The sequence below is a fragment of the Lynx rufus genome, unplaced genomic scaffold (genome assembly GCF_022079265.1).
Source record: "Lynx rufus isolate CCGP_SWC_20201006 ecotype Redwood Valley unplaced genomic scaffold, mLynRuf1.p SCAF_25, whole genome shotgun sequence".
In the NCBI taxonomy this organism is placed as follows: Eukaryota; Metazoa; Chordata; class Mammalia; order Carnivora; family Felidae; genus Lynx; species Lynx rufus.
This window is the reverse complement of record NW_025814840.1, coordinates 19,062,142-19,591,182: the sequence shown is the minus strand read 5'-3', so window position 1 is coordinate 19,591,182 and position 529,041 is coordinate 19,062,142. Positions and strand designations below refer to the sequence as shown.

The window sequence follows — 529,041 nt, the reverse complement described above, 5'->3', positions numbered from 1 at the left end:
CTCGGGGCTGGAGGGTGGGGACTGGGGTGCGTGGACGCGAGGACAGAGGAGGGGCGGGAGGGACACAGAGACACCACACTCCGACTATGCCACAGGCCTGGGCTCCCTGGGTCCTGGACCTCTTCTCTCCCTCGAGCCCTCATCCCAAGGGCCCGTGGCATTTCACGACGCCCAGCTAGGGCACCGGACTCGGGCTGGTGATGTTGTCTGGGGGCGCCGGGGGCTCCGGGGTGGGTTTGCACCAGGTGGGGCAGACGGGAGGGAAGGGCCCCGTGGCCGGCTACGCTCGCCCTAGGGCTGGGGAGGAGGCGCTGAGAACGCGGCGGGTTGGGCCCGGAAGGCACGAGCGGCCTGATGCCCCACGCTCGCTTCCACCCTCTACCCAGTGAGCAGCCCAACGTGGTGTGGTGCGGGGCTGCGAGGTGCCTTGCTGTGCGGGATGGAAGCGGAGGCGGGCGTGGGGCCAAGCCGGGAGCAGCCTGCAAGAGTCCCGGGATTGGAGCACGCCGGGGCTTGCGCCAGCGCGTTGCCAGGGTCCTCTTGCCCGGCCTCTGCCACCCGCCCGGGACCCGGTACCCGGGGCGGACGGCGGCGGCAGGCAAGCAGGCAGGCAGGCAGTCAGGCGCGTGCATGGGTGATGCACGGGCGAAGTGCGGCACCCGCTTGGCTTGGGACACGTGGAGCCGGCTCATGAAGCGCCCAGCGGTAGCCGCCGGCCTCTTCGGCCATAGCAGCCTGAACGCTGCCGACCCCGTCTTCTGTGGGAGGCTAAGCAGGGTCGGGCCTGGTTAGCACTTGGATGGGAGACCGCCTGGGAACACCGGGTGCTGTCGGCTTTTGCCTTTGGCCTCCTTCCCCTCTCCTTTGGCGCCCGCCTTCCCCCCCCCCCCCCCGCCGCCTGTGTCCCTGTCTCCCCAATGAGCGCGCTGTTGGGGCCAAACACACGCCAGCCTCTGCTCTCTCAGCCCGTCCCGGGCCAACGAGGTGGCCATTCCTGGCCCAGCCACGCGCCGCCTCGCCCCCGTGCCCGCACACCCCAGGGCACTTCAAAGGGGCAAGCTCCCCGCTCCCGGCACCCGGCCAAATCCCACTGGAGCCACTGGAAGCCACAGCCCAGCTTTGCACCACTCCTGACACACCACCCAGACCCGCACCCGGACGGAGGGGGGGGGTGGTGCGGTGTGGGGGAACCAGAGGCTGGAGCATGGGGGCTGGAGGGTGGGCGCTGGGTGGGTGGATCCAAGAACCCAGGAGCGGGCGGGAGGGGCAGCGCGACCCCAGACTCCGCATCCGCCACAGGCCTGGGCTCCCTGGGTCCTGGACCTCTTCCCTTCCTCGAGTCCTCATCCCCAGGGCCCGTGGCATTTCACGAGACCAAGCTAGGGCAGCGTACTCGGGCTGCTGTTGGTCTCTGGGGGCGCTGGGGGCTCCGGGGTAGGTTTGCACCGGGTGGGGCAGACGGGAGGGAACGGCCCCGTGGCTGGCTGCGCTCGCCCTAGGGCTTGGGAGGAGGCGCTGAGAACCGGGCGGGGCGGGCCCCGAAGGCACTAGCGGCCTGATGCCCCACGCTCGCTTCCACCCTCTGCCCACTGAGCAGCCCATCGTGGTGTGGTGCGGTGCGGTGCGGTGCGGTGCGCTGCGGGATGGAAGCGGAGGCGGGCGTGGGGCCAAGCCGGGAGCAGCCTGCAAGAGTCCCGGGATTAGACAAGGCCGGGGCTTGCGCCACATCCCGTTGCCAGGGTCCTCTTGCGCGGCCTCCTCCACCCGCCCCGGGGCCCGCGGCGAAGGGCGGCTGCGGCGGCGGGTGGCGTGGGCGGCCGAGGCGGCGGCGGCGGCGGCGGCGGAGGGCGGCGTCTTCGGCGGCGTCGGAGGGCGGCGTCTGCGGCGGCGTCGGAGGGCGTCGGCGGCGTGCGGCGGCGGCGGCGGCGGCCGAGGCGGCGGCGGCGAGCGGCGGCGGCGGCGGGGGCGGTCGAGACGGCGGGGGCGGCCGAGACGGCGGCGGCGGCCGAGGCGGCGGCGGCGGCGGAGCCCGGCGGCGGCGGCGGAGGCCGCGGCGGCGGCGGAGGCGGCGGCGGCTGACGCGGCGGCGACGGCGGCAGGCAGGCTGGCAGGCAGGCTAGCCGACAGGCAGGAAGGCAGGCAGGTGGGCAGGCAGGCGCGTGCATGTCAGAAGCGCGGCACCCGCTGGGCTTGGGACCCGTGGAGCCTTCTCTTGGAGCGCTCAGCAGCAGCAGCCGCTGGCGTCTTGGGCCATAGCAGCCTGAACGCGCCCCGCCCGGTCTTCTCTCCGCAGCGAAGCAGGGTCGGGCCTGGTTAGCACTTGGATGGGAGACCGCCTGGGAACACCGGGTGCTGTCGGCTTTTGCCTTTTGCCTTTGGCCTCCTTGACCTCTCTTCTGGCATCCATCTGCCACACCCCCTCCCTCCCTGTATCCTTCTCTCCCCAGGGAGCGGGGCTCCTGCGGCCAAACACACCCCAGCCACTGCTCCCTCAGCCCCTCCCGGGCCAGCAAAGCGGCCTGGCAGGGCCTGGCTCCGCCCTGACCCTCCCCACCCCCCCAAGGGCCCGCACTCCCCACCGCACTTCCCAAGGGGCACGCTCCCCGCTCCCCACACCCGGCCAAATCCCACTGCTGGGGCTTGAAGCCACACCCCAGCTTGGCACCTTCCCTGACACACCACCTACACCGGCACTGAGGGCAGGCGGGACCGGTCCCGGGATCCGGGATCCGGGGGCTGGGGCCTGGGGCCTGGGGGCTGGGGGCTCGGGGCTGGAGGGTGGGGACTGGGGTGCGTGGACGCGAGGACAGAGGAGGGGCGGGAGGGACACAGAGACACCACACTCCGACTATGCCACAGGCCTGGGCTCCCTGGGTCCTGGACCTCTTCTCTCCCTCGAGCCCTCATCCCAAGGGCCCGTGGCATTTCACGACGCCCAGCTAGGGCACCGGACTCGGGCTGGTGATGTTGTCTGGGGGCGCCGGGGGCTCCGGGGTGGGTTTGCACCAGGTGGGGCAGACGGGAGGGAAGGGCCCCGTGGCCGGCTGCGCTCGCCCTAGGGCTGGGGAGGAGGCGCTGAGAACGCGGCGGGGCGGGCCCGGAAGGCACGTGCGGCCTGATGCCCCACGCTCGCTTCCACCCTCTTCCCAGTGAGCAGCCCAACGTGGTGTGGTGCGGGGCTGCGAGGTGCCTTGCTGTGCGGGATGGAAGCGGAGGCGGGCGTGGGGCCAAGCCGGGAGCAGCCTGCAAGAGTCCCGGGATTGGAGCACGCCGGGGCTTGCGCCAGCGCGTTGCCAGGGTCCTCTTGCCCGGCCTCTGCCACCCGCCCGGGACCCGGTACCCGGGGCGGAGGGCGGCGGCAGGCAAGCAGGCAGGCAGGCAGTCAGGCGCGTGCATGGGTGATGCACGGGCGAAGCGCGGCACCCGCTTGGCTTGGGACACGTGGAGCCGGCTCATGAAGCGCCCAGCGGTAGCCGCCGGCCTCTTCGGCCATAGCAGCCTGAACGCTGCCGACCCCGTCTTCTGTGGGAGGCTAAGCAGGGTCGGGCCTGGTTAGCACTTGGATGGGAGACCGCCTGGGAACACCGGGTGCTGTCGGCTTTTGCCTTTGGCCTCCTTCCCCTCTCCTTTGGCGCCCGCCTTCCCCCCCCCCCCCCCGCCGCCTGTGTCCCTGTCTCCCCAATGAGCGCCGCTGTTGGGGCCAAACACACGCCAGCCTCTGCTCTCTCAGCCCGTCCCGGGCCAACGAGGTGGCCATTCCTGGCCCAGCCACGCGCCGCCTCGCCCCCGTGCCCGCACACCCCAGGGCACTTCAAAGGGGCAAGCTCCCCGCTCCCGGCACCCGGCCAAATCCCACTGGAGCCACTGGAAGCCACAGCCCAGCTTTGCACCACTCCTGACACACCACCCAGACCCGCACCCGGACGGAGGGGGGGGGGTGGTGCGGTGTGGGGGAACCAGAGGCTGGAGCATGGGGGCTGGAGGGTGGGCGCTGGGTGGGTGGATCCAAGAACCCAGGAGCGGGCGGGAGGGGCAGCGCGACCCCAGACTCCGCATCCGCCACAGGCCTGGGCTCCCTGGGTCCTGGACCTCTTCCCTCCCTCGAGCCCTCATCCCCAGGGCCCGTGGCATTTCACGAGACCAAGCTAGGGCAGCGTACTCGGGCTGCTGTTGGTCTCTGGGGGCGCTGGGGGCTCCGGGGTAGGTTTGCACCGGGTGGGGCAGACGGGAGGGAACGGCCCCGTGGCTGGCTGCGCTCTCCCTAGGGCTTGGGAGGAGGCGCTGAGAACCGGGCGGGGCGGGCCCCGAAGGCACTAGCGGCCTGATGCCCCACGCTCGCTTCCACCCTCTGCCCACTGAGCAGCCCATCGTGGTGTGGTGCGGTGCGGTGCGGTGCGGTGCGCTGCGGGATGGAAGCGGAGGCGGGCGTGGGGCCAAGCCGGGAGCAGCCTGCAAGAGTCCCGGGATTAGACAAGGCCGGGGCTTGCGCCACATCCCGTTGCCAGGGTCCTCTTGCGCGGCCTCCTCCACCCGCCCCGGGGCCCGCGGCGAAGGGCGGCTGCGGCGGCGGGTGGCGTGGGCGGCCGAGGCGGCGGCGGCGGCGGCGGCGGCGGCGGAGGGCGGCGTCTTCGGCGGCGTCGGAGGGCGGCGTCTGCGGTGGCGTCGGAGGGCGTCGGCGGCGTGCGGCGGCGGCGGCGGCCGAGGCGGCGGCGGCGAGCGGCGGCGGCGGCGGGGGCGGTCGAGACGGCGGGGGCGGCCGAGACGGCGGCGGCGGCCGAGGCGGCGGCGGCGGCGGAGCCCGGCGGCGGCGGCTGACCCCGGCGGCGGCGGCGGAGGCGGCGGCCGCTGACGCGGCGGCGACGGCGGCAGGCAGGCTGGCAGGCAGGCTAGCCGACAGGCAGGAAGGCAGGCAGGCGCGTGCATGTCAGAAGCGCAGCACCCGCTGGGCTTGGGACCCGTGGAGCCTTCTCTTGGAGCGCTCAGCAGCAGCAGCCGCTGGCGTCTTGGGCCATAGCAGCCTGAACGCGCCCCGCCCGGTCTTCTCTCCGCAGCGAAGCAGGGTCGGGCCTGGTTAGCACTTGGATGGGAGACCGCCTGGGAACACCGGGTGCTGTCGGCTTTTGCCTTTTGCCTTTGGCCTCCTTGACCTCTCTTCTGGCATCCATCTGCCACACCCCCTCCCTCCCTGTATCCTTCTCTCCCCAGGGAGCGGGGCTCCTGCGGCCAAACACACCCCAGCCACTGCTCCCTCAGCCCCTCCCGGGCCAGCAAAGCGGCCTGGCAGGGCCTGGCTCCGCCCTGACCCTCCCCACCCCCCCAGGGGCCCGCACTCCCCACCGCACTTCCCAAGGGGCACGCTCCCCGCTCCCCACACCCGGCCAAATCCCACTGCTGGGGCTTGAAGCCACACCCCAGCTTGGCACCTTCCCTGACACACCACCTACACCGGCAGTGAGGGCAGGCGGGACCGGTCCCGGGATCCGGGATCCGGGATCCGGGGGCTGGGGCCTGGGGCCTGGGGGCTGGGGGCTCGGGGCTGGAGGGTGGGGACTGGGGTGCGTGGACGCGAGGACAGAGGAGGGGCGGGAGGGACACAGAGACACCACACTCCGACTATGCCACAGGCCTGGGCTCCCTGGGTCCTGGACCTCTTCTCTCCCTCGAGCCCTCATCCCAAGGGCCCGTGGCATTTCACGACGCCCAGCTAGGGCACCGGACTCGGGCTGGTGATGTTGTCTGGGGGCGCCGGGGGCTCCGGGGTGGGTTTGCACCAGGTGGGGCAGACGGGAGGGAAGGGCCCCGTGGCCGGCTACGCTCGCCCTAGGGCTGGGGAGGAGGCGCTGAGAACGCGGCGGGGCGGGCCCGGAAGGCACGAGCGGCCTGATGCCCCACGCTCGCTTCCACCCTCTTCCCAGGGAGCAGCCCAACGTGGTGTGGTGCGGGGCTGCGAGGTGCCTTGCTGTGCGGGATGGAAGCGGAGGCGGGCGTGGGGCCAAGCCGGGAGCAGCCTGCAAGAGTCCCGGGATTGGAGCACGCCGGGGCTTGCGCCAGCGCGTTGCCAGGGTCCTCTTGCCCGGCCTCTGCCACCCGCCCGGGACCCGGTACCCGGGGCGGACGGCGGCGGCAGGCAAGCAGGCAGGCAGGCAGTCAGGCGCGTGCATGGGTGATGCACGGGCGAAGCGCGGCACCCGCTTGGCTTGGGACACGTGGAGCCGGCTCATGAAGCGCCCAGCGGTAGCCGCCGGCCTCTTCGGCCATAGCAGCCTGAACGCTGCCGACCCCGTCTTCTGTGGGAGGCTAAGCAGGGTCGGGCCTGGTTAGCACTTGGATGGGAGACCGCCTGGGAACACCGGGTGCTGTCGGCTTTTGCCTTTGGCCTCCTTCCCCTCTCCTTTGGCGCCCGCCTTCCCCCCCCCCCCCCCCGCCGCCTGTGTCCCTGTCTCCCCTATGAGCGCCGCTGTTGGGGCCAAACACACGCCAGCCTCTGCTCTCTCAGCCCGTCCCGGGCCAACGAGGTGGCCATTCCTGGCCCAGCCACGCGCCGCCTCGCCCCCGTGCCCGCACACCCCAGGGCACTTCAAAGGGGCAAGCTCCCCGCTCCCGGCACCCGGCCAAATCCCACTGGAGCCACTGGAAGCCACAGCCCAGCTTTGCACCACTCCTGACACACCACCCAGACCCGCACCCGGACGGAGGGGGGGGGTGGTGCGGTGTGGGGGAACCAGAGGCTGGAGCATGGGGGCTGGAGGGTGGGCGCTGGGTGGGTGGATCCAAGAACCCAGGAGCGGGCGGGAGGGGCAGCGCGACCCCAGACTCCGCATCCGCCACAGGCCTGGGCTCCCTGGGTCCTGGACCTCTTCCCTCCCTCGAGCCCTCATCCCCAGGGCCCGTGGCATTTCACGAGACCAAGCTAGGGCAGCGTACTCGGGCTGCTGTTGGTCTCTGGGGGCGCTGGGGGCTCCGGGGTAGGTTTGCACCGGGTGGGGCAGACGGGAGGGAACGGCCCCGTGGCTGGCTGCGCTCGCCCTAGGGCTTGGGAGGAGGCGCTGAGAACCGGGCGGGGCGGGCCCCGAAGGCACTAGCGGCCTGATGCCCCACGCTCGCTTCCACCCTCTGCCCACTGAGCAGCCCATCGTGGTGTGGTGCGGTGCGGTGCGGTGCGGTGCGCTGCGGGATGGAAGCGGAGGCGGGCGTGGGGCCAAGCCGGGAGCAGCCTGCAAGAGTCCCGGGATTAGACAAGGCCGGGGCTTGCGCCACATCCCGTTGCCAGGGTCCTCTTGCGCGGCCTCCGCCACCCGCCCCGGGGCCCGCGGCGAAGGGCGGCTGCGGCGGCGGGCGGCGGGGGCGGCCGAGGCGGCGGCGGCGGAGGCGGCGGCGGCGGCGGCGGAGGGCGGCGTCTGCGGCGGCGTCGGAGGTCGCCGGCCGCGGCGGCGGCGGCGGCGACGGCCGAGGCGGCGGCGGCGAGCGGCGGCGGCGGCGGGAGCGGTCGAGACGGCGGGGGCGGCCGAGACGGCGGCGGCGGCGGCGGCTGACGCGGCGGCGACGGCGGCAGGCAGGCTGGCAGGCAGGCTAGCCGACAGGCAGGAAGGCAGGCAGGTGGGCAGGCAGGCGCGTGCATGTCAGAAGCGCGGCACCCGCTGGGCTTGGGACCCGTGGAGCCTTCTCTTGGAGCGCTCAGCAGCAGCAGCCGCTGGCGTCTTGGGCCATAGCAGCCTGAACGCGCCCCGCCCGGTCTTCTCTCCGCAGCGAAGCAGGGTCGGGCCTGGATAGCACTTGGATGGGAGACCGCCTGGGAACACCGGGTGCTGTCGGCTTTTGCCTTTTGCCTTTGGCCTCCTTGACCTCTCTTCTGGCATCCATCTGCCACACCCCCTCCCTCCCTGTATCCTTCTCTCCCCAGGGAGCGGGGCTCCTGGGGCCAAACACACCCCAGCCACTGCTCCCTCAGCCCCTCCCGGGCCAGCAAAGCGGCCTGGCAGGGCCTGGCTCCGCCCTGACCCTCCCCACCCCCCCAGGGGCCCGCACTCCCCACCGCACTTCCCAAGGGGCACGCTCCCCGCTCCCCACACCCGGCCAAATCCCACTGCTGGGGCTTGAAGCCACACCCCAGCTTGGCACCTTCCCTGACACACCACCTACACCGGCAGTGAGGGCAGGCGGGACCGGTCCCGGGATCCGGGATCCGGGATCCGGGGGCTGGGGCCTGGGGCCTGGGGGCTGGGGGCTCGGGGCTGGAGGGTGGGGACTGGGGTGCGTGGACGCGAGGACAGAGGAGGGGCGGGAGGGACACAGAGACACCACACTCCGACTATGCCACAGGCCTGGGCTCCCTGGGTCCTGGACCTCTTCTCTCCCTCGAGCCCTCATCCCAAGGGCCCGTGGCATTTCACGACGCCCAGCTAGGGCACCGGACTCGGGCTGGTGATGTTGTCTGGGGGCGCCGGGGGCTCCGGGGTGGGTTTGCACCAGGTGGGGCAGACGGGAGGGAAGGGCCCCGTGGCCGGCTGCGCTCGCCCTAGGGCTGGGGAGGAGGCGCTGAGAACGCGGCGGGGCGGGCCCGGAAGGCACGTGCGGCCTGATGCCCCACGCTCGCTTCCACCCTCTTCCCAGGGAGCAGCCCAACGTGGTGTGGTGCGGGGCTGCGAGGTGCCTTGCTGTGCGGGATGGAAGCGGAGGCGGGCGTGGGGCCAAGCCGGGAGCAGCCTGCAAGAGTCCCGGGATTGGAGCACGCCGGGGCTTGCGCCAGCGCGTTGCCAGGGTCCTCTTGCCCGGCCTCTGCCACCCGCCCGGGACCCGGTACCCGGGGCGGACGGCGGCGGCAGGCAAGCAGGCAGGCAGGCAGTCAGGCGCGTGCATGGGTGATGCACGGGCGAAGCGCGGCACCCGCTTGGCTTGGGACACGTGGAGCCGGCTCATGAAGCGCCCAGCGGTAGCCGCCGGCCTCTTCGGCCATAGCAGCCTGAACGCTGCCGACCCCGTCTTCTGTGGGAGGCTAAGCAGGGTCGGGCCTGGTTAGCACTTGGATGGGAGACCGCCTGGGAACACCGGGTGCTGTCGGCTTTTGCCTTTGGCCTCCTTCCCCTCTCCTTTGGCGCCCGCCTTCCCCCCCCCCCCCGCCGCCTGTGTCCCTGTCTCCCCAATGAGCGCCGCTGTTGGGGCCAAACACACGCCAGCCTCTGCTCTCTCAGCCCGTCCCGGGCCAACGAGGTGGCCATTCCTGGCCCAGCCACGCGCCACCTCGCCCCCGTGCCCGCACACCCCAGGGCACTTCAAAGGGGCAAGCTCCCCGCTCCCGGCACCCGGCCAAATCCCACTGGAGCCACTGGAAGCCACAGCCCAGCTTTGCACCACTCCTGACACACCACCCAGACCCGCACCCGGACGGAGGGGGGGGGGTGGTGCGGTGTGGGGGAACCAGAGGCTGGAGCATGGGGGCTGGAGGGTGGGCGCTGGGTGGGTGGATCCAAGAACCCAGGAGCGGGCGGGAGGGGCAGCGCGACCCCAGACTCCGCATCCGCCACAGGCCTGGGCTCCCTGGGTCCTGGACCTCTTCCCTCCCTCGAGCCCTCATCCCCAGGGCCCGTGGCATTTCACGAGACCAAGCTAGGGCAGCGTACTCGGGCTGCTGTTGGTCTCTGGGGGCGCTGGGGGCTCCGGGGTAGGTTTGCACCGGGTGGGGCAGACGGGAGGGAACGGCCCCGTGGCTGGCTGCGCTCGCCCTAGGGCTTGGGAGGAGGCGCTGAGAACCGGGCGGGGCGGGCCCCGAAGGCACTAGCGGCCTGATGCCCCACGCTCGCTTCCACCCTCTGCCCACTGAGCAGCCCATCGTGGTGTGGTGCGGTGCGGTGCGGTGCGGTGCGCTGCGGGATGGAAGCGGAGGCGGGCGTGGGGCCAAGCCGGGAGCAGCCTGCAAGAGTCCCGGGATTAGACAAGGCCGGGGCTTGCGCCACATCCCGTTGCCAGGGTCCTCTTGCGCGGCCTCCTCCACCCGCCCCGGGGCCCGCGGCGAAGGGCGGCTGCGGCGGCGGGTGGCGTGGGCGGCCGAGACGGCGGCGGCGGCCGAGGCGGCGGCGGCGGCGGAGCCCGGCGGCGGCGGCGGCGGAGCCCGGCGGCGGCGGCGGAGCCCGGCGGCGGCGGCGGAGGCGGCGGCGGCTGACGCGGCGGCGACGGCGGCAGGCAGGCTGGCAGGCAGGCTAGCCGACAGGCAGGAAGGCAGGCAGGTGGGCAGGCAGGCGCGTGCATGTCAGAAGCGCGGCACCCGCTGGGCTTGGGACCCGTGGAGCCTTCTCTTGGAGCGCTCAGCAGCAGCAGCCGCTGGCGTCTTGGGCCATAGCAGCCTGAACGCGCCCCGCCCGGTCTTCTCTCCGCAGCGAATCAGGGTCGGGCCTGGTTAGCACTTGGATGGGAGACCGCCTGGGAACACCGGGTGCTGTCGGCTTTTGCCTTTTGCCTTTGGCCTCCTTGACCTCTCTTCTGGCATCCATCTGCCACACCCCCTCCCTCCCTGTATCCTTCTCTCCCCAGGGAGCGGGGCTCCTGCGGCCAAACACACCCCAGCCACTGCTCCCTCAGCCCCTCCCGGGCCAGCAAAGCGGCCTGGCAGGGCCTGGCTCCGCCCTGACCCTCCCCACCCCCCCAGGGGCCCGCACTCCCCACCGCACTTCCCAAGGGGCACGCTCCCCGCTCCCCACACCCGGCCAAATCCCACTGCTGGGGCTTGAAGCCACACTCCAGCTTGGCACCTTCCCTGACACACCACCTACACCGGCAGTGAGGGCAGGCGGGACCGGTCCCGGGATCCGGGATCCGGGATCCGGGGGCTGGGGCCTGGGGCCTGGGGGCTGGGGGCTCGGGGCTGGAGGGTGGGGACTGGGGTGCGTGGACGCGAGGACAGAGGAGGGGCGGGAGGGACACAGAGACACCACACTCCGACTATGCCACAGGCCTGGGCTCCCTGGGTCCTGGACCTCTTCTCTCCCTCGAGCCCTCATCCCAAGGGCCCGTGGCATTTCACGACGCCCAGCTAGGGCACCGGACTCGGGCTGGTGATGTTGTCTGGGGGCGCCGGGGGCTCCGGGGTGGGTTTGCACCAGGTGGGGCAGACGGGAGGGAAGGGCCCCGTGGCCGGCTACGCTCGCCCTAGGGCTGGGGAGGAGGCGCTGAGAACGCGGCGGGGCGGGCCCGGAAGGCACGAGCGGCCTGATGCCCCACGCTCGCTTCCACCCTCTTCCCAGGGAGCAGCCCAACGTGGTGTGGTGCGGGGCTGCGAGGTGCCTTGCTGTGCGGGATGGAAGCGGAGGCGGGCGTGGGGCCAAGCCGGGAGCAGCCTGCAAGAGTCCCGGGATTGGAGCACGCCGGGGCTTGCGCCAGCGCGTTGCCAGGGTCCTCTTGCCCGGCCTCTGCCACCCGCCCGGGACCCGGTACCCGGGGCGGACGGCGGCGGCAGGCAAGCAGGCAGGCAGGCAGTCAGGCGCGTGCATGGGTGATGCACGGGCGAAGCGCGGCACCCGCTTGGCTTGGGACACGTGGAGCCGGCTCATGAAGCGCCCAGCGGTAGCCGCCGGCCTCTTCGGCCATAGCAGCCTGAACGCTGCCGACCCCGTCTTCTGTGGGAGGCTAAGCAGGGTCGGGCCTGGTTAGCACTTGGATGGGAGACCGCCTGGGAACACCGGGTGCTGTCGGCTTTTGCCTTTGGCCTCCTTCCCCTCTCCTTTGGCGCCCGCCTTCCCCCCCCCCCCCGCCGCCTGTGTCCCTGTCTCCCCAATGAGCGCCGCTGTTGGGGCCAAACACACGCCAGCCTCTGCTCTCTCAGCCCGTCCCGGGCCAACGAGGTGGCCATTCCTGGCCCAGCCACGCGCCGCCTCGCCCCCGTGCCCGCACACCCCAGGGCACTTCAAAGGGGCAAGCTCCCCGCTCCCGGCACCCGGCCAAATCCCACTGGAGCCACTGGAAGCCACAGCCCAGCTTTGCACCACTCCTGACACACCACCCAGACCCGCACCCGGACGGAGGGGGGGGGTGGTGCGGTGTGGGGGAACCAGAGGCTGGAGCATGGGGGCTGGAGGGTGGGCGCTGGGTGGGTGGATCCAAGAACCCAGGAGCGGGCGGGAGGGGCAGCGCGACCCCAGACTCCGCATCCGCCACAGGCCTGGGCTCCCTGGGTCCTGGACCTCTTCCCTCCCTCGAGCCCTCATCCCCAGGGCCCGTGGCATTTCACGAGACCAAGCTAGGGCAGCGTACTCGGGCTGCTGTTGGTCTCTGGGGGCGCTGGGGGCTCCGGGGTAGGTTTGCACCGGGTGGGGCAGACGGGAGGGAACGGCCCCGTGGCTGGCTGCGCTCGCCCTAGGGCTTGGGAGGAGGCGCTGAGAACCGGGCGGGGCGGGCCCCGAAGGCACTAGCGGCCTGATGCCCCACGCTCGCTTCCACCCTCTGCCCACTGAGCAGCCCATCGTGGTGTGGTGCGGTGCGGTGCGGTGCGGTGCGCTGCGGGATGGAAGCGGAGGCGGGCGTGGGGCCAAGCCGGGAGCAGCCTGCAAGAGTCCCGGGATTAGACAAGGCCGGGGCTTGCGCCACATCCCGTTGCCAGGGTCCTCTTGCGCGGCCTCCTCCACCCGCCCCGGGGCCCGCGGCGAAGGGCGGCTGCGGCGGCGGGGGCGGCCGAGGCGGCGGCCGCGGCGGCGGGGGAGGGCGGCGGCGGCGGCGGCGGCGGCAGGCAGGCTGGCAGGCAGGCTAGCCGACAGGCAGGAAGGCAGGCAGGTGGGCAGGCAGGCGCGTGCATGGCAGAAGCGCGGCACCCGCTGGGCTTAGGACCCGTGGAGCCTTCTCTTGGAGCGCTCAGCAGCAGCAGCCGCTGGCGTCTTGGGCCATAGCAGCCTGAACGCGCCCCGCCCGGTCTTCTCTCCGCAGCGAAGCAGGGTCGGGCCTGGTTAGCACTTGGATGGGAGACCGCCTGGGAACACCGGGTGCTGTCGGCTTTTGCCTTTTGCCTTTGGCCTCCTTGACCTCTCTTCTGGCATCCATCTGCCACACCCCCTCCCTCCCTGTATCCTTCTCTCCCCAGGGAGCGGGGCTCCTGCGGCCAAACACACCCCAGCCACTGCTCCCTCAGCCCCTCCCGGGCCAGCAAAGCGGCCTGGCAGGGCCTGGCTCCGCCCTGACCCTCCCCACCCCCCCAGGGGCCCGCACTCCCCACCGCACTTCCCAAGGGGCACGCTCCCCGCTCCCCACACCCGGCCAAATCCCACTGCTGGGGCTTGAAGCCACACCCCAGCTTGGCACCTTCCCTGACACACCACCTACACCGGCAGTGAGGGCAGGCGGGACCGGTCCCGGGATCCGGGATCCGGGATCCGGGGGCTGGGGCCTGGGGCCTGGGGGCTGGGGGCTCGGGGCTGGAGGGTGGGGACTGGGGTGCGTGGACGCGAGGACAGAGGAGGGGCGGGAGGGACACAGAGACACCACACTCCGACTATGCCACAGGCCTGGGCTCCCTGGGTCCTGGACCTCTTCTCTCCCTCGAGCCCTCATCCCAAGGGCCCGTGGCATTTCACGACGCCCAGCTAGGGCACCGGACTCGGGCTGGTGATGTTGTCTGGGGGCGCCGGGGGCTCCGGGGTGGGTTTGCACCAGGTGGGGCAGACGGGAGGGAAGGGCCCCGTGGCCGGCTACGCTCGCCCTAGGGCTGGGGAGGAGGCGCTGAGAACGCGGCGGGGCGGGCCCGGAAGGCACGAGCGGCCTGATGCCCCACGCTCGCTTCCACCCTCTTCCCAGTGAGCAGCCCAACGTGGTGTGGTGCGGGGCTGCGAGGTGCCTTGCTGTGCGGGATGGAAGCGGAGGCGGGCGTGGGGCCAAGCCGGGAGCAGCCTGCAAGAGTCCCGGGATTGGAGCACGCCGGGGCTTGCGCCAGCGCGTTGCCAGGGTCCTCTTGCCCGGCCTCTGCCACCCGCCCGGGACCCGGTACCCGGGGCGGACGGCGGCGGCAGGCAAGCAGGCAGGCAGGCAGTCAGGCGCGTGCATGGGTGATGCACGGGCGAAGCGCGGCACCCGCTTGGCTTGGGACACGTGGAGCCGGCTCATGAAGCGCCCAGCGGTAGCCGCCGGCCTCTTCGGCCATAGCAGCCTGAACGCTGCCGACCCCGTCTTCTGTGGGAGGCTAAGCAGGGTCGGGCCTGGTTAGCACTTGGATGGGAGACCGCCTGGGAACACCGGGTGCTGTCGGCTTTTGCCTTTTGCCTTTGGCCTCCTTCCCCTCTCCTTTGGCGCCCGCCTTCCCCCACCCCTCAGCCTGTGTCCCTGTCTCCCCAATGAGCGCCGCTGTTGGGGCCAAACACACGCCAGCCTCTGCTCTCTCAGCCTTTCCCGGGCCAATGAGGCGGCCATTCCTGGCCCAGCCACGCCCCGCCTCGCGCCCCCCCCCACCCGTGGCCGCACACCCCAGGGCACTTGGAAGGGGCACGCTCCCCACTCCCGACACCCGGCCAAATCCCACTGCAGCGACTGGAACCCACAGCCCAGCTTTGCACCTTTCCTGACACACCACAGAAACCCTCGCCCCGACTGGGGGGGGGGTGTGGTGTGGGCGGAACCGGAGGCTGGGGGCTGGAGGGTGGGCGCTGGGTGGTTAGATACAAGAACCCAGGAGCGGGCCGGAGGGGCAGCGCGACCCCAGACTCCTCATCCGCCACAGGCCTGGGCTCCCTGGGTCCTGGACCTCTTCCAACCCTCCAGCCCTCATCCCCAGGGCCCCTGGCATTTCACCAGGCCCCGCTAGAGCAGCGGATTCGGGCTGGTGATGTTCCAAGAAATAACTGAAACATTCCCCCAGAGCACAGGGCCGTGGATTGCAGTGAGATATCTGGCTACCCCCAAAACACAACTTACAGGCTCTATTCCTAGGCTGCAGCCAGTGTGTTATGATGTCAAAAATATTTCTGAACACTATCAGTGTCAAATAGCAAAAATGAAAGAAACCAAACTCCTCATCTCTGTGAAGCTATTGGTTCCTCAATAGCTAATTGGTGTATTCATTTAATTTTTATTGTTTTTCTTTTTGAAAGAGACAGAAACTCAAGAGTGGAGCAGGGGCAGAGAGTTCGGGGGAGAGAGAATCCTAAGCAAACTCCCCACTGTCAGCTCTGCGCCCAATGCAAGGCTCACATTCACCAAGTGTGAGAACATGACCTGTGCCGAAACCAAGACTCAGATGCTTCACTGACGTAGCCACCCAGTCGCCCCTGTTTTTAGAGTTTCAGAGAGACAGAGAGAGAGAGAGAGAGAGAGAGAGAGAGAGAGAGAACGAGTGTGTATGAGGAGAAAGGGGCAGAGAGAAAGGAGGAAGAGGACCCAAAGCAGGCTCCACGCAGAAAGCAGCCAACCCACACTTTTTGTTACCTCTCAACTTACAAAAATACACATTTCGGGGAGCAATGGGGTGGGAGAACCGGAAGGCATTACCACGAATCTTAGTGTTTTCATTACAGAAAGTATAAGGATGTGAAAGAAAACACATCAGCAACATCTAAGGGACAGAATTTTCCCAGCATGGTTCCAGGAGCAAAAGGTCTACTTTCAGTATCAAATTGCATACAGCAAGGTGGCAACTATCCAAGTTATTGTAAAACACTTTTATACACTTCAAACATAGGGACATTCAAATCAGACCACTGTTGAACAGTTTCTACAAATTTCCATGCCCAGAGAACCAAAAGCCTGAGGGTTCCTACGGAATTGTGAGCAGTAACGGAAATAACGGCATTTCAACTGAAGTACAACTGAGTGTGCCAGTCATGATCCTTATTATGAGTTCTGAGAAGGAGACTAGATTGAGGCAGACGGAAAGAGAAACCAACGGACAAGTCCGGGGGCTGAAGGGGAAATGGCCTCTAGCGGTAAGGGGCCCTGTGGGCCCAGTGTGGACGTGAGACACCCCACTCCAGACCTCATAGGCACAGGGGCCCTGAAGAGTGGCCACATGCGTTGCCTGCTGTCCGGTGTATCACAGAGCCCACTGAGTTCTTCCCCGGCTCAAGGCCCCGTCCCGTCGTCCCACCATCTCCAATGTCCCCCCTTGGCCCACCTCCTGCTCCACCCCACTAAACTGCAAACCACCTCTTCTGTTGAAGAGGGCTCACTTTTATTTTTCAGTTGTCGGATCACTGGGATGTGGTCTCAACCTGCCTCCTTCATCCACTTAACTCAGCTCTGGGACACGCTCAACCCACATGCGACCTGCTCTGCAGTGGAAAGTCCCAGAGAGATATGCCTGCACCACTCCTCTGGGCCCCCATCCCGGGCATCACAGCGCCTCAGCTGCTTGGTAAGAAAGGAAACCCACTGCTGTTACTCACTGTCAGAATCAAGACCAGTTAAAAATAGTGGTACTGAATAGATTGCAAAGGTCAGAGTCTATTGAAGAGAAACTCAAAAACTACAGGGGAAGGAAAAAGAAGGGCAGCCTAGTGAATACGCCAGAGAGACCTCCAGATGAATGACAGTTTCTGAATGCTGGTGACCATGTCCTCACAGGGGCTGCAGTTACACATAATGTGATGGAGCTTCTGTGTTCAAAGTATCTCGTGGATATTTAGATGCAGACACTCCTAAAAGCCATGTGACGGAAGTGCTCCCACTGTTCCTATTAACAGGTGATTAAACGGAAGCACAGGAATGCTCATATGTACCTTCCCCAGAGCCCCAAACTCATCTGTGCAGGAGCCAGGCTCAGCGTCAAGTGCTCTGGGGTCACGCCCTCCCTGCACAACTTCTCAAGGTGGACTGGGAATCCACGTGAGTCCTTTCCAGATTTCATACATGCTCTACGTCCTCCAGGAACCATAGCTGCATTCGGGCCTCAGGTTCACTGTGGAGGAGATACAACCTATTTGCAGCTATATAGAACATTGAACAAACAACCACTGCTTGAAAACCAGGTACAGCTGAGAACTACTCAGCAACACGACAAATACCACAATGCTTATTTTTTAAAGTTTATTGTGTTTATCAGCTTGTCCGCCCAATTTGCTGAGTCCCAGGGCACCGTGGAAGGGTTTTCAACCTCCAATTCAGCGGCTGTGGGGAAGCAGAGTGATGAAATGGGAGGCAGGGGGTGTCAACAGCCACGTGAAGGCCTCCCGACAGGGGAAGGGGTCTGCAGGTCGAGTGACTGCGGATCTAGAGGAACGATGCCAGTAAGACCTCACTCATGCGGGAGCCACGCAAGGGACACCAACCTGTTCAGGCGGTCTTGTCACTAGCGTGGACGGGGTGGACCTTTTGTTTCTTGCCTAGCAAGCAGCACACTGAAGACTGATGACCTTCTTTTTGGGGGCGTTGTGCAGCGAGTCCTGGCTACTGCTACTGCTGCTGAGGTTGCTCAAGGGGCCATCCTGAGAGCCTGTGGATCTGGGGGACGCACAGGAGAGCATCTTCCAGGCATGCTCGTCACACGACACAGCGCCCCACGTGAGGGAGAAGCACAATCCCCCAGCTTCTAGGGAGGGCTGCGCCTTGGGAGCTGACACTCTCCCTCCCAAGTATATCTGGAGTCCAAGCGCCCTGGGTCGGGAACGCTCAGCACCCCTCCCAGGCCGTGACCCGATAACCATGGCGTGGGTCTCATGTAATGCAATGAGGCTGTCCCCTGCGTAGTGAGTGCCGGCCTCTCCTAACGAGCTCTGAATCTGGTCTGTGCTAACCAAGAGCAATCAGTTTCTGAGATCCCAAAGGAAGGATTGCCTTCCTGAGAGTACTTGGTGTTTGGGTGGCTGGTAGAAGAAATGATGGCTAGCCAACTTGTTTCCCTCCCTGGCCATTAAAGATGCTTTTACTCTGAGGAACACTTGGTTCACCATGGGCAGTATTCTCTAGGACTGCTTAGCACAGAGAGAGACCATTCATGAACTACTGCATCCAAGCCCTGTTCCAAACATTTGAGCTTAGCCTGCAGCACAAGCCTGTTACCTTGGAATCACTGTCTTCTCTATCCACTGATAGGATGGCAAGGGAAAACAGTGAACTCCAGAAGCTTTCCCTCATTTCTAAGGTAATAACACAGGCATCTTGCCTTTGGGTTCCCACGGTAGATGACGGAGGCTTCCCTTTGCCGTACACTTATGTGTTTCATATCTATCCATATCTTATTCCTGAGACCATCAGCTTGCCAGGGAGTTGTCTTAGTCATTGCTTCCTAATATTTATCTCATTTTCTGGACCACATGCTTCCCTGGGGAATTCCATCAGACATCTAAAGCAGTTAATATCTATCCTTCTCAAGCTGTTCCACAGAATAGAAATGGAAGGAAAACTTCTAGACACATTCTACAAAGCCAGCTTTACTTTGATTCCCAAACCAGACAGAGACCCAGCAAAACAAAAAGACGACTATAGGACAATATGCCTGATGAATGAGAGTACAAAAATTCTCAACAAGATACTGGCAAATCGAATGCACAGCATATGAAAAGAATTTTTCACCATGATCAAGTAGGATTCCTATCTGGGCTATAGGGCTGGTTCAGTATTTGCAAATCAATCAGTACGATACATCACATTAAGAAAACCACAGGTAAGAACCACATGATCCTGTCAATACAGGCAGAGAAAGCATTTGACAAAACACAGCATCCTTTCTTAATAAAAACCCTCAAGAAAGTCAGAATAGAAGGAACATATGTAGACATCATAAAAGCCACGTATGATACAAGTCCGCAGCTAATATAATTCTCCTGGGGATAAACTGAAAACTTTCCCCCTGAGATCAGGAACATGACAGGGGCATGTCCACTGTCACCACTGTTGTTGAACATAGTTTGGCAATTCCTAGACCCAGTTTTTCAATTCCTAGAACCAGCAATCAGACAACAAAATGAAATAAATGGCATCACAATGGCAAAGATGAAGTCAAACGTCCACTCTGCACAGACCACATCATACTCTACCTGGAAAACCTGACAGAATCCTCCAAAAGTCTCCTCGAATTGATACATCAATTCAGCAAAGTCGCAGGGTACAAAATCAATGTCCAGAAACCCCTCGCATTTTCATATACCAATAACAACAAAACAGAAAGAGAACTAAAGAAACTGATCACGTTACAGTTGCACCAGGACCATAAAATACCTATCAATAACCTAAAAATACGAATGAACCAATCCAAACATATAAAAGTTCTGCGTGCTGAAAAGTATACAAGGGTTATGAAGAAAATTGAAGAAGACACAAAGAAATGGGAAAACATTCCATGTTCATGGATTCAAAGAATGAATATTGTTAAAATGTCAATACCATCCAAAGCAATCTACACTTTCAATGCAATCCCCATCAAAATCGTGCCACCATTCTTTTCAAAGCTAGAACAAATAATGCTAACATTTGTGTGGAACCACAAAATTCCCCGAATATACAAAGTAATATTGAAGAAGAAAACCAAAGCAGGAGGCATCACAGTCCCAGAATGTAGCCTCTGCTACAAACCTGTAATCATCAAGACAGTATGGTATGAGCACACAAACAGACACATAGGCCAATGGAACAGAATAGAGAACCCAGATTCAGACGCACAAATGTATGGCCCACTAATCTTCCACAAAGCATGAACGAATATCCAATGGAAGAAAAACAGTCTCTTTAACCACTGGTGCTGGGAGAACTGGACAGCAACATGCAGAAGAATGAAACTAGGCCACTTTCTTATAGCATACACAAAAATAAACTCAAAATGGATAAAGGACCTGAATGTGAGACACGAAACCGTCAAAAGCCGAGAGGAGAAAGCAGGAGAAAACCTCTCCTACCTCAGCTGTGGCAATTTCTTACATGACACGTCTCCAACGGCAAGGGAACTAAAAGCAAAAATGAACTATTGGGACCTCATCAAGATAAACACCCTCTGCACTGCAAAGGAAACAAGCAACAAAACAAAAAGACAACAGATGAAATGGGAAAAGATATTTGCAAATGATGTATCAGACACAGGGCTAGTATCCAAACACCTATAAAGAACTCACCAGGGGCGCCTGGGTGGCGCAGTCGGTTAAGCGTCCGACTTCAGCCAGGTCACCATCTCGCGGTCCGTGAGTTCGAGCCCCGCGTCAGGCTCTGGGCTGATGGCTCAGAGCCTGGAGCCTGTTTCCGATTCTGTGTCTCCCTCTCTCTCTGCCCCTCCCCCATTCATGCTCTGTCTCTCTCTGTCCCAAAAATAAATAAACGTTGAAAAAAAAAAAAACTCACCAAACGCCACACCTGAAAACAAATATTCGGGCGATGAAATGGGCAGAAGACATGAATAGGTACTTTTCCAAAGAAGACATCCAGATGGCCAAGAGACATGCCAAGATACTCAACATCACTCCTCATCAGAGAAATACAAATCAAAACCACACTGAGATTCCACTTCACATCGGTCAGAGTGGCGGAAATGAACAAATCAGGACACTATAGATGCTGAAGAGGATGGGGAGAAACAGGAACCCTCTTGCATTGTTGGTGGGAAGAAAAACTGGTGCAGCCACTCTGGAAACAGTGTGGAGGTTCCTCACCACATTAAAAATAGATCTACCCTATGACGCAGCAATAGCACTGCTAGAATTCAGGGGATTCAGGAGTGCTGATGCACAGGGGACTCGTACCCCAATGTTTATAGCAGCATTTTCAACAATAGCCGCATGATGGAAAGAGCCTAAATGCCCGTCGATGGACAAATGGATAAAGAAGATGAGGTTTCTATATACAATGGAATACTACTTGGCAATGAGAAAAGATGAAGTCTGGCCATTTGTAGCAACGTGGAAGGAACTGCAGGGTGTTCTGCCAAGTGAAATAAGTCAGGCAGAGGAAGACAGATACCATATGTTTTCATTCATTCATATGTGGATCCTGAGAAACTTCACAGGAGACCAGAGGGGAGGGGAAAGGGGCAAACGAGTTGCAGAGAGGGAAGGAGGCATACCAGAAGAGACTCTTAAATACTGAGAACAAACTGAGGGTTGATGGGGGGTGGGGGAGAGGGGAAAGTGGGTGATGGCCATTGAGGAGGGCACCTGTGGGGATGAGCACTGGGTGTTGAATGGAAACCAATTTGACAACAAATTATATTGAATACAAGAAAAAAGAAAAGATGCTCATAGTCACTCCTCATCAGGGGACTACAAATCAAAACCACACTGAGATGCCACCTCACACGGATCAGAGTGTGCCTGTGTGTGGGCAGTCAGCACTGCTGCTTTGCTGGGACACAGTGTGTCCTCCAAAAGCGACAAGGGGTGGGGGGGTCTCGTGCTTTGGGAAACATGGACAATCACAAGCAGTCTGTTTAGTACCTTAGTGTGGCTGAGGTCGTGTCAGAATTTAAAACAAAAGTACTTGCAGAAATTATATAACCCGTTCAGTGAAGTTGTTGTTTGGCACAGGTGGGGGGAGACCCCGTAGCAGAGTTCAATATGCAGAGAATTTAGAAAATCATTGCTTAAGACTCATCACTTTCACTTTTGAGACTGCTGACAGAAATTGCTTAGTAAACACGGAGGGCTGGAAGAGGAATCTTTCGGGTGTTGGACAAGAAACGCAGGGCAGGACGTTCTGGTTCCATTTGCAGTGTCAGATACCATGGGATACAATGTTGTTACAGGGTTAGGCTATAGAAGATGACTTCCACTTATAAGAAAGGTGGAGTTTGGCTTCCATTTGTTAACACTGCGGCTTCAACTTTGTGGTGATTGGATGAGATTTCATCCGCCTTTTCCCCGGAAAAAGGATGGTTGTCTCATGGTGTGTGCCTCCAGAGGCAAGTCGCCGTTCTGCGGAAAGCTCAACGGTGTCCGGAGGCAACCGAGGTTGTGACTTCCGGGAGACTTTATTATCCGTTTGTCTTTGAACACATGGGAAAGAATAAGCCTGGGTAACTGGTCAGAATCCCGAGCAGCCTCCGCACTGTCGGCACAGAGCCTGACGCGGGGCGCCAACTCACAGAGCGACACCGGCTGAGCCACCCAGGTGCCCCGAGGATGCTACTTTTCTGTTTGTTTGGAAAATGAGGATTTCGCCCGGTTTTTGTGTCTGCAGTGTGTTAATGTGTCGTACGCTGATTCTTTCCCTGTGTTCCCTCTGAAATACCTGCTGTAGGCCATGGCCCAGAAGGAAGACATGCAAGACAGGATCACTACCCTTGAGAAGCGCTGCCTCAGGGCACAGCACGAAGCCACCTCTCTGCACGACCTCAAGGATAAACTTGAAAACGAGATCGCAAAGAAGGACTCTCTGCATCGACAGGTCATTGGTTTCGTTGAACTTCATTCCACTTTTATTAATTACAAGTCAAGTTAAGGACCAAGGGTCAATGTCAAGGTTTTAGGATCTTAGAATCTTGTGTTGACCAACGGGGTTACTTCAACGTCCAGGGTTTAATTCTTTCGAATTTTATGGAAGTATGTTATGGGGCTCCCGTCCTTGATTCCTTCTTTGTCTTGTCTTCCATGCACGTTACTCTGTTGCCTGTTAGCCCTGTTTCCAAAGGAGCAGGGAGTGGCCGGGAATGTGTAGGCAGCTGGCCATTTTGGTTAGTACCTGAGATCGGGGGTAATGGCAGGTGAAGAAGCGTAGTCTGGCGTGAGGATGTGAGACCCTGTGTTTTGGGAAGCTGCATATCTCTTCCTTGGTTGTCAGGTCATCCAGCATTGAACAGGAAAAGCACATCCAGCTTCTTGGAAACAGAGTGAGTTTGTCTGGTGTGTTTGTCAAATGTGTCAGTCGACCCAAAATGATAATCAAAGTGAAATACTAGGAAGCCATTAAAATGACATGGAGGAATGCTGTTTGAGAGCACGTAACATGTTCCAAATCATGAGTGTAAAGGGCAGATCGCGAAATACTATGTGTACAGCATGTGATTTTTTTTTTGAGGGTTGTAAAGCATGATACGCGGTCTGTATATACACACAGAGCTCTATGCACACAGAAGATGGAAGGAGTCTTTGGGAACAAACGTTAACCTTGCAAAAACCTCACCTTGTACATGATTTTTAAAATGACTTTATATGTTTTTAATGCTTATTTATTTTTGAGAGAGGGGGCCAGAGTGAGAGAGAGCGAGCGAGCATGAACAGTGTAGGGCCAGAGAGGGAGAGAGGGAGACACAGAATCCAAAGCAGGCTCCAGGCTCTGAGCAGTCAACACAGAGCACGAGGTGGGGTTGACCCCATGAGCTATGAGATCATGACCTGAGCCGAAGGTGGACGCTTAACCGACTGAGCCACCTCGGCTTCCCTAAAAGTCCTTTCACAAAAAATCTCGTGTCTAAGTTTTCCACGTTGAAATTTTCCACGTTTTGGTCAAGAGGGAGAATGTTTTTGTTGAATCATGGTACACTTCCAAAAAGAACTCAACTGGCATCAGGCATGCTCTCAGAAGCTCTGTGCTGGCTGATGTGCCCACCTCCGAGTGTCCTATGTAGCGAGCCCTCGGACCACAGTATAAATATGTTTACGAAGGGTTAGGACCGAACCCTTCTCTCCTTAACTGGTCAGGAAGAGCGAGCAATCTCCTCCAGAAGATGGGTTTTCTTTAATGTGTGGGAACTTTGTCTTTGGAAAGACTTCTTTGAAGATCCTGAAGAAGAGCAAAGAGTTTGGCAAGACATGTTTTGCGTAGTGAAAGGAGGACCAAGGCAGTGGGTGACTCCTTGCAGAAAGGAAAGGTTTACTCTGAAGCACCTGCCAAACTGTTGGCTTCAGTCAGAACTAACAGTAGGTCTCTGCATTTAGATTTTGTTTCACTTTATTAAAAATGGAAACGGAGAGAAGACTTGCTACACTTTGATGCTTTGCCTTCATTTCCTAGACTGCGGATCAAAACCGCCAGTTGCAAGAGCGCCTGGAGGTGGCGGAGCGGAAGCTGCAGCAGACCCCGAGGAAGGCCAAGTCGCTGCCCGAGGTGGAAGCCGAGCCGGCCCAGAGGGTGGCCACCCTCTGCAAGGTGGGGCCCCCGTTTCCTTCTGGGTCCCATGGTGGGAATGTCATTTTCAAGGCGGTCCGTTCTTGTATCTCCTTTCTCACCGGTAACGTCGGCGTGCCAAAGTCCGTGAACCAGCTGAGATCTGTTTTCGGTGCTACTTTGTCTGAGATTGGAATGCTTTCCAAACGGCAGGCATCATCCCCAGTTTTGTTCCCTCCGGTTTTGTCCGACGTGTGCTGTTTGCCGTTGGCTGCATCTAAGACTCACTGCTTTTCAGAGTTAAGTCAGCGACTCAGAGCTCAAGATAGTAGCCTTGGGTAAGAGAAGGACAGGGGTGCCTGGCCGGCTCAGTCAGTGGAGCTTGGGACTCTTGATCTCAGGGTCATGAGTCTGAGCTCCCCGTAGGGTGTAGAGCTTACCGAAGGAAAAAAAAAAAGCATAGAATTTTTCCGAGAAATGAGAAAATCCTATCCTCTTTTAAACACAATCTTTTTTTTATTTAAAAAATTCTTAAATGTTCATTTATTTTGAGACAGAGCGAGACAGAGCGAGCCTGGGCACATACCTGAGCAGGGGAGGGGCAGAAAGAAGGAGATAGAATGCCAAGTAGGCTCCATGCTATCAGCACAGAGCCTGACACAGGGCTCGAACGCCCAAACCTTGAGTTCATGACCTGAGCTGAAGCCAAGAGTCAGAACCCGACTGACTGAGCCACCCAGACACCGCTGTAAGAAATAAATCTTTAAGGAATTCACTCGGAGGTTCCACAAATAGAGTCGAGGAACGTGCCACACACAGTCCCTGCCCTCCCAGCTCTCACAGCCCTCACCACCCACAGAGGAAGGCAGCAGTTGAAGAGGTAGTTTCCAGACATGATGTGGTCGGTGCTGGGATCGAATGATGCACACAGGACGAGGGAGCACATGACTGGGCAGCCAGTCCGTCCTTCCGGAACCGGGGCTGAGGGAACCTGTAGCAGGGAGACTGTCGGTGCTTCTGTGTCACCGGTTCCAGTGCAGTGAGGGTCCCAGTGGGAAGGGGGGTGGGTTCGTCACGGGATGCTGACCCTCAAGGCTGCCATCAAGTCGGGCAGGCGGCATTGGGCGCCCACAGGCCCAGGCTCCAACAGAGCCTCTCCTCCTTTGTGATCTGCATGTCAAGTCTCCGTTTCTTTTCTCGCCTGTCCTCTCTCCTGTCCTGGTCAGCCACGTAGCAGAACCCTTTGTCTTTGGACACTCTGCTGCTGAGGAAGCTCAACTATTGGAAGTGACTTCCCAGCTTAGGAAGGCAGCACGCCTGTTTGCTCTTTCCGCTTGCTGCTTCCTCCTGTCCGTGCTGAGTGGCCAGGGGTGTCTCCCGGGGGACGAGGCACCATCCAAGGATCCGGGGCCCAGGGTGGGGACGAGACCGTTGCCTACCCCCGGTCACCAGCATGGAAGCCCACTGCTTCCCACTGGCACGCGTGAGGCCGGTAGGGACTGTGAGCAGGCGGAAGGCCGCTCACAGCCTGTCGTGCGTAGGCACGGCGTGTGTTGTGGGGCAGCCAGCTCTTCTGACCCCGCTGTCGCCCACAGGCCGAGCAGAGGCGTGGCAACCTAGAGGAAAGGCTGCGCCAGATGGAGGCCCAGCTGGAGGAACAGAACCAAGAACTGCAGCGGGTACGTGTCCGGGCGGAGCAGCCGCGCACCTGGCAGTGGTTGAGGATGTGGCGCAGGCTGGGGGTGTGGGGGTAGGGAGTGGTCCCTTGTTTCCCACTTCTCCCCACGTGGACGCCAGGCCCCTTCTCGATCCCATCAGGGGTACAGTGCACTCTTGTGCGAGTTGGACGCTAGCGAACACTGCTAGCCTGTGGACAATGTTCTCTGGGCGCTGGGGCCCCGTAGGCACTGCCGCTTAGGGGTGGAGGCACCCGCACAGCCCACCGTGCGCACCAGCTCATTAGCAACTACTCACGGTTGACTCGGGACCTCGTGGGTGTCCCTTGACCAAAGCGGAGGTACTGGCCTGGGGTAGGGCAGCCTAGAGGAGGGGTCTCCTTCCTTAGGACATGACACTGAGGTCCTGAAATCAGGTCACTGGCCTGACCTTGGTCCCCACATCCTGAATTTCTACTTGAGATGTAAAGGCACAGGTCAGGGTAGATGTTCCTAAGAAGAGGTATAGCGTAATCAAGCCTTGACGAAAGGGACGCCCGTGTCCCTTGAATCCCCTGAGATTTTTCCCTGCGGGAGCTGGTCGGACGTCAACATGAAACACCCAGGAGACAGACCAGACAGCAGCGTCCCCAGCTTGGGACGTCTATCCAAGGCCATCGGGTTTTGTTTTCACCAGAAAACTCAAAACACTCACCCTTAACTTACAGCAGAAACTCGTGTGCTTAGCCCTCAGGGTCAGAGAATAAAACATGAGTTTCCGCGGAGTGAAGCTTCTGATGCCAGCGTGACGGCTCGTGTTGGCCGACCCCAGCCCGCCATGACACATGCACACAAGCGAGCACAACCAGACGCTAGCCTCTTGGGCCGAGAATTCAACCTCACCTACTTAGAGAAGCACTTCATTGCCTTTAGGACTGTATGGTAGTTTGGAGGGACAGGTGTTGAGATAAGGATTCTATTATAACTGAGACAATTCCAAGGACACTTTTAAGCTGCTTTGCTTGAAAAATACTTGGGTGCTGATCCCTTCTTGTGGGGTGGCCAGGGTCTTTTCCAAGTGATGGCCGTTGCTGCGTGTGAGGCGTGGTGGTCGTGCTTTCTGTTGCCTGCTCCCAAGGAAAGAGGTGCCAGCGGGTGTGGCTTAGAGATGAGGAAGCCCGAGCCTGGAGGGACTGTCCGTTGCCTAGCCTGCGGGTGTGTCCTGTGGGCTCTTCTTCCTCCCTGGGCCCCCCGACTGCAGGACACATGTGTACTCCATACCCCAAGGCCCTCCGCCCGGCAGGAGCCCCTGAATCCTGCCGGCCTGTCCTCGCCGCTTCTGTTTTGGGTTAATCCAGGATATGCGGTAGAAACAAGTTGTTAAACCATACGATTGATGAGAGTTCTATAAAACACAGACCCGTGAACTTTGCGGTTACATTCAGATATTACTTGAGGTAATTAGTTATGAATTTGTAATACAAGTTTCCATTACAAAACGTTCAGGAGATGTGTGAATTTCACGAAAAACAAGTGAAAGTCTTTCTCACCACTCAATTTTTCCCAAAGTAGATGTTTTTTTATCTTTCGGTTTTGTAAATGGATTCATTTCTTTCCCCCTGAAGCCAGATCCGAGCTTCTATTTACGCCCCAGAATATTCCTCCTCCCGTGTGTAGATCAGCTGATCCCCTTAAGAATATGCTCTTTCCTGCATGTACATCTGCCTCCTGAGCCCATCTGAGCTAATAATGAGGACATTCGTGAGGGCCCATGCGTGTTTTGTTTCCCAGAAACAAAGGGACCTGCTAAGTGATGACCCCTGGGAAGCAGGTTCCTGCGTTTCTGTGCCCCGCTAGGTCGGTGCTGGCAGTGACGCACAAGCACGCCAAAGAGTGCCGTGGGAAGGGGCAGCCGAGGATGGCGTGCGTGTGGGTCACACCGCTGGTCATTCGCACGCCTGAGCCGGTGTTCGCACTTTGGCTTGAAGCCTGCGTCTTCTCTTTCAGGTAAGGCAGAGAGAAAAACTGATGGAAGAGAGTAATCAAGGTCTGTCGGGCACTATTGACCAGCGCCTTTCCGAATCTGATGAGCGTCTGCAGCGTCATCTGAAAGAGAGAATGGCTGCTGCGGAAGATAAGGTAGGACATGAGAGACAGCGGCTGAGTGCCCCCGTCCTCACAGAGGAGACGCTCACGTTGTGATCCTGAGGAGCAGCGTGGAGCAGAGGCCAACAGCCATGGCAGAAAGTAGAAATGATTCTTTCACGCGGAAAAACTGCAGGCTGTTACCCACTGCCTACGTTAAGTTCCCAGTGTCCTGTCCCTGCCCGACGTATGTGTGTGGGAAGGTGCGTCTCACTGTCTAGAAGAGGAGTGTGGTCTGGGGAGGGCCCGAGAGTAAGTATTTTAGGCTTTTACTAACTGAGACGTCAGGAGTAAGCTAGCTTCATGCTAATCCAAGATGGGCACAGAAACAGCCATAGGCAGTATATAACTAAGGGGAGGGGCCGTGTGCCCATAACCCTTTGTTGATAGGACCCGGCGGTGGCTGGATGCGGTCGGCAGGCCCTCGTTTGCCGCCCCTGTGCTGGAACCTTCAGCCTGGTTCTTGTCTGGGGAGCTAATTTCTACCTGTTTTGTCCAGACGGACCGGTAGGAGTGCGCAGTTCTGTCAGGCCTTTAACCAGCTGAAAACAGAGTTTCTCCTGTTCCGTCTGCGGCCTTCCCTCTTTTCATCTGGATTGGAAAGAGTCTAAGCCTGGACTCTTACACCATCATAATGGATACACTTGAGGTGTAACGGGAGGGAAGCAGTATCATAGGATCTCTGTGAGAGAAGCTCTGGTGGTGACAGTTGGATGCGGACCTGATACTACCGGTTCTGGTTACACCTGTGTCCCTGAGATGAGCCCAGAATCTGCCCTAAGATTGGCACTGGGAGACACCAGTGAGCAATGCTAATTACACGACACACTTGTTTTGGGTAAAACCCATTATGAGGTGCGTTATTATACCCCACGTGAGGTTCTACCTTGATCCCTGGGGCCAGCCTTTCAGTAGAATAGTTGTATGTGAGATTGGAAGTATATGTACGAAACTTAGGTCAGGTTTCCCAAGTGACTGAGGCATCACAGACCCTAAAAGCTAGTACAAACCAGTGTACCTGCTGCAAGTAAACTTAGGAACTTTTCATATTTAGTCAGACATTGATCCGTGAAGAAATTGTACATGGACAAAATATGAGTAAAGGCTGTTACTGCAGTTTCACAGACAGCATTTCATTCTGTGGTCATGTGACCCTGTTCGTTGGTATGGCCATTCGCTCCACGCCTTTTCTGCGGTGCTGCATTATTGTAAAGAGAAACGTAAGCATGCTCTAGCATGTGGAACGTTTGAAAGAAGCAACATTAAAGGACTGTCAGTACCTTTCTCAGAAGTCTCTGTTAGGAGAAGTTGGCAATCTGAAAAAACAGTTAGAAGAAACGCAACGTGAGAAGGTACTTCCATCTCTCACTCATTCAGTGATCCCTTGAGACTGGAAAGGAGCAGGTGACCTCTGGGGCTCACACTTCCTCCAAGGCGAGCCACCAATGTGCTTTCGAGCGGCCCCACGCTCGCAAGTCTGAATGGCACGCATGTGGCGGAGTTGGAGCCGAGCAGCCTATGGGGTTCAGATTTCTGAGTCCCTTCGGGGGTTCGCTGGAAAGCTAAAATGTTCGCGTAAACCGTTCGTTGAGTGCAGCGTTGCTCAGCAGGAAGGTAACAGGTGACACGGGTGTCATCCCAAGGGTTCTCGCGGCTGCATTTGAAATGGTCAAACAGACGGGTGATGTTAGTTTTCATGTAGCCCGATGCAGGCAACATGTTATTGTATCATGTAAATAGTGTAGACATGAAGGAGCTACTCTACAATGTTTTTCCACATTCAGTCCTTGCAACCCACGGGGCGTCTCACAGTTCCATCCCCTGTGGTCGGGACCAGCCCCATTTTGGGCGCTCAGTTAGCCACGTGCGGCGGTGTCTGCTGCCTGGGACGGCACTGCCTAGGGGGTAGTTGTGTGACCGAAGCTCCTCGTCGGTTGTGCTCCCTGGCGCTGTGTGTGCAGACATGAGGCTGGGCTGCAGAGAGTCCACGACGGAGCACGTGCCTATGGCACAGAAGGGCTATTCCCCCACCGCCCAGAAAGTCCTGCTCCTCTCTACATAATTAGGAAGGAGTCCTAGTGGCTCGGTGTTTCTCCTCTGTAACCTTGCTATGCCTGAGACCTAACTGTTCAGTAGGGTTAGGGACGTTCACTTGGTGATCCGGGTGTTTACTGGAGGACTCTTGGAGAGAATGGTCTTGGGGTTTGTAACTGCTGAATTTACCCATCGTGGTTATGATGGTCAGCATTTCAGCACACTTGATGCAAGGAGTGTTTTCCATTTTTTCTTGAATTCTTTTTTTTTTTTTTAATTTTTTTTTCAACGTTTTTATTTATTTTTGGGACAGAGAGAGACAGAGCATGAATTGGGGAGGGGCAGAGAGAGAGGGAGACACAGAATCGGAAACAGGCTCCAGGCTCTGAGCAATCAGCCCAGAGCCTGACGCGGGGCTCGAACTCACGGACCGCGAGATCGTGACCTGGCTGAAGTCGGACGCTTAACCGACTGCGCCACCCAGGCGCCCCCTTCTTGAATTCTAATGAACCTACAGTGTTGTGTCAGTTTCAAGTAGACAGCATACCGTTTCAACTATTGCACACGTGAGTCTGTGCTCGTCACCATCACTGTGGTCACCGTGTGTCACCATACAGAGTCCTTAGGGTATCACGGACCGTATTCCCTGTACTGTGCTTTTCATCCCCGAGACGCCTTTATTTGATATCTGGATGCTGATGCCTGATAATCACCATCATCTCTTTTGCCCACTGCCCCTACTCGCCTCTCCTCTGGCCACTACCAGTTTGTGCTCTGTGTTGATGCAAAGACTAGTTAACCTTGCTTGCAGTGAGTGTCGTTGTCATTTGCTGCTTTGCAGGATCGGCTTCTACAGAAAATGGAAGCACTAAGGGCCCTATTGAAGCGGGCAAGATTGAGAGGCTCTTCGCTTCGCCATGGGTATGACACTTCCCGGTTCACAGATCTGTTTGAGATGCGGCTGGGGGCGGCTTCCCTCTGTCACCAGTATGACCTGAACCAGCTCATGGTTCCAAAGTAGAACCGTGGGTATGCTATGGTATGACCCGAACCGGATCACAGTGACACACAATAACCCTGAGTGTGTTGTAGTCTGACACGATCCATTTTCCAGGTACCACCTAACTGATGATGGGGCGGGGCTGGGGCGACACTGCCCTTCACCGTACCTAACATGAACCACCTCACAAACACATATGTTAGCACCTGCTGTGTATCTTGCAGAGGAATCCTTTGGCCGAATGGGCAGAGTGACTGGATGTAGCTCGGGGAGCCGGTAGCTTAGTAGTTGGCAAGAGGGAGAAGTAAAACCTCATTCCAGAGGTTAGGTTTGGAATCTCAGGAGACCGGGAGGCATGACAGAGCTCGCAGCCATGGGAGGAGGAGTGGAAGTTAGGGAAAGTTCTGTTCGTGTTTGGGTGGGTTTATTTGCGGCCTCCCTCCACCGAGTGTGGCGGTGATGGTGTGGGGCTAGGAGGGGTCCAGCGTGCCAGGTTCGGCCCAGCATCCCTGGAAGCTATGGTCCCTTCCGCAACGCCAGTGGGGTCACCATGGGAGTGGACACGTGGCCATGGTGGTGAAGGTCACCTTGACATTGGTGGGGTTAGCGCAGTGCTCACAGTTTCTTATATTTTTGAAAAGACTGGAGAATGACATGTAATCGCTGTAACTCTGTTGGGACGTTGGTGAGTCGCCTGTGAGGGAGTGGGTCAGCCGGCTTGTGAGCTGCATCCGGCAGACAGTAATTGTCAGCAAGGTATGAAAAGGTTTGCTTGCTTCTTTGTAGGAAATGGGTACCATGTGAGAGTCATTCTGGTGTGACAGTGCCTCGAGTAGCTGACTGGGCCCCCTTAGGTGCAGGAAGCAGGCTCCTGCTCCAAAGGCAGGCCCACTCAGGCCTCACTGGGGTCTGTGCGGCTGCCGACGGGGGCTCTGGGGAGAGTCGAGGGTGTGCTGTGGCTGTCCTTGTTGAGCCTGCTTGTAGGAGAGAGAAGTCACTGCAGGTAGAGTCACAAGCGGCCCTCCCTGTCCACGGAACTCCTGGTGGCACAGCGAATGTGTGTCCGGAGAGAGAAGCACACAGGAAGATCCGGGCACAGAGCAGCCTCTTGGTTGGCTGACGGAGATCCTCGCCAGCAAGACACCAGTGTGCTGAGTGTCACCATTCCAGGGCTTGAAGACGGGTATGTGTGAGGAGGCCAAGGGAGCAATCAGTGGATGCGGTGCAGGCCACTCGAGTGCATGTTGGAGTTCTCAAGGGAAGGGGCTGTGCAGGCCCCTGGAGGGTGGCACCCTGGGGCAGTTGCCATAAGAGGGACGTCCACGCCCGTCACCTGCCTGAGGTGAGCTGGCCAAGGAGAAGGATAGAGAGGATCGCAGTGCTCCCGTGGTTGCGGAGGCATTGGCCACGGTCACAGGTGGCCTTGTGGTCCGAAAACCCCGGACAGGAGACCGGCTGAGGAACAGGGTCTGTTTGAAGCCGTCTCACAAAGTGCTCTCTCGTGTGGTAGCAGAAGAGAGGCTGGTGGGAGCTGTGTCGCCGTGAGCGGCCGGGGGCCGTGGGGACGAGACTGAGAAGGCGGCAGGCAGGCTGGACAGCTGAGCCCTCCTGGCACGACCTCACAGCCACGTCTTCTGTGTCCTCCTCTAGCGAGATGACATGGTCTGGGTTGCAGAGGAAAAGAAAGGTGACGGACCAACTTCCACACGCAGGCGGGGCAGATGGGAGAGAGCTCTGGGATAGGACTGGATGCAGGGTGGTGGGGTCGGGAGCCAGGGAGCCTGAGATAGGGTGTCCGAGTCAGGGGACACACGCGAACCTCGGAGGAGCCACGAACCTTCCCAGGTCCCATGCGGGGTGGCGTGTGTGGCTCTCCCCGATTGGCGATGTGTCGTGGCCGCACAGCGGTGAAGCTAGACCACCTGAGCTCAGGTGAGCAGTTGTTCTGGGAATGGGGGGACCAGAGGAGGGGAAGATGGTTGTGGCCAGCGGGCAGTTCCGACTTGGCTGTCTTAGAAACAATCAGTACCCTGAGGCAGCACGTGTCAATGACGTTTCTCGAAAGGCCGCAGAGAAGAGCTTGAAGCACCACAGAGGAGACGCCCTGTCGTGGTGGCTCTGTCTCCAGGCCACAAGGGGTGACGCCAGGGGCCCCCTCTTTAGTTGATGTGAATCAGATGGGCGTGTTCTGTCTCCCGAGACCATAAGGATTTGTGAAATGGAAGGCAGCCTCTCTTCTTTTCCAGAGAGCAAGGAGCCACTGGACTCCCGTGCAGGGTTCAAGTGTGGAGGGTGACCCGTGGCTGAGGCCGGGCACGTGGGCTGGCGGGTGCTCCTTCACAGCTGCTGACCGCTTCGTGCCCAGAGCCTTTGCTGAGGGGAGCAGCTGACAGCCCAATTAAGTGACTCCACCCTAGGGGCTCGGGGCTCCATGGAACTTTTCTGGAGACTTCTGAGGCCAAGGGGGACGTTTGTCTGTTAGTCTAACTGCACAGAGGCCAGAGACGCTTTTGCCTTGGAAACACCGGGCGCATTGCCACCTCCTGTGTACGGGAGCTGCGAGGTGTGGTTCCCGAGGATCCTGCTGCGACTGCCCCTGGGGCGCCCGATAGTGGCTGGTGGAGGAAAACCTGGGGTCACCTGGCATCACAGCGAGGGCCTTGGCACACGTGGGCCGATGGCAGGTGAAGGCCAGAGGGACGTATAGGAGTGCTTCCCGGTCAGTTGGGCAGGAGGTGGTGCAGACACGCAGGACGACAGCTTGACTGGGGGCAGGTGCTGCTCCATCTCGGGGACGTCTGGGCCGCGGGGATGCGTTGCACCTGCTGGGCCCGGGAGACCCTGTCTGCACAGGGCCCGGCTAGCGGGCTTGCACTGGAGCCAGGGGCAAGGATGCCTCTTGGAGACCTTTTTCTGTGACCTCATTTTCCCAATTGACGGGTTCTGGTCTGGCTGACAAAGTCCACTTTTCCCTAGATAACAACCTTGGTGTGTGTGTGTGTGTGTGTGTGTGTGTGTGTGTGTGTGTGTGTGTTTGATTGTTTTCCTCCATATTTCAGGCGGACGCACGTCGGCAGCATCCCAGTTTCCAGGTTCCGTCTGGCGGACAGCCCCACGGATGCCAGCAGCACCAGCAGTAGCGCGGTGTTGCGGCGCCACCGGAAAGGCCGTGTGGCCCGTCTGCGACATGAGCCTTCCAAGGCAAGGACCTCCATCCTCTGGGGGCTCTCGTGGGACCCACCTGCCTGCTCCAATGTCACCTGCCTTTTCCTCTGTCTGTGAGGCTCTTCTGGAACTAAAGGACTGATAGGCTGCTTTCTCTTCTCCCCTTCCCCCATTCTTCTTTTGCTGCCTTAGAATTTACTTTTGAGAGCTTTTGATCTTTCTTTGTATAAAGTAGCAATGTGGATTAAGATAGGACCTAGTGTTAAGCACAGCACAATGCAAATTAGTAAGGGTTTGAAACGCTAATGAAGGTTAAATGAACACGTGTATTCATCCTTAAACAACAAAGAATTCACCTTTGGAGTTTAAGTACTTTTGTCCTTTGTCTCTTCAGCCGCGTATATTTTTATATATTTGTGTAAGTTTTGAGCACCTGTGGTCATGGAACAAGTTTGGTGCAGACATCGTCCCAGAGCTAGGGTGCAGCATGACTGAAAAACCCAGATGAGGGGCGCCGGGTGGCTCAGTCGGTTAAGCGTCCGACTGCTGATTTCTGCTCACGTCACGATCTCTGGGTTTGTGAGATCGAGACCCGGAGCCCCACAGCCCCGCAGCCCCGCATGGGGCTCTCCGCTGACCGCGCCTGGAGCCTGCTTGGGATTCTCTCTCTCTCCCTCTATCTGCTCCTCCCCCACTTGAAATAAAACAAAGAAAACAATAAACAGATAAAAAGTCAGAGGCGAGGCCTGCACCCCTATGTGTGCACAGTGTAGTGAGAAGAGACCAGCAGAGAATGGGAAGTAAAAGGTGATATGCGTGTTAGTTATCTATTTCTGTTTGACAGATGATTGACAAGTCCCTAGATGGGCACCTGTGGATAGCCCCAAAGTCCAAGGGTGGCTCTCTGGGCACTGCCCAGTGTGGCAGTGGAGAGAGAGATCCAGAACTGGCAGAGACCAAGCGGTCACAAAGTGGAAGGACCTCAGTGAGCCAGGTGCTCAGGGAAAGGGAGACCGGTGGCCTGGTCGTGCTGGGTGGGGCCAGCCAAGGTGGAGGTCGAGGATCACGGTGGTCTGGTCCAGGAGCCCTTGTGCTAAAGCCCACTCGCCAGAGTTCCAGAGTCTGTGTAGACACAGTAGGGGCAGCTTTCTGGAGGACTTGAACTCTGGTTGGGAGCAGAGACGCAGTGCTAGCTGGAAAGAGACACAGGGTAAATTTCTGTGGTTTGTGTTTTGTCATTTTGCTGTTTTGCCCTGGAGGGTCTGTGGTCAGTCGTGGCTGGCTCGTGTTGTTTCTCCTGTATCTTCATCAGTAGATAGTGGGGTTTTGCCCCAATAGTCATAAATTGTCGTTAGCGTATCACTGTATAGTACAGGTGGATACGGGTATGATCTAGATAATAGTTTGTAAACGAAGTGCTTCTTCAAAAGAGATAAGGCACTGAGCATAGATGAACGGAAGCTCGATACAGACAGCACGCTTTGCGGTGCCGACACTCGTGTTCAGGACTCCAAATCTCATGGGCTTACTGAGCACAAGTACTGCCTTCTACACTGAAACTCAGGACTCCTACAACATGAAGCTGTCACCTGCCCCTAAGCCCGTTTTTATCACGTACCTGCCCAGGGCACCCTCCTGTAACCAGCACAGTGATTCGTGAGAGGTTGTCAATCAAATTCTAGGTCAGGATTTCACATTCACGTCCGGCAGGGCATTAACAGAGTGGGTTTGTTTGGTGTTATACAAGGTGTTGCGGGAACTTCGGCATCCCCTAGGGTGATACTGTAAAAGTGTAACTTGGTTTTCAACAAGGAGAACTGTTACAGGAAAGTTTAGAATAGGCACCTGTTAGAAGTCTTTGTTCTACAAGATGCCATGTTTTAATAAGTTGTGTATGTTGTAATGGAGTTTTACGTCCCTGAGTGATAATTGGTAGTGTCTCTGGTAAATATTGTATAACCTATTACGTTCAGATGTGTGGTGGAACAAAGTTCTGCTTCCAGTCGTGGTTGTTTCTAAATCTTCTCTCAATTACATCCGTCCTGTTGTTCTCTTTAAAATATGTTTGCCTCATTTGGTCTTGGAAATTGTAGCTTCCAAGTGTGCAGTAAATCTGATTTCTCTTCTTTTCTTTGCATGCCTCTGTCAGCCTAGTGATGTAAGGAAGCATCGGAGAAAGCGAAAGTGTTTCGTAGTGCAACCTAGCTGTGTTTGTGTGTGGTGTGGGGGAGAGTGCCCGTCTCTCCACAGCTGGGTAAGGACGAGCGGCTGGCGTGTGCGGGGAAGTACAGGAGCCACTGGGGGCTGGAGCGTGGCGGCCGGTTTCCACGGTACCTGCGACGGCCACCAGAGCTCGCCGTTGTCTCTCGTTTGTGTCTTGCTCGCTGCGCTGCGTACTTCGTTCCATGAGACCTAGAAGTTTCTAGGAAGAGAAATTACTGAAGCAGAGGCATAGAGTTTCGATTTCGGGATAACCACTTTTGACAGCCGTAGCCAGCAGCACTCAGAGAGCTCTTAGCGTTCGCCACCTGGTGTGTGCAGTGGTTTAGGATCCTGTGACCTGGCCCTCACAGACATCCCCGCGAACCACAGCTTGTGTGGTTAGCCCATTTCCAGACGTGCAACCAGAGCCTGAGAGCCCGGGTCCTGTGCATGAGGACACTTTGCAGGGCAAACACTGGCCACGACACCACTCTGCCACATACCCCACCTTTGTTCGGGTGCCCTTCTCCCATTTACAGTGCCCCTCGCCGGGACAGGACACCTCCTGTGTCCAGAGGACAATGATGTGAGTGTGCCCATTCTCAGGGGAAGCGCCGTGCCTCGGGACGGAACCCTCGACCAGAGAGTCCGCCTCATAACTGGGATGCCTTGCTCCCTGGACCGGACCCCCATCCCAGACCTTCCCAGCCATGCGCTGACAGGGCCGTGCCTCTGATACAGAGCTGGGCGGCAGCTGGGGGAGCCCCTCCACTGCACAGATGGTGTGTCCGTTCAGTTGAATTCTTGCGTTCAAGTGCCAGTTCGGTCACTGGTTGTTTTGTGACCGGGGTGTATTCATCACCGTCTTTTTTTCCTGCTTTGCTCTCCTGGTAAGTGAGGACAGCGAAAGGTTCATGGCCCTTGGGGTGTCCACACCCTGCCCATCGGTGCACGGTCCTCAGAGATCAGGAGCTCACATCGGCGACGGGGCACAGAGCACGCCCTGCATTCTGCTGGCTCGTGCTGCCTTTTCCTCTGTAGCAAGACTTTCTCAAGGACCAGAGGGTCGTGTGATGAACACCCAGGCAGGACGGCCTGCTCCCGCAGCTCACTGATGGCTACTTGGAGGGCTCTTTGGAGGTTTTGGGGGATGAAGTCTAGGTGTACGGGCAGTGGGTGTCAGGTCCATGCAGACAGGGCCAGCACGGGCGTTGCACTTCCCAGCCTGGCGGGAGCCATCCGTTTTGGTTGAGACTGAAATGGCCCATAGGCACAAGTCTGGCAGGACCCAGTGCTGGGCGGGGGCCTGTGTGTGGACTGCGCTGTGACGCAGGGGAGGGTGTGCTCCCGGAACCCTCCGTCCCTGCTCACCTCATAGCCTGGTCGCTAGTGTGGCTCCCTGTCCTGTTCCCTTTTGGGTTTGTTTTCTCCGTATCCTTGCTTCCACCTGGGTATGAAATCTACTTGTGTTGAGTGAGTCTGACCCTGTTTGGTTTTATGTGGATAATTTGTAGCCTGTTAAGGTAGCCTTTTGTTGTCTGATGATTGTCAGGAAATCAGGAGAGGAGGCAGGTGTTCTGGAGCTGTTGGTGAAGCTTGTGTCTTCCCTGAGCTCAGCTCCACTTGGTGCCGGCCGCCATGGGGGTCCCGAGCCCCATGCAGCTTCGGAGGTCCTGGTGCAAACCCAGTTGGCTGTGCCTGTCTCGCCAGTCCTACACGTGTGTCTCGTGAGATCCGGCCCTGCCTCACCACCAGGACCTGTCAAGGGTCATAACGCTGGCGGGTCCGTGGCCCCACGGTCCTTTCCAGGGCCCACAGCCACATAGCCGCAGACCCACAGCCTGTCACAGAAGGAAAAATGGAGTCTGAAGGGGTTCGTTTGTCGTGACGGCAGCCGAGGGACACTGTGTCTCCACCGTGTCGAGCAGACTGTCTGTAAGCTGCAGATGGGTCCGTCAGTTTGTAACATCAACCGAAATGGCCCTGAGAAGCAGAAGTCAGACCCGAGTGTGGGCTCAGGGGGTTGGGTGCCTTGTCACTTTACACACGTCCCCGTAGATTCCAGCCTTGCATCGCTACCAGAAGTGACAGTGGATTAGGCCACAAGCTCGCTCCACTTCCCCCAAACAAAGAGCTTTGGACAATCGTGCATGGGAGGGCTCCGTGCTCACCAGGGTTTGCCCTGAATGGCGTCAGGAAACAAACACCTTCCTTCTCAGCTGGCCGTGGTGTATGGTGACATGGTTTGGGTCTCCGCCTCTACCTTCTGTGGCCAGGCTCCTGGTGGTGCGAGGTCCTGGGGAGGGTACACCGCTCGGTGCAGATGGGCTGGGGGTCTCAGTGGGCCCACTGCCCGGACGCGAATCCACCCTTTCGCCTGGCGTTAGGCCGATCCTAGGAAGTCGTTTTGGACGCTGCACAAAGCACAGCTCATAGCTTTTCAAATGAGTTGCTGGCTGTGATTTCAGGGCTGTGTGCTCCTCTGGCTGGGTGCACGGTGAACTCATGTCACTCTCCTCTCCACCCCACAGTTGCTGCCTTTGGAGGAAGAGTCACAAGATAGTGTGGCAAGGACACGATGTGTACCGTCAGCTCCTTCTTCCCAGAGGTCCCTGAGCTTGGACAGGCTGCAGCAAGGGGCACTGCACAAGGCCAGCCACGAGGACATCAGGGACGCCACAAAGTAAGGGGCACAGGCATCGTAGGAGACATGCCTGTACGCTGGTTTTCAGCTCTGAGAACCCTTTGATCTCTACATGGGGGAGAAAGGGTCGGAACAGCGATTCCAAAGAGAGGCCGATGAACTGAGTTTACGTGCACGGCGTTCTTGGGATACCTGCCTGGGTGCCCTGGGTGTGGCCAGCAGAGCAAAAGGCAGGTGGGAAAGACCAGAGTCTTGTGATGCTGGTGGCTGTAGGGCAGCCTCGTTTGCTCAGATCCTACGCACCAGCCGTCCTGAGACCTCCCTTTTCCTCCCGGTGGATCCTGGGTGACATGCTCCCTAGGGCTCGTCCCCTGGGCCGCACTGTGCCCTGTGGGGCTGTCAGGAGCCATGCTCTCTTCCCCCCACCCCCACCAGGCAGCTCCAGCAGCCTCTCTGTTCCTCGCACCACGTCCTGGGGTGGCTCAGGTGTGCATGTCCTCCGTGCTCCCGGGTCACGGCCAGGGAGGGGTGCTGGACCCAAGGTGCTTGGACTCCAGATATACTTGGGAGGTAGAGAGTTTCAGCTCCCAGGGCGCAGCCCTCCCTAGAAGCTGGGGGAGTGTGCTTCTAATCACGTGGGGCGGTGTGTCGTGTGACAAGCACGCGTGGAAGATGCTCTCCTGTGCGTCCCCCAGATCCCCAGGCTCTCAGGATGGCCCCCTGAGCAACCTCTGCAACAGTAGCAATAGCCAGGACTCACTGAATAACGCCCCCAAGAAGAAGGGCATCACAAAATCCATCCCCTGGTTGCTCGCCAGAAAACAAAAGTCCACCCCAGCCACGCTAGCAATGAGCCTGCATGACCAGGTTGGTGTCCCCTGCGTGTTTCCAGCGTGTGGGTGGTCTTACTGGCCTCATTCCTCTAGATCCGTGGTCTCTCTGCCTGCAGACCCCTCCCCGTGTCGGGAGACCTCACGTGGCTGTGGACACCCCCCACCTCCCATTTCATCACTCTGCTTCCCCACAGCCGCTGAATTGGAGGTTGAAAACCCTTCCCAGCGTGCCCTGGGACTCCGCAAATTGGGCGGGCAAGCTGAAAAACACCAAAAACTTTAACAAATAAGCATTGTGTTTCTTGTCACCTTGCGGAGCACTTTTCAGCTGTACCTGTTTTTAAAGCAGTAGCTGTTCGTTTGTTCAATAGACTCTATAGCTGCAAAGCATTATTATGTCCTCCACGCTGAACCTGAGGTTCTTCTTAAACTGTGGGTCCTGGAGGACGTAGAGCACGTATGAAATCTTGAAGGGACTCACATGGATTCCCAGTGCACCTTGAGAAGTTGTGCAGGGAGGATATGTTGTGGCTCACGTGAGGGTGTGGCCCCAGAGCACTTGACGCTGAGCCTGGCTCCTGCACAGATGGGTTTGGGGGTCTGGGGAAAGTCCATATTAGCATTCCTGTGCTTCCGTTTTCTCACCTGTACCTGGGAACAGTGGGAGCACTTCGGTCGCATGGCTTTCAGGAGTGTCTGCATCTAAATATCCACGAGATACTTTGAACACAGAAGCTCCATCACATTATGTGTAACTGCAGCCCCTGTGAGGACCTGGTCACCAGCATTCAGAAGCTGTCATTCATGCTGGTGATCTCTCTGGCGTCCTCACTAGGCTGCCCCTGTGTTTCCTTCCCCTGTAGTGGTTGAGTTTCTCTTCAATAGACTCTGACCTTTGCAGTCTAATCAGTACATCTTATTTTCAACTGGTCTTGATTCTGACAACGAGTAACAGCAGTGGGTTTCGTTTGCTACCAAGCAGCTGAGGCGCTGTGATGCCCGGGATGGGGGCCCAGAGGAGTGGTGCGGGCATATCTCTCTGGGACTTTCCACTGCAGAGCATGTCGCACGTGGGTTGACTGTGTCCCAGAGCTGAGTTAAGTGGGTGAAGGAGGCAGGTTGAAACCACATCCCAGTGATCCCACAACTGATTAAAAAAAGTGAGCTCTTTTCAACAGAAGAGGTTGTTTGCAGGCTAGCGGGGTGGAGAGGGAGGTGGGCCACGCGGGTACATTGGAGATGGGGGGACGACGGGACGGGGCCTTGAGCCAGGGCAGAAGTCAGTGGGCTCTGTGATACACCAGACACTAGGCAAGGCGTTGTGGCCACTCTTCCGTGCCCTGAGAGCCTGCGAGGTCTGGAGTGGGGTGCCTCATGTCCACACTGGGCCCACAGAGCCCCTTCCCGTAGAGGCCGTTCCGCTTCAGCCCCCAGACTTGTCCGTTGGTTTCTTTCCATCTGCCTCAATGTAGTCTCCTTCTCAGAACTCATAATAATGATCATGACTGGCACCCTGAGTTGTACTTCAGGTGAAATGCCTTTATTTCCGTTACTGCTCACAATTCCGTAGGAACCCTCAGGCTTTTGGTTCCCTGGGAATGCAAATTTGTAGAAACTGTTCAACAGTGGTCTGATTTGAATGTCCCTATGTTTGAAGTGTATAAAAGTGTTTTACAATAACTTGGATAGTTGCCACCTTGCTGTATGCAATTTGATACTGAAAGTAGACCTTTTGCTCCTGGAACCATGCTGGGAAAATTCTGTCCCTTAGATGTGCTGATGTGTTTTCTTTCACAACCTTATACTTTCTGTAATGAAAACACTAAGATTCGTGGTAATGCCTTCCGGTTCTCCCACCCCACTGCTCCCCGAAATGTGTATTTTTGTAAGTTGAGAGGTAACAAAAAGTGTGGGTTGGCTGCTTTCTGTGTTGAGCCTGCTTTGGGTCCTCTTCCTCCTTTCTGCCCCTTTCTCCTCATACACACTCGTTCTCTCTCTCTCTCTCTCTCTCTCTCTCTCTCAAACTCTAAAAACAGGGGCGACTGGGTGGCTCAGTCAGTGAAGCATCTGATTCTTGGTTTCGGGACAGGTCGTGTTCTCACACTTGGTGAATGTGAGCCTTCTATTGGGCGCAGAGCTGACAGTGGAGAGTTTGCTTAGGTTTCTCTCTCCCCCGAACTCTCTGCCCCTGCTCCACTCTTGCCGTTTCTGTCTCTTTCAAAAAAAAAAAAGTATAAAAAATAAACAAACCAAGTAGCTATTGAGGAACCAATAGTTTCACAGAGATGAGGAGTTTGGTTTCTTTCCTTTTTGCTATTTGACACTGATAGTCTTCAGAAATATTTTTGACATCATAACACGCTGGCTGCAGCCTGGGAATAGAGCCTGTAAGTTGTGTTTTGGGGGTAGCCGGATATCTCACTGCAATCCAGGGCCCTGTGCTCTGGGGGAATGTTCAGTAATTTATTTGAAAAGACACAAAACGTTGCATTCTCCTTCTACAAAACCAGGACTGATTTCCTCCCACACCACTACTTAAGACTGTCGTCATTGCCACAAGAACGAACACATGCTTGTGAGGAGAACAGGGCAAGGGCAAGGGTGGTGTGCGACTGTCCCAGCGTGTGGCACTGTGTGCAGCTTAAAGACTATTTGGAAAACGAAAAGGTAGTATCTTCTATGGCAGGAAGGTGATTTCAAATAGACAGTGGAGCAGGCTCAGGCAGCCCAGGACTCTGCTGACTTGTGCCCGGTCAGGGTCCTGGCACAAGTGTGGCCCTGTCTCCCTTTACTCCCTGGGGCTGCCTTCTGGGCAGGGGGCCCGATGGCTGTCAGGAATGTGGGTAAATACCTGTAAACAAAATTGCAGAGCGAGGTCATTTTAAAGGGCTGGTAACTTTAGTATACGCTTTTGTTTTTTAATTTCCAATCAGTCTTGACTTCTGGATGATGACAAAACTTTAGGAAGGCACCTTCTTGGAGAAAACAATGTAGACCAAAGGACATTTGTGACTTAGCTGCTGGGTCAGCAGAGACTCTCCCTGCAGACTTCTGGGTCACTTCCTCTCTGTCCTCTATGCAGCCAAAGAAGATGCAGCTGGTCGTCGGTCCGTGACATGCTGACCTGCCCCAGCCCCTCGGCGACGGCGCCACGGGAGGCTCTTTGACTGGAATGTGAACAATGGTGGAGAATGGCCGACTTCGTGTGTAACAAGGCTGTGGCCCGCTCAGGCTTCAATGATCTAAGATGACTCCTAACTGGATATCAAGCTTATCTGCTTGAATATTAGTGTGCTCTTCCACCTACTACAGCTAGGCATCGTGGGTGTCCTCAGTGCATTGGCTCTATCAGAGCCTAGTCCTGGGGGCCTGGGCAGCTTGCCTGGAGTGACCCACAGAACCTGGGAGCTGGGGCCGCGGCAAGCCTGGGTGGGGGGGGACCTGGGCACGTCCTCCCCCCACCCCTGCCCCACACCCACCCTGAACTCCCTGGCACCACAACACTCAGAAGACCAATCAGGAAGCACTGGGCTCCCACCACGGGGCAGGGTGCTGGGTGTGCACCCAGGAGGAAGGCGTGAGACCCTGGAAATAATGTAGTGCAACTCTAATAAAGGTCTTACCTTTCTTACGGAAATCAACGTTTTACATTTCTTTTTTGAACAAGTTTCAAGAGTGGACCTCATTCTCCATTTGTAGATTTTCCTTAAGTGTTTTATGTTTATTTAATATTGAGAGACAGAGAGACAGAGCATGAGCATGGCAGGGGCAGAGACAGGAGAAGACACAGATTCCGAAGCAGCCCTCACGAGGCCACCTCAGGAGGCCCTGGCACAAGATCCCTCATAGCTCGGGCGACTCTGGGATGGTTCCTTCCCTCCCCGCCACAGAGAGCTTATGGCCATTGGGTCAAGGGATGGACGCCCTGACCCGTGGGCCTCGTGTGGAGGGCACAGCTGACAATCGCTGGGATTTCCTCTTCCTGTACTGTCTCTCCCGCCAGGGCCGATTGTTTACTACTGTGAAGGATACATAGTTTCTTTCTGTGGAGTAAGACTTCCCTTCTCCTTTCTGTCAGGGCATAGTTAGGTCATTCTGTGTCTTCCTGTTCAGAACCTTTGCTGGCTGGTCTTTAGTTTCTGCACTTCCTAGTCCTTAGTGTGAAGTGTGAGGTTTGGAACAACAAAGTGCTTCCCTGTGTTTTACACCTAGGATTCTGTTTTTTCCCCACCAAAGCTGGGCAAGCCTTCGGCATCTGAGAGTTTCTGGAAACAGACCAATTCCCCACAGGTACATTAGGTTGCACATGGTTTATTAAAACTTGATTTGGTGAATCCAATTATGCTTAAAAAAGAAATGTCAGTTGAGAAACAGACCAAGCACCGAGCAGATGTCCGAGGGGTGTGGCCTCTCTGAGAACACGCGTCAGCCATCCTTGGCTGTGCTCGCCCCATACTGAATGTTCCGGGGCTTGCAGGCCTTTCCACAGACCCGCCAGGTCCCACCGAATACCCTTGACTCTCCTACCGCTACACGCTCCTCCTTGAGGCCACTCTACCCTCCTCACTGCTGCCCTTAAGGTCCTTTCTTGTGTGTCACGTCGAGTGTTCTGAATGTAATTGTGACTTCACACTTTCCTCCTCGCCTTTTGCTGACTGAGTCCTGCCACCTCCCAGGTGGGTGCTCCGCGGTACCGGGAGGGGTCTGTCCCCATGGCCTCTGCACAGGGTCAGCAGGCGCATGCCCAAAAGGGGTTGTTGCCTCCTTCCTGATGATGTGGCTTCACTTGATGGTGTTTCTCAACATCTCTGACGTTCTGCTTTCTCTTACCCCCCTGTCGCTTGAGTCCTCGGTGGGAAGAAGTGGCGTGGATTCTGCTGATTCTCCTCCTTGGCTTCCTGCGGCCCCTTTCCCAGTCCTGACTTGAGGCCAGCGCTGTGTCCACACCACCCGGTGCGTGGGCAGATTTCAGCGGGAGCAGGGAGGCTCCATCCTGCCCGGCTTCGGTGCTTGCTGGCCCCCGTGCCCTGTCCCTTCTCGGTGTATCTTACCTGACTCCTCTTTTGAAGAACATTCATCCGTGTACTCCCCAGCCCCCTCCCCAGGGAGTCCAGGGTGGTCTCCAGGTCCTCCACGTAGCTGCACTCACAAAGACTGCTTTTCCAAATAAAGTCACATGCACAGGTTCCAGAGATTTGGACATAGACGGGACCACCTCCACAGTCCACCTGTTTCTGGAGAAGGCCTGTTCTGCCCGGTCCTCCCCCGGAGGCATCAGGGTGGGGAGGACGGGCCCAACCCTCCCACGGGGAAGAGGACTCTCGGGTCACACGACAGGCCCTAGACTGTCCAGGCAGAAAGTGGAAGATGGAAAATAGTCAAGAGGACCTCTGGCGTGCATCAGGATTACTGCCGGTTGGTGTTCTCACTCGAGTGTGCTGGGCCTCTCCTAGCCACGAGCGTGCGTGTGCCTGGTGAGGGTGAGTGTTCTCTGCTTTGGTAGAAGGCACTTTCAGGGACCCCTGAGACAGGAACCACTCTGGAAAGGCACTAGGACGTGCAGGGGAGACAGCGATGCAAGAGGAAACCATCCTGCCCACACGTGAGAGGAAGCAGCATCAGGCCTGGACGCCAGGATGCCAGCCAGGCTGGGCTGTGGTGAGGGCCAGGTGCAGGGAGGCCCGTGTCCCACTGTGCCGCCTCCAAGGCCTCCGTCCGCTGTGAGCCATGGGCATGGGGGCCGCCCACAGGGTTTCGGGGCACACACACCAGAGCACATCCAGCAGTTGGAGGGTAGGTCAGCCTCTCCTGCGCAAATGGTGGCTGCCGTCCCACTTGCTTGGATCGTTTTCAGTGCGTCCGGCCAGCCATCCTTAGAGGAGGCGAACAGAACCTTTCTCCACTGGTGCTGAGGGGAGGCCCACAGCCTAGCCTCCGTGCTTCAGGGCCATGGCTCTGGTTTTCAGGCCAGGATGCTCTCGGAAAATTAAGTAAAAGGTATTTGTAAACATTTTCAGGAGAATAATAATGTCAGTTAATTTAAAATTTTTTAATTTGGGTAGCCTGGGTGGCTCAGTTGGTTGAGCGTCTGACTCTTGACCTCGGCTCAGGTGACGATCTCATGGTTTGTGGGTTTGAGGCCTGCATCGAGTCCTGGGCTGACAGCACAGACCCTGCTTGGGATACTCTCTCTCCCCTCCCCCACTCACACATGTGGTCTGTGTCAAAATAAAGTTAACAAAAATAAAAAAAATTTTTTCACTTGTAATTAAAGCAGTAAGACATTGTCACATTGCACAAATAGAGGGCTAAGGTTGTCTTAGTCTCCAACATCTTATTTTCTTTTTTATTCATGTTAATTTTTAAACCCACGGGGCTGTGGGTGTGCATTTGGTGGCCCAGCCGCCCAGCCCCCCAAGCTTAGAGCTGTCACACTGTGGCCAGAGAGCTTGTTGGGTGGCCTCTGAGAGCCGTTCTCCCAGGCGTCCCTGACCCCGGGCCCTGCTCTTTCAGATGTGGAATCTTAGGAAGGCCACACCATGTCCATTCCCCAGGAAGAGGGGGTGCTGATGAGATCCATGGGAGACTGACCCTATTTTGTGGTATGAGTCACCAGTGTCCTTCTGTCTCCCCTTTCCCAAAGGTCATTTTCCTCTTGTTTTCATTTGGCTTGTCTGTGTTTCTTACAATCCCCTGTGTGGGCTTCACTCCTCATTGACTACACTTTTCTGAATGATGTAAGTGGCAAAGAGCAGAGATGGGGCCAAGACCCTGAAAGTTTCTGGGGATCATGAGCACATCAAGGAAGGGACTATCTTAATGCTGGTGTGAAATTGGTCTTTTGAAAGGCAGAGACACAGACCAGGGGGACACAGCTTTCCTGTGAACCCACACTGGCAGGACTTAGTCTGTCTTGAGGGCTGAAGTTCCCACAACATGTGACTCCATGCTTCTTTACATGTGTTTGCATAGGTACGTGGTGGCTTAGAATCTCCCATCACAAACAGTTCCTGTATTGATGATTCTAGCATCTTGTCTTCAAGAGCGGAGATTTCATCAAGGGACTCGGTCACCTACGCTCTCTGCAAGTGGGCGTTCCTGCCACGCACCATGTCTTTGAATACTTTCGACCTTAAACTCCCCTACACGACTAATTTTCCTGCTTTGTCACTGCGCGTGGGGTATACAGGGGAGCTGCTTTCTAAGTCCCATATTCTCATGAAAAGCCCCAAATAGGAGAGCCGAAGGATTGTCCCGTGGGAGAGCGGGCCCTGCACCTGACTCCGCATGGCCGAATCAGTCAGAGAAGCTGCCAGAGATTGCTGTCTGGGTGGCAGCTGCGTTGTTCCTGACTACTTCTTGCTGATATATTTCCTTTGCCCTAGAAGGAAGGCAGCCTGCTTTCCACCCGGCCTTTTGTCCGCAGGCAAACCTCTTGTGCTCAATGCTTTCCAACGCACTGGGGTACCTGCTTCCTGTTGCCAGTGTACGTTTGCCAGGGAAGCCCATGAGGCACGAATTTTCCAAGCTGTCCCACGTCCAGGGACCCTGCTTTAAAGGAGTTGACAATGAAAAATCAGAAGGGAGGCTTCCAGACTGCTTCCACCAAAGCCCACAAGGAGGAACTGGTCAATAAATAACAATGACGATTATGATGATAATCATAATCAAAATAAGAATAACAAGTGAGAAGAAACACACTGGGGACATTAGTTGTTCAGCTCAGATGAAAATGGAATTAAAATGGGACTGCGGACATGAGCACTATTTTCCAGGCAAGCTAGGTGTCCTGAGAGTAAGAAGGAAACGTCTGTGGGGTTGGCATGAAAGGAAGCACCGATCACAAGCGCACTGCATCCTGAGCTACGTAGGGCAGGGAGGCTTCTGGCTCTGGCCTTCCACTTACAACCAGTGGGCAGAGGCCCTCGTGATCTATCTCAGTGTTGGCTTCTCTGTGCTGGCTGGCAGCCATGTGTGTGGAATTGGGCTCTGGTCCCCGAGTCTTTGAATGGACTGTCTGCCCTGACCACCTGGGGAAGAACAATGCTCATGCTCCAACACTGAACTTCTCACCATGTAGTTACCTCACAGCGACCTGTGGAACAGGGTCACCAACAGCCCTCAGGCTAACAAGCACACAGGTCTCAGTAAGGGAGGGCAATGTGTCCTTGGGAATCGCCATGTGTTAGCTGCTTGTGAATGCTGGGCACTCTCTGAGTAACAGTTGCATGGTTCCTGACTCTGACCTCTGATCTCCAACTCCCCTTGCACACAAGTGAAGATGGCTCCCTCCCGATAACACTTGCCCCATCCCAGAAGACTTTTTGCCTTCTCTTGCCAAGAGAGGTGTCACAGGTGAGCCCATGGAGAACCCACTGTCCATGTTCCCCTGGATCTAGGGCAACATAGCAGGACTCCACAATTAAAATCAGAGAGACATAGTTCCAGGCTAGGAAACTCAGTCACTCACTGGAAAACCTGTTTAGAAAGAGATCAAGGGAATCCGAAGGGATACAGTTGGGTCCCAACTCTCTGTCCCAGATGATAATAAAATAAATCTGTGAAGGAAGTGACCGGCACAATTCCCCAGGGAAGCTTCGTGTCCTATGACTATGGAAAACCTGTGGGTTCTAGAGAAATAGAACCTATTTTAGTTACACCTGGGAGCTTGAATGTAGCAAAAGAAACCCAACATCTGACATCCAACAGTGTAGGGGGGTTGGGGCACTTGCCAGCTTTGCAGCTTTTCCTGTCCGTGGGTAAAAGCAGTGGTGATCTGGAGGGCAGAGTCTCCATACGAGCTGATGCCCAAGTCTGTAGGACTGGGTTCTGATTCTGTTTAGTTCTTTTTGAGTCGTTTCTTTGACGATCACCCGCTGGCGCAACGACTGGGCATGCAGGATCCCTGAAAGTGTCCAAAAGCAGGATGTTGAGGCAGTCGATGGCGGGGGCAAAGAGCACAGTAATAGTCACTGCACAAACAAGAGACTTCAACGCCCAACGGTTTGAGGAGGACATGTTTTCGTTGATATCAGAAATTAGTTGTTCGGGGGGTTGAAAACAACCTTCATGTGTGCTCACTGGGAGTTAACCGGCCCTATCTGCAATGAGAAAGAGTGAAAGCATGGCATTGGCAGCCACGTGGATGCAACGGGAAGGTCGTATGCTGAGCGACATAAGTCAGTCAGAGAAGGATCCGTATCATATGTTTTCACTCACATGTGCTTCTTGAGAAGCTTAAGAGAAGACCGAGGGGAAGGGAAGGGGAAAAAATAGTTACAAAAAGAGAGGGATGGAGGCAAACCATAAGAGACCCTTAAATACAGAGAACAAATGGAGGGTGGATGGGTGGTGGGGGAGAGGGAAAATGGGTGATGGGCATTGAGGAGGGCTTGTTGGGATGAGCACTGGGTGTTGTATGGAAGCTAATTTATCAGTAAAGTATGAAAAAAAGAAGACTAGCTATCCCTATCTATGTGATTTTTTTCCCCTTGTGACTGTGGCCCTAAAGGCCACATCTCTATCAACTTTTGCCACAGCAGTGAGGCCAACTGTCTCCCAATATCACCTGCCACTACCCACAAGCAAGCCTCTTGTGCTTCACCCATTCATGTCCCCAGTACCTCCTGTTCCCAAGATACATCTGGCAGACACCAGAAGCGCATCAGTTCCTCAAGCGATTCCAAATTGATGGGAACTTGGCAAGACTCCACCAATAAAATTGGAGACAAAGGCTGCCCGACTCCAGCACGGAATGTCTCCCAATGAACACACAGTGAGGATAAGTGTAAGAAAATTGAAAAGATACACGGAGGGCTAAGGTTCTTCATCTCAGGTGAAAACAGAAAGAAGCTGGAGCTGATGTTACTAGCACAACTCCTTGGGCAAATGTGGGTTCCAAGGAGTGAAAAAGACCTGTGGCCTGAAGAGAAATGGAACACCCACTAACTGTACCAGGGAGTCCCGTGAGCAACGTCATGCACCCCAATGTCAATATGGTCAGCAAAGTGTCAAGCTCTGGCCAGGTTTCAAGCCATTCCCCTCTGTGGATAGAGAGGCCCTTGTGACTCACAAGGTAGGCTCTTGCTCCTGGCAAGTCTTCAGATTCAGGCTCTGGTATTTTAGTCTTGGAGTATTGTGCCCCAACCTGCTCGGTGAATGAACTTTACACGCACAGTCCCTGAGTGTCTCAGGGGGTAGGTAGCTCAGGCTTTCCCGAAAGGGGTGGGTAGAGAGCAGAGCAATGGTCCCATGGCAACAGAAACCAGCCAGACACAGAGTTCTTACTGGCAGGAGGTCAACCTTTCCTTTTCGATATCAGAAATTAAGTGCTATGTGATGACACACGGTGTGAGCGCAGGCTCCCCGGGAAGGACTGGGCACTGTCTGACTGACAGCCCTGTAGCTCCTCAACATGGCCCTAGGCCCTTGATCCAGAAAGGAGATCGGATCCGTCCGAACCTCCTCTGCCCCTGTGCACAAAGCAAGCCTCTTGGGCTGAACAGTTCCGATCCCCGATGACATCTTTGGCCAAGGTAGGTCTTGCAGAGGAGGCCCATGGATTCCTATTGCCCAGGCCATCCTAGATTCCTGGCAACTGGTCACAACTCCATGATTACCGTCAGAAAATGCTCCTAGATTATGTCTGTGAATGTCCCATAATGATATCCTCATTAATGAAAGAGCAAGGCGATCTGAAGGGATGCACTGAAGGCCAGATGTCTTCCTCACCGAAGAAAATGGTATAAAGCTTCCGAGGAAGTCACTAGCACTTTTTCCTGGGCCAGGTTGGTGTCAGCACTAACCTCAGTGGGCCAGGCCTCAGGGGAACCTCCAGTAGCTACACTTAGGAGCCCTGTATGTAAAAGGGCTATCACTTTCTTCCATTCCTTTCCTTCAGCGATAGAGCAGTGGTGATTTGAAGGATCTTATCTGGCTCCTGGCTGACCCCCAAGTCCCTGGACATGGTCTCTGGTCTTTACTTATGGAGATTCTTGTTTCTACCTCCTTAGGCAAGGTATGCACTTTGCTTGGACAAACCATTAGCATCTCAGAACTTAGGAAGCACAGGCATTCCAGGAGGTTGGGAGAGAGCAGGAAGTAACCATCTGAGCCAACACAATCCTGCCTGGCCCTGACTTCTTAGGAATGCAAGGACAACCTTTCTTCCCCAACATGGCAAACGAATTGCTGTGGGGTAGCACACCACCGAGTGGGAGCTCGCCTAGAGCTTCTTGTCACCGTCTGAGGACAGACCAGTTGCTCCTGAATCTGGCCCCTGATCCCAGTCTCTTCTTGACCCTGAAGTCAGGTGGGCTCTTTCCAGCACCACCTGCTTTGAATTGCATTAGCGTCTTAGATTCTCTATTCTCTTTAACATCTAACCTGATTGCTTTGCAGCATGACACCTGTTTCTGGACTGCATTCATCACACAGGGACACATCACTGTGTGTTTTTAGGTCCCTGGCCACACAGACTTTACAATAACCTATGTTGCTAAAGCGCAAAATCTCCCAATGGTTGAGCTGTGAGTACTTCTGTGGGATTGCCAAACAGGAAAGTGATATCAGACAGAAATATAGAAATATCTCAATTCACTTGAAAGTCTGTCAGATGTGGTTCCTGCATGTGGTCACGTTCTCCGATCCCCTAGAAATGAGGAGGTCGCATATTTAGAAACACCTGTGAGTAGAAAATGTCATAAAGAAACGTTGAATCTTCATGACAGCACATTCTTCTGTCCGATTTTCCTTCATTTATTCTAAATATCTGAGTGGCAAGCATTAGATTTTATTCGACTACTGCTGAGGTAGAAGCATAAAGAGAAACTAAATAGAAATATTCTTGGAATAAGTAAGTCAGTCACAATAAATCATTAGGCTTTTTGTTTGTTTTGTTTTTATTTCTTTTGTTTGTTTTCAGCCCTCTTTGTAATATGTCCACAATGATGTCTCCAGTTTTGCTTTGGTTTTTAGCATCGCTTTGTTTATTTGGGGACTTTTATCATTGCATACAAATTTTAGGATCTTTTGTTCTGTGAAAGATGGTGGTGGTATTTTGATACGGATTGCGCTAACGTGTCGATTGCTTGGGGTAGTATAGCCCTTTTAACCATTTTGTACTCCAAACCATGGGCATGGAGAGGTTTCCCATTTCTTTGTGTCCTCTTGCATTTCGTTCATGAGATTTCAGAGCACAGTTTTTATACCTCTCCCTTAGGGTAATTTCTATGTAACTGACAAAGTATCTTTGGTGCAACTGGCAATAGCTTAAAGCTCTCCCATCACGTTTGCTCTAAAAATGAGAGACAAATATTCTAGGAGAAATCATGTCAGCACTTCCTGTCCATTTGAGTTCACCTTGCTATCCTAATTCCCACATATGCACTGGCACACACACACACACACACACACACTGAACGGTGTGTTCAAGAGAGACTGGACACTGGGCAATAACAAGACAGAAGGAAGAAACAGGTGAGCGAGAGCTCTGCCATGGGGAAGCAGCATCCATTGTCACAGCTGCATGCACAAAGGCCCAAAGATGGGCAAGAGATTCTTTTTTCAAATTTTTTTTTCAACGTTTTTATTTGTTTTTGGGACAGAGAGAGACAGAGCATGAACGGGGGAGGGGCAGAGAGAGAGGGAGACACAGAATCGGAAACAGGCTCCAGGCTCCGAGCCATCAGCCCAGAGCCTGACACGGGGCTCGAACTCACGGACCGCGAGATCGTGACCTGGCTAAAGTCGGATGCTTAACCGACTGCGCCGCCCAGGCGCCCCAAATGGGCAAGAGATTCTTCATGTTTGTAGGTTTCTGCTGCACCCAGGACCATCCTTGACCCAGCCTCCAGAGGAAAGGACTAGGGTCCTACAGTCTGCCTCTCTGGGCACCTGGGATTATGATGAACTAGCTCCCAGTATTTTCACAATAGCTAAAGAAGAAAAGGCCTTGGTGTTCTCCCATAATCAGTTGTGTTGCCAGTGGGTTTCTCCTGAGTTCCGTAAAATCATAAAGTGTCAACTGGCCTTGGTTCTCGATCAATGCCTCACTGTGTTCTGAGAGACTAGAGAAGGACTTGATACTTGCTGAAGCCTTTAGAGCCTAGAGAGGTTTGGGGACTTGGGGCGGTGAGGGGTGGGGATAGGGAAGGACATGTCAGAGCCCTGTACACTGACTCCAGAGCCCAAGTCCAGTAACAGTCCGGGGTCCCCGGGCTCTTCATTGGGAAACAGGGGGTTCATTTTGCTGGCCGACGGAAGGATGCCTCACGAGTCACGAGTATACACTGGGGATGGACAAAGGGGAACGACAGAAACCTGAGATCCATAGCACAGCTCTTGGGCGTGTAGCTTATGAGCTTTACTCAGGGACCTTCGAGGGCCACGTTAGCTTAGGTTTAGGTCCGATCAGGTTAACCTGGGGTCAGGGCGCTGATTCTGTTTGGTGGTCTTCATGCCTGTGGCTGCAGTCCTAGCCCCGGGCACCAGGGAACAGGCAGCCTCCTGTGTCCATGGTGCACACTGAGACTTGCTGGAGGAACGGAACAAGGGAAAGTTCGTGCAGAGGTCATTCTGGAATCCCCCTGCCTCAGATACAACAGGAATCTCCCATGAGTAGCAGTTATCTCCACAGAGTAAGCCCATTAAATCTAGACAGAGGGCTCCACAGTCCTTCAATTTCTTCATTCAGTAACTGCTCCAAGCACGCACTTTGTGCTAGGAGATCTGGCGGGCCTAACTGAAAGGCTGGCAATGACAAAGCGGTCCCCGCCTGCCAGGTCTCCACAGTCCGGTGGGGAGATGAACGAAGGTATGAAAGACAAGATTTGTCCCAATAAAAAGGGAAGGGGTTCAAGGACTGTAATGGTGAAAAAAACAAGGGTGCTGTGAGGACAGCCTGGGGAGTCACTGGAGGTGACATCTGCTGGGGCCAGAATGACAAGAGGGAACCACCCTGCCCGTGTCTGCAACGTGTCAGGAGAAGATATTGCTGTGGCCAAGAATAGGAGACAGAATCGAGTTTGTCCAGACACATCAGAAAGGTGGATAATGTGGCTGTGGGATCCTGGGAGGGGAGAGGCAGAGAGGAGCCAGAGCATAGACCAGATGCCGGGACCTGGTAGACTGTTAGCTTTCCATTCCTCTCTGACAGAATTGTCTAGATAGTTAGAACCTTAAAATTGAATAGCTCACAATTTTTGTAGGAGAGGAATCCAGTCACAGCATAGCTGTGTGACCCTGCCTCAAAGTAAGTCTCTATGAAGCCAGGGTTGTGGCCTCAACGGAGACTCAAAAGGGTGATACTTTCCTTCCAAGCTCACTCACACAGACAGTGTCAGAACTCAGTTGCAACTGAGAGCCTATTTCAATCTTTTGACTTGGAAACTTGCTTCTTACTCTCCTATATCATGTTCTCATATGGTATTCCCTAACTGAAGTGTTTGATTCCCCATTTCCAGGGTTAGCGGAGAGACAGAGGGAGCAAATGAGGACAGAGAGCAGAGAGAGAGAGGGAAAAGGGAAGGAGAGAGAGAGAGAGAGAGATACAGAGAGAGAGAGAAAGAGGAGTAGACAGAGAGAGATGGAACAAACACGGGACAAAGCAAGTAAGAAGTAAGTGACAGAATTTCTGTCCTGAAATCTGGAAACTGACCTCCCCTCGCTAACAGCTTAGTGGTTTCACAAGGAGTGACGTTTCCTGACTGGACACAGATCACTGTCTGTGTCCCCGGGGGATGTCCAGGAGAGTGTGTTCAGCAGGCTCACCCAGAACTGAGAACAGTGGCCACATTTTGGAAATGGCAGGAAGTGGTAAACATCCAGCCTCACTCGTCATTAGAAAAGTGAACATAGGACGATGAGTTTGGTGTAATTTCTCATCCACAAAACTAGCAAAAATAACTCATCACACTCCTGAAACTAGACCCCTTGTTGTGCATTAGAGATCAGGGCACTCATTTTTCAGTAGCGGGAGGGGCCTCGACTCTCTTACTGGAGGGGGATTGTTGCCATGATTTCAGTTGCCAGCACCTTTGATTCCGGTGGGGAGGGGTCTGATTCTGGAGAGCAAAGACGGTGACTAGGGATTTGCACAGACTTTCATGGAGGCATGTGTCATCTCTGCTTTTTCTCTAAGAGCCCTGAATGGGACACCTCCTTCTCAGACAGAGAGGATCCGATTCCTCTGGCTACAGGACCATGATACGGCATCTAGAATGACGGTGCCAGAGAGAATGTCACACACTGTTGTCAAAACCATTTAATGGACCATGACCGAGGGAGTGGGCTGCTTAGATTTCTGTTTCTTATTTTAATTTAAATTTTAGTTAGTTAACATATAGGTTTCAGAAGTTGAATTCAGTGATTCATCGGTTACGTACAACACCCAGTGCTCATCACAAGTGCCCTCCTTAGTACCCACCACCCATCTAGCCCATCTCTCACCCACATCCCTCCATCAACTCTCCGTTTGTTCTTTATCATTAAAAGTCTACCTCTTTTCTAGGTCCACCTGGGTGGCTCAGTCGGTTGAGTGTCTGACTTCGGCTCAGGTCATGATCTCAATCTGTGAGTTTGAGCCCCGCGTCAGGCTCTGTGCTGACAGCTCAGAGCCTGGAGCCTGCTTCGGATTCGGTGTCTCCCTCTCTCTCTGCCCCTCCCCCGCTCATGCTCTGTCTCTCTCTGTCTCAGAAATAAATAAACATTAAAAAAAATGTGTTGAAGTCTACCTCTCTTCTCTTCCTCACCTTCTCATATGTTAAATTCCACATACTAGTGAAATCGTATCTTTGTCTTTCTCAGATGGACTCATTTAGCTTAGCACAATACGTTCTAGTTCCATCCACATAGTTTCAAATGGCAAGACTCCATGCTTTTTGATGGCTGAGTAATATTCTCATCAAGACAAAACCTTCTGCACAGTGCAGGAAACAATGAACAAAACTAAAAGCAGCCCACAGCATGGGAGAAGGTATTTGCAAGACACGTATCTGATAAAGGGTTAGGATCAAAATCTAGAAACAACTCATCAAACTCAGCACCCAAAACCAAACAGCCCAGTTATGAAATGGGCAGAAGGCACGAATAGACACTTTCCCAAAGAAGACTTCCAGATGGTTAACAGACATATGGAAAGATGCTCAACATCACTGTGCATTAAGGAATGCAAAGCAAAACCATGATGAGAGACCACCTCACACCTGCTAGAATGGCTCAAATGAACCACACAAGAAAGAACCGTTGTCGGTGAGATTTGGAGAAAGGGGAACACTCTTGCACTGCTGGTCACAATACAAACTGGTGCAGCCACCCTGTTATGACTTTTTAAAGAAGCAACGTCAGCAAGCGCTCCCCTTCTATGGCTACTTGTTGTTCCCATTTATGTGTACTATTAAGGGCACTGGCAGCAGGTGAAGATTTTTCCCTATGAGGAGTAGGGTAACAAAAAATTGAAAACCAATGTAAATGGATATTTAAAGCTACGAAGTAGGGTTTACCCAGTTGAAATGAAAATAAGAATAAAAACAGAAACAAAACAGTTTGCCCAACAAAAAAGCCAAACTCACATTGTGATTCCACTCTCTGAAAATAATGCTTAAGGTAGAAAAACAGTGCAGGCTGTGATTGCCCTTGAATGCCAGGATTCTTATTTCCTTCATCAGCCTTAGTTTGTCTATCCAAAGAACACAGAAAGCTACCGGCAAGTGTAACCTGGTTTGGTTAAGCTGCTTCAAAATCTAAGGAAAGTCAATAAGGAAGAGGACCCAATGGAGGTTTCCAAAGAGAATGACTTGATTGTCACAGGAATAGAGAAGTCCTTGGAAAAACTAAAGAGGCCTAGCAGATTTCTGCCACAATGCTATAATTTGGTGAGACAAATTGCCAGATAGATACCCAATCCCCTCCAGTTTAAACCTATGTTCTAGGAATAAATACACAGGTAGATGATAACACATCTTTTGTTCAATATAAAAACACACTTTTCCAAAAGCTCTAATTCATTCCTTTCCAAGACCTTCGTGCCAAGTTTTCCTTTCGGAGGAAGTTTCCTTTGAAGTGCAGGTCTCTGCTCTCAATGACCCATGCTGTTGTCTCCCATCCCTACTAACCACATGGACCCCCTTTTCACCTCTGTCTTCCTCATTGGCAGTGATCTCCACATGGGCACAGATCACATTTTGTCCCGGTCACTAATGAAGATATAGTGCTGGACACAGAGGAAGGATGGGTGGCCTTTAAAGGAATTCATACAAAATGAACCTGTTATTTGACTTGCGTCATGAGCGTCAAAACTACAGGCCCAGGACGGCATGCACGGAGTATTTCCCACTAACCTTCCATTGTTAAGCTGCCTTTGTCTCTCTGTAAGACATTGTCATCCTCATTCTTCTTCAATACCTACACAACTACTGCTATTTCTGCACGGGAAAGAGAGGAGTCTCTACGCAATGTGACTTAGAGGACATTGTAACTTCTTCTAAGGTAGTTCTTTTTTTTAAATTTTTTTTCATGCTCATTCATCTTTGAGAGACAGAGAAAGACACAGCATGAGTAGGGAAGGGGCAGAGAGAGAGGGAGACCAGGCTCTGAGCTATCAGCACAAGGCCCGACAAAGGGTTCGAACTCACAGACAGCGAGATCATGATCTGAGCCCAAGTCGGACACTCAACTCACTGAGCCACCCACGTGCCCCCCCCCAACGTAGTTCAGAACCCACAGCAGTCCTGGCAAGGGTGCCATAACTACAATCTCATGTAATTCACCTACTAAACGATAGGACAGGTACTCATTTCATTTTGTTTCTTTTTCAAATTGCATTTTTTGTAGTCTCTTTGATTTCAAAAGGTTAATACAAAGAGTTAAGTAGTTTCAGGGTCCAAATATTACCCAGTGTGCATTTTTGCAGGTACACATTTCAATCTCCTTCACGTGGTGCGAAAACTACCCCAGCAACCACCTTCCCTCTAGTACTATCAAACTATTATCATAGTAGGGTCTGTTACTTGAGACTCTACTCGCTCTCACTCTCTCACTTTGTCTCTTCCTCACGATCTCGCTCTCTTATTTCCGATGATTCTTTACTTCTAACCCGTGAATGATTACAATATTACATGGTACTTGTATATTTCTGACTGACATAATTCACTTAGTCCAATAATCGATAGTTTCAACAAACCATTACAAGTTGAAACTTTACACTCTATCACTGGGCTGAAAAGTACATATCTTACTGGCTGACCCAGGAAGGAAACACACCTCTGTCAAACCCATAAAAAAAAAGAAGACTGCTAATTTGGAACCAGGGCGCTGAAGAAGGGCATAAGACCAGCCTTGCCTTCCAGCCCAGCAGATTCTCAGCCCCTCCTCCCCACCAAGAGGGTTAGCGCAAACCAAAAACTGGCCATTCTCTCCTGTCTGCCCCATCTGGCTCAAAACCAAACAGAAGCCCCTAGCGTCCCCAGAGAACCTCACCAGCCCAAGCCCAATACCGCAGATGGGCCTTGTGAATTACCAGGGGCTCTGGGGATGAGGGCTGAGAGGCAGGGCACAGGTAGAGGACCCAGGGAGCCCAGGACTGGGACATAACCCATATCTGAGATCTCGCTGCGCCTCCCACCCCTCCTGGGTCCTTGTATAAACACGCCCCAACCCAAACCTCCAACATCCTAAACCCTACCAAGACCCCAGCCCCGCCCTCTCTTCCTCCTTCCTGCACCTGTGGGTGGTGTGTCAGGGAAATTGCAAACCTGGGGAGTGGCCTCCAGCCAGTACAGAAGGATTTGGCCTGATAAGGGGAGCGGGTAGCAGGGAGCATGCCCCTTCTGACTTGTGGTGGGGTGTGCCAGCCACGCCTGACAGGGCCAGACCAGGCCAGGCCACGTTGCTGGCAGGGGAGGGGCTGAGGGAGCAGTGGCTGGGGTGTGTTTGGCCCCAGGAGCCAAGCTCCTTGAGGAGACAGGGACACAGGCAGGGAGGGGGTAGGGGCGGCGGGCGCCAAAGCAGAGGTGAAGGAGGCCAAAGGCAAAGGCAAAAGCGAACAGCACCCGGTATTCCCAGGCCGTCTCCCATGCAAGTGCTAACCAGGCCCGACCCTGCTTAGCCTCCCACAGGAGACGGGGTCGGCAGCGTTCAGGCTGCTATGGCCGAAGAGGCCAGCGGCTACCGCTGGGCGCTTCGTGAGCCGGCTCCACGCGTCCCAAGCCAAGCGGGTGCCGCGCTTCGCCCGTGCATCACCCATGCACGCGCCTGACTGCCTGCCTGCCTGCCTGCCTGCCGCCGCCCTCCGCCCCGGGTACCGGGTCCCGGGCGGGTGGCAGAGGCCGGGCAAGAGGACCCTGGCAACGCGCTGGCGCAAGCCCCGGCGTGCTCCAATCCCGGGACTCTTGCAGGCTGCTCCCGGCTTGGCCCCAGGCCCGCCTCCGCTTCCATCCCGCACAGCAAGGCACCTCGCAGCCCCGCACCACACCACGTTGGGCTGCTCACTGGGAAGAGGGTGGAAGCGAGCGTGGGGCATCAGGCCGCTCGTGCCTTCCGGGCCCGCCCCGCCGCGTTCTCAGCGCCTCCTCCCCAGCCCTAGGGCGAGCGCAGCGGGCTACGGGGCCCTTCCCTCCCGTCTGCCCCACCTGGTGCAAACCCACCCCGGAGCCCCCGGCGCCCCCAGACAACATCACCAGCCCGAGTCCGGTGCCCTAGCTGGGCGTCGTGAAATGCCACGGGCCCTTGGGATGAGGGCTCGAGGGAGGGAAGAGGTCCAGGACCCAGGGAGCCCAGGCCTGTGGCATAGACGGAGTGTGGTGTCTCTGTGTCCCTCCCGCCCCTCCTTTGTCCTCGCGTCCACGCACCCCAGTCCCCACCCTCCAGCCCCGAGCCACCAGCCCCCAGGCCCCAGGCCCCAGCCCCCGGATCCCGGATCCCGGATCCCGGAACCGGTCCCGCCTGCCCTCAGTGCCGGTGTAGGTGGTGTGTCAGGGAAGGTGCCAAGCTGGGGTGTGGCTTCAAGCCCCAGCAGTGGGATTTGGCCGGGTGTGGGGAGCGGGGAGCGTGCCCCTTGGGAAGTGCGGTGGGGAGTGCGGGCCCCTGGGGGGGTGGGGAGGGTCAGGGCGGAGCCAGGCCCTGCCAGGCCGCTTTGCTGGCCCGGGAGGGGCTGAGGGAGCAGTGGCTGGGGTGTGTTTGGCCGCAGGAGCCCCGCTCCCTGGGGAGAGAAGGATACAGGGAGGGAGGAGGTGTGGCAGATGGATGCCAGAAGAGAGGTCAAGGAGGCCAAAGGCAAAAGGCAAAAGCCGACAGCACCCGGTGTTCCCAGGCGGTCTCCCATCCAAGTGCTAACCAGGCCCGACCCTGCTTAGCTGCGGAGAGAAGACCGGGCGGGGCGCGTTCAGGCTGCTCTGGCCCAAGACGCCAGCGGCTGCTGCTGCTGAGCGCTCCAAGAGAAGGCTCCACGGGTCCCAAGCCCAGCGGGTGCCGCGCTTCTGACATGCACGCGCCTGCCTGCCCACCTGCCTGCCTTCCTGCCTGTCGGCTAGCCTGCCTGCCAGCCTGCCTGCCGCCGCCGCCGCCGCCGCGTCAGCCGCCGCCACCGCCGCGGCCTCCGACGCCGCCGCCGGGCTCTGCCGCCGCTGCCGCCTCCTCGGCCGCCGTCGCCGCCGTCTCGGCCGCCCCCGCCGCCGCCGCCGCTCTCCGCCGCCGCTCTCCGCCGCCGCCCCGGCCGTCGCCGCCGCCGCCGCCGCCGCCCTCCGACGCCGCCGCCGCCTCCGCCCTCCGACGCCGCCGCCGCCGCCCTCTTCCGTCGCCGCCGCCGCCGCCCTCCGACGCCGCCGCAGCCGCCGCCCTGCCTCGCCGCCGCCGCCGCCGCCCTCTTCCGTCGCCGCCGCCGCCGCCCTCCGACGCCGCCGCAGCCGCCGCCCTGCCTCGCCGCCGCCGCCGCCGCCCTCTTCCGTCGCCGCCGCCGCCGCCCTCCGACGCCGCCGCAGCCGCCGCCCTCCGACGCCGCCGCCGCCGCCGCCCTCCGACGCCGCCGCCGCCGCCGCCCTCCGACGCCGCCGCCGCCACCGCCCTCCGTCGCCGCCGCCGCCGCCGCCTCGGCCGTCGCCGCCGCAGCCGCACGCCGCCGCCGCCCACCGACGCCGCCGCAGCCACCGCCCTCCGCCGCCGCCGCCGACCTCCGACGCCGCCGCCGCAGCCGCCGCACTCCGACGCCGCCGCAGCCGCCGCCCTCCGCCGCCGCCGCCGCCGCCGTCCGACGCCGCCGCAGCCTCCGCTCTCCACCGCCGCCGCTGCCGCCGTCCTCCGAAGCCGCCGCCGCCGCCCTCCGACGCCGCCGCCGCCGCCCTCTTCCGCCGCCGCCGCCCTCCGACACCGCCGCAGCCGCCGCTCTCCACCTCCGCCGCTGCCGCCGTCCTCCGAAGCCGCCGCCGCCGCCGCCTCGGCCGCCGCCGCCGCCTCGGCCGCCCCCGCCGCCCGCCGCCGCAGCCGCCCTTCGCCGCGGGCCCCGGGGCGGGTGGCGGAGGCCGCGCAAGAGGACCCTGGCAACGGGATGTGGCGCAAGCCCCGGCCTTGTCTAATCCCGGGACTCTTGCAGGCTGCTCCCGGCTTGGCCCCACGCCCGCCTCCGCTTCCATCCCGCAGCGCACCGCACCGCACCGCACCACACCACGATGGGCTGCTCAGTGGGAAGAGGGTGGAAGGGAGCGTGGGGCATCAGGCCGCTCGTGCCTTCGGGGCCCGCCCCGCCGGGTTCTCAGCGCCTCCTCCCAAGCCCTAGGGCGAGCGCAGCCAGCCACGGGGCCGTTCCCTCCCGTCTGCCCCACCCGGTGCAAACCTACCCCGGAGCCCCCAGCGCCCCCAGAGACCAACAGCAGCCCGAGTACGCTGCCCTAGCTTGGTCTCGTAAAATGCCACGGGCCCTGGGGATGAGGGCTCGAGGGAGGGAAGAGGTCCAGGACCCAGGGAGCCCAGGCCTGTGGCGGATGCGGAGTCTGGGGTCGCGCTGCCCCTCCCGCCCGCTCCTGGGTTCTTGGATCCACCCACCCAGCGCCCACCCTCCAGCCCCCATGCTCCAGCCTCTGGTTCCCCCACACCGCACCACCACCCCCCTCCGTCCGGGTGCGGGTCTGGGTGGTGTGTCAGGAGAGGTGCAAAGCTGGGCTGTGGCTTCCAGTGGCTCCAGTGGGATTTGGCCAGGTGCCGGGAGCGGGGAGCTTGCCCCTTTGAAGTGCCCTGGGGTGTGCGGGCACGGGGGCGAGGCGGCGCGTGGCTGGGCCAGGAATGGCCACCTCGTTGGCCCTGGACGGGCTGAGAGAGCAGAGGCTGGCGTGTGTTTGGCCCCAACAGCGGCGCTCATTGGGGAGACAGGGACACAGGCGGGGGGGGGGGGTAAGGCGGGCGCCAAAGGAGAGGGGAAGGAGGCCAAAGGCAAAGGCAAAAGCGAACAGCACCCGGTAATCCCAGGCCGTCTCCCATGCAAGTGCTAACCAGGCCCGACCCTGCTTAGCCTCCCACAGAAGATGGGGTCGGCAGCGTTCAGGCTGCTATGGCCGAAGAGGCCAGCGGCTACCGCTGGGCGCTTCATGAGCCGGCTCCACGCGTCCCAAGCCAAGCGGGTGCCGCGCTTCGCCCGTGCATCACCCATGCACGCGCCTGACTGCCTGCCTGCCTGCCTGCCTGCCGCCGCCCTCCGCCCCGGGTACCGGGTCCCGGGCGGGTGGCAGAGGCCGGGCAAGAGGACCCTGGCAACGCGCTGGCGCAAGCCCCGGCGTGCTCCAATCCCGGGACTCTTGCAGGCTGCTCCCGGCTTGGCCCCAGGCCCGCCTCCGCTTCCATCCCGCACAGCAAGGCACCTCGCAGCCCCGCACCACACCACGTTGGGCTGCTCACTGGGAAGAGGGTGGAAGCGAGCGTGGGGCATCAGGCCGCTCGTGCCTTCCGGGCCCGCCCCGCCGCGTTCTCAGCGCCTCCTCCCCAGCCCTAGGGCGAGCGCAGCCGGCCACGGGGCCCTTCCCTCCCGTCTGCCCCACCTGGTGCAAACCCACCCCGGAGCCCCCGGCGCCCCCAGACAACATCACCAGCCCGAGTCCGGTGCCCTAGCTGGGCGTCGTGAAATGCCACGGGCCCTTGGGATGAGGGCTCGAGGGAGGGAAGAGGTCCAGGACCCAGGGAGCCCAGGCCTGTGGCATAGACGGAGTGTGGTGTCTCTGTGTCCCTCCCGCCCCTCCTTTGTCCTCGCATCCACGCACCCCAGTCCCCACCCTCCAGCCCCGAGCCCCCAGCCCCCGGGCCCCAGGCCCCAGCCCCCGGATCCCGGATCCCGGAACCGGTCCCGCCTGCCCTCAGTGCCGGTGTAGGTGGTGTGTCAGGGAAGGTGCCAAGCCTGGGTGTGGCTTCAAGCCCCAGCAGTGGGATTTGGCCGGGTGTGGGGAGTGGGGAGCCTGCCCCTTGGGAAGTGCGGTGGGGAGTGCGGGCCCCTGGGGGGGTGGGGAGGGTCAGGGCGGAGCCAGGCCCTGCCAGGCCGCTTTGCTGGCCCGGGAGGGGCTGAGGGAGCAGTGGCTGGGGTGTGTTTGGCCGCAGGAGCCCCGCTCCCTGGGGAGAGAAGGATACAGGGAGGGTGGGGGTGTGGCAGATGGATGCCAGAAGAGAGGTCAAGGAGGCCAAAGGCAAAAGGCAAAAGCCTACAGCACCCGGTGTTCCCAGGCGGTCTCCCATCGAAGTGCTAACCAGGCCCGACCCTGCTTAGCTTCCGAGATCAGACGAGATCGGGCGCGTTCAGGGTGGTATGGCCGTAGACGCCGGCGGCAGCCGCTGGGCGCCTCAAGAGCCTGCTCCACGCGTCCCAAGCCCAGCGGGTGCCGCGCTTCACCCATGCACGCGCCTGCCTGCCTGCCTGCCTGCCTGCCGCCTGGCCGCCGCCGCCCTCCGCCGCGGGCCCCGGGCGGGTGGCGGAGGCGGCGCAAGAGGACCCTGGCAAGGCGCTGTGGCGCAAGCCCCGGCCTTCACCGATCCCGGGACTCTTGCAGGCTGCTCCCGGCTTGGCCCCACGCCCGCCTCCGCTTCCATCCCGCACCGCACCGCACCACGTCGGGCCGCTCACTGGGAAGAGGGTGGAAGCGAGCGTGGGGCATCCGGCCGGACGTGCCATCTGGGCCCCCCCCCGCCCCCCGCCGGGTTCTCAGCGCCTCCGCCCCAGTCCCAGGGCGAGCGCAGCCAGCCGCCCCCCCGACCCCGCCTTTCCCTCCCGTCCGCCCCACCTGGGGCAAAGCCACCCCCGAGGCCCCAGCGCCCCCAGAGAACATCACCAGCCCGAGCCCGCTGCCCTGGCTGGGCCTCGCGCAACGCCGGGGGCCCTGGGGATGAGGGCTCGAGGGAGGGAAGAGGTCCGGGACCCAGGGAGCCCAGGCCTGTGGCGGAGGCCGAGTGTGGGGTCTCGCTGCCCCGCCCTCCCGCCCGCTCCTGGGTTCTTGGATCCACCCACCCACCCCCCACCCTCCAGTCCCCAGGCGCCAGCCCCCGGTCCCGCCCTCCCCGCACCCCCCCACCCCTCCGTGCGTGCGGGTGCAGTGGCAGGAAAGGTGCAAAGCTGGGGCGTGGCTTCCAGCCGGTGCAGTGGGATTTAGCGTGGGGCGGGGAGCGGGGAGCGGCGAGCGGACGCCTTGTGAAGTACCGTGGGGTGTGCGGGCTCGGGGGGCTGGGGGGGCGGGGCGGGGCGGGGCGGGGCCAGACTAGGCCAGGCCCGACCGCTTTGCCGGCCCGGGAGGGGCTGAGGGAGCAGTGGCCGGGGTGTGTTTGGCCCCAGGAGTCGCGCTCCCCGGGGAGAGAGGGACACACGGAGGGAGGGGGGAGGGGCGGCGGGCGCCAAAGGAGAGGTCAAGGAGGCCAGAGGCAAAAGGCAAAAGGCAAAAGGCAAAAGCAAAAAGCAAAAGCCTACAGCACCCGGTATTCCCAGGCGGTCTCCCATCCAAGTACTAACCAGGCCCGACCCTGCTTAGCTTCCGAGATCAGACGAGATCGGGCGCGTTCAGGATGGTATGGCCGTAGACGCCGGCGGCAGCCGCTGGGCGCCTCAAGAGCCTGCTCCACGCGTCCCAAGCCCAGCGGGTGCCGCGCTTCACCCATGCACGCGCCTGCCTGCCTGCCTGCCTGCCTGCCTGCCGCCTGGCCGCCGCCGCCCTCCGCCGCGGGCCCCGGGCGGGTGGCGGAGGCGGCGCAAGAGGACCCTGGCAAGGCGCTGTGGCGCAAGCCCCGGCCTTCACCGATCCCGGGACTCTTGCAGGCTGCTCCCGGCTTGGCCCCACGCCCGCCTCCGCTTCCATCCCGCACCGCACCGCACCACGTCGGGCCGCTCACTGGGAAGAGGGTGGAAGCGAGCGTGGGGCATCCGGCCGGACGTGCCATCTGGGCCCCCCCCCCGCCCCCCGCCGGGTTCTCAGCGCCTCCGCCCCAGTCCCAGGGCGAGCGCAGCCAGCCGCCCCCCCGACCCCGCCTTTCCCTCCCGTCCGCCCCACCTGGGGCAAAGCCACCCCCGAGGCCCCAGCGCCCCCAGAGAACATCACCAGCCCGAGCCCGCTGCCCTGGCTGGGCCTCGCGCAACGCCGGGGGCCCTGGGGATGAGGGCTCGAGGGAGGGAAGAGGTCCGGGACCCAGGGAGCCCAGGCCTGTGGCGGAGGCCGAGTGTGGGGTCTCGCTGCCCCGCCCTCCCGCCCGCTCCTGGGTTCTTGGATCCACCCACCCACCCCCCACCCTCCAGTCCCCAGGCGCCAGCCCCCGATCCCGCCCTCCCCGCACCCCCCCACCCCTCCGTGCGTGCGGGTGCAGTGGCAGGAAAGGTGCAAAGCTGGGGCGTGGCTTCCAGCCGGTGCAGTGGGATTTAGCGTGGGGCGGGGAGCGGGGAGCGGCGAGCGGACGCCTTGTGAAGTACCGTGGGGTGTGCGGGCTCGGGGGGCTGGGGGGGCGGGGCGGGGCGGGGCGGGGCGGGGCCAGACTAGGCCAGGCCCGACCGCTTTGCCGGCCCGGGAGGGGCTGAGGGAGCAGTGGCCGGGGTGTGTTTGGCCCCAGGAGTCGCGCTCCCCGGGGAGAGAGGGACACACGGAGGGAGGGGGGAGGGGCGGCGGGCGCCAAAGGAGAGGTCAAGGAGGCCAGAGGCAAAAGGCAAAAGGCAAAAGGCAAAAGGCAAAAGCAAAAAGCAAAAGCCTACAGCACCCGGTATTCCCAGGCGGTCTCCCATCCAAGTACTAACCAGGCCCGACCCTGCTTAGCTTCCGAGATCAGACGAGATCGGGCGCGTTCAGGGTGGTATGGCCGTAGACGCCGGCGGCAGCCGCTGGGCGCCTCAAGAGCCTGCTCCACGCGTCCCAAGCCCAGCGGGTGCCGCGCTTCACCCATGCACGCGCCTGCCTGCCTGCCTGCCTGCCTGCCTGCCTGCCGCCTGGCCGCCGCCGCCCTCCGCCGCGGGCCCCGGGCGGGTGGCGGAGGCGGCGCAAGAGGACCCTGGCAAGGCGCTGTGGCGCAAGCCCCGGCCTTCACCGATCCCGGGACTCTTGCAGGCTGCTCCCGGCTTGGCCCCACGCCCGCCTCCGCTTCCATCCCGCACCGCACCGCACCACGTCGGGCCGCTCACTGGGAAGAGGGTGGAAGCGAGCGTGGGGCATCCGGCCGGACGTGCCATCTGGGCCCCCCCCCCCGCCCCCCGCCGGGTTCTCAGCGCCTCCGCCCCAGTCCCAGGGCGAGCGCAGCCAGCCGCCCCCCCGACCCCGCCTTTCCCTCCCGTCCGCCCCACCTGGGGCAAAGCCACCCCCGAGGCCCCAGCGCCCCCAGAGAACATCACCAGCCCGAGCCCGCTGCCCTGGCTGGGCCTCGCGCAACGCCGGGGGCCCTGGGGATGAGGGCTCGAGGGAGGGAAGAGGTCCGGGACCCAGGGAGCCCAGGCCTGTGGCGGAGGCCGAGTGTGGGGTCTCGCTGCCCCGCCCTCCCGCCCGCTCCTGGGTTCTTGGATCCACCCACCCACCCCCCACCCTCCAGTCCCCAGGCGCCAGCCCCCGGTCCCGCCCTCCCCGCACCCCCCCACCCCTCCGTGCGTGCGGGTGCAGTGGCAGGAAAGGTGCAAAGCTGGGGCGTGGCTTCCAGCCGGTGCAGTGGGATTTAGCGTGGGGCGGGGAGCGGGGAGCGGCGAGCGGACGCCTTGTGAAGTACCGTGGGGTGTGCGGGCTCGGGGGGCTGGGGGGGCGGGGCGGGGCGGGGCGGGGCGGGGCCAGACTAGGCCAGGCCCGACCGCTTTGCCGGCCCGGGAGGGGCTGAGGGAGCAGTGGCCGGGGTGTGTTTGGCCCCAGGAGTCGCGCTCCCCGGGGAGAGAGGGACACACGGAGGGAGGGGGGAGGGGCGGCGGGCGCCAAAGGAAAAGGCAAAAGGCAAAAGGCAAAAGCAAAAAGCAAAAGCCTACAGCACCCGGTATTCCCAGGCGGTCTCCCATCCAAGTACTAACCAGGCCCGACCCTGCTTAGCTTCCGAGATCAGACGAGATCGGGCGCGTTCAGGGTGGTATGGCCGTAGACGCCGGCGGCAGCCGCTGGGCGCCTCAAGAGCCTGCTCCACGCGTCCCAAGCCCAGCGGGTGCCGCGCTTCACCCATGCACGCGCCTGCCTGCCTGCCTGCCTGCCTGCCTGCCTGCCGCCTGGCCGCCGCCGCCCTCCGCCGCGGGCCCCGGGCGGGTGGCGGAGGCGGCGCAAGAGGACCCTGGCAAGGCGCTGTGGCGCAAGCCCCGGCCTTCACCGATCCCGGGACTCTTGCAGGCTGCTCCCGGCTTGGCCCCACGCCCGCCTCCGCTTCCATCCCGCACCGCACCGCACCACGTCGGGCCGCTCACTGGGAAGAGGGTGGAAGCGAGCGTGGGGCATCCGGCCGGACGTGCCATCTGGGCCCCCCCCCCCCCGCCCCCCGCCGGGTTCTCAGCGCCTCCGCCCCAGTCCCAGGGCGAGCGCAGCCAGCCGCCCCCCCGACCCCGCCTTTCCCTCCCGTCCGCCCCACCTGGGGCAAAGCCACCCCCGAGGCCCCAGCGCCCCCAGAGAACATCACCAGCCCGAGCCCGCTGCCCTGGCTGGGCCTCGCGCAACGCCGGGGGCCCTGGGGATGAGGGCTCGAGGGAGGGAAGAGGTCCGGGACCCAGGGAGCCCAGGCCTGTGGCGGAGGCCGAGTGTGGGGTCTCGCTGCCCCGCCCTCCCGCCCGCTCCTGGGTTCTTGGATCCACCCACCCACCCACCCCCCACCCTCCAGTCCCCAGGCGCCAGCCCCCGGTCCCGCCCTCCCCGCACCCCCCCACCCCTCCGTGCGTGCGGGTGCAGTGGCAGGAAAGGTGCAAAGCTGGGGCGTGGCTTCCAGCCGGTGCAGTGGGATTTAGCGTGGGGCGGGGAGCGGGGAGCGGCGAGCGGACGCCTTGTGAAGTACCGTGGGGTGTGCGGGCTCGGGGGGCTGGGGGGGGCGGGGCGGGGCGGGGCGGGGCCAGACTAGGCCAGGCCCGACCGCTTTGCCGGCCCGGGAGGGGCTGAGGGAGCAGTGGCCGGGGTGTGTTTGGCCCCAGGAGTCGCGCTCCCCGGGGAGAGAGGGACACACGGAGGGAGGGGGGAGGGGCGGCGGGCGCCAAAGGAGAGGTCAAGGAGGCCAGAGGCAAAAGGCAAAAGGCAAAAGGCAAAAGCAAAAAGCAAAAGCCTACAGCACCCGGTATTCCCAGGCGGTCTCCCATCCAAGTACTAACCAGGCCCGACCCTGCTTAGCTTCCGAGATCAGACGAGATCGGGCGCGTTCAGGGTGGTATGGCCGTAGACGCCGGCGGCAGCCGCTGGGCGCCTCAAGAGCCTGCTCCACGCGTCCCAAGCCCAGCGGGTGCCGCGCTTCACCCATGCACGCGCCTGCCTGCCTGCCTGCCTGCCTGCCTGCCGCCTGGCCGCCGCCGCCCTCCGCCGCGGGCCCCGGGCGGGTGGCGGAGGCGGCGCAAGAGGACCCTGGCAAGGCGCTGTGGCGCAAGCCCCGGCCTTCACCGATCCCGGGACTCTTGCAGGCTGCTCCCGGCTTGGCCCCACGCCCGCCTCCGCTTCCATCCCGCACCGCACCGCACCACGTCGGGCCGCTCACTGGGAAGAGGGTGGAAGCGAGCGTGGGGCATCCGGCCGGACGTGCCATCTGGGCCCCCCCCCCCCCGCCCCCCGCCGGGTTCTCAGCGCCTCCGCCCCAGTCCCAGGGCGAGCGCAGCCAGCCGCCCCCCCGACCCCGCCTTTCCCTCCCGTCCGCCCCACCTGGGGCAAAGCCACCCCCGAGGCCCCAGCGCCCCCAGAGAACATCACCAGCCCGAGCCCGCTGCCCTGGCTGGGCCTCGCGCAACGCCGGGGGCCCTGGGGATGAGGGCTCGAGGGAGGGAAGAGGTCCGGGACCCAGGGAGCCCAGGCCTGTGGCGGAGGCCGAGTGTGGGGTCTCGCTGCCCCGCCCTCCCGCCCGCTCCTGGGTTCTTGGATCCACCCACCCACCCACCCCCCACCCTCCAGTCCCCAGGCGCCAGCCCCCGGTCCCGCCCTCCCCGCACCCCCCCACCCCTCCGTGCGTGCGGGTGCAGTGGCAGGAAAGGTGCAAAGCTGGGGCGTGGCTTCCAGCCGGTGCAGTGGGATTTAGCGTGGGGCGGGGAGCGGGGAGCGGCGAGCGGACGCCTTGTGAAGTACCGTGGGGTGTGCGGGCTCGGGGGGCTGGGGGGGGCGGGGCGGGGCGGGGCGGGGCCAGACTAGGCCAGGCCCGACCGCTTTGCCGGCCCGGGAGGGGCTGAGGGAGCAGTGGCCGGGGTGTGTTTGGCCCCAGGAGTCGCGCTCCCCGGGGAGAGAGGGACACACGGAGGGAGGGGGGAGGGGCGGCGGGCGCCAAAGGAGAGGTCAAGGAGGCCAGAGGCAAAAGGCAAAAGGCAAAAGGCAAAAGCAAAAAGCAAAAGCCTACAGCACCCGGTATTCCCAGGCGGTCTCCCATCCAAGTACTAACCAGGCCCGACCCTGCTTAGCTTCCGAGATCAGACGAGATCGGGCGCGTTCAGGGTGGTATGGCCGTAGACGCCGGCGGCAGCCGCTGGGCGCCTCAAGAGCCTGCTCCACGCGTCCCAAGCCCAGCGGGTGCCGCGCTTCACCCATGCACGCGCCTGCCTGCCTGCCTGCCTGCCTGCCTGCCTGCCGCCTGGCCGCCGCCGCCCTCCGCCGCGGGCCCCGGGCGGGTGGCGGAGGCGGCGCAAGAGGACCCTGGCAAGGCGCTGTGGCGCAAGCCCCGGCCTTCACCGATCCCGGGACTCTTGCAGGCTGCTCCCGGCTTGGCCCCACGCCCGCCTCCGCTTCCATCCCGCACCGCACCGCACCACGTCGGGCCGCTCACTGGGAAGAGGGTGGAAGCGAGCGTGGGGCATCCGGCCGGACGTGCCATCTGGGCCCCCCCCCCCCCGCCCCCCGCCGGGTTCTCAGCGCCTCCGCCCCAGTCCCAGGGCGAGCGCAGCCAGCCGCCCCCCCGACCCCGCCTTTCCCTCCCGTCCGCCCCACCTGGGGCAAAGCCACCCCCGAGGCCCCAGCGCCCCCAGAGAACATCACCAGCCCGAGCCCGCTGCCCTGGCTGGGCCTCGCGCAACGCCGGGGGCCCTGGGGATGAGGGCTCGAGGGAGGGAAGAGGTCCGGGACCCAGGGAGCCCAGGCCTGTGGCGGAGGCCGAGTGTGGGGTCTCGCTGCCCCGCCCTCCCGCCCGCTCCTGGGTTCTTGGATCCACCCACCCACCCACCCCCCACCCTCCAGTCCCCAGGCGCCAGCCCCCGGTCCCGCCCTCCCCGCACCCCCCCACCCCTCCGTGCGTGCGGGTGCAGTGGCAGGAAAGGTGCAAAGCTGGGGCGTGGCTTCCAGCCGGTGCAGTGGGATTTAGCGTGGGGCGGGGAGCGGGGAGCGGCGAGCGGACGCCTTGTGAAGTACCGTGGGGTGTGCGGGCTCGGGGGGCTGGGGGGGGCGGGGCGGGGCGGGGCGGGGCCAGACTAGGCCAGGCCCGACCGCTTTGCCGGCCCGGGAGGGGCTGAGGGAGCAGTGGCCGGGGTGTGTTTGGCCCCAGGAGTCGCGCTCCCCGGGGAGAGAGGGACACACGGAGGGAGGGGGGAGGGGCGGCGGGCGCCAAAGGAGAGGTCAAGGAGGCCAGAGGCAAAAGGCAAAAGGCAAAAGGCAAAAGCAAAAAGCAAAAGCCTACAGCACCCGGTATTCCCAGGCGGTCTCCCATCCAAGTACTAACCAGGCCCGACCCTGCTTAGCTTCCGAGATCAGACGAGATCGGGCGCGTTCAGGGTGGTATGGCCGTAGACGCCGGCGGCAGCCGCTGGGCGCCTCAAGAGCCTGCTCCACGCGTCCCAAGCCCAGCGGGTGCCGCGCTTCACCCATGCACGCGCCTGCCTGCCTGCCTGCCTGCCTGCCTGCCTGCCTGCCGCCTGGCCGCCGCCGCCCTCCGCCGCGGGCCCCGGGCGGGTGGCGGAGGCGGCGCAAGAGGACCCTGGCAAGGCGCTGTGGCGCAAGCCCCGGCCTTCACCGATCCCGGGACTCTTGCAGGCTGCTCCCGGCTTGGCCCCACGCCCGCCTCCGCTTCCATCCCGCACCGCACCGCACCACGTCGGGCCGCTCACTGGGAAGAGGGTGGAAGCGAGCGTGGGGCATCCGGCCGGACGTGCCATCTGGGCCCCCCCCCCCCCGCCCCCCGCCGGGTTCTCAGCGCCTCCGCCCCAGTCCCAGGGCGAGCGCAGCCAGCCGCCCCCCCGACCCCGCCTTTCCCTCCCGTCCGCCCCACCTGGGGCAAAGCCACCCCCGAGGCCCCAGCGCCCCCAGAGAACATCACCAGCCCGAGCCCGCTGCCCTGGCTGGGCCTCGCGCAACGCCGGGGGCCCTGGGGATGAGGGCTCGAGGGAGGGAAGAGGTCCGGGACCCAGGGAGCCCAGGCCTGTGGCGGAGGCCGAGTGTGGGGTCTCGCTGCCCCGCCCTCCCGCCCGCTCCTGGGTTCTTGGATCCACCCACCCACCCACCCCCCACCCTCCAGTCCCCAGGCGCCAGCCCCCGGTCCCGCCCTCCCCGCACCCCCCCACCCCTCCGTGCGTGCGGGTGCAGTGGCAGGAAAGGTGCAAAGCTGGGGCGTGGCTTCCAGCCGGTGCAGTGGGATTTAGCGTGGGGCGGGGAGCGGGGAGCGGCGAGCGGACGCCTTGTGAAGTACCGTGGGGTGTGCGGGCTCGGGGGGCTGGGGGGGGCGGGGCGGGGCGGGGCGGGGCCAGACTAGGCCAGGCCCGACCGCTTTGCCGGCCCGGGAGGGGCTGAGGGAGCAGTGGCCGGGGTGTGTTTGGCCCCAGGAGTCGCGCTCCCCGGGGAGAGAGGGACACACGGAGGGAGGGGGGAGGGGCGGCGGGCGCCAAAGGAGAGGTCAAGGAGGCCAGAGGCAAAAGGCAAAAGGCAAAAGGCAAAAGCAAAAAGCAAAAGCCTACAGCACCCGGTATTCCCAGGCGGTCTCCCATCCAAGTACTAACCAGGCCCGACCCTGCTTAGCTTCCGAGATCAGACGAGATCGGGCGCGTTCAGGGTGGTATGGCCGTAGACGCCGGCGGCAGCCGCTGGGCGCCTCAAGAGCCTGCTCCACGCGTCCCAAGCCCAGCGGGTGCCGCGCTTCACCCATGCACGCGCCTGCCTGCCTGCCTGCCTGCCTGCCTGCCTGCCGCCTGGCCGCCGCCGCCCTCCGCCGCGGGCCCCGGGCGGGTGGCGGAGGCGGCGCAAGAGGACCCTGGCAAGGCGCTGTGGCGCAAGCCCCGGCCTTCACCGATCCCGGGACTCTTGCAGGCTGCTCCCGGCTTGGCCCCACGCCCGCCTCCGCTTCCATCCCGCACCGCACCGCACCACGTCGGGCCGCTCACTGGGAAGAGGGTGGAAGCGAGCGTGGGGCATCCGGCCGGACGTGCCATCTGGGCCCCCCCCCCCCCGCCCCCCGCCGGGTTCTCAGCGCCTCCGCCCCAGTCCCAGGGCGAGCGCAGCCAGCCGCCCCCCCGACCCCGCCTTTCCCTCCCGTCCGCCCCACCTGGGGCAAAGCCACCCCCGAGGCCCCAGCGCCCCCAGAGAACATCACCAGCCCGAGCCCGCTGCCCTGGCTGGGCCTCGCGCAACGCCGGGGGCCCTGGGGATGAGGGCTCGAGGGAGGGAAGAGGTCCGGGACCCAGGGAGCCCAGGCCTGTGGCGGAGGCCGAGTGTGGGGTCTCGCTGCCCCGCCCTCCCGCCCGCTCCTGGGTTCTTGGATCCACCCACCCACCCACCCCCCACCCTCCAGTCCCCAGGCGCCAGCCCCCGGTCCCGCCCTCCCCGCACCCCCCCACCCCTCCGTGCGTGCGGGTGCAGTGGCAGGAAAGGTGCAAAGCTGGGGCGTGGCTTCCAGCCGGTGCAGTGGGATTTAGCGTGGGGCGGGGAGCGGGGAGCGGCGAGCGGACGCCTTGTGAAGTACCGTGGGGTGTGCGGGCTCGGGGGGCTGGGGGGGCGGGGCGGGGCGGGGCGGGGCGGGGCCAGACTAGGCCAGGCCCGACCGCTTTGCCGGCCCGGGAGGGGCTGAGGGAGCAGTGGCCGGGGTGTGTTTGGCCCCAGGAGTCGCGCTCCCCGGGGAGAGAGGGACACACGGAGGGAGGGGGGAGGGGCGGCGGGCGCCAAAGGAGAGGTCAAGGAGGCCAGAGGCAAAAGGCAAAAGGCAAAAGGCAAAAGCAAAAAGCAAAAGCCTACAGCACCCGGTATTCCCAGGCGGTCTCCCATCCAAGTACTAACCAGGCCCGACCCTGCTTAGCTTCCGAGATCGAGATCGGGCGCGTTCAGGGTGGTATGGCCGTAGACGCCGGCGGCAGCCGCTGGGCGCCTCAAGAGCCTGCTCCACGCGTCCCAAGCCCAGCGGGTGCCGCGCTTCACCCATGCACGCGCCTGCCTGCCTGCCTGCCTGCCTGCCTGCCTGCCGCCTGGCCGCCGCCGCCCTCCGCCGCGGGCCCCGGGCGGGTGGCGGAGGCGGCGCAAGAGGACCCTGGCAAGGCGCTGTGGCGCAAGCCCCGGCCTTCACCGATCCCGGGACTCTTGCAGGCTGCTCCCGGCTTGGCCCCACGCCCGCCTCCGCTTCCATCCCGCACCGCACCGCACCACGTCGGGCCGCTCACTGGGAAGAGGGTGGAAGCGAGCGTGGGGCATCCGGCCGGACGTGCCATCTGGGCCCCCCCCCCCCCGCCCCCCGCCGGGTTCTCAGCGCCTCCGCCCCAGTCCCAGGGCGAGCGCAGCCAGCCGCCCCCCCGACCCCGCCTTTCCCTCCCGTCCGCCCCACCTGGGGCAAAGCCACCCCCGAGGCCCCAGCGCCCCCAGAGAACATCACCAGCCCGAGCCCGCTGCCCTGGCTGGGCCTCGCGCAACGCCGGGGGCCCTGGGGATGAGGGCTCGAGGGAGGGAAGAGGTCCGGGACCCAGGGAGCCCAGGCCTGTGGCGGAGGCCGAGTGTGGGGTCTCGCTGCCCCGCCCTCCCGCCCGCTCCTGGGTTCTTGGATCCACCCACCCACCCACCCCCCACCCTCCAGTCCCCAGGCGCCAGCCCCCGGTCCCGCCCTCCCCGCACCCCCCCACCCCTCCGTGCGTGCGGGTGCAGTGGCAGGAAAGGTGCAAAGCTGGGGCGTGGCTTCCAGCCGGTGCAGTGGGATTTAGCGTGGGGCGGGGAGCGGGGAGCGGCGAGCGGACGCCTTGTGAAGTACCGTGGGGTGTGCGGGCTCGGGGGGCTGGGGGGGGCGGGGCGGGGCGGGGCGGGGCCAGACTAGGCCAGGCCCGACCGCTTTGCCGGCCCGGGAGGGGCTGAGGGAGCAGTGGCCGGGGTGTGTTTGGCCCCAGGAGTCGCGCTCCCCGGGGAGAGAGGGACACACGGAGGGAGGGGGGAGGGGCGGCGGGCGCCAAAGGAGAGGTCAAGGAGGCCAGAGGCAAAAGGCAAAAGGCAAAAGGCAAAAGCAAAAAGCAAAAGCCTACAGCACCCGGTATTCCCAGGCGGTCTCCCATCCAAGTACTAACCAGGCCCGACCCTGCTTAGCTTCCGAGATCAGACGAGATCGGGCGCGTTCAGGGTGGTATGGCCGTAGACGCCGGCGGCAGCCGCTGGGCGCCTCAAGAGCCTGCTCCACGCGTCCCAAGCCCAGCGGGTGCCGCGCTTCACCCATGCACGCGCCTGCCTGCCTGCCTGCCTGCCTGCCTGCCTGCCTGCCGCCTGGCCGCCGCCGCCCTCCGCCGCGGGCCCCGGGCGGGTGGCGGAGGCGGCGCAAGAGGACCCTGGCAAGGCGCTGTGGCGCAAGCCCCGGCCTTCACCGATCCCGGGACTCTTGCAGGCTGCTCCCGGCTTGGCCCCACGCCCGCCTCCGCTTCCATCCCGCACCGCACCGCACCACGTCGGGCCGCTCACTGGGAAGAGGGTGGAAGCGAGCGTGGGGCATCCGGCCGGACGTGCCATCTGGGCCCCCCCCCCCCCGCCCCCCGCCGGGTTCTCAGCGCCTCCGCCCCAGTCCCAGGGCGAGCGCAGCCAGCCGCCCCCCCGACCCCGCCTTTCCCTCCCGTCCGCCCCACCTGGGGCAAAGCCACCCCCGAGGCCCCAGCGCCCCCAGAGAACATCACCAGCCCGAGCCCGCTGCCCTGGCTGGGCCTCGCGCAACGCCGGGGGCCCTGGGGATGAGGGCTCGAGGGAGGGAAGAGGTCCGGGACCCAGGGAGCCCAGGCCTGTGGCGGAGGCCGAGTGTGGGGTCTCGCTGCCCCGCCCTCCCGCCCGCTCCTGGGTTCTTGGATCCACCCACCCACCCACCCCCCACCCTCCAGTCCCCAGGCGCCAGCCCCCGGTCCCGCCCTCCCCGCACCCCCCCACCCCTCCGTGCGTGCGGGTGCAGTGGCAGGAAAGGTGCAAAGCTGGGGCGTGGCTTCCAGCCGGTGCAGTGGGATTTAGCGTGGGGCGGGGAGCGGGGAGCGGCGAGCGGACGCCTTGTGAAGTACCGTGGGGTGTGCGGGCTCGGGGGGCTGGGGGGGGCGGGGCGGGGCGGGGCGGGGCCAGACTAGGCCAGGCCCGACCGCTTTGCCGGCCCGGGAGGGGCTGAGGGAGCAGTGGCCGGGGTGTGTTTGGCCCCAGGAGTCGCGCTCCCCGGGGAGAGAGGGACACACGGAGGGAGGGGGGAGGGGCGGCGGGCGCCAAAGGAGAGGTCAAGGAGGCCAGAGGCAAAAGGCAAAAGGCAAAAGGCAAAAGCAAAAAGCAAAAGCCTACAGCACCCGGTATTCCCAGGCGGTCTCCCATCCAAGTACTAACCAGGCCCGACCCTGCTTAGCTTCCGAGATCAGACGAGATCGGGCGCGTTCAGGGTGGTATGGCCGTAGACGCCGGCGGCAGCCGCTGGGCGCCTCAAGAGCCTGCTCCACGCGTCCCAAGCCCAGCGGGTGCCGCGCTTCACCCATGCACGCGCCTGCCTGCCTGCCTGCCTGCCTGCCTGCCTGCCGCCTGGCCGCCGCCGCCCTCCGCCGCGGGCCCCGGGCGGGTGGCGGAGGCGGCGCAAGAGGACCCTGGCAAGGCGCTGTGGCGCAAGCCCCGGCCTTCACCGATCCCGGGACTCTTGCAGGCTGCTCCCGGCTTGGCCCCACGCCCGCCTCCGCTTCCATCCCGCACCGCACCGCACCACGTCGGGCCGCTCACTGGGAAGAGGGTGGAAGCGAGCGTGGGGCATCCGGCCGGACGTGCCATCTGGGCCCCCCCCCCCCCCGCCCCCCGCCGGGTTCTCAGCGCCTCCGCCCCAGTCCCAGGGCGAGCGCAGCCAGCCGCCCCCCCGACCCCGCCTTTCCCTCCCGTCCGCCCCACCTGGGGCAAAGCCACCCCCGAGGCCCCAGCGCCCCCAGAGAACATCACCAGCCCGAGCCCGCTGCCCTGGCTGGGCCTCGCGCAACGCCGGGGGCCCTGGGGATGAGGGCTCGAGGGAGGGAAGAGGTCCGGGACCCAGGGAGCCCAGGCCTGTGGCGGAGGCCGAGTGTGGGGTCTCGCTGCCCCGCCCTCCCGCCCGCTCCTGGGTTCTTGGATCCACCCACCCACCCACCCCCCACCCTCCAGTCCCCAGGCGCCAGCCCCCGGTCCCGCCCTCCCCGCACCCCCCCACCCCTCCGTGCGTGCGGGTGCAGTGGCAGGAAAGGTGCAAAGCTGGGGCGTGGCTTCCAGCCGGTGCAGTGGGATTTAGCGTGGGGCGGGGAGCGGGGAGCGGCGAGCGGACGCCTTGTGAAGTACCGTGGGGTGTGCGGGCTCGGGGGGCTGGGGGGGGCGGGGCGGGGCGGGGCGGGGCCAGACTAGGCCAGGCCCGACCGCTTTGCCGGCCCGGGAGGGGCTGAGGGAGCAGTGGCCGGGGTGTGTTTGGCCCCAGGAGTCGCGCTCCCCGGGGAGAGAGGGACACACGGAGGGAGGGGGGAGGGGCGGCGGGCGCCAAAGGAGAGGTCAAGGAGGCCAGAGGCAAAAGGCAAAAGGCAAAAGGCAAAAGCAAAAAGCAAAAGCCTGCAGCACCCGGTATTCCCAGGCGGTCTCCCATCCAAGTACTAACCAGGCCCGACCCTGCTTAGCTTCCGAGATCAGACGAGATCGGGCGCGTTCAGGGTGGTATGGCCGTAGACGCCGGCGGCAGCCGCTGGGCGCCTCAAGAGCCTGCTCCACGCGTCCCAAGCCCAGCGGGTGCCGCGCTTCACCCATGCACGCGCCTGCCTGCCTGCCTGCCTGCCTGCCTGCCTGCCTGCCGCCTGGCCGCCGCCGCCCTCCGCCGCGGGCCCCGGGCGGGTGGCGGAGGCGGCGCAAGAGGACCCTGGCAAGGCGCTGTGGCGCAAGCCCCGGCCTTCACCGATCCCGGGACTCTTGCAGGCTGCTCCCGGCTTGGCCCCACGCCCGCCTCCGCTTCCATCCCGCACCGCACCGCACCACGTCGGGCCGCTCACTGGGAAGAGGGTGGAAGCGAGCGTGGGGCATCCGGCCGGACGTGCCATCTGGGCCCCCCCCCCCCCCGCCCCCCGCCGGGTTCTCAGCGCCTCCGCCCCAGTCCCAGGGCGAGCGCAGCCAGCCGCCCCCCCGACCCCGCCTTTCCCTCCCGTCCGCCCCACCTGGGGCAAAGCCACCCCCGAGGCCCCAGCGCCCCCAGAGAACATCACCAGCCCGAGCCCGCTGCCCTGGCTGGGCCTCGCGCAACGCCGGGGGCCCTGGGGATGAGGGCTCGAGGGAGGGAAGAGGTCCGGGACCCAGGGAGCCCAGGCCTGTGGCGGAGGCCGAGTGTGGGGTCTCGCTGCCCCGCCCTCCCGCCCGCTCCTGGGTTCTTGGATCCACCCACCCACCCACCCCCCACCCTCCAGTCCCCAGGCGCCAGCCCCCGGTCCCGCCCTCCCCGCACCCCCCCACCCCTCCGTGCGTGCGGGTGCAGTGGCAGGAAAGGTGCAAAGCTGGGGCGTGGCTTCCAGCCGGTGCAGTGGGATTTAGCGTGGGGCGGGGAGCGGGGAGCGGCGAGCGGACGCCTTGTGAAGTACCGTGGGGTGTGCGGGCTCGGGGGGCTGGGGGGGGCGGGGCGGGGCGGGGCGGGGCCAGACTAGGCCAGGCCCGACCGCTTTGCCGGCCCGGGAGGGGCTGAGGGAGCAGTGGCCGGGGTGTGTTTGGCCCCAGGAGTCGCGCTCCCCGGGGAGAGAGGGACACACGGAGGGAGGGGGGAGGGGCGGCGGGCGCCAAAGGAGAGGTCAAGGAGGCCAGAGGCAAAAGGCAAAAGGCAAAAGGCAAAAGCAAAAAGCAAAAGCCTACAGCACCCGGTATTCCCAGGCGGTCTCCCATCCAAGTACTAACCAGGCCCGACCCTGCTTAGCTTCCGAGATCAGACGAGATCGGGCGCGTTCAGGGTGGTATGGCCGTAGACGCCGGCGGCAGCCGCTGGGCGCCTCAAGAGCCTGCTCCACGCGTCCCAAGCCCAGCGGGTGCCGCGCTTCACCCATGCACGCGCCTGCCTGCCTGCCTGCCTGCCTGCCTGCCTGCCGCCTGGCCGCCGCCGCCCTCCGCCGCGGGCCCCGGGCGGGTGGCGGAGGCGGCGCAAGAGGACCCTGGCAAGGCGCTGTGGCGCAAGCCCCGGCCTTCACCGATCCCGGGACTCTTGCAGGCTGCTCCCGGCTTGGCCCCACGCCCGCCTCCGCTTCCATCCCGCACCGCACCGCACCACGTCGGGCCGCTCACTGGGAAGAGGGTGGAAGCGAGCGTGGGGCATCCGGCCGGACGTGCCATCTGGGCCCCCCCCCCCCCCGCCCCCCGCCGGGTTCTCAGCGCCTCCGCCCCAGTCCCAGGGCGAGCGCAGCCAGCCGCCCCCCCGACCCCGCCTTTCCCTCCCGTCCGCCCCACCTGGGGCAAAGCCACCCCCGAGGCCCCAGCGCCCCCAGAGAACATCACCAGCCCGAGCCCGCTGCCCTGGCTGGGCCTCGCGCAACGCCGGGGGCCCTGGGGATGAGGGCTCGAGGGAGGGAAGAGGTCCGGGACCCAGGGAGCCCAGGCCTGTGGCGGAGGCCGAGTGTGGGGTCTCGCTGCCCCGCCCTCCCGCCCGCTCCTGGGTTCTTGGATCCACCCACCCACCCACCCCCCACCCTCCAGTCCCCAGGCGCCAGCCCCCGGTCCCGCCCTCCCCGCACCCCCCCACCCCTCCGTGCGTGCGGGTGCAGTGGCAGGAAAGGTGCAAAGCTGGGGCGTGGCTTCCAGCCGGTGCAGTGGGATTTAGCGTGGGGCGGGGAGCGGGGAGCGGCGAGCGGACGCCTTGTGAAGTACCGTGGGGTGTGCGGGCTCGGGGGGCTGGGGGGGGCGGGGCGGGGCGGGGCGGGGCCAGACTAGGCCAGGCCCGACCGCTTTGCCGGCCCGGGAGGGGCTGAGGGAGCAGTGGCCGGGGTGTGTTTGGCCCCAGGAGTCGCGCTCCCCGGGGAGAGAGGGACACACGGAGGGAGGGGGGAGGGGCGGCGGGCGCCAAAGGAGAGGTCAAGGAGGCCAGAGGCAAAAGGCAAAAGGCAAAAGGCAAAAGCAAAAAGCAAAAGCCTACAGCACCCGGTATTCCCAGGCGGTCTCCCATCCAAGTACTAACCAGGCCCGACCCTGCTTAGCTTCCGAGATCAGACGAGATCGGGCGCGTTCAGGGTGGTATGGCCGTAGACGCCGGCGGCAGCCGCTGGGCGCCTCAAGAGCCTGCTCCACGCGTCCCAAGCCCAGCGGGTGCCGCGCTTCACCCATGCACGCGCCTGCCTGCCTGCCTGCCTGCCTGCCTGCCTGCCGCCTGGCCGCCGCCGCCCTCCGCCGCGGGCCCCGGGCGGGTGGCGGAGGCGGCGCAAGAGGACCCTGGCAAGGCGCTGTGGCGCAAGCCCCGGCCTTCACCGATCCCGGGACTCTTGCAGGCTGCTCCCGGCTTGGCCCCACGCCCGCCTCCGCTTCCATCCCGCACCGCACCGCACCACGTCGGGCCGCTCACTGGGAAGAGGGTGGAAGCGAGCGTGGGGCATCCGGCCGGACGTGCCATCTGGGCCCCCCCCCCCGCCCCCCGCCGGGTTCTCAGCGCCTCCGCCCCAGTCCCAGGGCGAGCGCAGCCAGCCGCCCCCCCGACCCCGCCTTTCCCTCCCGTCCGCCCCACCTGGGGCAAAGCCACCCCCGAGGCCCCAGCGCCCCCAGAGAACATCACCAGCCCGAGCCCGCTGCCCTGGCTGGGCCTCGCGCAACGCCGGGGGCCCTGGGGATGAGGGCTCGAGGGAGGGAAGAGGTCCGGGACCCAGGGAGCCCAGGCCTGTGGCGGAGGCCGAGTGTGGGGTCTCGCTGCCCCGCCCTCCCGCCCGCTCCTGGGTTCTTGGATCCACCCACCCACCCACCCCCCACCCTCCAGTCCCCAGGCGCCAGACCCCGGTCCCGCCCTCCCCGCACCCCCCCACCCCTCCGTGCGTGCGGGTGCAGTGGCAGGAAAGGTGCAAAGCTGGGGCGTGGCTTCCAGCCGGTGCAGTGGGATTTAGCGTGGGGCGGGGAGCGGGGAGCGGCGAGCGGACGCCTTGTGAAGTACCGTGGGGTGTGCGGGCTCGGGGGGCTGGGGGGGGCGGGGCGGGGCGGGGCGGGGCCAGACTAGGCCAGGCCCGACCGCTTTGCCGGCCCGGGAGGGGCTGAGGGAGCAGTGGCCGGGGTGTGTTTGGCCCCAGGAGTCGCGCTCCCCGGGGAGAGAGGGACACACGGAGGGAGGGGGGAGGGGCGGCGGGCGCCAAAGGAGAGGTCAAGGAGGCCAGAGGCAAAAGGCAAAAGGCAAAAGGCAAAAGCAAAAAGCAAAAGCCTACAGCACCCGGTATTCCCAGGCGGTCTCCCATCCAAGTACTAACCAGGCCCGACCCTGCTTAGCTTCCGAGATCAGACGAGATCGGGCGCGTTCAGGGTGGTATGGCCGTAGACGCCGGCGGCAGCCGCTGGGCGCCTCAAGAGCCTGCTCCACGCGTCCCAAGCCCAGCGGGTGCCGCGCTTCACCCATGCACGCGCCTGCCTGCCTGCCTGCCTGCCTGCCTGCCTGCCTGCCGCCTGGCCGCCGCCGCCCTCCGCCGCGGGCCCCGGGCGGGTGGCGGAGGCGGCGCAAGAGGACCCTGGCAAGGCGCTGTGGCGCAAGCCCCGGCCTTCACCGATCCCGGGACTCTTGCAGGCTGCTCCCGGCTTGGCCCCACGCCCGCCTCTGCTTCCATCCCGCACCGCACCGCACCACGTCGGGCCGCTCACTGGGAAGAGGGTGGAAGCGAGCGTGGGGCATCCGGCCGGACGTGCCATCTGGGCCCCCCCCCCCCCGCCCCCCGCCGGGTTCTCAGCGCCTCCGCCTCAGTCCCAGGGCGAGCGCAGCCAGCCGCCCCCCCGACCCCGCCTTTCCCTCCCGTCCGCCCCACCTGGGGCAAAGCCACCCCCGAGGCCCCAGCGCCCCCAGAGAACATCACCAGCCCGAGCCCGCTGCCCTGGCTGGGCCTCGCGCAACGCCGGGGGCCCTGGGGATGAGGGCTCGAGGGAGGGAAGAGGTCCGGGACCCAGGGAGCCCAGGCCTGTGGCGGAGGCCGAGTGTGGGGTCTCGCTGCCCCGCCCTCCCGCCCGCTCCTGGGTTCTTGGATCCACCCACCCACCCACCCCCCACCCTCCAGTCCCCAGGCGCCAGCCCCCGGTCCCGCCCTCCCCGCACCCCCCCACCCCTCCGTGCGTGCGGGTGCAGTGGCAGGAAAGGTGCAAAGCTGGGGCGTGGCTTCCAGCCGGTGCAGTGGGATTTAGCGTGGGGCGGGGAGCGGGGAGCGGCGAGCGGACGCCTTGTGAAGTACCGTGGGGTGTGCGGGCTCGGGGGGCTGGGGGGGGCGGGGCGGGGCGGGGCGGGGCCAGACTAGGCCAGGCCCGACCGCTTTGCCGGCCCGGGAGGGGCTGAGGGAGCAGTGGCCGGGGTGTGTTTGGCCCCAGGAGTCGCGCTCCCCGGGGAGAGAGGGACACACGGAGGGAGGGGGGAGGGGCGGCGGGCGCCAAAGGAGAGGTCAAGGAGGCCAGAGGCAAAAGGCAAAAGGCAAAAGGCAAAAGCAAAAAGCAAAAGCCTACAGCACCCGGTATTCCCAGGCGGTCTCCCATCCAAGTACTAACCAGGCCCGACCCTGCTTAGCTTCCGAGATCAGACGAGATCGGGCGCGTTCAGGGTGGTATGGCCGTAGACGCCGGCGGCAGCCGCTGGGCGCCTCAAGAGCCTGCTCCACGCGTCCCAAGCCCAGCGGGTGCCGCGCTTCACCCATGCACGCGCCTGCCTGCCTGCCTGCCTGCCTGCCTGCCGCCTGGCCGCCGCCGCCCTCCGCCGCGGGCCCCGGGCGGGTGGCGGAGGCGGCGCAAGAGGACCCTGGCAAGGCGCTGTGGCGCAAGCCCCGGCCTTCACCGATCCCGGGACTCTTGCAGGCTGCTCCCGGCTTGGCCCCACGCCCGCCTCCGCTTCCATCCCGCACCGCACCGCACCACGTCGGGCCGCTCACTGGGAAGAGGGTGGAAGCGAGCGTGGGGCATCCGGCCGGACGTGCCATCTGGGCCCCCCCCCCCGCCCCCCGCCGGGTTCTCAGCGCCTCCGCCCCAGTCCCAGGGCGAGCGCAGCCAGCCGCCCCCCCGACCCCGCCTTTCCCTCCCGTCCGCCCCACCTGGGGCAAAGCCACCCCCGAGGCCCCAGCGCCCCCAGAGAACATCACCAGCCCGAGCCCGCTGCCCTGGCTGGGCCTCGCGCAACGCCGGGGGCCCTGGGGATGAGGGCTCGAGGGAGGGAAGAGGTCCGGGACCCAGGGAGCCCAGGCCTGTGGCGGAGGCCGAGTGTGGGGTCTCGCTGCCCCGCCCTCCCGCCCGCTCCTGGGTTCTTGGATCCACCCACCCACCCACCCCCCACCCTCCAGTCCCCAGGCGCCAGCCCCCGGTCCCGCCCTCCCCGCACTCCCCCACCCCTCCGTGCGTGCGGGTGCAGTGGCAGGAAAGGTGCAAAGCTGGGGCGTGGCTTCCAGCCGGTGCAGTGGGATTTAGCGTGGGGCGGGGAGCGGGGAGCGGCGAGCGGACGCCTTGTGAAGTACCGTGGGGTGTGCGGGCTCGGGGGGCTGGGGGGGGCGGGGCGGGGCGGGGCGGGGCCAGACTAGGCCAGGCCCGACCGCTTTGCCGGCCCGGGAGGGGCTGAGGGAGCAGTGGCCGGGGTGTGTTTGGCCCCAGGAGTCGCGCTCCCCGGGGAGAGAGGGACACACGGAGGGAGGGGGGAGGGGCGGCGGGCGCCAAAGGAGAGGTCAAGGAGGCCAGAGGCAAAAGGCAAAAGGCAAAAGGCAAAAGCAAAAAGCAAAAGCCTGCAGCACCCGGTATTCCCAGGCGGTCTCCCATCCAAGTACTAACCAGGCCCGACCCTGCTTAGCTTCCGAGATCAGACGAGATCGGGCGCGTTCAGGGTGGTATGGCCGTAGACGCCGGCGGCAGCCGCTGGGCGCCTCAAGAGCCTGCTCCACGCGTCCCAAGCCCAGCGGGTGCCGCGCTTCACCCATGCACGCGCCTGCCTGCCTGCCTGCCTGCCTGCCTGCCTGCCGCCTGGCCGCCGCCGCCCTCCGCCGCGGGCCCCGGGCGGGTGGCGGAGGCGGCGCAAGAGGACCCTGGCAAGGCGCTGTGGCGCAAGCCCCGGCCTTCACCGATCCCGGGACTCTTGCAGGCTGCTCCCGGCTTGGCCCCACGCCCGCCTCCGCTTCCATCCCGCACCGCACCGCACCACGTCGGGCCGCTCACTGGGAAGAGGGTGGAAGCGAGCGTGGGGCATCCGGCCGGACGTGCCATCTGGGCCCCCCCCCCCCCGCCCCCCGCCGGGTTCTCAGCGCCTCCGCCCCAGTCCCAGGGCGAGCGCAGCCAGCCGCCCCCCCGACCCCGCCTTTCCCTCCCGTCCGCCCCACCTGGGGCAAAGCCACCCCCGAGGCCCCAGCGCCCCCAGAGAACATCACCAGCCCGAGCCCGCTGCCCTGGCTGGGCCTCGCGCAACGCCGGGGGCCCTGGGGATGAGGGCTCGAGGGAGGGAAGAGGTCCGGGACCCAGGGAGCCCAGGCCTGTGGCGGAGGCCGAGTGTGGGGTCTCGCTGCCCCGCCCTCCCGCCCGCTCCTGGGTTCTTGGATCCACCCACCCACCCACCCCCCACCCTCCAGTCCCCAGGCGCCAGCCCCCGGTCCCGCCCTCCCCGCACCCCCCCACCCCTCCGTGCGTGCGGGTGCAGTGGCAGGAAAGGTGCAAAGCTGGGGCGTGGCTTCCAGCCGGTGCAGTGGGATTTAGCGTGGGGCGGGGAGCGGGGAGCGGCGAGCGGACGCCTTGTGAAGTACCGTGGGGTGTGCGGGCTCGGGGGGCTGGGGGGGGCGGGGCGGGGCGGGGCGGGGCCAGACTAGGCCAGGCCCGACCGCTTTGCCGGCCCGGGAGGGGCTGAGGGAGCAGTGGCCGGGGTGTGTTTGGCCCCAGGAGTCGCGCTCCCCGGGGAGAGAGGGACACACGGAGGGAGGGGGGAGGGGCGGCGGGCGCCAAAGGAGAGGTCAAGGAGGCCAGAGGCAAAAGGCAAAAGGCAAAAGGCAAAAGCAAAAAGCAAAAGCCTACAGCACCCGGTATTCCCAGGCGGTCTCCCATCCAAGTACTAACCAGGCCCGACCCTGCTTAGCTTCCGAGATCAGACGAGATCGGGCGCGTTCAGGGTGGTATGGCCGTAGACGCCGGCGGCAGCCGCTGGGCGCCTCAAGAGCCTGCTCCACGCGTCCCAAGCCCAGCGGGTGCCGCGCTTCACCCATGCACGCGCCTGCCTGCCTGCCTGCCTGCCTGCCTGCCTGCCGCCTGGCCGCCGCCGCCCTCCGCCGCGGGCCCCGGGCGGGTGGCGGAGGCGGCGCAAGAGGACCCTGGCAAGGCGCTGTGGCGCAAGCCCCGGCCTTCACCGATCCCGGGACTCTTGCAGGCTGCTCCCGGCTTGGCCCCACGCCCGCCTCCGCTTCCATCCCGCACCGCACCGCACCACGTCGGGCCGCTCACTGGGAAGAGGGTGGAAGCGAGCGTGGGGCATCCGGCCGGACGTGCCATCTGGGCCCCCCCCCCCCCCCGCCCCCCGCCGGGTTCTCAGCGCCTCCGCCCCAGTCCCAGGGCGAGCGCAGCCAGCCGCCCCCCCGACCCCGCCTTTCCCTCCCGTCCGCCCCACCTGGGGCAAAGCCACCCCCGAGGCCCCAGCGCCCCCAGAGAACATCACCAGCCCGAGCCCGCTGCCCTGGCTGGGCCTCGCGCAACGCCGGGGGCCCTGGGGATGAGGGCTCGAGGGAGGGAAGAGGTCCGGGACCCAGGGAGCCCAGGCCTGTGGCGGAGGCCGAGTGTGGGGTCTCGCTGCCCCGCCCTCCCGCCCGCTCCTGGGTTCTTGGATCCACCCACCCACCCACCCCCCACCCTCCAGTCCCCAGGCGCCAGCCCCCGGTCCCGCCCTCCCCGCACCCCCCCACCCCTCCGTGCGTGCGGGTGCAGTGGCAGGAAAGGTGCAAAGCTGGGGCGTGGCTTCCAGCCGGTGCAGTGGGATTTAGCGTGGGGCGGGGAGCGGGGAGCGGCGAGCGGACGCCTTGTGAAGTACCGTGGGGTGTGCGGGCTCGGGGGGCTGGGGGGGGCGGGGCGGGGCGGGGCCAGACTAGGCCAGGCCCGACCGCTTTGCCGGCCCGGGAGGGGCTGAGGGAGCAGTGGCCGGGGTGTGTTTGGCCCCAGGAGTCGCGCTCCCCGGGGAGAGAGGGACACACGGAGGGAGGGGGGAGGGGCGGCGGGCGCCAAAGGAGAGGTCAAGGAGGCCAGAGGCAAAAGGCAAAAGGCAAAAGGCAAAAGCAAAAAGCAAAAGCCTACAGCACCCGGTATTCCCAGGCGGTCTCCCATCCAAGTACTAACCAGGCCCGACCCTGCTTAGCTTCCGAGATCAGACGAGATCGGGCGCGTTCAGGGTGGTATGGCCGTAGACGCCGGCGGCAGCCGCTGGGCGCCTCAAGAGCCTGCTCCACGCGTCCCAAGCCCAGCGGGTGCCGCGCTTCACCCATGCACGCGCCTGCCTGCCTGCCTGCCTGCCTGCCTGCCTGCCGCCTGGCCGCCGCCGCCCTCCGCCGCGGGCCCCGGGCGGGTGGCGGAGGCGGCGCAAGAGGACCCTGGCAAGGCGCTGTGGCGCAAGCCCCGGCCTTCACCGATCCCGGGACTCTTGCAGGCTGCTCCCGGCTTGGCCCCACGCCCGCCTCCGCTTCCATCCCGCACCGCACCGCACCACGTCGGGCCGCTCACTGGGAAGAGGGTGGAAGCGAGCGTGGGGCATCCGGCCGGACGTGCCATCTGGGCCCCCCCCCCCCCCGCCCCCCGCCGGGTTCTCAGCGCCTCCGCCCCAGTCCCAGGGCGAGCGCAGCCAGCCGCCCCCCCGACCCCGCCTTTCCCTCCCGTCCGCCCCACCTGGGGCAAAGCCACCCCCGAGGCCCCAGCGCCCCCAGAGAACATCACCAGCCCGAGCCCGCTGCCCTGGCTGGGCCTCGCGCAACGCCGGGGGCCCTGGGGATGAGGGCTCGAGGGAGGGAAGAGGTCCGGGACCCAGGGAGCCCAGGCCTGTGGCGGAGGCCGAGTGTGGGGTCTCGCTGCCCCGCCCTCCCGCCCGCTCCTGGGTTCTTGGATCCACCCACCCACCCACCCCCCACCCTCCAGTCCCCAGGCGCCAGCCCCCGGTCCCGCCCTCCCCGCACCCCCCCACCCCTCCGTGCGTGCGGGTGCAGTGGCAGGAAAGGTGCAAAGCTGGGGCGTGGCTTCCAGCCGGTGCAGTGGGATTTAGCGTGGGGCGGGGAGCGGGGAGCGGCGAGCGGACGCCTTGTGAAGTACCGTGGGGTGTGGGCTCGGGGGGGCTGGGGGGGGCGGGGCGGGGCGGGGCGGGGCCAGACTAGGCCAGGCCCCGACCGCTTTGCCGGCCCGGGAGGGGCTGAGGGAGCAGTGGCCGGGGTGTGTTTGGCCCCAGGAGTCGCGCTCCCCGGGGAGAGAGGGACACACGGAGGGAGGGGGGAGGGGCGGCGGGCGCCAAAGGAGAGGTCAAGGAGGCCAGAGGCAAAAGGCAAAAGGCAAAAGGCAAAAGCAAAAAGCAAAAGCCTACAGCACCCGGTATTCCCAGGCGGTCTCCCATCCAAGTACTAACCAGGCCCGACCCTGCTTAGCTTCCGAGATCAGACGAGATCGGGCGCGTTCAGGTGGTATGGCCGTAGACGCCGGCGGCAGCCGCTGGGCGCCTCAAGAGCCTGCTCCACGCGTCCCAAGCCCAGCGGGTGCCGCGCTTCACCCATGCACGCGCCTGCCTGCCTGCCTGCCTGCCTGCCTGCCTGCCGCCTGGCCGCCGCCGCCCTCCGCCGCGGGCCCCGGGCGGGTGGCGGAGGCGGCGCAAGAGGACCCTGGCAAGGCGCTGTGGCGCAAGCCCCGGCCTTCACCGATCCCGGGACTCTTGCAGGCTGCTCCCGGCTTGGCCCCACGCCCGCCTCCGCTTCCATCCCGCACCGCACCGCACCACGTCGGGCCGCTCACTGGGAAGAGGGTGGAAGCGAGCGTGGGGCATCCGGCCGGACGTGCCATCTGGGCCCCCCCCCCCCCCCGCCCCCCGCCGGGTTCTCAGCGCCTCCGCCCCAGTCCCAGGGCGAGCGCAGCCAGCCGCCCCCCCGACCCCGCCTTTCCCTCCCGTCCGCCCCACCTGGGGCAAAGCCACCCCCGAGGCCCCAGCGCCCCCAGAGAACATCACCAGCCCGAGCCCGCTGCCCTGGCTGGGCCTCGCGCAACGCCGGGGGCCCTGGGGATGAGGGCTCGAGGGAGGGAAGAGGTCCGGGACCCAGGGAGCCCAGGCCTGTGGCGGAGGCCGAGTGTGGGGTCTCGCTGCCCCGCCCTCCCGCCCGCTCCTGGGTTCTTGGATCCACCCACCCACCCACCCCCCACCCTCCAGTCCCCAGGCGCCAGCCCCCGGTCCCGCCCTCCCCGCACCCCCCCACCCCTCCGTGCGTGCGGGTGCAGTGGCAGGAAAGGTGCAAAGCTGGGGCGTGGCTTCCAGCCGGTGCAGTGGGATTTAGCGTGGGGCGGGGAGCGGGGAGCGGCGAGCGGACGCCTTGTGAAGTACCGTGGGGTGTGCGGGCTCGGGGGGCTGGGGGGGGCGGGGCGGGGCGGGGCGGGGCCAGACTAGGCCAGGCCCGACCGCTTTGCCGGCCCGGGAGGGGCTGAGGGAGCAGTGGCCGGGGTGTGTTTGGCCCCAGGAGTCGCGCTCCCCGGGGAGAGAGGGACACACGGAGGGAGGGGGGAGGGGCGGCGGGCGCCAAAGGAGAGGTCAAGGAGGCCAGAGGCAAAAGGCAAAAGGCAAAAGGCAAAAGCAAAAAGCAAAAGCCTACAGCACCCGGTATTCCCAGGCGGTCTCCCATCCAAGTACTAACCAGGCCCGACCCTGCTTAGCTTCCGAGATCAGACGAGATCGGGCGCGTTCAGGGTGGTATGGCCGTAGACGCCGGCGGCAGCCGCTGGGCGCCTCAAGAGCCTGCTCCACGCGTCCCAAGCCCAGCGGGTGCCGCGCTTCACCCATGCACGCGCCTGCCTGCCTGCCTGCCTGCCTGCCTGCCTGCCGCCTGGCCGCCGCCGCCCTCCGCCGCGGGCCCCGGGCGGGTGGCGGAGGCGGCGCAAGAGGACCCTGGCAAGGCGCTGTGGCGCAAGCCCCGGCCTTCACCGATCCCGGGACTCTTGCAGGCTGCTCCCGGCTTGGCCCCACGCCCGCCTCCGCTTCCATCCCGCACCGCACCGCACCACGTCGGGCCGCTCACTGGGAAGAGGGAGGAAGCGAGCGTGGGGCATCCGGCCGGACGTGCCATCTGGGCCCCCCCCCCCCGCCCCCCGCCGGGTTCTCAGCGCCTCCGCCCCAGTCCCAGGGCGAGCGCAGCCAGCCGCCCCCCCGACCCCGCCTTTCCCTCCCGTCCGCCCCACCTGGGGCAAAGCCACCCCCGAGGCCCCAGCGCCCCCAGAGAACATCACCAGCCCGAGCCCGCTGCCCTGGCTGGGCCTCGCGCAACGCCGGGGGCCCTGGGGATGAGGGCTCGAGGGAGGGAAGAGGTCCGGGACCCAGGGAGCCCAGGCCTGTGGCGGAGGCCGAGTGTGGGGTCTCGCTGCCCCGCCCTCCCGCCCGCTCCTGGGTTCTTGGATCCACCCACCCACCCACCCCCCACCCTCCAGTCCCCAGGCGCCAGCCCCCGGTCCCGCCCTCCCCGCACCCCCCCACCCCTCCGTGCGTGCGGGTGCAGTGGCAGGAAAGGTGCAAAGCTGGGGCGTGGCTTCCAGCCGGTGCAGTGGGATTTAGCGTGGGGCGGGGAGCGGGGAGCGGCGAGCGGACGCCTTGTGAAGTACCGTGGGGTGTGCGGGCTCGGGGGGCTGGGGGGGGCGGGGCGGGGCGGGGCGGGGCCAGACTAGGCCAGGCCCGACCGCTTTGCCGGCCCGGGAGGGGCTGAGGGAGCAGTGGCCGGGGTGTGTTTGGCCCCAGGAGTCGCGCTCCCCGGGGAGAGAGGGACACACGGAGGGAGGGGGGAGGGGCGGCGGGCGCCAAAGGAGAGGTCAAGGAGGCCAGAGGCAAAAGGCAAAAGGCAAAAGGCAAAAGCAAAAAGCAAAAGCCTACAGCACCCGGTATTCCCAGGCGGTCTCCCATCCAAGTACTAACCAGGCCCGACCCTGCTTAGCTTCCGAGATCAGACGAGATCGGGCGCGTTCAGGGTGGTATGGCCGTAGACGCCGGCGGCAGCCGCTGGGCGCCTCAAGAGCCTGCTCCACGCGTCCCAAGCCCAGCGGGTGCCGCGCTTCACCCATGCACGCGCCTGCCTGCCTGCCTGCCTGCCTGCCTGCCTGCCGCCTGGCCGCCGCCGCCCTCCGCCGCGGGCCCCGGGCGGGTGGCGGAGGCGGCGCAAGAGGACCCTGGCAAGGCGCTGTGGCGCAAGCCCCGGCCTTCACCGATCCCGGGACTCTTGCAGGCTGCTCCCGGCTTGGCCCCACGCCCGCCTCCGCTTCCATCCCGCACCGCACCGCACCACGTCGGGCCGCTCACTGGGAAGAGGGTGGAAGCGAGCGTGGGGCATCCGGCCGGACGTGCCATCTGGGCCCCCCCCCCCCCCGCCCCCCGCCGGGTTCTCAGCGCCTCCGCCCCAGTCCCAGGGCGAGCGCAGCCAGCCGCCCCCCCGACCCCGCCTTTCCCTCCCGTCCGCCCCACCTGGGGCAAAGCCACCCCCGAGGCCCCAGCGCCCCCAGAGAACATCACCAGCCCGAGCCCGCTGCCCTGGCTGGGCCTCGCGCAACGCCGGGGGCCCTGGGGATGAGGGCTCGAGGGAGGGAAGAGGTCCGGGACCCAGGGAGCCCAGGCCTGTGGCGGAGGCCGAGTGTGGGGTCTCGCTGCCCCGCCCTCCCGCCCGCTCCTGGGTTCTTGGATCCACCCACCCACCCACCCCCCACCCTCCAGTCCCCAGGCGCCAGCCCCCGGTCCCGCCCTCCCCGCACCCCCCCACCCCTCCGTGCGTGCGGGTGCAGTGGCAGGAAAGGTGCAAAGCTGGGGCGTGGCTTCCAGCCGGTGCAGTGGGATTTAGCGTGGGGCGGGGAGCGGGGAGCGGCGAGCGGACGCCTTGTGAAGTACCGTGGGGTGTGCGGGCTCGGGGGGCTGGGGGGGGCGGGGCGGGGCGGGGCGGGGCCAGACTAGGCCAGGCCCGACCGCTTTGCCGGCCCGGGAGGGGCTGAGGGAGCAGTGGCCGGGGTGTGTTTGGCCCCAGGAGTCGCGCTCCCCGGGGAGAGAGGGACACACGGAGGGAGGGGGGAGGGGCGGCGGGCGCCAAAGGAGAGGTCAAGGAGGCCAGAGGCAAAAGGCAAAAGGCAAAAGGCAAAAGCAAAAAGCAAAAGCCTACAGCACCCGGTATTCCCAGGCGGTCTCCCATCCAAGTACTAACCAGGCCCGACCCTGCTTAGCTTCCGAGATCAGACGAGATCGGGCGCGTTCAGGGTGGTATGGCCGTAGACGCCGGCGGCAGCCGCTGGGCGCCTCAAGAGCCTGCTCCACGCGTCCCAAGCCCAGCGGGTGCCGCGCTTCACCCATGCACGCGCCTGCCTGCCTGCCTGCCTGCCTGCCTGCCTGCCTGCCGCCTGGCCGCCGCCGCCCTCCGCCGCGGGCCCCGGGCAGGTGGCGGAGGCGGCGCAAGAGGACCCTGGCAAGGCGCTGTGGCGCAAGCCCCGGCCTTCACCGATCCCGGGACTCTTGCAGGCTGCTCCCGGCTTGGCCCCACGCCCGCCTCCGCTTCCATCCCGCACCGCACCGCACCACGTCGGGCCGCTCACTGGGAAGAGGGTGGAAGCGAGCGTGGGGCATCCGGCCGGACGTGCCATCTGGGCCCCCCCCCCCCCGCCCCCCGCCGGGTTCTCAGCGCCTCCGCCCCAGTCCCAGGGCGAGCGCAGCCAGCCGCCCCCCCGACCCCGCCTTTCCCTCCCGTCCGCCCCACCTGGGGCAAAGCCACCCCCGAGGCCCCAGCGCCCCCAGAGAACATCACCAGCCCGAGCCCGCTGCCCTGGCTGGGCCTCGCGCAACGCCGGGGGCCCTGGGGATGAGGGCTCGAGGGAGGGAAGAGGTCCGGGACCCAGGGAGCCCAGGCCTGTGGCGGAGGCCGAGTGTGGGGTCTCGCTGCCCCGCCCTCCCGCCCGCTCCTGGGTTCTTGGATCCACCCACCCACCCACCCCCCACCCTCCAGTCCCCAGGCGCCAGCCCCCGGTCCCGCCCTCCCCGCACCCCCCCACCCCTCCGTGCGTGCGGGTGCAGTGGCAGGAAAGGTGCAAAGCTGGGGCGTGGCTTCCAGCCGGTGCAGTGGGATTTAGCGTGGGGCGGGGAGCGGGGAGCGGCGAGCGGACGCCTTGTGAAGTACCGTGGGGTGTGCGGGCTCGGGGGGCTGGGGGGGGCGGGGCGGGGCGGGGCGGGGCCAGACTAGGCCAGGCCCGACCGCTTTGCCGGCCCGGGAGGGGCTGAGGGAGCAGTGGCCGGGGTGTGTTTGGCCCCAGGAGTCGCGCTCCCCGGGGAGAGAGGGACACACGGAGGGAGGGGGGAGGGGCGGCGGGCGCCAAAGGAGAGGTCAAGGAGGCCAGAGGCAAAAGGCAAAAGGCAAAAGGCAAAAGCAAAAAGCAAAAGCCTACAGCACCCGGTATTCCCAGGCGGTCTCCCATCCAAGTACTAACCAGGCCCGACCCTGCTTAGCTTCCGAGATCAGACGAGATCGGGCGCGTTCAGGGTGGTATGGCCGTAGACGCCGGCGGCAGCCGCTGGGCGCCTCAAGAGCCTGCTCCACGCGTCCCAAGCCCAGCGGGTGCCGCGCTTCACCCATGCACGCGCCTGCCTGCCTGCCTGCCTGCCTGCCTGCCTGCCGCCTGGCCGCCGCCGCCCTCCGCCGCGGGCCCCGGGCGGGTGGCGGAGGCGGCGCAAGAGGACCCTGGCAAGGCGCTGTGGCGCAAGCCCCGGCCTTCACCGATCCCGGGACTCTTGCAGGCTGCTCCCGGCTTGGCCCCACGCCCGCCTCCGCTTCCATCCCGCACCGCACCGCACCACGTCGGGCCGCTCACTGGGAAGAGGGTGGAAGCGAGCGTGGGGCATCCGGCCGGACGTGCCATCTGGGCCCCCCCCCCCCCCGCCCCCCGCCGGGTTCTCAGCGCCTCCGCCCCAGTCCCAGGGCGAGCGCAGCCAGCCGCCCCCCCGACCCCGCCTTTCCCTCCCGTCCGCCCCACCTGGGGCAAAGCCACCCCCGAGGCCCCAGCGCCCCCAGAGAACATCACCAGCCCGAGCCCGCTGCCCTGGCTGGGCCTCGCGCAACGCCGGGGGCCCTGGGGATGAGGGCTCGAGGGAGGGAAGAGGTCCGGGACCCAGGGAGCCCAGGCCTGTGGCGGAGGCCGAGTGTGGGGTCTCGCTGCCCCGCCCTCCCGCCCGCTCCTGGGTTCTTGGATCCACCCACCCACCCACCCCCCACCCTCCAGTCCCCAGGCGCCAGCCCCCGGTCCCGCCCTCCCCGCACCCCCCCACCCCTCCGTGCGTGCGGGTGCAGTGGCAGGAAAGGTGCAAAGCTGGGGCGTGGCTTCCAGCCGGTGCAGTGGGATTTAGCGTGGGGCGGGGAGCGGGGAGCGGCGAGCGGACGCCTTGTGAAGTACCGTGGGGTGTGCGGGCTCGGGGGGCTGGGGGGGGCGGGGCGGGGCGGGGCGGGGCCAGACTAGGCCAGGCCCGACCGCTTTGCCGGCCCGGGAGGGGCTGAGGGAGCAGTGGCCGGGGTGTGTTTGGCCCCAGGAGTCGCGCTCCCCGGGGAGAGAGGGACACACGGAGGGAGGGGGGAGGGGCGGCGGGCGCCAAAGGAGAGGTCAAGGAGGCCAGAGGCAAAAGGCAAAAGGCAAAAGGCAAAAGCAAAAAGCAAAAGCCTACAGCACCCGGTATTCCCAGGCGGTCTCCCATCCAAGTACTAACCAGGCCCGACCCTGCTTAGCTTCCGAGATCAGACGAGATCGGGCGCGTTCAGGGTGGTATGGCCGTAGACGCCGGCGGCAGCCGCTGGGCGCCTCAAGAGCCTGCTCCACGCGTCCCAAGCCCAGCGGGTGCCGCGCTTCACCCATGCACGCGCCTGCCTGCCTGCCTGCCTGCCTGCCTGCCTGCCTGCCGCCTGGCCGCCGCCGCCCTCCGCCGCGGGCCCCGGGCGGGTGGCGGAGGCGGCGCAAGAGGACCCTGGCAAGGCGCTGTGGCGCAAGCCCCGGCCTTCACCGATCCCGGGACTCTTGCAGGCTGCTCCCGGCTTGGCCCCACGCCCGCCTCCGCTTCCATCCCGCACCGCACCGCACCACGTCGGGCCGCTCACTGGGAAGAGGGTGGAAGCGAGCGTGGGGCATCCGGCCGGACGTGCCATCTGGGCCCCCCCCCCCCCCGCCCCCCGCCGGGTTCTCAGCGCCTCCGCCCCAGTCCCAGGGCGAGCGCAGCCAGCCGCCCCCCCGACCCCGCCTTTCCCTCCCGTCCGCCCCACCTGGGGCAAAGCCACCCCCGAGGCCCCAGCGCCCCCAGAGAACATCACCAGCCCGAGCCCGCTGCCCTGGCTGGGCCTCGCGCAACGCCGGGGGCCCTGGGGATGAGGGCTCGAGGGAGGGAAGAGGTCCGGGACCCAGGGAGCCCAGGCCTGTGGCGGAGGCCGAGTGTGGGGTCTCGCTGCCCCGCCCTCCCGCCCGCTCCTGGGTTCTTGGATCCACCCACCCACCCACCCCCCACCCTCCAGTCCCCAGGCGCCAGCCCCCGGTCCCGCCCTCCCCGCACCCCCCCACCCCTCCGTGCGTGCGGGTGCAGTGGCAGGAAAGGTGCAAAGCTGGGGCGTGGCTTCCAGCCGGTGCAGTGGGATTTAGCGTGGGGCGGGGAGCGGGGAGCGGCGAGCGGACGCCTTGTGAAGTACCGTGGGGTGTGCGGGCTCGGGGGGCTGGGGGGGGCGGGGCGGGGCGGGGCGGGGCCAGACTAGGCCAGGCCCGACCGCTTTGCCGGCCCGGGAGGGGCTGAGGGAGCAGTGGCCGGGGTGTGTTTGGCCCCAGGAGTCGCGCTCCCCGGGGAGAGAGGGACACACGGAGGGAGGGGGGAGGGGCGGCGGGCGCCAAAGGAGAGGTCAAGGAGGCCAGAGGCAAAAGGCAAAAGGCAAAAGGCAAAAGCAAAAAGCAAAAGCCTACAGCACCCGGTATTCCCAGGCGGTCTCCCATCCAAGTACTAACCAGGCCCGACCCTGCTTAGCTTCCGAGATCAGACGAGATCGGGCGCGTTCAGGGTGGTATGGCCGTAGACGCCGGCGGCAGCCGCTGGGCGCCTCAAGAGCCTGCTCCACGCGTCCCAAGCCCAGCGGGTGCCGCGCTTCACCCATGCACGCGCCTGCCTGCCTGCCTGCCTGCCTGCCTGCCTGCCTGCCGCCTGGCCGCCGCCGCCCTCCGCCGCGGGCCCCGGGCGGGTGGCGGAGGCGGCGCAAGAGGACCCTGGCAAGGCGCTGTGGCGCAAGCCCCGGCCTTCACCGATCCCGGGACTCTTGCAGGCTGCTCCCGGCTTGGCCCCACGCCCGCCTCCGCTTCCATCCCGCACCGCACCGCACCACGTCGGGCCGCTCACTGGGAAGAGGGTGGAAGCGAGCGTGGGGCATCCGGCCGGACGTGCCATCTGGGCCCCCCCCCCCCCGCCCCCCGCCGGGTTCTCAGCGCCTCCGCCCCAGTCCCAGGGCGAGCGCAGCCAGCCGCCCCCCCGACCCCGCCTTTCCCTCCCGTCCGCCCCACCTGGGGCAAAGCCACCCCCGAGGCCCCAGCGCCCCCAGAGAACATCACCAGCCCGAGCCCGCTGCCCTGGCTGGGCCTCGCGCAACGCCGGGGGCCCTGGGGATGAGGGCTCGAGGGAGGGAAGAGGTCCGGGACCCAGGGAGCCCAGGCCTGTGGCGGAGGCCGAGTGTGGGGTCTCGCTGCCCCGCCCTCCCGCCCGCTCCTGGGTTCTTGGATCCACCCACCCACCCACCCCCCACCCTCCAGTCCCCAGGCGCCAGCCCCCGGTCCCGCCCTCCCCGCACCCCCCCACCCCTCCGTGCGTGCGGGTGCAGTGGCAGGAAAGGTGCAAAGCTGGGGCGTGGCTTCCAGCCGGTGCAGTGGGATTTAGCGTGGGGCGGGGAGCGGGGAGCGGCGAGCGGACGCCTTGTGAAGTACCGTGGGGTGTGCGGGCTCGGGGGGCTGGGGGGGGCGGGGCGGGGCGGGGCGGGGCCAGACTAGGCCAGGCCCGACCGCTTTGCCGGCCCGGGAGGGGCTGAGGGAGCAGTGGCCGGGGTGTGTTTGGCCCCAGGAGTCGCGCTCCCCGGGGAGAGAGGGACACACGGAGGGAGGGGGGAGGGGCGGCGGGCGCCAAAGGAGAGGTCAAGGAGGCCAGAGGCAAAAGGCAAAAGGCAAAAGGCAAAAGCAAAAAGCAAAAGCCTACAGCACCCGGTATTCCCAGGCGGTCTCCCATCCAAGTACTAACCAGGCCCGACCCTGCTTAGCTTCCGAGATCAGACGAGATCGGGCGCGTTCAGGGTGGTATGGCCGTAGACGCCGGCGGCAGCCGCTGGGCGCCTCAAGAGCCTGCTCCACGCGTCCCAAGCCCAGCGGGTGCCGCGCTTCACCCATGCACGCGCCTGCCTGCCTGCCTGCCTGCCTGCCTGCCTGCCGCCTGGCCGCCGCCGCCCTCCGCCGCGGGCCCCGGGCGGGTGGCGGAGGCGGCGCAAGAGGACCCTGGCAAGGCGCTGTGGCGCAAGCCCCGGCCTTCACCGATCCCGGGACTCTTGCAGGCTGCTCCCGGCTTGGCCCCACGCCCGCCTCCGCTTCCATCCCGCACCGCACCGCACCACGTCGGGCCGCTCACTGGGAAGAGGGTGGAAGCGAGCGTGGGGCATCCGGCCGGACGTGCCATCTGGGCCCCCCCCCCCCCCGCCCCCCGCCGGGTTCTCAGCGCCTCCGCCCCAGTCCCAGGGCGAGCGCAGCCAGCCGCCCCCCCGACCCCGCCTTTCCCTCCCGTCCGCCCCACCTGGGGCAAAGCCACCCCCGAGGCCCCAGCGCCCCCAGAGAACATCACCAGCCCGAGCCCGCTGCCCTGGCTGGGCCTCGCGCAACGCCGGGGGCCCTGGGGATGAGGGCTCGAGGGAGGGAAGAGGTCCGGGACCCAGGGAGCCCAGGCCTGTGGCGGAGGCCGAGTGTGGGGTCTCGCTGCCCCGCCCTCCCGCCCGCTCCTGGGTTCTTGGATCCACCCACCCACCCACCCCCCACCCTCCAGTCCCCAGGCGCCAGCCCCCGGTCCCGCCCTCCCCGCACCCCCCCACCCCTCCGTGCGTGCGGGTGCAGTGGCAGGAAAGGTGCAAAGCTGGGGCGTGGCTTCCAGCCGGTGCAGTGGGATTTAGCGTGGGGCGGGGAGCGGGGAGCGGCGAGCGGACGCCTTGTGAAGTACCGTGGGGTGTGCGGGCTCGGGGGGCTGGGGGGGGCGGGGCGGGGCGGGGCGGGGCCAGACTAGGCCAGGCCCGACCGCTTTGCCGGCCCGGGAGGGGCTGAGGGAGCAGTGGCCGGGGTGTGTTTGGCCCCAGGAGTCGCGCTCCCCGGGGAGAGAGGGACACACGGAGGGAGGGGGGAGGGGCGGCGGGCGCCAAAGGAGAGGTCAAGGAGGCCAGAGGCAAAAGGCAAAAGGCAAAAGGCAAAAGCAAAAAGCAAAAGCCTACAGCACCCGGTATTCCCAGGCGGTCTCCCATCCAAGTACTAACCAGGCCCGACCCTGCTTAGCTTCCGAGATCAGACGAGATCGGGCGCGTTCAGGGTGGTATGGCCGTAGACGCCGGCGGCAGCCGCTGGGCGCCTCAAGAGCCTGCTCCACGCGTCCCAAGCCCAGCGGGTGCCGCGCTTCACCCATGCACGCGCCTGCCTGCCTGCCTGCCTGCCTGCCTGCCTGCCTGCCGCCTGGCCGCCGCCGCCCTCCGCCGCGGGCCCCGGGCGGGTGGCGGAGGCGGCGCAAGAGGACCCTGGCAAGGCGCTGTGGCGCAAGCCCCGGCCTTCACCGATCCCGGGACTCTTGCAGGCTGCTCCCGGCTTGGCCCCACGCCCGCCTCTGCTTCCATCCCGCACCGCACCGCACCACGTCGGGCCGCTCACTGGGAAGAGGGTGGAAGCGAGCGTGGGGCATCCGGCCGGACGTGCCATCTGGGCCCCCCCCCCCCCCGCCCCCCGCCGGGTTCTCAGCGCCTCCGCCTCAGTCCCAGGGCGAGCGCAGCCAGCCGCCCCCCCGACCCCGCCTTTCCCTCCCGTCCGCCCCACCTGGGGCAAAGCCACCCCCGAGGCCCCAGCGCCCCCAGAGAACATCACCAGCCCGAGCCCGCTGCCCTGGCTGGGCCTCGCGCAACGCCGGGGGCCCTGGGGATGAGGGCTCGAGGGAGGGAAGAGGTCCGGGACCCAGGGAGCCCAGGCCTGTGGCGGAGGCCGAGTGTGGGGTCTCGCTGCCCCGCCCTCCCGCCCGCTCCTGGGTTCTTGGATCCACCCACCCACCCACCCCCCACCCTCCAGTCCCCAGGCGCCAGCCCCCGGTCCCGCCCTCCCCGCACCCCCCCACCCCTCCGTGCGTGCGGGTGCAGTGGCAGGAAAGGTGCAAAGCTGGGGCGTGGCTTCCAGCCGGTGCAGTGGGATTTAGCGTGGGGCGGGGAGCGGGGAGCGGCGAGCGGACGCCTTGTGAAGTACCGTGGGGTGTGCGGGCTCGGGGGGCTGGGGGGGGCGGGGCGGGGCGGGGCGGGGCCAGACTAGGCCAGGCCCGACCGCTTTGCCGGCCCGGGAGGGGCTGAGGGAGCAGTGGCCGGGGTGTGTTTGGCCCCAGGAGTCGCACTCCCCGGGGAGAGAGGGACACACGGAGGGAGGGGGGAGGGGCGGCGGGCGCCAAAGGAGAGGTCAAGGAGGCCAGAGGCAAAAGGCAAAAGGCAAAAGGCAAAAGCAAAAAGCAAAAGCCTACAGCACCCGGTATTCCCAGGCGGTCTCCCATCCAAGTACTAACCAGGCCCGACCCTGCTTAGCTTCCGAGATCAGACGAGATCGGGCGCGTTCAGGGTGGTATGGCCGTAGACGCCGGCGGCAGCCGCTGGGCGCCTCAAGAGCCTGCTCCACGCGTCCCAAGCCCAGCGGGTGCCGCGCTTCACCCATGCACGCGCCTGCCTGCCTGCCTGCCTGCCTGCCTGCCTGCCGCCTGGCCGCCGCCGCCCTCCGCCGCGGGCCCCGGGCGGGTGGCGGAGGCGGCGCAAGAGGACCCTGGCAAGGCGCTGTGGCGCAAGCCCCGGCCTTCACCGATCCCGGGACTCTTGCAGGCTGCTCCCGGCTTGGCCCCACGCCCGCCTCCGCTTCCATCCCGCACCGCACCGCACCACGTCGGGCCGCTCACTGGGAAGAGGGTGGAAGCGAGCGTGGGGCATCCGGCCGGACGTGCCATCTGGGCCCCCCCCCCCGCCCCCCGCCGGGTTCTCAGCGCCTCCGCCCCAGTCCCAGGGCGAGCGCAGCCAGCCGCCCCCCCGACCCCGCCTTTCCCTCCCGTCCGCCCCACCTGGGGCAAAGCCACCCCCGAGGCCCCAGCGCCCCCAGAGAACATCACCAGCCCGAGCCCGCTGCCCTGGCTGGGCCTCGCGCAACGCCGGGGGCCCTGGGGATGAGGGCTCGAGGGAGGGAAGAGGTCCGGGACCCAGGGAGCCCAGGCCTGTGGCGGAGACCGAGTGTGGGGTCTCGCTGCCCCGCCCTCCCGCCCGCTCCTGGGTTCTTGGATCCACCCACCCACCCACCCCCCACCCTCCAGTCCCCAGGCGCCAGCCCCCGGTCCCGCCCTCCCCGCACCCCCCCACCCCTCCGTGCGTGCGGGTGCAGTGGCAGGAAAGGTGCAAAGCTGGGGCGTGGCTTCCAGCCGGTGCAGTGGGATTTAGCGTGGGGCGGGGAGCGGGGAGCGGCGAGCGGACGCCTTGTGAAGTACCGTGGGGTGTGCGGGCTCGGGGGGCTGGGGGGGGCGGGGCGGGGCGGGGCGGGGCCAGACTAGGCCAGGCCCGACCGCTTTGCCGGCCCGGGAGGGGCTGAGGGAGCAGTGGCCGGGGTGTGTTTGGCCCCAGGAGTCGCGCTCCCCGGGGAGAGAGGGACACACGGAGGGAGGGGGGAGGGGCGGCGGGCGCCAAAGGAGAGGTCAAGGAGGCCAGAGGCAAAAGGCAAAAGGCAAAAGGCAAAAGCAAAAAGCAAAAGCCTACAGCACCCGGTATTCCCAGGCGGTCTCCCATCCAAGTACTAACCAGGCCCGACCCTGCTTAGCTTCCGAGATCAGACGAGATCGGGCGCGTTCAGGGTGGTATGGCCGTAGACGCCGGCGGCAGCCGCTGGGCGCCTCAAGAGCCTGCTCCACGCGTCCCAAGCCCAGCGGGTGCCGCGCTTCACCCATGCACGCGCCTGCCTGCCTGCCTGCCTGCCTGCCGCCTGGCCGCCGCCGCCCTCCGCCGCGGGCCCCGGGCGGGTGGCGGAGGCGGCGCAAGAGGACCCTGGCAAGGCGCTGTGGCGCAAGCCCCGGCCTTCACCGATCCCGGGACTCTTGCAGGCTGCTCCCGGCTTGGCCCCACGCCCGCCTCCGCTTCCATCCCGCACCGCACCGCACCACGTCGGGCCGCTCACTGGGAAGAGGGTGGAAGCGAGCGTGGGGCATCCGGCCGGACGTGCCATCTGGGCCCCCCCCCCCCCGCCCCCCGCCGGGTTCTCAGCGCCTCCGCCCCAGTCCCAGGGCGAGCGCAGCCAGCCGCCCCCCCGACCCCGCCTTTCCCTCCCGTCCGCCCCACCTGGGGCAAAGCCACCCCCGAGGCCCCAGCGCCCCCAGAGAACATCACCAGCCCGAGCCCGCTGCCCTGGCTGGGCCTCGCGCAACGCCGGGGGCCCTGGGGATGAGGGCTCGAGGGAGGGAAGAGGTCCGGGACCCAGGGAGCCCAGGCCTGTGGCGGAGGCCGAGTGTGGGGTCTCGCTGCCCCGCCCTCCCGCCCGCTCCTGGGTTCTTGGATCCACCCACCCACCCACCCCCCACCCTCCAGTCCCCAGGCGCCAGCCCCCGGTCCCGCCCTCCCCGCACCCCCCCACCCCTCCGTGCGTGCGGGTGCAGTGGCAGGAAAGGTGCAAAGCTGGGGCGTGGCTTCCAGCCGGTGCAGTGGGATTTAGCGTGGGGCGGGGAGCGGGGAGCGGCGAGCGGACGCCTTGTGAAGTACCGTGGGGTGTGCGGGCTCGGGGGGCTGGGGGGGGCGGGGCGGGGCGGGGCGGGGCCAGACTAGGCCAGGCCCGACCGCTTTGCCGGCCCGGGAGGGGCTGAGGGAGCAGTGGCCGGGGTGTGTTTGGCCCCAGGAGTCGCGCTCCCCGGGGAGAGAGGGACACACGGAGGGAGGGGGGAGGGGCGGCGGGCGCCAAAGGAGAGGTCAAGGAGGCCAGAGGCAAAAGGCAAAAGGCAAAAGGCAAAAGCAAAAAGCAAAAGCCTACAGCACCCGGTATTCCCAGGCGGTCTCCCATCCAAGTACTAACCAGGCCCGACCCTGCTTAGCTTCCGAGATCAGACGAGATCGGGCGCGTTCAGGGTGGTATGGCCGTAGACGCCGGCGGCAGCCGCTGGGCGCCTCAAGAGCCTGCTCCACGCGTCCCAAGCCCAGCGGGTGCCGCGCTTCACCCATGCACGCGCCTGCCTGCCTGCCTGCCTGCCTGCCTGCCTGCCTGCCTGCCGCCTGGCCGCCGCCGCCCTCCGCCGCGGGCCCCGGGCGGGTGGCGGAGGCGGCGCAAGAGGACCCTGGCAAGGCGCTGTGGCGCAAGCCCCGGCCTTCACCGATCCCGGGACTCTTGCAGGCTGCTCCCGGCTTGGCCCCACGCCCGCCTCCGCTTCCATCCCGCACCGCACCGCACCACGTCGGGCCGCTCACTGGGAAGAGGGTGGAAGCGAGCGTGGGGCATCCGGCCGGACGTGCCATCTGGGCCCCCCCCCCCCGCCCCCCGCCGGGTTCTCAGCGCCTCCGCCCCAGTCCCAGGGCGAGCGCAGCCAGCCGCCCCCCCGACCCCGCCTTTCCCTCCCGTCCGCCCCACCTGGGGCAAAGCCACCCCCGAGGCCCCAGCGCCCCCAGAGAACATCACCAGCCCGAGCCCGCTGCCCTGGCTGGGCCTCGCGCAACGCCGGGGGCCCTGGGGATGAGGGCTCGAGGGAGGGAAGAGGTCCGGGACCCAGGGAGCCCAGGCCTGTGGCGGAGGCCGAGTGTGGGGTCTCGCTGCCCCGCCCTCCCGCCCGCTCCTGGGTTCTTGGATCCACCCACCCACCCACCCCCCACCCTCCAGTCCCCAGGCGCCAGCCCCCGGTCCCGCCCTCCCCGCACCCCCCCACCCCTCCGTGCGTGCGGGTGCAGTGGCAGGAAAGGTGCAAAGCTGGGGCGTGGCTTCCAGCCGGTGCAGTGGGATTTAGCGTGGGGCGGGGAGCGGGGAGCGGCGAGCGGACGCCTTGTGAAGTACCGTGGGGTGTGCGGGCTCGGGGGGCTGGGGGGGGCGGGGCGGGGCGGGGCGGGGCCAGACTAGGCCAGGCCCGACCGCTTTGCCGGCCCGGGAGGGGCTGAGGGAGCAGTGGCCGGGGTGTGTTTGGCCCCAGGAGTCGCGCTCCCCGGGGAGAGAGGGACACACGGAGGGAGGGGGGAGGGGCGGCGGGCGCCAAAGGAGAGGTCAAGGAGGCCAGAGGCAAAAGGCAAAAGGCAAAAGGCAAAAGCAAAAAGCAAAAGCCTACAGCACCCGGTATTCCCAGGCGGTCTCCCATCCAAGTACTAACCAGGCCCGACCCTGCTTAGCTTCCGAGATCAGACGAGATCGGGCGCGTTCAGGGTGGTATGGCCGTAGACGCCGGCGGCAGCCGCTGGGCGCCTCAAGAGCCTGCTCCACGCGTCCCAAGCCCAGCGGGTGCCGCGCTTCACCCATGCACGCGCCTGCCTGCCTGCCTGCCTGCCTGCCTGCCTGCCGCCTGGCCGCCGCCGCCCTCCGCCGCGGGCCCCGGGCGGGTGGCGGAGGCGGCGCAAGAGGACCCTGGCAAGGCGCTGTGGCGCAAGCCCCGGCCTTCACCGATCCCGGGACTCTTGCAGGCTGCTCCCGGCTTGGCCCCACGCCCGCCTCCGCTTCCATCCCGCACCGCACCGCACCACGTCGGGCCGCTCACTGGGAAGAGGGTGGAAGCGAGCGTGGGGCATCCGGCCGGACGTGCCATCTGGGCCCCCCCCCCCCCCGCCCCCCGCCGGGTTCTCAGCGCCTCCGCCCCAGTCCCAGGGCGAGCGCAGCCAGCCGCCCCCCCGACCCCGCCTTTCCCTCCCGTCCGCCCCACCTGGGGCAAAGCCACCCCCGAGGCCCCAGCGCCCCCAGAGAACATCACCAGCCCGAGCCCGCTGCCCTGGCTGGGCCTCGCGCAACGCCGGGGGCCCTGGGGATGAGGGCTCGAGGGAGGGAAGAGGTCCGGGACCCAGGGAGCCCAGGCCTGTGGCGGAGGCCGAGTGTGGGGTCTCGCTGCCCCGCCCTCCCGCCCGCTCCTGGGTTCTTGGATCCACCCACCCACCCACCCCCCACCCTCCAGTCCCCAGGCGCCAGCCCCCGGTCCCGCCCTCCCCGCACCCCCCCACCCCTCCGTGCGTGCGGGTGCAGTGGCAGGAAAGGTGCAAAGCTGGGGCGTGGCTTCCAGCCGGTGCAGTGGGATTTAGCGTGGGGCGGGGAGCGGGGAGCGGCGAGCGGACGCCTTGTGAAGTACCGTGGGGTGTGCGGGCTCGGGGGGCTGGGGGGGGCGGGGCGGGGCGGGGCGGGGCCAGACTAGGCCAGGCCCGACCGCTTTGCCGGCCCGGGAGGGGCTGAGGGAGCAGTGGCCGGGGTGTGTTTGGCCCCAGGAGTCGCGCTCCCCGGGGAGAGAGGGACACACGGAGGGAGGGGGGAGGGGCGGCGGGCGCCAAAGGAGAGGTCAAGGAGGCCAGAGGCAAAAGGCAAAAGGCAAAAGGCAAAAGCAAAAAGCAAAAGCCTACAGCACCCGGTATTCCCAGGCGGTCTCCCATCCAAGTACTAACCAGGCCCGACCCTGCTTAGCTTCCGAGATCAGACGAGATCGGGCGCGTTCAGGGTGGTATGGCCGTAGACGCCGGCGGCAGCCGCTGGGCGCCTCAAGAGCCTGCTCCACGCGTCCCAAGCCCAGCGGGTGCCGCGCTTCACCCATGCACGCGCCTGCCTGCCTGCCTGCCTGCCTGCCTGCCTGCCGCCTGGCCGCCGCCGCCCTCCGCCGCGGGCCCCGGGCGGGTGGCGGAGGCGGCGCAAGAGGACCCTGGCAAGGCGCTGTGGCGCAAGCCCCGGCCTTCACCGATCCCGGGACTCTTGCAGGCTGCTCCCGGCTTGGCCCCACGCCCGCCTCCGCTTCCATCCCGCACCGCACCGCACCACGTCGGGCCGCTCACTGGGAAGAGGGTGGAAGCGAGCGTGGGGCATCCGGCCGGACGTGCCATCTGGGCCCCCCCCCCCGCCCCCCGCCGGGTTCTCAGCGCCTCCGCCCCAGTCCCAGGGCGAGCGCAGCCAGCCGCCCCCCCGACCCCGCCTTTCCCTCCCGTCCGCCCCACCTGGGGCAAAGCCACCCCCGAGGCCCCAGCGCCCCCAGAGAACATCACCAGCCCGAGCCCGCTGCCCTGGCTGGGCCTCGCGCAACGCCGGGGGCCCTGGGGATGAGGGCTCGAGGGAGGGAAGAGGTCCGGGACCCAGGGAGCCCAGGCCTGTGGCGGAGGCCGAGTGTGGGGTCTCGCTGCCCCGCCCTCCCGCCCGCTCCTGGGTTCTTGGATCCACCCACCCACCCACCCCCCACCCTCCAGTCCCCAGGCGCCAGCCCCCGGTCCCGCCCTCCCCGCACCCCCCCACCCCTCCGTGCGTGCGGGTGCAGTGGCAGGAAAGGTGCAAAGCTGGGGCGTGGCTTCCAGCCGGTGCAGTGGGATTTAGCGTGGGGCGGGGAGCGGGGAGCGGCGAGCGGACGCCTTGTGAAGTACCGTGGGGTGTGCGGGCTCGGGGGGCTGGGGGGGGCGGGGCGGGGCGGGGCGGGGCCAGACTAGGCCAGGCCCGACCGCTTTGCCGGCCCGGGAGGGGCTGAGGGAGCAGTGGCCGGGGTGTGTTTGGCCCCAGGAGTCGCGCTCCCCGGGGAGAGAGGGACACACGGAGGGAGGGGGGAGGGGCGGCGGGCGCCAAAGGAGAGGTCAAGGAGGCCAGAGGCAAAAGGCAAAAGGCAAAAGGCAAAAGCAAAAAGCAAAAGCCTACAGCACCCGGTATTCCCAGGCGGTCTCCCATCCAAGTACTAACCAGGCCCGACCCTGCTTAGCTTCCGAGATCAGACGAGATCGGGCGCGTTCAGGGTGGTATGGCCGTAGACGCCGGCGGCAGCCGCTGGGCGCCTCAAGAGCCTGCTCCACGCGTCCCAAGCCCAGCGGGTGCCGCGCTTCACCCATGCACGCGCCTGCCTGCCTGCCTGCCTGCCTGCCTGCCTGCCGCCTGGCCGCCGCCGCCCTCCGCCGCGGGCCCCGGGCGGGTGGCGGAGGCGGCGCAAGAGGACCCTGGCAAGGCGCTGTGGCGCAAGCCCCGGCCTTCACCGATCCCGGGACTCTTGCAGGCTGCTCCCGGCTTGGCCCCACGCCCGCCTCTGCTTCCATCCCGCACCGCACCGCACCACGTCGGGCCGCTCACTGGGAAGAGGGTGGAAGCGAGCGTGGGGCATCCGGCCGGACGTGCCATCTGGGCCCCCCCCCCCCCGCCCCCCGCCGGGTTCTCAGCGCCTCCGCCTCAGTCCCAGGGCGAGCGCAGCCAGCCGCCCCCCCGACCCCGCCTTTCCCTCCCGTCCGCCCCACCTGGGGCAAAGCCACCCCCGAGGCCCCAGCGCCCCCAGAGAACATCACCAGCCCGAGCCCGCTGCCCTGGCTGGGCCTCGCGCAACGCCGGGGGCCCTGGGGATGAGGGCTCGAGGGAGGGAAGAGGTCCGGGACCCAGGGAGCCCAGGCCTGTGGCGGAGGCCGAGTGTGGGGTCTCGCTGCCCCGCCCTCCCGCCCGCTCCTGGGTTCTTGGATCCACCCACCCACCCACCCCCCACCCTCCAGTCCCCAGGCGCCAGCCCCCGGTCCCGCCCTCCCCGCACCCCCCCACCCCTCCGTGCGTGCGGGTGCAGTGGCAGGAAAGGTGCAAAGCTGGGGCGTGGCTTCCAGCCGGTGCAGTGGGATTTAGCGTGGGGCGGGGAGCGGGGAGCGGCGAGCGGACGCCTTGTGAAGTACCGTGGGGTGTGCGGGCTCGGGGGGCTGGGGGGGGCGGGGCGGGGCGGGGCGGGGCCAGACTAGGCCAGGCCCGACCGCTTTGCCGGCCCGGGAGGGGCTGAGGGAGCAGTGGCCGGGGTGTGTTTGGCCCCAGGAGTCGCACTCCCCGGGGAGAGAGGGACACACGGAGGGAGGGGGGAGGGGCGGCGGGCGCCAAAGGAGAGGTCAAGGAGGCCAGAGGCAAAAGGCAAAAGGCAAAAGGCAAAAGCAAAAAGCAAAAGCCTACAGCACCCGGTATTCCCAGGCGGTCTCCCATCCAAGTACTAACCAGGCCCGACCCTGCTTAGCTTCCGAGATCAGACGAGATCGGGCGCGTTCAGGGTGGTATGGCCGTAGACGCCGGCGGCAGCCGCTGGGCGCCTCAAGAGCCTGCTCCACGCGTCCCAAGCCCAGCGGGTGCCGCGCTTCACCCATGCACGCGCCTGCCTGCCTGCCTGCCTGCCTGCCTGCCTGCCGCCTGGCCGCCGCCGCCCTCCGCCGCGGGCCCCGGGCGGGTGGCGGAGGCGGCGCAAGAGGACCCTGGCAAGGCGCTGTGGCGCAAGCCCCGGCCTTCACCGATCCCGGGACTCTTGCAGGCTGCTCCCGGCTTGGCCCCACGCCCGCCTCCGCTTCCATCCCGCACCGCACCGCACCACGTCGGGCCGCTCACTGGGAAGAGGGTGGAAGCGAGCGTGGGGCATCCGGCCGGACGTGCCATCTGGGCCCCCCCCCCCGCCCCCCGCCGGGTTCTCAGCGCCTCCGCCCCAGTCCCAGGGCGAGCGCAGCCAGCCGCCCCCCCGACCCCGCCTTTCCCTCCCGTCCGCCCCACCTGGGGCAAAGCCACCCCCGAGGCCCCAGCGCCCCCAGAGAACATCACCAGCCCGAGCCCGCTGCCCTGGCTGGGCCTCGCGCAACGCCGGGGGCCCTGGGGATGAGGGCTCGAGGGAGGGAAGAGGTCCGGGACCCAGGGAGCCCAGGCCTGTGGCGGAGACCGAGTGTGGGGTCTCGCTGCCCCGCCCTCCCGCCCGCTCCTGGGTTCTTGGATCCACCCACCCACCCACCCCCCACCCTCCAGTCCCCAGGCGCCAGCCCCCGGTCCCGCCCTCCCCGCACCCCCCCACCCCTCCGTGCGTGCGGGTGCAGTGGCAGGAAAGGTGCAAAGCTGGGGCGTGGCTTCCAGCCGGTGCAGTGGGATTTAGCGTGGGGCGGGGAGCGGGGAGCGGCGAGCGGACGCCTTGTGAAGTACCGTGGGGTGTGCGGGCTCGGGGGGCTGGGGGGGGCGGGGCGGGGCGGGGCGGGGCCAGACTAGGCCAGGCCCGACCGCTTTGCCGGCCCGGGAGGGGCTGAGGGAGCAGTGGCCGGGGTGTGTTTGGCCCCAGGAGTCGCGCTCCCCGGGGAGAGAGGGACACACGGAGGGAGGGGGGAGGGGCGGCGGGCGCCAAAGGAGAGGTCAAGGAGGCCAGAGGCAAAAGGCAAAAGGCAAAAGGCAAAAGCAAAAAGCAAAAGCCTACAGCACCCGGTATTCCCAGGCGGTCTCCCATCCAAGTACTAACCAGGCCCGACCCTGCTTAGCTTCCGAGATCAGACGAGATCGGGCGCGTTCAGGGTGGTATGGCCGTAGACGCCGGCGGCAGCCGCTGGGCGCCTCAAGAGCCTGCTCCACGCGTCCCAAGCCCAGCGGGTGCCGCGCTTCACCCATGCACGCGCCTGCCTGCCTGCCTGCCTGCCTGCCTGCCTGCCGCCTGGCCGCCGCCGCCCTCCGCCGCGGGCCCCGGGCGGGTGGCGGAGGCGGCGCAAGAGGACCCTGGCAAGGCGCTGTGGCGCAAGCCCCGGCCTTCACCGATCCCGGGACTCTTGCAGGCTGCTCCCGGCTTGGCCCCACGCCCGCCTCCGCTTCCATCCCGCACCGCACCGCACCACGTCGGGCCGCTCACTGGGAAGAGGGTGGAAGCGAGCGTGGGGCATCCGGCCGGACGTGCCATCTGGGCCCCCCCCGCCCCGCCCCCCGCCGGGTTCTCAGCGCCTCCGCCCCAGTCCCAGGGCGAGCGCAGCCAGCCGCCCCCCCGACCCCGCCTTTCCCTCCCGTCCGCCCCACCTGGGGCAAAGCCACCCCCGAGGCCCCAGCGCCCCCAGAGAACATCACCAGCCCGAGCCCGCTGCCCTGGCTGGGCCTCGCGCAACGCCGGGGGCCCTGGGGATGAGGGCTCGAGGGAGGGAAGAGGTCCGGGACCCAGGGAGCCCAGGCCTGTGGCGGAGGCCGAGTGTGGGGTCTCGCTGCCCCGCCCTCCCGCCCGCTCCTGGGTTCTTGGATCCACCCACCCACCCACCCCCCACCCTCCAGTCCCCAGGCGCCAGCCCCCGGTCCCGCCCTCCCCGCACCCCCCCACCCCTCCGTGCGTGCGGGTGCAGTGGCAGGAAAGGTGCAAAGCTGGGGCGTGGCTTCCAGCCGGTGCAGTGGGATTTAGCGTGGGGCGGGGAGCGGGGAGCGGCGAGCGGACGCCTTGTGAAGTACCGTGGGGTGTGCGGGCTCGGGGGGCTGGGGGGGGCGGGGCGGGGCGGGGCGGGGCCAGACTAGGCCAGGCCCGACCGCTTTGCCGGCCCGGGAGGGGCTGAGGGAGCAGTGGCCGGGGTGTGTTTGGCCCCAGGAGTCGCGCTCCCCGGGGAGAGAGGGACACACGGAGGGAGGGGGGAGGGGCGGCGGGCGCCAAAGGAGAGGTCAAGGAGGCCAGAGGCAAAAGGCAAAAGGCAAAAGGCAAAAGCAAAAAGCAAAAGCCTACAGCACCCGGTATTCCCAGGCGGTCTCCCATCCAAGTACTAACCAGGCCCGACCCTGCTTAGCTTCCGAGATCAGACGAGATCGGGCGCGTTCAGGGTGGTATGGCCGTAGACGCCGGCGGCAGCCGCTGGGCGCCTCAAGAGCCTGCTCCACGCGTCCCAAGCCCAGCGGGTGCCGCGCTTCACCCATGCACGCGCCTGCCTGCCTGCCTGCCTGCCTGCCTGCCTGCCGCCTGGCCGCCGCCGCCCTCCGCCGCGGGCCCCGGGCGGGTGGCGGAGGCGGCGCAAGAGGACCCTGGCAAGGCGCTGTGGCGCAAGCCCCGGCCTTCACCGATCCCGGGACTCTTGCAGGCTGCTCCCGGCTTGGCCCCACGCCCGCCTCCGCTTCCATCCCGCACCGCACCGCACCACGTCGGGCCGCTCACTGGGAAGAGGGTGGAAGCGAGCGTGGGGCATCCGGCCGGACGTGCCATCTGGGCCCCCCCCCCCCCCCGCCCCCCGCCGGGTTCTCAGCGCCTCCGCCCCAGTCCCAGGGCGAGCGCAGCCAGCCGCCCCCCCGACCCCGCCTTTCCCTCCCGTCCGCCCCACCTGGGGCAAAGCCACCCCCGAGGCCCCAGCGCCCCCAGAGAACATCACCAGCCCGAGCCCGCTGCCCTGGCTGGGCCTCGCGCAACGCCGGGGGCCCTGGGGATGAGGGCTCGAGGGAGGGAAGAGGTCCGGGACCCAGGGAGCCCAGGCCTGTGGCGGAGGCCGAGTGTGGGGTCTCGCTGCCCCGCCCTCCCGCCCGCTCCTGGGTTCTTGGATCCACCCACCCACCCACCCCCCACCCTCCAGTCCCCAGGCGCCAGCCCCCGGTCCCGCCCTCCCCGCACCCCCCCACCCCTCCGTGCGTGCGGGTGCAGTGGCAGGAAAGGTGCAAAGCTGGGGCGTGGCTTCCAGCCGGTGCAGTGGGATTTAGCGTGGGGCGGGGAGCGGGGAGCGGCGAGCGGACGCCTTGTGAAGTACCGTGGGGTGTGCGGGCTCGGGGGGCTGGGGGGGGCGGGGCGGGGCGGGGCGGGGCCAGACTAGGCCAGGCCCGACCGCTTTGCCGGCCCGGGAGGGGCTGAGGGAGCAGTGGCCGGGGTGTGTTTGGCCCCAGGAGTCGCGCTCCCCGGGGAGAGAGGGACACACGGAGGGAGGGGGGAGGGGCGGCGGGCGCCAAAGGAGAGGTCAAGGAGGCCAGAGGCAAAAGGCAAAAGGCAAAAGGCAAAAGCAAAAAGCAAAAGCCTACAGCACCCGGTATTCCCAGGCGGTCTCCCATCCAAGTACTAACCAGGCCCGACCCTGCTTAGCTTCCGAGATCAGACGAGATCGGGCGCGTTCAGGGTGGTATGGCCGTAGACGCCGGCGGCAGCCGCTGGGCGCCTCAAGAGCCTGCTCCACGCGTCCCAAGCCCAGCGGGTGCCGCGCTTCACCCATGCACGCGCCTGCCTGCCTGCCTGCCTGCCTGCCTGCCTGCCGCCTGGCCGCCGCCGCCCTCCGCCGCGGGCCCCGGGCGGGTGGCGGAGGCGGCGCAAGAGGACCCTGGCAAGGCGCTGTGGCGCAAGCCCCGGCCTTCACCGATCCCGGGACTCTTGCAGGCTGCTCCCGGCTTGGCCCCACGCCCGCCTCCGCTTCCATCCCGCACCGCACCGCACCACGTCGGGCCGCTCACTGGGAAGAGGGTGGAAGCGAGCGTGGGGCATCCGGCCGGACGTGCCATCTGGGCCCCCCCCCCCCCGCCCCCCGCCGGGTTCTCAGCGCCTCCGCCCCAGTCCCAGGGCGAGCGCAGCCAGCCGCCCCCCCGACCCCGCCTTTCCCTCCCGTCCGCCCCACCTGGGGCAAAGCCACCCCCGAGGCCCCAGCGCCCCCAGAGAACATCACCAGCCCGAGCCCGCTGCCCTGGCTGGGCCTCGCGCAACGCCGGGGGCCCTGGGGATGAGGGCTCGAGGGAGGGAAGAGGTCCGGGACCCAGGGAGCCCAGGCCTGTGGCGGAGGCCGAGTGTGGGGTCTCGCTGCCCCGCCCTCCCGCCCGCTCCTGGGTTCTTGGATCCACCCACCCACCCACCCCCCACCCTCCAGTCCCCAGGCGCCAGCCCCCGGTCCCGCCCTCCCCGCACCCCCCCACCCCTCCGTGCGTGCGGGTGCAGTGGCAGGAAAGGTGCAAAGCTGGGGCGTGGCTTCCAGCCGGTGCAGTGGGATTTAGCGTGGGGCGGGGAGCGGGGAGCGGCGAGCGGACGCCTTGTGAAGTACCGTGGGGTGTGCGGGCTCGGGGGGCTGGGGGGGGCGGGGCGGGGCGGGGCGGGGCCAGACTAGGCCAGGCCCGACCGCTTTGCCGGCCCGGGAGGGGCTGAGGGAGCAGTGGCCGGGGTGTGTTTGGCCCCAGGAGTCGCGCTCCCCGGGGAGAGAGGGACACACGGAGGGAGGGGGGAGGGGCGGCGGGCGCCAAAGGAGAGGTCAAGGAGGCCAGAGGCAAAAGGCAAAAGGCAAAAGGCAAAAGCAAAAAGCAAAAGCCTACAGCACCCGGTATTCCCAGGCGGTCTCCCATCCAAGTACTAACCAGGCCCGACCCTGCTTAGCTTCCGAGATCAGACGAGATCGGGCGCGTTCAGGGTGGTATGGCCGTAGACGCCGGCGGCAGCCGCTGGGCGCCTCAAGAGCCTGCTCCACGCGTCCCAAGCCCAGCGGGTGCCGCGCTTCACCCATGCACGCGCCTGCCTGCCTGCCTGCCTGCCTGCCTGCCTGCCGCCTGGCCGCCGCCGCCCTCCGCCGCGGGCCCCGGGCGGGTGGCGGAGGCGGCGCAAGAGGACCCTGGCAAGGCGCTGTGGCGCAAGCCCCGGCCTTCACCGATCCCGGGACTCTTGCAGGCTGCTCCCGGCTTGGCCCCACGCCCGCCTCCGCTTCCATCCCGCACCGCACCGCACCACGTCGGGCCGCTCACTGGGAAGAGGGTGGAAGCGAGCGTGGGGCATCCGGCCGGACGTGCCATCTGGGCCCCCCCCCCCCCCCGCCCCCCGCCGGGTTCTCAGCGCCTCCGCCCCAGTCCCAGGGCGAGCGCAGCCAGCCGCCCCCCCGACCCCGCCTTTCCCTCCCGTCCGCCCCACCTGGGGCAAAGCCACCCCCGAGGCCCCAGCGCCCCCAGAGAACATCACCAGCCCGAGCCCGCTGCCCTGGCTGGGCCTCGCGCAACGCCGGGGGCCCTGGGGATGAGGGCTCGAGGGAGGGAAGAGGTCCGGGACCCAGGGAGCCCAGGCCTGTGGCGGAGGCCGAGTGTGGGGTCTCGCTGCCCCGCCCTCCCGCCCGCTCCTGGGTTCTTGGATCCACCCACCCACCCACCCCCCACCCTCCAGTCCCCAGGCGCCAGCCCCCGGTCCCGCCCTCCCCGCACCCCCCCACCCCTCCGTGCGTGCGGGTGCAGTGGCAGGAAAGGTGCAAAGCTGGGGCGTGGCTTCCAGCCGGTGCAGTGGGATTTAGCGTGGGGCGGGGAGCGGGGAGCGGCGAGCGGACGCCTTGTGAAGTACCGTGGGGTGTGCGGGCTCGGGGGGCTGGGGGGGGCGGGGCGGGGCGGGGCGGGGCCAGACTAGGCCAGGCCCGACCGCTTTGCCGGCCCGGGAGGGGCTGAGGGAGCAGTGGCCGGGGTGTGTTTGGCCCCAGGAGTCGCGCTCCCCGGGGAGAGAGGGACACACGGAGGGAGGGGGGAGGGGCGGCGGGCGCCAAAGGAGAGGTCAAGGAGGCCAGAGGCAAAAGGCAAAAGGCAAAAGGCAAAAGCAAAAAGCAAAAGCCTACAGCACCCGGTATTCCCAGGCGGTCTCCCATCCAAGTACTAACCAGGCCCGACCCTGCTTAGCTTCCGAGATCAGACGAGATCGGGCGCGTTCAGGGTGGTATGGCCGTAGACGCCGGCGGCAGCCGCTGGGCGCCTCAAGAGCCTGCTCCACGCGTCCCAAGCCCAGCGGGTGCCGCGCTTCACCCATGCACGCGCCTGCCTGCCTGCCTGCCTGCCTGCCTGCCTGCCGCCTGGCCGCCGCCGCCCTCCGCCGCGGGCCCCGGGCGGGTGGCGGAGGCGGCGCAAGAGGACCCTGGCAAGGCGCTGTGGCGCAAGCCCCGGCCTTCACCGATCCCGGGACTCTTGCAGGCTGCTCCCGGCTTGGCCCCACGCCCGCCTCCGCTTCCATCCCGCACCGCACCGCACCACGTCGGGCCGCTCACTGGGAAGAGGGTGGAAGCGAGCGTGGGGCATCCGGCCGGACGTGCCATCTGGGCCCCCCCCCCCCCGCCCCCCGCCGGGTTCTCAGCGCCTCCGCCCCAGTCCCAGGGCGAGCGCAGCCAGCCGCCCCCCCGACCCCGCCTTTCCCTCCCGTCCGCCCCACCTGGGGCAAAGCCACCCCCGAGGCCCCAGCGCCCCCAGAGAACATCACCAGCCCGAGCCCGCTGCCCTGGCTGGGCCTCGCGCAACGCCGGGGGCCCTGGGGATGAGGGCTCGAGGGAGGGAAGAGGTCCGGGACCCAGGGAGCCCAGGCCTGTGGCGGAGGCCGAGTGTGGGGTCTCGCTGCCCCGCCCTCCCGCCCGCTCCTGGGTTCTTGGATCCACCCACCCACCCACCCCCCACCCTCCAGTCCCCAGGCGCCAGCCCCCGGTCCCGCCCTCCCCGCACCCCCCCACCCCTCCGTGCGTGCGGGTGCAGTGGCAGGAAAGGTGCAAAGCTGGGGCGTGGCTTCCAGCCGGTGCAGTGGGATTTAGCGTGGGGCGGGGAGCGGGGAGCGGCGAGCGGACGCCTTGTGAAGTACCGTGGGGTGTGCGGGCTCGGGGGGCTGGGGGGGGCGGGGCGGGGCGGGGCGGGGCCAGACTAGGCCAGGCCCGACCGCTTTGCCGGCCCGGGAGGGGCTGAGGGAGCAGTGGCCGGGGTGTGTTTGGCCCCAGGAGTCGCGCTCCCCGGGGAGAGAGGGACACACGGAGGGAGGGGGGAGGGGCGGCGGGCGCCAAAGGAGAGGTCAAGGAGGCCAGAGGCAAAAGGCAAAAGGCAAAAGGCAAAAGCAAAAAGCAAAAGCCTACAGCACCCGGTATTCCCAGGCGGTCTCCCATCCAAGTACTAACCAGGCCCGACCCTGCTTAGCTTCCGAGATCAGACGAGATCGGGCGCGTTCAGGGTGGTATGGCCGTAGACGCCGGCGGCAGCCGCTGGGCGCCTCAAGAGCCTGCTCCACGCGTCCCAAGCCCAGCGGGTGCCGCGCTTCACCCATGCACGCGCCTGCCTGCCTGCCTGCCTGCCTGCCTGCCTGCCGCCTGGCCGCCGCCGCCCTCCGCCGCGGGCCCCGGGCGGGTGGCGGAGGCGGCGCAAGAGGACCCTGGCAAGGCGCTGTGGCGCAAGCCCCGGCCTTCACCGATCCCGGGACTCTTGCAGGCTGCTCCCGGCTTGGCCCCACGCCCGCCTCCGCTTCCATCCCGCACCGCACCGCACCACGTCGGGCCGCTCACTGGGAAGAGGGTGGAAGCGAGCGTGGGGCATCCGGCCGGACGTGCCATCTGGGCCCCCCCCCCCCCCGCCCCCCGCCGGGTTCTCAGCGCCTCCGCCCCAGTCCCAGGGCGAGCGCAGCCAGCCGCCCCCCCGACCCCGCCTTTCCCTCCCGTCCGCCCCACCTGGGGCAAAGCCACCCCCGAGGCCCCAGCGCCCCCAGAGAACATCACCAGCCCGAGCCCGCTGCCCTGGCTGGGCCTCGCGCAACGCCGGGGGCCCTGGGGATGAGGGCTCGAGGGAGGGAAGAGGTCCGGGACCCAGGGAGCCCAGGCCTGTGGCGGAGGCCGAGTGTGGGGTCTCGCTGCCCCGCCCTCCCGCCCGCTCCTGGGTTCTTGGATCCACCCACCCACCCACCCCCCACCCTCCAGTCCCCAGGCGCCAGCCCCCGGTCCCGCCCTCCCCGCACCCCCCCACCCCTCCGTGCGTGCGGGTGCAGTGGCAGGAAAGGTGCAAAGCTGGGGCGTGGCTTCCAGCCGGTGCAGTGGGATTTAGCGTGGGGCGGGGAGCGGGGAGCGGCGAGCGGACGCCTTGTGAAGTACCGTGGGGTGTGCGGGCTCGGGGGGCTGGGGGGGGCGGGGCGGGGCGGGGCGGGGCCAGACTAGGCCAGGCCCGACCGCTTTGCCGGCCCGGGAGGGGCTGAGGGAGCAGTGGCCGGGGTGTGTTTGGCCCCAGGAGTCGCGCTCCCCGGGGAGAGAGGGACACACGGAGGGAGGGGGGAGGGGCGGCGGGCGCCAAAGGAGAGGTCAAGGAGGCCAGAGGCAAAAGGCAAAAGGCAAAAGGCAAAAGCAAAAAGCAAAAGCCTACAGCACCCGGTATTCCCAGGCGGTCTCCCATCCAAGTACTAACCAGGCCCGACCCTGCTTAGCTTCCGAGATCAGACGAGATCGGGCGCGTTCAGGGTGGTATGGCCGTAGACGCCGGCGGCAGCCGCTGGGCGCCTCAAGAGCCTGCTCCACGCGTCCCAAGCCCAGCGGGTGCCGCGCTTCACCCATGCACGCGCCTGCCTGCCTGCCTGCCTGCCTGCCTGCCTGCCTGCCGCCTGGCCGCCGCCGCCCTCCGCCGCGGGCCCCGGGCGGGTGGCGGAGGCGGCGCAAGAGGACCCTGGCAAGGCGCTGTGGCGCAAGCCCCGGCCTTCACCGATCCCGGGACTCTTGCAGGCTGCTCCCGGCTTGGCCCCACGCCCGCCTCCGCTTCCATCCCGCACCGCACCGCACCACGTCGGGCCGCTCACTGGGAAGAGGGTGGAAGCGAGCGTGGGGCATCCGGCCGGACGTGCCATCTGGGCCCCCCCCCCCCGCCCCCCGCCGGGTTCTCAGCGCCTCCGCCCCAGTCCCAGGGCGAGCGCAGCCAGCCGCCCCCCCGACCCCGCCTTTCCCTCCCGTCCGCCCCACCTGGGGCAAAGCCACCCCCGAGGCCCCAGCGCCCCCAGAGAACATCACCAGCCCGAGCCCGCTGCCCTGGCTGGGCCTCGCGCAACGCCGGGGGCCCTGGGGATGAGGGCTCGAGGGAGGGAAGAGGTCCGGGACCCAGGGAGCCCAGGCCTGTGGCGGAGGCCGAGTGTGGGGTCTCGCTGCCCCGCCCTCCCGCCCGCTCCTGGGTTCTTGGATCCACCCACCCACCCACCCCCCACCCTCCAGTCCCCAGGCGCCAGCCCCCGGTCCCGCCCTCCCCGCACCCCCCCACCCCTCCGTGCGTGCGGGTGCAGTGGCAGGAAAGGTGCAAAGCTGGGGCGTGGCTTCCAGCCGGTGCAGTGGGATTTAGCGTGGGGCGGGGAGCGGGGAGCGGCGAGCGGACGCCTTGTGAAGTACCGTGGGGTGTGCGGGCTCGGGGGGCTGGGGGGGGCGGGGCGGGGCGGGGCGGGGCCAGACTAGGCCAGGCCCGACCGCTTTGCCGGCCCGGGAGGGGCTGAGGGAGCAGTGGCCGGGGTGTGTTTGGCCCCAGGAGTCGCGCTCCCCGGGGAGAGAGGGACACACGGAGGGAGGGGGGAGGGGCGGCGGGCGCCAAAGGAGAGGTCAAGGAGGCCAGAGGCAAAAGGCAAAAGGCAAAAGGCAAAAGCAAAAAGCAAAAGCCTACAGCACCCGGTATTCCCAGGCGGTCTCCCATCCAAGTACTAACCAGGCCCGACCCTGCTTAGCTTCCGAGATCAGACGAGATCGGGCGCGTTCAGGGTGGTATGGCCGTAGACGCCGGCGGCAGCCGCTGGGCGCCTCAAGAGCCTGCTCCACGCGTCCCAAGCCCAGCGGGTGCCGCGCTTCACCCATGCACGCGCCTGCCTGCCTGCCTGCCTGCCTGCCTGCCTGCCTGCCTGCCGCCTGGCCGCCGCCGCCCTCCGCCGCGGGCCCCGGGCGGGTGGCGGAGGCGGCGCAAGAGGACCCTGGCAAGGCGCTGTGGCGCAAGCCCCGGCCTTCACCGATCCCGGGACTCTTGCAGGCTGCTCCCGGCTTGGCCCCACGCCCGCCTCTGCTTCCATCCCGCACCGCACCGCACCACGTCGGGCCGCTCACTGGGAAGAGGGTGGAAGCGAGCGTGGGGCATCCGGCCGGACGTGCCATCTGGGCCCCCCCCCCCCCCGCCCCCCGCCGGGTTCTCAGCGCCTCCGCCTCAGTCCCAGGGCGAGCGCAGCCAGCCGCCCCCCCGACCCCGCCTTTCCCTCCCGTCCGCCCCACCTGGGGCAAAGCCACCCCCGAGGCCCCAGCGCCCCCAGAGAACATCACCAGCCCGAGCCCGCTGCCCTGGCTGGGCCTCGCGCAACGCCGGGGGCCCTGGGGATGAGGGCTCGAGGGAGGGAAGAGGTCCGGGACCCAGGGAGCCCAGGCCTGTGGCGGAGGCCGAGTGTGGGGTCTCGCTGCCCCGCCCTCCCGCCCGCTCCTGGGTTCTTGGATCCACCCACCCACCCACCCCCCACCCTCCAGTCCCCAGGCGCCAGCCCCCGGTCCCGCCCTCCCCGCACCCCCCCACCCCTCCGTGCGTGCGGGTGCAGTGGCAGGAAAGGTGCAAAGCTGGGGCGTGGCTTCCAGCCGGTGCAGTGGGATTTAGCGTGGGGCGGGGAGCGGGGAGCGGCGAGCGGACGCCTTGTGAAGTACCGTGGGGTGTGCGGGCTCGGGGGGCTGGGGGGGGCGGGGCGGGGCGGGGCGGGGCCAGACTAGGCCAGGCCCGACCGCTTTGCCGGCCCGGGAGGGGCTGAGGGAGCAGTGGCCGGGGTGTGTTTGGCCCCAGGAGTCGCACTCCCCGGGGAGAGAGGGACACACGGAGGGAGGGGGGAGGGGCGGCGGGCGCCAAAGGAGAGGTCAAGGAGGCCAGAGGCAAAAGGCAAAAGGCAAAAGGCAAAAGCAAAAAGCAAAAGCCTACAGCACCCGGTATTCCCAGGCGGTCTCCCATCCAAGTACTAACCAGGCCCGACCCTGCTTAGCTTCCGAGATCAGACGAGATCGGGCGCGTTCAGGGTGGTATGGCCGTAGACGCCGGCGGCAGCCGCTGGGCGCCTCAAGAGCCTGCTCCACGCGTCCCAAGCCCAGCGGGTGCCGCGCTTCACCCATGCACGCGCCTGCCTGCCTGCCTGCCTGCCTGCCTGCCTGCCTGCCGCCTGGCCGCCGCCGCCCTCCGCCGCGGGCCCCGGGCGGGTGGCGGAGGCGGCGCAAGAGGACCCTGGCAAGGCGCTGTGGCGCAAGCCCCGGCCTTCACCGATCCCGGGACTCTTGCAGGCTGCTCCCGGCTTGGCCCCACGCCCGCCTCCGCTTCCATCCCGCACCGCACCGCACCACGTCGGGCCGCTCACTGGGAAGAGGGTGGAAGCGAGCGTGGGGCATCCGGCCGGACGTGCCATCTGGGCCCCCCCCCCCGCCCCCCGCCGGGTTCTCAGCGCCTCCGCCCCAGTCCCAGGGCGAGCGCAGCCAGCCGCCCCCCCGACCCCGCCTTTCCCTCCCGTCCGCCCCACCTGGGGCAAAGCCACCCCCGAGGCCCCAGCGCCCCCAGAGAACATCACCAGCCCGAGCCCGCTGCCCTGGCTGGGCCTCGCGCAACGCCGGGGGCCCTGGGGATGAGGGCTCGAGGGAGGGAAGAGGTCCGGGACCCAGGGAGCCCAGGCCTGTGGCGGAGACCGAGTGTGGGGTCTCGCTGCCCCGCCCTCCCGCCCGCTCCTGGGTTCTTGGATCCACCCACCCACCCACCCCCCACCCTCCAGTCCCCAGGCGCCAGCCCCCGGTCCCGCCCTCCCCGCACCCCCCCACCCCTCCGTGCGTGCGGGTGCAGTGGCAGGAAAGGTGCAAAGCTGGGGCGTGGCTTCCAGCCGGTGCAGTGGGATTTAGCGTGGGGCGGGGAGCGGGGAGCGGCGAGCGGACGCCTTGTGAAGTACCGTGGGGTGTGCGGGCTCGGGGGGCTGGGGGGGGCGGGGCGGGGCGGGGCGGGGCCAGACTAGGCCAGGCCCGACCGCTTTGCCGGCCCGGGAGGGGCTGAGGGAGCAGTGGCCGGGGTGTGTTTGGCCCCAGGAGTCGCGCTCCCCGGGGAGAGAGGGACACACGGAGGGAGGGGGGAGGGGCGGCGGGCGCCAAAGGAGAGGTCAAGGAGGCCAGAGGCAAAAGGCAAAAGGCAAAAGGCAAAAGCAAAAAGCAAAAGCCTACAGCACCCGGTATTCCCAGGCGGTCTCCCATCCAAGTACTAACCAGGCCCGACCCTGCTTAGCTTCCGAGATCAGACGAGATCGGGCGCGTTCAGGGTGGTATGGCCGTAGACGCCGGCGGCGGCCGCTGGGCGCCTCAAGAGCCTGCTCCACGCGTCCCAAGCCCAGCGGGTGCCGCGCTTCACCCATGCACGCGCCTGCCTGCCTGCCTGCCTGCCTGCCTGCCGCCTGGCCGCCGCCGCCCTCCGCCGCGGGCCCCGGGCGGGTGGCGGAGGCGGCGCAAGAGGACCCTGGCAAGGCGCTGTGGCGCAAGCCCCGGCCTTCACCGATCCCGGGACTCTTGCAGGCTGCTCCCGGCTTGGCCCCACGCCCGCCTCCGCTTCCATCCCGCACCGCACCGCACCACGTCGGGCCGCTCACTGGGAAGAGGGTGGAAGCGAGCGTGGGGCATCCGGCCGGACGTGCCATCTGGGCCCCCCCCCCGCCCCCCGCCGGGTTCTCAGCGCCTCCGCCCCAGTCCCAGGGCGAGCGCAGCCAGCCGCCCCCCCGACCCCGCCTTTCCCTCCCGTCCGCCCCACCTGGGGCAAAGCCACCCCCGAGGCCCCAGCGCCCCCAGAGAACATCACCAGCCCGAGCCCGCTGCCCTGGCTGGGCCTCGCGCAACGCCGGGGGCCCTGGGGATGAGGGCTCGAGGGAGGGAAGAGGTCCGGGACCCAGGGAGCCCAGGCCTGTGGCGGAGGCCGAGTGTGGGGTCTCGCTGCCCCGCCCTCCCGCCCGCTCCTGGGTTCTTGGATCCACCCACCCACCCACCCCCCACCCTCCAGTCCCCAGGCGCCAGCCCCCGGTCCCGCCCTCCCCGCACCCCCCCACCCCTCCGTGCGTGCGGGTGCAGTGGCAGGAAAGGTGCAAAGCTGGGGCGTGGCTTCCAGCCGGTGCAGTGGGATTTAGCGTGGGGCGGGGAGCGGGGAGCGGCGAGCGGACGCCTTGTGAAGTACCGTGGGGTGTGCGGGCTCGGGGGGCTGGGGGGGCGGGGCGGGGCGGGGCGGGGCGGGGCCAGACTAGGCCAGGCCCGACCGCTTTGCCGGCCCGGGAGGGGCTGAGGGAGCAGTGGCCGGGGTGTGTTTGGCCCCAGGAGTCGCGCTCCCCGGGGAGAGAGGGACACACGGAGGGAGGGGGGAGGGGCGGCGGGCGCCAAAGGAGAGGTCAAGGAGGCCAGAGGCAAAAGGCAAAAGGCAAAAGCAAAAAGCAAAAGCCTACAGCACCCGGTATTCCCAGGCGGTCTCCCATCCAAGTACTAACCAGGCCCGACCCTGCTTAGCTTCCGAGATCAGACGAGATCGGGCGCGTTCAGGGTGGTATGGCCGTAGACGCCGGCGGCAGCCGCTGGGCGCCTCAAGAGCCTGCTCCACGCGTCCCAAGCCCAGCGGGTGCCGCGCTTCACCCATGCACGCGCCTGCCTGCCTGCCTGCCTGCCTGCCTGCCTGCCGCCTGGCCGCCGCCGCCCTCCGCCGCGGGCCCCGGGCGGGTGGCGGAGGCGGCGCAAGAGGACCCTGGCAAGGCGCTGTGGCGCAAGCCCCGGCCTTCACCGATCCCGGGACTCTTGCAGGCTGCTCCCGGCTTGGCCCCACGCCCGCCTCCGCTTCCATCCCGCACCGCACCGCACCACGTCGGGCCGCTCACTGGGAAGAGGGTGGAAGCGAGCGTGGGGCATCCGGCCGGACGTGCCATCTGGGCCCCCCCCCCGCCCCCCGCCGGGTTCTCAGCGCCTCCGCCCCAGTCCCAGGGCGAGCGCAGCCAGCCGCCCCCCCGACCCCGCCTTTCCCTCCCGTCCGCCCCACCTGGGGCAAAGCCACCCCCGAGGCCCCAGCGCCCCCAGAGAACATCACCAGCCCGAGCCCGCTGCCCTGGCTGGGCCTCGCGCAACGCCGGGGGCCCTGGGGATGAGGGCTCGAGGGAGGGAAGAGGTCCGGGACCCAGGGAGCCCAGGCCTGTGGCGGAGGCCGAGTGTGGGGTCTCGCTGCCCCGCCCTCCCGCCCGCTCCTGGGTTCTTGGATCCACCCACCCACCCACCCCCCACCCTCCAGTCCCCAGGCGCCAGCCCCCGGTCCCGCCCTCCCCGCACCCCCCCACCCCTCCGTGCGTGCGGGTGCAGTGGCAGGAAAGGTGCAAAGCTGGGGCGTGGCTTCCAGCCGGTGCAGTGGGATTTAGCGTGGGGCGGGGAGCGGGGAGCGGCGAGCGGACGCCTTGTGAAGTACCGTGGGGTGTGCGGGCTCGGGGGGCTGGGGGGGCGGGGCGGGGCGGGGCGGGGCGGGGCCAGACTAGGCCAGGCCCGACCGCTTTGCCGGCCCGGGAGGGGCTGAGGGAGCAGTGGCCGGGGTGTGTTTGGCCCCAGGAGTCGCGCTCCCCGGGGAGAGAGGGACACACGGAGGGAGGGGGGAGGGGCGGCGGGCGCCAAAGGAGAGGTCAAGGAGGCCAGAGGCAAAAGGCAAAAGGCAAAAGGCAAAAGCAAAAAGCAAAAGCCTACAGCACCCGGTATTCCCAGGCGGTCTCCCATCCAAGTACTAACCAGGCCCGACCCTGCTTAGCTTCCGAGATCAGACGAGATCGGGCGCGTTCAGGGTGGTATGGCCGTAGACGCCGGCGGCAGCCGCTGGGCGCCTCAAGAGCCTGCTCCACGCGTCCCAAGCCCAGCGGGTGCCGCGCTTCACCCATGCACGCGCCTGCCTGCCTGCCTGCCTGCCTGCCTGCCTGCCGCCTGGCCGCCGCCGCCCTCCGCCGCGGGCCCCGGGCGGGTGGCGGAGGCGGCGCAAGAGGACCCTGGCAAGGCGCTGTGGCGCAAGCCCCGGCCTTCACCGATCCCGGGACTCTTGCAGGCTGCTCCCGGCTTGGCCCCACGCCCGCCTCCGCTTCCATCCCGCACCGCACCGCACCACGTCGGGCCGCTCACTGGGAAGAGGGTGGAAGCGAGCGTGGGGCATCCGGCCGGACGTGCCATCTGGGCCCCCCCCCCCCCCGCCCCCCGCCGGGTTCTCAGCGCCTCCGCCCCAGTCCCAGGGCGAGCGCAGCCAGCCGCCCCCCCGACCCCGCCTTTCCCTCCCGTCCGCCCCACCTGGGGCAAAGCCACCCCCGAGGCCCCAGCGCCCCCAGAGAACATCACCAGCCCGAGCCCGCTGCCCTGGCTGGGCCTCGCGCAACGCCGGGGGCCCTGGGGATGAGGGCTCGAGGGAGGGAAGAGGTCCGGGACCCAGGGAGCCCAGGCCTGTGGCGGAGGCCGAGTGTGGGGTCTCGCTGCCCCGCCCTCCCGCCCGCTCCTGGGTTCTTGGATCCACCCACCCACCCACCCCCCACCCTCCAGTCCCCAGGCGCCAGCCCCCGGTCCCGCCCTCCCCGCACCCCCCCACCCCTCCGTGCGTGCGGGTGCAGTGGCAGGAAAGGTGCAAAGCTGGGGCGTGGCTTCCAGCCGGTGCAGTGGGATTTAGCGTGGGGCGGGGAGCGGGGAGCGGCGAGCGGACGCCTTGTGAAGTACCGTGGGGTGTGCGGGCTCGGGGGGCTGGGGGGGGCGGGGCGGGGCGGGGCGGGGCCAGACTAGGCCAGGCCCGACCGCTTTGCCGGCCCGGGAGGGGCTGAGGGAGCAGTGGCCGGGGTGTGTTTGGCCCCAGGAGTCGCGCTCCCCGGGGAGAGAGGGACACACGGAGGGAGGGGGGAGGGGCGGCGGGCGCCAAAGGAGAGGTCAAGGAGGCCAGAGGCAAAAGGCAAAAGGCAAAAGGCAAAAGCAAAAAGCAAAAGCCTACAGCACCCGGTATTCCCAGGCGGTCTCCCATCCAAGTACTAACCAGGCCCGACCCTGCTTAGCTTCCGAGATCAGACGAGATCGGGCGCGTTCAGGGTGGTATGGCCGTAGACGCCGGCGGCAGCCGCTGGGCGCCTCAAGAGCCTGCTCCACGCGTCCCAAGCCCAGCGGGTGCCGCGCTTCACCCATGCACGCGCCTGCCTGCCTGCCTGCCTGCCTGCCTGCCTGCCTGCCGCCTGGCCGCCGCCGCCCTCCGCCGCGGGCCCCGGGCGGGTGGCGGAGGCGGCGCAAGAGGACCCTGGCAAGGCGCTGTGGCGCAAGCCCCGGCCTTCACCGATCCCGGGACTCTTGCAGGCTGCTCCCGGCTTGGCCCCACGCCCGCCTCCGCTTCCATCCCGCACCGCACCGCACCACGTCGGGCCGCTCACTGGGAAGAGGGTGGAAGCGAGCGTGGGGCATCCGGCCGGACGTGCCATCTGGGCCCCCCCCCCCCCGCCCCCCGCCGGGTTCTCAGCGCCTCCGCCCCAGTCCCAGGGCGAGCGCAGCCAGCCGCCCCCCCGACCCCGCCTTTCCCTCCCGTCCGCCCCACCTGGGGCAAAGCCACCCCCGAGGCCCCAGCGCCCCCAGAGAACATCACCAGCCCGAGCCCGCTGCCCTGGCTGGGCCTAGCGCAACGCCGGGGGCCCTGGGGATGAGGGCTCGAGGGAGGGAAGAGGTCCGGGACCCAGGGAGCCCAGGCCTGTGGCGGAGGCCGAGTGTGGGGTCTCGCTGCCCCGCCCTCCCGCCCGCTCCTGGGTTCTTGGATCCACCCACCCACCCACCCCCCCACCCTCCAGTCCCCAGGCGCCAGCCCCCGGTCCCGCCCTCCCCGCACCCCCCCACCCCTCCGTGCGTGCGGGTGCAGTGGCAGGAAAGGTGCAAAGCTGGGGCGTGGCTTCCAGCCGGTGCAGTGGGATTTAGCGTGGGGCGGGGAGCGGGGAGCGGCGAGCGGACGCCTTGTGAAGTACCGTGGGGTGTGCGGGCTCGGGGGGCTGGGGGGGGCGGGGCGGGGCGGGGCGGGGCCAGACTAGGCCAGGCCCGACCGCTTTGCCGGCCCGGGAGGGGCTGAGGGAGCAGTGGCCGGGGTGTGTTTGGCCCCAGGAGTCGCGCTCCCCGGGGAGAGAGGGACACACGGAGGGAGGGGGGAGGGGCGGCGGGCGCCAAAGGAGAGGTCAAGGAGGCCAGAGGCAAAAGGCAAAAGGCAAAAGGCAAAAGCAAAAAGCAAAAGCCTACAGCACCCGGTATTCCCAGGCGGTCTCCCATCCAAGTACTAACCAGGCCCGACCCTGCTTAGCTTCCGAGATCAGACGAGATCGGGCGCGTTCAGGGTGGTATGGCCGTAGACGCCGGCGGCAGCCGTTGGGCGCCTCAAGAGCCTGCTCCACGCGTCCCAAGCCCAGCGGGTGCCGCGCTTCACCCATGCACGCGCCTGCCTGCCTGCCTGCCTGCCTGCCTGCCTGCCTGCCTGCCGCCTGGCCGCCGCCGCCCTCCGCCGCGGGCCCCGGGCGGGTGGCGGAGGCGGCGCAAGAGGACCCTGGCAAGGCGCTGTGGCGCAAGCCCCGGCCTTCACCGATCCCGGGACTCTTGCAGGCTGCTCCCGGCTTGGCCCCACGCCCGCCTCCGCTTCCATCCCGCACCGCACCGCACCACGTCGGGCCGCTCACTGGGAAGAGGGTGGAAGCGAGCGTGGGGCATCCGGCCGGACGTGCCATCTGGGCCCCCCCCCCCCGCCCCCCGCCGGGTTCTCAGCGCCTCCGCCCCAGTCCCAGGGCGAGCGCAGCCAGCCGCCCCCCCGACCCCGCCTTTCCCTCCCGTCCGCCCCACCTGGGGCAAAGCCACCCCCGAGGCCCCAGCGCCCCCAGAGAACATCACCAGCCCGAGCCCGCTGCCCTGGCTGGGCCTCGCGCAACGCCGGGGGCCCTGGGGATGAGGGCTCGAGGGAGGGAAGAGGTCCGGGACCCAGGGAGCCCAGGCCTGTGGCGGAGGCCGAGTGTGGGGTCTCGCTGCCCCGCCCTCCCGCCCGCTCCTGGGTTCTTGGATCCACCCACCCACCCACCCCCCACCCTCCAGTCCCCAGGCGCCAGCCCCCGGTCCCGCCCTCCCCGCACCCCCCCACCCCTCCGTGCGTGCGGGTGCAGTGGCAGGAAAGGTGCAAAGCTGGGGCGTGGCTTCCAGCCGGTGCAGTGGGATTTAGCGTGGGGCGGGGAGCGGGGAGCGGCGAGCGGACGCCTTGTGAAGTACCGTGGGGTGTGCGGGCTCGGGGGGCTGGGGGGGCGGGGCGGGGCGGGGCGGGGCGGGGCCAGACTAGGCCAGGCCCGACCGCTTTGCCGGCCCGGGAGGGGCTGAGGGAGCAGTGGCCGGGGTGTGTTTGGCCCCAGGAGTCGCGCTCCCCGGGGAGAGAGGGACACACGGAGGGAGGGGGGAGGGGCGGCGGGCGCCAAAGGAGAGGTCAAGGAGGCCAGAGGCAAAAGGCAAAAGGCAAAAGGCAAAAGCAAAAAGCAAAAGCCTACAGCACCCGGTATTCCCAGGCGGTCTCCCATCCAAGTACTAACCAGGCCCGACCCTGCTTAGCTTCCGAGATCAGACGAGATCGGGCGCGTTCAGAGATCGGGCGCGTTCAGGGTGGTATGGCCGTAGACGCCGGCGGCAGCCGCTGGGCGCCTCAAGAGCCTGCTCCACGCGTCCCAAGCCCAGCGGGTGCCGCGCTTCACCCATGCACGCGCCTGCCTGCCTGCCTGCCTGCCTGCCTGCCTGCCGCCTGGCCGCCGCCGCCCTCCGCCGCGGGCCCCGGGCGGGTGGCGGAGGCGGCGCAAGAGGACCCTGGCAAGGCGCTGTGGCGCAAGCCCCGGCCTTCACCGATCCCGGGACTCTTGCAGGCTGCTCCCGGCTTGGCCCCACGCCCGCCTCCGCTTCCATCCCGCACCGCACCGCACCACGTCGGGCCGCTCACTGGGAAGAGGGTGGAAGCGAGCGTGGGGCATCCGGCCGGACGTGCCATCTGGGCCCCCCCCCCCCCGCCCCCCGCCGGGTTCTCAGCGCCTCCGCCCCAGTCCCAGGGCGAGCGCAGCCAGCCGCCCCCCCGACCCCGCCTTTCCCTCCCGTCCGCCCCACCTGGGGCAAAGCCACCCCCGAGGCCCCAGCGCCCCCAGAGAACATCACCAGCCCGAGCCCGCTGCCCTGGCTGGGCCTCGCGCAACGCCGGGGGCCCTGGGGATGAGGGCTCGAGGGAGGGAAGAGGTCCGGGACCCAGGGAGCCCAGGCCTGTGGCGGAGGCCGAGTGTGGGGTCTCGCTGCCCCGCCCTCCCGCCCGCTCCTGGGTTCTTGGATCCACCCACCCACCCACCCCCCACCCTCCAGTCCCCAGGCGCCAGCCCCCGGTCCCGCCCTCCCCGCACCCCCCCACCCCTCCGTGCGTGCGGGTGCAGTGGCAGGAAAGGTGCAAAGCTGGGGCGTGGCTTCCAGCCGGTGCAGTGGGATTTAGCGTGGGGCGGGGAGCGGGGAGCGGCGAGCGGACGCCTTGTGAAGTACCGTGGGGTGTGCGGGCTCGGGGGGCTGGGGGGGGGGCGGGGCGGGGCGGGGCGGGGCCAGACTAGGCCAGGCCCGACCGCTTTGCCGGCCCGGGAGGGGCTGAGGGAGCAGTGGCCGGGGTGTGTTTGGCCCCAGGAGTCGCGCTCCCCGGGGAGAGAGGGACACACGGAGGGAGGGGGGAGGGGCGGCGGGCGCCAAAGGAGAGGTCAAGGAGGCCAGAGGCAAAAGGCAAAAGGCAAAAGGCAAAAGCAAAAAGCAAAAGCCTACAGCACCCGGTATTCCCAGGCGGTCTCCCATCCAAGTACTAACCAGGCCCGACCCTGCTTAGCTTCCGAGATCAGACGAGATCGGGCGCGTTCAGGGTGGTATGGCCGTAGACGCCGGCGGCAGCCGCTGGGCGCCTCAAGAGCCTGCTCCACGCGTCCCAAGCCCAGCGGGTGCCGCGCTTCACCCATGCACGCGCCTGCCTGCCTGCCTGCCTGCCTGCCTGCCTGCCGCCTGGCCGCCGCCGCCCTCCGCCGCGGGCCCCGGGCGGGTGGCGGAGGCGGCGCAAGAGGACCCTGGCAAGGCGCTGTGGCGCAAGCCCCGGCCTTCACCGATCCCGGGACTCTTGCAGGCTGCTCCCGGCTTGGCCCCACGCCCGCCTCCGCTTCCATCCCGCACCGCACCGCACCACGTCGGGCCGCTCACTGGGAAGAGGGTGGAAGCGAGCGTGGGGCATCCGGCCGGACGTGCCATCTGGGCCCCCCCCCCCCCGCCCCCCGCCGGGTTCTCAGCGCCTCCGCCCCAGTCCCAGGGCGAGCGCAGCCAGCCGCCCCCCCGACCCCGCCTTTCCCTCCCGTCCGCCCCACCTGGGGCAAAGCCACCCCCGAGGCCCCAGCGCCCCCAGAGAACATCACCAGCCCGAGCCCGCTGCCCTGGCTGGGCCTCGCGCAACGCCGGGGGCCCTGGGGATGAGGGCTCGAGGGAGGGAAGAGGTCCGGGACCCAGGGAGCCCAGGCCTGTGGCGGAGGCCGAGTGTGGGGTCTCGCTGCCCCGCCCTCCCGCCCGCTCCTGGGTTCTTGGATCCACCCACCCACCCACCCCCCACCCTCCAGTCCCCAGGCGCCAGCCCCCGGTCCCGCCCTCCCCGCACCCCCCCACCCCTCCGTGCGTGCGGGTGCAGTGGCAGGAAAGGTGCAAAGCTGGGGCGTGGCTTCCAGCCGGTGCAGTGGGATTTAGCGTGGGGCGGGGAGCGGGGAGCGGCGAGCGGACGCCTTGTGAAGTACCGTGGGGTGTGCGGGCTCGGGGGGCTGGGGGGGGCGGGGCGGGGCGGGGCGGGGCCAGACTAGGCCAGGCCCGACCGCTTTGCCGGCCCGGGAGGGGCTGAGGGAGCAGTGGCCGGGGTGTGTTTGGCCCCAGGAGTCGCGCTCCCCGGGGAGAGAGGGACACACGGAGGGAGGGGGGAGGGGCGGCGGGCGCCAAAGGAGAGGTCAAGGAGGCCAGAGGCAAAAGGCAAAAGGCAAAAGGCAAAAGCAAAAAGCAAAAGCCTACAGCACCCGGTATTCCCAGGCGGTCTCCCATCCAAGTACTAACCAGGCCCGACCCTGCTTAGCTTCCGAGATCAGACGAGATCGGGCGCGTTCAGGGTGGTATGGCCGTAGACGCCGGCGGCAGCCGCTGGGCGCCTCAAGAGCCTGCTCCACGCGTCCCAAGCCCAGCGGGTGCCGCGCTTCACCCATGCACGCGCCTGCCTGCCTGCCTGCCTGCCTGCCTGCCTGCCGCCTGGCCGCCGCCGCCCTCCGCCGCGGGCCCCGGGCGGGTGGCGGAGGCGGCGCAAGAGGACCCTGGCAAGGCGCTGTGGCGCAAGCCCCGGCCTTCACCGATCCCGGGACTCTTGCAGGCTGCTCCCGGCTTGGCCCCACGCCCGCCTCCGCTTCCATCCCGCACCGCACCGCACCACGTCGGGCCGCTCACTGGGAAGAGGGTGGAAGCGAGCGTGGGGCATCCGGCCGGACGTGCCATCTGGGCCCCCCCCCCCCCGCCCCCCGCCGGGTTCTCAGCGCCTCCGCCCCAGTCCCAGGGCGAGCGCAGCCAGCCGCCCCCCCGACCCCGCCTTTCCCTCCCGTCCGCCCCACCTGGGGCAAAGCCACCCCCGAGGCCCCAGCGCCCCCAGAGAACATCACCAGCCCGAGCCCGCTGCCCTGGCTGGGCCTCGCGCAACGCCGGGGGCCCTGGGGATGAGGGCTCGAGGGAGGGAAGAGGTCCGGGACCCAGGGAGCCCAGGCCTGTGGCGGAGGCCGAGTGTGGGGTCTCGCTGCCCCGCCCTCCCGCCCGCTCCTGGGTTCTTGGATCCACCCACCCACCCACCCCCCACCCTCCAGTCCCCAGGCGCCAGCCCCCGGTCCCGCCCTCCCCGCACCCCCCCACCCCTCCGTGCGTGCGGGTGCAGTGGCAGGAAAGGTGCAAAGCTGGGGCGTGGCTTCCAGCCGGTGCAGTGGGATTTAGCGTGGGGCGGGGAGCGGGGAGCGGCGAGCGGACGCCTTGTGAAGTACCGTGGGGTGTGCGGGCTCGGGGGGCTGGGGGGGCGGGGCGGGGCGGGGCGGGGCGGGGCCAGACTAGGCCAGGCCCGACCGCTTTGCCGGCCCGGGAGGGGCTGAGGGAGCAGTGGCCGGGGTGTGTTTGGCCCCAGGAGTCGCGCTCCCCGGGGAGAGAGGGACACACGGAGGGAGGGGGGAGGGGCGGCGGGCGCCAAAGGAGAGGTCAAGGAGGCCAGAGGCAAAAAGGCAAAAGGCAAAAGCAAAAAGCAAAAGCCTACAGCACCCGGTATTCCCAGGCGGTCTCCCATCCAAGTACTAACCAGGCCCGACCCTGCTTAGCTTCCGAGATCAGACGAGATCGGGCGCGTTCAGGGTGGTATGGCCGTAGACGCCGGCGGCAGCCGCTGGGCGCCTCAAGAGCCTGCTCCACGCGTCCCAAGCCCAGCGGGTGCCGCGCTTCACCCATGCACGCGCCTGCCTGCCTGCCTGCCTGCCTGCCTGCCTGCCGCCTGGCCGCCGCCGCCCTCCGCCGCGGGCCCCGGGCGGGTGGCGGAGGCGGCGCAAGAGGACCCTGGCAAGGCGCTGTGGCGCAAGCCCCGGCCTTCACCGATCCCGGGACTCTTGCAGGCTGCTCCCGGCTTGGCCCCACGCCCGCCTCCGCTTCCATCCCGCACCGCACCGCACCACGTCGGGCCGCTCACTGGGAAGAGGGTGGAAGCGAGCGTGGGGCATCCGGCCGGACGTGCCATCTGGGCCCCCCCCCCCCCGCCCCCCGCCGGGTTCTCAGCGCCTCCGCCCCAGTCCCAGGGCGAGCGCAGCCAGCCGCCCCCCCGACCCCGCCTTTCCCTCCCGTCCGCCCCACCTGGGGCAAAGCCACCCCCGAGGCCCCAGCGCCCCCAGAGAACATCACCAGCCCGAGCCCGCTGCCCTGGCTGGGCCTCGCGCAACGCCGGGGGCCCTGGGGATGAGGGCTCGAGGGAGGGAAGAGGTCCGGGACCCAGGGAGCCCAGGCCTGTGGCGGAGGCCGAGTGTGGGGTCTCGCTGCCCCGCCCTCCCGCCCGCTCCTGGGTTCTTGGATCCACCCACCCACCCACCCCCCACCCTCCAGTCCCCAGGCGCCAGCCCCCGGTCCCGCCCTCCCCGCACCCCCCCACCCCTCCGTGCGTGCGGGTGCAGTGGCAGGAAAGGTGCAAAGCTGGGGCGTGGCTTCCAGCCGGTGCAGTGGGATTTAGCGTGGGGCGGGGAGCGGGGAGCGGCGAGCGGACGCCTTGTGAAGTACCGTGGGGTGTGCGGGCTCGGGGGGCTGGGGGGGGCGGGGCGGGGCGGGGCGGGGCCAGACTAGGCCAGGCCCGACCGCTTTGCCGGCCCGGGAGGGGCTGAGGGAGCAGTGGCCGGGGTGTGTTTGGCCCCAGGAGTCGCGCTCCCCGGGGAGAGAGGGACACACGGAGGGAGGGGGGAGGGGCGGCGGGCGCCAAAGGAGAGGTCAAGGAGGCCAGAGGCAAAAGGCAAAAGGCAAAAGGCAAAAGCAAAAAGCAAAAGCCTACAGCACCCGGTATTCCCAGGCGGTCTCCCATCCAAGTACTAACCAGGCCCGACCCTGCTTAGCTTCCGAGATCAGACGAGATCGGGCGCGTTCAGGGTGGTATGGCCGTAGACGCCGGCGGCAGCCGCTGGGCGCCTCAAGAGCCTGCTCCACGCGTCCCAAGCCCAGCGGGTGCCGCGCTTCACCCATGCACGCGCCTGCCTGCCTGCCTGCCTGCCTGCCTGCCTGCCGCCTGGCCGCCGCCGCCCTCCGCCGCGGGCCCCGGGCGGGTGGCGGAGGCGGCGCAAGAGGACCCTGGCAAGGCGCTGTGGCGCAAGCCCCGGCCTTCACCGATCCCGGGACTCTTGCAGGCTGCTCCCGGCTTGGCCCCACGCCCGCCTCCGCTTCCATCCCGCACCGCACCGCACCACGTCGGGCCGCTCACTGGGAAGAGGGTGGAAGCGAGCGTGGGGCATCCGGCCGGACGTGCCATCTGGGCCCCCCCCCCCCCGCCCCCCGCCGGGTTCTCAGCGCCTCCGCCCCAGTCCCAGGGCGAGCGCAGCCAGCCGCCCCCCCGACCCCGCCTTTCCCTCCCGTCCGCCCCACCTGGGGCAAAGCCACCCCCGAGGCCCCAGCGCCCCCAGAGAACATCACCAGCCCGAGCCCGCTGCCCTGGCTGGGCCTCGCGCAACGCCGGGGGCCCTGGGGATGAGGGCTCGAGGGAGGGAAGAGGTCCGGGACCCAGGGAGCCCAGGCCTGTGGCGGAGGCCGAGTGTGGGGTCTCGCTGCCCCGCCCTCCCGCCCGCTCCTGGGTTCTTGGATCCACCCACCCACCCACCCCCCACCCTCCAGTCCCCAGGCGCCAGCCCCCGGTCCCGCCCTCCCCGCACCCCCCCACCCCTCCGTGCGTGCGGGTGCAGTGGCAGGAAAGGTGCAAAGCTGGGGCGTGGCTTCCAGCCGGTGCAGTGGGATTTAGCGTGGGGCGGGGAGCGGGGAGCGGCGAGCGGACGCCTTGTGAAGTACCGTGGGGTGTGCGGGCTCGGGGGGCTGGGGGGGGCGGGGCGGGGCGGGGCGGGGCCAGACTAGGCCAGGCCCGACCGCTTTGCCGGCCCGGGAGGGGCTGAGGGAGCAGTGGCCGGGGTGTGTTTGGCCCCAGGAGTCGCGCTCCCCGGGGAGAGAGGGACACACGGAGGGAGGGGGGAGGGGCGGCGGGCGCCAAAGGAGAGGTCAAGGAGGCCAGAGGCAAAAGGCAAAAGGCAAAAGGCAAAAGCAAAAAGCAAAAGCCTACAGCACCCGGTATTCCCAGGCGGTCTCCCATCCAAGTACTAACCAGGCCCGACCCTGCTTAGCTTCCGAGATCAGACGAGATCGGGCGCGTTCAGGGTGGTATGGCCGTAGACGCCGGCGGCAGCCGCTGGGCGCCTCAAGAGCCTGCTCCACGCGTCCCAAGCCCAGCGGGTGCCGCGCTTCACCCATGCACGCGCCTGCCTGCCTGCCTGCCTGCCTGCCTGCCTGCCGCCTGGCCGCCGCCGCCCTCCGCCGCGGGCCCCGGGCGGGTGGCGGAGGCGGCGCAAGAGGACCCTGGCAAGGCGCTGTGGCGCAAGCCCCGGCCTTCACCGATCCCGGGACTCTTGCAGGCTGCTCCCGGCTTGGCCCCACGCCCGCCTCCGCTTCCATCCCGCACCGCACCGCACCACGTCGGGCCGCTCACTGGGAAGAGGGTGGAAGCGAGCGTGGGGCATCCGGCCGGACGTGCCATCTGGGCCCCCCCCCCCCCGCCCCCCGCCGGGTTCTCAGCGCCTCCGCCCCAGTCCCAGGGCGAGCGCAGCCAGCCGCCCCCCCGACCCCGCCTTTCCCTCCCGTCCGCCCCACCTGGGGCAAAGCCACCCCCGAGGCCCCAGCGCCCCCAGAGAACATCACCAGCCCGAGCCCGCTGCCCTGGCTGGGCCTCGCGCAACGCCGGGGGCCCTGGGGATGAGGGCTCGAGGGAGGGAAGAGGTCCGGGACCCAGGGAGCCCAGGCCTGTGGCGGAGGCCGAGTGTGGGGTCTCGCTGCCCCGCCCTCCCGCCCGCTCCTGGGTTCTTGGATCCACCCACCCACCCACCCCCCACCCTCCAGTCCCCAGGCGCCAGCCCCCGGTCCCGCCCTCCCCGCACCCCCCCACCCCTCCGTGCGTGCGGGTGCAGTGGCAGGAAAGGTGCAAAGCTGGGGCGTGGCTTCCAGCCGGTGCAGTGGGATTTAGCGTGGGGCGGGGAGCGGGGAGCGGCGAGCGGACGCCTTGTGAAGTACCGTGGGGTGTGCGGGCTCGGGGGGCTGGGGGCGGGGCGGGGCGGGGCGGGGCGGGGCCAGACTAGGCCAGGCCCGACCGCTTTGCCGGCCCGGGAGGGGCTGAGGGAGCAGTGGCCGGGGTGTGTTTGGCCCCAGGAGTCGCGCTCCCCGGGGAGAGAGGGACACACGGAGGGAGGGGGGAGGGGCGGCGGGCGCCAAAGGAGAGGTCAAGGAGGCCAGAGGCAAAAGGCAAAAGGCAAAAGGCAAAAGCAAAAAGCAAAAGCCTACAGCACCCGGTATTCCCAGGCGGTCTCCCATCCAAGTACTAACCAGGCCCGACCCTGCTTAGCTTCCGAGATCAGACGAGATCGGGCGCGTTCAGGGTGGTATGGCCGTAGACGCCGGCGGCAGCCGCTGGGCGCCTCAAGAGCCTGCTCCACGCGTCCCAAGCCCAGCGGGTGCCGCGCTTCACCCATGCACGCGCCTGCCTGCCTGCCTGCCTGCCTGCCGCCTGGCCGCCGCCGCCCTCCGCCGCGGGCCCCGGGCGGGTGGCGGAGGCGGCGCAAGAGGACCCTGGCAAGGCGCTGTGGCGCAAGCCCCGGCCTTCACCGATCCCGGGACTCTTGCAGGCTGCTCCCGGCTTGGCCCCACGCCCGCCTCCGCTTCCATCCCGCACCGCACCGCACCACGTCGGGCCGCTCACTGGGAAGAGGGTGGAAGCGAGCGTGGGGCATCCGGCCGGACGTGCCATCTGGGCCCCCCCCCCCCGCCCCCCGCCGGGTTCTCAGCGCCTCCGCCCCAGTCCCAGGGCGAGCGCAGCCAGCCGCCCCCCCGACCCCGCCTTTCCCTCCCGTCCGCCCCACCTGGGGCAAAGCCACCCCCGAGGCCCCAGCGCCCCCAGAGAACATCACCAGCCCGAGCCCGCTGCCCTGGCTGGGCCTCGCGCAACGCCGGGGGCCCTGGGGATGAGGGCTCGAGGGAGGGAAGAGGTCCGGGACCCAGGGAGCCCAGGCCTGTGGCGGAGGCCGAGTGTGGGGTCTCGCTGCCCCGCCCTCCCGCCCGCTCCTGGGTTCTTGGATCCACCCACCCACCCACCCCCCACCCTCCAGTCCCCAGGCGCCAGCCCCCGGTCCCGCCCTCCCCGCACCCCCCCACCCCTCCGTGCGTGCGGGTGCAGTGGCAGGAAAGGTGCAAAGCTGGGGCGTGGCTTCCAGCCGGTGCAGTGGGATTTAGCGTGGGGCGGGGAGCGGGGAGCGGCGAGCGGACGCCTTGTGAAGTACCGTGGGGTGTGCGGGCTCGGGGGGCTGGGGGGGGCGGGGCGGGGCGGGGCGGGGCCAGACTAGGCCAGGCCCGACCGCTTTGCCGGCCCGGGAGGGGCTGAGGGAGCAGTGGCCGGGGTGTGTTTGGCCCCAGGAGTCGCGCTCCCCGGGGAGAGAGGGACACACGGAGGGAGGGGGGAGGGGCGGCGGGCGCCAAAGGAGAGGTCAAGGAGGCCAGAGGCAAAAGGCAAAAGGCAAAAGGCAAAAGCAAAAAGCAAAAGCCTACAGCACCCGGTATTCCCAGGCGGTCTCCCATCCAAGTACTAACCAGGCCCGACCCTGCTTAGCTTCCGAGATCAGACGAGATCGGGCGCGTTCAGGGTGGTATGGCCTTAGACGCCGGCGGCAGCCGCTGGGCGCCTCAAGAGCCTGCTCCACGCGTCCCAAGCCCAGCGGGTGCCGCGCTTCACCCATGCACGCGCCTGCCTGCCTGCCTGCCTGCCTGCCTGCCTGCCGCCTGGCCGCCGCCGCCCTCCGCCGCGGGCCCCGGGCGGGTGGCGGAGGCGGCGCAAGAGGACCCTGGCAAGGCGCTGTGGCGCAAGCCCCGGCCTTCACCGATCCCGGGACTCTTGCAGGCTGCTCCCGGCTTGGCCCCACGCCCGCCTCCGCTTCCATCCCGCACCGCACCGCACCACGTCGGGCCGCTCACTGGGAAGAGGGTGGAAGCGAGCGTGGGGCATCCGGCCGGACGTGCCATCTGGGCCCCCCCCCCCCCCGCCCCCCGCCGGGTTCTCAGCGCCTCCGCCCCAGTCCCAGGGCGAGCGCAGCCAGCCGCCCCCCCGACCCCGCCTTTCCCTCCCGTCCGCCCCACCTGGGGCAAAGCCACCCCCGAGGCCCCAGCGCCCCCAGAGAACATCACCAGCCCGAGCCCGCTGCCCTGGCTGGGCCTCGCGCAACGCCGGGGGCCCTGGGGATGAGGGCTCGAGGGAGGGAAGAGGTCCGGGACCCAGGGAGCCCAGGCCTGTGGCGGAGGCCGAGTGTGGGGTCTCGCTGCCCCGCCCTCCCGCCCGCTCCTGGGTTCTTGGATCCACCCACCCACCCACCCCCCACCCTCCAGTCCCCAGGCGCCAGCCCCCGGTCCCGCCCTCCCCGCACCCCCCCACCCCTCCGTGCGTGCGGGTGCAGTGGCAGGAAAGGTGCAAAGCTGGGGCGTGGCTTCCAGCCGGTGCAGTGGGATTTAGCGTGGGGCGGGGAGCGGGGAGCGGCGAGCGGACGCCTTGTGAAGTACCGTGGGGTGTGCGGGCTCGGGGGGCTGGGGGGGGCGGGGCGGGGCGGGGCGGGGCCAGACTAGGCCAGGCCCGACCGCTTTGCCGGCCCGGGAGGGGCTGAGGGAGCAGTGGCCGGGGTGTGTTTGGCCCCAGGAGTCGCGCTCCCCGGGGAGAGAGGGACACACGGAGGGAGGGGGGAGGGGCGGCGGGCGCCAAAGGAGAGGTCAAGGAGGCCAGAGGCAAAAGGCAAAAGGCAAAAGGCAAAAGCAAAAAGCAAAAGCCTACAGCACCCGGTATTCCCAGGCGGTCTCCCATCCAAGTACTAACCAGGCCCGACCCTGCTTAGCTTCCGAGATCAGACGAGATCGGGCGCGTTCAGGGTGGTATGGCCGTAGACGCCGGCGGCAGCCGCTGGGCGCCTCAAGAGCCTGCTCCACGCGTCCCAAGCCCAGCGGGTGCCGCGCTTCACCCATGCACGCGCCTGCCTGCCTGCCTGCCTGCCTGCCTGCCTGCCGCCTGGCCGCCGCCGCCCTCCGCCGCGGGCCCCGGGCGGGTGGCGGAGGCGGCGCAAGAGGACCCTGGCAAGGCGCTGTGGCGCAAGCCCCGGCCTTCACCGATCCCGGGACTCTTGCAGGCTGCTCCCGGCTTGGCCCCACGCCCGCCTCCGCTTCCATCCCGCACCGCACCGCACCACGTCGGGCCGCTCACTGGGAAGAGGGTGGAAGCGAGCGTGGGGCATCCGGCCGGACGTGCCATCTGGGCCCCCCCCCCCCCCGCCCCCCGCCGGGTTCTCAGCGCCTCCGCCCCAGTCCCAGGGCGAGCGCAGCCAGCCGCCCCCCCGACCCCGCCTTTCCCTCCCGTCCGCCCCACCTGGGGCAAAGCCACCCCCGAGGCCCCAGCGCCCCCAGAGAACATCACCAGCCCGAGCCCGCTGCCCTGGCTGGGCCTCGCGCAACGCCGGGGGCCCTGGGGATGAGGGCTCGAGGGAGGGAAGAGGTCCGGGACCCAGGGAGCCCAGGCCTGTGGCGGAGGCCGAGTGTGGGGTCTCGCTGCCCCGCCCTCCCGCCCGCTCCTGGGTTCTTGGATCCACCCACCCACCCACCCCCCACCCTCCAGTCCCCAGGCGCCAGCCCCCGGTCCCGCCCTCCCCGCACCCCCCCACCCCTCCGTGCGTGCGGGTGCAGTGGCAGGAAAGGTGCAAAGCTGGGGCGTGGCTTCCAGCCGGTGCAGTGGGATTTAGCGTGGGGCGGGGAGCGGGGAGCGGCGAGCGGACGCCTTGTGAAGTACCGTGGGGTGTGCGGGCTCGGGGGGCTGGGGGGGGCGGGGCGGGGCGGGGCGGGGCCAGACTAGGCCAGGCCCGACCGCTTTGCCGGCCCGGGAGGGGCTGAGGGAGCAGTGGCCGGGGTGTGTTTGGCCCCAGGAGTCGCGCTCCCCGGGGAGAGAGGGACACACGGAGGGAGGGGGGAGGGGCGGCGGGCGCCAAAGGAGAGGTCAAGGAGGCCAGAGGCAAAAGGCAAAAGGAGGCAAAAGCAAAAAGGGTATTCCCAGGCGGTCTCCCATCCAAGTACTAACCAGGCCCGACCCTGCTTAGCTTCCGAGATCAGACGAGATCGGGCGCGTTCAGGGTGGTATGGCCGTAGACGCCGGCGGCAGCCGCTGGGCGCCTCAAGAGCCTGCTCCACGCGTCCCAAGCCCAGCGGGTGCCGCGCTTCACCCATGCACGCGCCTGCCTGCCTGCCTGCCTGCCTGCCTGCCTGCCGCCTGGCCGCCGCCGCCCTCCGCCGCGGGCCCCGGGCGGGTGGCGGAGGCGGCGCAAGAGGACCCTGGCAAGGCGCTGTGGCGCAAGCCCCGGCCTTCACCGATCCCGGGACTCTTGCAGGCTGCTCCCGGCTTGGCCCCACGCCCGCCTCCGCTTCCATCCCGCACCGCACCGCACCACGTCGGGCCGCTCACTGGGAAGAGGGTGGAAGCGAGCGTGGGGCATCCGGCCGGACGTGCCATCTGGGCCCCCCCCCCCCCGCCCCCCGCCGGGTTCTCAGCGCCTCCGCCCCAGTCCCAGGGCGAGCGCAGCCAGCCGCCCCCCCGACCCCGCCTTTCCCTCCCGTCCGCCCCACCTGGGGCAAAGCCACCCCCGAGGCCCCAGCGCCCCCAGAGAACATCACCAGCCCGAGCCCGCTGCCCTGGCTGGGCCTCGCGCAACGCCGGGGGCCCTGGGGATGAGGGCTCGAGGGAGGGAAGAGGTCCGGGACCCAGGGAGCCCAGGCCTGTGGCGGAGGCCGAGTGTGGGGTCTCGCTGCCCCGCCCTCCCGCCCGCTCCTGGGTTCTTGGATCCACCCACCCACCCACCCCCCACCCTCCAGTCCCCAGGCGCCAGCCCCCGGTCCCGCCCTCCCCGCACCCCCCCACCCCTCCGTGCGTGCGGGTGCAGTGGCAGGAAAGGTGCAAAGCTGGGGCGTGGCTTCCAGCCGGTGCAGTGGGATTTAGCGTGGGGCGGGGAGCGGGGAGCGGCGAGCGGACGCCTTGTGAAGTACCGTGGGGTGTGCGGGCTCGGGGGGCTGGGGGGGGCGGGGCGGGGCGGGGCGGGGCCAGACTAGGCCAGGCCCGACCGCTTTGCCGGCCCGGGAGGGGCTGAGGGAGCAGTGGCCGGGGTGTGTTTGGCCCCAGGAGTCGCGCTCCCCGGGGAGAGAGGGACACACGGAGGGAGGGGGGAGGGGCGGCGGGCGCCAAAGGAGAGGTCAAGGAGGCCAGAGGCAAAAGGCAAAAGGCAAAAGGCAAAAGCAAAAAGCAAAAGCCTACAGCACCCGGTATTCCCAGGCGGTCTCCCATCCAAGTACTAACCAGGCCCGACCCTGCTTAGCTTCCGAGATCAGACGAGATCGGGCGCGTTCAGGGTGGTATGGCCGTAGACGCCGGCGGCAGCCGCTGGGCGCCTCAAGAGCCTGCTCCACGCGTCCCAAGCCCAGCGGGTGCCGCGCTTCACCCATGCACGCGCCTGCCTGCCTGCCTGCCTGCCTGCCTGCCTGCCGCCTGGCCGCCGCCGCCCTCCGCCGCGGGCCCCGGGCGGGTGGCGGAGGCGGCGCAAGAGGACCCTGGCAAGGCGCTGTGGCGCAAGCCCCGGCCTTCACCGATCCCGGGACTCTTGCAGGCTGCTCCCGGCTTGGCCCCACGCCCGCCTCCGCTTCCATCCCGCACCGCACCGCACCACGTCGGGCCGCTCACTGGGAAGAGGGTGGAAGCGAGCGTGGGGCATCCGGCCGGACGTGCCATCTGGGCCCCCCCCCCCCCGCCCCCCGCCGGGTTCTCAGCGCCTCCGCCCCAGTCCCAGGGCGAGCGCAGCCAGCCGCCCCCCCGACCCCGCCTTTCCCTCCCGTCCGCCCCACCTGGGGCAAAGCCACCCCCGAGGCCCCAGCGCCCCCAGAGAACATCACCAGCCCGAGCCCGCTGCCCTGGCTGGGCCTCGCGCAACGCCGGGGGCCCTGGGGATGAGGGCTCGAGGGAGGGAAGAGGTCCGGGACCCAGGGAGCCCAGGCCTGTGGCGGAGGCCGAGTGTGGGGTCTCGCTGCCCCGCCCTCCCGCCCGCTCCTGGGTTCTTGGATCCACCCACCCACCCACCCCCCACCCTCCAGTCCCCAGGCGCCAGCCCCCGGTCCCGCCCTCCCCGCACCCCCCCACCCCTCCGTGCGTGCGGGTGCAGTGGCAGGAAAGGTGCAAAGCTGGGGCGTGGCTTCCAGCCGGTGCAGTGGGATTTAGCGTGGGGCGGGGAGCGGGGAGCGGCGAGCGGACGCCTTGTGAAGTACCGTGGGGTGTGCGGGCTCGGGGGGCTGGGGGGGCGGGGCGGGGCGGGGCGGGGCGGGGCCAGACTAGGCCAGGCCCGACCGCTTTGCCGGCCCGGGAGGGGCTGAGGGAGCAGTGGCCGGGGTGTGTTTGGCCCCAGGAGTCGCGCTCCCCGGGGAGAGAGGGACACACGGAGGGAGGGGGGAGGGGCGGCGGGCGCCAAAGGAGAGGTCAAGGAGGCCAGAGGCAAAAGGCAAAAGGCAAAAGGCAAAAGCAAAAAGCAAAAGCCTACAGCACCCGGTATTCCCAGGCGGTCTCCCATCCAAGTACTAACCAGGCCCGACCCTGCTTAGCTTCCGAGATCAGACGAGATCGGGCGCGTTCAGGGTGGTATGGCCGTAGACGCCGGCGGCAGCCGCTGGGCGCCTCAAGAGCCTGCTCCACGCGTCCCAAGCCCAGCGGGTGCCGCGCTTCACCCATGCACGCGCCTGCCTGCCTGCCTGCCTGCCTGCCTGCCTGCCGCCTGGCCGCCGCCGCCCTCCGCCGCGGGCCCCGGGCGGGTGGCGGAGGCGGCGCAAGAGGACCCTGGCAAGGCGCTGTGGCGCAAGCCCCGGCCTTCACCGATCCCGGGACTCTTGCAGGCTGCTCCCGGCTTGGCCCCACGCCCGCCTCCGCTTCCATCCCGCACCGCACCGCACCACGTCGGGCCGCTCACTGGGAAGAGGGTGGAAGCGAGCGTGGGGCATCCGGCCGGACGTGCCATCTGGGCCCCCCCCCCCCCGCCCCCCGCCGGGTTCTCAGCGCCTCCGCCCCAGTCCCAGGGCGAGCGCAGCCAGCCGCCCCCCCGACCCCGCCTTTCCCTCCCGTCCGCCCCACCTGGGGCAAAGCCACCCCCGAGGCCCCAGCGCCCCCAGAGAACATCACCAGCCCGAGCCCGCTGCCCTGGCTGGGCCTCGCGCAACGCCGGGGGCCCTGGGGATGAGGGCTCGAGGGAGGGAAGAGGTCCGGGACCCAGGGAGCCCAGGCCTGTGGCGGAGGCCGAGTGTGGGGTCTCGCTGCCCCGCCCTCCCGCCCGCTCCTGGGTTCTTGGATCCACCCACCCACCCACCCCCCACCCTCCAGTCCCCAGGCGCCAGCCCCCGGTCCCGCCCTCCCCGCACCCCCCCACCCCTCCGTGCGTGCGGGTGCAGTGGCAGGAAAGGTGCAAAGCTGGGGCGTGGCTTCCAGCCGGTGCAGTGGGATTTAGCGTGGGGCGGGGAGCGGGGAGCGGCGAGCGGACGCCTTGTGAAGTACCGTGGGGTGTGCGGGCTCGGGGGGCTGGGGGGGGCGGGGCGGGGCGGGGCGGGGCCAGACTAGGCCAGGCCCGACCGCTTTGCCGGCCCGGGAGGGGCTGAGGGAGCAGTGGCCGGGGTGTGTTTGGCCCCAGGAGTCGCGCTCCCCGGGGAGAGAGGGACACACGGAGGGAGGGGGGAGGGGCGGCGGGCGCCAAAGGAGAGGTCAAGGAGGCCAGAGGCAAAAGGCAAAAGGCAAAAGGCAAAAGCAAAAAGCAAAAGCCTACAGCACCCGGTATTCCCAGGCGGTCTCCCATCCAAGTACTAACCAGGCCCGACCCTGCTTAGCTTCCGAGATCAGACGAGATCGGGCGCGTTCAGGGTGGTATGGCCGTAGACGCCGGCGGCAGCCGCTGGGCGCCTCAAGAGCCTGCTCCACGCGTCCCAAGCCCAGCGGGTGCCGCGCTTCACCCATGCACGCGCCTGCCTGCCTGCCTGCCTGCCTGCCTGCCTGCCGCCTGGCCGCCGCCGCCCTCCGCCGCGGGCCCCGGGCGGGTGGCGGAGGCGGCGCAAGAGGACCCTGGCAAGGCGCTGTGGCGCAAGCCCCGGCCTTCACCGATCCCGGGACTCTTGCAGGCTGCTCCCGGCTTGGCCCCACGCCCGCCTCCGCTTCCATCCCGCACCGCACCGCACCACGTCGGGCCGCTCACTGGGAAGAGGGTGGAAGCGAGCGTGGGGCATCCGGCCGGACGTGCCATCTGGGCCCCCCCCCCCCCGCCCCCCGCCGGGTTCTCAGCGCCTCCGCCCCAGTCCCAGGGCGAGCGCAGCCAGCCGCCCCCCCGACCCCGCCTTTCCCTCCCGTCCGCCCCACCTGGGGCAAAGCCACCCCCGAGGCCCCAGCGCCCCCAGAGAACATCACCAGCCCGAGCCCGCTGCCCTGGCTGGGCCTCGCGCAACGCCGGGGGCCCTGGGGATGAGGGCTCGAGGGAGGGAAGAGGTCCGGGACCCAGGGAGCCCAGGCCTGTGGCGGAGGCCGAGTGTGGGGTCTCGCTGCCCCGCCCTCCCGCCCGCTCCTGGGTTCTTGGATCCACCCACCCACCCACCCCCCACCCTCCAGTCCCCAGGCGCCAGCCCCCGGTCCCGCCCTCCCCGCACCCCCCCACCCCTCCGTGCGTGCGGGTGCAGTGGCAGGAAAGGTGCAAAGCTGGGGCGTGGCTTCCAGCCGGTGCAGTGGGATTTAGCGTGGGGCGGGGAGCGGGGAGCGGCGAGCGGACGCCTTGTGAAGTAGGACGCCTTGTGAAGTACCGTGGGGTGTGCGGGCTCGGGGGGCTGGGGGGGCGGGGCGGGGCGGGGCGGGGCCAGACTAGGCCAGGCCCGACCGCTTTGCCGGCCCGGGAGGGGCTGAGGGAGCAGTGGCCGGGGTGTGTTTGGCCCCAGGAGTCGCGCTCCCCGGGGAGAGAGGGACACACGGAGGGAGGGGGGAGGGGCGGCGGGCGCCAAAGGAGAGGTCAAGGAGGCCAGAGGCAAAAGGCAAAAGGCAAAAGGCAAAAGCAAAAAGCAAAAGCCTACAGCACCCGGTATTCCCAGGCGGTCTCCCATCCAAGTACTAACCAGGCCCGACCCTGCTTAGCTTCCGAGATCAGACGAGATCGGGCGCGTTCAGGGTGGTATGGCCGTAGACGCCGGCGGCAGCCGCTGGGCGCCTCAAGAGCCTGCTCCACGCGTCCCAAGCCCAGCGGGTGCCGCGCTTCACCCATGCACGCGCCTGCCTGCCTGCCTGCCTGCCTGCCTGCCTGCCGCCTGGCCGCCTCCGCCCTCCGCCGCGGGCCCCGGGCGGGTGGCGGAGGCGGCGCAAGAGGACCCTGGCAAGGCGCTGTGGCGCAAGCCCCGGCCTTCACCGATCCCGGGACTCTTGCAGGCTGCTCCCGGCTTGGCCCCACGCCCGCCTCCGCTTCCATCCCGCACCGCACCGCACCACGTCGGGCCGCTCACTGGGAAGAGGGTGGAAGCGAGCGTGGGGCATCCGGCCGGACGTGCCATCTGGGCCCCCCCCCCCCCCGCCCCCCGCCGGGTTCTCAGCGCCTCCGCCCCAGTCCCAGGGCGAGCGCAGCCAGCCGCCCCCCCGACCCCGCCTTTCCCTCCCGTCCGCCCCACCTGGGGCAAAGCCACCCCCGAGGCCCCAGCGCCCCCAGAGAACATCACCAGCCCGAGCCCGCTGCCCTGGCTGGGCCTCGCGCAACGCCGGGGGCCCTGGGGATGAGGGCTCGAGGGAGGGAAGAGGTCCGGGACCCAGGGAGCCCAGGCCTGTGGCGGAGGCCGAGTGTGGGGTCTCGCTGCCCCGCCCTCCCGCCCGCTCCTGGGTTCTTGGATCCACCCACCCACCCACCCCCCACCCTCCAGTCCCCAGGCGCCAGCCCCCGGTCCCGCCCTCCCCGCACCCCCCCACCCCTCCGTGCGTGCGGGTGCAGTGGCAGGAAAGGTGCAAAGCTGGGGCGTGGCTTCCAGCCGGTGCAGTGGGATTTAGCGTGGGGCGGGGAGCGGGGAGCGGCGAGCGGACGCCTTGTGAAGTACCGTGGGGTGTGCGGGCTCGGGGGGCTGGGGGGGGCGGGGCGGGGCGGGGCGGGGCCAGACTAGGCCAGGCCCGACCGCTTTGCCGGCCCGGGAGGGGCTGAGGGAGCAGTGGCCGGGGTGTGTTTGGCCCCAGGAGTCGCGCTCCCCGGGGAGAGAGGGACACACGGAGGGAGGGGGGAGGGGCGGCGGGCGCCAAAGGAGAGGTCAAGGAGGCCAGAGGCAAAAGGCAAAAGGCAAAAGGCAAAAGCAAAAAGCAAAAGCCTACAGCACCCGGTATTCCCAGGCGGTCTCCCATCCAAGTACTAACCAGGCCCGACCCTGCTTAGCTTCCGAGATCAGACGAGATCGGGCGCGTTCAGGGTGGTATGGCCGTAGACGCCGGCGGCAGCCGCTGGGCGCCTCAAGAGCCTGCTCCACGCGTCCCAAGCCCAGCGGGTGCCGCGCTTCACCCATGCACGCGCCTGCCTGCCTGCCTGCCTGCCTGCCTGCCTGCCGCCTGGCCGCCGCCGCCCTCCGCCGCGGGCCCCGGGCGGGTGGCGGAGGCGGCGCAAGAGGACCCTGGCAAGGCGCTGTGGCGCAAGCCCCGGCCTTCACCGATCCCGGGACTCTTGCAGGCTGCTCCCGGCTTGGCCCCACGCCCGCCTCCGCTTCCATCCCGCACCGCACCGCACCACGTCGGGCCGCTCACTGGGAAGAGGGTGGAAGCGAGCGTGGGGCATCCGGCCGGACGTGCCATCTGGGCCCCCCCCCCCCCGCCCCCCGCCGGGTTCTCAGCGCCTCCGCCCCAGTCCCAGGGCGAGCGCAGCCAGCCGCCCCCCCGACCCCGCCTTTCCCTCCCGTCCGCCCCACCTGGGGCAAAGCCACCCCCGAGGCCCCAGCGCCCCCAGAGAACATCACCAGCCCGAGCCCGCTGCCCTGGCTGGGCCTCGCGCAACGCCGGGGGCCCTGGGGATGAGGGCTCGAGGGAGGGAAGAGGTCCGGGACCCAGGGAGCCCAGGCCTGTGGCGGAGGCCGAGTGTGGGGTCTCGCTGCCCCGCCCTCCCGCCCGCTCCTGGGTTCTTGGATCCACCCACCCACCCACCCCCCACCCTCCAGTCCCCAGGCGCCAGCCCCCGGTCCCGCCCTCCCCGCACCCCCCCACCCCTCCGTGCGTGCGGGTGCAGTGGCAGGAAAGGTGCAAAGCTGGGGCGTGGCTTCCAGCCGGTGCAGTGGGATTTAGCGTGGGGCGGGGAGCGGGGAGCGGCGAGCGGACGCCTTGTGAAGTACCGTGGGGTGTGCGGGCTCGGGGGGCTGGGGGGGGCGGGGCGGGGCGGGGCGGGGCCAGACTAGGCCAGGCCCGACCGCTTTGCCGGCCCGGGAGGGGCTGAGGGAGCAGTGGCCGGGGTGTGTTTGGCCCCAGGAGTCGCGCTCCCCGGGGAGAGAGGGACACACGGAGGGAGGGGGGAGGGGCGGCGGGCGCCAAAGGAGAGGTCAAGGAGGCCAGAGGCAAAAGGCAAAAGGCAAAAGGCAAAAGCAAAAAGCAAAAGCCTACAGCACCCGGTATTCCCAGGCGGTCTCCCATCCAAGTACTAACCAGGCCCGACCCTGCTTAGCTTCCGAGATCAGACGAGATCGGGCGCGTTCAGGGTGGTATGGCCGTAGACGCCGGCGGCAGCCGCTGGGCGCCTCAAGAGCCTGCTCCACGCGTCCCAAGCCCAGCGGGTGCCGCGCTTCACCCATGCACGCGCCTGCCTGCCTGCCTGCCTGCCTGCCTGCCTGCCGCCTGGCCGCCGCCGCCCTCCGCCGCGGGCCCCGGGCGGGTGGCGGAGGCGGCGCAAGAGGACCCTGGCAAGGCGCTGTGGCGCAAGCCCCGGCCTTCACCGATCCCGGGACTCTTGCAGGCTGCTCCCGGCTTGGCCCCACGCCCGCCTCCGCTTCCATCCCGCACCGCACCGCACCACGTCGGGCCGCTCACTGGGAAGAGGGTGGAAGCGAGCGTGGGGCATCCGGCCGGACGTGCCATCTGGGCCCCCCCCCCCCCGCCCCCCGCCGGGTTCTCAGCGCCTCCGCCCCAGTCCCAGGGCGAGCGCAGCCAGCCGCCCCCCCGACCCCGCCTTTCCCTCCCGTCCGCCCCACCTGGGGCAAAGCCACCCCCGAGGCCCCAGCGCCCCCAGAGAACATCACCAGCCCGAGCCCGCTGCCCTGGCTGGGCCTCGCGCAACGCCGGGGGCCCTGGGGATGAGGGCTCGAGGGAGGGAAGAGGTCCGGGACCCAGGGAGCCCAGGCCTGTGGCGGAGGCCGAGTGTGGGGTCTCGCTGCCCCGCCCTCCCGCCCGCTCCTGGGTTCTTGGATCCACCCACCCACCCACCCCCCACCCTCCAGTCCCCAGGCGCCAGCCCCCGGTCCCGCCCTCCCCGCACCCCCCCACCCCTCCGTGCGTGCGGGTGCAGTGGCAGGAAAGGTGCAAAGCTGGGGCGTGGCTTCCAGCCGGTGCAGTGGGATTTAGCGTGGGGCGGGGAGCGGGGAGCGGCGAGCGGACGCCTTGTGAAGTACCGTGGGGTGTGCGGGCTCGGGGGGCTGGGGGGGGCGGGGCGGGGCGGGGCGGGGCCAGACTAGGCCAGGCCCGACCGCTTTGCCGGCCCGGGAGGGGCTGAGGGAGCAGTGGCCGGGGTGTGTTTGGCCCCAGGAGTCGCGCTCCCCGGGGAGAGAGGGACACACGGAGGGAGGGGGGAGGGGCGGCGGGCGCCAAAGGAGAGGTCAAGGAGGCCAGAGGCAAAAGGCAAAAGGCAAAAGGCAAAAGCAAAAAGCAAAAGCCTACAGCACCCGGTATTCCCAGGCGGTCTCCCATCCAAGTACTAACCAGGCCCGACCCTGCTTAGCTTCCGAGATCAGACGAGATCGGGCGCGTTCAGGGTGGTATGGCCGTAGACGCCGGCGGCAGCCGCTGGGCGCCTCAAGAGCCTGCTCCACGCGTCCCAAGCCCAGCGGGTGCCGCGCTTCACCCATGCACGCGCCTGCCTGCCTGCCTGCCTGCCTGCCTGCCTGCCGCCTGGCCGCCGCCGCCCTCCGCCGCGGGCCCCGGGCGGGTGGCGGAGGCGGCGCAAGAGGACCCTGGCAAGGCGCTGTGGCGCAAGCCCCGGCCTTCACCGATCCCGGGACTCTTGCAGGCTGCTCCCGGCTTGGCCCCACGCCCGCCTCCGCTTCCATCCCGCACCGCACCGCACCACGTCGGGCCGCTCACTGGGAAGAGGGTGGAAGCGAGCGTGGGGCATCCGGCCGGACGTGCCATCTGGGCCCCCCCCCCCCCGCCCCCCGCCGGGTTCTCAGCGCCTCCGCCCCAGTCCCAGGGCGAGCGCAGCCAGCCGCCCCCCCGACCCCGCCTTTCCCTCCCGTCCGCCCCACCTGGGGCAAAGCCACCCCCGAGGCCCCAGCGCCCCCAGAGAACATCACCAGCCCGAGCCCGCTGCCCTGGCTGGGCCTCGCGCAACGCCGGGGGCCCTGGGGATGAGGGCTCGAGGGAGGGAAGAGGTCCGGGACCCAGGGAGCCCAGGCCTGTGGCGGAGGCCGAGTGTGGGGTCTCGCTGCCCCGCCCTCCCGCCCGCTCCTGGGTTCTTGGATCCACCCACCCACCCACCCCCCACCCTCCAGTCCCCAGGCGCCAGCCCCCGGTCCCGCCCTCCCCGCACCCCCCCACCCCTCCGTGCGTGCGGGTGCAGTGGCAGGAAAGGTGCAAAGCTGGGGCGTGGCTTCCAGCCGGTGCAGTGGGATTTAGCGTGGGGCGGGGAGCGGGGAGCGGCGAGCGGACGCCTTGTGAAGTACCGTGGGGTGTGCGGGCTCGGGGGGCTGGGGGGGGCGGGGCGGGGCGGGGCGGGGCCAGACTAGGCCAGGCCCGACCGCTTTGCCGGCCCGGGAGGGGCTGAGGGAGCAGTGGCCGGGGTGTGTTTGGCCCCAGGAGTCGCGCTCCCCGGGGAGAGAGGGACACACGGAGGGAGGGGGGAGGGGCGGCGGGCGCCAAAGGAGAGGTCAAGGAGGCCAGAGGCAAAAGGCAAAAGGCAAAAGGCAAAAGCAAAAAGCAAAAGCCTACAGCACCCGGTATTCCCAGGCGGTCTCCCATCCAAGTACTAACCAGGCCCGACCCTGCTTAGCTTCCGAGATCAGACGAGATCGGGCGCGTTCAGGGTGGTATGGCCGTAGACGCCGGCGGCAGCCGCTGGGCGCCTCAAGAGCCTGCTCCACGCGTCCCAAGCCCAGCGGGTGCCGCGCTTCACCCATGCACGCGCCTGCCTGCCTGCCTGCCTGCCTGCCTGCCTGCCGCCTGGCCGCCGCCGCCCTCCGCCGCGGGCCCCGGGCGGGTGGCGGAGGCGGCGCAAGAGGACCCTGGCAAGGCGCTGTGGCGCAAGCCCCGGCCTTCACCGATCCCGGGACTCTTGCAGGCTGCTCCCGGCTTGGCCCCACGCCCGCCTCCGCTTCCATCCCGCACCGCACCGCACCACGTCGGGCCGCTCACTGGGAAGAGGGTGGAAGCGAGCGTGGGGCATCCGGCCGGACGTGCCATCTGGGCCCCCCCCCCCCCGCCCCCCGCCGGGTTCTCAGCGCCTCCGCCCCAGTCCCAGGGCGAGCGCAGCCAGCCGCCCCCCCGACCCCGCCTTTCCCTCCCGTCCGCCCCACCTGGGGCAAAGCCACCCCCGAGGCCCCAGCGCCCCCAGAGAACATCACCAGCCCGAGCCCGCTGCCCTGGCTGGGCCTCGCGCAACGCCGGGGGCCCTGGGGATGAGGGCTCGAGGGAGGGAAGAGGTCCGGGACCCAGGGAGCCCAGGCCTGTGGCGGAGGCCGAGTGTGGGGTCTCGCTGCCCCGCCCTCCCGCCCGCTCCTGGGTTCTTGGATCCACCCACCCACCCACCCCCCACCCTCCAGTCCCCAGGCGCCAGCCCCCGGTCCCGCCCTCCCCGCACCCCCCCACCCCTCCGTGCGTGCGGGTGCAGTGGCAGGAAAGGTGCAAAGCTGGGGCGTGGCTTCCAGCCGGTGCAGTGGGATTTAGCGTGGGGCGGGGAGCGGGGAGCGGCGAGCGGACGCCTTGTGAAGTACCGTGGGGTGTGCGGGCTCGGGGGGCTGGGGGGGGCGGGGCGGGGCGGGGCGGGGCCAGACTAGGCCAGGCCCGACCGCTTTGCCGGCCCGGGAGGGGCTGAGGGAGCAGTGGCCGGGGTGTGTTTGGCCCCAGGAGTCGCGCTCCCCGGGGAGAGAGGGACACACGGAGGGAGGGGGGAGGGGCGGCGGGCGCCAAAGGAGAGGTCAAGGAGGCCAGAGGCAAAAGGCAAAAGGCAAAAGGCAAAAGCAAAAAGCAAAAGCCTACAGCACCCGGTATTCCCAGGCGGTCTCCCATCCAAGTACTAACCAGGCCCGACCCTGCTTAGCTTCCGAGATCAGACGAGATCGGGCGCGTTCAGGGTGGTATGGCCGTAGACGCCGGCGGCAGCCGCTGGGCGCCTCAAGAGCCTGCTCCACGCGTCCCAAGCCCAGCGGGTGCCGCGCTTCACCCATGCACGCGCCTGCCTGCCTGCCTGCCTGCCTGCCTGCCTGCCGCCTGGCCGCCGCCGCCCTCCGCCGCGGGCCCCGGGCGGGTGGCGGAGGCGGCGCAAGAGGACCCTGGCAAGGCGCTGTGGCGCAAGCCCCGGCCTTCACCGATCCCGGGACTCTTGCAGGCTGCTCCCGGCTTGGCCCCACGCCCGCCTCCGCTTCCATCCCGCACCGCACCGCACCACGTCGGGCCGCTCACTGGGAAGAGGGTGGAAGCGAGCGTGGGGCATCCGGCCGGACGTGCCATCTGGGCCCCCCCCCCCCCGCCCCCCGCCGGGTTCTCAGCGCCTCCGCCCCAGTCCCAGGGCGAGCGCAGCCAGCCGCCCCCCCGACCCCGCCTTTCCCTCCCGTCCGCCCCACCTGGGGCAAAGCCACCCCCGAGGCCCCAGCGCCCCCAGAGAACATCACCAGCCCGAGCCCGCTGCCCTGGCTGGGCCTCGCGCAACGCCGGGGGCCCTGGGGATGAGGGCTCGAGGGAGGGAAGAGGTCCGGGACCCAGGGAGCCCAGGCCTGTGGCGGAGGCCGAGTGTGGGGTCTCGCTGCCCCGCCCTCCCGCCCGCTCCTGGGTTCTTGGATCCACCCACCCACCCACCCCCCACCCTCCAGTCCCCAGGCGCCAGCCCCCGGTCCCGCCCTCCCCGCACCCCCCCACCCCTCCGTGCGTGCGGGTGCAGTGGCAGGAAAGGTGCAAAGCTGGGGCGTGGCTTCCAGCCGGTGCAGTGGGATTTAGCGTGGGGCGGGGAGCGGGGAGCGGCGAGCGGACGCCTTGTGAAGTACCGTGGGGTGTGCGGGCTCGGGGGGCTGGGGGGGCGGGGCGGGGCGGGGCGGGGCGGGGCCAGACTAGGCCAGGCCCGACCGCTTTGCCGGCCCGGGAGGGGCTGAGGGAGCAGTGGCCGGGGTGTGTTTGGCCCCAGGAGTCGCGCTCCCCGGGGAGAGAGGGACACACGGAGGGAGGGGGGAGGGGCGGCGGGCGCCAAAGGAGAGGTCAAGGAGGCCAGAGGCAAAAGGCAAAAGGCAAAAGGCAAAAGCAAAAAGCAAAAGCCTACAGCACCCGGTATTCCCAGGCGGTCTCCCATCCAAGTACTAACCAGGCCCGACCCTGCTTAGCTTCCGAGATCAGACGAGATCGGGCGCGTTCAGGGTGGTATGGCCGTAGACGCCGGCGGCAGCCGCTGGGCGCCTCAAGAGCCTGCTCCACGCGTCCCAAGCCCAGCGGGTGCCGCGCTTCACCCATGCACGCGCCTGCCTGCCTGCCTGCCTGCCTGCCTGCCTGCCGCCTGGCCGCCGCCGCCCTCCGCCGCGGGCCCCGGGCGGGTGGCGGAGGCGGCGCAAGAGGACCCTGGCAAGGCGCTGTGGCGCAAGCCCCGGCCTTCACCGATCCCGGGACTCTTGCAGGCTGCTCCCGGCTTGGCCCCACGCCCGCCTCCGCTTCCATCCCGCACCGCACCGCACCACGTCGGGCCGCTCACTGGGAAGAGGGTGGAAGCGAGCGTGGGGCATCCGGCCGGACGTGCCGGGCCCCCCCCCCCCCGCCCCCCGCCGGGTTCTCAGCGCCTCCGCCCCAGTCCCAGGGCGAGCGCAGCCAGCCGCCCCCCCGACCCCGCCTTTCCCTCCCGTCCGCCCCACCTGGGGCAAAGCCACCCCCGAGGCCCCAGCGCCCCCAGAGAACATCACCAGCCCGAGCCCGCTGCCCTGGCTGGGCCTCGCGCAACGCCGGGGGCCCTGGGGATGAGGGCTCGAGGGAGGGAAGAGGTCCGGGACCCAGGGAGCCCAGGCCTGTGGCGGAGGCCGAGTGTGGGGTCTCGCTGCCCCGCCCTCCCGCCCGCTCCTGGGTTCTTGGATCCACCCACCCACCCACCCCCCACCCTCCAGTCCCCAGGCGCCAGCCCCCGGTCCCGCCCTCCCCGCACCCCCCCACCCCTCCGTGCGTGCGGGTGCAGTGGCAGGAAAGGTGCAAAGCTGGGGCGTGGCTTCCAGCCGGTGCAGTGGGATTTAGCGTGGGGCGGGGGAGCGGGGAGCGGCGAGCGGAACGCCTTGTGAAGTACCGTGGGGTGTGCGGGCTCGGGGGGCTGGGGGGGGCGGGGCGGGGCGGGGCGGGGCCAGACTAGGCCAGGCCCGACCGCTTTGCCGGCCCGGGAGGGGCTGAGGGAGCAGTGGCCGGGGGTGTGTTTGGCCCCAGGAGTCGCGCTCCCCGGGAGAGAGGGACACACGGAGGGAGGGGGGAGGGGCGGCGGGCGCCAAAGGAGAGGTCAAGGAGGCCAGAGGCAAAAGGCAAAAGGCAAAAGGCAAAAGCAAAAAGCAAAAGCCTACAGCACCCGGTATTCCCAGGCGGTCTCCCATCCAAGTACTAAACCAGGCCCGACCCTGCTTAGCTTCCGAGATCAGACGAGATCGGGCGCGTTCAGGGTGGTATGGCCGTAGACGCCGGCGGCAGCCGCTGGGCGCCTCAAGAGCCTGCTCCACGCGTCCCCAAGCCCAGCGGGTGCCGCGGCTTCACCCATGCACGCGCCTGCCTGCCTGCCTGCCTGCCTGCCTGCCTGCCGCCTGGCCGCCGCCGCCCTCCGCCGCGGGCCCCGGGCGGGTGGCGGAGGCGGCGCAAGAGGACCTGGCAAGGCGCTGTGGCGCAAGCCCCGGCCTTCACCGATCCCGGGACTCTTGCAGGCTGCTCCCGGCTTGGCCCCACGCCCGCCTCCGCTTCCATCCCGCACCGCACCGCACCACGTCGGGCCGCTCACTGGGAAGAGGGTGGAAGCGAGCGTGGGGCATCCGGCCGGACGTGCCATCTGGGCCCCCCCCCCCCCGCCCCCCGCCGGGTTCTCAGCGCCTCCGCCCCAGTCCCAGGGCGAGCGCAGCCAGCCGCCCCCCCGACCCCGCCTTTCCCTCCCGTCCGCCCCACCTGGGGCAAAGCCACCCCCGAGGCCCCAGCGCCCCCAGAGAACATCACCAGCCCGAGCCCGCTGCCCTGGCTGGGCCTCGCGCAACGCCGGGGGCCCTGGGGATGAGGGCTCGAGGGAGGGAAGAGGTCCGGGACCCAGGGAGCCCAGGCCTGTGGCGGAGGCCGAGTGTGGGGTCTCGCTGCCCCGCCCTCCCGCCCGCTCCTGGGTTCTTGGATCCACCCACCCACCCACCCCCCACCCTCCAGTCCCCAGGCGCCAGCCCCCGGTCCCGCCCTCCCCGCACCCCCCCACCCCTCCGTGCGTGCGGGTGCAGTGGCAGGAAAGGTGCAAAGCTGGGGCGTGGCTTCCAGCCGGTGCAGTGGGATTTAGCGTGGGGCGGGGAGCGGGGAGCGGCGAGCGGACGCCTTGTGAAGTACCGTGGGGTGTGCGGGCTCGGGGGGCTGGGGGGGGCGGGGCGGGGCGGGGCGGGGCCAGACTAGGCCAGGCCCGACCGCTTTGCCGGCCCGGGAGGGGCTGAGGGAGCAGTGGCCGGGGTGTGTTTGGCCCCAGGAGTCGCGCTCCCCGGGGAGAGAGGGACACACGGAGGGAGGGGGGAGGGGCGGCGGGCGCCAAAGGAGAGGTCAAGGAGGCCAGAGGCAAAAGGCAAAAGGCAAAAGGCAAAAGCAAAAAGCAAAAGCCTACAGCACCCGGTATTCCCAGGCGGTCTCCCATCCAAGTACTAACCAGGCCCGACCCTGCTTAGCTTCCGAGATCAGACGAGATCGGGCGCGTTCAGGGTGGTATGGCCGTAGACGCCGGCGGCAGCCGCTGGGCGCCTCAAGAGCCTGCTCCACGCGTCCCAAGCCCAGCGGGTGCCGCGCTTCACCCATGCACGCGCCTGCCTGCCTGCCTGCCTGCCTGCCTGCCTGCCGCCTGGCCGCCGCCGCCCTCCGCCGCGGGCCCCGGGCGGGTGGCGGAGGCGGCGCAAGAGGACCCTGGCAAGGCGCTGTGGCGCAAGCCCCGGCCTTCACCGATCCCGGGACTCTTGCAGGCTGCTCCCGGCTTGGCCCCACGCCCGCCTCCGCTTCCATCCCGCACCGCACCGCACCACGTCGGGCCGCTCACTGGGAAGAGGGTGGAAGCGAGCGTGGGGCATCCGGCCGGACGTGCCATCTGGGCCCCCCCCCCCCCCGCCCCCCGCCGGGTTCTCAGCGCCTCCGCCCCAGTCCCAGGGCGAGCGCAGCCAGCCGCCCCCCCGACCCCGCCTTTCCCTCCCGTCCGCCCCACCTGGGGCAAAGCCACCCCCGAGGCCCCAGCGCCCCCAGAGAACATCACCAGCCCGAGCCCGCTGCCCTGGCTGGGCCTCGCGCAACGCCGGGGGCCCTGGGGATGAGGGCTCGAGGGAGGGAAGAGGTCCGGGACCCAGGGAGCCCAGGCCTGTGGCGGAGGCCGAGTGTGGGGTCTCGCTGCCCCGCCCTCCCGCCCGCTCCTGGGTTCTTGGATCCACCCACCCACCCACCCCCCACCCTCCAGTCCCCAGGCGCCAGCCCCCGGTCCCGCCCTCCCCGCACCCCCCCACCCCTCCGTGCGTGCGGGTGCAGTGGCAGGAAAGGTGCAAAGCTGGGGCGTGGCTTCCAGCCGGTGCAGTGGGATTTAGCGTGGGGCGGGGAGCGGGGAGCGGCGAGCGGACGCCTTGTGAAGTACCGTGGGGTGTGCGGGCTCGGGGGGCTGGGGGGGGCGGGGCGGGGCGGGGCGGGGCCAGACTAGGCCAGGCCCGACCGCTTTGCCGGCCCGGGAGGGGCTGAGGGAGCAGTGGCCGGGGTGTGTTTGGCCCCAGGAGTCGCGCTCCCCGGGGAGAGAGGGACACACGGAGGGAGGGGGGAGGGGCGGCGGGCGCCAAAGGAGAGGTCAAGGAGGCCAGAGGCAAAAGGCAAAAGGCAAAAGGCAAAAGCAAAAAGCAAAAGCCTACAGCACCCGGTATTCCCAGGCGGTCTCCCATCCAAGTACTAACCAGGCCCGACCCTGCTTAGCTTCCGAGATCAGACGAGATCGGGCGCGTTCAGGGTGGTATGGCCGTAGACGCCGGCGGCAGCCGCTGGGCGCCTCAAGAGCCTGCTCCACGCGTCCCAAGCCCAGCGGGTGCCGCGCTTCACCCATGCACGCGCCTGCCTGCCTGCCTGCCTGCCTGCCTGCCTGCCGCCTGGCCGCCGCCGCCCTCCGCCGCGGGCCCCGGGCGGGTGGCGGAGGCGGCGCAAGAGGACCCTGGCAAGGCGCTGTGGCGCAAGCCCCGGCCTTCACCGATCCCGGGACTCTTGCAGGCTGCTCCCGGCTTGGCCCCACGCCCGCCTCCGCTTCCATCCCGCACCGCACCGCACCACGTCGGGCCGCTCACTGGGAAGAGGGTGGAAGCGAGCGTGGGGCATCCGGCCGGACGTGCCATCTGGGCCCCCCCCCCCCCCGCCCCCCGCCGGGTTCTCAGCGCCTCCGCCCCAGTCCCAGGGCGAGCGCAGCCAGCCGCCCCCCCGACCCCGCCTTTCCCTCCCGTCCGCCCCACCTGGGGCAAAGCCACCCCCGAGGCCCCAGCGCCCCCAGAGAACATCACCAGCCCGAGCCCGCTGCCCTGGCTGGGCCTCGCGCAACGCCGGGGGCCCTGGGGATGAGGGCTCGAGGGAGGGAAGAGGTCCGGGACCCAGGGAGCCCAGGCCTGTGGCGGAGGCCGAGTGTGGGGTCTCGCTGCCCCGCCCTCCCGCCCGCTCCTGGGTTCTTGGATCCACCCAACCACCCACCCCCCACCCTCCAGTCCCCAGGCGCCAGCCCCCGGTCCCGCCCTCCCCGCACCCCCCCACCCCTCCGTGCGTGCGGGTGCAGTGGCAGGAAAGGTGCAAAGCTGGGGCGTGGCTTCCAGCCGGTGCAGTGGGATTTAGCGTGGGGCGGGGAGCGGGGAGCGGCGAGCGGACGCCTTGTGAAGTACCGTGGGGTGTGCGGGCTCGGGGGGCTGGGGGGGGCGGGGCGGGGCGGGGCGGGGCGGGGCCAGACTAGGCCAGGCCCGACCGCTTTGCCGGCCCGGGAGGGGCTGAGGGAGCAGTGGCCGGGGTGTGTTTGGCCCCAGGAGTCGCGCTCCCCGGGGAGAGAGGGACACACGGAGGGAGGGGGGAGGGGCGGCGGGCGCCAAAGGAGAGGTCAAGGAGGCCAGAGGCAAAAGGCAAAAGGCAAAAGGCAAAAGCAAAAAGCAAAAGCCTACAGCACCCGGTATTCCCAGGCGGTCTCCCATCCAAGTACTAACCAGGCCCGACCCTGCTTAGCTTCCGAGATCAGACGAGATCGGGCGCGTTCAGGGTGGTATGGCCGTAGACGCCGGCGGCAGCCGCTGGGCGCCTCAAGAGCCTGCTCCACGCGTCCCAAGCCCAGCGGGTGCCGCGCTTCACCCATGCACGCGCCTGCCTGCCTGCCTGCCTGCCTGCCTGCCGCCTGGCCGCCGCCGCCCTCCGCCGCGGGCCCCGGGCGGGTGGCGGAGGCGGCGCAAGAGGACCCTGGCAAGGCGCTGTGGCGCAAGCCCCGGCCTTCACCGATCCCGGGACTCTTGCAGGCTGCTCCCGGCTTGGCCCCACGCCCGCCTCCGCTTCCATCCCGCACCGCACCGCACCACGTCGGGCCGCTCACTGGGAAGAGGGTGGAAGCGAGCGTGGGGCATCCGGCCGGACGTGCCATCTGGGCCCCCCCCCCCCCCGCCCCCCGCCGGGTTCTCAGCGCCTCCGCCCCAGTCCCAGGGCGAGCGCAGCCAGCCGCCCCCCCGACCCCGCCTTTCCCTCCCGTCCGCCCCACCTGGGGCAAAGCCACCCCCGAGGCCCCAGCGCCCCCAGAGAACATCACCAGCCCGAGCCCGCTGCCCTGGCTGGGCCTCGCGCAACGCCGGGGGCCCTGGGGATGAGGGCTCGAGGGAGGGAAGAGGTCCGGGACCCAGGGAGCCCAGGCCTGTGGCGGAGGCCGAGTGTGGGGTCTCGCTGCCCCGCCCTCCCGCCCGCTCCTGGGTTCTTGGATCCACCCACCCACCCACCCCCCACCCTCCAGTCCCCAGGCGCCAGCCCCCGGTCCCGCCCTCCCCGCACCCCCCCACCCCTCCGTGCGTGCGGGTGCAGTGGCAGGAAAGGTGCAAAGCTGGGGCGTGGCTTCCAGCCGGTGCAGTGGGATTTAGCGTGGGGCGGGGAGCGGGGAGCGGCGAGCGGACGCCTTGTGAAGTACCGTGGGGTGTGCGGGCTCGGGGGGCTGGGGGGGGCGGGGCGGGGCGGGGCGGGGCCAGACTAGGCCAGGCCCGACCGCTTTGCCGGCCCGGGAGGGGCTGAGGGAGCAGTGGCCGGGGTGTGTTTGGCCCCAGGAGTCGCGCTCCCCGGGGAGAGAGGGACACACGGAGGGAGGGGGGAGGGGCGGCGGGCGCCAAAGGAGAGGTCAAGGAGGCCAGAGGCAAAAGGCAAAAGGCAAAAGGCAAAAGCAAAAAGCAAAAGCCTACAGCACCCGGTATTCCCAGGCGGTCTCCCATCCAAGTACTAACCAGGCCCGACCCTGCTTAGCTTCCGAGATCAGACGAGATCGGGCGCGTTCAGGGTGGTATGGCCGTAGACGCCGGCGGCAGCCGCTGGGCGCCTCAAGAGCCTGCTCCACGCGTCCCAAGCCCAGCGGGTGCCGCGCTTCACCCATGCACGCGCCTGCCTGCCTGCCTGCCTGCCTGCCTGCCTGCCGCCTGGCCGCCGCCGCCCTCCGCCGCGGGCCCCGGGCGGGTGGCGGAGGCGGCGCAAGAGGACCCTGGCAAGGCGCTGTGGCGCAAGCCCCGGCCTTCACCGATCCCGGGACTCTTGCAGGCTGCTCCCGGCTTGGCCCCACGCCCGCCTCCGCTTCCATCCCGCACCGCACCGCACCACGTCGGGCCGCTCACTGGGAAGAGGGTGGAAGCGAGCGTGGGGCATCCGGCCGGACGTGCCATCTGGGCCCCCCCCCCCCCGCCCCCCGCCGGGTTCTCAGCGCCTCCGCCCCAGTCCCAGGGCGAGCGCAGCCAGCCGCCCCCCCGACCCCGCCTTTCCCTCCCGTCCGCCCCACCTGGGGCAAAGCCACCCCCGAGGCCCCAGCGCCCCCAGAGAACATCACCAGCCCGAGCCCGCTGCCCTGGCTGGGCCTCGCGCAACGCCGGGGGCCCTGGGGATGAGGGCTCGAGGGAGGGAAGAGGTCCGGGACCCAGGGAGCCCAGGCCTGTGGCGGAGGCCGAGTGTGGGGTCTCGCTGCCCCGCCCTCCCGCCCGCTCCTGGGTTCTTGGATCCACCCACCCACCCACCCCCCACCCTCCAGTCCCCAGGCGCCAGCCCCCGGTCCCGCCCTCCCCGCACCCCCCCACCCCTCCGTGCGTGCGGGTGCAGTGGCAGGAAAGGTGCAAAGCTGGGGCGTGGCTTCCAGCCGGTGCAGTGGGATTTAGCGTGGGGCGGGGAGCGGGGAGCGGCGAGCGGACGCCTTGTGAAGTACCGTGGGGTGTGCGGGCTCGGGGGGCTGGGGGGGGCGGGGCGGGGCGGGGCGGGGCCAGACTAGGCCAGGCCCGACCGCTTTGCCGGCCCGGGAGGGGCTGAGGGAGCAGTGGCCGGGGTGTGTTTGGCCCCAGGAGTCGCGCTCCCCGGGGAGAGAGGGACACACGGAGGGAGGGGGGAGGGGCGGCGGGCGCCAAAGGAGAGGTCAAGGAGGCCAGAGGCAAAAGGCAAAAGGCAAAAGGCAAAAGCAAAAAGCAAAAGCCTACAGCACCCGGTATTCCCAGGCGGTCTCCCATCCAAGTACTAACCAGGCCCGACCCTGCTTAGCTTCCGAGATCAGACGAGATCGGGCGCGTTCAGGGTGGTATGGCCGTAGACGCCGGCGGCAGCCGCTGGGCGCCTCAAGAGCCTGCTCCACGCGTCCCAAGCCCAGCGGGTGCCGCGCTTCACCCATGCACGCGCCTGCCTGCCTGCCTGCCTGCCTGCCTGCCTGCCGCCTGGCCGCCGCCGCCCTCCGCCGCGGGCCCCGGGCGGGTGGCGGAGGCGGCGCAAGAGGACCCTGGCAAGGCGCTGTGGCGCAAGCCCCGGCCTTCACCGATCCCGGGACTCTTGCAGGCTGCTCCCGGCTTGGCCCCACGCCCGCCTCCGCTTCCATCCCGCACCGCACCGCACCACGTCGGGCCGCTCACTGGGAAGAGGGTGGAAGCGAGCGTGGGGCATCCGGCCGGACGTGCCATCTGGGCCCCCCCCCCCCCGCCCCCCGCCGGGTTCTCAGCGCCTCCGCCCCAGTCCCAGGGCGAGCGCAGCCAGCCGCCCCCCCGACCCCGCCTTTCCCTCCCGTCCGCCCCACCTGGGGCAAAGCCACCCCCGAGGCCCCAGCGCCCCCAGAGAACATCACCAGCCCGAGCCCGCTGCCCTGGCTGGGCCTCGCGCAACGCCGGGGGCCCTGGGGATGAGGGCTCGAGGGAGGGAAGAGGTCCGGGACCCAGGGAGCCCAGGCCTGTGGCGGAGGCCGAGTGTGGGGTCTCGCTGCCCCGCCCTCCCGCCCGCTCCTGGGTTCTTGGATCCACCCACCCACCCACCCCCCACCCTCCAGTCCCCAGGCGCCAGCCCCCGGTCCCGCCCTCCCCGCACCCCCCCACCCCTCCGTGCGTGCGGGTGCAGTGGCAGGAAAGGTGCAAAGCTGGGGCGTGGCTTCCAGCCGGTGCAGTGGGATTTAGCGTGGGGCGGGGAGCGGGGAGCGGCGAGCGGACGCCTTGTGAAGTACCGTGGGGTGTGCGGGCTCGGGGGGCTGGGGGGGGCGGGGCGGGGCGGGGCGGGGCCAGACTAGGCCAGGCCCGACCGCTTTGCCGGCCCGGGAGGGGCTGAGGGAGCAGTGGCCGGGGTGTGTTTGGCCCCAGGAGTCGCGCTCCCCGGGGAGAGAGGGACACACGGAGGGAGGGGGGAGGGGCGGCGGGCGCCAAAGGAGAGGTCAAGGAGGCCAGAGGCAAAAGGCAAAAGGCAAAAGGCAAAAGCAAAAAGCAAAAGCCTACAGCACCCGGTATTCCCAGGCGGTCTCCCATCCAAGTACTAACCAGGCCCGACCCTGCTTAGCTTCCGAGATCAGACGAGATCGGGCGCGTTCAGGGTGGTATGGCCGTAGACGCCGGCGGCAGCCGCTGGGCGCCTCAAGAGCCTGCTCCACGCGTCCCAAGCCCAGCGGGTGCCGCGCTTCACCCATGCACGCGCCTGCCTGCCTGCCTGCCTGCCTGCCTGCCTGCCGCCTGGCCGCCGCCGCCCTCCGCCGCGGGCCCCGGGCGGGTGGCGGAGGCGGCGCAAGAGGACCCTGGCAAGGCGCTGTGGCGCAAGCCCCGGCCTTCACCGATCCCGGGACTCTTGCAGGCTGCTCCCGGCTTGGCCCCACGCCCGCCTCCGCTTCCATCCCGCACCGCACCGCACCACGTCGGGCCGCTCACTGGGAAGAGGGTGGAAGCGAGCGTGGGGCATCCGGCCGGACGTGCCATCTGGGCCCCCCCCCCCCCCGCCCCCCGCCGGGTTCTCAGCGCCTCCGCCCCAGTCCCAGGGCGAGCGCAGCCAGCCGCCCCCCCGACCCCGCCTTTCCCTCCCGTCCGCCCCACCTGGGGCAAAGCCACCCCCGAGGCCCCAGCGCCCCCAGAGAACATCACCAGCCCGAGCCCGCTGCCCTGGCTGGGCCTCGCGCAACGCCGGGGGCCCTGGGGATGAGGGCTCGAGGGAGGGAAGAGGTCCGGGACCCAGGGAGCCCAGGCCTGTGACGGAGGCCGAGTGTGGGGTCTCGCTGCCCCGCCCTCCCGCCCGCTCCTGGGTTCTTGGATCCACCCACCCACCCACCCCCCACCCTCCAGTCCCCAGGCGCCAGCCCCCGGTCCCGCCCTCCCCGCACCCCCCCACCCCTCCGTGCGTGCGGGTGCAGTGGCAGGAAAGGTGCAAAGCTGGGGCGTGGCTTCCAGCCGGTGCAGTGGGATTTAGCGTGGGGCGGGGAGCGGGGAGCGGCGAGCGGACGCCTTGTGAAGTACCGTGGGGTGTGCGGGCTCGGGGGGCTGGGGGGGGCGGGGCGGGGCGGGGCGGGGCCAGACTAGGCCAGGCCCGACCGCTTTGCCGGCCCGGGAGGGGCTGAGGGAGCAGTGGCCGGGGTGTGTTTGGCCCCAGGAGTCGCGCTCCCCGGGGAGAGAGGGACACACGGAGGGAGGGGGGAGGGGCGGCGGGCGCCAAAGGAGAGGTCAAGGAGGCCAGAGGCAAAAGGCAAAAGGCAAAAGGCAAAAGCAAAAAGCAAAAGCCTACAGCACCCGGTATTCCCAGGCGGTCTCCCATCCAAGTACTAACCAGGCCCGACCCTGCTTAGCTTCCGAGATCAGACGAGATCGGGCGCGTTCAGGGTGGTATGGCCGTAGACGCCGGCGGCAGCCGCTGGGCGCCTCAAGAGCCTGCTCCACGCGTCCCAAGCCCAGCGGGTGCCGCGCTTCACCCATGCACGCGCCTGCCTGCCTGCCTGCCTGCCTGCCTGCCTGCCGCCTGGCCGCCGCCGCCCTCCGCCGCGGGCCCCGGGCGGGTGGCGGAGGCGGCGCAAGAGGACCCTGGCAAGGCGCTGTGGCGCAAGCCCCGGCCTTCACCGATCCCGGGACTCTTGCAGGCTGCTCCCGGCTTGGCCCCACGCCCGCCTCCGCTTCCATCCCGCACCGCACCGCACCACGTCGGGCCGCTCACTGGGAAGAGGGTGGAAGCGAGCGTGGGGCATCCGGCCGGACGTGCCATCTGGGCCCCCCCCCCCCCCCGCCCCCCGCCGGGTTCTCAGCGCCTCCGCCCCAGTCCCAGGGCGAGCGCAGCCAGCCGCCCCCCCGACCCCGCCTTTCCCTCCCGTCCGCCCCACCTGGGGCAAAGCCACCCCCGAGGCCCCAGCGCCCCCAGAGAACATCACCAGCCCGAGCCCGCTGCCCTGGCTGGGCCTCGCGCAACGCCGGGGGCCCTGGGGATGAGGGCTCGAGGGAGGGAAGAGGTCCGGGACCCAGGGAGCCCAGGCCTGTGACGGAGGCCGAGTGTGGGGTCTCGCTGCCCCGCCCTCCCGCCCGCTCCTGGGTTCTTGGATCCACCCACCCACCCACCCCCCACCCTCCAGTCCCCAGGCGCCAGCCCCCGGTCCCGCCCTCCCCGCACCCCCCCACCCCTCCGTGCGTGCGGGTGCAGTGGCAGGAAAGGTGCAAAGCTGGGGCGTGGCTTCCAGCCGGTGCAGTGGGATTTAGCGTGGGGCGGGGAGCGGGGAGCGGCGAGCGGACGCCTTGTGAAGTACCGTGGGGTGTGCGGGCTCGGGGGGCTGGGGGGGGCGGGGCGGGGCGGGGCGGGGCCAGACTAGGCCAGGCCCGACCGCTTTGCCGGCCCGGGAGGGGCTGAGGGAGCAGTGGCCGGGGTGTGTTTGGCCCCAGGAGTCGCGCTCCCCGGGGAGAGAGGGACACACGGAGGGAGGGGGGAGGGGCGGCGGGCGCCAAAGGAGAGGTCAAGGAGGCCAGAGGCAAAAGGCAAAAGGCAAAAGGCAAAAGCAAAAAGCAAAAGCCTACAGCACCCGGTATTCCCAGGCGGTCTCCCATCCAAGTACTAACCAGGCCCGACCCTGCTTAGCTTCCGAGATCAGACGAGATCGGGCGCGTTCAGGGTGGTATGGCCGTAGACGCCGGCGGCAGCCGCTGGGCGCCTCAAGAGCCTGCTCCACGCGTCCCAAGCCCAGCGGGTGCCGCGCTTCACCCATGCACGCGCCTGCCTGCCTGCCTGCCTGCCTGCCTGCCTGCCGCCTGGCCGCCGCCGCCCTCCGCCGCGGGCCCCGGGCGGGTGGCGGAGGCGGCGCAAGAGGACCCTGGCAAGGCGCTGTGGCGCAAGCCCCGGCCTTCACCGATCCCGGGACTCTTGCAGGCTGCTCCCGGCTTGGCCCCACGCCCGCCTCCGCTTCCATCCCGCACCGCACCGCACCACGTCGGGCCGCTCACTGGGAAGAGGGTGGAAGCGAGCGTGGGGCATCCGGCCGGACGTGCCATCTGGGCCCCCCCCCCCCCGCCCCCCGCCGGGTTCTCAGCGCCTCCGCCCCAGTCCCAGGGCGAGCGCAGCCAGCCGCCCCCCCGACCCCGCCTTTCCCTCCCGTCCGCCCCACCTGGGGCAAAGCCACCCCCGAGGCCCCAGCGCCCCCAGAGAACATCACCAGCCCGAGCCCGCTGCCCTGGCTGGGCCTCGCGCAACGCCGGGGGCCCTGGGGATGAGGGCTCGAGGGAGGGAAGAGGTCCGGGACCCAGGGAGCCCAGGCCTGTGGCGGAGGCCGAGTGTGGGGTCTCGCTGCCCCGCCCTCCCGCCCGCTCCTGGGTTCTTGGATCCACCCACCCACCCACCCCCCACCCTCCAGTCCCCAGGCGCCAGCCCCCGGTCCCGCCCTCCCCGCACCCCCCCACCCCTCCGTGCGTGCGGGTGCAGTGGCAGGAAAGGTGCAAAGCTGGGGCGTGGCTTCCAGCCGGTGCAGTGGGATTTAGCGTGGGGCGGGGAGCGGGGAGCGGCGAGCGGACGCCTTGTGAAGTACCGTGGGGTGTGCGGGCTCGGGGGGCTGGGGGGGGCGGGGCGGGGCGGGGCGGGGCCAGACTAGGCCAGGCCCGACCGCTTTGCCGGCCCGGGAGGGGCTGAGGGAGCAGTGGCCGGGGTGTGTTTGGCCCCAGGAGTCGCGCTCCCCGGGGAGAGAGGGACACACGGAGGGAGGGGGGAGGGGCGGCGGGCGCCAAAGGAGAGGTCAAGGAGGCCAGAGGCAAAAGGCAAAAGGCAAAAGGCAAAAGCAAAAAGCAAAAGCCTACAGCACCCGGTATTCCCAGGCGGTCTCCCATCCAAGTACTAACCAGGCCCGACCCTGCTTAGCTTCCGAGATCAGACGAGATCGGGCACGTTCAGGGTGGTATGGCCGTAGACGCCGGCGGCAGCCGCTGGGCGCCTCAAGAGCCTGCTCCACGCGTCCCAAGCCCAGCGGGTGCCGCGCTTCACCCATGCACGCGCCTGCCTGCCTGCCTGCCTGCCTGCCTGCCTGCCGCCTGGCCGCCGCCGCCCTCCGCCGCGGGCCCCGGGCGGGTGGCGGAGGCGGCGCAAGAGGACCCTGGCAAGGCGCTGTGGCGCAAGCCCCGGCCTTCACCGATCCCGGGACTCTTGCAGGCTGCTCCCGGCTTGGCCCCACGCCCGCCTCCGCTTCCATCCCGCACCGCACCGCACCACGTCGGGCCGCTCACTGGGAAGAGGGTGGAAGCGAGCGTGGGGCATCCGGCCGGACGTGCCATCTGGGCCCCCCCCCCCCCCCGCCCCCCGCCGGGTTCTCAGCGCCTCCGCCCCAGTCCCAGGGCGAGCGCAGCCAGCCGCCCCCCCGACCCCGCCTTTCCCTCCCGTCCGCCCCACCTGGGGCAAAGCCACCCCCGAGGCCCCAGCGCCCCCAGAGAACATCACCAGCCCGAGCCCGCTGCCCTGGCTGGGCCTCGCGCAACGCCGGGGGCCCTGGGGATGAGGGCTCGAGGGAGGGAAGAGGTCCGGGACCCAGGGAGCCCAGGCCTGTGGCGGAGGCCGAGTGTGGGGTCTCGCTGCCCCGCCCTCCCGCCCGCTCCTGGGTTCTTGGATCCACCCACCCACCCACCCCCCACCCTCCAGTCCCCAGGCGCCAGCCCCCGGTCCCGCCCTCCCCGCACCCCCCCACCCCTCCGTGCGTGCGGGTGCAGTGGCAGGAAAGGTGCAAAGCTGGGGCGTGGCTTCCAGCCGGTGCAGTGGGATTTAGCGTGGGGCGGGGAGCGGGGAGCGGCGAGCGGACGCCTTGTGAAGTACCGTGGGGTGTGCGGGCTCGGGGGGCTGGGGGGGGCGGGGCGGGGCGGGGCGGGGCCAGACTAGGCCAGGCCCGACCGCTTTGCCGGCCCGGGAGGGGCTGAGGGAGCAGTGGCCGGGGTGTGTTTGGCCCCAGGAGTCGCGCTCCCCGGGGAGAGAGGGACACACGGAGGGAGGGGGGAGGGGCGGCGGGCGCCAAAGGAGAGGTCAAGGAGGCCAGAGGCAAAAGGCAAAAGGCAAAAGGCAAAAGCAAAAAGCAAAAAGCAAAAGCCTACAGCACCCGGTATTCCCAGGCGGTCTCCCATCCAAGTACTAACCAGGCCCGACCCTGCTTAGCTTCCGAAGATCAGACGAGATCGGGCGCGTTCAGGGTGGTATGGCCGTAGACGCCGGCGGCAGCCGCTGGGCGCCTCAAGAGCCTGCTCCACGCGTCCCAAGCCCAGCGGGTGCCGCGCTTCACCCATGCACGCGCCTGCCTGCCTGCCTGCCTGCCTGCCTGCCTGCCGCCTGGCCGCCGCCGCCCTCCGCCGCGGGCCCCGGGCGGGTGGCGGAGGCGGCGCAAGAGGACCCTGGCAAGGCGCTGTGGCGCAAGCCCCGGCCTTCACCGATCCCGGGACTCTTGCAGGCTGCTCCCGGCTTGGCCCCACGCCCGCCTCCGCTTCCATCCCGCACCGCACCGCACCACGTCGGGCCGCTCACTGGGAAGAGGGTGGAAGCGAGCGTGGGGCATCCGGCCGGACGTGCCATCTGGGCCCCCCCCCCCCCGCCCCCCGCCGGGTTCTCAGCGCCTCCGCCCCAGTCCCAGGGCGAGCGCAGCCAGCCGCCCCCCCGACCCCGCCTTTCCCTCCCGTCCGCCCCACCTGGGGCAAAGCCACCCCCGAGGCCCCAGCGCCCCCAGAGAACATCACCAGCCCGAGCCCGCTGCCCTGGCTGGGCCTCGCGCAACGCCGGGGGCCCTGGGGATGAGGGCTCGAGGGAGGGAAGAGGTCCGGGACCCAGGGAGCCCAGGCCTGTGGCGGAGGCCGAGTGTGGGGTCTCGCTGCCCCGCCCTCCCGCCCGCTCCTGGGTTCTTGGATCCACCCACCCACCCACCCCCCACCCTCCAGTCCCCAGGCGCCAGCCCCCGGTCCCGCCCTCCCCGCACCCCCCCACCCCTCCGTGCGTGCGGGTGCAGTGGCAGGAAAGGTGCAAAGCTGGGGCGTGGCTTCCAGCCGGTGCAGTGGGATTTAGCGTGGGGCGGGGAGCGGGGAGCGGCGAGCGGACGCCTTGTGAAGTACCGTGGGGTGTGCGGGCTCGGGGGGCTGGGGGGGGCGGGGCGGGGCGGGGCGGGGCCAGACTAGGCCAGGCCCGACCGCTTTGCCGGCCCGGGAGGGGCTGAGGGAGCAGTGGCCGGGGTGTGTTTGGCCCCAGGAGTCGCGCTCCCCGGGGAGAGAGGGACACACGGAGGGAGGGGGGAGGGGCGGCGGGCGCCAAAGGAGAGGTCAAGGAGGCCAGAGGCAAAAGGCAAAAGGCAAAAGGCAAAAGCAAAAAGCAAAAGCCTACAGCACCCGGTATTCCCAGGCGGTCTCCCATCCAAGTACTAACCAGGCCCGACCCTGCTTAGCTTCCGAGATCAGACGAGATCGGGCGCGTTCAGGGTGGTATGGCCGTAGACGCCGGCGGCAGCCGCTGGGCGCCTCAAGAGCCTGCTCCACGCGTCCCAAGCCCAGCGGGTGCCGCGCTTCACCCATGCACGCGCCTGCCTGCCTGCCTGCCTGCCTGCCTGCCTGCCGCCTGGCCGCCGCCGCCCTCCGCCGCGGGCCCCGGGCGGGTGGCGGAGGCGGCGCAAGAGGACCCTGGCAAGGCGCTGTGGCGCAAGCCCCGGCCTTCACCGATCCCGGGACTCTTGCAGGCTGCTCCCGGCTTGGCCCCACGCCCGCCTCCGCTTCCATCCCGCACCGCACCGCACCACGTCGGGCCGCTCACTGGGAAGAGGGTGGAAGCGAGCGTGGGGCATCCGGCCGGACGTGCCATCTGGGCCCCCCCCCCCCCCGCCCCCCGCCGGGTTCTCAGCGCCTCCGCCCCAGTCCCAGGGCGAGCGCAGCCAGCCGCCCCCCCGACCCCGCCTTTCCCTCCCGTCCGCCCCACCTGGGGCAAAGCCACCCCCGAGGCCCCAGCGCCCCCAGAGAACATCACCAGCCCGAGCCCGCTGCCCTGGCTGGGCCTCGCGCAACGCCGGGGGCCCTGGGGATGAGGGCTCGAGGGAGGGAAGAGGTCCGGGACCCAGGGAGCCCAGGCCTGTGACGGAGGCCGAGTGTGGGGTCTCGCTGCCCCGCCCTCCCGCCCGCTCCTGGGTTCTTGGATCCACCCACCCACCCACCCCCCACCCTCCAGTCCCCAGGCGCCAGCCCCCGGTCCCGCCCTCCCCGCACCCCCCCACCCCTCCGTGCGTGCGGGTGCAGTGGCAGGAAAGGTGCAAAGCTGGGGCGTGGCTTCCAGCCGGTGCAGTGGGATTTAGCGTGGGGCGGGGAGCGGGGAGCGGCGAGCGGACGCCTTGTGAAGTACCGTGGGGTGTGCGGGCTCGGGGGGCTGGGGGGGGCGGGGCGGGGCGGGGCGGGGCCAGACTAGGCCAGGCCCGACCGCTTTGCCGGCCCGGGAGGGGCTGAGGGAGCAGTGGCCGGGGTGTGTTTGGCCCCAGGAGTCGCGCTCCCCGGGGAGAGAGGGACACACGGAGGGAGGGGGGAGGGGCGGCGGGCGCCAAAGGAGAGGTCAAGGAGGCCAGAGGCAAAAGGCAAAAGGCAAAAGGCAAAAGCAAAAAGCAAAAGCCTACAGCACCCGGTATTCCCAGGCGGTCTCCCATCCAAGTACTAACCAGGCCCGACCCTGCTTAGCTTCCGAGATCAGACGAGATCGGGCGCGTTCAGGGTGGTATGGCCGTAGACGCCGGCGGCAGCCGCTGGGCGCCTCAAGAGCCTGCTCCACGCGTCCCAAGCCCAGCGGGTGCCGCGCTTCACCCATGCACGCGCCTGCCTGCCTGCCTGCCTGCCTGCCTGCCTGCCGCCTGGCCGCCGCCGCCCTCCGCCGCGGGCCCCGGGCGGGTGGCGGAGGCGGCGCAAGAGGACCCTGGCAAGGCGCTGTGGCGCAAGCCCCGGCCTTCACCGATCCCGGGACTCTTGCAGGCTGCTCCCGGCTTGGCCCCACGCCCGCCTCCGCTTCCATCCCGCACCGCACCGCACCACGTCGGGCCGCTCACTGGGAAGAGGGTGGAAGCGAGCGTGGGGCATCCGGCCGGACGTGCCATCTGGGCCCCCCCCCCCCCCGCCCCCCGCCGGGTTCTCAGCGCCTCCGCCCCAGTCCCAGGGCGAGCGCAGCCAGCCGCCCCCCCGACCCCGCCTTTCCCTCCCGTCCGCCCCACCTGGGGCAAAGCCACCCCCGAGGCCCCAGCGCCCCCAGAGAACATCACCAGCCCGAGCCCGCTGCCCTGGCTGGGCCTCGCGCAACGCCGGGGGCCCTGGGGATGAGGGCTCGAGGGAGGGAAGAGGTCCGGGACCCAGGGAGCCCAGGCCTGTGGCGGAGGCCGAGTGTGGGGTCTCGCTGCCCCGCCCTCCCGCCCGCTCCTGGGTTCTTGGATCCACCCACCCACCCACCCCCCACCCTCCAGTCCCCAGGCGCCAGCCCCCGGTCCCGCCCTCCCCGCACCCCCCCACCCCTCCGTGCGTGCGGGTGCAGTGGCAGGAAAGGTGCAAAGCTGGGGCGTGGCTTCCAGCCGGTGCAGTGGGATTTAGCGTGGGGCGGGGAGCGGGGAGCGGCGAGCGGACGCCTTGTGAAGTACCGTGGGGTGTGCGGGCTCGGGGGGCTGGGGGGGGCGGGGCGGGGCGGGGCGGGGCCAGACTAGGCCAGGCCCGACCGCTTTGCCGGCCCGGGAGGGGCTGAGGGAGCAGTGGCCGGGGTGTGTTTGGCCCCAGGAGTCGCGCTCCCCGGGGAGAGAGGGACACACGGAGGGAGGGGGGAGGGGCGGCGGGCGCCAAAGGAGAGGTCAAGGAGGCCAGAGGCAAAAGGCAAAAGGCAAAAGGCAAAAGCAAAAAGCAAAAGCCTACAGCACCCGGTATTCCCAGGCGGTCTCCCATCCAAGTACTAACCAGGCCCGACCCTGCTTAGCTTCCGAGATCAGACGAGATCGGGCGCGTTCAGGGTGGTATGGCCGTAGACGCCGGCGGCAGCCGCTGGGCGCCTCAAGAGCCTGCTCCACGCGTCCCAAGCCCAGCGGGTGCCGCGCTTCACCCATGCACGCGCCTGCCTGCCTGCCTGCCTGCCTGCCTGCCTGCCGCCTGGCCGCCGCCGCCCTCCGCCGCGGGCCCCGGGCGGGTGGCGGAGGCGGCGCAAGAGGACCCTGGCAAGGCGCTGTGGCGCAAGCCCCGGCCTTCACCGATCCCGGGACTCTTGCAGGCTGCTCCCGGCTTGGCCCCACGCCCGCCTCCGCTTCCATCCCGCACCGCACCGCACCACGTCGGGCCGCTCACTGGGAAGAGGGTGGAAGCGAGCGTGGGGCATCCGGCCGGACGTGCCATCTGGGCCCCCCCCCCCCCGCCCCCCGCCGGGTTCTCAGCGCCTCCGCCCCAGTCCCAGGGCGAGCGCAGCCAGCCGCCCCCCCGACCCCGCCTTTCCCTCCCGTCCGCCCCACCTGGGGCAAAGCCACCCCCGAGGCCCCAGCGCCCCCAGAGAACATCACCAGCCCGAGCCCGCTGCCCTGGCTGGGCCTCGCGCAACGCCGGGGGCCCTGGGGATGAGGGCTCGAGGGAGGGAAGAGGTCCGGGACCCAGGGAGCCCAGGCCTGTGGCGGAGGCCGAGTGTGGGGTCTCGCTGCCCCGCCCTCCCGCCCGCTCCTGGGTTCTTGGATCCACCCACCCACCCACCCCCCACCCTCCAGTCCCCAGGCGCCAGCCCCCGGTCCCGCCCTCCCCGCACCCCCCCACCCCTCCGTGCGTGCGGGTGCAGTGGCAGGAAAGGTGCAAAGCTGGGGCGTGGCTTCCAGCCGGTGCAGTGGGATTTAGCGTGGGGCGGGGAGCGGGGAGCGGCGAGCGGACGCCTTGTGAAGTACCGTGGGGTGTGCGGGCTCGGGGGGCTGGGGGGGGCGGGGCGGGGCGGGGCGGGGCCAGACTAGGCCAGGCCCGACCGCTTTGCCGGCCCGGGAGGGGCTGAGGGAGCAGTGGCCGGGGTGTGTTTGGCCCCAGGAGTCGCGCTCCCCGGGGAGAGAGGGACACACGGAGGGAGGGGGGAGGGGCGGCGGGCGCCAAAGGAGAGGTCAAGGAGGCCAGAGGCAAAAGGCAAAAGGCAAAAGGCAAAAGCAAAAAGCAAAAGCCTACAGCACCCGGTATTCCCAGGCGGTCTCCCATCCAAGTACTAACCAGGCCCGACCCTGCTTAGCTTCCGAGATCAGACGAGATCGGGCGCGTTCAGGGTGGTATGGCCGTAGACGCCGGCGGCAGCCGCTGGGCGCCTCAAGAGCCTGCTCCACGCGTCCCAAGCCCAGCGGGTGCCGCGCTTCACCCATGCACGCGCCTGCCTGCCTGCCTGCCTGCCTGCCTGCCTGCCGCCTGGCCGCCGCCGCCCTCCGCCGCGGGCCCCGGGCGGGTGGCGGAGGCGGCGCAAGAGGACCCTGGCAAGGCGCTGTGGCGCAAGCCCCGGCCTTCACCGATCCCGGGACTCTTGCAGGCTGCTCCCGGCTTGGCCCCACGCCCGCCTCCGCTTCCATCCCGCACCGCACCGCACCACGTCGGGCCGCTCACTGGGAAGAGGGTGGAAGCGAGCGTGGGGCATCCGGCCGGACGTGCCATCTGGGCCCCCCCCCCCCCCCGCCCCCCGCCGGGTTCTCAGCGCCTCCGCCCCAGTCCCAGGGCGAGCGCAGCCAGCCGCCCCCCCGACCCCGCCTTTCCCTCCCGTCCGCCCCACCTGGGGCAAAGCCACCCCCGAGGCCCCAGCGCCCCCAGAGAACATCACCAGCCCGAGCCCGCTGCCCTGGCTGGGCCTCGCGCAACGCCGGGGGCCCTGGGGATGAGGGCTCGAGGGAGGGAAGAGGTCCGGGACCCAGGGAGCCCAGGCCTGTGACGGAGGCCGAGTGTGGGGTCTCGCTGCCCCGCCCTCCCGCCCGCTCCTGGGTTCTTGGATCCACCCACCCACCCACCCCCCACCCTCCAGTCCCCAGGCGCCAGCCCCCGGTCCCGCCCTCCCCGCACCCCCCCACCCCTCCGTGCGTGCGGGTGCAGTGGCAGGAAAGGTGCAAAGCTGGGGCGTGGCTTCCAGCCGGTGCAGTGGGATTTAGCGTGGGGCGGGGAGCGGGGAGCGGCGAGCGGACGCCTTGTGAAGTACCGTGGGGTGTGCGGGCTCGGGGGGCTGGGGGGGGCGGGGCGGGGCGGGGCGGGGCCAGACTAGGCCAGGCCCGACCGCTTTGCCGGCCCGGGAGGGGCTGAGGGAGCAGTGGCCGGGGTGTGTTTGGCCCCAGGAGTCGCGCTCCCCGGGGAGAGAGGGACACACGGAGGGAGGGGGGAGGGGCGGCGGGCGCCAAAGGAGAGGTCAAGGAGGCCAGAGGCAAAAGGCAAAAGGCAAAAGGCAAAAGCAAAAAGCAAAAGCCTACAGCACCCGGTATTCCCAGGCGGTCTCCCATCCAAGTACTAACCAGGCCCGACCCTGCTTAGCTTCCGAGATCAGACGAGATCGGGCGCGTTCAGGGTGGTATGGCCGTAGACGCCGGCGGCAGCCGCTGGGCGCCTCAAGAGCCTGCTCCACGCGTCCCAAGCCCAGCGGGTGCCGCGCTTCACCCATGCACGCGCCTGCCTGCCTGCCTGCCTGCCTGCCTGCCTGCCGCCTGGCCGCCGCCGCCCTCCGCCGCGGGCCCCGGGCGGGTGGCGGAGGCGGCGCAAGAGGACCCTGGCAAGGCGCTGTGGCGCAAGCCCCGGCCTTCACCGATCCCGGGACTCTTGCAGGCTGCTCCCGGCTTGGCCCCACGCCCGCCTCCGCTTCCATCCCGCACCGCACCGCACCACGTCGGGCCGCTCACTGGGAAGAGGGTGGAAGCGAGCGTGGGGCATCCGGCCGGACGTGCCATCTGGGCCCCCCCCCCCCCCGCCCCCCGCCGGGTTCTCAGCGCCTCCGCCCCAGTCCCAGGGCGAGCGCAGCCAGCCGCCCCCCCGACCCCGCCTTTCCCTCCCGTCCGCCCCACCTGGGGCAAAGCCACCCCCGAGGCCCCAGCGCCCCCAGAGAACATCACCAGCCCGAGCCCGCTGCCCTGGCTGGGCCTCGCGCAACGCCGGGGGCCCTGGGGATGAGGGCTCGAGGGAGGGAAGAGGTCCGGGACCCAGGGAGCCCAGGCCTGTGACGGAGGCCGAGTGTGGGGTCTCGCTGCCCCGCCCTCCCGCCCGCTCCTGGGTTCTTGGATCCACCCACCCACCCACCCCCCACCCTCCAGTCCCCAGGCGCCAGCCCCCGGTCCCGCCCTCCCCGCACCCCCCCACCCCTCCGTGCGTGCGGGTGCAGTGGCAGGAAAGGTGCAAAGCTGGGGCGTGGCTTCCAGCCGGTGCAGTGGGATTTAGCGTGGGGCGGGGAGCGGGGAGCGGCGAGCGGACGCCTTGTGAAGTACCGTGGGGTGTGCGGGCTCGGGGGGCTGGGGGGGGCGGGGCGGGGCGGGGCGGGGCCAGACTAGGCCAGGCCCGACCGCTTTGCCGGCCCGGGAGGGGCTGAGGGAGCAGTGGCCGGGGTGTGTTTGGCCCCAGGAGTCGCGCTCCCCGGGGAGAGAGGGACACACGGAGGGAGGGGGGAGGGGCGGCGGGCGCCAAAGGAGAGGTCAAGGAGGCCAGAGGCAAAAGGCAAAAGGCAAAAGGCAAAAGCAAAAAGCAAAAGCCTACAGCACCCGGTATTCCCAGGCGGTCTCCCATCCAAGTACTAACCAGGCCCGACCCTGCTTAGCTTCCGAGATCAGACGAGATCGGGCGCGTTCAGGGTGGTATGGCCGTAGACGCCGGCGGCAGCCGCTGGGCGCCTCAAGAGCCTGCTCCACGCGTCCCAAGCCCAGCGGGTGCCGCGCTTCACCCATGCACGCGCCTGCCTGCCTGCCTGCCTGCCTGCCTGCCTGCCGCCTGGCCGCCGCCGCCCTCCGCCGCGGGCCCCGGGCGGGTGGCGGAGGCGGCGCAAGAGGACCCTGGCAAGGCGCTGTGGCGCAAGCCCCGGCCTTCACCGATCCCGGGACTCTTGCAGGCTGCTCCCGGCTTGGCCCCACGCCCGCCTCCGCTTCCATCCCGCACCGCACCGCACCACGTCGGGCCGCTCACTGGGAAGAGGGTGGAAGCGAGCGTGGGGCATCCGGCCGGACGTGCCATCTGGGCCCCCCCCCCCCCCGCCCCCCGCCGGGTTCTCAGCGCCTCCGCCCCAGTCCCAGGGCGAGCGCAGCCAGCCGCCCCCCCGACCCCGCCTTTCCCTCCCGTCCGCCCCACCTGGGGCAAAGCCACCCCCGAGGCCCCAGCGCCCCCAGAGAACATCACCAGCCCGAGCCCGCTGCCCTGGCTGGGCCTCGCGCAACGCCGGGGGCCCTGGGGATGAGGGCTCGAGGGAGGGAAGAGGTCCGGGACCCAGGGAGCCCAGGCCTGTGGCGGAGGCCGAGTGTGGGGTCTCGCTGCCCCGCCCTCCCGCCCGCTCCTGGGTTCTTGGATCCACCCACCCACCCACCCCCCACCCTCCAGTCCCCAGGCGCCAGCCCCCGGTCCCGCCCTCCCCGCACCCCCCCACCCCTCCGTGCGTGCGGGTGCAGTGGCAGGAAAGGTGCAAAGCTGGGGCGTGGCTTCCAGCCGGTGCAGTGGGATTTAGCGTGGGGCGGGGAGCGGGGAGCGGCGAGCGGACGCCTTGTGAAGTACCGTGGGGTGTGCGGGCTCGGGGGGCTGGGGGGGGCGGGGCGGGGCGGGGCGGGGCCAGACTAGGCCAGGCCCGACCGCTTTGCCGGCCCGGGAGGGGCTGAGGGAGCAGTGGCCGGGGTGTGTTTGGCCCCAGGAGTCGCGCTCCCCGGGGAGAGAGGGACACACGGAGGGAGGGGGGAGGGGCGGCGGGCGCCAAAGGAGAGGTCAAGGAGGCCAGAGGCAAAAGGCAAAAGGCAAAAGGCAAAAGCAAAAAGCAAAAGCCTACAGCACCCGGTATTCCCAGGCGGTCTCCCATCCAAGTACTAACCAGGCCCGACCCTGCTTAGCTTCCGAGATCAGACGAGATCGGGCGCGTTCAGGGTGGTATGGCCGTAGACGCCGGCGGCAGCCGCTGGGCGCCTCAAGAGCCTGCTCCACGCGTCCCAAGCCCAGCGGGTGCCGCGCTTCACCCATGCACGCGCCTGCCTGCCTGCCTGCCTGCCTGCCTGCCTGCCGCCTGGCCGCCGCCGCCCTCCGCCGCGGGCCCCGGGCGGGTGGCGGAGGCGGCGCAAGAGGACCCTGGCAAGGCGCTGTGGCGCAAGCCCCGGCCTTCACCGATCCCGGGACTCTTGCAGGCTGCTCCCGGCTTGGCCCCACGCCCGCCTCCGCTTCCATCCCGCACCGCACCGCACCACGTCGGGCCGCTCACTGGGAAGAGGGTGGAAGCGAGCGTGGGGCATCCGGCCGGACGTGCCATCTGGGCCCCCCCCCCCCCGCCCCCCGCCGGGTTCTCAGCGCCTCCGCCCCAGTCCCAGGGCGAGCGCAGCCAGCCGCCCCCCCGACCCCGCCTTTCCCTCCCGTCCGCCCCACCTGGGGCAAAGCCACCCCCGAGGCCCCAGCGCCCCCAGAGAACATCACCAGCCCGAGCCCGCTGCCCTGGCTGGGCCTCGCGCAACGCCGGGGGCCCTGGGGATGAGGGCTCGAGGGAGGGAAGAGGTCCGGGACCCAGGGAGCCCAGGCCTGTGGCGGAGGCCGAGTGTGGGGTCTCGCTGCCCCGCCCTCCCGCCCGCTCCTGGGTTCTTGGATCCACCCACCCACCCACCCCCCACCCTCCAGTCCCCAGGCGCCAGCCCCCGGTCCCGCCCTCCCCGCACCCCCCCACCCCTCCGTGCGTGCGGGTGCAGTGGCAGGAAAGGTGCAAAGCTGGGGCGTGGCTTCCAGCCGGTGCAGTGGGATTTAGCGTGGGGCGGGGAGCGGGGAGCGGCGAGCGGACGCCTTGTGAAGTACCGTGGGGTGTGCGGGCTCGGGGGGCTGGGGGGGGCGGGGCGGGGCGGGGCGGGGCCAGACTAGGCCAGGCCCGACCGCTTTGCCGGCCCGGGAGGGGCTGAGGGAGCAGTGGCCGGGGTGTGTTTGGCCCCAGGAGTCGCGCTCCCCGGGGAGAGAGGGACACACGGAGGGAGGGGGGAGGGGCGGCGGGCGCCAAAGGAGAGGTCAAGGAGGCCAGAGGCAAAAGGCAAAAGGCAAAAGGCAAAAGCAAAAAGCAAAAGCCTACAGCACCCGGTATTCCCAGGCGGTCTCCCATCCAAGTACTAACCAGGCCCGACCCTGCTTAGCTTCCGAGATCAGACGAGATCGGGCGCGTTCAGGGTGGTATGGCCGTAGACGCCGGCGGCAGCCGCTGGGCGCCTCAAGAGCCTGCTCCACGCGTCCCAAGCCCAGCGGGTGCCGCGCTTCACCCATGCACGCGCCTGCCTGCCTGCCTGCCTGCCTGCCTGCCTGCCGCCTGGCCGCCGCCGCCCTCCGCCGCGGGCCCCGGGCGGGTGGCGGAGGCGGCGCAAGAGGACCCTGGCAAGGCGCTGTGGCGCAAGCCCCGGCCTTCACCGATCCCGGGACTCTTGCAGGCTGCTCCCGGCTTGGCCCCACGCCCGCCTCCGCTTCCATCCCGCACCGCACCGCACCACGTCGGGCCGCTCACTGGGAAGAGGGTGGAAGCGAGCGTGGGGCATCCGGCCGGACGTGCCATCTGGGCCCCCCCCCCCCCGCCCCCCGCCGGGTTCTCAGCGCCTCCGCCCCAGTCCCAGGGCGAGCGCAGCCAGCCGCCCCCCCGACCCCGCCTTTCCCTCCCGTCCGCCCCACCTGGGGCAAAGCCACCCCCGAGGCCCCAGCGCCCCCAGAGAACATCACCAGCCCGAGCCCGCTGCCCTGGCTGGGCCTCGCGCAACGCCGGGGGCCCTGGGGATGAGGGCTCGAGGGAGGGAAGAGGTCCGGGACCCAGGGAGCCCAGGCCTGTGGCGGAGGCCGAGTGTGGGGTCTCGCTGCCCCGCCCTCCCGCCCGCTCCTGGGTTCTTGGATCCACCCACCCACCCACCCCCCACCCTCCAGTCCCCAGGCGCCAGCCCCCGGTCCCGCCCTCCCCGCACCCCCCCACCCCTCCGTGCGTGCGGGTGCAGTGGCAGGAAAGGTGCAAAGCTGGGGCGTGGCTTCCAGCCGGTGCAGTGGGATTTAGCGTGGGGCGGGGAGCGGGGAGCGGCGAGCGGACGCCTTGTGAAGTACCGTGGGGTGTGCGGGCTCGGGGGGCTGGGGGGGGCGGGGCGGGGCGGGGCGGGGCCAGACTAGGCCAGGCCCGACCGCTTTGCCGGCCCGGGAGGGGCTGAGGGAGCAGTGGCCGGGGTGTGTTTGGCCCCAGGAGTCGCGCTCCCCGGGGAGAGAGGGACACACGGAGGGAGGGGGGAGGGGCGGCGGGCGCCAAAGGAGAGGTCAAGGAGGCCAGAGGCAAAAGGCAAAAGGCAAAAGGCAAAAGCAAAAAGCAAAAGCCTACAGCACCCGGTATTCCCAGGCGGTCTCCCATCCAAGTACTAACCAGGCCCGACCCTGCTTAGCTTCCGAGATCAGACGAGATCGGGCGCGTTCAGGGTGGTATGGCCGTAGACGCCGGCGGCAGCCGCTGGGCGCCTCAAGAGCCTGCTCCACGCGTCCCAAGCCCAGCGGGTGCCGCGCTTCACCCATGCACGCGCCTGCCTGCCTGCCTGCCTGCCTGCCTGCCTGCCGCCTGGCCGCCGCCGCCCTCCGCCGCGGGCCCCGGGCGGGTGGCGGAGGCGGCGCAAGAGGACCCTGGCAAGGCGCTGTGGCGCAAGCCCCGGCCTTCACCGATCCCGGGACTCTTGCAGGCTGCTCCCGGCTTGGCCCCACGCCCGCCTCCGCTTCCATCCCGCACCGCACCGCACCACGTCGGGCCGCTCACTGGGAAGAGGGTGGAAGCGAGCGTGGGGCATCCGGCCGGACGTGCCATCTGGGCCCCCCCCCCCCCGCCCCCCGCCGGGTTCTCAGCGCCTCCGCCCCAGTCCCAGGGCGAGCGCAGCCAGCCGCCCCCCCGACCCCGCCTTTCCCTCCCGTCCGCCCCACCTGGGGCAAAGCCACCCCCGAGGCCCCAGCGCCCCCAGAGAACATCACCAGCCCGAGCCCGCTGCCCTGGCTGGGCCTCGCGCAACGCCGGGGGCCCTGGGGATGAGGGCTCGAGGGAGGGAAGAGGTCCGGGACCCAGGGAGCCCAGGCCTGTGGCGGAGGCCGAGTGTGGGGTCTCGCTGCCCCGCCCTCCCGCCCGCTCCTGGGTTCTTGGATCCACCCACCCACCCACCCCCCACCCTCCAGTCCCCAGGCGCCAGCCCCCGGTCCCGCCCTCCCCGCACCCCCCCACCCCTCCGTGCGTGCGGGTGCAGTGGCAGGAAAGGTGCAAAGCTGGGGCGTGGCTTCCAGCCGGTGCAGTGGGATTTAGCGTGGGGCGGGGAGCGGGGAGCGGCGAGCGGACGCCTTGTGAAGTACCGTGGGGTGTGCGGGCTCGGGGGGCTGGGGGGGGCGGGGCGGGGCGGGGCGGGGCCAGACTAGGCCAGGCCCGACCGCTTTGCCGGCCCGGGAGGGGCTGAGGGAGCAGTGGCCGGGGTGTGTTTGGCCCCAGGAGTCGCGCTCCCCGGGGAGAGAGGGACACACGGAGGGAGGGGGGAGGGGCGGCGGGCGCCAAAGGAGAGGTCAAGGAGGCCAGAGGCAAAAGGCAAAAGGCAAAAGGCAAAAGCAAAAAGCAAAAGCCTACAGCACCCGGTATTCCCAGGCGGTCTCCCATCCAAGTACTAACCAGGCCCGACCCTGCTTAGCTTCCGAGATCAGACGAGATCGGGCGCGTTCAGGGTGGTATGGCCGTAGACGCCGGCGGCAGCCGCTGGGCGCCTCAAGAGCCTGCTCCACGCGTCCCAAGCCCAGCGGGTGCCGCGCTTCACCCATGCACGCGCCTGCCTGCCTGCCTGCCTGCCTGCCTGCCTGCCGCCTGGCCGCCGCCGCCCTCCGCCGCGGGCCCCGGGCGGGTGGCGGAGGCGGCGCAAGAGGACCCTGGCAAGGCGCTGTGGCGCAAGCCCCGGCCTTCACCGATCCCGGGACTCTTGCAGGCTGCTCCCGGCTTGGCCCCACGCCCGCCTCCGCTTCCATCCCGCACCGCACCGCACCACGTCGGGCCGCTCACTGGGAAGAGGGTGGAAGCGAGCGTGGGGCATCCGGCCGGACGTGCCATCTGGGCCCCCCCCCCCCCGCCCCCCGCCGGGTTCTCAGCGCCTCCGCCCCAGTCCCAGGGCGAGCGCAGCCAGCCGCCCCCCCGACCCCGCCTTTCCCTCCCGTCCGCCCCACCTGGGGCAAAGCCACCCCCGAGGCCCCAGCGCCCCCAGAGAACATCACCAGCCCGAGCCCGCTGCCCTGGCTGGGCCTCGCGCAACGCCGGGGGCCCTGGGGATGAGGGCTCGAGGGAGGGAAGAGGTCCGGGACCCAGGGAGCCCAGGCCTGTGGCGGAGGCCGAGTGTGGGGTCTCGCTGCCCCGCCCTCCCGCCCGCTCCTGGGTTCTTGGATCCACCCACCCACCCACCCCCCACCCTCCAGTCCCCAGGCGCCAGCCCCCGGTCCCGCCCTCCCCGCACCCCCCCACCCCTCCGTGCGTGCGGGTGCAGTGGCAGGAAAGGTGCAAAGCTGGGGCGTGGCTTCCAGCCGGTGCAGTGGGATTTAGCGTGGGGCGGGGAGCGGGGAGCGGCGAGCGGACGCCTTGTGAAGTACCGTGGGGTGTGCGGGCTCGGGGGGCTGGGGGGGGCGGGGCGGGGCGGGGCGGGGCCAGACTAGGCCAGGCCCGACCGCTTTGCCGGCCCGGGAGGGGCTGAGGGAGCAGTGGCCGGGGTGTGTTTGGCCCCAGGAGTCGCGCTCCCCGGGGAGAGAGGGACACACGGAGGGAGGGGGGAGGGGCGGCGGGCGCCAAAGGAGAGGTCAAGGAGGCCAGAGGCAAAAGGCAAAAGGCAAAAGGCAAAAGCAAAAAGCAAAAGCCTACAGCACCCGGTATTCCCAGGCGGTCTCCCATCCAAGTACTAACCAGGCCCGACCCTGCTTAGCTTCCGAGATCAGACGAGATCGGGCGCGTTCAGGGTGGTATGGCCGTAGACGCCGGCGGCAGCCGCTGGGCGCCTCAAGAGCCTGCTCCACGCGTCCCAAGCCCAGCGGGTGCCGCGCTTCACCCATGCACGCGCCTGCCTGCCTGCCTGCCTGCCTGCCTGCCTGCCGCCTGGCCGCCGCCGCCCTCCGCCGCGGGCCCCGGGCGGGTGGCGGAGGCGGCGCAAGAGGACCCTGGCAAGGCGCTGTGGCGCAAGCCCCGGCCTTCACCGATCCCGGGACTCTTGCAGGCTGCTCCCGGCTTGGCCCCACGCCCGCCTCCGCTTCCATCCCGCACCGCACCGCACCACGTCGGGCCGCTCACTGGGAAGAGGGTGGAAGCGAGCGTGGGGCATCCGGCCGGACGTGCCATCTGGGCCCCCCCCCCCCCGCCCCCCGCCGGGTTCTCAGCGCCTCCGCCCCAGTCCCAGGGCGAGCGCAGCCAGCCGCCCCCCCGACCCCGCCTTTCCCTCCCGTCCGCCCCACCTGGGGCAAAGCCACCCCCGAGGCCCCAGCGCCCCCAGAGAACATCACCAGCCCGAGCCCGCTGCCCTGGCTGGGCCTCGCGCAACGCCGGGGGCCCTGGGGATGAGGGCTCGAGGGAGGGAAGAGGTCCGGGACCCAGGGAGCCCAGGCCTGTGGCGGAGGCCGAGTGTGGGGTCTCGCTGCCCCGCCCTCCCGCCCGCTCCTGGGTTCTTGGATCCACCCACCCACCCACCCCCCACCCTCCAGTCCCCAGGCGCCAGCCCCCGGTCCCGCCCTCCCCGCACCCCCCCACCCCTCCGTGCGTGCGGGTGCAGTGGCAGGAAAGGTGCAAAGCTGGGGCGTGGCTTCCAGCCGGTGCAGTGGGATTTAGCGTGGGGCGGGGAGCGGGGAGCGGCGAGCGGACGCCTTGTGAAGTACCGTGGGGTGTGCGGGCTCGGGGGGCTGGGGGGGGCGGGGCGGGGCGGGGCGGGGCCAGACTAGGCCAGGCCCGACCGCTTTGCCGGCCCGGGAGGGGCTGAGGGAGCAGTGGCCGGGGTGTGTTTGGCCCCAGGAGTCGCGCTCCCCGGGGAGAGAGGGACACACGGAGGGAGGGGGGAGGGGCGGCGGGCGCCAAAGGAGAGGTCAAGGAGGCCAGAGGCAAAAGGCAAAAGGCAAAAGGCAAAAGCAAAAAGCAAAAGCCTACAGCACCCGGTATTCCCAGGCGGTCTCCCATCCAAGTACTAACCAGGCCCGACCCTGCTTAGCTTCCGAGATCAGACGAGATCGGGCGCGTTCAGGGTGGTATGGCCGTAGACGCCGGCGGCAGCCGCTGGGCGCCTCAAGAGCCTGCTCCACGCGTCCCAAGCCCAGCGGGTGCCGCGCTTCACCCATGCACGCGCCTGCCTGCCTGCCTGCCTGCCTGCCTGCCTGCCGCCTGGCCGCCGCCGCCCTCCGCCGCGGGCCCCGGGCGGGTGGCGGAGGCGGCGCAAGAGGACCCTGGCAAGGCGCTGTGGCGCAAGCCCCGGCCTTCACCGATCCCGGGACTCTTGCAGGCTGCTCCCGGCTTGGCCCCACGCCCGCCTCCGCTTCCATCCCGCACCGCACCGCACCACGTCGGGCCGCTCACTGGGAAGAGGGTGGAAGCGAGCGTGGGGCATCCGGCCGGACGTGCCATCTGGGCCCCCCCCCCCCCCGCCCCCCGCCGGGTTCTCAGCGCCTCCGCCCCAGTCCCAGGGCGAGCGCAGCCAGCCGCCCCCCCGACCCCGCCTTTCCCTCCCGTCCGCCCCACCTGGGGCAAAGCCACCCCCGAGGCCCCAGCGCCCCCAGAGAACATCACCAGCCCGAGCCCGCTGCCCTGGCTGGGCCTCGCGCAACGCCGGGGGCCCTGGGGATGAGGGCTCGAGGGAGGGAAGAGGTCCGGGACCCAGGGAGCCCAGGCCTGTGACGGAGGCCGAGTGTGGGGTCTCGCTGCCCCGCCCTCCCGCCCGCTCCTGGGTTCTTGGATCCACCCACCCACCCACCCCCCACCCTCCAGTCCCCAGGCGCCAGCCCCCGGTCCCGCCCTCCCCGCACCCCCCCACCCCTCCGTGCGTGCGGGTGCAGTGGCAGGAAAGGTGCAAAGCTGGGGCGTGGCTTCCAGCCGGTGCAGTGGGATTTAGCGTGGGGCGGGGAGCGGGGAGCGGCGAGCGGACGCCTTGTGAAGTACCGTGGGGTGTGCGGGCTCGGGGGGCTGGGGGGGGCGGGGCGGGGCGGGGCGGGGCCAGACTAGGCCAGGCCCGACCGCTTTGCCGGCCCGGGAGGGGCTGAGGGAGCAGTGGCCGGGGTGTGTTTGGCCCCAGGAGTCGCGCTCCCCGGGGAGAGAGGGACACACGGAGGGAGGGGGGAGGGGCGGCGGGCGCCAAAGGAGAGGTCAAGGAGGCCAGAGGCAAAAGGCAAAAGGCAAAAGGCAAAAGCAAAAAGCAAAAGCCTACAGCACCCGGTATTCCCAGGCGGTCTCCCATCCAAGTACTAACCAGGCCCGACCCTGCTTAGCTTCCGAGATCAGACGAGATCGGGCGCGTTCAGGGTGGTATGGCCGTAGACGCCGGCGGCAGCCGCTGGGCGCCTCAAGAGCCTGCTCCACGCGTCCCAAGCCCAGCGGGTGCCGCGCTTCACCCATGCACGCGCCTGCCTGCCTGCCTGCCTGCCTGCCTGCCTGCCGCCTGGCCGCCGCCGCCCTCCGCCGCGGGCCCCGGGCGGGTGGCGGAGGCGGCGCAAGAGGACCCTGGCAAGGCGCTGTGGCGCAAGCCCCGGCCTTCACCGATCCCGGGACTCTTGCAGGCTGCTCCCGGCTTGGCCCCACGCCCGCCTCCGCTTCCATCCCGCACCGCACCGCACCACGTCGGGCCGCTCACTGGGAAGAGGGTGGAAGCGAGCGTGGGGCATCCGGCCGGACGTGCCATCTGGGCCCCCCCCCCCCCGCCCCCCGCCGGGTTCTCAGCGCCTCCGCCCCAGTCCCAGGGCGAGCGCAGCCAGCCGCCCCCCCGACCCCGCCTTTCCCTCCCGTCCGCCCCACCTGGGGCAAAGCCACCCCCGAGGCCCCAGCGCCCCCAGAGAACATCACCAGCCCGAGCCCGCTGCCCTGGCTGGGCCTCGCGCAACGCCGGGGGCCCTGGGGATGAGGGCTCGAGGGAGGGAAGAGGTCCGGGACCCAGGGAGCCCAGGCCTGTGGCGGAGGCCGAGTGTGGGGTCTCGCTGCCCCGCCCTCCCGCCCGCTCCTGGGTTCTTGGATCCACCCACCCACCCACCCCCCACCCTCCAGTCCCCAGGCGCCAGCCCCCGGTCCCGCCCTCCCCGCACCCCCCCACCCCTCCGTGCGTGCGGGTGCAGTGGCAGGAAAGGTGCAAAGCTGGGGCGTGGCTTCCAGCCGGTGCAGTGGGATTTAGCGTGGGGCGGGGAGCGGGGAGCGGCGAGCGGACGCCTTGTGAAGTACCGTGGGGTGTGCGGGCTCGGGGGGCTGGGGGGGGCGGGGCGGGGCGGGGCGGGGCCAGACTAGGCCAGGCCCGACCGCTTTGCCGGCCCGGGAGGGGCTGAGGGAGCAGTGGCCGGGGTGTGTTTGGCCCCAGGAGTCGCGCTCCCCGGGGAGAGAGGGACACACGGAGGGAGGGGGGAGGGGCGGCGGGCGCCAAAGGAGAGGTCAAGGAGGCCAGAGGCAAAAGGCAAAAGGCAAAAGGCAAAAGCAAAAAGCAAAAGCCTACAGCACCCGGTATTCCCAGGCGGTCTCCCATCCAAGTACTAACCAGGCCCGACCCTGCTTAGCTTCCGAGATCAGACGAGATCGGGCGCGTTCAGGGTGGTATGGCCGTAGACGCCGGCGGCAGCCGCTGGGCGCCTCAAGAGCCTGCTCCACGCGTCCCAAGCCCAGCGGGTGCCGCGCTTCACCCATGCACGCGCCTGCCTGCCTGCCTGCCTGCCTGCCTGCCTGCCGCCTGGCCGCCGCCGCCCTCCGCCGCGGGCCCCGGGCGGGTGGCGGAGGCGGCGCAAGAGGACCCTGGCAAGGCGCTGTGGCGCAAGCCCCGGCCTTCACCGATCCCGGGACTCTTGCAGGCTGCTCCCGGCTTGGCCCCACGCCCGCCTCCGCTTCCATCCCGCACCGCACCGCACCACGTCGGGCCGCTCACTGGGAAGAGGGTGGAAGCGAGCGTGGGGCATCCGGCCGGACGTGCCATCTGGGCCCCCCCCCCCCCCGCCCCCCGCCGGGTTCTCAGCGCCTCCGCCCCAGTCCCAGGGCGAGCGCAGCCAGCCGCCCCCCCGACCCCGCCTTTCCCTCCCGTCCGCCCCACCTGGGGCAAAGCCACCCCCGAGGCCCCAGCGCCCCCAGAGAACATCACCAGCCCGAGCCCGCTGCCCTGGCTGGGCCTCGCGCAACGCCGGGGGCCCTGGGGATGAGGGCTCGAGGGAGGGAAGAGGTCCGGGACCCAGGGAGCCCAGGCCTGTGGCGGAGGCCGAGTGTGGGGTCTCGCTGCCCCGCCCTCCCGCCCGCTCCTGGGTTCTTGGATCCACCCACCCACCCACCCCCCACCCTCCAGTCCCCAGGCGCCAGCCCCCGGTCCCGCCCTCCCCGCACCCCCCCACCCCTCCGTGCGTGCGGGTGCAGTGGCAGGAAAGGTGCAAAGCTGGGGCGTGGCTTCCAGCCGGTGCAGTGGGATTTAGCGTGGGGCGGGGAGCGGGGAGCGGCGAGCGGACGCCTTGTGAAGTACCGTGGGGTGTGCGGGCTCGGGGGGCTGGGGGGGGCGGGGCGGGGCGGGGCGGGGCCAGACTAGGCCAGGCCCGACCGCTTTGCCGGCCCGGGAGGGGCTGAGGGAGCAGTGGCCGGGGTGTGTTTGGCCCCAGGAGTCGCGCTCCCCGGGGAGAGAGGGACACACGGAGGGAGGGGGGAGGGGCGGCGGGCGCCAAAGGAGAGGTCAAGGAGGCCAGAGGCAAAAGGCAAAAGGCAAAAGGCAAAAGCAAAAAGCAAAAGCCTACAGCACCCGGTATTCCCAGGCGGTCTCCCATCCAAGTACTAACCAGGCCCGACCCTGCTTAGCTTCCGAGATCAGACGAGATCGGGCGCGTTCAGGGTGGTATGGCCGTAGACGCCGGCGGCAGCCGCTGGGCGCCTCAAGAGCCTGCTCCACGCGTCCCAAGCCCAGCGGGTGCCGCGCTTCACCCATGCACGCGCCTGCCTGCCTGCCTGCCTGCCTGCCTGCCTGCCGCCTGGCCGCCGCCGCCCTCCGCCGCGGGCCCCGGGCGGGTGGCGGAGGCGGCGCAAGAGGACCCTGGCAAGGCGCTGTGGCGCAAGCCCCGGCCTTCACCGATCCCGGGACTCTTGCAGGCTGCTCCCGGCTTGGCCCCACGCCCGCCTCCGCTTCCATCCCGCACCGCACCGCACCACGTCGGGCCGCTCACTGGGAAGAGGGTGGAAGCGAGCGTGGGGCATCCGGCCGGACGTGCCATCTGGGCCCCCCCCCCCCCGCCCCCCGCCGGGTTCTCAGCGCCTCCGCCCCAGTCCCAGGGCGAGCGCAGCCAGCCGCCCCCCCGACCCCGCCTTTCCCTCCCGTCCGCCCCACCTGGGGCAAAGCCACCCCCGAGGCCCCAGCGCCCCCAGAGAACATCACCAGCCCGAGCCCGCTGCCCTGGCTGGGCCTCGCGCAACGCCGGGGGCCCTGGGGATGAGGGCTCGAGGGAGGGAAGAGGTCCGGGACCCAGGGAGCCCAGGCCTGTGGCGGAGGCCGAGTGTGGGGTCTCGCTGCCCCGCCCTCCCGCCCGCTCCTGGGTTCTTGGATCCACCCACCCACCCACCCCCCACCCTCCAGTCCCCAGGCGCCAGCCCCCGGTCCCGCCCTCCCCGCACCCCCCCACCCCTCCGTGCGTGCGGGTGCAGTGGCAGGAAAGGTGCAAAGCTGGGGCGTGGCTTCCAGCCGGTGCAGTGGGATTTAGCGTGGGGCGGGGAGCGGGGAGCGGCGAGCGGACGCCTTGTGAAGTACCGTGGGGTGTGCGGGCTCGGGGGGCTGGGGGGGGCGGGGCGGGGCGGGGCGGGGCCAGACTAGGCCAGGCCCGACCGCTTTGCCGGCCCGGGAGGGGCTGAGGGAGCAGTGGCCGGGGTGTGTTTGGCCCCAGGAGTCGCGCTCCCCGGGGAGAGAGGGACACACGGAGGGAGGGGGGAGGGGCGGCGGGCGCCAAAGGAGAGGTCAAGGAGGCCAGAGGCAAAAGGCAAAAGGCAAAAGGCAAAAGCAAAAAGCAAAAGCCTACAGCACCCGGTATTCCCAGGCGGTCTCCCATCCAAGTACTAACCAGGCCCGACCCTGCTTAGCTTCCGAGATCAGACGAGATCGGGCGCGTTCAGGGTGGTATGGCCGTAGACGCCGGCGGCAGCCGCTGGGCGCCTCAAGAGCCTGCTCCACGCGTCCCAAGCCCAGCGGGTGCCGCGCTTCACCCATGCACGCGCCTGCCTGCCTGCCTGCCTGCCTGCCTGCCTGCCGCCTGGCCGCCGCCGCCCTCCGCCGCGGGCCCCGGGCGGGTGGCGGAGGCGGCGCAAGAGGACCCTGGCAAGGCGCTGTGGCGCAAGCCCCGGCCTTCACCGATCCCGGGACTCTTGCAGGCTGCTCCCGGCTTGGCCCCACGCCCGCCTCCGCTTCCATCCCGCACCGCACCGCACCACGTCGGGCCGCTCACTGGGAAGAGGGTGGAAGCGAGCGTGGGGCATCCGGCCGGACGTGCCATCTGGGCCCCCCCCCCCCCGCCCCCCGCCGGGTTCTCAGCGCCTCCGCCCCAGTCCCAGGGCGAGCGCAGCCAGCCGCCCCCCCGACCCCGCCTTTCCCTCCCGTCCGCCCCACCTGGGGCAAAGCCACCCCCGAGGCCCCAGCGCCCCCAGAGAACATCACCAGCCCGAGCCCGCTGCCCTGGCTGGGCCTCGCGCAACGCCGGGGGCCCTGGGGATGAGGGCTCGAGGGAGGGAAGAGGTCCGGGACCCAGGGAGCCCAGGCCTGTGGCGGAGGCCGAGTGTGGGGTCTCGCTGCCCCGCCCTCCCGCCCGCTCCTGGGTTCTTGGATCCACCCACCCACCCACCCCCCACCCTCCAGTCCCCAGGCGCCAGCCCCCGGTCCCGCCCTCCCCGCACCCCCCCACCCCTCCGTGCGTGCGGGTGCAGTGGCAGGAAAGGTGCAAAGCTGGGGCGTGGCTTCCAGCCGGTGCAGTGGGATTTAGCGTGGGGCGGGGAGCGGGGAGCGGCGAGCGGACGCCTTGTGAAGTACCGTGGGGTGTGCGGGCTCGGGGGGCTGGGGGGGGCGGGGCGGGGCGGGGCGGGGCCAGACTAGGCCAGGCCCGACCGCTTTGCCGGCCCGGGAGGGGCTGAGGGAGCAGTGGCCGGGGTGTGTTTGGCCCCAGGAGTCGCGCTCCCCGGGGAGAGAGGGACACACGGAGGGAGGGGGGAGGGGCGGCGGGCGCCAAAGGAGAGGTCAAGGAGGCCAGAGGCAAAAGGCAAAAGGCAAAAGGCAAAAGCAAAAAGCAAAAGCCTACAGCACCCGGTATTCCCAGGCGGTCTCCCATCCAAGTACTAACCAGGCCCGACCCTGCTTAGCTTCCGAGATCAGACGAGATCGGGCGCGTTCAGGGTGGTATGGCCGTAGACGCCGGCGGCAGCCGCTGGGCGCCTCAAGAGCCTGCTCCACGCGTCCCAAGCCCAGCGGGTGCCGCGCTTCACCCATGCACGCGCCTGCCTGCCTGCCTGCCTGCCTGCCTGCCTGCCGCCTGGCCGCCGCCGCCCTCCGCCGCGGGCCCCGGGCGGGTGGCGGAGGCGGCGCAAGAGGACCCTGGCAAGGCGCTGTGGCGCAAGCCCCGGCCTTCACCGATCCCGGGACTCTTGCAGGCTGCTCCCGGCTTGGCCCCACGCCCGCCTCCGCTTCCATCCCGCACCGCACCGCACCACGTCGGGCCGCTCACTGGGAAGAGGGTGGAAGCGAGCGTGGGGCATCCGGCCGGACGTGCCATCTGGGCCCCCCCCCCCCCCGCCCCCCGCCGGGTTCTCAGCGCCTCCGCCCCAGTCCCAGGGCGAGCGCAGCCAGCCGCCCCCCCGACCCCGCCTTTCCCTCCCGTCCGCCCCACCTGGGGCAAAGCCACCCCCGAGGCCCCAGCGCCCCCAGAGAACATCACCAGCCCGAGCCCGCTGCCCTGGCTGGGCCTCGCGCAACGCCGGGGGCCCTGGGGATGAGGGCTCGAGGGAGGGAAGAGGTCCGGGACCCAGGGAGCCCAGGCCTGTGACGGAGGCCGAGTGTGGGGTCTCGCTGCCCCGCCCTCCCGCCCGCTCCTGGGTTCTTGGATCCACCCACCCACCCACCCCCCACCCTCCAGTCCCCAGGCGCCAGCCCCCGGTCCCGCCCTCCCCGCACCCCCCCACCCCTCCGTGCGTGCGGGTGCAGTGGCAGGAAAGGTGCAAAGCTGGGGCGTGGCTTCCAGCCGGTGCAGTGGGATTTAGCGTGGGGCGGGGAGCGGGGAGCGGCGAGCGGACGCCTTGTGAAGTACCGTGGGGTGTGCGGGCTCGGGGGGCTGGGGGGGGCGGGGCGGGGCGGGGCGGGGCCAGACTAGGCCAGGCCCGACCGCTTTGCCGGCCCGGGAGGGGCTGAGGGAGCAGTGGCCGGGGTGTGTTTGGCCCCAGGAGTCGCGCTCCCCGGGGAGAGAGGGACACACGGAGGGAGGGGGGAGGGGCGGCGGGCGCCAAAGGAGAGGTCAAGGAGGCCAGAGGCAAAAGGCAAAAGGCAAAAGGCAAAAGCAAAAAGCAAAAGCCTACAGCACCCGGTATTCCCAGGCGGTCTCCCATCCAAGTACTAACCAGGCCCGACCCTGCTTAGCTTCCGAGATCAGACGAGATCGGGCGCGTTCAGGGTGGTATGGCCGTAGACGCCGGCGGCAGCCGCTGGGCGCCTCAAGAGCCTGCTCCACGCGTCCCAAGCCCAGCGGGTGCCGCGCTTCACCCATGCACGCGCCTGCCTGCCTGCCTGCCTGCCTGCCTGCCTGCCGCCTGGCCGCCGCCGCCCTCCGCCGCGGGCCCCGGGCGGGTGGCGGAGGCGGCGCAAGAGGACCCTGGCAAGGCGCTGTGGCGCAAGCCCCGGCCTTCACCGATCCCGGGACTCTTGCAGGCTGCTCCCGGCTTGGCCCCACGCCCGCCTCCGCTTCCATCCCGCACCGCACCGCACCACGTCGGGCCGCTCACTGGGAAGAGGGTGGAAGCGAGCGTGGGGCATCCGGCCGGACGTGCCATCTGGGCCCCCCCCCCCCCGCCCCCCGCCGGGTTCTCAGCGCCTCCGCCCCAGTCCCAGGGCGAGCGCAGCCAGCCGCCCCCCCGACCCCGCCTTTCCCTCCCGTCCGCCCCACCTGGGGCAAAGCCACCCCCGAGGCCCCAGCGCCCCCAGAGAACATCACCAGCCCGAGCCCGCTGCCCTGGCTGGGCCTCGCGCAACGCCGGGGGCCCTGGGGATGAGGGCTCGAGGGAGGGAAGAGGTCCGGGACCCAGGGAGCCCAGGCCTGTGGCGGAGGCCGAGTGTGGGGTCTCGCTGCCCCGCCCTCCCGCCCGCTCCTGGGTTCTTGGATCCACCCACCCACCCACCCCCCACCCTCCAGTCCCCAGGCGCCAGCCCCCGGTCCCGCCCTCCCCGCACCCCCCCACCCCTCCGTGCGTGCGGGTGCAGTGGCAGGAAAGGTGCAAAGCTGGGGCGTGGCTTCCAGCCGGTGCAGTGGGATTTAGCGTGGGGCGGGGAGCGGGGAGCGGCGAGCGGACGCCTTGTGAAGTACCGTGGGGTGTGCGGGCTCGGGGGGCTGGGGGGGGCGGGGCGGGGCGGGGCGGGGCCAGACTAGGCCAGGCCCGACCGCTTTGCCGGCCCGGGAGGGGCTGAGGGAGCAGTGGCCGGGGTGTGTTTGGCCCCAGGAGTCGCGCTCCCCGGGGAGAGAGGGACACACGGAGGGAGGGGGGAGGGGCGGCGGGCGCCAAAGGAGAGGTCAAGGAGGCCAGAGGCAAAAGGCAAAAGGCAAAAGGCAAAAGCAAAAAGCAAAAGCCTACAGCACCCGGTATTCCCAGGCGGTCTCCCATCCAAGTACTAACCAGGCCCGACCCTGCTTAGCTTCCGAGATCAGACGAGATCGGGCGCGTTCAGGGTGGTATGGCCGTAGACGCCGGCGGCAGCCGCTGGGCGCCTCAAGAGCCTGCTCCACGCGTCCCAAGCCCAGCGGGTGCCGCGCTTCACCCATGCACGCGCCTGCCTGCCTGCCTGCCTGCCTGCCTGCCTGCCGCCTGGCCGCCGCCGCCCTCCGCCGCGGGCCCCGGGCGGGTGGCGGAGGCGGCGCAAGAGGACCCTGGCAAGGCGCTGTGGCGCAAGCCCCGGCCTTCACCGATCCCGGGACTCTTGCAGGCTGCTCCCGGCTTGGCCCCACGCCCGCCTCCGCTTCCATCCCGCACCGCACCGCACCACGTCGGGCCGCTCACTGGGAAGAGGGTGGAAGCGAGCGTGGGGCATCCGGCCGGACGTGCCATCTGGGCCCCCCCCCCCCCCGCCCCCCGCCGGGTTCTCAGCGCCTCCGCCCCAGTCCCAGGGCGAGCGCAGCCAGCCGCCCCCCCGACCCCGCCTTTCCCTCCCGTCCGCCCCACCTGGGGCAAAGCCACCCCCGAGGCCCCAGCGCCCCCAGAGAACATCACCAGCCCGAGCCCGCTGCCCTGGCTGGGCCTCGCGCAACGCCGGGGGCCCTGGGGATGAGGGCTCGAGGGAGGGAAGAGGTCCGGGACCCAGGGAGCCCAGGCCTGTGGCGGAGGCCGAGTGTGGGGTCTCGCTGCCCCGCCCTCCCGCCCGCTCCTGGGTTCTTGGATCCACCCACCCACCCACCCCCCACCCTCCAGTCCCCAGGCGCCAGCCCCCGGTCCCGCCCTCCCCGCACCCCCCCACCCCTCCGTGCGTGCGGGTGCAGTGGCAGGAAAGGTGCAAAGCTGGGGCGTGGCTTCCAGCCGGTGCAGTGGGATTTAGCGTGGGGCGGGGAGCGGGGAGCGGCGAGCGGACGCCTTGTGAAGTACCGTGGGGTGTGCGGGCTCGGGGGGCTGGGGGGGGCGGGGCGGGGCGGGGCGGGGCCAGACTAGGCCAGGCCCGACCGCTTTGCCGGCCCGGGAGGGGCTGAGGGAGCAGTGGCCGGGGTGTGTTTGGCCCCAGGAGTCGCGCTCCCCGGGGAGAGAGGGACACACGGAGGGAGGGGGGAGGGGCGGCGGGCGCCAAAGGAGAGGTCAAGGAGGCCAGAGGCAAAAGGCAAAAGGCAAAAGGCAAAAGCAAAAAGCAAAAGCCTACAGCACCCGGTATTCCCAGGCGGTCTCCCATCCAAGTACTAACCAGGCCCGACCCTGCTTAGCTTCCGAGATCAGACGAGATCGGGCGCGTTCAGGGTGGTATGGCCGTAGACGCCGGCGGCAGCCGCTGGGCGCCTCAAGAGCCTGCTCCACGCGTCCCAAGCCCAGCGGGTGCCGCGCTTCACCCATGCACGCGCCTGCCTGCCTGCCTGCCTGCCTGCCTGCCTGCCGCCTGGCCGCCGCCGCCCTCCGCCGCGGGCCCCGGGCGGGTGGCGGAGGCGGCGCAAGAGGACCCTGGCAAGGCGCTGTGGCGCAAGCCCCGGCCTTCACCGATCCCGGGACTCTTGCAGGCTGCTCCCGGCTTGGCCCCACGCCCGCCTCCGCTTCCATCCCGCACCGCACCGCACCACGTCGGGCCGCTCACTGGGAAGAGGGTGGAAGCGAGCGTGGGGCATCCGGCCGGACGTGCCATCTGGGCCCCCCCCCCCCCCGCCCCCCGCCGGGTTCTCAGCGCCTCCGCCCCAGTCCCAGGGCGAGCGCAGCCAGCCGCCCCCCCGACCCCGCCTTTCCCTCCCGTCCGCCCCACCTGGGGCAAAGCCACCCCCGAGGCCCCAGCGCCCCCAGAGAACATCACCAGCCCGAGCCCGCTGCCCTGGCTGGGCCTCGCGCAACGCCGGGGGCCCTGGGGATGAGGGCTCGAGGGAGGGAAGAGGTCCGGGACCCAGGGAGCCCAGGCCTGTGGCGGAGGCCGAGTGTGGGGTCTCGCTGCCCCGCCCTCCCGCCCGCTCCTGGGTTCTTGGATCCACCCACCCACCCACCCCCCACCCTCCAGTCCCCAGGCGCCAGCCCCCGGTCCCGCCCTCCCCGCACCCCCCCACCCCTCCGTGCGTGCGGGTGCAGTGGCAGGAAAGGTGCAAAGCTGGGGCGTGGCTTCCAGCCGGTGCAGTGGGATTTAGCGTGGGGCGGGGAGCGGGGAGCGGCGAGCGGACGCCTTGTGAAGTACCGTGGGGTGTGCGGGCTCGGGGGGCTGGGGGGGGCGGGGCGGGGCGGGGCGGGGCCAGACTAGGCCAGGCCCGACCGCTTTGCCGGCCCGGGAGGGGCTGAGGGAGCAGTGGCCGGGGTGTGTTTGGCCCCAGGAGTCGCGCTCCCCGGGGAGAGAGGGACACACGGAGGGAGGGGGGAGGGGCGGCGGGCGCCAAAGGAGAGGTCAAGGAGGCCAGAGGCAAAAGGCAAAAGGCAAAAGGCAAAAGCAAAAAGCAAAAGCCTACAGCACCCGGTATTCCCAGGCGGTCTCCCATCCAAGTACTAACCAGGCCCGACCCTGCTTAGCTTCCGAGATCAGACGAGATCGGGCGCGTTCAGGGTGGTATGGCCGTAGACGCCGGCGGCAGCCGCTGGGCGCCTCAAGAGCCTGCTCCACGCGTCCCAAGCCCAGCGGGTGCCGCGCTTCACCCATGCACGCGCCTGCCTGCCTGCCTGCCTGCCTGCCTGCCTGCCGCCTGGCCGCCGCCGCCCTCCGCCGCGGGCCCCGGGCGGGTGGCGGAGGCGGCGCAAGAGGACCCTGGCAAGGCGCTGTGGCGCAAGCCCCGGCCTTCACCGATCCCGGGACTCTTGCAGGCTGCTCCCGGCTTGGCCCCACGCCCGCCTCCGCTTCCATCCCGCACCGCACCGCACCACGTCGGGCCGCTCACTGGGAAGAGGGTGGAAGCGAGCGTGGGGCATCCGGCCGGACGTGCCATCTGGGCCCCCCCCCCCCCGCCCCCCGCCGGGTTCTCAGCGCCTCCGCCCCAGTCCCAGGGCGAGCGCAGCCAGCCGCCCCCCCGACCCCGCCTTTCCCTCCCGTCCGCCCCACCTGGGGCAAAGCCACCCCCGAGGCCCCAGCGCCCCCAGAGAACATCACCAGCCCGAGCCCGCTGCCCTGGCTGGGCCTCGCGCAACGCCGGGGGCCCTGGGGATGAGGGCTCGAGGGAGGGAAGAGGTCCGGGACCCAGGGAGCCCAGGCCTGTGGCGGAGGCCGAGTGTGGGGTCTCGCTGCCCCGCCCTCCCGCCCGCTCCTGGGTTCTTGGATCCACCCACCCACCCACCCCCCACCCTCCAGTCCCCAGGCGCCAGCCCCCGGTCCCGCCCTCCCCGCACCCCCCCACCCCTCCGTGCGTGCGGGTGCAGTGGCAGGAAAGGTGCAAAGCTGGGGCGTGGCTTCCAGCCGGTGCAGTGGGATTTAGCGTGGGGCGGGGAGCGGGGAGCGGCGAGCGGACGCCTTGTGAAGTACCGTGGGGTGTGCTGGCTCGGGGGGCTGGGGGGGGCGGGGCGGGGCGGGGCGGGGCCAGACTAGGCCAGGCCCGACCGCTTTGCCGGCCCGGGAGGGGCTGAGGGAGCAGTGGCCGGGGTGTGTTTGGCCCCAGGAGTCGCGCTCCCCGGGGAGAGAGGGACACACGGAGGGAGGGGGGAGGGGCGGCGGGCGCCAAAGGAGAGGTCAAGGAGGCCAGAGGCAAAAGGCAAAAGGCAAAAGGCAAAAGCAAAAAGCAAAAGCCTACAGCACCCGGTATTCCCAGGCGGTCTCCCATCCAAGTACTAACCAGGCCCGACCCTGCTTAGCTTCCGAGATCAGACGAGATCGGGCGCGTTCAGGGTGGTATGGCCGTAGACGCCGGCGGCAGCCGCTGGGCGCCTCAAGAGCCTGCTCCACGCGTCCCAAGCCCAGCGGGTGCCGCGCTTCACCCATGCACGCGCCTGCCTGCCTGCCTGCCTGCCTGCCTGCCTGCCGCCTGGCCGCCGCCGCCCTCCGCCGCGGGCCCCGGGCGGGTGGCGGAGGCGGCGCAAGAGGACCCTGGCAAGGCGCTGTGGCGCAAGCCCCGGCCTTCACCGATCCCGGGACTCTTGCAGGCTGCTCCCGGCTTGGCCCCACGCCCGCCTCCGCTTCCATCCCGCACCGCACCGCACCACGTCGGGCCGCTCACTGGGAAGAGGGTGGAAGCGAGCGTGGGGCATCCGGCCGGACGTGCCATCTGGGCCCCCCCCCCCCCGCCCCCCGCCGGGTTCTCAGCGCCTCCGCCCCAGTCCCAGGGCGAGCGCAGCCAGCCGCCCCCCCGACCCCGCCTTTCCCTCCCGTCCGCCCCACCTGGGGCAAAGCCACCCCCGAGGCCCCAGCGCCCCCAGAGAACATCACCAGCCCGAGCCCGCTGCCCTGGCTGGGCCTCGCGCAACGCCGGGGGCCCTGGGGATGAGGGCTCGAGGGAGGGAAGAGGTCCGGGACCCAGGGAGCCCAGGCCTGTGGCGGAGGCCGAGTGTGGGGTCTCGCTGCCCCGCCCTCCCGCCCGCTCCTGGGTTCTTGGATCCACCCACCCACCCACCCCCCACCCTCCAGTCCCCAGGCGCCAGCCCCCGGTCCCGCCCTCCCCGCACCCCCCCACCCCTCCGTGCGTGCGGGTGCAGTGGCAGGAAAGGTGCAAAGCTGGGGCGTGGCTTCCAGCCGGTGCAGTGGGATTTAGCGTGGGGCGGGGAGCGGGGAGCGGCGAGCGGACGCCTTGTGAAGTACCGTGGGGTGTGCGGGCTCGGGGGGCTGGGGGGGGCGGGGCGGGGCGGGGCGGGGCCAGACTAGGCCAGGCCCGACCGCTTTGCCGGCCCGGGAGGGGCTGAGGGAGCAGTGGCCGGGGTGTGTTTGGCCCCAGGAGTCGCGCTCCCCGGGGAGAGAGGGACACACGGAGGGAGGGGGGAGGGGCGGCGGGCGCCAAAGGAGAGGTCAAGGAGGCCAGAGGCAAAAGGCAAAAGGCAAAAGGCAAAAGCAAAAAGCAAAAGCCTACAGCACCCGGTATTCCCAGGCGGTCTCCCATCCAAGTACTAACCAGGCCCGACCCTGCTTAGCTTCCGAGATCAGACGAGATCGGGCGCGTTCAGGGTGGTATGGCCGTAGACGCCGGCGGCAGCCGCTGGGCGCCTCAAGAGCCTGCTCCACGCGTCCCAAGCCCAGCGGGTGCCGCGCTTCACCCATGCACGCGCCTGCCTGCCTGCCTGCCTGCCTGCCTGCCTGCCGCCTGGCCGCCGCCGCCCTCCGCCGCGGGCCCCGGGCGGGTGGCGGAGGCGGCGCAAGAGGACCCTGGCAAGGCGCTGTGGCGCAAGCCCCGGCCTTCACCGATCCCGGGACTCTTGCAGGCTGCTCCCGGCTTGGCCCCACGCCCGCCTCCGCTTCCATCCCGCACCGCACCGCACCACGTCGGGCCGCTCACTGGGAAGAGGGTGGAAGCGAGCGTGGGGCATCCGGCCGGACGTGCCATCTGGGCCCCCCCCCCCCCCGCCCCCCGCCGGGTTCTCAGCGCCTCCGCCCCAGTCCCAGGGCGAGCGCAGCCAGCCGCCCCCCCGACCCCGCCTTTCCCTCCCGTCCGCCCCACCTGGGGCAAAGCCACCCCCGAGGCCCCAGCGCCCCCAGAGAACATCACCAGCCCGAGCCCGCTGCCCTGGCTGGGCCTCGCGCAACGCCGGGGGCCCTGGGGATGAGGGCTCGAGGGAGGGAAGAGGTCCGGGACCCAGGGAGCCCAGGCCTGTGGCGGAGGCCGAGTGTGGGGTCTCGCTGCCCCGCCCTCCCGCCCGCTCCTGGGTTCTTGGATCCACCCACCCACCCACCCCCCACCCTCCAGTCCCCAGGCGCCAGCCCCCGGTCCCGCCCTCCCCGCACCCCCCCACCCCTCCGTGCGTGCGGGTGCAGTGGCAGGAAAGGTGCAAAGCTGGGGCGTGGCTTCCAGCCGGTGCAGTGGGATTTAGCGTGGGGCGGGGAGCGGGGAGCGGCGAGCGGACGCCTTGTGAAGTACCGTGGGGTGTGCGGGCTCGGGGGGCTGGGGGGGGCGGGGCGGGGCGGGGCGGGGCCAGACTAGGCCAGGCCCGACCGCTTTGCCGGCCCGGGAGGGGCTGAGGGAGCAGTGGCCGGGGTGTGTTTGGCCCCAGGAGTCGCGCTCCCCGGGGAGAGAGGGACACACGGAGGGAGGGGGGAGGGGCGGCGGGCGCCAAAGGAGAGGTCAAGGAGGCCAGAGGCAAAAGGCAAAAGGCAAAAGGCAAAAGCAAAAAGCAAAAGCCTACAGCACCCGGTATTCCCAGGCGGTCTCCCATCCAAGTACTAACCAGGCCCGACCCTGCTTAGCTTCCGAGATCAGACGAGATCGGGCGCGTTCAGGGTGGTATGGCCGTAGACGCCGGCGGCAGCCGCTGGGCGCCTCAAGAGCCTGCTCCACGCGTCCCAAGCCCAGCGGGTGCCGCGCTTCACCCATGCACGCGCCTGCCTGCCTGCCTGCCTGCCTGCCTGCCTGCCGCCTGGCCGCCGCCGCCCTCCGCCGCGGGCCCCGGGCGGGTGGCGGAGGCGGCGCAAGAGGACCCTGGCAAGGCGCTGTGGCGCAAGCCCCGGCCTTCACCGATCCCGGGACTCTTGCAGGCTGCTCCCGGCTTGGCCCCACGCCCGCCTCCGCTTCCATCCCGCACCGCACCGCACCACGTCGGGCCGCTCACTGGGAAGAGGGTGGAAGCGAGCGTGGGGCATCCGGCCGGACGTGCCATCTGGGCCCCCCCCCCCCCGCCCCCCGCCGGGTTCTCAGCGCCTCCGCCCCAGTCCCAGGGCGAGCGCAGCCAGCCGCCCCCCCGACCCCGCCTTTCCCTCCCGTCCGCCCCACCTGGGGCAAAGCCACCCCCGAGGCCCCAGCGCCCCCAGAGAACATCACCAGCCCGAGCCCGCTGCCCTGGCTGGGCCTCGCGCAACGCCGGGGGCCCTGGGGATGAGGGCTCGAGGGAGGGAAGAGGTCCGGGACCCAGGGAGCCCAGGCCTGTGGCGGAGGCCGAGTGTGGGGTCTCGCTGCCCCGCCCTCCCGCCCGCTCCTGGGTTCTTGGATCCACCCACCCACCCACCCCCCACCCTCCAGTCCCCAGGCGCCAGCCCCCGGTCCCGCCCTCCCCGCACCCCCCCACCCCTCCGTGCGTGCGGGTGCAGTGGCAGGAAAGGTGCAAAGCTGGGGCGTGGCTTCCAGCCGGTGCAGTGGGATTTAGCGTGGGGCGGGGAGCGGGGAGCGGCGAGCGGACGCCTTGTGAAGTACCGTGGGGTGTGCTGGCTCGGGGGGCTGGGGGGGGCGGGGCGGGGCGGGGCGGGGCCAGACTAGGCCAGGCCCGACCGCTTTGCCGGCCCGGGAGGGGCTGAGGGAGCAGTGGCCGGGGTGTGTTTGGCCCCAGGAGTCGCGCTCCCCGGGGAGAGAGGGACACACGGAGGGAGGGGGGAGGGGCGGCGGGCGCCAAAGGAGAGGTCAAGGAGGCCAGAGGCAAAAGGCAAAAGGCAAAAGGCAAAAGCAAAAAGCAAAAGCCTACAGCACCCGGTATTCCCAGGCGGTCTCCCATCCAAGTACTAACCAGGCCCGACCCTGCTTAGCTTCCGAGATCAGACGAGATCGGGCGCGTTCAGGGTGGTATGGCCGTAGACGCCGGCGGCAGCCGCTGGGCGCCTCAAGAGCCTGCTCCACGCGTCCCAAGCCCAGCGGGTGCCGCGCTTCACCCATGCACGCGCCTGCCTGCCTGCCTGCCTGCCTGCCTGCCTGCCGCCTGGCCGCCGCCGCCCTCCGCCGCGGGCCCCGGGCGGGTGGCGGAGGCGGCGCAAGAGGACCCTGGCAAGGCGCTGTGGCGCAAGCCCCGGCCTTCACCGATCCCGGGACTCTTGCAGGCTGCTCCCGGCTTGGCCCCACGCCCGCCTCCGCTTCCATCCCGCACCGCACCGCACCACGTCGGGCCGCTCACTGGGAAGAGGGTGGAAGCGAGCGTGGGGCATCCGGCCGGACGTGCCATCTGGGCCCCCCCCCCCCCGCCCCCCGCCGGGTTCTCAGCGCCTCCGCCCCAGTCCCAGGGCGAGCGCAGCCAGCCGCCCCCCCGACCCCGCCTTTCCCTCCCGTCCGCCCCACCTGGGGCAAAGCCACCCCCGAGGCCCCAGCGCCCCCAGAGAACATCACCAGCCCGAGCCCGCTGCCCTGGCTGGGCCTCGCGCAACGCCGGGGGCCCTGGGGATGAGGGCTCGAGGGAGGGAAGAGGTCCGGGACCCAGGGAGCCCAGGCCTGTGGCGGAGGCCGAGTGTGGGGTCTCGCTGCCCCGCCCTCCCGCCCGCTCCTGGGTTCTTGGATCCACCCACCCACCCACCCCCCACCCTCCAGTCCCCAGGCGCCAGCCCCCGGTCCCGCCCTCCCCGCACCCCCCCACCCCTCCGTGCGTGCGGGTGCAGTGGCAGGAAAGGTGCAAAGCTGGGGCGTGGCTTCCAGCCGGTGCAGTGGGATTTAGCGTGGGGCGGGGAGCGGGGAGCGGCGAGCGGACGCCTTGTGAAGTACCGTGGGGTGTGCGGGCTCGGGGGGCTGGGGGGGGCGGGGCGGGGCGGGGCGGGGCCAGACTAGGCCAGGCCCGACCGCTTTGCCGGCCCGGGAGGGGCTGAGGGAGCAGTGGCCGGGGTGTGTTTGGCCCCAGGAGTCGCGCTCCCCGGGGAGAGAGGGACACACGGAGGGAGGGGGGAGGGGCGGCGGGCGCCAAAGGAGAGGTCAAGGAGGCCAGAGGCAAAAGGCAAAAGGCAAAAGGCAAAAGCAAAAAGCAAAAGCCTACAGCACCCGGTATTCCCAGGCGGTCTCCCATCCAAGTACTAACCAGGCCCGACCCTGCTTAGCTTCCGAGATCAGACGAGATCGGGCGCGTTCAGGGTGGTATGGCCGTAGACGCCGGCGGCAGCCGCTGGGCGCCTCAAGAGCCTGCTCCACGCGTCCCAAGCCCAGCGGGTGCCGCGCTTCACCCATGCACGCGCCTGCCTGCCTGCCTGCCTGCCTGCCTGCCTGCCGCCTGGCCGCCGCCGCCCTCCGCCGCGGGCCCCGGGCGGGTGGCGGAGGCGGCGCAAGAGGACCCTGGCAAGGCGCTGTGGCGCAAGCCCCGGCCTTCACCGATCCCGGGACTCTTGCAGGCTGCTCCCGGCTTGGCCCCACGCCCGCCTCCGCTTCCATCCCGCACCGCACCGCACCACGTCGGGCCGCTCACTGGGAAGAGGGTGGAAGCGAGCGTGGGGCATCCGGCCGGACGTGCCATCTGGGCCCCCCCCCCCCCGCCCCCCGCCGGGTTCTCAGCGCCTCCGCCCCAGTCCCAGGGCGAGCGCAGCCAGCCGCCCCCCCGACCCCGCCTTTCCCTCCCGTCCGCCCCACCTGGGGCAAAGCCACCCCCGAGGCCCCAGCGCCCCCAGAGAACATCACCAGCCCGAGCCCGCTGCCCTGGCTGGGCCTCGCGCAACGCCGGGGGCCCTGGGGATGAGGGCTCGAGGGAGGGAAGAGGTCCGGGACCCAGGGAGCCCAGGCCTGTGACGGAGGCCGAGTGTGGGGTCTCGCTGCCCCGCCCTCCCGCCCGCTCCTGGGTTCTTGGATCCACCCACCCACCCACCCCCCACCCTCCAGTCCCCAGGCGCCAGCCCCCGGTCCCGCCCTCCCCGCACCCCCCCACCCCTCCGTGCGTGCGGGTGCAGTGGCAGGAAAGGTGCAAAGCTGGGGCGTGGCTTCCAGCCGGTGCAGTGGGATTTAGCGTGGGGCGGGGAGCGGGGAGCGGCGAGCGGACGCCTTGTGAAGTACCGTGGGGTGTGCGGGCTCGGGGGGCTGGGGGGGGCGGGGCGGGGCGGGGCGGGGCCAGACTAGGCCAGGCCCGACCGCTTTGCCGGCCCGGGAGGGGCTGAGGGAGCAGTGGCTGGGGTGTGTTTGGCCCCAGGAGTCGCGCTCCCCGGGGAGAGAGGGACACACGGAGGGAGGGGGGAGGGGCGGCGGGCGCCAAAGGAGAGGTCAAGGAGGCCAGAGGCAAAAGGCAAAAGGCAAAAGGCAAAAGCAAAAAGCAAAAGCCTACAGCACCCGGTATTCCCAGGCGGTCTCCCATCCAAGTACTAACCAGGCCCGACCCTGCTTAGCTTCCGAGATCAGACGAGATCGGGCGCGTTCAGGGTGGTATGGCCGTAGACGCCGGCGGCAGCCGCTGGGCGCCTCAAGAGCCTGCTCCACGCGTCCCAAGCCCAGCGGGTGCCGCGCTTCACCCATGCACGCGCCTGCCTGCCTGCCTGCCTGCCTGCCTGCCTGCCGCCTGGCCGCCGCCGCCCTCCGCCGCGGGCCCCGGGCGGGTGGCGGAGGCGGCGCAAGAGGACCCTGGCAAGGCGCTGTGGCGCAAGCCCCGGCCTTCACCGATCCCGGGACTCTTGCAGGCTGCTCCCGGCTTGGCCCCACGCCCGCCTCCGCTTCCATCCCGCACCGCACCGCACCACGTCGGGCCGCTCACTGGGAAGAGGGTGGAAGCGAGCGTGGGGCATCCGGCCGGACGTGCCATCTGGGCCCCCCCCCCCCCCCCGCCCCCCGCCGGGTTCTCAGCGCCTCCGCCCCAGTCCCAGGGCGAGCGCAGCCAGCCGCCCCCCCGACCCCGCCTTTCCCTCCCGTCCGCCCCACCTGGGGCAAAGCCACCCCCGAGGCCCCAGCGCCCCCAGAGAACATCACCAGCCCGAGCCCGCTGCCCTGGCTGGGCCTCGCGCAACGCCGGGGGCCCTGGGGATGAGGGCTCGAGGGAGGGAAGAGGTCCGGGACCCAGGGAGCCCAGGCCTGTGGCGGAGGCCGAGTGTGGGGTCTCGCTGCCCCGCCCTCCCGCCCGCTCCTGGGTTCTTGGATCCACCCACCCACCCACCCCCCACCCTCCAGTCCCCAGGCGCCAGCCCCCGGTCCCGCCCTCCCCGCACCCCCCCACCCCTCCGTGCGTGCGGGTGCAGTGGCAGGAAAGGTGCAAAGCTGGGGCGTGGCTTCCAGCCGGTGCAGTGGGATTTAGCGTGGGGCGGGGAGCGGGGAGCGGCGAGCGGACGCCTTGTGAAGTACCGTGGGGTGTGCGGGCTCGGGGGGCTGGGGGGGGCGGGGCGGGGCGGGGCGGGGCCAGACTAGGCCAGGCCCGACCGCTTTGCCGGCCCGGGAGGGGCTGAGGGAGCAGTGGCCGGGGTGTGTTTGGCCCCAGGAGTCGCGCTCCCCGGGGAGAGAGGGACACACGGAGGGAGGGGGGAGGGGCGGCGGGCGCCAAAGGAGAGGTCAAGGAGGCCAGAGGCAAAAGGCAAAAGGCAAAAGGCAAAAGCAAAAAGCAAAAGCCTACAGCACCCGGTATTCCGAGGCGGTCTCCCATCCAAGTACTAACCAGGCCCGACCCTGCTTAGCTTCCGAGATCAGACGAGATCGGGCGCGTTCAGGGTGGTATGGCCGTAGACGCCGGCGGCAGCCGCTGGGCGCCTCAAGAGCCTGCTCCACGCGTCCCAAGCCCAGCGGGTGCCGCGCTTCACCCATGCACGCGCCTGCCTGCCTGCCTGCCTGCCTGCCTGCCTGCCGCCTGGCCGCCGCCGCCCTCCGCCGCGGGCCCCGGGCGGGTGGCGGAGGCGGCGCAAGAGGACCCTGGCAAGGCGCTGTGGCGCAAGCCCCGGCCTTCACCGATCCCGGGACTCTTGCAGGCTGCTCCCGGCTTGGCCCCACGCCCGCCTCCGCTTCCATCCCGCACCGCACCGCACCACGTCGGGCCGCTCACTGGGAAGAGGGTGGAAGCGAGCGTGGGGCATCCGGCCGGACGTGCCATCTGGGCCCCCCCCCCCCCGCCCCCCGCCGGGTTCTCAGCGCCTCCGCCCCAGTCCCAGGGCGAGCGCAGCCAGCCGCCCCCCCGACCCCGCCTTTCCCTCCCGTCCGCCCCACCTGGGGCAAAGCCACCCCCGAGGCCCCAGCGCCCCCAGAGAACATCACCAGCCCGAGCCCGCTGCCCTGGCTGGGCCTCGCGCAACGCCGGGGGCCCTGGGGATGAGGGCTCGAGGGAGGGAAGAGGTCCGGGACCCAGGGAGCCCAGGCCTGTGGCGGAGGCCGAGTGTGGGGTCTCGCTGCCCCGCCCTCCCGCCCGCTCCTGGGTTCTTGGATCCACCCACCCACCCACCCCCCACCCTCCAGTCCCCAGGCGCCAGCCCCCGGTCCCGCCCTCCCCGCACCCCCCCACCCCTCCGTGCGTGCGGGTGCAGTGGCAGGAAAGGTGCAAAGCTGGGGCGTGGCTTCCAGCCGGTGCAGTGGGATTTAGCGTGGGGCGGGGAGCGGGGAGCGGCGAGCGGACGCCTTGTGAAGTACCGTGGGGTGTGCGGGCTCGGGGGGCTGGGGGGGGCGGGGCGGGGCGGGGCGGGGCCAGACTAGGCCAGGCCCGACCGCTTTGCCGGCCCGGGAGGGGCTGAGGGAGCAGTGGCCGGGGTGTGTTTGGCCCCAGGAGTCGCGCTCCCCGGGGAGAGAGGGACACACGGAGGGAGGGGGGAGGGGCGGCGGGCGCCAAAGGAGAGGTCAAGGAGGCCAGAGGCAAAAGGCAAAAGGCAAAAGGCAAAAGCAAAAAGCAAAAGCCTACAGCACCCGGTATTCCCAGGCGGTCTCCCATCCAAGTACTAACCAGGCCCGACCCTGCTTAGCTTCCGAGATCAGACGAGATCGGGCGCGTTCAGGGTGGTATGGCCGTAGACGCCGGCGGCAGCCGCTGGGCGCCTCAAGAGCCTGCTCCACGCGTCCCAAGCCCAGCGGGTGCCGCGCTTCACCCATGCACGCGCCTGCCTGCCTGCCTGCCTGCCTGCCTGCCTGCCGCCTGGCCGCCGCCGCCCTCCGCCGCGGGCCCCGGGCGGGTGGCGGAGGCGGCGCAAGAGGACCCTGGCAAGGCGCTGTGGCGCAAGCCCCGGCCTTCACCGATCCCGGGACTCTTGCAGGCTGCTCCCGGCTTGGCCCCACGCCCGCCTCCGCTTCCATCCCGCACCGCACCGCACCACGTCGGGCCGCTCACTGGGAAGAGGGTGGAAGCGAGCGTGGGGCATCCGGCCGGACGTGCCATCTGGGCCCCCCCCCCCCCGCCCCCCGCCGGGTTCTCAGCGCCTCCGCCCCAGTCCCAGGGCGAGCGCAGCCAGCCGCCCCCCCGACCCCGCCTTTCCCTCCCGTCCGCCCCACCTGGGGCAAAGCCACCCCCGAGGCCCCAGCGCCCCCAGAGAACATCACCAGCCCGAGCCCGCTGCCCTGGCTGGGCCTCGCGCAACGCCGGGGGCCCTGGGGATGAGGGCTCGAGGGAGGGAAGAGGTCCGGGACCCAGGGAGCCCAGGCCTGTGGCGGAGGCCGAGTGTGGGGTCTCGCTGCCCCGCCCTCCCGCCCGCTCCTGGGTTCTTGGATCCACCCACCCACCCACCCCCCACCCTCCAGTCCCCAGGCGCCAGCCCCCGGTCCCGCCCTCCCCGCACCCCCCCACCCCTCCGTGCGTGCGGGTGCAGTGGCAGGAAAGGTGCAAAGCTGGGGCGTGGCTTCCAGCCGGTGCAGTGGGATTTAGCGTGGGGCGGGGAGCGGGGAGCGGCGAGCGGACGCCTTGTGAAGTACCGTGGGGTGTGCGGGCTCGGGGGGCTGGGGGGGGCGGGGCGGGGCGGGGCGGGGCCAGACTAGGCCAGGCCCGACCGCTTTGCCGGCCCGGGAGGGGCTGAGGGAGCAGTGGCCGGGGTGTGTTTGGCCCCAGGAGTCGCGCTCCCCGGGGAGAGAGGGACACACGGAGGGAGGGGGGAGGGGCGGCGGGCGCCAAAGGAGAGGTCAAGGAGGCCAGAGGCAAAAGGCAAAAGGCAAAAGGCAAAAGCAAAAAGCAAAAGCCTACAGCACCCGGTATTCCCAGGCGGTCTCCCATCCAAGTACTAACCAGGCCCGACCCTGCTTAGCTTCCGAGATCAGACGAGATCGGGCGCGTTCAGGGTGGTATGGCCGTAGACGCCGGCGGCAGCCGCTGGGCGCCTCAAGAGCCTGCTCCACGCGTCCCAAGCCCAGCGGGTGCCGCGCTTCACCCATGCACGCGCCTGCCTGCCTGCCTGCCTGCCTGCCTGCCTGCCGCCTGGCCGCCGCCGCCCTCCGCCGCGGGCCCCGGGCGGGTGGCGGAGGCGGCGCAAGAGGACCCTGGCAAGGCGCTGTGGCGCAAGCCCCGGCCTTCACCGATCCCGGGACTCTTGCAGGCTGCTCCCGGCTTGGCCCCACGCCCGCCTCCGCTTCCATCCCGCACCGCACCGCACCACGTCGGGCCGCTCACTGGGAAGAGGGTGGAAGCGAGCGTGGGGCATCCGGCCGGACGTGCCATCTGGGCCCCCCCCCCCCCGCCCCCCGCCGGGTTCTCAGCGCCTCCGCCCCAGTCCCAGGGCGAGCGCAGCCAGCCGCCCCCCCGACCCCGCCTTTCCCTCCCGTCCGCCCCACCTGGGGCAAAGCCACCCCCGAGGCCCCAGCGCCCCCAGAGAACATCACCAGCCCGAGCCCGCTGCCCTGGCTGGGCCTCGCGCAACGCCGGGGGCCCTGGGGATGAGGGCTCGAGGGAGGGAAGAGGTCCGGGACCCAGGGAGCCCAGGCCTGTGGCGGAGGCCGAGTGTGGGGTCTCGCTGCCCCGCCCTCCCGCCCGCTCCTGGGTTCTTGGATCCACCCACCCACCCACCCCCCACCCTCCAGTCCCCAGGCGCCAGCCCCCGGTCCCGCCCTCCCCGCACCCCCCCACCCCTCCGTGCGTGCGGGTGCAGTGGCAGGAAAGGTGCAAAGCTGGGGCGTGGCTTCCAGCCGGTGCAGTGGGATTTAGCGTGGGGCGGGGAGCGGGGAGCGGCGAGCGGACGCCTTGTGAAGTACCGTGGGGTGTGCGGGCTCGGGGGGCTGGGGGGGGCGGGGCGGGGCGGGGCGGGGCCAGACTAGGCCAGGCCCGACCGCTTTGCCGGCCCGGGAGGGGCTGAGGGAGCAGTGGCCGGGGTGTGTTTGGCCCCAGGAGTCGCGCTCCCCGGGGAGAGAGGGACACACGGAGGGAGGGGGGAGGGGCGGCGGGCGCCAAAGGAGAGGTCAAGGAGGCCAGAGGCAAAAGGCAAAAGGCAAAAGGCAAAAGCAAAAAGCAAAAAGCAAAAGCCTACAGCACCCGGTATTCCCAGGCGGTCTCCCATCCAAGTACTAACCAGGCCCGACCCTGCTTAGCTTCCGAGATCAGACGAGATCGGGCGCGTTCAGGGTGGTATGGCCGTAGACGCCGGCGGCAGCCGCTGGGCGCCTCAAGAGCCTGCTCCACGCGTCCCAAGCCCAGCGGGTGCCGCGCTTCACCCATGCACGCGCCTGCCTGCCTGCCTGCCTGCCTGCCTGCCTGCCGCCTGGCCGCCGCCGCCCTCCGCCGCGGGCCCCGGGCGGGTGGCGGAGGCGGCGCAAGAGGACCCTGGCAAGGCGCTGTGGCGCAAGCCCCGGCCTTCACCGATCCCGGGACTCTTGCAGGCTGCTCCCGGCTTGGCCCCACGCCCGCCTCCGCTTCCATCCCGCACCGCACCGCACCACGTCGGGCCGCTCACTGGGAAGAGGGTGGAAGCGAGCGTGGGGCATCCGGCCGGACGTGCCATCTGGGCCCCCCCCCCCCCCGCCCCCCGCCGGGTTCTCAGCGCCTCCGCCCCAGTCCCAGGGCGAGCGCAGCCAGCCGCCCCCCCGACCCCGCCTTTCCCTCCCGTCCGCCCCACCTGGGGCAAAGCCACCCCCGAGGCCCCAGCGCCCCCAGAGAACATCACCAGCCCGAGCCCGCTGCCCTGGCTGGGCCTCGCGCAACGCCGGGGGCCCTGGGGATGAGGGCTCGAGGGAGGGAAGAGGTCCGGGACCCAGGGAGCCCAGGCCTGTGACGGAGGCCGAGTGTGGGGTCTCGCTGCCCCGCCCTCCCGCCCGCTCCTGGGTTCTTGGATCCACCCACCCACCCACCCCCCACCCTCCAGTCCCCAGGCGCCAGCCCCCGGTCCCGCCCTCCCCGCACCCCCCCACCCCTCCGTGCGTGCGGGTGCAGTGGCAGGAAAGGTGCAAAGCTGGGGCGTGGCTTCCAGCCGGTGCAGTGGGATTTAGCGTGGGGCGGGGAGCGGGGAGCGGCGAGCGGACGCCTTGTGAAGTACCGTGGGGTGTGCGGGCTCGGGGGGCTGGGGGGGGCGGGGCGGGGCGGGGCGGGGCCAGACTAGGCCAGGCCCGACCGCTTTGCCGGCCCGGGAGGGGCTGAGGGAGCAGTGGCCGGGGTGTGTTTGGCCCCAGGAGTCGCGCTCCCCGGGGAGAGAGGGACACACGGAGGGAGGGGGGAGGGGCGGCGGGCGCCAAAGGAGAGGTCAAGGAGGCCAGAGGCAAAAGGCAAAAGGCAAAAGGCAAAAGCAAAAAGCAAAAGCCTACAGCACCCGGTATTCCCAGGCGGTCTCCCATCCAAGTACTAACCAGGCCCGACCCTGCTTAGCTTCCGAGATCAGACGAGATCGGGCGCGTTCAGGGTGGTATGGCCGTAGACGCCGGCGGCAGCCGCTGGGCGCCTCAAGAGCCTGCTCCACGCGTCCCAAGCCCAGCGGGTGCCGCGCTTCACCCATGCACGCGCCTGCCTGCCTGCCTGCCTGCCTGCCTGCCTGCCGCCTGGCCGCCGCCGCCCTCCGCCGCGGGCCCCGGGCGGGTGGCGGAGGCGGCGCAAGAGGACCCTGGCAAGGCGCTGTGGCGCAAGCCCCGGCCTTCACCGATCCCGGGACTCTTGCAGGCTGCTCCCGGCTTGGCCCCACGCCCGCCTCCGCTTCCATCCCGCACCGCACCGCACCACGTCGGGCCGCTCACTGGGAAGAGGGTGGAAGCGAGCGTGGGGCATCCGGCCGGACGTGCCATCTGGGCCCCCCCCCCCCCCCGCCCCCCGCCGGGTTCTCAGCGCCTCCGCCCCAGTCCCAGGGCGAGCGCAGCCAGCCGCCCCCCCGACCCCGCCTTTCCCTCCCGTCCGCCCCACCTGGGGCAAAGCCACCCCCGAGGCCCCAGCGCCCCCAGAGAACATCACCAGCCCGAGCCCGCTGCCCTGGCTGGGCCTCGCGCAACGCCGGGGGCCCTGGGGATGAGGGCTCGAGGGAGGGAAGAGGTCCGGGACCCAGGGAGCCCAGGCCTGTGACGGAGGCCGAGTGTGGGGTCTCGCTGCCCCGCCCTCCCGCCCGCTCCTGGGTTCTTGGATCCACCCACCCACCCACCCCCCACCCTCCAGTCCCCAGGCGCCAGCCCCCGGTCCCGCCCTCCCCGCACCCCCCCACCCCTCCGTGCGTGCGGGTGCAGTGGCAGGAAAGGTGCAAAGCTGGGGCGTGGCTTCCAGCCGGTGCAGTGGGATTTAGCGTGGGGCGGGGAGCGGGGAGCGGCGAGCGGACGCCTTGTGAAGTACCGTGGGGTGTGCGGGCTCGGGGGGCTGGGGGGGGCGGGGCGGGGCGGGGCGGGGCCAGACTAGGCCAGGCCCGACCGCTTTGCCGGCCCGGGAGGGGCTGAGGGAGCAGTGGCCGGGGTGTGTTTGGCCCCAGGAGTCGCGCTCCCCGGGGAGAGAGGGACACACGGAGGGAGGGGGGAGGGGCGGCGGGCGCCAAAGGAGAGGTCAAGGAGGCCAGAGGCAAAAGGCAAAAGGCAAAAGGCAAAAGCAAAAAGCAAAAGCCTACAGCACCCGGTATTCCCAGGCGGTCTCCCATCCAAGTACTAACCAGGCCCGACCCTGCTTAGCTTCCGAGATCAGACGAGATCGGGCGCGTTCAGGGTGGTATGGCCGTAGACGCCGGCGGCAGCCGCTGGGCGCCTCAAGAGCCTGCTCCACGCGTCCCAAGCCCAGCGGGTGCCGCGCTTCACCCATGCACGCGCCTGCCTGCCTGCCTGCCTGCCTGCCTGCCTGCCGCCTGGCCGCCGCCGCCCTCCGCCGCGGGCCCCGGGCGGGTGGCGGAGGCGGCGCAAGAGGACCCTGGCAAGGCGCTGTGGCGCAAGCCCCGGCCTTCACCGATCCCGGGACTCTTGCAGGCTGCTCCCGGCTTGGCCCCACGCCCGCCTCCGCTTCCATCCCGCACCGCACCGCACCACGTCGGGCCGCTCACTGGGAAGAGGGTGGAAGCGAGCGTGGGGCATCCGGCCGGACGTGCCATCTGGGCCCCCCCCCCCCCCGCCCCCCGCCGGGTTCTCAGCGCCTCCGCCCCAGTCCCAGGGCGAGCGCAGCCAGCCGCCCCCCCGACCCCGCCTTTCCCTCCCGTCCGCCCCACCTGGGGCAAAGCCACCCCCGAGGCCCCAGCGCCCCCAGAGAACATCACCAGCCCGAGCCCGCTGCCCTGGCTGGGCCTCGCGCAACGCCGGGGGCCCTGGGGATGAGGGCTCGAGGGAGGGAAGAGGTCCGGGACCCAGGGAGCCCAGGCCTGTGGCGGAGGCCGAGTGTGGGGTCTCGCTGCCCCGCCCTCCCGCCCGCTCCTGGGTTCTTGGATCCACCCACCCACCCACCCCCCACCCTCCAGTCCCCAGGCGCCAGCCCCCGGTCCCGCCCTCCCCGCACCCCCCCACCCCTCCGTGCGTGCGGGTGCAGTGGCAGGAAAGGTGCAAAGCTGGGGCGTGGCTTCCAGCCGGTGCAGTGGGATTTAGCGTGGGGCGGGGAGCGGGGAGCGGCGAGCGGACGCCTTGTGAAGTACCGTGGGGTGTGCGGGCTCGGGGGGCTGGGGGGGGCGGGGCGGGGCGGGGCGGGGCCAGACTAGGCCAGGCCCGACCGCTTTGCCGGCCCGGGAGGGGCTGAGGGAGCAGTGGCCGGGGTGTGTTTGGCCCCAGGAGTCGCGCTCCCCGGGGAGAGAGGGACACACGGAGGGAGGGGGGAGGGGCGGCGGGCGCCAAAGGAGAGGTCAAGGAGGCCAGAGGCAAAAGGCAAAAGGCAAAAGGCAAAAGCAAAAAGCAAAAGCCTACAGCACCCGGTATTCCCAGGCGGTCTCCCATCCAAGTACTAACCAGGCCCGACCCTGCTTAGCTTCCGAGATCAGACGAGATCGGGCGCGTTCAGGGTGGTATGGCCGTAGACGCCGGCGGCAGCCGCTGGGCGCCTCAAGAGCCTGCTCCACGCGTCCCAAGCCCAGCGGGTGCCGCGCTTCACCCATGCACGCGCCTGCCTGCCTGCCTGCCTGCCTGCCTGCCTGCCGCCTGGCCGCCGCCGCCCTCCGCCGCGGGCCCCGGGCGGGTGGCGGAGGCGGCGCAAGAGGACCCTGGCAAGGCGCTGTGGCGCAAGCCCCGGCCTTCACCGATCCCGGGACTCTTGCAGGCTGCTCCCGGCTTGGCCCCACGCCCGCCTCCGCTTCCATCCCGCACCGCACCGCACCACGTCGGGCCGCTCACTGGGAAGAGGGTGGAAGCGAGCGTGGGGCATCCGGCCGGACGTGCCATCTGGGCCCCCCCCCCCCCCGCCCCCCGCCGGGTTCTCAGCGCCTCCGCCCCAGTCCCAGGGCGAGCGCAGCCAGCCGCCCCCCCGACCCCGCCTTTCCCTCCCGTCCGCCCCACCTGGGGCAAAGCCACCCCCGAGGCCCCAGCGCCCCCAGAGAACATCACCAGCCCGAGCCCGCTGCCCTGGCTGGGCCTCGCGCAACGCCGGGGGCCCTGGGGATGAGGGCTCGAGGGAGGGAAGAGGTCCGGGACCCAGGGAGCCCAGGCCTGTGGCGGAGGCCGAGTGTGGGGTCTCGCTGCCCCGCCCTCCCGCCCGCTCCTGGGTTCTTGGATCCACCCACCCACCCACCCCCCACCCTCCAGTCCCCAGGCGCCAGCCCCCGGTCCCGCCCTCCCCGCACCCCCCCACCCCTCCGTGCGTGCGGGTGCAGTGGCAGGAAAGGTGCAAAGCTGGGGCGTGGCTTCCAGCCGGTGCAGTGGGATTTAGCGTGGGGCGGGGAGCGGGGAGCGGCGAGCGGACGCCTTGTGAAGTACCGTGGGGTGTGCGGGCTCGGGGGGCTGGGGGGGGCGGGGCGGGGCGGGGCGGGGCCAGACTAGGCCAGGCCCGACCGCTTTGCCGGCCCGGGAGGGGCTGAGGGAGCAGTGGCCGGGGTGTGTTTGGCCCCAGGAGTCGCGCTCCCCGGGGAGAGAGGGACACACGGAGGGAGGGGGGAGGGGCGGCGGGCGCCAAAGGAGAGGTCAAGGAGGCCAGAGGCAAAAGGCAAAAGGCAAAAGGCAAAAGCAAAAAGCAAAAGCCTACAGCACCCGGTATTCCCAGGCGGTCTCCCATCCAAGTACTAACCAGGCCCGACCCTGCTTAGCTTCCGAGATCAGACGAGATCGGGCGCGTTCAGGGTGGTATGGCCGTAGACGCCGGCGGCAGCCGCTGGGCGCCTCAAGAGCCTGCTCCACGCGTCCCAAGCCCAGCGGGTGCCGCGCTTCACCCATGCACGCGCCTGCCTGCCTGCCTGCCTGCCTGCCTGCCTGCCGCCTGGCCGCCGCCGCCCTCCGCCGCGGGCCCCGGGCGGGTGGCGGAGGCGGCGCAAGAGGACCCTGGCAAGGCGCTGTGGCGCAAGCCCCGGCCTTCACCGATCCCGGGACTCTTGCAGGCTGCTCCCGGCTTGGCCCCACGCCCGCCTCCGCTTCCATCCCGCACCGCACCGCACCACGTCGGGCCGCTCACTGGGAAGAGGGTGGAAGCGAGCGTGGGGCATCCGGCCGGACGTGCCATCTGGGCCCCCCCCCCCCCGCCCCCCGCCGGGTTCTCAGCGCCTCCGCCCCAGTCCCAGGGCGAGCGCAGCCAGCCGCCCCCCCGACCCCGCCTTTCCCTCCCGTCCGCCCCACCTGGGGCAAAGCCACCCCCGAGGCCCCAGCGCCCCCAGAGAACATCACCAGCCCGAGCCCGCTGCCCTGGCTGGGCCTCGCGCAACGCCGGGGGCCCTGGGGATGAGGGCTCGAGGGAGGGAAGAGGTCCGGGACCCAGGGAGCCCAGGCCTGTGGCGGAGGCCGAGTGTGGGGTCTCGCTGCCCCGCCCTCCCGCCCGCTCCTGGGTTCTTGGATCCACCCACCCACCCACCCCCCACCCTCCAGTCCCCAGGCGCCAGCCCCCGGTCCCGCCCTCCCCGCACCCCCCCACCCCTCCGTGCGTGCGGGTGCAGTGGCAGGAAAGGTGCAAAGCTGGGGCGTGGCTTCCAGCCGGTGCAGTGGGATTTAGCGTGGGGCGGGGAGCGGGGAGCGGCGAGCGGACGCCTTGTGAAGTACCGTGGGGTGTGCGGGCTCGGGGGGCTGGGGGGGGCGGGGCGGGGCGGGGCGGGGCCAGACTAGGCCAGGCCCGACCGCTTTGCCGGCCCGGGAGGGGCTGAGGGAGCAGTGGCCGGGGTGTGTTTGGCCCCAGGAGTCGCGCTCCCCGGGGAGAGAGGGACACACGGAGGGAGGGGGGAGGGGCGGCGGGCGCCAAAGGAGAGGTCAAGGAGGCCAGAGGCAAAAGGCAAAAGGCAAAAGGCAAAAGCAAAAAGCAAAAAGCAAAAGCCTACAGCACCCGGTATTCCCAGGCGGTCTCCCATCCAAGTACTAACCAGGCCCGACCCTGCTTAGCTTCCGAGATCAGACGAGATCGGGCGCGTTCAGGGTGGTATGGCCGTAGACGCCGGCGGCAGCCGCTGGGCGCCTCAAGAGCCTGCTCCACGCGTCCCAAGCCCAGCGGGTGCCGCGCTTCACCCATGCACGCGCCTGCCTGCCTGCCTGCCTGCCTGCCTGCCTGCCGCCTGGCCGCCGCCGCCCTCCGCCGCGGGCCCCGGGCGGGTGGCGGAGGCGGCGCAAGAGGACCCTGGCAAGGCGCTGTGGCGCAAGCCCCGGCCTTCACCGATCCCGGGACTCTTGCAGGCTGCTCCCGGCTTGGCCCCACGCCCGCCTCCGCTTCCATCCCGCACCGCACCGCACCACGTCGGGCCGCTCACTGGGAAGAGGGTGGAAGCGAGCGTGGGGCATCCGGCCGGACGTGCCATCTGGGCCCCCCCCCCCCCCCGCCCCCCGCCGGGTTCTCAGCGCCTCCGCCCCAGTCCCAGGGCGAGCGCAGCCAGCCGCCCCCCCGACCCCGCCTTTCCCTCCCGTCCGCCCCACCTGGGGCAAAGCCACCCCCGAGGCCCCAGCGCCCCCAGAGAACATCACCAGCCCGAGCCCGCTGCCCTGGCTGGGCCTCGCGCAACGCCGGGGGCCCTGGGGATGAGGGCTCGAGGGAGGGAAGAGGTCCGGGACCCAGGGAGCCCAGGCCTGTGACGGAGGCCGAGTGTGGGGTCTCGCTGCCCCGCCCTCCCGCCCGCTCCTGGGTTCTTGGATCCACCCACCCACCCACCCCCCACCCTCCAGTCCCCAGGCGCCAGCCCCCGGTCCCGCCCTCCCCGCACCCCCCCACCCCTCCGTGCGTGCGGGTGCAGTGGCAGGAAAGGTGCAAAGCTGGGGCGTGGCTTCCAGCCGGTGCAGTGGGATTTAGCGTGGGGCGGGGAGCGGGGAGCGGCGAGCGGACGCCTTGTGAAGTACCGTGGGGTGTGCGGGCTCGGGGGGCTGGGGGGGGCGGGGCGGGGCGGGGCGGGGCCAGACTAGGCCAGGCCCGACCGCTTTGCCGGCCCGGGAGGGGCTGAGGGAGCAGTGGCCGGGGTGTGTTTGGCCCCAGGAGTCGCGCTCCCCGGGGAGAGAGGGACACACGGAGGGAGGGGGGAGGGGCGGCGGGCGCCAAAGGAGAGGTCAAGGAGGCCAGAGGCAAAAGGCAAAAGGCAAAAGGCAAAAGCAAAAAGCAAAAGCCTACAGCACCCGGTATTCCCAGGCGGTCTCCCATCCAAGTACTAACCAGGCCCGACCCTGCTTAGCTTCCGAGATCAGACGAGATCGGGCGCGTTCAGGGTGGTATGGCCGTAGACGCCGGCGGCAGCCGCTGGGCGCCTCAAGAGCCTGCTCCACGCGTCCCAAGCCCAGCGGGTGCCGCGCTTCACCCATGCACGCGCCTGCCTGCCTGCCTGCCTGCCTGCCTGCCTGCCGCCTGGCCGCCGCCGCCCTCCGCCGCGGGCCCCGGGCGGGTGGCGGAGGCGGCGCAAGAGGACCCTGGCAAGGCGCTGTGGCGCAAGCCCCGGCCTTCACCGATCCCGGGACTCTTGCAGGCTGCTCCCGGCTTGGCCCCACGCCCGCCTCCGCTTCCATCCCGCACCGCACCGCACCACGTCGGGCCGCTCACTGGGAAGAGGGTGGAAGCGAGCGTGGGGCATCCGGCCGGACGTGCCATCTGGGCCCCCCCCCCCCCCCCGCCCCCCGCCGGGTTCTCAGCGCCTCCGCCCCAGTCCCAGGGCGAGCGCAGCCAGCCGCCCCCCCGACCCCGCCTTTCCCTCCCGTCCGCCCCACCTGGGGCAAAGCCACCCCCGAGGCCCCAGCGCCCCCAGAGAACATCACCAGCCCGAGCCCGCTGCCCTGGCTGGGCCTCGCGCAACGCCGGGGGCCCTGGGGATGAGGGCTCGAGGGAGGGAAGAGGTCCGGGACCCAGGGAGCCCAGGCCTGTGACGGAGGCCGAGTGTGGGGTCTCGCTGCCCCGCCCTCCCGCCCGCTCCTGGGTTCTTGGATCCACCCACCCACCCACCCCCCACCCTCCAGTCCCCAGGCGCCAGCCCCCGGTCCCGCCCTCCCCGCACCCCCCCACCCCTCCGTGCGTGCGGGTGCAGTGGCAGGAAAGGTGCAAAGCTGGGGCGTGGCTTCCAGCCGGTGCAGTGGGATTTAGCGTGGGGCGGGGAGCGGGGAGCGGCGAGCGGACGCCTTGTGAAGTACCGTGGGGTGTGCGGGCTCGGGGGGCTGGGGGGGGCGGGGCGGGGCGGGGCGGGGCCAGACTAGGCCAGGCCCGACCGCTTTGCCGGCCCGGGAGGGGCTGAGGGAGCAGTGGCCGGGGTGTGTTTGGCCCCAGGAGTCGCGCTCCCCGGGGAGAGAGGGACACACGGAGGGAGGGGGGAGGGGCGGCGGGCGCCAAAGGAGAGGTCAAGGAGGCCAGAGGCAAAAGGCAAAAGGCAAAAGGCAAAAGCAAAAAGCAAAAGCCTACAGCACCCGGTATTCCCAGGCGGTCTCCCATCCAAGTACTAACCAGGCCCGACCCTGCTTAGCTTCCGAGATCAGACGAGATCGGGCGCGTTCAGGGTGGTATGGCCGTAGACGCCGGCGGCAGCCGCTGGGCGCCTCAAGAGCCTGCTCCACGCGTCCCAAGCCCAGCGGGTGCCGCGCTTCACCCATGCACGCGCCTGCCTGCCTGCCTGCCTGCCTGCCTGCCTGCCGCCTGGCCGCCGCCGCCCTCCGCCGCGGGCCCCGGGCGGGTGGCGGAGGCGGCGCAAGAGGACCCTGGCAAGGCGCTGTGGCGCAAGCCCCGGCCTTCACCGATCCCGGGACTCTTGCAGGCTGCTCCCGGCTTGGCCCCACGCCCGCCTCCGCTTCCATCCCGCACCGCACCGCACCACGTCGGGCCGCTCACTGGGAAGAGGGTGGAAGCGAGCGTGGGGCATCCGGCCGGACGTGCCATCTGGGCCCCCCCCCCCCCCGCCCCCCGCCGGGTTCTCAGCGCCTCCGCCCCAGTCCCAGGGCGAGCGCAGCCAGCCGCCCCCCCGACCCCGCCTTTCCCTCCCGTCCGCCCCACCTGGGGCAAAGCCACCCCCGAGGCCCCAGCGCCCCCAGAGAACATCACCAGCCCGAGCCCGCTGCCCTGGCTGGGCCTCGCGCAACGCCGGGGGCCCTGGGGATGAGGGCTCGAGGGAGGGAAGAGGTCCGGGACCCAGGGAGCCCAGGCCTGTGGCGGAGGCCGAGTGTGGGGTCTCGCTGCCCCGCCCTCCCGCCCGCTCCTGGGTTCTTGGATCCACCCACCCACCCACCCCCCACCCTCCAGTCCCCAGGCGCCAGCCCCCGGTCCCGCCCTCCCCGCACCCCCCCACCCCTCCGTGCGTGCGGGTGCAGTGGCAGGAAAGGTGCAAAGCTGGGGCGTGGCTTCCAGCCGGTGCAGTGGGATTTAGCGTGGGGCGGGGAGCGGGGAGCGGCGAGCGGACGCCTTGTGAAGTACCGTGGGGTGTGCGGGCTCGGGGGGCTGGGGGGGGCGGGGCGGGGCGGGGCGGGGCCAGACTAGGCCAGGCCCGACCGCTTTGCCGGCCCGGGAGGGGCTGAGGGAGCAGTGGCCGGGGTGTGTTTGGCCCCAGGAGTCGCGCTCCCCGGGGAGAGAGGGACACACGGAGGGAGGGGGGAGGGGCGGCGGGCGCCAAAGGAGAGGTCAAGGAGGCCAGAGGCAAAAGGCAAAAGGCAAAAGGCAAAAGCAAAAAGCAAAAGCCTACAGCACCCGGTATTCCCAGGCGGTCTCCCATCCAAGTACTAACCAGGCCCGACCCTGCTTAGCTTCCGAGATCAGACGAGATCGGGCGCGTTCAGGGTGGTATGGCCGTAGACGCCGGCGGCAGCCGCTGGGCGCCTCAAGAGCCTGCTCCACGCGTCCCAAGCCCAGCGGGTGCCGCGCTTCACCCATGCACGCGCCTGCCTGCCTGCCTGCCTGCCTGCCTGCCTGCCGCCTGGCCGCCGCCGCCCTCCGCCGCGGGCCCCGGGCGGGTGGCGGAGGCGGCGCAAGAGGACCCTGGCAAGGCGCTGTGGCGCAAGCCCCGGCCTTCACCGATCCCGGGACTCTTGCAGGCTGCTCCCGGCTTGGCCCCACGCCCGCCTCCGCTTCCATCCCGCACCGCACCGCACCACGTCGGGCCGCTCACTGGGAAGAGGGTGGAAGCGAGCGTGGGGCATCCGGCCGGACGTGCCATCTGGGCCCCCCCCCCCCCCGCCCCCCGCCGGGTTCTCAGCGCCTCCGCCCCAGTCCCAGGGCGAGCGCAGCCAGCCGCCCCCCCGACCCCGCCTTTCCCTCCCGTCCGCCCCACCTGGGGCAAAGCCACCCCCGAGGCCCCAGCGCCCCCAGAGAACATCACCAGCCCGAGCCCGCTGCCCTGGCTGGGCCTCGCGCAACGCCGGGGGCCCTGGGGATGAGGGCTCGAGGGAGGGAAGAGGTCCGGGACCCAGGGAGCCCAGGCCTGTGGCGGAGGCCGAGTGTGGGGTCTCGCTGCCCCGCCCTCCCGCCCGCTCCTGGGTTCTTGGATCCACCCACCCACCCACCCCCCACCCTCCAGTCCCCAGGCGCCAGCCCCCGGTCCCGCCCTCCCCGCACCCCCCCACCCCTCCGTGCGTGCGGGTGCAGTGGCAGGAAAGGTGCAAAGCTGGGGCGTGGCTTCCAGCCGGTGCAGTGGGATTTAGCGTGGGGCGGGGAGCGGGGAGCGGCGAGCGGACGCCTTGTGAAGTACCGTGGGGTGTGCGGGCTCGGGGGGCTGGGGGGGGCGGGGCGGGGCGGGGCGGGGCCAGACTAGGCCAGGCCCGACCGCTTTGCCGGCCCGGGAGGGGCTGAGGGAGCAGTGGCCGGGGTGTGTTTGGCCCCAGGAGTCGCGCTCCCCGGGGAGAGAGGGACACACGGAGGGAGGGGGGAGGGGCGGCGGGCGCCAAAGGAGAGGTCAAGGAGGCCAGAGGCAAAAGGCAAAAGGCAAAAGGCAAAAGCAAAAAGCAAAAGCCTACAGCACCCGGTATTCCCAGGCGGTCTCCCATCCAAGTACTAACCAGGCCCGACCCTGCTTAGCTTCCGAGATCAGACGAGATCGGGCGCGTTCAGGGTGGTATGGCCGTAGACGCCGGCGGCAGCCGCTGGGCGCCTCAAGAGCCTGCTCCACGCGTCCCAAGCCCAGCGGGTGCCGCGCTTCACCCATGCACGCGCCTGCCTGCCTGCCTGCCTGCCTGCCTGCCTGCCGCCTGGCCGCCGCCGCCCTCCGCCGCGGGCCCCGGGCGGGTGGCGGAGGCGGCGCAAGAGGACCCTGGCAAGGCGCTGTGGCGCAAGCCCCGGCCTTCACCGATCCCGGGACTCTTGCAGGCTGCTCCCGGCTTGGCCCCACGCCCGCCTCCGCTTCCATCCCGCACCGCACCGCACCACGTCGGGCCGCTCACTGGGAAGAGGGTGGAAGCGAGCGTGGGGCATCCGGCCGGACGTGCCATCTGGGCCCCCCCCCCCCCGCCCCCCGCCGGGTTCTCAGCGCCTCCGCCCCAGTCCCAGGGCGAGCGCAGCCAGCCGCCCCCCCGACCCCGCCTTTCCCTCCCGTCCGCCCCACCTGGGGCAAAGCCACCCCCGAGGCCCCAGCGCCCCCAGAGAACATCACCAGCCCGAGCCCGCTGCCCTGGCTGGGCCTCGCGCAACGCCGGGGGCCCTGGGGATGAGGGCTCGAGGGAGGGAAGAGGTCCGGGACCCAGGGAGCCCAGGCCTGTGGCGGAGGCCGAGTGTGGGGTCTCGCTGCCCCGCCCTCCCGCCCGCTCCTGGGTTCTTGGATCCACCCACCCACCCACCCCCCACCCTCCAGTCCCCAGGCGCCAGCCCCCGGTCCCGCCCTCCCCGCACCCCCCCACCCCTCCGTGCGTGCGGGTGCAGTGGCAGGAAAGGTGCAAAGCTGGGGCGTGGCTTCCAGCCGGTGCAGTGGGATTTAGCGTGGGGCGGGGAGCGGGGAGCGGCGAGCGGACGCCTTGTGAAGTACCGTGGGGTGTGCGGGCTCGGGGGGCTGGGGGGGGCGGGGCGGGGCGGGGCGGGGCCAGACTAGGCCAGGCCCGACCGCTTTGCCGGCCCGGGAGGGGCTGAGGGAGCAGTGGCCGGGGTGTGTTTGGCCCCAGGAGTCGCGCTCCCCGGGGAGAGAGGGACACACGGAGGGAGGGGGGAGGGGCGGCGGGCGCCAAAGGAGAGGTCAAGGAGGCCAGAGGCAAAAGGCAAAAGGCAAAAGGCAAAAGCAAAAAGCAAAAGCCTACAGCACCCGGTATTCCCAGGCGGTCTCCCATCCAAGTACTAACCAGGCCCGACCCTGCTTAGCTTCCGAGATCAGACGAGATCGGGCGCGTTCAGGGTGGTATGGCCGTAGACGCCGGCGGCGGCGCCTCAAGAGCCTGCTCCACGCGTCCCAAGCCCAGCGGGTGCCGCGCTTCACCCATGCACGCGCCTGCCTGCCTGCCTGCCTGCCTGCCTGCCTGCCGCCTGGCCGCCGCCGCCCTCCGCCGCGGGCCCCGGGCGGGTGGCGGAGGCGGCGCAAGAGGACCCTGGCAAGGCGCTGTGGCGCAAGCCCCGGCCTTCACCGATCCCGGGACTCTTGCAGGCTGCTCCCGGCTTGGCCCCACGCCCGCCTCCGCTTCCATCCCGCACCGCACCGCACCACGTCGGGCCGCTCACTGGGAAGAGGGTGGAAGCGAGCGTGGGGCATCCGGCCGGACGTGCCATCTGGGCCCCCCCCCCCCCGCCCCCCGCCGGGTTCTCAGCGCCTCCGCCCCAGTCCCAGGGCGAGCGCAGCCAGCCGCCCCCCCGACCCCGCCTTTCCCTCCCGTCCGCCCCACCTGGGGCAAAGCCACCCCCGAGGCCCCAGCGCCCCCAGAGAACATCACCAGCCCGAGCCCGCTGCCCTGGCTGGGCCTCGCGCAACGCCGGGGGCCCTGGGGATGAGGGCTCGAGGGAGGGAAGAGGTCCGGGACCCAGGGAGCCCAGGCCTGTGGCGGAGGCCGAGTGTGGGGTCTCGCTGCCCCGCCCTCCCGCCCGCTCCTGGGTTCTTGGATCCACCCACCCACCCACCCCCCACCCTCCAGTCCCCAGGCGCCAGCCCCCGGTCCCGCCCTCCCCGCACCCCCCCACCCCTCCGTGCGTGCGGGTGCAGTGGCAGGAAAGGTGCAAAGCTGGGGCGTGGCTTCCAGCCGGTGCAGTGGGATTTAGCGTGGGGCGGGGAGCGGGGAGCGGCGAGCGGACGCCTTGTGAAGTACCGTGGGGTGTGCGGGCTCGGGGGGCTGGGGGGGGCGGGGCGGGGCGGGGCGGGGCCAGACTAGGCCAGGCCCGACCGCTTTGCCGGCCCGGGAGGGGCTGAGGGAGCAGTGGCCGGGGTGTGTTTGGCCCCAGGAGTCGCGCTCCCCGGGGAGAGAGGGACACACGGAGGGAGGGGGGAGGGGCGGCGGGCGCCAAAGGAGAGGTCAAGGAGGCCAGAGGCAAAAGGCAAAAGGCAAAAGGCAAAAGCAAAAAGCAAAAGCCTACAGCACCCGGTATTCCCAGGCGGTCTCCCATCCAAGTACTAACCAGGCCCGACCCTGCTTAGCTTCCGAGATCAGACGAGATCGGGCGCGTTCAGGGTGGTATGGCCGTAGACGCCGGCGGCAGCCGCTGGGCGCCTCAAGAGCCTGCTCCACGCGTCCCAAGCCCAGCGGGTGCCGCGCTTCACCCATGCACGCGCCTGCCTGCCTGCCTGCCTGCCTGCCTGCCTGCCGCCTGGCCGCCGCCGCCCTCCGCCGCGGGCCCCGGGCGGGTGGCGGAGGCGGCGCAAGAGGACCCTGGCAAGGCGCTGTGGCGCAAGCCCCGGCCTTCACCGATCCCGGGACTCTTGCAGGCTGCTCCCGGCTTGGCCCCACGCCCGCCTCCGCTTCCATCCCGCACCGCACCGCACCACGTCGGGCCGCTCACTGGGAAGAGGGTGGAAGCGAGCGTGGGGCATCCGGCCGGACGTGCCATCTGGGCCCCCCCCCCCCCGCCCCCCGCCGGGTTCTCAGCGCCTCCGCCCCAGTCCCAGGGCGAGCGCAGCCAGCCGCCCCCCCGACCCCGCCTTTCCCTCCCGTCCGCCCCACCTGGGGCAAAGCCACCCCCGAGGCCCCAGCGCCCCCAGAGAACATCACCAGCCCGAGCCCGCTGCCCTGGCTGGGCCTCGCGCAACGCCGGGGGCCCTGGGGATGAGGGCTCGAGGGAGGGAAGAGGTCCGGGACCCAGGGAGCCCAGGCCTGTGGCGGAGGCCGAGTGTGGGGTCTCGCTGCCCCGCCCTCCCGCCCGCTCCTGGGTTCTTGGATCCACCCACCCACCCACCCCCCACCCTCCAGTCCCCAGGCGCCAGCCCCCGGTCCCGCCCTCCCCGCACCCCCCCACCCCTCCGTGCGTGCGGGTGCAGTGGCAGGAAAGGTGCAAAGCTGGGGCGTGGCTTCCAGCCGGTGCAGTGGGATTTAGCGTGGGGCGGGGAGCGGGGAGCGGCGAGCGGACGCCTTGTGAAGTACCGTGGGGTGTGCGGGCTCGGGGGGCTGGGGGGGGCGGGGCGGGGCGGGGCGGGGCCAGACTAGGCCAGGCCCGACCGCTTTGCCGGCCCGGGAGGGGCTGAGGGAGCAGTGGCCGGGGTGTGTTTGGCCCCAGGAGTCGCGCTCCCCGGGGAGAGAGGGACACACGGAGGGAGGGGGGAGGGGCGGCGGGCGCCAAAGGAGAGGTCAAGGAGGCCAGAGGCAAAAGGCAAAAGGCAAAAGGCAAAAGCAAAAAGCAAAAGCCTACAGCACCCGGTATTCCCAGGCGGTCTCCCATCCAAGTACTAACCAGGCCCGACCCTGCTTAGCTTCCGAGATCAGACGAGATCGGGCGCGTTCAGGGTGGTATGGCCGTAGACGCCGGCGGCAGCCGCTGGGCGCCTCAAGAGCCTGCTCCACGCGTCCCAAGCCCAGCGGGTGCCGCGCTTCACCCATGCACGCGCCTGCCTGCCTGCCTGCCTGCCTGCCTGCCTGCCGCCTGGCCGCCGCCGCCCTCCGCCGCGGGCCCCGGGCGGGTGGCGGAGGCGGCGCAAGAGGACCCTGGCAAGGCGCTGTGGCGCAAGCCCCGGCCTTCACCGATCCCGGGACTCTTGCAGGCTGCTCCCGGCTTGGCCCCACGCCCGCCTCCGCTTCCATCCCGCACCGCACCGCACCACGTCGGGCCGCTCACTGGGAAGAGGGTGGAAGCGAGCGTGGGGCATCCGGCCGGACGTGCCATCTGGGCCCCCCCCCCCCCCGCCCCCCGCCGGGTTCTCAGCGCCTCCGCCCCAGTCCCAGGGCGAGCGCAGCCAGCCGCCCCCCCGACCCCGCCTTTCCCTCCCGTCCGCCCCACCTGGGGCAAAGCCACCCCCGAGGCCCCAGCGCCCCCAGAGAACATCACCAGCCCGAGCCCGCTGCCCTGGCTGGGCCTCGCGCAACGCCGGGGGCCCTGGGGATGAGGGCTCGAGGGAGGGAAGAGGTCCGGGACCCAGGGAGCCCAGGCCTGTGACGGAGGCCGAGTGTGGGGTCTCGCTGCCCCGCCCTCCCGCCCGCTCCTGGGTTCTTGGATCCACCCACCCACCCACCCCCCACCCTCCAGTCCCCAGGCGCCAGCCCCCGGTCCCGCCCTCCCCGCACCCCCCCACCCCTCCGTGCGTGCGGGTGCAGTGGCAGGAAAGGTGCAAAGCTGGGGCGTGGCTTCCAGCCGGTGCAGTGGGATTTAGCGTGGGGCGGGGAGCGGGGAGCGGCGAGCGGACGCCTTGTGAAGTACCGTGGGGTGTGCGGGCTCGGGGGGCTGGGGGGGGCGGGGCGGGGCGGGGCGGGGCCAGACTAGGCCAGGCCCGACCGCTTTGCCGGCCCGGGAGGGGCTGAGGGAGCAGTGGCCGGGGTGTGTTTGGCCCCAGGAGTCGCGCTCCCCGGGGAGAGAGGGACACACGGAGGGAGGGGGGAGGGGCGGCGGGCGCCAAAGGAGAGGTCAAGGAGGCCAGAGGCAAAAGGCAAAAGGCAAAAGGCAAAAGCAAAAAGCAAAAGCCTACAGCACCCGGTATTCCCAGGCGGTCTCCCATCCAAGTACTAACCAGGCCCGACCCTGCTTAGCTTCCGAGATCAGACGAGATCGCGTTCAGGGTGGTATGGCCGTAGACGCCGGCGGCAGCCGCTGGGCGCCTCAAGAGCCTGCTCCACGCGTCCCAAGCCCAGCGGGTGCCGCGCTTCACCCATGCACGCGCCTGCCTGCCTGCCTGCCTGCCTGCCTGCCTGCCGCCTGGCCGCCGCCGCCCTCCGCCGCGGGCCCCGGGCGGGTGGCGGAGGCGGCGCAAGAGGACCCTGGCAAGGCGCTGTGGCGCAAGCCCCGGCCTTCACCGATCCCGGGACTCTTGCAGGCTGCTCCCGGCTTGGCCCCACGCCCGCCTCCGCTTCCATCCCGCACCGCACCGCACCACGTCGGGCCGCTCACTGGGAAGAGGGTGGAAGCGAGCGTGGGGCATCCGGCCGGACGTGCCATCTGGGCCCCCCCCCCCCCGCCCCCCGCCGGGTTCTCAGCGCCTCCGCCCCAGTCCCAGGGCGAGCGCAGCCAGCCGCCCCCCCGACCCCGCCTTTCCCTCCCGTCCGCCCCACCTGGGGCAAAGCCACCCCCGAGGCCCCAGCGCCCCCAGAGAACATCACCAGCCCGAGCCCGCTGCCCTGGCTGGGCCTCGCGCAACGCCGGGGGCCCTGGGGATGAGGGCTCGAGGGAGGGAAGAGGTCCGGGACCCAGGGAGCCCAGGCCTGTGGCGGAGGCCGAGTGTGGGGTCTCGCTGCCCCGCCCTCCCGCCCGCTCCTGGGTTCTTGGATCCACCCACCCACCCACCCCCCACCCTCCAGTCCCCAGGCGCCAGCCCCCGGTCCCGCCCTCCCCGCACCCCCCCACCCCTCCGTGCGTGCGGGTGCAGTGGCAGGAAAGGTGCAAAGCTGGGGCGTGGCTTCCAGCCGGTGCAGTGGGATTTAGCGTGGGGCGGGGAGCGGGGAGCGGCGAGCGGACGCCTTGTGAAGTACCGTGGGGTGTGCGGGCTCGGGGGGCTGGGGGGGGCGGGGCGGGGCGGGGCGGGGCCAGACTAGGCCAGGCCCGACCGCTTTGCCGGCCCGGGAGGGGCTGAGGGAGCAGTGGCCGGGGTGTGTTTGGCCCCAGGAGTCGCGCTCCCCGGGGAGAGAGGGACACACGGAGGGAGGGGGGAGGGGCGGCGGGCGCCAAAGGAGAGGTCAAGGAGGCCAGAGGCAAAAGGCAAAAGGCAAAAGGCAAAAGCAAAAAGCAAAAGCCTACAGCACCCGGTATTCCCAGGCGGTCTCCCATCCAAGTACTAACCAGGCCCGACCCTGCTTAGCTTCCGAGATCAGACGAGATCGGGCGCGTTCAGGGTGGTATGGCCGTAGACGCCGGCGGCAGCCGCTGGGCGCCTCAAGAGCCTGCTCCACGCGTCCCAAGCCCAGCGGGTGCCGCGCTTCACCCATGCACGCGCCTGCCTGCCTGCCTGCCTGCCTGCCTGCCTGCCTGCCGCCTGGCCGCCGCCGCCCTCCGCCGCGGGCCCCGGGCGGGTGGCGGAGGCGGCGCAAGAGGACCCTGGCAAGGCGCTGTGGCGCAAGCCCCGGCCTTCACCGATCCCGGGACTCTTGCAGGCTGCTCCCGGCTTGGCCCCACGCCCGCCTCCGCTTCCATCCCGCACCGCACCGCACCACGTCGGGCCGCTCACTGGGAAGAGGGTGGAAGCGAGCGTGGGGCATCCGGCCGGACGTGCCATCTGGGCCCCCCCCCCCCCGCCCCCCGCCGGGTTCTCAGCGCCTCCGCCCCAGTCCCAGGGCGAGCGCAGCCAGCCGCCCCCCCGACCCCGCCTTTCCCTCCCGTCCGCCCCACCTGGGGCAAAGCCACCCCCGAGGCCCCAGCGCCCCCAGAGAACATCACCAGCCCGAGCCCGCTGCCCTGGCTGGGCCTCGCGCAACGCCGGGGGCCCTGGGGATGAGGGCTCGAGGGAGGGAAGAGGTCCGGGACCCAGGGAGCCCAGGCCTGTGGCGGAGGCCGAGTGTGGGGTCTCGCTGCCCCGCCCTCCCGCCCGCTCCTGGGTTCTTGGATCCACCCACCCACCCACCCCCCACCCTCCAGTCCCCAGGCGCCAGCCCCCGGTCCCGCCCTCCCCGCACCCCCCCACCCCTCCGTGCGTGCGGGTGCAGTGGCAGGAAAGGTGCAAAGCTGGGGCGTGGCTTCCAGCCGGTGCAGTGGGATTTAGCGTGGGGCGGGGAGCGGGGAGCGGCGAGCGGACGCCTTGTGAAGTACCGTGGGGTGTGCGGGCTCGGGGGGCTGGGGGGGGCGGGGCGGGGCGGGGCGGGGCCAGACTAGGCCAGGCCCGACCGCTTTGCCGGCCCGGGAGGGGCTGAGGGAGCAGTGGCCGGGGTGTGTTTGGCCCCAGGAGTCGCGCTCCCCGGGGAGAGAGGGACACACGGAGGGAGGGGGGAGGGGCGGCGGGCGCCAAAGGAGAGGTCAAGGAGGCCAGAGGCAAAAGGCAAAAGGCAAAAGGCAAAAGCAAAAAGCAAAAGCCTACAGCACCCGGTATTCCCAGGCGGTCTCCCATCCAAGTACTAACCAGGCCCGACCCTGCTTAGCTTCCGAGATCAGACGAGATCGGGCGCGTTCAGGGTGGTATGGCCGTAGACGCCGGCGGCAGCCGCTGGGCGCCTCAAGAGCCTGCTCCACGCGTCCCAAGCCCAGCGGGTGCCGCGCTTCACCCATGCACGCGCCTGCCTGCCTGCCTGCCTGCCTGCCTGCCTGCCGCCTGGCCGCCGCCGCCCTCCGCCGCGGGCCCCGGGCGGGTGGCGGAGGCGGCGCAAGAGGACCCTGGCAAGGCGCTGTGGCGCAAGCCCCGGCCTTCACCGATCCCGGGACTCTTGCAGGCTGCTCCCGGCTTGGCCCCACGCCCGCCTCCGCTTCCATCCCGCACCGCACCGCACCACGTCGGGCCGCTCACTGGGAAGAGGGTGGAAGCGAGCGTGGGGCATCCGGCCGGACGTGCCATCTGGGCCCCCCCCCCCCCGCCCCCCGCCGGGTTCTCAGCGCCTCCGCCCCAGTCCCAGGGCGAGCGCAGCCAGCCGCCCCCCCGACCCCGCCTTTCCCTCCCGTCCGCCCCACCTGGGGCAAAGCCACCCCCGAGGCCCCAGCGCCCCCAGAGAACATCACCAGCCCGAGCCCGCTGCCCTGGCTGGGCCTCGCGCAACGCCGGGGGCCCTGGGGATGAGGGCTCGAGGGAGGGAAGAGGTCCGGGACCCAGGGAGCCCAGGCCTGTGGCGGAGGCCGAGTGTGGGGTCTCGCTGCCCCGCCCTCCCGCCCGCTCCTGGGTTCTTGGATCCACCCACCCACCCACCCCCCACCCTCCAGTCCCCAGGCGCCAGCCCCCGGTCCCGCCCTCCCCGCACCCCCCCACCCCTCCGTGCGTGCGGGTGCAGTGGCAGGAAAGGTGCAAAGCTGGGGCGTGGCTTCCAGCCGGTGCAGTGGGATTTAGCGTGGGGCGGGGAGCGGGGAGCGGCGAGCGGACGCCTTGTGAAGTACCGTGGGGTGTGCGGGCTCGGGGGGCTGGGGGGGGCGGGGCGGGGCGGGGCGGGGCCAGACTAGGCCAGGCCCGACCGCTTTGCCGGCCCGGGAGGGGCTGAGGGAGCAGTGGCCGGGGTGTGTTTGGCCCCAGGAGTCGCGCTCCCCGGGGAGAGAGGGACACACGGAGGGAGGGGGGAGGGGCGGCGGGCGCCAAAGGAGAGGTCAAGGAGGCCAGAGGCAAAAGGCAAAAGGCAAAAGGCAAAAGCAAAAAGCAAAAGCCTACAGCACCCGGTATTCCCAGGCGGTCTCCCATCCAAGTACTAACCAGGCCCGACCCTGCTTAGCTTCCGAGATCAGACGAGATCGGGCGCGTTCAGGGTGGTATGGCCGTAGACGCCGGCGGCAGCCGCTGGGCGCCTCAAGAGCCTGCTCCACGCGTCCCAAGCCCAGCGGGTGCCGCGCTTCACCCATGCACGCGCCTGCCTGCCTGCCTGCCTGCCTGCCTGCCTGCCTGCCGCCTGGCCGCCGCCGCCCTCCGCCGCGGGCCCCGGGCGGGTGGCGGAGGCGGCGCAAGAGGACCCTGGCAAGGCGCTGTGGCGCAAGCCCCGGCCTTCACCGATCCCGGGACTCTTGCAGGCTGCTCCCGGCTTGGCCCCACGCCCGCCTCCGCTTCCATCCCGCACCGCACCGCACCACGTCGGGCCGCTCACTGGGAAGAGGGTGGAAGCGAGCGTGGGGCATCCGGCCGGACGTGCCATCTGGGCCCCCCCCCCCCCGCCCCCCGCCGGGTTCTCAGCGCCTCCGCCCCAGTCCCAGGGCGAGCGCAGCCAGCCGCCCCCCCGACCCCGCCTTTCCCTCCCGTCCGCCCCACCTGGGGCAAAGCCACCCCCGAGGCCCCAGCGCCCCCAGAGAACATCACCAGCCCGAGCCCGCTGCCCTGGCTGGGCCTCGCGCAACGCCGGGGGCCCTGGGGATGAGGGCTCGAGGGAGGGAAGAGGTCCGGGACCCAGGGAGCCCAGGCCTGTGGCGGAGGCCGAGTGTGGGGTCTCGCTGCCCCGCCCTCCCGCCCGCTCCTGGGTTCTTGGATCCACCACCCACCCACCCCCCACCCTCCAGTCCCCAGGCGCCAGCCCCCGGTCCCGCCCTCCCCCGCACCCCCCCACCCCCTCCGTGCGTGCGGGTGCAGTGGCAGGAAAGGTGCAAAGCTGGGCGTGGCTTCCAGCCGGTGCAGTGGGATTTAGCGTGGGGGCGGGGAGCGGGGAGCGGCGAGCGGACGCCTTGTGAAGTACCGTGGGGGTGTGCGGGCTCGGGGGGCTGGGGGGGGCGGGGCGGGGCGGGGCGGGGCCAGACTAGGCCAGGCCCGACCGCTTTGCCGGCCCGGGAGGGGCTGAGGGAGCAGTGGCCGGGGTGTGTTTGGCCCAGGAGTCGCGCTCCCCGGGGAGAGAGGGACACACGGAGGGAGGGGGGAGGGGCGGCGGGCGCCAAGGAGAGGTCAAGGAGGCCAGAGGCAAAAGGCAAAAGGCAAAAGGCAAAAGCAAAAAGCAAAAGCCTACAGCACCCGGTATTCCCAGGCGGTCTCCCATCCAAGTACTAACCAGGCCCGACCTGCTTAGCTTCCGAGATCAGACGAGATCGGGCGCGTTCAGGGTGGTATGGCCGTAGACGCCGGCGGCAGCCGCTGGGCGCCTCAAGAGCTGCTCCACGCGTCCCAAGCCCAGCGGGTGCCGCGCTTCACCCATGCACGCGCCTGCCTGCCTGCCTGCCTGCCTGCCTGCCTGCCGCCTGGCCGCCGCCGCCCTCCGCCGCGGGCCCCGGGCGGGTGGCGGAGGCGGCGCAAGAGGACCCTGGCAAGGCGCTGTGGCGCAAGCCCCGGCCTTCAACCGAATCCCGGGACTCTTGCAGGCTGCTCCCGGCTTGGCCCCACGCCCGCCTCCGCTTCCATCCCGCACCGCACCGCACCACGTCGGGCCGCTCACTGGGAAGAGGGTGGAAGCGAGCGTGGGGCATCCGGCCGGACGTGCCATCTGGGCCCCCCCCCCCGCCCCCCCGCCGGGTTCTCAGCGCCTCCGCCCCAGTCCCAGGGGCGAGCGCAGCCAGCCGCCCCCCCCGACCCCGCCTTTCCCTCCCGTCCGCCCCACCTGGGGCAAAGCCACCCCCGAGGCCCCAGCGCCCCCAGAGAACATCACCAGCCCGAGCCCGCTGCCCTGGCTGGGCCTCGCGCAACGCCGGGGGCCCTGGGGATGAGGGCTCGAGGGAGGGAAGAGGTCCGGGACCCAGGGAGCCCAGGCCTGTGGCGGAGGCCGAGTGTGGGGTCTCGCTGCCCCCGCCCTCCCGCCCGCTCCTGGGTTCTTGGATCCACCCACCCACCCACCCCCCACCCTCCAGTCCCCAGGCGCCAGCCCCCGGTCCCGCCCTCCCCCGCACCCCCCCACCCCTCCGTGCGTGCGGGTGCAGTGGCAGGAAAGGTGCAAAGCTGGGGCGTGGCTTCCAGCCGGTGCAGGTGGGATTAGCGTGGGGCGGGGAGCGGGGAGCGGCGAGCGGACGCCTTGTGAAGTACCGTGGGGTGTGCGGGCTCGGGGGGCTGGGGGGGGCGGGGCGGGGCGGGGCGGGGGCCAGACTAGGCCAGGCCCGACCGCTTTGCCGGCCCGGGAGGGGCTGAGGGAGCAGTGGCCGGGGTGTGTTTGGCCCCAGGAGTCGCGCTCCCCGGGGAGAGAGGGACACACGGAGGGAGGGGGGAGGGGCGGCGGGCGCCAAAGGAGAGGTCAAGGAGGCCAGAGGCAAAAGGCAAAAGGCAAAAGGCAAAAGCAAAAAGCAAAAGCCTACAGCACCCGGTATTCCAGGCGGTCTCCCATCCAAGTACTAACCAGGCCCGACCCTGCTTAGCTTCCGAGATCAGACGAGATCGGGCGCGTTCAGGGTGGTATGGCCGTAGACGCCGGCGGCAGCCGCTGGGCGCCTCAAGAGCCTGCTCCACGCGTCCCAAGCCCAGCGGGTGCCGCGCTTCACCCATGCACGCGCCTGCCTGCCTGCCTGCCTGCCTGCCTGCCTGCCGCCTGGCCGCCGCCGCCCTCCGCCGCGGGCCCCGGGCGGGTGGCGGAGGCGGCGCAAGAGGACCCTGGCAAGGCGCTGTGGCGCAAGCCCCGGCCTTCACCGATCCCGGGACTCTTGCAGGCTGCTCCCGGCTTGGCCCCACGCCCGCCTCCGCTTCCATCCCGCACCGCACCGCACCACGTCGGGCCGCTCACTGGGAAGAGGGTGGAAGCGAGCGTGGGGCATCCGGCCGGACGTGCCATCTGGGCCCCCCCCCCCCGCCCCCCGCCGGGTTCTCAGCGCCTCCGCCCCAGTCCCAGGGCGAGCGCAGCCAGCCGCCCCCCCGACCCCGCCTTTCCCTCCCGTCCGCCCCACCTGGGGCAAAGCCACCCCCGAGGCCCCAGCGCCCCCAGAGAACATCACCAGCCCGAGCCCGCTGCCCTGGCTGGGCCTCGCGCAACGCCGGGGGCCCTGGGGATGAGGGCTCGAGGGAGGGAAGAGGTCCGGGACCCAGGGAGCCCAGGCCTGTGGCGGAGGCCGAGTGTGGGGTCTCGCTGCCCCGCCCTCCCGCCCGCTCCTGGGTTCTTGGATCCACCCACCCACCCACCCCCCACCCTCCAGTCCCCAGGCGCCAGCCCCCGGTCCCGCCCTCCCCGCACCCCCCCACCCCTCCGTGCGTGCGGGTGCAGTGGCAGGAAAGGTGCAAAGCTGGGGCGTGGCTTCCAGCCGGTGCAGTGGGATTTAGCGTGGGGCGGGGAGCGGGGAGCGGCGAGCGGACGCCTTGTGAAGTACCGTGGGGTGTGCGGGCTCGGGGGGCTGGGGGGGGCGGGGCGGGGCGGGGCGGGGCCAGACTAGGCCAGGCCCGACCGCTTTGCCGGCCCGGGAGGGGCTGAGGGAGCAGTGGCCGGGGTGTGTTTGGCCCCAGGAGTCGCGCTCCCCGGGGAGAGAGGGACACACGGAGGGAGGGGGGAGGGGCGGCGGGCGCCAAAGGAGAGGTCAAGGAGGCCAGAGGCAAAAGGCAAAAGGCAAAAGGCAAAAGCAAAAAGCAAAAGCCTACAGCACCCGGTATTCCCAGGCGGTCTCCCATCCAAGTACTAACCAGGCCCGACCCTGCTTAGCTTCCGAGATCAGACGAGATCGGGCGCGTTCAGGGTGGTATGGCCGTAGACGCCGGCGGCAGCCGCTGGGCGCCTCAAGAGCCTGCTCCACGCGTCCCAAGCCCAGCGGGTGCCGCGCTTCACCCATGCACGCGCCTGCCTGCCTGCCTGCCTGCCTGCCTGCCTGCCGCCTGGCCGCCGCCGCCCTCCGCCGCGGGCCCCGGGCGGGTGGCGGAGGCGGCGCAAGAGGACCCTGGCAAGGCGCTGTGGCGCAAGCCCCGGCCTTCACCGATCCCGGGACTCTTGCAGGCTGCTCCCGGCTTGGCCCCACGCCCGCCTCCGCTTCCATCCCGCACCGCACCGCACCACGTCGGGCCGCTCACTGGGAAGAGGGTGGAAGCGAGCGTGGGGCATCCGGCCGGACGTGCCATCTGGGCCCCCCCCCCCCCGCCCCCCGCCGGGTTCTCAGCGCCTCCGCCCCAGTCCCAGGGCGAGCGCAGCCAGCCGCCCCCCCGACCCCGCCTTTCCCTCCCGTCCGCCCCACCTGGGGCAAAGCCACCCCCGAGGCCCCAGCGCCCCCAGAGAACATCACCAGCCCGAGCCCGCTGCCCTGGCTGGGCCTCGCGCAACGCCGGGGGCCCTGGGGATGAGGGCTCGAGGGAGGGAAGAGGTCCGGGACCCAGGGAGCCCAGGCCTGTGGCGGAGGCCGAGTGTGGGGTCTCGCTGCCCCGCCCTCCCGCCCGCTCCTGGGTTCTTGGATCCACCCACCCACCCACCCCCCACCCTCCAGTCCCCAGGCGCCAGCCCCCGGTCCCGCCCTCCCCGCACCCCCCCACCCCTCCGTGCGTGCGGGTGCAGTGGCAGGAAAGGTGCAAAGCTGGGGCGTGGCTTCCAGCCGGTGCAGTGGGATTTAGCGTGGGGCGGGGAGCGGGGAGCGGCGAGCGGACGCCTTGTGAAGTACCGTGGGGTGTGCGGGCTCGGGGGGCTGGGGGGGGCGGGGCGGGGCGGGGCGGGGCCAGACTAGGCCAGGCCCGACCGCTTTGCCGGCCCGGGAGGGGCTGAGGGAGCAGTGGCCGGGGTGTGTTTGGCCCCAGGAGTCGCGCTCCCCGGGGAGAGAGGGACACACGGAGGGAGGGGGGAGGGGCGGCGGGCGCCAAAGGAGAGGTCAAGGAGGCCAGAGGCAAAAGGCAAAAGGCAAAAGGCAAAAGCAAAAAGCAAAAGCCTACAGCACCCGGTATTCCCAGGCGGTCTCCCATCCAAGTACTAACCAGGCCCGACCCTGCTTAGCTTCCGAGATCAGACGAGATCGGGCGCGTTCAGGGTGGTATGGCCGTAGACGCCGGCGGCAGCCGCTGGGCGCCTCAAGAGCCTGCTCCACGCGTCCCAAGCCCAGCGGGTGCCGCGCTTCACCCATGCACGCGCCTGCCTGCCTGCCTGCCTGCCTGCCTGCCTGCCTGCCGCCTGGCCGCCGCCGCCCTCCGCCGCGGGCCCCGGGCGGGTGGCGGAGGCGGCGCAAGAGGACCCTGGCAAGGCGCTGTGGCGCAAGCCCCGGCCTTCACCGATCCCGGGACTCTTGCAGGCTGCTCCCGGCTTGGCCCCACGCCCGCCTCCGCTTCCATCCCGCACCGCACCGCACCACGTCGGGCCGCTCACTGGGAAGAGGGTGGAAGCGAGCGTGGGGCATCCGGCCGGACGTGCCATCTGGGCCCCCCCCCCCCCGCCCCCCGCCGGGTTCTCAGCGCCTCCGCCCCAGTCCCAGGGCGAGCGCAGCCAGCCGCCCCCCCGACCCCGCCTTTCCCTCCCGTCCGCCCCACCTGGGGCAAAGCCACCCCCGAGGCCCCAGCGCCCCCAGAGAACATCACCAGCCCGAGCCCGCTGCCCTGGCTGGGCCTCGCGCAACGCCGGGGGCCCTGGGGATGAGGGCTCGAGGGAGGGAAGAGGTCCGGGACCCAGGGAGCCCAGGCCTGTGACGGAGGCCGAGTGTGGGGTCTCGCTGCCCCGCCCTCCCGCCCGCTCCTGGGTTCTTGGATCCACCCACCCACCCACCCCCCACCCTCCAGTCCCCAGGCGCCAGCCCCCGGTCCCGCCCTCCCCGCACCCCCCCACCCCTCCGTGCGTGCGGGTGCAGTGGCAGGAAAGGTGCAAAGCTGGGGCGTGGCTTCCAGCCGGTGCAGTGGGATTTAGCGTGGGGCGGGGAGCGGGGAGCGGCGAGCGGACGCCTTGTGAAGTACCGTGGGGTGTGCGGGCTCGGGGGGCTGGGGGGGGCGGGGCGGGGCGGGGCGGGGCCAGACTAGGCCAGGCCCGACCGCTTTGCCGGCCCGGGAGGGGCTGAGGGAGCAGTGGCCGGGGTGTGTTTGGCCCCAGGAGTCGCGCTCCCCGGGGAGAGAGGGACACACGGAGGGAGGGGGGAGGGGCGGCGGGCGCCAAAGGAGAGGTCAAGGAGGCCAGAGGCAAAAGGCAAAAGGCAAAAGGCAAAAGCAAAAAGCAAAAGCCTACAGCACCCGGTATTCCCAGGCGGTCTCCCATCCAAGTACTAACCAGGCCCGACCCTGCTTAGCTTCCGAGATCAGACGAGATCGGGCGCGTTCAGGGTGGTATGGCCGTAGACGCCGGCGGCAGCCGCTGGGCGCCTCAAGAGCCTGCTCCACGCGTCCCAAGCCCAGCGGGTGCCGCGCTTCACCCATGCACGCGCCTGCCTGCCTGCCTGCCTGCCTGCCTGCCTGCCGCCTGGCCGCCGCCGCCCTCCGCCGCGGGCCCCGGGCGGGTGGCGGAGGCGGCGCAAGAGGACCCTGGCAAGGCGCTGTGGCGCAAGCCCCGGCCTTCACCGATCCCGGGACTCTTGCAGGCTGCTCCCGGCTTGGCCCCACGCCCGCCTCCGCTTCCATCCCGCACCGCACCGCACCACGTCGGGCCGCTCACTGGGAAGAGGGTGGAAGCGAGCGTGGGGCATCCGGCCGGACGTGCCATCTGGGCCCCCCCCCCCCCGCCCCCCGCCGGGTTCTCAGCGCCTCCGCCCCAGTCCCAGGGCGAGCGCAGCCAGCCGCCCCCCCGACCCCGCCTTTCCCTCCCGTCCGCCCCACCTGGGGCAAAGCCACCCCCGAGGCCCCAGCGCCCCCAGAGAACATCACCAGCCCGAGCCCGCTGCCCTGGCTGGGCCTCGCGCAACGCCGGGGGCCCTGGGGATGAGGGCTCGAGGGAGGGAAGAGGTCCGGGACCCAGGGAGCCCAGGCCTGTGACGGAGGCCGAGTGTGGGGTCTCGCTGCCCCGCCCTCCCGCCCGCTCCTGGGTTCTTGGATCCACCCACCCACCCACCCCCCACCCTCCAGTCCCCAGGCGCCAGCCCCCGGTCCCGCCCTCCCCGCACCCCCCCACCCCTCCGTGCGTGCGGGTGCAGTGGCAGGAAAGGTGCAAAGCTGGGGCGTGGCTTCCAGCCGGTGCAGTGGGATTTAGCGTGGGGCGGGGAGCGGGGAGCGGCGAGCGGACGCCTTGTGAAGTACCGTGGGGTGTGCGGGCTCGGGGGGCTGGGGGGGGCGGGGCGGGGCGGGGCGGGGCCAGACTAGGCCAGGCCCGACCGCTTTGCCGGCCCGGGAGGGGCTGAGGGAGCAGTGGCCGGGGTGTGTTTGGCCCCAGGAGTCGCGCTCCCCGGGGAGAGAGGGACACACGGAGGGAGGGGGGAGGGGCGGCGGGCGCCAAAGGAGAGGTCAAGGAGGCCAGAGGCAAAAGGCAAAAGGCAAAAGGCAAAAGCAAAAAGCAAAAGCCTACAGCACCCGGTATTCCCAGGCGGTCTCCCATCCAAGTACTAACCAGGCCCGACCCTGCTTAGCTTCCGAGATCAGACGAGATCGGGCGCGTTCAGGGTGGTATGGCCGTAGACGCCGGCGGCAGCCGCTGGGCGCCTCAAGAGCCTGCTCCACGCGTCCCAAGCCCAGCGGGTGCCGCGCTTCACCCATGCACGCGCCTGCCTGCCTGCCTGCCTGCCTGCCTGCCTGCCTGCCGCCTGGCCGCCGCCGCCCTCCGCCGCGGGCCCCGGGCGGGTGGCGGAGGCGGCGCAAGAGGACCCTGGCAAGGCGCTGTGGCGCAAGCCCCGGCCTTCACCGATCCCGGGACTCTTGCAGGCTGCTCCCGGCTTGGCCCCACGCCCGCCTCCGCTTCCATCCCGCACCGCACCGCACCACGTCGGGCCGCTCACTGGGAAGAGGGTGGAAGCGAGCGTGGGGCATCCGGCCGGACGTGCCATCTGGGCCCCCCCCCCCCCGCCCCCCGCCGGGTTCTCAGCGCCTCCGCCCCAGTCCCAGGGCGAGCGCAGCCAGCCGCCCCCCCGACCCCGCCTTTCCCTCCCGTCCGCCCCACCTGGGGCAAAGCCACCCCCGAGGCCCCAGCGCCCCCAGAGAACATCACCAGCCCGAGCCCGCTGCCCTGGCTGGGCCTCGCGCAACGCCGGGGGCCCTGGGGATGAGGGCTCGAGGGAGGGAAGAGGTCCGGGACCCAGGGAGCCCAGGCCTGTGGCGGAGGCCGAGTGTGGGGTCTCGCTGCCCCGCCCTCCCGCCCGCTCCTGGGTTCTTGGATCCACCCACCCACCCACCCCCCACCCTCCAGTCCCCAGGCGCCAGCCCCCGGTCCCGCCCTCCCCGCACCCCCCCACCCCTCCGTGCGTGCGGGTGCAGTGGCAGGAAAGGTGCAAAGCTGGGGCGTGGCTTCCAGCCGGTGCAGTGGGATTTAGCGTGGGGCGGGGAGCGGGGAGCGGCGAGCGGACGCCTTGTGAAGTACCGTGGGGTGTGCGGGCTCGGGGGGCTGGGGGGGGCGGGGCGGGGCGGGGCGGGGCCAGACTAGGCCAGGCCCGACCGCTTTGCCGGCCCGGGAGGGGCTGAGGGAGCAGTGGCCGGGGTGTGTTTGGCCCCAGGAGTCGCGCTCCCCGGGGAGAGAGGGACACACGGAGGGAGGGGGGAGGGGCGGCGGGCGCCAAAGGAGAGGTCAAGGAGGCCAGAGGCAAAAGGCAAAAGGCAAAAGGCAAAAGCAAAAAGCAAAAGCCTACAGCACCCGGTATTCCCAGGCGGTCTCCCATCCAAGTACTAACCAGGCCCGACCCTGCTTAGCTTCCGAGATCAGACGAGATCGGGCGCGTTCAGGGTGGTATGGCCGTAGACGCCGGCGGCAGCCGCTGGGCGCCTCAAGAGCCTGCTCCACGCGTCCCAAGCCCAGCGGGTGCCGCGCTTCACCCATGCACGCGCCTGCCTGCCTGCCTGCCTGCCTGCCTGCCTGCCTGCCGCCTGGCCGCCGCCGCCCTCCGCCGCGGGCCCCGGGCGGGTGGCGGAGGCGGCGCAAGAGGACCCTGGCAAGGCGCTGTGGCGCAAGCCCCGGCCTTCACCGATCCCGGGACTCTTGCAGGCTGCTCCCGGCTTGGCCCCACGCCCGCCTCCGCTTCCATCCCGCACCGCACCGCACCACGTCGGGCCGCTCACTGGGAAGAGGGTGGAAGCGAGCGTGGGGCATCCGGCCGGACGTGCCATCTGGGCCCCCCCCCCCCGCCCCCCGCCGGGTTCTCAGCGCCTCCGCCCCAGTCCCAGGGCGAGCGCAGCCAGCCGCCCCCCCGACCCCGCCTTTCCCTCCCGTCCGCCCCACCTGGGGCAAAGCCACCCCCGAGGCCCCAGCGCCCCCAGAGAACATCACCAGCCCGAGCCCGCTGCCCTGGCTGGGCCTCGCGCAACGCCGGGGGCCCTGGGGATGAGGGCTCGAGGGAGGGAAGAGGTCCGGGACCCAGGGAGCCCAGGCCTGTGGCGGAGGCCGAGTGTGGGGTCTCGCTGCCCCGCCCTCCCGCCCGCTCCTGGGTTCTTGGATCCACCCACCCACCCACCCCCCACCCTCCAGTCCCCAGGCGCCAGCCCCCGGTCCCGCCCTCCCCGCACCCCCCCACCCCTCCGTGCGTGCGGGTGCAGTGGCAGGAAAGGTGCAAAGCTGGGGCGTGGCTTCCAGCCGGTGCAGTGGGATTTAGCGTGGGGCGGGGAGCGTGGAGCGGCGAGCGGACGCCTTGTGAAGTACCGTGGGGTGTGCGGGCTCGGGGGGCTGGGGGGGGCGGGGCGGGGCGGGGCGGGGCCAGACTAGGCCAGGCCCGACCGCTTTGCCGGCCCGGGAGGGGCTGAGGGAGCAGTGGCCGGGGTGTGTTTGGCCCCAGGAGTCGCGCTCCCCGGGGAGAGAGGGACACACGGAGGGAGGGGGGAGGGGCGGCGGGCGCCAAAGGAGAGGTCAAGGAGGCCAGAGGCAAAAGGCAAAAGGCAAAAGGCAAAAGCAAAAAGCAAAAGCCTACAGCACCCGGTATTCCCAGGCGGTCTCCCATCCAAGTACTAACCAGGCCCGACCCTGCTTAGCTTCCGAGATCAGACGAGATCGGGCGCGTTCAGGGTGGTATGGCCGTAGACGCCGGCGGCAGCCGCTGGGCGCCTCAAGAGCCTGCTCCACGCGTCCCAAGCCCAGCGGGTGCCGCGCTTCACCCATGCACGCGCCTGCCTGCCTGCCTGCCTGCCTGCCTGCCTGCCGCCTGGCCGCCGCCGCCCTCCGCCGCGGGCCCCGGGCGGGTGGCGGAGGCGGCGCAAGAGGACCCTGGCAAGGCGCTGTGGCGCAAGCCCCGGCCTTCACCGATCCCGGGACTCTTGCAGGCTGCTCCCGGCTTGGCCCCACGCCCGCCTCCGCTTCCATCCCGCACCGCACCGCACCACGTCGGGCCGCTCACTGGGAAGAGGGTGGAAGCGAGCGTGGGGCATCCGGCCGGACGTGCCATCTGGGCCCCCCCCCCCCCCGCCCCCCGCCGGGTTCTCAGCGCCTCCGCCCCAGTCCCAGGGCGAGCGCAGCCAGCCGCCCCCCCGACCCCGCCTTTCCCTCCCGTCCGCCCCACCTGGGGCAAAGCCACCCCCGAGGCCCCAGCGCCCCCAGAGAACATCACCAGCCCGAGCCCGCTGCCCTGGCTGGGCCTCGCGCAACGCCGGGGGCCCTGGGGATGAGGGCTCGAGGGAGGGAAGAGGTCCGGGACCCAGGGAGCCCAGGCCTGTGACGGAGGCCGAGTGTGGGGTCTCGCTGCCCCGCCCTCCCGCCCGCTCCTGGGTTCTTGGATCCACCCACCCACCCACCCCCCACCCTCCAGTCCCCAGGCGCCAGCCCCCGGTCCCGCCCTCCCCGCACCCCCCCACCCCTCCGTGCGTGCGGGTGCAGTGGCAGGAAAGGTGCAAAGCTGGGGCGTGGCTTCCAGCCGGTGCAGTGGGATTTAGCGTGGGGCGGGGAGCGGGGAGCGGCGAGCGGACGCCTTGTGAAGTACCGTGGGGTGTGCGGGCTCGGGGGGCTGGGGGGGGCGGGGCGGGGCGGGGCGGGGCCAGACTAGGCCAGGCCCGACCGCTTTGCCGGCCCGGGAGGGGCTGAGGGAGCAGTGGCCGGGGTGTGTTTGGCCCCAGGAGTCGCGCTCCCCGGGGAGAGAGGGACACACGGAGGGAGGGGGGAGGGGCGGCGGGCGCCAAAGGAGAGGTCAAGGAGGCCAGAGGCAAAAGGCAAAAGGCAAAAGGCAAAAGCAAAAAGCAAAAGCCTACAGCACCCGGTATTCCCAGGCGGTCTCCCATCCAAGTACTAACCAGGCCCGACCCTGCTTAGCTTCCGAGATCAGACGAGATCGGGCGCGTTCAGGGTGGTATGGCCGTAGACGCCGGCGGCAGCCGCTGGGCGCCTCAAGAGCCTGCTCCACGCGTCCCAAGCCCAGCGGGTGCCGCGCTTCACCCATGCACGCGCCTGCCTGCCTGCCTGCCTGCCTGCCTGCCTGCCGCCTGGCCGCCGCCGCCCTCCGCCGCGGGCCCCGGGCGGGTGGCGGAGGCGGCGCAAGAGGACCCTGGCAAGGCGCTGTGGCGCAAGCCCCGGCCTTCACCGATCCCGGGACTCTTGCAGGCTGCTCCCGGCTTGGCCCCACGCCCGCCTCCGCTTCCATCCCGCACCGCACCGCACCACGTCGGGCCGCTCACTGGGAAGAGGGTGGAAGCGAGCGTGGGGCATCCGGCCGGACGTGCCATCTGGGCCCCCCCCCCCCCCCCCGCCCCCCGCCGGGTTCTCAGCGCCTCCGCCCCAGTCCCAGGGCGAGCGCAGCCAGCCGCCCCCCCGACCCCGCCTTTCCCTCCCGTCCGCCCCACCTGGGGCAAAGCCACCCCCGAGGCCCCAGCGCCCCCAGAGAACATCACCAGCCCGAGCCCGCTGCCCTGGCTGGGCCTCGCGCAACGCCGGGGGCCCTGGGGATGAGGGCTCGAGGGAGGGAAGAGGTCCGGGACCCAGGGAGCCCAGGCCTGTGACGGAGGCCGAGTGTGGGGTCTCGCTGCCCCGCCCTCCCGCCCGCTCCTGGGTTCTTGGATCCACCCACCCACCCACCCCCCACCCTCCAGTCCCCAGGCGCCAGCCCCCGGTCCCGCCCTCCCCGCACCCCCCCACCCCTCCGTGCGTGCGGGTGCAGTGGCAGGAAAGGTGCAAAGCTGGGGCGTGGCTTCCAGCCGGTGCAGTGGGATTTAGCGTGGGGCGGGGAGCGGGGAGCGGCGAGCGGACGCCTTGTGAAGTACCGTGGGGTGTGCGGGCTCGGGGGGCTGGGGGGGGCGGGGCGGGGCGGGGCGGGGCCAGACTAGGCCAGGCCCGACCGCTTTGCCGGCCCGGGAGGGGCTGAGGGAGCAGTGGCCGGGGTGTGTTTGGCCCCAGGAGTCGCGCTCCCCGGGGAGAGAGGGACACACGGAGGGAGGGGGGAGGGGCGGCGGGCGCCAAAGGAGAGGTCAAGGAGGCCAGAGGCAAAAGGCAAAAGGCAAAAGGCAAAAGCAAAAAGCAAAAGCCTACAGCACCCGGTATTCCCAGGCGGTCTCCCATCCAAGTACTAACCAGGCCCGACCCTGCTTAGCTTCCGAGATCAGACGAGATCGGGCGCGTTCAGGGTGGTATGGCCGTAGACGCCGGCGGCAGCCGCTGGGCGCCTCAAGAGCCTGCTCCACGCGTCCCAAGCCCAGCGGGTGCCGCGCTTCACCCATGCACGCGCCTGCCTGCCTGCCTGCCTGCCTGCCTGCCTGCCGCCTGGCCGCCGCCGCCCTCCGCCGCGGGCCCCGGGCGGGTGGCGGAGGCGGCGCAAGAGGACCCTGGCAAGGCGCTGTGGCGCAAGCCCCGGCCTTCACCGATCCCGGGACTCTTGCAGGCTGCTCCCGGCTTGGCCCCACGCCCGCCTCCGCTTCCATCCCGCACCGCACCGCACCACGTCGGGCCGCTCACTGGGAAGAGGGTGGAAGCGAGCGTGGGGCATCCGGCCGGACGTGCCATCTGGGCCCCCCCCCCCCCCGCCCCCCGCCGGGTTCTCAGCGCCTCCGCCCCAGTCCCAGGGCGAGCGCAGCCAGCCGCCCCCCCGACCCCGCCTTTCCCTCCCGTCCGCCCCACCTGGGGCAAAGCCACCCCCGAGGCCCCAGCGCCCCCAGAGAACATCACCAGCCCGAGCCCGCTGCCCTGGCTGGGCCTCGCGCAACGCCGGGGGCCCTGGGGATGAGGGCTCGAGGGAGGGAAGAGGTCCGGGACCCAGGGAGCCCAGGCCTGTGGCGGAGGCCGAGTGTGGGGTCTCGCTGCCCCGCCCTCCCGCCCGCTCCTGGGTTCTTGGATCCACCCACCCACCCACCCCCCACCCTCCAGTCCCCAGGCGCCAGCCCCCGGTCCCGCCCTCCCCGCACCCCCCCACCCCTCCGTGCGTGCGGGTGCAGTGGCAGGAAAGGTGCAAAGCTGGGGCGTGGCTTCCAGCCGGTGCAGTGGGATTTAGCGTGGGGCGGGGAGCGGGGAGCGGCGAGCGGACGCCTTGTGAAGTACCGTGGGGTGTGCGGGCTCGGGGGGCTGGGGGGGGCGGGGCGGGGCGGGGCGGGGCCAGACTAGGCCAGGCCCGACCGCTTTGCCGGCCCGGGAGGGGCTGAGGGAGCAGTGGCCGGGGTGTGTTTGGCCCCAGGAGTCGCGCTCCCCGGGGAGAGAGGGACACACGGAGGGAGGGGGGAGGGGCGGCGGGCGCCAAAGGAGAGGTCAAGGAGGCCAGAGGCAAAAGGCAAAAGGCAAAAGGCAAAAGCAAAAAGCAAAAGCCTACAGCACCCGGTATTCCCAGGCGGTCTCCCATCCAAGTACTAACCAGGCCCGACCCTGCTTAGCTTCCGAGATCAGACGAGATCGGGCGCGTTCAGGGTGGTATGGCCGTAGACGCCGGCGGCAGCCGCTGGGCGCCTCAAGAGCCTGCTCCACGCGTCCCAAGCCCAGCGGGTGCCGCGCTTCACCCATGCACGCGCCTGCCTGCCTGCCTGCCTGCCTGCCTGCCTGCCGCCTGGCCGCCGCCGCCCTCCGCCGCGGGCCCCGGGCGGGTGGCGGAGGCGGCGCAAGAGGACCCTGGCAAGGCGCTGTGGCGCAAGCCCCGGCCTTCACCGATCCCGGGACTCTTGCAGGCTGCTCCCGGCTTGGCCCCACGCCCGCCTCCGCTTCCATCCCGCACCGCACCGCACCACGTCGGGCCGCTCACTGGGAAGAGGGTGGAAGCGAGCGTGGGGCATCCGGCCGGACGTGCCATCTGGGCCCCCCCCCCCCGCCCCCCGCCGGGTTCTCAGCGCCTCCGCCCCAGTCCCAGGGCGAGCGCAGCCAGCCGCCCCCCCGACCCCGCCTTTCCCTCCCGTCCGCCCCACCTGGGGCAAAGCCACCCCCGAGGCCCCAGCGCCCCCAGAGAACATCACCAGCCCGAGCCCGCTGCCCTGGCTGGGCCTCGCGCAACGCCGGGGGCCCTGGGGATGAGGGCTCGAGGGAGGGAAGAGGTCCGGGACCCAGGGAGCCCAGGCCTGTGACGGAGGCCGAGTGTGGGGTCTCGCTGCCCCGCCCTCCCGCCCGCTCCTGGGTTCTTGGATCCACCCACCCACCCACCCCCCACCCTCCAGTCCCCAGGCGCCAGCCCCCGGTCCCGCCCTCCCCGCACCCCCCCACCCCTCCGTGCGTGCGGGTGCAGTGGCAGGAAAGGTGCAAAGCTGGGGCGTGGCTTCCAGCCGGTGCAGTGGGATTTAGCGTGGGGCGGGGAGCGGGGAGCGGCGAGCGGACGCCTTGTGAAGTACCGTGGGGTGTGCGGGCTCGGGGGGCTGGGGGGGGCGGGGCGGGGCGGGGCGGGGCCAGACTAGGCCAGGCCCGACCGCTTTGCCGGCCCGGGAGGGGCTGAGGGAGCAGTGGCCGGGGTGTGTTTGGCCCCAGGAGTCGCGCTCCCCGGGGAGAGAGGGACACACGGAGGGAGGGGGGAGGGGCGGCGGGCGCCAAAGGAGAGGTCAAGGAGGCCAGAGGCAAAAGGCAAAAGGCAAAAGGCAAAAGCAAAAAGCAAAAGCCTACAGCACCCGGTATTCCCAGGCGGTCTCCCATCCAAGTACTAACCAGGCCCGACCCTGCTTAGCTTCCGAGATCAGACGAGATCGGGCGCGTTCAGGGTGGTATGGCCGTAGACGCCGGCGGCAGCCGCTGGGCGCCTCAAGAGCCTGCTCCACGCGTCCCAAGCCCAGCGGGTGCCGCGCTTCACCCATGCACGCGCCTGCCTGCCTGCCTGCCTGCCTGCCTGCCTGCCGCCTGGCCGCCGCCGCCCTCCGCCGCGGGCCCCGGGCGGGTGGCGGAGGCGGCGCAAGAGGACCCTGGCAAGGCGCTGTGGCGCAAGCCCCGGCCTTCACCGATCCCGGGACTCTTGCAGGCTGCTCCCGGCTTGGCCCCACGCCCGCCTCCGCTTCCATCCCGCACCGCACCGCACCACGTCGGGCCGCTCACTGGGAAGAGGGTGGAAGCGAGCGTGGGGCATCCGGCCGGACGTGCCATCTGGGCCCCCCCCCCCCCCGCCGGGTTCTCAGCGCCTCCGCCCCAGTCCCAGGGCGAGCGCAGCCAGCCGCCCCCCCGACCCCGCCTTTCCCTCCCGTCCGCCCCACCTGGGGCAAAGCCACCCCCGAGGCCCCAGCGCCCCCAGAGAACATCACCAGCCCGAGCCCGCTGCCCTGGCTGGGCCTCGCGCAACGCCGGGGGCCCTGGGGATGAGGGCTCGAGGGAGGGAAGAGGTCCGGGACCCAGGGAGCCCAGGCCTGTGACGGAGGCCGAGTGTGGGGTCTCGCTGCCCCGCCCTCCCGCCCGCTCCTGGGTTCTTGGATCCACCCACCCACCCACCCCCCACCCTCCAGTCCCCAGGCGCCAGCCCCCGGTCCCGCCCTCCCCGCACCCCCCCACCCCTCCGTGCGTGCGGGTGCAGTGGCAGGAAAGGTGCAAAGCTGGGGCGTGGCTTCCAGCCGGTGCAGTGGGATTTAGCGTGGGGCGGGGAGCGGGGAGCGGCGAGCGGACGCCTTGTGAAGTACCGTGGGGTGTGCGGGCTCGGGGGGCTGGGGGGGGCGGGGCGGGGCGGGGCGGGGCCAGACTAGGCCAGGCCCGACCGCTTTGCCGGCCCGGGAGGGGCTGAGGGAGCAGTGGCCGGGGTGTGTTTGGCCCCAGGAGTCGCGCTCCCCGGGGAGAGAGGGACACACGGAGGGAGGGGGGAGGGGCGGCGGGCGCCAAAGGAGAGGTCAAGGAGGCCAGAGGCAAAAGGCAAAAGGCAAAAGGCAAAAGCAAAAAGCAAAAGCCTACAGCACCCGGTATTCCCAGGCGGTCTCCCATCCAAGTACTAACCAGGCCCGACCCTGCTTAGCTTCCGAGATCAGACGAGATCGGGCGCGTTCAGGGTGGTATGGCCGTAGACGCCGGCGGCAGCCGCTGGGCGCCTCAAGAGCCTGCTCCACGCGTCCCAAGCCCAGCGGGTGCCGCGCTTCACCCATGCACGCGCCTGCCTGCCTGCCTGCCTGCCTGCCTGCCTGCCTGCCGCCTGGCCGCCGCCGCCCTCCGCCGCGGGCCCCGGGCGGGTGGCGGAGGCGGCGCAAGAGGACCCTGGCAAGGCGCTGTGGCGCAAGCCCCGGCCTTCACCGATCCCGGGACTCTTGCAGGCTGCTCCCGGCTTGGCCCCACGCCCGCCTCCGCTTCCATCCCGCACCGCACCGCACCACGTCGGGCCGCTCACTGGGAAGAGGGTGGAAGCGAGCGTGGGGCATCCGGCCGGACGTGCCATCTGGGCCCCCCCCCCCCGCCCCCCGCCGGGTTCTCAGCGCCTCCGCCCCAGTCCCAGGGCGAGCGCAGCCAGCCGCCCCCCCGACCCCGCCTTTCCCTCCCGTCCGCCCCACCTGGGGCAAAGCCACCCCCGAGGCCCCAGCGCCCCCAGAGAACATCACCAGCCCGAGCCCGCTGCCCTGGCTGGGCCTCGCGCAACGCCGGGGGCCCTGGGGATGAGGGCTCGAGGGAGGGAAGAGGTCCGGGACCCAGGGAGCCCAGGCCTGTGGCGGAGGCCGAGTGTGGGGTCTCGCTGCCCCGCCCTCCCGCCCGCTCCTGGGTTCTTGGATCCACCCACCCACCCACCCCCCACCCTCCAGTCCCCAGGCGCCAGCCCCCGGTCCCGCCCTCCCCGCACCCCCCCACCCCTCCGTGCGTGCGGGTGCAGTGGCAGGAAAGGTGCAAAGCTGGGGCGTGGCTTCCAGCCGGTGCAGTGGGATTTAGCGTGGGGCGGGGAGCGGGGAGCGGCGAGCGGACGCCTTGTGAAGTACCGTGGGGTGTGCGGGCTCGGGGGGCTGGGGGGGGCGGGGCGGGGCGGGGCGGGGCCAGACTAGGCCAGGCCCGACCGCTTTGCCGGCCCGGGAGGGGCTGAGGGAGCAGTGGCCGGGGTGTGTTTGGCCCCAGGAGTCGCGCTCCCCGGGGAGAGAGGGACACACGGAGGGAGGGGGGAGGGGCGGCGGGCGCCAAAGGAGAGGTCAAGGAGGCCAGAGGCAAAAGGCAAAAGGCAAAAGGCAAAAGCAAAAAGCAAAAGCCTACAGCACCCGGTATTCCCAGGCGGTCTCCCATCCAAGTACTAACCAGGCCCGACCCTGCTTAGCTTCCGAGATCAGACGAGATCGGGCGCGTTCAGGGTGGTATGGCCGTAGACGCCGGCGGCAGCCGCTGGGCGCCTCAAGAGCCTGCTCCACGCGTCCCAAGCCCAGCGGGTGCCGCGCTTCACCCATGCACGCGCCTGCCTGCCTGCCTGCCTGCCTGCCTGCCTGCCGCCTGGCCGCCGCCGCCCTCCGCCGCGGGCCCCGGGCGGGTGGCGGAGGCGGCGCAAGAGGACCCTGGCAAGGCGCTGTGGCGCAAGCCCCGGCCTTCACCGATCCCGGGACTCTTGCAGGCTGCTCCCGGCTTGGCCCCACGCCCGCCTCCGCTTCCATCCCGCACCGCACCGCACCACGTCGGGCCGCTCACTGGGAAGAGGGTGGAAGCGAGCGTGGGGCATCCGGCCGGACGTGCCATCTGGGCCCCCCCCCCCCCGCCCCCCGCCGGGTTCTCAGCGCCTCCGCCCCAGTCCCAGGGCGAGCGCAGCCAGCCGCCCCCCCGACCCCGCCTTTCCCTCCCGTCCGCCCCACCTGGGGCAAAGCCACCCCCGAGGCCCCAGCGCCCCCAGAGAACATCACCAGCCCGAGCCCGCTGCCCTGGCTGGGCCTCGCGCAACGCCGGGGGCCCTGGGGATGAGGGCTCGAGGGAGGGAAGAGGTCCGGGACCCAGGGAGCCCAGGCCTGTGGCGGAGGCCGAGTGTGGGGTCTCGCTGCCCCGCCCTCCCGCCCGCTCCTGGGTTCTTGGATCCACCCACCCACCCACCCCCCACCCTCCAGTCCCCAGGCGCCAGCCCCCGGTCCCGCCCTCCCCGCACCCCCCCACCCCTCCGTGCGTGCGGGTGCAGTGGCAGGAAAGGTGCAAAGCTGGGGCGTGGCTTCCAGCCGGTGCAGTGGGATTTAGCGTGGGGCGGGGAGCGGGGAGCGGCGAGCGGACGCCTTGTGAAGTACCGTGGGGTGTGCGGGCTCGGGGGGCTGGGGGGGGCGGGGCGGGGCGGGGCGGGGCCAGACTAGGCCAGGCCCGACCGCTTTGCCGGCCCGGGAGGGGCTGAGGGAGCAGTGGCCGGGGTGTGTTTGGCCCCAGGAGTCGCGCTCCCCGGGGAGAGAGGGACACACGGAGGGAGGGGGGAGGGGCGGCGGGCGCCAAAGGAGAGGTCAAGGAGGCCAGAGGCAAAAGGCAAAAGGCAAAAGGCAAAAGCAAAAAGCAAAAGCCTACAGCACCCGGTATTCCCAGGCGGTCTCCCATCCAAGTACTAACCAGGCCCGACCCTGCTTAGCTTCCGAGATCAGACGAGATCGGGCGCGTTCAGGGTGGTATGGCCGTAGACGCCGGCGGCAGCCGCTGGGCGCCTCAAGAGCCTGCTCCACGCGTCCCAAGCCCAGCGGGTGCCGCGCTTCACCCATGCACGCGCCTGCCTGCCTGCCTGCCTGCCTGCCTGCCTGCCGCCTGGCCGCCGCCGCCCTCCGCCGCGGGCCCCGGGCGGGTGGCGGAGGCGGCGCAAGAGGACCCTGGCAAGGCGCTGTGGCGCAAGCCCCGGCCTTCACCGATCCCGGGACTCTTGCAGGCTGCTCCCGGCTTGGCCCCACGCCCGCCTCCGCTTCCATCCCGCACCGCACCGCACCACGTCGGGCCGCTCACTGGGAAGAGGGTGGAAGCGAGCGTGGGGCATCCGGCCGGACGTGCCATCTGGGCCCCCCCCCCCCGCCCCCCGCCGGGTTCTCAGCGCCTCCGCCCCAGTCCCAGGGCGAGCGCAGCCAGCCGCCCCCCCGACCCCGCCTTTCCCTCCCGTCCGCCCCACCTGGGGCAAAGCCACCCCCGAGGCCCCAGCGCCCCCAGAGAACATCACCAGCCCGAGCCCGCTGCCCTGGCTGGGCCTCGCGCAACGCCGGGGGCCCTGGGGATGAGGGCTCGAGGGAGGGAAGAGGTCCGGGACCCAGGGAGCCCAGGCCTGTGGCGGAGGCCGAGTGTGGGGTCTCGCTGCCCCGCCCTCCCGCCCGCTCCTGGGTTCTTGGATCCACCCACCCACCCACCCCCCACCCTCCAGTCCCCAGGCGCCAGCCCCCGGTCCCGCCCTCCCCGCACCCCCCCACCCCTCCGTGCGTGCGGGTGCAGTGGCAGGAAAGGTGCAAAGCTGGGGCGTGGCTTCCAGCCGGTGCAGTGGGATTTAGCGTGGGGCGGGGAGCGGGGAGCGGCGAGCGGACGCCTTGTGAAGTACCGTGGGGTGTGCGGGCTCGGGGGGCTGGGGGGGGCGGGGCGGGGCGGGGCGGGGCCAGACTAGGCCAGGCCCGACCGCTTTGCCGGCCCGGGAGGGGCTGAGGGAGCAGTGGCCGGGGTGTGTTTGGCCCCAGGAGTCGCGCTCCCCGGGGAGAGAGGGACACACGGAGGGAAGGGGGAGGGGCGGCGGGCGCCAAAGGAGAGGTCAAGGAGGCCAGAGGCAAAAGGCAAAAGGCAAAAGGCAAAAGCAAAAAGCAAAAGCCTACAGCACCCGGTATTCCCAGGCGGTCTCCCATCCAAGTACTAACCAGGCCCGACCCTGCTTAGCTTCCGAGATCAGACGAGATCGGGCGCGTTCAGGGTGGTATGGCCGTAGACGCCGGCGGCAGCCGCTGGGCGCCTCAAGAGCCTGCTCCACGCGTCCCAAGCCCAGCGGGTGCCGCGCTTCACCCATGCACGCGCCTGCCTGCCTGCCTGCCTGCCTGCCTGCCTGCCGCCTGGCCGCCGCCGCCCTCCGCCGCGGGCCCCGGGCGGGTGGCGGAGGCGGCGCAAGAGGACCCTGGCAAGGCGCTGTGGCGCAAGCCCCGGCCTTCACCGATCCCGGGACTCTTGCAGGCTGCTCCCGGCTTGGCCCCACGCCCGCCTCCGCTTCCATCCCGCACCGCACCGCACCACGTCGGGCCGCTCACTGGGAAGAGGGTGGAAGCGAGCGTGGGGCATCCGGCCGGACGTGCCATCTGGGCCCCCCCCCCCCCCGCCCCCCGCCGGGTTCTCAGCGCCTCCGCCCCAGTCCCAGGGCGAGCGCAGCCAGCCGCCCCCCCGACCCCGCCTTTCCCTCCCGTCCGCCCCACCTGGGGCAAAGCCACCCCCGAGGCCCCAGCGCCCCCAGAGAACATCACCAGCCCGAGCCCGCTGCCCTGGCTGGGCCTCGCGCAACGCCGGGGGCCCTGGGGATGAGGGCTCGAGGGAGGGAAGAGGTCCGGGACCCAGGGAGCCCAGGCCTGTGGCGGAGGCCGAGTGTGGGGTCTCGCTGCCCCGCCCTCCCGCCCGCTCCTGGGTTCTTGGATCCACCCACCCACCCACCCCCCACCCTCCAGTCCCCAGGCGCCAGCCCCCGGTCCCGCCCTCCCCGCACCCCCCCACCCCTCCGTGCGTGCGGGTGCAGTGGCAGGAAAGGTGCAAAGCTGGGGCGTGGCTTCCAGCCGGTGCAGTGGGATTTAGCGTGGGGCGGGGAGCGGGGGAGCGGCGAGCGGACGCCTTGTGAAGTACCGTGGGGTGTGCGGGCTCGGGGGGCTGGGGGGGGCGGGGCGGGGCGGGGCGGGGCCAGACTAGGCCAGGCCCGACCGCTTTGCCGGCCCGGGAGGGGCTGAGGGAGCAGTGGCCGGGGTGTGTTTGGCCCCAGGAGTCGCGCTCCCCGGGGAGAGAGGGACACACGGAGGGAGGGGGGAGGGGCGGCGGGCGCCAAAGGAGAGGTCAAGGAGGCCAGAGGCAAAAGGCAAAAGGCAAAAGGCAAAAGCAAAAAGCAAAAGCCTACAGCACCCGGTATTCCCAGGCGGTCTCCCATCCAAGTACTAACCAGGCCCGACCCTGCTTAGCTTCCGAGATCAGACGAGATCGGGCGCGTTCAGGGTGGTATGGCCGTAGACGCCGGCGGCAGCCGCTGGGCGCCTCAAGAGCCTGCTCCACGCGTCCCAAGCCCAGCGGGTGCCGCGCTTCACCCATGCACGCGCCTGCCTGCCTGCCTGCCTGCCTGCCTGCCTGCCGCCTGGCCGCCGCCGCCCTCCGCCGCGGGCCCCGGGCGGGTGGCGGAGGCGGCGCAAGAGGACCCTGGCAAGGCGCTGTGGCGCAAGCCCCGGCCTTCACCGATCCCGGGACTCTTGCAGGCTGCTCCCGGCTTGGCCCCACGCCCGCCTCCGCTTCCATCCCGCACCGCACCGCACCACGTCGGGCCGCTCACTGGGAAGAGGGTGGAAGCGAGCGTGGGGCATCCGGCCGGACGTGCCATCTGGGCCCCCCCCCCCCCGCCCCCCGCCGGGTTCTCAGCGCCTCCGCCCCAGTCCCAGGGCGAGCGCAGCCAGCCGCCCCCCCGACCCCGCCTTTCCCTCCCGTCCGCCCCACCTGGGGCAAAGCCACCCCCGAGGCCCCAGCGCCCCCAGAGAACATCACCAGCCCGAGCCCGCTGCCCTGGCTGGGCCTCGCGCAACGCCGGGGGCCCTGGGGATGAGGGCTCGAGGGAGGGAAGAGGTCCGGGACCCAGGGAGCCCAGGCCTGTGGCGGAGGCCGAGTGTGGGGTCTCGCTGCCCCGCCCTCCCGCCCGCTCCTGGGTTCTTGGATCCACCCACCCACCCACCCCCCACCCTCCAGTCCCCAGGCGCCAGCCCCCGGTCCCGCCCTCCCCGCACCCCCCCACCCCTCCGTGCGTGCGGGTGCAGTGGCAGGAAAGGTGCAAAGCTGGGGCGTGGCTTCCAGCCGGTGCAGTGGGATTTAGCGTGGGGCGGGGAGCGGGGAGCGGCGAGCGGACGCCTTGTGAAGTACCGTGGGGTGTGCGGGCTCGGGGGGCTGGGGGGGGGCGGGGCGGGGCGGGGCGGGGCCAGACTAGGCCAGGCCCGACCGCTTTGCCGGCCCGGGAGGGGCTGAGGGAGCAGTGGCCGGGGTGTGTTTGGCCCCAGGAGTCGCGCTCCCCGGGGAGAGAGGGACACACGGAGGGAGGGGGGAGGGGCGGCGGGCGCCAAAGGAGAGGTCAAGGAGGCCAGAGGCAAAAGGCAAAAGGCAAAAGGCAAAAGCAAAAAGCAAAAGCCTACAGCACCCGGTATTCCCAGGCGGTCTCCCATCCAAGTACTAACCAGGCCCGACCCTGCTTAGCTTCCGAGATCAGACGAGATCGGGCGCGTTCAGGGTGGTATGGCCGTAGACGCCGGCGGCAGCCGCTGGGCGCCTCAAGAGCCTGCTCCACGCGTCCCAAGCCCAGCGGGTGCCGCGCTTCACCCATGCACGCGCCTGCCTGCCTGCCTGCCTGCCTGCCTGCCTGCCGCCTGGCCGCCGCCCGCCCTCCGCCGCGGGCCCCGGGCGGGTGGCGGAGGCGGCGCAAAGAGGACCCTGGCAAGGCGCTGTGGCGCAAGCCCCGGCCTTCACCGATCCCGGGACTCTTGCAGGCTGCTCCCGGCTTGGCCCCACGCCCGCCTCCGCTTCCATCCCGCACCGCACCGCACCACGTCGGGCCGCTCACTGGGAAGAGGGTGGAAGCGAGCGTGGGGCATCCGGCCGGACGTGCCATCTGGGCCCCCCCCCCCCCCGCCCCCCGCCGGGTTCTCAGCGCCTCCGCCCCAGTCCCAGGGCGAGCGCAGCCAGCCGCCCCCCCGACCCCGCCTTTCCCTCCCGTCCGCCCCACCTGGGGCAAAGCCACCCCCGAGGCCCCAGCGCCCCCAGAGAACATCACCAGCCCGAGCCCGCTGCCCTGGCTGGGCCTCGCGCAACGCCGGGGGGCCCTGGGGATGAGGGCTCGAGGGAGGGAAGAGGTCCGGGACCCAGGGAGCCCAGGCCTGTGGCGGAGGCCGAGTGTGGGGTCTCGACTGCCCCGCCCTCCCGCCCGCTCCTGGGTTCTTGGATCCACCCACCCACCCACCCCCCCACCCTCCAGTCCCCAGGCGCCAGCCCCCGGTCCCGCCCTCCCCGCACCCCCCCCACCCCTCCGTGCGTGCGGGTGCAGTGGCAGGAAAGGTGCAAAGCTGGGGCGTGGCTTCCAGCCGGTGCAGTGGGATTTAGCGTGGGGCGGGGAGCGGGGAGCGGCGAGCGGACGCCTTGTGAAGTACCGTGGGGTGTGCGGGCTCGGGGGGCTGGGGGGGGCGGGGCGGGGCGGGGGCGGGGCCAGACTAGGCCAGGCCCGACCGCTTTGCCGGCCCGGGAGGGGCTGAGGGAGCAGTGGCCGGGGTGTGTTTTGGCCCCAGGAGTCGCGCTCCCCGGGGAGAGAGGGACACACGGAGGGAGGGGGGAGGGGCGGCGGGCGCCAAAGGAGAGGTCAAGGAGGCCAGAGGCAAAAGGCAAAAGGCAAAAGGCAAAAGCAAAAAGCAAAAGCCTACAGCACCCGGTATTCCCAGGCGGTCTCCCATCCAAGTACTAACCAGGCCCGACCCTGCTTAGCTTCCGAGATCAGACGAGATCGGGCGCGTTCAGGGTGGTATGGCCGTAGACGCCGGCGGCAGCCGCTGGGCGCCTCAAGAGCCTGCTCCACGCGTCCCAAGCCCAGCGGGTGCCGCGCTTCACCCATGCACGCGCCTGCCTGCCTGCCTGCCTGCCTGCCTGCCGCCTGGCCGCCGCCGCCCTCCGCCGCGGGCCCCGGGCGGGTGGCGGAGGCGGCGCAAGAGGACCCTGGCAAGGCGCTGTGGCGCAAGCCCCGGCCTTCACCGATCCCGGGACTCTTGCAGGCTGCTCCCGGCTTGGCCCCACGCCCGCCTCCGCTTCCATCCCGCACCGCACCGCACCACGTCGGGCCGCTCACTGGGAAGAGGGTGGAAGCGAGCGTGGGGCATCCGGCCGGACGTGCCATCTGGGCCCCCCCCCCCCCGCCCCCCGCCGGGTTCTCAGCGCCTCCGCCCCAGTCCCAGGGCGAGCGCAGCCAGCCGCCCCCCCGACCCCGCCTTTCCCTCCCGTCCGCCCCACCTGGGGCAAAGCCACCCCCGAGGCCCCAGCGCCCCCAGAGAACATCACCAGCCCGAGCCCGCTGCCCTGGCTGGGCCTCGCGCAACGCCGGGGGCCCTGGGGATGAGGGCTCGAGGGAGGGAAGAGGTCCGGGACCCAGGGAGCCCAGGCCTGTGGCGGAGGCCGAGTGTGGGGTCTCGCTGCCCCGCCCTCCCGCCCGCTCCTGGGTTCTTGGATCCACCCACCCACCCACCCCCCACCCTCCAGTCCCCAGGCGCCAGCCCCCGGTCCCGCCCTCCCCGCACCCCCCCACCCCTCCGTGCGTGCGGGTGCAGTGGCAGGAAAGGTGCAAAGCTGGGGCGTGGCTTCCAGCCGGTGCAGTGGGATTTAGCGTGGGGCGGGGAGCGGGGAGCGGCGAGCGGACGCCTTGTGAAGTACCGTGGGGTGTGCGGGCTCGGGGGGCTGGGGGGGGCGGGGCGGGGCGGGGCGGGGCCAGACTAGGCCAGGCCCGACCGCTTTGCCGGCCCGGGAGGGGCTGAGGGAGCAGTGGCCGGGGTGTGTTTGGCCCCAGGAGTCGCGCTCCCCGGGGAGAGAGGGACACACGGAGGGAGGGGGGAGGGGCGGCGGGCGCCAAAGGAGAGGTCAAGGAGGCCAGAGGCAAAAGGCAAAAGGCAAAAGGCAAAAGCAAAAAGCAAAAGCCTACAGCACCCGGTATTCCCAGGCGGTCTCCCATCCAAGTACTAACCAGGCCCGACCCTGCTTAGCTTCCGAGATCAGACGAGATCGGGCGCGTTCAGGGTGGTATGGCCGTAGACGCCGGCGGCAGCCGCTGGGCGCCTCAAGAGCCTGCTCCACGCGTCCCAAGCCCAGCGGGTGCCGCGCTTCACCCATGCACGCGCCTGCCTGCCTGCCTGCCTGCCTGCCTGCCTGCCGCCTGGCCGCCGCCGCCCTCCGCCGCGGGCCCCGGGCGGGTGGCGGAGGCGGCGCAAGAGGACCCTGGCAAGGCGCTGTGGCGCAAGCCCCGGCCTTCACCGATCCCGGGACTCTTGCAGGCTGCTCCCGGCTTGGCCCCACGCCCGCCTCCGCTTCCATCCCGCACCGCACCGCACCACGTCGGGCCGCTCACTGGGAAGAGGGTGGAAGCGAGCGTGGGGCATCCGGCCGGACGTGCCATCTGGGCCCCCCCCCCCCCGCCCCCCGCCGGGTTCTCAGCGCCTCCGCCCCAGTCCCAGGGCGAGCGCAGCCAGCCGCCCCCCCGACCCCGCCTTTCCCTCCCGTCCGCCCCACCTGGGGCAAAGCCACCCCCGAGGCCCCAGCGCCCCCAGAGAACATCACCAGCCCGAGCCCGCTGCCCTGGCTGGGCCTCGCGCAACGCCGGGGGCCCTGGGGATGAGGGCTCGAGGGAGGGAAGAGGTCCGGGACCCAGGGAGCCCAGGCCTGTGGCGGAGGCCGAGTGTGGGGTCTCGCTGCCCCGCCCTCCCGCCCGCTCCTGGGTTCTTGGATCCACCCACCCACCCACCCCCCACCCTCCAGTCCCCAGGCGCCAGCCCCCGGTCCCGCCCTCCCCGCACCCCCCCACCCCTCCGTGCGTGCGGGTGCAGTGGCAGGAAAGGTGCAAAGCTGGGGCGTGGCTTCCAGCCGGTGCAGTGGGATTTAGCGTGGGGCGGGGAGCGGGGAGCGGCGAGCGGACGCCTTGTGAAGTACCGTGGGGTGTGCGGGCTCGGGGGGCTGGGGGGGGCGGGGCGGGGCGGGGCGGGGCCAGACTAGGCCAGGCCCGACCGCTTTGCCGGCCCGGGAGGGGCTGAGGGAGCAGTGGCCGGGGTGTGTTTGGCCCCAGGAGTCGCGCTCCCCGGGGAGAGAGGGACACACGGAGGGAGGGGGGAGGGGCGGCGGGCGCCAAAGGAGAGGTCAAGGAGGCCAGAGGCAAAAGGCAAAAGGCAAAAGGCAAAAGCAAAAAGCAAAAGCCTACAGCACCCGGTATTCCCAGGCGGTCTCCCATCCAAGTACTAACCAGGCCCGACCCTGCTTAGCTTCCGAGATCAGACGAGATCGGGCGCGTTCAGGGTGGTATGGCCGTAGACGCCGGCGGCAGCCGCTGGGCGCCTCAAGAGCCTGCTCCACGCGTCCCAAGCCCAGCGGGTGCCGCGCTTCACCCATGCACGCGCCTGCCTGCCTGCCTGCCTGCCTGCCTGCCTGCCGCCTGGCCGCCGCCGCCCTCCGCCGCGGGCCCCGGGCGGGTGGCGGAGGCGGCGCAAGAGGACCCTGGCAAGGCGCTGTGGCGCAAGCCCCGGCCTTCACCGATCCCGGGACTCTTGCAGGCTGCTCCCGGCTTGGCCCCACGCCCGCCTCCGCTTCCATCCCGCACCGCACCGCACCACGTCGGGCCGCTCACTGGGAAGAGGGTGGAAGCGAGCGTGGGGCATCCGGCCGGACGTGCCATCTGGGCCCCCCCCCCCCCCGCCCCCCGCCGGGTTCTCAGCGCCTCCGCCCCAGTCCCAGGGCGAGCGCAGCCAGCCGCCCCCCCGACCCCGCCTTTCCCTCCCGTCCGCCCCACCTGGGGCAAAGCCACCCCCGAGGCCCCAGCGCCCCCAGAGAACATCACCAGCCCGAGCCCGCTGCCCTGGCTGGGCCTCGCGCAACGCCGGGGGCCCTGGGGATGAGGGCTCGAGGGAGGGAAGAGGTCCGGGACCCAGGGAGCCCAGGCCTGTGACGGAGGCCGAGTGTGGGGTCTCGCTGCCCCGCCCTCCCGCCCGCTCCTGGGTTCTTGGATCCACCCACCCACCCACCCCCCACCCTCCAGTCCCCAGGCGCCAGCCCCCGGTCCCGCCCTCCCCGCACCCCCCCACCCCTCCGTGCGTGCGGGTGCAGTGGCAGGAAAGGTGCAAAGCTGGGGCGTGGCTTCCAGCCGGTGCAGTGGGATTTAGCGTGGGGCGGGGAGCGGGGAGCGGCGAGCGGACGCCTTGTGAAGTACCGTGGGGTGTGCGGGCTCGGGGGGCTGGGGGGGGCGGGGCGGGGCGGGGCGGGGCCAGACTAGGCCAGGCCCGACCGCTTTGCCGGCCCGGGAGGGGCTGAGGGAGCAGTGGCCGGGGTGTGTTTGGCCCCAGGAGTCGCGCTCCCCGGGGAGAGAGGGACACACGGAGGGAGGGGGGAGGGGCGGCGGGCGCCAAAGGAGAGGTCAAGGAGGCCAGAGGCAAAAGGCAAAAGGCAAAAGGCAAAAGCAAAAAGCAAAAGCCTACAGCACCCGGTATTCCCAGGCGGTCTCCCATCCAAGTACTAACCAGGCCCGACCCTGCTTAGCTTCCGAGATCAGACGAGATCGGGCGCGTTCAGGGTGGTATGGCCGTAGACGCCGGCGGCAGCCGCTGGGCGCCTCAAGAGCCTGCTCCACGCGTCCCAAGCCCAGCGGGTGCCGCGCTTCACCCATGCACGCGCCTGCCTGCCTGCCTGCCTGCCTGCCTGCCTGCCGCCTGGCCGCCGCCGCCCTCCGCCGCGGGCCCCGGGCGGGTGGCGGAGGCGGCGCAAGAGGACCCTGGCAAGGCGCTGTGGCGCAAGCCCCGGCCTTCACCGATCCCGGGACTCTTGCAGGCTGCTCCCGGCTTGGCCCCACGCCCGCCTCCGCTTCCATCCCGCACCGCACCGCACCACGTCGGGCCGCTCACTGGGAAGAGGGTGGAAGCGAGCGTGGGGCATCCGGCCGGACGTGCCATCTGGGCCCCCCCCCCCCCGCCCCCCGCCGGGTTCTCAGCGCCTCCGCCCCAGTCCCAGGGCGAGCGCAGCCAGCCGCCCCCCCGACCCCGCCTTTCCCTCCCGTCCGCCCCACCTGGGGCAAAGCCACCCCCGAGGCCCCAGCGCCCCCAGAGAACATCACCAGCCCGAGCCCGCTGCCCTGGCTGGGCCTCGCGCAACGCCGGGGGCCCTGGGGATGAGGGCTCGAGGGAGGGAAGAGGTCCGGGACCCAGGGAGCCCAGGCCTGTGGCGGAGGCCGAGTGTGGGGTCTCGCTGCCCCGCCCTCCCGCCCGCTCCTGGGTTCTTGGATCCACCCACCCACCCACCCCCCACCCTCCAGTCCCCAGGCGCCAGCCCCCGGTCCCGCCCTCCCCGCACCCCCCCACCCCTCCGTGCGTGCGGGTGCAGTGGCAGGAAAGGTGCAAAGCTGGGGCGTGGCTTCCAGCCGGTGCAGTGGGATTTAGCGTGGGGCGGGGAGCGGGGAGCGGCGAGCGGACGCCTTGTGAAGTACCGTGGGGTGTGCGGGCTCGGGGGGCTGGGGGGGGCGGGGCGGGGCGGGGCGGGGCCAGACTAGGCCAGGCCCGACCGCTTTGCCGGCCCGGGAGGGGCTGAGGGAGCAGTGGCCGGGGTGTGTTTGGCCCCAGGAGTCGCGCTCCCCGGGGAGAGAGGGACACACGGAGGGAGGGGGGAGGGGCGGCGGGCGCCAAAGGAGAGGTCAAGGAGGCCAGAGGCAAAAGGCAAAAGGCAAAAGGCAAAAGCAAAAAGCAAAAGCCTACAGCACCCGGTATTCCCAGGCGGTCTCCCATCCAAGTACTAACCAGGCCCGACCCTGCTTAGCTTCCGAGATCAGACGAGATCGGGCGCGTTCAGGGTGGTATGGCCGTAGACGCCGGCGGCAGCCGCTGGGCGCCTCAAGAGCCTGCTCCACGCGTCCCAAGCCCAGCGGGTGCCGCGCTTCACCCATGCACGCGCCTGCCTGCCTGCCTGCCTGCCTGCCTGCCTGCCGCCTGGCCGCCGCCGCCCTCCGCCGCGGGCCCCGGGCGGGTGGCGGAGGCGGCGCAAGAGGACCCTGGCAAGGCGCTGTGGCGCAAGCCCCGGCCTTCACCGATCCCGGGACTCTTGCAGGCTGCTCCCGGCTTGGCCCCACGCCCGCCTCCGCTTCCATCCCGCACCGCACCGCACCACGTCGGGCCGCTCACTGGGAAGAGGGTGGAAGCGAGCGTGGGGCATCCGGCCGGACGTGCCATCTGGGCCCCCCCCCCCCCGCCCCCCGCCGGGTTCTCAGCGCCTCCGCCCCAGTCCCAGGGCGAGCGCAGCCAGCCGCCCCCCCGACCCCGCCTTTCCCTCCCGTCCGCCCCACCTGGGGCAAAGCCACCCCCGAGGCCCCAGCGCCCCCAGAGAACATCACCAGCCCGAGCCCGCTGCCCTGGCTGGGCCTCGCGCAACGCCGGGGGCCCTGGGGATGAGGGCTCGAGGGAGGGAAGAGGTCCGGGACCCAGGGAGCCCAGGCCTGTGGCGGAGGCCGAGTGTGGGGTCTCGCTGCCCCGCCCTCCCGCCCGCTCCTGGGTTCTTGGATCCACCCACCCACCCACCCCCCACCCTCCAGTCCCCAGGCGCCAGCCCCCGGTCCCGCCCTCCCCGCACCCCCCCACCCCTCCGTGCGTGCGGGTGCAGTGGCAGGAAAGGTGCAAAGCTGGGGCGTGGCTTCCAGCCGGTGCAGTGGGATTTAGCGTGGGGCGGGGAGCGGGGAGCGGCGAGCGGACGCCTTGTGAAGTACCGTGGGGTGTGCGGGCTCGGGGGGCTGGGGGGGGCGGGGCGGGGCGGGGCGGGGCCAGACTAGGCCAGGCCCGACCGCTTTGCCGGCCCGGGAGGGGCTGAGGGAGCAGTGGCCGGGGTGTGTTTGGCCCCAGGAGTCGCGCTCCCCGGGGAGAGAGGGACACACGGAGGGAGGGGGGAGGGGCGGCGGGCGCCAAAGGAGAGGTCAAGGAGGCCAGAGGCAAAAGGCAAAAGGCAAAAGGCAAAAGCAAAAAGCAAAAGCCTACAGCACCCGGTATTCCCAGGCGGTCTCCCATCCAAGTACTAACCAGGCCCGACCCTGCTTAGCTTCCGGATCAGACGAGATCGGGCGCGTTCAGGGTGGTATGGCCGTAGACGCCGGCGGCAGCCGCTGGGCGCCTCAAGAGCCTGCTCCACGCGTCCCAAGCCCAGCGGGTGCCGCGCTTCACCCATGCACGCGCCTGCCTGCCTGCCTGCCTGCCTGCCTGCCTGCCGCCTGGCCGCCGCCGCCCTCCGCCGCGGGCCCCGGGCGGGTGGCGGAGGCGGCGCAAGAGGACCCTGGCAAGGCGCTGTGGCGCAAGCCCCGGCCTTCACCGATCCCGGGACTCTTGCAGGCTGCTCCCGGCTTGGCCCCACGCCCGCCTCCGCTTCCATCCCGCACCGCACCGCACCACGTCGGGCCGCTCACTGGGAAGAGGGTGGAAGCGAGCGTGGGGCATCCGGCCGGACGTGCCATCTGGGCCCCCCCCCCCCCGCCCCCCGCCGGGTTCTCAGCGCCTCCGCCCCAGTCCCAGGGCGAGCGCAGCCAGCCGCCCCCCCGACCCCGCCTTTCCCTCCCGTCCGCCCCACCTGGGGCAAAGCCACCCCCGAGGCCCCAGCGCCCCCAGAGAACATCACCAGCCCGAGCCCGCTGCCCTGGCTGGGCCTCGCGCAACGCCGGGGGCCCTGGGGATGAGGGCTCGAGGGAGGGAAGAGGTCCGGGACCCAGGGAGCCCAGGCCTGTGGCGGAGGCCGAGTGTGGGGTCTCGCTGCCCCGCCCTCCCGCCCGCTCCTGGGTTCTTGGATCCACCCACCCACCCACCCCCCACCCTCCAGTCCCCAGGCGCCAGCCCCCGGTCCCGCCCTCCCCGCACCCCCCCACCCCTCCGTGCGTGCGGGTGCAGTGGCAGGAAAGGTGCAAAGCTGGGGCGTGGCTTCCAGCCGGTGCAGTGGGATTTAGCGTGGGGCGGGGAGCGGGGAGCGGCGAGCGGACGCCTTGTGAAGTACCGTGGGGTGTGCGGGCTCGGGGGGCTGGGGGGGGCGGGGCGGGGCGGGGCGGGGCCAGACTAGGCCAGGCCCGACCGCTTTGCCGGCCCGGGAGGGGCTGAGGGAGCAGTGGCCGGGGTGTGTTTGGCCCCAGGAGTCGCGCTCCCCGGGGAGAGAGGGACACACGGAGGGAGGGGGGAGGGGCGGCGGGCGCCAAAGGAGAGGTCAAGGAGGCCAGAGGCAAAAGGCAAAAGGCAAAAGGCAAAAGCAAAAAGCAAAAGCCTACAGCACCCGGTATTCCCAGGCGGTCTCCCATCCAAGTACTAACCAGGCCCGACCCTGCTTAGCTTCCGAGATCAGACGAGATCGGGCGCGTTCAGGGTGGTATGGCCGTAGACGCCGGCGGCAGCCGCTGGGCGCCTCAAGAGCCTGCTCCACGCGTCCCAAGCCCAGCGGGTGCCGCGCTTCACCCATGCACGCGCCTGCCTGCCTGCCTGCCTGCCTGCCTGCCTGCCGCCTGGCCGCCGCCGCCCTCCGCCGCGGGCCCCGGGCGGGTGGCGGAGGCGGCGCAAGAGGACCCTGGCAAGGCGCTGTGGCGCAAGCCCCGGCCTTCACCGATCCCGGGACTCTTGCAGGCTGCTCCCGGCTTGGCCCCACGCCCGCCTCCGCTTCCATCCCGCACCGCACCGCACCACGTCGGGCCGCTCACTGGGAAGAGGGTGGAAGCGAGCGTGGGGCATCCGGCCGGACGTGCCATCTGGGCCCCCCCCCCCCCGCCCCCCGCCGGGTTCTCAGCGCCTCCGCCCCAGTCCCAGGGCGAGCGCAGCCAGCCGCCCCCCCGACCCCGCCTTTCCCTCCCGTCCGCCCCACCTGGGGCAAAGCCACCCCCGAGGCCCCAGCGCCCCCAGAGAACATCACCAGCCCGAGCCCGCTGCCCTGGCTGGGCCTCGCGCAACGCCGGGGGCCCTGGGGATGAGGGCTCGAGGGAGGGAAGAGGTCCGGGACCCAGGGAGCCCAGGCCTGTGGCGGAGGCCGAGTGTGGGGTCTCGCTGCCCCGCCCTCCCGCCCGCTCCTGGGTTCTTGGATCCACCCACCCACCCACCCCCCACCCTCCAGTCCCCAGGCGCCAGCCCCCGGTCCCGCCCTCCCCGCACCCCCCCACCCCTCCGTGCGTGCGGGTGCAGTGGCAGGAAAGGTGCAAAGCTGGGGCGTGGCTTCCAGCCGGTGCAGTGGGATTTAGCGTGGGGCGGGGAGCGGGGAGCGGCGAGCGGACGCCTTGTGAAGTACCGTGGGGTGTGCGGGCTCGGGGGGCTGGGGGGGGCGGGGCGGGGCGGGGCGGGGCCAGACTAGGCCAGGCCCGACCGCTTTGCCGGCCCGGGAGGGGCTGAGGGAGCAGTGGCCGGGGTGTGTTTGGCCCCAGGAGTCGCGCTCCCCGGGGAGAGAGGGACACACGGAGGGAGGGGGGAGGGGCGGCGGGCGCCAAAGGAGAGGTCAAGGAGGCCAGAGGCAAAAGGCAAAAGGCAAAAGGCAAAAGCAAAAAGCAAAAGCCTACAGCACCCGGTATTCCCAGGCGGTCTCCCATCCAAGTACTAACCAGGCCCGACCCTGCTTAGCTTCCGAGATCAGACGAGATCGGGCGCGTTCAGGGTGGTATGGCCGTAGACGCCGGCGGCAGCCGCTGGGCGCCTCAAGAGCCTGCTCCACGCGTCCCAAGCCCAGCGGGTGCCGCGCTTCACCCATGCACGCGCCTGCCTGCCTGCCTGCCTGCCTGCCTGCCTGCCGCCTGGCCGCCGCCGCCCTCCGCCGCGGGCCCCGGGCGGGTGGCGGAGGCGGCGCAAGAGGACCCTGGCAAGGCGCTGTGGCGCAAGCCCCGGCCTTCACCGATCCCGGGACTCTTGCAGGCTGCTCCCGGCTTGGCCCCACGCCCGCCTCCGCTTCCATCCCGCACCGCACCGCACCACGTCGGGCCGCTCACTGGGAAGAGGGTGGAAGCGAGCGTGGGGCATCCGGCCGGACGTGCCATCTGGGCCCCCCCCCCCCCGCCCCCCGCCGGGTTCTCAGCGCCTCCGCCCCAGTCCCAGGGCGAGCGCAGCCAGCCGCCCCCCCGACCCCGCCTTTCCCTCCCGTCCGCCCCACCTGGGGCAAAGCCACCCCCGAGGCCCCAGCGCCCCCAGAGAACATCACCAGCCCGAGCCCGCTGCCCTGGCTGGGCCTCGCGCAACGCCGGGGGCCCTGGGGATGAGGGCTCGAGGGAGGGAAGAGGTCCGGGACCCAGGGAGCCCAGGCCTGTGGCGGAGGCCGAGTGTGGGGTCTCGCTGCCCCGCCCTCCCGCCCGCTCCTGGGTTCTTGGATCCACCCACCCACCCACCCCCCACCCTCCAGTCCCCAGGCGCCAGCCCCCGGTCCCGCCCTCCCCGCACCCCCCCACCCCTCCGTGCGTGCGGGTGCAGTGGCAGGAAAGGTGCAAAGCTGGGGCGTGGCTTCCAGCCGGTGCAGTGGGATTTAGCGTGGGGCGGGGAGCGGGGAGCGGCGAGCGGACGCCTTGTGAAGTACCGTGGGGTGTGCGGGCTCGGGGGGCTGGGGGGGGCGGGGCGGGGCGGGGCGGGGCCAGACTAGGCCAGGCCCGACCGCTTTGCCGGCCCGGGAGGGGCTGAGGGAGCAGTGGCCGGGGTGTGTTTGGCCCCAGGAGTCGCGCTCCCCGGGGAGAGAGGGACACACGGAGGGAGGGGGGAGGGGCGGCGGGCGCCAAAGGAGAGGTCAAGGAGGCCAGAGGCAAAAGGCAAAAGGCAAAAGGCAAAAGCAAAAAGCAAAAGCCTACAGCACCCGGTATTCCCAGGCGGTCTCCCATCCAAGTACTAACCAGGCCCGACCCTGCTTAGCTTCCGAGATCAGACGAGATCGGGCGCGTTCAGGGTGGTATGGCCGTAGACGCCGGCGGCAGCCGCTGGGCGCCTCAAGAGCCTGCTCCACGCGTCCCAAGCCCAGCGGGTGCCGCGCTTCACCCATGCACGCGCCTGCCTGCCTGCCTGCCTGCCTGCCTGCCTGCCGCCTGGCCGCCGCCGCCCTCCGCCGCGGGCCCCGGGCGGGTGGCGGAGGCGGCGCAAGAGGACCCTGGCAAGGCGCTGTGGCGCAAGCCCCGGCCTTCACCGATCCCGGGACTCTTGCAGGCTGCTCCCGGCTTGGCCCCACGCCCGCCTCCGCTTCCATCCCGCACCGCACCGCACCACGTCGGGCCGCTCACTGGGAAGAGGGTGGAAGCGAGCGTGGGGCATCCGGCCGGACGTGCCATCTGGGCCCCCCCCCCCCCGCCCCCCGCCGGGTTCTCAGCGCCTCCGCCCCAGTCCCAGGGCGAGCGCAGCCAGCCGCCCCCCCGACCCCGCCTTTCCCTCCCGTCCGCCCCACCTGGGGCAAAGCCACCCCCGAGGCCCCAGCGCCCCCAGAGAACATCACCAGCCCGAGCCCGCTGCCCTGGCTGGGCCTCGCGCAACGCCGGGGGCCCTGGGGATGAGGGCTCGAGGGAGGGAAGAGGTCCGGGACCCAGGGAGCCCAGGCCTGTGGCGGAGGCCGAGTGTGGGGTCTCGCTGCCCCGCCCTCCCGCCCGCTCCTGGGTTCTTGGATCCACCCACCCACCCACCCCCCACCCTCCAGTCCCCAGGCGCCAGCCCCCGGTCCCGCCCTCCCCGCACCCCCCCACCCCTCCGTGCGTGCGGGTGCAGTGGCAGGAAAGGTGCAAAGCTGGGGCGTGGCTTCCAGCCGGTGCAGTGGGATTTAGCGTGGGGCGGGGAGCGGGGAGCGGCGAGCGGACGCCTTGTGAAGTACCGTGGGGTGTGCGGGCTCGGGGGGCTGGGGGGGGCGGGGCGGGGCGGGGCGGGGCCAGACTAGGCCAGGCCCGACCGCTTTGCCGGCCCGGGAGGGGCTGAGGGAGCAGTGGCCGGGGTGTGTTTGGCCCCAGGAGTCGCGCTCCCCGGGGAGAGAGGGACACACGGAGGGAGGGGGGAGGGGCGGCGGGCGCCAAAGGAGAGGTCAAGGAGGCCAGAGGCAAAAGGCAAAAGGCAAAAGGCAAAAGCAAAAAGCAAAAGCCTACAGCACCCGGTATTCCCAGGCGGTCTCCCATCCAAGTACTAACCAGGCCCGACCCTGCTTAGCTTCCGAGATCAGACGAGATCGGGCGCGTTCAGGGTGGTATGGCCGTAGACGCCGGCGGCAGCCGCTGGGCGCCTCAAGAGCCTGCTCCACGCGTCCCAAGCCCAGCGGGTGCCGCGCTTCACCCATGCACGCGCCTGCCTGCCTGCCTGCCTGCCTGCCTGCCTGCCGCCTGGCCGCCGCCGCCCTCCGCCGCGGGCCCCGGGCGGGTGGCGGAGGCGGCGCAAGAGGACCCTGGCAAGGCGCTGTGGCGCAAGCCCCGGCCTTCACCGATCCCGGGACTCTTGCAGGCTGCTCCCGGCTTGGCCCCACGCCCGCCTCCGCTTCCATCCCGCACCGCACCGCACCACGTCGGGCCGCTCACTGGGAAGAGGGTGGAAGCGAGCGTGGGGCATCCGGCCGGACGTGCCATCTGGGCCCCCCCCCCCCCCGCCCCCCGCCGGGTTCTCAGCGCCTCCGCCCCAGTCCCAGGGCGAGCGCAGCCAGCCGCCCCCCCGACCCCGCCTTTCCCTCCCGTCCGCCCCACCTGGGGCAAAGCCACCCCCGAGGCCCCAGCGCCCCCAGAGAACATCACCAGCCCGAGCCCGCTGCCCTGGCTGGGCCTCGCGCAACGCCGGGGGCCCTGGGGATGAGGGCTCGAGGGAGGGAAGAGGTCCGGGACCCAGGGAGCCCAGGCCTGTGACGGAGGCCGAGTGTGGGGTCTCGCTGCCCCGCCCTCCCGCCCGCTCCTGGGTTCTTGGATCCACCCACCCACCCACCCCCCACCCTCCAGTCCCCAGGCGCCAGCCCCCGGTCCCGCCCTCCCCGCACCCCCCCACCCCTCCGTGCGTGCGGGTGCAGTGGCAGGAAAGGTGCAAAGCTGGGGCGTGGCTTCCAGCCGGTGCAGTGGGATTTAGCGTGGGGCGGGGAGCGGGGAGCGGCGAGCGGACGCCTTGTGAAGTACCGTGGGGTGTGCGGGCTCGGGGGGCTGGGGGGGGCGGGGCGGGGCGGGGCGGGGCCAGACTAGGCCAGGCCCGACCGCTTTGCCGGCCCGGGAGGGGCTGAGGGAGCAGTGGCCGGGGTGTGTTTGGCCCCAGGAGTCGCGCTCCCCGGGGAGAGAGGGACACACGGAGGGAGGGGGGAGGGGCGGCGGGCGCCAAAGGAGAGGTCAAGGAGGCCAGAGGCAAAAGGCAAAAGGCAAAAGGCAAAAGCAAAAAGCAAAAGCCTACAGCACCCGGTATTCCCAGGCGGTCTCCCATCCAAGTACTAACCAGGCCCGACCCTGCTTAGCTTCCGAGATCAGACGAGATCGGGCGCGTTCAGGGTGGTATGGCCGTAGACGCCGGCGGCAGCCGCTGGGCGCCTCAAGAGCCTGCTCCACGCGTCCCAAGCCCAGCGGGTGCCGCGCTTCACCCATGCACGCGCCTGCCTGCCTGCCTGCCTGCCTGCCTGCCTGCCGCCTGGCCGCCGCCGCCCTCCGCCGCGGGCCCCGGGCGGGTGGCGGAGGCGGCGCAAGAGGACCCTGGCAAGGCGCTGTGGCGCAAGCCCCGGCCTTCACCGATCCCGGGACTCTTGCAGGCTGCTCCCGGCTTGGCCCCACGCCCGCCTCCGCTTCCATCCCGCACCGCACCGCACCACGTCGGGCCGCTCACTGGGAAGAGGGTGGAAGCGAGCGTGGGGCATCCGGCCGGACGTGCCATCTGGGCCCCCCCCCCCCCGCCCCCCGCCGGGTTCTCAGCGCCTCCGCCCCAGTCCCAGGGCGAGCGCAGCCAGCCGCCCCCCCGACCCCGCCTTTCCCTCCCGTCCGCCCCACCTGGGGCAAAGCCACCCCCGAGGCCCCAGCGCCCCCAGAGAACATCACCAGCCCGAGCCCGCTGCCCTGGCTGGGCCTCGCGCAACGCCGGGGGCCCTGGGGATGAGGGCTCGAGGGAGGGAAGAGGTCCGGGACCCAGGGAGCCCAGGCCTGTGGCGGAGGCCGAGTGTGGGGTCTCGCTGCCCCGCCCTCCCGCCCGCTCCTGGGTTCTTGGATCCACCCACCCACCCACCCCCCACCCTCCAGTCCCCAGGCGCCAGCCCCCGGTCCCGCCCTCCCCGCACCCCCCCACCCCTCCGTGCGTGCGGGTGCAGTGGCAGGAAAGGTGCAAAGCTGGGGCGTGGCTTCCAGCCGGTGCAGTGGGATTTAGCGTGGGGCGGGGAGCGGGGAGCGGCGAGCGGACGCCTTGTGAAGTACCGTGGGGTGTGCGGGCTCGGGGGGCTGGGGGGGGCGGGGCGGGGCGGGGCGGGGCCAGACTAGGCCAGGCCCGACCGCTTTGCCGGCCCGGGAGGGGCTGAGGGAGCAGTGGCCGGGGTGTGTTTGGCCCCAGGAGTCGCGCTCCCCGGGGAGAGAGGGACACACGGAGGGAGGGGGGAGGGGCGGCGGGCGCCAAAGGAGAGGTCAAGGAGGCCAGAGGCAAAAGGCAAAAGGCAAAAGGCAAAAGCAAAAAGCAAAAGCCTACAGCACCCGGTATTCCCAGGCGGTCTCCCATCCAAGTACTAACCAGGCCCGACCCTGCTTAGCTTCCGAGATCAGACGAGATCGGGCGCGTTCAGGGTGGTATGGCCGTAGACGCCGGCGGCAGCCGCTGGGCGCCTCAAGAGCCTGCTCCACGCGTCCCAAGCCCAGCGGGTGCCGCGCTTCACCCATGCACGCGCCTGCCTGCCTGCCTGCCTGCCTGCCTGCCTGCCGCCTGGCCGCCGCCGCCCTCCGCCGCGGGCCCCGGGCGGGTGGCGGAGGCGGCGCAAGAGGACCCTGGCAAGGCGCTGTGGCGCAAGCCCCGGCCTTCACCGATCCCGGGACTCTTGCAGGCTGCTCCCGGCTTGGCCCCACGCCCGCCTCCGCTTCCATCCCGCACCGCACCGCACCACGTCGGGCCGCTCACTGGGAAGAGGGTGGAAGCGAGCGTGGGGCATCCGGCCGGACGTGCCATCTGGGCCCCCCCCCCCCCCGCCCCCCGCCGGGTTCTCAGCGCCTCCGCCCCAGTCCCAGGGCGAGCGCAGCCAGCCGCCCCCCCGACCCCGCCTTTCCCTCCCGTCCGCCCCACCTGGGGCAAAGCCACCCCCGAGGCCCCAGCGCCCCCAGAGAACATCACCAGCCCGAGCCCGCTGCCCTGGCTGGGCCTCGCGCAACGCCGGGGGCCCTGGGGATGAGGGCTCGAGGGAGGGAAGAGGTCCGGGACCCAGGGAGCCCAGGCCTGTGACGGAGGCCGAGTGTGGGGTCTCGCTGCCCCGCCCTCCCGCCCGCTCCTGGGTTCTTGGATCCACCCACCCACCCACCCCCCACCCTCCAGTCCCCAGGCGCCAGCCCCCGGTCCCGCCCTCCCCGCACCCCCCCACCCCTCCGTGCGTGCGGGTGCAGTGGCAGGAAAGGTGCAAAGCTGGGGCGTGGCTTCCAGCCGGTGCAGTGGGATTTAGCGTGGGGCGGGGAGCGGGGAGCGGCGAGCGGACGCCTTGTGAAGTACCGTGGGGTGTGCGGGCTCGGGGGGCTGGGGGGGGCGGGGCGGGGCGGGGCGGGGCCAGACTAGGCCAGGCCCGACCGCTTTGCCGGCCCGGGAGGGGCTGAGGGAGCAGTGGCCGGGGTGTGTTTGGCCCCAGGAGTCGCGCTCCCCGGGGAGAGAGGGACACACGGAGGGAGGGGGGAGGGGCGGCGGGCGCCAAAGGAGAGGTCAAGGAGGCCAGAGGCAAAAGGCAAAAGGCAAAAGGCAAAAGCAAAAAGCAAAAGCCTACAGCACCCGGTATTCCCAGGCGGTCTCCCATCCAAGTACTAACCAGGCCCGACCCTGCTTAGCTTCCGAGATCAGACGAGATCGGGCGCGTTCAGGGTGGTATGGCCGTAGACGCCGGCGGCAGCCGCTGGGCGCCTCAAGAGCCTGCTCCACGCGTCCCAAGCCCAGCGGGTGCCGCGCTTCACCCATGCACGCGCCTGCCTGCCTGCCTGCCTGCCTGCCTGCCTGCCGCCTGGCCGCCGCCGCCCTCCGCCGCGGGCCCCGGGCGGGTGGCGGAGGCGGCGCAAGAGGACCCTGGCAAGGCGCTGTGGCGCAAGCCCCGGCCTTCACCGATCCCGGGACTCTTGCAGGCTGCTCCCGGCTTGGCCCCACGCCCGCCTCCGCTTCCATCCCGCACCGCACCGCACCACGTCGGGCCGCTCACTGGGAAGAGGGTGGAAGCGAGCGTGGGGCATCCGGCCGGACGTGCCATCTGGGCCCCCCCCCCCCCGCCCCCCGCCGGGTTCTCAGCGCCTCCGCCCCAGTCCCAGGGCGAGCGCAGCCAGCCGCCCCCCCGACCCCGCCTTTCCCTCCCGTCCGCCCCACCTGGGGCAAAGCCACCCCCGAGGCCCCAGCGCCCCCAGAGAACATCACCAGCCCGAGCCCGCTGCCCTGGCTGGGCCTCGCGCAACGCCGGGGGCCCTGGGGATGAGGGCTCGAGGGAGGGAAGAGGTCCGGGACCCAGGGAGCCCAGGCCTGTGGCGGAGGCCGAGTGTGGGGTCTCGCTGCCCCGCCCTCCCGCCCGCTCCTGGGTTCTTGGATCCACCCACCCACCCACCCCCCACCCTCCAGTCCCCAGGCGCCAGCCCCCGGTCCCGCCCTCCCCGCACCCCCCCACCCCTCCGTGCGTGCGGGTGCAGTGGCAGGAAAGGTGCAAAGCTGGGGCGTGGCTTCCAGCCGGTGCAGTGGGATTTAGCGTGGGGCGGGGAGCGGGGAGCGGCGAGCGGACGCCTTGTGAAGTACCGTGGGGTGTGCGGGCTCGGGGGGCTGGGGGGGGCGGGGCGGGGCGGGGCGGGGCCAGACTAGGCCAGGCCCGACCGCTTTGCCGGCCCGGGAGGGGCTGAGGGAGCAGTGGCCGGGGTGTGTTTGGCCCCAGGAGTCGCGCTCCCCGGGGAGAGAGGGACACACGGAGGGAGGGGGGAGGGGCGGCGGGCGCCAAAGGAGAGGTCAAGGAGGCCAGAGGCAAAAGGCAAAAGGCAAAAGGCAAAAGCAAAAAGCAAAAGCCTACAGCACCCGGTATTCCCAGGCGGTCTCCCATCCAAGTACTAACCAGGCCCGACCCTGCTTAGCTTCCGAGATCAGACGAGATCGGGCGCGTTCAGGGTGGTATGGCCGTAGACGCCGGCGGCAGCCGCTGGGCGCCTCAAGAGCCTGCTCCACGCGTCCCAAGCCCAGCGGGTGCCGCGCTTCACCCATGCACGCGCCTGCCTGCCTGCCTGCCTGCCTGCCTGCCTGCCTGCCGCCTGGCCGCCGCCGCCCTCCGCCGCGGGCCCCGGGCGGGTGGCGGAGGCGGCGCAAGAGGACCCTGGCAAGGCGCTGTGGCGCAAGCCCCGGCCTTCACCGATCCCGGGACTCTTGCAGGCTGCTCCCGGCTTGGCCCCACGCCCGCCTCCGCTTCCATCCCGCACCGCACCGCACCACGTCGGGCCGCTCACTGGGAAGAGGGTGGAAGCGAGCGTGGGGCATCCGGCCGGACGTGCCATCTGGGCCCCCCCCCCCCCCGCCCCCCGCCGGGTTCTCAGCGCCTCCGCCCCAGTCCCAGGGCGAGCGCAGCCAGCCGCCCCCCCGACCCCGCCTTTCCCTCCCGTCCGCCCCACCTGGGGCAAAGCCACCCCCGAGGCCCCAGCGCCCCCAGAGAACATCACCAGCCCGAGCCCGCTGCCCTGGCTGGGCCTCGCGCAACGCCGGGGGCCCTGGGGATGAGGGCTCGAGGGAGGGAAGAGGTCCGGGACCCAGGGAGCCCAGGCCTGTGGCGGAGGCCGAGTGTGGGGTCTCGCTGCCCCGCCCTCCCGCCCGCTCCTGGGTTCTTGGATCCACCCACCCACCCACCCCCCACCCTCCAGTCCCCAGGCGCCAGCCCCCGGTCCCGCCCTCCCCGCACCCCCCCACCCCTCCGTGCGTGCGGGTGCAGTGGCAGGAAAGGTGCAAAGCTGGGGCGTGGCTTCCAGCCGGTGCAGTGGGATTTAGCGTGGGGCGGGGAGCGGGGAGCGGCGAGCGGACGCCTTGTGAAGTACCGTGGGGTGTGCGGGCTCGGGGGGCTGGGGGGGGCGGGGCGGGGCGGGGCGGGGCCAGACTAGGCCAGGCCCGACCGCTTTGCCGGCCCGGGAGGGGCTGAGGGAGCAGTGGCCGGGGTGTGTTTGGCCCCAGGAGTCGCGCTCCCCGGGGAGAGAGGGACACACGGAGGGAGGGGGGAGGGGCGGCGGGCGCCAAAGGAGAGGTCAAGGAGGCCAGAGGCAAAAGGCAAAAGGCAAAAGGCAAAAGCAAAAAGCAAAAGCCTACAGCACCCGGTATTCCCAGGCGGTCTCCCATCCAAGTACTAACCAGGCCCGACCCTGCTTAGCTTCCGAGATCAGACGAGATCGGGCGCGTTCAGGGTGGTATGGCCGTAGACGCCGGCGGCAGCCGCTGGGCGCCTCAAGAGCCTGCTCCACGCGTCCCAAGCCCAGCGGGTGCCGCGCTTCACCCATGCACGCGCCTGCCTGCCTGCCTGCCTGCCTGCCTGCCTGCCGCCTGGCCGCCGCCGCCCTCCGCCGCGGGCCCCGGGCGGGTGGCGGAGGCGGCGCAAGAGGACCCTGGCAAGGCGCTGTGGCGCAAGCCCCGGCCTTCACCGATCCCGGGACTCTTGCAGGCTGCTCCCGGCTTGGCCCCACGCCCGCCTCCGCTTCCATCCCGCACCGCACCGCACCACGTCGGGCCGCTCACTGGGAAGAGGGTGGAAGCGAGCGTGGGGCATCCGGCCGGACGTGCCATCTGGGCCCCCCCCCCCCCGCCCCCCGCCGGGTTCTCAGCGCCTCCGCCCCAGTCCCAGGGCGAGCGCAGCCAGCCGCCCCCCCGACCCCGCCTTTCCCTCCCGTCCGCCCCACCTGGGGCAAAGCCACCCCCGAGGCCCCAGCGCCCCCAGAGAACATCACCAGCCCGAGCCCGCTGCCCTGGCTGGGCCTCGCGCAACGCCGGGGGCCCTGGGGATGAGGGCTCGAGGGAGGGAAGAGGTCCGGGACCCAGGGAGCCCAGGCCTGTGGCGGAGGCCGAGTGTGGGGTCTCGCTGCCCCGCCCTCCCGCCCGCTCCTGGGTTCTTGGATCCACCCACCCACCCACCCCCCACCCTCCAGTCCCCAGGCGCCAGCCCCCGGTCCCGCCCTCCCCGCACCCCCCCACCCCTCCGTGCGTGCGGGTGCAGTGGCAGGAAAGGTGCAAAGCTGGGGCGTGGCTTCCAGCCGGTGCAGTGGGATTTAGCGTGGGGCGGGGAGCGGGGAGCGGCGAGCGGACGCCTTGTGAAGTACCGTGGGGTGTGCGGGCTCGGGGGGCTGGGGGGGGCGGGGCGGGGCGGGGCGGGGCCAGACTAGGCCAGGCCCGACCGCTTTGCCGGCCCGGGAGGGGCTGAGGGAGCAGTGGCCGGGGTGTGTTTGGCCCCAGGAGTCGCGCTCCCCGGGGAGAGAGGGACACACGGAGGGAGGGGGGAGGGGCGGCGGGCGCCAAAGGAGAGGTCAAGGAGGCCAGAGGCAAAAGGCAAAAGGCAAAAGGCAAAAGCAAAAAGCAAAAGCCTACAGCACCCGGTATTCCCAGGCGGTCTCCCATCCAAGTACTAACCAGGCCCGACCCTGCTTAGCTTCCGAGATCAGACGAGATCGGGCGCGTTCAGGGTGGTATGGCCGTAGACGCCGGCGGCAGCCGCTGGGCGCCTCAAGAGCCTGCTCCACGCGTCCCAAGCCCAGCGGGTGCCGCGCTTCACCCATGCACGCGCCTGCCTGCCTGCCTGCCTGCCTGCCTGCCTGCCTGCCGCCTGGCCGCCGCCGCCCTCCGCCGCGGGCCCCGGGCGGGTGGCGGAGGCGGCGCAAGAGGACCCTGGCAAGGCGCTGTGGCGCAAGCCCCGGCCTTCACCGATCCCGGGACTCTTGCAGGCTGCTCCCGGCTTGGCCCCACGCCCGCCTCCGCTTCCATCCCGCACCGCACCGCACCACGTCGGGCCGCTCACTGGGAAGAGGGTGGAAGCGAGCGTGGGGCATCCGGCCGGACGTGCCATCTGGGCCCCCCCCCCCCCGCCCCCCGCCGGGTTCTCAGCGCCTCCGCCCCAGTCCCAGGGCGAGCGCAGCCAGCCGCCCCCCCGACCCCGCCTTTCCCTCCCGTCCGCCCCACCTGGGGCAAAGCCACCCCCGAGGCCCCAGCGCCCCCAGAGAACATCACCAGCCCGAGCCCGCTGCCCTGGCTGGGCCTCGCGCAACGCCGGGGGCCCTGGGGATGAGGGCTCGAGGGAGGGAAGAGGTCCGGGACCCAGGGAGCCCAGGCCTGTGACGGAGGCCGAGTGTGGGGTCTCGCTGCCCCGCCCTCCCGCCCGCTCCTGGGTTCTTGGATCCACCCACCCACCCACCCCCCACCCTCCAGTCCCCAGGCGCCAGCCCCCGGTCCCGCCCTCCCCGCACCCCCCCACCCCTCCGTGCGTGCGGGTGCAGTGGCAGGAAAGGTGCAAAGCTGGGGCGTGGCTTCCAGCCGGTGCAGTGGGATTTAGCGTGGGGCGGGGAGCGGGGAGCGGCGAGCGGACGCCTTGTGAAGTACCGTGGGGTGTGCGGGCTCGGGGGGCTGGGGGGGGCGGGGCGGGGCGGGGCGGGGCCAGACTAGGCCAGGCCCGACCGCTTTGCCGGCCCGGGAGGGGCTGAGGGAGCAGTGGCCGGGGTGTGTTTGGCCCCAGGAGTCGCGCTCCCCGGGGAGAGAGGGACACACGGAGGGAGGGGGGAGGGGCGGCGGGCGCCAAAGGAGAGGTCAAGGAGGCCAGAGGCAAAAGGCAAAAGGCAAAAGGCAAAAGCAAAAAGCAAAAGCCTACAGCACCCGGTATTCCCAGGCGGTCTCCCATCCAAGTACTAACCAGGCCCGACCCTGCTTAGCTTCCGAGATCAGACGAGATCGGGCGCGTTCAGGGTGGTATAGCCGTAGACGCCGGCGGCAGCCGCTGGGCGCCTCAAGAGCCTGCTCCACGCGTCCCAAGCCCAGCGGGTGCCGCGCTTCACCCATGCACGCGCCTGCCTGCCTGCCTGCCTGCCTGCCTGCCTGCCTGCCGCCTGGCCGCCGCCGCCCTCCGCCGCGGGCCCCGGGCGGGTGGCGGAGGCGGCGCAAGAGGACCCTGGCAAGGCGCTGTGGCGCAAGCCCCGGCCTTCACCGATCCCGGGACTCTTGCAGGCTGCTCCCGGCTTGGCCCCACGCCCGCCTCCGCTTCCATCCCGCACCGCACCGCACCACGTCGGGCCGCTCACTGGGAAGAGGGTGGAAGCGAGCGTGGGGCATCCGGCCGGACGTGCCATCTGGGCCCCCCCCCCCCCCCGCCCCCCGCCGGGTTCTCAGCGCCTCCGCCCCAGTCCCAGGGCGAGCGCAGCCAGCCGCCCCCCCGACCCCGCCTTTCCCTCCCGTCCGCCCCACCTGGGGCAAAGCCACCCCCGAGGCCCCAGCGCCCCCAGAGAACATCACCAGCCCGAGCCCGCTGCCCTGGCTGGGCCTCGCGCAACGCCGGGGGCCCTGGGGATGAGGGCTCGAGGGAGGGAAGAGGTCCGGGACCCAGGGAGCCCAGGCCTGTGGCGGAGGCCGAGTGTGGGGTCTCGCTGCCCCGCCCTCCCGCCCGCTCCTGGGTTCTTGGATCCACCCACCCACCCACCCCCCACCCTCCAGTCCCCAGGCGCCAGCCCCCGGTCCCGCCCTCCCCGCACCCCCCCACCCCTCCGTGCGTGCGGGTGCAGTGGCAGGAAAGGTGCAAAGCTGGGGCGTGGCTTCCAGCCGGTGCAGTGGGATTTAGCGTGGGGCGGGGAGCGGGGAGCGGCGAGCGGACGCCTTGTGAAGTACCGTGGGGTGTGCGGGCTCGGGGGGCTGGGGGGGGCGGGGCGGGGCGGGGCGGGGCCAGACTAGGCCAGGCCCGACCGCTTTGCCGGCCCGGGAGGGGCTGAGGGAGCAGTGGCCGGGGTGTGTTTGGCCCCAGGAGTCGCGCTCCCCGGGGAGAGAGGGACACACGGAGGGAGGGGGGAGGGGCGGCGGGCGCCAAAGGAGAGGTCAAGGAGGCCAGAGGCAAAAGGCAAAAGGCAAAAGGCAAAAGCAAAAAGCAAAAGCCTACAGCACCCGGTATTCCCAGGCGGTCTCCCATCATCCAAGTACTAACCAGGCCCGACCCTGCTTAGCTTCCGAGATCAGACGAGATCGGGCGCGTTCAGGGTGGTATGGCCGTAGACGCCGGCGGCAGCCGCTGGGCGCCTCAAGAGCCTGCTCCACGCGTCCCAAGCCCAGCGGGTGCCGCGCTTCACCCATGCACGCGCCTGCCTGCCTGCCTGCCTGCCTGCCTGCCTGCCGCCTGGCCGCCGCCGCCCTCCGCCGCGGGCCCCGGGCGGGTGGCGGAGGCGGCGCAAGAGGACCCTGGCAAGGCGCTGTGGCGCAAGCCCCGGCCTTCACCGATCCCGGGACTCTTGCAGGCTGCTCCCGGCTTGGCCCCACGCCCGCCTCCGCTTCCATCCCGCACCGCACCGCACCACGTCGGGCCGCTCACTGGGAAGAGGGTGGAAGCGAGCGTGGGGCATCCGGCCGGACGTGCCATCTGGGCCCCCCCCCCCCGCCCCCCGCCGGGTTCTCAGCGCCTCCGCCCCAGTCCCAGGGCGAGCGCAGCCAGCCGCCCCCCCGACCCCGCCTTTCCCTCCCGTCCGCCCCACCTGGGGCAAAGCCACCCCCGAGGCCCCAGCGCCCCCAGAGAACATCACCAGCCCGAGCCCGCTGCCCTGGCTGGGCCTCGCGCAACGCCGGGGGCCCTGGGGATGAGGGCTCGAGGGAGGGAAGAGGTCCGGGACCCAGGGAGCCCAGGCCTGTGGCGGAGGCCGAGTGTGGGGTCTCGCTGCCCCGCCCTCCCGCCCGCTCCTGGGTTCTTGGATCCACCCACCCACCCACCCCCACCCTCCAGTCCCCAGGCGCCAGCCCCCGGTCCCGCCCTCCCCGCACCCCCCCACCCCTCCGTGCGTGCGGGTGCAGTGGCAGGAAAGGTGCAAAGCTGGGGCGTGGCTTCCAGCCGGTGCAGTGGGATTTAGCGTGGGGCGGGGAGCGGGGAGCGGCGAGCGGACGCCTTGTGAAGTACCGTGGGGTGTGCGGGCTCGGGGGGCTGGGGGGGGCGGGGGCGGGGCGGGGCGGGGCCAGACTAGGCCAGGCCCGACCGCTTTGCCGGCCCGGGAGGGGCTGAGGGAGCAGTGGCCGGGGTGTGTTTGGCCCCAGGAGTCGCGCTCCCCGGGGAGAGAGGGACACACGGAGGGAGGGGGGAGGGGCGGCGGGCGCCAAAGGAGAGGTCAAGGAGGCCAGAGGCAAAAGGCAAAAGGCAAAAGGCAAAAGCAAAAAGCAAAAGCCTACAGCACCCGGTATTCCCAGGCGGTCTCCCATCCAAGTACTAACCAGGCCCGACCCTGCTTAGCTTCCGAGATCAGACGAGATCGGGCGCGTTCAGGGTGGTATGGCCGTAGACGCCGGCGGCAGCCGCTGGGCGCCTCAAGAGCCTGCTCCACGCGTCCCAAGCCCAGCGGGTGCCGCGCTTCACCCATGCACGCGCCTGCCTGCCTGCCTGCCTGCCTGCCTGCCTGCCTGCCGCCTGGCCGCCGCCGCCCTCCGCCGCGGGCCCCGGGCGGGTGGCGGAGGCGGCGCAAGAGGACCCTGGCAAGGCGCTGTGGCGCAAGCCCCGGCCTTCACCGATCCCGGGACTCTTGCAGGCTGCTCCCGGCTTGGCCCCACGCCCGCCTCCGCTTCCATCCCGCACCGCACCGCACCACGTCGGGCCGCTCACTGGGAAGAGGGTGGAAGCGAGCGTGGGGCATCCGGCCGGACGTGCCATCTGGGCCCCCCCCCCCCGCCCCCCGCCGGGTTCTCAGCGCCTCCGCCCCAGTCCCAGGGCGAGCGCAGCCAGCCGCCCCCCCGACCCCGCCTTTCCCTCCCGTCCGCCCCACCTGGGGCAAAGCCACCCCCGAGGCCCCAGCGCCCCCAGAGAACATCACCAGCCCGAGCCCGCTGCCCTGGCTGGGCCTCGCGCAACGCCGGGGGCCCTGGGGATGAGGGCTCGAGGGAGGGAAGAGGTCCGGGACCCAGGGAGCCCAGGCCTGTGACGGAGGCCGAGTGTGGGGTCTCGCTGCCCCGCCCTCCCGCCCGCTCCTGGGTTCTTGGATCCACCCACCCACCCACCCCCCACCCTCCAGTCCCCAGGCGCCAGCCCCCGGTCCCGCCCTCCCCGCACCCCCCCACCCCTCCGTGCGTGCGGGTGCAGTGGCAGGAAAGGTGCAAAGCTGGGGCGTGGCTTCCAGCCGGTGCAGTGGGATTTAGCGTGGGGCGGGGAGCGGGGAGCGGCGAGCGGACGCCTTGTGAAGTACCGTGGGGTGTGCGGGCTCGGGGGGCTGGGGGGGCGGGGCGGGGCGGGGCGGGGCCAGACTAGGCCAGGCCCGACCGCTTTGCCGGCCCGGGAGGGGCTGAGGGAGCAGTGGCCGGGGTGTGTTTGGCCCCAGGAGTCGCGCTCCCCGGGGAGAGAGGGACACACGGAGGGAGGGGGGAGGGGCGGCGGGCGCCAAAGGAGAGGTCAAGGAGGCCAGAGGCAAAAGGCAAAAGGCAAAAGGCAAAAGCAAAAAGCAAAAGCCTACAGCACCCGGTATTCCCAGGCGGTCTCCCATCCAAGTACTAACCAGGCCCGACCCTGCTTAGCTTCCGAGATCAGACGAGATCGGGCGCGTTCAGGGTGGTATGGCCGTAGACGCCGGCGGCAGCCGCTGGGCGCCTCAAGAGCCTGCTCCACGCGTCCCAAGCCCAGCGGGTGCCGCGCTTCACCCATGCACGCGCCTGCCTGCCTGCCTGCCTGCCTGCCTGCCTGCCTGCCGCCTGGCCGCCGCCGCCCTCCGCCGCGGGCCCCGGGCGGGTGGCGGAGGCGGCGCAAGAGGACCCTGGCAAGGCGCTGTGGCGCAAGCCCGGCCTTCACCGATCCCGGGACTCTTGCAGGCTGCTCCCGGCTTGGCCCCACGCCCGCCTCCGCTTCCATCCCGCACCGCACCGCACCACGTCGGGCCGCTCACTGGGAAGAGGGTGGAAGCGAGCGTGGGGCATCCGGCCGGACGTGCCTTCTGGGCCCCCCCCCCGCCCCCCGCCGGGTTCTCAGCGCCTCCGCCCCAGTCCCAGGGCGAGCGCAGCCAGCCGCCCCCCCGACCCCGCCTTTCCCTCCCGTCCGCCCCACCTGGGGCAAAGCCACCCCCGAGGCCCCAGCGCCCCCAGAGAACATCACCAGCCCGAGCCCGCTGCCCTGGCTGGGCCTCGCGCAACGCCGGGGGCCCTGGGGATGAGGGCTCGAGGGAGGGAAGAGGTCCGGGACCCAGGGAGCCCAGGCCTGTGACGGAGGCCGAGTGTGGGGTCTCGCTGCCCCCGCCCTCCCGCCCGCTCCTGGGTTCTTGGATCCACCCACCCACCCACCCCCCACCCTCCAGTCCCCAGGCGCCAGCCCCCGGTCCCGCCCTCCCCGCACCCCCCCACCCCTCCGTGCGTGCGGGTGCAGTGGCAGGAAAGGTGCAAAGCTGGGGCGTGGCTTCCAGCCGGTGCAGTGGGATTTAGCGTGGGGCGGGGAGCGGGGAGCGGCGAGCGGACGCCTTGTGAAGTACCGTGGGGTGTGCGGGCTCGGGGGGCTGGGGGGGGCGGGGCGGGGCGGGGCGGGGCCAGACTAGGCCAGGCCCGACCGCTTTGCCGGCCCGGGAGGGGCTGAGGGAGCAGTGGCCGGGGTGTGTTTGGCCCCAGGAGTCGCGCTCCCCGGGGAGAGAGGGACACACGGAGGGAGGGGGGAGGGGCGGCGGGCGCCAAAGGAGAGGTCAAGGAGGCCAGAGGCAAAAAGGCAAAAGGCAAAAGGCAAAAGCAAAAAGCAAAAGCCTACAGCACCCGGTATTCCCAGGCGGTCTCCCATCCAAGTACTAACCAGGCCCGACCCTGCTTAGCTTCCGAGATCAGACGAGATCGGGCGCGTTCAGGGTGGTATGGCCGTAGACGCCGGCGGCAGCCGCTGGGCGCCTCAAGAGCCTGCTCCACGCGTCCCAAGCCCAGCGGGTGCCGCGCTTCACCCATGCACGCGCCTGCCTGCCTGCCTGCCTGCCTGCCTGCCTGCCGCCTGGCCGCCGCCGCCCTCCGCCGCGGGCCCCGGGCGGGTGGCGGAGGCGGCGCAAGAGGACCCTGGCAAGGCGCTGTGGCGCAAGCCCCGGCCTTCACCGATCCCGGGACTCTTGCAGGCTGCTCCCGGCTTGGCCCCACGCCCGCCTCCGCTTCCATCCCGCACCGCACCGCACCACGTCGGGCCGCTCACTGGGAAGAGGGTGGAAGCGAGCGTGGGGCATCCGGCCGGACGTGCCATCTGGGCCCCCCCCCCCGCCCCCCGCCGGGTTCTCAGCGCCTCCGCCCCAGTCCCAGGGCGAGCGCAGCCAGCCGCCCCCCCGACCCCGCCTTTCCCTCCCGTCCGCCCCACCTGGGGCAAAGCCACCCCCGAGGCCCCAGCGCCCCAGAGAACATCACCAGCCCGAGCCCGCTGCCCTGGCTGGGCCTCGCGCAACGCCGGGGGCCCTGGGGATGAGGGCTCGAGGGAGGGAAGAGGTCCGGGACCCAGGGAGCCCAGGCCTGTGGCGGAGGCCGAGTGTGGGGTCTCGCTGCCCCGCCCTCCCGCCCGCTCCTGGGTTCTTGGATCCACCCACCCACCCACCCCCCACCCTCCAGTCCCCAGGCGCCAGCCCCCGGTCCCGCCCTCCCCGCACCCCCCCACCCCTCCGTGCGTGCGGGTGCAGTGGCAGGAAAGGTGCAAAGCTGGGGCGTGGCTTCCAGCCGGTGCAGTGGGATTTAGCGTGGGGCGGGGAGCGGGGAGCGGCGAGCGGACGCCTTGTGAAGTACCGTGGGGTGTGCGGGCTCGGGGGGCTGGGGGGGGCGGGGCGGGGCGGGGCGGGGCCAGACTAGGCCAGGCCCGACCGCTTTGCCGGCCCGGGAGGGGCTGAGGGAGCAGTGGCCGGGGTGTGTTTGGCCCCAGGAGTCGCGCTCCCCGGGGAGAGAGGGACACACGGAGGGAGGGGGGAGGGGCGGCGGGCGCCAAAGGAGAGGTCAAGGAGGCCAGAGGCAAAAGGCAAAAGGCAAAAGGCAAAAGCAAAAAGCAAAAGCCTACAGCACCCGGTATTCCCAGGCGGTCTCCCATCCAAGTACTAACCAGGCCCGACCCTGCTTAGCTTCCGAGATCAGACGAGATCGGGCGCGTTCAGGGTGGTATGGCCGTAGACGCCGGCGGCAGCCGCTGGGCGCCTCAAGAGCCTGCTCCACGCGTCCCAAGCCCAGCGGGTGCCGCGCTTCACCCATGCACGCGCCTGCCTGCCTGCCTGCCTGCCTGCCTGCCTGCCGCCTGGCCGCCGCCGCCCTCCGCCGCGGGCCCCGGGCGGGTGGCGGAGGCGGCGCAAGAGGACCCTGGCAAGGCGCTGTGGCGCAAGCCCCGGCCTTCACCGATCCCGGGACTCTTGCAGGCTGCTCCCGGCTTGGCCCCACGCCCGCCTCCGCTTCCATCCCGCACCGCACCGCACCACGTCGGGCCGCTCACTGGGAAGAGGGTGGAAGCGAGCGTGGGGCATCCGGCCGGACGTGCCATCTGGGCCCCCCCCCCCCGCCCCCCGCCGGGTTCTCAGCGCCTCCGCCCCAGTCCCAGGGCGAGCGCAGCCAGCCGCCCCCCCGACCCCGCCTTTCCCTCCCGTCCGCCCCACCTGGGGCAAAGCCACCCCCGAGGCCCCAGCGCCCCCAGAGAACATCACCAGCCCGAGCCCGCTGCCCTGGCTGGGCCTCGCGCAACGCCGGGGGCCCTGGGGATGAGGGCTCGAGGGAGGGAAGAGGTCCGGGACCCAGGGAGCCCAGGCCTGTGGCGGAGGCCGAGTGTGGGGTCTCGCTGCCCCGCCCTCCCGCCCGCTCCTGGGTTCTTGGATCCACCCACCCACCCACCCCCCACCCTCCAGTCCCCAGGCGCCAGCCCCCGGTCCCGCCCTCCCCGCACCCCCCCACCCCTCCGTGCGTGCGGGTGCAGTGGCAGGAAAGGTGCAAAGCTGGGGCGTGGCTTCCAGCCGGTGCAGTGGGATTTAGCGTGGGGCGGGGAGCGGGGAGCGGCGAGCGGACGCCTTGTGAAGTACCGTGGGGTGTGCGGGCTCGGGGGGCTGGGGGGGGCGGGGCGGGGCGGGGCGGGGCCAGACTAGGCCAGGCCCGACCGCTTTGCCGGCCCGGGAGGGGCTGAGGGAGCAGTGGCCGGGGTGTGTTTGGCCCCAGGAGTCGCGCTCCCCGGGGAGAGAGGGACACACGGAGGGAGGGGGGAGGGGCGGCGGGCGCCAAAGGAGAGGTCAAGGAGGCCAGAGGCAAAAGGCAAAAGGCAAAAGGCAAAAGCAAAAAGCAAAAGCCTACAGCACCCGGTATTCCCAGGCGGTCTCCCATCCAAGTACTAACCAGGCCCGACCCTGCTTAGCTTCCGAGATCAGACGAGATCGGGCGCGTTCAGGGTGGTATGGCCGTAGACGCCGGCGGCAGCCGCTGGGCGCCTCAAGAGCCTGCTCCACGCGTCCCAAGCCCAGCGGGTGCCGCGCTTCACCCATGCACGCGCCTGCCTGCCTGCCTGCCTGCCTGCCTGCCTGCCGCCTGGCCGCCGCCGCCCTCCGCCGCGGGCCCCGGGCGGGTGGCGGAGGCGGCGCAAGAGGACCCTGGCAAGGCGCTGTGGCGCAAGCCCCGGCCTTCACCGATCCCGGGACTCTTGCAGGCTGCTCCCGGCTTGGCCCCACGCCCGCCTCCGCTTCCATCCCGCACCGCACCGCACCACGTCGGGCCGCTCACTGGGAAGAGGGTGGAAGCGAGCGTGGGGCATCCGGCCGGACGTGCCATCTGGGCCCCCCCCCCCCCCCGCCCCCCGCCGGGTTCTCAGCGCCTCCGCCCCAGTCCCAGGGCGAGCGCAGCCAGCCGCCCCCCCGACCCCGCCTTTCCCTCCCGTCCGCCCCACCTGGGGCAAAGCCACCCCCGAGGCCCCAGCGCCCCCAGAGAACATCACCAGCCCGAGCCCGCTGCCCTGGCTGGGCCTCGCGCAACGCCGGGGGCCCTGGGGATGAGGGCTCGAGGGAGGGAAGAGGTCCGGGACCCAGGGAGCCCAGGCCTGTGGCGGAGGCCGAGTGTGGGGTCTCGCTGCCCCGCCCTCCCGCCCGCTCCTGGGTTCTTGGATCCACCCACCCACCCACCCCCCACCCTCCAGTCCCCAGGCGCCAGCCCCCGGTCCCGCCCTCCCCGCACCCCCCCACCCCTCCGTGCGTGCGGGTGCAGTGGCAGGAAAGGTGCAAAGCTGGGGCGTGGCTTCCAGCCGGTGCAGTGGGATTTAGCGTGGGGCGGGGAGCGGGGAGCGGCGAGCGGACGCCTTGTGAAGTACCGTGGGGTGTGCGGGCTCGGGGGGCTGGGGGGGGCGGGGCGGGGCGGGGCGGGGCCAGACTAGGCCAGGCCCGACCGCTTTGCCGGCCCGGGAGGGGCTGAGGGAGCAGTGGCCGGGGTGTGTTTGGCCCCAGGAGTCGCGCTCCCCGGGGAGAGAGGGACACACGGAGGGAGGGGGGAGGGGCGGCGGGCGCCAAAGGAGAGGTCAAGGAGGCCAGAGGCAAAAGGCAAAAGGCAAAAGGCAAAAGCAAAAAGCAAAAGCCTACAGCACCCGGTATTCCCAGGCGGTCTCCCATCCAAGTACTAACCAGGCCCGACCCTGCTTAGCTTCCGAGATCAGACGAGATCGGGCGCGTTCAGGGTGGTATGGCCGTAGACGCCGGCGGCAGCCGCTGGGCGCCTCAAGAGCCTGCTCCACGCGTCCCAAGCCCAGCGGGTGCCGCGCTTCACCCATGCACGCGCCTGCCTGCCTGCCTGCCTGCCTGCCTGCCTGCCGCCTGGCCGCCGCCGCCCTCCGCCGCGGGCCCCGGGCGGGTGGCGGAGGCGGCGCAAGAGGACCCTGGCAAGGCGCTGTGGCGCAAGCCCCGGCCTTCACCGATCCCGGGACTCTTGCAGGCTGCTCCCGGCTTGGCCCCACGCCCGCCTCCGCTTCCATCCCGCACCGCACCGCACCACGTCGGGCCGCTCACTGGGAAGAGGGTGGAAGCGAGCGTGGGGCATCCGGCCGGACGTGCCATCTGGGCCCCCCCCCCCCGCCCCCCGCCGGGTTCTCAGCGCCTCCGCCCCAGTCCCAGGGCGAGCGCAGCCAGCCGCCCCCCCGACCCCGCCTTTCCCTCCCGTCCGCCCCACCTGGGGCAAAGCCACCCCCGAGGCCCCAGCGCCCCCAGAGAACATCACCAGCCCGAGCCCGCTGCCCTGGCTGGGCCTCGCGCAACGCCGGGGGCCCTGGGGATGAGGGCTCGAGGGAGGGAAGAGGTCCGGGACCCAGGGAGCCCAGGCCTGTGGCGGAGGCCGAGTGTGGGGTCTCGCTGCCCCGCCCTCCCGCCCGCTCCTGGGTTCTTGGATCCACCCACCCACCCACCCCCCACCCTCCAGTCCCCAGGCGCCAGCCCCCGGTCCCGCCCTCCCCGCACCCCCCCACCCCTCCGTGCGTGCGGGTGCAGTGGCAGGAAAGGTGCAAAGCTGGGGCGTGGCTTCCAGCCGGTGCAGTGGGATTTAGCGTGGGGCGGGGAGCGGGGAGCGGCGAGCGGACGCCTTGTGAAGTACCGTGGGGTGTGCGGGCTCGGGGGGCTGGGGGGGGCGGGGCGGGGCGGGGCGGGGCCAGACTAGGCCAGGCCCGACCGCTTTGCCGGCCCGGGAGGGGCTGAGGGAGCAGTGGCCGGGGTGTGTTTGGCCCCAGGAGTCGCGCTCCCCGGGGAGAGAGGGACACACGGAGGGAGGGGGGAGGGGCGGCGGGCGCCAAAGGAGAGGTCAAGGAGGCCAGAGGCAAAAGGCAAAAGGCAAAAGGCAAAAGCAAAAAGCAAAAGCCTACAGCACCCGGTATTCCCAGGCGGTCTCCCATCCAAGTACTAACCAGGCCCGACCCTGCTTAGCTTCCGAGATCAGACGAGATCGGGCGCGTTCAGGGTGGTATGGCCGTAGACGCCGGCGGCAGCCGCTGGGCGCCTCAAGAGCCTGCTCCACGCGTCCCAAGCCCAGCGGGTGCCGCGCTTCACCCATGCACGCGCCTGCCTGCCTGCCTGCCTGCCTGCCTGCCGCCTGGCCGCCGCCGCCCTCCGCCGCGGGCCCCGGGCGGGTGGCGGAGGCGGCGCAAGAGGACCCTGGCAAGGCGCTGTGGCGCAAGCCCCGGCCTTCACCGATCCCGGGACTCTTGCAGGCTGCTCCCGGCTTGGCCCCACGCCCGCCTCCGCTTCCATCCCGCACCGCACCGCACCACGTCGGGCCGCTCACTGGGAAGAGGGTGGAAGCGAGCGTGGGGCATCCGGCCGGACGTGCCATCTGGGCCCCCCCCCCCCGCCCCCCGCCGGGTTCTCAGCGCCTCCGCCCCAGTCCCAGGGCGAGCGCAGCCAGCCGCCCCCCCGACCCCGCCTTTCCCTCCCGTCCGCCCCACCTGGGGCAAAGCCACCCCCGAGGCCCCAGCGCCCCCAGAGAACATCACCAGCCCGAGCCCGCTGCCCTGGCTGGGCCTCGCGCAACGCCGGGGGCCCTGGGGATGAGGGCTCGAGGGAGGGAAGAGGTCCGGGACCCAGGGAGCCCAGGCCTGTGGCGGAGGCCGAGTGTGGGGTCTCGCTGCCCCGCCCTCCCGCCCGCTCCTGGGTTCTTGGATCCACCCACCCACCCACCCCCCACCCTCCAGTCCCCAGGCGCCAGCCCCCGGTCCCGCCCTCCCCGCACCCCCCCACCCCTCCGTGCGTGCGGGTGCAGTGGCAGGAAAGGTGCAAAGCTGGGGCGTGGCTTCCAGCCGGTGCAGTGGGATTTAGCGTGGGGCGGGGAGCGGGGAGCGGCGAGCGGACGCCTTGTGAAGTACCGTGGGGTGTGCGGGCTCGGGGGGCTGGGGGGGGCGGGGCGGGGCGGGGCGGGGCCAGACTAGGCCAGGCCCGACCGCTTTGCCGGCCCGGGAGGGGCTGAGGGAGCAGTGGCCGGGGTGTGTTTGGCCCCAGGAGTCGCGCTCCCCGGGGAGAGAGGGACACACGGAGGGAGGGGGGAGGGGCGGCGGGCGCCAAAGGAGAGGTCAAGGAGGCCAGAGGCAAAAGGCAAAAGGCAAAAGGCAAAAGCAAAAAGCAAAAGCCTACAGCACCCGGTATTCCCAGGCGGTCTCCCATCCAAGTACTAACCAGGCCCGACCCTGCTTAGCTTCCGAGATCAGACGAGATCGGGCGCGTTCAGGGTGGTATGGCCGTAGACGCCGGCGGCAGCCGCTGGGCGCCTCAAGAGCCTGCTCCACGCGTCCCAAGCCCAGCGGGTGCCGCGCTTCACCCATGCACGCGCCTGCCTGCCTGCCTGCCTGCCTGCCTGCCTGCCGCCTGGCCGCCGCCGCCCTCCGCCGCGGGCCCCGGGCGGGTGGCGGAGGCGGCGCAAGAGGACCCTGGCAAGGCGCTGTGGCGCAAGCCCCGGCCTTCACCGATCCCGGGACTCTTGCAGGCTGCTCCCGGCTTGGCCCCACGCCCGCCTCCGCTTCCATCCCGCACCGCACCGCACCACGTCGGGCCGCTCACTGGGAAGAGGGTGGAAGCGAGCGTGGGGCATCCGGCCGGACGTGCCATCTGGGCCCCCCCCCCCCCGCCCCCCGCCGGGTTCTCAGCGCCTCCGCCCCAGTCCCAGGGCGAGCGCAGCCAGCCGCCCCCCCGACCCCGCCTTTCCCTCCCGTCCGCCCCACCTGGGGCAAAGCCACCCCCGAGGCCCCAGCGCCCCCAGAGAACATCACCAGCCCGAGCCCGCTGCCCTGGCTGGGCCTCGCGCAACGCCGGGGGCCCTGGGGATGAGGGCTCGAGGGAGGGAAGAGGTCCGGGACCCAGGGAGCCCAGGCCTGTGGCGGAGGCCGAGTGTGGGGTCTCGCTGCCCCGCCCTCCCGCCCGCTCCTGGGTTCTTGGATCCACCCACCCACCCACCCCCCACCCTCCAGTCCCCAGGCGCCAGCCCCCGGTCCCGCCCTCCCCGCACCCCCCCACCCCTCCGTGCGTGCGGGTGCAGTGGCAGGAAAGGTGCAAAGCTGGGGCGTGGCTTCCAGCCGGTGCAGTGGGATTTAGCGTGGGGCGGGGAGCGGGGAGCGGCGAGCGGACGCCTTGTGAAGTACCGTGGGGTGTGCGGGCTCGGGGGGCTGGGGGGGGCGGGGCGGGGCGGGGCGGGGCCAGACTAGGCCAGGCCCGACCGCTTTGCCGGCCCGGGAGGGGCTGAGGGAGCAGTGGCCGGGGTGTGTTTGGCCCCAGGAGTCGCGCTCCCCGGGGAGAGAGGGACACACGGAGGGAGGGGGGAGGGGCGGCGGGCGCCAAAGGAGAGGTCAAGGAGGCCAGAGGCAAAAGGCAAAAGGCAAAAGGCAAAAGCAAAAAGCAAAAGCCTACAGCACCCGGTATTCCCAGGCGGTCTCCCATCCAAGTACTAACCAGGCCCGACCCTGCTTAGCTTCCGAGATCAGACGAGATCGGGCGCGTTCAGGGTGGTATGGCCGTAGACGCCGGCGGCAGCCGCTGGGCGCCTCAAGAGCCTGCTCCACGCGTCCCAAGCCCAGCGGGTGCCGCGCTTCACCCATGCACGCGCCTGCCTGCCTGCCTGCCTGCCTGCCTGCCTGCCGCCTGGCCGCCGCCGCCCTCCGCCGCGGGCCCCGGGCGGGTGGCGGAGGCGGCGCAAGAGGACCCTGGCAAGGCGCTGTGGCGCAAGCCCCGGCCTTCACCGATCCCGGGACTCTTGCAGGCTGCTCCCGGCTTGGCCCCACGCCCGCCTCCGCTTCCATCCCGCACCGCACCGCACCACGTCGGGCCGCTCACTGGGAAGAGGGTGGAAGCGAGCGTGGGGCATCCGGCCGGACGTGCCATCTGGGCCCCCCCCCCCCCCGCCCCCCGCCGGGTTCTCAGCGCCTCCGCCCCAGTCCCAGGGCGAGCGCAGCCAGCCGCCCCCCCGACCCCGCCTTTCCCTCCCGTCCGCCCCACCTGGGGCAAAGCCACCCCCGAGGCCCCAGCGCCCCCAGAGAACATCACCAGCCCGAGCCCGCTGCCCTGGCTGGGCCTCGCGCAACGCCGGGGGCCCTGGGGATGAGGGCTCGAGGGAGGGAAGAGGTCCGGGACCCAGGGAGCCCAGGCCTGTGGCGGAGGCCGAGTGTGGGGTCTCGCTGCCCCGCCCTCCCGCCCGCTCCTGGGTTCTTGGATCCACCCACCCACCCACCCCCCACCCTCCAGTCCCCAGGCGCCAGCCCCCGGTCCCGCCCTCCCCGCACCCCCCCACCCCTCCGTGCGTGCGGGTGCAGTGGCAGGAAAGGTGCAAAGCTGGGGCGTGGCTTCCAGCCGGTGCAGTGGGATTTAGCGTGGGGCGGGGAGCGGGGAGCGGCGAGCGGACGCCTTGTGAAGTACCGTGGGGTGTGCGGGCTCGGGGGGCTGGGGGGGGCGGGGCGGGGCGGGGCGGGGCCAGACTAGGCCAGGCCCGACCGCTTTGCCGGCCCGGGAGGGGCTGAGGGAGCAGTGGCCGGGGTGTGTTTGGCCCCAGGAGTCGCGCTCCCCGGGGAGAGAGGGACACACGGAGGGAGGGGGGAGGGGCGGCGGGCGCCAAAGGAGAGGTCAAGGAGGCCAGAGGCAAAAGGCAAAAGGCAAAAGGCAAAAGCAAAAAGCAAAAGCCTACAGCACCCGGTATTCCCAGGCGGTCTCCCATCCAAGTACTAACCAGGCCCGACCCTGCTTAGCTTCCGAGATCAGACGAGATCGGGCGCGTTCAGGGTGGTATGGCCGTAGACGCCGGCGGCAGCCGCTGGGCGCCTCAAGAGCCTGCTCCACGCGTCCCAAGCCCAGCGGGTGCCGCGCTTCACCCATGCACGCGCCTGCCTGCCTGCCTGCCTGCCTGCCTGCCTGCCTGCCGCCTGGCCGCCGCCGCCCTCCGCCGCGGGCCCCGGGCGGGTGGCGGAGGCGGCGCAAGAGGACCCTGGCAAGGCGCTGTGGCGCAAGCCCCGGCCTTCACCGATCCCGGGACTCTTGCAGGCTGCTCCCGGCTTGGCCCCACGCCCGCCTCCGCTTCCATCCCGCACCGCACCGCACCACGTCGGGCCGCTCACTGGGAAGAGGGTGGAAGCGAGCGTGGGGCATCCGGCCGGACGTGCCTTCTGGGCCCCCCCCCGCCCCCCGCCGGGTTCTCAGCGCCTCCGCCCCAGTCCCAGGGCGAGCGCAGCCAGCCGCCCCCCCGACCCCGCCTTTCCCTCCCGTCCGCCCCACCTGGGGCAAAGCCACCCCCGAGGCCCCAGCGCCCCCAGAGAACATCACCAGCCCGAGCCCGCTGCCCTGGCTGGGCCTCGCGCAACGCCGGGGGCCCTGGGGATGAGGGCTCGAGGGAGGGAAGAGGTCCGGGACCCAGGGAGCCCAGGCCTGTGACGGAGGCCGAGTGTGGGGTCTCGCTGCCCCGCCCTCCCGCCCGCTCCTGGGTTCTTGGATCCACCCACCCACCCACCCCCCACCCTCCAGTCCCCAGGCGCCAGCCCCCGGTCCCGCCCTCCCCGCACCCCCCCACCCCTCCGTGCGTGCGGGTGCAGTGGCAGGAAAGGTGCAAAGCTGGGGCGTGGCTTCCAGCCGGTGCAGTGGGATTTAGCGTGGGGCGGGGAGCGGGGAGCGGCGAGCGGACGCCTTGTGAAGTACCGTGGGGTGTGCGGGCTCGGGGGGCTGGGGGGGGCGGGGCGGGGCGGGGCGGGGCCAGACTAGGCCAGGCCCGACCGCTTTGCCGGCCCGGGAGGGGCTGAGGGAGCAGTGGCCGGGGTGTGTTTGGCCCCAGGAGTCGCGCTCCCCGGGGAGAGAGGGACACACGGAGGGAGGGGGGAGGGGCGGCGGGCGCCAAAGGAGAGGTCAAGGAGGCCAGAGGCAAAAGGCAAAAGGCAAAAGGCAAAAGCAAAAAGCAAAAGCCTACAGCACCCGGTATTCCCAGGCGGTCTCCCATCCAAGTACTAACCAGGCCCGACCCTGCTTAGCTTCCGAGATCAGACGAGATCGGGCGCGTTCAGGGTGGTATGGCCGTAGACGCCGGCGGCAGCCGCTGGGCGCCTCAAGAGCCTGCTCCACGCGTCCCAAGCCCAGCGGGTGCCGCGCTTCACCCATGCACGCGCCTGCCTGCCTGCCTGCCTGCCTGCCTGCCTGCCGCCTGGCCGCCTCCGCCCTCCGCCGCGGGCCCCGGGCGGGTGGCGGAGGCGGCGCAAGAGGACCCTGGCAAGGCGCTGTGGCGCAAGCCCCGGCCTTCACCGATCCCGGGACTCTTGCAGGCTGCTCCCGGCTTGGCCCCACGCCCGCCTCCGCTTCCATCCCGCACCGCACCGCACCACGTCGGGCCGCTCACTGGGAAGAGGGTGGAAGCGAGCGTGGGGCATCCGGCCGGACGTGCCATCTGGGCCCCCCCCCCCCCGCCCCCCGCCGGGTTCTCAGCGCCTCCGCCCCAGTCCCAGGGCGAGCGCAGCCAGCCGCCCCCCCGACCCCGCCTTTCCCTCCCGTCCGCCCCACCTGGGGCAAAGCCACCCCCGAGGCCCCAGCGCCCCCAGAGAACATCACCAGCCCGAGCCCGCTGCCCTGGCTGGGCCTCGCGCAACGCCGGGGGCCCTGGGGATGAGGGCTCGAGGGAGGGAAGAGGTCCGGGACCCAGGGAGCCCAGGCCTGTGGCGGAGGCCGAGTGTGGGGTCTCGCTGCCCCGCCCTCCCGCCCGCTCCTGGGTTCTTGGATCCACCCACCCACCCACCCCCCACCCTCCAGTCCCCAGGCGCCAGCCCCCGGTCCCGCCCTCCCCGCACCCCCCCACCCCTCCGTGCGTGCGGGTGCAGTGGCAGGAAAGGTGCAAAGCTGGGGCGTGGCTTCCAGCCGGTGCAGTGGGATTTAGCGTGGGGCGGGGAGCGGGGAGCGGCGAGCGGACGCCTTGTGAAGTACCGTGGGGTGTGCGGGCTCGGGGGGCTGGGGGGGGCGGGGCGGGGCGGGGCGGGGCCAGACTAGGCCAGGCCCGACCGCTTTGCCGGCCCGGGAGGGGCTGAGGGAGCAGTGGCCGGGGTGTGTTTGGCCCCAGGAGTCGCGCTCCCCGGGGAGAGAGGGACACACGGAGGGAGGGGGGAGGGGCGGCGGGCGCCAAAGGAGAGGTCAAGGAGGCCAGAGGCAAAAGGCAAAAGGCAAAAGGCAAAAGCAAAAAGCAAAAGCCTACAGCACCCGGTATTCCCAGGCGGTCTCCCATCCAAGTACTAACCAGGCCCGACCCTGCTTAGCTTCCGAGATCAGACGAGATCGGGCGCGTTCAGGGTGGTATGGCCGTAGACGCCGGCGGCAGCCGCTGGGCGCCTCAAGAGCCTGCTCCACGCGTCCCAAGCCCAGCGGGTGCCGCGCTTCACCCATGCACGCGCCTGCCTGCCTGCCTGCCTGCCTGCCTGCCTGCCGCCTGGCCGCCGCCGCCCTCCGCCGCGGGCCCCGGGCGGGTGGCGGAGGCGGCGCAAGAGGACCCTGGCAAGGCGCTGTGGCGCAAGCCCCGGCCTTCACCGATCCCGGGACTCTTGCAGGCTGCTCCCGGCTTGGCCCCACGCCCGCCTCCGCTTCCATCCCGCACCGCACCGCACCACGTCGGGCCGCTCACTGGGAAGAGGGTGGAAGCGAGCGTGGGGCATCCGGCCGGACGTGCCATCTGGGCCCCCCCCCCCCCGCCCCCCGCCGGGTTCTCAGCGCCTCCGCCCCAGTCCCAGGGCGAGCGCAGCCAGCCGCCCCCCCGACCCCGCCTTTCCCTCCCGTCCGCCCCACCTGGGGCAAAGCCACCCCCGAGGCCCCAGCGCCCCCAGAGAACATCACCAGCCCGAGCCCGCTGCCCTGGCTGGGCCTCGCGCAACGCCGGGGGCCCTGGGGATGAGGGCTCGAGGGAGGGAAGAGGTCCGGGACCCAGGGAGCCCAGGCCTGTGGCGGAGGCCGAGTGTGGGGTCTCGCTGCCCCGCCCTCCCGCCCGCTCCTGGGTTCTTGGATCCACCCACCCACCCACCCCCCACCCTCCAGTCCCCAGGCGCCAGCCCCCGGTCCCGCCCTCCCCGCACCCCCCCACCCCTCCGTGCGTGCGGGTGCAGTGGCAGGAAAGGTGCAAAGCTGGGGCGTGGCTTCCAGCCGGTGCAGTGGGATTTAGCGTGGGGCGGGGAGCGGGGAGCGGCGAGCGGCGAGCGGACGCCTTGTGAAGTACCGTGGGGTGTGCGGGCTCGGGGGGCTGGGGGGGGCGGGGCGGGGCGGGGCGGGGCCAGACTAGGCCAGGCCCGACCGCTTTGCCGGCCCGGGAGGGGCTGAGGGAGCAGTGGCCGGGGTGTGTTTGGCCCCAGGAGTCGCGCTCCCCGGGGAGAGAGGGACACACGGAGGGAGGGGGGAGGGGCGGCGGGCGCCAAAGGAGAGGTCAAGGAGGCCAGAGGCAAAAGGCAAAAGGCAAAAGGCAAAAGCAAAAAGCAAAAGCCTACAGCACCCGGTATTCCCAGGCGGTCTCCCATCCAAGTACTAACCAGGCCCGACCCTGCTTAGCTTCCGAGATCAGACGAGATCGGGCGCGTTCAGGGTGGTATGGCCGTAGACGCCGGCGGCAGCCGCTGGGCGCCTCAAGAGCCTGCTCCACGCGTCCCAAGCCCAGCGGGTGCCGCGCTTCACCCATGCACGCGCCTGCCTGCCTGCCTGCCTGCCTGCCTGCCTGCCTGCCGCCTGGCCGCCGCCGCCCTCCGCCGCGGGCCCCGGGCGGGTGGCGGAGGCGGCGCAAGAGGACCCTGGCAAGGCGCTGTGGCGCAAGCCCCGGCCTTCACCGATCCCGGGACTCTTGCAGGCTGCTCCCGGCTTGGCCCCACGCCCGCCTCCGCTTCCATCCCGCACCGCACCGCACCACGTCGGGCCGCTCACTGGGAAGAGGGTGGAAGCGAGCGTGGGGCATCCGGCCGGACGTGCCATCTGGGCCCCCCCCCCCCCGCCCCCCGCCGGGTTCTCAGCGCCTCCGCCCCAGTCCCAGGGCGAGCGCAGCCAGCCGCCCCCCCGACCCCGCCTTTCCCTCCCGTCCGCCCCACCTGGGGCAAAGCCACCCCCGAGGCCCCAGCGCCCCCAGAGAACATCACCAGCCCGAGCCCGCTGCCCTGGCTGGGCCTCGCGCAACGCCGGGGGCCCTGGGGATGAGGGCTCGAGGGAGGGAAGAGGTCCGGGACCCAGGGAGCCCAGGCCTGTGGCGGAGGCCGAGTGTGGGGTCTCGCTGCCCCGCCCTCCCGCCCGCTCCTGGGTTCTTGGATCCACCCACCCACCCACCCCCCACCCTCCAGTCCCCAGGCGCCAGCCCCCGGTCCCGCCCTCCCCGCACCCCCCCACCCCTCCGTGCGTGCGGGTGCAGTGGCAGGAAAGGTGCAAAGCTGGGGCGTGGCTTCCAGCCGGTGCAGTGGGATTTAGCGTGGGGCGGGGAGCGGGGAGCGGCGAGCGGACGCCTTGTGAAGTACCGTGGGGTGTGCGGGCTCGGGGGGCTGGGGGGGGCGGGGCGGGGCGGGGCGGGGCCAGACTAGGCCAGGCCCGACCGCTTTGCCGGCCCGGGAGGGGCTGAGGGAGCAGTGGCCGGGGTGTGTTTGGCCCCAGGAGTCGCGCTCCCCGGGGAGAGAGGGACACACGGAGGGAGGGGGGAGGGGCGGCGGGCGCCAAAGGAGAGGTCAAGGAGGCCAGAGGCAAAAGGCAAAAGGCAAAAGGCAAAAGCAAAAAGCAAAAGCCTACAGCACCCGGTATTCCCAGGCGGTCTCCCATCCAAGTACTAACCAGGCCCGACCCTGCTTAGCTTCCGAGATCAGACGAGATCGGGCGCGTTCAGGGTGGTATGGCCGTAGACGCCGGCGGCAGCCGCTGGGCGCCTCAAGAGCCTGCTCCACGCGTCCCAAGCCCAGCGGGTGCCGCGCTTCACCCATGCACGCGCCTGCCTGCCTGCCTGCCTGCCTGCCTGCCTGCCGCCTGGCCGCCGCCGCCCTCCGCCGCGGGCCCCGGGCGGGTGGCGGAGGCGGCGCAAGAGGACCCTGGCAAGGCGCTGTGGCGCAAGCCCCGGCCTTCACCGATCCCGGGACTCTTGCAGGCTGCTCCCGGCTTGGCCCCACGCCCGCCTCCGCTTCCATCCCGCACCGCACCGCACCACGTCGGGCCGCTCACTGGGAAGAGGGTGGAAGCGAGCGTGGGGCATCCGGCCGGACGTGCCATCTGGGCCCCCCCCCCCCCGCCCCCCGCCGGGTTCTCAGCGCCTCCGCCCCAGTCCCAGGGCGAGCGCAGCCAGCCGCCCCCCCGACCCCGCCTTTCCCTCCCGTCCGCCCCACCTGGGGCAAAGCCACCCCCGAGGCCCCAGCGCCCCCAGAGAACATCACCAGCCCGAGCCCGCTGCCCTGGCTGGGCCTCGCGCAACGCCGGGGGCCCTGGGGATGAGGGCTCGAGGGAGGGAAGAGGTCCGGGACCCAGGGAGCCCAGGCCTGTGGCGGAGGCCGAGTGTGGGGTCTCGCTGCCCCGCCCTCCCGCCCGCTCCTGGGTTCTTGGATCCACCCACCCACCCACCCCCCACCCTCCAGTCCCCAGGCGCCAGCCCCCGGTCCCGCCCTCCCCGCACCCCCCCACCCCTCCGTGCGTGCGGGTGCAGTGGCAGGAAAGGTGCAAAGCTGGGGCGTGGCTTCCAGCCGGTGCAGTGGGATTTAGCGTGGGGCGGGGAGCGGGGAGCGGCGAGCGGACGCCTTGTGAAGTACCGTGGGGTGTGCGGGCTCGGGGGGCTGGGGGGGGCGGGGCGGGGCGGGGCGGGGCCAGACTAGGCCAGGCCCGACCGCTTTGCCGGCCCGGGAGGGGCTGAGGGAGCAGTGGCCGGGGTGTGTTTGGCCCCAGGAGTCGCGCTCCCCGGGGAGAGAGGGACACACGGAGGGAGGGGGGAGGGGCGGCGGGCGCCAAAGGAGAGGTCAAGGAGGCCAGAGGCAAAAGGCAAAAGGCAAAAGGCAAAAGCAAAAAGCAAAAGCCTACAGCACCCGGTATTCCCAGGCGGTCTCCCATCCAAGTACTAACCAGGCCCGACCCTGCTTAGCTTCCGAGATCAGACGAGATCGGGCGCGTTCAGGGTGGTATGGCCGTAGACGCCGGCGGCAGCCGCTGGGCGCCTCAAGAGCCTGCTCCACGCGTCCCAAGCCCAGCGGGTGCCGCGCTTCACCCATGCACGCGCCTGCCTGCCTGCCTGCCTGCCTGCCTGCCTGCCGCCTGGCCGCCGCCGCCCTCCGCCGCGGGCCCCGGGCGGGTGGCGGAGGCGGCGCAAGAGGACCCTGGCAAGGCGCTGTGGCGCAAGCCCCGGCCTTCACCGATCCCGGGACTCTTGCAGGCTGCTCCCGGCTTGGCCCCACGCCCGCCTCCGCTTCCATCCCGCACCGCACCGCACCACGTCGGGCCGCTCACTGGGAAGAGGGTGGAAGCGAGCGTGGGGCATCCGGCCGGACGTGCCATCTGGGCCCCCCCCCCCCGCCCCCCGCCGGGTTCTCAGCGCCTCCGCCCCAGTCCCAGGGCGAGCGCAGCCAGCCGCCCCCCCGACCCCGCCTTTCCCTCCCGTCCGCCCCACCTGGGGCAAAGCCACCCCCGAGGCCCCAGCGCCCCCAGAGAACATCACCAGCCCGAGCCCGCTGCCCTGGCTGGGCCTCGCGCAACGCCGGGGGCCCTGGGGATGAGGGCTCGAGGGAGGGAAGAGGTCCGGGACCCAGGGAGCCCAGGCCTGTGGCGGAGGCCGAGTGTGGGGTCTCGCTGCCCCGCCCTCCCGCCCGCTCCTGGGTTCTTGGATCCACCCACCCACCCACCCCCCACCCTCCAGTCCCCAGGCGCCAGCCCCCGGTCCCGCCCTCCCCGCACCCCCCCACCCCTCCGTGCGTGCGGGTGCAGTGGCAGGAAAGGTGCAAAGCTGGGGCGTGGCTTCCAGCCGGTGCAGTGGGATTTAGCGTGGGGCGGGGAGCGGGGAGCGGCGAGCGGACGCCTTGTGAAGTACCGTGGGGTGTGCGGGCTCGGGGGGCTGGGGGGGGCGGGGCGGGGCGGGGCGGGGCCAGACTAGGCCAGGCCCGACCGCTTTGCCGGCCCGGGAGGGGCTGAGGGAGCAGTGGCCGGGGTGTGTTTGGCCCCAGGAGTCGCGCTCCCCGGGGAGAGAGGGACACACGGAGGGAGGGGGGAGGGGCGGCGGGCGCCAAAGGAGAGGTCAAGGAGGCCAGAGGCAAAAGGCAAAAGGCAAAAGGCAAAAGCAAAAAGCAAAAGCCTACAGCACCCGGTATTCCCAGGCGGTCTCCCATCCAAGTACTAACCAGGCCCGACCCTGCTTAGCTTCCGAGATCAGACGAGATCGGGCGCGTTCAGGGTGGTATGGCCGTAGACGCCGGCGGCAGCCGCTGGGCGCCTCAAGAGCCTGCTCCACGCGTCCCAAGCCCAGCGGGTGCCGCGCTTCACCCATGCACGCGCCTGCCTGCCTGCCTGCCTGCCTGCCTGCCTGCCTGCCGCCTGGCCGCCGCCGCCCTCCGCCGCGGGCCCCGGGCGGGTGGCGGAGGCGGCGCAAGAGGACCCTGGCAAGGCGCTGTGGCGCAAGCCCCGGCCTTCACCGATCCCGGGACTCTTGCAGGCTGCTCCCGGCTTGGCCCCACGCCCGCCTCCGCTTCCATCCCGCACCGCACCGCACCACGTCGGGCCGCTCACTGGGAAGAGGGTGGAAGCGAGCGTGGGGCATCCGGCCGGACGTGCCTTCTGGGCCCCCCCCCGCCCCCCGCCGGGTTCTCAGCGCCTCCGCCCCAGTCCCAGGGCGAGCGCAGCCAGCCGCCCCCCCGACCCCGCCTTTCCCTCCCGTCCGCCCCACCTGGGGCAAAGCCACCCCCGAGGCCCCAGCGCCCCCAGAGAACATCACCAGCCCGAGCCCGCTGCCCTGGCTGGGCCTCGCGCAACGCCGGGGGCCCTGGGGATGAGGGCTCGAGGGAGGGAAGAGGTCCGGGACCCAGGGAGCCCAGGCCTGTGACGGAGGCCGAGTGTGGGGTCTCGCTGCCCCGCCCTCCCGCCCGCTCCTGGGTTCTTGGATCCACCCACCCACCCACCCCCCACCCTCCAGTCCCCAGGCGCCAGCCCCCGGTCCCGCCCTCCCCGCACCCCCCCACCCCTCCGTGCGTGCGGGTGCAGTGGCAGGAAAGGTGCAAAGCTGGGGCGTGGCTTCCAGCCGGTGCAGTGGGATTTAGCGTGGGGCGGGGAGCGGGGAGCGGCGAGCGGACGCCTTGTGAAGTACCGTGGGGTGTGCGGGCTCGGGGGGCTGGGGGGGGCGGGGCGGGGCGGGGCGGGGCCAGACTAGGCCAGGCCCGACCGCTTTGCCGGCCCGGGAGGGGCTGAGGGAGCAGTGGCCGGGGTGTGTTTGGCCCCAGGAGTCGCGCTCCCCGGGGAGAGAGGGACACACGGAGGGAGGGGGGAGGGGCGGCGGGCGCCAAAGGAGAGGTCAAGGAGGCCAGAGGCAAAAGGCAAAAGGCAAAAGGCAAAAGCAAAAAGCAAAAGCCTACAGCACCCGGTATTCCCAGGCGGTCTCCCATCCAAGTACTAACCAGGCCCGACCCTGCTTAGCTTCCGAGATCAGACGAGATCGGGCGCGTTCAGGGTGGTATGGCCGTAGACGCCGGCGGCAGCCGCTGGGCGCCTCAAGAGCCTGCTCCACGCGTCCCAAGCCCAGCGGGTGCCGCGCTTCACCCATGCACGCGCCTGCCTGCCTGCCTGCCTGCCTGCCTGCCTGCCGCCTGGCCGCCGCCGCCCTCCGCCGCGGGCCCCGGGCGGGTGGCGGAGGCGGCGCAAGAGGACCCTGGCAAGGCGCTGTGGCGCAAGCCCCGGCCTTCACCGATCCCGGGACTCTTGCAGGCTGCTCCCGGCTTGGCCCCACGCCCGCCTCCGCTTCCATCCCGCACCGCACCGCACCACGTCGGGCCGCTCACTGGGAAGAGGGTGGAAGCGAGCGTGGGGCATCCGGCCGGACGTGCCATCTGGGCCCCCCCCCCCCGCCCCCCGCCGGGTTCTCAGCGCCTCCGCCCCAGTCCCAGGGCGAGCGCAGCCAGCCGCCCCCCCGACCCCGCCTTTCCCTCCCGTCCGCCCCACCTGGGGCAAAGCCACCCCCGAGGCCCCAGCGCCCCCAGAGAACATCACCAGCCCGAGCCCGCTGCCCTGGCTGGGCCTCGCGCAACGCCGGGGGCCCTGGGGATGAGGGCTCGAGGGAGGGAAGAGGTCCGGGACCCAGGGAGCCCAGGCCTGTGGCGGAGGCCGAGTGTGGGGTCTCGCTGCCCCGCCCTCCCGCCCGCTCCTGGGTTCTTGGATCCACCCACCCACCCACCCCCCACCCTCCAGTCCCCAGGCGCCAGCCCCCGGTCCCGCCCTCCCCGCACCCCCCCACCCCTCCGTGCGTGCGGGTGCAGTGGCAGGAAAGGTGCAAAGCTGGGGCGTGGCTTCCAGCCGGTGCAGTGGGATTTAGCGTGGGGCGGGGAGCGGGGAGCGGCGAGCGGACGCCTTGTGAAGTACCGTGGGGTGTGCGGGCTCGGGGGGCTGGGGGGGGCGGGGCGGGGCGGGGCGGGGCCAGACTAGGCCAGGCCCGACCGCTTTGCCGGCCCGGGAGGGGCTGAGGGAGCAGTGGCCGGGGTGTGTTTGGCCCCAGGAGTCGCGCTCCCCGGGGAGAGAGGGACACACGGAGGGAGGGGGGAGGGGCGGCGGGCGCCAAAGGAGAGGTCAAGGAGGCCAGAGGCAAAAGGCAAAAGGCAAAAGGCAAAAGCAAAAAGCAAAAGCCTACAGCACCCGGTATTCCCAGGCGGTCTCCCATCCAAGTACTAACCAGGCCCGACCCTGCTTAGCTTCCGAGATCAGACGAGATCGGGCGCGTTCAGGGTGGTATGGCCGTAGACGCCGGCGGCAGCCGCTGGGCGCCTCAAGAGCCTGCTCCACGCGTCCCAAGCCCAGCGGGTGCCGCGCTTCACCCATGCACGCGCCTGCCTGCCTGCCTGCCTGCCTGCCTGCCTGCCGCCTGGCCGCCGCCGCCCTCCGCCGCGGGCCCCGGGCGGGTGGCGGAGGCGGCGCAAGAGGACCCTGGCAAGGCGCTGTGGCGCAAGCCCCGGCCTTCACCGATCCCGGGACTCTTGCAGGCTGCTCCCGGCTTGGCCCCACGCCCGCCTCCGCTTCCATCCCGCACCGCACCGCACCACGTCGGGCCGCTCACTGGGAAGAGGGTGGAAGCGAGCGTGGGGCATCCGGCCGGACGTGCCATCTGGGCCCCCCCCCCCCGCCCCCCGCCGGGTTCTCAGCGCCTCCGCCCCAGTCCCAGGGCGAGCGCAGCCAGCCGCCCCCCCGACCCCGCCTTTCCCTCCCGTCCGCCCCACCTGGGGCAAAGCCACCCCCGAGGCCCCAGCGCCCCCAGAGAACATCACCAGCCCGAGCCCGCTGCCCTGGCTGGGCCTCGCGCAACGCCGGGGGCCCTGGGGATGAGGGCTCGAGGGAGGGAAGAGGTCCGGGACCCAGGGAGCCCAGGCCTGTGGCGGAGGCCGAGTGTGGGGTCTCGCTGCCCCGCCCTCCCGCCCGCTCCTGGGTTCTTGGATCCACCCACCCACCCACCCCCCACCCTCCAGTCCCCAGGCGCCAGCCCCCGGTCCCGCCCTCCCCGCACCCCCCCACCCCTCCGTGCGTGCGGGTGCAGTGGCAGGAAAGGTGCAAAGCTGGGGCGTGGCTTCCAGCCGGTGCAGTGGGATTTAGCGTGGGGCGGGGAGCGGGGAGCGGCGAGCGGACGCCTTGTGAAGTACCGTGGGGTGTGCGGGCTCGGGGGGCTGGGGGGGGCGGGGCGGGGCGGGGCGGGGCCAGACTAGGCCAGGCCCGACCGCTTTGCCGGCCCGGGAGGGGCTGAGGGAGCAGTGGCCGGGGTGTGTTTGGCCCCAGGAGTCGCGCTCCCCGGGGAGAGAGGGACACACGGAGGGAGGGGGGAGGGGCGGCGGGCGCCAAAGGAGAGGTCAAGGAGGCCAGAGGCAAAAGGCAAAAGGCAAAAGCAAAAAGCAAAAGCCTACAGCACCCGGTATTCCCAGGCGGTCTCCCATCCAAGTACTAACCAGGCCCGACCCTGCTTAGCTTCCGAGATCAGACGAGATCGGGCGCGTTCAGGGTGGTATGGCCGTAGACGCCGGCGGCAGCCGCTGGGCGCCTCAAGAGCCTGCTCCACGCGTCCCAAGCCCAGCGGGTGCCGCGCTTCACCCATGCACGCGCCTGCCTGCCTGCCTGCCTGCCTGCCTGCCTGCCGCCTGGCCGCCGCCGCCCTCCGCCGCGGGCCCCGGGCGGGTGGCGGAGGCGGCGCAAGAGGACCCTGGCAAGGCGCTGTGGCGCAAGCCCCGGCCTTCACCGATCCCGGGACTCTTGCAGGCTGCTCCCGGCTTGGCCCCACGCCCGCCTCCGCTTCCATCCCGCACCGCACCGCACCACGTCGGGCCGCTCACTGGGAAGAGGGTGGAAGCGAGCGTGGGGCATCCGGCCGGACGTGCCATCTGGGCCCCCCCCCCCCCCGCCCCCCGCCGGGTTCTCAGCGCCTCCGCCCCAGTCCCAGGGCGAGCGCAGCCAGCCGCCCCCCCGACCCCGCCTTTCCCTCCCGTCCGCCCCACCTGGGGCAAAGCCACCCCCGAGGCCCCAGCGCCCCCAGAGAACATCACCAGCCCGAGCCCGCTGCCCTGGCTGGGCCTCGCGCAACGCCGGGGGCCCTGGGGATGAGGGCTCGAGGGAGGGAAGAGGTCCGGGACCCAGGGAGCCCAGGCCTGTGGCGGAGGCCGAGTGTGGGGTCTCGCTGCCCCGCCCTCCCGCCCGCTCCTGGGTTCTTGGATCCACCCACCCACCCACCCCCCACCCTCCAGTCCCCAGGCGCCAGCCCCCGGTCCCGCCCTCCCCGCACCCCCCCACCCCTCCGTGCGTGCGGGTGCAGTGGCAGGAAAGGTGCAAAGCTGGGGCGTGGCTTCCAGCCGGTGCAGTGGGATTTAGCGTGGGGCGGGGAGCGGGGAGCGGCGAGCGGACGCCTTGTGAAGTACCGTGGGGTGTGCGGGCTCGGGGGGCTGGGGGGGGCGGGGCGGGGCGGGGCGGGGCCAGACTAGGCCAGGCCCGACCGCTTTGCCGGCCCGGGAGGGGCTGAGGGAGCAGTGGCCGGGGTGTGTTTGGCCCCAGGAGTCGCGCTCCCCGGGGAGAGAGGGACACACGGAGGGAGGGGGGAGGGGCGGCGGGCGCCAAAGGAGAGGTCAAGGAGGCCAGAGGCAAAAGGCAAAAGGCAAAAGGCAAAAGCAAAAAGCAAAAGCCTACAGCACCCGGTATTCCCAGGCGGTCTCCCATCCAAGTACTAACCAGGCCCGACCCTGCTTAGCTTCCGAGATCAGACGAGATCGGGCGCGTTCAGGGTGGTATGGCCGTAGACGCCGGCGGCAGCCGCTGGGCGCCTCAAGAGCCTGCTCCACGCGTCCCAAGCCCAGCGGGTGCCGCGCTTCACCCATGCACGCGCCTGCCTGCCTGCCTGCCTGCCTGCCTGCCTGCCGCCTGGCCGCCGCCGCCCTCCGCCGCGGGCCCCGGGCGGGTGGCGGAGGCGGCGCAAGAGGACCCTGGCAAGGCGCTGTGGCGCAAGCCCCGGCCTTCACCGATCCCGGGACTCTTGCAGGCTGCTCCCGGCTTGGCCCCACGCCCGCCTCCGCTTCCATCCCGCACCGCACCGCACCACGTCGGGCCGCTCACTGGGAAGAGGGTGGAAGCGAGCGTGGGGCATCCGGCCGGACGTGCCATCTGGGCCCCCCCCCCCCCGCCCCCCGCCGGGTTCTCAGCGCCTCCGCCCCAGTCCCAGGGCGAGCGCAGCCAGCCGCCCCCCCGACCCCGCCTTTCCCTCCCGTCCGCCCCACCTGGGGCAAAGCCACCCCCGAGGCCCCAGCGCCCCCAGAGAACATCACCAGCCCGAGCCCGCTGCCCTGGCTGGGCCTCGCGCAACGCCGGGGGCCCTGGGGATGAGGGCTCGAGGGAGGGAAGAGGTCCGGGACCCAGGGAGCCCAGGCCTGTGGCGGAGGCCGAGTGTGGGGTCTCGCTGCCCCGCCCTCCCGCCCGCTCCTGGGTTCTTGGATCCACCCACCCACCCACCCCCCACCCTCCAGTCCCCAGGCGCCAGCCCCCGGTCCCGCCCTCCCCGCACCCCCCCACCCCTCCGTGCGTGCGGGTGCAGTGGCAGGAAAGGTGCAAAGCTGGGGCGTGGCTTCCAGCCGGTGCAGTGGGATTTAGCGTGGGGCGGGGAGCGGGGAGCGGCGAGCGGACGCCTTGTGAAGTACCGTGGGGTGTGCGGGCTCGGGGGGCTGGGGGGGGCGGGGCGGGGCGGGGCGGGGCCAGACTAGGCCAGGCCCGACCGCTTTGCCGGCCCGGGAGGGGCTGAGGGAGCAGTGGCCGGGGTGTGTTTGGCCCCAGGAGTCGCGCTCCCCGGGGAGAGAGGGACACACGGAGGGAGGGGGGAGGGGCGGCGGGCGCCAAAGGAGAGGTCAAGGAGGCCAGAGGCAAAAGGCAAAAGGCAAAAGCAAAAAGCAAAAGCCTACAGCACCCGGTATTCCCAGGCGGTCTCCCATCCAAGTACTAACCAGGCCCGACCCTGCTTAGCTTCCGAGATCAGACGAGATCGGGCGCGTTCAGGGTGGTATGGCCGTAGACGCCGGCGGCAGCCGCTGGGCGCCTCAAGAGCCTGCTCCACGCGTCCCAAGCCCAGCGGGTGCCGCGCTTCACCCATGCACGCGCCTGCCTGCCTGCCTGCCTGCCTGCCTGCCTGCCGCCTGGCCGCCGCCGCCCTCCGCCGCGGGCCCCGGGCGGGTGGCGGAGGCGGCGCAAGAGGACCCTGGCAAGGCGCTGTGGCGCAAGCCCCGGCCTTCACCGATCCCGGGACTCTTGCAGGCTGCTCCCGGCTTGGCCCCACGCCCGCCTCCGCTTCCATCCCGCACCGCACCGCACCACGTCGGGCCGCTCACTGGGAAGAGGGTGGAAGCGAGCGTGGGGCATCCGGCCGGACGTGCCATCTGGGCCCCCCCCCCCCCCGCCCCCCGCCGGGTTCTCAGCGCCTCCGCCCCAGTCCCAGGGCGAGCGCAGCCAGCCGCCCCCCCGACCCCGCCTTTCCCTCCCGTCCGCCCCACCTGGGGCAAAGCCACCCCCGAGGCCCCAGCGCCCCCAGAGAACATCACCAGCCCGAGCCCGCTGCCCTGGCTGGGCCTCGCGCAACGCCGGGGGCCCTGGGGATGAGGGCTCGAGGGAGGGAAGAGGTCCGGGACCCAGGGAGCCCAGGCCTGTGGCGGAGGCCGAGTGTGGGGTCTCGCTGCCCCGCCCTCCCGCCCGCTCCTGGGTTCTTGGATCCACCCACCCACCCACCCCCCACCCTCCAGTCCCCAGGCGCCAGCCCCCGGTCCCGCCCTCCCCGCACCCCCCCACCCCTCCGTGCGTGCGGGTGCAGTGGCAGGAAAGGTGCAAAGCTGGGGCGTGGCTTCCAGCCGGTGCAGTGGGATTTAGCGTGGGGCGGGGAGCGGGGAGCGGCGAGCGGACGCCTTGTGAAGTACCGTGGGGTGTGCGGGCTCGGGGGGCTGGGGGGGGCGGGGCGGGGCGGGGCGGGGCCAGACTAGGCCAGGCCCGACCGCTTTGCCGGCCCGGGAGGGGCTGAGGGAGCAGTGGCCGGGGTGTGTTTGGCCCCAGGAGTCGCGCTCCCCGGGGAGAGAGGGACACACGGAGGGAGGGGGGAGGGGCGGCGGGCGCCAAAGGAGAGGTCAAGGAGGCCAGAGGCAAAAGGCAAAAGGCAAAAGGCAAAAGCAAAAAGCAAAAGCCTACAGCACCCGGTATTCCCAGGCGGTCTCCCATCCAAGTACTAACCAGGCCCGACCCTGCTTAGCTTCCGAGATCAGACGAGATCGGGCGCGTTCAGGGTGGTATGGCCGTAGACGCCGGCGGCAGCCGCTGGGCGCCTCAAGAGCCTGCTCCACGCGTCCCAAGCCCAGCGGGTGCCGCGCTTCACCCATGCACGCGCCTGCCTGCCTGCCTGCCTGCCTGCCTGCCTGCCGCCTGGCCGCCGCCGCCCTCCGCCGCGGGCCCCGGGCGGGTGGCGGAGGCGGCGCAAGAGGACCCTGGCAAGGCGCTGTGGCGCAAGCCCCGGCCTTCACCGATCCCGGGACTCTTGCAGGCTGCTCCCGGCTTGGCCCCACGCCCGCCTCCGCTTCCATCCCGCACCGCACCGCACCACGTCGGGCCGCTCACTGGGAAGAGGGTGGAAGCGAGCGTGGGGCATCCGGCCGGACGTGCCATCTGGGCCCCCCCCCCCCCCGCCCCCCGCCGGGTTCTCAGCGCCTCCGCCCCAGTCCCAGGGCGAGCGCAGCCAGCCGCCCCCCCGACCCCGCCTTTCCCTCCCGTCCGCCCCACCTGGGGCAAAGCCACCCCCGAGGCCCCAGCGCCCCCAGAGAACATCACCAGCCCGAGCCCGCTGCCCTGGCTGGGCCTCGCGCAACGCCGGGGGCCCTGGGGATGAGGGCTCGAGGGAGGGAAGAGGTCCGGGACCCAGGGAGCCCAGGCCTGTGGCGGAGGCCGAGTGTGGGGTCTCGCTGCCCCGCCCTCCCGCCCGCTCCTGGGTTCTTGGATCCACCCACCCACCCACCCCCCACCCTCCAGTCCCCAGGCGCCAGCCCCCGGTCCCGCCCTCCCCGCACCCCCCCACCCCTCCGTGCGTGCGGGTGCAGTGGCAGGAAAGGTGCAAAGCTGGGGCGTGGCTTCCAGCCGGTGCAGTGGGATTTAGCGTGGGGCGGGGAGCGGGGAGCGGCGAGCGGACGCCTTGTGAAGTACCGTGGGGTGTGCGGGCTCGGGGGGCTGGGGGGGGCGGGGCGGGGCGGGGCGGGGCCAGACTAGGCCAGGCCCGACCGCTTTGCCGGCCCGGGAGGGGCTGAGGGAGCAGTGGCCGGGGTGTGTTTGGCCCCAGGAGTCGCGCTCCCCGGGGAGAGAGGGACACACGGAGGGAGGGGGGAGGGGCGGCGGGCGCCAAAGGAGAGGTCAAGGAGGCCAGAGGCAAAAGGCAAAAGGCAAAAGGCAAAAGCAAAAAGCAAAAGCCTACAGCACCCGGTATTCCCAGGCGGTCTCCCATCCAAGTACTAACCAGGCCCGACCCTGCTTAGCTTCCGAGATCAGACGAGATCGGGCGCGTTCAGGGTGGTATGGCCGTAGACGCCGGCGGCAGCCGCTGGGCGCCTCAAGAGCCTGCTCCACGCGTCCCAAGCCCAGCGGGTGCCGCGCTTCACCCATGCACGCGCCTGCCTGCCTGCCTGCCTGCCTGCCTGCCTGCCGCCTGGCCGCCGCCGCCCTCCGCCGCGGGCCCCGGGCGGGTGGCGGAGGCGGCGCAAGAGGACCCTGGCAAGGCGCTGTGGCGCAAGCCCCGGCCTTCACCGATCCCGGGACTCTTGCAGGCTGCTCCCGGCTTGGCCCCACGCCCGCCTCCGCTTCCATCCCGCACCGCACCGCACCACGTCGGGCCGCTCACTGGGAAGAGGGTGGAAGCGAGCGTGGGGCATCCGGCCGGACGTGCCATCTGGGCCCCCCCCCCCCGCCCCCCGCCGGGTTCTCAGCGCCTCCGCCCCAGTCCCAGGGCGAGCGCAGCCAGCCGCCCCCCCGACCCCGCCTTTCCCTCCCGTCCGCCCCACCTGGGGCAAAGCCACCCCCGAGGCCCCAGCGCCCCCAGAGAACATCACCAGCCCGAGCCCGCTGCCCTGGCTGGGCCTCGCGCAACGCCGGGGGCCCTGGGGATGAGGGCTCGAGGGAGGGAAGAGGTCCGGGACCCAGGGAGCCCAGGCCTGTGGCGGAGGCCGAGTGTGGGGTCTCGCTGCCCCGCCCTCCCGCCCGCTCCTGGGTTCTTGGATCCACCCACCCACCCACCCCCCACCCTCCAGTCCCCAGGCGCCAGCCCCCGGTCCCGCCCTCCCCGCACCCCCCCACCCCTCCGTGCGTGCGGGTGCAGTGGCAGGAAAGGTGCAAAGCTGGGGCGTGGCTTCCAGCCGGTGCAGTGGGATTTAGCGTGGGGCGGGGAGCGGGGAGCGGCGAGCGGACGCCTTGTGAAGTACCGTGGGGTGTGCGGGCTCGGGGGGCTGGGGGGGGCGGGGCGGGGCGGGGCGGGGCCAGACTAGGCCAGGCCCGACCGCTTTGCCGGCCCGGGAGGGGCTGAGGGAGCAGTGGCCGGGGTGTGTTTGGCCCCAGGAGTCGCGCTCCCCGGGGAGAGAGGGACACACGGAGGGAGAGGGGAGGGGCGGCGGGCGCCAAAGGAGAGGTCAAGGAGGCCAGAGGCAAAAGGCAAAAGGCAAAAGGCAAAAGCAAAAAGCAAAAGCCTACAGCACCCGGTATTCCCAGGCGGTCTCCCATCCAAGTACTAACCAGGCCCGACCCTGCTTAGCTTCCGAGATCAGACGAGATCGGGCGCGTTCAGGGTGGTATGGCCGTAGACGCCGGCGGCAGCCGCTGGGCGCCTCAAGAGCCTGCTCCACGCGTCCCAAGCCCAGCGGGTGCCGCGCTTCACCCATGCACGCGCCTGCCTGCCTGCCTGCCTGCCTGCCTGCCGCCTGGCCGCCGCCGCCCTCCGCCGCGGGCCCCGGGCGGGTGGCGGAGGCGGCGCAAGAGGACCCTGGCAAGGCGCTGTGGCGCAAGCCCCGGCCTTCACCGATCCCGGGACTCTTGCAGGCTGCTCCCGGCTTGGCCCCACGCCCGCCTCCGCTTCCATCCCGCACCGCACCGCACCACGTCGGGCCGCTCACTGGGAAGAGGGTGGAAGCGAGCGTGGGGCATCCGGCCGGACGTGCCATCTGGGCCCCCCCCCCCCCGCCCCCCGCCGGGTTCTCAGCGCCTCCGCCCCAGTCCCAGGGCGAGCGCAGCCAGCCGCCCCCCCGACCCCGCCTTTCCCTCCCGTCCGCCCCACCTGGGGCAAAGCCACCCCCGAGGCCCCAGCGCCCCCAGAGAACATCACCAGCCCGAGCCCGCTGCCCTGGCTGGGCCTCGCGCAACGCCGGGGGCCCTGGGGATGAGGGCTCGAGGGAGGGAAGAGGTCCGGGACCCAGGGAGCCCAGGCCTGTGGCGGAGGCCGAGTGTGGGGTCTCGCTGCCCCGCCCTCCCGCCCGCTCCTGGGTTCTTGGATCCACCCACCCACCCACCCCCCACCCTCCAGTCCCCAGGCGCCAGCCCCCGGTCCCGCCCTCCCCGCACCCCCCCACCCCTCCGTGCGTGCGGGTGCAGTGGCAGGAAAGGTGCAAAGCTGGGGCGTGGCTTCCAGCCGGTGCAGTGGGATTTAGCGTGGGGCGGGGAGCGGGGAGCGGCGAGCGGACGCCTTGTGAAGTACCGTGGGGTGTGCGGGCTCGGGGGGCTGGGGGGGGCGGGGCGGGGCGGGGCGGGGCCAGACTAGGCCAGGCCCGACCGCTTTGCCGGCCCGGGAGGGGCTGAGGGAGCAGTGGCCGGGGTGTGTTTGGCCCCAGGAGTCGCGCTCCCCGGGGAGAGAGGGACACACGGAGGGAGGGGGGAGGGGCGGCGGGCGCCAAAGGAGAGGTCAAGGAGGCCAGAGGCAAAAGGCAAAAGGCAAAAGGCAAAAGCAAAAAGCAAAAGCCTACAGCACCCGGTATTCCCAGGCGGTCTCCCATCCAAGTACTAACCAGGCCCGACCCTGCTTAGCTTCCGAGATCAGACGAGATCGGGCGCGTTCAGGGTGGTATGGCCGTAGACGCCGGCGGCAGCCGCTGGGCGCCTCAAGAGCCTGCTCCACGCGTCCCAAGCCCAGCGGGTGCCGCGCTTCACCCATGCACGCGCCTGCCTGCCTGCCTGCCTGCCTGCCTGCCGCCTGGCCGCCGCCGCCCTCCGCCGCGGGCCCCGGGCGGGTGGCGGAGGCGGCGCAAGAGGACCCTGGCAAGGCGCTGTGGCGCAAGCCCCGGCCTTCACCGATCCCGGGACTCTTGCAGGCTGCTCCCGGCTTGGCCCCACGCCCGCCTCCGCTTCCATCCCGCACCGCACCGCACCACGTCGGGCCGCTCACTGGGAAGAGGGTGGAAGCGAGCGTGGGGCATCCGGCCGGACGTGCCATCTGGGCCCCCCCCCCCCCCGCCCCCCGCCGGGTTCTCAGCGCCTCCGCCCCAGTCCCAGGGCGAGCGCAGCCAGCCGCCCCCCCGACCCCGCCTTTCCCTCCCGTCCGCCCCACCTGGGGCAAAGCCACCCCCGAGGCCCCAGCGCCCCCAGAGAACATCACCAGCCCGAGCCCGCTGCCCTGGCTGGGCCTCGCGCAACGCCGGGGGCCCTGGGGATGAGGGCTCGAGGGAGGGAAGAGGTCCGGGACCCAGGGAGCCCAGGCCTGTGGCGGAGGCCGAGTGTGGGGTCTCGCTGCCCCGCCCTCCCGCCCGCTCCTGGGTTCTTGGATCCACCCACCCACCCACCCCCCACCCTCCAGTCCCCAGGCGCCAGCCCCCGGTCCCGCCCTCCCCGCACCCCCCCACCCCTCCGTGCGTGCGGGTGCAGTGGCAGGAAAGGTGCAAAGCTGGGGCGTGGCTTCCAGCCGGTGCAGTGGGATTTAGCGTGGGGCGGGGAGCGGGGAGCGGCGAGCGGACGCCTTGTGAAGTACCGTGGGGTGTGCGGGCTCGGGGGGCTGGGGGGGGCGGGGCGGGGCGGGGCGGGGCCAGACTAGGCCAGGCCCGACCGCTTTGCCGGCCCGGGAGGGGCTGAGGGAGCAGTGGCCGGGGTGTGTTTGGCCCCAGGAGTCGCGCTCCCCGGGGAGAGAGGGACACACGGAGGGAGGGGGGAGGGGCGGCGGGCGCCAAAGGAGAGGTCAAGGAGGCCAGAGGCAAAAGGCAAAAGGCAAAAGGCAAAAGCAAAAAGCAAAAGCCTACAGCACCCGGTATTCCCAGGCGGTCTCCCATCCAAGTACTAACCAGGCCCGACCCTGCTTAGCTTCCGAGATCAGACGAGATCGGGCGCGTTCAGGGTGGTATGGCCGTAGACGCCGGCGGCAGCCGCTGGGCGCCTCAAGAGCCTGCTCCACGCGTCCCAAGCCCAGCGGGTGCCGCGCTTCACCCATGCACGCGCCTGCCTGCCTGCCTGCCTGCCTGCCTGCCTGCCGCCTGGCCGCCGCCGCCCTCCGCCGCGGGCCCCGGGCGGGTGGCGGAGGCGGCGCAAGAGGACCCTGGCAAGGCGCTGTGGCGCAAGCCCCGGCCTTCACCGATCCCGGGACTCTTGCAGGCTGCTCCCGGCTTGGCCCCACGCCCGCCTCCGCTTCCATCCCGCACCGCACCGCACCACGTCGGGCCGCTCACTGGGAAGAGGGTGGAAGCGAGCGTGGGGCATCCGGCCGGACGTGCCATCTGGGCCCCCCCCCCCCGCCCCCCGCCGGGTTCTCAGCGCCTCCGCCCCAGTCCCAGGGCGAGCGCAGCCAGCCGCCCCCCCGACCCCGCCTTTCCCTCCCGTCCGCCCCACCTGGGGCAAAGCCACCCCCGAGGCCCCAGCGCCCCCAGAGAACATCACCAGCCCGAGCCCGCTGCCCTGGCTGGGCCTCGCGCAACGCCGGGGGCCCTGGGGATGAGGGCTCGAGGGAGGGAAGAGGTCCGGGACCCAGGGAGCCCAGGCCTGTGGCGGAGGCCGAGTGTGGGGTCTCGCTGCCCCGCCCTCCCGCCCGCTCCTGGGTTCTTGGATCCACCCACCCACCCACCCCCCACCCTCCAGTCCCCAGGCGCCAGCCCCCGGTCCCGCCCTCCCCGCACCCCCCCACCCCTCCGTGCGTGCGGGTGCAGTGGCAGGAAAGGTGCAAAGCTGGGGCGTGGCTTCCAGCCGGTGCAGTGGGATTTAGCGTGGGGCGGGGAGCGGGGAGCGGCGAGCGGACGCCTTGTGAAGTACCGTGGGGTGTGCGGGCTCGGGGGGCTGGGGGGGCGGGGCGGGGCGGGGCGGGGCCAGACTAGGCCAGGCCCGACCGCTTTGCCGGCCCGGGAGGGGCTGAGGGAGCAGTGGCCGGGGTGTGTTTGGCCCCAGGAGTCGCGCTCCCCGGGGAGAGAGGGACACACGGAGGGAGGGGGGAGGGGGGCGGGCGCCAAAGGAGAGGTCAAGGAGGCCAGAGGCAAAAGGCAAAAGGCAAAAGGCAAAAGCAAAAAGCAAAAGCCTACAGCACCCGGTATTCCCAGGCGGTCTCCCATCCAAGTACTAACCAGGCCCGACCCTGCTTAGCTTCCGAGATCAGACGAGATCGGGCGCGTTCAGGGTGGTATGGCCGTAGACGCCGGCGGCAGCCGCTGGGCGCCTCAAGAGCCTGCTCCACGCGTCCCAAGCCCAGCGGGTGCCGCGCTTCACCCATGCACGCGCCTGCCTGCCTGCCTGCCTGCCTGCCTGCCGCCTGGCCGCCTCCGCCCTCCGCCGCGGGCCCCGGGCGGGTGGCGGAGGCGGCGCAAGAGGACCCTGGCAAGGCGCTGTGGCGCAAGCCCCGGCCTTCACCGATCCCGGGACTCTTGCAGGCTGCTCCCGGCTTGGCCCCACGCCCGCCTCCGCTTCCATCCCGCACCGCACCGCACCACGTCGGGCCGCTCACTGGGAAGAGGGTGGAAGCGAGCGTGGGGCATCCGGCCGGACGTGCCATCTGGGCCCCCCCCCCCCCCCGCCCCCCGCCGGGTTCTCAGCGCCTCCGCCCCAGTCCCAGGGCGAGCGCAGCCAGCCGCCCCCCCGACCCCGCCTTTCCCTCCCGTCCGCCCCACCTGGGGCAAAGCCACCCCCGAGGCCCCAGCGCCCCCAGAGAACATCACCAGCCCGAGCCCGCTGCCCTGGCTGGGCCTCGCGCAACGCCGGGGGCCCTGGGGATGAGGGCTCGAGGGAGGGAAGAGGTCCGGGACCCAGGGAGCCCAGGCCTGTGGCGGAGGCCGAGTGTGGGGTCTCGCTGCCCCGCCCTCCCGCCCGCTCCTGGGTTCTTGGATCCACCCACCCACCCACCCCCCACCCTCCAGTCCCCAGGCGCCAGCCCCCGGTCCCGCCCTCCCCGCACCCCCCCACCCCTCCGTGCGTGCGGGTGCAGTGGCAGGAAAGGTGCAAAGCTGGGGCGTGGCTTCCAGCCGGTGCAGTGGGATTTAGCGTGGGGCGGGGAGCGGGGAGCGGCGAGCGGACGCCTTGTGAAGTACCGTGGGGTGTGCGGGCTCGGGGGGCTGGGGGGGGCGGGGCGGGGCGGGGCGGGGCCAGACTAGGCCAGGCCCGACCGCTTTGCCGGCCCGGGAGGGGCTGAGGGAGCAGTGGCCGGGGTGTGTTTGGCCCCAGGAGTCGCGCTCCCCGGGGAGAGAGGGACACACGGAGGGAGGGGGGAGGGGCGGCGGGCGCCAAAGGAGAGGTCAAGGAGGCCAGAGGCAAAAGGCAAAAGGCAAAAGGCAAAAGCAAAAAGCAAAAGCCTACAGCACCCGGTATTCCCAGGCGGTCTCCCATCCAAGTACTAACCAGGCCCGACCCTGCTTAGCTTCCGAGATCAGACGAGATCGGGCGCGTTCAGGGTGGTATGGCCGTAGACGCCGGCGGCAGCCGCTGGGCGCCTCAAGAGCCTGCTCCACGCGTCCCAAGCCCAGCGGGTGCCGCGCTTCACCCATGCACGCGCCTGCCTGCCTGCCTGCCTGCCTGCCTGCCTGCCGCCTGGCCGCCGCCGCCCTCCGCCGCGGGCCCCGGGCGGGTGGCGGAGGCGGCGCAAGAGGACCCTGGCAAGGCGCTGTGGCGCAAGCCCCGGCCTTCACCGATCCCGGGACTCTTGCAGGCTGCTCCCGGCTTGGCCCCACGCCCGCCTCCGCTTCCATCCCGCACCGCACCGCACCACGTCGGGCCGCTCACTGGGAAGAGGGTGGAAGCGAGCGTGGGGCATCCGGCCGGACGTGCCATCTGGGCCCCCCCCCGCCCCCCGCCGGGTTCTCAGCGCCTCCGCCCCAGTCCCAGGGCGAGCGCAGCCAGCCGCCCCCCCGACCCCGCCTTTCCCTCCCGTCCGCCCCACCTGGGGCAAAGCCACCCCCGAGGCCCCAGCGCCCCCAGAGAACATCACCAGCCCGAGCCCGCTGCCCTGGCTGGGCCTCGCGCAACGCCGGGGGCCCTGGGGATGAGGGCTCGAGGAAGGGAAGAGGTCCGGGACCCAGGGAGCCCAGGCCTGTGGCGGAGGCCGAGTGGGGGGTCTCGCTGCCCCGCCCTCCCGCCCGCTCCTGGGTTCTTGGATCCACCCACCCACCCCCCACCCTCCAGTCCCCAGGCGCCAGCCCCCGGTCCCGCCCTCCCCGCACCCCCCCACCCCTCCGTGCGTGCGGGTGCAGTGGCAGGAAAGGTGCAAAGCTGGGGCGTGGCTTCCAGCCGGTGCAGTGGGATTTAGCGTGGGGCGGGGAGCGGGGAGCTGCGAGCGGACGCCTTGTGAAGTACCGTGGGGTGTGCGGGCTCGGGGGGCTGGGGGGGCGGGGCGGGGCGGGGCGGGGCCAGACTAGGCCAGGCCCGACCGCTTTGCCGGCCCGGGAGGGGCTGAGGGAGCAGTGGCCGGGGTGTGTTTGTCCCCAGGAGTCGCGCTCCCCGGGGAGAGAGGGACACACGGAGGGAGGGGGGAGGGGAGGCGGGCGCCAAAGGAGAGGTCAAGGAGGCCAGAGGCAAAAGGCAAAAGGCAAAAGGCAAAAGCAAAAAGCAAAAGCCTACAGCACCCGGTATTCCCAGGCGGTCTCCCATCCAAGTACTAACCAGGCCCGACCCTGCTTAGCTTCCGAGATCAGACGAGATCGGGCGCGTTCAGGGTGGTATGGCCGTAGACGCCGGCGGCAGCCGCTGGGCGCCTCAAGAGGCTGCTCCACGCGTCCCAGGCCCAGCGGGTGCCGCGCTTCTCCCATGCACCTGTCTGCCTGCCTGCCTTCCTGCCTGCCTGCTTATCTGCCTGCCAGCCTGCAGGGTGTCTGCCGCTTCGGTCGGCCTTCAGCCTCGTGCGGGTGGCGGTGGTCGCCCAAGAGGACCCTGGCAACGCGTTTTGGCGCAAGCCCCGGCCTTCAACGATCCCGGGACTCTTGCAGGCTGCTCGCGGCCTGGCCCCACGCCCGCCTGCGCTTCCATCCCGCACCGCACCGCATCTCGCAGCCCCGCACCACACCGCTCCTCACCACACCACGTTGGGCTGCTCACTGGGAAGGTGAAAGTGAGCGTGGGCCGTCTGGCAGGCCCTGCCTTCTGGGACCGCTCTGCCGTGTTCTCAGTGCCTCCTCCCCAGCCCTATGGCTCTTGCAGCCAGCCTCCTGGCTCTTCCCTTCTGTCTGCCCCACCTTGTCAAACCCTACCGGGAGCCCCCAGTGCTCCCAGAGACTATCACCAGTCCCAGCCAGCTCAGTTTGCGGAGACCCTTGCTCGCCTCCCACCCCACCCACCCACACCACGTCCTGGTTCAGGAGAATAGATCTATTCCCACATAGGTAGATAGATAGTTCCAGGACCGAGAGACACCCTTTCAAGGTGATTGACGGAGAAAGGGACACGTTGGGATAAGAGACAGGCAGATAGGGAGAGTCAGAATAAGAGGGACAAGGGGAGGGGGGGTGTGGAGAGGGAGATGGAAAGGGTGAGGGAGACAGAGATGGCGTCAGAGAGGGCGTGGGAGCGGTATTGAAGCAGCGACCTCTGGATTATCCAACACAGAGACCCCCCCACACTCTAGGAACCACACACAAAGAGGCTGTGTTGGAGAGACAGCTACCCCTCGGGAGGGTCATGGTGCTGGGGCGGGTATAGGCAAAGTGGCAGTGGCTTGAGGCTGACTTATGACTCCTTGGATCCCAAGGGCCTGCAGCCTAGGCCTCAGGAGGCCCGTCTGATCCCTCCTCCCATTCCTGTCAGGCCCAGGTATGAGATGTGTGTGTGTTCGGGTGGGGGTGGTGGTGGTGGTAATGTGTGTTTGTGCGTGTGTGTGCGCGCACGCGCGCTCACGTGTGTCTATGCGTGTGTTGGTGGGTGGGAGCACTCCCTTGCGAGGAATTCCTTCAAGTGATTCTCCCTGTTTCTCCTGGCTCTTCTGGCCTTTGGGCGCAGCCTCGCCTTGGCCTGTGCGGTCAGAACGAGAGCGAGGACCTGCATGCCAACGGCGCCTCTGGGCCCGGGGTGGTGGGCTTTCTGGTGTCCTGAGCTCGTGTCGGAATGGGGAAGACTTGGCCTCATCGGGGACAAAGGGCACTCATCGTCAGATCAATAGTAGCATCCTTTAGGAGCTCTACTGTATTTTATAAACATATACACCATCTATACTTGCCTCCATTAGATGCATGACACCACCTCCTCCTTCGAGATGTAGGGTCCGTCCCTTTTTCCACCCTACTAAATCTGGTCCGGCTTAGGATTGTTCTGACCAGTAGAGAATGGTAGTGTTATGCCCCGAATTCGTGATCCCCAAAGACCACCAGGGAGCCGAGTCCGATGCAGAAGCCAAGAGCGTTTATTCGAGCTGGCTCGAGCTCAATCTCCTACCTGCATCCACGCAGCGGTGACATACTGGAGAGAAAGAGAGACAGTTTCAAAAGCACAAAGGTTTTATAGGGATCATGGCCTTAGCCGATTGGCTGTGGAAGGGTCGTGGACTCAGCCGATTGGCTGCCAACGTGTGGTCCCAATCAGCAATTACCAGAGTCATTTGGAACTTGTTAAAAATGCAAATGTTGGGGGGCGCCTGGGTGGCGCAGTCGGTTAAGCGTCCGACTTCAGCCAGGTCACGATCTCGCGGTCCGTGAGTTCGAGCCCCGCGTCGGGCTCTGGGCTGATGGCTCAGAGCCTGGAGCCTGTTTCCGATTCTGTGTCTCCCTCTCTCTCTGCCCCTCCCCCGTTCATGCTCTGTCTCTGTCTGTCCCAAAAATAAATAAATGTTGAAAAAAAAAATTTAAAAATGCAAATGTTGGGCCTGGTGGTCACAGACCTAAGGAATCAGAAACTCTGGGGGTGGGGCTCAGCAATCTGTGTTTGAACAAGTCTTCCAGGAGATTCTGATGCACCTGAAGTTTAAGAACCACTGTGTCTGAGGATCTCTAACATGTTTGGCCTCAGTGTATACAGAACGTTTCTCACTGGTCCCCTATTAACCATTGGCTGTCAGCCTTGCTGTGCTATATAAATACCTAGCGTCAAACACCATCCCCAGAGACTCTGATGAATTGGTTTGGGGAGGGGTAAAATGCTCCCAGGTCATTCCAAGCCTGGACAGGGTTGAGGGCTCCTGCCTCCGGCCCCCACCTGAGAGAAGCCCTCCCTCTTCTACTCACACTTTCCATGCCTCTCACACTCCCCTTCCTCCCACCTCAGACTTCGGAAGAATGCCTCAATCCGTAGCCTGCTGTCTTAGAGAACAGAAGTTACTGAAGGGGAGGAGGCGTGTTCTGAGGGTTGAGCAGGAACTTCTTTCTGCGGCCATGTCGGGGACATGGTCACTAGTCGGCCGGCCTGGGTCTGCTCTTTCAGTCGCCGTGACGCTTAAGCAATTCTGGGCCTGCCTTTTAAGAGGCCTGGATGTGTCTGATTTCTCTCTCAGCAGTCTTGCTCCGATTTTTGCTGCCGCTGGGAATCCAGACTCTGCTCGTGAGAATGGGGAGCCCCACAGAGAGGTCTCGTTCACGCTCTGTGGTCAAATGGCCAGCCAGCTCCCAGCTGGCCGGCAGCAGCCCCTGCTGCCTGTACGTGAGGGAGACATCTAGGATGCCCAGTCGGCTGAGCCTTAAGAGGACAGCTGTTTCATTTGATGGCATTTGATGGCCATTTGGTGGCAGCAGCTGTAGAAACTCTGAGTCTTTACCACCCAGATGAACCCAGAGAATGCGCAGAATTCTGAGAGATAATACTAATAGATTGCTTTAAACCACCAAGTTTTGAGAGTGTTTGTTTCACGACCATCTTACATCAGACTGATTCTATAATTGTTTCTTTAAACCATATGTGACCTCAAAATAGATTATGAGTCCCTTAAGGGCCTCGACGATGCCCATCGTTGTTGGTTCTTGTACTTGAGTTCAGTGCAGTAGGTGGCACATTCATTCCACCGGAAATGCTTATCGAAGGGCACCGGGGCTTCTCAGTGGGTTGAGTGTCTGACTTCGTCTCAGGCCATGGTGTCGCCTGCCGTCAGTGAGTCGGACTCCCGATTTCAGCTCGCTGCTGTAAGGGCAGCGCCTGCCTGAGATCCTCTGTCCCCCCATCCCCCTGTATGCTTTCAAAGAAACATTAAAGAAAAAAAGTGCTTCTTGAGCCGGTCCTATTGTCAGAGTAGGCAGTTGTAGGATGCCTGGAGGCCGGCAGGAGAGGAAGTTCTGGCCAGCTATCAGGACAATCAGAATCAGAAGCCATGCCTGGCAGTACTCTACAACAAAGCCACAAGAGGCTGGGTCAGACCGGACAGGCCCAAGATGGCGTGTGCCATCACAGAAAACCCGTGACCAAATAGGGAAGAAAAGGCACAAAACCCTGCTTCCAAGAAGTCTGGTTCCCAAGTAGTGAATGTTTTACCCTTTGTCGATAAAACAGAGAAACCCGAACCCCAGGGCACACAGCTCTCTCTCACCGTCTCTCTCTCTCTCTCTCTCTCTCGCTCTCTTTCTCTCAGTACCCAGTCTCACATCTAAAGGGTATACTTTCACTTTCAGAAGCTTTGCTATTTGCACCACTCATCCACCGTGTTGGACCTCTCCTGGAATTCTTTTTTGTGAGGAGACCAAAAGCCTTCGGCGACATCTTTGGATTGGGCTAGGTGGAGGCCTCGGGGCCCGCGGTCTTCCCAGTTTCTGCAGCCGCGTTATGTGTCAGGCTTCGGCGAGGTACTATCGTGTCGACTATGTTCCTTAAAGCCCCTGATGTACCAGCGGGCACGGACACTCACCCAACGAGGAAAGCACGAAGGAGGACACGTCAAGTCACAGGAAGGGTTGTTCATGCACTACTCTTTGAGCCTCTACTGCGTGCCCGGCACTGGACCGCCAACTCAGTGACCTTTCACCGTGTGATGAAACTCGGCTTCTTACACGGCGCACAGAGCGGAACGTAAGAGCAGCCACACGACACCCTGGGAAGGGTGCGGGAAGTTCACGAGCCAGTCTCAAAGTCGTCTGTGGGGGCGCAGCTGAGAGAAGGCCTTGGTCTGGCTCATCTCTTGGCACTTACCGCTCACGATGCCCACGTAGGGAAGGATCTCAGTTCTGTATGGAGATTAATCGGGTGGCGGTCGCCCGTTTGAAGTGGTCAGACATAGAGAGGTGTGTCTGAAGAGCCTGACAGTTGGCTGTGAAAATCTTCCCCTTCTTAAAGGGATTTCAGCCCTTTGGGGCCCCTGTAGACCTCCTCTGGTTTTGCTTCTTATCGGTTCTGGGGTGTCAGCGGATGCTGCCAGCGGCAGTCCCTTGAGCTGTTTGTGTCGCTGCTTGACACAGGCCCCCGCTCGGCGTGACACACTCCATTTTGCTCTCTACAGGTGACTTGGGGCCTATGCGCAATTTTGTGACTCCAGTGTGGACCGGTTGTCTTGTTTTCAGCCCTTCGTTTAGAGACCACAGTAAAGGCTCTTGTCTATGCTTCCTCCCTCTCTCTTTGCCTCCTGACCCGTTCTGGTGCTTTCCTATGTGGCCCCCTCATGGCACGGCCCCTCCTCTTGGGTTCTGTAAGAAACAAATTATATTTTCAATGGCAGTCATCCCCTGATCTGTTGGCCCCTGATGTGATCTGTCGATTTCAGAAAACTGAAATTTTCTATTCATGCACTATGTTTTAGGGGCGCCTCGGGGGCTCAGTCAGTGAAGCGTCAGACTCTTGGTTTTGGTTCAGGTCATGGTCTCATGGTTGGTGGGATTGAGCACCGCGCTGGGCTCTGTGCTGACAGCCCGGAGCCTGCTTGGGATTTCTCTCTCTCTCTCTCTCTCTCTCTCTCTCTCTGCCCTTCCTCCCACCTCATGCTTTCTCTCTTTCTCTGTCTCTCAAAAAAAAATAAATGAATAAACATTAAAAATTTCAAAAAAATATATATATATATACACACACACACTATATTTGAAAACAGCCCTGAATGACAAGACACTTCACAGGCACTTTGAAGGGTGAACAAGAGTGAACAAATAAAGGATGGATGAACACTGCACTTTTCAAACAACAGGCCAGGATGGAGTCACTTATATGAAACCCCGAACGACTCATCACCACAAGACTTATCATCTGAAACCCAACTTCAGTTTCAGCCTCTCTCCCAGGAGTGGAATTTTGAACCAACCACATGGGCTGGAATTCTCCAGATCAGCACTAGAGAGGTACTCTGCACGATGAGACCTCCCTGATCTTTCCCCTAAGGGAAGGTGACCTTGCCTCCAAGAATCCTTCCTTTTCTTTTGCTAATAACCAATTGTTCTACCTCAGTTCTGCCTATAAAAGGCTTCCCTGTGGTGCAGTTTCCTTCTCTTTGTCAGATGGCATGCTGTCCACTTCGTGAATCGTCCACTAAAACCAACTAGACTTTTATTTTTTTAATGTGTCTTTATTTTGGAGTGAGAGAGAAATGTAGAATCTGAAGCAGGTTCCAAGCTCTGAGCTGTCCACACAGAGCCCGATGCAGGGCTCGAACTCAAAACCTGCGAGATCATGACCTGAGCCAAAGTCGGACGCCCAACCGACTGGGCCACCCAGGCACCCCACCGATTAGGTTTTTAAAGTTACTCGTTTGAATTTTTGTTCTTTAACCCAATATTCTCAACAAGTTTTTATATTTTAGTCTATATTAGATTTCCTCTTCTCCATAAAATTAAAGGTTCCATAAAGCGGAGGACATCTCAAACTTTGTATGGAGGGGCGCCTGGGTGGCTCAGTCAGTCGAGCAGCCGACTTGGGCTCAGGTCGTGATCTCAGGGCAGGTCACGATCTCAAGGCTTGTGAGTTCGAGCCCCACGTTGGGCTCTGCGCTGACAGCTCAGACCCTGGAGCCGCTTCTGATTCTGTGTCTCCCTCTCTCTCTCTGCCCCTCCCCCGCCCACGCTCTGTCTCTGTCTCTCAGAAATAAATGAACATTAAAAAGAATGAACAACAACAACAAAATCTTTGTATGGAAAAGACCAGAACTTGGGAGATTCTCCCTGCCCTGAGCACCCAGGATGAAGACTGACTCAGACTCTGCCTTTGTACTGAAAGTGGAATTTGGTTGATTTTTTTTTTTGAAAAATTAAGCTATTAAGAGCAAGACAACCAGTCCAAAAATGGAGTCACTTATGCTAAGCCCTATGTCACCAAACTAGGATTTAATTACAGTTTTGGCTCTCTCAGAAATGAAATCTTAAACCGTTCAATTGAGAATCACCCCACCAGCTTGGTGAAGTTTTGGGGTGGTGATGGGGTTCGTGGGGCCTGGAGCCGACGGCCAAGAAAGAATGTTTTTCTTTTTCTTTTATTTTTTGGTACTTATTTTTGAGACAGAGAGAAAGCACAAGTCAGGGGAGAGGCAGAGAGAGGACACAGGGTCTGAAGTGGGCTCCACGCTGACAGCAGAGAGCCCAATGTGGGGCTGGAACTCACAAACTGTGAGATCGTGACCTGAGTGGAAGTCAGATGCTTAGCTGACTGAGCCACCCAGGGGCCCCCGAAAAGAATTCTTGAACACAGACGATGTTGGTGCAAAAAGGTGATTTTATTAAAGCACGGGGACAGAGCCAGTGGGCAGAAAGAGCTGAACTGGGGTTTGTGAAGAATGGTTGGATTTATGCTAAGGGGTTGGGGACAAAAAGTTAAAAGAGCGGCCTCCGGAGGGACTTTGATATGCTAAAGAGGACCCCTAAGATACCCGAGGCCTTGCGAAAGTCAAGCTGAGGTTGTCTCTCTAGCAAAGCATTAACATTGAGACAGTGGGGAGTTCCTGGAGTCAAGTCGTACTCGGCAATGGGCTGCAGGTTATAAGGAAATTGAATTTTACCTGCCATTTCCTTCTTGCCTTTGTTCCCCACGTCACTGTGGACGGGTGTGGTTGGGGTTACGGGAAACGGAGTCTACAGGTTTCTGGAAATGAGGCTGTTGATAACGCCGCCTTTCTCCTGTAATTTACTAAGACGTTTGCAGACTGATGGAGACACTTGTCCCGAGGGACTGGGATCTCTATCAGTTAACCATTTGTTTTGTCGCGTTGTGTTTCTTTCCTTTGTCTTCAGGCAGCCAGGTGTGCCTGAGGCACCTCTCACGCGTCCCACCCGGGGGAGGGCTTGTATTTTGCCCTGCCTGCCTCGCGCTCCCTCCTCAAGCTCTAGTTAGGTAATCTTCTTTATAAGCCCCTCTCATCACCTACAAGAAAGTAACCTTGTCATAACTGATATGGGCAGCAAAGGCAGAAAGGAATGCAGATGAAATTAAATTTCCTTCTGACCTGCAGCGCATCGACAAATCCTTGAGGCCGGCAGAGTGAAACATTTCTCTGGGAACTCCAGACCCTTTTACCGTGAATGCTTTGCCAGGGGGGAAAGCAACTTTTGCTTCACAATAGCTAGGCTTCCGGATTCTGTAAGTCTTCTTTAACATATAAAAGTCCTTCTGGAAACGTCTCCTAGTCTTGACCTCCCCCAACTCCCAAGTATATCGTCAGTCTCTCCTTACAATCCCAGGGCAGCTCTTTCTGCCCCTAAGTTCTGTCCCCGTGCTTTAATAAAACCACCTCTTGCACCAACGCTCTGCCTGCTTAAAGTGTTAGATTTGTCAATAGGCTGCAGGTTATAAGGAAATTTAATTTTATCTACATTCCTTTCTGCCTTTGCTGCCCATATCAGTGAACATATAGTGCAATATTGGTTTCAGGAGTAGAATTTAGTGACGCATCGCTTCACATATACTTTTCATATAATACCCCGTGCTCATCATAACACCTTCATACCACCACGCATTTAGCCCATCCCCCACTCACCTCCCTCCATCAACCCCCAGTTTGTTCTCTATCATTAAGAGTCTCTCGGGGACGTCTGGGTGGCACAGTCAGTTAAGGTGTCTTCAGCTCAGGTCATGATCTCGCCGTTCGTGAGTTCGAGCCCTGTGTTGGGCTCTGTGCTGACAGCTCGGAGCCTGGAGCCTGCCTCGGATTCTGTGTCTCCCTCTCTCTCTCTCTCTGCCCGTCCCCTGCTTGTGTTCTGTCTCTCTCTCTAAAAATAAATACACATAACAGCAACAACAAACGTCTCTTATGGTTTGCTTCTCTCTCTTTTAATTCCCCTTCCCATAGGAGAGCTTCCCCTGCTGGCCTCCTGACTCCATTCTGTTGTTACAGCAAATGCTGGGCATCCAGCACGAGCTTGTCCAGGGACAAGCATGCAGGGAATCAGCACGGACTGTTTATTTTGCACTGGTGTTCGCTCAGCGGAGTCACCTCCCAAGACTGAACGTTGGGCTGGAGTTTTACTGAGTTTTTACATATACGTGCTTCCGGGTTGGGCAGGACTAGTTTAGCGAAGTTTCTGGTTCCTGGCTGCTGGCCGATGCAAGAGGCAAGCAAGATTGCAGAAACTAAAACCATGCAGGGGAGTACCTGGCCTCAGACATCGGGCTGCCCTTTTTTGTTTGCATTTATCAGCTTTCCTCCTCATTGTATGAGGGTGTTTTTTTCCCTTAAAGTTTTTATTTATTTATTTTTGAGAGAGAGAGAGTGAGTGCAAGTGGGGTAGGAACAGAGAGAGAGAGAGAGAGAGAGAGAGAGAGAGAGAATCCCAAGCAGGCTCCACGCTGTCAGTGCAGAGCCCAATGTGGGGCTAAAACCCACAAGCTGTTTGATCATGACCTAAGCTGAAGTCAGACGCTTAGCCCTCTGAGCCACCTGCGTGTCTCTATATGAGGTTTTTTTAAATTCATTTTTACCCAAGTTACATCACATTCAACGAGATGGCCTGCTTTCTAGGTTATTTAACTCAAATCTGCAGATATTATCAGGGAGAGAATCAGTTTAGCATATTTCAAACAAGCTTTATCTTTGGGAGAGAGCGTGTGTGTGTGTGTGTGTGTGTGTGTGTGTGTGTGTGGCGGGGGCAGGGTAGTGAACAAGTGTAGGGGAAAAAACAAAATGTCCCTGAAAGATATTAGCTCCAGATTTATTTAGAAAGAAACATGAGAGGGGCACCTGGGTGGCTCAGTGCCTTAAGCATCCAACTCTTGGTTTTGGCTCAGGTCATAATCTCATGGTTTGTGAGTTCCAGTTGCTGCTTGGGATTCTGTCTCTCCCTGTCTCTGCCCCTGCCCCACTCACTCTCTGTGTCTCTCTCAAAATAAATAAATAAAGTTAAAAGAAAGAAGGAAAGAAAGAAAGAAAGAAAGAAAGAAAGAAAGAAAGAAAGAGGGGCGCCTGGGTGGCTCAGTCGGTTGAGTGTCCGACTTCAGCTCGGGTCATGATTCACAGTTCATGGGTTCGAGCCCCGCGTCAGGCTCTGACAGCTCAGAGTCTGGAGCCTGCTTGGGAGCCTGTGGCTCCCTCTCTCTCTGCCCCTCCCCGGCTCGTGCTGTGTCTGTCTGTCTCTCTCTCTCAAAAATGAATAAACATGAAAACTGAATAAAAAAATAAAATTGAAAAAAGAAAGAAAAATGAGAAAAAGATAAAGGGACAGAATAAAGAAAAAAGAAAAGTGAGGGGGTGGGGGAAAGAGTAGAGGAAAAAAAATAGATAAAAAACCCAAAAAGGATAAAACTAATTGTGGTCAGATTCCCTCAGGTTACAACAAGCAGCTTTCTGAGCTAAAATGACCAAAAACTCAGGTCCGGCCATGGTCTTACAAGGGTGCTTGGCATCCCCTAACAGTGGCTGTGTGGTACTGTGATTTATGATAAGCAATGTGCGATTTGGTCTTCCTCTGTCCTTGTTGCAGGGTTTTCGCCTCAGTACCCGGGACCTGTTTTCTTGCTGTGTGGAAGAAGGAAGAGATGGGCACAAAATGAGGAGCAGGCAAAAGTCTATTAGAGTAGTATGAAAGCTGTCTTTACAGAGAGGGGGCATCGGAAAGTGAATAGCAGCCACTGTAGGCAAGGCTCCTTGTTTTCGAAGGTTCTGGTCAGCCCTCCCTTCCCTTCCCCCCTGTTCCTTCTCAGGTTCTATCCTCACCGGCTGGATAACTCTAGGTGCCAGGTTGCCCATTCCTGATTGGCGCGACTCCATTGTGTGAGGAGTCAGGCTGACCATAGTGTCCTTCCTAGAACGCAAGTCTTACGGTTTCCTTTTTTTAGTTAGGTAGTTTGAGTGTTACATTCCTGAGGGAGCCTAGGTGGTATCTGTTACATTCTGGAGAGGGATCTTACGCCCGAGGGGGTTTGCTATGGTCAAACACTCCCAGCATCGTTCCAAAATACGTGTTTTTTTCCCACCCGGGGACCTCAAGTCCTAACCTTTCCCTCTCTGCCTATTTTATCCTATCTTTTCCCTCTCGTATCCAACGCCCTTCATGGAGCTCCTAAAACTCCTGAAATCTCCTAAGTGGGGAAAGCGGTGAAGTGGTCTTTTATTGTTCATAAGATGTCCCTTTCAATGACACCGGAATATATATTGATAAGATGGCTTTGGGGAAAAGCCCCAAGGGATAGGGGCTGGTTGCCATGGGAACAGCACCAGGATTAGAGGGGTGGGGAAGGCAGAGGGGCTGGCGGTTGAGTTCAACCCACAATGGCCAAAGATTTAATCGGCCATGCCTATGGAATGGAGCCTTCACGGAACCCCAGCAGGATGGGGTTTGGAGAGCTTTAGGGCTGGTGAACTTGTGGAGATTTGGGGAGAGTGGCACGGGACGCTCTGGGTCTCCCCCCCCCCCCCCCGTACCTTGCCCGCTGCATCTTTTCCGTCCGGCTATTCCTGAGTAATATTGTTGGAGTAGGCAACTGACACCTAATACCTGAAGGTCAGCAATGAGGAGGTCCCAGCTGGCCATAGGGAAGGTCAGAGACCTGTGCTGGCAGTACTTCCCAAGAAGACAGGTCCAGATGGCAGATGCCGTGACAGGAGCCCTCTGACTAAAATGGGAAGAAAGAAGCACGAAACCCTGTCACGGGCCCCAAGTAACGCATATTCTGCCTCTAGTCAACAATTGCTGATCAAAGACAGAAACCCAAACCTCGGGACGCGGTTCTGTCCCTTACCTTCTCCGCTCTCATCTCTCAAGAGTGTACCTTTTGTCGTAATAAACTTTGCCACTTGTGTCACTTATGTGCTGTGCCGCTCGTCTGTCCTTGAATTCATTCTCGTGACAAGACCAAGAAACTTCAGGTTCTTGAGGTCCAGTTGGGTGGAGGCCCCAGAACCTGGATTCTCCCCAGTTCGACTAGGAACAATATCCTTTTATAATCAACTGGCAATCTAGTAAGTAAACTGTGATTTCCAGAATTCTGTGACCTGCTCTAGCAAATGAATTGAACCAAAAGACGGGGGGGTTTGTGGCAACCTCCGATCTGTAGCCAATCGGTCAGAAACACCGTGGAAGCAACCACCTTGGACTTGCTGTGGGCATCTGAAGGGGCAGGCACAATTTATAGAACTAAGTCCTTTATTTTTTTCTTTAGGTTTATTCATTTAGTATTTCTAAGACAGAAAGAGAGAGAGCGAGAGAGAGAGAGAGAGCACAAGTGGGTGAGTGGCAGAGAGACAAAGAGAGAGAGAATCGGAAGCAGGCTCCAGCTGTCAGCACAGAGCCCACTGCAGGGCTTGAACTCACAAATCACGAGATCACGACCTGAGCTGAAGCCGGAAGCTCAACCAACGGAGCCATCCAGGTGCCCCATGTGAGACTAGGTCCTTTATATGTGGGATCCGATAACATCAGGTAGACAGGGTCAGAACTGAGTTAGATTATAGGACACCCAGAGAGTGTCACAGAATTGCTTGATGTGTGCAGACTTCCCCACGTCTGATGTCAGAAGTGAAATAGCGTTGTAGTAGAGTATTGAGACTAGAGGAGACACGCAAGAGTGTGTTTTGTTTTACTTTTACAGGCTCTTTATGAAGTCATTAGCAAGAAATGGACCAGTCACAGCTGGAGATTATTTCCATTGCTATTCTTACTTTCTGGGTTCACAAATAAGGACTCCAAAGAGCTTTTTGTCTACGTGGGTTATTGGCAATTGTTATTTCCCTTCTTAGAAATTAAAATCTGTATGATGTTTCAGTAGCTTGTTTTCACTTCCAGTTTGAAAATCTATAATATTGTTAGGCTTTTAAAGAGCCCCAATGACTAACCTTAAAACATTCCATTCATTTTTTTTTAATTACGAATGATCGGTCTCAAAATGATGCTCTAACTCAACGGACATCATGATACTGTAAGCAATGTTCTGTTGCATAAGACAAAATAAGGTACGTTATTAATACCTTAATAAAGCTAAGTGGAAGCCTTATTAAAGCTTTATTAAAGCTTTTATTTACTATTAAATGTGAATCATATTTCCCTCCATAGGATTATCAGCAGATTTCTCGTCAGAAACCTTAGAGGCCAGAAGGAAAAATGAATGTCAACCAAGAATCCTATATCCTGCAAAAGATCCTTCAAAAACGAGGGAGAAATGAAGACATGCCCAGATAAACAAAAGCCTGCCCTGTGAGAAATGCTACAGGAAGTCATCCAGATTGAAGTGAAAGGAGGAACCCTTGGGTGGCTCCGTCGGTTGAGTATCCCACTCTTGATGTCAACTCAGGTCATGATCCCAGGGTTGTGGGATAAAGCCCCATGCCAGGCTCCACACTGAGTGTGGAGCCTGCTTAAGATTCTCTCTGTCTCTGTCTCTCTCCCTCCCTCTCTCTCTCTCCCTCTGCCCCCTCTCCAACCCTCTTTCTTTCTAAAAATAAATAAACAAATACGTACATACATACATACATACATAAAGGCATAAATACATAAAATAAATGAAAGGACACTAGACTTTAGGAATTAGTAACTAGACAGTAGTAGCTTGAAGCCATATGGAGAAGCAAAGTTAAATATGTGGGCGCTTATAAAAGCTAGTATTATTGTTACTTTCATTTGGTAATTCTGCACTTTTTCTATGAGATTTAAGAGACGACGAATGCGTAAGAAACTATCCTTAGTCTGCCTGGGGACACATAATACATAAAGATGTCATTTTGTGACATTAACACCTGAAAGGGGAGGGAGACAGACTTGAATAAGAAAAGGGCTTTTATATGTTGTTGAAGTGAGGCTGTATACATTTAAATCAGACTGTTAGGGCTTGAAGATCTTGTTATAGACCGAATGTTTGTGTTTCCTCCTGACAAAGGAAAGCTCTGAATCTGATGGCTTCACAGGTGAATTCTCCCAAATGTTTAGACAGGAACTGACACCAATCGTTTTCCAACTCGTCCCCAAAAATGGAAGACATTCCTAACTCATTCTATGAGTCCAGCATCCCGATACCGGACCCAGACAAAGACAGTACAAGAAAAGAAAGTATAGACCGATATCCCTTATAAACCTGGATGCAACAATCCTCAATACGTATCGGATCTCTGGTGAAATTCGCCATAGAAAGGAAAGTCAAGTGGAAGCTCAAAAGGATACCCCTGGCCAAGAGAGTAAATGTTGTATCTAGCAGAATGGCAGAGATTAGTGGCATCCTAAGGGGTCTGACGAAGGCGGGCACGATGTCTGCTTAATTCACCAGTCTGCTCCCCTCAGCATGTGGATGGCCGCTGGCGGAGGATTCTAGACCGGGGGTCTGCAGGGTACAGATTGCGGACGCAAACTGGCCAGCTCCCGTTTTTGCATATGGTGTTTACTCTTACAAGCGACTGAGAAAAATCAAAGAATCATATTTTATAACGTGCGAAAATTAAGAGAGATTCATATTCCATCATTAATAAATAAAGCTTCATCCGGACACAGAGGGACACTTGCTCGTGTGTGTGTCGTCTGGCTGTTTTGGGACATGACGAATCCCAGCGACCAGGTGATAACGCTACACTGTTTCAAGTGCCTACCACAGCGACCCTGAAAGAATACAGCGTTCGCGTGCATTACCGGACTAGGCAGTCGTCCCAATATTCCCAATTCCCAGGAAAGCAACAATCATGAAAGGCAGAATTTTATTTCATTTTTTAAATTATACCAGTGATTTTTTTTAAAGTTTTTTTATTTGTTAAAATGGATTTATTTTGAGAGGGGGCAGGGCAGAGAGAGGAGAGAGAGAGAATCCCAAGCAGGCCCCACACTGTCAGCCCGGAGCGCTATGCGGGGCTTGAACTCCCGAACAGGGAGATCGCGACCTGAGTCGAAGTCAAGAGTCGGATGCTAACTGACCAAGCCACCCAGGCGCCCTGAAGAGTAGAAAACTCAAACAGGATCTCACAACACAGCCAATTGTGTCTTCCTAAAAATAAAAGTTGGAAATGAGGCTGCAACCCAAGTAAGTTGCCAAGTGGCTTTTATTTTGCCAAGTGAGGAAACCATTCACTGAGGGTGATTTAATTCAACCATGTTTGATCATGGCAGCCAAAGAAACGTGTTCAGAGAATACAAACTTGTTGAAGATTGTCGAATTGAGAACGTCGACTGAATTTCTAGAAAGGCACACTTATCCAGCAGAGGGCAGCATTACCCCACAGAGTCAACACCCTTCGCCAGAAGGAGACCCCATTTAGAGGAGCTGAAAGTTGACGATATGCTCAATTGCCAAGATTTCATAACCAGCGTGTTAGCTTTTTTAATGTTCATGAAAACCCTGTAAGACAGGTGTTATTTTCATCCTCGTTTTACAAGTCAAAAAACTGAAGCTCAGAATGGTGAAGTGACTTCCACAAGGTACTAAGTTTAAGCCATTGGTCTGACGCCGGGACCCGTACTTTTTCAGTGAAACACAATTCCAAAGTGCTTGCTATGTGCCAGGCGTGGTCTAAACACCTTGCACGTTTTAACTCCTTTAATTCTTCTATGAATCCCAGCATTTAGGTACCATCATCCCCGTTTTACAGATGAGGAAACTGAGATAAAGAGAAGCGAACACATTTCCTAAGGTAATTTCACCAGAACTGGGATCTGCACTCACACTGTCCGGCCTGAGTCCCCAAAGGCCATCACGACCCCGGTCCCTGCATTCTGCTGGTGAGCTCATCATATGATGATAAGCCGGGGTTTCTCAAAGTGGAGGTTAGTGTCACCTAGGAACTTTCTAGAGCTGCCGTTTTGAGGCCACACCCCAGACCTCCTCACTCTGAAACTCTGTGGGTAGAGTCCCCTGCTCTGAGTTTAACAAGCCCTCGAAGTGGTTAGAAGCCATGCTAAAGTTAGACGCTGGAGTGTTTGATTCTCACCGTGGTCCTCACCCCCACAGTGCCCTCAACACATACAAGTAAACGTGTAACACACCTCTGTCCGTCCGTATGTTGAATAAGGGATGTTTGTGAACATACACAGATTTTACGGGTCGAGGCAAAGATGCTTGTGTTGAATCTGACTCTTGGCTTGCTTTTAATTCCCAGGAGCAAGTTTTCTGGATGTGGTCTTTGGATACCTATGTCACAAATTATTGCAACAGCAATACCCTTTCTTGTTCCCGCCTCATGGCTGTGTCGCTCTTCTCTCATTATAAAGCTTCCCCCCCCCCCCCAGGGTGCCTGGGTGGCTCAGTTGGTCAAGTCTCCCACTTCAGCTCAGGTCACGATCTCCTGGTTTGTGGGCTTGAGCCCCACGTTGGACTCTTTGCTGACAGCTCAGAGCCCAGAGCTTGCTTTGGATTCTGTGTCTCCCTCTCTCTCTGCCCCTCTCCCACTCACGGTTTGTCTCTCTCTCTCAAAATAAATAAACATTAAAACAAATTTTAAAAAAAAGAACTAAGGTGGCCTTCCCACACCCACCCCTTACCCGAGACTAATAAGAAGGAAAGGGAACTGTGAAGAATATAGAAATAGCAGATACAAGGTACAGCCTCCGCCACTAATGCTGAGAGAGGGCGCCCAAGGAAGGCATCCCCACCAGTTGGGGAATGTGACTTGAGCTGGACCCCAGTACTCAGGAGCCCCCTCTCCTGTTCTGGAAATGTGGGTTCCGTTTGCCTTTTCTGTTCCCTGAGGCTGCTCCGAGGACAGCCTTGAGATGCTGAAAACGCCTGCACAGTACATGTGACTGAGCCCAGTCAGCGCCTCTTTGGAAACTTTTAAGATTTGGAAGACAGGTGCAAGGATCCATTTCTCTTGCTGAGCCCAAGACAAGCCTCCTAAGTTCCCTTTGCTCTTATTAAAAGTGCTTCTCGCCACCACGGAGTGGCCTGCCTCTGTCTTTAGTCTCGCCGCGCCGTCTGCCCGCGAGGGCTGGTGTCAGATCACACGGGGAAAGCTCCTGAAAGGATTGGGAAGCTACACCCCCCCCCCTCGGTAGGGAGAGCATAGCCGTGGCTCACTGACTGTGGAGAAGGTGCTGTGGTGTGAAGCTGGAGGAACTTTCTGCAAACCCATCCTCTGTAACCTTTTCTAAATCCACCCTCCGGCGTGCTGGGAAAGCTGAGTCTCACTTCACTTACCATGACTTTATTGCATCACCTAAAACTAAGACCCGTTAAATGATGGAATGCCAGACACATCATTTATGGTGAGACACATCCCGATTTCAGAGATACATCCTGATTCCAGAGATACAGTTTCTTTTCATTATATTTTTTAAAGTTATTTATTTTGAGAAAGCTGGCACATGTGCCCCTGGCTTGTTCATTTCTCATCTGACTCACCTTGACTTCCCTGCTCTTGGTCTCAGCTTAATCCTAAGCCTGGAAGCCACCAACACAGGGTCACCTTTCTCTTCTTCTGCTCTTCTGTCCTATTCCCAAACAAGACAAAGTCAGGGAACCTGGAAACCCGGGCCAGTCTGGGCATCAGGTATGGCGAGCAGTGACGGTGGCCAGGGCAGATTGGTAAGGAGACTGCACCCTGATGGTTGGTTGTGTCAGACCTCCGGGTGGGAAATCCTGGAGGGCATAGGCAGAGCAGTGACATCTCTGTGTGGAAATAAACAGCCGGGACTAGGGAGGCAACGGGTATTTCCTCTAGGTTTCACCAGCCCTTGGGGGAAAAATACGCGTCAGGTGACACAACGGGCTTGAGTCTCTGAGAGCGTAACCGCAACACCCCCGGGCCCCCAACCTTTGCTGTCCCCACCTAGTAGGGTCCTAGGTCCTTGAAGACCTGCTGAGTGGCTCTCCCTGGTGGTTCACAGCTGGAGTGGGACGAGCAGCTTCCTCCCTCCACTTGTCCTTGGCCGTTGGGGTGCTGCCCTGGGTGACTCGGACAAAGCGGGGCCGGGGACAGCATCTCAGCCCAGAAACTCTTAGGGGTCTGTGTTTGTTGCATAAAAGCCTCTGTGCTTTCTTAAAGACAAAATGTTGACCTTGAAAAATGAAAGGTGGCACCTCCTAACTTTTTTTCTGAGAGCCGGCACAAGGATCCAGGCAGTGTACGGAGAGACTGAGCTTGTCCACCAGCTTTTCGGAGGCCCTGTCTCTGATTCCGAACTTTGGAACTTGTGAGAAGGTACTGGTAGGGTAGAACTAAAAGGCCTTGCCTTGTTCGAGTACAATTTTAGCTTAGATTTGATCTTCCAGTTCCTAGACTTATACTTTGTCACGTTTGCCTGGCAGATGCCTTTTCTGAAGCCGGTGATAATGGCATGACGGTTCGGTGCGGACCGGGGTAATTTCCTAAAAGTTAAAGACCTTTTGACGTCTTAATCGTGAAATGCGTTTCTATCCAGAATTCTCCCCGAGTCACGGTGGTGCCTAAGGAAAGTGATTCACTCTTCGGGCGCCTGGGTGGCTCAGTCGGTTGAGTATCCAACCCCCGATTTCAGCTCGGGTCACGATCCCAGGATTGTGGGATTGAGCCCCACATCGGGCCCCATGCTGACTGTGGAGTCTGCTTAAGATTCCGTCTCTTTCTCTCTCTACCTGCTTCGCTCATGCATGCGCTCTCTCTCTCTAAAATTAAAAAAAAAAAAAAGAAAAAGAATGTGATTCATGCTTTTGTGTCCTTAAAACGGAAAATCATAAGGGCGCTGAGACGCGTACTTAAACGCCACCAGAATGTGGACATGAAATTCATGTAACGACTGGCTTTTGAAAACCATCCACTAGCACAGAGCGGTCGGCGGGTCAAAGATGAGCCCCGTCTGGGGCCTGGCACTGGTCTTGGCAATGGAGGTAGACAAGGATCTTGCTGGGCCGAATGAGAAGATAAATAAGTCAATGGCAGGTATTGATAAGGGCAATGACAAGGATAAGATAAGGTCACGTGGTAGAGAGTGAGTGGGGCTGATTTAGCTGGGGGGGATCAGGGAAGGCCTCTCTGAAGAGAGTGATGTTTATTTTTTTGAATGTTTTTATTTATTTGTGAGACAGAGAGGCAGAGTGTGAGTGGGGGAGGAGCCGAGAGAGAGGGAGACACAGAACCTGAGGCACAGAGCCCGACGTGGGGCTCGAACTGACGAGCCGCGCCGCGAGAGCATGGCCTGAGCCGAAGTCGGACGCTCAACCGACGGAGCCACCCAGGGCGCCCCAGAAAGCAACGTTTAAATTAAAACCTGAATAGGAGCGCCTGCCCGGAGCCGGCGTGGGAAAGGCGCGGGCCTGGCATTCCTACAGGTGCTGCAGCTGGCGGCCCGCGGCCTGGCCGGAGGCTCGGCCGCGCTGCTCTCCTCGGCCGTGGCGGTGGGAAAGCCCCGCGCGGGCAGGGACGCGGAGCCGCGCGGGGTCCAGGTGCCGGCGTGGGCGGGGTCGGCGGGCCCCGGGCCGGGCGTCTGGGACCGCAACGGGGACAGGCGAGAACCGCTGTCCTTGGCGAACCTGCGGAAGAGGAACCCGGAATGTGGAGGAGAAGAACTGGCCTCCAGGCTGGACCACGGCGAAGCCAAGGCCACGCCACACATCTTGCTCACCAGGCACTCCCAGAACCACGTGGATGCTTCCCAGGAAAAGGACCGCACGCTGACGCCCCTGGGTGGTGAACAGGCTGAACCGACGTGGCTCCGACTTGCCAGCTTGGGCCTGAACTTCAATAACATTGTCCATTCGTCCGTGACCCGGGCCATCGACACCACTGCTGTCGTCAGCGAACACCTGCCAGGCGTCTCCAAGGTCAGCGCAGACCTGCGGAGGGAAGGCGCCCCCATCGAGCCCGACCCACCCGTGTCCCACTGGAAGCCCGAGGCTGTGCAGTATTACGAAGCCGGGGCCCGGATCGAGGCCGCCTTCCGGAACCACATCCACCGGGCAGACGCCAAGCAGCAGGAGGACAGTTACGTGATCTGCAGCTGCCATGCCAACGTCATCCGCTACCTGGTGTGCCGGGCGCTGCCGTTCCCCCCGGAAGTCTGGCTCCACCTCTCTCTCAAGGACAGTAGCATCAGCCACCTGGTGGTTCGGCCTGGTGGCCGAGGGGCGCTCAGGGCCCTCGGGGACACGGGGTTCATGCCTCCGGCCGGACAAGATCTCCCGCTCCTGAGGGCTGCCTGGAGGACCTGCTCCCTGGGCCCCCAGCCTGGTTCGCCCGGGTGCCGCCACGGACGCGGCTCCTTCCCCGTCTTCCCTCCACAGGCTGCGCTGCGGTGACGCTGTTCCTCCGGGAGGAAGGTGAAAAAGCGCGCACGTCTTTAGTGTCTAAAATGGGGCGTTTCGGTCTGTACTTCCGACCCAGGATGGAAAAGGGAATCGTCCCGAGCAGATCAGCCTGATTTCTGTCTTGGGGTTCTCTGCCCCGTCTGCCAGGACGGGGCCTCGCTGCCGCCGTCTGCGGGGACTACGGCCAGTTCGCACAGGCGTCTTTGGTCGTGACCGCTGTTGGCCACGGGAGCCCCTCGAAGCTGTCGGCAAAGCCCACTAGGCACGAGGGGCTCCCCGGAGGAGGGGCCGCCGTCCAGAGCGCTTCCGTTCAGAACTTGTCGTACGTTCTTCTCATTTCTTAAAACTCTCTCTATCACTTAAATATTTGTCAGTGAAAGATTCTGTTCCTCTGGGTTCTTGCTTCGGTAACCACTCGGTCTGGGGGCCTGCACCTGTGACAGCACGGGGTCTGAACTCCCCTGTGTTGTTAGGCCTTTCCCAGCACCTCGGAGCAGCATGAGGGTGAAGGAGGGGACCGGGGACCGGAGAGCCACAGTGCAGCCAGGGTCCTGTTTCAGGAGAATACTAGACACTTCAGTCTGCCTGTGGCTGTTAATCCTTTACACCTACGGATTAAACTGTTTAGACGGGATGTGTCCATTCCAAGTATTCTGTCAATTTAGGAGAAACTACAATTCCTGTGAATGGTTATGAGCATTTTCTGCGATCAGCGCGACTAATTGGGACATCTGATCCATTTCTCTGTAACTTTGGAAATAACTGCCAAATAAAATTTTATTTTACTGGTTTAAAAAAAAAAAACCCGAGTAAACATCTTTGTCAAAAATTGGCCCAGCCATGCATCGTTCCCACCATTTCCTCCCCCCCCTCCCCACCCCCATCCTCAATAGAACTGGACTAAGGGGTGGTCCCTCCACCTCTGGGCAGCTGTCCAGAGTGCTAACAACTAAGCAGAACAAAAACCTTCCTGCGAGAATTCAGCAAAGTGTAAATCGGCCCTTCTGACAGAGTTGGGCAGAACTTCCCCGTGGGAACAGAAACTGCTGGTCAAAGCAGATCTGTCTCTTGACAGGATTTTTGCACAGCTGTCATGCAGCCTTAGCCCAGTAGATTGGAAAAGGGTGGGGACGAGGCTGATTACGAGGAAGGAGAGATTTCTTTTACTAAATATTAACGCCTTCAGTATGCCTCTCAAAAACGTCATTGCTTGGAAAAATCATGAACGAGAGAGCATGAGCTCTCATCTCCTACAGTCTCTCCTCTAAGAAGGGACCAATGTTAGAAAAAAAAAAAAGCCGATGTAACAACTGGCTCACAAGGCAGTAAGAATTGCCACTTACAGGCCAGTTCCACGTTTTCCTGGAACATTCTATGATGGCTCGCCTGGTTGAGATCCTCTTCTCCATCCTCAGCGTAGATGACTTACCATCTTTGTTTTAGGAAACGAAGACGTGTACATATTATTCTTATTGTTCGATGTGAAAATGTGAATTTAAAAATATGTCAACCGAGGGAGAAGGATAGACAGAAAAAGGCACTTTAAACGTCACACTTTCAACTTTCACATAGTGATTACTGCCAGGGGACCCTGGGAAACCAAGGGGTCGTCTCCCTAAGACTTGACATCTATTTGTTTCCATTTTTCCAAAGAATTTACATTTTTTGAGTAAATACAAATTTATTTAATAATAAAACTGAATTCTGTCTGTGTAAATTCTTTTCAAGGAATGTATATTAAAGGCAAGACAACTACCATGTGGGTGCGGTCATATATAAGTAAACACTCACGTGTGCCTATGCATACATTTAAAAAAGTCCTTAAACGGTTGAAAATGACTGCACTCACATACACCAAATGTGGTTTTTTTTTTATTTTTATTTTTTACATTTACTTTTTTGAGAGACAGAGTGCGAGCGCGAGTGGGGGAGGGGCAGAGAGCGAAGGAGACACGGAATCCGAAGCAGGCTCCAGGCTCTGAGCTGTCAGCACAGAGCCTGCCTGACACGGGGCTGGAACCCAAGAACGGTGAGATCATGACCTGAGGCAGAGCTGGATGTTCAACCAACTTAGCCACCCAGGCTCCCCACATACGCTAAATGTTTTAGAAAACAGAGCAGGAAATCTGGGGCGTTCATTTCTTTTATTCATTCATTCATTCATTCATTTAAATTTACTGAGGCCTTCATTTCAATATGCTTTTTCATATTTAAGAAAAACTTTTATTAGCACAAATTTAACCCTGTACTTAACGTTATGTAATTTAAACTCTATAAACTTCAATTGATCACTACAATTCTAAGTCAGGATCGAGCTTGGGTCACAGTGACCTCTCTTGCTAAGTCAAAACCTACCGATGGGTATGGGGACAGAGCTGTTCCCTGAAGGAAGATGATGCACGTTCCCCGGATTTACAAGGCAGCAGTGGGAAGAAAGTGAATTTAATCCACCCTAGTGCACTATTCACTGTGTTCATGAGTCATCTTTGCCTCAGGAGGTCAGGGGAGGTCAGAATTTTTACCTGGTGGTATGACCTAGACTATTCCAGTACTTTTCCAAGCCTGTTTTAGTGGTCTGATCGGTTCCTGGGCTGCTATAGTTTCCCCCTGACCGGTCCTATGGGGTACGGAGTACTAAGAGACACTCAGTGAATGGCCTGGTTTTCGGCCATAGTTCTCTACTCTCCATGGGTTGCAGTAGCCTAGTTTCTACCTGGTAATCAGCATCAATCAACACGGCTTATTCTCTGCTTTTTGTGTTGTGGCCCAAAGGTACCCAAACAGCCAGGGCAGTCTCCGCTCTCAATGTCGCGTTTACTTGATTAAAAAAAAAAAAAAAAAAAAAAGTCGTGATTGAAATATGCACGTCAAAAATGCAAACATTTTCAGTGAATGACAGGTTGGCACAAAACCCCACCCTACACTCACTACCCAGCTCAAGAAATAGAACATTCTTGGTACACCAGGAGCCCCTCTCTGGATTCCTTTCCCTCCTTATTTTCCCACAGGAAAGCACAGACCTGCCTTCTCAAGCTGCGGATGACTTTTGTCTGTTTTCAAGCTTCGTATGCATGGAAACTCACAGCATGTACTCTTTTTCCATTGCTTTCTTTTAGCTCAACGTTATATTGATGAGATTAATTCATGGTTTTGCAGGTGTAAATTAGTCGCTTGCCCTGCTGTTGGAACACACCCTCAATTAATTCATCCATCCCATTTATAATGGAATTATCTGTTGATGGACCTCAAGAGGTTTCCAGCCTTAGGGCATTTCCAGTACTGAGGCCTCAGATTTCTTGGCGTCCAGGCTCCTGCATTTCTGTTGGGCACATCTAAGCTTGTATTCCCGGGTCTCAGGGAATCCGCATGTTCTACTTTTGTAGATTCTTCCAAATCATTTGTCCAAACTCTACTGATTTATAATGTACCAGCGTTTCAGTTTTTCCACAGTCTTGTGAACCCTGGCTTTGTCATTTTGGATAGTGGAATTAGTGGTTTTGACTTGCATTTCTTTGATAACAATCGAGATTCAGTACCTTGTCATCCATCTCTTGGCCATTCGAATATCTGTCATGAAGTGGTGTATCTTGCCTGTTTTCCCATTTATCATTTTCCTTTGGGTCTTCCTTTCTCAAATACGTACTTCAAAATATCCTCCCTCATTTTTTAATTAATGCTGTCTTTTGATGTTCAGATATTCCTAATTTTCATTTATTCCCAGTTTTCAATGATTTCCTTAGTTGTTAGTACCTTTTGTATCCTTTAAGAAATTATTTCCTGCTCAAAGTCATGAAGATATTCTCCTGTTATATTCTAAAAACTTTTACTGTTTTACTGTTTCTTTTTCCAAATGTTTATTTATTTTTGACAGAGAGAGAGACAGCACAAGCGGGAGAGGGACAGAGAGAGAGAGGGAGATAGAATCCAAAGCAGGCTCCAGGATCGAAGCTGTCGGCACAGAGCCCAAGGTGGGGCTCAAACTTGCAAACTGTGAGATCATGACCTGAGCAGAATTCAAACGCTTAGCCCGCTGAGTCACCCAGGCGCCCCTGTTTTACTTTTTACATTAGATGTGTAATTCACCAAGAATGATGTTTTTGCATATTATTTGAGTAGGAATCAAGTTTCATCCCCCCCACTTATTAATATATAACTCAACCACAACCCTTTAATGAAAAGATTGTCCTTTTTCAACTTTTCATAGTACCTCCCATCAGAGATCAAATGTCCAAAGAGAACACCGGTCTGTTTCTGGAATGTCTAGTCCTTACTTGTCCATCCTTGTACTGGTACCACAGTGTCATAGTTGTTAACATCTGTATAACAAATCTCTATCCAGAGTGTTAGTCTTCCAACTATCTCCTTCTCCTATATTTTCTTATCTATCTTTGTCTTTTATATTCCCATAAATCTTAGAACTGGCTTTTAAACTTACACACACACACACACACACACACACTCACACACCCTAGGAGGATTTTACTTGAGGTTGCTGTGGATCCTATACAGAAATTTGGTGGTGGTCTTTATCACGCTGACTTTTTCAAACATGCATATTTTTAAGGTTTATTTGTTTTTGAGAAAGAGAGAGAGAGTGCAAGACCGAGAGATGGGGACAGAGGATCCAAAGCGGGCTGTGAGCTGACAGCAGAGCCTGATGTGGGACTGGAACTTGCGAACTGTGAGATAGTGACGCGAGCCGAAGTTGGACGCCCGATCAACTGAGCCCCCAGATGCCCCGACTTTTTCACATCTTGGCTACGATCCATTACCTCTCCTTCCCATTTATGAAGTTTTTTAAATTCCTCTCAGTTATGTTTTCTACTTTTTTTGTGTAGAGGTTATGTACGTTTTTATTAGGTTTGTTTTTAGTGGGTTTTGTTTTGTTTTGTTTTGTTTTGCTTTTTGTTTTTTTTTTTTTGAGAGTGAGAGAGCGTGTGCTGGAGCACAAGCTAGGGAGGGGCAGAAGGAAGGGAGAGAGAGAGGGGATCATAGCAGGCTCCCTATGCCCGGCCTGGAGCCCAATGCCGCACTCCATCTCCCAACCCTCAAGTCGTGACCTGAGCTGAAATCAAGAGGTGGAGGCTTGACAGAGGGAGCCACCCAGGTGCCCCTATTTTTACATATTCGAACTGTATTCTTTCAAAGGCTGTAGCCTTTTTGTGTGCGTATAATTTTATTTACGCACTCATTGCTCTTATAAACAAAACACAGGCTTGATTTTTGCACAACGGCTTTAAATTCAGTGACTTTGCAAAAGATCATATGTAGATTCTTTTGGATTCTCTTTCTTCTTCTCTGTATTTGTCTCTTTCTCTGTGTATCTCTCTGTCTCTCTATTATTACTTAACATTCATGTTAATTCATTTCCTCGACACATTGAATCAGTTAGGACCTCCCATCGTTCCCACTTTCAGACAGCAACACTTTCGCATGAGGTACATTGTTTGATTTAAAGTTTTGATTTGTTTGTTTTTGTCACAATAGGGACTTTTCTTTCTATGTGTAGTTTGCTAAGTTTCTTTTCTGTTTTTCTTGTTTTTAAGTTTATTTATTTTTGACAAGAGACAGAGTATGAGCATGAGCTGGGGAGGGGCAGAGAGAGGGGGGGAGGCACAGAATCCGAAGCAGGCTCCAGGCTTCGAGCTGTCAGTACAGAGCCTGACGCGGGGCTCGAACTCACCAATCGTGAGATCGTGACCTGGGCCGAGTTCGGTCACTTAACCGACGGAGACACCCAAGCGCCCCCCTTTTTTTTCTTAGGTCAGGAATTGATGTTGAATTTTATCAAGCATTTTTTCAGGAACCTATTTAGATGGTCATTTGATTTTTATTCGTTATTCTGTTGATGGCATAAGTTATATGGATTGATTTCAAATATGAAGCTATGGGGGCGTTTCCGGACCACACCAATTTGGACGTGGTATATTATCCTTTTTCATGTGTTGCTAACTCACTTTGCAAATACTCTGTTCAGGTTATTTTTTGCATGTTTATGAGCAGATGGCCACACTGTATCACCTTGGCCCATGTCAGATTACTAAGGAACCTCCTTAGCCAACACACGGCCCACAAGTTTGAGGGTATCGATGCCCCCCTAGGGGTGAAGTTCAAAGGAGCAGGAGGCTACCTACTGCCTGTCAAGTGAGAAATTCTGGGAGGAGTTCTGTGCGCTTCTGAGAAGCCCCAAGAGAAATGACTCCCCCATACCTAGGGCGTTGATCTCAATGAACAGATCCTTACATTGGCTTCTTTACTTTTTATTCTGTGCAGAAAACCTCCCAGATTATAAGTGTCCAGCTAGTGAATTTCCACAAAGGGAACATATTCAGGTGACTGGAGCAAGAAATGGGCGCTCAGAGCATCTCAGCCGCCCCTCTCAGGCCCCCTTCCACATCCTTCCTGTCTTCGCTTGCTGGGTCCAATTCTCTGGCCACTGTGGTAGAGCAGCACAATCTTAGCACCTTCATACAGCACCAACCTATTTTCTTGCAGGTCTGTAGGTGAGAAGTCTGACAGGGGTCTCGCCCCTGGGCTAAACTCAAAGTGTTAATAGGGCCGCATTCCTTTCCGAAGGATCTGGTTTCCTGCTTATTCAAGTTGTTGACAAAATTCATTTCTTCATGGTGATAGGGTTGGGGGCCCAACCTTGCTGGTTGCCAGCTGAGGGCCATTTCCAGCTTCTATAGGCCCCTATATTCCTTGAATCCTGGCTCCCTTTTTTTCCATCTCCAGAACTTGCAACCATGGGTTGGGTCGCTTTTATGCTTCAAATTATTTTTTTAATATTTCATTCTATATATATACATGTGTGTGTGTGTGTGTGTTCACATATATATATACACACACACACGTATATATATATATATTTTTTTATTTTTCATAGAGACAGAGCATAAATCGGGGAGGGGCAGAGAGAGAAGGAGACACAGAATCCGAAGCAGGCTCCAGGCTCTGAGCTGTCAGCAGAGCCCGACACGGGACTGAAACTCACAAATTGTGAGATCATGACCTGAGCCGAAGTCGGACGCTCAACCGACTGAGCCACCCAGGCGCCCCATATTTACACATCTTAATCCCCTCATTTATTGATGGATACTTAGACTGCTTCCGTAATTTGACTATTGCAAATAATGCTGTTGTAAACATAGGGGTACAAGCGTCCCTTTGTATTAGTGTTTTTGTATTTTTTTTTGCTAAATATCCCATAGTGTGATTACTGGATTATAGGATGGTTCTTTTTTTTTTTTTTTTTTAATGTTTGTTAGTTTTTTCTTTCGAGTAAACCCAACGTGGGGCCTCTGCTCAGAACCCTGAGATCAAGAGTCTTACCTCCCCCACTGAGCCAGCCAGCTGCCCTTGGAGGGTAGTTCTATTTTTAACTTGTTGAGGAACCTCCACACTGCTTTTCACAGTGGCTGCATTCCCACCAACAGTGCAAGAAGTTTCCTTTTCCTCCGCATCCTCACCAGCATCTGTTTCTTGTGTGTGTGTGTGTGTGTGTGTGTGTTTAAAGGTTATTTATTTATCTTGAGGGAGAAAGAGAGAAAGTGTGAGTAGGGGAGGGAGAGAGAGAGAAAGGGAGACAGAGAGAATCTCAAGCAGGCTCCATGCTGTCAGCACAGAGCCCAGTGCAGGGCTCTATCCCATGAACCATGAGATCATGACCTGGGCCAAAATCAAGTCTGATGCTTAACCGCCTGGGCCGCCCAGGTGCCCCTCTTGTGTTTTTGATTTTAGCCATTCTGACAGTGTAAGGTGACATCTCCTTGTGGTTTTGCTTTGCATTTCTCTGCGGATGAGTGATGTTGAGCATCTTTTCATGTGTCTGTTGGCCGTCCGGATGTCATCTTTGCAAAAGTGTCTATTCGTGTCTTCTGCCCATTTCTTCACTGGATTATTTGTTTTTCAGGTGTGGAGTTTGATAAGTTCCTTATAGATTTTGGATACTCACCCTTTATCAGATATATCATTTGCCAATATCATCTCTCAGTAAGTTGTCTTTTAGTTTTGTTGATTGTTTCCATTGTTGTGCAGATGCTTTTTATTTTGATGTAGTCCCTTTTAGCCTTCAGATTGTTTATACCTTTTCTGTTATCACATCTTTGGCTAATATTTACTTTCCTCTTCCACTCTTAAGGGCCCAGGATATTTCTTTTGCTCACTCAGATAATCGAGGATTAATCTCCCTCTTTTAAGGCCCATGGCTTTAATTTCATCTGTACAATCCTTTTTTGCCATATCAGGTAACATATTCACAGGTCTCAGGGAGTAAGATGTTCACATCATCTTGGGGACCATTATTCTGTGTATTACATCCCCACATGCCACTTGAAAAAATTTTTTTTAATGTTTACTTATTTTTGAGAGAGAGAGTGAGACAGTGTGAGCGGGGGAGGGCCAGAGAGAGGGAGACACAGAATCGGAAGCAGGCTCCAGGCTCTGAGCTGTCAGCACAGAGCCCGATGCGGGACTCGAACTCATGGACCGTGAGATCATGACCTGAGCTGAAGTCGGACGCCCAACCAATTGAGCCACCCAGGCTCCCCCCCTCCCCCATATGCCACTTTAATAAAAATAATTATTTTCTAGACTTTTAACACCAAAGATTGGTTTTTCTGTTTTGTATATAGATGGACTAATCCAACGTACACTTTTTGGAGCTTGGCTTCTTTTCGCTCATTGTTGTTTGTGTGGATGCTTTAAGACCCAGTGCTCAATTCATCGTGTTCCCTTTGCCCTGATGCAATGTTTGTGGAAGTATGTGTTGAGAGGGAGACTGTCCCCTTGGGTCCTTGATTGGCTCAGCTGAACCCCAAGTGGGACATATAACAGGGCTAAGAGATGCATTTTTCTTGTATCAAGTCAATGAGACTCTGGGATTGTTTGTCATCACAGCAAAGCCTACCTAGGTTGTCTCAAAGGAACTTGGAACCAAAAGTTTGGTGCTGTTGTAACAAAAATCTAAATTATGTGTCTTTATCTTAGTGGTCAGATAGTGGGCAATGAGAACACTGCCATTAGAGCCTAGAAAAATAGTTACCCGTGTATTTAGTGATGCAATAGTTGGCAACATTGTCAGGTATTACCTTGAGAAGGAGATTATGTACCTGAAGAACTGGTTATTCCAGAGGAAGAGGTTGAAGTACAGAACATTAACAGTACATGTTGATTTCAGTCTGAAATACCTTATAAAAGAAAACTTACCTGCAAGTGAAAAGAAAAGGGAATAGAGAGTATCTGAATTCAGGCTCTTGTAGGATTAAAAGAAACAATTACTTTAATCTCATTCTCCCTGTGTCCTTTCCCCTCACCCCTCACCCCCCCCACACCCCTCCCCAAAAAAGAGCAGACCTTAGAGCGAGAAGATACTAAAACCTGCCTTTTGGCAAGGGTCTGATCAAGGGTATAGCCATCACACTGTTGTTAAACATCCAAATGTATTAAGATGTTTCAGATTAGACTCTAGCTAAGAGTATAGAGCCCAGAGATCCCTTCATTAGAAAACAGTGACTCAAGAACAAAGACTAAGGTTAGGGCTCTTAGAACAAAACCCTTAGGCTCAAGTTACCTGTAATTAAGTTGAGAAAGAGGGGAGGAAAGAGACAGGTGTGTGAGAAAGCAAGATAATGTTGTTGCAAATCTAAGAATGTATGTAAAAAACCCAAAACCTAGGAGTGTATTAGTTCTCAATTACGGCATAACAAATGACCCCAAAGCTTAGTGGTTCAGAACAACATGTATGTGTTATTTCACACTTCCCCTTATTTCACAGAACCTGGGTGTTCTTCAGGGTCCCTTTCAAGGCTGCGATCAGTGTGTCAGCCAGGGCTGAGTCTCATCTACGGCTGGGAAGAATCCTCTCTCAAGTTTACTGAGTGGGTGCTGGCAGGATTTAGCTCCTGGTGAGCGGTAGGACTGAGGACCCCGGTTACTCACTGGCAGTCGGCCTGAGGGTGTCCTCAGTTCCTTGTCACATGAGTGTCTCTAAATGCCAGCTTGATGAATTAATGCGTGCGAGCTGAGAAGGCAATGGAACCTGTAGCATCGAAACTTGAGCCGCGGTCCGCAGTCTCTTTCTCTCTCTTTCTCAAAAGTAAATAAATAAATTAAAAACAAAAACTTAAAAAAAATTTTTAAACGGAAATCCCTTGGAAATTTTGAGTTGAGGCATGATAGGATATTGTTCTGAGAGTTTACTTAGGAATGTGAGAATTTTAGAAGATAGCTAGAGTATTTAGAGACTCACGAAATGGCTGCGTGAATACGTATCTTCCAGTTAGAAGCATATACAGATTAAACAAATTACTTTGAATCAAATTTAATCTTCACGATTTACATTTTAACTCAAAAACACTTTGTTGTCCTTTTTGTGAAACCCTGATTCGCAGTGTTTGGCACCTGAGGGCTTTTCCACTACCCTTTCCTTTCTTTTCAAGAGTTACTCTATTACAGCCCTTAATTACTATTATTCGTAGAATCTGTAAATGGTAAATGTCCTATTAAAAAAATATTTATTTATTTATTTATTTATTTATTTATTTATTTATTTTTGAGAGAGAGAGAGAGAGAGAGAGAGCGAGCACGCTCACACGAGCAAGCAGGAGAGACACACAGAGAGAGGGAGAGACAGAATTCCAAGCAGGCTTCCTGCCATCCGGCGTGGGCTCCCCACGGGGCTCCAAGCAGGGCCCCATGTAGGGCTCGATCTCACAACCTATGAGATCATGACCTGTGAGATCACAACCTGAGCCAAACTCAAAGAATCAGACGCTCAGCCACCATTGGGCCACTGAGCCACCCAGCACCCGCCCCCCCCCCCGCCCGTCCTTCTTTAGCAGATTGGAGCTATGGAAAAGTCTGGCGTGTTTGATTTATGAGTATAGTGCCCTCTAGTGGCTAGCCTATGTCATTGCAACCACGGCTGCATTAAAGAAGGTATTTGAAAGCAGAATTTGCTCTCCAACTCCCAAGTTTCTAACTTTTCAAGCCTTGATAATCAGAATCAAAAAGCAAAGGAGAATTTAAGAAATGATACTGAGTTGGCTAGTAAGACAGAGCGCACATAACTAATTTTCTATCATTTAAGTGAGCCACTGTTTGCTCATGGAACAAGGTAGGAAACAGGGTAGCATAATGGAGGGGAAACCTGCTTGTGTCATTTCTCCTCACTGACGCCGTGGGACTGAGACACAAAGGGACAAAGTGACTTAAATCACTTACTTATAAAGTTGTGGTTGTGAAGAAAACTAGACTTATTGTGATGATTTAAGCTACAATTTTTTTTAAAGATTTTATTTATTTATTTGTTTGTTTGTTTTTCAATGCTTATTTATTTTTGAGAGACAGAGAGGGAGACAGAGCGTGAGCAGGGGAGAGGCAGAGAGAAAGAAGGAGACACAGAATCCGAAGCAGGCGCCAGGCTCCGAGCTGTCAGCACAGAATCCGACGCAGGGCTTGAACTCACGAACCGTGAGATCATGACCTGAGCTGACGACGTCAGATGCTTAACCGACTGAGCCACCCAGGCACCCCCAAAAGATTTTATTTAGAGCAGTTTTAAATTCCCAACAAAACTGAGCAGAAAGTAGACTTCCCATATACCCCCCGCAGCCACACAGGCACAGTCCCACCAGAGTGGGACATTTGTCACAACTGATGACCCTACATGGACATGTCATTATCACCCAAAGTCCATAGTTTACACTACCTGTATTCTTGGTGTTGTATATTCTATGACAAATGTGTAATGGCATGTATCTACCATTATAGTTTCATACTTTAAAAAACTCTCCTACCGACCACTGGCAATTACTGATTTTCTTCTCACCGTCTCCATGGTTTTGGCTTTTCCAGGCTGCGATGTAGCTGGAATCACACAGTATGTCGCCTTTTCAGATTGGCTTCTTTTACTTGATAATATGCATTGAAGTTTCTCCCATGTCTTTTCATGGTTTGGTAGCTCATTGCTTTTTAATGTTCTGTTGTCTAGATATACCACAGTTTATCCATTCACCTACTAAAGGACATTTGGCTGCTCCAAGTCTTGGCAATTACGAACAAGCTGCCTCAAGCATCAACATGCAGGGTTTTGCGTGGACATAAGTTTCCTAGGCTATACGTTTTCATTGTTCGTTTTCAGCATCTGTGGGGAGTGGCTGGTTAAATTTGACCCAGGTAGTACAACTATAAATCTAGTTCCTCCTAGTCCTCCTCACCAAGGCAACCATTCCAAATGTTAGGAAAGTCAATACAAAGGTTGAAAAAACCATGGCGGAAGTATTTAATCGTATTATCTAAAGTTCATTGTATTTGGGAGTGATTAGATTGTGAGCGCGCAGTAAATGCAAATTACATGCAATCACAAACTTCCTTTTGATTTCAGGAGACCTTCAAACGTGCTGTGGTTGCTTTTGCCCATACAAAATTTAGGCTGTAATAACGAGGAAGCCATGTGTAAATGTCTTGCACAAGCACTTCTAGAAAGGGGGCGGCAACTGACCCACATGATGGTGCCCAACACGTTCTTCGTTCAGATCCTGATGGCACGTGAGGACTGGAGACCTGAGATTAGCAGTTTAATCGAATTGAAGCCTACAGATACCTGGAGAAGAAAATACAATGCATATTTCAGCAAATATGCACATTCTCTGAAAAAATCCTCCAGCAACGGTCATTATTAAAGGTTAAAAATTTTGAACTACTCAAGGACTTTATGAAACCTTTTATCATACACTGATCCACACGTTATTGCTATCTGCTGCCAGCTTTTACCCCAGGCCAAAATATCACAGAAAACCTTGTCTTTTCACCTGCCCCTCCTGCCCTCCCCTCCCCAGTACCTAATGAAGAATCTACTTGGGCACAGCGATTAGAGACTGGTTTCTCAGTTAGCCTCCGATGTCTCGTGGTATAGATGTTGCTTCTCTGTGTGGTTTTTCTTAGTGATTCTGAAATCAGTTTTTACATTTGTGGATGTGCCCTGATTTAAGAAAACCTGATATCTCTGTTTAAATATTTAAATGTTTAAATATTTAAATATTTATTTATTTATGTGCGTGCTCCGTGTAAGCAGGGGAAGGGCAAAGAAAGAGGGAGAGAATCCCAAGCAGGCTCCTTGCTGTCAGCACAGAGCTGGACACAGAGTCTGAGCTGAAAAATCAAGTCAGATGTGTAACAAACTGAGCCACCCAGGCGCCCGAGAGATCTTTTGTGGCTCCTTAGAGATTTTGGGATTGTTTGTTGTAGTTCTGTGAAAAATGCTGTTGGTGTTTTGACAGGGATCGCTTTAAATCTGTCGATTGCTTTGGGTCATATAGACTTTCTTTTTTTTTTTTTAAGTTTATTTATTTTGAGAGGGAGAGAGAGAGAGAGAGAGAGGAGGAGAGAGAGAGAGAATCCCAAGCAGACTCCACTCTGTCAGCGCAGAGCCGGATGTGGAGCTCAAACTCATGAACCGTGAGATTATGACCGGAGCTGAAACCAAGAGTCAGATGCTTAACCACGTAGGCCACCCAGGCACCCACGGGAGTGTGGAGATTTTAACAATATTTGTACTTCCAGCCTACGAAGGCATTCCAATAGAATGTGCGTCATCTTCAATTTTTTCATCATCATTTTATAGTTTTTTAAGTACAAGTATTTCACCTCTTTGGTTAACTTTACTTCTAGGCACCTTATTACTTTTGGTGCCAATGGGATTGTTTTCCTAATTTCTCTTTCGGCTGTTTCGTTATTAGCGTATCGACATGCAACCGATTTCTGCGCACTGGTTTTGTACCCTGTGACTTTACTGAACTCATTTATTAGTTCAAGCAGTTTTGGGGTGGAGTCTTCAGGGTTTTCTAGATATAGAAGTTCTAGCTTGTGTAACCTTTTGTTTCCTCTTCTACAGAGAGATAGGCATAGAGACCCAGGTGAAGGTTTGGCCTGCCTGCCAGCCTGGCCCCTGGAGCCGGCACAGGGTGTGGGTGGGAGGTGTGGTTTGGATTATCAGGGGGAGGGTCAGCAGCTGCTTGCTTGCTTGATCAACTGTCAACAAGGCTAAGATGCCGACTACTTTCCTGGCCTAGTGAGAGGCAGGGCCCTAATGGACAAGGAGATAGGAATGCCAGAATGGGTTTGCTATGTTGACCTGCACCCTCCTTGCTACACCCCCCCTGGGGTCCAGAGGGCCCTCCTTCACTAAGATGTTGAGGAATGGGTCAGTGAGGGAGGCAGCAATGTCCTCGACGAGCTCAGTAGTTGCTGTCCCCTGGGGCCAGGATTGGTGGGAAATGCTGCCATTTCAGAGAGGAAAGCAAGACCCAGGGAGGAGCACAGAATCCCAGGGAAACTGAGGGCCAGTGACAGTAGGAAGCCTCCACGAGGCTTGTTGAGCAGATGACTTTTTTTTTTTTTACTAACTTTTTTAAACATTTATTCATCTTTGAGATGACAGAGAGAGACAGAGTGTGAGTGGGGGAGGAGCAGAGAGAGAGGGGGAGACACAGAATCCGAAGCAGGCTCCAGGCTCCGAGCCGTCAGCACAGAGCCCGACGCAGGACCCGAACTCACTGCGAGATCACGACCTGAGCCGAAGTCGGACGCTTAACCGACTGAGCCACCCAGGCGCCTCCGGGCAGATGACTTCTAAGAGTAGTTCAGACTAAGTAGTAATCAGAGTGTTTTGAACCACAGTATTATTTGAGGGTGGCTAATGGGCATCCTTAGGAATGACACGGGTGGGCAGTCTATGCTTATCTCCGAAACAGCAACAATTATGGGTTTTCTTACAAAACTTAGATTAAAACAATGCTCGGTCATGATCTCTCACCGTTCTATGGCTGGTTCCTTTTTTTGACTGCGGCAAGATGTGCATGGCATGAAAGTCACCATTTTAGTCATTCTTGAATGCACGGTTCTGTGGCATTAAGTACATTCCCGTTGTTGTGCGACCATCACCACCATCTGTCACCAGAGCTTCTCGTCTTCCCAAACTGAAACTCTGTCTCCATTAAGAAGCAGCACCCCACTGGGGGTTGTAGGGAAACCAGCCTGTCAATAAATTGTGTGAAAAAGAAAGAAAGAGAAAGAAAGAAGAAAGAAAGGAAGAAAGAAGAAAGAAAGAAAGAAAGAAAGAAAGAAAGAAAGAAAGAAAGAAAGAAACAGCTCCCCACTCTGAGCTGTTGGGACCCACTTTCCGCGTCTATGAATTTGCCTGTTCTAGGTACCTCATGCTGGTGGAATCACACAGTATTTGTCCTTTGGCGACTGGATTATTTCTCTTAGCCTAATGTCTTCAAGGTTCATCCATGTTGTAGCCCGTGTCAGAATCCCTTCCTTTTTAAGGCTGAATAATATTCCATTGTATGAATATATCACATGTTGTGTATCCATTCGTCTGTCGATAGGCATGTAGATCATTCTGCTGGGCATATTGGTGTGCAAATACCTCCTGGAGTCCCTGATTTCAATTCTTTTGGGTAATACGTAGGAGTGGAATTACCGGTTCACATGATAATTCCATGTTTCATTTTTTTGAGAATTCACCATACTGTTTTCCGCAGTGCCTGCACCGTGCTTCTAATTTCTCCACGTCCTTGCCAGTCCTTGTTATTTTCAGTTTTAAAAACTTGTTTTTCTTCCTTTCTCTGTCTCTTTTTAAGTTTTTAAAAAAATGGTTACTTATTTATTTTCGAGAGCAGGAGTGGGGGAGGGGCAGAGAGAGAAGGAGACACAGAATCCGAAGCAGCCTCCAGGCTCTGAGCTGCCAGCAAAGAGCCCGACGCGGGGCTCGAACCCACAAACCATGAGATCACGACCTGAGCCGAAGTTGGACACTTAACCAACTGAAGCCACCCAGGCGTCCTGTTTCTTCTTTCTTTCTCCTTCCTTCTTTCCTTCTTTCCTTCCTTCTTTCCTTTCTTTTTTCCTTCCTTCTTTCCTTCCTTTTTTCCTTCCTTCCTTCCTTCCTTCCTTCCTTCCTTCCTTCCTTCCTCCCTTCCTTTCTTCCAGTAAGCCATCCTAATGGGTGTGAATATGGCACTTCTTACCAGAGTCTCTCAGGTAGCTGCTGGGCTTGGGGTGGGGGTCATTTGCGGCTTCTCCCATGTGTCTTGGGTTGGGATCACTGGAACACTACGGTCGTCCAGGCAGTGTCCCCTTCAGACAACCCCTCCATATGGCTAGTTTGGGCTTCCTGGGGCTCTAGGGTAGTTATGCTTTTTATATAGCCTCTGGCTTCCTCCTGAGCAAAGGTTCCAAGACAGAAAGTAGAAGCAGCCAGTGTCTTAAAACATGGGCTTGGAATCTATTATGGGGACCCTTCCACTGTATTCTTTAGTCAAGCACTCACGAATATGCCGAGTTTCAAGGGGAAGGGACTTGGAGACTACCTCCTAGGCTGAGGAACGTCAAAAGATTTTTGACCATCTTCAAAAGTCCCGGGTGAAGTTGCTAGACTGGGTCGTGCTCCTAACAGCTCTCATAGGCAAACAGATAGAGACATTTCCTCTACTTCAGCCTTGGCCTTTTGAGAAGTTGGAACTCCAGCCAAGCATCACTCTCTCTGAGCCACTCATTTTGCAGTCTGGGTGACATGTCACCCCCTGTCAGTACAGCCTGGTCCTCCCTCCCAGGCCATGGCTGAGCAAGCCTGAGGCTAGATTGAGGTCCCTGAGGGCCAGGGACTCAGTTAAGTCCCTTCGAGGACAGGTAAAGAGCAACTCTTACCCAACAAAAACTTGCTACAGATTGAAGTCTGGGTATAACCCATCACAAAGAGAAGGATCTGTTTTCTGCATTTATTGTTTCCTTCTGGGCTTCTGAACTCCCATGTTTGGGCAGAAGAGGCAACCTACTTGGGGGCCTCAAATCCAGATGGTTAGACCACTTATTTTTGGAAGAATAATTTCTTCTTTATTCTGTTTAATAGGAAAAAAAAAAAGTCTGACTAGAAAGGTTATCTTAGAAGTAAGTTCTCAGGGGTAGGTTTTGCGGTCCCATGAAAAGTTGTCTCTGAGGGGCGCCTGGGTGGCTCAGTCGGTTGGGTGCCCAACTTCAGCTCAGGTCATGATCTCACAGTTCGTGGGTTTGAGCCCCGCATCAAGCTCTGTGCTGACAGCTCGGAGCCTGGAGCCTGCTTAGGTTGCTGTGTCTCCCTCTCTCCCTGCCTCTCCCCTACTCACGCTCTCTCTCTCTCTCTCTGTCTCTCAAAAATGAATAAGTTTTTTAAAAAAAAATTAAAAAAAAGAAAAGTTGTCCCTGAGATGAATAAAGATTGGCACAGAGAGATTCAATGTTTAATACACACCATTTTTTTCGAATTTTAAAGAAGAAAATGTATCATGGGGCGCCTGGGTGGCGCAGTCGGTTAAGCGTCCGACTTCAGCCAGGTCACGATCTCGCGGTCCGTGAGTTCGAGCCCCGCGTCAGGCTCTGGGCTGATGGCTCGGAGCCTGGAGCCTGTTTCGGATTCTGTGTCTCCCTCTCTCTCTGCCCCTCCCCCGTTCATGCTCTGTCTCTCTCTGTCCCAAAAATAAATAAAAACGTTGAAAAAAAAAAATTTTAAAGAAGAAAATGTATCATATGCACACCAAAGCCTGTAGATTAAAAAGAATAAAACGAGCTCAGGATTCAGGTGAAGATGCCAAGTATCTCAGGATTCGGTCAAAAAAAATTTTTTTAATGTTTATTTATTCTTGGAGAGAGGGGGACAGAGCAGGAGTGGGGGAGGGGCAGACACACACACACACACACACACACACACACACACAGAATCCAAAACAGGTCTCAGGCTCTGAGCTGTCACCACAGAGCCCAATGTGGGGCTTGAACTCACCAACTGTGACATCATGACCTGAGCCAAAGTCCGTTCCTTACTGAGCTCTTGTCAAGGGCCTCCCTTTGTCCCCACCCCACCGCACCCCACCCAACAAGGGGTAAGTATATCCTAATTACTTTATTAATAATTCCCTTCTTTTTCCATATAGCTTTACCGCTCACATATGGGCCCTCGGTCATAAATGGTTTAGTTTTGAAAAGCCAAAGCCTAAACCTAACTATGCCAGAAGAGAATGTCATTGCCCCTGTCATATGAAGACTCCCAGGAGAAGAAAAGTAGAACAAGTTTTCTGAGTTGTAACCAGGCTCTTTTTCTAGTTGTTTTTTTTTTTTTTCAACGTTTATTTATTTTTGGGACAGAGAGAGACAGAGCATGAACGGGGGAGGGGCAGACAGAGAGGGAGACACAGAATCGGAAACAGGCTCCAGGCTCTGAGCCATCAGCCCAGAGCCTGACACGGGGCTTGAACTCACGGACCGCAAGATCGTGACCTGGCTGAAGTCGGACGCTTAACCGACTGCACCACCCAGGCGCCCCATTTTTCTAGTTTCTTAAGGTGGAGGCTTAGCTCTGTTAGTTTTCTAGCACAGGGTTTTTTTGATGCTCCAAGTTTCTCCAAAAAAAAAAAAAAAAACCCAAAAAACAAACGCTATAAATTTCTCTTAGTGTTGCTCAGTCTGTATCCTATGGCTGTTGATAACGTTGTGTTTTCCTTTTCATTGAGTTCAAAATATTTTCTAATTTCTCATGAGACTTGGACTCATGGGCTATTAAGAAGTGAGCTGTGTACTTTTTCTAATAACTGGGGATTTTCTAGGTTTCTATTACTGATTTCTAATTTCATTCACTATGGTCAGAGAACAAACATACTTTGTATGATTTCAATTCTTTTAAATTTGATACAGTTTGCTTTAGGGCCTGGAATATGGTCTATCTTGGTGAATAGTTTATGTGTACTTACAAAGGATATATTCTGCTGTTGTCCGGGAATGCTCTATAAATGTCAATTAGATCCAATTGGTTGATGGTAGCATTCAGTTTTTCCGGTTTTCTGTCTACTCATTTTATCAATTACCGAGAGAAGAGTATTGAAATATCCAAGTGGATTTATCTGTGTTTTCCTTTCAGTTCTATTAGTTTTTTCTTCTTTTTTTATCATTTAAAACAATCTTTTTTTTAATGTTTATTTATTTTTGACAGAGAGAGAGACAGAGCACGAGCGGGGGAGGGGCAGAGAGAGAAGGAGACACAGAATCCGAAGCAGGCTTCCGACTCTGAGCTGTCAGCACAGAGCCCGACTCGGGGCTCGAACTTAGGGACTGTGAGATCATGACCTGAGTGGAAGTCGGACGCTCAACGGACTGAGCCACCCAGGCATTCCATTTTTTTCTTCTTTTTATGTTAGCATTCCGAAATGTTTTTATTAAGTGCCTTAATACATTTTTGTGGTGAGTTCACACTTTTATTGTTATGTACCACTCCTTTTTATCCCTGATAATTTTTTTGTTCTGATGTCTACTTTGTCTGATATTGATTTAGCCATTCTACGTTTCTTTTGATTAGTGTTTGCTTAATAGTTACATGCTGTGTCTTTAATGTGGATCTCAGTATAGTTTTTGGTTTGCATTTATCTTATGATGGGTGCGGTTGAACATTTTTCGTGTGTATTTAAGAACCATGTTTATATCTTTGTGTGAATTGTCAAACTCATGTTGTTTGGGGCGCCTGGGTGGCTCAGTCGGTTAAGCGGCCTACTTCGGCTCAGGTCACGATCTCGCGGTCCGTGAGTTCGAGCCCCGCGTCGGGCTCTGTGCTGACAGCTCAGAGCCTGGAGCCTGTTTCCCATTCTGTGTCTCCCTCTCTCTGACCCTCCCCCGTTCATGCTCTGTCTCTCTCTGTCTCAAAAATAAATAAACGTTAAAAAAAAAACTTTAAAAAAAAAACAAACTCATGTTGTTTTCCTGTTTTTGTTTTTTTCAGGTTTTTCATCTTTTGTTTCTTCTTCATTTTTTAAAAAAATGGTTTACAGTTAAGAAAGATTAGCCTCTGGGCACCTGGGTGGCTCAGTTAAGCCTTAGACTTCGGCCTAGGTCACGATCCTGCGCTTCATGGGTTCGAGCCCTGTGTCGGGTTCTGTACTGACAGCTTGGAGCCTGGAACCTGCTTCAGATTCTGTGTCTCCCCCTCTCTCTGCCCCTCCCCTGCTTGCACTCTGCCTCTCTCTCTCCCCAAAACAAATAAATACCGAGAGAAAGATTACCCATTTCACTGGGCACCTGGGTGGCTCACTCGGTTGAGCGTCTGACTCGATTTCAGTTCAGGTCATGATCTCATGTTTTGGGAGTTTGAGCCCTGTATCAGGCTCTAAGCTAACAGCAGGGAACTTGCTTGGGTTTCTCTCTCTCTCTCTCTCTCTCTCTGTCCCTCCCCGGCTTGTGCTGTCTCTGTCTCTCTCAAAATAAGTAAATAAACTTAAAAGAATTATGAAAAGAAAGATTATTCTTTTAGCTGTGAGGTACATCGCAAATATTATCTCTATCTCTCCGTCTCTATTTATTTATTTTTAAATATTTATTTATTTGTGGGAGGGCACAAGCGGGTGATGGGCAGGGAGAGGGGGACAGAGGATGGGAAGCTTGCTCTGCGCTGACAGAAGGACAGCAGCCAGCCTGATGTGGGGCTCGAACTCAAGAACAAGTGAGATCATGACCTGAGTTGAAGTCAGACGCTCAACTGACTGAGCCAGTCCGGTGCCCCCCTAGAAAGTCTTTTTATCTTTTTATTTATTTTTTAATATTTATTTTTGAGAGCGAGACAGAGACAGAGTGCGAGTGGGGGAGGGGCAGAGAGAGGGAGACAGAATCTCAAGCAGGTTCTAGGCGTCAGTACAGAGCCTCGCCCGGGGCTTGAACTCATGAGCTGTGAGATCATAACCTGAGCCTTTGGCCACTGAACCAACCGAACCATCCAGGTGCCCCTAAAAAGTCTTTTTAGATTACCCTGAAGGCATATGTTCCAAATATTGTGTTCAAAAATTATTTGGGTTAGTACTTTCCTTTTGCACCCAGTTAAAGAGGAATCCACTCATGTTTTTTCTTGTATTTGTATAGTTTCTTACATCCCTGATTCATTTGGAATTTAATCCTGTGTGTGTTGTAAAATATGGATCTAATTTTATCTTTTTTCCAAATGACTATCTAACTGTCTTAGCACCATTTATTAAAAAGCCCATTTTTGTTTCAGTGACATTTCTAATATCCTACAGTCCCATATACATAAGGGTCCAGTTCATGGCTTTCCATTCTGTTCTACTGTTTGTGCCAGTGAAACCTTGCTTTAATTTCAGAGGCTTTAGAGTATATTTTAATATTTGGTGGAACTAATTTCCCATGTAGATTTAAAAAATGTGTTCCTGTCTATTTTTTGCATGCTTATTTTTCTATATGGAGTTTAGCATAAACTTGCTTAACTCACACAAAAAAATTAAAAGCTGGTCAGTTTTTTTTTTATTGGTATTGCTTTACCAAAAAATTAGTTACAGACAAAATCTTTTCTTTTTTATTAATAAAGTAGCTTGGGGAGAACTGCATCTTCGTGATGCTCAGGTGTCTTACTGAAGAACAAGTAATTTCAGGGGCACCCGGGTGGCTCAGTTGGTTAAGCCTCTGGGGACTCTTGATTTGGGCTCAGGTCATGATCTCTCGGTTCGGGAGACTGAGCCCCTCATCGGGCTCTGCTCTGACAGCACGCAGCCTGCTTGGGATTCTCTCTCTCCCTCTCTCTCTGTCCCTCCCCTCTCAAAATTAATAAATAGACGTTCAAAAAATTTTTAAAAATGAATACGTAATAAAAAATACCAAATGATTTACACAAAACCTATTTGACACTACTTTTGTGGGGGTTTTTTGCAAGTTTAAAACGTTTTCCTCATATTGGTTTTGCACATTCTTAGGTATGTTATTTACTTTGTTGCTATTGTAAAGGGAGTTTTTGCTAGGGTTTCATCAGCTGACTGCCCATTGTTTGTGGGTATGAAAGCTAACAATTTTGGTGGGTTAGTGTTCTGTCTGAGTTGTTTTGAGTTTTATCATTGATAATCTAGAGTTTGACAGGTGCACGATCATAGCCTCTGCAAATGGAAGCAGTTTTGCCTCTTTTCATGTCTTATCTGTGCCGTCTGTCATTGCTTTCTCTTGCCTAATGGCATTGCTTCACACTCACCGTGTAATGTTGCAAGTGGTGGTGGTAATGGGCATTCTTTCTTTGTTCCTCTTCCCAGCAGAAATGCCTCTGGTGCTCTAGTGTTTTCCCATTAGCAAGATGCTGGCTTCTGGACTTTAGGACGAAGATATGTAATTATATGTATCTATTTATCTATGATTAAGAAGGTATCAAATAATTTCTGTTTTCATTTGTGTTTTACAGGAAGGGATATTGAGTTTTATAAAAAGTTTTGTAGCATCTACGGAGGCGATCATATGATTTTTCTTCTTAAATTGATTCATTGTGTTTATTATATGATGGATTTCTTAACATTGACTCCATCGTGGATTCCTGGAATAATTCCAACTCGGTTATGGTGTATTATTTTCTTAGCATGGTGCTATTTACCAATATTTCATTTGGAAAATTTATCTCAATTTTCATCATGACATGGGTTCGCAATGTTTCTTTTTCTGCACTGTTTTCAGCAAGTTCAGGTAACAACTATTTAAAAAAGAAAAAAGTAATAAAAAATTAAAAAGTGCAGACAAACCAAGTTCAGGTACCAGTGTTATATTTTCTTCATAAAATGTTAGGAAAATTTCTTCCTTTTTCAACGATCTAGAACAATTAAGAGATGAACTTTTTTGGAAGAAGATTTCCCTCTGAAACCATATAGACCTGGTGTATTCAGGGGTATAGTTCCTTGATAACTTTCTCCATATATTTTATAGATACTGGTCTGTTTGAGCTTCCTAAATCTGAAGAGGTTAATTTTGGTTAACTGTATTTCCCCGAAAATTATCCATTTCACCTAAGTTTTCAAATTAATTTGTATACGAGTTCTGCAAAATAGTCTCGTATGATTTATTATATTCCTCCTGTTTCGATACTTATTTTCCCCTTGCCGTTTCTTATTTCATGTTTGTGTTTTCTTCTTTTTTTCTTGATTAATTTAGCTAGTGGCTTGTCTATTTTCTTAATTATTTTTGAAAACCAGGAATTTGTTTTACTAGTCAGATTTACTGTTTTTCTACCGAACTCACTCTTTCCTTTTAAAGTTTATTTACTTATTTTGAGAGAGAGAGAGAGAGAGAGAGCCAGAGAGGGGCAGAGAGAGGGAGACAAAATTCCAAGCAGGCTCTGTGCTGTCAGTGCGGAGCCCAAAGCGGGACTGGAACTCATGAACCGTGAGATCGTGACCTGAGCCAAAACCCAGAGCCGATCACTCAATCAGCTGAGCCACCCAGGTGCCCCACATGCTGCCATTTTTTTTTTTTTTATCTTTAAGTTTTCTTTCCTTGTACTTTCCTTTAGTTTGCTTTGTTTTGTTCTTTTTCTAGTTTTTTGATCTGGGAATTTAATTTCTTTATTATTGTTGATCAAAGTGTTTAAGAGGATGAATTTTTCTATGATCACGGCTTTAAATGTGTATCACATATTCCGATACATTATGCTCCTATTATTGTTATGTTTTAGAAATTTTGTAATTTTAGTGTCTATTTCTTTTTTTGTCAGTAATAATCTTCAGTTTTACTCCTTTGTGAACAGAGCTGTTATATGTAACATTTCTTCTGTTTTGTTTTGTTTTGTTTTTTTTTTAGTTCAGCAATCAAAAGGAAAGAAATAATAACATTTACACTCAAATAGGCCACATCAATCCTCTTTTACTATTTTTTTTATTTTTTTATTTTTATTATTTTTCTTCAACGGGACAGAGAGAGACAGAGCATGAACGGGGGAAGGGCAGAGAGAGAGGGAGACACAGAATCGGAAACAGGCTCCAGGCTCCGAGCCATCAGCCCAGAGCCTGACGCGGGGCTCGAACTCCCGGACCGCGAGATCGTGACCTGGCTGAAGTCGGACGCTTAACCGACTGCGCCACCATGCTATTTTATTTAAATGGCTTTCTCTTGGCTCCTTCTTGTTGACCTTCCAATGTCTGAACGCCTTAGAGTTTTCATTGCATCCTAGACATTGGTTGACCCTTTTGTTGTTTACTTGCAAGGGTAAGGGTCCTGGTCATTTACCAATTTCACGAGTCCTTTCATTTTTATGATTACTGCTCAGACACCCAGTAAGCCACTCATACATAATTCCCAGGCTCCTCTATAATTAAGCCCTTCTGATTGGATATACTAGGTCAACAATCCATTCTCCCTGATTATCTGAGATTGCTTCAGGTCTTTTGAGAACTGGTCTTATGCATAATATCATTGAAAACGACCCTTGAATTCTACAACTGATTCTTGTTTGTTTGTTTAATTGAGTAAATTTGACATGTGATATTGTATAAATTTAAAGTGTACAACGTGTTACTTTAATACATTTATAATGGTAGTATGATTGGTGATGTAGCGATTTTGTCATGTTACATAATTATAATATTATTGTCTATATGCATTATGCTCTACGTTAGATCTCTGTGATTTATTTATTATCTAGCACAAGGTTATGCCCTTGCATACCCCACCCTGCGTCTCCTGGTAATGACCATTTTACTTTCTTTCCCTCTTTCTCTCTCTTTTTTTTTAGAGAGAGAGAGAGAATGCATGGGTGTGAGCAGGTCAGGGGCAGAGGAAGAGGGAGAGGGAAAGGGAAAGAGAAAATCTTAAGTAGGCTCCAGTTCGGGCTCAATCTCGCAACCCTGAGATCATCACCTGAATTAAAATCAAGAGTCCAACGCTTAGCCCACTGAGCCACCCAGACACCTCCCTCCCTCTCTTCTCTCTCTCTCTCTTTTTTACCTTTTTTTTTTTAACTTTCTCTCTTTTACAGGTTTAATTTTTTTTTTTTTAGAATCCACATGTAAGTGATATCATTACAGTACTTGTCTTTCTCTGTCTGACTTATTTCACTTAGCATATAATATTTCTACTTTATGGCACTTGCTATTTTCTTTGCGACCTGATACATGATTTACTTTGTGAATAATCCTTATACCTTGAGATGGAGTTGTATCTTCCACTGTCATGGTGAAAACTTTAACATATAGCCATAAGTTATATCTTATTGATTATGTTATTTAGCTCTTCTATATCTTCATTTATCTTTGATTCACTAGACTTGTCATGTTCTGAGTGGCCTATTAAAGTCTCCCATTATTGGGGCGCCTGGGTGGCTCAGTCCGTTAAGCAACCGACTTCGGCTCAGGTCACGATCTCACGGTTTGTGAGCTCGAGCCCTGCACGCTGACAGCTCAGAGGCTGGAGCCTGCTTCGGATTTTCTGTCTCCCTCTCTCTCTGCCTCTTCCTTGTTCGCTCTCTCTCTCTCTCTCTCAAAAATAAATAAACGTTAAAAAAAATGAAGTCTTCCATTATTAGTGCATTTTTATCGATGCTTCTTTGCGTCTCTTGTAATGATTGCTTTGTAAGTATGACGTCTTTGTGTTGAGAGAGAGAAAGAGCGGGGGAGAAAGGCAGAGAGAGGGAGAGAGAATCTTAAGCAAGCTCCACGCTCAGCACAGAGTCCTCCAGGGGGCTGGATCCCACGAACCCGGGATCATGACCCGCGTCTAGATCAAGAGCTGGGCGCTTAACCAACTGAGCCACCCAGGCGCCCCCCCCCCCCCCACAATGTAGACTTTCTTAAAGCCCATTGAACTTTTTCTTCCTGGAATTACTTCATGTGGGTAATTCCTGTTTACTTTTCTCCTTAGTGTTTATGCCATACTTTCCCCTGACTTCCCATAATCTGTCTCCCTGTTATCATTTCTCAGGAAGAATATATAAATTCATCAAATCCTTCTCTACGTGTTAAGTTCCTCTTGTGTGCCAGCCATGGTTCCAGGTATTGGGAGAGCAGTTGTAAATAAGAAAGCCAGGAACTGTCACCATTTATTTTTCTTTCAAACACTGAACACAATTTGTGGTTTGATATTGCCTATCGGCTTCCAGTCACCATTTTTCTTTCCTAAGGCTTCACCCAATTTGTGGTTTCATATTTTCTGTCTGTTTACTGTCAGTACGTTTCATGAGCAGAAGGACCATGTGTGTTTTGTTCACGGTTGAACCCCCAGCACTTAGTACAGTGGGGACCATATGGTGGGCGATCAGTAAGCATGTATTAAATGAATCTACAGATCTGCCTGTATTTATTTATTTATTAAAAAAAATTTTTTTTCAACGTTTATTTATTTTTGGGACAGAGAGAGACAGAGCATGAACGGGGGAGGGGCAGAGAGAGAGGGAGACACAGAATGGGAAACAGGCTCCAGGCTCTGAGCCATCAGCCCAGAGCCCGACGCGGGGCTCGAACTCATGGACCGCGAGATCGTGACCTGGCTGAAGTCGGACGCTTAACCGACTGCGCCACCCAGGCGCCCCTATTATTTATTTATTTTTTTTTTTAAAATTTGCCCCGATACACACTTTAAAGGGTGCGTGGAATTGCTCTGCTTGTCCCTATAATAAAGCTGTGCGTCAGTCACTGGCTGCGAAGTACAGAGCTCTTTACAAGGACAGAGCCAGAAAGTCTCAGAACACAGTCTGTATGAGCAACAGCTTCCCCCGAACGGAGATGACGTCTTTCTGCCCCTAGGGACCTATGGTATTTAGCGTCACTTCAGTGTAGATTCTCAGAGGTTAGCGAGAATATCTGCCACCCGTGAGCTATATACTCCCAAAGAGTATATTTCAGACTACCATGGAGGGGGTGGGGTGGGGAGAATGGGGAGAAGGGTATCTTTATCACTTATCCCCCCCAATCCATCATCGTGAAAAGCCTTTGCCAAGGTGAGCTACCATTACTGAGTGATGCTGGAGGCATGCCCTCTGGCATCTTGGTATAGGAAAAAATTGAGAATGAGCTTTAGCGAAATGATCTTATCAGAGATGATGCTTGCTGGCCCGTCATCTCAGTTAATGACAGCAGTGCCCTAGTCTCTTGTCAGCGTAAATCCAGTTCTGGGTTCTGGGACCAGACACAGCACCTTTGAGACCAGCTAGCTATTGAAAAAGTTTATTCCAGATCAGAAGAAGATACAAACAAAGGATCAGGGTAATTTTAAACCCCTCATGAGCACATTTGATTAACAGGGTTGAGTCGTGTCTGAATATAATATAGGATATGCCTATAGATCCTTCCATCTGGATCGACTTCCTTTGTGAAAATTACATTTGTTTTTCTTCTATATATAAAATATTGACTAGATACTACAGTAAAGTTGATTCGGTATTTTATAAAATCCTATTTTTTAAATAGGAATTCGGGAATAAGTTCCAGAAGACCATTTTCATGGCGTCACTTATGTTGGAAATTTACATGTGAATTTGGGACGAGAGGAAGACGTAACCTTGAGCTTCCTGACCCTCAGCAAGAACCGCTTATCCATCCGTGGATTTCTAATAAATGGGCTAAGAAGAAACAGAGCTTTGGAACAGGAACAGTCAAGAGTTTGCTTCTAGACTTGAGGAGATGTCAGGATGATGCAAGTTTCAAGGCCAGATGGAATCCACTATGAAGGTTTGGGGCAAGCTTAGGAGGTTTATTAGTCATCGATGGTCATCTAACAAATTATCCTAGCACATAGCTTAAAATATTTATTATCTCTGAGTTTATGGGCAAGAATTAGGAAGCACCTTAGCTGGGTGGTTCTTGCTTATGAGACTGTAGTCGAGGTATTGGCTGAGGCTGCAATCTTCAGAAGGCTTGACTTCCGCTCACATGGCTATTGGCAGAACACCTCTGTTCTTTGTCATGTGCTCTTCTCCATATGTCTGCTTGGTGTCCTCATGACATGGTAGCTGACTTTGTAAGAGAGAGTTACAAGCCACATGCCATCATTTCTGCCATATCGTATGAATAATCTGAGTATGAATCATCCCTACTTAGTGTGAAAGTCCTAGTGTGCAAAAGGACTACACAGGGTGTGACAACACTGGGGGCCAGCTACCTGCAGGAGGTTATGCCAGATGCCAGCCTAGAAGGTGAGAACTGCTTTATCAACTAGATGAAGAAATCGGGGGACCGGTATTAGACGTTCTTAGGGAACTTTATGAGGGGAGGGAAGGGAAAACTATGCAACGTGGCTACGAGGTGTCTTGAAACTCAGATGTAGGATTTTTGGGAGATGTTAGAAAATTGCTTTTCTTTTTATTTAATGTTTATTTTTATTTTATTTTTTTGAGAGAGACAGAGAGTGGGAGAGGGACAGAGAGAGTTGGGGGGGGACAGAGGATCCAAAGCAGGCTCTGCATTGATAACAACAAGCTCCACGTGGGGCTCAAACGAACTGCGAGATCATGACCTGAGCCCAAAGTCGGATGCTCAACTGACTGAGCCACCCAGACCCCCCCCCCCCGCCCCGAAAACTGCTTTTCTTAATTGGAAACCTAGAGACTAAAGTATGAATGGGGGAGATCAGGATGGTCATAGGGGGACATGAACAGCTCTGCCCAGGAAATGCCTTAGGAATGACCAAGTAGCAGATGACCTTAGATGCTTACTGTGGGAGGGATTGGGTCTTTTACTAGCTGGGAAAGCAGGTTTTGAGAGGGAGTGAGGCATTATACCAGATCTGGTAGCAAGGTCAACCCAAATCAGCTTTACCTACGTGGCCAATTGAGCAAAAGGCAGCGTGGTTTTAAAACCGAAATATAACCTTATTTAGGTATGTGTGCACTTATGTATGTATATAATCTCTGCACCCAGCGTGGGGCTTGAACTCATGACCCTGAGGTCAAGAGTTGTGTGCTCTTCTGACAGCCAGCCGGGTGCCCCCAAAATCTAGCTTTTAATAGGACCTACTCCACAGTGCCTCTCTCGAGGGGATAAGGGAGAGTAGCAGGAGGAAGAGAGAGATTTTCTCCTAGTTTCATGGGCGACATCAGTATTTGGTTAGAGTTTAGATCAAGTAAGACTCAAAAAAAATCTTCATATGTTCTTGCATATTTTACTTTCCCATCCATCCATACATCTATCCAATGTTTACTGATCACTTACTCTGTGCCTTGATTCTCTAGAGAAAAAGCAAAATTGATGAATTTAAAAAAAACTGTTTTTAAATTTTTATTTATATTTGAGAGAGAGACAGACAGACAGAGTGTGATGGGGGAGGGGCAGAGAGAGAGGGAGACACAGAATCTGAAGCGGGCTCCAGGCTCTCAGCTGTCAGCACAGAGCCCAACGTGGGGCTCAAACCCATGAGTCACGAAGTCATGACCTGAACCGAAGTCAGACGCTTGCCGACTGAGCCACCCAGGCGCCCCCAAATACTCTGTCTCTGGAGCATATTACCACACTAGTCAAAGAGAAGGGAGCTAAAATTTGTTGGGGGTGAAAGTCACACAATTAACAAATGGTAAAATTACAACCAGATTCAGGTTGGCCGGTCTGTCTATGCCCTTTGGATCACATCTCCAAAAATGATTATCTTAATATTTCTTTATTTTTTTTTTAACGTTTATTTATTTTTGGGACAGAGAGAGACAGAGCATGAACTGGGGAGGGGCAGAGAGAGAGGGAGACACAGAATCGGAAACAGGCTCCAGGCTCTGAGCCATCAGCCCAGAGCCTGACGCGGGGCTCGAACTCACGGACCGCGAGATCGTGACCTGAGCTGAAGTCGGACGCTTAACCGACCGAGCCACCCAAGCGCCCCTCTTAATATTTCTTTTTTTTTTTTTTAATTTTTTTTCAACGTTTATTTATTTTTGGGACAGAGAGAGACAGAGCATGAACGGGGGGAGGGGCAGAGAGAGAGGGAGACACAGAATCGGAAACAGGCTCCAGGCTCTGAGCCATCAGCCCAGAGCCCGACGCGGGGCTCGAACTCACGGACCGCGAGATCGTGACCTGAGGTGAAGTCGGACGCTTAACCGACTGCGCCACCCAGGCGCCCCAATATTTCTTAATACAGTAGCTTTCTCTCCCCTAATGCTTCACCAAGAAACATTGGTTATTGCTTCTTTTGAGAAGACTCTCATTGCTCCCCAGGACACCTGAAATAACCTTAAAGAAAATTACATTAAAATATTCCCATACCTTTAAAAAAAATTAGACTTAAGTACGTTTTTGTAAATATCTATTTTGGTCTCACACTGTAATTATGAGAATTTCTAATAGATAATGGCCACTTAAGCAAAAAATTTTTTGTGTCCACAAATAAACATTTAAAACCAGGGCTTTGGTTATCAGATGTAATTCTCAATAGATAATATATACTGCTGTGTATACAAAACACATACTCAAAACATTCTGTCTCCAAGTATATTATCTACATTGTTATGGGCTGAATTGTGTCTCCCAAAATTCACATTCTGAAGACCTAACGCCCTGTTTACCTCAGAATGTGTCAGTGTTTGAAGAGGTCACTAGAAGAAATGGGGTCATTAGGGAGAACCCTAATCCCATCTGACTATTGTCCTTACAAGAAGGGGAGAGGAGGACACAGAAAAGCACAGAGGAAAGACCATGTGAAGACAGGACAGCCACCTACAAGCCTTTCTTCCTAAGATAAGCAGACATATTTTAATGCTTTTTATTTGTTTATTTAAAAAAAGGCATATTTATTTTTGAGAGAGAGAGAGAGAGAGAGAGAGAGAGAGAGAGAAAACGAGTGGGAGAGGGGCAGAGAGAGAGAGAGAAAGACACAGAATCTGAAGAGGTTCTAGTCTACGAGCTGTCAGCACAGAGCCCGATGTGGGGCTCGAACCCACAAACCATGAGATCATGACCTGGGCTGAAGTTGGCTGCTCAACTGACTGAGCCACCCAGGCACCCCATTTGAGTGCTTTTTAAAAGGGTATTGAAGACTGGAGGGCTCATGATTAGTCAAAGTAGAGCCCCCCAAAATCTGTCCCCTTAGTTCTAGTAAGCTTGGAGCACACATGGATTTTATCCGGTGAAATGAACTCTGGGCAGGTCTGTTTACCGACACAACGAGATCAACGCGCAGATCCAGGGGTTGTGCTGAACAAAGAAAACCAGACTGTTTGGTTCAGGGCTGTGTGCTCAGGACACACCCCCACGACTGCCCAGACTTTGTTTCGACCTTGGTCATCCCTGCCTTCGCTGAAATTCAACCCAGAACTAGAAACTAATGAAGCAATCAGTTTGTAAACAGGGTGGCTACAGTGCCATATTGGATTTGTTACCGGCCACCTTAGAAATAAAGGAGACAGGGATTGTTTCAAATTTGAAAGGGGCCAAATGGCTTACTGTGCAGGGAGGCTGGAGGCACCCACGCAGATAAGCTCTTACTCATACAGGTGGTGCACGTAGCGGTTACTTTTCCGTTTCTCCCTTCCCGGCATCTGATATTTGGTCTTAATATTTGTAGGTTTTTAACTGTCCTTTTCATTTAATGTCAGAGTCCCACAGGTTAGCCTTGGGGCCTCTCCGCTTCTTGGTCTACACTCCTTCCTTGATGATCTAACGCTCTCCCATCCTTCATCCATGTGCTGGTGAAACTCTCTCACGTCTCTAGACGGCATCTCTCTGTGGACTCCAGACTTGTATATTCAACTGTCCACTCAATATTTCCTCTTGGACATCTCCTAGGCAACTCAACCTCCTAGGTTCAAACTGAATTCCTAATCTTTCTTCCCGAACCTGCTACCTGCTGGAGTCTTCCTTATCCAAGTTAATGACAACTTCAGTTTGTCAGGCTATGATCCTTGGACTTGTCTTCCCTCCTTGTGTGCCCTCAAACCTAGGACCCAATGCACAGGAGGGTCGTGCTGGCTCCGCCTTCAAGGCATGTCCCAAACCTTCCCACCGCCACTTCTGTGCTCCCAGTCAAGTTCTTCATCTCATAAACTGGTCTCCCTGCTCCCCTCGTCCTTGACGGTGGCTTTTCATCTGTAGCCCCAGGGGTCCCGGGAGCCCGGGTCGCATGGTGCTACTACCCATCTCAGTTCCAGCATCCAACATGGAAGACCTGACACCATGTCTGCCATGGCCTAGGTTCATTTTTTTTTTTTTCATTTCTTCCATGGCCTGATCCTCCCCCTTGCTAACATCTTCCGAGGCGCACGAGGCTCCTTGCTGTTTTTCGGACCTGTTGACCCAGTCCCTGCTAGCAGAGATTTTGCTCTTGCTGTTGCCTTTGCCTAGAATGCTCCTTCCCCATTCCATGGTGAATCAAACTAGCTCACTATGACTTACACAACAGAATGCTCCTTCCCCAGACACCCAAACACCTACTCCCCTCCATCCTTCGAAGCCTTTGCTTAGACGTAATTTGTGTGAGGCCTCCTCTGACTACCTGATTAAGACATACTCCATCCCTTGGGGTGCCCGGGTGGCTCAGTCGGTCGAGGGTCTGACTTCGACTCGGGTCATGATCTCACTGCTCGTGAGTTCGACCCCCGAGTTGGGCTTTGTGCTGATGGCTCCGAGCCTGGAGCCTGCTTCGGATTCTGTGTCTCCCTCTCTCTCTGCACCTCCCTTGCTTGCTCTCTGTCTCTCTGTCTCTCTCAAATATAAAACATTAAAAAAAAAGACATACTTCATCCCCCTTCTCTTTCCCTGCTTGCTCTCCTCTATGGTGCTTTTCATCCCCTACCATGATATGTAATTCACTTACTTGTCTGTTGTGCTGATTGACATATCCTCAGAACCATAGGCCTCACATGCAGCTTAATCAATATGTCCTAAGTGAGTGAATTTAATGACATTCCTCCCACACAATGTCCCTTCTGTAGAGAGGAAAGTCCCACTGCCTGGGAAGAAAGGGTCCACCCGTGGTGGCTCGAGAAAGTTCCCTTTGAATTAATCTAAATCTAGTGGGTGTGGGTTTTGAAGTTCCCTCCTAAGATAAGGTAGCGTTTGTATTTATATTAAATATGTATGATTTGGAAGCTCCTGTTTCACTAGGTTGATCTCTGTTCTTTTAGACCTTAAATATACCCCCTGACACATAGACGAGTTCAACAGATATGGGCCGAGGTGAGCCAAATCACGTTGATTGACGTCATGTCCTTCGCTGGAGCCAAGCAAAGCCACCTATTTTGGTTGGCTGTTTTTCAGTCCTGTCTGGTAGCCTTTCTCTGCATTTCATTTCACCTCATTTTATTCCACGTGCTTTCAAAATCTCAGGGCTACTGTTAGAAGGGTTCAAGGAAAAGGAAACTAAGATTTTTAATCAACAGAAATCTTGCCTGCTGCTCGTATTCATCTTCTGGGTTATTTCAGGTTCAGGAATTTGAAGGCGCTCTCTTAGAATGTGTGGTAGGAATTCGCTCTGCACCCTCGAGTCCCCAAGGGCAGGGTTTCAAATTCTACAGAAACTAGATCCCAATGATAATAAGGCTCATTCTATGTTCCTAGGGGAGGAATGGCCCAGAAGTATTTCTCACCCAGTGGTGCCCAAATCTGGTTCCCTGCCACGCTTGGGAGGTATACAGCTCTAGGAGTCATTTCCAGAAGCCCATGGTGGCCGCAATACCCGGGGCCATTGGCACAGAGCCCCTCCCCCTGACCCCCACCCTCCCAGCTTTGGAAGCCTCCCTAGTGAAACTGTGAAGCTTTCTTTACCCTCCATGTCTGCAGAGCCCATCTGTGAGGGGTGAGCATACCAAGAAGGGCACTTCCCAAGGTGGTGAGCACAGAGGACAGAAAGATAGCAAATTGGCCATTGCCTCCAGCTGAACCTACAAAGATGCCTAAGATTTCGTCAGGTAGGTAAAGACAATAGAAAGGGCTCTCCGGACTGGGATAACTCTGTAAAATATTTTGATTGATTTCCAATTTTGATTGATTAGAGAGCCACCTGAAGTAACAAAATTTTAGAACGACAGGAAAAATTGTAAACAAAATATTTGGTCCTTACCAAGTCCTTACGTTAACAAAGGGCCGCAATCAGTGTCTCTGGAATTACTTTAATGCATAGGTAAAAATGATTTTAAATTTGCAATACGCACATATGAAAACATTTCAACAGGGCATGATGTATATATATTCTACTTTTTGTTAATTTTATTATTCTTAAAAAAAATTTTTTTTATGTTTATTTACTAGAGAGAGAGAAAGAGAGAGCACAAGCGGGGGAGGGACAGAGACGGAGAGGGAGACACAGACTCCGAAACAGGTTCCAGGCTCTGAGTTGTCAGCATAGAGCCAACGTGGGCCCCAGGAACCGTGAGAACATGACCAGAGCCGAAGTCAGGCACGTAACCAACTGATTCATTATTGCTGATTCATATCAAGTTCATGAGTTGGATCCTTCCATCCAATAAGGTAGCTAACATCCACACTCCTTTACCTTGCAAATAAAATTCATGGCACAATTCCAATGTGCAGGCACAGTATTCACCTTCTGACCCACTCTTTTTTGGATATATATGACAGAAAAAACGGGCCTCCTGCTACACGATTTCTTCTCAAAGACGAACTGAGGCAGGTTTGTAAAGCATCTGGACGTGCACACGCTCATTCTGTGTGTTACACTGTCCGTGCAAACCCAGCAATGCATTCTGACAACTATGGGAAAACAGGAAAATTCCCTTCTCTTCCCTGTTGTAGGATTGGGGGTGCTTCCTGGCCCTCGGCGGGGATGATCTCGAAAAGAGAGATGGTTGCAGTTTCTGGCAGGGAGCAGGACAGTCCTGTTCTTTCAGAATTGCAGCTTGGGTGATTACACTTGTTGGGAAATGATTGCATGGTACTTCTTATCTTCACGGTGGCTGAAAAATGAGAGGAGGTCAAGGTTTTGCAATAGCTAAGAGGGGTTTCTGAGGAGTTCTTATCATGTGTAAGGATTTGGACAGCTGGGAAATGTTTGGCCTGGGGAGGTTCTGTGATGTGTGTTTGGGGAGGGAAGTTGGAAGCATATCAGTTGCTGCAAACGTCTGGGAAGGAGGCTTTTCTATCAAAAAGGTCAGAATAGCTGGGAGGGCAAATCCAGAATGTTGCAACAGGTCTTAGGGTACGGACTTGGTGTTTCCCACCAATGGCAGAGTTGCAACAGCTGGGAAGACCCAGAGTGGGGATTTTAAAGAGGAAAATAAACCAAGGCCGAGGAGGGGGACAGGTGCCCGCAGTGTGGCTCAGCCTGCCTTGCACAGCGTCTGGTTTTGACATTGGCGGTGATTCCGGCCTTTCCTCTCCAGCGAGTTCTCAGTGCCAAGTTGCCTGCCATCCCTCTGAGGGCCCTCCCTGGTGCTCTCATTTTCCTCCAGGAACTTATGTCTATAAATTGCCATTCCCGTCTTTTGCAATAATCCTGCAGGACCAGTTTAGTTTGTTAAAAATTTTAAAACACCTATAAACAGCACTTGTTGGAAGATGATGCACATATTAAAAATAACTATTAGAGATGTAAATTACGTACAGCAGGACTTCATGATATGTGGGAACGTTTTGTCTAGATAGGATTTGGGGCAATCCCACCACATTTAAATTTCACTTTAAGGGGCGCCTGGGTGGCTCAGTCAGTTAAGCGTCTGACTTCGGCTCAGGGCATGATCTCACGGTGAGTTCGAGCCCCGCGTCGGGCTCTGTGCTGACAGCTCAGAGCCTGGAGCCTGCTTCGGATTCTGTGTCCCCCTCTCTCTCTGCCCCTCCCCGGGTCACATTCTCTCTCTCTCTCTTAAAAATAAATAAACTTTAAAAAACTGTTTAAATTTCACTTTAAGAGTTTGTTTTCTAGTTCAAAAGGTGTGTTAGTACTGTGCTAGGGCTAAAGCATATAGTTCTTTAAATGCAAACACCCATCAGTCCTACTTAATACAATTTTTAGGTTTGAATATTTTTTTTAATTTTTTTATTTTATTTATTTAAAAAAATTTTTTTAACGTTTATTTATTTTGAGACAGAGAGAGACAGAGCATGAATGGGGGAGGGGCAGAGAGAGAGGGAGACACAGAACCGGAAGCAGGCTCCAGGCTCTGAGCCATCAGCCCAGAGCCCCGCGCGGGGCTCGAACTCACGGAACGTGAGATGGTGACCTGAGCTGAAGTCGGACGCTTAACCGACTGAGCCACCCAGGCGCCCCGGTTTGAATATTTTTAATCATTTATAATGACTATAATGAAATTCATAAAAGTGAATGCATTCATATAATGAAATTCATAAAAGTGAATAAAACAAGTATATAGTGTAATAATTACTATAAAGCAAACAGCTATGTAACCACCACTCGGAACATATCTGAACATCAGAAGCCCCCTATGGCCCCCTCTCCTTTCCAAATGTAACAATTATCCTCAATTACTCTGACTTCTAATGCTGTTTAGTTTGTCTCCTGTCTAAACTTTATATATATCAAATCAGATCGTTCACACTTTTTTGTATCTGGCTTCTTACACTCCGCATTATGTGAGTGAGATTCGTTAGCGCTGTATTTATCTGCAGTTCATTCATTTTCTGGACTGAAATAGTACAACATAAATTCCAAAATGAACTTACCCACTTTACCATTTTGACACTTAGATTATTTCCTGTTTTGAACCCATACAAAATTGCTGTCGCATGCATGGGTACATGCACAGAAATTCATGGTGCACGCAGAGCTGTAGGCTGAAGTCATATCTGAGAGGAAGCATTTAATAGTTGGCATGCGACCTGCTGTTTTCTCTTTCCTGGAAACCATGTGTCCCAGGTGGCATAGTTACAAGACACAAGCAGATAGGATCCCTGAGTCACCATTTGGAAGGGAGCTGCCTTGGAGAACCACTAGGTCTGCAGTGGACTTTGCATGACCCCAAAATAGCTCCTATGTTTCTAGACATTAAGATTTCGAGTTTATTATCACTGCTGTACAGCCTAGCTAAGATCTGATCAGTAGAAACAATACATTTTATTTTCAGATATATTTCTTTCTCTTTTGTAATGTTTTTATTTATTTGAAAGACAGAGCATGAGTGGGGAAGGGGCAGAGAGAGGGGACACAGCATCTGAAGTAAGCTCCAGGCTTTGAGCTGTCAGCACAGAGCCCGACGCGGGGCTTGAACGCACAAGCTGTGAGATCATGACCTGAGCCGAAGTCGGTCGCTCAACTGACTGAGCCATCCTGGCGCCCCTCAGATCTATTTCTTACAATCAAAGTTAACGATTGATTTTCACATCTGAAAATTTCATCCTGCCGATGGGAGCTCTGAATTTGTTCTTTCTAGTTACCAACAGGGTGATGGCAAGTGACAAAAGGACATCTGGAAACAGGGGCACCTAAACCAACATGTTGAACCACGTCCGTAACCCCTTACCATAATACTAGCTGATGGAAGAGTTAAGGGGTCTGTGATTACGGACAAGGACCTACTCGTGGACCAGCTGATGGTTTGATGCCGTTTATACGATTCCCCCCTCCTTTTCCAGTGGGAAATGCCAAGATTAGTTTCCTTGTCAATTTTTTTTTCCCTATGATGGCATACCCAGTGGGAAAAGAGAGACTAAGGGTATGGCCAGGGCTCAGTTAGGAAAACAGCCACTGCAGGGTACAGGGGCTAAGAAGAGGAGATTTCATGAATTTGGGAGTTACTAGAGAGCTGCTAACTGGTGTAGGGTACCAGCTAGAACTTGAGAGAAAACCCAGTAGCCATGCAGATGTGGCCATGAAAGGGGAGCTTGAGAAGTGAGTGTGGGAGCTCTAGCCTCCGGTGGGGGGGGGGCAGTGACAGGGGGTGGGCTCGGGGCTGCTGTAAGCATGGGGAGGTGGGCACAGAGCGGGAGGAGAGTGCAGGCGTGCCGGGCCCCTCTGTGTGTGTCTGCCATCATGCTTGGCCATACGACCCTCTCCTACTACCCTGCCACCTTCCAAATCCCCGGGGAGCTCCTCTTCTTGGACATCTTTAGCCTGCAACCGCGCGGAGAAGGATGTTCTGGGCAACGCAGTCCCAGCCTCAAGTGGAAGCAGCAGTGTCCCGTTGGCGACAGACAACACAGCTCAGAATCTTCAGTTTACGAGAAGTAATTTTCTAACTGGTGGACTCTCATAGGACATTTTAAAATGAGGGCACTGCTGAAGGAAAGATACGAGGTTAGTTTGTCCAAGGCAAAGGGTTAAGGCTTGAAGAAAGAATAAACACACGGAGGGGAGGCTGGGTGGCTCAGTCAGTGGAGCGTCCGACTTCAGCTCAGGTCACGATCTTGCGGTTGGTGAGTTCGAGCCCCGCGTCGGGCTCACTGCTGGCAGCCCGTCAGCGCAGAGCCTGCTTTGGATCCTCTTTCCCCCTCTCTCTGCCCCTCCCTCACTTGCGCTCTCCCCCCTCAAAATAAATAATCACAAACAAACAAACAAGAGTAAACACACATAGCTATGTGCCCTGTTAACATGACAGATCCAGAAACCATGCACTTCTGATTTGGTTATCTGCTGTTATTTATTTAGTAGAGATGGGTAAATGGTGAAATATTATATAAATAGCAGAAAAAAACACCTTTGTACTGAATCTGACGATGGATCCTGGCAAGAGATGCATTAATTAAAAAATTATGGTAGCTTACTTCTTGAATATGTGAAAAGATAGAAAAGTGAAAGATACACAGTGAAGATTCCCTTAGGACGGTTGTTTTACTGTATTGGTAAACAAGTTATAAATTCACGATAATTAGTAGATTTCAATATTAGATAATTTTTGCTAGTGGAACAGGTAGAAGAACTTTTTGGAAAAAAAATACTAGAAAATGTGTTGGAGTTCAGGAGTTTGGTGAAGCAAAGCACGGGTACGTCAATGGCAGGGGGTCAGGGAACACTTCCCGGAGGAAGTGACGTCTCAGCTGAGACCTGTGTCATAAACAGGGATAAGTCAGAGAAAGAAGGGGGAAAGGGGTGCAGGCTCCTGGCCTGGGTGTGTCGGGCAATGGTGGGATTCTGGAAGAGTGGGAAGAAGGGTTTGGAGTGGGGTGGAAGATGTTCACACCTGAGCTGGAGGGCCAAACAGGGATGAGATTTTTTTTTTTTAATGTTTTATTTATTTTTGAGACAGAGAGAGACAGAGCATGAACAGGGGAGGGGAAGAGAGAGGGAGACACAGAATCCGAACCAGGCTCTAGGCTCTGAGCTGTCAGCACAGAGCCAGACGTGGGGCTCGACCTCACAAACCGCGAGATCATGACCCGAGCGGAAGTCGGACGCCCAAGTGACTAAGCCACCCAGGCGCCCCAGGGATGAGATCTTAAGAATGGAAATCCTGTGGGGCACCTGAGCGGCCCAGTTGGTTGAGCAGCCGACTTCGGCTCAGGTCATGATCTCACGGTTCGTGAGTTTGAGCCCCACATCAGGGTCTCTGCTGTCCACGCAAAGCCCACTTCAGATTCTCTGTCCTCCTCTCTCTGCCCCTCCCCCGCTTGTGCTCTCTCTCAAGAATAAAATAAAAACATTAAAAATAAAATAAAAACATTAAAAAAAAAAAGAAGAGTGGACATTCTGTGCCCAGGCAATTGCCAGCATTTCCCATATTTCCTACCCTCAAGACCCAGTGGAGACATTGAATCAATTGTGCAGTCATGGTGAAGTCAAATTGGGATACAGGAGGGGTAATGCATTCTTAAGAGAGCAGAGAAATGGTCTTTCCTAGTCATTGCTTCAAGACACAGATTTGATTGTGTAACAGAAGCAATAGAAATAGTAGTCTATTATTTGCCCCACGTGATTCTGAGTGTGGGGTGTAGGGATAAACAAAATAAAGTCCTTGCGAGAGGAAACAGACAGAAAATAAATTTAAAAAGTATCATTCGGTTTGGACCCACATACTTGGAGGGCAGGGCCTGACCTCAGTTGGGTTTCTGGTGCTCCAGGCCGCTTCTCCACTTTTCATCTGGAATGACATACCACACCGTGAAGCATGGAGCCTGCTCTCCTGAGTCACCAGCATCAGATTCTTATAAATAGGGGGAGATTTCGTTCTGGGTATTTTTGATAAGGCTGCAGTTTATTAAGCTGCATCGAGAAAGAGGGGGCGAAATGAGTGGGGATGTGACAATATTCAACCTAGTAGGGGACAGCATAAAAAAAGGAGTGCAACTAAAAAGGTTCCACACAGCAAAGAAAACCATCAACCAAATGAAAAAGTAATTTATTGAAGGAGAGAAAGTAGTTGTGAGTCATCTGTGCGATAAGGGGCTAATACCCCAAATATATAAACAACGCATAGAAACTCAACAGCAAAAAAACTCTCAAACAATCCGATGAAAAAGTGGGCAGGAGATCTAAACAGACATATTCCCGAAAACATATGGATGGCCAACAGGTACGTGATAAGATGCTTACTAGCATTAATCATCAGGGAAATGCAAATCAAAACCACCATGAGATACCGCTTCATACCTGTTAGAATAGTTATAATGGAAAAGACGCAAAAGAACGAGTGTTGCTAAGGATTCGGAGAAAAGGGAACCCTGGGTACATTGCTTGGTGGGAACGTAAATTGGTGCAGTCTTTATGGAAACAGTATGGAGTTTCTCCAAAAAATATAAAAATAGAACCACCATATGATCCAGCAATCTTACTTCTGAGAATTTATCCAAGGAAAGTGAAAACATTAGTTCAAAAAGGTATCTGCACCTCCCTAGGCATCGCAACATTATTATTATTTTAAATATGAAATTTGTTGTCACATCGGTTTCCATACAACACCCAGTGCTCACCCCAACAGGTGCCCTCCTCAATGCCCATCGCCCACCCTCCCCTCCCTCCCACCCACCCCCTCCATCAACCCTCAGTTTGTTGCAACATTATTTTTAATGGAGACATGGAAACAACTTAGGTGTCCTTCAATGGATGAATGGATAAAGAAAATGTATTATATATACACGCACAATGGAATATTATTCAGCCACAAAAAAAAGAATGAAATCTTGCCATCTGTGAAAACATGGATGGGCTTTGAGAGCATTTTGATAAGTGAAATAAGTCAAACGGAGTAAGACGAATATTGTATGATCTCATATGTGAAATCTAAACCAACCAACCAACCAACCAACCAACCAAATCAACCAAACAAAAACCAAATAAGCTCACAGATACAGAGAGCAAATTGGTGGTTGCAAGAGGTGGGAGGTGGTGGGGGTGGGAGAAATGGGGGAATTTTTTTTTTCAGTTTAAATAAATTGAACAAAACTTTTTAAAAAGGGAGTAAAGCAGGAGTCAAAGGCTATAGGATACAAAAATTAACATATGGCCAGATGTAGGGGGTAAAGCAAAATTTTGTACAGCCTAAAAGCTTATCAAATTTGGGGGCCTTCTTTAAGAGAAAAATATCAATTCGACGATTAGGTACAAAAATAAATATTCAGGGGGCACCTGGGTGTCTCAGTCGGTTAAGCGTCCGACTTGGGCTCAGGTCATGATCTCACAGTTCATGAGTTCGAGCCCTGCATCAGGCTCTGTGCTGAAAGCATGGAGAGCCTGGAACCTGCTTCAGATTCTGTCTCCCTCTCTCTCTCCCCCTCCCCCACTCACGGTCTGTCTCTCTCTCCCCCTCAAAAATAAATAAACATTAAAAAAATATTCATTTAAAATGAGAAATGCATCACAACAAGCTATAAAACTTAAAAGGCCAACAAATACCATAAACATCAAGAAAAACCCGCAAGAAAACATTTTAATAAGCTGCCTGACACACCGCTCCATAATACTATTTTTCAACATTCTTTTACCTGCATATCCTTTTCCTCCAGTATAGTTGACAATTAAAAATTGTGCACATTTAAGGTATACAATTAGATAATTTAATACCTATATACGCAGTGAAATACTCACCACAGTCAAGGCACTTAACATTATCCATCACCTCACATAGTTACCTTTGTGTGTGGGTGGTGAGAAATTTAAGATCTGCCCTCTTAGCAAATTTCAAGTAGGACAATACAATGTTGTTAACTATAGTCCCATCGCTGTACATGAGATCTCCAGAACTTATCTTGTGTAACTGAAGCTTTGTGTCCCTTGAACAGAATCTCCCCGTGTCCCCATAGCTGCATAGTCTCAGCCCTGAAATGTATAGGATCATTGAATCACTATATTGTACATCTGAAACTAACATTACACCGGATGTTAACTAACTGGAATGTAAGTAAGAACTTGGAAAAACCAAGAGCTTAGGCTCTGGAGCTAGACTATTTGGGTTTGGATCTTGTCGCTGCCACTTCACAGCTTGTGGAACCCGGGCATTTCTAAAATATCTCTGAGCCTGAGATTTTCTCATCTGTAGAATGGGTATAAGTCACGTGAAGATTAAACATATGAGTTCAGGCAGAGTGCTTCCAACAGTGTCTGGCACATAAAGGCTCAATATTAGCTCCTGCTGTTACTGTTATTGTTGTTGTTGCTGTTGTAGCGCCAGTATTTATGCGAATAGTGTGTGACCCTTCTTAAACCACCTGTAAACCCCGAGAAGCCTTTGCGTCCTGACTAGAACCAGGCTCCCCTGTTTTCTGCGTGGACTGTTGACTAAATGTAGGAGGAAGAAGTCAGAGACAAATGGGACTCCCCGCCCCCCATTATATTAATGTCTCCAAATAACATTTTACGCAGAAGAAGAAATTGAATCTACAAATTACTTTGCTGGTTCATGGCATGCCCAACGAGCAATAGCGCTGGACCTGACATCATTTTGTTCCCAAACGATTGGAGCACAAATGATCTTAGAAGAAAAATCACACGATGGGCTGTAGCGAAGACTTTAAAAAGTTGCCTTTTAATTCAGTCTCCTGTGGGCGTGTCTCCGAGACGCTTCATTTCCCCCTTGGGTGAAGCACTGTGGCCAGCAAGGGGCCCCCACGGCACAGGCTGCGGCCGGGAAGGGGAGGCGGGGAGCCAGGGGAACCGGAGGAAGCTCAGGCTTCCCCGCCCGCGTGGGCGCAACAAGGCGGAACCGCTTCGGTCACTCCGGCGGTGGTGTCAGTCTCGGCCGCCGGGGGGTGGGCGGAGGCTGCCTTCGGCCACCCGTCGCCTCCGGGCCAAGCGCCCCGGAGTGGGTGTTCAGGGTCCACCCCCAGAGCGGGCGGCAGCCGCGCCCCCTGCAGCGAGGGTCCGTTCGGCCCGGAGCCGGCGACCGCGCTCCTCACCCGCCCGGCGTAGCACCGCCTCTGGCCCGGGTGCAGGGGCCCGGCGCGCAGGCGGGGGGCGCTGTGGCCTCGGCGCGGGGACAGAGCGGCCGGGCCGGACCCGCCTCTTTCCCCTCCCCTCCCGCCCCCCACGCGTCGTGTCGCCGGGAAGCCGGGAGGAGACAGAGCGCTCGGGCTCCACGGCGCTCGGCCGGCCCGCAGTCCTCTGACCGCGCCGAGCGGAGCCAGGTGGCGCCGCCCGAGCCCAGAGCCGCGACCCACCCCGGCCGCCTTTGTCTGGGAGCGTGTGGCCTGGAACCGCCGCTCTCGGGGGCCGGGCACGCGCCCACCGCGGTCGGTGACAGCTCGTCCCTCTCGGAGGGCTCCGGGACCGAGGGGCGGGCGGGCCGGGCCCTGCTCGCTCGCGCCTGCACGCCCGAGCGCGCGCACCGATGCCCCCGCAGCAGGGGGACCCCGCATTCCCCGGCCGCTGCGAGGCGCCGCCCGTTCCGCCGCGCCGGGAGCGCGGGGCGCGCGGGGGGCGCGGGCCCGGGGCGCCGGGGGGCCGGGGGCGCGCGGGCGGTGCCGAGGGGCGCGGCGTCAAGTGCGTGCTCGTCGGCGACGGCGCCGTGGGCAAGACGAGCCTGGTGGTGAGCTACACCACCAACGGCTACCCCACCGAGTACATCCCCACCGCCTTCGACAACTTCTCGGGTGAGCGGGGACGGGGGCGCGGGGCCGCGGTCTGCGGTGCCGATGGCCGCGGGGGGGGGCGGGGAGGGCGGCGCGAAGGTCCCGGGGCGGGGGGGTTGGGGGACCGAGGGGGCTGCGGGGCCGGGCGGTCTCCAGCTGGGAAGCCGACCAGGCGCGGAGCGCCGGGCATTTCCCGAGCCTCGGGGACCCGGCGAGCGCGGAGCCTCCAGAGGCAACGGGGAACCCTAAAGCCGGAGCCTGGCGGAGGGGGCGGGGTACGGGGGACAGAGCCTACGCGAAAAGAAATGGTCGGGCAATTTAGTAGCAGACGAGCGAGTATCAGACAGGTCGAGTTCAGGTTGCCTGGTCAGTTTGCTGCGTAGGAAAGTTGCGTCAGGTCGACGTTGCTGGCGCCGCTGCCGAGTTTCAGTGGGAAGGTGACGCGCAGGTGGCCCTACCTGTGGCCCGGAGAGTCGGTCCTTTCCTTTTGGCGGTTCCCGTGACAATGGGCGTCTCCGCTTTAAAGAGCCACGGAGAACGGCAGAAAATACTTGCTTTGGTGAAAACGGCACTGGTAAAGGCTTCGGTCCGGATTAAACCTGGAGAGTAAACCCAATTTCTTCCGAGTCCCTCTCCCCTGGCCCCACTGCCCCTTCCATCTCCCTCCTTGGCTGTGTTTCTGATGTCTTAGTATCTTTTCAGTTATCTCTAAGCTATTTACAGCTCTTAAGTATGGTATGCTGGGTTTTAGTTTGGTGGAAACAAAGATAAAGGGGTTTTCGGGGATTTTTTTTTTGAAATTCACAAAAACGTGAAAATCCACAGAGGCTAGTGTGAAACACTCCCCCTTGCTCTTCAAGGAAAAAAAAAAAAGAAATGTTTCTTGACCACGTAGTTCCAATGGCAAGGGCTTGGGTACCCTAGATGAAAGTGTGCCACACCTAATGGGTTTGCCACCTAAACAGTTTTGGGTCCCCCCCCCCTTTCCTCCTCCCAGCTGATCAGTGTAAACATTAAAAGAACTGAGAAAGTTGTACTGAGACAAACTTGGGTGCTTAATTCAAATAGAAACCTCAGGCTGTGCCCTGAGGCAGGCCCCTGCCCAGTACCCCATCCCAGTGGAAAGGTGGACAGGCTTTCTTTTCTTTTTTAATCCTCTCTTTGAGCCGACAGGGTGAGATGAGCAGGGCCCGCTTCCATAAACAGGACAATGCAGGCAGCCTGTGTTTGCTCGTGTTCTCAAAACAAGCTACAATTTTCTGATAAACCATGAAGCCTTGGAACAGATCCCAAGGGAAAACAGAATTATTTGTGAGGCTTCCCACTGAGTTAAAACGGCAAGGTTGGTTCCCATTTACCCCCCAGTGTTGCTTTTAGGTGTTTTGAAACTAGTGTGACGGGCAAATAAATCTTCCGGGGCTGGGAGAAGAGTGCAGGCCCTTCTGGGGTGCCATCCGATGGCTCAGGGGCTCGCGGCCTCATCCGGGCAGTGCCGTGAGGTGCCAGCCAAGGAGGGTTGTATACAAAAGTGCCTGCATGGGGGCCTCCTTGTTTTAGACCAGTCTTTAATTCATTAGGGGACCGAGAATAACCGAAGGGTTTGGAGGGAGACTGGTAGTTGCAGCTAAAACGATGGTTTTCCTGAAAGAGGTTAAAGGACACCCCCCCTGATCATTGTTTTCATCTTGTTTTTAAGCGGTGGTTTCGGTGGACGGACGGCCTGTGAGACTCCAGCTCTGTGACACTGCCGGGCAGGTTAGTGTATCGTCGCGGCTCAGTGGTGGGAAGGGAACCAGCCTTTGAAAAGCCTCAGAATACCCTCCTTGCATAAACGGGGTCATTCTAAAGCCTCAGGAAGTAGACCCACCCCTGAGAGGGTGATAGGGAGGGGTAAAGCCCTGAGCTAGTAAAACCGGGTTTGGCCCAGCTTTGCGTGGGCAGGACGGGGACAACAGGGTGAAGAACAGTTCTCTTCTCACAGGCGTTTCTGACCTTATTTACTCTCTGGTTTTTATTAAAAATTATCACTGATGCTCTGTGATCGTTTCTCAAAGTTAGTTGGCGATGTAATCATTTCTTTGGAAGTCAACCAGCCACATATTAAAGAAATTTGCTCAAGAGACAGATGGAGTTTTGGGGCACCGGGGTGGCTCCGTCCGTTAAGCGTCGGACTTCGGCTCAGGTCATAGTCTCGTGGTCTGTGAGTTCGAGCCCCGCGTCGGGCTCTGTGCTGACAGTTCAGAGCCTGGAGCTTGCTTTGGATTCTGTGTCTCCCTCTCTCTCTGACCCTCCCCTGCTCATGCTCTGTCTCTCTCTGTCTCAAAAATAATAAATAAGTAAGTAAATAAGTAAATAAATGAATAAGAAAAAGATGGCGTTTCCTAAGCCGTGGTTTGACTCGCTAGGGCCACCTTCGTTCCCTGAAGCAGATGCAGGGGCCAAAGCTGTCCTGCACCAGAGTCATGAATGAACCTGGACTTAGTCTTTCCAAATCGTGGGAAGGTTAGGCACTTGGATCGGACACCCAGGGAGCGATGGGGATTCGGGTGTTCCCCGACGAGCTCCAGGGACTCATCATCACCCCGTCCTCCCTTGGCATGGCGCTCGTCACCGAGGTCTCCTCGTTCCCTGTGAGAGCCCAGGGTGCTGTCTCTTGAGTTGGTCAAAGTGATGGTTAACAAACATGTAGTCCTTCCTGTACTTTGTTAGAGCAGATGCTGAGGGGCACTTTGTAGGCCCGTGAAAGGGCCCACTTCACTCTCTGAGGTATCGTCACGTGACCTTCCGTGTTTAAGAAGTTGGCCTTCCAGTATTCTCTAGTGCCTCATCCCAGCCAGGACTTCCAAACTGCTCACCTAGCCTGGGGACAGCGAGTTCAAACCTCCAGGTGATACAAGCCTGAGCAGCTCTGGTCTCCAGCTCAACGCTGGTTTGGCGGGGGCCACAGCGGCGGGAGTGGTAGCCCGGCCTCTTGTTTCTCTCCTCCTCCTTCCCCTTCAGCCGCAGCAGGGAAAATCAAACACCGTGTGTAGTCTGTGCAAAAGAGAACGCAAAGAACACCGCCGTTGCAATGTTTCATCTTTTCTGGACGCCCTCCTCGTATTTATAGCGAACGCTGTATGGCTTTGCGTAAAGTGGGAATATTTTTCCTGCTCCGTGTCTGATTTTCTGACCTTCCAGGTGAGGTCAGAGGAGCACGTCGATAAATATAGGCATCCCTGCTAAAGCAGGAAGGAGCAGCTTAACGGCCCGAGAGGGCACAGTTACTGGGGACCCCCGGGGGGGGGGCCGGGGAGCAAGCAGTTCAGTGACATCCCTGCCCACTGATGGGGCTCTCCTGTTACATGTTGGTTCTTGCCGCAGACACGGCTTCCTAAGTTGGGGTTCGGCCTGCATGGTGCCTGCCACATAATAGGGCTGAGTCTCGGTTTCGCATGGAGACAGACAAAGGAGAGCTAGCTAGGTCTTGGGGAAGTGCTAACTGAGGTCCTGGGCCCGCCCCTCACAAGACTTCGCAGTCTGGAGGGAAGACAGACCAGCGAGGAGAACTTGTGAAAAGAAACCAGCGAAGTTCCATAAGGCGGAAGGCAACGTGGGCTCGGGGCGCAGGACAGGTGGGTCTGGGGAGAAAACCTCTGAGCAGTTTTGGAAGAGGCAGAGGAGTCTCATTGGGACCGCTTTGTGGAAACGATCCTGAATTATTGAGGCGGGGTTTGATTTGTCGTAGCATGGTCTGTCTGAAAGTGGGGGAGCACGAGAATAATTTTGGAGACGTTTTCATGAAGAAATTGTTTAGAGAAATAGAAGGATTTTGGTGCAAGTTGGTACGTTTTGGTTTATTTGGAAATTGTTTTGTTTTTTTTTTTCTTGCTCTCCCAGTGATGTTTTCGTTGAGATGGACTGAATTTCCTTTTTTTTATTTTAATTTATTTTTGAAGGAGAGAGAGAGAGAGAGACAGAGCATGAGCGGGGGAGGAGCAGAGAGAGAGGGAGACACAGAATTCGAAGCAGGCTCCAGGCTCTATGCTGTCAGCACAGAGCCCGATGCGGGGCTCGAACCCACGAACCGTGAGATCATGACCTGATCCGAAGTCGGACGCTCAACCGACTGAGCCACCCAGGCGCCCCTGGACTGTATTTCTTAACTGACGTATTGGTTAGTAACGCATACCTTATTATGTAACGGAGGAGGTGACCATCTAAAGACGTGTAGAAAACTAACTTCAAAAACTATTTATGAAACCTACACGGTTGGTAAGATAAAGTCATTTTTCCCCTACACCCCAGGTGTCATTTGGGACTTATTTGGACTCACAGCAAAGCCGGTCCAAGTGGTAGTTCTTTCCCAACTTCCTTAGTTAATCCAGATCTGATAAACTGCCTTTTAAGGGACTTGATCTGACACCTGCTGTATTTCCCTGATGTTGACTCAACCTGTGGAACCCCCCCCGGCCCCCACCCCTTCAGGCCGTCCTCACAGTAGCCTTATGACTTGTGTCATGTCTGAGTCCCAACCCAGGGAAACGTGAGCACAGATAGCCCTAACCTGGGGCCCCAATGCCCTGGTTTCATATGGAAGCTCGGAGCAAGAATGTGGCGCTCCTTGGCTGCATGAGGAACTAGAAATCGCTTTTTGTGCCTTCGGGTCTTCCTGTCAGGGAGGTAGGTGAGCCTATGAGACCTTACGAGGAGCTCTTAAAACTGGACTCACGCTCTTACTTGAGTGAGAATAGATTGGAGACTGAGGGCTCTGCAAAACATACCTTTGGCAGAAGAGAGAGGACCGTCACTGAAATAGGAGTAGTTCGAGGTGGCATTACCAAAAAAAAAAAAAAAAAAAAAATCAGGTTGCAGCTTGACCAACGTTACTGTTGAGCTGCCTGTCCGGCCCGCCCCGCCCCTGACGGAATTCTGTGCATCTTCCTGCCCACCCGGCAGGTGCATGCCAGTCACTGGGCCTCAGCACACGTTTCCTTGGGGCTGCGTTCCACTGGCCTCATCCCCCATGTGCCCATTGCATTTATTTCAGCAACTATCTAAGGTTTCTGGGCAGGCCGTGAGGAGGAGGGTTTCATTTCTGCTCGGCTCCCGGAGCCCCTTAGCCAGACTCCCCAGAGGTCTGGGGAGCCAGATTTCCAAAGGCCTGTCACAGGGCCCAGCCCCTGTGCTTGTCTTTCTCTTTATTGGAAATGCAAGCCCGGATTCCAGGCCACGGCCGAGGGTGACTGCCTTCTCACAGCGAGGTGCAGCTGCCTGAGGGAGCTGCCTTTACGTGGGGCTCAGTCTTGTGCTTTTGCTTTGAGGCCTCCGAGAACAGAAGGAATGTTTTATTACGAGGTCTTCAGAGCGAGGCCGTAGTCTACCTGGTCGGGTTTCTGCGTTTATTCCTCCACACAAAGTTGGCACTAAGGAAGCTAAGTTGTTCTTTGTAAACTGTCATTTGTAGAAGACCGACACGTGGCAGTGACGTTCCGAAATGCCAGATTTATTCCTGAGCATTGTAGCTGGCTGACTTCAATATTGTTGGTTGTTGCCCTACAACTGAAATACGGAGCTTCAAATGAAGAAAAAAAAACAGATCCAGGTTTTCTTTACATCTGCAGAAAGGCTGCAGATACGGAATAATGTGCATGTCAGTAATGAAAACCTGGATGACATTTCACTTTTTCTGGCCACTGGGAAGTGGTCTGTTACAGTCCACTTGCGGATGGCTGGCGCCCACGGACAGAAATTTTATTTTATCTATTTTTTATCGTCTTTAACGTTTATGTATTTATTTTTTTCATGATCGCTACACCCAGTAGGGGACTTGAACTCACGACCTTGAGGTCGAGAGTCCTATATGTCTTCCGACCTGAGGCAGCCAGGGGCCCCCACCGATAGAAATTTAAAAAAAAAATTTTTGTTAACGTTTATTTATTTCTGAGAGAGAGAGAGAGACAGAGTGCGAGCAGGGGAGGGTCGGAGAGAGAGGGAGACACGAATCCGAGGCAGGCTCCAGTCTCTGAACTGTCAGCACAGAGCCCGACGCGGGGCTCGAACCCACCAACCGTGAGATCATGACCTGAGCCGAAGTCAGACGCTTAACTGACTGAGCCACTCAGGCGCCCCAGAAATTCTAAACAGGAATGAGATGATGTAAATATTTTCCTATGAGAGAGGTGAGTGAAAGCTTTCAGTTAGCTGAATATGGGACTCCAGGAGACTATAAAGAAATGCTGATTTGGAGGCAGACGTTTCTGCAAGGGCTGAGGCCAGGTCTGTCTGTTCCCAGTGAATCCCCTGGCCCTGCCCGGGGCCCAGTGTCCAGCATGCGACTCTGTGAAGTGGGTGACTATTGCAGATATTCAGCATGATGCTTGGTTTCTATAATGAATTAGAATTATTCCATCCAGTTCTCTATATTTTAAGAGTAGGGTGGGTATGCCCTTTCCCTGGTCCTTTATCTTCCCAAAGCACCGTGCGTGGAGGCCCCTGGTATTTGCAGGGGTAAAAAAAAAAAAAAAAAAAAGGCTAAAGGAAGTAAGAAAAGGAAGAAAGGAGGGAGAAAAAGAGATCAAGCAAGAAAGAGGAACATCAAGCAAGAATGAGAATGTGTTAACCAGTGTTGTAAGTGATTTGCCAGTGAGGGTGGCCTATGAGAGGTCTCAGCTCCAATTCTGGGTCTGTCCTTGGGTCTGATTAAAATTCTTCCCTGCACTGAGTGTGCCCTGAGTGTGTGCAGGTGCAGATAGGTGAGGCGGGCGTCGCTCACAGCTGTCATGGGGACAGGCAAGCCTGGATTCTTTTTTTTTTTTTTTTTAAAGTTTATTTATTTTGAGAGAGACAGAGGCAGCGGCTGGGGGAGGGACAGAGAGAGAGAGGGAGAGAGAGAGAATCCCAAGCAGGCTCCACTGTGTAAGCACAGCGCCCGACAAGGGGCTTGAATCCCCACAACCGTGAGATCATGACCTGAGCCGAAACCGAGTGGGACGGGTAACCGACTGAGCCATCCAGGCACCCTAAGGGCAGGGCTGGATTCTTGAAGACAGGAGCTGTGTTAGACCGGGGCTCACTGGGGTCAGCTTGGAGACCTGGGGATCAGTGTGGATGCTGTCTAAGTTTTGGAAGAGTGGCTAAGCACCACAGTTGAGAGAGTAAGTCTGGGTTACTCTGGGCTGAAGGCTAGATGAAGTCAATTTTATTTCTAAAATTCACCCGATGTAAGTACTTTTTCTGTGGTGAGTTGCAAATGGGTCATGAGTATTGATGAGAACACCGAACACTTTGGGCAGATTGCGTGGGGCTGGGCGTGTGGGCCCCATTTAGGGAAGCAGCAGGATTGCTTTCCGAGGCCCTGGCAGTGGGCTTGCTATAACCCTTTCCGAGGAAAAAATTGGTAAGGGGGTCTTTTTGCTAATGAGAATGGATTTAAAAAATAACTTTTGGGTGCCTTGATTGGTTGCAGGATGAGTTTGACAAACTCAGGCCCCTCTGCTACACCAACACGGACATCTTTCTTCTGTGCTTCAGTGTGGTGAGCCCCTCATCCTTCCAGAACGTCAGTGAGAAGTGGGTGCCCGAGATCCGATGCCACTGTCCCAAAGCCCCCATCGTCCTCGTTGGAACTCAGTCGGATCTCAGAGAAGACGTCAAAGTCCTCATTGAGCTGGACAAATGCAAAGAGAAGCCGGTGCCTGAAGAGGCAGCTAAGCTGTGCGCCGAGGAGATCAAAGCCACCTCCTACATCGAGTGTTCGGCCTTGACTCAGAAAAACCTCAAAGAGGTCTTTGACGCGGCCATTGTCGCCGGCATTCAGTACTCAGACACTCAGCAACAGCCAAAGAAGTGCAAAAGCAGGACTCCTGACAAAATGAAAAACCTCTCCAAGTCCTGGTGGAAAAAGTACTGCTGTGTCGTATGATGTTGGCAAGAAACCCGGAAAAGGCAGTTTTTAGATGAAGCCGATATTAGAAGCTATATTAGCTGACGTGACTCCTTTTATTGTGTAGAACCTGGAGAGGAAACGCGTGTGTGTGCGTGTAACGGGTGGAGCTCTCAGTTTAGGTATTCTTTCTTGCCTTCGACGGTTTTGTTTGTTTCAGCTTAGGGACCAGCCAATTATGCAAGGTATTTCTGAAGGGAGTTGAGCAATGTTCCTAACTCTGGAAAAGTAGAGCTCCGAGACCTCGGGATTAATTTATAGCTAATATGAAAGAGACCCGCTCGGATGTGGGTGTCAAGGATGCGACTTGGCCGCCTTATGATGCGCAGAAGGACCAACGGCGAAATGGTGTGGTCGACCTTCCCTTGATTAAGGGCTACTCGATGCAAGGACGTTCCGTACGCGGGCCGGCCAGGGAGCACCCGTCAGAATTGCGTTTCAACGTCCACACTTACATTGTCCCGCCTGCAGGGAAGTGAACATTCTTGAAGGGCCTGCAGCAAATGTTTGTAGGAGACAAAATGACCTTTATTTCCCTTAAGTCAGCCAAAATGTGTACACGCACACGCACACGCACACGCGCACGTACGTACGGCTATATTTGCTGCTGATTCAGACTTTTAAACGGTTAATGGGGAAAAGCACGGCCACGAAAAAACAGATATGAGGGAAGCTCAGGTTCCTGCTTTTGTGACTTTTTTGAACAGCTCTCTTTTTGATGATACCCTACTCAGAGATGGGATTTTAACTACGTCTCGACGCATCTTTGAGGCCACCTGAAAACCAAACGTGAACATCTCTTGAAACCCGTTTTAAAACGGGTGTCTCTTGAAACCCGTTACGACAACCAGTGAAGTCCACAGATGCCTTTCAGGGACCTGGCAGCAGGGCCCGGCGCTGTGTGTCACCGGGCTCGTGGGGCTGGTCGGCCGCGGCCGGCCGGGGGGCGGTGGGGTGGGGGGGTGGGGGGGTGGACCACAGCCCCCTCGCGAAGCTGCATCCTTCCTGTGGGACAGCCAGGAAACCATATGCTTGTGAACCATTTGTGTTCTTCAAGGTGGCGGATTTTTAGAGCTTAGTCTTCTGGAGAAAACAAGTGCCGTATCAGAAGAATAGTTTTCCTTTTGTGATGGCGGTGCTTCCGAAGTGCCAAAAAAGGTACCCTGACGCGTTGAATTATCACGTCCGGCTGCAGTGGGTGACACAGATTCACCAAAGGCGGCTCAAAAACTAGGGAAAAGCTCTGCAGAGCCAGCGGAGAGAAGCGTCTCCTCTTTCCGTGGGTCTTGCGTTGTCTTTTTTATATTTAACAAAACTAATTTGTGTTTTTCTACGGAAGAAATAAAAGATCGGGACGGGGTTTCTTTCGCCTCTGTTAGTAAATCAAATTAACGGATTTCCTTGTTTGAAAATTAAAACACAGGGGTTGTTTGCCATTTATTTTTCCATCCGTTGAAATTGATAATCCGCTGTTTCCTGAAGCATTTAGTTCTAACCTGAGGGAATAACGTTACTTCATTGTGAAAATGCTCCAGACAGACTTCCCGAAAAGCACTCTTGCCGGCCTGGTCCACCTATCTGTGAGAATAGCTTTCCGGGCTGGGCTCCGCCCGCCCTGGTGTGCAGACCAGGTGGGAGAGGTGGTGGAATTATTTGGGGAGTCATTCTAAACAGTGTTTTTGTGTTTAAACAAATGTCATGGAGTGCAATGCAAATTAATTTTTAAGTCGGAACACAAAACTTGGAAGAAATTTTATGCATGTGATAGCATATGGGGCAGCTCTTGGCCCCCCTGGAGAGGCCACGGGCACCCTCTGCCTTGGAGGGCCACTGGTTGAAAGCTGTTGGTGAAAAGCGCCTGTGTGGCCCAGTTCTGAAAGCTTTACGCAAGCGCTTTATTTCTAACCCAACTTGATACAACCTGTACCGTTGGCGCTAAAAATCTAGAGGGTTGACCTTTAAACACCACCGTTTTTCATATGTTGCTGCGTTTTATAGAACAGTAAAGGTACAATTGATTGTACTTAACGCTTTCCTCCATTCTTGTTTCTTTGTGTGACTTGGGCAGAAACGTTTTTAATTTTTTTTTTTTTCACCGTTCATTTATTTTTGGGACAGAGAGAGACAGAGCATGAACGGGGGAGGGGCAGAGAGAGAGGGAGACACAGAATCGGAAACAGGCTCCAGGCTCTGACGCGGGGCTCGAACTCACGGACCGCGAGATCGTGACCTGGCTGAAGTCAGACGCTCAACCGACTGGGCCACCCAGGCGCCCCAGGCAGAAACGTTTTTAAAAGTACGTCTTGAGGTAAACATAAAGTTGACCCACTTCAGAGCTCAGCCATCGTTAAACTTGCAGCTTGGTATTGCAGAGGAGATTTTATGAGTCGTGCTTTAAGGAGATGCCACCTTCGCTTAACTCCTACGGTGTAGGCCAGTCATGATTTAAAAATACAATATACTTCCCAAGTGTTTTCTCTCTTTTTGACCACGTATGTGGAAGCGAACCTTTTGTAATGTTCTCTGTGTTTGACAGACTTCAGAGAAACCACGCAGCTATTACCCAAGCCAAAATGAAGGCAGAGTCTTCTCCCCGACTGTCGTAACCTGGTGCCTTACCAAGTTGTGCTTCTCTCTTTTTCACGCGTAAATGATGTTGAGCAGGACGCTGTCCTTGAAAATGCTATGAACGAGGTGGTATGAAATAAATTCTGACCTACAGATACAACTGCGCTTGCCTTTTCTGCCCAAGAGTGTCAGTGGAGGAGGAAGTTCGGCCCCATCGAAAAGGAGGCCGGTTGGCAAGCCTCAGGCTTCCGTGCTGGGAAGCTGGAAAAGCCCAGAGGCATTTTGGGAATCCTCCCTAACCAACATTAAGTGCTTATTGAAAATGGGGTTTTGAGAATTCTGGGGTCACGGTCTGACTTCGGCGCTCTCTGACGTCAGACGCAGGTGTCTGTAGTGGATCACGTGCTGGTGGCCCGTGTGTGTCCCCGACAGGAGCACTGTTCTTGGAGCCAAAGGTCTAGGCTCAGAGAAGCACGTAGTGTCTGATGATGGGGAGGTCCCTGGATGTGAGCCTCCGTTCCCTTACGTGTGAAAGTACTGCCTCCCCCCCCCCCCCCAGGCTATTTGAATCCTGAATGAGAACACATGTGCACATGTGGGTTAGATGGCCAAGATCTGGAATAGCCATGAAAGGGATTAGAAGGTGCCGTGGGCCCCACCGGCTTTGCAGTGGAGACCAGCAGGGCTCAGGGTTCCTCGTCTCCGAGGGCTGGGAGGTGCCCACGTGGTGTATGTGAACTTGTGGTCAGCCTTCCCATCGTGCCGCCAGGATGCAGCCCTTACACCAGGGGAGGTGGCCCTGAGGACAGGAACATTCTGAGAGGCCAGATGTCCTCCTGCTTCCACCCTTCAGCCTCAAGGGTCATCTAATGAAGGATGGGCCTGTCCACTCCCTACCCCACGGAGCCTCTGAGGCCAGGCTTTGACTTTTCATGCACCCTGGAAGGCTGTGCAGAGAGCATTTAGATTACTGACCACTTGTATGTGCCCCGAAGTGCTAAAACCCAGCTTGCCCTCACTGGCCTCCACAGGCAGCCTCAAGCCAGCTCCGAGGGGCCTGGAAGTTTCTCTTCACCCAGCCCCAGTTTGCCTGCCGTATCCAGGATAGGTCTTCCCAGGCTACATGGACAGAGCACGTGGTATGAAGTAAATTCTGACCTATGGATGTAACTGTACTTGCCTTTTCTACCAAAGAATGTCATTAGAATGACAGTCCCTGCGGATCTTCTTTCTGGTCAGCGAGATGTAAATATCCCGGAGATATTTACAAGACCTGAAGGAGGTGGGAGAATGACAAGTATCCTGGGAGAAAAGTTTCATAAAGGGAACATGGTTGTGATTCCTTAAGCAGCTTAAACGTCCTGCGTCTAAACTTTAGCAGCTGTAGGGGGGATAAGCACGGCACCTACCCCCGTGGGCTGGTGGGGTTCTGAGTGTAACGTGCGAGTGCGCCGGAAGTGCCCGGTAAAGGTCGCCTCGGATTGGTCTCGTTGGGAAGTTCCGTGGGGAAGCTCATTTCTTTCACAGCGGGACGCCTACGTGATTAGCTTACGAGTGGCCCCGAATGGCTCTCATCGTCATCCCTACTAATTTTGGGTGAGGCTTCTGCTTTTTATGGGTAAGAGCACATCTATGTTTCATTTTTTACGAGATCAGAGCAAAGCAATATGAATTATTTCCAACAGTCCCGGAACAGAGATGCTGCCACTTGGGGAGCTGGGCCTGCTGGGGGCGGCCACCCACTGGGGGGATACCGGGGACACGTGTGTGCACGTGCGTGTGCTAGTCCCCCAGGAGGGGAAGATGGCATTCAGCCCGTGAAGGTGCTTTGGTGAGTCTGAGTGAGACAACAACGTAAGATTTGTGCGGAAGGGAAGGATCATGCTCTGGGGTGTCCCTTGATTCCTTTCACGCAAGAAGCTCTTGCTAGCACATTCGGCCTTGTGAATCCAGAGTCCTTTGCCCACCCGAGCCAACCAGGCTCCCCTGTGCAATCCGAACAACACAACCGAGTCTTGAAGAGACACGGTCTGCCTGCGAGAGAGGCACGTGGGGGTGGGGAACCTGACGTGCATCTCCAACAAGATGTGCGTCCTCTAAATTGCATTCAGTTCCCTTGACTGTCCCACAGATACTTCGTTCTGGCAGTTTCCATTCGCTACTTTGACAAATTACTACGAACTCAGGGGCTTAAAACAATACAGATTTCCTTACCTGACGGTCCCGGAAGTGGGAAGTCGAAAATGGGTCTTACTGGGCTAAGATCAAGCTGATGACCGGCCTGTGTTCCTTCCTGGAGGCTCTAGGGAGCCATCTTCTTTCTTCTTCTAAGCTCTGGAGCCCATCTGCATTCCTTGGCTCACGATTCTCGCCCACCTTCAAAGCCAGCAATGGCCGGTCAGGTCTTTCTTGGCATCCTGCTGACACTGATTCTTCCGCCTCTGCTTTCACACTTAAGGAACCTCATTATTATATGGGGCCTCCTTGGAGAGTCCAGGGTAATCTCCCCACGTCAGGGTCTGTGGATAAGCGGTTTCAATCTCATCTGCAGCTTCTGTTCCCCTTGTGGACATCTTTGGGGGCCATTCTTCTGACCACACTCCCGTCCGGGAGATCAGCTCATGGCTCCCCAGATCGTTACCCCCCTCTTTCGTTAGGGAATGTCCAGAAACACAGCAGTCAGCGGCCTTGTCGGTCAGACATGGGCAAACGTTGGCAAGGCCCCCTTTGGCTCAGCCGGCCAACGAAGGATAGATGTGCCAGGGTGAGGGCTACTGAGGGGAGCAGTCAGTGACTGAATATTTCTGGTCCCACTGGCGAAAACACCTCTAATGTGACCTGGGTGAAATCTTGTCTTACCTTTATCTCACGAAACATCCAGATCTCCTGCTCTCCGTATTCTTCAAGACACCACAAGCAGCTTTTTTATGATTCGGCATCTCAAGGAGGTTCCCAAAGAGAGAGCATGCGGTCATCATACCAAGTGCCCGAGTTTCCCTTCCCAAGACAGTGTTTTCTCCTATGACGTTAGGAGGGTGGTTTCTGATTAGGATTTGGCCTGAACTGGGGAGAAAAGGCACTAAAAATGATGACGTGAATGTTTGATGTCTTTGCCCGGTTTTGCAGAAACAGGATCCGCCTTCACGGAGCCCTTGCTAACGTTGCCTCCTGATCAAAGAGCTCAAGGTGTAACGTTGATTTGGCCTGCGGTGGCTGTCACTGTGGGAAGCGTTCCCGCGAGGGCGTGTGTCCTTACACTCCAAGCATACTGCTTCGGAGTGTTTAAAACGTAAAGCACAAATAGAACTCAGGCGTTGGAAAATATCCCTGAGCACAGAAGCTTTGGGGAGAGGCGTGGGCATGAGTCACCCTTTGACAGATTCTGGAGAATAGTTGGTTCAGGGTTTAACTTGAAGACAAGCCCCATATTGTACGTGGCCGGTGGAAGACGGAGTCGTGCGCTTCAGCAGCGAATATTAAGAGTGACATTTTACCATGGAAATCATGACTCCTATCACTCGTCATGGATTTAGGATACGCCAGACCCAGCCTGGCTGGTGCTTAATCCCATGTTGAGCCTGCTCGAGTGTCTGAAGAGGCACTTGTTAGGAACTTAGAACTCTGATACCTAAACCGTCATTAGGGGCGCGTGGGTGGCTCGGTCGGTTAAGCGTCCTACTCTTGATTTTGGCTCAGGTCACGATCTCATGTTTGGGAAATCGAGACCCCACCTCAGGCTCTGTGCAGGGCATGCTGCTTAAGATTCTCTCTCTTCCTCTCCCTCTGCTCTTCTGCTGCTGCTCTCTCTCTCTCTCTCCAAAAAAAAAAAAAAAACCCGTCCAACACGCCCCCCAAAACCCCACATCACTCGTAGCAGTAACAGTAGAACTGATTTGGCTTGCCTCATTTATTTAGAAAATGTTTTATTGACAAATGTACAGAAGAATCACGTATATACAAAGTCACCCAGAACCCCCAAACTTCTCCCTCTGCTTTGATCTTCTTGTCTCTCCCTGATCTTCCAGGGTTCCTACGTTTTATTCTGGGACAATATCTCAGGCCAGACCACAAGGCTAGAAGGGCTGCCCATGGGCTACTGTTGTTCACTAATGCTCTAAACCACGCAGTCAGAGATGAGTGGAGTTTCCAAGCATTTATTTAATCTACAAAATTTACCTCCTTTGTCCCTTTATTTCAGGAACTAAGGGATGCGAATGAGGGTAGGGCCATTATATGGATTGTTACTGCCTTTGCAACAGCCTCTGTTAATTGTTAGGATCAGCTCTAGTGTTGCTGAGGGCTCACCCAAAGTTAGACACTCTCCGTGTCCCCAGTCACCAGGTCCCTAATCGAAACCACCTCGTCTTTATCCCCAGAACTCATCAGGTATTATTGAAAGTCAAGTGTTCCTCTTTCAAAATAGAAAAAAGGAGAAGGGAATCAAATATTGTTTAGATAAACAATTGTTTAGATAAAACAGTTAAACAAGTTTCTTACAGAGGAGATCAGGAAACAACAAGGCTTTACAAGAGGAGAAAACGTGTTGGTAAGTATCATCATACCTGAAATTTAGGAGTAACATTCACTTATTTAGCATGAAAAAATATTTTACCTATTACCATAAACCTGTCTAAATCTTCTCCTGACCAAATTGTGTTAGAAATGAACAAATAAATACATCTCTTCTAACCTCATACCTCCCATGGTGGGCATCGATTGGATTGGTTGCTATTGTCCTTATTTATTAGAGAGAGAGAGAGAAAAAAAACTCATTGGCTAAGTAACAGATTCTGCATGAGTTAGCGGTAGAACCATTCATCGCTGAGTATATTTTTAAAAAAATTTTTTTTTCAACGTTTATTTATTTTTGGGACAGAGAGAGACAGAGCATGAACGGGGGAGGGGCAGAGAGAGAGGGAGACACAGAATCGGAAACAGGCTCCAGGCCCTGAGCCATCAGCCCAGAGCCTGACGTGGGGCTCGAACTCACGGACCGCGAGATCGTGACCTGGCTGAAGTCGGACGCTTAACCGACTGCGCCACCCAGGCGCCCCTAAAGGGGTCTTTAAAACCACCGGTAGGGAGGGAAGGGAGGGTGGGTGATGGGTACTGAGGAGGGCACCTTTTGGGATGAGCACTGGGTGTTGTATGGAAACCAATTTGACAATAAATTTCATATTAAAAAAAAAATAAAACCACCGGTAGGGATATCCTAACTCAACGATCTATTTCTGTATAACAAACCACCCCGTCACTTGGCTTAGCGGTTTAAAACAACAACAGGTCTTGTGATCCTGTGTGTTGACCCAGTTCATGGGGCAGTTCTGCTGAGGTCACACGCAGCAGGGAGCTCGACCTAGGTGACTGTCTAAGGAAACCCTGGGTCTCTCTCCTTGTGGCCTCTCATCTTCAGTGTCTAGCCCGAGTTTCTTTACAACACGGAGACTGACTTCCAGGAGTGAATGTGCCAAGAGAGAACGCTCCGGCGGGCAAGGGCTTATCGAGGTGTTTGCAGCATGTTAAGGTCCACGGGTCAAAGCGAGTCCCAGAGACAACGTGGGTGGGAGGTGGAAGGAGCGGCACGAATATGTGGACGCAGGAAGATATGCTTATTGGGGCCTGTCCAGTGGACCCATGTGGGAAAGCAAGGCTGTGCGGCTGGTGCAGTCCATCATTCTGTCCAGGATGAAGAGAGGGGGGTCGTATGTACAGGTGGAGAATACAACTGGTCCGGCAGCCAGGACTTGTGGTAATAAAAGGCGTGTTTGGCACTTCTGTTCTTTCATTTAGGGTCTGAGTGTTCGAATGGGTGACATAGTATGTTGCCTAAACTCTTCATTGAATCTTTTTTTTTTTTTAACTTTGTATATTTCTTTTGAGAGAGACAGAGACAGCTCGAGTGGGGCAGGGGCAGAGAGAGAGAGGAAGACAGAAAATCCCAAGCAGGCTCCGAGCTCCCAGCACAGAGCTCAGCGAGGGGCTTGATCCCATGAATCCAACCATGAGATCATGACCTGAGCCAAAACCGAAGTCAGACACTTAACCGATCGAGCCACCCGGGTGCCCCACTTCACTGAGTCTTCTTTGCCGACAGAGTACAACACGCTTAGAATGGGTGAAAATGGGCACCTTGCTGAGTGTGCAGACAGCTGGATGGACGGAGTTTGGGGATTTCTGTTGCTTCCACCTCTTGTTTCCATCTTTCTTTTTCCAGCAAAAGGGACAGAGTTCAGCTGCAGTTGGACAAATGAAATAATATAGAGCACAGCGTATATGAAGCACTTTAAAAACCTTGTATTAAGACTATCACTGTTGCTCCTGTGATGATTAGTAAGGAGAATTCTATACAGAACTGGAATTCTTCCCAGCCATCTGTTAAGGACCCATTTCCCACAGCAATAGAATTAGTTAACAGCATGGCTAGTTTTATCTGATTTGGACAGTTCCCGTTCTTCTGCAATGCCCTGTTTACACTCCCAAGACTTTAGTTTGCTTTTCTCTTGCGTGCAGTTTTTTTTTTTAATATTTATTTTTGAGAGAGAGAGAGAGCACGAGTGGGGGAGGAGCAGTTAGAGGGAGACACAGAATGGAAGCAGGCCCCAGGCTCTGAGCTGTCAGCACAGAGCCCGACGCGGGGCTCAAACTCATGAACTGCGAGATCATGACCTGTGCCGAAGCCGGACGCTCAAGCGAATGAGCCACCCAGGAGCCCCATCTTGCGTGCAGTTTCAGTGTGTCCACACTTGGGATCTAAAGGAGAATCCAGATTGCCGTAGGGCAGCATGTCCCCAGCAAGGGTTGATGGCACAGAGCCGAGAGCAATGCCCCAGGATCGCTGGGCTCCCGGCGGCCTCATCCTGCCTGTGCCACTGACCAGCTCTATGCATTTGGAGAGTGAGTTTAATCCCTTTGGGCTTTCATTTCTTCAACTCACCAGGAGGTGAAGCTATGACGTCTCCATTGCCCCTCTTCTCCGTTATTTTAAGATAATCGCGCTTCTTTTCAGCCTTGATCTTCACGGGCTTAGGAGCTTTCATCTTTTTTTAAATTTTTTTTAATGTTTATTTATTTTTGAGACAGAGAGCATGAACGGGGGAGGGTCAGAGAGAGACGGAGACACAGAATCTGAAACAGGCTCCAGGCTCTGAGCTGTCAGCACAGAGCCCGACGCGGGGCTCGAACTCATGGACTGCGAGATCGTGACCTGAGCCAAAGTCGGTCGCCCAACTGACTGAGCCACCCAGGCGCCCCAGGAGCTTTCATCTTAAGCAAAATCAGTATCAAGTGACGTAGCCAGTAAGTCTCACCAAATTCCAAGTCCAGAAAATAACGAATCGAGACCTCCAGTTTGCCGGTCGTTACCTCTATCAGGAAAAGAAGTTATTATGCACCTATGTGGACATGCCATTGTGATACCGAATGCAAAGAATCCTTGTCCTTCAAGAACGTACCACGCTGGATATGGAAAGTCATGTGGAGAGAAAAATGCTCCCTCTTTGATCTGTTCTTAGGGAGAATTGCCCAAGTTAATCAGTCTCTTTGGGGAGACGGACTTATCTCTTATTGACTCAATAACAATTACCTTTTTAACAATGAACCGTAACCTTTAACCACAAATGTGCCACGATTTAAGCAACATCGTAATAGTGTCAGCTGACAAAAATGTGTTAGTCCTCAAATGCTTATTAATTGGGGACCTTTATCCCCAGAGCACTGTGTTGAGCACAGGTCTACCAGGCCTTGGTTTTGACGACTTACTGCATAGCACATACCGGAAAAGTGATTCCTATGCATGTGGCCGCTGTGAATAAAGAATGAGTCAGGGGAACTGCACGTGTGGGAAGAAGTTATGTTTGGAAACTACCGTTAACCGCTGTTGGAGCACTTTTAACTCATAAAATTGATATTTTCTCAGTATAAGAGTATTGGAAAAAACTAGAAACCTAGAAGGAAGAAAAACAATCATAGTGCTATCACCGAAGAGTTTGGTATTTTTCTGTTTTTAAAAATTTTTTTAATGTTTTTATTTATTTTTGGGACAGAGAGAGACAGAGCATGAGCAGGGGAGGGGCAGAGAGAGAGGGAGACACAGAATCCGAAGCGGGCTCCAGGCTCTGAGCTGTCAGCACAGAGCCCGATGCGGGGCTTGAACTCACGGACCGTGAGATCATGACCTGAGCCAAAGTCAGACGCTTAACCAACTGCGCAACCCCTGCGCCCCATTTTATTGATTGATTGATTGATTTTTGGTATTTATCTTCCAGGACTTTCTTTTATGCACTTAAGCTCCCCCCTCACTGTCCATTTCTGTCTTTCAGACCCTGACTATCCTTAGGCACTTTCCACATGTATAGCTCAGCTAGCGCTGGGCCAGTCTGCCCATTAAGACTTTGATGAGGTCAGCTTAAACTCCCTTCCTACATCTCTGGGAAGTTTGGGGAGTTCCTCAGGATTTCTGAAGTGGACTTCTCATTTCTTCTGGAATGTCATTAAAAATATTTTTTTTAATGTTTATTTATTTTTGAGACAGAGAGAGAGAGAGAGAGAGACAGAACACGTGTGGGGGAGAGAGAGAGGGAGACACAGAATCCAAAGCAGGCTTCAGGCTCTGAGCTGTCAGCACAGAGCCCAAGGCGGGGCTCGAACCCACGAACCGTGAGATCATGACCTGAGCTGAAGTAGAACGCTTAGCCAACTGAGCCGCCCAGGCAGCCATGGAATTTCATTTTTTGAGTTTTTGTCTTGTGAATGTTCTTTAATCTTCCATACTAGTTGGATCCGAATGAGCTGGTGAGGGATGGGGCCAAAGGTTTAGCTCAGCTCAGTTTTAGGGTTCTAACGAGGCGTGGGATGGCAGTCACCAGGTGAAGTACTCCTGCTCCCGTAGAGATGCTCTTTGCTGATCAGTAAGCCAGATCTTGAACGTGAGACCCCTTGACGGGTAGGTCGAGGAACAGCGCACCTCCTTTCCTCCAAGCGGTTGTCGCGTGTCTTGTCTTCTCTGTCCTTCTGTGTCAGTTCCGGGAAGCAGAAATGGGGTTAGGGGTGTGAGAAGTGTATGGAGGGTATGATGTCTCTGGAAGATAAAAGGGAGGAAGCAGGCTGCCCTGGGCCACCACAGGTGGTGATGCAGGTTGAACGGTCTTGGTCAATCTGAGGGGAAGCTCCGAGCACGGGTGCCCTTCAGAGGGTCCCCACTTTGGGCAGGGGTAGCCTCACCCTGGTATCCTGCCTTCTCGGTCAGCTGGGGGCCGTCTCCCTCTGTGATCCTCCCAGGTGGGCTGCAAGCTTTTTTTGGAGGGGAGATGGGGACAGAGACCCGTGCCTGCCACACCAACCTAGTGAATCTGAGAGGACCATGGCTTAAAGCTCAGTCCTGAACATATTGATATGTGTTGGCCTCTGATACGTGCTTTAAATAACCGTATTTAAGCGGCAAAACAACCCTGAGTTCACTTTTATTTTCTATAAATGAAAGGTGAGAAAACTTAAGCTCAGAGAGCTTAAGTAATTTGTCCAAGTTCAATGGCTAGAAAATGGCAGAGCCAGGGGATTTGAAAGCATGAAACAAAATGATCATCAGCACAGGGTATAGAAACTTGTCTTATATTCTCACAAAAATAGAGGATGTGCATTCAGCTTATCCAGAGAATGTAGGGATTTTGCCCTGGTCACAGAGTGTGGTGGGAGGGAGAGAGTAGAGAATTAATCACATCAACATGGGACAGAGGACACGAGTGCCTGGTAGGACCAGCTACCTCATGGCCACCTGCTTCCAGAATATTGGCCTAAAGCACCTGGCTCACACTAGGCTAACATTCAGAAAGTAAAGGCAGAGGAACAGTGTATAATCGGGAGGGGCTGGGGACAAGGCCTTTCAGATTCCCATCTGCTCTTATCAAACTAGAAACTGGAAGGTCTGGCCCTACGTTCATCCTTTCACAAAGCAAAGAGGGTCCCTTTAAGTTTCTGGAAAGTCCACCCACAAGTGATGGGAGAGGAGACATCTTTGTCATGACATCCAAGGTGGAATTTTTTTTTTTAATGTTTATTTTTGAGAGAGAGAGAGGCAGAGCGTGAGCAGGGGAGGGGCAGAGAGAGAGGGAGACACAGAATCCGAAGCAGGCTCCAGGCTCCCAGCTGTCAGCCCAGAGCCCAACATGAGGCTCGAACTCACGGACCATGAGATCATGACCTGAGCCAAAGTTGGACCCTCAAGCGACTGAGCCACCCACGTGCCCCCCAAGGTGGAATTTTGAAAGGTCCTCAGCAAAAGATGACCGTTAAACTCTCACTCTGTTTCATTCAGTTCATCCTGTTAGTCCAACACTGAGAATAGACACCAAGATATCCATGCCAAAGGTTCAAGTGAGGGCAAAATGATTGCTTAATTCCCAGTGCGGGTATCTGTCCAAACATCCCGTCTCGGGGAACAGAATGGTAAGCACGTGCTCAGGTCCCGGGGCTGCACCCGAGAAGAAGACCATGGTCCTAGATGGGCCAACCTGGACTTGAGGGCGATTTGACAGGTGGCCTCCAATCTAGGGTTGCCATGCAATATTTGGAATGTACTTATCCCCCAAAATTATGGGTTCTCTGTCTGCAATTCAATTTTTTTTTGACTTGGCGTTTTATCTGTATTTATTTATATTTCAAAATCTTGTGTTTTATCTGGCGGCACTGCTCTACTTACAATCTCCAGAACCGAAGAACAGAGCCAAAGTGTCAATCCAAAGGGGCTGGACAAAAAATTGTAGATTTTTTTTTGTTCCGTTTTGTGGGTTTTTTGTGTTTTGTGTTTTTTTAACTTTTATTTAATTTATTGTTATTTTTGTTTTCATTCAAAAACTTTTTTAATGTTTATTTAGTTTTGAGAGACAGAGACAGAGTGTGAGTGGGGAGGGGCAGAGAGAGAGGGAGCCAAAGAATCCGAAGCACGCTCCAGGCTCCGAGCTGTCAGCACAGAGCCCGACGCCGGGCTCGAACTCATGAACCGTGAGATCATGACCTGAGCTGAAGTCAGATGCCCAACTGACTGAGCCACCCAGGCACCCCTTTAATTTATTCTTTTAATTTACATCCAAATTAGTTAGCATATAGTGCGACAGTAATTTCAGGAGTAGATTCCTTTTAATGCCCCTTACCCATTTAGCCCCTCCTCCCTCCTGCAACCCCTCCAGTAACCCTCTGTTTGTTCTCCATATTTAAGAGTCTCTTATGTCAAAAATGTAGATTTTAATAACTGGGCAAAGAGATCAATTAGATCAAGGCAGGTGCTTTTGAATTGTTGGGATCATGAAAACTATTGCCTAATTGATAGGCACTGTGTGCTACATAACGTGTTTGATGAAGGCAGGAGAGTCGTTAAAAAGGGGTATCTAAGACGTAGCTACTATTATTAGCCCTCTGTGACAGCTGAGGAAACTGAGGCACGGGAGTGTAGGTGACCTAGGACACACAAGTGATGGAAAGGGGACTTGAGCCGTAGGGGGTCTGCCTTTCAGATCTTTCGTTTGTTTATAAAAACGGGTGCTTAAAGACCCTAGAAACCTCCTGCTGAAGACAACTCCTCTGTGCATGGATTAGGGATGGGTTAACGGAGGGGAAAATTAAACTTATCAGACTCTTCCTTAATAGTCACGGATTAATAAAAGGAGGACATTGTTCTAGGCAGAGGGAGTTTTCAATAAGAGTCGTATGTGACGTGTTGCTTGTTCAAAAAACCCAGAGGTCACACATGCTCTCTTGTGAGTTACAATACCTTACGTCTCCAGAGCACCTCGTTTGTCAACTGTTCGCGGATTTGGCACGACGTTTGCGAAGCACGTGGTGTGTGCGTTTCGTACTGGGCTGAGTTTTCTGTTTGTTCTTCTAGGTCTCCTTGGCTGCCCTTCTCAACTTCGCTGTGTGGCGGGAAAGTTGACCTCTTCCCTCTTCGGCACCTGGATCTCTGCTTCCTGTTAGATTTAGCTGATGGCAGGCACTGGGGGACATGGGAGCTGGAAAGAGCTTGGAGGTTTCTCACCTGGCTCCTTCCCTTAACAGATAAATGGTGGCTCTGCGTGTTTGATGCTTCCCCCCGGAACCCCAGGTCCTGTCTGCAGCCACCGCTCTGAGTTCCGATCAGTGCTCCCCACCTGACACCCCAGGCCTAGGGATGGTAACCTTCCTGTTGCTTAGCCCTGGGGGCTTCTCTATGGCTCATTGGTTTCCTTAATCCTCTTCTGACTCTTCTAGATAGCCTGTCACTTAAGCCTGTTTGGTTACCCCTTTGAGTGTGTCACCTCGTTCCCGCCGGGACACTGATTGATAGCAAGCTTCATTCTCTCCCCTATGATTACTGCTTTCCGGATTGTCCATAAAACCTGACACGCAAAAAAATTCAAACCCGAGACAAAACCCCCGAGGTGACAGAATATACTCGTGAGAAAATAAAACCCAAATGGCATGCATGCTGGCTGTGCCCCAAGGAGGAGAGAGGCTGTCACTGTTGGTACAGTGGGTTTGCATTGCACTGATCAGGGTCCATTGCCAAAGAACTTCCCATATGTGTTTTATCAATATAAGTGTCATGTATTGTAAAGCGACCCATAGAATCGCCATTGCTGAACCACAGGGTGCATGTCATTTCTATCAATGTATAATGTCACGTACATACACGTACACACGTCGCGTATAAAGACCTCTAGTAACTGGGGTTAGCCAGAAAGAAAGAAAATCGCGCAGGACAGATGACTGCTGTGTTTGCTGAATACATTTTGCGCTGCTCTAAGAGATGTTATAGAGAACAAAAAAGGATGTTCTAGGAAAGAAAATTTTACTTGTGTGTGAGGGGAAACTTCATAACCGTGTGAGATCCAAAAAGAATTTACAGTTTAGCTGGAGGTTATTTTTTCATAAGAATCACTTGGTTTTTTTGGCTTTTGCTCAGAGGAAATGTCATGAGTTTCATTACGTGATGTAAATAATTTAAAAAATAAGTTTACTAGGCAGTCTCTGATAGCCTCTCTTTTTATTTATGTATTTACTTTTGAGACAGAGCACGAGCAGGGGAGGGGCAGAGAGAGAAGGAGACACAGAATCCGAAGCAGGCTCCAGGCTCCGAGCTGTCAGCACAGAACCCGACGCGGGGCTCGAACTCACGAACTGTGAGATCATGACCTGAGCCGAAGTCGGTCGCTTAACTGACTGAACCACCCCGGCGCCCCTGATGGTCTCTCTTTTTTTAATGCATATTTATTTTTGAGAGAGACAGATAGAGCGCAAGCGGGGAGGGGCAGAGAGAGAGGGAGACACAGAATCCGAGGCAGGACCCAGGCTCTGAGCTGTCACTGGAGATCATGACCTGAGCCGGAGGTGGACACTTAACCAACTGAGCCACCCAGGCGCCCCCCCGACGATGGCCTCTCGTAATGTAGCTTTTGTTTTGTTGTTGTTTTTTCTTGTATGCTAAGAGCTGAATTTTAACGAGCCTGAAAGGAAAATGGGTTCTTGGCAGGAATATCTAAAAGTTAGCAGTCTTTTGCATTGGGGAGGGGGGTGTGGTATGAGAAAAAAATAGCTCACAATGTGTTAATGTAGCTGTCAGAACACTGCCGGGCTCACAGTAGCTGTTCTATAATTGCCTGCTAGCATTATTATTGTTATTTATTTTTTTTCTAAACTTCTTTTTGACGTTCATTTATTTTTGAGACAGAGAGAGACAGAGCGTGAACGGGGGAAGGCCAGAGAGAGAGAGAGAGAGAGAGAGACACAGAATCTGAGACAGGCTCCAGGTTCCGAGCTGTCAGCACAGAGCCCGAGGCGGGGCTCGAACTCACGGACCACGAGATCACGACCTGAGCCGAAGTCGGACGCCCAACCGCCTGAGCCACCCAGGCGCCCCTGTAGTTCTACTTCGACAGCAGCTTTTTACACAACACTTCGGGGTTCAGTAGGCCCAACCATCGCTCTTCCAAAAATGGGCTCTGCTCCACCTCCCCACAGCAGGACCACCCCCCTGCCCCCTCTCCCCCCTTCCCCCCTTCCCCCCAGCCCCTCTGCAGTTTGTCTCTGCTGACCTGATCTCTACTTCTGCAGAGACTCTGGAGAGACTGAAAAGGAAGAACCGGACCTTGCTATACAGGCTGCGACCCAGAAGGAAGGAGCTTCGGGGGCCTGAATGCCCTGTCCCCAACTTCTGCATCTCAGCCTGACGTCGTCCACTGTCAGCTCCCTACTGAAGACCGGCTGCTGAGTCACACCGCTCAGGCCATGACACGACGCGCGCAGCCCCAAAGTGGTCATACACTGTCCTTCCGCAGGTGCTTACACAGAAGGTAAAAATGAGGATGAGGGAACATTAGTATCGGTTTCTCAATAGAAAGTGTGATTCTTTGGTAATTATAGTGTATCCTTGAGCTGGCACAGCAGACGAATAGACATCAAGGACCTGAAACTAGACTGGAACCTTTAATTTTTTTTTTATGTTTATTTATTTTTGAGAGACAGAGACAGAACACGAGTGGGTTGGGGCAGAGAGAGAGGGAGACACAGAATCGGAAGTGGGCTCCAGGCTCTAAGCTGTCAGCACAGAACCTGAAGCCGGGCTCGAACTCACGAGCTGTGAGATCATGACCTGAGCTGAAGTCGGACGCTCAGCCGACTGAGCTACCCAGGCGCCCCTAGACTGGAATCTTTAAACTTGATTACGCAGTAGTTAAGTTGACTACTTCTGTTTTGTGCTTTCTATTTCCTTAAAATATTTCAGGTCCTTGTAAGATTCTGATTAACATGCTTGCCGTTTTCACAGAGTATGAGGCTTATTTTTAAAAAATTTTTTAAAATGTTTATTTACTTTTGAAAGAGAGAGAGAGACAGAGACAGAGAGAGAGACAGAGCGTGAGCGTGGGAGGAGTAGAGAGAGAGGGAGACACAGAATCCAAAGCAGGCTCCAGGCTCTAAGCTGTCTGCACAGTGCCTGATGCGGGGCTCGAACTCCCGACCGGTGAGATCAGACCCGAGCCAAAGTCAGACGCCCAACGGACTGAGCCACTCAGGGGCCCCCCCTCAGTGACTCATTTCCAAGAGTATGGACACAGGAGGAAAAGCAGCTTCGTAGGGAAGACTGGCAAACACCTCACTGACCAGGTGATGAATGCCAATGTCATCAGGGTAAGTCACATTGGTAGCAGGTAGCCTTGGATATGATGTGATGAGAAGGACACTTCACTTCTGTGGTCTTTCTCCCGAAAACCATGGTCTAATCATAAGAAAAGCATCAGATAAACTCAAATTGAAGCACATTCTACAAAATCTCTGACTGGGACTCCACAAAGCTATCAAGGTCACCTGAACAAGGAAAGTCTGAGAAACTGTCACAGCGTAGAGGGGGCTAAAGAAACATGCCAACCAAATATGACGTGTGTGTGTGTGTGTGTGTGTGTGTGTGGGGAAACCCCAAATATGATGTGGTGTTGTGGGTGGGACCCCGTAACAAAAAAAGGACATTAGGAGGAAACTAGTGGAACCCAAATAATGTGTGGAATTTACTTAACAGTGACACGCCCGGGTTGGCTCCTTAGTTATGACAAATGGGGCACATGAATGTAAGATGTTAACAATAGAAGGGACGGGGGAGGGTTTTGAAGAAACTCTATGTACTATCTTTGCAGCTTCTCTGTACGTTGAAAAATATTCTAAAGTGCGAGTGTGTTGAAATTAAACAAGAAGGGCACGGGCCGTTTCCAATCCCAAAATTGATCCAAGGGCTCAGAGCTGTTTGCTCACACCAGCTTCTGCCTCTCAGATGCTGTCACTCAGCACTAGTACGTGATTACTAAAATAAACGAAGTCTACGTTTCACTGGTGAATAGCTTGTGGCAAGAAGTGACTAAATATCAAATACGTTGATGAACTGTAATTGGAGGGAGAAAAGAAATCAAGTCAAATTCTGTATGCTAATGGTCTGTAAAACAAGGCAAAACAGCGAAGAGAAATAACTCGGTTCGCAGTTGTCACTTCCAGCCTCATTTCGTTGGCCAGGGCCAGTCATGGCCACACCTGTCCCACGAGGGGGAGGGGTGATTGTAGTCCCATAGGCGGGCCAGGGTATTTATCTTTTTCCATCCTTTGGATCTGAATCTAAGTGCCACTTCCCAGGCTCCTATGACTTTGGGCTCCTTGTTGGCTCCGATTTGGAATTTTTCTCTGCCTATCCTGAATGAACGTCCCTCTTGGTCCAGTCTGGTCTCGGGAACACAAAGTCCTTCCCGCTTGGCCCCCGAAGCACATGGACAAAAATAATACTATCTGTGTTGCAACATGAAAGGTCATCAGAATTCAAGAGTTGAGGCTGGGGAGGAGCGCGGACTTGAACAAACCAGGACCCGAGCGTGCTCTGCGGGCCTGCAGTGAGGGACCTGGGCGGGCTGGACCAGAAGACTTTCTTGGAAAGTGGCGGGGGTAAGGGGGAGGGGCTGTGGTATTGGATGGGGAGGGGCCCTGTGTGCTCAGCGGAGAAGTTTGCACTTGGTGAGCAGAGAGAATCCCCGAAGGAATGTTGAATGCAAGTTGCCTTGTTCCAGGAAGATGAATCTGGTGATGGTTCTCAGGAAGAGTCGCGGCAGACTGTCTGGTTAGGGGTCATAATCTGGGAGATATTAACCACGGTCATTCAAATTACCGTGAGCATGTTGAAATAGAAAGCAGGGAAAAGAAATTCAAAGGCGCGAGACAGGAGTTGTGAGTTTTAACTCCAGAAAGTGTTCCTCTATTATTGCCTACTATTCTGTTCTCAAGATATGGGAGAAAACGATTTCCCAGAGGTGTGCATGGAGATGCTTGCTTATAATAAACTGCTCCGGGGTAGCTATTTTCTCTCTTTCTCATCTGATTTTTCCCGAAGCACTGTATTATCCTTATTTCTGCTCCTCCTTCTCTCAAAGTAACCTCATCTTTAGGTGGCTCACGGGGTCGCTTCTGCCTTTGATGAAGTAGCCGCTGGGCGAAGAGCCAAGATCAGGCAATTGCATGTTTAGAAATGGCCTTGTTGCACCTGCTGGGCTAAATCACAGTTCGTGGGGCCGGCCGGCTGGCCGCAGCGCTCTCGCGATGCCCTGGAGAGTCTTGTGTTTGCTGGTGTGAACTCCCTCATCGGTGTCCTCTCATTCCCCCCGAGGGCGGCCACTGGCTGGGATTTCTGTTTCGCGAAAGAAAGCCATGGGACTGGTCTCTTTGCCCTAAGCGTGCGATCGACTTGGAGAGCAAATATTGTAAAAGGCGAGCAGAAATCGGGCAGTAAAGGGGCAAGGGCTGGAGGGAGGGGCAGTGATTGCCCTGGGTCTTCCCCTCAGGGGTGGCACACAGCATCTGGGAACTGGGCTCAGCCAGCTGTCTCCTCTCCGCAGAAAAAACTGTTGCTCTTCTCATGAACTGCTGTTTAGCTGATAACCGTATCGCTCTTCTAGGTACTTCCCTCCTTTACAGAGACTTTTATAGCATATGTGGGGTCCCTTGGCTAAGGGAGAAGAGGTTTGCCTACGATGGTCAAGCACAGTGCATAACACAGGGGTAAAAAGAAAGGAAACATCACAGCTTGCCGTTAAGTTTCCAACTCTCTCTTGTTTCTTTGGGCCGTGGCTTAATTTTGCTTTGTTTCAGAAAACGTTAGCATATAAGATTCACTTTGGCCCTTCTCCTTCCTCGAGTAGAAGTGAATGAATTTCAGTGGCATTTGCTCTGGCCACAGGCTATTTCATTAGCTAAATAAAAGTGTCATTAATTTTTCGTGATCTCGTAATTATACCGGATGGTAGACTCTGGCGTAAGCAGGTAGTTCCACTGTTCCCGTTCAGTTTACTCTTTTGTATTTCCCCTGGACGGCGGGGCCCTACTCATGTACATAACTACATAGAGATTAAAAAACCAGCGTTTAAGGTTAGATACTGTCATTGTTCTCCTTTCTGTTCTGGAATCAGAGGACGCTTCTCTGTGGGGAAGCTCTGCTTCCAGAAAGAGGGCCCTCGCGGGGCTTGGAGGAAGGGAGCAGGCAAGAAGTCACTCAGACAAAACCCACTAGGCACCTGGAGAATCTGACAGTCCGTGATGAAATAGACAAATTGTGATGAAATAGACAAATTGCCGTTTCTTTTTCATGAAGGAAAGAATTTTAGATCGGTTAGGTGAATATGTTTAAAGTACAAATAATTCTTTGCTCCTGCTGGTAGCTTTTAAGACACGTAGAAGAAACAGTCGTTTCAAATGGCATTTGAATTGCACAGCTAGCACCAAATTTAACTATTGCTTTACGGTTTGAAAACATTCACAGTGACACGTATACACAGCAGTGTGGATCGCACATGTAGATCTCACAGAGAGAAGGTGGAGCAAAAAAAATCTCGACCCGGAAGATTATATATGGTTTATTCACATGATAATTACTTATATTAAAAAAAATAGACTAGAGAGTAGTGTTAGAAGACCAGAGAGGGGTTATCACTGGGGATCATGATGGGAAGAGGAGACGAAGGGAACCTCTCGGGCGCTGGCAACGTTCTGTTTCCGATGCTGAGTGCGGGTTAACAGGAGGTTCTTCACTTTGAATTAAGTCACTGCAAGTTGCGTGCATTTTTGTAAATAGTTCGCACTTCTGGAAGTTTTTAAAAAATATTTATTTATTTATTTTGAGAGAGAGCGTGTGTGCGCGCGCGCGTGCGCAAGTGGGGGAGAGGCAGAGAGAGGAGAGAGAATCCCAAGCAGGCTCCATGCTGTCAGCACAGAGCCCAACCTGGGGCTCGATCCCACGAACTGTGAGATCACAACCTGAACCCAAATCAAGAGTGGGACATTTAACCAACTGAGCCACCCAGGTGCCTCTTTGCACTTCCAAAAGTTTAAAAAAGGAAATAACCTCTTACTGAGAGAGAGAGAGAGAGAGAGAGAGTGTGCATAGTCGTATAAATTATTTCATTTAACTTCTTGACAACAACCTGTAGCAGGAGGCATGTGGGTGGGTTGTTCCCCTCCCTGCCCCCTCTTCCCGAGGTTCTGTGGGTCCCGGAGAATTGCTCTTTGCTCCTGATTTGACAAAGGCCTGGCCCACCCATCTTCTGAGATGAGTGCGATACATTCCTTTCCCTGGACCACACCTGCTAGTATGGTTCACTGATTAGAATGTTCCAGCAGAATCGGGGGAGATGAGAGGAAGCAGAGAAGCCCTCTTGACCCTGAGTATGGTATAGAAGAAGCCAAAGGCACATGCAGTCCCACACTTGGCTTCATAAGAAAGCAGAGACACGAAATACGCAGTTTCAAAGCACTTGGACCCGTTATTAATCTTCTCTGCGAGTGAATATGACCTTTGTCTCTCTTTCTAACCCTAGACTTGGAAGCTGTCATAGCCGAAGGCGTTCACAAGTGTGTCAGGAGAAGATCAGAGAGAACAGGCCATTTCCAGGAGATTATTTCTACTCTGGGTTACATCTGTGACAGATTTTTTTTTCCTTTGGGATATGCTTATTACATCTCTGATCAGTCTCTGCCAATGAGTATCTTTTCTGACTGTCCACTTGGGGGGTGACCCTTCTTCTCCTCATTAGGAACATGTATTTTAGGACTGTCACTGTTTATCCTCCGCTCAGGACTGGCCAGCCACAAATAAGGAGAGCAACATAGATCTGCTCTGAGGACCGAGAATTCTCAGCGACCTCTGAAAATTTTCTTCTTTATTTGCAGTTCCATCAAAGGAAGGGATTGAACTAGATCCCTTCCACCTGAGCGTTGTAGTTTTGACTCTTAAACTTCTACAAGACTTCTAGTTAAACTTCCAGAGGATTGAACCAATGCCATTCCCAAAACCTCACTAAAATGACTGTAAATGAGCGAATGACTGAATGATATAAATCCACAAGAGCAAGGAGAAGGGTAGTGGTGAGCACAGAAGACAAGAGACATCCGCACAGTTTTGGCAGGTAAAGGAAGATTGGTAACTGATCAACAGGGCAGAGAAAACAGGGATTTGCATGTCTGCAGAGAAGGAACGCAAACGAGAAGTCAGTCAATGCTACAGCAGAGCCCAGAGGGCTGGAGGCCCCCAGGGCCTCAGAAAGTGGGATGACTGACTGGTGAGGTACAAAACAAGACTGGCTGAAAATGTATACAAGGGACAGATAGACACATCCTTCCCCATTCCCTGCTCTACTTCCTCCTTAACCCACACAACCAAGAGGATAATTTATTTTGCAGAGAAATCAAACCAGAGAGACTTTGGACTTAGTGATATGAGCAGAATTAAGCGTGAGGTGCCCTACTAAAAAGAGGGAAATAGGCAAAATCCTACACTCTGAGTGCAGCCCCCCAAAAAGATGTAAAGGCAGGAACACACGGAGGTTTCCCAAGGAAACAGAGTCAGGATAACCCACCACCCTGGGTGGTAGAGCCCACCAGGTGCTAGCTCCAGTCACCTTTTTACTGTCTCACTTCTAGCAAAAAGAGAATGTCACCAGACACCTCAGGAAAGTTTTTACCATGACAGGCCAGAACTGAAACAGATGAAAGAAAGGAATGTTGAAGGAAATGAGAGACAATGCTGGAAGAAAAAAACATCAAGAGATAAGAGGATTTTGTATCCATGAAACAAGAACAGTATGCCAGTCAAGAAACAAAACAAAAACAAAATCAAAAAACACTTTAGAGAAAAAGAACGCTTTTGAAAATTTAAAAAACTACAGTAGCAAAAATACACATTAAAGGAAACATTTTTCTTATCAGAATAAGGGTATGAAAACCATCACTAAGCCCAAACCCAAATACAGAAAGGACCCACATCAGCCTCCAAATCCTTGCACCCAGAGATTGAGAAAAGCCAACCTCTGCTGGCTGCCTGGTCTCGAATGTAGTGGAATCAGCAGGAAAGTGGGAAGGTCACTGATATGCAAAGGGCTTCTTCGAACACAACCAGGTCACAAACAAACTAAAGACTAAGTAGGAACACAAATCCCCACTGATGTCTCTGTGTGGAAGTTTGAAACCAGCAAGAACGACGTGACCGCCAGTGATAACTACCATATGGGTTTCCTCTTGCTGCTGTAACAACCACACACTTAGGGGCGAGAAACAGCACAAATGCATTATTTTAAATGAGTCCCATCTGGGTCTCACTGGGCTAAAATCACGGTACCAACAGGGTTGCCTTTTCTTCTGGAGGCTTGAGGAGGCATCCATTTCCTTGAGCATTAGGATTGTTAGTCGAATTGAGTTCTGTGTGGTTGTAGCACCCGGGTTCCCATCTCCTTGCTGGCCGTCAGCTGAGGGTCGATCCCAAGCGTTGAGAAGCTTCCTGCGTTTCCTGGCTCATCTTCAAGCCAGTAATGGTGGGCCAGGTTCCTCTCAGCCTTCCAGTCTCTCCTGCCTCTTTTCCCATCTTCCCATCTCTCTGACACTGCTGGGTTGTCTACTTTTAATGTAACACAGTCACAGGGCCAGGGATTAGGACACGGACATCTTTGGGAGCCATTATTTGGACTGCCACACTTCAGAACGCTTTACCAGAAATATGGCCATATCCACATCTCAGGTTGACGCTCCTGATTGTTGCTGTGATGTTGATGAATTTGTAGCTGGTGAGGTGAAGGGAGAATAAGCAGGTGAGACGTGAGGAAGTGACTAAGGAAGTCGGATATACATTACAAGTATTGCTACAACCCAGATACGCTAGTTTTTATATTACTTTCGGGTGACAACATGTGGGAGCCAGGCACTAATTGGGATGGGATGTCACTGTGAGAATCGTCACCAGGGCTGACTACTGACCTCCCCCCTACTGCCGGGGCCTCTGCCTGCCCTTCCAGGGCTGTCCCTGTGGGACAAGTGGAGACTGACATTCTAAGAGCACACGAGGTGGTCACTTTTACCCAGTCAAAATCACAACCAAGGAGACATCTGTCGAAATGTTTCACTTTAAGCAAAGTTCAGCCTCACGACCACATGGGCTTCAACATCAAAATCACGTCTGCCGGAAGTACCTGTTGCAGCAAGAATGACCTCTCCTCTCAGGGAAGCCACCAGTTTTCTGCACAGGTGGCAACCCTGAGCCAAACAAGCCAAATCAGAACTGGTTAAGCCCTGGGGCTGCAGGGCCACGCTGTTTGGCTCTTTGCAAGGAGAAGGCCGATCTGGTCGGAAGCTGGAAGAGGCACAAAGTCTTGAAATCTGGTGACGATGCCAACATCGGCATGATTCCTGCCTGGGCTCGCGAGATCATCTTCCCTGGGGGAGATTTACTGGCAGGGATATGAGAGTATCTGTAGCTCTGGGTGTTATGAAGACAGTTGACGAGAAGCCTGATGGAGGCAGCAAGGTCAAAACATCTGTCTAGAAAACTCAGAGGCTAAAAGCACATCCCATCCCATACCTGCCCCCAAGTCCCACTGCAGTGGAAGAACGGACATGGTGTCGTGTGTCCTGATGGATAATTTGAGTCATGTTTATTCAAGAGGAAAAAGTCGGGGGCACCTGGGTGGCTCAGTCGGTTAAGGGTCTGACTTAGTCTCAGGTCACGATCTCCCCATCTGTGGGTTCGAGCCCCAGATCAGGCTCTGTGCCGACAGCTCAGAGCCCGGAGCCTGCCTCAGATTCCGTGTCTCCCTCTCTCTCTCTCACCTTTCCTCGCTCTCACTCTCTCTCTTTCTCTCAAAAATAAAACAATAACACAAACAAAAAAATTTTTTTTAAAAAGAGGAAAAGATTGGCTGATGAAATCAACGCATCACAGAAGATTCAGAAGGAAAAGAATGTTTCGTGGACTTGTTGTTTGGGGCAATTTAAAGTTTTGGGGTTTAAAATCGATATTTAAAAATGGAGACCAAAAATAGGTCTCAGAATAATAAGACAGCTAAAATGAAATTTAATGTGCAAAAATAATCAAAGGGAATAAGGTAAGATAAAGGCAAGGAAAGCTCCCGGGACTAAAAAATACAAAAAGAATAAGTGAAAAAGACAGGACAAGTAAATGATCCATCTATAAGACCCACCCAACGTCCTACTAAAAGGAATCCTGTGTGAAGATGAGGAAGTGTTTGTCAAAGCGTTGTTTATTATTATTAGTTTTTAAGTTTATTCATTTTGCAAGAGAGAGAGTGTGTTCAAGGGGCAGAGGGAGAGAATCTCGAGCAGGTCCCACACCATTAGCATGGAACCCGATGCAGGGCTCGAACCCACAAACTGTGAGATCATGACCTGGGCCGAAATTGAGACTCGGATGCTTAACCCACTGAACTACCCAGGCGCCCCGGTCAAAGTGTCATTTAAATAAAAATTTCAGATGTGGAAGACACGAGACCTCAGGGCCACCACATGCCCAGCACACAACGAGTGAAAAACACTTTGCCAAGGCACGTCAGCATGAATTTTCAGGGGTAAAGATAAAGAGAAGATCCTAAAACTGCAGTGAAAAAAACCAAAAACCAAAAAACAAAAACGAAAAAAACTCCCTTACAGAGAACGAGAGTTTGGATGCTATTGGATTTCTCAACTGTTCCACTGGTGTTTAGAAAACAGAGGAGCAAGTCTTTGAAATTCTTACGGAAGATGATTTTTATCCTAGAATCCTACGTAGTCCAGTAGGTATGGACAGGTGATATAAAGACAATTTCCGAGAGGTGACCTCTGTGAAATATGTGTTTCCCTTGTAACTTTTCTTAAGTCCTTAATCAAAAGAAGAAGTAAACCAAGAAAAAAATGATTTGGAATTCCAGAAACAGGGGATCCCACACAGGAGAGTCACTGGAAATCCCCAGCGTGCGGTGGTGGGGGGAGCCCAGGCAGGTGGACCAGGCCTGGAGATCAGCCCATCCACGTAGGCCATGGAGCAGTGCCGGTTGCCCTTCCGGAAGGATATTGCCAGGAAAAACAAAAAGCAGAAAACAGATGCATTACCTGACGTCTGTATTGAGAGGAATTTTGTAACTTTGCCCGGAGAATTTAAGAATCAGTGAGGTAGAGGGGCGCCTGGGTGGCTCAGTCCGTCGAGCGTCTGACTTCGGCTCAGGGCTCGATCTCACGGTTCGTGGGTTCGATCCCCGCGTCGGGCTCTGTGCTGCCGGCTCAGAGCCTGGAGCCACGTGGTTGTTAATGATGGAATGATTCATTGGGCCTCGAATTGTTAATATAAGTACATTAAGGGGATGGGGGTGAGGGAGTGGAAGTGAAAGGGGGAGATATTGGCAGAAGGCAGCTAGACTCCAAAGCCATGAAACAGGAAGCCAGGAGATGATGTTTAAAAGTGCAAAATTTTAAAGAAGCCTTGTAAGTGTATGATTTAAAGACACAGAGGTGAAGTTCAGAAAAAAAACCTGAAAAGGCTGCCTCTGGTTTCGGGGGGCTCGGCGGTGAGGAAAATGTATCTGAAGACCACGCTTTCTCATTGTAGGACTTGGGGTGCCATCTGAATCTAAAAAATCATGCACACCGATTGCTGTGATAAAAATACAAATTAAAAACTATAAATAAATTAGGGGCGCCTGGGTGGCTCAGTCGGTTAAGCGTCCGACTCTTGGTTTCAGCGCAGGTCACGATCTCACAGTTTTGCGAGTTCAAGCCCCACATCAGGCTCTGCGCCGGCAGCATGGAGCCCGCCTGGGTTTCTCGCTCTCTCCCTTGCTCTCTGGGGTCCCTCCACTCGCAGTGTCTCTGTCTCTCTCCAAATAAATAAATAAACTTAGAAACATATATATAAATAATATTAGATGTCTCCGCTATCGTAGCAGCTGTGTGTGTCTCCCGCGTCATAGACAGGTGAGTCTTCTGTAACATGGAACTGTTGAGCACATCACACCGCAGAGACACGAACGCCCCCCGGGCCGGTCTTGCACAAGGCCGCACGAGAAGCTGGCTCACACTGGTCTTTTCAGACTCCCCATAGATTTCCTTGAGGCCACTTCCTTCTTCCAGAATCACTGGTCTCCTGGGAAAGAGTTGCTGAGATGTATTGACAGTCGAAAGTGACATACACTGAGGTCAGGAAATAAGCATGTGGGGTGACTGGATAATTGTGAATAATTCGGGCAAAAAAAAAATGCACTACTTTAAGGGGCGGCATATGTTGAGCCGAATTTCCTGATTCTGGTATTTATCCTGATCGGATTTGCTAAACTTCTGCTGATATATGCTTCTGCCTGCTTGGTAGCCCAGGGTAGGAGCCTCACGATGGAATTCTTCCTCCCTCGTCCCAGCCTGAATCTAGCCCTGAATGAACCTGAATCAGATTCATGTGGATGAATCTAGAACCTTTTGTTGATCTCAGAACTCCTACTATCTTGCTCAGTGGCTTTGAGCGCAAATAAGGGTTGTTTTTTTTTTTTTGAGGCCATCCTTCGTTTTTCTGTGTCTCCTTTGCTTTGAGTTCTGTGCTAAGGGCGGTCTGTGTTAGGTTAGCAATCAGAATTCTATTACTTCTGGCTTCTCTGCCCACGTGGGAAATGTAGGCCTGGCATTGGTGCGGTTAGAACCGGACTCGGAAATTCAGCTGTAAATCTGTGAGCTCCCAGGGAAAGCCTTTCTGCTGTTTCACAAATGTCAAGTAAAATGGAAGATTGGGGGCGCCTGAGTGGCTCAGTTGGTTAAGCGTCTGACTCTTGATTGAAGCTCAGGTCATGATCTTGAGGTTCGTGGGTTCGAGCCCCTAGTCAGGCTCTGTGCTGGCAGCACGTGAGCCTGCTTGGGATTCTCTCTCTTCCTTTCTGTCTGCCCCTCCCCTGCTCACGTTCTCTCTCTCTCTCTCTCTCTCTCTATCCCTCTTTCAAAAAAAAAAATTAAAAAAAATGGAACATTGGATCAATGACGTGTCCAGAATCAGCTCAAAGGCTTGTTCTTCATTTGAAACATCTAGAACCACGAAAGAAAAAGCATGTTATGTTCATGATATGAATTAGTCCCTGGATTCTTGGCATTAGTTTTGTATGTGTATGCAGAGTGGGGCTGAGGATGTGGGTCTGCTCTAAATGCTTGGCCTGTCTTGGAAAACTTCATGCTGACCTTGACTATTGGATTTCACAGTGAGCCGGGGGAGTCGATCTAGATTTGTCTCTGCACTAGAGAGGGGTGTGAATTATAATCAGTCCCCACGAGCAGGCCCGGCCGTGAGTGGGTAAGTCACAAGTGGGCACAGCTGTTCTAGTGCTTGGGGGTACTGAGCTGATCTGAGTGACACTGACTGAGTCACTGTGTGTGGTAGGCTTTCACAAATAGTCACCTATGTCACAGGGGCGGTATTATCCCGGTTTACCATGAAGAAACTGAGGTCATGAAAGTTTACGTGACTCACCCAAGCTCATACCTGGCAAAGCCTGGTTTTGAACCCCGGTTTCCGAGTCACAGGCCCAAACTCTTAACCACTCCTGATTCTCTCTCCTGGAAGCTAGGAGACCTGGTCTGTTCCTCGGAGATATATGACTGTGGGGAACTCATTTCCTTGTCTGAACTTCTGAGGTTTTCTCTGTATAAAATGAGAAGTTTTAAATTTTTTTTAAATGTTTTTTTAAAATTTATTTTTGAGACAGAGAGAGGCAGAGCATGAGCAGGGGAGAGGCAGAGAGAGAGGGAGACACAGAATCCGAAGCAGGTGCCAGACTCAGAGCTGTTAACACAGAGCCCGACACGGGGTTCGAACTCACGAACTGTGAGATCGTGACCTGAGCTGAAGTCGGACGCTTAACCGATGGAGCCACCCAGGCGCCCCTAAAATGAGATGTTTTGACAAGAGAAACTCTGGATCCTTTTGCGCTCTAACACACCTGCCCTGCGTGTGGCAGAAGCTTGCACACAGTAGACGCTTACTACGTGTTGGGCTGAATGAGTGAGTGATACATGAGGAAACGATTCTTTCTCAGTAGAAGAAAATCACTCACCTATGCAGGCAACGAGCTTCTGCTTGGAAGCCAGAAACTGTGGAGTTGGGAGTCTAGGGCATAAAATGGCCCCAGAGTTTCTCTTGTCAAAACTGCTGAGGAAATATCAGGAAGTACTTTGTATTGCCGTTATGTCGATTTTTCATGTCCATGAGATTGCAAGTTTCCTGAGACCTGGTCCCCACTGTATGTTTTACCGTGCGTGTTCTCAAACTTCGGTAGGTACAAGACACACCTAGGGAGGTTGTAAAAATGCAGATTCCTTGGCTTCACCCCCAAAGGGTCCTGACTCGGGAAATGCGAGATGTGGCCTAGGAAGCTGCATTTTCACACTCCAGAACACCCTAGTGCTTTGTTCTTTGCTTCCCATTATGGAACCTTCTATGCTGGATGAGCCCTGGAAAAATCGTTTCGCAGATTAAGTCATGTGTTTCAAAAGGCCCCATCCCACCCCACCCCTGTGGGTGAAGGATCGGGAGGAGGTCCAGTTCAGGAGTGGCTGGTGAGTCCCCAGGGGCTCAAGTCCAGGTTGGGTGGCCCACGTTAAGTAGTAAGACAAAAGGTAGGAACCAAAAGGGTGCAGAACTAGGCAAATTGAATGGCAAAGAATAGAAGATGACCAGAAAGGGGGCGCCTGGGTGGCGCAGTCGGTTAAGCGTCCGACTTCAGCCAGGTCACGATCTCGCGGTCCGTGAGTTCGAGCCCCGCGTCAGGCTCTGGGCTGATGGCTCAGAGCCTGGAGCCTGTTTCCGATTCTGTGTCTCCCTCTCTCTCTGCCCCTCCCCCGTTCATGCTCTGTCTCTCTCTGTCCCAAAAATAAATAAACGTTGAAAAAAAAAATTAAAAAAAAAAAAGAAGATGACCAGAAAGGAAGCCAGTCTATTTCTATGATTGCATGAGCACGTCAAGTGCATGAGCAGAGGAGATACTTAAAAAGTGGCACCAACAACCAACCGTGAATATCGGATGCCCACAGCTCAGAATGTCCTGGGAATAGAGGGCAGGGGTGGAGAGAGGGGGCGCCGGATCATGGCCTGTGCCTGCGTGAGGCTGGACCCTGACCCTGTGTCTCATGTCCCCATTGTGAGGCTCAGGGCCCTGCCTTTGGTGGGTGGGGCTCACGACAGGTGTCTCCTTAATTGGGAAGGTCACAGTCATTGGCCATGAGTCTGATGCTATATTTCAGAATGGAGAGGGATTCTCCAAGGCGAATAAATAAGGTAGTCGTTAAAATTGACCAGATGGTCCTGGGCAAAAGGCAGCTCCTCTCCAAGACCATGTGTAGAACTCAGCAAGAATAGTAACCAAATTGAAATCAAATCACGACAACAAAAAGGCTCTTTGTCTCAACAGAAAGCCTACTGAGCGTCTCAGAAATCTCCCTTCTCGTTGGGGTAAAATAACTTGATCAGCTGTGCTGTTCTCCTCTTTGACGACGTCCGAGCACCTCCCCCGGCCCCCCAGTTGCCAGGCTGGGCAAGACGTGGGCTGAAATAGAGCGAGAGCCTTGTGAGAGCCACTGTCTGGTTCTAAATGTGCTGCTGTGTTGTGATTTGAGTGGCACAGACCGAAAGGAAGGGGGTTAGGTACGTTTTATTGTTTCCTTGTCATCTTTCGTTCTGATAGGATGTGTCCCACTTGCCCCCAAGGCTGTTTATTCCCTGCAGTTTGTTGGGGGGGGAGTGGGTGGGATTTAGCCACATCTAAATGTTTTGTGTTTACAGATGATGGCAGGGGACATTTGTTTTAGGAGTAGGTACAGCTCATCTGACAAATGCCTAAATCCTCAGTGTCTCTGGGAGGAGGAAAACTAGGGGCGGATCAGAAATCCTGAACCAAGCTTGTGTTTCAGAGATCGAAATCAGCTCCTCCCGGAGACAAGGAGGTTTCTTATTCCCTTTAAAATCACTCCCAGAGTTCTTTACGTGTGTGTGTGGGCATGTGGGCACGCCGTGGTGGTTGAGGGGAGGGGGAGGCAGAGACAGAGACAAAAAGAGACATCTGGGAGGGTCACCTCCATAGGAATGATGGACGTATTCTCATTTATTTCGGAACTCAGAAGTTCAACGAATTAGCATTCAGCACCTTGGACTTTTGACTGTCCTAGGACCCAGATGAGTCATCCAGGATAAGAACGCCGAAACGGCTTCCGAGTTTCTGGGCCCCTGGAGGATTTAATTCCTAGGAGGTGAGGTAGCTCACTGAGGCCTATCCTGTAGAGATGAAGGGTGGGGGTGGAGGAGAGGAAAGAATTACACGGTCTCGTGCTCCTTTCGGCAAAAGGGGAGGCGCATAACGGTGAGCTCCCTAGTCCAGTGGGTTGGGTTTCTCCTCTTCTCTCTTGCACGGCTCTGGTGATGACAAATCTGCATCAGCTCCCCTGTACACATTCGGAGCCTGCGCGGGCCTCCGTCGGGAACGCATTCTCTGGCATCCGAGCAAGTGGGCTTAAAGTCCAACTCTGTGGACCAGGCGCTGGGCCCCGAGGGGGCCAAAGGCAAGTTAGTCAGGTCTTGGCCGTGTTAGTTTCTAGTCTAGTGGAGAGGAGAGAGGTCCGCACGTGCTGGCCTCAGTCAATGCCTAATTTGCTTGCATGGAATGTCCGAAGGCAGCTGGAGAGGCAGGGGTCGCTATGGCTGGCCATCCACCACACTAACTGCCCCTGCACGTGACCCTCAAACCCGTGCTGGCAAGTAAGTAGAGGTGGGACCCAATCCGTCTCTACTCGGACTTCACACCCCCCGCACACTCCGTGCATCCCAAGTTGAGGACAGTCTAACTTCCCGAGCCCACTTTTCCTGGGCGCCTCCCACCCCCCAATCCTGGCCTGGACGGCCTTTTCTCTCTGCTCCAGTGTAGACGGGGCCCTGGCACTGGCATTCCACACACACCACTAACACAAGGCCGGTAAGTCAAGCTGACTCTTTGTAAGATGGTGGAGGGACCCACTCAGCTTCAAACCCAGTGTGGAGTTTCCTGGCCGAGGGCCGCACCCTGCTGTCCGTTATTTCACGGTTTCTTCCTGCGCACCGGCGCCTGCCGTCCTGGGGCTCGGACCACCACAGAAGGGGAAATTCCTCTGAGTCCGTTGAAAAAAAACAAGCCAAAGCAAAACAATCTCGAGAACTTCAGTATTTGATTAAGCAGAACAATTTTATCTCCCCTTAGCTTCTCACATCTCTAGTCTTCCCCTAACTTTTACCTAAAATGCCACTAAGTTGTGTCCCCAAAGAAAGGCAGTGCTCCGCCCCAGAGGAATTCTATTGTCATCACAGTGAACCGCCCTTTTCCCCAATCCATCTGGATCCGTGGTTGAAAATATTAAGTTGGACCCTGAGAAACTCATTTTGTTTTTTTTTTCAACGTTTTTTTTTTTTTTTTTTTTTTTTATTTATTTTTGGGACAGAGAGAGACAGAGCATGAACGGGGGAGGGGCAGAGAGAGAGGGAGACACAGAATCGGAAACAGGCTCCAGGCTCTGAGCCATCAGCCCAGAGCCCGACGCGGGGCTCGAACTCACGGACCGCGAGATCGTGACCTGGCTGAAGTCGGACGCTTAACCGACTGCGCCACCCAGGCACCCCGAGAAACTCATTTTGGAAGTCAGGATGGTCACATGCCCACAACTTTATACCGCCCAACACGAAAACATGTAATAATGACTGAATTCAAATGACTCCTGGGAATTAATTTTAGTCCTATGGCCAAACACAAAGAACCCTAGCAACAAGTCTGAGAACAATTTGGATCGCTGTCAGTAGAAACCATAAGGATAAGAAAGAATTTCATCACCGAAGAAGACAGAGTGATGACAGAGCCAGGCTATGGAACTTTCTGCTTCCCTGTCACTGCCCGGCATCTCTCCCGTTCTAGCAAATCAACCTGGAGTGGAAAGCTGCTGTCAGATTTCTACTTTACCCAGGGGTTCAGACGTAGGTTGGAAGGACAGGCAAGACCGAATTGAACCTGCAGTTGGCAGGGGGTGGGGGGGACGGGGTGCAGAAAAGCTGACCCCTGGGTCAGTGAGGGAGAATGAGGGGTCAGGAGACCCAGCACTTCCTCTGAACCCCGACCCCAGGCTCTGCTCTAAGAGCTCGTCATATATTAACACCCAGGAGGAAACCGGAAACAGGCAGGTTGGGGGGAAGGGGGCGGGGAGCCAGGGGAGGCCCCGTCGCAAATGGAGCAGGTCTAGCCCCAGGGTCCAGGCACTCGGACACTTCAGCTGTTGGCTCTGCACCCACAGACCCTGGCTCCTGGGGGTGAGGGGGCAGAGGAAGGTTGTGGAAGGAAATGGAATCGGTGTCAGGCAAAGAGACAGGTTTCGGAGTTACCCCCACCCTGACTCTCGCAGTCAGATCCGCACCCTGGCTGAGGCTGGGCTGGAGGTTGCACCCCACCCTCCCACGTGGGCACGGGGTAGAGCCAGTGAATTCTCCACAGTGACACGAGAAACCAGCTTTGTCTGGGGAGACAGGCGCCCCTCTGTGGGAGCCCGGATCTAGGCTGCCCTGAACTTTTCCAGAGACTGAGGCAGCCTCGCTTTTGCTCGGGGCTGTTTTATTGGGAGGCGGAGTTCATCTTATTTCCTGCTAGAGACTGCCCTCCTTCTCCCGTCCCGGTCTCCTGGTACATGGCTTCCCCATCAGGGGACATTAGAAAAGGGTTTGTGGGGCACCTGGGTGGCTCAGTCGGTTGAGCGTCCGACTTCGGCTCAGGGCACGATCTCACGGTTTGTGGGTTCGAGCCCCGCGTCGCGCTCTGTGCTGACGGCTCGGAGCCCGGAGCCCGCTTCGGATTCTGTGTCTCCCTCTCTCTCTGCCCCTCCTCCGCTCGCGCTTTGTCTCACTCTGTTTCTCAAAAGTAAATAAATGTAAAAAATACTTTTTTTTTTTTTTAAAGAAAAGGGTTTGTATTTGGGAAAGAGGAGTTTTGATTTGTAGTCGCACCCCTCCCCTGCGCCCCCCCCCCCCATATTCCTGGCTCTCTCAAATAAACTCCGATCATCTTGGACCACTCCTTTCTGCTTACTCCTCACAGATGCTCTTTATCTCCAAATTATTCTTGAACCAAGTCTCTCTCTCTCTTTCTCTCTGCCCGCCCCCACTCTCCCCCCCATCTCAGACCAGACTCTCGTCATCTCTCACTGTCTCTTATAGTAGACGTCTAACTGGTCTACCCCATGTTCTGCAACCTTCAAATGCATTTTCCGGTTACCCGCGTGATGGCGTAAGTAGAACCTGCCACGTTACTCCCTTGTTTAAAGCCTTAAATTTGTTCCCCGGCGAATGTTTTACTGTGGCCTCCAAGGCTATCTTGCCTGGCGCTGACTCTCCGTCGGTGCTCCACGACGGGAGCTGCTGATTGCCGTGTCCCCAAGGCGCCCCTCGCTGCTCCCCTTCCTCTGGACTTGGTGTCCCTTGATCCGTCCTCTCAGGCCCTCCTTGTCAGCTGGCTTCGCTGGTCCTTTGGGTTGGTTTCTCGAGTCTCCTTATCCAAGGAGGTTTCTCCCTCATCTACTCTCGGGTCCCACTCTCACAGCCCTTGCTGCCTAATATCCAAAAGATCTACTTAACGTATCTGTCTTCCAGACTGGGTGACAAGTATCACCGGGGCAGGGGACCTTGTGTATTCATTCATGCAAGGTTCCCAGAACCCCGGGGGCTTGTGGACCCTCCCTCCACGGTGTTGCTGCCAAAGTGGTGTTGTTCTGTTGTTCTTACCTAACAGGAGGGGTAACAATATTATATAATGTGCGGGGGCGCCTGGGTGGCTCAGCTGGTTGGAGTCTGACTTCAGCTCAGGTCATGATCTCACAGCTGGGCTCCTGGGTCCGAGCCCTGCGTCGGGCTCTGTGCTGACAGCTCGGAGCCTGGAGCCTGCTCCGGATTCCTGTGTCTCCCTCTCTCTCTGCCCCTCCTCCTCTCACACTCTCTCTTTCTCAAAAAATAAACATTAAAAAATTAAAAAAAATATTATATCACGTGCTAGTAAACATTACGCACATGTAAGATAGGATCAGCACTTTCAGCCTCTGGAGCGGCTTTTCTCTTCCCAGTTCTTTGCCTCCTCTCTGGGCTTTCCTTTAAAACTCAGTGAGGACCCAGGAGTGTCCCTGCTCCTGGGACAAAGATTGCCCGGAATTCTGTAAGGGGGGCAGACTCCTAGTGCCTTGGCCCCCTGGGAGACTCTCCTTCACCCCTGCTAAGCAGGTATCAATTTCACAGGGAGGAGTGTGGAGAAGTGAAAATGGAGAAGTGCGTTCCCTCCCTCTGGAGCTCTTAATCTGGTTGGAGAGAATACTTGTTTATCGAATATACATATATGTATATACTGAATATACATATATGTATACTGAATATATATATGTATATACTGAATATCCATATATGTATACTGAATATACATATGTGTATACTGAATATATATGTATATACTGAATATACATATGTGTATACTGAATATATATATGTATATACTGAATATACATATATGTATACTGAATACACACATATGTATACAGAATATACATATATGTATACTGAATATACATAAAAAAAAAGCTCTTTATAAAGCCAACAAGGCCACAATTAAATCTATGCCTACATGGGGAATAAATATCGACTGAGGAGAGGAAAGCTGTCTCCAGCGCTCTGGATTAAATCTACTTCGTTTTCCTTGTGGCTCCATCCACTCCCCTTTCCATCGGTGGCCTTCTTATGTTTTGCCCGTTTGCCTTGTGATGAACACAACTGTCATTTCCTTGGGTTCGTCACATCACCTGACTGGACCTGAGTCTCTTCGCCTATAAATTAAGGGGGTAGACTAGGTGGGAACTGAGAATTTCCTGGCTCTGATGTTCGGAAAGCCACGCTCGCATTTCCTATTGACGCTTTGCTAGTTTCTCTGGCTTTATCCCTGATGTCAGCCCTGGGATGATCCCCCCGCCTGACCTCTTTCTTGTCCTGCTCCCGGGGCAAGCTGGGAAAACTTCTGTACGTGAGAGGGGGTGGTTAGTCAACGGAACCTCTTAGGGATTGCAATGCACGGAGCGTCATATCCTCCCCAGATTCAAATATCGAAGTCTGAACTCCCAAGGTGAGGATGTGAGGAGGTTGCACATTTGAGAGGTGATGACATCGTGGGGGCAGACCCCTTACAAACGGAATAGAAAAGAGACTTAAGAAAGCTTCCTCGCTCCTTTCAACGCGTGAGGTTGTAGTGAAAAGAAAACAGTCTATTAGGAAGTGGCGAGGCCGAGGAGGGGTGAGGGTTGGCCTGTGGGAAGCACTTTGGGTGTCCTACGGAGGAGTTCACAGTTCATCCTAGAGGCCACAGGAGACCACTAGCGGGTTTTACGCAGATCTGAATTTTGGTGGCGTGTTGAAAGTACCCGATGTGGGAAGAGGCTGGACAGAGGGAGTTTCCCCAGGAGGTCTGCGAAGTGCTCCAGGCCGGAGACAGGGAGAGACGATGACAATGGGGCAGAAGAATCAAGGGGGGGTGCTCGGGGGCCCCTTTCCCTCAAACCTCCTCACCGGTCTGGGCTAAGGCAGGGGAAGGAGCAAGAATTCTGAGGTTTCTAGTTTGAACAGCTGAGCAAAAGGAAAAAGGAAATGTAGGAGAAGCGGGTGTTATCCAAAGTGACATCTTAAAGTGCCCCGTGAGAAGAGTCTGGAGTCTTTATTTCTGACAATATTTCCATGTGTTGCCTCCCTGCTGGCCTATTTTGGTGTCTTGGGTGCGGTCTCACGCCTGGTTTCTGCATCTCTGCTGAGCCTTTTGACGAGAAGTTGCGTGTGAACTTCCTCATGAACGTTGGCATTGGATGTCCTTGACCGCGAGGCCTCCAGCCCCTGCCGGGCCTCGTCTTACGCTTCCCTGTTTTCTGCTTCGGTTTCTAGAATCCTAGCCCAGGGGCCCTGCTTGTCCAGATTAATATGCAGAGGGAGATGAGAAGAAAATCATTCTTGACGTGTTGGGCTGGAAATGTCTGTGGGGTGTCTGTGCAGAGATTTCCAGTGGGCAGGTGGGAAAGAGTTCAGGGGAGCTGGGGAACAATATTTGGAAGCCAACAACGTAGGCCACGGCCAAAACTGCTCAGAAAGAGTGTAAGTGGGAGAGAAAAAACAAAGAGGGAGACGGAAGACTGACCCCTAAAGCGATGCTCAAGTGAAGTGGCTAGGGCATGAAAACCAGGAAAGGAGAATGAGGAGTCACCAAAGTCACAGTGGGCCAGTGGGAGATTGCGCACCAGACGCCACACATAGGTAAGTGGACTAAACTCTGGGATGCACGAGGAACTCAGAACCGTATATTGAACCCGCGGAGCAGATTGCTAAGGCTTCAGAAGAGATGACTTTCTAGGCGAGGCAGGTGCTCTGTGCGCCTCTTCTCCAGGTGGCAAACGAAGAAGCAGTGGGAGGTCTCACGTCCTGTGAGGGTCAGTGTGCCCGGGGATAAAGCATGGAGCGAGTGACGGAGAGAGGTGAGTGTGAAAAATAGTTGGGGTTCGGACTGCTGAGGGCTTTGTGGTTTGGAGCAACAATGTACGTTTCCTGTGGCTGCCCGAGCAATTCACACACCAGCTGGCTCAAAACGAAAGAAGTTGATTCTGTCCCGGTTCTGGAGGCCAGAAGCCCGAAGTCAGGGTGTTGGCAGGACCATGCACCCTCCAGAGGCCCTAGGGGAGGACCCTTGCTTGCTTCTTCCAGCTTCCGGCGGAAGGATCTTTAACTCAATTACATCCGCAGAGATCATTTTCCCACGTGAGGTCACATACACAGTTCCAGGGATTAGGACCTGTGTGTATATCTTTGGGGCCACTGTTCAGCCTATTACAAGGAGGAAAATAAAACGGTAGGGCTGGCAGTTAGGTAGAGTTTCCTGGAAGTGGAGGACAGAATGGATCAGAGAGTCAGGGGTGTCTGTCACTTTGGAGATTACTGGAGAAGTGCAGGCACGAGGCAACCGAAGCCTGAACTACAAGAGCAGTGGCCAGTGGGACAGGAATAAGATCACAGTGGGAAATGTCAGCTGTGTTGGGTGGTTCTTGATATCTTTAGGTTCTGGGGGCAGAATCCCAATCAGACAGGTTCAAAGTGACAGGAGATGGCACCATTTTTTAAAAAATATTATTTATTTATTTTGAGAGAGAGAGAGAGAGAGAGAGCACAAGCACGGAGGGTAGGAGAGTGGGGGGGAGTTGGGGAGGGGTGGAGAGAATCCGAAGCAGGCTCTGCACTGTCAGTGCGGAGACTGACGTGGGGCTTGACCTCACGAACTTCGAGCTCATGACCTGAGCCAAAACCAAGCATCAGATGCTCAACCAACTGAGCCACCCGGGTACCCTGAAACTTCGCTACTCTTAAATCATCAATTGAATATGAGCTACTACTTGTCAAGGGTAGCGATGCATCTTTGTGTGTCTGGTAGTGTGAAGTGAAGCTCAGAATATGGTGTCAGAAGGGAAAAAGAGGTAGAGAACCTGATTCTTGAACTCCTGAACCTCTTTGGAAAAAATCAGCGCTACGTCGAAATATTTTGTCGCTCTCTATCTCGCTGCGACCGGAAACCATCAAGCAGGTAGAGGATAGGAAGATAAGAGTCCTTTGAAATCTTGAGGCTTAAAAAAAAATCCCATCTAAGAATTTGTTTAGAAACTGACACTGACGGGGCGCCTGGGTGGCGCAGTCGGTTAAGCGTCCGACTTCAGCCAGGCCACGATCTCGTGGTTCGTGAGTTCGAGCCCCGCGTCGGGCTCTGGGCTGATGGCTCGGAGCCTGGAGCCTGTTTCCGATTCTGTGTCTCCCTCTCTCTCTGCCCCTCCCCTGTTCATGCTCTGTCTCTCTCTGTCCCAAAAATAAATAAACGTTGAAAAAAAAATTAAAAAAAAAATTAAAAAAAAAAAAAAGAAACTGACACTGAAATAGGCAATCTGGATTCTAAACCGTTAGTTACAAGGTGGAATTGCCTCTCGTTACCCACAGGAACGGGATAGCTGAGGGTCTACAGGCTTATTGGTTTCTAGATGCCAGTGGGAGGTCATATGAAAGACATGAGTTCTGGGGGCGCCTGGGTGGCTCAGTCAGTTGAGCGTCCGACTTCGGCTCAGGTCATGAGCTCGCGGTCCGTGAGTTCGAGCCCCGAGTTGGGCTCTGTGCCGACAGCTCAGATCCTGGAGCCTGTTTGGGATTCCGTGTCTCCCTCTCTCTCTTCCCCTCCCCCCACTCATGCTCTGTCTCTCTCTGTCTCAAAAATCAATAAACGTTAAAAAAAAAAAAAAAAGACATGAGAAAAAAGACATGAGTTCTGGAGCACTCTGATCCCATCTGGTGCTAGTCTTGTGCTTCGACCTTCCGGGTGATTCTGCCTCTTGGGAGCTGCCTCTCTCGTTCTGGTTGCAGACCGACAGACCTACTCAGTAAGGCTGTTGTCCTCCTAGGTGATACCTGTCCCAGGCCCTTGGGGCACCACGGTTGGTATAGGGGTATAAGGACTTCAAGATTCCATGTCCTCTGACACCAAGACCACACTGGTGGAACTTGGGGCCTCCACCATCCGCCCGCAGCCCTTCCCCCCATGGGGCTCAGATCTAAGCCCGGCGGAGGCCAGGAGGACCAGCGTGGGGGACAGACATCAGGGTTCTTCCCCATCCCAGCCCCAACTTGTTATTAGGGGATGCAGACTCCTCCCTTCATCCTCCACACCCTGCTTCCTTTACTTCCCTTTACCAGGAAAAAGCCTCATGCAGATTGGTTCCCATCGGAACTCCCTCAGTTTGGGTTGATTCCGAGGCCAACAGTGTTCATTCCCCAGCCGAAGAATTTTTAACGAGCTTTTCCTGTTTGTCAGGCAATGTACTAGTGCTGGGCACACGCCGGTTGGCCGAAAAAGCTGGAAGCATAAGATACGTGCCCTGGATATTCCAATAAGCACTTGGGTTGAGGAATCCGTACTTTCATAGGCATGCACACTGCCACACCAGTTACAGATGTTCTTTGTGCATGGGCTTCTGTTTATATATGAGCTGTTAGCCATTACAAATCGTTCTAGAAAGGAATAATTCTTATCTGTCCCTGTGCTTGATTCGGACCTCGGCTTTCTGAACCCCCATCTGATCTTTTTGAAGGCAGGAAAGGACACCTAGTCTGTCATCAGTCAGGAAGGGAGCTCAGCTGCAATATCATTTTTATTATAAAATATAAAAGTTTGGGGCGCCTGGGTGGCTCAGTCAGTTAAGCGTCCGACTGCGCTCAGGTCATGATCTCGGGGTTCGTGGGTTCGAGCCCCGCGTCGGGCACTGTGCTGACAGCTCGGAGCCTGGAGCCGGCTTCGGATTCTGTGTCTCCCTCTCTCTCTCTGCCCCTCCCCTGCTCATGCTCTGTCTCCGTCTCAAAAATCAATAAACACTAAAAAAAGTTTTTTTAACGTTTATTTATTTTTGGGACAGAGAGAGACAGAGCATGAACGGGGGAGGGGCAGAGAGAGAGGGAGACACAGAATCGGAAACAGGCTCCAGGCTCTGAGCCATCAGCCCAGAGCCTGACGCGGGGCTCGAACTCCCGGACCGCGAGATCGTGACCTGGCTGAAGTCGGACGCTTAACCGACTGCGCCACCCAGGCGCCCCTAAAAAAAGTTTTTTTAAATACAAAAGTTACACACTTGTGAGCCTTTCATAATGTATATAATTGTCAAATCTCTATGTTGTACACCTGAAACAAAAGTAATATTGTATTATCAGCTATACTTCGATTAAAAATTATGTCGATTATAAAGTAAGTTTTAAGGGTCTCTTTTTGTCGTAAATACATACACACAAACACGTTCAAAATTTCAATCACCGACCTGTATCGGGGGCAGTTAGAGCTGAGCCTGGCCGCCGATGCTGCCAGGCTCGGTCCCCTGGTCGGACAGGTGAGCCAGGGGGGCGGTGTGCACACGGGGCGACAGGGACACGTGAGTCTGTACACAGGGACACGCATGTCTGCGCACACCAGCCCCCATGTGCTCTCTGTGCACAGGATATACGTGCACGTGTACATAAAGTTGCCACTGTGTTAGCAGGGGGAGGGAGGCTCATTGTGTAAAACTATAACTTTTGTAGCCACAGCTCCAAGAAGAGGGAAATCCAGAAATTGAAAATGCTACACGTGGGCTTGTGGCTGCAAGGGGACATGTGAGAAAGACCAGACAAGGCCTGGAAAGGTGAGAGACACCAGATGAGGTTAACTCTATGAGAAAAGGGAGCAAGGTGGAAAATCGGAAGGACAGGGTGCAGCCACCCCCTCCCGCCTCTGAGCAGAAACTGAGAACAAGGCAGAGAGAGACCTCGTAGGGGACACTGACGGGCTTTCTGTTTCCCCGAGAGCTAGCAGGGATTAAGAGGAGACATTGATTTTAGGAATTCTACGGGCACTCATTCTTTAAACTATGCATGTGGCCCCCAGGTTCTGCCATTTGGCCCCCCTGGCCTGTTTCCTCTTCTACTATATCAAAGTATCCAAAACATACCCTGAGTACACTGCTTAAAAGGCAAGGTCTATTGAGGGTCGGTAAACTTTTTCTGTAAAGGGCCAGATAGTAAATATTTTTAGGCTTTGCAGGCCATGTGGTTTCTGTCTTAACTACTCAGCCCTGATGTTGTGGGGCAAAAGCAGCCACAGACAATAGGTAAATGAACGAGTGTGGCTGTGTTCCAATAAAGCTTCTCTTGAGGACATTGAAATTTATATTTTGTGTATTTTTCACATGTCTCAATGTATTATTTTTCCTTTGCCGTTTTTTCTCCAACCATTAGAGATGTAAAAACCATTCTTAGCTGATGGGCCACACAAAAACAGAAGGCAAGTGGGCTGTGGCCCATGCACCAGAATCTTCCATAGTTTTCCAAATCCCGCTCTGTTTTGGCACAGCGCGAGGAATCCCAGGGTGATGAAGTTCGTCTGGGTCGGGGAAGTTTTGGGTACATGACAAAGCGATCCCGGCTCAGCTTAAGAGGCAGTGTGGAATTCTCTTTGTCGTTTCTTTCTTATTCCTTCTTTTTCTTCCTCTCGCTTCCTCGCTCCTTCCCTTTCATTTCTTTTTTTTTTTTTTAAGATTTTTATTTTTCAACGTTTTTTATTTATTTTTGGGACAGAGAGGGACAGAGCATGACCGGGGGAGGGGCAGAGAGAGAGGGAGACACAGAATCGGAAACAGGCTCCAGGCCCTGAGCCATCAGCCCAGAGCCTGACGTGGGGCTCGAACTCACGGACCGCGAGATCGTGACCTGGCTGAAGTCGGACGCTTAACCGACTGCGCCACCCAGGCGCCCCTAAGATTTTTATTTTTTATTTTTAAGTAATCTCTACACCCGACGTGGGGCTCGAATTTACAGCCCCGAGATCAAGAGTCACAGGCTCTTCTGACTGAGCCAGATAGGCACCCCTCTCCTCCCTTCCTTTTCTCCTTACTGTTCCAAACTTATTCAGGAACCTTCTTCTGGAATCCTTTTTCTTATTCTATCTTCCAGGCTAGTCTGGCTAATGTCCACCAGACCTTCCCTGAGCAGAGGGAGTTTCTTCCTTCTCGTTCTTCTCAGCAGTCTCCCACACAGCTGTCACCTCTCCCTTTCTCTGTCATCTGTGGTTCTATTTGCTGTCGGTGAGCTCTGGGCTCATTTTGCACTTTATTTGAGCATCTCCATATTGTGGATGGCATCTCCCTATGGTTTATTGCCCTTTGCTTTCGGAGGCTTAAATTGGGGAGCTCAAAGAAGGAAGGCACAGGGAGTAATGATATTGCAAAAGACTGGGACCTGTCCAGCCACAACTCAGGATACCAAAATAATGCCCACGGGTCCCAGGAGAAGAGAAAAATTCCAGTGCTTTATCATGTCCCCTGCCCAATAACCTTGTCCTCCCCTGTGTGGTTCAGTACATGATACCAGCATCTACCCAGTTATTCAAGCCAGAACCCTGGGGGGGAGTTACAGCCGATTCTTGTTAATTGCAGTAGTTATGTTCTATAAAGTTTCCATGAACGCTGAATTAGTGAGTACTGAACCATCGCTCCTAGGGAAAATACAGGGTCAGGTTGTCTGGCCACAAAATTTTGGTCAGACGATCGATACATGGCTTTGCTTTGTATTTGTTTCTGTTCGAAGGCACCTTATTCTGGGGCGCCTGTGTGGCTCAGCCGGCGCGGTTGGTTGAGTTCGATCGGTTTGTGAGTTCGAGCCCAGCGTCGGGCTCTGGGCTGACAGCTCAGAGCCTGGAGCCTGCTTCGGATTCTGTGTCTCTCTCTCTCGCTGTTCTTCCCCTGCTCTCACTCTGTCTCTCTCTCACTCTCTCAAAAATAAAGATTAAGAAAAATTTTTAAAAAAATCGTGTCAAATCTAGAAACAAAGCTTTCAACTGGAACTCAGTGTAGTAAGTTGGGCTGATGTCCTCAGACACTGAAACCTCACGGACTCGTGGACTCACAGCCCGTAAAGGAAAACTTCAAACTTTATCCCCCAGAGAGGATTTTGTGACTCTGGCTTTGAAATGGAGTAAACACCTTCTCCCACGGGATGTGGCAACAGCAAGCCAAGGCTCAGACCTCGCCTGCTCCGAGGAATTAAAGTAGATTGAAAATTCAGCTCTGTTCCCCGCTGAGAGAATATCCTGAAGACACTGCTTTGAAGCTTTCCCCGCTATCAGCACCGGGCGGCTTTGGCACATGAGGTTATCATCACAGGGGCGGCCGGTCAGCCCCCTCCCCTCCTCCCCCTCTTGTCCACACGGCAAAGAACACTTTGAACTGTGCTGGTGGCACGTCCGCTCGTATCCAGATCTTCAGGGATGCCCTGATTTTGGACCCGGGCCGCTCTCTGACAAGGGTGTAGGACCACAGCCGGCTCCCACGGTTTTCTGTCGTCGAATGAGAGCGAAGACACGGCGGTTAACGACTCGATCCAAGCTACTGGGAAGAACCAAAGCGATGCAAAGGTGACCTTGTGCACTGGCGAAACCCTTCGTCTTTTTATGCTGCCTCTCTTCCACCCTCCAGGTTGCCTCCTTGTTGTCCACAAGTCGTTGTTCATGCCTGTGCCTCGGCCGAGCGCCGCGCCCCGGCCGTGTGGCCCCGGCTGCACCGGGCTGACCGCCCCGTCCAGTCGCGGTGGCTGGCCCTCCCCCCTTGCGGTTTGCTTGAAGCTGCTGGAGCGGGGGTCAGGAGATGACAGCTGAACCCACCGCATCGTTCCCGCGTTGTCCTCAGGTCTCCAGAACTTGGGTTCTTTCCAAGAGCAGACCAGCGTGTTCTGACACAGGAAAACGCAACAGTCCTTTGCAACCAAGAAGCAGGTGGCTTTATCACGTCTCCTCCTCCTCTCGCAGCGCACGGAGGCCGCCCCTGTGATGTCAGTGTCTGCTTGTGAGCTGGGACAGGCATCTGCCCCACGTTCCCCCCAGCGTTTAATGTGAACATACGCTGAGATAAAGCTGATTACCTTTCTTCGAGATCTAAAGGCATTGCCACGGAGATTTAGGGGATGACAGAGAAGTGGGGGGGGGCGGTGAAAGGTGTGGATGACAGCAGGGGGCTTCTCCCACACCCAAGGCTGTAGGTAGTGCCTTCTCCCCTCACTCCTCAGGCGGGTCCTACCCGGGCCAGCCGCAAAGCACGCCATGTGGATGCCCCCCAGTCGTGGGGGGTTGCATCTTATTCCTTATCCTGCTGTGGATGCCCAGGTCCTGTCTGGCCTCCCCCTCCCCCTCAACTGTCCTGACTAAACGCCGCCCCAAGTCATGCGAGCGAGACCCACCGCAGAGGTTAATTCTTCCTGGTCTTGGGTGGGAGGCAGGACGGTATCCGGCCAGTAGCTGGATGGTGGACGTCATTACGTAAATGTGTGCGGGTCTTCAGGCTGCTGTTTGTTTTTCTGCCTTTGCCTGCCCTGGTGAGCCGAGAGTCTTAACCACGGATTCCCCGGGGGGCAGCCCCGCGAGATTTCCTAGGATTCTGAACTTCTATGCCTCAGTTTCTCTACTTGTCAATGAGGAGAGCGAGCCTGTCTGAAAATCTCTTACGACAAGCTGGTGTCTGCACGGAGGCTCAAAGGAGGTCATGGTCATGAAATTGGTGCCCCAGACCAATAGCACTGCTTCCTGGAAGGTGCAGCGGAAGCCGTTAAAATGCTAAGTGGCCAGGCAGACATCAATATCTCCTTAGTCTTGTTTATGCTTTTTACTGGAACGCTCGGGCATGAAGTGTTCCCTGAAGGAATAAAAAGATAATGTGCCCAGGCCGCTTTATCTCTCTGTGTTGACTCTTGTGAGCCCTTTTTCCTACCGCAGTTTACATTTTCTTGGCTGACCGCCTCTCACTCACTCGCCGGTTCCTTTTCCTTCTGGTGATGGACTTTTAGCATCATTTCACTGTCTGTAACTGAAGAAGCAAAGCCTCTGGGTCCTGCACTGTAATTCTAAGTTTCGCTGTAAAGACAAATGCATTGTGTCTGCAGACTGGACCGAGTCATTTAATTTCAAAGCTCAAAGAAACCTTAGCTTTTACTTTCAAGTCAGTTTCACGCCAGGCGTTTATCAATGGCTGTCTGTATGAACCGGCACCGTGCTGACGAAGGAGCCCCAAAGTGGCCAAGTGCAGAGGGGAGATAATTAAGAGTTGTTCTGGAGGCATAATAAACAGGTATTGTTAAATGAGGGCTCACCTGAGACGAGCGATAATGAATTTACGGAGGCTTGGCATCACTTTACATATGGATATATTTGACTTAAGAAAGTGGGGGCGTGTGGGGGCGCCTGGGTGGCTCCGTCGGTTGGGCGTCCGACTTCGGCTCAGGTCATGATCTCACGGCCTGTGAGTTCGAGCCCCGCATCGGGCTCTGGGCTGACAGCTCGGAGCCCGGAGCCTGCTTCAGACTCTGTGTCCCTCTCTTGCTCTGCCCCTCCCCTACTCATGGTGTCTCTCTCTCTCAAGAATAAATAAAACCTCAAAAAAATCTTTTGAATAAAAAATAAATAAAAAAAAAATGGGGCATGTGACCGCAAGTCCAACCGAGGCAGGGTCAGCATTTGGTTCAGAGGCTCTGTGATGTCAGGGTTGGCATCTGGGCCATCCTTTCAACGTTTCCTCAGATGCAGGCCTCACGTCTGTTTTCAAGGCAGGGAGGGGTGGAGACGGGCAAGCTCTGGGTTAGCCCATGCCTGCCGGCCGCCACGCTCCTGGAGGCTGTATGAGTTCTCAGGCCAGGCACTGAGAAGCCCGGGATATTCAGTACTGAAGGACAAGAGAGCACAAAGGGGGAGATGTTTGCATGGGCTGGCTGAAGAGACAGGCTTTGGAATCCAAGCTAGTTAGAAAGAGAGAGGAAGATAGGGGGAGAGTAGGGGAAGGGCAGAAGCAGAATAGTCAAAGGCAGGAGGATGTGGTGGCACATTCGGGGGCTTCTGAACTTGGGAGGTAGAGCTGTTCCATGTGGTCACGAGGCTGTGCTGTACGGGCACCTGTGGGTGAAGGCGAGGAAAAGCATTTTGAGGGTGAGAAGTTGAAGAATCTGGGCGGGCCAGTCACACATGGCAAAGTCACTTAGGATGATAATGGCGGGAATGGGGAGGCTGGGGACGGGGTTGAGGGCGGGGATGATGTGAGTCGGGTGCCAAAGACTTCGAGAAGGGCAGGGGGGTGGGGTGGGGGCCAGAAGAGCCACCGAGAACAGTAATGAGGGACTTGGAGGGCAGGAGTGTCCAAAAGTGTCCACCACAAAGGAGCAGAGGTTTACAGAACAGCGGACACAGGAGGGGAGGGGAGACAGGACAAATAGGGGCGCCTGGGGGGCTCCCTCGGCTGAGCGTCCGACTTCGGCTCAGGTCATGATCCCACGGTTCGTGAGTTCGAGTCCCACGCCGGGCTCCGTGCTGGCGGCTCGGAGCCTGGAGCCTGCTTCGGATTCTGTGTCTCCCTCTCTCTGTCCCTCTCCCCCTCACGCTCTGTCTCTTTCTCTCTCTCAAAATAAATAAATAAATAAATAAACGTTAAAAAAATTTTAAAAACAGAACAAATAAATAAACAGAAAGACTCATAAATGCAGAAAGCAAACTGGTGTTTGCCGGAAGGAAAGGGGATAGAGGGTGGGTAACATAGGTAAAGGCAATTAAGAGGCACAAACTTTCACTTACGATGTATATACGTATATTTTTTAAATTAATTTATTTCGAGAGAGAGAGAGAGAACACGCACGAATGGGGGAGGGGCAGAGAGAGAGAGAGAGGGAGAGAGAGAATTCTAAGAAGGGCTCCGCACAGATGGTGCAGAGCCTGACGCGGGGCTCGAACTCACAAACAGTCGGGGTCATGACCTGAGCTGAAACCAAGAGCCGGAAGCTTAACTGACTGAGCCACCCGGGCCCCCAAGCTTCCAGTTTTAAAATAAATAGGTACAAAATAGGGAATACAGTCAAGGCTACTGTAATAACGTTGTTTGGTAACAGGTGGTGGCTACCCTTACGTGATGAGCACCGAGTAACGTTCAAGGTTGTTGAGTCACTATGTTGTACACTTGAAAGGAATATCACATTGGATGTCAACTAGATTTCGATGATAAAAATAAAACAGGACAAAGCAGAGAAGAGAGCCGTCCTCTGTGAGCAGTGCACCGAAAGCGAAGAAACCCTTTTTTGTTTTTCCTGCGCCGTAAGGAACTCTTGGCCAAAGAATTCACCCCTCTCTCTAAACTCTGTAGATCAAAGCCAGCAGCACTTTTTTATCTCTGTGCCTCAGAAGAGTGCGTTCACGATGAACGAAGTTGTTGCCAGCTCTCTGGGTGAAAGCTTGCCAGCTTGTCACTGGCTCCTTCTAGAGGTGTTAGACATCACACTAGTTGGAAGAATCATTGACCCCGGGAACTACCAGCGAAAGAAACCGCCACAGTCGCCCTTGTCCTGGGGAGTCCTTTTCCCACCCAGCCTGAAGGGGAAGGAGAAAGGAGAAAGAGAGTCTCTGGATGAAAGAGGCCAGAGGAGGTGGGATGGGCGATGTCTGAAGGTCGCTGAGGACTCCAGAGTGAGTCGAGATATTGATGGCAGGAGTGGGCCACCACTGGTCCGGGTGATGCCCTAGACGCAGAGAATGTGGCCCGGTCAGTTAGGGGTTAGGGGGTTGGAGGAACCTCCTCTCGGGGCAACTGCAGTAGTTGTGGGAGGCTGGGGTATTCAACAGAATGGCCACTTCTCTGGACAGTAGAAGCTGGGGTGCTGGGACCTCACTTATCTGCTGTGGAAGTGTTTCCCTATAAACAGCTTCCCGGAGGATGAATATTTTCTTCTTTCTATTTGCATATGCCGTTGTTTAAAAGCCTTTATTGTTTGTGTCAACGCGTTGCTAGGCTAACTTATCTTGTTTATTATTATGAGCAAAGCAGTCAAACAACGTATTAGGGAGTTTGGGAAAGAAAAAAAGAATCACCCCCCAAATACCACCCTATCACAACTTGACAGATGACTGATTTATTTGAAAGAGAGAAAATCTGTTTGTTTCTTTCCTGATGCATATTTTTCTTTGGTTTTTAAACATCGTGGATTTGAACAGTGACATAGTTAGGTCACTGAATAGTCAAGTGCATCCAGTCCTTAGATTTTTCTGCGTCTGGCCAGGACTGTTCTGTCACCCCATTACTCTTTTGGGTAGTGTCGCTTAAAACTCTTTTTGCTATCCAGGGCCAGATGGCTTCCCAGGGGAATTCTACCAAACATGTGAAGAAGGGTTAATACCTGTTCTTTTCAAACCGTTCCAAAAAATAGAAATGGAAGGAAAACTGCCAAACTCGTTCTATGAGGCCAGCAAACCAGACAAAGATTCCCAAACCAGACAAAGACCCCACTAAAAAGGAGAACCATAGGCCAATATCCCCGATGAACATGGGTGTAAAACTTCGCCACAAGATACTAGCAAATAGAACCCAACAGTACATTCAGAGAATTATTCACCGTGATCAAGGGGGAATATTGATTCCTGGGCTGCAAGGAATTGATTCACAAATCAATCCTCGTGATGCACCACATTAATAAAAGAAAGGATGAAAATCACACGATCCTCTCAATAGGTGCAGAAAAAGCATTTGACAAAATACAGCATCCATCTGTGATAAAAACCCTCGACCAAATAGGGATAAAGAGTACATACCTCAGCCTCGTAAAGGCCATATACGAAAGAACCGCAGCTAATATCATCCTCAATGGGAAAAACTGAGAGATTTCCTCTAAGGTCAGGAACAAGAGAGGGATGTCCATTCTCACCATTGTTATTTAACATAGTACTGGAAGTCCTAGCCTCAGCAATCAGGTAACAAAAAGAAATAAAAGGCATCCAAATGAGCAAAGAAGTCGAACTTTCACTATTTGTGGATGATATGACATTCTATGTAGCAAACCCAAAAGACTCAATCCAAAACTTGTTAGAACCGATGCATGAATTCAGCAAAGTCCCGGGATATAAAATCAACCTACAGAAATTTGTTGCATTTCTATACACCAATAATGAAGCAGCAGAAAGAGAAATCAAGGAATCGATCCCATTTACAATTGCACCAAACCCCATAAAATACCTAGGAATAAATGTAGCGAAAAACATAAAAGATCTGTACTCTGAAAACCATAGAACACTTGAAGAAATTGAAGAAGACACAAAGAAATGGAGAAACATTCCATGCTCATGGAGTAGAAGAACAAATACTGTGAAAATGTCCATACTACCCAAAGCAATCTACACATTTAACGCGATCCCTACCAAAATACCACCAGCATTTTTCACAGAGCCAGAACAAACCATCCTGAAATGTGTACGGAGCCACAAAGGACCCCAAATGGAACCACGAAAGACTCCCCCAAGATGGCCAAGGCCATCTTGAAAAAGAAAAGCAAAGCTGGAGGCATCACAATTCCAGACTTCATAAAGCTATAGTCATAAAGACTATATCATAAAGCTATAGTCATCAAGACAGTATGGTACAGTCCATTGACTAATGAACAGATAAAGAAGTTGTGATATATAATATACAACGGAATATTACTTAGCCATCAAAAGGAACGAAATCTTGCCATTTGTAAGGATGTGGATGGAATTAGAGTGTATTATACTAAGCAGAATAAGTCAGTCAGAGAAAGACAAATACCATGTGATTTCACTCATATGTGGAATTTAAGAAACAAGACAGATGAACATAGGGGAAGAGAAAAAAAAAAAAGAGAGGGAGGCAACCACAAGAGACTCTTAGTGCTAGAGAACAAACTGAGGGTAGCTGGAGGGAGGTGGCCAGGGGATGGGCTGGGTGGGTGACGGGCACTAAAGAGGATACCCGTGATGAGCACTGGGTGTTATATGTAAATTCTACTCCTGAAATCAATATTACACTATATGTTAACTAATTAGAGTTTAAATAAAAACAACCCCCCCCCAAAAGCCTCTTTTTGTTAATTGAACATACTGCTGCCAGTGAATTCTTAAATGTTTTTAAGTGTTTATTTAGTTTTGAGAGAGAGAGAGAGAGAGAGAGAGAGAGAGAGAGTGCCAGCGGGGGATGGGCAGAGAGAGGGGAAGACATAGAATCCGAAGCAGGCTCTAGGCTCTGAGCCGTCAGCACAGAGCCCGATGCCGGCCTCAAACCCACGAACCCCGAGATCATGACCTGAGCCAAAGTCGGACACTCAACTAAGCCATGCAGGCACCCTTGAACTCTTAAATTTTTTGCTAATTTTGAAAGTTTGTATCTTAGGTTCCATATTTCTTTAAAAAAAAATTTTTTTAACATTATATTTATTTTTGAGAGAGACAGAGACAGAGCGCGAGCGGGGGAGGGACAGAGAGAGAGGGAGACACAGAATCTAAAACAGGCTCCAGGCTCTGAGCTGTCAGCACAGAGCCCGACACGTGCTCAAACTCGCGGACCATGAGATCACGACCTGAGCCGAAGTCGGACGCCCAACCAACTGAGCCACCCAGGCGCCCTGGTTCCGTATTTCTTTGAATGTGCTGTCCCACTAACATGACAGTCGTGGACATTTCAGACCACGGATATTTCAGAACCCAAAGTCTACCATGGAACAGCCATAATGGAGCTGACTTACATATGCCCGTGGCCACGATGGCTCTGAAGGCTTGTCCACACCCTGCGTTCTGGGCACTTTCTGGGTGAAGGACAGTACTTACTCATTCCCACTCATCTTTAAACAAAAACACTGAGTTAATGGTCCATAATATTGACCTGAACTGTCTGGAAGCAAACACACCCTTTTTCGGGCAAAAGGCTCCTGGGAAGTTTCACTCCTAATGACTGAAGCTGTTAAAACCAGATCATAAGATAAGATAGCAAGCCACAAAACGCAGGCTCCTCCCTTAGGCTGGGAGATACCTTTGTCCCCTGCAATCCCCTGTTGGGGTGTGGGGCCACTTAAGGGCAGTGTTGTTATCCACATCTGAAGCTTTCCAACTGTATAAAGGAGATTTTTGATGCTCTCAGACAAGGATGTTAAATCATCGGTCTTCTGCGTGAGCCAAAGGTAATTTGCCCACATTAATCTGATCTTTACCTTTGTTTGTAGGTATAGCTTTGCCCCCTGAAATGGGGGTAAATTTCACCCTTCTTTCTGCTTCCTTTCCTCTAGCCCCCCTTCAATCATTTATACTGTCTCACTAGGAGTCTGAGCGGCTAAATGAACTCAGTGGAGTGGCATTTTGTACCTGTCCTGTTCAAACAGCAGGGCCAAACCGGTAGGTAGAGACCCACCAAGTGTGAACCCCGCCTCTGGACATAGGTCACACCAAAGTGCTTCAGGCTGTACAAGTGCTGGAACAATAATATCAACCAAATTAATCTGAAAGAACACTTTAGATTTTTAAACTCTCTCGCGCGCTTTTTTTAAACATTTATTTATTTTTTGAGAGACAGAGTGCAAAGGGGAAGGAGCGGAGAGAGAGGGAGACACAGAATCTGAGGCAGGCTCCAGGCTCTGAGCTGTCAGCACAGAGCCGGATGCGGGGCTTGAACTCACGAACCATAAGATCACGACCTGAGCTGCAGTCACCGACTGAGCCACCCAGGCACCCCTAGATTTTAAACTCTTATAATACATCTGAGTTTAATTGAAACAGCCGATTACATATTCCACATTATGCGTATATAAGAATCATCCTTAGCTCTTACAAAGCTATTGGTTTACTGAGGATTGTCACCTAGGGTGGGAATCAGTCCAGGCCTGAAATGAGCACTATTTCCCCCCAGTTTTATTGAGATACAATTGATATCTGGCAGTAAGTTTAAGTCTAATGGCGTAAGTTTCAGGCATACAGCATAATGATTTGACTTACGTATACTGTAGAATGATCACCGCAAAATGTTTAGTTAATATCCATCATCTCATACAAATACAAAAAAAAAAAGTTTTTTTTTTTCTTATGATGAGAACCCTTGAGATCTATTCTCTTAGTAGCTTTCAAACATACCATAAAGTGGTTTTAACTGCAGTCATTCGGGTTGTACACTATATCCTTGACACTTATTTGTCTGAAAACTGAAAGTTTTGGCCACCTTCTTCCAGTCCCCCGAACCCCTGCCTCGAGTAACCAAAAATGTCATCTCCGTTTTTCTGAGTTAGGTTGTGTTTTTTTGTTTGTTTGTTTGTTTTAGATTCTGGCATAAGTGAGATCATTTCATATAGTATTTGAATTTGTGTAGTATTTCTCTGTGTTACTTATCTCGCTCAGCACAATGCCCTCAAAGTCCATCCATGGCATTGAAAATGGCAGGGTTTTCTTTTTTTTAATGGCTAAATAATATCCCACTGTGTGTGTGTGTGTGTGTGCGCACATTACAGCTTTTTATTTAATTTATTTTTTTAAAGAAATGTGCTCTTTAAAATTTTTTTTAACACTTACTGATTTTTGAGCGACAGAGCGAGACAGAGCACGAGTGGGGGAGGGGCAGACAGAGAGGGAGACACAGAATCCAAAGCAGGCTCCCGGCTCTGAGTTCAGCACAGAGCCCGATGCGGGGCTCGAACTCAGGGACGTCGAGATCATGACCTGAGCGGAAATCGGCCGCTTACCCGGCTGAGCCACCCAGGTGTCCCTCATACTTTTTATCCATTCGTTTGTGTAGATGCACATTTGGGTTGTTTCTATGTCTTAGCTATTGTAACTAATGCTGCTATGGACATGGGGGTACATATATCTCCTTGACATAGGGTTTTCATTTCCTGTGAAATATAGACCCAGAAGTGGAGTTGCGAGATCATAGGTAGTTCTATTTCTAATTTTTTTAGGAAATTCCATACTGTCCTCCACAGTGGCTGCACAATTTACATTCCCACCAGCAGTGCATGAGGGTTTCCTTTTCTCCACATCCTGGCCAGCATTTGTGATCTCTTGTCGTTCATCCTAACAGGTGTGAGTTGATATCCTATTGTGATTTTGATTCGCATGTCTCTGATGGTTAGTGATGCTGAGCACCTTTTCATGTACCTGTTGGCCATTTGTATATTTTCTTTGGAAAAAATGTCCCTTTAGGTCTTTGGCCCATTTTTAAACTGGATTGTTAGTTTTTTTGTTATTGAGTGGTATGAATTCTTCATACTTGTTGGATATTAACCCCTTATCAGATACATGAATTGCAAATATGTTTTTAACATTTTTTAGTTCGTCTTTTCATTTTGTTGGCGGTTTCTTTTGTTGTGTTGCTCTTTAGTGAACTACCTTCACTTTTTAGTGATATACTCTCACTTCCTTTTGCGTTTGTCGCTTATGCTTTATGGGCTGTATCTGAAAAAGCATTGTTAAGACGCATGTCAAAGATAATTTTTCCTACGCTTTCTCCTAGGGGTTTTTATGATTTCCAGTCTTATGTTTAGTATGTAATCTATCTCAAGTTCATTTTTGGGAGTAGTGTAGGTGTAAGATAGGGGTCCAAGTTCATCCTGCGGATATTCAATTATCCCAGCACCATTTACTGAACAGATTGCCATTTTCCCATTGAGTATTCTTGGCTCTCTTGTCAATATTAGTTAACTGTATACATACAAAAATGTGAATGTATATATACACACACAATACATACCTATATGTGTATTTATACACACTTCTTTTTTTAAAAATTTTTAATCATTTTTTGATAGAGAGAGACAGAGTGTGAGCGGGGGAGGGGCAGAGAGAGAGGGAGACACAGAATCAGAAGCAGGCTCCAGGCTCCGCACAGAGCCCGACGGGGGGCTCGAACTCATGGACCGTGAGACCATGACCTGAGCCGAAGTCGGACGCCCAACTGACTGAGCCACCCAGGCGCCCCTATACACACTTCTAAAATGTGTGTTTGGACTTGTGCAGATATATTAAGGATATTTCAGAACCCGAGGTTGTGGTGAAGGCAGTGGCTGAAATGAAGACCCCGAAAGGGTCTGGAACACTGGTGTTAAGCTCTGAACTGGAGCGTTTATAATTTACCTCTCGTCTTTATGACGCTTTTCTGTATGCTTGCGCTCAAAAAAAAAAAAAGTCACCCTAGTTTTTTTTTTTTTTTAAGTTTATTTATTTATTTTGAGAGACGGAGCACAAGCCGAAAAGAGGCAGAGAGAGAAGGAGAGAGAGAATCCCAAGCAGGCTCTGTGCTGACAGTGCACAAACCCGACATGGGGCTCAAGCCCACCAACCGTGAGATCATGACCTAAGCTGAAATTAAGAGTCTGAGGCTTAACTGACTGAGCCGTCCAGGCGCCCCCCCACTCTAGTTTTGTTTTGGTGACCACTTGGGGTGATACCTGGCCTCGTCAGGAGTCAAAGCGAAAAGCTTTGGTAAATGCTCTGACCTCGTGCTATTTATCAAACCAACACCTATTACGTTTGTTGCCCTCCGCGGTGATAGAGACCAGGAACAAAAAGATAGCGAATATGTGTTCTTGAGGACTCAGAACCTGGAGGAGGAGAGAGCTGTGCAATGAGGAAGGTGTGACCGTGGTGACGCGTCCCGCAGACACGTGGGGCGAGAGCGATGAGCGCTCAGCCAGGGTGGCAGGGGAGCCTTCACAGACATGGTGACATTAGTGTGAATCCTAACGAGTGAGAAGAATTCTCAGGTGGGAAAGGGCACTCCAGGCCAAAGTCACAGCAGGTACAGAGGAAGGAAGGGGTGGAAGACGAGGGGAGCCTCACTAAGGAGGTGTGAGCGAAACGTCAAAAAGGAAAGAGGAAGAACAATCCGATGAAAAGGAAGACAAACACACTCATTAAGATCGTAGCTGCACTGGAGAAGCAGTAAGGCCGGGAGGTAGAGGGAGCTCGTTCCAGATGGCAGAAATGGTGTCTATTAATTAGTCATCGCCGTAGTTAATTAAACATTTGGATGAACATGATGAAAGGGCATTTGAGGATGGCGGCTGAAAGGGTTAGCTACAGCTAACCTCGGCTGAACGAGCTGGCTTTGTACCATCTAAGGAGTTACAGTTAGAGAAAGTGATAGCATACTTTATACCTCTCAGTATGATCGATGGCTATTTTGGGCAAAACAACAAAGAGAAACAACTTTCCCGGACAAAGCTACTGCTTTGCTTTGTTCCTCAATCACAAACGTCTCTGTTCTAGAAATTCACAAAAGAAGGATTACCATTAGGGACGCGTGGGTGGCTCAATGGGGTAAGTGCCCGACTCTTGATTTCAGCTCGGGTCAGGATCTCACTGTTCGTGAATTTGAGCCCCGCATCAGGCTCTGTGCTATTTGCGTGTGCTCTCTCTCCGAATAAATAAAAATTAAAAAAAAAAAAATCTTAAAAAAAGAAGAGATGCTCCACCTCCCTTCTAACCAAAGTCACGCGAACTGAAATATCAACAAAGAAGAACTCTCATTAACTTTGCCAAAAACGTGGCGATAGTAGAAGTTGGCAAGATTGGTGGTGGTAACTATTAGAAAGTATTCACTCAACAGCCAAATTCTGTTTTTCAGACACTAGTAAAGGCATTACTATACAGAATAATAGAAACTTTTATTTCTTTTTGCCCAGTAGTATTGCTTCCAGGAATTTCCTGGAAAAAGTCTTTATCTCTGCACTACTCCAAAGGAAATCTTGCACTCAGTATATGCATAAACAGAGATACTCACTGTAGCATTATTAATTATAAATAACTGAAAACTTGGAAGCCACACAATTGCCCAACGGTATAGAAATGTGCATTAAATGATTACATTAACGATTAAAAATTTTTTTTAATGTGTATTTATTTTCGAGACAGAGAGAGAGAGAGAAAGAGAGAAAGGTGGCGTGCGCGAGCATGAGTGGGGGAGGGGCAGAGAGAGAAAGGGACAGAGAATCTGATGCGGGCTCCGTACTGACAACACAGAGCTCGATATGGGGCCCGAACTCATAAACCGTGAGATTCATGACCTGAGCGGAAGTCAGATGCTCAACCGACTGAGCCACCCAGGCGCCCCATACATTGCAGTTCCTCTACTGCATCTGTCAGATAAAACAGGTTATGGTCACAGTAACAAATAATTGCGGAAATTGCAGTCACTCGACACACCGAAGATTTGTCTCTTGCCCATGTAGTGTCCAATATAACTTGCTCAAGGCACCAGACCATCTCTTCTCGTGCAGTGAATCAGGGTCCCAGGCGACCTGGTGATGCCACCATCTCAACACATGGCTTTCCAGGAGGGGTGGGGGGTGCGGAGAGAAAACATGAAAAACTCACATCCCTGGTTAACTGCTCTGCCCGGAAGTGATGTATCACTTCTGCTCAGAGCCATCTGGGCACAACTAGTCACATGGTTTCCACCTAGCTACTCATTATATGTTTTGCCCATTTTCTGACTGGGTTGTTTGTTTTCCGCTGTGGAGTTTTAAGAGTATATAGATCTATAGATAATCGAGATACTAGCCCTTTGTCAGGTAGGTGGTTTGAAAATATTTTCTCCCACTCCATAGCTTGTCTTTTCTTCCTCTTAACAGTGTCTTTTTCAGAGCAAACCCTTTCCATTTTGATGAAGTCCATTTTACCAGTTGTTCCTTTTGTGGATCATGCTTTTGACGTCAAATATTTCCTTTGCTTGACTATTCACTGGCTTTTAGCACTGCATCGGATACGAGCAGTGGGAGCGCGTATCCTTGCCTTTTTCCCGATCTTGGGGTAGAGCGTCCATTCTTTCATTACTAAATGTAAAGTTAGCTGTAGATGTTTTGTAGATACTCTTTATCAAGTTGAGGAAATTCTCTTATTTTGCTGAGAGTATTTATCTTGGTGCCATGTCGAATTGTGTCAAGTTCTTTTTCTGCATCAATTGGTACGATTACACGCAACACTGCAAAGCACTTCGAATGCTAATTACCCGGAGTGTATGTAGGCTTCACGGGTTTAGGGCATGGTCTCCAACCAGACTGCCCTCACTTTAGACGTCAGCCACTTCTCAGGTTTCTCAGGTCACCCGAATTTCTGACCGACTGGCTACGAATTTGGGGTTTCCCCCTATCACCTCAGGTTTGATAATTCACTAGAATAATTCATAGAACTCTGGAAAGCACTATGAGAGTTTTATTATAAAAGATATAAGTCAGGAGTAGCCAAAGGAAGAGACCCAAGGGGCAAGGTCTGAGAGGGTTTTCAGGGCAGAGCCGTTGTGTCCTTTCCCAAGGGAATCAGGACGTCCCATCCTCTGGGCCCATCGATACATTCACCAGCCAGGAAGCCCAACCAAGCTTTGGTACCAGAGTTGTTTTTTTGGGTTTTTTTTGGATTTTATTACAAAGGCATGATGGATTGAATCATTGACCACATGACTGAGTTCAGTCCCCAGCTCCCTCCCTTCCCTGGACATTGGAAATTTGGGCTGATATCCTGTCCTTCAAAGCCCTGATCTTCTAATGACATGGTTGGTTTTTCTGGTGTAGCTAGCCCCCCTCTTGAAACTAGGGGCCCATCGGGAGTTATTGAATTAGCATAACTCAGGCATGGTCCCAGGGGCCACAATGGATAACAAAGACACTTACCACTGGGAAATTCCGAGGATTTAGAGGCTCGGTCCCAGAAATCAGGGACAAAGACCAGGCCTTGACTTACAATGGCGTTACCTCCTGATAAACCCAAATATGGTAAGACGAAAATGCATTTGATACACCTAATTTACTGACCATCTTAGCTTAGCCTAGACTATTCTTAAATGTGCTCAGAACACTTGCATTCGCCTAGTTGGGCCAATCATCTAACACAAAGCCCGTTTGATAATGAGGTGTTGAATATCTCATGGAATTTGTTGAATACCGTGCTGAAAGTGAGAGACAGAAAGGCTGCGTGGGTACAGAACGGTGGGAAGCAGGTTGGTTGTTGGCCCTCGTGACCTCAGGGCCGCCCGGAAGCTGAGACTGCCTCCCAGCATCAGAAGAGAGGATCTTACCACATCCTGCTAGCCCAGAAGAGATCCAAATTCAGATTTGCAGTACCGCTTCTGCTGAATGCATATCACTTTCACACCATCGTAAAGCTGAAAATCTGTTAAGTCAAGGACTTCCTGTATTGCCAAGTAAGGGTGGACTCCACTCTCCCCACATGGTCTCCACTGACTCTGTAGGGAAGGAGGCCTCAAGCCAGGCGGTGGAGGTGAGAGTCCCCACTCCTCACTTGTGTTCCCTGACCCCACTGCTGAAGGAGTGTTGGGCACCTTCTCATAACGTGGCGAGGGTAGAAGTCTAGGCTCCCCACTCAGCCTTTGCTGGTGTGGGTGGGAGTGAGACCACAGTTTTTTTTTTTTTTTCTGTGGTGTTGGCTGGAGTGGAAGACTCATGGTCTAAGAGTTTTCTGTCTCCCTGGGCTGTGCCTTCCTGGCCCTTTGGCTACGGCGAGAAGCTTCCGTGGGACTGTTTTGGTTCACGCCCACTGTCATTTGTGAGTTGCTGGCCTCTTCGGCTCCAGTGATGGGTTATACAAGGTGAACAAACCAAAACCAATAATAATAATAATAATAAAAAAAAGCTGGAGAACTTACCACCATGTCATTTGTTGGGTCCCAAGGCCCCTAACCCATCTGCCTCCTTCTCTCTACCCTTTGGAGCATTCTGAGGTTTGCTTTATACATATTGTCTGGAGCTTTCAGTTGTACCTAACAAGAATAAGAGTGTAATGGAGGTGTACTTCACCTCCCTGGGATGTCTGCTTACTTGTAACCTGCTCTGCCTAGCTTCAGATTTCGAGAAATTTCTTGAGGGGCAACCTGGCAGTGTGACAGGTCTACTTCCCTGCCTTTTCTTTCTCATTACAATAATTCGCCTCTCAAGCATGCATAAAAAAACTCTCAAAGCTCTGCTGCTCCTTTGTCCCCCCCCCCCCCAGCAGCCTCTGCCCAAGCAGAGCCCAGATTCTTAGCCCTCATCTGTCCTCAGAATCAGCAAATGCCCCAAGGGTTAGTGTAGTTGCACAAAGTCAGCTCGCTTCTGCATGGTTCTTCCCTCCTTGCAATCTTTGGCTCTCTGGTCCTCTTGGCTTCAGTGGCTCTCTGATGCATGGAAAATGATTTAAATTTTATTTAATGCAGCTTTTTTTTTTTTTTTGTCATTTTTGGCAGGACCACGAATCTGTCCCAAGGTACTCAATGATGACTGAAAGTGGAAGTCTGGTTCTCAGACTTCACGTGACAATATCGTATGCGAGTGGTGTTATGTCAAAAGCTCCTTTCCCATTGGCTAATGTATTTCAGACGGCAAAGGGATAGTGTCACAGAGAGTGGCTAAAAGTGTGGCCTCCTAAGTTGGGGGGCTTGACTTTGAATGTTGGCTCTGCCACTTGCTAACGTGGGGTAAGTTTTTAGACTGTAAGCCTTGATTTTTTCCCATCTGTGAAATGAAGTTGATAAACTATCCACTTTAAATAGTTGTCGTAAAGATAAAAGGAGACAATGCGAGTAAAGAACCCAGTGGGCTCCCTAACACATGATAAACGAAGACAAAATCATTCGCTATTATTTAATACCAACATTCTAAATGATCAATTTATATCAGTCAGTAAAATTTTATTTGTTCAACAAACGCATGCATTGATTAGTTATTTACTTATCTGTGCCTCATATCTGTGATTTTGATTTAAAGAGGAAAGTACTCCAGACATCAGACCCGCCTCTCTCTTTATCCTAGAACTGGGAGACCATCTTTTGGTCAACGTAAACAGATACTAAATAGGATAGGATTCTGTCCTGTAGATAGGATGATAGATAGGACAAAGTGGACCGAATGTCACTTGTTATCACGTGAACCAAATATGAAACTGTGTGGAAGGTTAGACCTACTTCAAAAAAAAATTAAATAGAGGGGAGCCTGGGTGGCTCATTTGGTTGAACGTCCAACTTTTGATTTCGGCTCAGGTTGTGATCCCAGGTTCGTGGGACTGAGCCCTGTGTCAGGCTCTGCACTGAGCATAGAGCCTGCTTAGGATTCTCTCTCTCTCTCTATTTCTCTATCCCCCCCCCCAAAAAAAAAGAAAAAAAAAAGCCCACATATTAAAAAAATAAAAAAAATTAAATAGAACCGAGAAGAGGGAAGAAACTCTATGGGTTAGGCAATCCATAAAACAGCAGCTGTGATTGTAATCGGCAATATTTAGACAAGGGCAGCAAGAGTGGGGAAGAGAATATGTATTTCATCTGAAAGTTCTTGTAGTTCTCCGGGTTGTATTTGTGCCACTTAACAGCTATGTTCATAGAAAAAGGATGAATAATAAGGAGGTAGGCCACTGCTTGGGCAAGAACACAACAGTAGCGAAAAGCAGAGCCTCTCAATTTCTGTTTTGCTTCTATCTTCTCGATCCGTGATAGCGGTCCTAAAAACACGAAAGTGTCGAAGGAGGATTAAAAGCAAATTAAGTCCCAGGCGAGGCGACACCCAGGCGACACTAACTCGAGTGTCTGAATCTAGGACTGGCCGAGTGGACTGCAAGAATTTGCACTTTCAGAATCAGTGTTTGGAAACGTTAAAAAAAGATTGACCACGGGGAAGGAGGGGAGTATAATAGTTAGGGCTCGTTTTGGTATTAGATGGGCCTGGAAGTCCTAGCTCTGTCACTTACTAGCTGCCTTACATTGGAAGAGGAAACTTTTCTGGGCTTTATTTCTTTATCTCTAAAATGCATTATTTGTTGCAGCAAAGGATCAACTTATCTGAGGGCCCCTGAAGCGTAACAATTATTCACCTTGCCTCTCATGCTGACCAGGTAGCTTCATTTGATAAAGGAATGCCAGGCGATAACTGTAGAAGGGATGCTAGAATGAGAAAGTCATTGATTTGAAATTTCTAATGAAATTATTATCCTATTAAAAGGGGAAAAGTTGGAAAGAGATAAATCAGTTTTCTTGACATCAAGTCCTTTTTGTTTAATGTTTATTTATTTATCTTGAGAGACAAAGAGAGAGTGCACAAGTGTACAAGTTGGGAGGGGCAGAGGGAGAGAGAGAGAGAGAGAGAGAGAGAGAGAGAGAGAGAGAGAATCTTAAGCAGGCCCCATGCCCAGCAAGGAGCTCAACATGGGACTTAATACCATGACTGTGAGACCATGACCTGAGCCAAAATCAAGGGTCAGACGTTTGACCCACTGAGCCACCCAGGCATCCCAGCATTAATTTCTTTCTAAGCTTCAAATTATGCCATGAGAACAGAGTTTTTTTTTTTTTTAATGTTTATTATTTGAGAAAGAGACACGAGAGCAAGCAGGGGAGGGGCAGAGAGAGAGAGGGAGACACAGAATCGGAAGCAGGAACAGAGAAGCTGGAACACATACACGGGACCCCAGGGGTTGGGGCCGGGATCTGCGGAACTTTCCGGCGCCCTGAGCTACCTTGTTATGTTAATTTCTCTCCATCTCTATTCCATTTGGAGGTGTTTCAGCACTATGCATTCCCGCTTTGGGATTAGGCAAAGGAGGCAGGGGGTAGACTGAGAGCTGACACCCAGACTGCCATGGAAGAGCCTGCGAACAGAAGAGAATGCCCTGGGTCGTAACTTCTTGGGCAGCATCTGGCCAACGTGGCCCCCGACCACGGGGCTGTCCAGAATGAGGCCCAGAAGTCAGGCGGGACTCCCAGAACCGCCAAGGAAGCCAGAGCCAGCCTTAGGGAGCTCAAAGGTCCTCAGTGGGGGGCCTCATGAACTCTACTTCAGTCTGGGGGATTTTCGTATGAGTCATTCTCAGCTCAGAACACCCAGGCTGTGGTTAACGACTTGAGGTTTTATTGGGTGAAAGAATATTGAGCCCCTTGGACTCTTTCTTCAACCTTTTTATTATAGATCAGCTGACCCACCACGTGCTCCCTCAAGTGGCCCCCTTCGGGGACGTCAGAAAGGAATCTTTAACACAGGCGACTTTAACCTTTGATATCTTCAGGACCCATTTTTATCTTTATCCCTCTTCCTGACTGTAATCTCACTGTGCCATTAAGACTCTGTTTTTGTTCGTTTTCACGCACTTGTTATTTTAGAATAGTTTTTCGACTTACAGAAAAGCGTAGCGTACCATGCTCAATTTAGTATAATTTTGTACTTTTGTATTTTTTCTACTCTTATATGTTCATAGTATATTTTTTAGAGTATGCTTTTTGTACAGAGCCCTCATGTACCCATGACAGTTTGATTTTTGTTTTTATTTTTTTCAAATGTTTATCTATTTTTGAGACAGAGAGAGAGCGTGCGCGCGTGCGTGCAAGCGCGCATGAGAGACACAGAGAGAGAGAGAGAGAGAGAGAGAGAGAGAGAGTGGGGGAGGGGCACAGAGAGAGGGAGACACAGAATCTGAAGCAGGCTCCAGGCTCCGAGCTGTCAGCACAGAGCCCGACGCGGGGCTCGAACTCACGGACCCCAAGATCATGACCCGAGCCGAAGTCGGACATTCAACCAACGGAGCCACCCAGGGGCCCCAATAGTTTTATTATTTTATAGGTTGGGCAAATGGGGAGGAAAGATTAAGTGGCTTGGCGAAGGCTGCACAGAAGATCCACCAAAAGTGGCCATGGCGATAATGAGGAACATTCACTTCACTTCCAGTTTGTAGGGGCTGGAGCTGGGAAGGCAAGGGAAGCCTGCCACGTGGTATTTAAGGGAGTGCCAAAGAATTGAGCAACCAAAATGAATAATATTTTATTTTATTTTTTTTTTTTTTATTTTTTTTTTTTTTTTAAATTTTTTTTTTTTCAACCTTTATTTATTTTTGGGACAGAGAGAGACAGAGCATGAACGGGGGAGGGGCAGAGAGAGAGGGAGACACAGAATCGGAAACAGGCTCCAGGCTCTGAGCCATCAGCCCAGAGCCTGACGCGGGGCTCGAACTCACGGAACGCAAGATCGTGACCTGGCTGAAGTCGGACGCTTAACCGACTGCGCCACCCAGGCGCCCCCAAAATGAATAATATTTTAACGCAATATTTAAAAATGAACGCATAAAAAAACCCACGATCAACAAAAGTGTTACCGCTAGTCTTATGACCCTGTGTTATTGTGCAATGACACAGTGGTTTCCAAGGAAGTCGGGGATCCCGGGCCCATTCAGCACTCCCTCCCCCGCCACGTGACATACAAGGGTTGACAATGGCAACACTGGCTTTAGACAGAATTGTGTTTTTTGATGGTAGTGGTTTAATGAACTTTTTGTCCTTGCTTCAAAACATGTGAGGATATTTTGATAGGTGCGTATAGTGGCGCCATTTTCCTTTTCCCCCCAGGCGTCTAGGAGTCTTCATAGAACTGCAACTTTTTTTTTCTTTTAACGTGTATTTATTTTTTTTTTATTTTTAAAAAAAAATTTTTTTTTCAACGTTTATTTATTTTTAGGACAGAGAGAGACAGAGCATGAACGGGGGAGGGGCAGAGAGAGAGAGGGAGACACAGAATCGGAAACAGGCTCCAGGCTCTGAGCCATCAGCCCAGAGCCTGACGCGGGGCTCGAACTCACGGACCGCGAGATCGTGACCTGGCTGAAGTCGGACGCTTAACCGACTGCGCCACTCAGGCGCCCCATAACGTGTATTTATTTTTGAGACAGAGAGAGACAGAGCATGAATGGGGGAGGGGCAGAGAGAGAGGGAGACACAGAATCCAAAGCAGGCTCCAGGCTCCGGGCCATCAGCCCAGAGCCCGACGCGGGGCTCGAACTCACGGACCGTGAGATCGCGACCTGAACTGAAGTCGGACGCTTAACCGGCTGAGCCACCCAGGCGCCCCTGAAACTGCAACTTACAAAAAGCTTTAGCATATATCAGTTCATTTAATGCTCAAAAAAAACAAAAAAAAAATCCTGAGAGGATGCTGTTATCCTCATTTTAGAGAAAAAGGAACGAGGTCTCAGATTAAGTTCCTAACCCAGCGATACTGGGCTGGCCAGCGGTGGAGCTGGGATTCTGGGGTTCCCTGACCCAGACCCTGACTTGAACTGCCCTGCAAATTGCCTTTGTGCATCCAGCCCAACCCCCTGCTTTTCCTTCTCAGTTGTGTGCCCTCACGTCCGTCTCTGCCATTTTCCCAGGGGGGTGTCCATGTGCTCGTGGGAGTATGTGTGTACCTGGATATGTGTGTTTGCTTCTATGAGCATGTGAGTACACGTATGTGTGCATGCACACGTGTGTACTTTCAGAATGTGAGACAACATGGCACAGAGGGCTTACGTCCAAAGAGGGTTGTGGCCGGACAGAGTTCCCGTCTACTGACTTTGCCTCGTGGATCACATTTGGAGAGCTCACACCATCCCTGAGAACTCAGAGAGGGTTTTGGGTCCTTCTCCATCCACAGGATGGCGGGGAACCCGCCAGGGCCCATGGCAAGGAACCACCCCTCCTGAGCTGCCTCCCTTCTCAGGCTTTCAGGAGAAGGCTCGGAATCTTGGAGGTGATGTAGAAGAAGTTGCCAACCGACCCTATGGCTGTAGGAAAAAAAACCCCAAAAACACGTTATTGGGGGAACCCCTGTTTTTCTTTTCCAAAGTGAGTGCCTGAACCCCCCCCCCCCCCACCACCACCAATATGCAGCCCCGCTTCTGGGGCGTGATTGCAGAAATGGGGTTTTTCTTGGGATGCGTCAGGAATTGTTCCATGTAAGATAAACATTCTCTGAAATGCCATCCCCTTTCCAAACCCAAGCCCAGCGTAATAACCTGAGAAATCATTATTACCCAGTCCCTCAATCCTATTCCAATAAAGGGAGGACCACACACTAGCAGCTTTCAGCGGTTTTCCCTGGCCAAATATTGTTCTACCCTGTGTTAGTTTTGACAGGATTAGTCATGGAGTCCTACTATAAAAGTCCCGGGGTCCCTGTTGGCTGGACAGCCTATTAAAATATTGGTTTACTTTCTCGCAGTTTGCAAGCCCATGGGGCCCTGAGAGACATTTTTAGGTATATTGGCAGCCTGTTTCAGAGCAGAGAAGGCCAGACACGGCCACTGTCTCGACCGAGAGACTCTTGAGGGTTCGAAGGCACCTTTACAAAGGCGGGCAAGAGGCTCCCTCGCCATGCAGGCATTTTTTTTTGTTTTTGTTTTTTTTTCTTTTTAAAAAAAAATTTTTTTTTCAACGTTTATTTATTTTTGGGACAGAGAGAGACAGAGCATGAACGGGGGAGGGGCAGAGAGAGAGGGAGACACAGAATCGGAAACAGGCTCCGAGCCATCAGCCCAGAGCCTGACGCGGGGCTCGAACTCACGGAGTGCGAGATCGTGACCTAGCTGAAGTCGGACGCTTAACCGACTGCGCCACCCAGGCGCCCCTGTTTTTGTTTTTTTTTCAAGTAGGCTCCCGGAGCCGAGCCTGAACTCACGACCCCGAGATCAAGACCTGAGCTGATATCAAAAGTTGGACGCTTAACCCACCGAGCCACCCAGGTGCCCCATCACCATCTCCGTTTTATTGCAGCGTGTGCTTACTTCTAGCTTTTTGGGGCCGAACTTAAAGACCACAAAATGATGAGGCCAAAACTCCACAACTTTTGTGTCATTTATTCTTTTTTTTCCTAAATAAAGCCCTCCTAAAAGTCTCGTTATTTTACGTCCTTTCGCTTCCAGCCTCTGTTATTCTAGAACCTTCCTTCACATTGTCTCAAAATTCTCTTCTTCAAATGCTGCTCTGGTGGTGTCACCCCTCGCTGCCTAACTGCCCGTCATGGCCACCCAGGCTACATAAGTCTGCCGGAACAGGCATCCGTAAACGTGCGCTAACAGGCTGACGTGTGAATGGGCTCCATGGGGACACACAGTTAAGTCCCCCCCACATGGCTCATCTTATGTCTCTTCCTTACACTCTGCTCCAAGGAAGCCTGCTTACAGTTTCCCACGCTGGGATGTCTGTACCTGGTACTCACACCGGAGAACGAACTTTTACCGACCAGAATGTGCGGCCTCTGACAATCTGTGATCTTAGCATCCATGATGGGTTCACTACCCCACGTTTTCTCTGAGCCACCTGGTCTGTGATGTCTGTTGATCCCGTAACCCCCGGGATTGGGCCTAGCATTCACCCTAGTGAGTTTGCGTTTCCTTACGTATGTCACCGCATATTCTCTTTTTATGTGCATTTTGCCTTCCTTTCCTTAGAAGGAAGACTCCTTGGGACAGGAATGCAGCCTTCTGTATCTCCCCACGGCTTCTAAGAGTGTTCTGCAGCTCAACGTTCCCTGATAAACAGGGTGACTAAAGCACTGCAATGAACCAGAGTAGAGATCAAGGCTGTGCAACAAAGGGTAAGGATACTCTTTGAATAAGACTGGCATTCATTCCTCAGGTTTCTGTATGTTTATAGAGCAAGAAGGATCCTGGCAGTTTGGGTAGCTCGGTTCCAGTTACCCGACATCCAGCAGGCCTGGGCGTCGACAGCCATCACTCAGCCATGTCAGATGGGGTGACCGGACCAATGGAAACATACGGTATTTTATATGGTGGTGGTGGGAGGGGGCTGTTTCTGTTTTTATTTGTCTTTAACTGGAGTGTGTGTGTTTCAGGACCACACAGCAGTGGTGTTCCGCCTGCTTGGAACAAAAATGATGAGCCTGTGTTTCTGGGCCCGTGTTTATTTAAGGTGCTGTGTAAACAGTGTCCACAGGGGACAGGAAAAAGTGCTAAAGTTTACTACAGACACCCTCTAATTTAACCCTCCAGAGATTGCTCTCTGAATTTCTTGGTTTCGGGGTTTCATTTGCTTTCCTGAATGAAAATGGTTCTGGAGTCCCTGAACCCCTGATGTTACATGTCATTTTGGAATGTCTTACTCATGGTGTCAAGGATATATGTTAAAATGTAGGAATTCCCATAATGCCTCTCATTAAAAAGAAGCAAACGACACAGGGCCCCTGGGTGGCTCAGTCGGCTGAGCGTCTGACTTCAGCTCGGCTCAGGATCTCACAGTTCATGGGTTCGAGCCCCGCATTGGGCTCTGCGCCGACAGCTCGGAGCTTGGAACCTGTTTTGGGATTCTGTGTCTCCCTCTCTCTCTGCCCCTCCCCCGCTCACCCTCTGTCTCTCTCTCTAGATAAACATTAAAAAAATTTCAAAAAAATAAGCAAACAACAAAACCTCTCACTGAACGGAAACCCGCTTTCAATGCTGCTCACCAGACCAAGGCCAAACTTGATGTTTTATTCAGTTGTCCCATAGGGGGTTTGTTGGGACTCACTGAGAGCCTACAGCTTGTGATTCCTCCTCAAAACGCCTTTCTACTGGGCTTTCCAAGACCTTCCCAGAACAGCCCTGAGGATGAATGCTAGAGGTGCTCCCTCAGTCAGGGGAAATTGAGGTCCACGGTTTTCCTCCTGTAGAGCAGTAAGGGTCTAGGGGCTCAGCAGCAGGCCAGACCCCCACCCCAGTTCCCTCATAGAGCGCCTTCTCCTGTGGCCCTCTCTCCTGTACTGTGGGGTCAGGGCCAATCCCATCACCTTACACATGAGAGAATGGAAGGCCTAAGTAGTTAGGGGGAGAGCTGGGGTCAGGACACCCCCGCCTCTGGGTCTGGTGGTGTTTGTTGTAGTCCTTCAGGGGGCTCCGGGCCTGCCCCTGATAGGGCCTTCACCCTGGTGTGGCGGCGACAGCGACAACCAGGCGAGGCTGGGGCCGTGACTCCAGCCGGTTAATCTTTCATGAGAGGTCTGGACAGACTCGTCTGGCCTCCTGGGAGCTTCCGAGCAGCTCAGAGACTTCAGTCCCAGAACCAACTTGAACGAGTAGAGAGCTGAATGCAGGGAGGCTGATCTCGGTACAGTTCTAACTTCTGTTTTGACCTATGTTCAAGGAATGAGCACGGGGAGGATTATCACATGGTGGGAGAGATGAGCAGAGGGAAAAGCCAGTGTTAGCCGCAGAGCTCGATGGCCGGGGGTCACAGGAGGGGCATCACATCGGTGTCCTCCATTTATCTACTCACAACCAGCCAGTTGGCCATTCCTTCTGCAAACCGCCGAGCCGTAGTGACTACATCACACGCAGTGCAAAGGCCTCAGGCCGTTTACTGCGCTGGGCCTGGATGGCAGCCAGGGGCTCCGCGAGGGCCACGTGGATGGATTCCAGAAACAACTAGAGGATGTAGCTGCTCGCTGGGTGCTTTCAGCTTTTGTTGTTTCTTTTCCCCTTTATCTCTTACCTGTACTTAGGAATCGGTCCTCTGTTTACTTTGAGTTGGAACCCAAATTACCTCAGAGGTCGATGACTCACGCCATTGGCCGCCGTGAACGGCACCGAGTGACCCTTACGTAAGGCATTTCCACCATCTGAGGGAAGGGATGATCTGGGTTACTCTTCAGTCACAAACACTCTGTGTGGCTTTGTTGGCAATTTAAGAACAGGTGTGTCCTGGGGGCTCAGGGTTCTAGAATCCCGGGAAGGAAGAAAACCAGTTGCTTTCATTCATGAGTTTTAAAAGATTCCCTGAGTGGTAACTAAGCTTTAACAAAAAGGCTGGACAAAAAGGCTAAAATTGCCCCCACCACCCCCCACAGGGGGCCACACTCAAGGAGTGTCCCAGACCTGGGTCCTGTACCCTGGGGCCAAGCTCCTGTTACTTATTTGCTCCCATCGTCTTCTCTGGTTTAATCCATTCACACTGCGGTGGTCTGAAATTTGTGTCACCTTCAAATTTGTAATGTTGGAATCCTAATCCCTAAAGACAAAGGCATTTGGAGATGGGGCCTTTGGGAGGTGCTTAGGTCATGAGGGTGGAAACTTCATGCATGGGGTTAGTGTTCTATAAAAGAAACTCCACAGAGCTCCCTTGCCCTTCCTCTATGCGAGGACAGTGAGGAGACGCTGTCCATGACCCTGGTAGAGGGTCCTCACCCAACCACACTGGCGCCTTGATCTTGGACTTCCCAGTACATCTGTGGCGTTTATGAGCTCCCCAGCGTGTCGTATATTGGTATAGCGGCCAGAATGGGCTAAGACACACAGAGGGGGTCACACAGAAATTTCCCAGGGCAAGAAGGACCTCATAATAGGGGTGATCTCAGCCTGTATCTGACTTTCTTCTGGGACTCAGGCCCGGGCATTGCTAAATGCTCTGTCCTCGGCCCAGGCAGTGGGTGAGGCAGGCAGGCTTCTGTGGATGCTCTTGCGGTCTCCCAGTCCTCCCCCTCCACCCCCAAAACCTCCTCTTTCTCCTGGGATCTCGTATGTGCACTCTAATTCGTTCTGACCTCTCAACGGCCAGGTCTGGTAGACAATATTTTCAGTCCTAGTTCGCAGACGAGGCAACTGAGACTCAGGCAGGTTAAGTCACTTGATCAAGATTCTGATTCTGCGGGGGGCACCGGAGCCCGCTTGGGATTCCCTCTCCCTTGCTCTCCACCCCTCCGCTGCGCTCACACATGCTCTCTCCTGCTCTCTCTCTCTCAAAATAAATAAACGTGAAAAACAAAAAAAAAAAAAGGAGTACGATTCTGTAAAACAGCTGGTCCGAGACTTCGATCTTGCTCCAAAGCGTGTCACCTCCCACGGAGGCCCACCATATCTGCTGTTTATTTTTTTTAAACGGTCAGGGACTTAGCTTGGCTGCCGGGGCGGTGTTGCTGTGGGAGACGGCCTGCCCTTTACAGAGGGCTCAAGGGGCGAGAGGGCTGAGCCCAACCCTGTTTGGGAGGAACAACCGTAGCTGAGAGTGAATGATCCAGTGCCTAGAATCAGCAGAGGCCGTACGAGGTGGCCTCTGACCACCACCGAGGGGTGGGGGACTAAAGAGACGAGGGAGAAAAGGCATCCCAACCAGGCCATTGTCAAGTGTTCCGTGACTGGAAGGGGAGGGGCCAAATTAGAGATGATAAGCACCTGATCCAAAGCCCCCGTGGGGCTGCTATTGAAGAGGCCCCCGGACCCTTACTTTGCGCCCACCTAGAGGCTTGGATTCTCACACACGCACACACACACGCACGCACGCGTGCGCGCACGCACACACCCACCCCCCATGCACGCACACCATTTTGTTTCGTTTTGCCGTGTTTCGCTTTTGCTGCCAACAGGAATTTATTCTTCCATTAAATAAGGCTATATATAGCATGGTGAATTGTGTACTTACAGCTGCACTTCTGCCTAAGATGCTAGTTTGTGCGAACTGTTTTTCTGATGCCCCAACCGAGAAGGCTCTGAAAACTTCTCTCAAGGAAAATGCTTTTAAGGCTTTTGACGGTAATTTCAAGTCTCATCCTGCACTTCATTACCCTTCGTCATCCTTATCAGAGGTGGAGTGAATTAGTCATGCAATTATTTGTTTGATGTCTTCGTCTTCCACCGACTGTGAGCTTCAAAAGGACCGGGACCAAGCCTGTCACTCCTTCATTTAACAGATACTTAACAGAGCCTGTTCTGCATGTTGGAGATGCAAAAGTGAATGAACTACCGGGGGAAGTTGTGAACCTTCTCAGTTACTTCTGAGGCCCCAGCACCTGGGAATCCCTGGCATACAGCAGGCACTTAATGAATACGATCGACACACTTCTGGTGTGTTCTCCCCGCCCCCCCAGCATCTTCCCTTAATAAGAGATTTGGGTCCTCACTCTGTCCTCCTGGGCAAGCCTCCACTAGCCAGGGCCCCACGCACTGTCCTGTGGGCACACAGCTCTGTGCCTGCACGATGGGGTCAGGATCACCCTGCCTCCCCTAAGCATCGGCTGAGGACAGACAGGAAAAAGGGACACGGCCGTTCCAGCAGGATGAGGGGAGGGCTGACCCACTTTTCTTGTCTGTGAAGTTCCCAACTGTGCCCAGGGCTTGGCGGGGGGTGGGGGTGGGGGTGGAATCCTGGCTTGCCGCCCTGACCCCTGCTCTGTGCTGCATTATTTGCAGGACAGTGACGTGTATCACTGGGGTGGGTGAGTCACCAACAAAGCTGCCAGAGAGATTCAGAGTCCCATGGGCTCAGCCTGGGGGACTGAGGTCAGTTTGTTCGTTGCTCTGGAAGGCACAAAGCTGTGGCACACATTGGTCTCCTCCTCCCTCGTCCTGGGGCTCTGGGCAGGTCCATCAACCCCCTCCCCACCCGCCACCCCGCGTCTGCACAGGTAGTGAAGAGAACTCGAACATTCACGAGGGAGAGATCTGTGCGTCAACGCGGAAGCTGCCGCTGCCCAAACAAACGCGGAATCTTGGGCAGTGCCTCCAATTCTCCAAACCTCAGTTTTCTTATCTGGAGATGGGTGTCATTACATCTACTCCCAAGAGGCTGTGGAAAGATTGGAGCTGCTGTTTGTACAGCATGGGCACTTACAAAGCGGTGGGCGTCATTTCTCAGGGCTCCTAATGGGAATCCGATCCAACCTCGTGCTCATGATCACTGCATATCACCAATCACAGTCTCTCTCCATCTCTCTCCCTGCACGTCATGGCTGGGAAGACCGAGGAATAAGCCACCCAGACTCTCCCTTTTTGGGAGGAAGGTGGCACAGTGTGTTTTATCCGGTCCTGCCGGTGTTGGGGCAAGAATCACAACCTGCAGATCACCTCCAGCACGAAATGCGTCTTCTGAGCCCAGCCAGCCCCGCCATGGCCTACGTCTATTCTCGTCCTTTCTTCATGTTCCTTGCTCTTAACGGAACTCCCGGAATTTCCTTTCCTGTCCTTGGAAAAGTCTCTGAATCTTTCCGCACGTTCCTCTTGGGTGCTCGCCTTCTTCCCTCTTGGCTCAGGGGAATGGGGCCGGGGGGTCCTGTTTTCACACACTGAAGCCCTTCCTCTCTTTCTCCTGTTGCCTGCCTGCCAGCTCTCCTGTCTCCTTCCTGTTTCTTCCAAAACGTCCTTTCCATCAGCTGCTCTGTCCTCCTGGGGGCCTTGCCCTGCAGCGCTTCCTAAGAAGGGTAGTAGACCCCAGGCTTCTGGTCAAAAGGCAAATCCACAGGCTGCTTTCCCACCCACTCCAATGGGATGGGGGCCTGGGAGTCTGCATAATGTTCGAAAAATTCTCTTCTTCAAAAACATTTTCTTGGGTCGCCAGGGTGGCTCAGTTGGTTGAGCATCAGACTCTTGATTTCAGCTCAGGTCATGATCCCAGGGTCATGAGATCGAGCCCTGAGTCGGGCTCCACGCTGAGTGTGGAGTCTGCTTAAGAGTCTCTCTCCCTCTGCCTCTCTCCTCTGCTCGCGTGCTCTCTCTCTCTAAAAAAAAAAAAAAAAAAACAAAACACTAACATTTTCTTTATAAATGTTAAGATCACACAAGTGACAGCACCTCAGCTCTCCATTCTCACACAAGCATATATGCACGTGTAAAGAGAAACGCACAGTGTGGATTTAAAAACAATTTCTTTTTAATGTTTATTTACTTTTGAGAGAGACAGAGGCAGAGCATGAGTGGGGGAGGGGCAGAGAGAGAGGGAGACACAGAATCGGAAGCAGGCGCCAGGCTCGGAACTGTCGGTGCAGAGCCGGACGCAGGGCTCGAACTCACGAACCGCGAGATCATGACCTGAGCCGGAGTCAGACGCTCCACGGACTGCGCCACCAGGTGCCCCCATCCTGTGGATTTTTAAAAATGGGATCATGCTGTATAAATTACCCTGCCAATTGCTTCCTCTTGCTTCCACGCACCATGGACGTCCCTTCCGGAAGGTCAATATATGTGCTACCTCATTCTCTTTAAAGGTCATATAATATTTCACAGTCGAGATGGACACCCTTGTACAACCATCCCTCTAAGCTGTAGGCACCAAAGCTGTTTCTGGTCTGTGCTTGCTGGTCTGCTGCCTTAGAGAGGCTATATTTAACATCCCTGTGTATGTTCTTACTTACCAGTGCTTTCATTTTTTGTAGAACAGCTACATACGAGCGAGGTGGACCTGTAAAAGGATATATGTAGCTTTAGAAATCGGATACTGTTTCATGATTTTCCCAAATGGGAGGCACCCCCGCTTCCGGGCAGGGTACCCCCCTGGCTCTTTTTTGTGTATTCTCGAAAGCAGCAGCTATCATTAGTTTTCAATGTTTTGTTTGTTTATTTATTTATTTGAGAGAGAGAGAAAGAGAGAGAGAGAGAGAACGCATGCGCACGTGAGCAGGGGAGGGGGAAGAGAGGGAGGGAGGGACGGAATCCCAAGCAGGCTCCTGGCTGTCAGTGCAGAGCCCAACTTGGGGCTTGAACTCAGAGCCATGCAATCATGACCTGAGCTGAAATCAAGACGCTTAAGCACATGAAACACCGAGGAGGCCCTATTTTTCAATATTTGTCAACCACACGACAAGGGGATATTGGTACGTGTCACTTTATTTTACATTTTCTTGACTATCAGTGGAATTGAGCGTCTTCTATGAATACTGACTCTTGAAATATCTCCTGTGGGAAGTCTATTCATTTCCATTCACTTCTTAATGAGTTTGCCCTTTTCCTATAAATCTGTGGAAGTTCTTTGAATAGTAGGCATATTAAACCTTTATCTACTGTAAGTATTGAAAGTATCTTTTCCAAGTATATATATATATACATATATATATGTGTGTGTGTGTATACATATATATGTATATACACACACATATATGTATATATACACACATATATGTATATATACACACACATATATGTATATACACACACATATATATGTATATATACACACACATATATATGTATATATACACACACATATATATACATATATATATATGTATATATATGCTTGGAAAAGATACTTTCAATACTTATAGTAAAGGTTTTTTTTTTTGTTTTTTTTTTGATTTTTACTATTTTCTGAGTTTACTTCTTCTAACCTACAAAAACCTGCCAGTTTTATTTAATCAGATTTGTTGTCTGGTCTTTTCTTTAAGGCTTCTAGGTCTCTTGTCTGGCTTAGAAAGAGCACCCATACTGTAAGATTATACAGAGATTCTCCTCACTTACACACTTTTGTTACGTGTATTTGATTTTTGATATTTGTTTTAAAATATCTTCAGAATTTATTGTATCTCTTTGGAATTTCCTTCGGGGTATAGCATGAGGCGGAAGTTTAACTATGTTTTTCTTCTAAAGAGCTAATTATGCTAGCACCATTTATTATGAAAACAATTATTTTCTCCCTAAATTGAAACATCACCTTAGTTACATGTTAAGGGCTTGACATCTCTTGAATTGATTTCTGGGCTCTAATCTCTTCCATCAGTCCACTCAACTATCTGTGCCAGGAGCAAGCTTCATTAAATTACGGGAACTTTGGGGGGCGCCTGGGGGGCTCTGTCGGTTAAGCGTCCAACTTCGTCTCAGGTCATGATTTCACGGTCCGTGAGTTCGAGCTCCGAATCGGGCTCTATGCTGACAGCTCAGAGCCTGGAGCCCGCTTCAGATTCTGTGTCTCCCTCTCTCTCTGCCCCTTCCCTGCTCTCGCTCTCTCTCTCAAAAATAAATAAAGATTAAAAAATATCTTTAAATTACAGGAGCTTTGGGGTCATCTTACTATCTGGTAAACAAGGAGAGACTCTCCCTCTTTTGTGAGCCGTTCTGGTGAGTCTCATTTATTGAAGGTGTGATTTGGGGCAAGATGGGTCCATTGCTTTATCTGGAAAATTCAAGACCAGAACTCTGGCTTCCTCACAGCTTGGCTGTTGTCCCTTTCTTACCCCTCCCTCGGGCACCTAGCATTTCACCCTGGGGTCAGCTCTGCCATCCTGGCAGTCCCCAGCTGTCTTTGTCCTCTTCTCAGTCTCTCATTTCTCTGCAATAACCCTTCCTTTGTTGTTGTTGTTGTTTTTCATGTTTACTTTTGAAAGAGAGAGAGCGAGTGAGCGGGGGAGAGGCAGAGAGAGCAAGGGAGACACAGAATCTGAAGCCAGCTCCAGGCTCTGAGCTGTCAGCACACAGCCGGATTCGGACCTCGAACCCCCCCACCGTCAGATCATGACCTGAGCCGAAATCGACAGTCCGACACGTAACCGACTGAGCCACCCAGGCGCCCCTCGACGGACAATTAGAACCGGCAGAAAGGCAATTAATAAAGTAAGTGAAAGGCAGAACCGAAACCACGGCACCTATTGAAGAATAACGGATAACAGGTGGAGATTAGCAAGGGCATGTTTCTATTAATAACACCATCTATTAATAGCGATGGCCACCGACTGAGTTCATTATCGCTGGGTCCTCTGCTAAATGTGAAAAGAGCATTATCTCATTTGATCCTCTCCATAGGCCAAGGGGGGGGGCGCGGTTATGGGTCCCGTTTATCAGGGAAATTGTTCTGGGTGTGAACTAATCCGCACTGGTCCTCACGCTGGGGTGCAGGCTGTGCCCTCCCAGCACCTGTCGCCCGTGGTGTGAGGCTGCCTTTCTACAAAGCTGGAAAGACAGGCTTCAGTCCATGTGGAGATAATGCCTATGTGGAAGAAGAGAGTATTTTTTCTAACCGCCCCAGAATTGGCAACACAGGAGCCGGGACTTGAGACACTGGCACCGCCTGTCTCCCCTCCTTCTCATCACCTTTTCAACCTGTGGCTCCTGGGGTCTCCCAGGAGTGAGAAACCAGTCTTTTATGGAGCCCTACAATTCCTAAAGGCTTGTCCCTCAGCCGTACAAAGCCAGGGCGGGCAAAGCTTTGAAATGACCAGGCCTGCAGGGACTCAATTATGTTTTTTATTTCAAATCTTTAAAAAATGTTTATTCATTTTTGAAAGACAGACAGAGACAGAGTGTGAGTGGGGGGAAGGGCAGGGAGAGAGGGAGACCCAGAATCCGAAGCAGGCTCCAGGCTCCGAGCTGTCAGCACAGAGCCCGATGCGGGGCTCGAACCCATGAGCCGCGAGGTCATGACCTGAGCCAAAGGGGGACGTTCAACCGACTCAGCCACCCAGGCGGCCCTTAATTATGTTTTTCAGACAAGAAACACCTTCCTTCTGAATATTTCCAGCGTCTCTTGTTACTTTTAGACTCTTGAAGCACCCATTGGCTGGAAAACACAGGAAAGCTCTTAGTCATTGCTGTTGTAGCTACAGATACTCTTATTTTAATGAAACTGCACGTTCTTGGGAAAAGCATCTCGTTTCTGGATTTGTGTTAGCTGGCTCAGGCTCTGGTTGTATTTGGGCAAGCCTGGACAGATGGCTCTTTCTCAGATGCAAGGTGGCCTCGTTCACCTGGCCTGCAGGAATGAGGGGGGGGGGTGGTGGCAGAAGTGAACACACTGAGACAGGATTCAGATGATAGGAGGCTCACTTTCCTTCTTACAGAAGGTCTCCAGACACCTGCCCTCCGCCGGTGAAGCCTGCCTGTGGCCTCGATCCCTCCAGGCTAACCAATCAGTTGCGATTTCCTTCTCCGGGGATCTAGTGCCTTCTTTGTAATCATCTCAAAAGCGCACCATTTCCTCTCGCCCAGTCACCACGGTCTTTTAAAGATATAACCTCTGCTAAGAACTCAGAGGTGCACACTGAGCAGTGTGGCTCATTTAGCTTGCAAAAATGCGTGCCTGAGATTTTACTGTTTATAGGTGTTTTGTAAATAGGAACTGTTTAAACGCTGCAGGGGAACTTTCTAGTCAAGTGAGCTCCTCTGGGAATCCCTTTGCAAGGCGAAGAACTCTTTTTTGATGTTGAAAACGTGAATTGATCTGTTTCAGAATGTGGTACGTAAGGTTTTCTCAGAGTGGCCCTGTGCGCATGTGGGTAGAATTACAGTCACAATGCGAGATGACACCCAGCTGGCTGTCGCGGCTTCTTTCCCGCATTCTGCAGTAAAAAATGTCTTGTCTCCGCCCGGGTGGCAGGATTTGAATGTGAAGAATAAAATTTGCCGTGACATCAGATACACAATTGTGACAGCCCCCTGCTAATGTAAAAGATTTCGTGTTAGGCTTTTAAGTCCTTCCCGGGGTTCGTTTTATCCTCTTATACAAGGAATGCTTCTCTTGACTCAATTAATCTGGAGGCGAATTTAAAGATACAATTTTCCTACCCGGACATCAGCCGTATGAGGACAACATGGGCTCTGGTGCTCGATGACATTTGATGCAACTTACATGGTAATCATGTATTTCCAAGAGGTGCTATTAAACCCAAGTGGATTAAAGACCGCTCCATATTTTATAACCCTTTCCTCATTTTGGATGTTCATACTTTGCTTCATCATGAGGAAAGCCGCAACTCTGCTGAGCCATTGTTAAAGTGATAATGAATCAAATCCTAAAGCCGTATTTTTGTATCATTCCCCCCTTTGCCGTGTTCAGGCCTGACAACCCAAGATGGCGCCGGGGACTCCGGCATTGGCTTGGCCGTATCCACCTGTGTGTGACCGATGAAGCTCCTCACAGAGAGGGGCGGGTGAGGCGGCCCTGTGCGCACAACCTCCGGCACCCCTTCCCCGCACACGGCCACGCAGACCCACACTCACAGCCAAACCCATCTGCACACACGTACACACGCAGCCTCCCCACCCTCAACAGGCACACAAACCAACATACGTTCTCCAACACACGCTCATACGTGCACATAGCTCTCAACACACACACCTTTCAACGGACCCTCACATACACATACCCCAATGCACAGACATAGAGACTAACACACATTTGTTCACAGCCCCTCCCTACCCCCCTCCCCCCCCCCCCCCACATACGGGCTCACAGACCAAAAACACATTCCCCAACACATACACATACTCACACGCACCTCCTGCTCTGGTGGCCTCCAGCCTACCTAATCAAACCAAAATCTAAGCCTGTAGATGTCTCAACGTTTCAAAATTGACAGCTAAAGACAACCAATGACGAACAGCTCCCTCGGCTTTAAGTCATAGCCATTCAAGTAAGGTCCTTTCTTTGCTTCTGAAACTTCTCTCCGTAGGTCTTTCCGCTGACTCCTGTTGGCGGAGTGCTCCTGGTCACTTCCGGTTTGGTGCTGTCCGAGGTAAATCCATTTTTCAATTAAATAAAAATTTTAATAGGCTTCAGTGTATTTTTTGATGATAGAGATGGACTGAGTGCAAGGCCCAGTCCTGGTGGGGTCAGGCCAACCCTGTCAGGTCATTTGCTGGGTCGAGAATGGTTCTAGGTCAAGGGTCTTCACATTTTTTGCTCATACGCTGTTTAACACCTTTTCCCCGTGACATTAATGTGGTCTTCATATATTTTTGAGTTGGCATCTAAAATGCTTCACATACATTCACAATAGCCACAGAGAAGAATGTGTAACATATTGTAAGTACTGACATTTTAAAATAAAACCGCTATATCGTCTTTTTTAAAGGACTCCAGTGGAATCGTCGTAATTTGAAAATTTCCAATATCCACTTTCATGGATACACGACACATTTACCTCAATAGTTGGAAGTTTCACATTGTTCCCTTTTCTCTTTGAATAGCTATTTCCCAGTCATTCCTCCCAATCCTAATGTAATCCTAACCCTAAAACTCTAATCTAATTATAAAATCATTGTCTTTTGTTGACCATCCCATCTTAGCTCCCAGACAAATAGATGTAAGTTGAAATCTAAAAATGTTAACATCCTCGTGACCACAAAGCTGTATTTATTTAAACTTTTTTTTTCTTTTCTGGATTGCATTCTCATTATAATTGATCAAAGCAATAATATAAAACACATTTAGATAAAAGATGAAACTAAAATTTGATTAAAAATACTTCTCTTGGGGCGCCTGGGTGGCTTAGTTGGTAAAGCGTCCGGCTTCGGCTCAGATCATGATCTCGCAGTTTGTGGGTTCGAGCCCTGCGTGGGGCTCTGTGCTGACAGCTTGCTTAGAGCCTGGACCCTGCTCTGTCTCCCTTTCTCTCTGCCCCTCCCCCGCTCACACTCTGTCTCTGTCTCTCTCAAAAATAAATAAACATTAAAAAAATTAAAAAAAAAATACTTCTCTTGCGGCTCCTGGGTGGCTCAGTTGGTTAAGCATCTGACTCTTGATTTTGGCTCAGGTCATGATCTCAGGGTGGTGAGATTGAGCCCTGCATCGGGTTCCTCACTGGATGTGAAGCCTCCTTGGGATTCTCTTCCCTTCTCCCTTTGCCCCTCCCCCCTCTAAAAAAATATATTTTTTTCTTAATGAAAGAGTAGATCTAGAAAATTATTAGTACAGATAGATGATCCCTATGTCAGAATGAGACACAGTTCAGCATAAATTCTTTCCTCTTTGTCCTCTTTATACCGGGAAAAAGTAACAAACATTGGTCAAATGAATGGATGGGAATGAAACGAGTTGCAAATTTCCCTCAATTCTTTGAATTCTTTCTGAGTTCCATGCCAATGATTAAGTGATAACCCAACACGTCAAAAATTTTTAATGCTCTATGAGCATACAGGAGAAGATCCTTTTTCAACTGTGTAGGGAAAAAGAGAATTGCATGCTCTGCCCCTCCCCCACCCTGGCAAAAGTGTTAGTCACTCAACTGTCACAGACATTCCCTTAAATGGTCTCTGAGGTGACTGGGAAGTTTACGTCCTTTGGAAACAATGCGCCAAAACAAGATGGTGGAAGGATAGCTCTGTGTGGGGTGGTGAGAAAGGACAACCCCCTCTCACCCCCCTTCTACAGGCACATTCTCAGGCAAATCAATTTTAGGGAAGAGTACTTATGGAAATTGAGGCTCTGAAAACAGATCACCCTAAGATGATTACGAGTCCATGCCGTTCCCGGAAAGCCTTCCATTTCCTCTGGGAATATGCATACTGCTGTGCAAAGATTACTCCCATAGGTTTTCTGTTTGAAGCGAGTGGGGATTAGTCAGAAAATAAGAGTCTAAATCTCTAAAATTGTTAATATAGACATGATTCCACCTTGACCTGGTGTGCTGTTTAAAGCAATAAAAATAATAGCTGTAATCTATTTAGCATATATATGGCTTTGCAGATTCTCTCTGAACATGTGTATCTCATATTGAGATATTTAGTCTTCTGCTGAGGGTGAAATGAAAATCCATAGCTTGAGTTGCCTGATGAACTGGTGGGGTTCCTAAGCCAGTGAAATTTGCGTCTTAACACTGACGTGGTATTATTTATCGCCACAGACCAGTGAGGCCTGAGGACATTTGAATCACATTCACAACAGCCCTGCAAGAGGATGTTATGACTTCCTTTTTTTTTTTTTTTTTTTGGATAAAAAAGCAGACGCTCAGAGAAGTCAAGTATTGTCCATAAGCACACAGCAAGTGAGTACTAAATTTGACATTTGGACTTCTAACGTCATAGGAGGCCATCTTAGAAGACCCTCTGAGTGGTTGAGTCTGGGACTCGCCGTTTGGGAGATTACTTCACCCTGATTTGGCCACACCACTTCCTACTGCTGCTAAGCAAAGAGCTCACAACCACGTGAGGGAGTTCCGAATTTCAGTTTTACAACCCAGGGAGGACAGAACTGCAAAACAACTGATCTAAGATCACCTCACGACAGTCACAATAACGGTAACTTAGTACTAATCGTTCACTCATTTTAGAGGTAGGACAGCATAGGGGCTAGAATGGGAATCTGGTCATACGTCTAATGTTCAAACCTGAGACGCAGCATTAACAAACTCCGTGACCTCGGATGAAGTATTTAACTTTTCCGTGTCTCAGTTTTTTTATTTTGATAAGAACTGATAGAACTGGTTTCATAAGACTATTGGGGAAATTAAATAAAGCAGGACAGGCAAAGTGCTTGGTAGAGTACCAGGAGGACACATAGAAAGCGCTCAATAAATACAAGCGACTGTTAGGAACCATGTTGGAAGACCTTAAAAAATTACTTACTTTTTAAAAATTGTGGGAAAATGTACATGTAAAATTTTCTACTTTCGTTGTGTTTAAGGGTACAATTGAGTGGCGTTAAGTACAGTCACATTGTGATGCGTCCCTCACCACCATCCATCACCAGAATGTTTTCATCATTCCAAACTGAAACTCCGTCCCCGTGAAATAATAGCTCCCCATTCCCTCCTCCCCTGAACCCCTGGCAACCGCCATCCTACTTTCCGTTTCTGTGAATTTGCCTATTCAGTATTTGTTCTTTTGTGACTGGCTTACTTCCCTCAGCATAACGTCCTTAAGGTTCACCCATGTTATATAACATGTGTGAATTTCCTCTCTTTTTAAGGTTGAATAATATATATATATATACACACACACATATATATGTGTGTGTGTGTATATATATATATAGAAATAGAGAAGGACCATATATATATATATATATATATATATATTCTTCTTTTATTTCCTTCTGTATTTCTCATAACCTTGATTTACAGTCTATTTTGTCTGATGTTAGTATAGCCCGTCCCTGCTCTCTTTTATTTCCTATTTCCATAGAATCTCTTTTCCCATGCTTTCACTTTCAACTTATTTGCATATCTGAATCTAAAGTGAGTTTCTTATAGACAACATATAGTGGGGTCATGTTTTTCAATCCATTCTAAAAATCTAACCAATCTCAGCTTTTGATTGGAGAGTTTAATCCATTTATACTTCAAGTAATTACTGATAAGCAGAAACTTCTGTCATTTTGCTATTTGTTTTCTATACACTTCATAACTAATTTGTCGCTAATTTCATTTTTTTATTTTTAAATTTTTTTTATTAAAAATTTTTTTAATGTTTATTTATTTTTGAAGAGAGAGAGAGAGAGAGAGCGTGAGCAGGGGAGGGACAGAGAGAGAGGGAGACACAGAATCCAAAGCAGGCTCCAGGCTCTGAGCTGTCAGCACAGAGCCCGATACAGAGCTCGAACTCACAAACTGTGAAATCATGACCTGAGCCAAAGTTGGCTGCTCAACCAACTGAGCCACCCAGGCACCCCTCACTCACTTCTTGCATTAGTGTCTTTATTTGTGTTTAGTAATTTTTTGTATTAAAACATTTTAATTCCCTTCTCATTCTGTTTATTTATAGCTATTTTTGTGTGTGCCTATGACTATCACGGTGATTGCATTTAACATCTTAAAATTATAACACTCTATTTTGAATTTATACCAGCTTAACTCAATAACATAAAGAAAAACTCTGCTGCTAGACACCTTTGACTCTATTTCAGTTGCTGATGTCACAAAATTGCATCTTTATGCATTTTATGCCTTTCTGTCCAAAAAACAGACTAACCATTGTCTCTTTATGCATAGTCTCCTAAGTCATGTAGAAAACAAAAAGTGGAGTTACAAACCAAAGTTAAAGAAATAGTAGCTTTTATAATTGTCCATGTATTTACTTTTACCTGAGATCATTAAGCTTTGAGAACATCTACTGTCCTTCAGCCTGCAGAACTCCCTTTAGCATTTTTTTTTTTTCCAGGGCAGGTCTAGACATGATGAATTCTCTCCATTTTAAGTTATCTGGGAATATCTTAACTCCTCTCATTTTTTTGAAGGACAGTTTTGCTGAATATAGAATTCTTGGTTGACAGTTTTTCTTTTCTTCAACACTTTGAATCTATCAACTCGCTGTCTTCTGGCCTCCAAGATTTCTGATGAGAAATCTGGTGATAATGTTACTAGGGATCCTTTGGATTTGATGAGTTGCTTCTCTCTTGCTGCTTTCCAGATCTTCTCTTTGTCTTTTGCTTTTGAAAGTCTGATTGCAATGTACCTCCACGTGGGTCTCTGAGTTTATCTTACTTGGAGTTCATGGTGCTTCTTGGGTGTTTATATGCATGGTTTTCATCAAATTTTGGATGTTTTGTTTATTTTTCAAATGAATACTCTGCCCCTCTTTTCTCTGTGTGCTTTCTAGGACTACCACAGTGTGTATGTTCATCAGCTTAATGGTGTCCCATAGGTGCCTAGGCTCTGGTCACTTCCTTCAATCTTTTCTTTTTGTCTCTCAGATTCAATAACTCCGATTGTCCTAACTTCAAGTTCATTGGTTTTCTTATTCTGCCAAATCTGCTTCTGAATCACTCTAGTACATTTTTTTTATTTTAGTTATTGTAGTTTTCAGTTCCAAGATGTTTTTTTGGTTTCTTTTCAATGTTTCCTATCTATTGATATTTCATTTTGTTCACATGTCATGTTCTTGACTTTGTCCACGTGTTGCCTTAGCTCTTCAAGTATTTTGAAGACAGTTTTTAGGGTTTTTGTCCAGTAAATCCACCATCTGATCTTTCTCAGGGACAGTTTCTGTTGATTTATTTTTTTCCCTTGAATGGTTCACACCTTTCTGTTTTTTGGTTTGCCTTGTGATTTTTTGTTGTTGCTGTTGTTGACAATGGGACACTTGAGTCTTACAATGTGGTAATTCTAAAGATTCAATTCTCCCCATTTCCCTCCCAGGCTTTGCTCGTTGTTGTTGTTGTAGGGTGTCTCTTTGCCATGGATATAAGCCTGAGGTGTAACTGTAAGGTCTTCTCAGGTCTTCTGAGTTTATGTTTTCCCCTGCTATATGTTGTGGCTTTGAATATCCTGGTCCTTAAATGTCTGTCTCTCAAAAGGGAGAAAAAGTGAAAAATGAGGGGAAAATGGTACTCCAGCCCTTTAAGTCCCCAGGAAGTCCCTTCAACAAGAGGGGGAGGGGCTTGCGACAATGGCCACTCACCTATATGTCTGAACCTCTGCAGTCAGAAGTAGCAATCAGTGATCAGAGCACAGATTCCTATTACTTGGAGAATAAGTTCCTTAGTGTCCAATATGGCTCTCACGAGCTGTGTGTGAGCTTCTCCTGGAATGTGGGCAGAGATGCTTGTCCCGGGGCTGGAGGTTGGAGGATGGGTAGCTGTTACTTTTCTAAGAGCTGAAATTGACTGAAATTAATTACAGTTTACTGTCCGAGTCTTCTCCTGGAAGTTGCAAACCTTCAGTAGTCTCTTGATATGGACTGAATTATGGTCTCCCAAAATTCATATGTTGAAGTCCTCACCCTCTTTTTGATTGTCTTTGGAGAAAGGGTCTTTAGGGAAATAATTAAGGTTAAAAGACATTAAAAGTGTGTGGCCCTTATCCAAAGGGACTGGTGTCCTTCCAGCAAAAGAAAGAGATACCAGAGCACTCTCTCTGTCTCTCTTTCTCTCTCTCCCTCTATTCCTACCATCCCCCTCTGCCATGTGACAACACAGCAGGAAGACAACCATCTACTAATCAGGAAGAAAAGTCTCCCCAGAGTCCCAAAACAGTCACATCAGACAGATTCTGCTGGTGCAATTTTTGTGTAGGTGGGGAGCTAGAGTCCTGGTGCTTCCTTCTCTACCATCTTTCCTAGAGCAATAAGGAGAAGATTTTTCAGTGGAACAGAAAAATTGCTGTTTTTCTTCAGTGAGAAACTATAGGTTATATAGTTTACAAGGGGCAGAGCCTTGTGAGTTTTCCAGTTCTAGGCAGTTGCACGTTTCATTGCCTTTGGGCTACTTTATGACTCTGAATTATAGACAATTGCAGCAAAGTAAATAATTCTTGTTACTAGACATGCAAATAAATTCTGTCCAGTGAAGAGACAACCTGATTTCCCTTACCACCCCTACCTCCCTCCATATGTTCTAGGATTATTGTATGTATATCTCAATTTTTTTCCTCTACAAAAATTATATTCATTCATTACAAATCAGACTTAACATTCGCTGAGCTTTTTGAAAAGAAGTTTAATCACTCTTCTTAAAAAATATTTTGTCTAAAAAAAGTCTTTTGGAACGGCACTATTTTCTTTGTTTTGCATGCAGAGGAACAAGCACATTTTTGTGTCAGATGCTTATCATTGGGAACTCTCATCTGACCTTCTATATTTAAAAGTTACAAGTAACAAGTTAACAAGAGTCATTAAGTCTTCGTAACGAACGGAGAGTTTTTGTTAGTTCTAAAGCTTGCCTGAGGTTTTGTGATAAAGTACAGACCAGAGATTATGTCTTCAACAAAGACCATCTCAGTGACTCATGGAAAAGAAGCGTACCAGGTAGTTCAAACTACTGACTAGACTAGACTCTTGGGTACAGGCTTTTGAGCTGACATCACTTCAACAACTTTTAGGCTACGCCAGTAGGCTGAGTCAGGATTTCCAGAATATTTTAGTTGAGACGCATATGGCTTCATGAGAGTAATAGCCCAAGATTCAGCAGAACAACAGTGATTTCATAGGACTGAATGAATGGAGAGAAAAGGTTTTTAAAAAATTTTTTTTAATGTTTATTTTTGAGAGAGAGAGAGAGAGAGAGAGAGAGAGCAGGAGAGGGGCAGAGACAGAGGGAGATACAGAATCGGAAGCAGGTCCCAGGCTCTGAGCTGTCAGCACAGAGCCTGACTCAGGGCTGGAACTCATGAACCTCAAGATCATGACCTGAGCCGAAGCTGATGCTTAACTGACTGAACCACCCAAGTGCCCCTAGAGAGAAATTTTATTGTGATTATCTATCTTCGTGTTTTGTGTATTTGTTTTACTTTCTATTTTCTGCATATAAAAGGATGTTTTTTTCTCTTTCTTCTTAAGTGCTCTGTGTAATACACAACAATTTAGTAAATTCCATTTTGGCAAAGCGAAATAAAACACTTAAAGCGATCTTAAATTTTCGCTCATCTCACAGAATTCAGACACTAAGTAAGTCTCCTTACTGCTCTTGGAAATTCTAGATATTCTTACTGAGCATAGGCTCAGCAAGAAACTGTCTTCCTTTCAATCGTGATATAATTAAACAAATTGATGGTACAAAAAAGAGGTATGTGGAACATTGTATCTGAGAACAATGCTCGCTAAATCGGGTATGACAAACCACATTTAAGGAATAAAATTTGTGCTTTTCAAGACAATGTCTACAAAATCCTTTGAGAAAAACTGACCTAGTAGCTGGCTCCCAGGGGTCAGCCATGTTGGTGCTCTGGAAGGTTACCTCCTGATGGGTTAGGAGGCTTAGGATATTTGGGAGACTTCCAGAAAAGAATTGAAATGTATAGGACTCTGCAGGAGAAAGCTGGTGGAGTGGTGGGTATGGTTTTCTAGCCTCAGAAGAGCAGATAAGAAAAGTTCTTAAAATCCAAGCTGATCCCTCATGCAAAGTCCAGATGCAAGGCAATTTTGTGGCTAGTTCTGGATGCTTCAAAGCACTTGCAAGAGGGCTATGGAGTAGTGGGCACTGTGGAAATAACCAAGCCAAACTCGATGGAAGCCTTATTTTGTGCTCAAGAATAATCTTTCTTTGAGATTAGTATGATTGCAGGGGACAGACACTGTCGGGAAAAAAATGTGATAGAATTTGAAGTGGCCAAAAATACTCTCGGACGTCCTCAATGGAAAACTAGTGTTTCATGCGTCACCTTCTGAGCTATCTGATTCTCTTGACAACTTTCATTGTCTCTGGGCTAGTTTACAACTCTGTAAGTTGTTGGTAAATGATAGCAAAGTAAATGTTCCTTGCCTGTAGGCACACTTATAAATTCCGTGTGGTAGAAGCCAATTTATTTCCACTCTCAAGGAAAAAGGTGTACCTATTTGACTTGGAAATTCATTTCATGGCCTGTATTTCTGCTCCTGGAACTAGTGTAACCTCTTACTTATTCCCAAATGAATTAAACCTTAAAAAAATTAGCCATGGCTTTACTACAACTTCTACTAATGCATTTATTTAGTGAACACTCTATAAGCATTTGCTATTTGCTGGGCTCTGGGAATACCCAGTCTACACGGTCTTCTTCTCCGGGAGCCCACCGCTTAGGAAGAGAGGGAAAAGTAAACCAGCAATGAGTGTCCAGTACTTAAGGTCTGTGATAGAAAAGGCTGCACCAAGGTCTAGGAGCACAGAGGAGGGCTGCATTCCACGCTGTCAGGGTGTGAGGGTGTGTGTCTGGAGAGGGGCAGGTGAGAAATGTTGTTGGGATACAGCCACCAGAATGTGGCATATTGATGGCTCCCATTAGCAACTTAGAGTGTTCATACCCTTTCTCCTGAGAGTCTTGGCTGCTATTGGAATTTGCAAGGACAGTACCTTTGGGCTACTCGTTGACTGGTGCCCGGGGACATTGGCTGCTATGATGGTCAGTTTCATGTGTTAACTTGACTGGGCCTCGGGGTGCCCAAACCTTTGGTCAGACATTGTTCTGGGTGTGTCTTTGAGGGTGTTTGGGGATAAGATTAAAATTTGGATCTGTGGACTGAGTAAAGCAGATGGTTCTCCCCAATGTGGGTGGGTCTCATCCCATCCCTCGAAGGCCTGAATAGAACAAAAAGGCTGACTCTTCTTCAAGAAGTGGGACCTCCTCTTGCCTGAGTGCTTTGAGCTGGGACTTGAGTGTTTTCCTGCTTTTGGGCTCATGCCGAAACATCTGCTCTCCTGGGTCCCTAGATTGCCAACAGCAGATCTTGGGACTTGTCAGTTTCCATAACTATGGGAGCCAACTCCTTATAATAAATCTCCTTCTGTATATACACTCTGCTCTGTTTCTCTGGAGAATTCTGAGTAATAGAGCTGCCTTGGTCCTGACTGGATCTCTCTCTTCTCTCCTTCCAGCCCCCACTCCCACCCCCAGATAGCCCTCCTCCTCTTTTTTCCCTGATACACCGTAGACTAAACCGCAAACTGGAGCTCCTTTGTCACCGAGCAAACTCGTAATCCCAGTTTTCAAGTGTAATTTTTACAATATATAAACATTGCAATGAGGATGGGACAAAGCTACAGCCCACCTTAAGAGGAGCAGCTCTGGCTTCTAGACTTCCCTTGGACGTACTTTGGATCCCGGCTGATGTGTGTTTCAGCTTGCTCATTCACTGTTGTGTCACTCTGGGTCCTCTCGAGAGAGTCCTTCCCAATGCCAGCCCTGCCGGATTTGCATGGTCCTCCTACCAGGTCGGGGTGATTTCCAGGCCCTCCCGGGACTTGTTCATGGATGTCTGATGACCTAGACCCCCTCTCTGTGCCAGGCCACTCTGGGGTCTTGCTTCTGCCCTCTGCCTGGTGTGGCCCCTTAGCCATGGCTCCTTGCTTAGGGCAACTTTGCCTTCTTTTCCTCTCTTGTTAAGGCTTGGTCGTTCTCAAAAGAGTTGTCTCCCAAAGATGTTCACATCCTAATCCTCAGAACCTATGACTCTATAGGTTACCTGGCAAAGGAGGATTAAGGTGGCAGATGGAATTAAGATTGCTGATCAGCTGACCCCTGGTGGGCCCAGTATAATCACAAGGCCCTTAAATGTGATACCGGAGCCAGGAGAGAGCAGAGAAGGAGACGTGAAGGATAGCATGGTGATGTGATCTGGGAAGGATGAGGTCTAAAGTTACTGGCTTTGAGCATGCAGGAAGGGGTCACAAGCCAAGGAACCTGGGCAGCTGGTAGAAGCTGGAAAAGGCAAAGAAATATGTTTCCCTGGAGTCTCCAGAAGGAGCACCTTGGTTTTAGTCCAGGGAGATTCGGTTCTGGCTGAATAGCAGAGTATAGCAAAGTCTGAGCTGGGTGCCAGAGAGCCCCGGGCGCCAGAGTACTTGAACTTAGCCCTGCTCTCTTGCTCTTGCCCCGTGTCTGCTGGAGCTCTGGGTGCCTCCCAGGTGTCCTTGCCTCCTCATGGTGCCACTGCTCTCCTGGCGCTCCCCACTCTCTGACGCTCAACTCTGCCCATCCTGGCCCAGGTCCTACGTCTACAGGTCCCCTGTAGTGAATAACCCGTTACCCCTACGAGGAGGAAATGGCCAGGCGAAGTAGGGGAAAGGCGAATTTTGGACATGAGTGTAAAGTCTGCTCTAGGTCACATCTGAGAGCTGCGCTGTCTAGTTAAATATAAATTAATATTCATTCTTCCACTTAATTAAAAACTAAGTCCTCTGTTGCACTAGCCGCCTTTCAAAGTCACATGTGGCCAGGGGTTACTGGGCTGGACAGTGCAGATCTAGGACCTTTCCCTCCCCACAGAAAGTTCTGTCGGGTGGTGCTGCCTCACAGACCAACGGGTCCGCTGCTTTCTGAGTGGGGAAATCGAGGCACAGTGGACCAGGGCTTGGACTCCAGGCTCAGTGCTCTGATCAGTTCATCGTTCGAAGCCTCTGGCAAACAAGAATTCAGGGTGCACATTTCAGCGGCGAGAAGACGCCTAGAGTGAATAAATAATGAGATCGCCACGGTTGCGGAGGAAAAAGATCTCTAAATCCTTGAGATGATTGCAACGCAATCCTGAAAGCTGATGGAGAGGGGGTAAGTCGTTTGTTTTTAATTAGTCTTCTCTTCTCTCTTTTTCTTTTCTTTCTTTCTTTTTTTTTTTTTAAGAGGAAGAGAACCAGTGTCCGAGGCACAGAACAAGTGCAGAGGGCTCCGTGGCTGGGTCTGCAGAGGGGCTGGTCAGAGGGTCTGAGCCAAAGGAGGCCAGGGCTTTGATGCGCTCTGATTTCCTCCTGGCAGCAAGCATGCTCTCTGACGGGTCTTCTGTTTGTCATGGCTGCACCACACTGACCCTTCACTCTCCCAGTCACCCGGACCCCCCCCCCCCCCCCCGCCCCTCTCTGGCACGCACGCATTGCCCACAAGGTATGCACGCCTTCCCTGTGGCTCCCCCGTTCCCGCTGCATGCTGGGTCCACTGGCTTCTCCCGGTGTCTGAGCCTCCAAAGCTGGGATAGTCAGCCGGGATACAAAGCTGGGATTCGAAGCGGGCTCCGCAACCCTCCCTGCCCCCGCCTTCCCGGAGGCTGTCCCCGACGGTCAGGATTTCAGAGAAACAGTGGCTATAAGTTGTACAAGTACTGGAAGGGCCAGAACGAGCGAGTGAAGCACACCTTTCCCTCGCGCCATGGGCCTGCCTGTGCCAGCACTAGAGGTGCAAACTGGGTAAGGCTGTCCCCGTTCTCGAGGGCTTCATCTCCTAACGCAGGAGAGAGAAGCATGGGCAGATGGTTACAGCTCACGGTGCTAGGGCTATGTTTATTTTCTTATTTTTAGTTTTTTTTAACATCGATCGATTTTTTTTTGAGAGACAGAGCATGAGTGGGGGGAGGGGAAGAGAGAGAGGGAGACACAGAATCCGAAGCAGGCTGCAGGCTCTGAGCTGTCAGCATAGAGCCCGACTCGAGGCTCGAACTCACGAACCGTGAGATGACGACCTGAGCCGAAGTCGGACGCTCAACCGACTGAGCCCCCCAGGCGCCCCCCAGGGCTACGTTTATTAATCAGCCACTCATTCCACCATCCAGCAGGTATCTTTGGAGCTCCTGCCATGTGCCCAACACCCTGTTAGGGCCTGTCACTTTGTTTTTAGAAATGTCTGCTTCCCTCTTTGAAGAGCTCACGTTACGAGGGAAGCAGATAGCATCTAAGAAGCTACCCCACGGTGCTTTGACTTGGACGAGCACAGGGGCTACAGGAACCACAGGAACCAAGCGCTTAACCTACTTGGGAGGCTCAAATGTGCACAAGACACCATGGTGTCTCAAAGGGGGATCGATACTGCCCGGGAAGGGCACCAGGAAGGCTTCCCCGAGGGAAGGGGACTAGAGCCGGATCCTGGAGTATGAGGACAGGTTCTCCCGGCAGACAGATTTGGAAGGAACAGCACGCATAAAGACAAGGAAGGGAGAAGCAGTGCGAAAGATGTCTGGGTGGGTGCAGTGGGGGGTGCTTTGGAGGGATAGGTTGGTATCAGATTGTGGAGGGCCTGATGTGCTGTTGTGGGCTGGATGTCTGTGTCTCCCCAAATTCACATGCTGAAGTCCTAACCCCCCAGTGCAATGGTATTTGGAGGTGGCACTTGGGGGAGGTAATTAGGTTTAGATGAGGTCATGAGGGTGGGGTCCCATGATGGGATTAGTGGCTTTATAAGAAGAGGAGAGAGAGATATTCATTCTCTTTCTGCCACGTGAGGACATCTTTGAGACACGATGACAGCCCTCCCCAAGAACAGAATCTGCTGACCCCTAGATCTTGGACTTATAGCCTTTAAAACCGGGGAACAAATGTGTGTTGTTAAGCCCTCCAGCTTGTGGTATTTTCTTATGGCAGCCTGCGTAGAGCGAGTCATATCCTTGATGAAAATTTTAATTTGAGTCAGGAGACAGAGATTTAAAGCATGAGAGTGGCACTAGGGACCTGCTCTTGGAACCACGCAGACATGGCTGGTGAAGAAGGGAGAGGGGCCTGGCTGTGGCAGGGAGAGCCTGGCTGCGGCTGGCCAAGGGCTGGGGATGCGTGGAAAGGGAGTTCTCTAGAAGCCCAGTCCCCAGGGCTAGGTGCCTTCTTGGACCTGGTGGTGAGAGAGAGGATCTGGGAGATGTTAGGATTCTTACAGGGGGCTGGTGTGGGATTAATAACACAGGAGAATGTCAAGGTCGTGGTTACAAAGTCATCCACGGAGGAAGGGGATCGTCTTTGGGCGCACTGAGCATTTCAGTTTCGTCCAGTGTAAGTTCTACGGGATGTTTATTTGTTCAATATTTTTGTTCTCCTTTCCCTTTGAATCTTAAGGGCCAAGGATTGAGTTACTCCTGCCTTGTTTGCTTCTAGATACTTCCCTTTTCTTGCTCCAGTCCATTTCTCCCATCCACTCCTTCCACGGGCAGCCATGTTTCTTTTTGTATGTATGGGTCTTGGGATCTTTTTTTTTTTAAGTAGGTTCCACACTGGGTGTGGAGCCCAATGCAAGAACTGAACTCACAACTCTGAGATCAAGGCTCGAGCTGAGACCAAGAGGTAGACGCTTAACCAACTGAGCCCCCCGCGTGCCCCTTCTCACAGGCATTTTAAAATTGATGTCTGGGACATCCCGTTCGCAAACTCACCTATTTCCTGCCTTTCACCGATGGCCGCCGTCCGGGTTGCTCCGAATGTTTCTTGCCTGCGTGACTCCATGAAACTCTCCCGTGGGCGGCAGACGGCCCATAGCTGTCTCCAGGGTTACCACAGACAGTGCTGCGGGAACATTCTGCCAGCTCCTCCTGGATGAGTGAGGGTTTTGGTGGGTGCAGACTCAGGAGCAGAATTACCCTTGCGGGGGTCTCCAGTCCCCCCGCGTGCAGGAAGGAACTTTGCCCTCACAAGCGACATGGACTCAGAACCGTCCACTTCTCAACTCGAATGGCGGTCCAATGACAGGCGTGGAGTGGACACACATTGCCGTGTGTTTGTGTTTTTCTAATAACTGGTGCGTCGGAACACTTTTCGTATGCCGGTTATGATTCTGAGTTTTCTTCTCTGTACCTTACTGGGGTTCCTGTCTCTTTTTGTTTATTCAAACTTACAAGGCCTTTTGCGTATTCTAGATATTAGTCCCTTGCTGATTGTAGCCGTTAGAAAAATAAATAACCTCTTAATCCGTCATCAACCTGTTTACGAGTGTCCTTTGTTGAACAAAGGGTTTAGTTTTCATGTAACTAATCTGCCTCTGTCTTTTTGCCTGTGATTTGTACTCTTAAAGCCTTATTTGAGAAGTCTTGCCTCACTGGTAGGTAACAAAGCCAGGAATGTATATAACTTGATAGTTTTCCTATTAGCTTTATAGTTTTACTGTTTCCACGAAGGTCTTTAATCCATTCGGAATCCAGTCATTGTCATCAGGGCCAACAATTATACAGTGTGCACCGTGTTTCAGGCCTTGTTTCATGTACTTTTAACTATCAACTCTCTTAAATTCCACAGCCACCATGGGGGAGGGACAACCTTTATTGTTATCATCTTTCTTGCAGATGAGGAAATGAAGTCCAGAAATGTTAAGCGTCCTTGGCCCAGGACCCACCGCGAGTAACGTGCTCTGTAAACAGCACTGCCTTCCTCAAAGAGCTCAGCATCCCTCGGAGGGAGAGCCTTTGACATGCTGTCCTTGGTCCTAGATGGGGAGACATGACCTGTGCCTCGGCGCCCCTTGCGGAGTGTTGAAATTGGGGCAGATATCAAATAATCAAGCATGCGGTCAAATAGAGATTCACGAATTATGACATAGTCCGTGAGGAGAACTATAGGCAAATGTCAAAGCCCAGCCTTGCCTGGGAGGTTGGGGAAAGCTTCCTTAAAGGAAGCTGAGTAGAAATCTGGAAGGTTAAGGGACGTTAACTGTGCCAGGGCACATAGTGGGGAGTTTGGGGGACAAAGAAGCTTCTAGAAGAGAGGAGCCATGTGTACAAAAGTCCTGGGGGTGGGAACAACGTAAGCCCTGAAACGCAGCATTGTTGTGGGGCAAATTCCGTGAGGGTTGCAGGGCCTCACACGCTTGATAAGGAGTCTGGACTTTATTCCAGAAGTAGTGGAGGTCTCTGGCTACAGTTAGGAGCGTGGCGACAAAACAGCTGGGGTGCGCGGAAAGGCCAGGCGGAGACCATTGCGGAAGTTCCAGGGAGGGAAGATGGCGGCTTGGGCTCAAGATGAGCCTCCCCTGGAGTTGTTTTTCTAGTACCTGGTGCAGCTGATCCACTGGGTGGGTCCACGCAATGGCTGCGTTGCCGGTAGGGGGAATTCTCCTTGCCAAAGGAGATGGGGCACGGGCTCAGGCTGAGCTCGGGAAGGCGCCCTCAGGTCAGCCTGACCAGGCGATTGTGTCCCTCAGAAGCAGCACTGAGACTGCCTTCCAGCCCTTCCAAGCGTGGATGGCTGACCCAGCAGCGTGCTTCAGTGTCTCAGCCTCGTGGTGCTAACACAGCTCAGCATTGGTACGAGGTGGGGTCGGGGGGCCGATTGCACGGGAGTCACCTGTGTGGGCATAACATCTCAGCTGACTGTGTTCCGACCATAGTCCAGACGTTTCAACCTTTATTGACAACTTAGGAACAAACCAGGGGCTCAGATTTGGGGGCTAAACCCCAACAACCCCCTACATGCTCCGTGGGGCTGGGAAGATGATGAATGCAGACGAAAGTCACGTAACAATTCCGAGATCTACAACGGCTTCTCGTTTATTTGGTTGGGCCGTTGGCTTTTCTTGACGACGGTCACGGAGTACTTGGTATGTGCCAGCCGCCGTGCTAAGAGTTTTCCCTGACTTGCCATGACGTCTCTTAGCCTCCTCGTGAAAGCTCAGTGTTACCATAGTGCTTTTGATTTAATTTATCTTTTAACAGATCGAGAAACTGAGGCTCAGAGAATAATAACACTTACCTCCTGCCTATCTCACAGGGGTGTCAGGGAGGTTATCTGCGTAGAGACTACCTGACAGGCTCCCGGCTCTCCCACTCTTCTAGGCCGTGTCAGGGAGCCAAAGGGGCATGCCACGGGTGACAATTAGAATAGTTCGCTTTCACAACCTTCCAACGAGTCATCTGGGTCCTTGGGATCGCCCATGTCCCAGGTGCAGCTGGAGGTGACCTCTGGTCCGCGCAGCTCCGGACCTTTCTCCCGCCCCTGCTCATCTTCCATTCTGGCTTCAGGTCAGTTGTGGAGGCCGAGGCCCTGTCTTCTCACGGCTGACAGCCCGTGTGAGCCAACATTTCAGTACTGATGCCCTTCCACTTCTTTCTTTTTTTATTTTCGTTTTTAATTTTTTTAAACGCGTATTTGTTTCCGAGACAGAGAGAGAGAGAGCGACAGAGCGTGAACGGGGGAGGGGCAGAGAGAGAGAGGGAGACACAGACTCGGAAGCAGGCTCCAGGCTCCGAGCTGTCAGCACAGAGCCCGACGCGGGGCTCGAACCCACGAACCCCGAGATCACGACCTGAGCCGAAGTTGGACGCTTAACCGACGGAGCCATGGCGCCCTTCAAAGAAGGCGAGAGGGGCCCCTGGTTTGGTCGTAAAAGTCACTCTTTCCGCCTGCCTAATCTCTAACCCAGATTGTTTTGATAAAGTACTTCACGGGGCAGGAAGAAAAGAACAGGAGGAGAGGAGAGAAACCGGAGGAAGGCGAGCCCTCCTCCCTCCCCAGGGGAAAACCTGTGCAAACATCTGGCAGTTTCTGGCTACTCTGCTCAGAGCGTGCTAGGTGTTTATATTCGGCCAGAGCTGGACTCATGACAGATTATTGTGCCGGCAGGGTCTCAACAACATTTTGTAGGTGGTCTCGTAGAGGAAAGCAAATATTTAAGGTTTTTCTCCTTTCCTCCCCTTGATTGTTTACGTGGGGAGAGAGAGGTACCAGTTCCTGATAACAGTGGCCACGGCAGCCAGACAGCGGTCCCGCACATGGGCGCACAGCCCCCGTGTGCACAGCTCTGACCCGCCGGCCGTGAGCGTGCCGGGCTCGCTGCCTCCCGGTCCCAGGCCCCAGGCCGCAGGGAGCACTGACCCGGGACTGTCCAAGTAGATTGCTTCTAGACCCCAGCATTTGGGAGAAGCATCTATAAAGTCACGCACAGCCCAGACGTCTTTATGCGCCCTGCCTAGCGAATCAGGGTCTAACGGATGGCACAGATGTATACCCTTCTGCGTATCTAGGGATGCTAATCTCGTATCTGTATTCTACGCACCCTGACAAAGAAAAACCCGCCAAGTAGAGGGTCCACGTTTTAAGTTTATGTATATGGCTGTTGTCATAAAAAGCACCTATGGAACACTTCTGGGGAGTTCAGTTGATCACTATACGAAGTACACGGCCCTCTTCAGGGATCTATGAGCCGGGGGAAAAAACAGGGCTACGCGAAAGGGCATTAGGGACTATATGATCTGTAACAACACTTGAGATTTGTAAATGGTTTTGTGAGGTACCGAGTACTCTCGCAACATCCTATCCCACGGCCCCAAATCCTATGAAGGTTAAGGGTCCAAGACACTTAAGAGCAGAGGTGTTTCTCAAGAGCAGAGGGGAGCCTCAGTCCCGTTCCTATGTCTTCAGGTACAGGACTGGGCCCCGTGCGGGCGCAGACTGGGGACTCTGGCAGTGGAGGTCGTGCCGTGAGTGATATGAGGGGCTCGTCGTCCTTTTTGAGCCGTGAAAAATGACAAGCGTGGGATGGAATAGACCGATCTGTGCCGTGAAAAATGACAAGCGTGGGATGGAATAGACCGAGGGCAGGGAGCGCTGAGGGGGAGGGGCGGGGGAGGGCTGGGCAGCATGACTGAGGGGCTCGTCTCCAGGCGTTTCCGCAGGGACGGCGACGCTGGACGGTCCCCTGTTGGGGCTGTGCCCGATGGGTGCGGTGGAGGAGGAGAGATGCTGGGGCGGTGGGCGAACAGTGCCAGGGATGACACTGACTATGGTAACCGTGTGCCGGGGGCGCACCCCCAGCCCCGAGGAGACTATCCCCTCCCCTCCCCTGTTCCTCATGAGAGCTTTTATTACCTGAGTCCACCACTGAGGAGACGGAGGGTCGGAGCGGCTGCAACCACGTCTGAGGTCCCACAGTTGGTAGGTCAGAGCCAGACTCCAGCTCTGGGTGCCTCTCTGAAGCCCCAGCTCCTATCCACGGTGAGGCTGCCTCCCACGGTCCAGGCACTTGGGACGTGAAGCCGGGGTGTGGGGGGAGCTCCGAGGTGGGGAACAAGGAAGAGCCCGCAGGTCTCGAGAGGTTGAAATGCAGGTATGGCGAGATCCTAACACCGGGAAGCGATTTTAAAGCCTGTCAAAGATGGCACCAGTGGAGAAGCAAGAAGGAAAAAGCGTCATCTCCACTGGTTTCCTTCAGTGGTCCTTAGGGCGTTCACCTGAGAGAGGGGGTAGCGAGCGCTTTATGGTATTATAAAGACGAAATCAAATCATGCGTCTTAAAGTATTCTGTTAACCGCAAACTGGAGGCCAGATGAAAAGTAGTTCTCTTATTTCAACCCTGAGAACTTACCTTCAGTATGAATGTAATTTAAGAATTTTTTTTTAATGTTCATCTTTATTATTTTTTTTTTTAATTTTTTTTTCAACGTTTTTATTTTTATTTTTGGGACAGAGAGAGACAGAGCATGAACGGGGGAGGGGAAGAGAGAGAGGGAGACACAGAATCGGAAACAGGCTCCAGGCTCCGAGCCATCAGCCCGGAGCCTGACGCGGGGCTCGAACTCACGGACCGCGAGATCGTGACCTGGCTGAAGTCGGACGCTTAGCCGACTGCGCCACCCAGGCGCCCCATCATCTTTATTTTTGAGACAGAGACCGAGCATGCGCGGGGGAGAGGCAGAGAGAGAGGGAGACACAGAATCCGAAGCGGGCTCCAGGCTCCGAGCTGTCAGCACAGAGCCCGACGCGGGGCTCGAACTCGTCAACTGGGAGATCATGACCCGAGCCGAAGTCGGAAACAGGAAACAGCCGTTTCCTGTGACGTACTTGCTGATCTTGGGCTCTGCTGTCACCGGGGTAGAGCTGGCCCTGGGACTCGATCTCTAAGTGAGACATACCTCACATTTGGGAGAGGGCCGTTTTCGGTCCTCTGGCCGTTTTGTGCGGTTTTTGGAATCAGAGAGGGCCTCAAACCAACGGCTTCCTTTTTATTCTGGGACTGGCCCCCGTGTGAGGCATTCAAGGATACACTGAAGCTTTTCAGGAATAGCCATATTTTGTGCTCTTTATTTTATTAAAATTTTTTATCTTTTATTTTAGAGACAGAGAGTGCGAGCAGGGGAGAGGAACAGAGGGAGAGAGGGAGAGAGAGAATTTTAAGCAGGTGGAGCCTGACTTTTTAAGGAGGTGGGCAGGACTCCACCCGAAGACCCTGGGATCATGACCTGCGCCGAAATCACGGACGCTCAACCAACTCAGCCACCTAGGTGGCCCTTGTGCTCTTTAAAAAAATGCTTTGGGGGCGCCTGGGCGGCTCAGTCGGTTGAGCGTCTCACTTCGGCTCAGGTCACGATCTCACGGTTCGTGAGTTCGAGCCTGGCATTGGGCTCTGTGCTGACAGCTCGGAGCCTGGAGCCTGCTTCGGATTCTGTGTCTCCCTCTCTCTCTGCCCCCCGCCCCAGCTCACACTCTGTCTCTCTCTCAAAAATAATTAAAGAAAAAAAAAATTTTTTTTTAAAGAATGCTTTGTGTGTAGAAAATGACCACCCAAGCTTTGGGGAAGAAATCATCTTTATGAGTATCTATTTCAGGCCCAAGTGGGGTCCTCGGCAGCTTTTCAGAGGATGTGAGGGTGTGCAGGAAATCTTTCCCACCAGGAAAAGTCTTGGGAAACCAAGCCAGCACCCTTGCAGTCAGTCACCAAAGGCCCATGTGGTGGGGAAGGGGAGCAGGGCATCTGGGTCCTGAAGAAGAAGCTTCCTGAACCTGTCCAGGAACAGGCGGAGAAGATGGCATTTCTTTCTTTCTTTGTTTTTTTAAAATAACTTTTAAAAATGTTTATTCTTGAGGGAGAGAGACAGAGTGTGAGTGGGGGAGGGTCAGAGAGAGAGGGAAACACAGAATCCGAAGCAGGCTCCAGGCTCTGAGCTGTCAGCACAGAGCCCGATGTGGGGCTCGAACCCATTAGCCGTGAGATCATGACCTGAGCTGAAGTCAGACGCTTAACCGACAGAGCCACCCAGGCGCCCTGAAGATGGCATTTCTGAAGGTCAGCTTGGAAGTCTCGTCTGGAGGTGCTTCTGGAATACACAGCTCCAGAAAGCAAGTTCAGGTGACTCACAGGGCTTGGGCATCGTGCACCCTGGAAGGCCAGGGTTTGTAGAAAGGAGGGTGCATGAGGTGTAATCCTGTCCACCCCAGGGCCCTGCTGCTCACTTGGGCACATCCAGGCCACTCCTGAGCCTTCCGGGCCTCTGTCAAAGGAAAGCGGGAGTTCCTCCCCTACCTCTGCCTCACAAGATTTAGGGCCAACTGAGACACTGGCTAAGAAAGACCTTTACAAGGCAAGTGCCCGTCAGGTGCCAGGCAGGCATAGCATCATTGTTCTGAATAAAGGGACCACTTGCCCAGGGGACCCTGTAGGGTCGGGACCGCCCTAATGTGGGAACAAAGGGCAGCGAAGGGGAGAGTCGCCCGATAGCTCTGGCCTGTCAAAGAAATGCCACTTGCCTTCGTAGCCGACAAGCCCTGCTGGGGGCGGTGAGCTGAGACAGCGCACCGAGAAGAAACTCCTTGAGCCAAGTGTCTTGCGTCCTCTAAGATGGGCTCTTTGGGCAACGTGCTCCCCATCAGGCTTTGTTTTCTCTTGTCTGAAAGTTCAAGCCCCTCTTCCTTTCAAGGTCAGCCAAGGTGGTCTCCTGCTGACCCTGTGCTCACTCCAGGAGCTCTTTCAAGGCTGGTTTCGCGACGGCTCAGGAAAGCAGTTTTGCTAAACCACATGCCGTAAATCAAGTGCGTTTCTCTGACCGTGTGCATTGGAGTTGACTTTGGCATTTGGCCATGCGCTTTCTGGAAGGACACACCGGTTTGTCACCTGTGAGGAGGAGGGGAGTGAGGAGCCAGGGAGGACGAGGGAGCATGGATCGGGGCGGGCAGTGTGGGAGGAGGGACACCCACGCTCAGGGAGGGGGCTGGATGCGCGGGGGGAGGACAGTCGTCTTCGGATCCCCTCTGCAGAGACGTCAAGTTTATTCCACATGCCGAGATCACTGTCTCGAGGGGTGCTAGACTGCCCAGGGGTCCAGGGGGACAAGAGATGGCAGAGTAAACAAGAGCATAAGTCAACACACCTGCTCACAAGGAAATTCGCCCAGGAAAGCAGAAATGACCTGAACAAAACCGGGAATGCATAAACACGTAAAGTGTTTCCTTTTTCCCGGAGAAGACCCCATACTTGTAAAGGGCTTTGACGTGTTCAACTATATGACTGATTTCATCTCAGCCCTTCGAGGGGCCCCTTCCAGAAGCTTTTACACACCAGAACAGTGAGGCTCGAGTTCACAGCACTGCAAACTGTGGGCGGGGACCAAGGTCTCACCTTGTAAATCCAGACCCTGTGGCAAGTGGGGGCTATGAACGAAGGTTCCGGAATCCAAGCTGCCATGGCTGATATGGACCTCGGGAGCAGTCTTTCCAGAGGTCTTTCCAGGGGCTCTCTGTCTCTCTGGTCGTAAGAATCTGGAGAAGGGGAGTCAGATAACACTGTTCTACAGGGAGCAGCACCCCTCATTCCACCGAATGTTCTGGGCACTCAGTCCCTGACCTCCATTTTCCACACTTACCTGCTGATTTAGGCAGACATGGCCCCAGAAAAGGGCCATTCCAAAACCGTGGGTGAGGTCACTACAGGCAGGCCTGGTCAAGGAGGAGCTGGGTTGGGAGTGAGGAGGGAGGCGGTGGGGCCCCTGAATGAGGTTTTCCTTTTCGTGGTGTCCAAGGCCCAGGCCAGGCGGGCTGCCGTGTCTCTCCCTGTCTGGCTCCCGGAAACTTCCCCCGCACCCGCGGCTCCTGGCACAGAGTCTCGAACTTGGGGCGGGCTTTCGTGGCCTCACTTTCCGCATGGAACTGAGTTCGCGCTGTCCGTCCTCTTTGCTCAGCCGTGCCCCGTGATGCCAGCCCTAAGGGCCCCAGGGTGGCTCTGGAGAAGCAGTGGGCGGGTGTCTGTCCCGTAAACCGCAGAGGGACACAGGCGTGCCCTCCGTGGCGGCTGGGAGGGGCCGGAGATTGTGCCTGCTTCTGCCTAGCTCGCACTCTGCTCACCATGTTGTGTCTTCTTTACAAAGTAGAGCAGTTCAGAGGCCATTAGATTTCTTCAGAAATGAAAAAAAAAAGTACAGAAAGAAAGAGTCCATGGCCCCAGGCAGTTCCCTTCAGGGCCCCAGGACTTTCTGAAGCCGGTGGGGAGCAGACAGTACATCCGGGATCCCTCGGAACTCAGGGAGGCCCAGAGAGGCAGAGGAAGAGGGTCATGTGCAGCAGTCAGGACCAGAGGCGTAGCGGCCTGGAGGTGTGGGCCTGCCCGGGCCTCTCTCTGGTCCCTGGAGTGTCTCCTATACCATGTGGCGTGTGGATAAGCACTTCTGAGAAGGGCTATTGGCTGAATTGTGTCCCCTTTCAAATTTGTATGTTTAAGTCCCAACCCTAATACCTCGGAATGTGACTGTATTTGAAGAAAAGGTCTTTAAAAAAGTAACTAAGGTAAAAAAAAAAAAAAAAAAAGAGGTAACTGGGGTGGGCCCTAATCCAATATGACTGGTGTTCTTGTAAGAAGAGATTGGGACACAGACACAAAGACCATGTGAGGACACAGGGAGAAGGCGGCCACCTACAAGCCAAGGAGACAGGCCTCAGGAGGAGTGGACCCTTCCAACACCTTGATCGTGGACTTCCGGCATCCAGAACTTGAGAAAATAAATTTCTGGTTTTAAGCCACCCAGTTTGAGGCACTTTGTGATGGCAGTTCAAGCAGACTCATACAGGAGCCTTTCAGCCGGAAAGCACCCGGCCCATCTCCTGCTCAGCTCTGGTGTTTCTGCTGGGGTGGTGACGGTGGCCCTGCATAGACTCCGGGTTGGGCCCTGTGTCTCTCTGACGCTGTGGCGTTTTCCATAAAGATGCCGTCCCTCTCTGAACACCACTTGTTTCCAAACCATGCTTTGGGGGTCAGTATAGGTGTTTTCAGGGCCCCCAGGAATGCAGAGGGGAGGCCCTGCAGGGCTGAAGGTGGGGAGTGGGGTGGGGACCAAGCAGGCTCTGACCTCTCCCCCACCTCAGGTTATGCTGTTGGAGTGCATTGGTTTTAGCTATCGGGTTTCACATAAAATCTTATTGGAAGAAATAAGTGTTTTCCACCCCTGATCAATCTGCAAGAAGACTGACAAAAGAGACCATGTCTTAATATAACAGAATTTTGGCCCCATCAGCGTTCACGGTTAGTGATTTCTGTACGGAGCTGGCTTTAACGTCTTTATAAGTCGTGACAACTTTCATTCATATGACCTTATCCCCACGGCTGCTGTGACTGTCTCAGAAAAAGAATCCCCTTGGCTGGGATAAGAGCGACACGCCCTCGTCGCTCTTCCTTGGAGCCCGGGATGATGCAGTGACAGGCCTGACACACGCTTCCCCGTCTCCTCTCCAGCCTCCGGGAACCTGCTGTCCGCCCTTTTCTCCGGCTTCCTTCCCACCTCTTTTCTAGTCTTTATCACTAACTGGGAAAGAAAGCTGTGCTGTCATTAGTCACTCATGGGAGCCAGGCTAGAGGGAAGCTGGCAAGGCTGGACATTTGTCTCCCAAAACTTTTTGGAGAAGATGGCATTCGTAGGCCAACTCTGCCACATAGGGCTGTGGGGTGGTGAGAGCGAGGACCCAGCCCGCGAGCTGTGTGGGAGCCTCTGGAAGGAGAGGGCGCGCCAGACCGCCGCTGCTTAGAGTTGCCCTGGGAGGCTTGCAGAACGGCCAGTGCTCTGCCTCCCCACGGTTTCTGACTCAATAGGTCTGCAGTGGGCCCCAGCATCTGCGTTTCTGGCAGGGGCCCGGGTGCTGTCGCTGTTTCTGCTGCTGGCTGGGACCTCACTTTAGGGACCGCTGCCTGAGGCCAGGCGGAGGCAGGCAGGCAGTGGGCACAGTGAGGTTCTCTACCAACCTCCTTGGGATCCGAGGTTCCCCGAGCGCTTCTGGTGAGTCTGTTTGTTGGATGCTTAAGCCCTCAAGGTGGATGGGGTGGGGAGTCAGACTTACGTGCCGCCCTGGCCATCCCTTAAGCTTTCCCTTCTTAGCCTGGCGCACAGCAACTGCTCCGTGGGTATTTAGCAACTGGCCAGCTTGTCTAACACCCCGGAAGGCCTCCAACTCTTTTATTTATTTATTTATTTATTTATTTATTTATTCATTCATTCATTCATTTATTCCTTCATTCATTTGTTTATTTATAATTTTTCTTTATTATGGAAAGAGTGCAAGAGAGTGGGGGAGGGGTAGAGGGAGAGAGAGAGAATCCCAAGCAGGCTCCGCGCTCAGCATGGAGCCTGACGCGGGGCTTGATCTCACGGCCATGAGATCACAACCTGAGCCAAAGTCAAGAGGTGGATGCTTACCCGACCAAGCCCCCCAGGGGCCCCAGGGCCTCCAATCCTTCAGCCATAAGGACCCATAAGGACCCACAGTCCTGCTTGGACTTAGCCCTTGGCGGGGGGGGGGGGTGTCCCTATCCTTGCCCATGGAGCCCCACTGTGCCAGAATAGGGTCTTTTACTGGGGTTTTAGAATGCTGGGATAGGGGCACCTGGGTGGCGCAGTCGGTTGAGCGTCCGACTTCAGCCAGGTCACGATCTCGCGGTCCGTGGGTTCGAGCCCCGCGTCGGGCTCTGGGCTGATGGCTCGGAGCCTGGAGTCTGTTTCCGATTCTGTGTCTCCCTCTCTCTCTGCCCCTCCCCCGTTCATGCTCTGTCTCTCTCTGTCCCCCAAAAAATAAATAAACATTGAAAAAAAAATTAAAAAAAAAAAAAAAAAGAATGCTGGGATAAAACCTTGTGCCCCCTTGCTGAGTTCTGAGCCCGGAGTTCTGAGGACCAGGAGGCAGCAGGACTATAAGCAAGAACGTAAAAATGGTCCCTTCCACGAGAGATCCTTGGTCTCTGGACCAGGTCCTTGGCAAGCCCCCTCCTATTGACGCCCTCCAGATGACCCAGGTACAGAGGGAGGAGCTCTTGGAAGTGCAGCCCTCTGGTCCCAAAGGCCACGTAAGCTAGAAAAGCCCTTTTCCGCAGGAGAGGTACTGCCCCAGGAGGGCCCTCTCGACCTTTCCAACTTATCACCGCCATCTTCTTCTTCTTCACAGTCATAGTATATCTGTACTTAGCAGTCAGCAGTTGACGTTTTTGTTTCATGTGTACGCACATATGCGAGTCTGTGAATACGAAATCTGTCTCCCCCGCTGGACAGTCAGCTTCACGAGAACCAAGTCTTTGTACGCTTAGCTCATTACTGGTACCCTGTGCCTGGAACCGTGTCTGGCCTCTTGAGGCTCCCATAAATTGTTCTGAGGGAATAAATGAATGACAGCCATCCTCACTGACATTTCTTCCTGACTCTTTGTGAGTCACCAACCATCAGTGTTTCTTGAATCGTATACTTTCTTTTAATCTTGTTTTTTTTTTTTTTTTTTTTCTGCTAAAAAGACAGAAGTTGCTAAAACGTTTGATAAGCAGTTGGGAATCTGCTCCTCTTTTTCTCTGCCAAGCAAACAAATGACAAGACCCTTCCCTGTTTTTGGCTTTGATAGGAGGAAGTGTTGGATTAGCTGTTCTCTCTAAATTTACTTTATAGCTCCAAAATATTAACATATCAATTCTAGATGATTGCAACTTTGACTATCTATGCCCAAAATTTCCTTTGCAAATTCTGATGACTTAATGAGTTTGTGTTAGTTATCACAGGTTTAAGAATGAGAGAAAACTGTGTTATTTATGAGCCTTCAGTTTAGAATCACAGCACAGTGAGGATGTGACTTTCTTAAAACCAATATGCTAGCATGGGCTTCATCTTGAAAGGAAGCCATTGCTAAGCTTCAATTGTGAGGAAAAATGGAAGGAAACAGAAATGACATTTCTCATGACCTTAGCACTTAGGAAAGACAGGGATTGTGCCTGGGACTGTCCCCTCTTTGGCTTTTCCGGGTTCTCACCACTCACCAAATATTGTAAGTTCTGTCTTCACAAAGCCTCTTGCCTGCCTTGTCTGGTCTCAGTGATAACCATAATGCTCCCCACCTAAAAGGTTACACAGTTTCCAGCCTCTGTCCCTTTCAATCCATCCTCTGTTCCACTACCTGGTTAGAAGATGCCTTGCCAATGTTGGTAGCCAACTGAAAAGTCTCCATGGCGTGCCATAGTCTCACGGGCTATGGTTCATTCTTTCGTGAGAATTTGCAGCTCAACATGGCGCCATCTTTGTGTCTCACTATTGACATTTCCCACTACTCCTCACCCAGCCAGTCTTTCACTCTTTATTCCGTAAATCCTCCGTGAACATTCCTGCTCCTCAGTCCTAAGCCACGTCATTTCCGTTGCGATGAAAGCCGTCCTTCATTTATATAACCAATATTGGTCATTACAAAGTGATATACGTAATTAAACACAAATTACTCTATCTTCCTCTAGTGGCCTAAAATATCAGCTCCATAGTTAGAATGCTGCTTCCCGTCTAGTTCTAACATTAGCTGAGTGATTTGGGGCAAGTGACTTGAACCTGTTTTTGCCTCAATCTACCTTTCAGTAAGATGAGATAATAATAAACACTTACCAAACTCTTGTTCAGAATCGGACACCATTCCAAATGCTTTGGGATGTTAACACATTTAATCCTCACAGCCATCAGGTGAGAAAGGTCCTGATGTGATTCCCATTTCATGGGTGAGGACCTTGAAGGTGGGAAGCACCTTGCTGAAGTGTCACATGAGGACACTTGCTGAAGATCGCATGACTGGTAAGGGATGGAGTCAGGCACGTGACTCTGGTGGCCACAGTCCTCATCGCTAAAAGGCGCTGTCTCTGGAGGAAGAGGAAACCCTTACACGGTTGTTGGGGGTCCCAGAGAGCTACTGCATAGAAAGACCATAGAACAATGCTCAGCACATGGCTTACCAGTATAGCACATAGCTGCCAGTAACCGTGAGCCATTTTGGTTGGTCTCATGCTCCTCTCAAGGCCTTGTTCCGGTTTGCCTGTTCCCTTGAAGCTGTCCCTTATCCCCAGACATCACATTTTCCAAATGTAGATTTTCTGAACTATTCATTTGCATCTTGGGCTATTTTTTTTTTTAATAGTTATGATACTCATGACTTATCTCTCCATCTGGGATTCGAGCTGCAGGTGTTTAAAAATATAGTTGTTAATAGAAAAATTGAGGCATCAGAAGGCCAACAGGATGATTGACATTGATTGAAAGGAGAGCTTGTTACTCACAGTTCCCGAAAGGAGGGGGTGCATCATGGCACAGGAGGGCGGGGAGGGAGAGGCGCATGTGAGAAAGCACCGGGGCTGGTCAGGAGGCAGAGAGAGAGACAGGGAAAAGTGGGCAAGAGCCTTTGTTGTGACTTCTGCAAGAAGGAACAAGTGGGGCAGGGGTAGCAGACTGAGGATTCACTAGTTTGAACAATTGCATAGCAGTTGTCCATAATCGTCTGGTACCTGACCCTGGGTGATTAGGGCAGAGGGAGAGTGGCCTCAAGGGTGGTTGGGTGAGGGCTCTGAATTCGCCACTTTGCATTTGAAAAACTGGCTTGACAGGTGAAATATTTACTATCTCTAGGAAATGACTAATGCTCGGAGGTCAATTCCTCCAGGATCAACAAGGTCCCGGATGTTAAAGCACCGGAAGTACAGAAAATAAGGTATGTTACTATGGCAGGTAACTAGGAAACACATGTAATGTTTTGTTTGTTTGTTTGTTTGTTTGTTTTTATCTCTGATCCTAGCTCAGTGTTTCTCAAAATGCAGCCTACGGAACACTTATATCAGACTCACTTGAGAAGCTTGTTAACACTGCAGGTCCCTGGGTCCGTGCATTACCCGTAACACATCAACATCTCTGGAAATGGGGCCTAGTCATTTGTCTGCTTAACAAGTTCTTTGGGAGATTCCCAAATTCTCCGTGGTTTGAGAACTATTGTCCTGTACATCTTGTCTCTGTTCTGGGCTATCAAAGTCAGCTCTGAAGGGCAAGAAAGACCAAACTGAACTCTTCGTCTCTGGGCTGTCAAAGTCAGCTCTGAATGGCAAGAAAGGCCAAGCTGAACTCTTCGTCTCTGGGCTGTCAAAGTCAGCTCTGAATGGCAAGAAAGGCCAAGCTGAACTCTTCGTCTCTGGGCTATCAAAGTCAGCTCTGAATGGCAAGAAAGGCCAAGCTGAACTCTTCGTCTCTGGGCTATCAAAGTCAGCTCTGAATGGCAAGAAAGGCCAAGCTGAACTCTTCGTCTCTGGGCTATCAAAGTCAGCTCTGAATGGCAAGAAAGGCCACACCGAACTCTTAGGAACACAAGCAATTTTCCCAAATGGAAAACACACCGGTCTCTCATCGCTACCCTGGCTCAGCAAGAGAGAATTACCTCTGGAAGTGCCGAGGGCTTCCCGGAAGACAGACAGAAAGGGTTGCCTATCTCGCTTAAGGAGGAGAGTGGAATAATGGAAAAAGAGAGCTTCAGTCTGTTATGTCCTGTCAGGTTGGGCCTGTCAGGCCCATTCAGCAATGGGCCGTGTGGCTGTACCTGTGCATCTGTGAAGCATGACCATGTGCCTAAAACCCATCTACCTACCTCTGGTTTGATTCCAAACTATTGCAGCCAAGTAGTTCTGAGCTCAAAAAGGTCGATGAAACATTTTTTAGGAAGGCAGATTATATTTGAGAGAAATATCAGTTAGGACCTATAGTCCTAAGCACAGGACTCTGGTTACCCACCTGGGCTTTGTCGAGAGGCAGGGACAATGTGAGCAGCCATATGGCCGGGAAATCTTGGTCTGGAGAGCAGCGGGGTCATAGGATGTCAGAAGAGCACTCACAAACATTGTATATGAATCTGTGGCCAAGGTGAGGTTGGGAGATGCGACCCGGGCTAACAATTCAGAAAAGATCAAGTCCCAGTGGGACAAGGGCGAGAGGCCAATTTGTGGGGTAGTTTGGACCCCAAATCAGTGGGGCCAATCCGCAGTCCGGATAGGAGCACTGGAGTAAGGAATGGGCACCTGGAATAATTTCCTCAGAAGAGTGCATTCTGTTTGTGTTGGCAGTCTTTATGAAAGTTGAATTGCTTACCTCCAAGGTTCAACCTGGTGTAATCCCCCTAAAGTCTCAGCAGAAACTTCAGTAGGGGGATTTTGTGCTGTGTTTGGGGCACTGTTTCTGGATGCATGGCCTTTTGGCACGACCCTCCTAGAGTTTCTGTGAGCTACCCACGAACATTTGATACATCTGTCCTACAAAGAACCAAGGCTGATACTCATCCAATCAGCTGGCCGCCGAGATTATTGAGTAGATTCCAAGTTACGCACGGCCCCCCCAAGTGTGTCTTTTGTTGTGACTTTGCACACGGCTCCTATCCCTCTCCATGCCTTGATTTCCCCCCCTTCACTCCCCTGAAGAAGGGCCCTACACTACTTTTGAAGAGTCCTACCCAAGATGTTAGAATGGAAGTTGCTGAGAAAGCTTGATGTTGACTATGTTGAGTAGGGAAGACAACGGGACTTGTCACTGGGTCATTGGCAATCTCCCCAGCTCTTCCTAATTGTTTTGAATTCCTGTTCTTTGTGGTGCTGGCCTGGGTGTGTCTAATGTAGGCCACGCTGCTGCCCAGCCCCACCATTCATGTGCAAATGACGGGTTTGGGAAGTTGGAGACATTTGGGTCTGTTAAGAATAAAGTTAGAAGACAATGGGGAAAGAAGCCTTCTGATCACTGCAGCCCCAGGGCAGTCCCGCTGGGGACCCCTCCGCGTCCCGCCAGATGCCCGCCCTTCCCAGTTCTTTGCAGTCTCAACTTCAAATTTTAATATTACAATCAGCAGCTCGGCTTATTTTCAACTTGAGAAGCCTGTGGGGGTTTTTTGGTCCTGTTCAAAGCAAATGAGCATTTTCCTTTTAGTCTCGTTTAGACAGTGGTATAAATGGATCTGTCAGTCAGATGGAACAAAACACACAGCCCCTTTTCCTCTAGATGATGATAAAGATTGTAAGAATGATAATGATGATTGATGGTCACGGAGCCACCTCGTCTTGGCTGCTCCTGCCAAGGGTTGCTGGGGGTTTTGCCGAGGAACATTCCTCCTCCTTAGTGAAGGGAGGAGCTGGGCGCGGCAGGTAGGAGGGAGGCGAGTTTTGAGATCTTCATGCGTTCTCCTTGATCTCTCGGAATGCCACCTAGGAAAAGCTGGAATTGATGATGCTGGCAGAGAAATCTCTACTCCATCCACATTCTTGGGGAAACCATGGTGAATCCTGCCACTTGGCATCAGGGCTGCTGAGGAGGACGATCCCGGGCTGGTGAGACAAAGAACCACATGTTGACGTGGGCGTGATGGCGGTGCCCAGGAGTCCTGAGGTGCACGTCACCCTAAACCACAGCCTGCCTGCCTTGTAAGGTATTTCTTCCCCATCCTGCCCGCTCGTGGCACTTGCAACAAAGGAAAATGTGATCTGAAAATACCAGGTGACGATGAGAATGTTAAGTATTTAAAGTGTTTTCTAGAAATGAGGTTCAGTATTTTCTCATCAACAACCGATTCTAAGAGGCACTGGATGACCCAAGTTGTTGGGGGTGGCCAGGCAGAAGGCGAGTCCTCTCTCTCTCTCCAGGTCTCTGTTAGAAAGCATTCCCAGTGCCATGATTTGGACCTTGATGGCTAAGTGGCCTTCTCCCTGAACTTGCCCTGACTGCTGCTTTCTTGAACTTCTCTCCCTCTCCCTGGGGAGCCCTTATGGTCTGTGACCGCTCCCCCGACCCCACTTTGTGCCAACTGCCCTGCCCCACTATTTCACTTGCATGCTATCTTTTTCTTTCCAGTTAAATCATAAAGCCATGCGAAGGACACGGTGTCTGTCTTAGTGTCTGCACATTTGGCCTCTCAGGAAATGCTGCTGTTGCTGGAGACCAGGCTCTGAGGGTCTGGCAGAAGGGCCCTTGGAAACCTCGAGTAAAGTCCAGCAAGTTCGTTTTACGGTGGCAGAAAATTCATTGAAGAAACTCTGAGAGTTCATGGTATGTGATGACGTTGTTGAGCTGCTTCTTAGGGTCGGAGGACTTTAATTATTGGATTGTGGGGCTCGGCATCTTTTTCAGGGGTTGGGAGTCGGCCGTGATAAAAGAAAAGGCATATTTTCTAGGACAGGGCGTCTCAAACTGCTGTGCGTCATTGCTTGGGGGCTTGTCGTATGGGTTGGGTTTTCTTCAGGGGGTTAACTTCAGGACGTGGCTGAGCGCAAGAGTGAACTACACCTGCTAACCACCCCTCAGAATTAGGCAGTGTCCTTGGCCAGACACAGACAGCACGAGGACGAACCAGGCTTCCCTACATGGAGGGGGCTGTCCTAGCAAGACTCAGGCCATACAACAGCAGAGAAGGCATGTTCCCTGCAGGCGACCTTGACCCACGAGGAGGGATTCTCTTTAGGAGGTCTCTTTGGGAGCTTCTTTTTTTTTTTTTTACTTATTTTTGGGACAGAGAGAGACAGAGCATGAACGGGGGAGGGGCAGAGAGAGAGAGGGAGACACAGAATCGGAAACAGGCTCTAGGCTCTGAGCCATCAGCCCAGAGCCCGACGCAGGGCTCGAACTCACGGACCGCGAGATCGTGACCTGGCTGAAGTCGGACGCTTAACCGACTGCGCCACCCAGGCGCCCCGTCTTTGGGAGCTTCTTAAGGCCACAGAAGTCAGGCCACACTTCATAAGCTATGATCTGGTGGATTGGGGACAGGGGGATAGTTCAGAGGGCATAGTTCAGAGGTGGATAGTTCAGAGGGCAGACACTGCAGTCAGATTTATTGGGTTCAAACGTCAGCTCTACTCATTTCTAGTACCGTACTAGCTAACCCGAGCTGCTATAACCAGGTACCACAGACCGGGCTGCTTAAAAACGGAAATTTATTTCCTCACAGTTCTGGAAAGCAGACGTCAGGGATCAAGGTGTTCGTGGGGTTAGTTTCCTGTGAGGCGTCTCGTTGGCTCGTAGATGGCTGTCTTCTCCCTCTGTGTTCACCCGGTCTTCCCTCTGTGTGTGTATGTGTCCTAGTCTCTTCTTAGAAGGACACCAGGGGCGCCTGGGTGGCGCAGTCGGTTAAGCGTCCGACTTCAGCCAGGTCACGATCTCGCGGTCCGTGAGTTCGAGCCCCACGTCGGGCTCTGGGCTGATGGCTCAGAGCCTGGAGCCTGTTTCCGATTCTGTGTCTCCCTCTCTCTCTGCCCCTCCCCCGTTCATGCTCTGTCTCTCTCTGTCCCAAAAATAAAAATTAAAAAGGAAAAAGAAGGACACCAGTCAGATGGGATTCCAGTCCACCTCAAGGACCTCATCTTACCTTAACTGCCTCTCTAAAGCTCCTACCTCCTAACCGTCACATCCTGAGGTACTGGGCTTGGGACAAACATACGAATCTCGAAGGCAGAAGACATAATTCAGCCCATAACAAGCACCGTCTCTAGGCCTGCGTTCCCCTCTGGAAAATGCAGATCACACAGTGCCTACCTCAAGAGGCTGCCCCACTTCCTAACAGAATATTAGGTGTCTATCATGACACCTGGCCCTGTCCCGGAGTGCCCGTGGGGCTGGTGGCAGAGGCAGTCACCCCCTTTCTCTGAAGCGCTGCCTCGCGAGCAGGATGCTCTGGAGAATTCTCTGAGATTCTTCACATTGAGTGTAGCCACAGCTCTGGGAGGCAGGTCTGTGCTATTATTTCACTATGGATTTGATGGATTGATTGATTGATTGATTGATTTTTGGTGCTAAGGGAAACTCAGAGAGATTGTATTTGCCCTCCTGAGGTTAAGGGTTGTTACTCTAAGGGTCCGCCTTCCTGTTGCCAACGCATCCCCGCAGGACCACTGCCTCAATCTGGGGGAGTGGGGGAAATGAACCATTTTCCTGCTGGTGACTGCGACTTCTGGCTCTTTCCTTTTTCCCCACACGCCCTTATCTCTAAGCCTGAAGGGATTTGTGAAGTTGAAGGAAAGCAGCGAGCTGTGTTGCAGTTACAAGGGATGGACAACGTGACGGAGAAAAGGGATAATCCCACCTTATCTGTCAGGCACTAAGAGTGCAGTTTCAAAAGAGGAGACGCAGAATGTGGGACGCGGGGGCCACTGGGGGTGAGCTCGGAGATGCGGGTCAGGACCCGGTCCCGGACGAATGAGAATATCAGGCTGAGAAGTTTTGATCCCACGGTGGAGGTAGGGACCGCGGATGTACATTCCTCAGTGGGGTCCCCCAAATGGTGCTTCCCTTCTAGGGGCGTTAGCCTGGTAGTGAGCTGTCGGATGACAGCGGCAGGTCAAGATTAAGGATGGGGTCTACAGCGGTATTTTAGGCAAGATGGAGGGAGGCCCTGCACCAGGGACCGACATAATGCAGAAGCATGGTCAGAATAACCTTTTGGAAAAAACAGCTTTTTGTTCTAATAGAGCCTAGCCCGTAAACCAGCTGCCTTGCACACTCTTTCTCTCTCGTCCCCTTCTGCTACAGCCTGGAAGGGCATGTGTTGGGGATGGTGGTTCCCCGGGAATGGAGGGAGCCGATCTTTGAGCAACTGTGTGTGGCAGAGTCCTTCCCCACCTCCAACTATATTAGTTTTGAGATAAGCTTATATAATTTTATATAAGCTTATAGCTGCTGCGCGTGTGCTTTGTAAAGACTACGTTTTTTCGAGTTAAGAAATAAAAATATGATAAAAATAATATATTCCCACCACCCAGATATCACACTTTTAAGAGATTAGGCATATCCTCCTGAGTCTTTTTCTATATATGCATGTGTGTGTGTGTGTGTGTGTGTGTATAATTTTTTAATCAAAATAAGATGATACTGTATATACAACAAATATGTATGTATGTATTAGGTAGGTAAAGTTGTATGTGTATATACATAATACTTATTTTTTTTACCAAAATGAGATTTTACTGCATTACTGTTTGTGTATATATGTATACAGATACATGTATATGTATGTATATGTATTCTGAATTACTGTATACATATGTATATATGTATATACGTATGTATATGTATGTATATATATGTATATGTATTCTGAATTACTGTATACATATGTATATATATATCTTCACTCACATACACACATAACACATGTGTATATACATATCTTTAATGAAAATGAGATCAAACTGCACATACTGCATTGTATTTTTTTCAGTCAATGACCTTCACTCCGCCATTTCAATAAACTTTGAACTCCTAGAATAACCAGACCATGTTCAAATTTTGCCAATTAGCCAAAACTTTTCATTTACTGCTACTTTATCTAAACAGTATTAAATCCAGGATGGCCACTTGTTTTTATGTCGCTTAAGACTCCTTTATTCTAGAAAAATCCCTTCTAAAAGTACATGGATTTCTCGAAGGGACTAAGCCAGCTGCCTGCAGGGTATCCTATTTTCTGGCGACTGTCTCCTGTATCTCATGGAGCTTATATCTACACATTATTAGCTAGAATAGGTCATAGCTGGTCAGAAGACCCATAATACCTGTTTGACCCATGACTGGATTAGAGTAATCAAAGTCTGATCTTTCTATGTTACAGGTATATTGTCCTCTTATGACTACATTCCATAATATTCTTGAATGTATAGTTAGTTCTCCATCAACTTATTCGCATCATAGTTTTAACATCAACCGATAAATCTAAAGTTTATGAAATGATTTTTAAATAATTCTATAATTCATTCTATATTGATTATATTTATTAGTTGGCATTCTTTTTTTTAAATAAAAGTTTATTTATTTTGAGAAGAAGAAAGAGAGAGAGAGAGAGAGAACACAAGTGGGTGAGGAGCAGAGAGAGGAAGAGAGAGAGAATCCCAAGTAGGCTCTGTGCTGATAGTGCTGAGCCTGATGTGGGGTTTGAACTCATGAACTATGAGATCATGACCTGAGCCACCCAGGTGCCCCTTAGTTGGCATTCTCATGTAAAGTATCATTTTATCTCATCCACTAGAACTACTTGAATATTCCAAAATCAATTTCCTTAAAGACAGGAAAATGCTTGTCTCTTTCTCTTTAATTAATGTTTTCAAAGTCAAGCATTATTTTATTTATTTTTTTATGTCTTTCTATTTTTTTTTTTTTTACTTTTTAATTTACATCCAAGTTAGTTAGCATATAGTGCAACAATGATTTTAGGAGTAGATTCCTTAATGCCCCTTACCCATTTAGCCCAGCCCCCCTCCCACAACCCCTCCAGTAACCAGTAACCCTCTGTTTGTTCTCCATATTTAAGAGTCTCTTATGTTTTGTCCCCCTCCCTGCTTTTATATTATTTTTGCTTCCCTTTTCTTGTGTTCATCTGTTCTGTGTCTTAAAGTCCTCATATGAGTGAAGTCATATGATATTTGTCTTTCTCTGACTAATTTCACTTAGCATAATACCCTCCAGTTCCATCCACATAGTTGCAAATGCCAAGATTTCATTCTTTTTGACTGCCGAGTAATACTCCATTGTGTATATATATATATATATATATATACCACATCTTCTTTATCCATTCATCCATCGATGGACATTTGGGCTCTTTCCATACTTTGGCTATTGTTGATAGTGCTGCTATAAAAATTGCATGGGTCCCTTCGAAACAGCACACCTGTATCCAGGGGATAAATACCTAGTAGTGCAATTCCTGGGTCGTAGGGTAGTTCTATTTTTAGTTTTTTGAGGAAGCTTCATACTGTTTTCCAGAGTGGCTGCACCAGTTTGCATTCCCATCATTATTTTAATAGCTACCTCAGATGGTGATAAATTAGTTTTCCTTTATTTTTTTTTATAAAAAATTATTGTAAATTAACATATTTTAATTGATTCAATATATTTCAATCATCATAATTACTATGATTTTGATGTTTAAATTGTCACGATTTGGCAAATGGTCCCTTTTCAAGTGGTCTCTTACATCCTTTTGCTATGACCCCATTAATATTTGAAAGTTTCCTTACTTTCTAGTGAAGCAAGGTGTCCCAGGTTCATCTTGGCCCTGAATCAGATAAAAATCAGCCATTTCTCCAAGGACTTCTGATTCCTTCAGGGGAAATGGTGATAGAGAGCATGTTCTTGGTCTTTTAAAATTACCTTTATTGATGATATAATGTACATACTATAAAGTGCATCCATCCATTTTTAATGAATGTATATGCGTGTACAGAATCAGTACATAGAGCATTGCCATCACCCCGAAAGTTTCCTCCTGCCACTTTGCAGTCAGTCTCCCATCCCTACCCGCAAGCAACCAGTGCTCTGCTTCTGTCACTATAGATGAGTTTTGAGTACATTCTAAAATATAATATAGCTAGAATCACAGAGTAGCTACTGTTTTTGTATATAGCTGTCTCTCTCTCAGTAGAATTTTCCCTTGGGGTGGAGATAATTTTTTAAAAACGCAGAAAAAAAGACTTACAGAAAAATCGTAAGTATAATCCAAAGAGCCATTTCAGATTGAGCTGCCCACATGACACCCCTCACTCCAAATGCTTTTGTGTGCGGTTCCTATATTACAGTTATCAAAACCAGGATATTAGTATTGTTACATTACTACCATCTAACCTCAGATCCCATTCAAATTCCAGCAATGGCTCGTTGTCAGAAGAATACAAATCAGAATGACATGTTCCGTGTAGTTGGCATATCTTTTCAGCCTCCTTGATTTTGGAAGAGTTTCTGTCTTTGACTATAATATTTTAAGACGACAGGCTATTTCTTTTCTTCGATAACCCTCAGGGTGCATTTGTCTGAATCCACCTTTGGATTCAGATTGCACAGCTCTGGCAAGAATAGCACAGAAGCAATGCTGGGTTCTTCTCATTGTATCACATCAGGTGGCACAGGATTTCCATTTAATCCATTACTGATGAATTTCGTGTTGCTTACCCGAAGAACGTGGGCTCTCCTACGTTTTTCCACCGAAAAATCATTTGTCACAGACTGGTAATGAAAACACAACATATCAACATTGGTGGCAAGCAGCTAAAGTTTGTTGGGAAATTTGTAGCTTTAGGTGCTTATATTTGAAAAATAAAAAGGTCTGAATCACTGAGCTCAAGAAGCTGAAAAAAAAAAGGGGGGTGGGGATTGGTGGTGGTGGAATTACACCCAAAGTAAGTACAAGAAAGTAATAAGTAGTCAACAAAATAGAAAAAAGACAACGAAGATAATGAGTGAAACCAAACTGTTGGTTCTTGAAAATGACTGGTAAATCTGTAGTCGGTTGGATTAAGAAGAAAGAAGACGCGTTACCAATAACAAGAGTGAAGGATGGGACTTCACACCTGATGTTATTAAAGACATTAAAAGGATACTACGAGAATAATATAAATAACTTTATGGCAATCAATTCAACCACTTAGGTGACAAAAAAACCCCAAATTCCTTGAAAGACATTATTGCCAAAACTGTCACAAGAAAAAAACCGGAAATTCTTCATACACCTGTGTCTATTAAAGAAATCGAATTGAATTAAAAACCTTCCCCATAAGGAAAACTCCGGACCCAGAAGGCTTCCACATTGAATTTCACTGAACATTGAAGGAAAAAGTAATACCAAGCCTACACAAATTCGTTCTAAAAAACAAAGGAGGAGAGACCATTGCCAGGCTAGCATCACCCAATACCAAAACCTGACGAAGACATTGCGCGAATAAAGCCCTACAAAACCATTTTGCCTCATGAATATCGAGGTAAAAAACCTTACCAACATATTAGCACCGCATTACGTGGAGGACCATGGAATTACCTCAGTAGACGCAGAAACAGCGTGCAAAAAAGACTCAGCCTTTTGGGATTTAGCAGTGTGTACCAAGGCTCTCTACTTTTCTCTGGCTGGGGCTGGAATACGCCCTTGCCCTGCCTGAGTTCAGCTTACCACACCCTTATAGTTCCCTCTGATGTGGTCAGAAGTGAGATTCTTGGCAAGGGGCTTTGAAGGTAGAATCACAGGAACAATTGAATCAACGTTCATGAGAACTCAGTTATTGGTGCCTTCAGAGCACAGAAGAAATAAACTATCCCCTAAAAATAAAGGAACGAGGGATGCCTGGGTGGCTCAGTTAAGCGTCCGACTTTGGCTCAGGTCATGATCTCCTGGTTCGTGGGTTCAAGCCCCGCGTCAGGCTCTGTGCTGACAGCTCAGCGCCTGGAGCCTGCTTCGGATTCTGGAGAGAGAGATTGTCCCTCTCCCTCTGCCTCTCCCTCACGTGCGCTCTGCCTCTCTCTCAAAAATAAATAAACATTTTTTTTAAAAAGAGAATAAAGTAAAGAGAGGTACGTTTAAAAGTAGCTTGGAAGAGAAGTGCTGGAGAGTGATGGAGGGATGTACAAGAAATGTTCAAATGGTCAGAAATGCAGCCCTCTGACTCGGGAAGGTGTTCAGGACATAGAGCTCCACTTGGGTCGGGCGCACAGCCATGAGATGAGAAGCTGTTGGCGTGCATGAAATCGCCAAGGAGACAGGAGACAGAGGGCAAAAGGAAAAGAGGGCCAGGGCCAGGATCTTGTGAAGGACTTAGGCTACACTGAGAGGGGGAAGAGCCAGCAAAGACACAGAGGATAGAATTTCATGGGGAAGTTAAGGAGCTTTCAAGGAATGAGCGTTAAATTTGCACCTGGCAACGAAAAGGTCATCTGTGGCTGTGGAAAGCCTTCCCGTAAATGGTGGGGGTATGACCTTGACTGCAATGGGTTAATGAGGAGGGGGCGTTGAGGAAGTGGAGGTGGGGTAAGAGCAGGTGAAAGGAAGAGAGCTCAGGGCAGCTGGAGGGCGGTGAGTAGGTGTCCTTCAGTTAGGGGAGACCTAAGTGAGATTTTAGCAAAGGGAATCATCTTTCCCAAAGTCCTGCTCTAAATCTAACTTGCTGGTGGTGTGGGTGTTTGGATAATAGAAATTCCATTTTCATCTATTCATGTGTGTATCTGTTTACCACCTGTCTTGTTCCAGGGGATCCCAGTTGGCTTGGCTTTCCTTGTGTCTTAGAACCCCTAGACCCAGCCTCCCGTATGTGCCCATGTTTCATTGTGCCGTAGAGGATGGCACAGGTCTGTGCGTAAATCGCCAGTTTCCAAGGTTGATGTGGGCTATCAGAGCACAGAAGAAAGAGGGATTGTAACAGGGACACATAGACTCCATTTTTCCCTCCTTGGGGGCCATAATCTTAGCAGACAGCGCAATCTTGTCTGGCTCAGCTGCTCCTACAGATTGCTGGCTGGCCAGATCAACACAAGGTTCTTCCCTTGGGTCTCTAAGGAGCCTCAAACGGACTGGCCAATGCCATGTCCTGGCTCCCGTGATATCCCCCCTCCTGCTGCATTGCCCTGAACCAGGGTCCCTGCAAGGCTGAGAGACCCCTTCCCCCCAAGTATGGCTCACTCCATTTCTGGCTTCAGAGCTTTGTGGCCTCACTGTCCTGTGGGCCCTTCTGTCAGATGTGATATCTGGACAGTGTCCATGGACCAGGCACAGGGCTATCTGAAGACACTGTTACCTCAGCAGACCCCATGTCTCTTGAAAACACGCTACCCGTTAGGGCTTTTTGACCCAGGAGATCCACTCACAAAACCACCTTCCTTCCTGGACCTACCAAGACAGCTTTAGCCCTGCTTTTAAAACACCTTCTCTTAAAAATGCAGGCAGTTGCTGAAAACTCCTTTGTCCCCATCTAGTCAAGCTCCCCTCCCTGCCCATTTCCATTGTCAGACGTCTAAGCACAAGTCTTGAGAGGTCAGAGGTCATGTCCAGAGTCACACAGATGCACTGTGATGGAGGAAGGCCTGGCTTCTCACTGAATCCAATGGTCTTATAAAGGATCTGTGTCTTGCCATGAGATGGCAGGGTTTTCCAAGTCACCCAAGTACTATAAATGAACACCCAGTATAACCCAAGCCTATCCTCACAGCCTCAGAGGCGCTTAGGGGAATTCTGTACCTTCGGAGAGATCAAACGGTTGATCGTCAAGTCCAAGGACATCACTGGGCTGGGAACTCTGAGCTTACCCTTGGTGCCACTGGGCTTTTTACTTTGCAGAGACTGTACAAAGGGACCGAGTGTCCGGGGCTGTGCCCAAGTGTTGCAAAACAGATACTTTTCTATTTCAGAATTGTTCATGGTCCATGCTTTGTGGATTTCAGGGCTCTTGGTCAGCATCTGCTAATCATTCCTCATTGTCTTTTTGTTAGTGGGTTAGGATTATTGCCCCTTATCTGAGAAATGGAAAAAGCCAACAGCCTGTTCCAAGGGAGTGGACAATCGGCCCAAGTGGCAAAGGACTCAAGCCTGTTGACTCTGGGCCAGGGACACCCATGGGCAGTGCTGACTTTTCTCCATCTCGGAGAAGCCTTTCAAGGCCAACCTCAGAATGTCATTTTAGACCCAAAGCCGTCTGGAATGAGGATAACCCTTTTTAATAGAAGCGAACATTGGGGCGCCTGGGTGGCTCAGTCGGTTAAGCGTCCGACTTTGGCTCAGGTCATGATCTCACAGTCCGTGAGTTCGAGCCCCGCGTCGGGCTCGGACAGCTCAGAGCCTGGAGCCTGCTTCCGATTCTGTGTCTCCCTATCTCTCTGACCCTCCCCCGTTCATGCTCTGTCTCTCTCTGTCTCAAAAATAAATAAACATTTAAAAAAAAAAAAAAAGAAGTGAACGCCTTCATCTCCCAAGCACTCCCTTCACCCAGCAGGTCTGGCCAGTCACCCTCTCTGCCTGTCCCACCCTGTTGGACACACAAAAATATCGTCCGTTCCCTTCTCTGAGCATCCTGAAAATAACAGGACCTATTACAGACCAAATGCTTGAGTCCCCCCCAGTTCATATGTTAAAACCCTAACGCCCAACGTGACTGTACTTGGAGATGAGAAGAAGGTGACAAAGGTTAAATGACATCATAAGGATGGGGCCCAGATACGATGGAGCAGGTGTCCAGATAAGAGCAATCGACACCAGAGCTCTCTCTCTCTGCCGCGTGAAGACACAGAAGAAGGCCGTCGTTTACAAGCCAGGAAGAGAGCTCTCCCCAGGAACCAACCCCAAGCCGATCCTTGATTCAGACTTCCGGCCTCCGGAAGGTGATAAAATAAATTTCTGTCGTCTAAGTCACCCAGTCTGAGGTGTTTGGTTATGGCGGCCCAAGCTGACTAATACAGCATCGTAAAGCTAAAGGAGACCTCAGAGAGTGTTTGTTTAAAATCCCTATTTTGAAAATGAGGAAATTGAGGCCCCGAGATGTGATTTGGTGGCAGTCGTGTTGCTTTTAAGTGACAGAGCCAAACCCAGAGCATGAACGGGGGAGGGGCAGAGAGAGAGGGAGACACAGAATCGGAAACAGGCTCCAGGCTCCGAGCCATCAGCCCAGAGCCCGACGCGGGGCTCGAACTCACGGACCGCGAGAGCGTGACCTGGCTGAAGTCGGACGCTCAACCGACTGCGCCACCCAGGCGCCCCTAAGCCAGGTCATTTCTTACCATGCTGTACCACGCACATCTTGTGATTCCAGCTACCTGCACCCCTACCCTTGAGAGGCTACGCTACTCCTTTTACTTCAGTGAGCCTCTGCTATCCTCCTGAACACGTCACAGGATAAGAGAAGAATGATCCGAAACATTCGTCGAAAAGTGATTTCGAGCCATAGCTTTTTAGGCCTCAAAACCCAAGTGTTTAATGGAGGTAGGCAAGTAAATGTGCCAAGTGGCTGGGTATAAAACAATAGGGAGTGGTGGGGATTGTGGCAAATGAGCAAGCATATAGTCTAGGGCCTTTAAATTCCAATCAAAAAAATTTTCACTGTCCAAAACACATCTGGCCCATGGGCTACGTGTTTGGCCGCCTGTAGGCCAAGCTAGGCCACCAAAGTAAAGAAATTCTGAAATCCCGGTGGCTCAAAGCAGTAAAAGTGTATTTCTTACCCATGTCACATCCTGATGTGGTTGGAGATGGGGAAGGACTCTGTTACACTCAGTTGTTTAAAGATCTGGCTCTTTCCATATTGGGGAACCACCAGCCCAACACATGGCCTTCCAGGTTATAGCAGAAGGAAGAGGGAGAGTGTACAGGAAGCTGATTTATGGGCCGGGCTTAGAGATAGTGTCCCTCATTTCAGCCCTCGTGACACTGGTGAGAGCCATCCCATGGCTCCCCCTACAAGCAGGCAAGCTGCACACGTAACCTTATGAGCCCAGGGCGAACATGAAGCGGTTTGTGAGCACATGGCACTGTTTCTATCTTAGCCACTCACAGGTGCTGTGCTCCAACACATGTGAGTCTATCGACTCATTCCGGGAGGCAGGCATGGTGACCTCACCTCGCTGATGACCGACACTGAGGACCAGAGAAGTCAATCCACCTCTCCCCATCACACAGCCACTAAGAGAAGGACAGAACTCCTGCTCTCCAGCCCCTCCCCCCTGCCACGCTGTAACCCAGTTCCCAGAACGGGCAGAGGAGATTTCTAGCTTGTGGCTGTCCCGCTGAGAAGGGCGCTCATAATGGTGGCAATCCCATTCCTCCAAGGACAGAGCACCCTTTCTGGCCGGAAAGGTCTAAAAGCGATGGCTTCTCCTCTATAAACAGAGGGTGACTAGATGGGGAGGGAGGGGCAAGGAGCCAGGGCTGGGGACTGGAAAGGCTGTGAATGCCATGGGGGGCCATGCGGGGCACCCACCGATCATTGAGAAGAGTTAACTTAGCGTCTACCAGTGCGGCACCCGGGGTGCTGGGGAGTCTCAGGGGGCAGAGGTCCGGGTTTGCACATCGGGACGCGGGATCCACACCAGGCCAGCTACAAGGGAGCAGAGAGCACGGCCGGCGGAGCTGGGGCTCTGGAATGAAAAGCCCAGACAAGATGTAAGCGCTGATTTGTAGGATTTGGGAAACAGGGACGCGACTCCAAAAGAATGAAACTGGAGACGGCAAACAGATCGCTAGTTTCGTGTTTTTATTTTTGTGTTTAGAAAAAAAATTTTTTTAATGTTTTTATTTACTTTTGAGAGAGAGAGAGAGAGAGCAAGCAGGGCAGCGGCAGAGAGAGGGGGAGATACAGAATCCGAAGCAGGCTCCGGGCTCTGAGCTGTCAGCACAGAGCCTGCCGTGGGGCTCGAACCCATAAACCGTGAGATCATGACCTGAGCTAAAGTCGGACACTTAACGGACTGAGCCACCCGGGCGCCCCTATTTTTGTGTTTGGTTTTATTTGTCTTGACCTCTTTCCGCTAGGAATCTCAAAGACCCACCTCCAGTAAAGTTCTCTTCAGAGGCTGAAAGCCACAGGGGGCTGAGCGCTCTGTGAGCCCGGGACGTCGGCTGGGACAGTGGGCATCGAGGGGTGTGGGTGAGACCTGGGGGCAGCTCTGCCCAGGGGACTCTCCCCTCCGCCAAGGAGATGCTCCCTGCCAGCGGCCCCCGCAGAGGTGGGATCCTGGCAGAGGGCTTTTCAGACTCTGCCTGTTGAGGGGAACCAAGGCTCATTCGGGTCGTCTCAGCTCAGGGGATGGAAGATGTTACTTTAAGGACACGTGTGACCTCACGGGAATGCCGCCACGACAAACAAGCAGGCCAGTCACAGCACTGGTTTGTGGTAACTGGCAGGCCTCATAGGCCGGCCTGGAGGCTTCTTCTGCTCCTGTAGGCCGCGTTCTCTGGGATGCCTCTACCTACCTCCTCCCGCCCATTTTGCGGGGGACGGGGGCACACAGAGGGGACCGTCGCCACCTCGTTCTATAGGAACAGGGGGGACATTCCCTCAGTGAGAAACAGAGGTCGTGGTAGGCGCTGTGCCTGATGGCGATCAACATAAAGGCGAGAATGTCATTTCGGTGACATCTGCAACAATCCTGAAGTGTCTTTGGGGGACAGGGGTGACATACGGTGAAAAAACGTCACTGATCCAGACCCAGGGTTCTTAATCAGAGAACATGAGGCATGAGGGTCTGGGACCTTCCTGAAGGCATGGAAGAAATGAGTGTATAGGAATGAGTACGTTTTGTCCCCCCTGGGGAGAATATCCACAGTTTTTTGTTTTTTTGTTTTTTTATTACATCCTCAAAGGGCTCTACGCCTAACCACGGTCAGGGACTCCTACCTCCAGGCACAAGAGCGCTCTCCCCAAGGAGACTGTGAAATCCGTGTTTCACTGATCTTTTTGTTGTTGTTGTTGTCGTTTTCTGATTTGAGAAGCAGTCGATGCTTCTGCGAAGACAGGGAAACAATGCAACAGAGGGCTGGATAGAAAAGCAGGAACACAATCAATTGCATCTTTACTCGACATCAGCTTTTCATCGAGGATACACTGCACGTCCCGGGTGCTGAGGGTACAGCAATGGTGAGGAACACAGACCCCGATGTCTTCCCTCACGGGGACCGCGGTCGGGCGGGCTGGGGACCTGGGGGGGGGGGCGGTCAGACAGAAATGCTCAAGAATGACACGAATGAGTGAACTCGGAGGATGTTGGGTGGCGGTGAGTGCTACAGAGAAACATGAAATAAGGGGGCCGCGGGAAGGCCTCACGGCTGAGGCAACATCTGCAGGGAGCCCGCAGCCGGGAGGGCCGGCTTTCCGGGGAGGGCTGTCCAGGCAGAGGAAGGAGGCCAGGGGCAAGTGCAAAGGCCCTGAGGCAGGAGGCCCCAGGGTGGGGGGAGGGGGGCGGTGAACGCACGTGACAGAGCTGACCTGCAACCGGCAAGCAGCGGCTTCCAGATGTTCCGCCGCGGAGCCTGATGCACAACTCCCACGGGCTCACCGACTCGGTCGGTACGTGCCGTCTGTCCCCACGGGGCGGCCCACTCTAGGGTCCCCAGCAGCCTGACCGCCACACGGCCCGGGACGTGGGCAGAGTCGGGGGTGAAGGGAAAAGCGAGGCATGGTTGTGATGGAAGATTCAGAAAACGCACACGAGTGAAAACAAAGAACACGGATCTTGGGCGCACAGGCTCACGTTTCTGTTTGGCCACGGGGGCAGGTGGAAGATTCATTATCTGGGGCTGCTGACAGCGAGCCCTGAGTATGAGCCCATCTTCTCGCTGCTTTCGAAACAGCTGCATTGCATGGCTCTCGGCCTCCTGAGCTATTAAATGCAACCAGACATGTGATTTAAAAGAGGCTCTGCCGTCGTGATTCCGTGGTGTCATCAAAAATGCGCCGGGGTGGCTCCGGTGGGTGTGGGAGGCTCATTTGCGCGAAGCCCGTGGCCTCTGCGGGCTCTGTCCGCTCGCAGCCCTCCTGGGTCTGCTGGGGGCTCAGGCTGCGTGTGGGGTGGGGATTTGCCTCAGAAAAGCAGCCGGTCTGTTTTTACTTAAGTTACACGAGATCATTATTTAACAGCATGGCCACAGGGGAGAGAGCGTTTTCCCGGTTCCCGACGTGATAAAAGACCCCTTTCTCGAGGAGTAACAAGTTAGAATAAAAGGGCTGCTTGGCTGTCACTGCAAAGTGCAATTCCAGGCAGCACACAACAGAGCTCCCCCACCCCCAAAATAGTTCTAGGTATGTAGAACTAAAAGCGTGCGGAGAGAGAGAACGTTCTGGCAATCTAGAACGCGGCTTGTTTGGACTTCAAAGGTAATTTTGTGTGGCCTGAAATAATAGTTGATTTTTTTCCCCCTTCCTAACACAAATGTGCAATAGCTTTATTTTTTTTTAATTTTATTTTTAACGTTTATTTATTTTTGGGACAGAGAGAGACAGAGCATGAACGGGGGAGGGGCAGAGAGAGAGGGAGACACAGAATCGGAAGCAGGCTCCAGGCTCTGAGCCGTCAGCACAGGGCCCGACGCAGGGCTCGAACTCAGACCGTGAGATCGAGACCTGAGCTGAAGTCGGCCGCTTAACCGGCTGAGCCACCCAGGCGCCCCTGTGCAATAGCTTTAAAGAGACCCAAGCATCAAGGCGACTTACACCATTTACTGAAATGTAACGCTGGGCTGGTTCAGGTGGATACGAAAACTTTGTGCCTAAGGCAGCCCTCCCCGTACTCTCCCTCCAGAAAAAATCCTTGAAAACTCAAAGCAGTCAGGGTTGAGTGTTACTCCTTGAAGGACACCTGGAAGGCCCAATGCCAAGTGCAGTGGGTTCTTTGGCAAGTTCTAGACTTGGGCTTGGAAAACAGAATCATGGGGCTTTATCCAAAGTGTAGGTCACTAGCTCTTCGTGACTTTGGGCCCAGTCTCCGAGTGGCCACACGGAACAAACAGCAGAAGCCAACCAAAAGGACTCGAGAGATGTTTGCTTAAACATTCTGTGTGTTTTTCCTGACCGTTGGCACTAAGAGTTTACTCGCGGCTGGCAGTTTGTCGCATTTGGAAAGCATCTTCCATTCCACACGGGCCTGTTGTTCAAGTTTTGCTGCCACGGGGCAGCTTGAACCCTCTCGACTTCGTGGCCAACAGGGTGTAGATGGAGCGTGGGCGGAACCAGATCCACGGGTTGGGTCCGGAGAGCTGTGCACGAGGACGGTTTGGTCTGTCCTGGGTCCCTGCCAGTGACCAGAACAGGACACATTATGGCAACTCCATCAGATGTAGACTGTTTCCTGGGTTCGTGTACTCAGACCACACTTGGGACTTATGCTGGGCCCTGTAGTCGACGCCACCTTCCAGAAAAATACGAAAACCCAAATGGCCAAAGCAAATATTTCTATCTGCATCCTGCCTTTCCTTCCCCGTCCTCTCGTCGAGAAAATACCTGGAAGGAGACTGCACTCAACAGTCTATAAACACTGCTCAGGGTCAGCGTCTCCTGGGCTGGTCCCTTCCTCCCGGCTGAAGTGGGGGGAAACTGGTCCTGGAAATACTCCTGACCTGCTTGGGTCTGCGGCCGAGCTCAGAGTCTGTACCCGAGCCGCCGTCTGCCACGGCCTCGGGACCAGACGCGGGTCTCCTCTGGCCTTTAGAACAGAACGGAGTGTGGCAATGTCGTCTGACAGGGTTGCAGACTGAACGTTGCAGCAGCCTAAGGCGAGCTCCTCCGCCAGCCCCTCCACACCTGCTCCTTGCCAGCTCCCCCAGCCTGCCCGGAGTCTCTGACCTTGGTAGGGTCCTCCCTCTGAGCACATGGCGGGGCCTCTGGCTCAGGCTAACCTGTGCTTTCCGGCTCCACGGACAGAGCCCCCGTGCGCACATACCTGCCGGTGGCAGGCCGGAGGAGCCCTGGCAGAGAGGGGCTCGGGGACACACCCGGCTGAGCGCTCACGTGGGCCGGGGGCCCAGACGGAGCCGTGGCGGAGAGGGGCCGCAGGCAGAGTGGAGTGGGTCGCTTTCAGGAAGCTCTTTGCGTGACTCTGGGAGCACGCCACCCTGCTTCGGGGCTCGGACAAGAAGGCGTGACAGACTTGGGAAAAGCGGCGCTCCGCTTCTGCACGGGACACTGTCCACCGCTGGGGGAGGGACACGGCCGCGGCGTCCCTGCGAGGGCCCCGATGCCCCCGGCAGCTTCTGAGCGGAAGCTCCTACAAGGAGCCAGAGGGAGAGGGAGAGGCCTGGTAGGGAGCGTGAGTGTGATCGTTCGGACTCCCCGGGCAACAGGTGCTGTGATATCTTCGCATCTTGACGTCTGTCACCGTCGTCGTCATCTCCCTTTGTCAGATCTCTATCGCACCCGTCTAGATCTATCATCCATTAGCTCTCCGTATCCATCGTATCTATCATCTAGGCTTTGATCCGGGTCAGGCGAGGTCAGCTGCGGGCTTGCTGTCGCACGTGCGGAACGCCCGTGTGCCTTCTCTCGTTGGTACTGACCACGCGGTGACCGGTTGGGGAACACCCGTGCAACACGGCCACTAGGCCTTAGCCCTGACCGACGGTCACCTCACAGGTGACCCTCCACCCAAGGAGGCCGTTAGAGAAGCAACCCAGGGAAGGTCGTCTCTAAAAAAAGCACGCCTCGCCGCACCCTGGGCCAGCTTTGCTGGCGGCAGCGAAGGGCAGGGCGCCCGCAGCTGGACTTTTCCCAGCCTCTTTTTTTCACATGCCACAGGAGACTCTTTGCTAGAAGAGGCCCTCAGTTGGCACCCCTCCACCGTTTACATTTGGTCACTAATTCCCAATTCCCACGAGTCAACCGGAGAGCTCTGCCGGGGGTGGCCATTCTGCTGTGCTGTTTTGTCTGGACGAAATCCATGGGCTCTTTGCTGATATATTTTCCCTCAAGGACAAAAAAGGAGAAGATAGCCATACGCAGGCAAAATATGTACATAGATCGTCGGGGCCGCCGCGAAGCCGGAAAAAGTGAACTAGTTCAGCTAAAACAGGAGCCAACCCAAACACCAGGCCAACACGAGCTTAGGAAATGTTGCTAAAAAGGAAAGATGTAACGCAGAAACAGAGGACTGTGCAGTCTGATGATTCTGATGGTCGTCGTGAAGGGGGATCGCCTTCCGTGGAGGTCCTCCTGAGGCTTCCGGTACTGAATCTTGTCCACCCTGTCACCGATGGTGACGATCGGCGCCGTGGGCTAATGACGCCCCGTCGCTCCCAACGCTCTCCTGGGAGCTCTCCTTCAGCCCTGCCTTCTCCCGGCCTGACCTCCAGATGAGGTGGGGTTCTGCCGAGCAACGTCCCTCCTGGAACACCTGACTTCGGAGCTGAGCTAAGTGAGGCGGGAGGCTGGACACGAGGCCCCTGGTGTGGGGATGTGAGATTACAGTGGTCGAGATCGCGGTTCTACGTTCGGCGGCTGCGGCACAGCTTTTTGATTTCGTGGAGGCGGCTTCCTCGTGACACTTCCGGAGCCTGCAGCTCTGGTCGCGGGTTCCCGGCCCAGGGAGCGGTCCCCCAGGGGCCGCAGCAGCTGCGGCAACTTTGGTGGCCAGTTCTGCAGTCTGGCTTTGGGTGTCGGGCCTAGAAGCTTGGCTCCTGGTCTGTTTCCTCGGGTCTCCCTCTGATCCTGTAAACCGCTAGAAACCCTAAATAGATAGATCCTTCTTTGCTTAAACTGGCAGAAGCCTATCGTCTTCTCTGCGACTCTGCCCTGCTTAATGCAGAGTACAAAACACGGGTGCCATGTTCCCTCCACAATGGATAGGGGGGCGTGGACACATCTTGGGTAAGTTGCTCAATCTGGGCAGGATTTGAAGGATAAAGGAGGGCTTGTCAACTTTTCAACCTTTCCAGTTTCAAAGAGTCTCTCCAGTCCTGATATTGATCCCCTTTGAGAACCACGGGGAACTCTCCGCCTCTTCAAACCGTGTTGGGAGTATGAGGCTGCGCCGGCGCATCTGCTGGTGACAGCGACATTCTTGGGGAGCAAGAGGGTCTGGACACGCTTGTCACAAATTTAGGTCACCGCGGCGACAAGCCAACTCTTGCCGCTAATAGCTCCTTGATGTTCAGCAGAGACACCCTGAGGATTGTGTCATAGCTCTTTCCTCTGTGTGTCCTTGGGTCGGGTGGATGCTCTCCTTCTTCTTGGTCCTCGATCTTCTGGATAACACGTTATCCAGACTGAGGGAAGCAGAATGATGGCCCCTCAACCCCACCGCCTGAGATAGCCACATCCTAATCCCCAGAGCCTGTGAACGCATTCTGTTTCGTGGAAGAAACTGCTAATAAACTGACCTTCAGATAAGGGGATTGTCTTGCCCTGTCTGGTTGGACCCAATGTAATCGCGAGGCGAGCGTCCCTGAAGGTGGAGGAGAGTCACAGGGGGGCTGTAACTGTGGAAGATGATCAGAGATACAACAATGCTGGCTTTGAAGAAGCCTGAAAGGGGTGGTGGGCAAAGAAGTACAGGGACCTTTAGAATCTGGAAAAGGCAGGGAAATCGATTTTTCCCTAGCGCCTCCAGAACAAACGCGCCCCCGTCATCACCTCGATTTTAGCCCGGTAAGAACTGTGTCAGGCTTCTGGCCATCAGAAACGTAAGGTAGTACATTTATGTTGTTTAAGCCACCAGGTTTGAGGCGAGCTGTTACAGCAAGAGCGAAAAACTAAAATATCGACCTTAAATCCTTCGTTCATGTGACTCCGTCAAACCCCAGATGAGTTCATGGCTGAGAAAATGGCCTCGGGTTTGTGGCAGCTGGAGAGGGAGATCCTGCAAACAAGTGTTCTGTTTCTGAAAAGACTGGCCCGTGGAAAAACCATGCTTCTGTCGACTCAGTTATGAATGCGAGAAACAATGCGTAAGTCATACGTAAGAGCAAATTTCTGAACATTTATGATAGACGTTTTACATAATTCTACACAAAGCAGTCTTGTCCAGGATCCTATTTCCACGGGGTCTGTAATAAGATGAGAAGGTAACTGTCCTATGTAGACAATTGAAGCTTGGGGGGTGCCTGGGTGGCTCAGTTGGTTAGTTAAGTGGCCGACTTCGTCTCAGGTCATGATCTCGCGGTTCACGAGTTCGAGCCCCTCGTCGGACTCTGTGCTGATAGCTCGGAGCCTGGAGCCTGCTTCGGATTCTGTGTTTCCCTCTTTCTCTGCCCCTCCCCTGCTCAGGCGCTGTCTCTCTCTCTCTCTCTCTCTCTCAAAAATAAATTAAAAAAAACATTAAAAAAAAAATTAAAGCCTGAATCAGTTGTAAGAGGGGAAAAAATACACTTGAAGTGCCATTATGTATTGTTTCTATCAGATCTACCAAACACATTATTAAAATTTGAATGTGCTATTTCAAGCACTGTCCAAGGACTTTGAAAGCCCATTAAAGCCATCGTGCACTGTACTCACTGTCGGGGGTGCATTCTGTTGAACATTCCTAGAAGACCGGGACCAGGTGATTCAGCTCTGGAGGGTCTCTTTAGATGCTCTGCACACAGGGCCCGAGCGCAGAAATTTAAGAAATATTTGTTGGCCAATAGCCACTCGGTTCCTGACTGCCACTTGATAAAATGCTCGTCTATGCGTCAACTCTTCAGCACTAAGGAGCTTAGTGAAGCTTCACAAGGTATTCAACTAACAAGTACCTGAGGGGGGCCTGGCGCCTGGAGGAGTCTGAGTGCCTCCTGGCACCCAGATGTGTCCCAACACGGGCAGACTCACGGGGGGACCCGGGGAAGGTACTGGCTTGGGTTCGGAGGCATGACTGCTGACGGAGAAAATGGAAAGTGAGCATCGTCTACTGGGAGTAAGAGGATAAGGCTCAGGCAGTGGCAACAGGAGGGAGCCCAGATGGCTGGGAGCCGAGACAAGAGGAGCAGGAGGGGAGATGGGGAGAGTAAGGAGGGGAGAGTGAGGAGGGGGCGGGTGGGCTGGGTTTCTACCGCACAGCTGGGCACAGCTTCTCCTCATCGAGAACCAGAGCACTTGAGCCTCAGCCCAGGCCCCAAGGAAGAGCGGAGGAGGTGAGAACGGGGAGGAGGGGGTCGTAAGACAAAAGGGTCTCAAAGGCCCACCGACCGGCTGCAGTAGAACAGGAGACACCAGAAATTCACGAGCAGGTCCTCATCTACCATATTTTATTCACTTTAGGATCCATGGTTTTTTTTTTTTTTTCCTTCCCATTTTAACATCCTGACATAGGATTGTGTGTTACAGTTGATGGTGTTTAGTCACTACCACTAGGTGTGAACGTGGTTGTCACTCGTGGTGGCACCGAGTGGACCACTGCAAGTCTTTAATGTTCCAATCAACAAAAAAGGACAGTCTGAGGAAGGAGGAAATACGAGTCCCAGGCATTGTCTAAAGTCTTTCCATGGAACTGAATTTCAACGGAAAATACCTTACACACTGATTGTTTCTGGTAAGGTCACGAAAGCACCAGAATCACAACTTGCAGAATGGGTCGTAAGGGCTTGGGAGCAGATCCTGTAAATGATCACGGGGCACTTTCTAAGAAATGCTGTATCATAAGCTTGAGAAAAACACAGTCGAAAACTGAGTTAAAATGACCCAGAAGAATCAGACTGCGGCTGCAGAGAATTCCTAGGAACATTTTTAACCAGCTTAGTTCAACCATGTTTTCCTTTTTATGCTTGCACAAATATGATATTTCAGTATAGGGTTTTTTTTTAATGTCTAAGCTCTTTCAGCAAATGTAAATTAAAAGTTCTGAGAGAAGAAAAGAATAATTGCAGACATTTGTTTTTATTTCTTAATGTTCATGAAATAATGATGTATCTTATTGTGTCTTAGATTTTATGAAAATCTAACCTAGTCTCTTCAGTTGTGTTAATCTGCTATTAAACCTACCAAAGGGATTTAAATTTTTGGACATTGTTTTGTATTGCTAGAAGTCGCAGTATGCTGGGTCAGTTTTTATAGATTCTTGCTGACTGCAGATGTTTGCAAGCCTATTTTATTTCTTTAAACACAGGGAGCATAGTTGTCTGATAATCTTTGCCTGACAATTCCAGTATCTAAATATCAAAGGCCTATTTGTTCTGTTTATGGTGTTGATTGTTTTTCGTTTATGATGTTTTGTTTTGTTTGTATGGTGTTTCGTTTCCTTGTGTGCTTGGTTATTTTTGACTGTGTACTGCTCATTGTCCCTATAAAAGTGTTTATGGACCTATGTCGAGAAAACATTTATCCATGAAAGGATTTGTGGTTGATTCTCCCAGGGAGGCACCCCAGGCACTCCCACTGTGGGATCATATTAAAATAAACTCATGGTATGAGGTTTTCTGTACCGCCCAGGCAACATGAAGCCATCATGCACGTCCTTATAAGAGACAGCTTGCAACCACCACTTCTTAAGACAGTTATTGTTTTCCTTTTCTTTTTTCCTCTGCTCTGCTTAGCACCAGTCCCACAAAGTTGCCAAAGCTGAAGCCCAGGCATGCCCAGTTTGGTAAAGGACCTAGGGCAGAAGCAGCTTCAACCCTCCTGTTTGTTTCTGAGTTTTCCTTTTGCCGTAGGCTTTGGCCTGGTACTTCCTTACTATTTTGTTAGTTATCTCATGTTGTTAAGGAGATACTTTTATTTATTTTTTTATTTTTTTTAAATGTTTTTATTTATTTTTGAGACAGAGGGAGACAGAGCATGAGCAGGGGAGGGTCAGGGAGAGAGGGAGACACAGAATCCCAAGCAGGCTTGGGATTGAACTCACGGACCGTGAGATCATGACCCCAGCTGAAGTCGGACGCTTAACCGACTGAGCCACCCAGGCGACCCAAGGAGATGCTTTTAATATTTAATCTAGAATGTCGGTTGTTTTTATGGCGAGAGTTGATTCAAATGACTCAACTGAAATTTCTGTAAGAAGAAATCTCTGTTACTATTATTATTTTTTCAATTTCCTTAGTCTATAGGTAACTTGGCCTTCTATATGTGGGGTGAGAATCAAAATCAGAGAAAAAGAATGAAAGAGTCAGCCCCTTTGGGGCTTAGAGAGTTGATATTACAAAACAGCAGGACTTGAAATGATTCAAATTTCCACCAGTGGTAGAATGAAAAAATAAGAGGTGTGGTCATTCACTGGAATACTATATTATACCCATGGAAATAGACAAACTACTGTTACATGCAAATCATGCAGGAATCTCATAAAAAAGGTGAGTAAAATACACCAAGTGTAAGAGAATTCACACTACATGGATTCATTTAAATTTTTTAATGTTTATTTATTTATTGAGAGAGAGAGAGAGAGAGAGCATGAGTAGGGGAGGGGCAGAGACAGAGGGAGACACAGAATCCAAAGCAGGCTCCAGGCTCTGAGCTGTCAGCACAGAGCTGGACGTGGGGCTCGACCTCACGAACTACAAGATCATGACCTGAGCCGAAGTCGGACACTCCACCAACGGAGCCACCCAGGCGCCCCAACACGTGGATTCATTTAGATAAAATTTAAAAAGAGGCAAAACGAGTCTGTGATATTAGGATCATGGTTACCTTGGGTGGTAGGGAGGGAGGAAGTGAGCAGGAAAGGGCCTGGGGGAAGAGTTCTGGGTTCTCTTCCTTGGTTGCATTTCTGTATGCTAGTCTGGTTTCTTTGGTGTATGAATTTTGTGAATACCTATCAAACTGTATATTTATGACTTGTGCACATTATGTGTCTTATATTTTAATTAAACATTTCAAAGTTATAAAACATAGTCGAGTGTTGTTGGTTTTTTTCCTATGAAAGACCGTATCTGTTTCATTTGGGGGATGGCTGGGTACAGTGCACTTTATTGATGGTACATGACAAAATAGGGCCCTCTAAGCTCCTCCCCTTTTCCAGGGAGTCTTCGACGGGGAAGTGTGTAGAGATCAGGAGATTCTGATTTGAGGGATGAGTTGGGCCCCTTTCTTCCTCCTCATATCTGTTCAACTTTTGGATACAGAGAAGTACAAAGTCCTTTTCCAGATGGCTTTTGGGCTCTCTGGGAGTTGACCCTAGGGTGATACAACCCTAACTCTGAAAATCAGCACCAGCGCCTCGTACCACTGGGGCAACTCGGAGCAATTTCAGAGAGCAGTGCGAGAGAAGAGCCTCACTTTACAAACCCACTCGTTGTTTCATCTTTCCCAAGTGAATCTGGTCGTGTTTTATTCATTGAAAATACAGATTTTTAGTGTTTGCCTTTCTTCCTCTCTGAAGGTGGTGGTTACAGTGATCCGTCACCAAAATCCAGCCTTCGCCTCCTGGGGTGGCAAGGAGAGGTGGCTTTCTGTGCCTCCCCGCCTGTCCTAGCACTTGACCCCCCCCCCCCCCCCCCGCCAGCTGCTCTCCGCACAGGCTCCTTAAGAGCCCCACTGCTGGGAGGCAGCTAACAGGGCCAAGAGGAAAGGAGCTTTTGTTTCCCATTGTTCCAAGGATGGGAGGGTGTCTGGGTAGAAGGGTGGTGTTAAAAGGGAGAAAAGGACATTAAAAATTCACGTGGATGACCCATTGGCCGGCTGCTCAGGACCCAATTTCTCTCTGCACAGAATGCTTTGATTTATCCTTCTGTGCACGGATTGAGAGCAGCACGCGCGTGGCCCCTGCCAGGGTGAGGCATGCACGCGTGCAAAGGACGAGGCTGAGAGCGGGCACCGGGGCTGACTCCCAACCCGGTTTCCCAGGCCAGGGCAGGAGGACGACCAGAATTGAGGTGATTTTAGGACAAATGGAGCTAAATTGAAAAATCCAACAACAGAGTCACGGTGGTTTTTCATTTTTGCTGAGCAAATCTCTTTTCAAAAATGTTCTATAAACAGTGGGAAAGATTTGGAAAGGGAAATGGGAGTGTAGAGGGTGTGTTCCGGGGGGAGGCGGTGGCGGGGGGAGGTGGTAGGAGATAGAACCACTGACTTGATGGCAAATGTTTTCCCCATGTGTCAGGTGGAAAACAACCTTTCGAAATCTTTGAGAAAAGGTGTCTCAGGCTCCTGGCTTTCCAGCTCGGTCCTGACTCATAGACAGGGCAAGTCCAGCTTTTGAAGGGTATAAAGTTTATAAAAGCTGGACACCCTCATTGAAAATAATAATCATACAACACTGCTAGGGCCTCTTTCAGGACGTGGGAAAGGGCTCGAGTAAGTGAGGAACCCTGAAGATTCAGCTCCACTGGCTTTGCGGTCAAGCCTCCGTCTGCAGAACACTTTCTTTATAAAAGCAGAAAATTCTCTGCTGTGTTGTACTGCGGATAATTGTGTATAAAGTAAGCGGGGGATCCTGATGAATTTGAAGACAGGAAGTAACGTGTCATATACAGAACAGAGAATCACGACCGTAAGCACCTGACACTCAGGTCTCTCTACCTGGCAATTTCTACCCATTGTGCAAACAGGAGAAATATCAAGTAGGAAATACCACGGAGAAAAAGGTCTTAGACGCTCAGCAGCCCAAATGAAAGCCGCAAAATCGAGTTCCTTGGTTTTATCCAGAAGCCCTGGGATCAATATGCTCTATGGAGCATATACTTAGTTTAGAGGCTTATGGGGACCCTGCTTAATCCTCTTTCTACTCACTTGGAATCAACTAGGATGTCTGGTTCCTTATGCCCACAGACGAGCCATGTGGGATTCTGTCCTCTTCCCCATTTCCACCCTCAGCTAACTGCCCAATCTTCAAATTCCTCTCCCATCAGCCCCGCCCCTCCTGTCTCAGTCATGCACATCCTTGGCCAGACTTTTCTCACATCTCAATTATTTGAAGACCTTCCAAGAGGGGCGCCTGGGTGGCCCGGTCGGTTAAGCGTCTGGCCCTTGGTTGCAGCTCAGAGCCTGATCTCACGGTTTGTGGGTTCGAGCCCCACATCAGGCTCCACGCTGTCAGCTTGGAATTCTGCCTATCTCTCTCTCTCAAAATAAATAAACTTAGAAAAAAAAAAACAACCAAACTTCCCAATGGGTCTGTAGGTTTTAGTCTTGTATTAAGTGCTATTGGAACAAAAGGAACCAAAGTTTCATTTGAAAGGAAATAAAGCCAATGGGAAATACCTGATTTAAAATTGCAAGAGAAGGGGCACCTGAGTGGCTCAGTCAGTTAAGCGTCTGACTCTTGATTTCGGCTCAGGTCACGATCTCACAGTTTGTGGGATTGAGCCCCATGGCGGGCTCTGCGCTGACAGCTTGGAGCCTGCTTGGGATTCTCTCTCCCTCTCTCTCTGTCTCTGCCCTGCTCGCTCTCTCTGTCTCTCTCTTAAAATAAAGAAATAGGGGCACCTGAGTGGCTCGGTCGGTTAAGTGTCTTGACTACGGCTCAGGTCATGATCTCACGGTTCGTGGGTTTGAGCCCTGCATTGGGCTCTGTGCTGACAGTCGGGAGTCTGCTTCAGATTCTCTGTCTCTCTCTCTCTCTCTCTCTGCCCCTCCCCTGCTCATACTCTCTCTCTCTCTCTCTCTCAAAAATAAATAAACATTAAAAAAATAAATAAAATTGCAAGAGAAGCAACACAAATGTCTATCAATATATGAATGTGGTGTATCCATACAATGGAATACTATTTAGCCTTAAAGGGAAAGAAATTCTGACACAGGCTACCATATGGAAGCACCTGGAGAACATTACATCAAGTGAAGCAAGCCGATTGCGAAAGAACAGACACTGTGCGATTCGACTCATACAGGGTACCCGGAGGAGTCCAATTCATAGGGGCTGAAAATAGAATGGCGGTTTCCAGGGTCAGGGAGGAATGGGGAGTTGGAGTCGAATGGGGACAAAGCTTCAGTTTTGCAGGATGGAAGAGTTCCGGAGATAGATGGCACAGCAGTTGCACAATGATGTGAACGCCACTGAACAACTAAGATGCTTAAAGCGGTGAATTTCATGTTACATACATTTTACTGCGATTTCAACACTCGCAAGAGAGACTTGTAGCCACAGTTCCTACGGCCTGGCTGGGAGACGTTTTCCAAAAAAAAAAAAAAAGAACTCCTCGCGGGCTCAGAACCTCCCAAATAAAACATCCTCGAACGTGCAAAATCTCAGAGACACGCACTACTGTCTGCTCTGAGGACCTCAAAATGTGGTTGACCTTGTTTCAATTCTGAAAGATCAAAAGACTTTTTGTCTCAGATGATTGGGAAGTCACACGACACTAGAATCTGAGGTAGCCTCAGAGGCACGGGGTCCTGAGTAGGGGGCTCCAGTTCTGCATGAATAATCCAAGTGGGCAGCAGGGGAAGCCTGGTGGCTCCCAGGACCCGGCTGTGGGCGCTGAGATTTGAAAGGCCGGCAGGAGAGTCCTTTCTTTGCCGCTAATGGTGGCAGAGTGATGGTCCCTTCCTTCTCCCCCAACTATAAATCCAGGTCTGGGCTAATTGCACCCTGCCCCTCCAGCTACTTCACGGGGTTTGGAGAGGATTCCTGAGAAATGAGGTGAGAAACCCCGTGAGCCTGTTGGTAGCAGGCGCGATTCAAAAGGAGGTGCCTCTGTGGCACCCACCGACCTGGTCTCTCGTAGTCCCGTCCCACCCCTCTGAATCCGGCCAGCACAAAAGAACCGCAAACAAGACTGAGCACAGCGAGATCCAAAAGAGTGAAGATTCAAAACCTGAGTCCTTAAGGAACTGGTTGCTCTCTGCTGAGGCTTCTGGTGGGGGCGGGGACTGGGGGGTTAGGGATGGAACGTCCTGGGGAAGTCTGCTCATAGAGCACCAGCTCTTCGGAATGGATCACCTCCTGGGAAATGGGTCAGGGTTTTGATGATACTCAGAGTTAGAATTTCTATCTATCTATTTATTATTAAAATTTTCTTAATGTTTATTTATCTTTGAGAGAGAGAGAGAGAGAGAGAGAGAGAGAGACAGAGACAGTGTGAGTGGCGGAGGGGCAGATAGAGAGGGAGACAAAATGTCTGAGCTGTCAGCACAGAGCCGGATGGGGGGCTCGAACCCACAAACCATGAGATCAGGACCTGAGCTGAGGTCGGACGCTAAACCAACTGAGCCACCCAGGCACACCTAGGATTTCCATTTAAAATGATGTACTCGTGGGGCGCCTGGGTGGCTTGGTCGGTTAAGCGTCCGACTTCGGCTCAGGTCACGATCTCGCGGTCTGTGGGTTCGAGCCCCGAGTCGGGCTCTGTGCTGACAGCTCAGAGCCTGGAGCCTGTTTCAGATTCTGTGTCTCCCTCTCTCTGTGACCCTCCCCCGTTCATGCTCTGTCTCTCTCTGTCTCAAAAATAAATAAACGTTAAAAAAAAAATTAAAAAAAAATAAAATGATGTACTCGTGAGAAACCATCATGGAAACCGTCATGTATATATATTTATGACACATATAACTATGCATATATATTTATACATGCGAAATATGATAAAAGTGGCGTACATATTTTTATTATAAAAATAAGAATAGCTTTGTAAATAATGTGAAAATACTTCTTAGTCCAGGTCAAGGTGGGTTTTGGTTTGTTTTGGGTGTTCTTTCCTTTCTTTAAAAAAAGTTTGGGGGCGCCTGGGTGACTCAGTCGGTTGAGCGTCCGACTTCGGCTCGGGTCATGATCTCACGGTTTGTGAGTTCGAGCCCCACGTCAGGCTCTGTGCTGCTAGCCCAGAGCCTGGAGCCTGAAGAAACTTTCGAAGACACAACATACATGGGGTTACGGAGCAGGGATTAAAGGGGGAGCTCCAACCTGGGTCTTTCTTATCTCATTCTGTGTCCTGTTCTACTCACTCTCTACGGTTCAGGGACTGACCAAACAGCTTTTCCATTATTCTCAATCTGTTTTTATTTTCACCCTCACACTCCGCCCCCCTATCCCACTTTTGGTCATTTCACCATTGGAGAAAAGTGGGAGGTGAGGGCACACTCTGGTTTGAAAAAAACAATTACGGAAATGATCAACAAATGAGCCTTATATTTTTAAGGTAACATTACTGTACCCCTACTCATATGTGAAGGCGTCAAAGTAGGCTCACTTAAGTCTCACTTGTCCCTCTAAGACAAAGACAGTTAACATCCGCTGAACACTTATTAGGTGCCAGTTCCAGACACGGACTTAAGTGCTTTATGTATACAGGTATACCCTAGAGATACTGCAGATTCGGTTCCAGACCACTGCGATAAGGAGAATATTGCAATAAAGTGAGTCTAATGAATTTTTTTGGTTTTTTAGTGCATGTATAAGTTACGTTTACACTATACTGTGGCCTATTAAGTGTGCAAAAGCATTATGTCTGAAAACTAATGCATATAAGTTGGGGCACCTGGCCGGCTCAGTCAGTGGAACGTGCAACTCTTGTGAGTTTGAGCCCCACGCTGGGTGTGGAGATTGCTTAAAAATAAAATCCTTAAAAAATGTTTTTTAAATGTATATACCTGAATTAAAAAAATGCTTTATTGCTAAAAAATGCTACCCATCATCCGAGCTTTCCGCAAGATCACCGATCACCACACCAAACATAATAAATAGTAATGAAAAAGTTTGAAATATTCTGAGCATTGCCAAAACGCGACCCAGAGCCACGCAGTGAGCCAGTGTTGTTGGAAAAATGGCGCCGAGAGACTTGCTCAAGGCAGGGTTGCCACAGGCCTCCGATTTGTAAAAAACGCAATGTCTAAAAGAGCGGTAAACTGAGATGTGCCTGTATTAACCCCTTTAACTCTGGTAACCTCCTCCATGACACGGGCATGGTATTGTCCTCACCACACTTACTTTACCCCTGTGGAAACGGAGGCACAGAGGGGTTAAGTCACTCTTTACTACCCCACGTCCCTTCACACACACATAACACTGATGGTTACAGTTTTCTCTGTCTCCGCCCACAGGCGCAATACATGGCAATTGAGGTAAGGTATTCGGTGCGCAGAGGAAAGGCTCTAGGGATGTAGGGTAACCAAGACAGCTCACGCAGCCTAGCGGAAGAGACGGCGGCACACGTACCATAACAGAGATGGACTGAGAGGGCCTAGGAGCATGGACAAGTCCTTAGGGGGCCCCAGTGACCGGCTGGGGGCTAGGCAGGGAAGGCCGTCTCACACAGACGGTACGTTTTAGCTGGGTATGAAAACGGAATAGGACTTGCACAGTCAAGAGGGGCCAGGCCGGTCAAGATGTGAAAAAGGGCATGCCTGGCGGAGAACACAGCGTGTGCAAAAGTTTGGAGGTCTGAGAGTAGCATACATTTTCACCCAGGTCCCCTGATATTCCCGTGACAGCGATGGCTGCTTCCACAGTGACTCTGACGAGAAGGAGGAGGAGGATTTGTGGGTTGTTCTTTCTTTTTTAATTTTTTTTTTCAAAGTTTATTTATTTTTGGGACAGAGAGAGACAGAGCATGAACGGGGGAGGGGCAGAGAGAGAGGGAGGCACAGAATCGGAAACAGGCTCCAGGCTCTGAGCCATCAGCCCAGAGCCCGACGCGGGGCTCGAACTCACGGACCGCGAGATCGTGACCTGGCTGAAGTCGGACGCTCAACCGACTGCGCCACCCAGGCGCCCCTGTGGGTTGTTCTTTCTAAATGCAATGTCCCCCAGCCACCCTGGGCCTCCTTTGGATGGGGAAACCACAGGGGGTGGACTGGGGATTATGGATCAAAGGACGACAAGTGAATGATTTGGTGTCCAAATGCCTCCCTGGAAAACACACGGTGGTGGAGAGTAGTTCTATGCTGAACTGAGCGTCAAAACTGGGTTATGTTTAGGCGCAGGTGTGGTTACCTGAGACAGCCCAGCTCCCGGCGGGGGACATCTGTGCTAGGCCCCCTTGGGCGCCCTTTCTCTTCACGTTCACCACGTCTGTGCTTCTTTCCATTGGGATGTACTTCCTGCATCTGTGTTTATCCACAGATGTTTCCAATGTTGTCGCTGAAATTCTTACATTCCCATGAACTTGTTTGTCAGAGGAAGCAGTTTAATCATCACACCTAGGGACACTGGGATTAACTGAAGAACAGAATGGGTTGAGGTTTGCTCGCAGCGGGGGATGGCTGATAATGGGAGGACATCCATCAGGGCCCATCTGGCACCCACTGGGAGGGGCCGGGGAGGGTGGGGAGAGATGAAATGATGGCCTGTTTTTCTCTGGAGCGGACAAGGGCCTCTACGATCTTTCCAGCAGCACAGTGGGGAAGGCGATGCCTTCCCTAAGCATTCCCCAGACCAACCCTCCCCGATGAGCCTCATTCTGCGGGCACCCACTTTCGCTCCCAGCCCCCCGCTAGTGCAGGCCGGATGGCACAACACTGTTCCTGGGTCCAGCTCAGGCTGCGCTGCTGAATTTTCATTGTCACCTCTGCCAGCCAAGTGAGGCCGACCCGGGCACGGCTCTGCCATTGGATTCTGGCATCAGCAGATAAGCCAGGATTTCCACGCGAGCCACGAGGCCAACAAAAGCCCACTTCAGGGTTTTCCTAGCCTTCCCCACCACCGGATGTCTGCGTGCTAGGGAGAGATGAAAGGAAAGGGTAAACGAGAGAAATGCAGATTGTCCCGTGAAAAAGCAGGCGGACTGAGGGCTTTCAGTAAGGTTTTGATCAGCTCGTATTTGATTTCAGAGGCTTCCTCAGAGTACCTGCCTCTCTGTGGCAACCATGCCTTCTGTTTCCTATAGTCTGATGCTTTGACTTCTTGGGGACATGCGAATCCTGGAACTGCTGCCCTTGCCTGTGTTAGCCAGTTCCTAGTAAGAGTACGCAACTCACTTGGGAGCATAACTTTCATATTCAAACCAGCCAATCCAGAGCCCCTTACCACCCCCCTCACTGGGCTCTTATACTCTTATCGCCTTGTCCTCATCACCGCTGAGCAGGTACCAGAGAGCAAGGGACAGCCCCTAGGGCCCAGAGGCCTGAGATTGCTCCGATTAGCCAGGCTTGAGCCCTGCATGCCCTGCCTTGTTCTTTCCTTCCCACACAGTTGTCGGCAAAGGCTGTTGCCCACATTTTCTTCTTACTCCCTCTGCCTCCTGCCTGCCCCTGGTGCCTCCCCACGGGGACCTCTCTCATGGCATGGCACGCCCCCTCTTCTAAGGAACTGTGACACACTGCCTTTTCAATGACAATCATCTGCTGGTCGGTTGGCCCTACCACACCCGAATAATAATAAAGCCTATGCTTAACACACTCTGTCCCAGTATGCTGACCTGGCCAAGGGCACAGGGGACTGAGACCTGGCGCCCCTGCCATGTGGAGGCCACCCTTCTCCCCCACCCTGCTCCCACCCCTGGTCCATATTCTCTCCCGGCAGCCGTTTGAAAACGAGAGCAAGCAGTTCTTTCCCATCCGCTAAGAAACCCAGATGAAAAGCGGAGAGAAACATAGCCTTTCTCTGCTCCCCTGTTCGGGTCACTTTGTACACCCACCTGGAGGGACCTGATGGGTCAGCCTCGTTTCAGAGCACTTGGATGGAGAAGGTGGGGCACAGACCAAACTGTATTGCAGGCCCCCCTGGGGAACTTCTGTCTTCTGGTAACCCGGTTAATGCGCAGGTGGACTGCTCCTTCAACAGGCCCTGAGTGACAATGAAGGATGTGATCGCATTAAAAAATTCCCTACTACGTTTTTTTTTTTTTTTTTTTTTTTTTATTTTTTTAATTTTTAAAAAAAATTTTTTTTTCAACGTTTATTTATTTTTGGGACAGAGAGAGACAGAGCATGAACGGGGGAGGGGCAGAGAGAGAGGGAGACACAGAATCAGAAACAGGCTCCAAGCTCTGAGCCATCAGCCCAGAGCCCGACGCGGGGCTCGAACTCCTGGACCGCGAGATCGTGACCTGGCTGAAGCCGGACGCCCAACCGACTGCGCCACCCAGGCGCCCCCCTACTATGTTTTTGAAAACCTCTCTGTTAATTCCCTACTTTCTCCCATTCATCTTGAAATCCTTTGGTCAGAGCAGAACCACCCCCTTTGCGTGTGAGATACACACTCTTCTCTCCCACACAAGGAGGCAAGGGAGGCTGGAGGGCATGACCTAATGGGTCAAGGATCAGAATAAGAACACCAATGATGCTGTGGAGGAGTTGGTCGCATTCCCGTGAGGCTGGTGATTGGTCATGAGCCATCTGAGCTGCCACTGGCCTTGAGCTCTCACTTTAGAAAGGAGGCGGAGGGACTCCTATTGCCATGGGATTGTTTGGCCCTGGCAGGTGGATGGTGGTGGGGGGCTTTCCTCAGGGGCCCACTGGGCAGTGAGTGAAATGGAAACTTCTTAATGCTCACTCTGAGGGAGAGTGAAGGGGTTTTTAGTGAGAAGCAGCCCAGGGGCAAATGGGAAGTGTCATTTGCTGTGCCTCTCCACCCTCATTGCCCTGCATCTGTGGCATTTCCCCTCCTCCTATCACCCTCCTTGTGTCCCTTGACCGTCTTTGTCTTTTTCGTATTTTACCTTCAGGTGACGATGCTGTTGAACTCTGGAAAGCCAGTTTGAAAAACCATAGCCCTTACCTCAGTCGTAGAGACAGTCCTAATGACAGCCCCATTGCCACTCAGCCCAACACAAGCATTTCTGAGAGCCTGCCATATGCCGCACCTGCGCTCAATGCCAGAAATGTGGGGATGGTCAAGATGCTGCTGTCACTCTACCTCTGCTCGTGTTGGGGCAAAGAAGCTGGTGCCCAGGGAATGATCAGGTCAGCAAGGGTCCTGGAGCCAGGCCATATGTAGAATGAATGGTCAAAGGGAGTGGAGAGTTTTCCTGTGGAGGTGACGTGGGGCTATATCTTCAAACATTTGAGGGCCAAGAAGGGTAAGAGGGACTTGACTTGCCCTTTGTGACCTCAAAGTTGAAGACTGAGCGAAGAGGGGAGCCTTGGGAGATGCCTTTGGCAAAGAGAAGGGGCTAGGATTTCCTGGTTAGCATGAATTCCCTGGCCCTAGAGACGTCTGGAACAGAATTAGCTCAAACACTGGCTATTCAGACTGTGCTTTATTGAGGAAGAGGTTAAAAATAACTGATCAGTGAAAGATATGGGATCTGCTTTATGAATCCAATACTGAAAAGGAACTTAAAAATATATTTCCATATCTTAGAAAAGTAGTGGTGTGTGTGTGTGTGTGTGTGTGTGTGAGAGAGAGAGAGAGAGAGAGAGATCACAACTTTTTAGGTGGATTCTAAGGATAGACTGAAATAACTATAAACTCATATACTAATGGGCTGACTTACAGTGATGGTCTGGGTGAATTTACTCCTTGACACAGTCATACGAAATGAATCAAGATAATCAAAATTTTAAGTCTTGACCTGTAGTAAACGCTTGATGAATTGAAATGCATTGGCTTATCCCGTCTTACAGTTCAGGAAACTGATAACAAGGCACCTACAGCTTGAAGAGAATGGGCTATCTCCTGGACATGGCTGTCCTGACTTGACTCTGGGCAAACTCATGAACCTGAGATCAAGAGTCACATGCTCTATGATCTTCACAAGCCAGGCGCCCCATTTGAAGACATAGTTCTGATAAATGCTGGAGCAGGAAGAGAAAGGGAAGAAGGAGGTATGGCCAGGCAGCACCACAGAGAGACTTTTGCATTAGTCAGGCGTGGGTTTGAATCCTGGCTTTTCGAAATCTGTGTGACTCTGGGTGAGCTATTGAAACTCCTTGTTGTACATTGTGTGATTGCTAAAATACTTGCTGCCCTTTCTTATAGAGTCATCCCTGGGGAAAGAATATCCTCCTTGTCCTGTTGACATTAGGTTTGTCGGGTGACTGAGTTTGGCCAATGAGGTGGAAGAGGAAGTCACAGGAGTCCCTTATGGACAAAAGCTTGGTCCCCCTCGTCTTTCTTTATCCTCTGCGCTGGGAATGGTGACATCTCAGAGAAGGGCTGCTCCTTAAGCCCGGATTTCAGATGGAATCCACCATAGCCATATGTAACATGAGTGGGCATGTTACAACTACTTGCGTAGTTGTCAGCCACTTGAACTTGGGAGGGGGTGTTTGTTACTGCAGCATAACAGAACCACAGCTGACTGGTGTGCTCCTGACCTCAGTTCCCTCATCGGCAAAAATGCATGTAAATGAATCCGTTTGGGACGAGACATGGTGGTGGTGATGATGACGATGACGCTGACAGTCCTCGTGATGAAAGCAAATGCGTAGTAAGCTGGTTTGGTCCTGCTGTGCCTGGTTCTAGGCGCTCTAAGTGTAGTAGCTCATTTGTTCCTCATGCACACAAACAAACACATATTAAGGGGATACGATTGTCCACATTTTGCAGCGGAAGAAACAGGCACAGAGAGACTCACGTATGTGAAGGAGGCTGGATTGTGGCAGGAAATTAATAAGTATTAGCTTTCCTCCCCTTGTTTGGATGGTGACGGTAGCTTTGATGCTTTTCCCCACCTCCCCCCTCATCCCCTACTCCCTGATTTCCTGCTCAGGAGAGTCTATGAGAGGCCTCAGGGTGATCCATGAAATTGCTAAATGATACACTCCCTCTGGAGGTCCATCAACTGTGGGACATGGGCAGATGTCACCTTCTGTGGGTCTTCCCACCCAGCCCCAGGCCTCACTGGACCTTGCCGGGGGCTGTTTGGCTATGGCCAGGTGTTACGTCTTCTATCACAGGACTAACTTCTGCATAGCAAGGAGTTACAATCCATGATCTCATGATTGGCTTCAGCCACCACTGTCCCACCACCTCCTACGTGGCCTGATTGCCCTGGGGTTTGTTTTAGTTGAATGAAATGAACTCACCTTAGTGGGACATTCAAATCATTTGCAAAAGACACGGCTTGGGAATTTTGATTTTGGAAGGTGAGTTGTGGAGTTGTGAGTTGCAGAAACTAAATATGATGATAACAAACCACGTGAGGCCAGTTGGAAGGGGCCTTCAGGGTCCCCTGCTCAAATCTGAGCTCGGATGATCCCCCCCAAATGTGCTCTTCTCGTCTCTAGCATGTTCTGGAAGATGACACCTCCTTTCACCCGTCTGAAGCCTGGGACCCCTGCTTGACATCCTTTTCTAGCCCCTCTACATGCAAGCCACCACCACATGCTAGTCCTATTCATTCCACCTCAGACATTTCGTCCTTCTGTCTCATTGGGTCTAAGCTCTGCTCTGTCCTCACTTCCTATAATAGCTTCCTGAGGTTTTCTGGCATTCAGACCATCCTCCCACCAGCGGCAGACGTGATCCAGAAGCCCTATCACGGTCCAGAAGGCTCAGTGTGGCCTAACCTCTGAGCCTCGCTCCAGTCTACCTTGTGCCTTTGTCCCTTTGTCCCTTGAGTGACCACACTCCTACCACCCAGGTTTCTGTAATTCCCTCCAAATGCCAAGGTGTCCTCACCTTGGGGCTTTGCACATCTCTTCCTTTAGCCCTTCCCTATTCTTCCCCCGCATGTCAGGTCGAATGCCCCTTCCTCAGAAACGTCTTCCCTAACCCTACCCGCTGTCAAAACCCGGTTCTCCTGTCCAAGCTTTCGCTGCACCCTTTGTCAACTTCCTTGAAGACACGAGGCGCATGTCCTTCCTTACTGGATGACCTTGTATATACTGGTGTCCTGACACAGAGGCCGTGGCTCATGGCGTATGACGATTTGCACAGGGAAAGGATGTTTCTCAGGGAGCAGTACGTGTGAGAGAATACTGAGGTAGAAGAATAATCAGGATACCTCACCCTTCAAGTAATGGCTGTGAGCAGGGTCATACAGAGATTACATAGGTGAGCTGTGTGGACGTAATTGCAAGGAGACATAGACCAGTTAGGAACCTGTTGTCGTTTGGGTAAGTGGCAGAGAAGACCTGGGTGGGGAGGGGGCATCAGGGGACATGCCAAGAAAGGGCATGTTTCCTATGGGTTGAGTGAAATAGCAGTGAGAGATTCAAGGGGAAATAGCCCCCGGGCACAGGAGGAAGGAGAAGCTGGGCATGGAAAACAGGACAGAACGGAAGCCTAGGATTGAGAGGACTTTTAAAAATCACTCTAAGGTTAAATTTGTTCATGAGCTTAGAAACTTTCTCACTACATCATTTGCAACTTTTTCTTTACTTTGGGCTTTTTTTTTTTTTTAAAGTTTATTTATTTATTTTGAGTGAGAGAGAGAGAGAGCGTGCAAGCAGGGTAGAGGCAGAGAAGAGAAGGAGAGAGAGAATCCCAAACAGGCCCTGTGCTGACAGCTCGGAGCCTGGAACCTGCTTCGGAGTCTGTGTCTCCCTCTCTCTCTGCTCTTTCCCCCTCACGCTCCGTTTCTGTCTCCATCTCAAAAATAAACATTAAAAAAAAGAAAAAAGAGACGAAAAATTCACTTTGTAACTCATCAAACGGTGGTACGCCAGTGAAAATATGTGGCCAGGAGAAAGAACCAGGGTGGGCTCACAGGCCCAGAGAGCAGCTTCCCGAGATCTCAAACAGATCTGCCCTCAGCAGCCCTCCTTCAACTTGGAGATTCTTCTCCCTAGTTTGTGTGTCTCATGAATTCCTCCTTCTCGAAGTCACCCTTCTCTGAGAAATCTTCCCGCCCCCTTTGGGCACACTGGTGTCCCCTCCTCTGTGCTAGGGCCCAGCCCAAATGCCTCCAGTGAAGCATCTACCTGACTCCTTTGTAATGTCCCCTTGTCCACAGACATACCTGTGCCTACGTGTATTGTCTCCATTTATTAGCTTGGTGGTCTCAGTGGGAATTCTTCTGGGTCCCAGCCCCGCATCCACCCGTTCAAGCTGGTCACCGTGTTGGCTGCATTTATTCATTCATTCGACAAATATACCGTGAGCTCCTACTTTGTGCCAGGCACTGTTCTAAGGGCTGAGAACATAGCTGTGGACAAAACAGGCAGAGTGCCTGCCTTCATGGGGTTTTACTGGGGAGAGGCAGACACTGAGTATGTCTACAGACATAGGATCTATCAGGCCCCGGGTGGGGGAGTAGACAAGGGGCCGTTCTGCCCTCCTCAGAGGTGGGGGGCAAGCAGAAACCTCGCTACTGGTACCTCCAGGAAGGGATATTTGAGAGAAAGTGGTGGGTTCTTTTTTAATCGGGGGGAAAACTCTCTAAGGTAACACATAACCAAAACATTGGTCTTTTCCCGCAAAGAGGTAGAAGAACCCTCTAGCGGGTATTGCCAGACAGAGGATCCTCCTTGACATCAGCTGAAAGGAACAGCTGCTGTATCAGGGGCAGCTAACGAAGACTCTGCCTTCAAGACCCGTAACTGTGATGTCCTTTCTGATGCTGCGTACGATTTGCCTGATGCGTTGGCGTGGGTCAGAGAGGAGAGGGGAAACAGAGAAGGAGCCAAGGACCGGAAGCAAGAAATAAAGAAGACCCGGAAATGCCCGGACAGGGAGATTTCCTTCAGCCCACTTGGCGAAGAGTGGCACCAGTGCCCTTAGGGAGGGATTAAACGTAATGCTTGTGCGTGCTATTCGCAACTTTTGCATGGATAATTTATACTTACGATAACAGTGCATATTTCGTTTTCTAGCGTGGTTTGGCTATCCCCAATAAGCCTCTTGTTTATATCTGATACGGAATCAAATGTAACACATGTATCTAACAAAGGAGTTGGATCTGAGCTGTATCAAGAACGCTTACAATTTCAATTACAAGAAGACAAATGATCCATTATTTATATATATATATTTTTAACATTTATTGTTGAATAAGTGGGGGAGGAGCAGGGGGGCTGGACACAGAATCTGAAGCAGGCTCCAGGCTCTGAGCTGTCAGCACAGAGCCCGACGTGGGGCTCGACCTCCTGGATCCCGAGACCATGACCTGAGCCGAAGTTGGATGCCTAACCGACTGAGCCACCCAGGCGACCATGATCCTTTTTTTTTTTTTTTTTTTAAACGGGCAAAGATTTGAACACACTTTACCAAAGAAGACTCACGGGTGGCAAAAGAAGGCAAAAGATATTCAACATCAGTAGTCATTTGGAAAATGCAAGCTAAAATCACAATGAGAAATCACGACCCATGTATGAGAGAAGCTAACACTTCGAAAATGAATCATACCAAGTGCTGGCAAGGATGCGGGGAAACATGAATTCTCCCACACTGCTGGTAGGAATGGAAAATGGTACCACTACTTTAGAAAATAGCCCGACAGTTTCTTAAAAGTTAACTATACGCCCACTATATGATCCGGCCATTTCACTTCTAGGTGTCTGTACTCTAGAGGAACGAAAGCATACGTCCACTCAAAGACTTGAATGTGAATATTCATAGCGGCTTCATTGTACTAGCCCCAAACTGGAAACAACCCAAATGTCCTTCAAAAGATGACCGGTTCAACAAATTATGGTATATCAAATGCAATTGAAAACCACTCACAAATCAAAGGAATAAGCTATTGATATATCCAATACGATGGATGGATTTCAAAGTAATTATGCAGAATGGAAGAAGCCAGACCAAAGGAGGGCCGACTACGTTTCCACTTCGGAAAAATGCAAACTAATGTGTAGTGACAAAAACAGATCAATGATTGCCTGGGGAGGGGTGGGAGGGGGGCAGGAAGGAGGGATTACAAAGGGCACGAGGGAACTTGAAAGTCATGGTTATGTTCACTATCTTGATTGCAGTCAGAGTTCCGGAAGTGTACACAAAGGTCAAAATTCATCAAATCGTACGCTTCAAATACGTGCGGGGTTATTTTATACAATCAAAAAGCCATTTTTTTTAAATCATGTGTAAAACGTGGGGGTGGGGTGAGGAATAATAGCACTTGAATGGAAGGAAGCAAGCCATATTTGTCTTTAAAGTTCCAACACCCCAAGGTGTCGGCTGGGCGTCCGACTTCGGCTCAGGTCGTGATCTCACGGTCCATGAGTTCGAGCCCCGCATCGGGCTCTGTGCTGACGGCTCGGAGCCTGGAGCCTGCTTCGGATTCTGTGTCTCCCTCTCTCTCTGCCCCTCCCCCGCTCATGCTCTGTCTTTCTATCGAACAATGAATAAACGTTAAAAAATTTTTTTTAAATAAAAAATAAAGTTCCGACACCCCAGAATGACTGGGCGGCCCTGTTAAGTGGCACCCTGCAGGGTGATGTCTAGGCAGCCCTGTTTCTTCTGGGGATGCCTTCAGGAACTTGAACACTCCCATTAATCGTCCCACATTGGACTTCAGTGCATGATATAGCTTTGATGTTCCTGGCTGTCCGCGGAGTGAGCAGGGCTGGAGGCTTCAACACCTTGTCTTTATGAATGCGTGTTCTACATGTTCACTTCTGTCACTGCGAAGATTTATAGCTGAGATGCAGGTTTAGAAGCAGCACGAGGTACGAATTCAGGCAACGGTGTTATGGAATAAGAAGCAATTAGGCATCTAACTCTTGCTGGATGTTTCCATGAACGTCCCATGCGCAAGAGTGACATATGGAGAGAACAGATGCCCAGGAGTTTTACACTGAAGCAGATCGCTTCAAAAAAGGGAGTTGATAGGATAGTGCTAGCTGGGGGAAGCGTGAGGGCTGGCTCGGGTCCCCCAATTTGGCTGGGTTTTTTTTTTGCTGCACAAGAAGTAAATGCCATTACTCTCTCTGTCTCTCTCTCTCTTAATGTTTATTTATTTATTTTGAGAGAGAAGGAGCACAGAAGAGGGGCAGAGAGAGAGAATCCCAAGCAGGTTCTGTGCCGTCAGCATGGAGCCCTCCCTGTGTGGGGCTCTATCCCACCAACCCGTGAGATCACAACCTGAGCCGAAATCAAGACTTGGACGCTCAACCGACCGAGCCACTCAGGTGCCCCGAATACTATTACTCTCTTCAACCTCAGTTCTCCCACCTGTAAAATGGCTGTGACATCTGACTGGGTGGCTTAAACAACAGGATTTATTGTCTCACAGCCTTGGAGGCTGGACATCCAAGAGGAAGGTGTCATTAGGGTTGGTTTCCTTCAAGGGCCTCTCTCCTTGGCTTGCAGATGGCCGTCTTCTCCCTGTGCCCTTACATGGTCGCCCCTCTGTGTGTCTGTGTCCCAATCTCTTCTTCTTATAAGGACACCAGTCATTTTGGATGAGGACCCACCCCAATGACCTCATGTTAACTTAACTGCTTCTTTAAAGGCCTTGTCTCCAAACATAGTCACATCTGGAGGTACTGGGGGTTTAGGGCTTCGACATACGAATGTGAGAGGACACAACCGAGACCATAGTGGACAGACAGGCAACAGTGATGAGATCTAATCACAAGGTCGTTTCAGCCCAACTTCTATTGGGAAATGGATAGTATGAAGCACAGCAGAGCCAGTACAAGGGGCCAAGGGTCACGGGAGTCCACGGATGAGGCCATCCGTCATCAGGTACGTCTCCCTGATTTGCATTTCTCTTTTTCCCCTCTTTTCTGTGGTGAGCCACCAAGTCAATGGTAGAGTGTGGAAGTCTGGGACACCACCCATGAGAACACTTATTAACCAAGTGGACCTCAGTTCCTGGAGACTTGTCTCTTCCTGGCGCCCTGCCCTTCCCCGAAGCGGGCTGCGGCAGGCTGCAGGGGGGTGACGCTGAGACGGATGGGCAGAATGGAAACTCAAGGGCAGGGCTGTGAACATTGTCTTGGGGAAATTTGTGTGATGCAGGCCAGGGGGTGACTTTATTCTTTGGGTTTTAGTTATAAGCGGTGATGAGTGATTTAGGAGGGGGTTGTTCCAGGGCGGTCCTTGTTTCAATAAAGGGACGCCTTGGAATATTGTTGCCTGTGTTGTGGCCCTAGTGCAGCATCTCCAGATGAAGTGGGGGGTGGAGGAAGGTTGGACCGGGGCCAGGCAAGTGACCCCTCTGGGGCCAATGCTTCTGATCTGATCTCGAGTTTGTAAAGTGACTGCTTGAGGCCCATCAGGGAGCTGGGTGACAGTTAGGCTTTTCTGGAACCTGCCTTTCGTTCTCGGAGCAGAAGTGCCCCAAGCATGAGATAGTAGCACTATGTGCTGCAGGAGCCCACGAGGCAGCTTCCTCTCCACGCCACTCACGCGGCGCCAGCAGGGAGCTCATGCCACTGGGGGACAAGACAAAGGACAGCAGGCACCTGTGGGTCAGCTCAGACACACCCAGGTGACCTGGCAGGGACACCTGTCTTGCACGGTAACCAAGGCAGGGCCAAGGGCACAGGATACATGGGCCTGCGGGCAGGTGCATCAGTAGCCTGAGTCAGGACAGGCATCAATTTCCTCTGGGCACATCCTTAATCACCGGCGATAACTTCCTGGGTCGCTCATCACAAAGGCCTGTGGCCAGAGTGCCTCAAGTCGGAGGTCTTCGAGATTACAATGGACCCCTGTTGGCTTTCACTTTCAAGTTTTTGCTAGTATATCACACAGTCAGTTGCTTTATTTGTTTTCCCCTCACTCTTTACGCCAGGGTCCAGCCACAAGGGCCCCTGAAATTCGTGCAGAAGTTTGCATGTGTGTTGAATATGTGGGGAGGCATGTTTCTGGGAAGCCAGTGTGCACTGAGGTACCAATGACTCCCCACCGTGTCCTACACAGAACAGAACCAACACAGGTTGATGGGAGGGGTGGGGAGTCATGTTAGTCATCCCAGGAATCAACAGTAGCATCTATTTCTGAAGCTTCATAATTTCCCTTATCACCAACTTAGATCAAGCTGTCGGTAGGGTTGGTTTCTTCTGAGGGCCGGGAGGGAGAATTTGTTCCAGGCCCTTCTCGTAGCTCCTCCTAGCCCCAGGCGTTCCTTGGCTTATAGATGGCATTCTTCCTGTTTCTTCATATTGCTTGTTCTTGTATGCATCGGTCTCTGTGCCTGAATTTTCCCTTCTTAGAAGGAAACCAGTCACACCAGAGTAGGGTCCTCCCTACGGGTCTCATCTTAAATCTGTCGTCTGTAAAGACCCCATCTCTAAATAAGGTCACAATCTCAGGGAATGAGCATAGAGTTCAGCATCTTTTGGGGGGACACAATTCAACCCATAAGAGCCCCTCTCTATATCACTACCATCATCACCGTGCCTATTCATGAGCCAATGATGTTGAATGCTGATGCCTGAGTTGTCTGTCTGGCCCTGTATAGCCTCTCCTATGCATTCTGAAGGCGTCCCTGCCTGGCCTGTTTGTGTTGATCCAATCACGTGATCTATCACTGGGCACCCCAGACTGACCTGATCTTGAAGACG

General features: G+C 60.8%; 2 protein-coding genes, 190 non-coding genes and 2 pseudogenes across 192 annotated transcripts; 2 read left to right on the top strand and 192 right to left on the bottom strand.

The window, feature by feature from the left end:
• Positions 1-63,263: 63,263 nt before the first annotated feature.
• LOC124518884 (5S ribosomal RNA) lies at positions 63,264-63,382 on the bottom strand. The gene has a single exon (XR_006963905.1). It is a non-coding gene; the product is annotated as a 5S ribosomal RNA (ribosomal RNA).
• A 1,130-nt stretch (positions 63,383-64,512) lies between these two features.
• LOC124518878 (5S ribosomal RNA) lies at positions 64,513-64,631 on the bottom strand. The gene has a single exon (XR_006963899.1). It is a non-coding gene; the product is annotated as a 5S ribosomal RNA (ribosomal RNA).
• Positions 64,632-65,778: 1,147 nt separating this feature from the next.
• Positions 65,779-65,897, bottom strand: LOC124518874 (5S ribosomal RNA). The gene has a single exon (XR_006963895.1). It is a non-coding gene; the product is annotated as a 5S ribosomal RNA (ribosomal RNA).
• A 1,123-nt stretch (positions 65,898-67,020) lies between these two features.
• On the bottom strand, positions 67,021-67,139 carry LOC124518873 (5S ribosomal RNA). Its single transcript, XR_006963894.1, has one exon. It is a non-coding gene; the product is annotated as a 5S ribosomal RNA (ribosomal RNA).
• A 1,147-nt stretch (positions 67,140-68,286) lies between these two features.
• LOC124518872 (5S ribosomal RNA) lies at positions 68,287-68,405 on the bottom strand. Its single transcript, XR_006963893.1, has one exon. It is a non-coding gene; the product is annotated as a 5S ribosomal RNA (ribosomal RNA).
• Positions 68,406-69,548: 1,143 nt separating this feature from the next.
• LOC124518871 (5S ribosomal RNA) lies at positions 69,549-69,667 on the bottom strand. Its single transcript, XR_006963892.1, has one exon. It is a non-coding gene; the product is annotated as a 5S ribosomal RNA (ribosomal RNA).
• A 1,147-nt stretch (positions 69,668-70,814) lies between these two features.
• Positions 70,815-70,933, bottom strand: LOC124518870 (5S ribosomal RNA). Its single transcript, XR_006963891.1, has one exon. It is a non-coding gene; the product is annotated as a 5S ribosomal RNA (ribosomal RNA).
• Positions 70,934-72,084: 1,151 nt separating this feature from the next.
• LOC124518868 (5S ribosomal RNA) lies at positions 72,085-72,203 on the bottom strand. Its single transcript, XR_006963890.1, has one exon. It is a non-coding gene; the product is annotated as a 5S ribosomal RNA (ribosomal RNA).
• A 1,151-nt stretch (positions 72,204-73,354) lies between these two features.
• LOC124518891 (5S ribosomal RNA) lies at positions 73,355-73,469 on the bottom strand. The gene has a single exon (XR_006963912.1). It is a non-coding gene; the product is annotated as a 5S ribosomal RNA (ribosomal RNA).
• A 1,147-nt stretch (positions 73,470-74,616) lies between these two features.
• LOC124518867 (5S ribosomal RNA) lies at positions 74,617-74,735 on the bottom strand. The gene has a single exon (XR_006963889.1). It is a non-coding gene; the product is annotated as a 5S ribosomal RNA (ribosomal RNA).
• A 1,151-nt stretch (positions 74,736-75,886) lies between these two features.
• On the bottom strand, positions 75,887-76,005 carry LOC124518866 (5S ribosomal RNA). The gene has a single exon (XR_006963888.1). It is a non-coding gene; the product is annotated as a 5S ribosomal RNA (ribosomal RNA).
• Positions 76,006-77,153: 1,148 nt separating this feature from the next.
• LOC124518881 (5S ribosomal RNA) lies at positions 77,154-77,272 on the bottom strand. Its single transcript, XR_006963902.1, has one exon. It is a non-coding gene; the product is annotated as a 5S ribosomal RNA (ribosomal RNA).
• A 1,152-nt stretch (positions 77,273-78,424) lies between these two features.
• LOC124518864 (5S ribosomal RNA) lies at positions 78,425-78,543 on the bottom strand. Its single transcript, XR_006963886.1, has one exon. It is a non-coding gene; the product is annotated as a 5S ribosomal RNA (ribosomal RNA).
• A 1,148-nt stretch (positions 78,544-79,691) lies between these two features.
• Positions 79,692-79,810, bottom strand: LOC124518863 (5S ribosomal RNA). The gene has a single exon (XR_006963885.1). It is a non-coding gene; the product is annotated as a 5S ribosomal RNA (ribosomal RNA).
• A 1,145-nt stretch (positions 79,811-80,955) lies between these two features.
• On the bottom strand, positions 80,956-81,074 carry LOC124518862 (5S ribosomal RNA). The gene has a single exon (XR_006963884.1). It is a non-coding gene; the product is annotated as a 5S ribosomal RNA (ribosomal RNA).
• A 1,151-nt stretch (positions 81,075-82,225) lies between these two features.
• LOC124518861 (5S ribosomal RNA) lies at positions 82,226-82,344 on the bottom strand. The gene has a single exon (XR_006963883.1). It is a non-coding gene; the product is annotated as a 5S ribosomal RNA (ribosomal RNA).
• Positions 82,345-83,485: 1,141 nt separating this feature from the next.
• LOC124518880 (5S ribosomal RNA) lies at positions 83,486-83,604 on the bottom strand. The gene has a single exon (XR_006963901.1). It is a non-coding gene; the product is annotated as a 5S ribosomal RNA (ribosomal RNA).
• A 1,147-nt stretch (positions 83,605-84,751) lies between these two features.
• LOC124518860 (5S ribosomal RNA) lies at positions 84,752-84,870 on the bottom strand. Its single transcript, XR_006963882.1, has one exon. It is a non-coding gene; the product is annotated as a 5S ribosomal RNA (ribosomal RNA).
• Positions 84,871-86,014: 1,144 nt separating this feature from the next.
• LOC124518859 (5S ribosomal RNA) lies at positions 86,015-86,133 on the bottom strand. The gene has a single exon (XR_006963881.1). It is a non-coding gene; the product is annotated as a 5S ribosomal RNA (ribosomal RNA).
• Positions 86,134-87,281: 1,148 nt separating this feature from the next.
• LOC124518890 (5S ribosomal RNA) lies at positions 87,282-87,399 on the bottom strand. Its single transcript, XR_006963911.1, has one exon. It is a non-coding gene; the product is annotated as a 5S ribosomal RNA (ribosomal RNA).
• Positions 87,400-88,548: 1,149 nt separating this feature from the next.
• On the bottom strand, positions 88,549-88,667 carry LOC124518858 (5S ribosomal RNA). The gene has a single exon (XR_006963880.1). It is a non-coding gene; the product is annotated as a 5S ribosomal RNA (ribosomal RNA).
• Positions 88,668-89,813: 1,146 nt separating this feature from the next.
• LOC124518857 (5S ribosomal RNA) lies at positions 89,814-89,932 on the bottom strand. The gene has a single exon (XR_006963879.1). It is a non-coding gene; the product is annotated as a 5S ribosomal RNA (ribosomal RNA).
• Positions 89,933-91,080: 1,148 nt separating this feature from the next.
• On the bottom strand, positions 91,081-91,199 carry LOC124518856 (5S ribosomal RNA). The gene has a single exon (XR_006963878.1). It is a non-coding gene; the product is annotated as a 5S ribosomal RNA (ribosomal RNA).
• A 1,151-nt stretch (positions 91,200-92,350) lies between these two features.
• On the bottom strand, positions 92,351-92,469 carry LOC124518855 (5S ribosomal RNA). Its single transcript, XR_006963877.1, has one exon. It is a non-coding gene; the product is annotated as a 5S ribosomal RNA (ribosomal RNA).
• A 1,148-nt stretch (positions 92,470-93,617) lies between these two features.
• LOC124518853 (5S ribosomal RNA) lies at positions 93,618-93,736 on the bottom strand. The gene has a single exon (XR_006963875.1). It is a non-coding gene; the product is annotated as a 5S ribosomal RNA (ribosomal RNA).
• A 1,152-nt stretch (positions 93,737-94,888) lies between these two features.
• Positions 94,889-95,007, bottom strand: LOC124518852 (5S ribosomal RNA). The gene has a single exon (XR_006963874.1). It is a non-coding gene; the product is annotated as a 5S ribosomal RNA (ribosomal RNA).
• Positions 95,008-96,158: 1,151 nt separating this feature from the next.
• Positions 96,159-96,277, bottom strand: LOC124518851 (5S ribosomal RNA). Its single transcript, XR_006963873.1, has one exon. It is a non-coding gene; the product is annotated as a 5S ribosomal RNA (ribosomal RNA).
• A 1,148-nt stretch (positions 96,278-97,425) lies between these two features.
• Positions 97,426-97,544, bottom strand: LOC124518850 (5S ribosomal RNA). The gene has a single exon (XR_006963872.1). It is a non-coding gene; the product is annotated as a 5S ribosomal RNA (ribosomal RNA).
• A 1,152-nt stretch (positions 97,545-98,696) lies between these two features.
• LOC124518849 (5S ribosomal RNA) lies at positions 98,697-98,815 on the bottom strand. Its single transcript, XR_006963871.1, has one exon. It is a non-coding gene; the product is annotated as a 5S ribosomal RNA (ribosomal RNA).
• Positions 98,816-99,960: 1,145 nt separating this feature from the next.
• Positions 99,961-100,079, bottom strand: LOC124518847 (5S ribosomal RNA). Its single transcript, XR_006963869.1, has one exon. It is a non-coding gene; the product is annotated as a 5S ribosomal RNA (ribosomal RNA).
• A 1,139-nt stretch (positions 100,080-101,218) lies between these two features.
• LOC124518846 (5S ribosomal RNA) lies at positions 101,219-101,337 on the bottom strand. The gene has a single exon (XR_006963868.1). It is a non-coding gene; the product is annotated as a 5S ribosomal RNA (ribosomal RNA).
• A 1,154-nt stretch (positions 101,338-102,491) lies between these two features.
• Positions 102,492-102,610, bottom strand: LOC124518845 (5S ribosomal RNA). The gene has a single exon (XR_006963867.1). It is a non-coding gene; the product is annotated as a 5S ribosomal RNA (ribosomal RNA).
• A 1,148-nt stretch (positions 102,611-103,758) lies between these two features.
• Positions 103,759-103,877, bottom strand: LOC124518844 (5S ribosomal RNA). The gene has a single exon (XR_006963866.1). It is a non-coding gene; the product is annotated as a 5S ribosomal RNA (ribosomal RNA).
• A 1,145-nt stretch (positions 103,878-105,022) lies between these two features.
• On the bottom strand, positions 105,023-105,141 carry LOC124518842 (5S ribosomal RNA). The gene has a single exon (XR_006963865.1). It is a non-coding gene; the product is annotated as a 5S ribosomal RNA (ribosomal RNA).
• Positions 105,142-106,288: 1,147 nt separating this feature from the next.
• LOC124518840 (5S ribosomal RNA) lies at positions 106,289-106,407 on the bottom strand. The gene has a single exon (XR_006963863.1). It is a non-coding gene; the product is annotated as a 5S ribosomal RNA (ribosomal RNA).
• Positions 106,408-107,552: 1,145 nt separating this feature from the next.
• On the bottom strand, positions 107,553-107,671 carry LOC124518839 (5S ribosomal RNA). The gene has a single exon (XR_006963862.1). It is a non-coding gene; the product is annotated as a 5S ribosomal RNA (ribosomal RNA).
• A 1,147-nt stretch (positions 107,672-108,818) lies between these two features.
• LOC124518838 (5S ribosomal RNA) lies at positions 108,819-108,937 on the bottom strand. Its single transcript, XR_006963861.1, has one exon. It is a non-coding gene; the product is annotated as a 5S ribosomal RNA (ribosomal RNA).
• A 1,149-nt stretch (positions 108,938-110,086) lies between these two features.
• On the bottom strand, positions 110,087-110,205 carry LOC124518837 (5S ribosomal RNA). The gene has a single exon (XR_006963859.1). It is a non-coding gene; the product is annotated as a 5S ribosomal RNA (ribosomal RNA).
• A 1,147-nt stretch (positions 110,206-111,352) lies between these two features.
• On the bottom strand, positions 111,353-111,471 carry LOC124518836 (5S ribosomal RNA). The gene has a single exon (XR_006963858.1). It is a non-coding gene; the product is annotated as a 5S ribosomal RNA (ribosomal RNA).
• A 1,149-nt stretch (positions 111,472-112,620) lies between these two features.
• On the bottom strand, positions 112,621-112,739 carry LOC124518835 (5S ribosomal RNA). Its single transcript, XR_006963857.1, has one exon. It is a non-coding gene; the product is annotated as a 5S ribosomal RNA (ribosomal RNA).
• Positions 112,740-113,886: 1,147 nt separating this feature from the next.
• Positions 113,887-114,005, bottom strand: LOC124518834 (5S ribosomal RNA). The gene has a single exon (XR_006963856.1). It is a non-coding gene; the product is annotated as a 5S ribosomal RNA (ribosomal RNA).
• A 1,148-nt stretch (positions 114,006-115,153) lies between these two features.
• On the bottom strand, positions 115,154-115,272 carry LOC124518833 (5S ribosomal RNA). Its single transcript, XR_006963855.1, has one exon. It is a non-coding gene; the product is annotated as a 5S ribosomal RNA (ribosomal RNA).
• Positions 115,273-116,422: 1,150 nt separating this feature from the next.
• On the bottom strand, positions 116,423-116,541 carry LOC124518831 (5S ribosomal RNA). The gene has a single exon (XR_006963854.1). It is a non-coding gene; the product is annotated as a 5S ribosomal RNA (ribosomal RNA).
• Positions 116,542-117,697: 1,156 nt separating this feature from the next.
• LOC124518830 (5S ribosomal RNA) lies at positions 117,698-117,816 on the bottom strand. Its single transcript, XR_006963853.1, has one exon. It is a non-coding gene; the product is annotated as a 5S ribosomal RNA (ribosomal RNA).
• Positions 117,817-118,965: 1,149 nt separating this feature from the next.
• LOC124518828 (5S ribosomal RNA) lies at positions 118,966-119,084 on the bottom strand. The gene has a single exon (XR_006963851.1). It is a non-coding gene; the product is annotated as a 5S ribosomal RNA (ribosomal RNA).
• A 1,137-nt stretch (positions 119,085-120,221) lies between these two features.
• On the bottom strand, positions 120,222-120,340 carry LOC124518827 (5S ribosomal RNA). The gene has a single exon (XR_006963850.1). It is a non-coding gene; the product is annotated as a 5S ribosomal RNA (ribosomal RNA).
• A 1,148-nt stretch (positions 120,341-121,488) lies between these two features.
• On the bottom strand, positions 121,489-121,607 carry LOC124518826 (5S ribosomal RNA). Its single transcript, XR_006963849.1, has one exon. It is a non-coding gene; the product is annotated as a 5S ribosomal RNA (ribosomal RNA).
• Positions 121,608-122,755: 1,148 nt separating this feature from the next.
• On the bottom strand, positions 122,756-122,874 carry LOC124518825 (5S ribosomal RNA). Its single transcript, XR_006963848.1, has one exon. It is a non-coding gene; the product is annotated as a 5S ribosomal RNA (ribosomal RNA).
• A 1,152-nt stretch (positions 122,875-124,026) lies between these two features.
• Positions 124,027-124,145, bottom strand: LOC124518824 (5S ribosomal RNA). Its single transcript, XR_006963847.1, has one exon. It is a non-coding gene; the product is annotated as a 5S ribosomal RNA (ribosomal RNA).
• Positions 124,146-125,303: 1,158 nt separating this feature from the next.
• LOC124518893 (uncharacterized) lies at positions 125,304-125,439 on the bottom strand (annotated as a pseudogene).
• Positions 125,440-126,588: 1,149 nt separating this feature from the next.
• LOC124518823 (5S ribosomal RNA) lies at positions 126,589-126,707 on the bottom strand. Its single transcript, XR_006963846.1, has one exon. It is a non-coding gene; the product is annotated as a 5S ribosomal RNA (ribosomal RNA).
• A 1,147-nt stretch (positions 126,708-127,854) lies between these two features.
• LOC124518822 (5S ribosomal RNA) lies at positions 127,855-127,973 on the bottom strand. Its single transcript, XR_006963845.1, has one exon. It is a non-coding gene; the product is annotated as a 5S ribosomal RNA (ribosomal RNA).
• Positions 127,974-129,118: 1,145 nt separating this feature from the next.
• Positions 129,119-129,237, bottom strand: LOC124518821 (5S ribosomal RNA). The gene has a single exon (XR_006963844.1). It is a non-coding gene; the product is annotated as a 5S ribosomal RNA (ribosomal RNA).
• Positions 129,238-130,384: 1,147 nt separating this feature from the next.
• Positions 130,385-130,503, bottom strand: LOC124518820 (5S ribosomal RNA). Its single transcript, XR_006963843.1, has one exon. It is a non-coding gene; the product is annotated as a 5S ribosomal RNA (ribosomal RNA).
• Positions 130,504-131,650: 1,147 nt separating this feature from the next.
• LOC124518819 (5S ribosomal RNA) lies at positions 131,651-131,769 on the bottom strand. The gene has a single exon (XR_006963842.1). It is a non-coding gene; the product is annotated as a 5S ribosomal RNA (ribosomal RNA).
• A 1,149-nt stretch (positions 131,770-132,918) lies between these two features.
• LOC124518817 (5S ribosomal RNA) lies at positions 132,919-133,037 on the bottom strand. Its single transcript, XR_006963840.1, has one exon. It is a non-coding gene; the product is annotated as a 5S ribosomal RNA (ribosomal RNA).
• Positions 133,038-134,175: 1,138 nt separating this feature from the next.
• Positions 134,176-134,294, bottom strand: LOC124518882 (5S ribosomal RNA). The gene has a single exon (XR_006963903.1). It is a non-coding gene; the product is annotated as a 5S ribosomal RNA (ribosomal RNA).
• Positions 134,295-135,442: 1,148 nt separating this feature from the next.
• Positions 135,443-135,561, bottom strand: LOC124518816 (5S ribosomal RNA). Its single transcript, XR_006963839.1, has one exon. It is a non-coding gene; the product is annotated as a 5S ribosomal RNA (ribosomal RNA).
• Positions 135,562-136,685: 1,124 nt separating this feature from the next.
• LOC124518895 (uncharacterized) lies at positions 136,686-136,806 on the bottom strand (annotated as a pseudogene).
• Positions 136,807-137,953: 1,147 nt separating this feature from the next.
• Positions 137,954-138,072, bottom strand: LOC124518815 (5S ribosomal RNA). Its single transcript, XR_006963838.1, has one exon. It is a non-coding gene; the product is annotated as a 5S ribosomal RNA (ribosomal RNA).
• Positions 138,073-139,223: 1,151 nt separating this feature from the next.
• LOC124518814 (5S ribosomal RNA) lies at positions 139,224-139,342 on the bottom strand. Its single transcript, XR_006963837.1, has one exon. It is a non-coding gene; the product is annotated as a 5S ribosomal RNA (ribosomal RNA).
• A 1,147-nt stretch (positions 139,343-140,489) lies between these two features.
• Positions 140,490-140,608, bottom strand: LOC124518813 (5S ribosomal RNA). The gene has a single exon (XR_006963836.1). It is a non-coding gene; the product is annotated as a 5S ribosomal RNA (ribosomal RNA).
• Positions 140,609-141,771: 1,163 nt separating this feature from the next.
• On the bottom strand, positions 141,772-141,890 carry LOC124518812 (5S ribosomal RNA). Its single transcript, XR_006963835.1, has one exon. It is a non-coding gene; the product is annotated as a 5S ribosomal RNA (ribosomal RNA).
• Positions 141,891-143,038: 1,148 nt separating this feature from the next.
• On the bottom strand, positions 143,039-143,157 carry LOC124518811 (5S ribosomal RNA). Its single transcript, XR_006963834.1, has one exon. It is a non-coding gene; the product is annotated as a 5S ribosomal RNA (ribosomal RNA).
• Positions 143,158-144,304: 1,147 nt separating this feature from the next.
• LOC124518810 (5S ribosomal RNA) lies at positions 144,305-144,423 on the bottom strand. Its single transcript, XR_006963833.1, has one exon. It is a non-coding gene; the product is annotated as a 5S ribosomal RNA (ribosomal RNA).
• A 1,147-nt stretch (positions 144,424-145,570) lies between these two features.
• On the bottom strand, positions 145,571-145,689 carry LOC124518809 (5S ribosomal RNA). The gene has a single exon (XR_006963832.1). It is a non-coding gene; the product is annotated as a 5S ribosomal RNA (ribosomal RNA).
• Positions 145,690-146,836: 1,147 nt separating this feature from the next.
• On the bottom strand, positions 146,837-146,955 carry LOC124518808 (5S ribosomal RNA). Its single transcript, XR_006963831.1, has one exon. It is a non-coding gene; the product is annotated as a 5S ribosomal RNA (ribosomal RNA).
• A 1,147-nt stretch (positions 146,956-148,102) lies between these two features.
• On the bottom strand, positions 148,103-148,221 carry LOC124518805 (5S ribosomal RNA). Its single transcript, XR_006963829.1, has one exon. It is a non-coding gene; the product is annotated as a 5S ribosomal RNA (ribosomal RNA).
• Positions 148,222-149,372: 1,151 nt separating this feature from the next.
• On the bottom strand, positions 149,373-149,491 carry LOC124518804 (5S ribosomal RNA). The gene has a single exon (XR_006963828.1). It is a non-coding gene; the product is annotated as a 5S ribosomal RNA (ribosomal RNA).
• Positions 149,492-150,636: 1,145 nt separating this feature from the next.
• LOC124518883 (5S ribosomal RNA) lies at positions 150,637-150,756 on the bottom strand. Its single transcript, XR_006963904.1, has one exon. It is a non-coding gene; the product is annotated as a 5S ribosomal RNA (ribosomal RNA).
• Positions 150,757-151,904: 1,148 nt separating this feature from the next.
• On the bottom strand, positions 151,905-152,023 carry LOC124518803 (5S ribosomal RNA). Its single transcript, XR_006963827.1, has one exon. It is a non-coding gene; the product is annotated as a 5S ribosomal RNA (ribosomal RNA).
• A 1,148-nt stretch (positions 152,024-153,171) lies between these two features.
• LOC124518802 (5S ribosomal RNA) lies at positions 153,172-153,290 on the bottom strand. The gene has a single exon (XR_006963826.1). It is a non-coding gene; the product is annotated as a 5S ribosomal RNA (ribosomal RNA).
• Positions 153,291-154,443: 1,153 nt separating this feature from the next.
• LOC124518801 (5S ribosomal RNA) lies at positions 154,444-154,562 on the bottom strand. Its single transcript, XR_006963825.1, has one exon. It is a non-coding gene; the product is annotated as a 5S ribosomal RNA (ribosomal RNA).
• Positions 154,563-155,706: 1,144 nt separating this feature from the next.
• LOC124518800 (5S ribosomal RNA) lies at positions 155,707-155,825 on the bottom strand. Its single transcript, XR_006963824.1, has one exon. It is a non-coding gene; the product is annotated as a 5S ribosomal RNA (ribosomal RNA).
• A 1,147-nt stretch (positions 155,826-156,972) lies between these two features.
• On the bottom strand, positions 156,973-157,091 carry LOC124518799 (5S ribosomal RNA). Its single transcript, XR_006963823.1, has one exon. It is a non-coding gene; the product is annotated as a 5S ribosomal RNA (ribosomal RNA).
• Positions 157,092-158,238: 1,147 nt separating this feature from the next.
• LOC124518798 (5S ribosomal RNA) lies at positions 158,239-158,357 on the bottom strand. The gene has a single exon (XR_006963822.1). It is a non-coding gene; the product is annotated as a 5S ribosomal RNA (ribosomal RNA).
• A 1,148-nt stretch (positions 158,358-159,505) lies between these two features.
• On the bottom strand, positions 159,506-159,624 carry LOC124518797 (5S ribosomal RNA). The gene has a single exon (XR_006963821.1). It is a non-coding gene; the product is annotated as a 5S ribosomal RNA (ribosomal RNA).
• A 1,149-nt stretch (positions 159,625-160,773) lies between these two features.
• LOC124518796 (5S ribosomal RNA) lies at positions 160,774-160,892 on the bottom strand. Its single transcript, XR_006963820.1, has one exon. It is a non-coding gene; the product is annotated as a 5S ribosomal RNA (ribosomal RNA).
• Positions 160,893-162,039: 1,147 nt separating this feature from the next.
• On the bottom strand, positions 162,040-162,158 carry LOC124518876 (5S ribosomal RNA). The gene has a single exon (XR_006963897.1). It is a non-coding gene; the product is annotated as a 5S ribosomal RNA (ribosomal RNA).
• Positions 162,159-163,314: 1,156 nt separating this feature from the next.
• LOC124518886 (5S ribosomal RNA) lies at positions 163,315-163,434 on the bottom strand. Its single transcript, XR_006963907.1, has one exon. It is a non-coding gene; the product is annotated as a 5S ribosomal RNA (ribosomal RNA).
• A 1,147-nt stretch (positions 163,435-164,581) lies between these two features.
• Positions 164,582-164,700, bottom strand: LOC124518794 (5S ribosomal RNA). Its single transcript, XR_006963818.1, has one exon. It is a non-coding gene; the product is annotated as a 5S ribosomal RNA (ribosomal RNA).
• Positions 164,701-165,848: 1,148 nt separating this feature from the next.
• On the bottom strand, positions 165,849-165,967 carry LOC124518793 (5S ribosomal RNA). Its single transcript, XR_006963817.1, has one exon. It is a non-coding gene; the product is annotated as a 5S ribosomal RNA (ribosomal RNA).
• A 1,148-nt stretch (positions 165,968-167,115) lies between these two features.
• Positions 167,116-167,234, bottom strand: LOC124518792 (5S ribosomal RNA). The gene has a single exon (XR_006963816.1). It is a non-coding gene; the product is annotated as a 5S ribosomal RNA (ribosomal RNA).
• Positions 167,235-168,381: 1,147 nt separating this feature from the next.
• Positions 168,382-168,500, bottom strand: LOC124518791 (5S ribosomal RNA). The gene has a single exon (XR_006963815.1). It is a non-coding gene; the product is annotated as a 5S ribosomal RNA (ribosomal RNA).
• Positions 168,501-169,649: 1,149 nt separating this feature from the next.
• Positions 169,650-169,768, bottom strand: LOC124518789 (5S ribosomal RNA). The gene has a single exon (XR_006963814.1). It is a non-coding gene; the product is annotated as a 5S ribosomal RNA (ribosomal RNA).
• A 1,148-nt stretch (positions 169,769-170,916) lies between these two features.
• Positions 170,917-171,035, bottom strand: LOC124518788 (5S ribosomal RNA). Its single transcript, XR_006963813.1, has one exon. It is a non-coding gene; the product is annotated as a 5S ribosomal RNA (ribosomal RNA).
• A 1,148-nt stretch (positions 171,036-172,183) lies between these two features.
• On the bottom strand, positions 172,184-172,302 carry LOC124518787 (5S ribosomal RNA). Its single transcript, XR_006963812.1, has one exon. It is a non-coding gene; the product is annotated as a 5S ribosomal RNA (ribosomal RNA).
• A 1,147-nt stretch (positions 172,303-173,449) lies between these two features.
• Positions 173,450-173,568, bottom strand: LOC124518786 (5S ribosomal RNA). The gene has a single exon (XR_006963811.1). It is a non-coding gene; the product is annotated as a 5S ribosomal RNA (ribosomal RNA).
• Positions 173,569-174,715: 1,147 nt separating this feature from the next.
• LOC124518785 (5S ribosomal RNA) lies at positions 174,716-174,834 on the bottom strand. The gene has a single exon (XR_006963810.1). It is a non-coding gene; the product is annotated as a 5S ribosomal RNA (ribosomal RNA).
• Positions 174,835-175,981: 1,147 nt separating this feature from the next.
• Positions 175,982-176,100, bottom strand: LOC124518784 (5S ribosomal RNA). Its single transcript, XR_006963808.1, has one exon. It is a non-coding gene; the product is annotated as a 5S ribosomal RNA (ribosomal RNA).
• A 1,147-nt stretch (positions 176,101-177,247) lies between these two features.
• On the bottom strand, positions 177,248-177,366 carry LOC124518782 (5S ribosomal RNA). The gene has a single exon (XR_006963806.1). It is a non-coding gene; the product is annotated as a 5S ribosomal RNA (ribosomal RNA).
• A 1,147-nt stretch (positions 177,367-178,513) lies between these two features.
• On the bottom strand, positions 178,514-178,632 carry LOC124518781 (5S ribosomal RNA). The gene has a single exon (XR_006963805.1). It is a non-coding gene; the product is annotated as a 5S ribosomal RNA (ribosomal RNA).
• A 1,148-nt stretch (positions 178,633-179,780) lies between these two features.
• On the bottom strand, positions 179,781-179,899 carry LOC124518780 (5S ribosomal RNA). The gene has a single exon (XR_006963804.1). It is a non-coding gene; the product is annotated as a 5S ribosomal RNA (ribosomal RNA).
• A 1,147-nt stretch (positions 179,900-181,046) lies between these two features.
• On the bottom strand, positions 181,047-181,165 carry LOC124518779 (5S ribosomal RNA). Its single transcript, XR_006963802.1, has one exon. It is a non-coding gene; the product is annotated as a 5S ribosomal RNA (ribosomal RNA).
• Positions 181,166-182,313: 1,148 nt separating this feature from the next.
• On the bottom strand, positions 182,314-182,432 carry LOC124518778 (5S ribosomal RNA). Its single transcript, XR_006963801.1, has one exon. It is a non-coding gene; the product is annotated as a 5S ribosomal RNA (ribosomal RNA).
• Positions 182,433-183,579: 1,147 nt separating this feature from the next.
• On the bottom strand, positions 183,580-183,698 carry LOC124518777 (5S ribosomal RNA). Its single transcript, XR_006963800.1, has one exon. It is a non-coding gene; the product is annotated as a 5S ribosomal RNA (ribosomal RNA).
• A 1,147-nt stretch (positions 183,699-184,845) lies between these two features.
• Positions 184,846-184,964, bottom strand: LOC124518776 (5S ribosomal RNA). The gene has a single exon (XR_006963799.1). It is a non-coding gene; the product is annotated as a 5S ribosomal RNA (ribosomal RNA).
• A 1,148-nt stretch (positions 184,965-186,112) lies between these two features.
• On the bottom strand, positions 186,113-186,231 carry LOC124518775 (5S ribosomal RNA). Its single transcript, XR_006963798.1, has one exon. It is a non-coding gene; the product is annotated as a 5S ribosomal RNA (ribosomal RNA).
• A 1,147-nt stretch (positions 186,232-187,378) lies between these two features.
• Positions 187,379-187,497, bottom strand: LOC124518774 (5S ribosomal RNA). The gene has a single exon (XR_006963796.1). It is a non-coding gene; the product is annotated as a 5S ribosomal RNA (ribosomal RNA).
• Positions 187,498-188,645: 1,148 nt separating this feature from the next.
• LOC124518773 (5S ribosomal RNA) lies at positions 188,646-188,764 on the bottom strand. The gene has a single exon (XR_006963795.1). It is a non-coding gene; the product is annotated as a 5S ribosomal RNA (ribosomal RNA).
• Positions 188,765-189,912: 1,148 nt separating this feature from the next.
• On the bottom strand, positions 189,913-190,031 carry LOC124518771 (5S ribosomal RNA). Its single transcript, XR_006963793.1, has one exon. It is a non-coding gene; the product is annotated as a 5S ribosomal RNA (ribosomal RNA).
• A 1,147-nt stretch (positions 190,032-191,178) lies between these two features.
• Positions 191,179-191,297, bottom strand: LOC124518770 (5S ribosomal RNA). The gene has a single exon (XR_006963792.1). It is a non-coding gene; the product is annotated as a 5S ribosomal RNA (ribosomal RNA).
• Positions 191,298-192,444: 1,147 nt separating this feature from the next.
• LOC124518769 (5S ribosomal RNA) lies at positions 192,445-192,563 on the bottom strand. The gene has a single exon (XR_006963790.1). It is a non-coding gene; the product is annotated as a 5S ribosomal RNA (ribosomal RNA).
• A 1,148-nt stretch (positions 192,564-193,711) lies between these two features.
• LOC124518768 (5S ribosomal RNA) lies at positions 193,712-193,830 on the bottom strand. The gene has a single exon (XR_006963789.1). It is a non-coding gene; the product is annotated as a 5S ribosomal RNA (ribosomal RNA).
• A 1,147-nt stretch (positions 193,831-194,977) lies between these two features.
• LOC124518767 (5S ribosomal RNA) lies at positions 194,978-195,096 on the bottom strand. Its single transcript, XR_006963788.1, has one exon. It is a non-coding gene; the product is annotated as a 5S ribosomal RNA (ribosomal RNA).
• Positions 195,097-196,243: 1,147 nt separating this feature from the next.
• LOC124518766 (5S ribosomal RNA) lies at positions 196,244-196,362 on the bottom strand. The gene has a single exon (XR_006963787.1). It is a non-coding gene; the product is annotated as a 5S ribosomal RNA (ribosomal RNA).
• Positions 196,363-197,509: 1,147 nt separating this feature from the next.
• Positions 197,510-197,628, bottom strand: LOC124518765 (5S ribosomal RNA). Its single transcript, XR_006963786.1, has one exon. It is a non-coding gene; the product is annotated as a 5S ribosomal RNA (ribosomal RNA).
• A 1,150-nt stretch (positions 197,629-198,778) lies between these two features.
• On the bottom strand, positions 198,779-198,897 carry LOC124518879 (5S ribosomal RNA). The gene has a single exon (XR_006963900.1). It is a non-coding gene; the product is annotated as a 5S ribosomal RNA (ribosomal RNA).
• A 1,147-nt stretch (positions 198,898-200,044) lies between these two features.
• LOC124518764 (5S ribosomal RNA) lies at positions 200,045-200,163 on the bottom strand. The gene has a single exon (XR_006963784.1). It is a non-coding gene; the product is annotated as a 5S ribosomal RNA (ribosomal RNA).
• A 1,147-nt stretch (positions 200,164-201,310) lies between these two features.
• LOC124518763 (5S ribosomal RNA) lies at positions 201,311-201,429 on the bottom strand. The gene has a single exon (XR_006963783.1). It is a non-coding gene; the product is annotated as a 5S ribosomal RNA (ribosomal RNA).
• Positions 201,430-202,583: 1,154 nt separating this feature from the next.
• Positions 202,584-202,702, bottom strand: LOC124518762 (5S ribosomal RNA). The gene has a single exon (XR_006963782.1). It is a non-coding gene; the product is annotated as a 5S ribosomal RNA (ribosomal RNA).
• A 1,148-nt stretch (positions 202,703-203,850) lies between these two features.
• On the bottom strand, positions 203,851-203,969 carry LOC124518760 (5S ribosomal RNA). Its single transcript, XR_006963780.1, has one exon. It is a non-coding gene; the product is annotated as a 5S ribosomal RNA (ribosomal RNA).
• Positions 203,970-205,118: 1,149 nt separating this feature from the next.
• LOC124518759 (5S ribosomal RNA) lies at positions 205,119-205,237 on the bottom strand. The gene has a single exon (XR_006963778.1). It is a non-coding gene; the product is annotated as a 5S ribosomal RNA (ribosomal RNA).
• Positions 205,238-206,385: 1,148 nt separating this feature from the next.
• On the bottom strand, positions 206,386-206,504 carry LOC124518758 (5S ribosomal RNA). The gene has a single exon (XR_006963777.1). It is a non-coding gene; the product is annotated as a 5S ribosomal RNA (ribosomal RNA).
• Positions 206,505-207,652: 1,148 nt separating this feature from the next.
• Positions 207,653-207,771, bottom strand: LOC124518757 (5S ribosomal RNA). Its single transcript, XR_006963776.1, has one exon. It is a non-coding gene; the product is annotated as a 5S ribosomal RNA (ribosomal RNA).
• A 1,154-nt stretch (positions 207,772-208,925) lies between these two features.
• On the bottom strand, positions 208,926-209,044 carry LOC124518756 (5S ribosomal RNA). Its single transcript, XR_006963775.1, has one exon. It is a non-coding gene; the product is annotated as a 5S ribosomal RNA (ribosomal RNA).
• Positions 209,045-210,193: 1,149 nt separating this feature from the next.
• Positions 210,194-210,312, bottom strand: LOC124518755 (5S ribosomal RNA). Its single transcript, XR_006963774.1, has one exon. It is a non-coding gene; the product is annotated as a 5S ribosomal RNA (ribosomal RNA).
• Positions 210,313-211,462: 1,150 nt separating this feature from the next.
• Positions 211,463-211,581, bottom strand: LOC124518754 (5S ribosomal RNA). The gene has a single exon (XR_006963772.1). It is a non-coding gene; the product is annotated as a 5S ribosomal RNA (ribosomal RNA).
• A 1,148-nt stretch (positions 211,582-212,729) lies between these two features.
• On the bottom strand, positions 212,730-212,848 carry LOC124518753 (5S ribosomal RNA). The gene has a single exon (XR_006963771.1). It is a non-coding gene; the product is annotated as a 5S ribosomal RNA (ribosomal RNA).
• A 1,148-nt stretch (positions 212,849-213,996) lies between these two features.
• On the bottom strand, positions 213,997-214,115 carry LOC124518752 (5S ribosomal RNA). Its single transcript, XR_006963770.1, has one exon. It is a non-coding gene; the product is annotated as a 5S ribosomal RNA (ribosomal RNA).
• Positions 214,116-215,262: 1,147 nt separating this feature from the next.
• Positions 215,263-215,381, bottom strand: LOC124518751 (5S ribosomal RNA). Its single transcript, XR_006963769.1, has one exon. It is a non-coding gene; the product is annotated as a 5S ribosomal RNA (ribosomal RNA).
• Positions 215,382-216,520: 1,139 nt separating this feature from the next.
• On the bottom strand, positions 216,521-216,639 carry LOC124518749 (5S ribosomal RNA). Its single transcript, XR_006963766.1, has one exon. It is a non-coding gene; the product is annotated as a 5S ribosomal RNA (ribosomal RNA).
• A 1,147-nt stretch (positions 216,640-217,786) lies between these two features.
• Positions 217,787-217,905, bottom strand: LOC124518748 (5S ribosomal RNA). Its single transcript, XR_006963765.1, has one exon. It is a non-coding gene; the product is annotated as a 5S ribosomal RNA (ribosomal RNA).
• A 1,148-nt stretch (positions 217,906-219,053) lies between these two features.
• On the bottom strand, positions 219,054-219,168 carry LOC124518894 (5S ribosomal RNA). The gene has a single exon (XR_006963914.1). It is a non-coding gene; the product is annotated as a 5S ribosomal RNA (ribosomal RNA).
• A 1,147-nt stretch (positions 219,169-220,315) lies between these two features.
• LOC124518747 (5S ribosomal RNA) lies at positions 220,316-220,434 on the bottom strand. Its single transcript, XR_006963764.1, has one exon. It is a non-coding gene; the product is annotated as a 5S ribosomal RNA (ribosomal RNA).
• A 1,151-nt stretch (positions 220,435-221,585) lies between these two features.
• On the bottom strand, positions 221,586-221,704 carry LOC124518746 (5S ribosomal RNA). Its single transcript, XR_006963763.1, has one exon. It is a non-coding gene; the product is annotated as a 5S ribosomal RNA (ribosomal RNA).
• Positions 221,705-222,851: 1,147 nt separating this feature from the next.
• LOC124518745 (5S ribosomal RNA) lies at positions 222,852-222,970 on the bottom strand. The gene has a single exon (XR_006963762.1). It is a non-coding gene; the product is annotated as a 5S ribosomal RNA (ribosomal RNA).
• Positions 222,971-224,121: 1,151 nt separating this feature from the next.
• Positions 224,122-224,239, bottom strand: LOC124518889 (5S ribosomal RNA). The gene has a single exon (XR_006963910.1). It is a non-coding gene; the product is annotated as a 5S ribosomal RNA (ribosomal RNA).
• Positions 224,240-225,391: 1,152 nt separating this feature from the next.
• On the bottom strand, positions 225,392-225,509 carry LOC124518885 (5S ribosomal RNA). Its single transcript, XR_006963906.1, has one exon. It is a non-coding gene; the product is annotated as a 5S ribosomal RNA (ribosomal RNA).
• A 1,146-nt stretch (positions 225,510-226,655) lies between these two features.
• LOC124518743 (5S ribosomal RNA) lies at positions 226,656-226,774 on the bottom strand. Its single transcript, XR_006963760.1, has one exon. It is a non-coding gene; the product is annotated as a 5S ribosomal RNA (ribosomal RNA).
• Positions 226,775-227,921: 1,147 nt separating this feature from the next.
• Positions 227,922-228,040, bottom strand: LOC124518742 (5S ribosomal RNA). The gene has a single exon (XR_006963759.1). It is a non-coding gene; the product is annotated as a 5S ribosomal RNA (ribosomal RNA).
• Positions 228,041-229,191: 1,151 nt separating this feature from the next.
• LOC124518741 (5S ribosomal RNA) lies at positions 229,192-229,310 on the bottom strand. Its single transcript, XR_006963758.1, has one exon. It is a non-coding gene; the product is annotated as a 5S ribosomal RNA (ribosomal RNA).
• A 1,147-nt stretch (positions 229,311-230,457) lies between these two features.
• Positions 230,458-230,576, bottom strand: LOC124518740 (5S ribosomal RNA). The gene has a single exon (XR_006963757.1). It is a non-coding gene; the product is annotated as a 5S ribosomal RNA (ribosomal RNA).
• A 1,151-nt stretch (positions 230,577-231,727) lies between these two features.
• On the bottom strand, positions 231,728-231,846 carry LOC124518739 (5S ribosomal RNA). Its single transcript, XR_006963756.1, has one exon. It is a non-coding gene; the product is annotated as a 5S ribosomal RNA (ribosomal RNA).
• A 1,150-nt stretch (positions 231,847-232,996) lies between these two features.
• On the bottom strand, positions 232,997-233,115 carry LOC124518737 (5S ribosomal RNA). Its single transcript, XR_006963753.1, has one exon. It is a non-coding gene; the product is annotated as a 5S ribosomal RNA (ribosomal RNA).
• A 1,148-nt stretch (positions 233,116-234,263) lies between these two features.
• On the bottom strand, positions 234,264-234,382 carry LOC124518736 (5S ribosomal RNA). Its single transcript, XR_006963752.1, has one exon. It is a non-coding gene; the product is annotated as a 5S ribosomal RNA (ribosomal RNA).
• A 1,151-nt stretch (positions 234,383-235,533) lies between these two features.
• Positions 235,534-235,652, bottom strand: LOC124518735 (5S ribosomal RNA). Its single transcript, XR_006963751.1, has one exon. It is a non-coding gene; the product is annotated as a 5S ribosomal RNA (ribosomal RNA).
• A 1,148-nt stretch (positions 235,653-236,800) lies between these two features.
• Positions 236,801-236,919, bottom strand: LOC124518734 (5S ribosomal RNA). The gene has a single exon (XR_006963750.1). It is a non-coding gene; the product is annotated as a 5S ribosomal RNA (ribosomal RNA).
• Positions 236,920-238,065: 1,146 nt separating this feature from the next.
• LOC124518733 (5S ribosomal RNA) lies at positions 238,066-238,184 on the bottom strand. The gene has a single exon (XR_006963748.1). It is a non-coding gene; the product is annotated as a 5S ribosomal RNA (ribosomal RNA).
• A 1,141-nt stretch (positions 238,185-239,325) lies between these two features.
• LOC124518946 (5S ribosomal RNA) lies at positions 239,326-239,444 on the bottom strand. Its single transcript, XR_006963958.1, has one exon. It is a non-coding gene; the product is annotated as a 5S ribosomal RNA (ribosomal RNA).
• Positions 239,445-240,594: 1,150 nt separating this feature from the next.
• Positions 240,595-240,713, bottom strand: LOC124518945 (5S ribosomal RNA). Its single transcript, XR_006963957.1, has one exon. It is a non-coding gene; the product is annotated as a 5S ribosomal RNA (ribosomal RNA).
• Positions 240,714-241,860: 1,147 nt separating this feature from the next.
• Positions 241,861-241,979, bottom strand: LOC124518944 (5S ribosomal RNA). Its single transcript, XR_006963956.1, has one exon. It is a non-coding gene; the product is annotated as a 5S ribosomal RNA (ribosomal RNA).
• A 1,146-nt stretch (positions 241,980-243,125) lies between these two features.
• On the bottom strand, positions 243,126-243,244 carry LOC124518943 (5S ribosomal RNA). The gene has a single exon (XR_006963955.1). It is a non-coding gene; the product is annotated as a 5S ribosomal RNA (ribosomal RNA).
• Positions 243,245-244,393: 1,149 nt separating this feature from the next.
• On the bottom strand, positions 244,394-244,512 carry LOC124518942 (5S ribosomal RNA). Its single transcript, XR_006963954.1, has one exon. It is a non-coding gene; the product is annotated as a 5S ribosomal RNA (ribosomal RNA).
• A 1,148-nt stretch (positions 244,513-245,660) lies between these two features.
• LOC124518940 (5S ribosomal RNA) lies at positions 245,661-245,779 on the bottom strand. The gene has a single exon (XR_006963952.1). It is a non-coding gene; the product is annotated as a 5S ribosomal RNA (ribosomal RNA).
• A 1,156-nt stretch (positions 245,780-246,935) lies between these two features.
• On the bottom strand, positions 246,936-247,054 carry LOC124518939 (5S ribosomal RNA). The gene has a single exon (XR_006963951.1). It is a non-coding gene; the product is annotated as a 5S ribosomal RNA (ribosomal RNA).
• A 1,143-nt stretch (positions 247,055-248,197) lies between these two features.
• Positions 248,198-248,316, bottom strand: LOC124518938 (5S ribosomal RNA). The gene has a single exon (XR_006963950.1). It is a non-coding gene; the product is annotated as a 5S ribosomal RNA (ribosomal RNA).
• Positions 248,317-249,463: 1,147 nt separating this feature from the next.
• Positions 249,464-249,582, bottom strand: LOC124518937 (5S ribosomal RNA). Its single transcript, XR_006963949.1, has one exon. It is a non-coding gene; the product is annotated as a 5S ribosomal RNA (ribosomal RNA).
• A 1,148-nt stretch (positions 249,583-250,730) lies between these two features.
• LOC124518936 (5S ribosomal RNA) lies at positions 250,731-250,849 on the bottom strand. The gene has a single exon (XR_006963948.1). It is a non-coding gene; the product is annotated as a 5S ribosomal RNA (ribosomal RNA).
• A 1,147-nt stretch (positions 250,850-251,996) lies between these two features.
• LOC124518935 (5S ribosomal RNA) lies at positions 251,997-252,115 on the bottom strand. The gene has a single exon (XR_006963947.1). It is a non-coding gene; the product is annotated as a 5S ribosomal RNA (ribosomal RNA).
• Positions 252,116-253,262: 1,147 nt separating this feature from the next.
• On the bottom strand, positions 253,263-253,380 carry LOC124518892 (5S ribosomal RNA). The gene has a single exon (XR_006963913.1). It is a non-coding gene; the product is annotated as a 5S ribosomal RNA (ribosomal RNA).
• A 1,147-nt stretch (positions 253,381-254,527) lies between these two features.
• LOC124518934 (5S ribosomal RNA) lies at positions 254,528-254,646 on the bottom strand. Its single transcript, XR_006963946.1, has one exon. It is a non-coding gene; the product is annotated as a 5S ribosomal RNA (ribosomal RNA).
• A 1,147-nt stretch (positions 254,647-255,793) lies between these two features.
• LOC124518933 (5S ribosomal RNA) lies at positions 255,794-255,912 on the bottom strand. The gene has a single exon (XR_006963945.1). It is a non-coding gene; the product is annotated as a 5S ribosomal RNA (ribosomal RNA).
• A 1,147-nt stretch (positions 255,913-257,059) lies between these two features.
• On the bottom strand, positions 257,060-257,178 carry LOC124518932 (5S ribosomal RNA). The gene has a single exon (XR_006963944.1). It is a non-coding gene; the product is annotated as a 5S ribosomal RNA (ribosomal RNA).
• A 1,147-nt stretch (positions 257,179-258,325) lies between these two features.
• LOC124518931 (5S ribosomal RNA) lies at positions 258,326-258,444 on the bottom strand. The gene has a single exon (XR_006963943.1). It is a non-coding gene; the product is annotated as a 5S ribosomal RNA (ribosomal RNA).
• Positions 258,445-259,592: 1,148 nt separating this feature from the next.
• Positions 259,593-259,711, bottom strand: LOC124518929 (5S ribosomal RNA). The gene has a single exon (XR_006963941.1). It is a non-coding gene; the product is annotated as a 5S ribosomal RNA (ribosomal RNA).
• Positions 259,712-260,858: 1,147 nt separating this feature from the next.
• On the bottom strand, positions 260,859-260,977 carry LOC124518928 (5S ribosomal RNA). Its single transcript, XR_006963940.1, has one exon. It is a non-coding gene; the product is annotated as a 5S ribosomal RNA (ribosomal RNA).
• Positions 260,978-262,125: 1,148 nt separating this feature from the next.
• Positions 262,126-262,244, bottom strand: LOC124518927 (5S ribosomal RNA). The gene has a single exon (XR_006963939.1). It is a non-coding gene; the product is annotated as a 5S ribosomal RNA (ribosomal RNA).
• A 1,147-nt stretch (positions 262,245-263,391) lies between these two features.
• Positions 263,392-263,510, bottom strand: LOC124518926 (5S ribosomal RNA). Its single transcript, XR_006963938.1, has one exon. It is a non-coding gene; the product is annotated as a 5S ribosomal RNA (ribosomal RNA).
• Positions 263,511-264,662: 1,152 nt separating this feature from the next.
• LOC124518925 (5S ribosomal RNA) lies at positions 264,663-264,781 on the bottom strand. The gene has a single exon (XR_006963937.1). It is a non-coding gene; the product is annotated as a 5S ribosomal RNA (ribosomal RNA).
• A 1,147-nt stretch (positions 264,782-265,928) lies between these two features.
• LOC124518916 (5S ribosomal RNA) lies at positions 265,929-266,047 on the bottom strand. The gene has a single exon (XR_006963931.1). It is a non-coding gene; the product is annotated as a 5S ribosomal RNA (ribosomal RNA).
• A 1,151-nt stretch (positions 266,048-267,198) lies between these two features.
• Positions 267,199-267,317, bottom strand: LOC124518875 (5S ribosomal RNA). The gene has a single exon (XR_006963896.1). It is a non-coding gene; the product is annotated as a 5S ribosomal RNA (ribosomal RNA).
• Positions 267,318-268,470: 1,153 nt separating this feature from the next.
• On the bottom strand, positions 268,471-268,592 carry LOC124518887 (5S ribosomal RNA). Its single transcript, XR_006963908.1, has one exon. It is a non-coding gene; the product is annotated as a 5S ribosomal RNA (ribosomal RNA).
• Positions 268,593-269,738: 1,146 nt separating this feature from the next.
• On the bottom strand, positions 269,739-269,857 carry LOC124518907 (5S ribosomal RNA). The gene has a single exon (XR_006963925.1). It is a non-coding gene; the product is annotated as a 5S ribosomal RNA (ribosomal RNA).
• A 1,149-nt stretch (positions 269,858-271,006) lies between these two features.
• LOC124518906 (5S ribosomal RNA) lies at positions 271,007-271,125 on the bottom strand. The gene has a single exon (XR_006963924.1). It is a non-coding gene; the product is annotated as a 5S ribosomal RNA (ribosomal RNA).
• Positions 271,126-272,274: 1,149 nt separating this feature from the next.
• On the bottom strand, positions 272,275-272,393 carry LOC124518905 (5S ribosomal RNA). The gene has a single exon (XR_006963923.1). It is a non-coding gene; the product is annotated as a 5S ribosomal RNA (ribosomal RNA).
• A 1,144-nt stretch (positions 272,394-273,537) lies between these two features.
• Positions 273,538-273,656, bottom strand: LOC124518904 (5S ribosomal RNA). Its single transcript, XR_006963922.1, has one exon. It is a non-coding gene; the product is annotated as a 5S ribosomal RNA (ribosomal RNA).
• A 1,146-nt stretch (positions 273,657-274,802) lies between these two features.
• Positions 274,803-274,921, bottom strand: LOC124518902 (5S ribosomal RNA). Its single transcript, XR_006963920.1, has one exon. It is a non-coding gene; the product is annotated as a 5S ribosomal RNA (ribosomal RNA).
• A 1,149-nt stretch (positions 274,922-276,070) lies between these two features.
• LOC124518901 (5S ribosomal RNA) lies at positions 276,071-276,189 on the bottom strand. Its single transcript, XR_006963919.1, has one exon. It is a non-coding gene; the product is annotated as a 5S ribosomal RNA (ribosomal RNA).
• Positions 276,190-277,335: 1,146 nt separating this feature from the next.
• Positions 277,336-277,454, bottom strand: LOC124518899 (5S ribosomal RNA). The gene has a single exon (XR_006963918.1). It is a non-coding gene; the product is annotated as a 5S ribosomal RNA (ribosomal RNA).
• A 1,142-nt stretch (positions 277,455-278,596) lies between these two features.
• On the bottom strand, positions 278,597-278,715 carry LOC124518898 (5S ribosomal RNA). Its single transcript, XR_006963917.1, has one exon. It is a non-coding gene; the product is annotated as a 5S ribosomal RNA (ribosomal RNA).
• Positions 278,716-279,862: 1,147 nt separating this feature from the next.
• On the bottom strand, positions 279,863-279,981 carry LOC124518897 (5S ribosomal RNA). Its single transcript, XR_006963916.1, has one exon. It is a non-coding gene; the product is annotated as a 5S ribosomal RNA (ribosomal RNA).
• A 1,148-nt stretch (positions 279,982-281,129) lies between these two features.
• On the bottom strand, positions 281,130-281,248 carry LOC124518896 (5S ribosomal RNA). The gene has a single exon (XR_006963915.1). It is a non-coding gene; the product is annotated as a 5S ribosomal RNA (ribosomal RNA).
• Positions 281,249-282,395: 1,147 nt separating this feature from the next.
• Positions 282,396-282,514, bottom strand: LOC124518888 (5S ribosomal RNA). The gene has a single exon (XR_006963909.1). It is a non-coding gene; the product is annotated as a 5S ribosomal RNA (ribosomal RNA).
• Positions 282,515-283,661: 1,147 nt separating this feature from the next.
• On the bottom strand, positions 283,662-283,780 carry LOC124518877 (5S ribosomal RNA). Its single transcript, XR_006963898.1, has one exon. It is a non-coding gene; the product is annotated as a 5S ribosomal RNA (ribosomal RNA).
• Positions 283,781-284,934: 1,154 nt separating this feature from the next.
• On the bottom strand, positions 284,935-285,053 carry LOC124518865 (5S ribosomal RNA). Its single transcript, XR_006963887.1, has one exon. It is a non-coding gene; the product is annotated as a 5S ribosomal RNA (ribosomal RNA).
• A 1,151-nt stretch (positions 285,054-286,204) lies between these two features.
• On the bottom strand, positions 286,205-286,323 carry LOC124518854 (5S ribosomal RNA). Its single transcript, XR_006963876.1, has one exon. It is a non-coding gene; the product is annotated as a 5S ribosomal RNA (ribosomal RNA).
• Positions 286,324-287,470: 1,147 nt separating this feature from the next.
• Positions 287,471-287,589, bottom strand: LOC124518841 (5S ribosomal RNA). Its single transcript, XR_006963864.1, has one exon. It is a non-coding gene; the product is annotated as a 5S ribosomal RNA (ribosomal RNA).
• A 1,146-nt stretch (positions 287,590-288,735) lies between these two features.
• Positions 288,736-288,854, bottom strand: LOC124518829 (5S ribosomal RNA). Its single transcript, XR_006963852.1, has one exon. It is a non-coding gene; the product is annotated as a 5S ribosomal RNA (ribosomal RNA).
• A 1,147-nt stretch (positions 288,855-290,001) lies between these two features.
• On the bottom strand, positions 290,002-290,120 carry LOC124518818 (5S ribosomal RNA). The gene has a single exon (XR_006963841.1). It is a non-coding gene; the product is annotated as a 5S ribosomal RNA (ribosomal RNA).
• A 1,146-nt stretch (positions 290,121-291,266) lies between these two features.
• Positions 291,267-291,385, bottom strand: LOC124518807 (5S ribosomal RNA). Its single transcript, XR_006963830.1, has one exon. It is a non-coding gene; the product is annotated as a 5S ribosomal RNA (ribosomal RNA).
• A 1,139-nt stretch (positions 291,386-292,524) lies between these two features.
• On the bottom strand, positions 292,525-292,643 carry LOC124518795 (5S ribosomal RNA). The gene has a single exon (XR_006963819.1). It is a non-coding gene; the product is annotated as a 5S ribosomal RNA (ribosomal RNA).
• Positions 292,644-293,791: 1,148 nt separating this feature from the next.
• On the bottom strand, positions 293,792-293,910 carry LOC124518783 (5S ribosomal RNA). The gene has a single exon (XR_006963807.1). It is a non-coding gene; the product is annotated as a 5S ribosomal RNA (ribosomal RNA).
• Positions 293,911-295,050: 1,140 nt separating this feature from the next.
• LOC124518772 (5S ribosomal RNA) lies at positions 295,051-295,169 on the bottom strand. Its single transcript, XR_006963794.1, has one exon. It is a non-coding gene; the product is annotated as a 5S ribosomal RNA (ribosomal RNA).
• Positions 295,170-296,317: 1,148 nt separating this feature from the next.
• Positions 296,318-296,436, bottom strand: LOC124518761 (5S ribosomal RNA). The gene has a single exon (XR_006963781.1). It is a non-coding gene; the product is annotated as a 5S ribosomal RNA (ribosomal RNA).
• Positions 296,437-297,584: 1,148 nt separating this feature from the next.
• LOC124518750 (5S ribosomal RNA) lies at positions 297,585-297,703 on the bottom strand. The gene has a single exon (XR_006963768.1). It is a non-coding gene; the product is annotated as a 5S ribosomal RNA (ribosomal RNA).
• Positions 297,704-298,849: 1,146 nt separating this feature from the next.
• LOC124518738 (5S ribosomal RNA) lies at positions 298,850-298,968 on the bottom strand. Its single transcript, XR_006963754.1, has one exon. It is a non-coding gene; the product is annotated as a 5S ribosomal RNA (ribosomal RNA).
• Positions 298,969-300,111: 1,143 nt separating this feature from the next.
• On the bottom strand, positions 300,112-300,230 carry LOC124518941 (5S ribosomal RNA). The gene has a single exon (XR_006963953.1). It is a non-coding gene; the product is annotated as a 5S ribosomal RNA (ribosomal RNA).
• Positions 300,231-301,374: 1,144 nt separating this feature from the next.
• Positions 301,375-301,493, bottom strand: LOC124518930 (5S ribosomal RNA). Its single transcript, XR_006963942.1, has one exon. It is a non-coding gene; the product is annotated as a 5S ribosomal RNA (ribosomal RNA).
• A 1,144-nt stretch (positions 301,494-302,637) lies between these two features.
• On the bottom strand, positions 302,638-302,756 carry LOC124518903 (5S ribosomal RNA). The gene has a single exon (XR_006963921.1). It is a non-coding gene; the product is annotated as a 5S ribosomal RNA (ribosomal RNA).
• Positions 302,757-303,901: 1,145 nt separating this feature from the next.
• Positions 303,902-304,020, bottom strand: LOC124518848 (5S ribosomal RNA). Its single transcript, XR_006963870.1, has one exon. It is a non-coding gene; the product is annotated as a 5S ribosomal RNA (ribosomal RNA).
• Positions 304,021-305,158: 1,138 nt separating this feature from the next.
• Positions 305,159-305,277, bottom strand: LOC124518732 (5S ribosomal RNA). Its single transcript, XR_006963747.1, has one exon. It is a non-coding gene; the product is annotated as a 5S ribosomal RNA (ribosomal RNA).
• An 18,302-nt stretch (positions 305,278-323,579) lies between these two features.
• On the top strand, positions 323,580-324,921 carry LOC124518652 (serine/threonine-protein phosphatase PGAM5, mitochondrial-like). The gene is given in 3 exon segments (XM_047088673.1): positions 323,580-323,673; positions 324,010-324,896; positions 324,898-324,921. Coding segments are annotated over 3 exon segments (1,005 nt in total).
• A 43,524-nt stretch (positions 324,922-368,445) lies between these two features.
• RHOU (ras homolog family member U) lies at positions 368,446-377,523 on the top strand. The gene is made up of 3 exons (XM_047088705.1): positions 368,446-368,707; positions 370,383-370,441; positions 376,134-377,523. Exons 1-3 carry the CDS (start codon positions 368,446-368,448, stop codon positions 376,587-376,589), a joined length of 777 nt encoding a protein of 258 aa, XP_046944661.1. The 3' UTR covers positions 376,590-377,523.
• The last annotated feature ends 151,518 nt before the right edge of the window (positions 377,524-529,041 follow it).

Coding starts and splice junctions, on each gene's coding strand:
- RHOU (XM_047088705.1), top strand. CDS start 368,446: ATGCCCCCGCAGCAGGGGGACCCCGCATTCCCCGGCCGCTGCGAGGCG. Junction 368,708..370,382: donor CGCCTTCGACAACTTCTCGG/GTGAGCGGGGAC, acceptor CTTGTTTTTAAG/CGGTGGTTTCGGTGGACGGA. Junction 370,442..376,133: donor TCTGTGACACTGCCGGGCAG/GTTAGTGTATCG, acceptor GATTGGTTGCAG/GATGAGTTTGACAAACTCAG.